At 41.9% G+C, this 576,716-nt stretch overlaps 2 protein-coding genes and 1 pseudogene across 4 annotated transcripts; 2 read left to right on the top strand and 1 right to left on the bottom strand.

The window, feature by feature from the left end:
- The first annotated feature begins 195,141 nt into the window (after positions 1 to 195,141).
- On the top strand, positions 195,142 to 501,981 carry Tmem108 (transmembrane protein 108). 3 transcript variants are annotated; one of them, XM_076868412.2, is made up of 6 exons: positions 195,142 to 195,210; positions 202,779 to 202,894; positions 361,864 to 361,945; positions 485,327 to 486,742; positions 496,188 to 496,342; positions 501,749 to 501,981. In XM_076868412.2, the coding sequence occupies exons 3-6, from the start codon at positions 361,906 to 361,908 to the stop codon at positions 501,869 to 501,871; spliced, it is 1,734 nt and encodes a 577-aa protein (XP_076724527.1). In that variant the 5' UTR covers positions 195,142 to 195,210; positions 202,779 to 202,894; positions 361,864 to 361,905; the 3' UTR covers positions 501,872 to 501,981. The 3 variants fall into 3 exon arrangements, with proteins under 3 accessions (XP_076724527.1, XP_076724526.1, XP_076724525.1); XM_076868411.2 differs by having other exon boundaries at positions 361,860 to 361,945; XM_076868410.2 differs by lacking the exons at positions 195,142 to 195,210; positions 202,779 to 202,894; positions 361,864 to 361,945 and adding an exon at positions 478,500 to 478,560.
- On the bottom strand, positions 349,895 to 350,437 carry LOC143408516 (myosin regulatory light polypeptide 9 pseudogene; annotated as a pseudogene).
- Positions 501,982 to 506,171: 4,190 nt separating the features above from the next.
- On the top strand, positions 506,172 to 572,806 carry Bfsp2 (beaded filament structural protein 2). Its single transcript, XM_076868748.2, has 7 exons — positions 506,172 to 506,660; positions 541,771 to 541,853; positions 547,339 to 547,495; positions 548,585 to 548,746; positions 566,566 to 566,697; positions 570,606 to 570,826; positions 572,797 to 572,806. Exons 1-7 carry the CDS (start codon positions 506,172 to 506,174, stop codon positions 572,798 to 572,800), a joined length of 1,248 nt encoding a protein of 415 aa, XP_076724863.1. The 3' UTR covers positions 572,801 to 572,806.
- Positions 572,807 to 576,716: the final 3,910 nt, after the last annotated feature.

The raw sequence follows: 576,716 nt of genomic DNA, 5'->3' as shown, positions 1-576,716 counted from the left end.
CTTCTCCCACCATAAATAAAAGCTACGGTGTATAGGGAGGTGCATTAAAATCAGGCCCCACGATACAATGTGAGAAAAGCTCCCACAGTAGTTTTAAATGGGGTTCATTTGAAACATCTTAATCCAGGTTAGGTTGGCTGCTCCATGTAAAGTTCACCCTTTGTAACAATTCAAAGCCACAGGTTTACTTCATTTATGCCATATATTTACTTCATTTATTCCAATGAAGGTGTGATTAAATTTTTTTTTAATATTAAGGAAAATATGAATAAACAGAATAAAGTGCATTATGTTAATAGAAGAGCAAAACCTCATTATTTTTTCCTATCCCTGTGGTTCCATAGATTATTTTCTGTCTTGTAATATCCTACTAAAGCATCCTTTTGAATAAAGTGTGGACTGACTACTTAGCATTCACATTATCTCTTTAGCCACATGATCCTGAGGCTAAAACCTGGTATATATTTGGAACAAATGAACCCAAATCTTCCCTTTCATCCTTGTCACCACCCCAAGCTCTCTTCGGAGACAGCTGCCGAGGGACAGTTACTCACAGGGCTGGGATTCAAAGCCAGGTTGTGTGGACCCCAAAGTTACTTAGCATTGTATCCTGCAGCTTCTTCATCTCAAAGATGAGTTTGACTTCCAAACCTACACCATCGGATTTTTCTGGGGTTTAGTAAAAGCCCTCAAAACAGTGCTTTTATATTTCAGTTGAGTTTGAGACTAAAATTCACTTTTCCCTGTGACTTTAAACATTTTTATGTATGTGTGGTACTGGGGATTGAACCCAGGGGTGGTCTACCACTGAGCCATATCCCCAGCCCTTTTGATTTTTAATTTTGACACAGGATCTTGCTAAATTGACAAGACTGGTCTTGAACTTGGAATCTTCTTGCTTCAGCCTCCCAAGGGGCTGGGATTATAGGCCTATAGGCTTTACAGATTATGTCTTTAAACATTTAAAATGGAAATGTTCACATCACAAACTCTCTGACCCTCACTGTTTTAGTATTTACCTGACAAAATTTTTGTTATAGCACAAAATAAAATAATGCATAGAAAGTAATCACTAATGTAGTGTGAAATGCAGATTTTCAGTATATAGTTGGATGAATTTTAATAAATGCATACACGATGTCACTTTCTCTCAAGATGTAGGAGATTTCTATTTCTTTTAGTAAGATTTCTTTGCCCCTTCTCAACCCACCCTTGCTCCCCAAAATAAGACTATCACTATTTTGATTTTATCACTAGAGCTGGTTTTTATTTTGCCTGTTCAAGAATTGCATATAAATATAATCACACCACATATATTGTTTGAATCAGGCTGTTGTCATTTTTCTATGAATTTTAATTTAATGTTTCATTTTCTACTGCAATGTCCCTTCCATCCACATTTTATAAGGAAAACTTATCTTTAAAACATTGAAAAATCATGGGTAGAGAGGTTAATTTAAAAAGCCTAAGAAAATGGCTTGGTGTTTGGGAAATGGGTTTCTAATTTCTAGTCACAAGACCTTGTATGTTTCAGCAAGTTTTTTAGACTCTCTGACCCTCATTCATCCCTTTAAAATGACTGTTGTAGTATTTACCTCACAAAAAGTTTCATTAGGATAAAAAAAAATAATGCATGTAAAGTAACAACCCTCTGTGGGCACTAAAAAATGATCAATGCCTTCCCTTTTTAGGTCTCTAAGTTTTGCAGGAGTTACCAACCTGTCATTTTGGCATTTTTGTGACCAATCACATATCCATTAATTGTAATGAATACCTGACTCTGTCAATTGTTAAGAAGGCTCCAACCAAGGGTTGTTCTCCTGAAAAATCACAACTTAAAACATTTTACCTCTTGTTTTTTGTATGTTAGAAAGTCAGTCTTTATTGTGCCTCTCATGAAAAATAGCTGACATTATTTCATAGATAAGGAAATTGACACTGGATGTGGACTTGAAAATAAGACTCCTTGCAAAAAAAATTTGCACCTCTACTGGGCAATGCTGTGTCCCCTGAGGTGGAGATGAGGGTGACCCAAGACCTTCAGGTCTTTCTGTCATTGCATTGCAGCCAGGAGTTTCCAGCACAATTGGGGGGAGCTGGGCTAACAGATGTGTCTGTTCACCAAAGTTCTCCATGTGTCTTCCGCCTCATGTTCAGGTGGTACTTGTCTGTGAAAGAACCATGGTCCAATGGCTCCTTTGTTCATTCATTCATTCATGAACAGGTGTATGCTATTCTGGCCATTTATGTAACTATGCCAGAAGTTATTCTGGGCCCTGGAAATTCAGCAATATGTAAAATAGAACAAGAAAAATAATCCTGACCAAAATGGAACTTATATTCCAGATAGGAAATATGGACAGTAAGTTCACTTACTTATTTATTTATTGGTGGTGGCAATAAGTCCTTTGGAGAAAAAATGAAACGAAGAAGAGGAACCTTATAGGGTGAAGGATTTACCGCCATATTAATTTGGGGAATTGATAAGATGAAGGAGGTGAGGAAGGAAACACAGATATGGGACAGGTCGAGAGAGTGGTTCCAGGCAGAGAGAAGAGCAAGTTCAAAAGCATCAGGGCAGCAGGGTGCTTGGTATCTTCCAGAACAGTCAGAAAGCTAGGGGAGCAGGATAGAGAGGAGTCACAGTGGGCAAATCGGGGAGGGCCTTATTTACCATTTTAGGGATTTTTTTTGGCTTTTATTGTGTATGTGTGTGTTGCAAAGCCAGTAGAGGATTCTGAGCAGAGAAAGCAACATGTTCTGTCTCGTGCTCTTTTTTTTTTTAAAGTTTTATAAACTGCTTTAAAAGGTAAATATTTAAGATGATTGTCTCGTGTTCTTAAGGGATTATTGTGACTTTCAGCATGAGCACAGATCACAGGAGAGCAAGGGTGGAAAGAGGCCAGAAGGAGGCTGTTGCAGCCATCTAGGGAAGAGGTGACGTTGGTTTGTTGGGGTCAGTAGTGGTGCAGGTTATGAGAAGAGGTTGGATTTTGCACATGATTTGGGGCTAGAGTTGTAGGATTTGCTAATGGGTGGGTGGTGGTTTGTGAAAGAGAAGTAAGGAAGATGTCAGGGGTTTTCCTCTGAGCCAGTGGAAGGATGGAATCACCATCACCTGAAACAGAGAAGGCAGGGAGAAGACCAGGGTTGGGAAAGCAACTTTAGGAGTTCACTTTTAGGCAAGCTGAGTTTGAGATGCCTGTAGGACATCAAGTGGGGATGTTGGGTAGACAGAGGGGTATGAGTCTGAAGTTTAGGGACAGGTCTGAGCTAAAGATGCAAATTTAGGAGTTGTCAAGAAAGAGGACAGTTTTAAAACGAAGGCTAGATGAGCACACCCAGTTGTGTAGACAGAAGAGGGGAGCCCAGGGAGAACCCTTGGAATTGATGAAATGGAAGTTAAATTTCATTTGCATACTGCCTCATTATTACAGACAGGCTATGGAGAGCTCTTCTTCTCATTACTATTTAGCATTTCCATGACACCTCTAGCTCACTCTCCCCACCCCACCTTTTTTCTTTGCTAAAGAGGCTCTTGCTGGCTTTATCTTAGGATTAAAACCAGCCCTGCAGGTCACTTGCTCTGGACCCCTCACAGGTTAGTGGGTACTGAAGTTACAACTGGCCTCTTTTTGAAACTGTTCTCTGTTCCTTTCAACCCTTTAGAAGTTAAGAGAAAGCCAAGGAGACACAAAAACCAATGCATCTTTTGTGAGTTCTAGGACTTTGTCAATGTGAGGAACAGAGTTTTATTTCAAAGAAGTTCTGCTCTCCTGTGAGAAGTAGAGATAAGAAACACCCCAACGGCTTTGTTTTAATTGTGACCTTGAGAACTGCCTTCATTTCACAATCAGAGACAAAATCCTACTTTGTTGGAACGTGAGCAGACAGAAATGATCCACCACCCCCTCCGTTGCCCTAGATGCAATCATATAATCTTCAGGTTGCTTGAAAAAAGTCACATTTGTGAGTTATATAAATAAAGTAAGGGATAACATACCTGGAAATATTTTATTACCATTATGATGGGTGTCTAAAAGATCACCCTAAAATTTAGCGGAATACAATGGACATTTATTATGCTCTCGAATCCTGTGGAAAGTGAATTGGGTTAGACACAGCAGGTATGGCTTTTTTCCCCTCTCCGTGATGTCTGGGGCATCAGATAGAAGGCAAGAACGTTGGGAGTAGGAATCATGTAAATGGCTCGTCACTCACTCTAAATGTTTGTCACTCACTCTAAATGGTTTGTCACTCAACTAGTGGGTGCTTCTAGGCAACCAACTGGGGGCCACAGTTGCTCTCTGCAGGGGCTTCTCTATGTGGTCTTTCTGTATGGGCTAGTTTGGGCTCACTTGCAGCATGGTAGCTGGGTTCCAAGGACGACTGTCCTGAAAGAGAAAGCCAGGTGGATATTGTACCCTTTGTGTGATCTAACCTCAGAAGTCTCACCGATCACTTTGGTCAGACTGCATTGGCAGGGACAGTCTCAAACTCACCCCAGGTTCAGTGGAGGGAATATCAGTGCCATATTTCAGCGGCAGGAGGGTCAACCACATTCTCAGGGCAGCATGTGGGACGGCGTATATAAAATGGTGTGGCTATCGTTGGAAAAACACAATCTGCTGAAGATTTAGTAACTATAAGGAGCATAAGCTATTAGATTGGTGGAGTATTTGGCGTAGGAAGTGGGAGGAGAAAAATGATAAAAACATCTGGGAAGAGATCAAGGGTAATCATCACTGATTTTAGAAATATGCCCCCCTACCACCTTTTTTTTTTTTTTCCTTTCTTATTTTGTTTCTACTCTACAGACCACGGAAATACTATTCTGGTAAAAGATCTGTCTGTATCTTAGGATCACTGTCTCATTAGGACAGCACTTGTATAGAGTGCTGTTGGATGACAAGCTTCTCAGAAAGCCTCAGGGAAGTGACATATGGTGGAGTTTTAAATTATCACCGAAGGTAATTACAGAAAGTTTGCAGGCACCACCCATGGGAGAGAAGTTTTTCCTATGAAGCTGTCCCCAAACCTGACCAGAGACCTGTGAATTCCCCTACCCCACCTTATGCTTAACTTCTACCAGCTTCCCTCCAGACATGTACAGAGACACAGGCTAAGTGATACCCTTTCCCCTCTGTGGGTTTGGATATGGGGAATCAAGAGCATCTCTCTCCACATATAGAGTTAGTACCGTGGACTCATATTTAAAAATGATTGGTGGCAAGATCCAGGTTAGAGGACACATTAAGAAGATTTCGAACCTCTAGACAAAGTGAACTCAAATATATGGACCAAATTTGACATGATTTCAAATTCCTTATGGGAATTCTATGGGGGATATGGGTATGGGGATGTTTTAGTCAGTTTGTTTTTGCTGCTGGGACTAAAAGACCTGATAAGAACAATTTTAGAAGAGGAAAAGTTTATATGGGGTCTCACAGTTTATGAGGTCGCAGTTCATAGACAGGCGGCTCCATTCTTCAGGGCTTGAGGTGGGGCAGAACATCATGGCAGAAGAGAGTGGCAGAGGGAAGTGGCTCACATGATGATCAGGAAGCAGAGAGAAAGATTGCTATGGCCAGATAAAAAATACAAACCCCAAAGGAATGCCCCCAGAGATCCACCTTCTCCAGCCATACCCTACCCACCTTCAATTACCACTCAATTAAACCCATCAGGGAATTAATTCACTGATTTTGTTAAAGCTCTTATAACCCAATCATTTTACCTCTAAGTCTTCTTGCATTGTCTCACACATGAACTTTTGGGGAGCACCTCCCATCCAAGCCATCACAGGGAGTAGACATGAGGGTGATGTTTTCTGACTTTGTTTCATCAGAAGTTCTAGGCTCCCTATCAATCCTCCTAAGCAATGTGACACAAGGCAGAAGGAAAGATTTTTTTTTTTTAAATAAAAGAGTGCTGTGTCATAAAATAGTAATATTCATGTCACCTCTTAATGGAATCTAAATGGACCAGATTTTTGCAATTTTCAAAATATAACACAGCTAAGGTTAAACTTTATTAATCAACTTTTTAAAAATCAGCCTTTGAATATTAGAACCTTAGAACGTGTGACTATCAAGTTCCCACAGTGTTGGGGTTTGGCTCTATGGGTGGCTGCAGAAGCACAGGCAACCAAGGAATGGTGGGAGCTAAGAGAGCACTGTGGGTCCAGGCTGACTTGGTAAACACTGGGAAGTAGGTTTTGATCAAGGGAAAAGTGAAGGAGCCAAGGATAGAGAAGTTAGTTTTCCTAGGAATGGGTAATCTTATGGAAGCGAAGATATGGATATGAGACGGCAATGGGAGTCTGGGTTAGGGATAAAGTCCAAACCATTTCTGATAGAAGTTTAGGAACAAAACAATGGCCTGTCCATGTGAGCGACTTACATTTTGTGTTCTGACAGATAATGCAAAATTTCAGTAATCCAAGCTTTCAAACAGAATGATAATAGTTTTTAGAGTTGAGTAAGCATATGCCTCAATGGGTAGAGAATTCTAGTGTTCACTGTATCTTCTTCACCTCTCTTCCTGGCTCATACAAGGTTACCATTATCCCTACGTCTTCTGTCTGGATGGGACCACGGAACTAGTCTGGAATGTGGGCTGTGGGCAGAACTGAAATGTGGACCAAAGTATTTAATTACTCATGTGTAATCCTCTGTTTCCTTTCCCTCTACTGTCAGTAGAATAGTTTTGGCAGTAGAGAAACCTGATTAGTGGAACCTCCAATAATCTGGGTGCTGGAGTGAGGACTATGTGGAGCAGAGAGTCTTCACCCATACCCTTGCTAATGTATAATGGACATGTTTGGTGGGCAGGAAATAACTGATTTATTAAGCTATGGAGATTTTAGGTTAGTTCGTTTTTATCAGCATAACACAACACCCTGAAGGATTCTACTCAGATGTGCAGATACCATACTATGTTTTTCTAAATCTTATTTCATTTTGCTGTCAAGCCTGAACTTTGTTGGAGGCTGACGAGGGAAATTAAAATGTCCCAACCAATGGTAACAGTCTCTCTCTACCTCTCCCCACACATAGCTTTTGGGGTTTCTTTACCAGTCAACGTGGTATCTAGGTGTAGAGGGTAGATCATTTGTCCTAGTGGCAGAAGGGAGAAGGGGACCCTACGCCCTTTCTGATCCCTGGATGTCCTGTGGACTTTAAATGCAGTACTTTGGGAGAAGATGGCTGCTGACTCTAACCCTCTCCAGGATCCTCTAGGTCCTCAGGTCTCAGGTCTTGGCTAAGTCCCATCCACCATCCTTGCCTGGCATGCCCACCCCGTGGTCCCAACTCTGCTGTGGAGTTACCTTTCCATGGCAACCTCACACAGGCTTGCTAGCCTTGCAACCTCAGCCATGATTTTTGTCTCCACCCCCACCACTGGTCTGTATGTCTGTCTGAACCACCTTTTCATTGTGTCCTCTCTTGTTTTCATATTTTTACCGTCTATTCCCACAGTTTGACCTGAGGATCAGAGAAAGGGGAGTGCTGGGCTCCTATGCCATCAACCAAACCCTTTCTCTTACATTCTTTCCTTCTCAATCCCTCCCCACTCCATCCATTAGGGGATGGCCTCCATTTCTGCTGATGGGGATCTTCTCTAAGTCACTCCCTTCCTTTTTTTTAAAAAAAAGAGAGAATTTTTTAATATTTATTTTTAGTTTTCGGTGGACACAACATCTTTATTTTATTTTTATGTGGTGCTGAGGATCGAACCCAGCATGCCAGGCGAGCGCGCTACCGCTTGAGCCACATCCCCAGCCCCCACTCTTTTCTTTTTAGCCATCGCTAGACATCTTTGTTCTAGGTGGCCCTGCTTCCTTTTTTTTCAGGCATTAAGCCTCAGGGCTTAGACTGAATGAATGGTGGACATGATTAATGGAGAGAATGAATTTTTTAAAAACTCAGGTTAACATTTTCAAGATAATTACATTAGCATGTATAAAATACTTTCTTCCTGGAAATTCTGTCTACTAGCCTGACATTATTGACATTTTCTGGCCCCCTAGGAGAATCTAGTGGCTTCTAGTGTGTGGTAAGGCCACTGGGGAGTGAGAATACCCTGGCATAGACCCTCTTAATTCAAGTTGATGAGTCAACTGGGAGAGCTCCTTCCAGTCTGTGGATCACTATTTATAAAGTATTCATCTGTAGCCAGCTGAATTCAGTATTTGACTTCAAATTTCCAGGGAAACCCCTATGGGAAATATAATTCTTTCTTTTGGGTTCATCAGCTGCCTTATTTCCCAAATACCATAGCCTAATATCCTCTGGAGTCTTACTTACATAAGCATTTTAAGATTAGCAAGGATCAAATAAATAAATGCTAGAACCTGACTTTCTTTTTAACTTTCTTTTTATTACCTCTTTGGTCTATACATTGAGGCTTCTATTTTGTCTTGGTTGTATTTTGTCTTATTAAGAGAAATTCTCTGCTTTCATATAGAGTACATTGTCTGATTCTTCACCTCTCTTATGGGCTATCCACATTAATATGATGTCCACAAATCATTTTAAGCCAAATCCCAGGGAGTCTTTTTGCCTTATAAGCCTTGAGAATGGTTTCACCTGGAGATTCTTAGTCGCTCTTTATGAAAAATAATGATTACTTCAGTTCTTTTTAATTCTTCTTTTAGTTTGATGCTGATATTTTTAGCTATGTATGATCTTATATTTGTTGAACCCAAGATACTGTCTTTAAACTCCTCACCGAACAATCAAATCATACCTCAGGAATATGCCATCTGTCTTCTTTACTCTCATATACTGAAAGTTTGTGCTAGAAGAAAATTGCTACAATTTTTTTCTGGTGGCAGAAACAAGGCATAGGAAGCTTTCTACTCCTTTTTATAAAGTTAGCACCGGGATGATGGAAACTGTTTGTGGGCACATGTACAGCATCTTAAACAAAGAAGGTGCTTCTGAAAGTTGCTTTGAAAGCAAATCTCTTTATTGACATTGGACAAGTTTGTGTATGACTTCAAAAATTTCTCAGACTCACCTCTTATTCAAGGTACTCTTGTGGCCATTAGTTCTTGCAGACATTAATAAGCTTTATTGCAGGTGCAATTAGACTGAAACTTGCTATGGACTCAGGCCATGGACATATACCTCAAGTTTTGTACCTTATGGCTTCTCTGATGTCACAGCCTTGGATTTAACTCTATAATTATGGATATCCAATTTCTGGAAATTCAGGGGCATAAATCTCCACATGAGCCATCCTTGACCAATGAAAGAAGCAGATGGATAACTGCTTCCCTAGTTTGTTCCCAGGACAGATACTTTCTGAAGCACAGTTTATAATACTCCTTGGAATAGCCTGGTAGATCAAGCGATGGTTGCTCATAGGAGTGATCAACTCAGTAACACCTTTATATTGCTTTGCCTTCTCCCTGGTCCTGTACTCTTGCTCCCTGGGAACCATATTTTAAAATAAATACAAAGTTTTTGCCTCAGTTTCTGCTCTGGAGACAACACAAGCTAAGATATAACTTCTCCTATATAAAATAGAAGCTAGCATTTTCTCGTTTCTTACCCTTTCTCATGGAAGTATACCAAACATAAAGACAAGCTTTTATGATGATGATGGTGTGTGTGTGTGTGTGTATGTATATGTTCGAGGGTATTTATAAGTGTATGAGAGAACCAGTGTTATGGTTTGGATATGAAGCATCTCCTAAGACTTATATGTTGAATGATTATCCCCCATTGCAGCAGGGTTCAGAGGTGGGGCTTTTGGGAAATGGTTGTATCATGAGGGCACCAGCCTCATCAAAGGGTTAATAAATCATGGCTGAATGGGCCAAGGGGAGGTGGTGGAAACTGTAGGAGATGGTGCCTGGTTGGAGCAAAGTAGATCACTGGGGGCATGCCCTAGGAAGGGTTTATCTTGTTTCTGGTCACTTTGTCTCCTCCCCTCCTCATTTCTCTCTTCAACCCTACCCCTACCTCTGCTTTCTAGCTGCCATAAGCTGAGCAGTTTCCTGTGCCACTCCCTCACACCATGATATTCTGCCTCGCCTCTGGCCCAAAGCAATGGACCATGAACTGAAACTTATGAAATGATGAATGAAAATAAACTCTTCCTCCTTTAAGTTGTTTATGTCAGATATTTTGGTCACAGTGATGAGGAGTTGACTAATACAACTAGTTTTAGCTATTATTTGGTTACCTACAAAGACAAATTATTAAAAAATCCTTTATATTTGATATCAAGGTAAACCAGTTCTCACATTTATTGGCAGTTTAAACTCATCTTTCTTTTTCTAATGCTAGCTCAAGTTCCTTCCAACTTGACACTTCTTTTATAACCTAGGCTCCTGTGTATGATGGCAGGGAAGTGATCTTGCAGAATCTACAAAGCAAATAAACTGGTTTAACTCTAAAAGTTAAGTTGGAGTTATGTACTTCTTGGAATAATTTTTATTTTATTCCCACCAGTTAATACAAATAATTTAGAATTGATTATTCATGATAATTTAATATATATATATTTTTTAATTTAAAATGGTGAAACTTGTCCAATTAGCAGTTCCTTATAGACACATTGTCAAAATGGCCATCCGGACGGTGGTGCGCATAATTTAGGGGATAAAAGGGATGGGGTTTTGAAGACCCCTTTCTTAGGTGACACTGGTCCCCCTCCAAACCTAGAGCTTCACAGTTGTGAAGGGAGAATCCTGATGGACATTTCCATAATCAGTTCTTGAGAAGGAACTTATTTTCCTGCCTAGGAAGATAAATTCCATCAAAATCTCAAAGGTTACAGAAAGCTTTGGAGGAAGGGGTTCCTAAAATCATGCCATCTACCAGGGATACTAATATTGGGTTTCTACTCATTCAATGGCATGCTTCAAATGATTTTTATCCTATTATTGCTCATTTCTGAGTAACCAGCAGCTACCATATGGATTCTGATTTCTTTCTGCTTTTGCCAGTACAGGCAAAAATTAGACAAAACCCCGAATTACCTCTTTTCTTGTGCTTGTATTATGTGGGTGATAATCCCTCATGGAATTCCTTCAAGCTTCTGTTCAATTTGGATCACTTTATTTCCTTTGGTGAGTCATAAGGGCTGTGATTGCACACATATTCCTTTTTTGAAATCTTTCGATAATGTACCATTTGGATAAAGAATTTTACAAGTTGGTTGTATTAATCACAGAGATTTTGGTTGCAGTGATTCAAAGCCAACTCACAGTGAATGAAACAAGGGAGGTGGGCGATGTCCTATAGGCTTGTCCCCCCCCCCCCAACCCTTTACCTCTCTATGTCTTTATTTTTCTACTTCATTTCTCTCTTACTTTGTCAATCGACTTGCTCTGAGATAAAAACATGGCTATTGGTACGACCTACATGGGTATTTCATTTATAGTTTCAGTCACCTCGATAAAGGTGGACCCACCTTGCTTTCAGATACCAAATCCCTGGTGAAAGACTTTAAGCAGCCATCTTGGATAAGATGCTCATTCTGGAATGAATCTTTGGTTAGGAAAAGCTGTAAGAGGTGATTGCCCAAATACCTTCCCTAAACCAATTGGACTGAAATCAGGCACATTTTGTGCAAGATGATTGGTCTAGATGTTAGGAATGGGGCAGAGGATAGGAAGAGGTGATTTCCAAAAGGAAGTAGGGGAGGGTTGGAAATGAGACTATGTGATTAGAACAATAATTAATTGTTCATTTCATTGATCTGATGGAACCAGACCCCTATTGTAAATATGGTAAATTTCACATAAAATAACCAAATACACTGGGTGTTGGGAGTATCAAATAGTTCCTTTAGGAAAATTGGGCAATCTTTCTGTACCTCAGATTACTTATCTGTAAAGTGGGAGTAATAACTGTTGGTTGTTGTTGTGATTACAAAATTGATTCATACAAGCAAAGCGCTTAGAACAGTGTCTGACCTGTAGTCAGCATTTAATAAGTGTTAGCTATTATTATCACCATTCTTTGGCCATTATGACTTTCTTCAAGGTTACGAATACATGGTAAAAAGTGGACTCTCTTGCCTAACTTTTCATTTAATTTCATTGCAGTGATCACTTAAAATGTGTTCCCTGCAAAACGTTCCTGAGCAGGAATATGGGAAAAGATGGCAGAGCAGAGGAAGGGTATAATTTCTAGATGCTCCGTGACTGGGGAATTCAAGCTGTGGGAAATATTGCTTGCTAGGGAGGTGGGTGATTCACCAAATCTCAATATCATAGAGACAGAAAGTTGGGCACTTGGAACATAGAACAGGAAATACAGCTGATAATTCTGTGGTGCTGGTCCACCTCAGAGGAGAGGGGAAAACCCAAGCAGAAAGAAAGACTGAATTTGTGAAGAAAATTTGGCACAAGGCACCTGAGGAACAAAGGGCCATCTGGTGTTTGAGGGGTGTGTCACTCTTCTCTGTTGGAGAGTGGATAGCTGATGCAGGACACCATCTTGTGGCAGCTGAATGGCAGAGTCAGGGAATTTATATCAAGTATGAGCCAACTATCCCTGCGTGCACTGCCATGAAATCTAGAGTCCTCCTGGGGAAACGATGCAACTGAATTGAACAAAGAGGAGATTGCATGTAGGGGCACCCAGACTGGGGGTAGAGCATAGTGCTTCTTTCTCTCCCTTTGGATTTGACCGCTTGCAGGATTAGCCAGAGAAACCCCAGGAAAAGGACAAGCAGGCATATCTGTGCTTGTGGTCTGATCCTGAGAAGACCACATCTATCAGCCGTGGAGGGCATAGTTTGGAAAGTTGGTCTCTTTGCTCCAAGTGTGGAGCTCTCAAGACCCCTACTAGATCCAAGTGCACAGCAGAGACGAGCATCTTCCCAGCAATGGTCTCTAGAGCAGAAACCTCACCATGAACCTTGAAAGGTCGGTCAGAACCCATCACAAGCAGCTGGAACTTCATATTTAGAACTCTGGATCATCCCTGCCCTGGGAGTGCCTCTGCCTAGTTTGAAAAAAAAAAAAACTCCAATTGTCACTGCTTTTCATTCTGTTCTAACTTAAATTGGTGAGAAAAGAAGCTGAGAGTCAATACAACTAGCTGGGTTCCAAGGCCACTCCAGGTGACAGCTTAGTGATCAATTTAAGCAAGAGAGGTTTAACAATTCCCACCCCCTGCTCCTTAGATAAAGGAGCCACAACCCATGAAAAATAGAAAGAACAAAGACAACCCCTTCATTGTTCATTAGGTTCTTTTTCTTTTTCTCTCCTCATTTTTCCATTGAACGTGGATGTGAATATGTATATGAGTATATGTAGGGGTGTGTTCTAGCTGTACTGATGGGTTCATGGAGATAGGTATCTCCATGACTTTTTGTTTTAGCTCCTGTTTTTGTTTATATTATTACCCCTTCTCATCCTTCTTTCCCCTTCAATAGCCAAATTCACCTGTTCACTTTCTCATTATTTATTTTATTATTTAATATTTACTCCTCCTTCTTCATAGCCATCTCTTGCTACCTCTGTCCTGCTATATCTGTTTGCTTTTTGAGTATTTTAAACTTTCTTTTACCTTCCTACCCTGTTTCCTCTTCATGAGTACCAATTTTCTCTATCTTTAAGAACAATTTAGTATATACAATTACTTCCCCACTATCCATGTTGTCATGGTTATTAGTACTGGGGAGAGCATAGTTGACACATGCTCTTTACTTTGATGCTAGGTCTAGTTCATGGCTGTATATTATTGTTGTTGTTGTTGTCAAATTCTGGCCATACCATTCATCTTTTTGTGGTAATTAAGGGTGTGCATGCCATACTAGGCATGAGACATTTATTCTTATGCTGTATATTGATCACTATGACTGTTGCTATTGCTTGTTTCCCCCCTTTCTGATAGGGGCTGGGAAGTGACTGGTACACTACAAACTCATGGGATAGAGTTCCAAGGCTGAACTATACCTGTGTCTCATAAATAGCAAACCTACATCCACACACAAACCAATCCTGCTCAAGCTTCAATAATACTTTAACACTAAGAATATGGGAGAGAAAACCCCCAAACCAACAACAAGGCCCCCAAGTACAAGTGACTAGAGGGAGACTGAAGGAAGATCTAAGAAACTCATTAAGGAATGAAGTAGGAGTGCAATTACAGGATGTGAAAGACCATTTCAATAAAGAAATAGAGTTCTGAAAAGAAACCAATTAGAACTCCCAGAAATGAAAGACACAATAAATCAAATAAAAATTCACTTAAGAGTATCATCAACAGACTAGATTATGTGTAAAACAGAACATCAGGCTTCAAAGACGGGGTAAATGAACTGGAACACCAGTAGATATAAAAGAAAAATAAACAACAGAGCAAGATCAGAATTTACAAGAACTCTGTGAAAACGTTAAGAGAACCAACTTAATAGACATTGGGATAGTTAAGGGACATAGAAATACAGACTAATGGCATTAAGAAACTTTTCAGTGAAATAAATAATAGCAGAAAATTTTCTAAACCTTGAGAATAAGGGATTGGATTTACACTTAGGGGCATGAGTACAGAAGTATCTGTCTGATTGGGTCCCCCACTTGTGTACATAAGCACTTTCATCAAGCAGGAGATTGACCTCATCAGAAGACCATTTCCATACTCTTTTGTTGTGGCCCCCCTGCCCCTGACCACCTCACTTGCCATCTTGCCCTGGCTGCCTAAGCCCTTCTACATCTCCCTCAACTGGGAATAATGAACATCTCCATAATATGTCTGAATGTAAATGGTCTTGAATCTTCAATTAAAAGACAAAGACTGGCAGAATGGATTTTTTAAAAAAGACCTAACCATAGGCTATTTGCAAAATAATAATAATAATAACAACAATAATAATCATCTTATAGGCAAAGATATACACAGACTAAAAGTAAAAGGATGGAAATTTCATGCAAATGGAGTCTGAAAATGATCAGGAGTAGCTACTCTCATATCTGACAATGCAGATTTCAAGCAAAAATTAATCAGAAGAGGCAAGGAAGTGCACTATGTATAGTGTTGGAGGAAATAATCTAACAGAAAGATATAACAAATTTTATGTCTCAAATGTTGGTGCCCTTAGTTACACAAAACAAACCCTTCTTGACTCTAAGTCTCAGATAGACCCCAATACAATAATAGATGTAATCTAAGCTGAGGTGTACTAGATCTTTAAAGAAAAGCTAACACCAATCCTCCTCAAATTGTTCCATGAAATACAAAGGGAGGGAACACTCTCAAATTCATTATGTGATGCCAGTATTACCCTGATGTCAAAGCCAGATAAGACACATCAAGAAAGGAAACTACAGGCCAATATCCCTAATGAACAGAGATACAAAAACCCTCAATAACATATTAGCAAATTACATTCAAAAATACATTAAGAAGATTATAGACCATAAACAAATTGGATTTATCCCAAGGAAGAAAGGTTGGTTCAACATATGTAAATGAGTAAATGTCATTTATCACATGAATAGAATCAAGGACAAAACTCATACGGTCATTCTTCATAGATTAGAAAAAGCTTTGACAAAATTCAGCAATCATTTATACTAATAGTTGAAGTGAAGAAACTGAAGATAAAATGAACTTACCTCAACATCATAAAAGCTATATATGACAAACCAAAAGTCAACATCATACTGTACAAAGAAAAACTGAAAGCCATTTTCTTTAGAATTGGGAACTAGATAAGGTTGTCCACTCTAACCACTCCTATTCAATATAGTTTTTGAAACTCTAAGCAGAGCAATCAGGCTAGAGAAGGAAATTAAAGGGATATGAATAGGAAAAAAAAGTCAAAGTATTTCTGCTTATTGATGGCATGATTCTATACCTAGAGCACCCAAGAAACTTCATGAGAAAATTTCTAACTCTGATTAAAAATTTCAGCAAAGCAGCAGGATACAAGATCAACATACAAAATCACTACCTTTATTACATTCCAATAGCAAATCTACCAAGAAAGAAATCAAGAAAACTACTCCCTTCACAATAACCTCAAAAAAAAAAAAAAAGATCCTTTAGGAATAATTGTTACTAAAGAAGTGAAAGACCTCTACAATAAAAATTATTATAAAACAGTGAAGAAAGAAATTGGAGAAGGTCTAGGAAGATTTTCCATTTTCTTTCCGACTTGCCAATGTTCATGGATAGGCAGAATATATATATCTCACAAAAATGGCCATATTACCAAAAGCAATTTATAGATTCAATGCAATCTCTATCAAAATACTAGTGAAAATTTTCACAGAAGGAGAAAAAAAAAGTCCTAAAATTTATATGAAATAATAAAAGACCCCAAATAACCAAAACAATTGGGCAATAAGATCAAGGCTGGAGATATTACTTTACCTGATCTGAAATTGTACTACAAAGCTGGAGTAACAGAAACAGCATGGTTTTGGTTTAAAAACAGAAAGGAAGACTAGTGGAACAGACTAGAAGACACATTGGTAAATCCACATCAATATAGTCATCTGATCCTTGATAAAGGTGCCAAAAGCATAGGTTGAAGAAAAGATAGGCTGTTTAACAAATGGTGCTGGGAAAATTGGTGTCTACGTGTAGAAGAAGGAAACCAGATCCATATCTCTTATCCTGCAAAAAAATTAACTCAAGGTGGATCAAAGACCTGAAAATTAGACCAGAAACAGTGAAACTGTTAGAAGAAAGCATGGGGTCAACACTTCAACACATTGGCATAGGCACTGATTTCCTTTGTAAGAGTCCTAAACCTCCAGAAATAAAAATGAAGAATTAACAGGCCTTATAGTATTAAATTAAAAAGCCTCTACATGGGAAAGGAAACAAGAGTATGACTATAATGCACCAATTTAAAAAATAAATAGAAGGAAGACCAGTAGAGTAGAGAAAAGGGATTAGGAGAAGGGAGGAGGAGAGGGAAGGTGGTAGTAGTTGGGATTGAAATGGAGAAAACTTTGTTATATACATAGGTTTATATGCATAGAACTACATTATATTGCAAAATGAACCCCACTATTGTGTATAACTGTAGTGCAGTAAAGAGAGTTTATGAGCTGCATATCATTTACAGACATAAAGTAGAGATTACTGATTAGGCACTGGAAATCTCAAATCAATGTCTTTTTATCCTCTTGGGTAGAAACTTTAACACACTCTTTTTTCCTCCATCATGACAACTGGCAACTTGAAGTCTTCTCCAGTGGCCTAGATCCCTACTGACAGTTCACAATGGATATGTAGCATGAACAACAAAGAAGTTTTTGTCATTTTTATTACTGAGATTTTACTTTTTAATTCCAGTGGAAGTTCTTTAAATAAGCCCTCTGAAAAGGAGGGTATCGTCAAACACTGGATGTGGCTGAATTGGTATTTCTTTGGCTATAGTACATCCAGGAATGAACATCTGCATAATTCGGATATATCGATTTCAGAGAACATCACATTACTAAGAGTAAACGTACTCTGGCATCAGTAAAAAGTTTACATTCAATCAATACATTTCTAACCCAGCCTCACAAAAGCAAAGAGCTCATTTTTAAGGTTGTCATCTCTGTTGGCTTGGTAAGGCCCGTATACTCATCCTTCCAACACTTCTAAAGGCTGATATTGATGAACTCTCTTTCATTGTTCTGTCTAGTGTTTACTATCCATCTTTTTTTCACTCTAATTCATGAATGTTTTCTGAGCTACATACCCAGCCCTTTCAAGTTTTTATTTTGAGACAGGGTCTCACTAAGTTGCTTAGGTTGGCCTCAGACTTGCTGTCCTCCTGCCTCAGCCTCCCCAGTCTCAGACTATAGGCATATTGCCAGTATGCTCAGCTTGTTTGGTATAGTTTAAATACATCTTGAAACTTCAGCACAGTTTTTGAGATCTTTTAAACAGCATTTCTATCATTTCTGGGCAAGAAATAGGTATACAGTTAAGTTGGGGAGCACATTCATACGCGGAGATAGGTTTTATTGCAGACACAGATTTTGGTTCTACGATTTCCTCCACATGGGTCAATAAAATCCTTTTAATTTTTTTCCCCTAAGAAATGTCTTTTCAATTCATTCACCTTTTGTATCCCTTGGGTAATACCATAACATGATCCAGTTCTCCTTATCTCTTGCTTATAAATGTCAAGCTGTTCTCTCACTTACCATTAGATTCACCATTCAAGAAACCAAATTTTAGGAGTTCATTCTCTGCCCAGGGAATAAAATGAATGTTTTAGCATTTACAGTTCCTCTTCACCTTAACTTTCTTCCCCCTACCTCATAACTTCTTTGCTACAAAAGTAATAACTTCTCACGTCCCCTGAGGCTTTGGCCATGTTGATTTCCCTGATCCAAAAATGTCATCCTGTTCTACCCTGTATTAGTCTACCAGGGCTCCAATAACAAATCCACAGGCAGAAGAAATTTAAACAATAGAGATTTAGTTTCTCACAGGTCTGGAGGCTGAAAGTCTAATATCAAGATGCCAGCAGGGTTGATTTCCTCTGATCCTGTCTTTGACTTGCAGGTGACCACCTTCTGGCTGCCTATTCATGTGGTTGTCCCAGTAAGCATGTGCATCTCTGGTGTCTCTCTGTATGTCCCACTCTCCTCTTCTTATAATGATACCCTATTAGCCTTATTTAACTTAATCTCTTCCCTATTGGTCCTACCTCCAAACACAGTCATTTTGAAGTCTAGGGGTTAGAGCTTCAACAAGGGAATTTGTCAAGGGCATACAGTTCTGGCTATAACCTTACCTTTATCTCCAACTATTTATTCTTCAATATCTACTTTTCTGAGAAACTTTGCTTAGCTTCTAGTTACTAACTCTTTGATGCTGGAGTCCTTGGTGCTTACCTCAACTGTCTGTTGCAGTGATGGATGTCACAGATTATGAACTTAAGGGGCCAATTAGTAAATATTTTAGATTCTGCAAGCCAAATGGTCACTGTCACTACACTCAACTCTTCCATTGGAGCAAAGGGAATGGAGAAAGCTCTATACCCAGGTGCCAGTTGTTGGAGCATCACAAGCTTCCAGTGGGAAATTTTTTCTTTAAATTTTATTCTAAGCTTAAGGGTAGTAAGATGTATGGGTACATCATTTTTATTCATTTGCTTCTTAGAGAAATCCAATGATTAAGAAGCAAATGCACTTTGCCTTTAGCTGTATTTGGCTTCCCATGCTATGGTCCAGGGAATTGGGTTTTAGTAGCAATTCTGCTAGCTATGGGATCCAGCATGGATCTATAAATCTCCTGGGAAAGATTCCTAATTTTTAGAATAAACAGTTGAACAAAATGTATTGTCTAGGGAGGAATAATTTGCATGGAGGTAGGCTAATTCCTCCATGTACAAGATAATCCTATATACTGCAGGACATTTAAAATGCCTGGCCTCTGACCAGTAATGTCTCCTGGCCTTTATGACAACCTAAAATATCTCCAGATAGTTCTGAACAATCAGAGTTTAGTGTACCCTGCATAACCTCTAAAGTCTCTTCAATTCTAGAATTCTATGACTCATGTCGTTTGTTTGAAAGTTAAGAATATGGAAAATTCCTTTTGAACTGAAGTTTAAGGTAATCAGAAAGCTTAGATAACTAATTTTGTCTTGTATATGCAGGAGACATGGATGTTACATAATCTGATTTCACTTTTCTATTTTGAAAATACAACCAATAAATTACATAAGTCTTGATTCTAAAATGTTGCATGCAAGGGACCATGGGGTTACCTCATATGTAAGCCAATCTTGGATCCTTCAGCAACTTACCAAATGGTAGCCACTAGCCACCTATGACTATTTAAATTTAAATGCAAAGTAAATGAGCTTAAATAAATTTTTGAATTTAGCATCTCCGTCATACTAGCCATATTTTGCTATACCTATGGCTGGTGGCTACCACATTGAATTGAGCCGATGTGGGATATCACCTTAGACACAGAAAGTTCTACCAGCGTGGTTCCCACCCTCCTAGTTCAAGCAGTTTTAACTGATCCAAGCTATGTCAAGCAACATTTTATTTTTCTCTGTTCATTTTTAATACTGGGAGTGTCATTACATTCTAATTATCTAACACCCCAGCCTCTCTAGCTTGTTTTTCCCTCCTAGATCCTCACCCGTCTGCATCCTCCCCGGGAGGCAGTACTAGAGCTTGCAATCTCAGAGTGGATGAGGAAAGTGTAAGATCCCTGGTGGGTTCATCGGTCCCTCATGACCACATGTGCTATGTTTTAATTAGTAGAGTTTTTTCTTATCTCCGTGGCTGCATTTTAATTACCCAGGGGGCAGAAGCTAGATGAAGCCTCACACAGCCCACCAGAGGTCCAACAATGATTTATTGCTGTTTATCCAAATGTTCCGAGTGGTTTTCTGCTTCTCCAGCTTTAACTCAGCTCACAGTTATAGGGAAGAAGCTCAAGCGAAGAGCCAATCCGATTGTCAGGCCCTTTTCCCAGCCTCTGATTGTGCAAATCCATTTCTCTCCAGAGAACAGTTGAAGTGGTTAAATGATCTCTTGGAACTGTGCAGTCATGCTAGCTAGCACTGATCACTGCATCAGGCATTGGGCTTAGATTTTTTACATATATGTTTCACTTACTCCTCCCAACTTGATGGGGAGGCTATTTTATTACAGCCTTGGGCTCAGAGATATTAAGTAACCCTACTAAAAGCCACACAGTAACTAAAGCACAGGGCTGAGATTTGAAAGCAGGCATTCTGACTCCACAGCATGAGTTTTTGTGAGTGACATATGGCATACTTTTCTACTTCATCTTCTTTGCAGTCTATGATGTAGAAAAGGCCCCACCTAATTGAAGGGCAATTAGGTTGGTTCCACAGTTTAGCTATTGAACACTGATGCGATCCTCAGCACCACATAAAAATAAAGGCATTGTGTTGTGTCCATCTACACCTAAAAAAAAAATATTTAAAAAAAAAAAAAAAACATTGATGTGGCTGTGTCCCTATAGTATGCTGTTTTTTGAGTCCTTTGGGTATAGACCGAGCAGAGGGATAGCTGGTCAAATGGTGGTTGCATTCCCAGTTTTCCAAGGAATCTCCATACTTCTTTCCATATTGGCTGCACCAATTTGCAGTCCAACCAGTAATGTATGAGTGTGCCTTTTCCCCCACATCCTCACCAACACTTATGATTGTTTGTCTTCATCATAGCTGCCATTCTGACTGGAGTGAGATGAAATCAGAGTGGTTTTGATTTGCATTTCTCTAATTGCTAGTGATGATTAACATTTTTTCATGTGTTTGTTGATTGATTGTATATCATCTTCTGAAAAGTGTCTCTTCAGGTCTTTGGCCCATTTATTGATTGGGTTATTTGGGTTTTTTTTTTTTTTGGTGTCTAGCTTTTTGAGTTCTTTATATACCCTAGAGATTAGTGCTCTTTCTGATGTGTGAGGGGTAAAGCTGTGGCATATATACACAATGGAATATTACTCAGCAATAAAAGAGAATAAAATCATGGCATTTGCAGGTAAATGGATGGATGGAGTTAGAGAAGATAATGCTAAGTGAAATTAGCCAATCCAAAAAAAAATGCTGAATGTTTTCTTTGATATAAGGAAGCTGATTTATAGTGAGATAGGTAGGGGGAGCATGGGAGGAGTAGATGAACTCAAGGCAGAGGGGTTGGAGGGGAAGGGAGGGGGCATGGGGTAATTAATGATGGTTGAATGTGATGATCATTATTATCCAAAGTACATGTATGAAGACATGAATTGGTGTGAGTATACTATGTATACAACCAGCAATATGAAAAATTGAGCTCTATATATGTAATAAGAATTGTAATGCATTCTGCTGTTATATATATATAAAAAAAGGCCTCACCATAAGGCTAAAGAGGCAATGACCTCCAACATTAGACAAGTTAAATTTCAAAACTCCTCAACAAATTGACTTTCTTGTCCTCAGAAAAGATCATGCCCATGACATCACATGACATGACAGCTCCACAAATGTAGGAGAAGACAGAACTGGAAGGAAACCAAGAATCTTACAAGTATGACAGATGCCGGCCAATTAGCCAACTCTTTTGGTCAAGAGTGTCAGAGATTTGTGTAACTTCAGAAGAAGGATGCTTATTCTAAAGCAAAGAAGGCAAAGAAGGGTGGGGAATTTCATGTAAATACAACCAGGGGTTTGGACCTTCCCAACCCAGAAGGTGGAGACCAGTAGGGATGGGAGTAGTTCAAGATGTTTCAAGAATCCATCTTCTGAGTTCCTACATGGTCAGAATCAGATTATTATGCATCCCCTTCTTTGCAGTACATCCACATCAGCTCCACACCACCAATTACCTTATTCTTCTCCAATTTCCAGTTCCAATAATGAAAGAGATCTGATTGGCTCAGCAGACAGCCACCATCTCCAGAAGCACCATCCCCAGCCCAAACCTCCTCCCTACCATAGGCAGATGACTGTCTTTGTGTCAGGTGCATGCCCCAGGGCCCATCACCTGGAGCTGGAGGGTCAGAGCAGGGTAAGAACCGATGAGAGCATATTAAATAAAAAAATTCTTGGCTTTCTAGACAGAACCATCTGCAGAGCTATTTCCCATAGAATGGGTCAGAGGTTACAGGTTATATCATTTCCAGAACGAAACTGTAATTTTACGGAAATAAGATTGGAATTCACTGCTCTCTAGTGGGTGTTTACATCTTGGAAGGTGATTTCTCATTTTTCTCCACATTACACGATTCTACAACCAAAAGCACTGTTAAGTAATACTTTGTGGGAGGTGGTGGAGTTGGGTTGGGTATGTGCAGTGGGCCCAACAGACTAACTCAAGGTAGAGTTTAATCACAGTCACTGAGCTTTGTTTGGTTGCCAAGCAACTGATTAAGCTCTGAACAACAAGGTAAGCTGTAACCAATTGACTGGTTGACTGGGGTAGAGCCAGTTAAATTGTTTCCCAGGCTTACCTTCAATTTTCTATAAATGCTGTCAGATCACCAGTATTGGCTATAGTTCTCAGAAGCTTCCCTGGCTCTGGGAGATTTTCCAATTCTCAAATCAGTTTTTGTTTTTGTTTTTTTTTTGTTTGTTTGGCTTTACTAAAATTTTACTTTTAATCATACTCTTTGCTTTCCCTTGAAAATCAGATTTAGGTAAATTTTTTTTTCCTATTCTACATGCTAAAAATGTTTTCCTGGAACCTTTAGGGACTCAAAGTAACCTCAAAATATGACACTATTTTGGAAAGCCCTATGTGGGATTTTGGTTGAGGCTGTTTGGAAGAACTTGGTCCCAGTGAATGAGGACCTGCCTCCAAGTTGCCATGAGACTAAAGAAAGAGAGGTCTGGATTGTATAGAGTGCGAGTTACTGGGGGGCTACAGAAGCATGGTTCAAGGGAGCAGCAGACCAGCTAGATCCCCACAATTCGGGTCAGAAAGAGGGGCATATATGTGGGTTAGGGCATAGGTGACTTCATCCTGGTTGGAAAGTATCTGATTTATCTTCAGATAATATCAGATCCAGGCACATCCCTGGCACCAAGGGTCCAGTAATAAAGCTCCACATACACACTAATGGTTTGGTCCATTTTTTGTTGACTGGAAACTGTGCAGAAATTAAGCGAGGGCTATTCTAGGGAATCCTGGAGGTTATGATTCAAGATGGCTGCAGTCCTGTCAAACTGAATCCATACAAGGCTTTTGGAACTTAAGTTCTATTCTTCTTCTTTTACATGTAAATTCTTTTGTTTCTTATCATCTCCACCACATGGTCAGTTTTACTTGAATTCTGAGCGTTGCTGCTGTTTTTTTTTTTTTTTTTTTTTTTTTTTTGCTGACATATACTCTTATCTAGTGGTTCCCATTCTAACTACCTGGTAGAATCATCCGGGGAATGTTTAGAAAGCACCACCACCCATGACACAGCTCTGGAAATTCCGATTTAATGGTTCTGGGGAGGTCTGAGCATTTTTATAAAAGCTTCTCAGTTGAGGGTCATGTAAATCCAGGGTCCACAACTATAGCTCTCAAAGTATGGTTTCTGACCAGCAGCATCAGAATTCTATGAAAATTACTAGAAATGTAAGTTTGGGGGCCTCATCCCAGACCTGTTGTTTTAGAGGCTTTGTGGGTGGACCCTGCAATCTGTGTGAGATTCTGATTCTCATTTAAAACTCAGAACCTCTGGTCCACATTGAGCTGTTTAATGTATTATAACTCTTCACGGAGCCGTACCTCAAACTTTGAACTAAGCCCTTTGGAGGTGGCCTCCCGAGTCACATTTGTCACATTGCTTGACTCATTTCCTAAGAGTTACAATGGCTGTCTTATCGCTTGGCAGAAGGTTAACTGTTTTGATAATGTTGGCATCTTCAGCTCATTTGTTTATGATTATTAATTTCCAGAATAAAACAGAATCTCCTCCCACTTGGCAGGCTCCCTTTATTATTTCTTGTTTGTTTTTTTTTAAACATGATTGTTTTACTAATTGTTTCAGACAGTCATTTTTCTCTCCACACCTGTTCCGTGACATGATAAATTGGTTGGGTATTAAGTGGCTGGTAATTCTATCTTCAACTGCCAGCAAATTGAGGGGTTTGTTGTTTTTTTTTTTTTTTTGGAAGACCCCCAATTTTTTAAAAATCAATACTTCTGATAACAATTATTGTTACAAGCACATACATAAAGGATAATGTGCTTGCCATGAAAGAAAATGCATATCCTAATCTATTTCAGTAGAAGCTCAGTACCTGGTATCAGATGGGATCTAAAATTTAGGATGCAATGCAGTCATTATTCCTGTATTATATTTATGAGTCCATTCCTTATGAATGCTGAGCTTTTGGGATGGTGGGGTGGCTCGTGTTCTTTTCTGGCTGCCAGAGTGCCTAGTATACAGCTAGCACTGACTATGTTTGATAAACGAATGAATGAATGAATGACATCATTCGTGCAACACTAGCCAGTCACATCGGGCATCAGGTTTATTTGGTCTGGGCTCACCATATTGGTGACCCAATCCAAAGGTAAAAGTCAGAACTGGGACATAAAAGGATCCTTTGGGTAACACTGGGGGATCTAGAAGAAGAAAGGGAGGTGGCACCATGTCAGCCCCTCACGTGAGCCCCTGACCTCAGGTGACCAACAGGAAGCTAGGAGGAAGGTTCAGAAAGAAAGCCGTCTGAAAACAAAGTCACCTCTGGAGGCAGGATGTCCCCCACTACAGGTCAAGCCAAACTGGGGAAGGGGCTGGGGTGCAGCTTCTGATTGTGGATGCACATGGCTGCCCTTCTGAATGCTCTCCAACCTCCCAGAAGGTGGGAGAGTCCAGGAATGCAGTGTGCGTTACCAAGGAGCATTAAGCTTACGAAGGTCTTAGAGCAGGGCCTCCTCTCTACCCAGCCCTGGGCACCATTGGGCAAGGGAGTATGTGAAAGGCAGGAGCCTGAGTTGAGGGAACCATTTCTTCCCTTTTCTAGGAGAGCAATAGCCCTTTTTCTATGATGACTGATTTGGATTTGGGGGTCCCCTGATCACAGCAGTCAATTTTCCATCACCTTCTCCTCCATTACTTCCTCTACCTATAGCAGCCTCCAAACCATTTCCTTCTGTTTCAGTTTCTCCTCTCCATCCAAATTCTACTGTGATGGATGTTTTCCATTTTTGGTCCACTTGCCCTTGGATGGACCTGGTATCTACAATGAAAATACGGTTTTGTTATCTACCCACACCAGGCCTCCCAGTGCATGCAGACACTCTGTTTAGAGGCCCAGATTGAAGTCTTTCTGGTTATTATGAACCCATATAGAACAACTGGCCATTAGAAGCCTCCTTCCAGCTCCACCTGTGGGCGCAGCTCTTGCCTCAGAGTCTTGGCTATTCCCCTATCTTGAATATTCTTCTCCTCCCTTTTACCAAGCTTATGCCATTCATCCTCCAGTTTTCAGTTCAAATGCTGTAATTACACTCTTAGATCAAAATAACAATGCAGATATTTCAGTGCTTATTTCAAGTTTCAACACCACTATTTTATTTTTCAAAAAGCACCATGGGTTCTGCAGCCAGGAAGCCTAGCTTTTCATCTTAGCCCTGCCATTTACTAATGCGTGACTTTGGGACCCTTTCTTAAACTCTCTGAGCTTCTCCCCACCTGTAACTGGGGACAATACTAGTGCCTTGCCTTTGTTGTGAGCATCAAATGAGTGATGGTTACTTTAATCATTCATTCAATTAAGAAATAGAAATGATATTTAGTACACTTAAAATGCAAACATATGTAAGCCTATTACTAAAATGAAATAAAAAATACAAAAAGTCATTCAGCATTTTTTATTCTTCTATAAATCACTTGGAGCTACAATAAATAGGAAAAAAGCATCATAACAATAAATTGATGTTAGATAAAAAATGACTAAAGCTGGGTTAAAAATAACAAGTTAAATGTGAAAAATATTTTTTGATCTCTTAAAAAAAGCCGTGGTCTTAAGTCAAAAATGACAACGGTTTTATTACTGAAACTCCAGAGTACTTTTTTGCAGAAATATCCAGCTGTTAGCAGCTCTGGTCCATGGCAGCCAGGGATTTAAAACTAATACCGCATCTTTCTTTCTGATTTTTCAAACTTGAAGTAATCCCATCTTCTTGATTGATCACATTGAGAAGATAGTTTGCACATCTTCTCCCACAGGAGCTACAGAATTCCAAACCCCAACAAAAAATTTAAAAACATGATATCTAGAGGTTAGGGGTGTAGCTCATTGGTAGGATGTTTGTGTGGCGTGCACAAAGTGCTGGGTTCAATTACCAGCACTGCATAAAGAAAAAAAAAATTCCCAAAGACGACAGCTAGAGCTTCGGTTTGAGTCTTTATGGCTCACCTGCCATTGTTATTAGGTTTCTCAAATATAGGTGAAGATTCTAGTGCAGTTATCCCAAATTGTAGTATCTGCTGTCTTCTCCTTTTCGAATTTTTAGTCATAACTGGATAAAAACCTTTATTTATTTATTTATTTATTTCTATGGGATGCTGAGGATTGAACCCAGTACCTCACACATGCTAGGCAAGCACTCTACCACTAAGCCACAACCCCAGACCTCTGCTGCCTTCTTATTCCACTCTTTTCAGATAGTGTTTATTCATTGACATTTCTATGGGTCAAATCCAGCCAGGTTGCCTGTTTCTCTGAATAAAGTTTTATTGGAACCCAGCTATATCTATTTATTTATGTACAGCCTATGACTGCTTTTGCAAATTTGGTCCACTTATATTAGGATGAAGCTGGCAGTGCAACAACCAACAGAGACTATATTATATGGCCCACAAGGCTTTGTGTCAAAATATTGACTCTTTGACCCTTTACAGAAGAAATTTGTCAATTATTAGCTCTTTACAGTATTTTTCTTCAAAATACTAATGTAATACATAATGATCTATCATGTGATTATTTTATTAATATTAATCTCTCATATCATTAAGTTCCATGAAGGCAAAACCACATCTACTATTTTATTCCCGGAATCTGGAACAATACTATAACATATTAGGTACTCACTAAATGATTGTTAATTGGATAATGAGATCATCTATAATGATAATCGGGGAGCAAATGGTGCCCCTTGGGTAAATCCCCTTTTCTGTTTGAATGTTTGGGATACAATAGGGAAGTCTAGATGAAATAATACACAAATGCTGAGAATTTGTCTAGAACCTGGAATGCTGAATAAATGGCAGATATTATTATGTGAACTCTTCTTTTAAAAATCCTACAGAGGGCTGAGGATGTGGCTCAAGCGGTAGTGCGCTCGCCTGGCATGCGTGGGACACTGGGTTCGATCCTCAGCACCACATAAAAATAAAATAAAGATGTTGTGTCCACCAAAAACTAAAAAATAAATATTAAAAAATTCTCTCTCTCTCTCTTTAAAAAATAAAAATCTTACAGAGCCATTCCATAAAGGAACAGCCCTGTAAATGCACAAAATTGGTAGGAAGTATGCTCATTCTAACACACATTTAATAAGTGCCTACCTAGTGCTAGTGAAGACACTTACCTTATTTCAAGGCATCTCTGTCTCACCTAATTTAGTACATCTAATTTTTATAAACCTTTGTCAACCTTGTGTGTTCGAGAGAGAGGATGAATGGAGAGGTCAGCAGTATTACCAAAGAATATGTTCATTCTTCATTGGTTTGCTCACTAATCAGGACTGTGCCTTGAAATTGACTGGAAAATTGTTAAAAAAAAAAAAAACACACACACAAAAAAAACACTGAGCTCTGTGCTCTGTCCCCAGAGATTCTGGTTTAATTGGTTCAGGGTGGTGCTTTTAAAGCATCCCAGGTGATTTCACAAGCAGCCTGGGTGAGACTGTTCATTTTATTGGTTAGAAGGTACTCAGTGAATATGTGTTCTGAGAGACTAAACCTACACACTGGATAATGGCCAGACCACGTGTGACAACAGAACTCTGACCCACAATCTTGGCAGCAACCAGCTGAGGAGTGTCAGACTCAGTCAATAACTTCCAACGTCTCTATTCCCCCATGCCTCAAGTCAGGACCAACCAGAAAAAGTCAAATATGCTGCCTAAAGAAATCATATAAGGCGCCCTGCTTCCAGTTGGCCTGCCTCTAGCACCTTCTGCTAACAACCTTCAACCAGGGGTTGCCATCCCTGAAGGCTTCCCTTGGTTCCACATAAAGCTCTCCTCTTCCCCTGCCTGTCTTTGAGACTCAGCCAAACAGAAGTGATGATGGCGGGCTCCCTTGCTATAACAAATTCTGAACAAAAAAGCCTTCTGATTATTTTTGTTTGGGTGGTCTTAGTTTATTTCTATAGTGCTCTGTTCTTGTTACCATAACGGGTACTATAAGCATTGCATACATAAATAACAAGCTTTTGCGTATCTGACAGCAACGAGAATTGGGATTACCCTAGGTAAAAACTGGAATGAACGTAAGGATTCTTCAGTGTGTTGCAGCATGGCACAGTTGGGTCTCAGGAACCCAGAGGTGGAAGGTTGAAGGAAACTAGAACATTTTCTCTTGTTTCATGTCTCTGTTTTTCTTTGTGCATCAGCTTTACTTTTTCTTCTTGAATTCAGAGCAATTTTTTTTCCTATTCTACAATCCATGTGGCAGAATAACCACCTCTAGCAACTGCCAGGTTTGCATCTCTTCCGTTAGAGACGAAGACCTTGTCCAATGGGGATCTCTTAGTTCTGATTCTGGATCCCCAATTGTATGGAGCATCTGCCATAGATAGATGCTGGGACATGCTGGGACTCACTAAGTTGCTGGTCATAAGGAACAGCAGCCATTGAACTGCTTAATCATGTCGCTTGTAATTGATTAGGGGCTGTAAGGGGCATTAGCCATAGACATGTTTAGCAATGACTGGTTACAATTGATAAGGAGCACAGCTCCGTGGACATGTGCAAAGAACATGCCCAGGTGATTTTCACAAGCAGCCTGGGTGAGACTGTTCATTCTATTGGTTAGAAGGTACTCAATGAGTATGTGTTCTGAGAGACTCAACATATAAACTGGATAATGGCCAGACCACATGTGACAATAGAACTCTGACCCACAATCTTGGCAGCAATCAGCTGAGGAGTGTCAGACTCCTCACTGGACATAACCTATGGACATTGACTGTCACTGGGTATAACCAATCACCAACATACACCACCAACTTGGAACTATATTTAGATTGCTGGTCCTGCCACATTGAAGAGTTTTGCTCCAAGGACATCAGTGAGACGGGCCACCTTGCTGTCCATCCTTGGACTGACTCCACCCTTCCCTGACATTCTCCCAGCTGGAGAGAACCATCAGACAAGGACAACGTCTGCTCTTTGGCTAAGAGACGTCACGTGGCATTAGAGGTATTTTGGGGCTTGTAGTTGCCCTAGGATTGTGTAATGTGCTCATAGTGTTCAATTAGTGTGCATTGAATGCTAGTCGGGGTGCTCCTGCACACCAAACACTTTATGCAGTAATTATTTATATTTGATGGTTGGTGTGATGGAATATACTCTTGCATTTAAAGACAATCCGTCTCTGAGTAATTATTAATAGCACCACTCACGACACCAATAAAGATCTCCTTGGGGGCTGGGGATGTGGCTCAAGCAGTAACGCGCTCGCCTGGCATGCGTGCGGCCCGGGTTCGATCCTCAGCACCACATACAAAGATGTTGTGTCTGCCGAAAACTAAAAAATAAGTATTAAAAAAAATTCTCTCTCTCTCTTTCTCTCTCTCTCTCTCTCTTAAAAAAAAAAAAAAAAAAAAGATCTCCTTGGCAAATATTAGGGAGTTTCTTGTCCTACTGCTCCAGTGCCACCAATGGGTTGGTAGGAGGAGGTCAGTTCCCACAGGTGACAGGAAGGGTGGCTGAGGAACACACTTTTACAAAACTTCAGTAAAACTCTAATTTAAAAAAAGGAGTTTAATTTAAATTCTAAACCTGTACCTAGTTAGCCATGTTCTGCTCCCTGGCTGTATTGTTTTTCCCTGGTAAAGCATCCGTTGTCTAACTTATACTTGTAGCTCCCCCTTCAGGCATCTTCAGGTCATTTTACATGGGGACCCTTAGATGCACCTCTCCTCTCTACCTTATCCAATTAACCCATAGACATTCACCAGCCATGTCCACGCCCCATCACCTCCCAGAGTCCTTTACAACACTTCACTCATTACCTGATGAGGTGCACAGAAGGTTCCTGCTTCATTTTAAGCAGGTTTGTTGCCCAGCACAGTTAGGATTAGGGTGGCTGTTCAAACCTCTCACTGCGCTTCTCCCCACTCATCCAGAGAGAAGCTCTTTTCCCTCACTGGCCCTTCACTCCCCCAATCCACAAGGTCACAGAGACAGCAGGGAGGTAATAGAGAGAGATTCTTGGAGTGAGTTTAGAGCCATCCTCTCCTAATAAACTCAGACCCTAAATTCTGGGCAAAGCAGGAGGCAATTAAGCATAAGTGTATGCCTTTGTGTGTGTGTGTGTGTGGGGGGGGTGCCTATAAGTTGCAGAGACAGGGTTTTGGGACGCTGTGCTGAAGCCCAAACTAGGGCATACTGTGCTTCTCCCAGCAATCACATGCCATAAGTACAGAGGAGCCCACAGGATTAAGTCCGGAATTGATACTTTCAAAGGAGGCTTGGAGAAAAACACTGCTTCCAATGTTCCAGCCACTATAACCATGGAGCCCTCTGCTGAGTCTTGATACCGAAGATTTACTGGAGACATGGAACATCTCCCGTTAGGCAAATAGCATATTCTTACTTTTTTTTTCCACTGTGAAGTTCGATTAATGTTTTATTATGTGAAGTCAAACCGCCGCCTACTCCTTAAACTTCTAGCTTTAAACAAGTAGCAATACTGTCAGTCTGCTTTGATGTCTGCTTATCTCTGAGCAGAGAGAGCCTGAACACAGCTCCCTGGGAGTTTTGCGTGGGTTATGTAACTGCAGAGTTCATAGCCTCTTTGTCCTTTTCAAGGTCCTGCGGACTATCTGATCTGACATTTCCCAAGCCAGATATTTGAAGATGGCTTCTGAAAGACTGTTGCTCCCTTTCATGTTTTTCCCCCTCCTGGAACATTTCAGTGCCCCTGATCTCTCATTAGGTCCTTATGAATCCAGAAGGACAGAGGGACAGAGGGCACCTGACTTCCCTGGGAGGGACTGTTTTTCATGCTTACTAGTCATAGAGTGTTAAGGTCGGATCTGGAATGTCCCCCAAAGCCTCATGTGTTGAAGACTTGGTCCCCAGTGCAGCAATGTTCAGAGGTGGAGCTATGGGGAAGTGGAGTCCTGAGGGCTCTGACCTCATCAGTGGATTGATTCACTGATGAATTCATAATCTGAATGGACCATTGGGAGGTGGTGGCAACTGTGGGAGGTGACACCCAATTGGAGGGAGTGTGTCCTTGCTGGTGGTGGTGGGGGGCGTACCCTTGGGGATTGCATGTTGTCACCAGATCCTTCCTTTTTCAGGTTTCTGGCTGCCATGAGCTAATAGCTTTGCTTCACCTTGCCCTTCCACCCTGACATTCTGCCCCATCTCAGCCCCACAGAAATGGAGCCACTAACCATGAACTGAAACTTCTGAAACCACGAGCCGAGATAAATCTTTCCTCCTTTCAGCTGCTCTTTCAGGGTATTTTGTCACAGCAATGAAAAACTGACACACACAGGTTGTAGCAAGACACAGGTAATTTTCATCATCTGTCCAATGGAAGTGATGAGGAAGTTAATCAATGTTCTGCCCACCTCATGGTGAGTCAAATAATAATCAATAGAGATTCCAATATGAAATCCTTAATTATTGAGCACCTAAATATATCCTCATATACTCATCCAGGGCTTGAGGATGCAATGATAGAGTAAAGACATCATTTCTTTTCGTATGGGTTCATTTGAATGTATTGGGAAAATTAGACATTAAGTTTTAAAAGTCATATAGCCAAAGTAAACTTTAGGTAGGCCAACATCACAAGGCAGAGGTATGTGGTGCTCTGAGAGGCCATATTCGGGGATCTGATCTAGGTTGTAGGTCAGAGACGGCTTCGCTGCTGCAGTGACAGTGAACTATAATCTAGAGGAGAAATCAAAGTTGACTAGGGGATAAGAGAGCAGGGAGCTTGTCAGGTGCAGTGGAACACACCTGTAATCCCAGGGTTTAGGAGGCTGAGGCAGGAGGATTGTGAGTTCAAAGCCAACCTCAGCAATTTAGGGAGGCCCTAAGCAACTTAGCAAGATCCTGTTTCTAATATAAAACATAAAAAATGGCTGGGGATGTGATTCGGTGGTTAAGTGCCCCTGGGTTCAATTCCTGGTACCAATAAATAAATAAAAGAGAGCAGGGAGCATTCCATATATGGGCATGAGATGTACAAGAACCTGAGTAAAGAAAAGACACAGAATGCATACAAGGGCCAGAGAGATAAGAGGAAAGGACCACTAACTCCTTATCCTGCACCATTATAACTAAGTGTGCACAGAGCATACCTAGAGGGGAAAATAAGAGTAACTTTGTGTCTTGAGATAACTAGAAAAATCAGAAATACCCTGTCTATTCCTTGTCCCCCGATTGGATAAAGCCTGGAGCTCTTTCCTGAAGGTTACAAACTTAGCCTTGACTTTCGTGACTTTTGATGTCTTCAGGTATATGAGGATCCTTGCAGATAGATGTGTCAATCCACCGAGGAACTTGTTTTCTGAGCATGAAAATCACAACTGCAGCTGTTATAAAACTGTGGTTTTTTCCTTTAAGTACATGCATTATCCCTTTTGCAGGGTGCCGCATTTTTCTGAAGGAGGGACTCTCTTGCAAACACAGCAAGGGACATCTCTTGCTGTGGAGATCTCCCTCTGAGAGCTGGTGCTGCTGGAATTGTCTGGAGTGAAGCTAGCAGCGTGTAGTGGGGGCTTACTCACAGAAAGAGCTTCAGGCCGTGTTCATGAAATCTTGGCTTTGTTTTAATAGCATGGAGGAACACATCGAGGGTGATAAGGGACATGATCTCTTATCTTTTGGGACCTCACTGTTCTGCAGAGGGAAAGTGCCTTACAGAGGGACAAGTAAGCACAAGTCAGCCAGTTAGGAGGCCACTGCAGTAACCCAGTTAGAAGGAGCTGGAGACCAATGCTGGGGTGGTGATGGTGGTGGTGGCAGAACAGAGAAAGCAGAATTGAAACATATTGAGGCAGTAAAATGAACAAGACCTGATTCCGGCCTGGGAACAAGTTGGATGGTGAAGCTATGTCCTGGGCTGGGAAGCGCTGGAAGAAGGCGGGTTGGGGATCTTGTCAAGTCCTGGATCCATCTAAACATTGGTGCTCCTTACCCAGGGATTGAGGAATCCACAGGGCTGCAGGCGCTGTCTTAACTCCATTCCAAACCTTATGGTACCTGCCCAGCATCCTCACCTCTCCAGGTGTCCTCCATTAAATACTCAGGTGAAATGCAAAGAATTCATTTCACTATCAAAGCCACTGTGGTGTCTCCCTGGAGAACTCATTTACATGTACCTATCCCAGGGACAGAGAGGCATTGGACCACAATCCTCCTCTATTAGTAACCCTTTGCTTTACACTGCACTTTAAAATTCACAAGGTTCTTTCCCAGAACACTTCTCAAATTGTGGTGTCCAAAGCAGATCAACATCACGGGGAGCTCCTTAGGAATGCAGATGCTCAGGCCTCCCTGCAGACCTAATGAGTCAGAAACTCGGTGTTCTGGGGCAGGATGCATCTGAAATCCGTGTAGTGACAAACTCACCGGTGATGCTTATGCACCCCGCAGCATGAGAAGCATTGCTCTGGGTCATATCTTCTCGATGCTTACCAACTGTTCGATGGGCAGACGTTATCATCATTCCTATTTCACTAAGAACTGAGGTTCTGAGAGGTTAAGTCATTTGCTTAGTTACTTGGTAGTGGTGTCATAGGAGTAGAGATATCTCTGAAGAAGGGTCTGAGGAGTTGCCAGAGAGAAGCGGCAACTTGACTCAGGACAAGCAGGCTTCTTGGTCTAACGGAAAAGAATTTCAGCATGTGCCAAAGGCAAAGACAGAGGTGTCTTTAGGAAAGGGGATACATATTCAAGTGAGAATGGGGACCATCTCGAGAGAAATGTCTTTGAGCAGGGCAAGGAATACAAGGAAGAATGTGGGCCATCTCAAGATGGAGAGGCAGCTACCTGTTGATGTGGTGTGCTAATATTTAAGGGGGGATGGTTGGTAGAGACTGGACTAGAATGGAGCCAGGGTAGAGCTACGCAGTTTGGTCCCAGTTTTCCCTGCGCTTGTGTGTTGCCCTCAGGTCACTTTTGCAGAAAGGGTCCTGTCATTCAGGAGTTGCAGCTGTCCATGGATGCTTTCGGCATTCCAGAGGTTCATGGGCACTTCCTCCGAGACTCAGCATCTCTCCCTTCATTCCCCAAATCCTGTCTCAGTGGCGGAAGTGTAAATCCAATCCCAGAATCCAGGACTGTGCCCATCACAGTCTTCTCAGTTGAAATGAATGCAAGGACACAGGTGTGCATGTTTTGATGGGGACCCAGGGTAAGATGATGGGTTTGGAAGATGGAAGAAAATCCTCACTTAAACCAAATAATAAGAGGACAGATTATATTCTTCTGCCTGGGTGGAACTCACAGGTGGAAATGGAGGTATTTTGGTGTGTGTAGTAATGGTTCGTGAGAGCCAATAAAATAAGAAAGATGGAGAGGAGGAGAGGACACAATCAAGATAAAGTGATGCTGATTATAATTATGAACTAGATGTTTCTTCCATGGACTAAGATAACTGACTCAAATCAGTCTTAAATTGCATCCTTCTAGCTGAGTTAACCAAGTCAAGATGGAAACATTACTAAATACAGTTCAGTTTGAAACAAAAATTTTTAAAAGTTATAAAACAGAAGTTTCAAAACAGAAGTTTCTAGTTTACTCTAAATATAAAGAGCAACATGGATAGGATTTTTTTTTTGTAATAAAAAGCATATCTGTAGCCCTTTTCCTGGGCTTGGAGTTGCTCTTAAGAACTCTTGAATAAAATGGTAACAGGGGCCATCAGGAACACCTAAGGACTTAAGAAAGAAACGAACTTTACCAAGATCAAGTTTTGTGTTGTACTTCAGTGAAGAGTTCAAGTTGGATAAAATTCTGTGGATTTTTCTAAAAACCCAAGAAAGAGAAAGTAATTGTATTGAAACATGGGTATATCCTGGGAGGCTGGCTTAAAATAGAATATATCTGATCTAAAATTTGAATATATTTTGTTTTAGAAACCAGGAATAAAGACTCAGACCTCTGGGGTATTTGGCACCTGACATCACAGACCTTAACTACTGGAACAATTCTGGGAATCACTTGGGGTACCCCTAACCTAGTGCTTCTCAACCTTTGCTACCTGTAAAACCATCTGGGGAGCTTTTAAAAATCCTGATACCTAGGCTGTATCCTCGACCAGTTAAATCAAATTCTCTGGGAATGGGAGGCAGGCCAGGTGATTCCAATGTATGTGATTTCAATTCCAGCTAAGGTCAAGAACCCCAGTTCTGGAGTGATTATAGAAATCCTGCTTTTTAATTTAAATATATATATATATATATATATATATATATATATATATATATATATTTTTTTTTTTTTTTTTTTTTTTTTTTTTGCACATGAGGACATTAAAACCCAAAGAGCCTTGATTGCTGGCCCAGAACCACCCAGCTAGTTGCAGGCTGTATTGTCATCAATCAGTTAACAATTATAGAGCACTTACTGTTTGCCCAGTACTGGGTTTGGTTGCCCCAGGTCTTTTTATTCCTTCCCCTTAGCGTTATTTTAACAGCACTATGTAACTTGCTTTCACAGCCTGCATCACAGTTTGTAGTTGTATATTTATGAAATTATTAATCCCTCTGGTCGGTAAGCTCCATGAGAACATGGATGGTGCCTGGGTTTTGCTCACTATCCACTTCTGTCCTCAATTCATGGGAATACCCACCCTGCCTCAGGTTCTAGGAACTGGTATAGTGTCTGGCACATAGTAACCACTGAATATCTCGGTCAGTCACAAAACAGCAGCAAGAGAAGGGGTATAAGTAAAGATGAGGCAGACCTTTTCCAAAGGGCTATGGCTTGCTTGCTTTCTCGTCCCCTCTTTTTTTCCCCCCTTTCTTTTATCTTTTCGCACTACTGATGATTGAATCTACATCCACAGCCCATTTATTTTTTATTTGTAACAGGGACCTAAGTTGCCTAGGCTGGCCCTGAACTTGCCATCCTCCTGCCTCAGCCTCCTGAGTAGCTGGGATTATAGGTGTGAACCACTGTGCCCACCCCACAAAGATTGAGGTTTGCAAAGTGGTCCCAGAGGAGCAACACCAGCTTCACGTGGGAATGTGTTAGAAATGCAAATGCTCTGTCCCAACCCCAAATTCATTGAATCAGGATCTCTGGGGGTGGGGTCTCCTGATGGTTGCCTGAGTCACCCCTGGTGACGCTGATGAATGCAAACTTTTCAGCAGGTCTGCAGTGAGGGTGCAGGGGACGCTGAGCTGACTACATGCTTCAGATGTTGTTCGGGCATCAGGTGACAAATGCCACCTTTGATCTTCCCACCAGTTGCCTCTGCCTAGCCCTCTTCGGAGGCCCTCTACTTGCCCCCAGAAAGCCAAATGGCTTGAAGTGACTGCTCAGATCTTGATCTCCAAGGGTAGCTCTTGCATCAAGCTGTGGTTTGTACCTTCCAGGAAGAGGAGAATGCCAGGTACATACTGCTGAAACAGACGGCTTCCCTTGGCACTATTTGATGAAACTTGGGAGAACATCCTTTCTAAACAAGCGGGCTGCATGAGGCGTCCAACACTGACAGCTCATAAATCAGGGATGGAGTGTTGGCAGATCATGAAGTCTCGTGCGTTGGGTCCTGCTGTACGCACCTCGCCAGCTCCAGTCCTCAGCAACTCCCACTTATTTTTGTTTGTCTCTCACTGAAACCGCCAAGAATTTCTGAAGGAAGTCCCGAAGTCTCACTGGTTTGGTCCACCCCCAAGTCACACTGTCCATCTTGGCTGGGGCCATCCCTGGGACTGTAGCTGATCCCCCTTTTCGCTGTTCCTCACTCCTGACCAGCCGTGTTCTCCCTTCCTCACTGCGATCCCCACTCTGACCTCTCTCACGCTCAGCAGTGACCTTGACACTCCTTAGAGGCGCAAGGAGTCCAACGCACTACCCTTCAGCTGCTTCGTCTCCATCTTATTTTTTGACATCTCCGTGTTTTCCTTCTTTTCTCTTTTCCCATTTCATTTGCAAGTGATTTGCTAAGAACCTTTCATGGGCCAGGCACATTGTAGTCCAGAACCTGCCTTCAGGGTCCATTCGGGGAAGGCTGATAATAAACATGAAAGCCAGCACATACCGAACAAATAGACCATGGAACAGGGTAATTATAAACGGCATCAAGAGCCACAAATAACACTAAGAAGAGAGAGAGAGAGAGAGAGGCAGAGGGGGTGGAGGGAGAGCTGGGGGGTGGGGGAAGGGGGGCTTTGTTTCTTCCTCCGGATTTCCTCCTCCTTTGTGCACATTGAATTCACCCTCATTTTCCTCCACTGATTTAATTATTACCATTTCTCTCTTTCTCACTCCAAATCTTTTCCTTCTGCCTATAAGTAGAATTGACTCTTCTCCATTGCAAAATGTGTATGTAAGTTTCTGAGATTGGTTTTCTGTTTTTTTATTTGTTTGTTTCCACCTCTATATTGAGACTGTACCTTCCATTAAATTGGTCACTAAAGTCCAAATCCAGGGGCCTGGTACTCATCATTCTTGACCTGTTTGCAGGATTGTCTGGGTGGCTTTGGATTTTAATCTATTCCTTCCCTGACTTCTGAGAGGTGAAGTCAATTCTTTGTTGAAACTTTCCAAGTGTTTCCCTCTTCTACATCAATATGCCCACCTCCTTTGTGAAATCATTTTTTATTTTCCCAGCTAGAAGTGACCAGGCTCTCCTCACATCTCACAGCTCTTCTCCTTAACAACTGACAGCATTTACTGCTCCTGTTGGCTCTCTTTTTCCTTCATGGGGTTGCAAAATGCCTAAGGGCAAGAGACAGAAATGAAACATTTTTTATTCTATCACAGGACTTTGCCACTGGGGGCACTCAGTAACTACTTGGAGTGGATTGCTGTAGCTGCTTAACCATGGTAGTAGGTATTATTAGGTTTTGTCTTAAAATATTTCTTAATTGGATTCAGGTGTTACTCAGTGTTTCATTGCTATAACAAAACACCTGAGAAAAACAACTTGAAGAAAGATTTATTTGGGCTCACAGTTTCAGAGCTTTGAGTTTATAGTCATTTGGTGCCATCATTTTAGGCTTTTTGAAAGTCAACATTATGGCAGGAGGGTGTGGCAGAGCAAAGCTGATCATAGTGTGACAGCTGGGGAGGAGAGAGAGGGGGAGGGCAGGGAAGGGACTAGGATTAGGATATATTCCTCCAGGGCATGACCCCAACAAGGTACTTCATCAACAAGGCACCACCTACTTTTTCACCACCTCCCAATAATGCCGTCAAATCATGAATCCATTGAGGATTTATGCCCTGATGATGCTATAGCTCTCATGATCCAGTCACCTCACCAAATGTCCCAACTCTGAACACTGCTGCACTGGGGACCAAGTCTTCCATATCTGAACATTTGGGGAACATTCCAGATCCAAACGATAACAATGCATTTGTACACTTTGTGAGTGTCAGGCCCTAGAAGCTGAAAATTAGATGTTTCAACTGGGGAGAAAAAAAGATTCTTAACTCCAAAACTAAAAGCCTGTCTCACCTGTAGCCCGGATGCCCATGAGAAGGACCTCAGTAAAGGCTGCTGTAGCAACACATAGCATTGCTTTGTTAGTCAGTATGAATTTACCATTTAAAGTTTAGGACTGTAAAGGGATACATTATCTTCATTATGTATACAATTACCTTTTGCTCTGTAATATTCCCCAATCCTACCATTATGACTTTCTGGAATATGTTCTATGCCCTCTCCATTGCTTATGCCCAATAAGCAGGAATGCCAAGTTGGACCACCTTCAACATGTTAACAGAGGTATCTTTGCACAGTTATATGCTAAGTGATATCTATGGATGCATGAGTACCATCAGGGTTTGCAGGAAGAGACAGCTTGAGAATTTGTTTGGAAAGTTCTTATGGCAATAAAATGAGAGGGAAGTCTCTAGGGAAGGTTAGACTCACTCAGACCAAGAGTGAGATGAGCAGACCCACCAGGAGAGACACGGGGCTTGGCCCCAGAAGTTGTTAGCTAAGCATCGCAAGTGTAGATGCCCCAAACTGCTGGCACCAGGTTTTTGACACATTGTAACTTTTTAATATATTTGTGTATGTCTTATGGTAGTGAGTGAGAACTAGATTATTATCCACATATATTTTTGCATTCGTGACAGACCTGACTTTTTCTTAATATTTTGGATACTTCTAGCCTGCATGGTTGAACTGCACGTTTTTCCAAATTGTCACAAATCCTTAAAAAAAAAAAAAAAGGAAAACCCCCCAAACAACCGACATATAAGTAGAAATGCACAGTTCAAGCCTATTTTCTTCAAGGGTCAACTCTAAGCGGTTTTGAAATGGTAATACATTGTAGGGTACAAAGTCTCAATTAGAAGGACTAATTTTTTTTCCTTTGCAATATATTATACAGCATGGTGAATAAGAATGTATTATGTATTTCAAGGAGGTCTTTATCTCATTCTTCAATGTTTCAAAATAGGCTGTTATCATACACCCAAAAGTCCCAAATTCTACATGTTAGCTACTCAGTAAAAGATAATAGATATTCTTCACCTTTCCTATGATTACCTGTGTTAATGAGAGTCTACTATTTGAAAACCTATTTATTTAACAGTCATCCAGACTCACTGAGTTAGGGAGGGCAGTTACAGGAATCCCTTCAAGTAGGTACTAGTAATGCATGATCATTCTCCCTGAGAGCAAATAGGCAAAGTGTGGCTGATCTGAAGTTCTCTGAAGTCATTTCTAATGCTTTACTAATATTAGACCTTGATGTGATTAATAATATAACCCATCAGTTGTAGCTACTTGATAATTATGCTCGTTAGGCTCGTACTTAACTCCATTTTTTTCCTCCTATGAGAAACCTAAGGCATTTTACAAATTCTCACTTGCCAAGTGGACAATCGTCCTCACACTCTCTGAGCAAGACAAATGCAATTTGCATTTAAATAAGTCTAGAAAAGGCAGATGTTCTTTTCCATTTAATATTTTTAGTTCCTACCTGTTCTCAGATGTATTTTTATTTTGCTCTTATAGTCTCCCTTGCTAAATGCCATTTCCCACCCAATTCTCTTGGGTTTCTGGTTGGAAGAGCTGTCTACATCTACAGTTCTTCAAGTTTAAACTGAACCTTCATCTGTTTCTAATGTCTACAGTGGTAGGATCTACCATCCCTGGCTCTGTCACCAGTCTCATGACATCCAATCTATAAACACCTCAAGGACTGGGATGGAAGCTGATCTGTGTTTACGTCCCTGGGGTTGAGCTCAAAGCCTGGCAGGTGGGAATAGAAAGTGCAGTTTGAACCAAAGAAGAACAAATACACGGATGACCATTCCATTCTAGTCCACTTCAGTAGCCACTTATGATGTTGATGGAGAAGGTAGAGAGATTGGGATGCTGGTGGGTATTACTAGAGGAAGGCAGGGAAGATAGTTATAAAGATATTAGCAATGAAAGTCCTTGATTATGCTTATGGTAGAAAAATGGGAATAATATCACATAGACTGACTTTATGCAATGTATTTATTTGTTAGGAGCACATCTCAGGAGCACCCTTTGTAACATTGTGTGACATACCAATTTCTCTTTAAAACATTTGTCTCTCTATTCTTAGCATTAGTTTATTCCATACCCTAAAAAGTTAGAAGACTTAAGAGTTGAGACAGACCAACAGATTGGAGAAAACAAAACAGTGGACACAACTGAGCATCCTTCTTATGTGCCAGAACATTTACATTGTTTTTCATTCAATTTCATTGAATTTAATAAAGTTAATATTATCCTGACTTTGAGGTGAGGAGAGGGAGCCTCAGAGAGATTAAGTGTTTCAGGGCAGCATTCATGAGAAAGAGAGATGCTCTTGAGAATTCTACCCAAGTGTTAGAAAATAAGAATTTCCTGAGAGATGGTACCATTTGATATTTCCACCAGCAATATGTGAGAGTTCCAGTTGCTCTTCATCCTTAGCAAGCAGTATCAGGATTAGTTAGTGTTTGTATAGTGGTTTTAGTTTGCATTTCTCTAGTGATGTTTTTGCATTGTGAATGCAAGTCTTTTGTTAGATATGTGGATTTCTTGGGCATTTTTGTCAAGAAGCAAATGGCCACATTTGTATGGTCTACTTCTGAAATCTCTCCTAGGCCCAATTCATTGATGTTTCTATCACTTTGTCAAATCATACGTTACTGACTTACTGACTACTGTAGCTGTCTAGGAATTCTTGAAATTACACAAGGCAATTAATTCTTCCAAATCTATTCTTATTTATCAGTATGTTTGAGCTATTCTACTTCCTTTGCCTTTCCATATAACATTGAAAAATCTATTTGTGCATGTGTGTGTGTATGTATGTGTGTGTGTATATATATATAAAAGACAATAGATATTCTTCACCTTTTGTGTATATATATATATATATATATATACATACAAAAAAAATCCTGCTGGGATTTTGAATGGTATTTGTTAAATTTATATCTCATTTGTAGAGAATTGATATCTTTACTCTCTTATTTTCACTTCTCATTTACTAATATCTTTTAGTTTTTGTGTCAACATTTTTTAGTTTTTAGCATGGATTCTGTACCTATCTTGTTGTATTCCCTTTTTTAGTTATTGCAAATGATATTGTGTTTTTTATTTTAGTTTTAATTATTCATAGTTAGTATATAGAAATACAATTAAATTTTCATGTGTGTGTTGACTTTGTACACTGTAACCTTGCAAAACTCACTCATTAGTTCTGGGGGCTTTCTGTGGGTTTCTTGAGATTTTCTGCACAGAAAAACATGTTTTCTGTGAATGGAGAAAATTCTACTTCTTCCAAATTGTGTGCCTTTTATTTCTTCTTCATGCCTTATTGCATTCGTGAAGATTTCTAGTACAATGGTGAATAAACATGGTGTGAGTTAATCCTTATCTTGATCAGAATATTAGAGGCAAAGCATGCTTTCACCTTTAAGTATAATGTTAGTTGTAGGGTTGTAGATGACTTCTATTGAATTGAGGAAGTACCACTTTATTTCTAGTTTGCTGGTATTTTTGTCATGAATGCTTGTTATGCCCTTTTGAAATGTTTTCTGCATCTGTTGATATGATTGTGTCATTTTATATACTCTGAATATGACAGATTACATCAACTGGTTTGTTTTCAAATATTGGATCAATCCTGCATTTGTGAGATAGACTCTATTTGGTCTTTGTATTCTTTTTCATGTTGCTGGATTCAATTTGCTGTTATTTTATTGAGGATTTTTGTGTCTATGTTTTTTTTGGGTTTTGATCTGCAGTTTCTTTCTGTCTGTGTCTTTATGTCTCTCTCTCTCTCTCTCTTCTCTCTCTCTCTCTCTCTCTCTCTCTCTCTCTCTCTCTCTATATATATATATATATATATATATATATATATATATATATATCAATCTCTCTGTTTTAGTGTCTTTGTCTTGGTTTCTGTATCAGGTGATGCTACCCTTATGAAATGATTTGGGAATTATTTTCTTCTTTCTATTTTCTGGATGAGAGTATATAGAATTGCTATTGCATCTTTATAAGGTGTTTGATAGAATTTACCAGTGAAATGATCTGGGCCTGGAGAGTTTTGCAGTGGTTCAAAAAACTTTTTTCAAAATTTCATATAATAAAATTGATGTATTTTCTTTTGGTGTACAGTTCATGAACTTTAAAAACAGAAATGGACTTGTTCCTTTTAGAGATATTTTTAAATATTAGTTTAATTTCTTTAGTAGCAGCAGGGCTCTTAAAGTTATGTCATTTGGGGTGAGTTTTGATAGTTAATGGGTTTTGAGGAATCAGTCCATTTCATTTAAGTTGCTGAATTTTTGCGCATCTGTTATTTATAGGTATTCTCTTATAATCCTTTTAATATTTGTGAGATCTGAGAATATCTTCACTTTATGTTTATTCCTGCAGCTCCTTGTTGACAGTTCTTTTCTTTTAGCTCTTTAAATTGGTTATATTTCTTCCTCCCAGTTTCCATGGTTTATTTTTTTAATTGATTTTATTATTATTATTTTTTCAATATACAACAACAGTGGAATGCATTATAATTCTTATTACACATATAGAACACACTTTTTTTGTATCTCTGTATGTAAAGTATGTTCACAACAACTTATGCCATCCTACGAGTACTTTTTTTTTTTGCATTCCGATTCTTAATACACATACATACCACAATTTTTCATATTCCATGGTTTCTGATACAACAAGTATGCTATCCTTTGAATCATTGTGCTCCTGTTAGTAAAGTGTGTTTGGGTGTGTGTGTGTGTGTGTGTGCGCGCACGCGTGTGTTTTCCTGAGATTGCATTCAATGTTTTCTTTTTCTCTGAGTTTTAGCATTCTAGTTTTTGTTTCTCTGGGCATGAATATTTTGGGTCTGTGCTTTTATGACTTTGAATACACTCTTGGCCACTGTTTCTTTAAATCAGAATCTTTTCCCTCTTCTTCTAGAAATTCAATGACACGGCTACTAGACCTTTCTTTCTTTTCTTTTCCTTTGGGTCCCACAGGTCCCCTAGACACTGTTTAATTTTTTCAACCTATTTTCTCTTTGTTGTACAGGTTAAGTAATTGCTATTAATCTATCTTCTTTTCAAGATCACTGACTCTTTCCTTTATTACTTCAATTCTGCTGAGTCTACCCTTTATATTTTTATCTTAGTTACTGCATTTTTCAGTTCTATAATTTCCATTAGTTTCCTCTTTCTATTTAGTTTTGTTCTTATGGACGCTTTCTATTTCAGTTATATTGTGAGAGTGTTCAAATTGCTATTCAGCTGGGCGTGGTGGTGCACGCCTCTAATCCCAGCGGCTCGGGAGGCTGAGGCAGGAGGATCATGAGTTCAAAGCCAGACTCAGCAAAAGCGAGACTCTAAATAAGACACAAAAAAGTACTGGGGATGTGGCTCAGTGGTAGAGTGCCCTGAGTTCAATCCCCGGTACCCCTCAAAACAAACAAAATAACCAAATGGCCATTTAGACATTTTATAATATCTGTTTAAAATATTTATCAACTAGCTCCAATATCTGTGTCATCATATTATTGATGTCTGTTGATTACCTTTTCCTGTGTGTATTGAGATATTTAAGTCCTCATATGCCAAGTAAATCTGAATTAGATCCTGGGCACTTTGAATATTTTAAGACTCTAGGTTTATTTTAAATCCTATCCTAGCAGACACCTGACCTCATTAGACTGAAAGTTCCAATCACCTTCTGTGGGATGATGTGATTATCATATCAGCTTATTTTTTCCAAGATTTTTCAGTGTCAATTGGATCTGTGGTGTGTGTGTGTGTGTGTGTGTGTGTGTGTGTGTGTGTGTGTGAGAGAGAGAGAGAGAGAGAGAGAGAGAGAGAGAGAGAGAGAGAAACTCGGTGGTCATTTGGGGATCTAGGCTAGAAGTCTATTAACTCAGTTCTGAATGTTTTTGCTATGCTAATAAAGTTTGGATCCAGAACACAGGTCAGGATGAGTCCAGGAGTTCCTAGTAGATTTGTGAGGTTGCTTTTCCTGAATTTGTTGCCCGGATACTTTTTGGTTCCTTAGGGATTCCATTTTCAGTCCTTTGGCCAGAAATGGCCATTTCTATGGGTGGAGGGCTATGTTGGAGGAATGTGGTAGGAGGAAAGTCACTGGGATTTGACCAACTCTCTTGGAGCTGCAGTTTCATGGAAGTGAGAGGAAGGTTATCTTTCATATTTTTTTTCTCTTATAGTTTTCCTTTATTGTCCTGCACCTACTACTGTATTGCCTGGGAACCAGGAGGAGAGAGACCAAAAGGAGAAAAGATAACATGGATTTACCCTACTCTCTCTGTGCTTGGGATCTCTTTTCTCCTTATTCCCCAATTAGGAAGATTCTCATGGATTTTTCTCTGTTTGCCTCACCGTGGCCACATTTACAACTCAGGCTGCATTGTGCTCAGGTCAGAGGCTACCAAAGAGGGAAAATGGTAAACTCACTACCAGTTTGGCATCATTTTGAAAGCTGGCATATTCTTTCTTAATCCAACTATGGATATTTTCTTTTCAGAGACATTATGTAGCTGTGCCGTGCAGTCTGTCTGGATTTACTGTTGCGTTCAGCGGGAGAGGAAAGGTGGCATGTGTCTACTCCACCTTACCTGCAACTACAACTCTGGACATCTGTTCTTATCATTCAGGATCTTTTGTGTCCCCTGGTAACAGCCTCTCAATTTCCTTTCCAGCAACCATCTCCTTCCCACTTTCATCCCAGGTACTTTCTAGAGGAGTTATGACTCAGAGTAGAGAAAGTAAATCAGGCCTTAAGAAAACTCATTGAATGCATTTTGATTGAGTGGCTGAATTTATTGGTTCAGTACTGAACATAAGTCTCACTCATAGCCAATCAGATGCAAGAAAATTTGAGCAATGGCACTGTTTCTTCCCCTTTCTGTATTTAAATCTGGAAACTTTGATCCTCAGGAGTTATTGTTAGCTATATTGGGACCACAGAGGAGAGGGTTTCCTGGAATGTACCTAGACCAAGAATGAAGAGCAGGGGAAAGGAGGGAGAGAAACCACATTCTAGTATCTATCATTTGAGCATTGAGACCAGATAGATCTTTCCTTAAACTGTCCATTAAGTTGAGCCAATGTATTCTATTTTACTGCTAACTGCATTGTGAGCTATTTTCCAATACTTGCAGTGGAAATATTCCTCACATTATTAGTCTTATTGATAGGAAACAGACAGACATGAGTGATGGGAACATGAGGTTAAGGAATAATTCTATAAACTGGGCCCACTATGCTAACCCCATATGTTTTCATTTTTTAAAAAATAATTTACCTGCAGCCTCGGTGTCACAATGGGCAAAAGGTGCGACTTATTCAGTTGAGGGGGAGACATAAAGAATGTCCACGTGCCTCTGCCCTTTTCAATGTTTTATTCACTCAAATTACTCAATACAGTTTCACTCTTAGGTTCTTAATCAAGAAAACGACAATCCTTAATGCTAGGTACTATAATAGACAAAATCAATTCACAGCAAACAATTCTAGATTAATTAATTCTAAGCACTGCAAACACACTTAATCATGACAGGCTAATGACAGACATTCCCTCTGCATGCTAAGTTCAAGTGTCAGATCAAAAGTCTCAAGCCTTAGGCCTTAAGTCCAGCAGATGGCCACTCACTCAGACCAAGGTGATCAGGTCCAGAGCCAAGGCAGGCTTCTTCTGGGATGGAGCTGACAGCCAGCTAAGGAGGTGGTCCTAGGGAGAAGTTGTGGCTCTCATCAGATTCAAGATGTGGCTGTAGAGTTTGAGAGTGGTGAGGAAGATGCAGAGAATCAGGAAACGATGACAAGTGATGGGATGTCAGTCCAGGTCCTCATCAGGCTCTCCAGCTTGTATGCATCAGTATCGGCTGGCTGAATATCTGTTCATTTGCTCTATTATTTATACTAAATTTTGGAGCTTTTGACTCCCTTTTCAATTCTTATCAGCTACCACCGAATTTCTCAGTGACATCATTTACCCTGGGGTTAAAACATCTGGTCTGGTGGTCCCCACCCAGATCTTTTCACCTTTCCCTTTTATCAGGCAAGGACAGCCTGCCAGAGGCTTCACTCTGAGTTGATCAAGGTGGGGAGAAGTGACTTACGTGTGTCTGAGAGCCAATAGTGGAGGGCTCTGTTAGGTGTGCCTGGTGAGACTGCAGATTTCAAACTGCAGTTTTTAAAACAGAGTTGCTTAGGCTCAGGCCTAAGACCATCCCCACACTCACCTGGCTTAAGTCAGTATGATATGTTATATTTCCCAGTAAACAGTCTGTTATCTTCAGAAGAAAAGCAGACCCAAAATGATTACGAGAAGAACATAAGTTACCTGGGGGTGGCAAGGGGCTGTGGTTTGTGACCTTTTCACAGACCAGATCCAAAAACCCGCAGAGATAAAGATAGATCTGTAAAAGCAGGTTCCAATTAGAACTAGTCAGCCTAGGCCAAAGTGACCTAGAGTTGTCATGCTCAATGGGGATTTGAAAATCTGATGTCATCTTGCTGTTTGTCAAAAGTCAAGAGGTGGAGCTAGGTAGAACTCTCTGGAAGTTTCCTAGGGACCCCCCAATAAAACTGGAGGGCAGAAGGATGCACTGATCTCTTCTCTGAGAGAACCCACTCTCTTTCTTGAGAGTGCCCCTTTTCTCTTTTCCCATCCCTTCTAGTAAACTCGTGTCTTTTATTCCAAGTGACATGACTTGAAACCTTTCTGGCATGTTTGCAAAAATCAGGGTGAAGTGAGGGGCTTGCAAGCCTCTAGGCCTCTCCCTATAATATTATCATTCTGCATTTTCTCACATATTAAGAAATGCTAAGTAGTTAAGATATGTATTTATTCTTAAAATACTTGGCTTTTACCTTTTTCTTTTGAATCTAGGCAATCTTATAATCCATCCATCCATTTAATGTGATGGAATGTCAATAAACCCAGACTTTCTGATGGCCAACAGGTGTTAGGCATTATCAAATGCCAAGGGCTAACAAAAAAAATATTTTATCTAATGATTTCTCCATTATGTAATATGGGTTGTAATGAAACGGAAAGTGAGAAGATATTAAAACAGAGATGATTATATAAAGTTGCAATATCCTACAAACTTTGATTAAACCTACCCATTTGAGGTAGCTCAGAGACTTATCAAATTTTTTGCATGAAGAGGTAGTCCTCAGGGCATCAATAAAATCTCCTAAGATTTGGCAAAACTACTGACAGCTCTCCTCTATATGTTATCCTGGATCTCAAGGGACATTGGATCTTCTTCATGAGAAAGTGCGCTAATCTGCCTAACAAAGCTGGTAAAGTGACTCAATTAGTCAGTGAAAGACTTTCTTGCCTCCAGGGCCTTCATTTCAACTACAGGCTGCATGATCATTTAAAAAACTTAGAGGCATCCAACTGAGCAAGACTTTTTTTTTGACTTACCATGCAGAAAACAACCACGTGGTTAGTGCTAATCTCCCTGTACAGATTATTGCATGAACATCATGGAGACCGCAGTAGTCTCTGCTGTGGTCATAGAGACCACAGAAAGTTGAACATGGCTGCTGCATATTCTATCATGTTCCTCCCATTAAGAAGTAGAGCCTAAGTCTCATCCCATGTTCATATGTAATGAGCTTAGTGACTTTCTCAACTAATAGAATTCAATAGAAGTAAATGTTCTGGGACTTTTGAGATTAGATCATAAAAGGTCATGTAGCTTCTGTTTCAAAATCTCTCCCTCCACATGAACATTCATGTAAGCAGCTCCACTACACTAAGACTACCTTGCTGTAGAGGTAAAGGTAGAAGACCCAGTTGGACTAAGGCACCAAAGTACCAGGAATATGAATGAATGAAGCCAATTTTGACCATTCCCAAAAGTCCACATGCTAGCTGCCAAGGCACCTGATAGCAGAGAATTCTATCAATGACCTCATAGAATAGAAAGGTTATCCAATCTAGCCTGCCTTGATTCCTGACCCACAGCATTGTGACATGTAATAAAATTGGTCTTGTTTTAAGCCACTGGTTAGCAGGTAGTTTATTATAGAGCAATAGACAACAAGACACAATATTCATTATGTCCCTCAGAGTTGGTAGTGTGTCTCGTTACCATCATCTCTACTTTTGGGATCTTTCCCTTTTCCTAGACTCTTAACTTCTTCCCTCAACCTGTTTTTCATAGTTAATTGCCAAATTTTATTTTTAAAAAACTTATACATCTTGCAAAAAAATTGATAGTTGTTATAATCCATTTAAAATAGTCAGTTCTTATAATTGATTTAAAATATTTTCTATTAGCTCTTGGGAAAGTGACTGTAGCCCCAGCAGTGGTTTGGAAAGAAAAGGCCATTTGGGGTCTTTTTCATTCAAATTTCAAAAAGTTGGCTGATTATTCTTTCAGTCAGTGTCTGTAGGTCTGGAAATATCTAATCTTGGAAAGCAGGTCAGAAATATTTTATTTTAAGGTTTGGAGTCTGTGATTATGGCAGTTCCTTGTGCATACTTCACCATGGGTAAATGGCATACATATTATATAGTGGGAATGAATCTTATCATAATGAAATTATATAAACCTAGACTACGGAAATTTCTCCAAACAAGACAAGCAAACTGTCTTGGAAAATGGATAAATTCTCAATAACATTTCAATATTGCCTAAAATTTCAATATTTGGCCTATAAGCCATAAATTCAGGGATATCTTTTTTTTTTAGATGCAGATGGACACAATACCTTTATTTTATTTGTTTATTTTTATGTAATGCTGGGGATCAAACCCAGTGCCTCATGCATGCTAGGCAAGCACTCTATCATTGAGCCACAACCCTGGCTCCCCCAGGGACATCTTCATACCAGGACTGTCCACAGAGGTCTCCTCTCACTATGGGATCTACCTAGAAAATCAATTTGCTACTGGAGGCTCTGGATTGTGCCTATTGAAGTGTGTCTCCTTTGTGTACCATTCCTCTCAGCTAGTTAATCTACTAGAAAAGCCTTCTGATACATGAATTTCTTCCAAGAGTGTACTGGGACGACTCTTGAATATATGAAATTAAACCAAGTGATTAAATATAATGCAACTAGTTAACTCAATTATTCCAAAATCCTATTATAAGCCCTGATGGGGTCTTTAACAAATCTTGATGACAAGCAGGAGTATGGTCATGCAAAAATAAAACCAAACCAGATTCCCATACTTTTGTGACATCCAGTAGGAAATGAGATAGCAAAATTGTGTCTTTGAGGGATGATGGATTCTAATCTGGGCACATATCTGTGAGTTATCACCATTTCTCTTAGAACTGAGCAGGAATATTTAAAATATTTACCTTTAACCAGATTATAAAAATTAATACATTTTTACCATATAAAAATGTGATATACAGGAAGAAATAAAAAAGAAAATAAAGTAGGCATATTTCTACTACCTGTGTATAATCACTGTTTGATATTTTATTTTTCATTTCAGCTATAATTAAAATAAAATTTTATTTTACAAAAATGTGGATAATTTTATGTGCATATGTGGATATGTACTTGTTTGTATATGTTCATGTATATAATTTTACTTCCAAGTGGAAAGTTTCACAGAATTAGTTAAACTTCTGTCCTACTTCTTATGCATCACAACAAATGAGAAGATTAAATTCTGCCTAATCTGTCTTGCCTTTCCGTTGGAGAGAGTTATTTTTAAACTAGAAAGTGACATGAAGAATTGGATAATGGTAACAGCAACAAATAAGAAAGTCAATCTTCAGACCTTTATATAAGCTCCACCATATCTCTGGATGCATAAAAATTAACCAAGCATTGTGGCCACATTTAAAAATAATATAAGCAACAATTTATTCCATGGAATAACTTAAAAAGTTGTTGGGACGAATGATTAGCACATGTGGAACAATTTGAGAGAGGTTGGCCTATGTTTAGATACTTAAGAGATGTGGACCTCAGCAGCCACAAGCATTTGAAGGGTTCTGGAAAAAGTAGATGTTTGAGATATAGATGTTTGGGTTGTAGATTATAAGAAAAAGGGAGAGTCTTTTCCCGCTTCTTCAAGTGCAGTACAGATGAGTGCTTAGAAGCAGGAATAAGTTTGATACAATTTAAAAAAAAAAGCAAGGCTATAAGGGTGTGGGCTTGATTCAGGCAGACTTAATCTGAGTCTGTCACTGGTACTTAGTAGGTTGATGGCCATGACACATCTCTACCCTTTTCCAAGTCTCTAATTCATCATCTCAAAATGGGGAAAAAGTAGAATCTACCTCAATGGATTGTTTTAAATACTGAGTGAGAAATGTATTTAGAGTGCTTAGCATAGTACCGGACACATAAGGGCCATTCAATACCAGCTAGCCAATGATAGAGATAACTAATACTCAAAAATTGCAACTGGTAAAGGAGATTATCTAGAACTGTGACGTGACAGAAAAACAGATTCCATGTTCAGGAAAAAGCTTGTGGAATTCAAAATCAGGAAGTACTAAAGATTTAGATGGAAGACTATACCTCATAAACATCCAGTGTTAAACCACAGAGGTCTTCCTCAGAGGTCTTCAGATCTGCCCACCTGTTCAAGCAGGCTCCCAAGAGTTCTGATGATGGGCAGCTGTCCAGTGGATTTCAGAAAATTCTTCTTCCAGATTGGAGCCTTTGTCATATCTCTTCTCACATTAGACACTTAGTGTTCTGGACCCAAAGGCATCCTCAGCCATCCTCCATCTGAGCTACTGGGTTTGGCTGCCATTTGCAGAAGTCCCCCTAAGCTACCCCTTCCGTTCTTGAAGAAGCTCCTCTGGTGGGTCTGCCACTCCTTCCATCTCACCTAACTCAGGGCACCAGGCTCCAACCATTCTCCTCAGGGACAAGGCAGCTTTCCTTTCCTCATAAGTGTCTACTTCCCATCAGGCAAGATCGGACGTGGTGACGGTGGTGGTGGCCATGTGATAAGAAAAGCTCATTTCTTCTTAGAAATACAACCGTTTGGTAGAATGGTGAAAGGTCTGTTTCGGTCTCCCCTAATGAACAAGAAACAAAAGCAAAACAACACAGTTAGGGTTTTCTCTTGTCTCCCAGTGCTTGGGAGAGGTGTCTCACTGTGGTTTACAAGTTATGACAACATCCACAATTGGATTATATGCCAAAGCACATGCCATAGAAGCCCCCAGAAAACTGTCAGTCTTGTTGGAGAGAGAGGCTCACAGACAGAGCACAAGTGTTTCAGAGAAAGGCTCCAGTAGATGGATTAATAAGACATAGTCTAGATTCTCAAGGAACTTACTTAAAACAAGACACACACCTTAGATATTCAAAAGACAGTGGTTCAGTGCGCATGTGATTAAGTGGGGAAGGCCAGCCATGTCTACCCTGGACCAGTAGGAAAGCTGTTCCGAATACCACCTTAGAAGGGAAATATCATTCCTACAGCTGTTCTCAAATTACCACTTTGCCCAAATGACCTCTTTATGGTCTGGAGACAATCTGTCTGAGAGACTCTGAGTGTACTTTTTTCACTGAGTAATGTGACAGGTGCTCCCTTAGTCTGAGAGGACACATGAGCAGCTGACAAAAGAGAAAGGAATTCATGGCTTGGCCTGCCTTTGCCTATTAAATCATGTTAGTTATTTTTTTTTTAAAGGGGAAAAGTTGAGAAGATATTGACAAAGGATACCAAGGTCCAGTTAGACAGGAGGAATAAGTTCAACAGATCTGTTATATAGCATGGTGACTAGGCAGGATAAACAATATAGTCTTGAAGATTTCTAAAACAGGAAATTTTTAGTGTTCTCCCTCCCCCCGACACAAAGGATAAGTGTATCAGGTGAGACATGTTAATTATGATTTAACCATTCCACAATGCATTCGTATTTCAAAACAACATGTTGCACATGGTTAATATGTACAATTTTCTTTGTCAAGTACATATACATTAATTCATTTTCTTTTTTTTAATATTTATTTTTTAGTTTTTTTAAGGTGGACACAACATCTTTATCTTATGTTTATGTGATGTTGAGGATCCAACCCAGCACCCCGCGCATGCCAGGCAAGTGCGCCACTGCTTGAGCCACATCCCCAGCCCTAACTCATTTTTTTAAAAGAGAAAAATATATAATTTTGTTTTATCCTAGCAAGTCTGCTGAGATCCTATAAGCCAAAGATAAAACAAACAAACAAACAAACAAACAAAACACACAAGATAAAAACCTCAAGAGACCTGCCAATAGGACATCTCATCCCTTTTGGAAGCTTGAGCTGGTATGCTACTCCACTCATTAGGTGTGTGATCTAGGGCAATGTTATTAATATCACTCACGGTGCCTACTTTAGAAAACAAAGTACTGAAAGGTTGCCTCCTCACAGGGTTGCTTGTTGATTAAATTAGTCAGTACATACAAAATGCACTTGGAATATTGCCTAGCACATGGATTGCCAAATGCCAACTATTATCATTCTGGCCTATTTCTCTTTGAGGGCATCTCTGAAGAATGACCAATTGATGATAGGACTGCGGGCCAGCATCTAACAAGTGAAACATGAATGAACAGATGAGGCAACTCTTGGAAGCATACAGGAATTCTAAGACATATTGAAAAATCCCTGTTGTATACAGCAGGTGTGAAGGATATGAAACTCACTAACCCAGGAGGCTTAAAAACCCCAAATGTAAATAGATCCAAGGAGAGGTGGACAGAAATAGAATTATTTCTGTCTCATCATCATCATCATCATCTGACAGTTTGGTCATAATGACAAATTCCCTTTCTCTGCCGGCTACGACGCCTTGTCTGTCATGGCAGCATGTCAAGCAGAAGATGAGCCATAAAAGGAATAAGAACATCTCCTCTGCTCATTGTTCACTTTTTTTGTGTCCTAAAACTAGGACACAAAATGCTTAATGCTTCTGAGAATACAGAAAGTAATTGGTGTTTCTGTATCATCCCTTGGTGCCACCATGAGAGAAAGCAGATTGGCTGAAACATACACTGGTCTTAAGGAGAAATCTGTTTGGGTAGAGCTTACATGGGTGGGTAGTTCAATGGCTAAAGCCTTCCAGAGCTCATGACTAGAAGCCATTGACCTTGGTGTTTCGGGATAATCCCTACATGTCCAGAAGGGGCGCTAACCAAGTTTTGTTGAATAAGACATCTTCAAACTCTGGGACCTATCTTGGCCCCAGGTCAGTGAGAGGTACCTTTTCTCAGAGTGTAGGTCATGGTGGTGATGTTTTTGATTATCTACACCCAGCCATCCCAATCTTCCTTGCTGACATGGCCCTGAGTTTGTTCAGATATCAGGGTAAATATACCCAGGGCTTGTATCATGATTGGTCTAAGCAATTGTGTTCTCATTCCCCTTTCCAGGGATTGGTTTAACTGTAGTCACATGACCCCGTTCTGACTAACGTGATAGATGGGATTCAGGTGGGAAAAAAAAATCCATGCAAGGAGAAGTGGTTTTATTTCTTCTTATTTTCAACTTGAGCATACAAGGAGGTGATTTGTGGAGTATTGCAGCCTTCTTGTAAACATGATGGAAACTGAAGGCAAGTCCTGAGTCCTGACACTGGTGACCTACAGAAGCAAGGTCAAGTCGTATGTGAGATCATCAACTGACCACTCTTAGTTAAGCCAGTTTTAATTGGGTATTCTGTTACTTGCAGCCCAAAGCCAGACCGGGAGAGGCTAGGTATTAGGAATAAATCACTCTTGGAAGGAGTTGCAGCGCTTGAATTCCTAGACAGGATATGAGCCATGGGGGGTAGGAATGTGTTCCAAGCAAATAGCTGAAATACAGTTCTCCAGGCCTATGAGGATAGAAAAAAAAAAAACTCAGTAAAAATGATTTTATCCTAATTGATGAAATTACTAGGCGTGTTTTATTCACCACTATCACCTAGTGCTTGGTATATGGCTAGAAGCTCAATAATTGCTTAATGAATCAGTGAGTGACAGCTCTATTTAAAGCTACTGCTGAGTCTGCTCTGACTGCCCTGATTCAGACAGCAAGGTTCCAGGTAGGCCTACCTGAGCTCTTTCCTAGATAATCTGCCTGGAGTCCCTGTACTTGTCCACTGGACATGTTTCTTGCTCTCTCTGACTGTTAGTTTCAGGGTTGGAGGTATGCCTACATATGCCTACAGCCAGCAGTACCTCCAGTTCTTCCTGAGACCAACCTCTGCCCAGATGTGAAACAGATGATTTTCTGTTGCCGGAAGAACTACATGTACCTCTGCTGAGCTGCCCAGCATGAAACACCTTCCTGGGTTGCAAGGTTTCTTCTATGCCCATTTCTCTGGAGACTATATTTTACCTGTCTGCCTGGAGCCTGGTTCCTCCTCAGCATCTCTTGTATCTTGCTCAGGATTCTAAGCACTCCTGCTCCTGGTTAAGTCTGACTTCCTCCTAGCACCCAGTCCCACTCCTAGTCTGGGTTGGCTTATCACAGACCTCCCGGGCTCTGGCAGGAAGATTTTCCTCTTTATACACTCAGAAGGCACATCTGTCTCATCATCATCATCTGACGGTTTGGTCATCAAGACAAATTCCCCTTCTCGGCAGGCTAGGAAGCCTTGTCTGTCATAGCAGTATGTCAAGCAGAAGCTGAGCCATAAAAGGAATAAGAACATCTCCTCTGCTCATTGTTCACTTTTTGGATTAAGGAAAGAGTTCAAGGCTTTTTGAAATCCCTGTCCAAGGCATTTCAACTTCACCATTTATGAAATCAAAGAAAGTAAACTAAGGTAAATAGGCGAAATACAGTCTCCAGACCTATGAGGATAGAAAAATAATCAAATTCTTGAGAATTAATAAAATTCTTGAGAGTTAGGAGTGGTAAGAATTTTTTAGTAAAATTATTACCCAAATGAACAAGTGTTCACCACTGGTAGAATGGCAACAACCAATTTCTACAACCAAACACTGTTATTAATGAGAGTGAATAATCTACAAACAAAGGGATAAATATAAAAAGCATAAACAGAATTCTGGAAGTCAGGTGTATAATATTGTATGATTCAATGCATTTAAAGTTCAGACATAGGCAGGTTAAATATGTTATTAAAAGTCAGTTTAGTGATCACCCTTGTGGGAGTCAGGGCCTGTGGCCATACGGGAGCATGAGAAAAGCTTTTTGAGATTCTAGTCATTTTCGAGTTTTTAATCTTGGTGCTAGTTACATGTGTTCGGTTTGTAAGAAAGTAATACCCTGTACACATCTGCTATGAGCACTTTTCTGCGTGCATATTATACTTTGATAAAAAGATTTTAAAAATTACAAGACACAGAAACAAGCCCTGGGATCAGAAAGTAAGCACAGATTCATAGAATCTTGACACCAAAACTGAGGTCCCGCATTTTACAGAGGGGAAAACTGAGTAGTCAGGAACTCCAGTGAATCATCCAAAGTCATACCAATGAGTCATGCCAGACATAGCCCCCGTGTCTGATTCCAGCTCAGGGCTCTTTCATTGAGTAGGCACAAAGGAACTCAGATTCTGATCAAAAGTTTAGTGATCTGTGCCCTTTGGTGCATCTCCATTAAATATTGTTGAATTTTCTTGGAATAGAGTATTTGGAGTAAAATAATTAGACATATTTACTTCTAATAGACACTTTGTTGGTTAACTGGGGTACAAGGAAAACAGCATAGATGAACAGGGCTGGCAGTTACACAGGCCCCTCTCTTAGAAGAACCCCAGCTTTGGTTGTTCTATTGCAATCTTGAAATTCTTGCTAATTTTTTGGAACAAGTTCCCAATATTTTTATTTAGTATTGAGTCTCACAGGTTAGGTGGTAAGTCCTGCTAATAAGTGATCCTTTGGGTAATCAAGGTGGTATGCAAGTCAATTATTTATAATCAAAATCTACTTCAAATGAGTCAGGGAAATTGATTTAAAGGTCAATTGTATACATCATCAACAACAAATCAGTTTATAAAAAGAATAATACCTTAATTTATTTATTTTGTCACTAAATTTCAGAACTGCTAGTTGATTTAAAATAACATATCAAATGGAAAGTAAAATAATAATTAAGGATTCTGGAATAGTAATATTCAAGATCTGGAAAAAATCATTCAATCTACTCCTTTTATTTAGTAATGGAAAAATAAGGTCTAGAGTAGGGGGTAATTTGCAAAGGAATTGAGCCGATGAAAATTGATCAATGTGGTTCAATATTTGAAGGTTCAGTGATATTTTTCTGGCAAGGTTTCTGGAGCATTTCTTTTTGACATCCCAGAAAAAGCCTCCTACTCAAGCCAGAACACTCACCTTTGCTTTTATTTAACTAGCATCATTTGCTGGAAAGAAAGCATACAGGGAAATTGATTACATTTTGTGTAAAATAATTACCCTAATGTAGCATCTGCCATATGCAATGTTCACTTGGAAACAGAAGTGGCTGTCAGAATGGCTCTGCCTCCAGTGTAGTTTGTTAGCATCAACTTGGACTCAGTATCTGCCTCATGAAGCACCAGTGATCTGGCATGTGTCTGGGGCACTGGGCTTGCATCTCAACCCACCTCCATTTTCTCCATCCTAAACAGATTCAGGTGGCTTGGTGAAGGCTGTGAAATGCTCTAGATCCATGGCATTTCTGGAGCCAGAGAGATCATACAGGAATTAAAAATTTTAAGTGGCTAGTACGGGTCAAGAGTTCTGCTGGGTAATAGACATGCAAGAACACACCCCTGTTCTCAGAGACTTCCCAACCTGGCTAGGGGGACACGGTTCAAGACAGTGAGAGTTATGGTACAGATGTGCACAGGGTGGTGGATAGTGGAGTGAGCCAGTGGAGCTTGGCAGGAAAGTGGGGAGCAAAGGTGGGCTTTGTGTAGGAAGGGAGCCTTACATGTGTCGAAGTTAACCTAATGAGGGATTCGGGGAAAAGAGGACATGGCGGGTGGGACAAAGTTCTCCAGGGAAGAATGTGAACAAAGCCAGCAGAGAAGGATTTTGAGCAAGAAGTGATTGGTGGAGCCAGGTGTGTTGGTGCATGTCTGTAATCTCAATTGTTCAAGAGGCTGAGGCAGGAGGAACATGGGTTCAAGGCCAGCCTAGGAAACATAGGCGGATCCTGATCCCATCTCAAACAAAACAAAACAACAACAAAATAGCGATTGGTGCTTCAGAAAGATTGCTGCAGACAATGGATGGTGAAGGGCCAGGCGATAGGTAGGGGTCCAGGTAAGTAAAGATGAGAGTCTAAGTTATGAGTGCCCTTCCTCTCTTCTAGAAAAAGAGTCTGAAAACTGATGCGGACGCAGTGGTCCACCTGCTAGAAGGCATTGAAGGAGATGGATTAGATACAAAACGAAGGATGATGAGTATTTGGGGATGCTGACATTGAAGAGCCTTTGGAGCATCTGGATGGGCAACTTCCACCATTTTAAGCATAAACATTCTGACCTGCTCTTAAGGTTGTCTGAATGTGTGTTTTGATAGTCGGATAAATGAGTCCAAAGCTCATGTGGGTATGTAACATACAATATCGTGCATCTTCATTTGATTAGGTGTTCATGTTTAGACAATGTCTCAAGAGAAAAGAGTAGGGAGGTCAGAATACTACAATTGTGGCTGAAAGGAGCCATGATCTTCATATTTCACACCAAGCAGTGTGAGCTCAGGGAGACCAAGTGACTGTCCCAGGGTCTCCCACCTATGAAATGGGAACCTATGCTTGGTTCCCCACCTCTTGCTGTTTTGTCAAGGCATTGCTGTCTAAAGCATGGTGTGTTTCCCACTGTAACTCCTCATTTCAAAGGTAGAGATAAGAGCTTTAAGGAAATTCTCTTCTGTTCTTCACTTTGATCTGCCACCTAATTATGGTTTTCTTTCTTTCCTCAACCTCAGGCCTCAACTTTATCCTTGGCTTCTCCTCTGCTTACTTTAAAGGTTTTTTTTTATTTTGTTTTGTTTTTTTGAGAGGCTTTAAGAAGGACCTTAGGAGCTGGTGGTTGATTCCATGGTTTCCAAAAGAGTGAGAAGCCTGTTGGGCACCATGATTTATGGAGCAGTCTGGCTGCCTTTGTTTGCTTTCAGGACAAGCAGGGTCTTGAATAGTTGGAGGCACAGGGGAAGACAAAGACAGAAAACGTTGGACCAGCTTTTCCTTCCCATAGTAATTTTCAGAGAGATAAACACTATGATTGGAATCCAAGTTAAGCAGGTGCTCAGCATTTACTAGAAGGGCTTTTGAAGCAACTTTAAGGAATAGTTTTTGAATAATTCTACCCGGGCCTTTGAAATCACACTCCATCCTCAATTATAAGAAGTGAAATTATTATGTTTCATCTCATGTTTGATGATTATTAGAGACCAAACTGCATTTCACATTAAATTCGGGCATATCAAGGGCGCCTTATGTCATCTCTGGGTACAGCAAATTTGTGCTTAAATTTCAAATATGGATACAAAAAGGAAACTGTTAAAATTTTTCTTCCATTCTCTGCATTCTGAGTGTGTTCCAGATTTTTCTTAAGTAAGACTGGGCACTTCCTGGTGAAGGACTGGGTTTGCACACCTGACCGTGCAATGCAGCAGGGTTCCATTGGCTTTTATGGAATGTTGGTAACATGCCATATGTTGCTTTTATGGCCATGATGTATGAAGCCTTGAGTCCTTGGTCAGGAATGCATAATAATGACGAGAATTACACACTATCATTTATTACATTATCATTTACCACTACATACATAGCAGATAGGATGTGTCTACTGTGCAATTTAAGTTGACCAACATCTCAAAGCCAGGACAGTGATATCCAGAGCAGAACCCAGTTCTCGGGGCTGCTGTTTCATTTTTTCACTGTTTTCTGTTACCTTATGTTTGTAACCAAGTATGGAGTTGTCACATGCATGGAGATGAAAAAGCTAGCAAGACCTCCAAGAATGAATCTTGGATGGTGGACTTCCAGGCTAAGAGGGGGCTTTATCATGCTTTCTGCAAAGAGTGCCAGAGAGAAAGGTCACCCTGCCCAGGTTAAGGATGTGCTGTAGAGTGTGGCCGTTGGGAAAGTCCCAAGACAACAAATGGTAAGGAACCTGGCGCAGGGCCTGGCATACATTGGTGATTAACAAATGAAATATATGTGCTGTAGAGGGCCACGTACTGCATATCTGAAGGCCCTCCCCTTGAGAGACCCTAAGCATAGTACTGACTTCCTAGTGGTAGGCTTTAGGGAGCTCATCTTCCTTGGGAATCCTGGGGTGCCCTAGTTTGGGAAGGGTGGACTTATGGCTGGTTCTGCCAGTCTTGTAGGTAGGTCTTAGGCAATGCTGTGTGGTCCTAATGTTCTATTTTTCTCTAGCCATGTTTCTACTCAGGGTCGGAGGCAGATGCCAATTTTGAGTCCCAGATCACGGGGGAGCAGGGTTTCTCTGACCTGTGGCCATGTGCAGAGACCCCTTCTGGCTGTCAGCCTGCTTCTCTCACTTTGCTTCCTGCTTAGGCATAAGACCTCCGCATTTAACCAGTACCTAAGCCTCATATGGAGCTTCACAGCTTCAACTCCTACCCACTTTGCAGTATGAAGCCTTCATCCTTGTTTCTGCTTCCGGTGAAATTTCCCTTTTTCATTTGTATGTGTTTTAAAGAAAAAATTTGCTAAACTTTGCATGTTCAGGCCATCTACTAATGACCCCAGGCCCACATGGAAGTTCAGACAACCAATTCTGGACTTGCTGGAAACCAGATCTCCCTATGTCACAGGTGAGGAAAGAAACAATTTACATTCTGCCTCATGGAACAACCAGAGACCTGAACTCAGACTCTTTCCTTATCAATGTCATAACCAAGTTCTTTCAATTTCCTCTTAAAAGAGACCTGATAAACTCTCACGACTGTGGAGTGAGGCAATGTGACTGTCTCATGCCAGGTAAGCAAAAAAAAAAAAAAAAAAAAAAATCCAGCTCTACTTCAAACCATATTCATTGGTCTTTGTTTCATACTGTCCAACATATATCTATTTTTAATTCAAAATGTGAACATACACGATATATAACATACACAGGTGTTATATAACATATATGTGTATGTTATCTATGATAACGTGTTTATATATGATTATATATTTTTCCCAGCTTTTTATTTATTAGGAGCAAAATTTGGGATGAGGTTGGTTTCCACATCTGCTAAGCCTGCCTTCTTGTCTAGAAGTCTGGATGACTTGTGCATTTACAATGACGGTTCACTCTGTAATATCTCCCCCAAAGTCCTCAGGTCAGGGGAGTATGGACAAAAGTAAAGGAACAAGTGGAGAGTGCCAAGATGTTTTTCCCCATGACATAGAAAGGCTCTCAGCTGCCCAGGCCAAGGGCACAGCTTTGCTCTTCAACCCAAAGTTGCAGAGGCAGGAGGGCCACTTTCTGTGTAGTCAGGAATCTGGGCTCGCCATCCGTGGCCATATGGGTTTGGGAACATTCGTCAGCTAGAGAACCTGCTGATCTGGTAAAAAAGAGACGTTTCACAGGACAGCCCAAAATACTTTTTTGAACTTATGGAAAACTGGTGGTGTCTCTCTCTAAAGGTGCCAACTGCTGACATGAATTTTTGTTTAGAGATAAACCCGGTGGGGAAAGAGGGGAATGTTTCAAGAGAGCATTTTAGTGGATGCACATGGGTTATTCCAGGAGTCACTTAAGAGAAAGTCTCCCTCAGTGTAATGAACTAACTCAGAGGTTGCTTAGAGCAGGTGGACAGTGTTCTAACTGAATTTACTCCCTGGGTAATTTTGACCACCCTATACCTTGGTTTTCATATCCATAAAACAAATGTTAAAAGCTACCTACCTACATTATCACAGAATTTTGTGAGGATTAAGGTACTCGATCTGATGCAAGAAAAGGATTTGGAACAGTACCTGAATAAGCATGACATAACCTTAGCTACTATTATCTATGTGATAGGGTGTTAAGACCCAAAGATTTGTTTAGCTAAACCCTCTGAGCTAGAAACAGTAGTGGTCTGGTACTCCCATTTCCTGACACAAGTCTCTTAAACCAGCTGCTAGAACATCTATGTAGACCATCTGTGTTGCAAAGGGGTGGCCAGAGCCTGCTTGTGCCAAAGTCAGGGAGGTTGAAAATCAAGTGAAGAGCAAATACATTTTTCAGAGAGAGTTGTAGGAGGACTGTGGAGTTTCCACTTTCCCACGAATAGAGGATCTTCTCGTTAAACCAAGAGGGGAGAATGTGTCCAGAATCTGCACAGAAAGCTTAGCCTGCATCTTATGGAATTTAGGGCTGTGAGGGAAGGTACTTGACATATATTTGGAGAAAATCCATATGGGAGAGCTGTACCAAAAGAGATCAGAGCAGAAAAATAGAGAGGCATAGGAAGGGAAGTCACTTTGGCGGGTGAAAGAGGGAGATAGAGATATGGAACTCTTGGAAGGTGTTTGCTGTGGTTTGGATATGGAGCATCCTCTAAAGTCTCATGCTGAAAGCATGGCCCCCAGTGCAGTAAGGTTCAGAGGTGAGGCTTTCAGGCAATTATTCAATTATAATAGCTCTGGCCTATTGGATGGATTAATCCATTTAGTGTAGTGGATTAATTCATTGATAGCTGAATTGACTACTGGGAGGTGGTACCTAGTTAGAGAAAGCAGACCACTGTGGGTATGGTTTGGAAGGATTTATCTTCTCCCTGTGTCCCTTCCCTCCTTCTCTCCCCGTCCCCACCCCTGCTTCCTGGCTACCATAAGCTGAGAAGCTTCCCTGTGCCATAACCTTCCACCACGATGTTCTGCCTCACCTCCGGTCCAGAGTAATGGAGTTGGTGACCATGGACTAAACCTCGGAAACCTTGAATCAAAATAAAATTTTCCTCCTCTAAGTTTTTCTTGTCAGTTACTTTAATCACAGTGACAAATATTCTTCTCAAGAGAGGGAGAACATCCCATTTGGGGTGCAGGGTCCTGGTCAGAAAGAAACTGGGGTACCAATACATGACAGGAGCTGAGGACAGATGGGGGAGAAATCAATAGCCAAAGTAGGGGCATTATCACACCAGGGAATTGCATGCCCCCATTCCTGTGTGGGCTGTGTGTGTGTGTGTGTGTGTGTGTGTGTGTGTTTTGGAAGTGTCTTTATGGAAGTTAAAAACTCAGAGGGGAAAGAGCATTTGGAAATGCATCCTATCAGAGGGCATCAGTGCCAGATTACAATTGTACCCATCAAGAAACATTTCCTGTCCCTTATCTAGCTCCATCTCACTTTCCCAGGAGCAGAATTATGGGTGGAGGTTGGAAGAATAAATAATGTGGAGAAATAACAATGAAGTTGACCTTACCCCCAACACAGGGTGGTCCACGCTGTGGGATTTCAAGCCTGCCTTAGACCTAACAGAGGAGAAGTTTTAAATTAGATGGGAGCTTGAAGTCAACAAAATAGGTTTGCAGAAGTCATTGTGAAAGAAACTGATTTTTAGTCTTTGCATCTTCCAAGTTCAAGGGACCCAACACAGTTCTCCTAAAAGGAGAGGCTGAGCTAGGTATTCAGGTGCCCAGAGTCTGTTGAAACAGTGCTGTCAGAAGCCTGTAGGGGAGGGAGGCAATCAGGGTAGGGCAGGGGAAGAAGCTTAAGCCAAGATGTGGTCTCAGGTGAAGACTGACCTTCGTATGGTCCAAAGGGAACTGTGAAGCATAAATAACAGTGAAAAGATGTCCCACCTTGAGAGGAGGTGCTGACTTTAATCAGTCAATTGGGGCAGGAAGGGTTGGATAAACTCTCCAAGTTAATTAGCTCCTGACAGCCATGGGCAAATCTTCAAAGAAGGGGGTAAGCTTTGAACTGGTAACCACCAACATTCAAAGTCGCCAAGAGATCTGTGTTCCAGTGTAGTGAAAGGGGCCCAGATGGGTACCAACAGTGACCACTGCAATACCTAATTCCAAAGTCCATTCCATGTAGCGTTTTCTTTTCAAGAACTTTAGCAGTCCCCTTAAAACATTCTTTTCTTTAAAAACAATTAACGTGTAGTAATTGTACATATTTATGGGGTATGGTATGATGTTTCAATACTGATATATCATGTGTACTTATGCACAGTTGCTCTCTACATTAGATTCTTAGTCTCAGGAAATGCTCTATGAAAACAGACAAGTTAGGCCACCACACTGGGCCTGGTATATGCTAGCACCATTCTTTTTGGTATTATAATGCAATATAATATGCATTTAAGTTTTCCTGTTCTCTAGAATAAGAAACTAAAATCTTGTCTACCTCTAAAATGTGTAGGGTCATTGAATCCTAACACTTTGACATATATGCCTTCATCACAGTCTGAGAAGCCAGATTTGAGATTATAATTTTCAGATTCTTTGAAGTTTCATCCTGGAATGAGATGGTGAAGAGAGGGCTGCCAACTTGTGGCTCACCTGCTCTACTCTGCCCATCCCTGGTTCCATATTGTTCTGTGAGGGACTTTTTTGCACAAGTGTATTCATCTGCTTGGGCTGCCAGAACAAAATTCCATCTGCTGGGTGGCTTAAAAAAGAAAATTTATTTTATCACATATAAATGGTTATTGCTTTTGAAGCCACTAAGTTTTATAGTGATTTTTTTTTAAATGTAGCATCAAATTTTTTATGCAGTTACATTTTTATGCTGAGGTTGGGACCTAAGACAGGGGGTTCCTTTGCCTGGATCTTACTGAATAAAGAATATCAGTTTTGTTGGTGTAGGAGATTTCCTAGGGAAGGGCAGGCTTATTTACACAAAAGAGGAAACTGAAGGACTAATGATTAGGGTTTTTGAGGTCAGGACATTTTTCTTATAAAAGCTTTAACTTAAAAACACTTTATCTGGACTGTACAAATAAACTAAATGTTAACAAGCCCATTTATTGGCTTGATTGTATAAACACACCAATTGAACAGATCTTGGAATGCAGTGGACATAGAGAATGATGATCTACTTAAACCAATGATGCTGTTACTTTTCAAAAATGCCTGTTAAAATTTTCTTTCCAAGTTGTCCACAAAGCTGGATTAGGAGCTTCCCGTGAAACCAAACTCATCACTCAAACTGAGACTTGGTTTGTGACCCCAGACAGCTTTTCACAGCTTGATCACCCAACCTACTCAGCAGACTTAGCTCCAAATGCCTGAGAACTGATCTCAAAACTCACATCCCCCTCTGAGGATACATGCTGTCAGAGTTATCTTTCTAAAACACATCTCGGATCATGTGCTTCAGCAGCTCTGGGTCGCATAGAGAATTAAGTCCCCATTTCTCAACCTGCCCGGGGATCAAAACTTTCTACATTGTACAATCCACACTTGACTTTCCTGTTCTATTAGCGTCTGGCGTTCTTCCACAAACACATGTACCCTCTCTACTTAGGAAAGCAAATTGCAATTCTCTGAGTCCTTATCACGTGACCCACACACGCTAAGAGCTTTATTTAACATCTCATTATATCCTCACAGGATTTTATAGGGTGAATATTGTCTCTATAACATAGATAATAAGAAAACACTGATCATGAACCTTTGTATAATGCTTATGCTTTACTTAACCATTACCCAATAGAAATGTAGTGTGCACTATATATGACATTTTAGATTTTTTTAATAGCAACATCAAGAATTAAAAATAAAACGAGTGCAATTCATTTTAATAAAATATTCTGTCAGGGAGCATGTAAAATCAAAATAATGAGATATTTCACATTCTTGTTTTGGATGCTAAGTCACTGAAACTCACTCTATTTTGTACCTATACCATATCTCAACTTGTATGAAAAAAATTTCATTGAAAACACTTGATGCTGTCTGTGCTTAGATTTCATAAAGTGAAAATTCAGTAAAATACAGTAAAAAAAAAAAACTTGATCACATGCCCAGTTATTCCAAATTAAAAATTTTTCAATACCTGAAATCAATTACAAAAAAGTCCTCTTTTGTTCTCGACCGCACTTCCAAAACTGTCTTAATTTAAAAAAAAAAATTAATTTCACTTTCAAGCGGTTAAAATTAAATGAAATTTTAAAACTAGTTTCTCAGTCACAGTAGCCACATTTCATTAGTCACATGCGGCTTGTGGCTGCCATGCCAGACACACTCTAACGCTTTACTACTGTGAGGGAAACAGAGACGCAGAGGTGCAGTAACTTCTAGTTCAACACTAACAAGGAAAAGTTCAGAATGGCTGATTTGTCCAAAGTGACTTCACAAAGAAATACTGGAGCCAAAAGTTGAACTCGGAATTGTTTATGTCCTTAGCTTAACTCCTTAGCCCCTGTGCTAGTCTGGTCTACATCCTTAATTGCTCCCTATTCTCTTAAAATCCTTAACTTGATTATGGTGCTTTCTCATTAGAGTATTACCTCTGTCTGAAATGCCCTAGAAAGTCCATTTCAACATTTACTCATTCATTCCTTTATTCACTTTTTTTAATAACTACTGTCAGCCATTTTTCAAATATTTTCTACGTAGGTGACTACAATGAACAGACATAGCTTCTGCCCTCACAGAGCTTGTAGTCTGGAATAGCACTTCTCAAACTGTTTTTTTTTTTTTTTTTTTAGTCTCAAGACTCCGTAATATTCTAAAAATTATGGAGAACCCCAAAGAACTTTTGTTCATGTAGGTTATAACTATTAATATTTATTGCATTAAAAAATTAAAACTAAGAGATTTTAAAATATTTTTATTCATTCATTTAAAAATAATATGTAATGAACTCATTATATGTAGATGCAAAGAATGTATAATTTTGAAAAGACACTTATGTTTCCCAAAACAAAAAGTTACTAAGAAAAATGGCATTATTTTATTCTTGGGTAATCTCTTTACTGTGTGACTTCAGACAGCTAGTCTCATATCTGCTTCTGTCTTTAATCTGTTGCAATATGTTGTTTTGGTTGAAGTATATGAGTGAAATCTGGCCCCATGCAGATACATAAATGAAAAAGAAAGAAGTATCTTAAAAGCCTTTTCAGATAACTGGCTTTTTTGGCTACATTACCAAAACTCAACAAGTGATAATTTTTTAAAGGTTAGGGTACAATGCCGAATCTGAAACCCTATCAATAAATTTTTCATATATTGAAATTCCTTGATCTATCTATCTTGCAATTTCAATGGATTTCATATATGATTTTGCAACAGTATTCATTTTCATTTGGAAAAATATCAATTCACTGAGTTAGTTATACAGCTTTTTTACATAGTGACACATTTCATTGTGTAAAATTTAAAAATCACATTCATTAATATCAGTACTGATCAAATAAGAAAATTCTTCAAGTACCAGGAAGCTGTCAAACTCACAATAGTAGATATAATTTTTTTCCAAAATTCTAATTTGTACTCAAATGCTTTAATTTTACCAGTAGCAACATATATTACACATTGTTTTTCTTGAAGTAACAGGCTTCTTTGTTCATTTTTGAAAAAGTGTCTGCCAGACACTCAGGTATAATAACCATAGTTTAACTGCCTCTTGTTCTTTCAAGAAAAAAAAATGGTGCTCAATAAAAAGGAAAAAAAAAAAAAGCATCTGGCTCAGCTCACAATCTGAACAGTCATGTAAACGTTTTTCCTTGAGATCACCTTTGAGCTTCAGTGAGCAGCAAAGTTCTTAATGCTACTTTCCATTTTGTTATGCAGAAGATGAAGCAGGCATATATTCAGGGCAGTAATTTAATGAAATTAATCATCTTGCTGTTTAATCCAGGACATTCTTAAGCTAAACTATCATTTCTCCCCACTGTGAGTGAATGAGAAGAATATAATGACTAATGATTAAGCTTATTGTCACATCATTTATTGCTCTTATTTGATTTTGGTTAAGGCACAGCAATCTTGATTTTGGTTAAGGCATAGCAGTCTTACCCCACATTGCTTTAGTACCATCAATGCAAGTGTCAGTACAGTAAAACATGTAAATGACATCTCAATATTATCATGAAAATAATTTTGACTTCATGAGCCAATTAGATAGTCTCAGAGTTCCAAGAGTCTGAGGTCTACACTTTGAAAACCAATGGTCTAGAAGGGAAGACAATGGTTCAAGTATGTGGGCAAGTGAATCCATGCCAAGAGGTCAAGGAAGGCCTCCTGGATAAGTGATATTTAAGGTTCGACCAGATACATATGGATCACTGACCCAAGTGAACAAAGGACAATGGAGAAGAAGAGAAAGTCAGGGAGAAGCAGTAGTGTGTGCAAAAGCTGGAAAAGAGAGACAGGCTGGAGGAACTAGGAGAGGTTCATTTGCTGGAACTTGAAAGTTGAGAAGGAGAGCAATAAATGATGAGGCCAGAGAGATGGGCAGGGCTGGCCTGCCAACAGCTTTGCAAATGACCAAGGGCATCACATCACTTCAGTTTACTTCTGAAAATGTTTAGCTTGAATCTCATCATGAAGAGATAACCAGACAAATGTAATTTGAGGAAAGTTTTGCCAAACCACCTGTATGTACACTTAAAGATATATCAAGGTATTGAAAGACAGAAGAAGATTGGAGAACTGTTCTAAGTTAAAGGAGACTAAAGAGACTAAAGAGACGCGAAAACTGAAGTATTACATAATCCTTGATTGGATCTTAGATTAAAAGTCTAGATTGTCTTAGTTCTTTTAGGCTGCTATAACAAAACATCTTATACTGGATAATTGAAAATAACAAATTCATTGCTTACAGTTCTGGAGACTGGGAGTTCACAATCAATCTGTAGTTACAGTGTCTGTAAGCTTTGGCTTACCTCCACTTCATTGAGGGTAGCTTCCGTGTCCTCAGATGGCAGAAGGGCAAAGCAATTCCCTTCAATCTCTTTTAAAAAAGACTAATCTCCCACATGAGGGTTCTGATCTCATGATTTAATCACGCCTCACCTCTTGATACTATCACATTGGTGAGTAAGTTCCTTAAACACATGAATTTTTGGAGGACACATTCAGACCATAGTACCCACTAACATCTATAAAGGACATTATTGAAACAACTAGGGAATACGAGTATGGATTATATATTATATAATAATGTTACCTCCAGATTGTACTTCCTAACTGTGATATTGTAGTTAGAAGAATGCTTTTGTTCTAAAAGGATGTATGTTGAAGTATTTAGAAATGAAGTATGATGTCTATGACTACGTCAATTCTCAATGGCTCATCACAAACTTATTTGTACACATAGAGAAAGAAGTAGAAGGAGAAGAAAATTTTAGCAGAAATGTTAATAGATGAATCTCAATGAAGGGTGTAAGAGCATCCATTTAAGTATTATGGCAAATTCTCAGTAGGTTTGGAAATTTTTCAAAATAAAATGTTGGAATATAAGGAGTCTGAGCTCTGTCCTAGGGTCAGTATAAGCCATGGAAAGATGTTAAACACGGGAGTGACATAATCAGTATTCTTACGCAAGGGACCAAAACCCAATTCAAACAGAAAATTTACTGATTCATGTGATCAAACATGATGGGGTTGCTGGTCTCCAGAATCCAGACCTCAGACCCTTAGTTGAACCTTTCTCTTATTTCTATTTATTTGGACTACTTGAACTCATTCTTCTAATTGTAAACAAGAGTCTTCTGCCAGGAAATATGACCTCAGGCAAGTCTGAGTTAATTTCTTCATTTTTTTTCAGAACCCCACTCCCACAAACAGAATCCACCAGGAAAGAATTCTGATAGGTCCTCACGGGGTGCATATGTCCCCCTTGACTAATCGCTGAGGCTCTTGGTGTGAGCAATGACAATTGGTTCCCTCTGGTCCTGCACTTGCCCCTGTGAATTGGTTCCTCCTCTGAGAAGCAAGTGCCAAGGTAGGATTCAACTTCCAAGGAATTTACAGGGAGGAACTCTAGTAAAGGGTTCAGTTGGAAGGAATCAGAGGAAGGTATGACACTAGTGAAAGGAGAGAAAGAAGAAAGGACAAAATAGGGAAGAGCCCCAGGCCACAAAAGAGTTTTGGCCGAGGCTAATGGGAGAGTTCCCAAGGAAAGATTATCTACTGTAAATGTGCTTCTTCAGACAGGAATGTCCTAGAACCCCACTCTTCTTAGTCATTGGCTTGGAGCAGCCTGACAGAACCAGTCTTGGTATGAACACCATGGATGCATTCAAAGTGCCACAGCTGGAAACTGTCAGTCAACTGTGTCCTTCCTTACTCCCCTAGAAAGTGTTTTGGAAAGAGATCTGAACTGTACACCTCATGATTGCCCCACCTTGTTGGTTAGAAAGAAGATGAAAGAAAGAGGTGCTGGACAGAAAAAGTATAAAGTAGTGGCTGTTACACCCCCACTTCTCCTTGAGTGAAAGAATCCTGCTTTTCTTTGGCTCAGTTCTTTAAATTCCTGTGTCTTCACATAGTACAGGTGTGCAAGGATTAGGTTTAGATTCTGTAGGTGATCATAAAATAAGAGGCATACAACAGATTTTATTCACAAACAGCGTGATCCGACTCAGTCTAACTGGAGTGATTCCTGTGAAGTTAAGACATGCACTGGATGTGTGAGGTTTAGTGTGTTTTTAAAAAGTTTGCTTCTCTGAATACCCTAACTTCTTGTTTTCTAATTAAATTTCAGGATGTCTGTGAATGCGCTTGGCTTTTTAAAATTATTTATTTATTTATTTTTCTAGATTTTAAAAATTTATTCTAATTGGTGATACATGACAGTAGCATGCATTTTGGTACATCATTACATAAACAGACTATAACCTCTCACTCTTCTGGTTTTACATGATGTAGAATCACAGCGGTCATGTAATCATATATGTATATAGGGTAATAATGTCTGATTCATTCTACTATCCTTCATGCCCCCATGTCCCTTCCCTTCCCCTCTATCTAAATCCAAAGTACCCCTATTTTTCCCTAGGCACAGCCACCACCACCCATTGTGAATTAGCATCTGCATTTCAGAGAAAGCATTTGGCTCTTGGTTTTTGTATGAATTATTAGTAGAGAAGAAGAAAAAGACCAGGGGAAGGGAAGAGGGAAGGAAAGGGGAAATACTGGGGAATGAAATTGGCCCAATTATCTTGTCACTTTGTGTATATGTATGAATAGGTAACAACAAATGCCACCATTATGTACAACCATAATGCACCAATTTAAAAAAAAAAAGAGGGGAGGGAATAGTTGTGTTAGTGGCAGAACTGGAATTGGAAACTAGCTTCTTCCATGGTCAACTTTTATTCTCTGCCTCCCCATCCAGATAACCAGGGCTGGAGCACAGAGAGTCTGAATTGTCTCCCAAAGATGGATGGGCTGTTTGGTTTGGAATATCAAACATAGAATCAGCATCTGATTCAGCAGCATCTGAGTATATACCAAAAAGAATTGAAGGCAACGACTCAAATAAATATTTGTACACTCATGTTCATAACAGTATTATTTGCAATAACCAAGAAGTCAAAGCAACTTAAGTGTCCCCTGGTAGATGAATGGATAAAGTGAAAGTGGAAAACACCTTCAACAAAAACCCTAACATGAAGGAAATTCTGAGGTAAGCTACAACATGAATGGAAAATTGAGGTCATTGTGTTAGCATAATAAGCTAAGATCACCAACGCTCTGGGTCAAGGCCAAGGAGGAATTACCTTTTTTTCCTCTTCCAAAAACTCAAATTTTATCCTTTAAGCTTAGCTGGATCTCAAAATTAACAGGGGAGAAAAAACTATTTTCTTTAGGGTAATCTTTACTCCTCTCACTAGGGAAAGATCCTATTCTCTTGGTTCCAAGAAAACAATAGCAAATTACTTCAATCTTGGCCTGGTCTTTCCTGGTCTGATTCAGTCTTTTTATCCAGGATTTTTGGAGTGACAGATGCCCCATAAATAAAAATAGGTCAATGTGATTTCATCTAATATTAAAAAATAAAAACGTGTTGCAACAAAGGACTTATATTCCAATCACCTTCAGGTGGCTCATTTGGAAATACTGAGGAACAGAGGGATAGAGGGAGATAGAAATGACAAAGTCAGATTACACTCAGTATCCAAATAACAACCTCCTTTCCTGTTCCACATCTTTAAATCCACTATAATAAAGAATGCTTGCCAAACTTGAAGTAAAGATCCCTTTAAAATAACTGGCTATACAGATATTTCCAAACAGGTATGTTCATGAAATGATTAAGAGAGTTAACATTCAGCTTCATGGTTATTTATTTCTGCCCTGAATGAGGCAGACAAGTGCTCATAAACATGAAGACCGTGGGATTCATGTTGCCTTCAACATCACATTTAGAAAATTACAGGTGCTCTATATGTTGTGAGTATAATAATTAAGTGTTCCTGATTTTAAACTGCAGCTTGTTGGTGGCACTTACGAAAATAAACAAGTACACAGTCACTTCATTAAACTTGCACATTATTTGTGATGTGGTAGGTAGAAATAAAATTACCATTTGCCTTGTATATCCCTGTGGATATACCTTCCTTTCTGAAGAGGAAGAGTTATCCTGCATTTGCCATGTTTGATTGAGAATGAAGAAAAGGAACTTTAATTATGGGGATGAACCCTGCTGGGGACGGAGACAACTCAAAGCTTGCCTTCAACTTCAATGATGGGCTTTAAACTGACCTCCATGTTTCCCTCTTCTCTGAACTCTCCCCATTCTTAATATTCATAAGACTCTGGAATCCACTCTTTCCTTGGGGCAGATTAGAATTATGTGCCCTGTGGATGTCTTGCAGCAGGGGAGGAAGGACAGGTGGAGAAAGAATAAACAATTGGATAGAAATAAAATAAAATTGTTCCGCAGGCTTTAACAGGGCAATACAAAGGAGAAGCCTGAGCAGTAGTGTTTAATAGCCAGGGAGACAAATTTAATTTAAAAGAGATTAGCATCATTGCCAAAAAATACCCACGTGTGTGTGTGTGTTGTGTGTATGTGTGTAATAGGCATGTATGTGTGTGTGGGGGTGTCCTCAAATGAAAAAGAATAAGTGAATTAGGTTTTTTTTTGGGTCTGGGTCAAATATAATTTCTTTCTTTTTTTTTTTTTAAAGAGAGAGAAAGAGAGAATTTTTTTAATATTTATTTTTTAGTTTTCGGCAGACATAACATCTTTATTTGTATGTGGTGCTGAGGTTCGAACCCGGGCTACATGCATGCCAGGCAAGCACGCTACTGCTTGAGCCACATCCCCAGCCCAAATAAAATTTCTGATTAGATTCCTGCTAGACTCTGCAACAGTTATGCCCAGAAAGGAATCCCAGTGAAATTGGAGTTTGGTTGAGTTTCAAATTTGATTTTAAGATTCATTTATCCTTGGAAATGTTGTTGTTTCCCTTCTCTGACTTCAAATGAGACAGCCATTGTGGAATGAAACCAGTATAAATAGCAAAGGAGTTCTAACAATCAAACTTTCCTCTTGTGGAGCAAAGAGATCCCCCAAATATTTAAATAGAAGAGAAATAAGAGGGATAGAGTAATGTCTGCTTTCAACAACTAAATAATTCCATTACCAAAATCCTGTGAGGAAAATTTCTTAAGATAAAGAGCTACACCTTTGAAATACCTGCCCTGTGTATCTCTTAGGTTAGAAACCCAGTCATCTCTTTCCCTCTGGGAATGGCCCTGCCCTGTCACCAACACAGTGGCACAGCCATGGCAGATTAGATGGAGATACTTGATCCAAACAGGAATCCACAACTGAGACTGAGAACAAGCCATATTAAGGATGGTCAAACCACTTATGTGTCAAACCCATGGCCTTTACCAGTGGCTTTTAAACCATGGACCACAAAGCAGAGAAAGCTGAAGAACAGGAGGGAGAAATGGAGTACTTCACAGGAACAGTCTATAAGCAGTCATCTCTGCTTCCAACATGTTCCTGGATATATTTTTGCTCTGGGGTTCCATAACGGTCCTTGTCATCTTTATAGTAAATTTCTTTTTTCGTCAAAATTAGATCTGATGAACTTCTGTTACTTTCAACCCAGGAGAGCTCTAGATAATACTTTTGGAAATTGACTTTTGTAATTGTTTCCTTAAAGCTAAAACTATTCCCGTATTAAATGTTAAGTTCAAAATAGCCCCATAGGAGCATTAGCATTAATTTTGATGTTTTAAAATTATAGTATAGAATGTTTTAAATCCATCCTTTTGTCATTTTGATTGAATATGGTCTAAAAAAGGATAAAATAAGGAATTAGTCAAAGATGGAAACTTCATGCCTTTCATTGGAGACTATGCCATGTTGAAGGACATATATTTTTAGGGAAAATTTTATGTTCATGAGTCTTTCCTGATATCCTCAAATTTTGACCTCTCTCTATTTAGGTACCAAACCATATTGTTTATGACTCTGTATTATAAGTGTGCCATGTTTTAAAGCAATTAGTTATTATTCTCTGAAATTTACTGCAGCTTTACTCTGTGCTAGACATTGAGAAGGTTAACAAGGTTGACAAGCTACGAGCCCAGTCCTCAAGGGAAGACAAGCTGGCACAGCAGCATGTGAAGTGGGATTTTTTCCTGCTGCATCAATGACTGACAAGTGCCTGTGTATCCTAGAGAGGCTGAGAGACATCTCCACAGGAATTGCTAAGAAAGAGCAGTCAATCCTGTGAGTCTTAACTCCTCAATTAAGTTCAACCTATACAAGAGAACCCTATTTATAAGAAAAAAGAATTCACTGGAAGGTAATTCATAAAAGGAGAGAGCTCTATGCAAATCCCTCCTTTCTCCATAAGGGACAGACACCTACTACCCTCTTCAAGACAAGGTGGAGCTGTGGGTGTCCAGAGAATGAGACATGGTGTCCCTGGACTTTGAGACATCTAGAGACTGTTCTAGCTCTCACCTGAAGACTGGTGGAGGTTATAGCAATGACCTGAAAAAGAAAAGTGGTTGTACTTGGAATGGCCTACATATCTGGTGTTTGATGGGCTCAGAGTACAGAAGTATACTCTACAGAAAGGTAGCCAGGTGCAGTCATCCTGAAAGGACCCGGCTTTGGAGGACTGACCCTCAGGACGAGGGGACTCTGTGGGTATTCTGATGGAAGGCAGAAGCTAAAAAGTGAAAGGTTTGCGGAAAAGTAACTCTCCAGTGAGATTTATAAGATGATGGCCGCCAAGACAGCCCAAAAATCTACCCATGAAAGGACTGCCATTTGGGTGTGGACATTTTTGCCGTCAAAGAGAGCTACAAATGACCTTGATTAAATAAATAAATATCTGCCCAGACCCATCTGCCTTCCTGACCCCAGGTCTGGAGGCACCATAAGCAGAAATGGAGAATTGGATAGGCGATGGGAAAGGGGATATTGGATTGCACTTGCAACTGATGTGGGAACTCTGATGTCCTTAAAAACTAGTTATTAAAAGGGATGAGATATGCCCTAGGTGTTACAAGGAAGGGAGAAAGGGAGATCTTCTAGTGTTTGGAAGCAGTGGTAGGAAAAACCAAAGCCAAATTCTACTTATTCAATGGATGGGTCTGTTGGTCCTAGATGAAGGTGTGGTGAGAAATGGTGAGCACAGACTAGTTAGTAGGGAGAAATCTGGGAAATAGAGTCCCAATCATCTGCTAAGAGTAAGAGATGGTGACAGTCAATGAATACAAGCACCTGTGATATGATCATGAACAAAACCTAACCTTTTGTGAAAATTAGACTTGTTTGGTCCAAACAAACACACACATGGATAAACTGAGTACAGAAGTGAAATACAATAGAAGATATATAACACATGACCAAAATATGTTCTCTCCCTCACGTCCTGCATGAGCCAGGGTTCCTGTCAGAGAGATGGTCTGGCTGCAAAATAAAAGCTATAAATGAAAGTTACACGAAATAAGCACAAAAGACCTTAGATTATAGTTGAAAGAGTGGGGACAGTGACAGGCTTAAGCTAACCAGAGGGATACAGTCTAAAAAAGACAGAGGTACAGATCAAAGGGGATTGGTAGGTATAAGGTTTCAGTGTGGGAGGAGTCTTTATCTGGTGCTTGCTTCTTCACAAAAAATCAAGATACAGGTGGGGGATGGCAGGCTGTTTGTCTCTTAGCGGGTCACACCCATCTCTAGTGCTGTGCTAAACTTGAGATGGAGCTAGGCCGGACATCAGGTGAACCAGGCATTCTCAAACCAGCAAGGTTGCTACAGGGAGTTCCTGATGCCAGGATTTCCTGCCTAATGGCTTCAACATGGCCTTTAATTCATGCACAGTTCACAGATGGTTCCCCACAATGTTCAACTGCAAATAATAAAAAAAAAAAAATAGAAATAGAAACTGAACCCACCATGTAATAGCGTTCCCTCTTATTAAATTTATAAATGTTTAAAAGATAATAATGCTCATTTATTTGGGAAAAAATACTTATTGGTAGGACTATAAAGAGCACTACTATTGGAAAGCAATTTAGAAAAATGTGTCAGAATTAAAGCGTGTGTATGCTTTGACCTAGGGACACCATTTCTAAATTTTATTCTAAAAAATTAATTGAATAAGTGCATACAAACATGTGCCAAGATGCTTATTGGAGTGCTGTTTTTATTAGTTAAAAAAAAAAATAGCAAGCAAATAAACATGAAAAGACACCTGTGAAATTAAGTGAAAATGCTGATTAGAAGTAATAGCTGATTCCTAGAGTTGTAAAAATATATATATAGGAATATATTTGATATTTGCTATATTGGATAATTATTTATATATTTTGTATATAAATTGAATATATGTAAATTATTTATATATAGGATGATAATTTGTTAGAGAGGTTTCCAATAGTTTTTATTCTTTAATCTTTTGGTATTGACTAAATTTTTTGTTTACAATGAACATGTATTAATTATGTAATGATATCATTTTTGTTTTATGAAAATTAAAGAGAAAAAAAAAAGTCCAGTCAGGAAAACTTTTCAGTCAAAGCACGGTTTGGGGATGAACCACAAAAGGACTGTTTAAGGCAGGTCTTTTAGCGTTCTTCCCCATATTTATGTAGAAGAACTTTTATGGACAGCACTTATGGGCTATTCAATGTATTTCCTGAACTATTGCCATGTAAGTTAGGGAGAGGATCTGATGGATCGTGTTGGTTTTCATAATTGTAGTCTCTGCTTAGGTCTCAGTTTCAAAAAAAAAAAAAAAAGAAAAGTCAAACTGAACCAGAGAAATTGAAAAGCCCAACTTAAACCAGGAAAATCTGCTTGATGTTGTGGTAATGGTCCACCATGGTCAACCCACTGAAGATGACATTTCTTTTTCTACCAATGGCAGACGTGCCAATTGCTATTTTTAAGCTGGACTTTCTCGGCAATATGAGTGGCTTCACGTGTAGTCTGGGATGTGTCAGTGGTTGGGGTGTGGATTATGGACCCCTGCCCTCTCTCATGTAAACCCAGATTGCTGCCTACAAAGTCTTCACCCAGAGAGTCATGATTTTCAGCCAAAAGCATTTCTCTCCTCTGTGTGTGAGTAATACATATTTGAGATAAAAAGTTTTACTCATAAGCCTGTGTCCAGCTAGTATTTTTTTAATTAAAAAAAAACTATTTGATTCTGTATGATCAACTTGTCAGAATAAATAGCTAAATCCTTAGCTACAATCTATGTGCCCATGGTATTGACAAATGTTGACTATAGGCTCAGATTGACAGAAAGATATGTAGAACCACTTGAGGAAGCAGGCTTTTAGCTGAGTTTTGAAGGCTATAATGGATACTTGTTGAGAGGTCAACCACAGAATTGAGAGATGGAAGGGATTTTAGAAATATTCTAAGCCCCCATCTTGCCATCAAGGAAAAGTGGCTTCTGTGGCTTTTAAAATGTCAGGGGCAGTAGTGATACATGAGTAGCAATACAAATTTACAAATTGCAAAAACCTATTTTGATGTCATTGGTTTATATTACACAATACATAATACTACTTTAGTAATGTGATCTGGATTGATCATAAGATATTTCTGACTTGCTTCTATGCAAATCATTCTATTTAGTCATAAAATTTATACTCTTAGTGACTTCATGTCCAATTGGTATAATTGAATGATATTGGTCACTCTTAACAAATGCAAGATGGCAAATAATTTTTTATAATATTTGATTTTGAGAAGGATCTTCCACTAATGTGATTGTTACTAAGTAGTTAAGGATTTTTGTAGAAATGACAACATTCGGATAAACTTCTGATGAATTATATCAAAAAAATACATCTCAAGCTTGCAATTCTCAAAGGATAATTTCACTAATAAAGATTTAATTCTTCATACAAATTAGTTTCACCCAAATATGAATTTAATTTTAAATGCAAATATATCGCATAGTGTTTTAGTGTTTCCTCTGACATTTTCTGTAACTTGTAGAGACCAAAAAAATAAAAATAAATGGCTTGATGAATAGTGTACAATTCAAAATGCTTGTTTATGTATTCTACCACTCTTCACTCAGTTATAAGAAAATATTGAGTTTAATAGTGCCTTCTCCTCCTTAAAAAAATAAACTTCTCTGGGTTTCATATAAAATAATTTTCTTTTTCATACAATATAATGATTTTTAGATTTAACATTTATATACATTTATATCTAAGCCTATGGATACTTGTTTTCCAATGTTCCTACAGTTTTCAAAAGAAGAGATTCTAAATTATTTACCATCCAATAGCTCAATTATATAACTAATTTTTATGGCTATTTTGAATATTTTTTTTCTTGTAATAATCAACTGCCAAAGTTGTGGTCTGAGTGCATTAGTTTCTGCACTGACATTTGGGTCGGAGAGTTAACATTTGTGCAGATGATGCAAGGGTAGGTTCTGGGGGCAGATAGACCAGCTGTTCTCCTACTGCAGGCTCCAGTGCCATGTGAAGTCTTTCTTTTCCTGGGGCCATGGCCACTGCCACCATCTGCTGCTTCTGCTGCTATTGCTGACATCACTACCAACACCCCAGCCTGGCATCTTCTCTGAGGCACCATAGCACTCCAGATTACTGAAGGTATGCGTGTAGGCATGCGGCAGTGTGTCCTACTGGTCAGTGCTCACACTGCTAGCTGCTTGCAGTGTTTGTGGGTCTGAGCCTATCCTTGCTCACAAATACACCTAGTGCATCCTCTCTGCTCATATGCATATTATGTTGTCTCTTCAGATTTCACTTTCAAAACACAAGTTCAAAGATCAAATTATTAAGAAATTCAAGATGGTGATAGAAGAATGTTAAGCCAAGCATGGAGCCCTGTTCAGAGAGCTGGACCCTGTGTAACTACCTGGGCTGCATGCCCACAAAATTGTCCCTGTCCACAACAAAGATTGATCTAGTCCAAAATGTTAATAGAATGGAGGTTGAGAAATCTGCTACAGATTAATTTTGCCTGATTTAGAATTTAATTTAAATGGTATCCAACTGTATATAATTCTACCCATCCTTTTTATACTTATTGATAATTTTAAATCATTTTATAATCGTTTATAATTTTTTGAATTCACATACAATAAATTTACTCCTTTGAATGCACAGATCTGCGAGTATTGACAAGGACATAGAGTTGGGTAATCAACACCACAATAATCAATATAGAGAAAAGTTCCATTACCTTTCAAGATATATCTCAGGTGCAATTAGAGATAATAGAACAGAGACCTACTGCATGAGAAAGAAGAATCTGTATTTATGCAAGAATTTTGAATATGATATGGAAATTACTTGATTTGGGAGTTGAAGGAAAAAGAATATGACCAAATCCATGTTATTGAGCCTGCAAAAGGTGGTACAAGGAAATTTGTGAGAAATTAATCAAGTGATTATGTATTTTTAATAATCTGGATCTGGATTTTTCTGAAATACTAGAGTGTCCTTCATTCAGAATCATACTGGGACTATTGGATTTATTTCTGACTGTTACTTCTGAGATTGCTTCCTTCTGTTTAGGCAGAATAAAATAGCAAAAGGAAAGGAACATATGGATAGAATAAGCACGTACAATGTATCATAGCCCAAGGCAGGTGATTCTACCTGGGGAAATATCTCGAGGTGTTACAGATTGATTTGTGGTCTTAATTAGTTTAAATATTCCCAAGTACATTTTGAAAAGAAGATAACACACAGTCTAGCTGAAAAAAAAAAGAAGAAAGATCATAATGCTATAGTACAAAAAAAAAATAAGTCAACATAGGGAATGTATTTAAGACAGCAGTTTCAACACTCTATTTCATGAAATAGCAGGTGGCAAAAATGAGTCACAAATGCCCACATCAATTTTTTTTCTACTATTATTCTGTGTTGGCTAACTGAATTGTGTCCAAGTTTTACACAAATGAAGCAGGAATCTGGCTGTCCAGGCAGCATAACTGGAATGGGTCAAAGCATTTCATATTAGCTCTTCAAATTCCCAGAACTGGATATAAGGGACAAAATCTAAGCTGTGCGTCTATATGTGTACACAAACTTGTACCCCCATCTATTATCCAAAGAGGCGTTCCATAGACTTTTATGGGGTGTTTATGAGGTGGTGTGTAAATAAAAATTAAATATGCATGTGTTTTTGTTTTATGGGCCCTAAACTTGATGAACTAATTGAGCATTTGCTTATTGAGCCATGATGTTGTCCTTCTGTTCTATGATGCTTAGATTTTTGGATTGCCAACTGGCAAGAAGTGATTTCCAATGGAGAGAATGTTTCCTTCCAGACACAGTGGATTTATCATAAGGGAGATAATAGCAGAAGAAAAGGAAGGCAACGGGAGACTTAGGAAGGCAGAAGGAGAATGTCTAGAGGCAGTGTGAGTGGTGAATAAATATTCATGGGTGATGGCAGGCATAGGTAAATAATAACAATGTTATAAAAATATCTCATATTTATTATAAAAAACATAATATCCTAAGACACTTCTTATAAGATTATAATAAAATATTTCTTGGACATTACCTTGCCCAAGATTGAATCAAGATAAAATTAAAGTTAATTTGATATTTATCTTCAAGTGATCTCTATTTTTTCCTCTCGTGCATACATATATGTATGAACTAAAGCTTGTAATTTGATTTCTGAAAGTAACTGAGATACAACCTCCCAACTCCCCTTCTTTCCTTCGTAATCCATGAATAACATGGGCTGTTAGTCATGCCTGGGGGCGCTCATAGAATGGCTTCACCAAGAAATGACATGTCAACTTTAACTTGGGTTTTATGGCAGATTTTATAGAGAAGAAGAAAAATAACTGTTTATCAAACCGACAGTGACTAGCATCAACACTGACTAGGTTTCTTGAAATGCGAACACTGACTCCATTTGAACACACGCACATTTCGTTCATGGCTCTTTTGTCTTAAAATGTTAAGGATTACTCATCTTTATAATTTTTCTGGTTCAGGCACATTCGGAGCACGTGAAGCAGCACTGAGCCAGAGAACAGTCTGAGTCTAAGGACCACTGCCTACACCAAGCCAAACTAGGGTTTATCACAGGGGCTAGTTGATTCTAGAATGTTCTATTAATCCTATGTATATAAAGAATTGAAAAGGGAATGGGAAAAGGAGGACGCAAAAAAAATATCAATATTTAAAAAGTACTTATTTGCATGGTCAGTGCGATCACATTGTCTTCAGAGTCCATGTAGTGACATCTACCTACACTGGAGAGATGGCCATGAGCCACAGCAAAGAAAAAGAGATTGTCCTTTTGTGTTTAGAGGATTTGGAAACTCTCACAATACCAACCACAGTCAACGTCTTTTTTAGTAGAAATTACTTCTGTTGCATACTCTTTTGGGGAAAGGTGGAGTGAACAGAAAGTGGCATTTTAGGAAGAATGACAGGCAAAGTTTGTCAAGGCAGGTGGAAGCACCATCGAAGAACCATCCCAAAGACTTTGCCGAAAAGAAGAGCAGGGTTCTCGGCTAAGTAGCACTGAATTGTGCTGCTTGCAGAGCAAGATTAAACCCGCAGTGAGTGTGGTTAACGTGAAGGTGTGCTTCTTCAGGGCCACACCTCTTACAATGCAGGTCACACTCAATGACAGAGAAAGGCAGGAGCACAAAGACTGGTGACCTGGACCTGACCCTGGACATCTCTGATGGGCGGGACTTGTTCTAGAGCTTTCCACCAAATGGGCCAAGGTGTTGCTAGATATGCCTTCTATTTCAGCTCCTACCTCAGGCCCTCTCTGCTTCCTTCCCCTCTTCTTCTCAGGTTGATCCCTAATAAATACCGGGCTTCAGCATCTGATTCTGGAGAATCCAACCTACAACAAATGTCTTTAGAGGAGAGAGATACTCCTGAGGATGTCTCAATAGCTGTGGCACCTACTGTGTGGAACACCATGCAGATATATACCCTTTGTTCTTATGCCCTGCTTATAATAAATCTCTTTGATATATGTGTGCTTTGCCTAAAAGGAAAGAATGTGCTGATCAGGACATTTTTTTTTATTAGTTCTAATCAGTTATACAGAACAGTAGAAAGGTCTTCGATTTACTGTACACAAATGGAGCAGGATTTTTCACTTCTCTGGTTGTACATGAAGTAGAGTCACATCATTCGCGCAATCATACATGTACTTAGGGTATTGATGTCCATCTCATTCCACCTTCTTTCCTACCCATTTGCCCCCTCCCCCTTCTCTTTTGCCCCATCCAAAGTTCCTCCACTGATACCATACTTTCTCTCCCCCATTATGGATTAGCATCCACTCATCAGAGAAAACATTTGATCCCTGGTTTTTTGAGATTGGCTTATTTCACTTAGCATGATATTCTTCAACCCCATCTATTTACCTGCAAATGCCATAATTTTATTTGCTTTTAATGCTGAGGAATATTCCATTGTGTATATATAGCACAATTTATTTATTCATTTATCAGTTGAAGGGCAGCTAGGTTGCTTCCCCAGTTTAGCAACTGTGAATTGTACTGCTATAAACATTAAAGTGGCTGCGTCACTGTAGTATGCTTTGGGTATAAACCGAGGAGTGGGATAGCTGGGTCAATGGTGGTTCCACTGCAAGTTTTCTGAGGAATCTCCTCACTGCTTTCCAGAGTGATTGCACCAATTTGTAGTCCCATCAGCAATGTATGAGTGCACCCTTTTCCCTACATCCTTGTCAACATTTATTGTTACTTGTATTGTTGATTGTTGCCATTCTGACTGGAGTGAGATAAAATCACAGAGTAGTTTTAATTTGCATTTCTATAATTGCTAGAGATGTTGAACATTTTTTTTCATTTATTTGTTGATCATTCTTACTTCTTCTTCTGTGAAGTGTCTGTTCAGCTCCTTAGCTCATTTATTGATTCAGCTATTTATTTATTTATGTATTTTTGAGTTAGCTTTTTGAGTTCTTTATATATCCTGGGAATTAATGCTGTATTTGAGATGCAGGTGGTAAAGATTTTCTTCCATTCTGAGGACCTTCTCTTCACATTATTGATGGTTTCCTTTGCTGAGAAGAAGCTTTTTAGTTTGAATCCATCCCATTTATTGATTCTTGATTTTATTTCTTGCACTTGAGGAGTCTTGTTAAGGAAAATGGGGCCTAATTTGAAATGGTGAAGATTTGGGCCTAGTTTTTTTTTTTTTTTTCTATTAAGCATAGGGTCTTGGTCTAATTCTTGAGTCCTTAATCCACTTTGAGTTGAGTTTTGTGCATGGTAAGAGATATGGGTTTAGTTTCATTTTGCTGAATATGGATTTCCAGTTCTTCCAACACCATTTGTTGAAGAGGTTATCTCCAATGTGTGTTTTTGGCTTCTTTGTCTAGTATGAGATAAGTGGGTTTGTCTCTCTGTCTTTTATTCTGTACCATTGCTCTACGTGTTTATTTGGGGGCCAATATCATGCTATTTTTGTTACTATAGTTCTGTAATATAATTTAAGGTCTGTAATGCCTTCTGTTTCACTCTTCATGCTAAGGATTGCTTTGTCTATTCTGGGTCTCTTATTTTTCCAAATGAATTTCATGATTGCTTTTTCTATTTCTATAAGGAATGACGTTGGGGTTTTAATTGGAATTGCATTAAATCTGATCAGGCCATCTTAAGTATCTTATTCACCTGGCAATTGAATTTTTCTTTACAAGTAACTAAATTAGCCCTTTGATTGACTAACTTTCTGCAAACATTAAAATGAGTCTGTTCCTGGGACATGGACTCGTTCTTAAAGTGTCTTCGAATTCAGTATCTTGAGCCTATAGGATTCAGAACACAGACTGGACTATGGCAAGGTCGATGCTATGTTAGGGAACAGATTATTTCGTTGAACATGCCATCCTTTGATGGACTCTTCTGCCTTGCATTCTTTAGGGTTCTCTTAGTTCTCTCAGTCTTGAAGACCACCATTTTCACCACCACAGTATAGGTCTGTGCCCCAACTTTGACCAGTGAATTTCCCTCTTCTGGAATTTGGATTTCTAGTGAAGATACGAACTAGGGGCCGAGAGCAGTTGGAGTTGAGTCATAGGATATTGAGGCTCAAGAGATTGTCCTTGAATTCCTGGTACTGCTTTTCCTAAAACCTTCCTAAGTTCCTCCAACTTCCAAGCCTTGTTTATTCAGCTCTTCTTTGATTTGTAAACTATCCTAGCAGTCTTCCAACAAATCCCTTTTACCTTCCCAGGTTATTCAATCTATTGTCAGGTTTCATGAGGTAAACAGAACCTACTTTTGTGTTTTGGTAGATGCAGGGGATTTTAACTGGGTGAGGGAGATCTGTGAAGTCAACCCCACACTGTGACACCACCGAGAGATTAGCCACAGAAGAATGCTACTGTCTGTCACCTTCAGGCTACAGGGACAAGGTCAAGAGATGATGTTTGCAGAGCCAGGAACCCAGGGTTGCCTGAAAGAATCTGGAATCATAGTAGACCTGCCTGGAAGGACCCAAAAATAATACAGGAGACCCAGCTGCAGCAGGAGAAACTGCTGGAGGCAGAGGGCAAGGCTGACCAGGTCAGCCCAACTGTGTTTCAGAGTCCCGTGCCCCACTGTCCAGATACCTTTCAGTCACTTGAAAAATTCCCTAACCACTGGGAATGATCTTCAGAAGCAGAGAGCTTATATTCCTCAGATAGTCATTTGTACTATGAATTGTAGATCTTGTTGAAATGGTAATTATATAAATCATACACTGTGCCAGGCACTGTTTAAAGTTTTTTTTTCCTCATATAGTAGACTTAAACACCCAATACAACCTCATGTAGCTGCAAGGAATTGGCATTAAGAAGGGCTGACCCCAAATCATATGTATTCGAGACTTTTTCAAGACCACCCAAGAAAAGGTTGATTTAACCTTGCTCTCTTAATAATTCTAAACTGAAAATATATGTGTCATGTGGAAAAAAAGAAAAAGAAAGAAAAACTGGTTAGGTGATTTCTAGGGGGTGGAGAATCAAGAAGCAATTGTCAAAACCTCAAGGAGTACATTTGTTTATTTTACATGGCAAAAACAAGTGAAGCCGGAAAGTTACTGGATACACATCAATTTGCCAATAATATGTTTTTAAAATGTCAATTACTTTGCACAAATCCCTCTAGCCCATGAAATGAGTTTCTATGAAATGATTCCAATTTTTTTTTTGCTGTTATTTTACCTCTAATGCATGTTTCTTTTGTGTTCTCATGAAATGAGGCTGTCTCGCTGTAGGTTACGTGTTTACTTATTTTTATAAATATCCTGCAGAAAAATCATACCTTTTATGGAACAAATATTTTTAGCAGGTGTTCGAGAGCAAGTGCTTATGATGTTGTCTCCTTGGCATCTTGGTCTATAATTTAAAAACTGCTAAGGCCATAGATTTTTCAATTTTATTTTTGCCCATGGAAATTTACAAGTGAAAACAGATACTTTAAAAAGGAAAAACAAGACTACCAACCATTTTTGATTTGTGGAGCAAAAAAAAAAAAAAACTAGCATAAATCACTCAAATGTTCCCTAAAGGAAGCTGGGTTCAAATGTCAACTTTGATTCGAAGCTATCTCTTAAAGTACATTTAATTTAAGAGAGGTATGGTTAAAACCTCCACACTCTCCTAATAACTCGATAAACAGGATTGTTGCTGATAATTTTTTAAGAAGTGATAAGATGTAGCCTGGACACAATGATAAAAGTTACTTAATGGACAACCCAGCCAAAATGGCGGTAGTTTGGCACATAAAACATTCCAATAGTCAGTGGTCTCTGCATATACCTGATTTCCAATTTTAACAACAGACAGCCTGAGAAGAGTTGAGTTAAAGTATCAGAGATCTCTGCTCCTCCTGGTTTCCAGACATGGTGGAAAAGGGAGCAAATAAAGGTTGACTTTACAGTGCATAGGACTAAGCCCTTTCTTGAGTTACGGAGACACTTGCTGCACTACCTGTCAAATTTAGAAAAGATTGCATGTCTCTTAAATCCCTCGAGACTAAATTCAGACCCTGAGGTAAAAAATATCTTGTAGTTTATCAAGTCAGTCATAGAGGTCTAGTTTCCAAACTCACAGACTGCAAGAAATAAAAGTTTCAAGAATATAAAGATGCTGAGTTATGTTCCAATTCCTCCTCCTTCCCTTCAAACATTACTGTCATTCATTTTTACTCACTCATAGGCTAGGATCACCCAGTACATTGTCACTAGTATTGCTTCACACAGTTACCTATTAGACCAACTAAGAAGAAGAAAAACAAAATATATCATTTTACCTTGAAATTCAGCAAAATCACCTGTTGTAATTTCGGATCTGGAATATTCCTGCGAAAGCTCATGTTTTGAGAGTCTAATCCCTAATGCAGCAGGTTCAGGGTGCGGGGCTTTTAGGCAATAATTAGGGCTTTGACCACATCACTAGATTTGTCCATTTTCTGGATTAATCCTTTGATAGATGAATGGACTACTGGGTGGTCACTGTTGGCAGGTGGGGCCTGGCTAAAGGAAGTAGGTTGGTTGTCAGGGTTGTGGTCCTTGGACTACATCTGTCCCTGCCCCTTCCTTTCTCTCTCTGCTTCCTATCATGACCCAACAGCTTTCTTTCACCATGCCCTTCTGCCATGAGCTCACCTCCGAGCAACAACAATGGAGTCAACCAACGGTGGACGGATACCTCATGGTATCAAACCATGAACCAAAAATAAACTTTTCCCCCTTTAGGTTGTTCCGTTTAGATATTTTAGTCAAAGTGACAAAGAGCTGAAACATACCTGGTAAGTGTCCCTACTTACCAGTGCGTGGCTCTAGCCCTGATATTCCAAATAACCAAATCTCAGGTGTGATTCCCGGTCTGCCTCTCTCCAGATTTCAGAGCTGTAATGTGCCCTACAACTTCTGTTCTCTGACAAGTACATGAAAGGTTATTAACTTTCAGTTTGTTCAATTTTGGCTTATTTTAAGGATGAGCTGAAATTTAAACTCTTTTACATGTCCAACCTGAAACTAAAAGCCTTGACCATAATTTTTTTTTTTTTTCCAAGCGGGGACTGGGGATTGAACCCAGGGGTGCTTAACCACTAAGCAACATCCCCGGCCCTCAAAATATTTTACTTTGAGACAGGATCTTGCTGAGTTGCTTAGGGCCTCACTAGATTATTGAGGCTAGCTTTGAACTTGTGATCCTCCTGCCTCAGCCTCCCAAGCTGTTGGGATCACAGGCGTGCACCAGTGTACCTGGCCCTGACCATAACTGTTTTTAAGATGTTACAGGGTACAAATGAAGCATTCCCTTCCCTATTCCAGGGAGATAGTTATCATGGAGAATCCAGATGCCAGCACCATGACCTTGGACCTCCAGTACTATGAGCTAAATATACTTCTATTTTGATACATAAAAATGTTTTTAAAAAAGAAAGTGAATAAAAAAAATAATTGCAGACAGGAGAAATAAGATAAGCTTTAAACATATCTAGGAGATTTGGCAACTAGATTTATCTCCTCCTGCATGAATAGTTGAGCTGAAGGATAAGATCTCTCTTTCCCCCTGAAATTATTTGATTCTTATGCTTTCATGTGTCACTGCCTTTTAGATTCATGTCATAGAGCTCTTCCCTGTTTCAGCATCTTCCCTGGATTCTGTTCTCTGCTTAAGTGAAATAAGCAGAAATAAGAATTCTACTATGACTATGTTTGCAGACAGTGTAAGCCACTTGTTTTGTTGTGTTTTAAATTTTTTTTTGTAGTTGTAGATGGCAGCTTGCAATTCTTGAGCCTAATTCATATAACATGTTAGTATTTGTGTACTTATCCTTCCTTCCTCCAGTCCTTACAAAGTGACTGAATGCACAAGCAAATTCCCCAAAATGAACCCAGTTTTTATATATTAGTTGCAGCATTTTTGTAAATGAGGAATCTGAACATAACAAGTATTGATTCCTCCTTATCTGCAGACCCACTATCTCGGGATGACAGACAGTGATCCCGCAGTGATCAGTCACTACTCTGGGTGCTCAACAAATATTAGGGTTCTTCGCAACAAGTCGTGAGGAAGACACAGTTATTATCCCCCTTTTCATGGATGAGAAAACTAAAGAGCTAGAAATTAATTGACATGGCTGAATTTGAGCTACTCAGTTGTCAGTGTTGTGGCCGATCAGGCTGCCCAGAAAATTGATCCAGAGATGGAGATTAGTGTGGAGAGATTTTAATAAGTGCTCTCAGGATAAACTCTTTTAGAAGGGAAGAGCAGGCCTGTGCAGAAAGAGAACTTGGGCTTATCGCCTTTGTCAACACCATGAGATCTCTGAAGCTGGGCTGGTCCTTCAGAATGGTTCCAAGTTGGGTGAGGGAGCCACAAGTTTCACACTGTCTAGTCATTGGATGAAGGCTGCTCTTGGAGAAGTGGGTACCACCCTGATGAAGCAGTTCTCTTCAGGCAAGAAGAGAGTTTTCTTGCTTTCTTTCTCTCTTTCTTTCTTACCAGGGATTGAGCCAGGGGTGCTTAACCACTGAGCCCCAGTGCTTCTTAATATTTTATATAGAGATAGGGTATTGCTGAATTGCTTGGGGTTCACTACGTTGTGAGGCTGGCTTTGAGCTTGCTATTCTCCTGCCTCAGCCTTCTGAGACATTGGGATTACAGGAAGGTGGCAAGGGCCGGGAGAAGGTATTACACATGTTATATGAATTAGGATAAAGAATTGCAAGCTGCCACCTACAACTACAAAAAGAGAAGTGGAGCATTCAAGCCACTAGGAGAACAAGTTTCTTAGTCCTAAAGGGGGAAGAGTGCAGAATCTAGTATCCACTACATATGTGCCTCTGAATCAATCAGGAATTTTCTTAAAAGGCTGATGAGATTCCGATTCCGTGGGCTAGGACTGAGATTCTGAAACTCAACCAGCTCTCAGCTGATGCCAATGCTGCTAGTTTGTGATATCAAGGCAACTGAAATGCTGCAAAGCTAAGAATAGAACCTCAGCTGTCTGCTTATGAGTCTGGGGTCTTACCACTCTGCTGCTTTGCTTCCTAGAGAAATTCTCTACTACAGTTTTAATTCCAAAGAACTAACTTGGTGTACCATGCCAGACTGACTAGCTTTGAAGCCTTTTTTTCAGGCCTTCTGGCCTACGACTTCAACAAACATACTATCCCAAGCATTTCTTTATCACAAAGACTTCATTCGGGCTACGGAAACTTCTCCCAGGCTTAGCTGTGCACATCCTTGTAAAATCCAATTCTACCAGAGAATTAAGTCAGCTTAGCCAGAACTGCCCATCTTCAGTATGTTATCATCCTCAGTCTCTGACAGGTTCTCCATCCTCCACCATCCCCCACCCAGGTGATGTCTGATCACCTTGCCTGTCGTTAGTAAGAATCATCTTTGATCAAGAATCCAGAATCCCCTTTACCAATGATGCTCCCTCCTAAAAATTTTTTTATCACAGACCTCCTCCACCTTGTTCCTTGGCTATAGATTCCTGTTTAGCTCAACTGTATTTGGAGTTGAGCCCAATCTCTCTCCCTCGCTATAATATACCATTGCAATAGTCCTATATCTATTGTGAGGGTCTCAAATATAGTTTTCCTTACTGTGATTTAACAAGTATCATCAAATATTATTTTCTTTAACATTTATTGCTGTGGTTTATCACTGCTGGCTTTTTTAGTTTTTCTCTTCATTTTAAATAAGGCAAAAAAATTTTCTTTTTTTAAGTCAGTCACTTCTACAAAGTGTTACTGATCCAATCAGCCCAAGCAAATTTCACATCTTATTATTCAGTGCTAAGAAGTTTGCAAAAATCTTAGTGATGTTTTTATCTAGGAAGTTCTTTTCAACTAGCCTGAGAGTTCTTTCACATTTTGTGACCTTTAAGCAAGCATATCCAACATGAGAATGACCCCAGACACTTTGCATTCATAGTTTGAGGCACACATTGGTTACTATTAATTTTTATCATAAAATTACCATTTTTTCCATTTAAAGAGTCTATTATGTTCTTAGGTATAATTTTATTATGTGTTAGAGCCAATTTGTTTCCCCAAAAGAACCAATCTTAATTTCATAATGAGAACCAGCGAGAGAATTGAATTTGACATCCAGGTTCACTTATGCCCAATTTTTCTAGAAGCACCTCTATTCTATAAAGTCAAATTTATACTAAGAGCTTCCCAGGTTACAATATTCTATTAATTATATGATGATACCTTTCTTACTATGTATGCTGCACAATCTCAGAGGGAAGAAGATAAGTTTTCTATGCAATTTTATAATGTCCACACAAATTCTTTCACTTTTCATCATCTTAAAACAAGCATGTAAACACACACACACACACACACACACACACACACACACAGAGTCTTTCTTACTTTTCCCTTCATTTCAAATAAGGCAAAAAAAGTTTTTTTAAAATCATATATATACATATATATGCATATATATATGTCCATACACACACATACACACACACACAGAGTCAAGTTGCTTAATGAAGAGGTTAGTCCTAAGAAGTGCATCAATAGATGATTGTGACATTGGACAAACATCATAGAGTGCACTTACACAAACTAAGATGACTATGATGTCATTAGGTGATAACATCTTATAGAACCACCACTATGTATGTGGTCCATCATTGATTGAACATCATTATATGGTCTATGACTCTCTCACTGTGTGTGTGTGTGTTTCTTTAGAGAGATTAGGTAGCAGAGATATGGGAAAGAGAAAGTGATCTACTTGAAGACATTTATTGAGTTGAAGAAATATAATCTTGAACCAGGCAACACTCTGGTTCAGAAACCTCTTCTAGCTCAGTCTGTTCCCTAGGCAACAGAAGTCTGTATTAAAAAGAAAAAAAAAAAGAAGAACTTGGAGTAGTTAAGGTTTTAGAGGTATTCTTCATTCAGGAGATTCACAATGGAAATGGATTTGTTTGAATGCAGTTTTTAATGGTGACTTTATCAGACCTTAGGTCTGCAGATAGAGTAGTTTCCCTCTTGAGTGACAGTTCTCTAAGTGTGGTCCCGAGACCAGCAGGAGCCACAGCATGCCCCTGGGAACTTGTTAGAAATATGAGTACTCTTACCCTGTCCTAGATGCGCAGAATCAGAAAATGGGCCAGGGGGAAGGGAGAGGGGAGGCGGTATACTATTTTATACGCCCTCCAAGTGGTTCTGAAGCCCCAGAAGTTTGAGAACCACTGTGGCTACAAAACACTGTTTAGCACTGCTTCTGTTTCAGGGTATTTCTCAACACACATGTATGGGCACAAAAGCTTTGAAGTCTTAGTTTGAAGGAACTTGTACTAGAGCATCTGTATCGGAAACAAACTCCTTATGCAGAAGAATTGGGTTAGGATAGATAGTCTCAAAAACTAAAGCTCTTTTTTAAAAAAAATTTTTTTTAGTTATAGATGGATGCAGTATCTTTATTTTGTTTATTCATTTTTATGTGGTGCTGAGGATCGAACCCAGCGCCTCACATGTGCGAGGCAAGCGCTCTGCCACTGAGCCACAACCCCAGCCCCCTCAAAAACCTTTTTGAGTGCCTTTTTAAAAATGCCTGAACTCAGCAGTTGCATGTTGCATGGGCACACCAAGCAGTGAAGATACCACCGTGAAATTTAACTTTGAGCAATATCTGGAAAAGCAGTCAGCAGCAGGAGACATCTTTCAGGAGGAAAAAAGGTTTCTTTATTCTTTAAATAGAGTGGAAAATGACTCCCATCGGATTGTTAAAAGCAGCCTTCCTGTCGAGGGAGAGATGTAGATTTCGATGCTCACTCTTTTCTTCCTGCTGCTTAGAGAGAAGGTCAGGGAAGATAAAAGCTGTAAACAGGAGAGACGATACTGTCTTAATCTGGCTCCTGGACTTTCTTCCATTTGCTAATTGATATTGGGAAGGTAGCTATATATCAGTGACCACTGGTTGGGAAGACCAGACTCATTTCCAAAACCATGGAAGAGATGATCTATTGTGTTCACAGCCAATAGCTAAACGTTGGATATAGTTATCTGAAATCCTGCAACTGTCCGCCCCAGTCCTAAAGACAATTAGTTATAAGTTAGCCAAAGAAAAAATTATGTAATGACATATGAAAATAAGAGCAACGTTTGTTTAAGCTTCAGCTTTGATATTAAGGCTTAATGTAACAAGGGATGTTTGGTTGTTTTAAAAATCACTTTTCAGTTAACATCCTGAACTGTATTAAGTGCTGAAATACAAGATCTACATAATTCTATATTTTTAAAACTGTAACAAATGGGGAAATTACTGGTTTGTCATTCACTAATGGCTCATAGCTACCATTTGTGTTTCCAAAACACTATCTCAGTTAATCCTGACCATTTTCTTGAGTTGCACCATAAAATCTTCACTTTGAATGTGAGAAAACTATTGTTAGAAAATTTAGACAAGTTTACCCAGGTAGTAAACAGTGAAGGCAGGAAGATGTGACACCTAATCTGACTCCAAGCCCTATTCTTTTTTTGAGTGTGGGGGTGGGTACCAACAATTGAACTCAGCGGCACTTGGCCACTGAGCCACATCTCCAGCCCTATTTTGTATTTTATTTAGAGACAGGGTATCACTGAGTTGTTTAGTGCCTCGCTTTTGCTGAGGCTGGCTCTGAACTCACCAGCCTCCTGCCTCAGCCTCCCCAGCTGCTGGGATTACAGGTGTGCATCACCACGTTCGGCGGGCACCAAACCCTATTCTTTATCTCTGCATTTACTGACTTCAATCGATTACTCATATCCATGATTTACGGCTGGTGGTTGGTCATGCAGGAAGCATATCTGCATTGCTTCTAGTGCTATAGTTTAAAAGTGTCCCCTTCCAAATGCACATGTCGAAACGTCATGGCTAATGCCATAGTATTAACAGGTGGAGCCTATGAGAGGTGAGAGGCTCCTTCCCACCTGAATGGGATGAAATGCTCATTCAAAGGGCTTGATGGAAACACTTTGGCTTTTTCTGCCTTCCATCTTCTGATCTGTGAGGACCGAGTACTTCTCCCTTTCAGAGGATGCAGCATCAAGGTGCAATCTTGGAAGTGGAGAGCAGCCTGCTGGCACTTCATCTGGGACTCCAGCCTCTAGAACTGTGAGAAATGAACTTAAGCTCCTTACCTGCTCTATGGGTAATCTATTATAGCAGCACAAAATGAAGACAACCTGTGGTCTTGTCATCTGTAGTCATATTCTAATTGCAAGATTTGTTCTTTAATGAGTTATATATATATATATATATATATATATATTATCTCATTATATATAATATTTAAGTTAAATATATTATATTATATTTATTTATTTAAGTTGACTCTTTGTGTTTCATATATTTAGAATTCAAGGTGTCAGGAAAAGAAGAACAGAAAATAAACCAAAGTGAAAATGTAAGGCTATTTCTATTTTTTAAAATTTATTGACTGTTATAACTAATTCAAATTTTATACAGCATGTAAGTCAGCTAGGTGGTGTGTACATTTCGATATTTTAAAGTAAATTTAACAAGTCATACAACCATCACCACAAATCGGTTTTAAAACATTTTTATTACCCCAATACGATCCTCATGCTCATTACTTTTAATTCTCCTCACCACTCACCCTGCCCAGGTATCAAGAGTCTGCTTGCAGTCTCTGTATATTGGCCCTTTCTGGAAATTTCATTTAAATGGAATAATATGCAGTCTCTTGTATCTGGCTTCTTTCAATTAACATGTTTTTGAAATTCATCTGTGTCATAGCCTGTGTCAATTGTTTTTAGTTGCTTACAGTATTCCATTGTACAAATATGCCATGTTTTGTTTGTCCATTTTCTGGTTGATGAACATTTATGCTGTTTCCAATTTGGGGGCTATTATTATTATTATTATTATTATTTGCTAAGAACATTCAGGGCAGGTCTTTGTGTGGATATATATTTTCATTTTTCTTGGGCAGATACCTGAGAGTGGAGATGCTGAATCATATTTGATGTCTCTGCATTCAAATTCTCAAGTAAGAAAATCTGATTAGACTAGCTTATTTATTTGAACCAGACCACTCAGGCCATGGGTGAGCCAGTCATATTGGATGAGCTATGCTGCCCTAGGGAGGGGCCATGGACATATCTATAGGGATTGTGAGCAAGGAAGGAAGCAAGAAATCTGTGTATTTCAAACATAAACATCATATAATATAATGAAGACTATGGGGAAAGTGTAGAACCTACTATAAAATGGCAAAAGGAGAGTGATTAGTTTTGCTGGATAAGTCAGGAAAGCCATCCCAGAGTTGATAGCAGTTGAGTTAGGTCTTAAAAGAGTAAGTAGGACTTAACTATTTTTAGAAAAAAGCAAATATTAAGGCACAGAAGTATCTGGCATAATAAGGAAATCGCAAAGTACTTTCATGGGACTAGGTTTTCAGGGGGCTTGGGGACAGGAGACCAGAAAGTTATTATGATATACCAGGAATGCCTCTCTTCATTGTACTACCACCAGGAGCACCAATCTCTGAATCAATCAATGTGACAGGTTAGTCAGTCATTCTCAAATCTGAGCATGCATCAGCATCACCTGGATGTTGGATCAGGTTCACCTGATACTAAACAGAGTGAATCTTTGAATAGACCTGAGGCGAGTCCTGATAATTTGCATTCCTGATAATTTCCCAGGGGATGCTGCTGGTGGACACAGATGAATTTCAGAAGTTGCATATAGTGGCCATTTGTTAAGACTGACCACGTGAATTTTTAGAGACAATCCAGAGACCACATTTTGAGAACCACTAATCACTGTAGGAGTCCTTTAGAACTCATACTAACACCGGACCCGGATTTACAACCCACAAATCGATGTCTGGTTCTGATGTAGACTCGTATTTCCTGAAGGACTGTCATTTCCCATCGGTAGTTTGCCTAATCTAGGTTGATGAACAACCCAGGCTGGGCGGTTGTTTCACAACAGCAAATAAAATAGTTGCCATAGTAATTCTGTTTTGTTCTAGGGATGTATTTGTACAGAATTTAGGATTAGGGCTGAAAGTGGAATCAGTCATTTGATAAATACACAATTGCAGTGGTCTCTCCTGATCTGGTTGCATGGATGAGGGCTCTCCTATTGACTGGATTTTAATTAGTGGATGATATACCAACTATAAATCCTCTGCAAGTCAAAGGAGATTGTTCATAAGCTACATGATAGACCACAGTTGCACAGTGGTGATTTTCCTGAGGCTCTGGCAGGACAAATGCCTTTTGTGTTTGCAGTCTTCCATACAGCTGACAATCCCGTTGGCCACCTTTCCTACCTGGAAATCCTAGAGGGCTATATGTGTCACAAAAGGAGACCCCAGAAAATTTGTATTTCATGTGCATAATTAGGTGTTAAGAGCAGGACTTGCTAGGGAGAGTTCTGAGAATTGTTTCAGTTCATAGCTGACTTTTCCCAGTCAGGACAGATTAAAGTATAAAGACCTATTATTGCCATCTGTTCAGAGGCAGGTCACACATACACACACACACACACACACACACACACACACACACGCACACACCCAGGGCAAGGGGAAGAAGTTTCAATGGATTTGCTTTTCATTAGGTATGGACTGTGTGACACTGAGTAAGTCACTTAACCTTTCTGAAACTATTGAGTAAGTCATTTGACTTTTCTGAACCTCAGTTTTTCATCTCAAAAATGGAAATCTCAGTGTCACTTAAGAGTTCCATAATCTACGGGAATAATCTAGACAATACACTTGGAAGTATTTTTTAAATTGTACAACTCCATAAAATTGTAATGTATTTTTTATTATATTTGAATATTTGAGTATTAATAGTCAAGAACAATAACTTGGTCCCTTGCTCTTCTTTTATTTTTTCTTTCTAAATTACTATTTTTCTTTCTAAATTCCTCTTTTGTGAACTTGTGATATTTTCTTCATCCCTGTTGGCCCCCTATGTTAATCAACTTCACATTATTATAACTAAATACCTGAGGTAATTAACATATAAAGAGAAAAAATTTATTTTGGCTCACCGCTTTGGAAGTTGTGGCCCAAGATTGGGCAGCCCCATTACTTTGGGCCTCTGGTGGGTATTGAGATAGCAAAGGCAAGGAGCATGTAGCCAAGGAAGCTATTTATCTCATGACCAGGAAGCCAAAGGGAGAAGACAGGCTGGGTCCCACAGTCCACCTTAAGGGCATGCTCAAATGACTTCCCACAAGGTCCCAGTTCCTAAAGGTCCCAACACATCCCAATGGCACCACCCTAAGGACCAAGATGTTAAAGCATGGGCCTTTGCAGACATTCAATGTTTAACCATAGCACCACCTATATCCTGTTTGAAATAACATGATAAACATTAGATAAGTAAGGAGAGAGAGCTAGAGAGAAAGAGAAAATTTTAAATGGGTTAGACCCTGAGCAGAATTCTGTGTATGCTAGGACCTGGCATCTACTAGGGCAAGGTCTCGCAGCCAGTTGCATATAGCGGCTATTTGTTAAGACTGACCATGTGAATTTTTAGAGAAAGTCTGTGCTTTTCTATCTATCACACGATGAAAGTGGAAGTACATATGGCAAGTGGCAATGTCTTTACTAATGTGTTCACTTATTAGACATTTCGTGGACATCTAGTATGAGCCAGACACCATGATTTGCACTGAAGATACAGAAATGCCACCCCTTGTTATTATCCATCACATCCGTACGTTTGTTCCTTCTTGTCATTTTGTAATTATTTAAGTTCTTTGGCTGTTTATTTCCTGACTCCACTACCAGACTGTAAGTTGCACAAAGGCTGGGATCAAGTGTACCTTGTTACGATTTGGTCCTCATCTCTACTCTGGTTGAATACATCAATATATGATAAGAAAGAAACATCCTTGACCTCAAGGAGCTCATAGTCAAGATAAGTGATTACATTATAATGTGTTAAGTGGCTTAATAGCTGAAAATTGAAAAATCTGTAGCATACAGAAGAGGGAGAAAGTGAATGATTTGGCCTGGAAGAGTCAGAGGAAGTTTCATGGAGGAGACACTTGAGATGAGGCTCGCGGGATAAGTAGGAGTGAAGAAGGTAGAGGGTGTGGTGTAGGCTGACAACCCAGGCAGAGGAGATACCGCAGGTGAAGACATGGCTATCTACAGACATGGCTCTCTGTATATAGAACACGACATGTGGGAGTAACCAGGGGTAGTAGATAGGAGTGGACCACAGGACACAGTGGAGAGGGAGCTCCATGTAAGAGCTGACAACGCATAATGGGTCCAGAGTGAAAAGGGCCTGTGGTGCCACGCCAGGGGATGGAGCCTCACCCCACAATGATGGGAGTCATGGGAATGACGTCATTGACTGATGAATGATGTCCCCCATGGTCAATAGAAGGGGCAGTGATGTCAAAGACACCGATGAGAAGACCACAGGCATCCAGTAAAAAAAAAAATGGTAAGATTCTGTACCAGCACATAATCCTGGGAGTCAAGAGGAGGAGACATATTTCGAGAGGTATTTAGAAAGAAAAATCAATGAAACCCAATAACTTATATATTATAATGAGTTTGTGTGAGGGCAGAGTAAAGATTTACTTTATATAATATTACTTAACATTTACTTTATATAACATTCGTATATCACATATATTACATCCCATGTAAGTATTTTGTCAAATAGGGGTCCCAGGTACTTTACAGGCATTCATTTATCTAGCAGTCTGTGAGCCCTGTTAGCTGAATCTTAGAGATGGGGAAATTGAGGTGCAAAGAAGTAACTTGTTCCACGTCACAGCTAAGTGGTACAGCCAGGATTTGAACCGAGGGGGTCCATTCTCCTAAACACCAAGCAAGCAATCTCACAGTTCCCTTGCCCCCAAGGACAGGGACTCTGAAAGCAACTGCCAAGTGTTTTCAAGGGTTAGTTCAATTCCTGGAAACCTTGGGTGATTTTATCCTTCCTTTGTCTTCCAAACACTAACATAATGCTCCATCCTTTTCAATATTAATGATTTCATTGACTTTCCGAATTAAGTCAAATGGGACTTAAAAGAGAGTCCACTGGTTCCAAACAGAAACCAAAGGACCAAGTTGGAGGCTGTTTTACAGAGCTCCAAGGTGAATGATGGGGGGTGGGTCCCCACAGTACAGACTTTGCCTCTGAGGGTTGGCCGGTCTTGCCTGTGATGGATGGGGCCCCTGACAGTTACTAAAGGCTGGAAGGCCTTATTATTTGCTTGCCAGAAACCCACTTAACATATACAATGGTCTGTTACTTTCCTATAGTTCTTAGGAAAAGCTTCTTATACAAAATGCAATGACAGTCGTGCATGTTGATGAATCTAAAAGTTAAAACCAAATGGATCCAGAGCTATCTTTCAAATCTACTTGCTATTGGAAGGGAAAAGAACTTGCTAAAGAATAACCTAAAAAAGACTTTTTTTTTTTCTGTCTCTCATGAACATATTTCCCTTCAAACTTGGCCCAATTCCTCTAAGCCAGAAGCAGAGAATATGGTGCTGGCCCAGTAGGTTGGAAGAAAAGCCATCAGGAGGTACAATAGTTGGGAGAAATGGTTTTGAGACCCATTTAGGTGGTGGCAAGCAGCAATCGTTTTAAGAAATGTCTCCAGTCCTTATTGTGTACCTCCAGGTTTCTGTCCCAATGACAGAATCTGAGGCTCCCTGCACCCTCTGTTCTGTGGTGTTGGCAGAATTTTAAAATGAATCTCTGAATAGAAACTAGGCATTAGCATTTCCAGGAACTAGAACTAGCAGAATAAGATAACTGCTTATGTTGGGTGACATAAAAAAAAATGGAAATCCATAATTATAAAAGTATAAATAGATTAGTTAAAAATTATAAAATTTGCTAATGAGAGCTAAACAAAAAATGTGCCAAAGCATGATTTGATATGCCATTGAGCACCAACCATAATCTTCTCTCTCCATCTTGGAGTCATTTGAGGCTCAATTATATTGGCCGAATTGACTTTGGGAAGATCTAAATATTCACCGACACTGACAAGAAATGACCAAAGTATTTCATCAATCATTTTGTTAAGACCTGTTATTTCTCATGCTCAATATAATTGAGAAATATGTATTTTTTCCATGTAAAATTGGTTTTGTAGTTGATTGGCGGGGGGCTATTCCTTTATTGGCATTTTTTTTTCTCATGTGAGTGTTTAGGGCAGTATATGAAGTGCAGAAAGGAAAAAAATGGATGTTAATTTTTAAAGTGATGGTAAAATATGCATAACTTAAAATGTACCATCTTGATCATTTTCAGTGTACAATTCAGGGGCTTTAAGTATACTGACACTGCTCAGCAACCATGGTCACCATCCATGTCCAGAACTTTAATTTTTAAGTATAGAGGTAATAACCAGGCTATGTATTATTATCCATTCATACATATTTAAAGGACCTTCAAGGGAGAATGCAAGTTACTCAGCAGCTTCTCTATATTTGAAACCCTTACCAATCCCATTTTGACACAGAGTCGGCAGGTTGTAAATTTATGGAATGAACAAAGAGATTTGTAAGAGTTGACATCACTTTCCCCTCTCTTTGGAAAAAGTGTGAAGGTTGCCCAGAGGGTGCGCTCAGTTCTCCCTAGTCCTAATGAAAGACCCTGTCGTTTGTACCAGAGCGCTTGGAGTTCTAAAGACTATCTGAGGACCTAGTGACCTATTGACATTGAACTTTGTGTCTTATGCCAATGGTGGTCCCGTGCCCCTGCACAATTGCTCTGTCTGCAGCCCAAAGAAATTGAAATACCAAAAAATATGAAGCCACTTGTATTTCTTCTCTGTCTACCTGGAATTTCTGCTATTTTTAGCCAGACTTATCCCAGTCTTATTTGTCAGTAACTCTGAGTTTTGAAATTGGCCTTCTATATTCAGTAGCTCAGCCTTCCCACTTCCAGATGAGTGAGGATGCAGAACTCTGTGAGAATTACCATCATCATGCCATGTATTGAGCAGTCACTGGATGTCAAATAATCTCCAAAATCATCCTCGAACATAGGGTTAGGCTTGCATTTACAATTGTTTTTGCCACCTACTTGATACACGTCATCTCAATCCTTTAAAATCAATTTTCATGTTCTTTATTTCACTAATGAAGAGATTGAGGTGCAAAGAGGCTAAAAATCCTTGTTAGTTCCTTAACTGTATGTTACAGGTCTGGTGTATTAGTCAATTTTTTGTTGCTATAACAAAATCCCTTAGGTTAGGTATTACATAAAGAAGAGTTTTTTTTGTTTTTTTTTTTAGCTCACAGTTTGGGAGGTTCAAGGGCACGCTACCAACATCTTGACTCTGCTGAGAGTCTCAAGGTGAATGTCATTCCAATGGTGGGAGAAAATATAGAAAACATTACATGGTGAGCCAGGAAACCAGGGACTAGAGAGAGGTCAGTCTTGTGCTTCTGTGTCTGCTCACTCTCCCCCAAACTAACTGGAATCCTGTAAAAATGACTTAATCCCTTCTAAGGGCAGTACCCCAATGACCCTGTCACCTCACAGTACTCTTCTTCCCTTAAACACTCTCTTAAACACATCTCTTAACAATTGCTACACTGGGGACGAATATTCCAACACATGAACCTTGGAGAACAGATTTAAACCATATTCAAACCAAGACAACTGGGATTCAAATTCAGGCTTGCCTGATTCCAAGAGTCTGCGATTTCTCCCAACTCATTTTAGCCTTCCCCTTTGAATCATCTGCATTTGATTCTTGCTTATATAGCTGACCTTTTGCAGACTTTAAAAAAATGTTTTTATACATCTTGTCTCTTTCTTGCTATCCATTAGTCATGAAGATGGTGAATCAGATATTCAGAGTTGGGTATCTTTGATTCGCTTCTGGGAGAAACAGCCTTGTTAAAGCTCATGGCTATTTTAAATAACTGTAATTACCACAAGCCTCACATTAAAACCAGACCTGGTCAGATAGACTTGAAGATTTAAATTAGCCTACATTAACACCATTTGAGATATGGAGGGGGGGGGAAAGCTGACATCAAGGTAGATTAATACCTCAAACTCTCCCTGAAGTATTCTTTCATCTTAAATGAGCAAAAGGAGACCAAACATGACAGAACTGTGGTTGTTTCATCCCATTAAAAAATCAATATGAGTTTTCAGTCTGTTTTTTTTCAAATCTTTATATTTGAAGTTTTAATAGACTTTACCCAAAATAATCCCACGGTTCTTTTTTCTTTCCTTGCTTCTCCCTCTTTACAAAAGTAATGTGTTGTCATTGTAGGAAATTGTAAAACACAGGAAAGCAAAAAAAATGAAAATGAGAAATGGTGCTTTGTTGACCTCCTTTCCTGATGTTACAAGAGAAAAAACCCTTGACTCACCATCCCATGACAGAAGGTACTACATGTCAGCTCTCTCCTCTGGTTTTAGCCTAACATATAGATTTCTGAAAAGCTGAACCAAGAGTGAAGTCATGTAAAATAAGGAACTGAAGTATATTTGTCTTAGGAAAAGCTAAGAACTCTTGATGGTTTGCAATACATTTCTACGTTGTGATTTTTTTTCTATATCTTGAGGATAATTTATCACAGGAAAGAATTAGCCTCTTGTTGAAATTTTATTTGTATTCATCCTTAAAACATGGCCTTGAAATTACATTGAATTTTGTAAATTGGAATGTGTCTATTGTTGGTCCCTTTGCAAAATTCACATTTCCCCCCTTGACAGAAGAGCCACCTCCAGGGCATGTTTTCAGTTATGTCTAGGACTGGAAATGCCACACCTTGTGGAGAACGAGATGGCATATATGAAAACACCCACTAGGGTCTTGTACCTACTAAGTGCTGGGCAGATAGCAAATGCTGATAATGTGCATGTGACATTCAAACGCTGCTCATGCTAATGTGGCTGAAAAGACAAAAGCAGGAACCACCCCTCATCTACTCCCCTGTCCATCACATGCTCTTTAAATTGGTGCTGCACTGCAGAGCGCCACAGGGCGGGCAGCACGTGTCTTTTTAGCAGTAGATTAAGAGGGAGTGCTTTAATAAAGAGAGAACTAGTAACCCACGAGGAAGGCTCAATAAGTAAATTTACAAGAATAATTTCCAGTGTATTTGCTCACATAGGTCTGTCTGCCTGGGACCATTTATGAATTTCCAGGTGGCTCCATCTGGAAACTCCACCACACTATAATCTCAATTACAAACATAAACAATTATTTTTCTCTGTTCGCTGTTCTAACCCCCAGAGCTCAAGCCAGTTCCTAACATGGGGTACACACAGCAATTTACCCTACCCCTCTTTCCATTTTCTTTCTTGGCTAGTGGAATCACTGCTTGGTTACCTTTGACTCTGCCTTCTCCATCCTTCCTTTGCCTATTGTCACTACATTTATTTTAAGTAAATCTGGAGAATCATTTCCTCATCTCTATTTTCACTGTTTGAGAATAAATGCACTCATTTGATTGACATGATGTGAAATTCCTCAGGATTGGGGGGGGGGGCATGGGCATATCCAAGATGTCTAGGGAGAGAGTAGAAGGGATGCGGCGAGATGTCTCTTACTAACTGATGTCTTCTGCATAATCATCTGGAGCCAATGGCCGACAAACCATTTGTGAAACTATTAAGGACAGACTATCTTTTTTAGGTGTTCTAATTAGATATATATGGCAGTAGAATGCATTTTGACATATTGTACACAAATGGAGCACAACTTCTCATTCCTCTGGCTGTACATGGTGCAGAGTCACTTTAGCAGTGTAATCATACACACACACAAGCACATATACACACAGGATAATAATGTCTGTCTCAGTCTATCATCCTTCCCATCCCCACATCCCTACCCCTTTCCTCATTCCCCTTCACACAAACCAAAGTTCTTTCATTCTTTCCTACTTCCCCCACCCCACCCAACTCCACTATGGATCAGCATCCACTTATAAGAGAGAACATTCAGCTTTTGGTTTTTTGAGATTGACTTATTTCACTTAGCATGATATTCTCTAGTTCCATCCATTTACTTGCAAATACCATAATTTCATTCTTCTCGAAGGCCAAGTAATATTCCATTGTGTATATGTACCACAACTTCTTTATCCATTCATCTGTTGAAGGACATCTAGGTTATTTCCATAGTTTAGCTATTGTGAATTGAGCTGCTCTAAACATTGATGTGGCGGTATCACTATAGTATGCTGTCTTTAAGTCCTTTTGGTATAAACCAAGGAGTGGGATAGCTGGATCAAATGGTGGTTCCATTCCAAGTTTTCTAAGGTATCTAAGAACAGACTATATTGATCACCTTTCCTAGAGGAAGTGCCATGAAACTCCAATTCTGTGAGATAGAATAGGGGTTTTTTTTTTGTTTGTCTATTTGTTTTGTTTTTTTTTTAAGGAATGTGGTGAAAATATATATTTGGCAAATTTGAGGTTAGACAATATTAAGTCAAGAATTTCTTAGTTTTTCGTTTGCTTATATTGGAATGGGAAACTGTGACAGGTAGGGATGGTACACTCATTCCCTAAACCTATTATGTAATACAACAGCTTTTCCCCGGATTAGGTTAAAAAGGTCTGGAAGGGAGGGAGAGTGGCTTCTTTAGGGCATTAGAAGCTCCATGAGTCAGAGAGTAGATTACAGAGGTCAACCTCCACCCTAAGGGAGGCTGAACCGGAGGCTGTCAGATCCTGGGAAGCCTTGTAAATTGTGTTGTGAAATTAAAACTTCACCCAAATGTCAAAGAGAAGTCCCTGAAAATTCACACTGAGCTACCCTCAATTAACCCCGGCTATGGAAGAAAGAGAAAAATTGCATGTAGGGGAGAATTTATGGAGACCAATTGATGTTGCCAAAAAGTCAATAAGCAGACAGAGAGCGAATAAAGACCATGCCTTTAACTTTGCCATCATTGAAACTCATTCCATTGATTATAACTCATAACTAATATCACTATACTAAAAATCAACATTTTACAGGGAATTTCATTAGAAAAATGTCAAGTTCTGTTAATATCCTTGTAATAATTGTTTTGCATTATAATAAAGCCAATATCTTAAAAAATTCTAAATTACCTTTTGAGCAACTCTGTAGCACATAAACATTTAGATTTAGAATGAACACATCACTACCAAACACTACTCCACAGTGTTTTTCATTTTGAGAATATAAATTTAGAGACCCTAACTGACATTAGAAATGATCCTTTCCTTGCAGGAAAAAAAAATATTTTTAGTAAAAAATTTCTTGATGCTTTAATGATTAATTTTGGAAGTTAGGGCATCTAGGTGGATTCCATAGCTTAACTATTGTGAATTATGCTGCTATAAATATTGATGTGGCTGTGTCACTATAATATGCTAATTTTAACTTTGTATATATACTGAGGAGTGGGACAACTAGGCCAAAGAGTGGTTCTAGTGGTTTCTAGTTTTTTTGAGGAATCTCCATACTGCTTTCTACAGTGGTTGCACTAATTTACAATTCTACCAACAATGGGTATAAGTATGCCCCTGGAGAAAGATAGCCTCTTCAACAAATGGTGCTAGGAAAATTGGAAATCCATTATGTGGTAGAATGAAATTTAACCCCTATCTCTAACCCTGCACAAAAATCAACTCAAAGTGGATGAAAGACTTAAAAATCAGACCAGAAACCTTGCACCCATGAAAAGAAAATGTAGATCCAATACTCCAACATATTGGCTTAGGAACCAACCTCCTCAACACAATTCCTAAAGAGCAGGAAATAAAATTTTGAAAATCAATAAATAGGATGACATCAAGCCAAAAGCCTCTTTACAGCAAAGGAAATGATCAAGAATGTGACAAGAGAGCCTACAGAATGGGAGAAGATCTTTGCCACCTGCCCCTTAGATAGGGTGTTAATTTCCAGGATACACAAAGAACTCTGAAAGCTCAACACCAAAAACCAAACAACTCAGTTAATAGATGGGAAAATAAATTAAACAGATAATTCCCAAAAGAAGAAATACGAATGGTCAATAAATAAATGAAAAAAAAAAGTTTAACATCTCTAACAATTAGAGAAATGCAAATTAAAACTACACTCAGATTTCATTTCGCTCCAACCAGAATCTCAATTATTAAGAACACAAGTAACAATAAATGTTGACAAGGATGTAGGGGAAAGGGTCCACTCAGAAACTATTGGAAATGACACTTTTTGGCAGTCTTTCTATCCTTAGGGGAAGTGAGGGCTCTTCATGTTAATACATTTTACATCACTACCAGTGCATACATTCAACACATGTATCCAAGACAAGAGTTTCAGAAAACAGTACTTGGTTTCTGATTTTTTTTTATTCCATTGTATTCTTTTCCTTTTGTTTTCTTTAATATGCTACCCTGTTATTTTAAAATGCAGATTGTGACACCCTAAATTGATTCTGCAGTCCATAGACTCAGTGAGAAGATGAAAGAATTTGCTTTTAAATGTAGAAGATCCGACAGAGGCCAGATAGCTGAGAGCGTGCCCAAGGCCATACTTTTTAAAACAAACCTTGCCCACACTAACTGCTGGACCGACGCCATTTCCCTTGCCAACATTACAGATAATTTCTCAAGAGTCCTTACGCTTATGTCAATCTAAAGACTTAAGGTGTTAGTGGGAGTGTCAGATTGGCTAAGTCCAGGTCTCATATCTGCTCTCCACCCTCCAGGAGTAGGTAGGGAGAATACCTAACAGATGGACTTCCCTTGGCGGATAATCACCCCCCAAAATGAAAAGAAGTAAAAATGTCTACCATATATACACTATAATCACTCTATATTCTTTTTACTTTGAAAGAAATTTTATTGACTTGCATTGCTTTAACTACTACTTAGACATACTTGACTTCCAATTTATATCTCAGTCAAAATTTTTCCAGATCCAGGCCTGGAATATACAACTTCCCAACTGACATTTCCACTTGAGTCTTGGGAGTTCTTCTCATTTAGTGTCTCAACATATCTATGGGTGACCCAATCACCTTCCACCCAAAACCTCCATGTTTGATATCCCAGTGACTATAACACTTCCATCCATCTTCTATGTATCCATTCATCCAGGAACCTTGAAAGCATTCTGAGAAACTATTTCTTCCCTCACCACATGTCTAATTCATCATCAGATCTTATTAATTCTTTCTCAAGTGTCTCTAAAATCTATCTATGTCTCTTAATCTCTATTATCACCCTTTTTGATCAAATTACTAGACTCTCACCAACCACCACCTAACCTACTCACCTGCACCTGTTCTAGCTCTTCTGTGTTTATCACATAAGCCTCTTAAAAACATCTACACACATCTGGGGCTGGGGTTGTAGCTCAGTGGTACAGCACTTGCCTCACATGTGTGAGGTACTGGGTTCGATCCTTAGCACCACATAAAAATAAAGAAATTAAGATATTGTGTCCATCTACAACTAAAAAACTCTGACCATATCATTCTCATTGCTTACAATTATTCAATAGGCTATAAGAGATCCTGAATGAGATCTCTAACAGAGAAACAATTTCAGTATATAGATTTGATTACAAATTCTATTACTGTGTTTTTTTTAAACAGAGGATTATAGGAGGAAAATTTTCATTTAGGACATGACCAAATATTGAGGAAATAGCTGGCCACAGCTTGTGGATACTTTTTCAGTGGCTTTTGTAGATAGAAGAATGGGAGCTTCTCCAAGAATGGACAGCTTTAGTGATCACCTTTAATAACTCCCTGTAATTAAAATTATTTCAGTCATCGTCAACCTGCTTCAAACAACAATCCATATGTTTAGAATTACCATGTTGTTGCTTAGAGCCTGTCTAGACTTGTTATAAGCTCCATTAAGTCTGGAACCATTTCAACCAGTCAGTAGGGGTGTGTGGTCTGTTATCAAAAGACAAGGGGGCGGGAAGGCCTTCTGAGGACAGAAGGGTAATTTGGCAATGTGGCTCTATGCCAAACAGAGGTCTGCAATCACATCCTCCTTTCAATAGTCCCTTGTGATGGTGTTGTACTGTGTCACTTTAACTAGTCTAGAATTTCATCCTCCAAGCTCCTCTTCCTCTATGGCTCTGGACGAAGGTTGACCCCCAGGGAAATTTGTATGAGACCCCCAAAGTAGAAGTGAAGGAGTAAAGTCAGCGTGGGTTACCTTGCACATACTCTCATGAATCTGCTGCCTCACCTTGTTGGCATGGGGCCACAGCCAGCTCTGCTGCTCCTCCAGCTTCACCAGACCTCTCTGTCACCTCCTTTAATTTCCAAGACAGGCACATGTACAACAGTGTAGAGAAGGACTCTAGCATTTTCTGCAGATCATCCATGTCATCGAAGTTGTAGATGGTAAGGGACAGATGAATCCCAGTTTTTCCTTCTCTTTCCTGCTTCACATTTCACTTTTCTTCTATACCACCAGCCCCATTGATCTGCAGACACTCCAGGTCCATTAGATGCAGAAGAAACAACACCTTCCATAAATTTCATGCCAGATCCCACCATTGCTTAAGTTTAAATTCTTATAATAAACCACTACTTCTCCATCAATAACAGTCAGGCTGTTTTATGATTAGACCTTTTCTGATATATTCTTATATAACATTGCACCTAAAAACCTTTAAAGAATTCATTTGACTGACTGGTTCTACCTAGGGGCAAATGACCAAATCAATGCCCTCCTGGGAAACCAGAGCAGGTGATATTTAAGTTCCTGTAGTGCAACTGGCCACTGTATGTCAAAGAGATCCAGGTTTAAATTTAGGATTAGCTATTTTCTGCTGAATGTGGGCCTCTTCTTCATCTCCCTAAGGCTTAATTTTCTCATGTGCAAAACAGAGACTAGAACATTTATAGTCAAGTTTTCCAGTGGAACAGAACCAATAAGACACATGCATACACACATAAGTGAGATTTATCATAAGCATTAGTTCACATGATTATGGGAGCTAAGAAGTCCCATGATCTTCTGTCTGCCAGGTACAGACTTAGGAGAGCCAGAAACATAGCCCTAGTTCAAGTCCAAAGGCCTGCAAACCAGCAGAAACACTGATTATGGATGTCGGAAGCATATTAATCTATTAATACCTGCCTATTAATCTATTTATTCCTCTGTCAATTGCTAACAAAATGGAGTCAGAGGCTTCCATGCAAAAGATTTCATGCATAAACGCCTAAAACAGGACTTAACACAAGATACACAGCCTGGTAACAGTTCTTCATCAGAAGAACTTCCTCAAAACTGTAATATCCCCAAGAAACGGCTTGCATAAGAACATTTGCCTGGCAAGAGTGAGCTCACCAAGGGCTGGGGATGTGGCTCAAGCAGTAACGCACTCGCCTGGCATGTGTTGGGCGCTGGGTTCAATCCACAGCACCACATAAAATAAAGATGTTGTGTCCACCAAAAACTGAAAAATAAATATTAAAAAAATTCTCTCTCTCTCTCTCTCTCTCTCTCTCTCTCTCTCTCTCTCTCTCTCTCTCTCTCTTAAAAAAAAGTGAGCTCACCAATAAGTAAAAACCAACTCCTATAACAGACCCTTGTACCCTTTGGTCCTTTGGTTTTAAAATACCTTACATGAGCTTCTCTTTGTCTCTAAGAGTGTCTTTTTTCCAGACACACCCAGTTATGCCTATGGCCCACATTAGCTTGTATATCACCAATTGCACTTTTCTGTTCTTCTCAATTAAATCCAATTTAGATGGTCTTTCTGGGTTTCTTTTTTAGAAACAGATTGGATGAGGTCCACCCACACTGGGGAGGGCAATCTGCTTTACTCAGTGTATCAATTCCAACATTAACCTCACCCAGAAACACCCTCACAGAGTCACCCAGAATGATGTTTAAACGAATATCTGGGTACCCTGTGCCCGTTGAGTTGACACATGAAACTAACCACCACAAACACCCTATCCTATAGGTTGTTGTAAGTATGTGAATGAACCCAAGTGTTTTGTTTTGCATTGTAAGGCCCACCAAGTAAATAAATAAATTGTAACTATTCTTAAATTCAGAGACATATCCATCTAGGGGTAAAGAGATACTAGGTTTTTGTTGAATAACAAAATAGAAACATTCGCTGAATTTCATACTAATGTGCCCCTTTATATAATATCTTTACATCCTTTGTTTAACATAAGGGCCAAACAAATTTTCTCATTCTTCCTCCTCATTTAGGATTGAGCTTGGGGCTGGGGTTGTGACTCAGAGGTAGCGCACTTGCCTGGCATGTGTTTGATTCTCGGCACTGCATATAAATGAATAAAATAAGGGTCTATCGACAACTAAAAAAATAATCTTAAAAAAAAAGCGTGAGCTCTACAAAGAAATGCTGTACGGAGTGGGACACTTGCAGAATAGAGGAGGTAAAGGAGCTTTTTCTCAGTTGGCGATAAATACAGTTGATAAAATGGAACCAAAATTGGTAGGAAGGAGTATATAGTTGCCATCACCCACACAAATTCTCCTACTGTCCTATGATACATGAGGCAAGAAACCACATTTTATGAAAGGTGAATGCCTCTGAGTTATTGGACTTGTTGAGATCAATAAGGAAAAATTTCCATTCATTTGTCATGTTTCTTTGTTTTGTTTTCTTGGTAACGGAGGATCCTCTCTGCCCTTATCCAAGGTCCCGATTGTTTATTAAAGGCATACAGAGAGGTTATCTCCAGCAACCTCACCCTTTGTGGATTCTCCTCAGCACGGAGAGGAAGATGCTGTGTTGGTGCGTTGTCTTGACATTTGGTTGAAGGACATTTGTGGTTCTGTAGAATACCCAGGGGTACTATTACGTTGCAGAGAGTGGTTTTATTCAGATAAAGGGAGAAGAGGGAATTTCAGGCCAAGTTTAGGCTTTGGTACAAGCTAATTAAAAAGCGACCACAAAGAAGAGAGAAAAGGAATCCTAATCAATGTGACTAGGAGGGATTCATCCTTTTTTAATTATGTCCCAGTGTGGCTGATTCTCTAGAAGAAGAAGATCACACTTCATAGTTTAAATATCATGAAATTTTATCAAATACTCGTGTGCATTTTATGGATGAAGAAAGAAATTTTTTAAAGATGGAATTAAGTAATGGCTCCAACTCCAAAACCCAATAGCCTCAGGTTATCATAAGAAAGATGATAAAATATTCATTTCTTTGTAATTAGTCTAAGTTAGAGGTAAAATGAGAAAAAAAAAAAAAAAGGCCTATAGCTTTGAAGTACTGTTTGGAAAAGATGCTCTCTGCAGAAGTAGAAGAGTAAAGGGCTCGGTTTGATAAAGACCACAAGGTCATGAAACATATCTACTTCCCTAGTCTGTTTTCCAAGTTTCAATTTGTCCGCTAACAAATATCACCAATTAGTGCCTACTGTGTTTAATCATATTTTATTATTATCTCCTATATTCTCTGCTTAAGTTTTCGCAGTTTATTTTTTTTTTGTTTTCTGCAATTCAAAGGCAGAAATTCTTTGAAACTTAATCTATGCTACCCACTCACCCCCAATAATTATGGAGCATTTGAGATTATGGCTGTGTTGTTACATCTACCATAAATGTAAATTTCTTAATCTTTTCTAAGTCATCACTGCTTTGAGAATTTGGGGGAAAGTATGAATATTATCTCTAGGGGGAAAACATCCAAATTTGCAGAGATACTTTAAATTAGTATATAATTTTCAGGAACACACCTGTGGACTCTGGGTTGCTAACCACTGATTCAAAGGATGGATGACTGTTTCTGACTTAGAATACAGGGTAGTAGAGATTCAGGATGAAAGAGAAACTTAATGACACTTTGGGTTTTCTAGATTTAAATACTCAAGCTTCGTTATATTCAGAATACTAAATATATCCACATACAAAATTTATTATTATTATTATTATTATTATTATTATTATTGCTAGAAATTGAAGGATTGAACCCAGGATCTCACACAAGCAAAGTACACATTCTACCATCAAGCTACACCCCAGAGCAAATGTAATTTTAAAAGGATTATTTCTTGGTACTATACTTTTGAAGGGCAAATTGGTAATATTTATCAAAAAAACTTGACAATATTTATATTTTTGACTCTCACATTTCAATTTTAGAAATTTATGCTAAGGATCAGAGATAAGAACAAAGATTTATGTTTAAGTTTAGAACAGGATTAGTTGTGACCATAATGTAGAAACAACTTAGATGTTAAAAGGAAAAAATGCAGTGGATAATTCCGTTAATCACATTCATGCAATAAATTATATGCAACCTTCAAGAATTTGTAACAAGAACATTTAATGGCATAGAAAACTACTTAATATCTAATATCAAACTAAATTAGGTAGGAATGATTCATATTATCTAAATTAGGGAATTAGGCTGGGTGTGGTGGGACACGCCTATAATACCAGGGGCTCTGGAGGCTAAGGCAGAGGATCACGAGTTCAAAGCCAGCCTCAGCAAAATCGAGGTGTTAAGCAAGTCAGTGAGCCCTGTCTCTAAATAAAACCCCAAAAATAGGGCTGGGAATGTGGCTCAGTGGTCGAGTGCCCCTGAGTTCAATCTCTGTTACTCCCGAAAGTAAAATAAATTAGGAAATTAAAAATGGATAGGAGTGGATTTTTTAAGTGAGTGTGTGTGTGTGTGTGTGTGTGTGTGTGTGTGTGTGTGAGATGGGATTATAGGGTATTTAAATTTTTCTTCTTCTTTGCCACAATGATTTGACTTATTTCATCAGTCAAATAACTAATAATTACTTTATGCCTACTATGTACTCAGTTGTATGTTATACATATGACTAAGTGATGTTTACTGTTAGGAAAAAAAATATAAAACTAATGAAACCCACATTTTTAATCCATAACATTCCTAAGACACCTGGAATTTCTCTGACATTGACTGATTTTCTGTATATGTTTAATCTTCCCGTTATCATGTAACCTCTTATAGGTAGAGAACTCCATTTAACACACATTTACTGAGTATTTCTTTGAGTTGGAGGCTGTTCTAGGTGCTGAACTCATCCACCATTTTAAAAATCCTCGGCTCTTTTCAAAGCCCTACAGAGTGTTTTTAAGTTTTTGTTGAATTCTGATGTCAAAGAGAAATACATTTGGACATCAACTGAAAGATACCAATCTTAGCTATTCCCCTCTATAATTGAGACAGTAAATACCTAACGACTATAACCATGTTTCTTTTTTTTTTTAATGGAACTAAAATGATCTCTTAATGGTAGAATTAAATGCAATATTACTGATAAAATTTCTATTATAATATCAAACAAGTATTGATCTTAAAAAGAGTCTCCTTTCCATTCCTTATTTGTAGGTTGAACCGATTGTAACTGTTGAGATTCAACCACTTTTAACCTACAAAATGGTAGTTTCATGTGATTCAATCTAGTAATGAGTTTCATATGCTTAATCTAATAATAACTATAATATATTTTGAAGTCCTTGATGAATTATATGAAAAATTATAGCCATGAGTTGGAACAGAAAGGGAAGTGTTGATGTTATTATGACAAAATAATTCAGTGACAAATTTGGAGAATTAAACATATTGCTTGATTTTAACTGAAATAGCATCCATGCCACTAGTATTTTAAAAACAAAAAGCAACAAAACCTAGTAGACCATATATACAACTAGAATTGAGAGAGGTCTAATAAACCAAAACTGGCAATCCACAAATTTCCTAAGGAAAGTCAGACCTATTTGGCCACATAAAATTTTAAAATATTACATTTAAAGGCTACAAATAGTATTTATCGCCCTTCATGGCTAGAATATGAGGTCCAAGAGAGAAGACATTTTTGTCTAATTTGTACATAGAATGTCTGTCACATTGTAGGTATGTGATTGCCAACAATACTACAAATGAATTCAACCCCAAGAATAATAGAGGTGGAACAAATGTTTTCAACAGAAGAACAAAAGGTTAATATTTCTAATGCAAAAGAACTGTACTGTGAAGACTTAACAGGAAAGGAAGGTGAGACTCTACAGGGCAACTGCAGGATCTAAATGTTTGTGGGATATATGAAAATATTCTCAGACTTATGTAGTATCACTACTGCAGACTGGTGAAAAATCAAGAAGTGTGACGATCTCTGTTGTTGATAATGGATGTTGGGGCTAAGTGTAGCAACCTACAGCGCTGGTGAGAAGGTGAATTGCTTCTCGTATCATGGGTTCCTTGGTGAGGTGCTGAGTATTGCAATCCGGGCCTTGCACCTGCTAGACAAGCGCTCTGCACTAAGAGGTATCATTGGAGTGCAATCTGACACTATCCATTAAAATTAAAAATGCATATACATTTTGGCCCACAAGTGCTTCTCCAAGGTGTCTGTTTTGTAGAAATGCAAGCACAAATGCGTGAGCATATTTTTTGAAGATGTTTATTATTAAGGCATGACTGTAGAGGAACAAAATAAAATGAGTAGAAACAGTGTAATTGCTCATCAGTAGGGGAATGGTTGAATAAATTATGGCACACCGCCGAATAAAATGTTAGGCACTCACTAAAGAGTTATTAAGTGAGAAAAAGCATGATTCAAAAATATGTGTATGTTCCAGTTTCTGTAAAATAATGACAGCGCATCTCAATGTGTATATTTATATTCATTTATACATTATGGATGCTTGTACATTATATATAGTCATTTATTTATGAGCATAAGGAATAATATGGAAGTAGATACCGTAGGTTGTTAATATGGATAACTCTGTGTCCAGGAGGAGATGATGTAGATGGAGAGGGCAGGATATGGGGTGCGAAAAGCTAAACCCAAACAAAGTAGTGCATTTTAAAAATCAGTATGGGTGATATGATCACACTAGTTGACTTTATGAAAAATTGTAGGTGATTGTTTAATATGCATAAATACTTGAAAAAAAAATAACAAGAAAAACGAGGGAGGTGAGTTCCAGTAAGCCCCGGGCCATTTTGGTGCAGCCTGCGTGTCTAGGTGTGGCCATAAAGAACACAGCAACATGACACTGGAGGTAGAAATAACATAAGGCAAGAGCTCCCGTTTTGAGGGGGGAGGCAGGGGATACACTGCCACCATTAGATAAATCAAAATGAATTAAATCAACCTGAAGAACGCCTTCCTGGAGACCATAAAAAAGTCAACAGGGAATTGCTAGTAGGAAAAAAAAATGAAAATAGAAAATAATAAAACCACTGCTGTGAAGCACTTTTTTAAAGAAGTCAGATTCAAGCCTCTAGTTTACAGTTTATGATGGAAAAAAGCCCTAGAGAGAAGCGGAAGACCTGAGCTACATCTTACCTTGACCGACTTCTACGGTGGGTGCCTGCTGTAAAAGTGCACAGGTTTGGAACACAGTGGGGATGATCATGAGTCAAGAGTGAAGAATGGCCATGGCCTGATATTTATCAGTTCTACAACCATAGAATTTTGGAACTAGTCAGACCATGGGCAGTTATACATTTGTGGATCCAAATGGTCAGGAGCTGTTTTTATATTTTTATCGTATTTTTATCATCAATAGCATAGAATCTAATCTTTTAATCATTTCAGGTGTATATTCAGTGACCGTAAGTATAGTCTCATCTTGTCCCAAAGACTTTTTGCTTCTTGTTGTTGAGGTTTTTTATGGGGCCACTGGCATAAGCTGGGTAAAGGTACCCAGGATCTTATTGTATTATCTTTACAATTCCCCATAAGGTTTTGATTATTTCAAAGTTAAAAGCTACTTTTACTTCACAGGGGAGGCTGTGAAGATGAGTCTGAGGTTCACCCCTTCTGCACACCTTCACCACCACAATGCCGCTCAATGCTTTACATGTTGTGCTTCTACGTGACATTTTTTGAAATTTCGTGTTAAGAAATGGTCTCATTACAAAGTTGTTTCAAAAACTAATGAATCTCCCCCTTGATTTTGTCGATTGAGAAGAAATGAATTTAATTTTGGAAGGTTACTAAGCTAGGAGATGTCTGGGCTAGGGCCCAAATTTCCATATGTTCTCCTTAGCCTCAGAACTCCCTCCACTAAATCCATATTGGCTCTTTTAAATAAAAGGTGTTTTGATTTTGTTCCTGGCTCAGCCACCATTTATTATGTCCTAAAATGAACATTTTCAGATGGCAGCACTGGTAACGTGTGTATTACAGAAATGGAGGAAACCCTAGTTAACGATAGACCTGGAGACTCAGAAATGTAGGATTATAACATATCTATTCCAACATATCTAGTGACAACAGCACATCTGGTCTGCATCTCAGAGATATTTAGGCTGAAAATAAATGAATCCTTGCTTCTCCATTCATTCAGCAAATGTCTGATGAATGTCTTCGAAGTCCCAGGGGCTGTGATAGACACTGGGAATGAAATGGTGAAGAAAACAGGACCTGGTCTTTGTTCTCATGAGGTTAATACCTGCAAGGCTTTAGTATACTGTCATCAATCCAACAATAAAACTAATGAATAGATACTTCAAACGGAGGTAGAGGAGAGAAATGAAAGGAAACAGTACAATGTGTATGTACAATAGAAAAATGACCTAAAAATGGTCAGGTCGAGCTTTCCCAAAGAAGTTGTGTTTGAACTAATCCTACAAGATGAATAAGAGCTAACTGGGACATGTGTGTGGGTAGCTATTTGTCAAGAAAATTATAGTTTAACAGTATTTTATTGAAAAGATAACTTTGGTAAGAGAAGGTGGTGGTGTTCAGGGTCAGCAAACACAATGTGTTTCTGCTGCTGAGGTTCCCCACCTCTCAACCACAGCAGACGTCACTGATCGATGACCACACTCTTCTGATAAATCCTGATGCACCTTCTCCATGGAGTCTCCAGGCCTCCCTGACAATGAGTCAGAATTGGCACTAGGAACGGTATTTGCCGTGTTGGGTTTAGTGAAAAGATCTCTGCCCCCAAATTTAAAAGTCAGGAGTTACAGCTGAATGACATTAGTAATCTAAGGGAACTATGAAAAAGGGCCCATGTGGTGAAGCCTTCTTTTACTCTATCTCCCTCTCAGCTTCTGGAAAGGAGAGGAAGCCCAGAAAACGTGTCCTTGGGCCATACCAGAATTTGTGACTTTTCTGAAGGATTATGCAAGCATTTTGCTGAGACTCGCAAAACTAAAGCGAAGAAGAATGCGAGTACAGAAGGTATTAAATTTCAACCCAGAAGGGCTGATATTAAAACTTTACAGAAATGTTGAATCCACATAACTTAAAATTGGTGAAAAGCTCCTGGCTCTGCAGGTCACAGGGCGATGGCAGTACTTTCTGAACTGTGAAGAGCTGATTATGCCTCAAACTCTGGCTGATTTGAAATATGACTGCTTTCTAGAACTTCTGTTTATTTTGTATTTTAAAATGCAAATTGATATCATTCCCCCACCCCACCATTTTTCTCCTAACCTCTACTTTCTATAAGGACACGAGCATGCCAACTGAAATTTTGCCAATCTTGATACTCCAGCGACTGGCAAAGGATTACTGGATTTCAAAAGGTTTTTTTTTTCTCTCTCTCTTTTGAATTTTTCATCTCGACACATGGTAATATTTTTAACGCTAAGAAATACCATTGCAAAAGATGTGTTATATATCGAATTTTCTATTTAAAACCACCCTGTTCCCTATCCACTCAATACCTTCACTATCATATACCTTCACTAGTACAGTCCTCTTAAAATGGACCACACATTCCAAAGTGGATCTAACTTCACTTTGTCTCGTTGAAGAAAAGGACATTGCTTCTGGATGAAATTTTCATGCTTCTCTCTTCTATCATCTTATGATGGAGAATTATTATGGGAATAATAATGATTGCCTTTAGCATTTGATTACATGTCTTCCCCGGCTACCCCTTCTTTGGCTGAAGTCTTTCATATCAGTGTCATGTCATGGGAGAGCTACAGAGATTTCAATTTAGCAAGCGGATGGATGCTAATGTTAATTCCACTATGAAAGCATGTTGGCAAATGAGTCAAAATAACACAGGTGACTGGATGTTGGCACAAGATCCTTTACTCCAAAAAAAGATGAAAGCCGAATCTTCTGTTTAGCCTTTGTGATTTCCATTCTTCCTGTCTTTCCTCAAGTGCTCAGCGAGAGAGGGTTAAGCCTAGTGGATGGATAACAATTAGAGGGGGTGCTCACCAGTGCTGGAGATGAGAATGGAATGTCCCTTTTGGTGCAGGAATTGAGAGTTCAAAGACACAGAGACAACACACAGCTGCTCCTGTGCCTAAACACGTAGGAAGCCATACCCATCTTTTTCTTTTGTATATTTGGTGTACGTGTGTGTGTGTGTGTGTGTGTGTGTGTGTGTGTGTGTGTGGCGGGGGGCGTGGTGGTGGTGGTAGGTGTATAGTGCTTCATGATTTGATTATTGTTACCCCACCTTCTCCCATCTGTCACACTTGTACCATTTTGATGTCACCTGCCTCCAAAGTTTCCTTTTGTGTTCATTGCTGCTCTCTTCTGCTGACTGCTCATCAAACCTCAGGAAAGCCAAAACGTGTGATCAGGGTGTTCTCAGATCCCCATGATAAAGTGTACAAATGTAAGACCCGAAACAGCGATGGGCCTGTATGGAGCAGCCGTCTAGAGTACCCGTAGGCATTTAAAAAAAAAAAAAAATCTCCAACTTCCCTTACATTTCAAGTTGGGAGCATATAGAGGTCCCCCAGAGAGGAGGAGTCACAGCCACAGCTCCCTAGACCCTACCAGAATCTCTTCTGCCCCCTGTTGGGAGTACTTGGTATCTCAAGGTGGATGGTAGGATTTGAATGTACAGAAATCGTTGGTTTAAGAAGTATGCCTTGTTAAAGACAGAGTAATAAGATTTCAGAGACAAAATGGTTTTAGTTGGTTAGGTGTTTTGATCATTCCAACTGCACCTTTATCTTTCACTAAGGTGTTGTGCATGTTTTTGTCTCTCACCTTGACCTCTAATGATCATTTTTGGGGGGTCTCTATCAGCAATACAACTGTGAACCCTTTCAGGTGTTGTATCTCCCAACATGACCTAGCATTCAGGGACTCTCTATCTAGTTGGTGAGCTCAGAAGCACTTTCCCACCTCACTTTACATGAACCTTGTTGATGGGACCTGCTGAATACGTCAATGTCAGTGTAAGTTTTTTCACGCCGTTCACTTCTGTAATCTTAAGAGGGATAATGATGTGATTAATAATGATCACCATTAGCATTTGCTTACATCTTACCCAGCTAGTCATTCTTTGGCTGAAGTTTTTATATCAGTGTCATTATGGGAGAGCTACAGAGGAGATTCCAATTTAATAAGTGGAATGGATGCTAATGTTCATTCCATGCTATGAAAGCGTGTTGGCCAATGGTCCAACTTATACCATCAACTGCATATAACTGGGAAGATCCATGGATAAGGATCCATGCCTTCAATTAAATTTTTAATGTCTTTCTTAACTCTAGTGGAGCTTATAGAAAAGAACACAGATTGCAGAGGTAGAACTGAGTTTCAATCATGAGCTATTGTGATTACAGTTGCATCACCTGTGAAAAGGTGATGATAAAATAGTATTATTCACATCACAAGCGTTTTATGAGAGTGAAGTGAGATAATGCAGATGATACACTAAGCACAGTGCCTAGCACACCCTAAGTGGCCCCCAAATAGTAGACATGGTTACTTGTGTTATTATGTTTTGCAGTGGATGTCATTGGTGGCTGGCCTTAAATCCATTGTCCCTTCACTTTCATTCTTCCTGACAGTGCCCCATTTATTCGTGTCTGCCTGGACAACGCCAATGATACATTTAAGGTATTTAAGGTATTTAACATTAAGGTATTTAACTGATCCAGTTCTTCTAATTACACATGAAGGGTGTTATGCAGAGGGTAATAGAAAGGTTCGACTGAAAGATGTAGATGGAAGGAACACCCCGTTTTTTTAGTTGGATGTTGTGGTGTCTAGATATAACAATTAAAACAAGTCAGGGGAATTAAACAATAAGCTCTCCTCCTTCCCTTTCAGCTGGCTGTACAGCTGGAGAAGAAAGGTAAACTCGACTAGACGTGACCCCCATGGGACAGGGTAGCCATACCCATCTGTTTATCTTTCTCCTGTGTTGAGCAGGGAACATCTGTAAGTAGATGGTTATAGTGTGCCCAGCCAGAATGTAATAAGGTCTCAGGCCCTGAATTTAGATTCTGAGAGGTTCCTCTCCAGCCTAGAGCCTCGGTCATGTGCTCAACCAGCTTGTAGCAGGGCTCTGCTCTGAGTCCTGGGCATGTCCACCAACAAACCAGGCAGGAATTTTGATTCTTCCTGCCCTTCCTCAGACATGGAGCTGCCTAAGCAGAACTGTTCCAGGTCCTTCCTTAAGCCATAAAAATGCAGCCTAATCACACCAACTCCCCGACTCCTTCCTGTCAGCCTGGACACAAATTGTCTACTTATTCAGGCTGATTAGGGAAATGAGGTATGCTGTGCAGATAGGATTTGCCACGTCACTGAAGCTGAACCCTCTGTTTCAAGACTAATTTTTAACACAATTGTGAGGAACTATTGAAAACTGTGGTTCTTATTTTTTTTCCCTTCACTCAGGGTCTAAACATATTTTAAACATCTTCCTGATGTTGTAGAGTCAACTTTCTGACCCTGTCTGTGTGGCTGGCCACAGACCACTGTGCTTCCTTTGGGATGTTGAGCTTTGAGGCCTCAGAGGGCGCAGGGCGCATGCTCATGAAGTGTCAGGAGGCTGTGCTGAGCAGAAGGAGCCTGGACCACGAGTCAGGTACTTCTTGTCTAAGAAGTTAGATCCTCCTGGTGGAGAATGGGCTGGGCTTGTGAGAGGCAGGAGCTGGACAGAAAGGAGAGGGAGTGACCTTAGGAATCTCCCTATGGTAAGGATTCGGGGAACGAGGGAGAAAACTTCCAAGGAGAGCCTTGGAAGGACCGAGATAGGGCGACCTGTATGAAGGCCACATTGCTAAAATGGAAGAGTAAAGAGTGAGATGGGGGGAAGGTCTCCGTATCTTCCTGATATGTCTTCTCCGTGTCTCCATTTTCTTCCCACACGTCCCCCACCTCACCCCACACACCTCAAACCCTCTGATAGGTGAGGTTTGAACGTCTCAGTCCTGGGGTCCAGTTTCTACTCTGGCTTCTGTTCTGTCCGACTTGTGGAGCCTCCTTCCCCTGCCCCATCTCTCATCCCCTGGGTCCTCCTTCTGCAGACCAGGAGAGTAGGTCTGGGTCCAAGCCAGCCAGATAGCAGGCTGTTGGATGTCACTTACTTATATACAGGATGAATTCTTTGAAATTTCACAAAAGAGTCACTGTGTACGTTTTAAAGAAGGAGAAACTAAATCTATAAACCAATTAAAAACAACAACAACAGCTTGTTAGCTGACCTGTAGGAATCTCCATTCTATCAACCAAAAGTGTCACTTGTGAAAACTGCATCTGACCACCCTGTTATTACTCTGCACAATCATTTAGTAGGTACAGCCAGCAATTTTAAAATAGAATTGAACAGGGCTGAGGATATAGCTCAGTTGGTAGAGTGCTTGCCTCACGTGCAGAAGGCCCTGGGTTCAATCCCCAGCACCACCAATAAATAAATAAATAGATAAATTTGAATAGATCAGAAAATGTCAGAGTGCATCATACATAGTGAGAAAAAGTATTGTTGCGTGAAAAGTTTGATTCTGTATATATCAAGTTAAATAAAAAGAGGGAGGAAGAGAGATTATATATATATATATAATATATAATATATATCTACATATATAGAGAGTATACATATAATATATAAAATATATATTATATATATAGTGTATATATAATATACATATAATTTGATTTTGATTCTGAATACACCCACAAGTCTGAGTGTGTGGACAAATTTCCTAGGTTAAATATTTTCCTACTATAGGCAATGGGCAAAACCCACCTGGAAGTCAATTGGGGCCCATGTATGTGCATCCCCTTGGTCCTAGGAAGGTATCTGAAGTGACTGAGTAAATACATGAATGTCCTTCTGATGGGACTCATTACTGCACCGGAGCTAAGGTGAGCCTTTGGGTCATGGGAGAAGTCCTCTACATCTTCTAGTGAAATGTGCACCTGTGATTTTAGATATGTCTTCAGGTCAATTTGGGGCTAGATAGAGGCCTCTAGTTTTTCCTCAGGCCTTTGGACTGGGACTGAATGATACCAACTGTCCTGTATCTCCAGCTTGCAGGTGTAGGTGGCTCAACCTCTCAACCTTCATAATCACGTGAGCCAGTTCCTTATAACAAAGCTCCCTTGAGATACATAGATGCAGATATTTCCTATTGGCAGTTTCTCCGGAGAACCCTGACTAATCCAAACCTCAAGAAGCCTTCTCTCACCTAGGTCGATGGCTTGTGTAAATAAAATTGGTGAAAAAACAAAAACCAAAACCAAAACCAACATTCAAAAATGTGTTCCATGTCCTCTCCGTGGGGAGAAGTCTGCCACCTCATAGCCATCTGTATAATTCCTTCAAACCCCAGTTCTTTGGTTCTTTGACCCCTCTACCTTTCTCTCTTTTCATAGCCAGGATAAAGCATACTTTTGAGAATCATAAACATAACTTCTGAATTTGGATATATACCATGTCTGCAGAGGTCTACTGAGTACCCATCCCAGGCTCAAGAAGTCCTCCATCACTAAGACCCAAATAGCCCATACTCAGGCTCTGAAGGTGACTTCTACCTGCCATTCCAACAAGCACATAGCATTCTTCATTGACTCCACACAGTGACCATTTAGAATATTTATAGGTTCTAAAATCCAATATGATTTTTACCTTGGCTATGAGGCTTATAGATTTTTCTGAACTTTACTGGTCAACCTGCCCTCATGATATAACCTTTCGTAACAAACCATTTGATTATGAGATATGCTCAAAGAACAGATATCAGTTTTCTACGAATGAAGATCCCCTTTTAATCTGCAGCTTTTGACAGGCCAATCAAAGGTCCCCAACTGCCGCAGTCCGGCTGCAGCAAAATATCCGGGTGGGGGGGGGGTGACGAATGACTTGTGTACGTTGATACAGCAGGAATGGAAGCCGTTTATTGTAGGACAGGAGTGATATTTATACATTTTACACAGCTTATCTAATTAGCATAAAATAGATACAGCAGTCAACCAATAAGGAATCTCCAGACTTAATGGCTCGCTTTTGTTACTTCACAAACCACTCCCTCTGGCATTTTGCCAGGCACCATGCAGACTTGTTTACAGACTCTAACATTTCTCTGGCAAAATAACAGGTGCCAATCTGACTTGTTTATAGACCTTAACACCCAACTACTTGAGTTTTTGTGAGTGTGTCATGATAGAAGTGAACAGTCCGTGGAGAGCACATCAAGCTCACACCTATTTGAGACCAAGCCATTCTCTTTATATTGCCTCTTTTTTTAGTTATACATGGCAGTAGAATCCATTTTGATATAATTGTACAAGCATGGAATATATCTTATTCCAGATAAGAGATATTCTGAATACACCCACAAGTCTGATTGTGTGGAGTGAGTGGGATTCACTATGGTATATTCAAATTAGTACCTGGGAAAAATATTTCTGATTCATTCCACTATCTTTCCTTTTTTTTTAAACCCCCTATAATTCACTTTTGTCTAATCTACTGAATATCTATTCTTCCCCCCTCCCTCCTTATTATGGATTAGCTTCTGCATATCAGCAAAAATATTTGACTTTTTTGGTTTTCTGAGATTCGCTTATTTCACTAAGCATGATGGTTTCTAGGTCTTCCATTTACTTATAAATGTCATAAAGTTATTCTTCTTTATAGCTAAATAATATTCCATTGTGTAAATATACCAAAATTTCTTTATCCATTCATCTGTTGAAGGGCATCTAGGTTGGTTCCACAGCTTAACTATTATAAACATTAATGTAGCCATGTCACTGTACAATGCCAATTTTAAGTCCTTTGGGTATAAACTAAGGAGTTGGATAACTGGGTCAAATGATGGTTCCATTCCAAGTTTTATGAGGAATCTCGATACCACTTTCCAGAGTGGTTGCACCAGTTTGCAGTCCAACCAGCAACATATGAGTGCACCGTGTCCCCTACATTTTCACCAACGTTTATTGTTACTTGTATTGTTGATTGTTGCCATTCTGACTGGAATGAGATAAAATCGCAAAGTAGTTTTAATTTGTATTTCTCTAATTGCCAGAGATGTTGAACATTTTTTCATTTATTGTTAACCATTCTTATTTCTTCTTCTGTGAAGTGTCTGTTCAGTTCCTTAGTTCATTTATTGATTGGGTTATTTGTTTTTTTGGTGTTAAGTTTTTTGAGTTCTTTATACATCCTAGAAATTAATGTTTTATCTGAAGTGCAGGTGGCAACGATTTTCTCCCATTCTGCAGGCTCTCTCTTCACATTATTGATTGTATCCTTTGCTGAGAAGAAGCTTTTTAGTTTGATGCAATCATATTTATTGATTTTTAATTTTACCTCTTGCACTTTAGGAGTATTGTTGAGGAAGTCGATTCCTAGGCTGACATATTGAAGTGTTGGGCCTATATTTTCTTCCAGTAGGTGCAGGGTTTCTGGTCTAATTTCTAGGTCTTTGATCCATTTTGAGTTGGGTTTTGTGCAGGGTGAGGGAGAGGGGTTTAATTTCATTCTGCTGCATATGTATTTCCAGTTTTCCCAGCACCATTTATTGAAGAGGCCATCTTTTCTCCAATGTATGTTTTTGGTGCTTTTATTAAATATTTTTATGTGTGTTTGTCTCTGTTTTTTATTCTGTTCTATTGGTCTTCATATCTGTTTTGGTTCCAATACCATGCTGTTTTTGTTACTATAATTCTGTAGTATAACTTAAGGTCTGGTATTGTAATGCCGTCAGCTTCACTTTTCTTGCTAAGGATTGCTTTGGCTATTCTGGGCCTCTTATTTTTTTCAAATAAATTTCATGACTGCCTTTTCTATTGCCATGAAGAACTTCATTAAAATTTTGATGGGAATTGCATTGAATCTGTATAGCATTTTTGGTAAGATGGCCTTTGTGACAATATGCATTCTGCTTCTCCAAGAACATGAGAGATCTTTCCATCTTCTAAGGTCTTCCTCTATTTCTTTCTTTAGTGTTCTGTATTTTTCATTGTAGAGGTCCTTCACCTCTTTTATTAGACTGATTCTAAGGGATTTCTTTTTGTTGTTGTTTTGTTTTTTGTTTTGAGGCTGTTCTGAATGGAATGGATTTCCTAATTTCTCTTTTAGATGTTGGAATATAGAAACACACTTGATTTCTGGGTGTTAATTTTGTGTCTTGCCGAGCTACACAGGCTACAGGAGAAAATTTCAGGAAACAATTAATAGTCTAACTATGTGCTGTGGTGGTTAGACCTCGTTTTCAGGACTTTGCCGGCAGCACCCACATAGCGCAGGACCCATCTTCAGTGCTTAATAACAGAGTTATTTTTATGGTTTAGATGTGAGGTGGCCCCTAAAAGACAAGAGCTTTAACCCAATCAGTGAATTAATCACCTAATGGGATTAATTCAGTGGTAACTGAAGGCAGGTGGGGCGTGGCTGGAGGAGGTGGGGCATTGGGGGTGTGGCTTTGGGGTATATATTTGTATCTGGTGAGTGGGATTGCTCTCTATGCTTCCTGATCATCATCTGAGCTGCTTCCCTCTGCCACACTCTTCTTCCGTGATGTTCTGCCTCACCTGGAGCCCCGAGGAATGGAGTTCACTGTCTATGGATTGAGACCTCTGAAACCAGCCCCATAAAAAATTTTTCCTTCTCTACCATTGTGCTGGTTGGGTCCTTTAGTCTCAGCAGTGATGAAGCTGACTAAAACAGTTTTGATTCTTTTAATTTCCTTTGGTTATTCTTTTTTTAAATTTTTTTTTAAAGTCGGAGATAGACACAAAATCTTTATTTATTTATTTTTATGTGGTGCTGGGGATCGAACCCAGTGCCTCACACTTGCGAGGTAGGTACTGTACCACTGAGCTACAGCCCCCCGCCCTTCCTTTGGTTATTCTCATCACCCCTTACCAGGCACACTGTAGGTACATCACTTTCTGTTACAAGAGGGACTTTAGAGCATAGATATTCCAATATAAAATCTTTCCCATTTAAGCACTAAATATTTCAACGTGTGCATTTTACTATCGGGCCACCAATCTATTATTTTAAAATTTAAAATTTACAGTGTATATTACCACAAAAAGAAGGAATATTATTGTAAATGGGGCTCAGATATTTAAGCTCTCCAGGGTCCATTTCTGCCCACAAAGTTCTGAGTGACATGGATTCTCCAGTGGAGATTTATCAAATTTACTGAGTCAGAGAAAAGGCTTATATCTCAGTGAGCTGACTGCATTTCAACAGCTTCCCCTGGAGCCAAGTTTCCTCACAACCTTTTCAATAAAACATTCCAGCGGCAGTCTTATTTATTTCTCTCCTTCCCACATACTCAGGCTTCTTGAGAAAATGGCTTCACATTCGCTACTTCTAGTTCCTCACCTCCTGTGTTAGTTACAGTACAGGCTAAGTAAGCTGCTGTGACAAAGAGATCTGAAAATACAAGAGCTTATGTAATTCAGGGTGTCTTTTTTTTTTTTTTTTAAATCATAGCCTTCCTGAGGTGAGTGGTCCAGCCTTGCCAGGTGGTGTGGTCCATTTGGAAATGCAGGTACACAAGTTCTTTTTATCCCCAGGCTTCTCCAAGCCCTAGAGCATCGTCCTCAACTCAGTGATGAGAGAAGCATGTGCGTATTACAAAGTAATATGCAAGAAGAAGGAATGATGATAAATGGAACTTGAGTATTTAACCCCTCCTGGGTCCATCCTCTGCCCCTGGAGTTCTGAGTAACTTGGATTCTCTGGTGGACAGTCAGCAACCAGTTTACCTGAGCAACTAACTAGCAGAATGGGGTTGCCATTAGGTGGAGTGGGAAGAAGACAGAGATGAGGAGCTGGCTTTGTCCTGTTAACATTAGAGCTGGCAGTACCACATCCCAGGAAAGAGGAGTAGGCGGTTAGAGAAACAATTGGGAGTCCAAAGGAGAATTCCAGGCTCCAGATATTGTTCTTGGCATACCCACCCCCCCCCCCAGCCAAAAAACAAGCAGAAAAGATAATGGTGAAAGCAGAAAAGGACACTGAAATCCATATGGCTCTAATAGGAAGGCGAAGTGAGATCCAGCATCTCAGCCCTGTCTTTGGGGTGCTGATGTGAGTGGAGATTGAAACAGAGGAAGAATCGGGGTGGGGGTGGTGAGAGGCTTGAACTGTTGAGCAGTCTCTGTCCAGCTGTGGCCTGGTTGATCGCTCTCTCCGCTCTGGTTCTGCGAGGTGGCTTGAGAGATATCTTTGTCACTGGAGGGGCCAGCTTCCTCTTGCTGCTCAGGGTGTGTATCTATCCATCAGGCCTGGGATCCTGGAAGGGGGCAGGCAGCTCAGCTCCCATGAGACATTGCTCCTGCTGTTTCTGGAAGGTGTCCGTCAGTGACTGAAGACTTCTAGGCCCACTCCAGGGCTGTGAAACAGGACACAGCCAATCATGCCCCAGTCTTGGAGGGGGCTTAGATAAGTGAGTACATTTAGGGCTAATAAACCATGTATTAGCTGTTTTTAAATGAATGCTTAATATGCCTACAAGCAGAACTGAGCAGATCACAAAGTTTTAAGGTAATAAATGAGATTAGATATGAAATGAAGACAGAGATGTCAAGCTTTATCCTGCTTTTAGTTGCCTATGGGGCACATGCAGGCTTAAGAGAGGAGTCTCTGCTTGTGGCAAAGGAGGCCTCTCTGAGTCCCTGTTACAATACCATCTGAGGAGTCATCAGTCACAGGCTTTGATGAGATCGACAAGGGACTGCACAGGTACCAAAAAAAAAAAAAAAAAAAAAAGGAAAAAGAAAAGGATCAAGACTGAGCCCTGGGTCATTCCAAAATGTGAAGGCTGGGAACATGAAGAAGAATCAGAGAATAAAGGGGGAAACTAGTAAGGTCCAGGAAAATCAAGAGAGTGTGTTCTCTTCAGAGCCCAAAAGAGAGAATGCATCCCAAAGGAGGGGTACTGACTTGCCAAAGACTACTTGTGAACCGGGTAAGGTGAGCACTGAGATAAGAGGAGAAGATTTTTGCCTCTAGTGCAACGTTATCTTCAGAGCAGAGGTGAAACCCGGTGGTTAGGAGGACCCCGCTTTACTGATTCATTTAATTTTTTCATTCTTGGATTAAAGAATAACGAGTACACATGTATCGTACATATACAACGTGTGCCTTAGGTGGGTAATTTAAAAAGACCATTCATAAGTTCCATCATGTGCTTTTGATTCAATCCTGAAAAAATAGTTCTGTTTCTCTTCCAAAGTCTCCCTCCACTCATGCCTTTTGCCATCAGTTCCTTTGAGTTACTGGATGTAACAGCTGCTAAGGTAACGACCCGACAGGTAGAACCCGTGGGATGAAACGATCAGAGAAGACACAAACCAATTTGGCTAAGTGCTGGATAGAGAAAATGCACAAAGCCCTAGGAGTAACTGTGTCACAGATGAATGTCTTCCTTGGGTTTCACGGGTCAGAGAGTAACAGCCTGGAGGATTTCCACACAATAGAGGATGCACAAGCTTTCGGTCCTGGTAATTCACTGTAATGAGGTGGAACAATGGCATAATTTAGCCAAATCAGCTTTAAAATCGCTACATGTGCTTATGCTTATATAGAAATGAGCTTGCTTAACGGAACCCATAACCACATGGCATGTGGGTCTGCAGTCAGGAGGGTGTCAGGGAGACCATAACCACAAGGACAGGACATCAAAAGTCCCCAGAGGAAACCTATAAGGCGATAAATACAGAATGGGGTGTTGATCATCTTGCTGGTGGGTGGTGATTCATGAATCACCATGTGCCCTGAGGAAGTAGGTCATGGATTCAAAGGACAGAAGCCTCTACTTCTGATAAATACTCAGTCATCAGCTGTGTGACCTTGGGTATATGTTTTTCACTTTCTTGGGTAAAATGAGGGAGTCGGATCAGATAGCCTTTGAGATCTCTTTCATTTCAAAACAAAAGTCACCCAAATTTGCAAAAAAAAAAAAGATTCACTTTGTTTTCATGAGAAATTGCCTTTCCTGTCCCACCATTTTGACCCAGATGCATACATTAGTAAAGGTGTCGATGACTTTATTCTTGTAAATCTCTTGTAAAGAAAGCCACACATGCACACACTATTTTACAGACTTGGAGGCCCAACGACATGAAGGCATTTGCTGCTGTAAACTCACACGCTCAAAAGGATTTGTTCCCCTTATGCCTGGCCAAGGCAAGACAGTGGATGCTGTTGATAAGAAGTAGAAATACTCTGTTACTCGGCACACACACACAGCAGACGTGTGGGGTCAGCTCAGTGGCCAAGATCCGACTATAACAATACTCCTAGTGAGTGCAAGTGTGCAGCTTAATTTTTTCCTTTGTGATGTTTTACATATCCTTCCAAATCAATTCTTGGTGGGCTTTGTGAATAGATGTCATTGGACCTCCGTGCTGGGTTCTGTGTTCATTGTCTACTTTGCATACCACATAGGGGAATTGTTGAGGGCCACAGCCGAGTCAGGATGACGCATGGCATTTTTGCCAGAAGTAGTGGTTGAGAGGTGACGCCAGCGAGCCATTAAGATGATGACTTTTGAGTTCTCGCGGAGTTCCCGTTGAGTTCCAGTTGAGCTCTCGTGGGGATTCCTGAAGAGTTCGAGTTGGTTGAAAAAGTTCTGGTGGTGGGATTTCCGGTTGGTGGTTCCTGGAGGAGCTGCATGGCGTTCGGGAGAGTTCCTGGGGAATGTGTGTAGAGTGTGCTGGTGGAGTTCAGAAATAAAGTTTGTTCCTCTTGAGTGGCTCATGATTTGTGCCCAGCCAGACTGCGGCAGGGAATTATTGGGCTGTTTGTTTATTTGTTTGTTTTTAAATTCAAGTTTATTCGTAAAATTCAGACAAGGCTCCAGTGGCACATCATTCAATTGTGGAAATTGAGAGAGCTTATAAAAGATGCATTCTTTTTTTTTTTTTTTTTTTTTTTTTTAGAAAGAGAGAGAGAATTTTTTAATATTTATTTTTTTTTAGTTTTTGGCAGACACAACATCTTTGTTTGTATGTGGTACTGAGGATCAAACCCGGGTTGCACGCATGCCAGGCGAACGCGTTACCGCTTGAGCCACATCCCCAGCCCATAAAAGATGCATTCTTGAAAAATATTTTAGAAATACATGTATATAATCCTTATATAATAAGTATCCAAATTTATTTATATGATCCTAATATAATATATATCCTAATTTATTTTTCACCTTTAGAGATAAATTGCAAACTGATTATTAGAAAAATGAAATATCATCGTGTGTTTTAATCAAGCACAAAGTAACGGAAACACTGTGTAACCTTTAGCCATCTACAAAACTCTCGCCCATACATTGGGTTGTCACCTCTACAATAAACCTATATTATTTGGAGACCAAAAATCGAATTTTAGAGAAATTAATTTGGGTCAATCAGTTTTACGACTCACTTATAAAACTCACTTGGTCCCATCTTCCCTCTAGATTCTTTATGGGAACAACATAAATTTCAAGACGCTGAAACATTAAGATTGGAGGTTAATCAAAAGCTTTTCTATTAACAGCCAGGATCCCCACACTGCTTCCTAGTTCTGTGAGAGGGTGTGTTTTTTTCCAGTCAGCTAAACAGTTTCTGACTGCAGACCGGAGTTTCTCCTCCAAGCCTGAGTGGGGTGTCAGGAGAGGATGGCAGAGCCTGTGTGGGTCTGCTCGGGCCACTTCCGGGAGCCCCCTTTTCTCCTTTCACTGGGAACAAACATGCTTGGTCCCTGGTGACCTCCAATTACTATTTGTTTGTGTTCCATAAGACATTAAAGAACAGATTCCTTTTATAGAAACAAAAAGCAGGCTGGCTGCAGGATTTCTAAATAAAGAAGACATTTCAATGGAAGATTTATAGAAACTACCTCGTCTTCTTTCTTTTTTTCTTTTTTGGTACTGGGGATTGAACCCAGGGTTGCTTAACCACTGAGCAACATCCTCAGCCCTTTTTAATATCTTATTAGGGACAGGGTCTCACTGAGCTGTTTAGTACCTTGTTTTTGCTGAGGCTGGCTTTGAACTCGAAATCCTCCTGCCTCAGCCTCCTGAGCTACTGGGATTACAGGTGTGCGCCACCACTCCCAGTTTGGTCTTCTTTCTTGTAGCAGATAGGCAGCCTCTTGTAGGAGGAAGCACATGGCTCTATGTGTCCTTTCTAGAAAACGTCCTGCTTGTTGGTCCCCTATCTACATGGGAAAAGAAATGATCCCATGGAAGTGAAATCTCGGGCCCCAGGGAGTAGATTTTCCCCCAGCTTCTCAAACACAGGTATCGACTGTCCCAAATTCATAGATGGACAATCCAATTGGAATTTGAATCCAGACTTTTTGACTCAAATCATTCAACTCTCTCAGACATTCACAATTGACAATTATAAAACTCACTTGGTCCCATTTTTAGCTAACCAGGACCCTTTCACGTCATCTGAATTTTGGAACTTAAACTCTAAATTCCTCAGTTTAATAAGTTAAATAAGACAATAAATGACATTCTTTCTTTGAGCTACTTTGACATTGGTTTTTTTTGTCACTTGCCAATATATTTTCATAATGATATATGAGTTTTCCAAGTCTGCAATCAAGCATGTGTGCCTGAGAAGTAATAATAATTAGCATGTTCTAAGGGTGAACCACATATCACGTGCTACACTAATGCTTTGCGTATGTTTTCACGTACCCTCAAAACAATCGGGTAGATATTGTTTTGTTGTGCTCATTTTCAAGATGAAGAAACCAAAACACATGGCGTTGGTGTACTTCACAAGGTCATGAGCTAGTGAGATTCAGAGCCAGGATTCAAGCCGCGGCAATCCGATGCGCTCTCCTCTTATAACTGCATTAACATGTTTACTTACGCATGTGGGTACACATGTGTATCTTAACTGTAGTGTTCAAGGTAGGCTCAGGGGGAAGAAGCTGGAGCTTAGTTAAGTCATCTTCTGCAGAGAGACTGATTCCAGGATGCCCAGCCCCAGATCATGCTGAGAACTACAATGGGCAGAAGTTGCTGAGTTGAGACTCAGCCTATGGACCATGGATCAAAGCAAGGTTGCTTAGGGACTCGGAAATTGATGAATCATAGCACCACAGGAAGCCCCAGTAAGACAAAAGGAGGATTTCTGGAAGTAGAGCCTAGCCCAGGGAAGGCCACAGGAATTAAATTGAAAGGTGTGTCAGTCTAGCCCCCTTGTGCCCACCCTGCTCTGTATGTACACTCTTAATTTAAGCAGTATTTAATTTATGGCTCTACATGATTTGTTTTATACCATCCATCATCTATTGTTAGGCATTCAGAATGTTTCTCACTTCTAGTTATTATTAGTGATGCCACAGAAACCTATTTCAGAAATTCCCCAATTATTTCCTACATATAAATTCCTTGGAGAAGACTTAGTGGATGAGAGAACACACATTTTCAATATCTGTGCTTGTTGCTGAATCATCCTTCAGAAAGTTAACCAGGAAACTTCTCTAGCATTCTGTGTAAATATATGCTTTATGTACTTTTGTAGTACTTATCAACTTTTTTTTAATCTTTGAAAATATAATTATAAAACATCTGATTTTTAGTTTGCTTTTTTTTTTTTTTTTTTTTTACTTTTTTGTGAGGTGAGATTCTTCCTATATTGGCCATTGGATTCTCAGATGTTTAATTTTTTTCTCTTATTTATTGTGCAGCATTGAAGGTATTAGGCTATACTCTTTCCTTGCAAATGACAGAAATCCAATAAACTCCAGGGTTTATGGGATCTAGGAGTACACCTGCATTTGGGCAAGGCTAGATCCAGGATCTCAATTTGTATAATCATATAATCTCAATATCTCTCTCTCTCTCTCTCTCTCTCTCTCTCTCTCTCTCTCTCTCTCTATCTCCCCCTCTCTCCCCTCCCCCTCTCTCACCCCTCCCAATCCCCACCCATTTTCCCCCTTCCTCTCTGACTCTTCTCTTAGTCATATTCTCTGTGTGTAGTAGCAAAATAACCTTAGGCTTCCAGTTTTATAAGAGGAAAAGAAAGTTAAAAATGAATGATGGTGATGGTTGTCCAACTGTGTGCATATGGTTAATAAAATAACTGTGTGCAAATACTTGCACATATACACTATTGAACTGTAGTATACTTAAAAGTGGTTAAGTTAGGAGCAGTGGTGCATGCTACATGAGTTCAAAGGCAGCCTTAGCAATTTAGTTAGCAAGGACTTCAGCAACTCAGCAAGACCCTGACTCTAGATAAAATATAAAAAAAGGTCTGGGGATGTGTCTCAATGGTTAAGCACCCCTGGATCTAATTCCCAGTACCAAAAAAAAAAGTGATTAAGATGAAAAATTTTATGTTATGTGCTTTTTACCACAATTAAAAATGAAAACTTTTTAAAAGTAAAAGAATATTACTCTATATTTTCATTGTCCTTGCAACTAGTGATTCAGCAAAAAAGTGTGGGTAGGGGTTAGTGGGGGTGTTAGTAATATTTCTTTTATTTTTCAGAATATACAATAGCTTAGAGCACTGGAAAGAGACCGATTGATTCATGGGGAACATGCCAACCCTGAGGAATCAGTCTGACTAAGGAGTGAGGTCTTCTGGTCATGTGCTTGAGGTAGGCAAGTTGAAATCATGCTATTGACAGTTCCATCTAGAAGTAAAAGATATTTTCCCAAGGGAAAATTATGCAAAGGAGAGAAAAAGCTTACTAAACTAACAAAACAAAAGATGACCTCTAAAATATTCTTTTTTAAAATAAAAATGAGACATTTGTTTTTTTATTGCTTTGGAAAAGCTTTTACAAATTATTAACCTTTGAACTGTACTAGATAAACAGCATTTGTTTTCAACTTTTCAATTGTCTTTTCTCCTCCTATGAAAAGTTAAAATTCTTGCATAACACATGTCCTTATTATTATTTTTTGGGGGGGGGGAATGCACACTGAGTTTTATTATGTCTGTGATTTAATTGGATCTGATTTGAAATGGTTCGGTAAGAAAATGAATAGAGAAAGAGGTGGAGAGAATAAATAGGTTAAATTGTTAACAACATTGAATCCAGGAGGTGGATAAGTGTTTATGGACTACCATTTCTACTTTGAGGGGAAAGAAGAAAGAATGAATCAGTCAACAGCCATGGGGCAAGTGAGCTCTGTATTGTACCTATCCTGCTCTCTGTAAGTCCCCCTGATGGTCTGTCCCAGTGGCCAGGTGGGGTTGGGGTTCTAGGTCCAACACTGTGGATTAAGCTTTGCATCTATTAGCCCTGGTGGAGTATTGCTGTTGAAAGACGTTTTTGTTTTCAGGGTAGGGGTACCCGTGCCATGGAGAGGCCCTCAAAGCCTTACTTATAAGAAGTAAGGAAATCCTTGGAAATATGTGCATGGGGGTGGCCGTGCTGCTCCATGACCCCCACATGCACTAAAGTACCATTTTTCATAGATTTCAATTTTGTTCAGAATATTTAGGTCAAATGAGAGCTAGCCTTTTTATTAAAAGGGGAAAAAAATCTTGCCCCGGAACTTGCTAACCTTGATTCAGATAAAGACGCGAACACTTGGGCAGAGTTCGCCCTGTTCAAAAGGAGTATAAAAAAAACCTGGAGTCATCTTTGAAGAACACCGGCTTAGAGAAAGCGATTCCGACCCTGGAGGAAAACGATGAAAAGTTGGAGGATGAGATAACTTCCCAAGAATAAGGCTTGGATGAAGAGAGAGCTCTAAATACACAGAATGAAAGGAGCACTTCGTGGCTGAAATCAGGGGTCCACTCACTAGGCGAAGAATCAAGAGTCACCGCGTCACAGGCACCATGGCCAGCTGAGCATCAAGCCAAGAGCCCAGCCCCTTGGGGGTCCCTCACCCACAGATGGACTTTCCTGTTGAACAAGGTACTTCCCTCTCCCTTCCCCTCGGGTCTCATCTATCAGGCTATGTTCGCCCATTTCTCTCTCCAATCTGAATTCATTATTGCCAGTGATTCAAAAAGATCATTTCTATAGGAGGACCCTCTTGCTCCTTCTGCTCCATCTCCCCTTCCTCTGGATTCCACACACCACCATCGCCTTCTCCTCCTAAAAAAATACAAGTGAATTTATTCAAGATTAACTTGGCCTTCAAACAGACCAACCATTGTACTTCTGGAACCATTCTGAAAAACTTGGTACCTCCTTTTGTCTCTTTTTTTAAAAAAGTGGTTTGGGGCCAGTGGCTTGGGAGGCTGAGGGAGGAGGATCTCGAGTTCAAAGCCAGCCTCAGCAAAGGCGAGGAACGAAGCAACTCGGTGAGACCCTGTCTCTAAATAAAACACAAAATAGGGCTCGAGATGTGGCTCAGTGGCCAAGTGCCCCTGAATTCAGTCCCCAGTAGTCAGAAAAGAAAAATAAAAGTTTGGAGATTATTTATCTCTGTTTATTGTTTTAAGAAACTGCTGCTACATGAAACATTATGGGACTCTGATTCTCAGTGTCTTAAAACTAATATTTATATACCACTTGTGAGTATTTCTCCCATTTATTTTATCCTTTAAATATTATATTTTAAATTTAATCTCAACAATCATAGGAGTAATGAATATGTAGTTCAGATGTAGGAGTTGTTTGAACTGACAGAATAGTTTTTATTTGTCCAGAGATGTACATATTATAGTCATAAAGCTACTGCAAATTTATTATTTAAATAAATAATCATCAGTAATTGGCCCCCATGAAACATCTGCATTCCCATGTTCATTTTAGCATTATTCACAACAGCCAACATATGAAAGCAACTTAATAAGTAAATGGCTAAATAAAATGGTATATAAATACAAAGGAATATTATCCAGCCTGTAAAAGAGAGGAAATCTTGCCATATGTTTCAACTTGGATAAACTTGGGGGACAACATGGATAGATCTGAGAACATTATACTAAGTGAATTTAGTCAGTAGCAGAAGAACAAATACTGTATGATTCTATATATGTGAGGAATCTAGAACAATCAAAATCATAGAAAATAAAATGGTGGTTGCCAGGGATTAGAGAGTCAGGGCAAAAGGAGTTGCTGAGCAACAGGTCTAAAGTTCTGGTTTTGCAAGATGAATAAGTTTTAGCGATATGCTGTATAACATGGTGCCTGTATTAGTCAGCTTTCTGTCGCAATAACAAAATACTGAGATAATTCATTCATAAAGAAAAAAATGCTTATTTTGGCTTACAGTTTTGGAGGTTTGAATCTGTGATTGGCCCCATTATTTGGGCCGGTGGCAAGACAACACATCATGGTGGGAACATGTGACAGAGCAAAATTGCTTACATCGACAGTCCTAGTAAACAAAAGGGAAATATGATGATTCCAGGGTCTCACCATTCTCCTCAAGGACCCTACCCCATGACCTAAGGACTTCCCACATACTTTCACTTCCCAAAGGTCCACAACACCTCTCCAAAGAATCACCTTGGGTACAAAATCTTTAGCATGTGAACTTTTGGGACATATATACCCCAAACTATAGAAATGCCTAGAGTTAACAATACTTCATTGTGCACTTAAAATTCATTTGAGAAGACAGATCTCTACATTGACTGTTCTTGCTAAAATAGTAGGTAGGTAACAGATGATAGATAGATAGATAGATAGATAGATAGATAGAAAGAAAGAAAGAAAGACAGATAGGATGATTTAAAAGGGGTTTGTAAGATAAAATCTATCAAAATATAAATGATTTTGTTTGCTTTTCTTCCATGTTTAGGAACATCCTTTCTACCTCTATGTTATGAAATCTTGCTAACAAATAGTATTCCAGAACATTTGTAATTTTGTAACTTAATCCTTTATTGAAGTCATTGTGTGTGTTTGTGTGTGTGTGTGTGTGTGTGTGTGTGTGAGTAAGAGAGAGAGAGAGTGAGTTAAGGTAATACTAGCTACTGTAACATACAAAACTCCAAACTTCAGTGGATCAGCAAGATAAAAATGTTATTAAAAATATTTCTCACTCACAATCCCAAATAGCTGCTAGCTGGATAGCATTTTGTATGGACATGCAAGCCTCCAGATTCCTTTTGTAAATTTTTCATTGGTGAATCTTAATCATACATAGTAGCAGAATTCATTAGGCCAAATTCACACATGCATGTAACCATCTTGGGCCTATGCCTGCCTTCAGGCCAATGGAATCCTCTCCAATGTCCTAGAGGGAAGAATATGGCAACGTGTCTATGAAAGCTTTATAAGGGCCAATCAAGGAAGTGGTATTTGCACTCCTGCCCACATCCCATAGATCAGGACTCAATCCATAGACACAGTGAATGTCAAGGATTTCTGGGAATTTAGATGTGGTAACAGGAGAGAAAGAAAACAGGCTTTGGGGAGCTCAGAGAATTCTCTGGCACAATACTTTGTGCCACTTAGATCTAAGATGAGAAGTAGGGGGTCTTTTTTTGAAATTTGGGGCCACTTCCTCAATTATCATCACTTAGCTTTAACTAATATATATTTTTACCTCTCACTTGAGGTATTTGGTTGTTTTGGATTTTTTAAATTATTTTTGTAGATGCTGAAGGACCTTTATTTTATTCATTTATTTATATGCGGTGCTGAGAATTGAACCCAGTGCCTCACACATGCTAGGCAAGCGCTCTATCACTGAACCACAACCCCAGCTCCTGTGTTGAATTTTTGTTTTGTTTTAATATAGAGTGAGATCACTTTATAGGGTGAAAACAAATGTTTCCAGTACCATCTAACTAAATAATATAAATATGTTTACAGTTCATTTTAAAATGGAAAAACATAGCAAGCTTCCACAAGTACAAGTCCTCTCTATGTTCTTCCAATATTGTATTTGTCTGCTTGTTGTTCATTACTACAATGTTTTTTTTAATTTTTTTTTTAGTTATACATGGACACAATATCTTTATTTTGTTTATTTATTTTTATGTGGTGCTGAGGATCGAACCCAGGGTCTCACACGTGAGAGGTGAGTGTTCTACCACTGAGCCACAACCCCAGCCCCACTACAAAGTTTTTAAGACCATAATTCTCAGTACTATAACTTGATGCCCTCCAGGGCCAGGTTTAGAGAACATGGATGGCAGGCGGCCTGTTACTTCATTGTCCTTTCTGGATGGCAAAATTTCTAGACTGGATCTTCAGTTATGACATCATTCTATTAATAGGGGTAGCATCCAGGCAAGCAAGGTGGAACCCACATGGTTTCCAAGCTACACAATGAGGACACAACATGGGTGGGTGCTCTTATTGAGCCATGACTGTGACAACCGGAATAAAGATTTTTTCTTCTGCCAGTGGAACAAGATAACATCTCCCATGTTGGTTTACAGAATTCAGAATTCTCAGTGACACATCATTTCCTTCAAAATCTGGCTCCAGCTACTTTTCCCAGTCTCGCTGCCAGAGCTCGCATTGTGCTCATGATCTCTGGTCCCTTATTTTACCTTGGTCAAGACCAAGCACTTAATTTGCCCCCAGATTATTCACCAGGGGTTGGAAAAATCCAGGACCAGAACACAAATATGCTTTTCTTTGGGTCTGCTGTGTTTCCCTCCATCATTAACGTGGATCCTGCCTGGGAGATTTGTATATCTCAACTCACTATTTCTGAGCACTTGAGAAATATTGCATCAGCGAACACAGATACTGAGACTAGACTTCTGAGAGAGTCCAGATTCTAGAACAGGTAGGGCACAATTCTTCATTCCTCACTTCCTTCACTAGGTCATGGAGGTGAGGACAATGGCCTGAATATCTAGCCATAAAATCTACAAGGATTTACATTTAAAAAATGCAATGGTGGGAGTCTCCTGTTCACCTCAGTGAACATGGGGTCTTTTAGTCCCCTATCATATCACCATTCTGCTATATGTGTCTTGGAAAAATGGGTACAGAGTGGCAGGTACTAGACTCAGGAACCACAAGAGTGATGATATCCTTGTTGAGAACATGGTTTCTTCTATGGAACAGCATCTGTGCATGGTCACAAATGGTATGGAGCATCTAGGGATGGGTAAGATTGAGCTGGAAGGTATGTGTCGTATCTCGACCCTCATGCCTCTCCAAAATTCTAGAAGAATTCCTGTCCAATCATTAGAAAAAGGGACTATGTGTCAAAATCTAAGATAAAAATCGACCATTTGCATGCCCTTGGAGAATCGCAGGGAGCTCTGGATAAAAGCGAAATCTTCCCCAGAGTGTTTTATGAATAAGGATAAGAAACCAGGCATGAAGAACAGAAGCAGAAAGACAGAACACATTTGAATCCCTCAGTCTTTGTTTTGCTCCGGGATCATTTTCATTAAGGTCAGAGGTCACCCATCGAGGTCTCCTTTCTAGAAAATAAGATATGCTTGGGGTATAAAAATGTAGTCAGATTGGAGAGTTCCCACATTGCCCCTGGATCCAGCCTGTATTTTTTTGGAATGTTCTTTTTAACCTTCTTCAGTGAGAAGGAAAATGGTGTGGGGCCAGTAACAGTTGCTGACATGCTAGGGTTATTCTTGGCAGAGACCACGTTTAGCATCTTTCAACGTAGGGCCTTAAAATTCCTTCCAGGCAGAAGTCAGCTGGGTTCTGGTCTGAGGATATGATGCCGAGGAAAAATGACACAGAGTCACATGTGGGTCAGCAATCTGGGGCTGACAGAGGCGTGCGGCACCAGCCTCTGACACTATCTTTAGGAGTTTCAGCTTTCTAACTATTGTTCTATTCGATAGCCATCTCTGTCTGGGTATATTCCTTTGATATGAATTAAAAGTCTAAAATGAAATCCATTTTTTTTTGCGTGTATGTTTACTGATTTTCTGATACTGCAAATATTTTTTATAGCTATAAAATTCAGGTTCAGTTTTAATAATTCCCTTCAAGGAGAGGTCAGAAGTTCCTTGACAGCCAACCTGAGGTTTGTCTTATCTCTCTCAGACGGTTCCAGGAATAAAGAGACTGCTCAGGCACGTTTGGTGGAGTGACTAGTTGTCCTTATTCCAGAATGTCTTTGACAGGAATAGAGGCCCTATCTTTCTAAAGTAGTTTGGATACCATTCAACAGACAGACTGTTTAACTAAGGGTCAGATACCTCAATCATATATATTTTTTTTTCTTCTGTACTAACCAGCACCACCCTCTAATTCCGAGAAATCTCATAGTATAGCAGAAAGACCAGGAACGTTTGAATCAGGAAATTAAGATTTTTTTTGAATCCCCAAATTACCACCCATTATCTAGGAAGATTGAAAGAATGGCTGATTTTTGTCTGAACTTCCCTTTTTCATCATGAAAGAGTTGACAGAGGAAAGAATTGACCCGCATGTACAGTATGTGAATGGGAGAGGTTTCATAAATGCTATTTTCTCCCTCCTCTCCAGCCCAAATGCAAGAAGTGCTAAATGTCAGAGGTGAAGGTCAATGTAAGTCGTGGAATAAACAAAACCTGGCATTCCCTTACTCGTTCATTCATTCACTCTATATTGAGTGCCATCTTGGTGTTGTGCTGAGACATGGGAATCAGAGATCAGGAAGACTTGGACCCTGATATTCTACTCCCACTTCCACCCCTAGGGAAGTTGGGGCAGATGTCCCCGAACAGTGAACTAAGAAGAGCTCAGAGGCATTGCACTTGTGCAGTTTTAAAGGCAAAGTAGGACTTGGGGACCTGCTGGTCAGCACCCTCAGAGCCAGCCCTGAGCAATAGACCCCTCAGCCTCCTGGTGACGATGCAGGACCACTATTTTGCTGACTGACCCGTGCAGGGTTCCTGAGATGAAAGCAGCCTCACACTGCTCTGACTCATTGTGCCGGCTGTAGGAATGGCTGAGACTTCCTTCTCTTTTTCCCGTCCCTTTGCAAAAGCTTTTTGAGGGCGGATAAGATGACCTCAGACTAAAGCTGGAGGAGACCCTGCTGGGTCTGCATGAATGTATTGGTCTCTTTCAGGCAGGCTGGGATTTAGCAGGGGAAGGTGACTGTGTGCTGCATGCTCTTGCCCAAGACATGGAAAGTGTTCATTTTTGTGTGAAATCACAGGGGGAAAAAAAAAAATGAGTGTGCCCTTTTTCTCTGGATGCTATAATTGATAACATCTTTAAGCTGTTTTTAGAAGCATGATTTTTGCTTCAGACCAATTAAAATGTAAGTAGGAGAAAATAATATCATGCATTTTGTTTATAAAGGAAAAGCTTTCAGAACAAGAATATCAGTTATTAAAGACTTACTAGTAGTCTACTAGTTGCTTTTCTTCAGTATGTACCTTGATCTTCAGTACCACAGTACAAGACAGCTACCAAATCTCCATTTTGTAAATTTGAGAGGTAAACACTTTGTCCAAGGTCACACCAGCAGTAAATGGTGAATCCAGACTCTACATGACTCCTAAGCCCATCACCTAAATAGCACTTTCTGCCCATGGTACCCAGTGCTAAGTCATATCAATAAAATATGTGCGCAATACGTGGGATATAATTTATAATATCAGCATGGACAGAGTTCCACAGAAACCCAACCCTCAGAACAAATCATTCTCCAAATGGAGGCCATAAAATGCTTCATAAGTCTACCATCTCATTTCAGAAGCAAGACAATGAAGCTCAGAGGGGTTGTACCTTGCCCAAGGTGACAGAGTGGCAAAGTTGAGACAGAACTAAATGCTTAAGTAGTGCCTTTCTTACAAATAGGAACATGTCATCTCATTGTCCCCCAAAGTGTTAGATGCAGACCAGCTAGGAATAATTTATAGGGTAACTAGATAGTAAAAAATAATAAAATTAAAAAAAAAAAACAGACTGACGTTTGAAAGTGCTGGAAGGAAATTGGTTCCCGAGCCATTCAGCTTACCAGTTAACAAATGGCAGTTAACCCCTGCCTTGGGTCAAGTGTGAAATTAGAAGTTGAATGTGACTCGATGATGCTTTAAAAGAGTTAATCTGTTTCCAATGCCAAGATGGGGGTGAGGAGGTTTGGGGAGCAGGTGGACTGGCAGTGTGGGGGATAGCAAGCATTAGTAGATGCTATGTGCTGATCCAGGTGCTTTCTCACCAATCGATGTGTCTGAGTGTTTGCAGCCATCTGCTGATTCATAACAAACCCACTCCAAAACTCCATGGCATAAAAACAACACTTAAAAAAATTACGATGGATTAGGCAGGTCAAGAATTCAGAAAAGGCATAGCAGTGATGACTCACCCCTATTTCATGATGTCCAAAGCCTCAGCAGGATAACTCCAAAGTCTAGTAGCTGGCTAGACACCTCCATCTCCACCTGACCTCTCTGGTGGTGCCTGGGTTAGGCCTCCTGACAGCCCGGCAGTGTCAGGGTAGTGAGACACTTTGTCTGGATGCTCAGAGTTCTCAACGATTAGGGCAGAAACTGCCAGTCCTTAAAAAGCTGGTACCAGGTCACATTTCCCATAAACTATTTGTCACAACTGTCTTGGGCCAGCTGAGACTCAAGAGGAGGGTAGATACACCTCGGCCTTCAATGGGACAAGTTTCAAATAATTTGGGGGTTGTTTTTAATCCATTAGGTTATACCATCTCTGTTCTGGTAAAAACCCAGGCTTGACCAGCCCCAGTAAGATGAAATAATAGGAACACCAAGATCTCCTAAGTCAAAGAGTGGAAAACCCATTAAGAAGTAGAAAACCCAGTAAGATAAGCTGTATCTCTGAAGTAATCTGATACAGTAGCGAGAAGACTAGTTTGAAAGTCAAGACAGCTGTTAACTTATGTGATTTGGGACAGGTCCACTCGAAGCCACGGTTTCCACATCTGCGAAACAGGGTGATTCTGCCTGGTTCATGGGGGTGGTTGTGAAGGGCAGACAGGATGTGCCTTAGGCTGGGCCTCTAAAGCAAAGCCTGAGATCAGAATGTTTTGACAATGATTTATTAGGATGTGCTGTCTAGAAAGGGAGTAGAAAAGTGGGGAACTGACACAGGCAGAGGTGGGAGGCCACGCAGGAGTGCGACATCAGGCCAAGTCTTACAGAGAATGACTTTAGCTCCATCCCACAGGCAGGGATTCCCTGGAGAGAGGAGCACAGAGGAGCAGGCTTAACCTAATGACTATAGTAAGAGAAGAGGAATCATCACCTATGGGTGTTTACATTCTCTTACTATAGTCATTAGGTAAAGCCTGCCAGAGGGGAGGTAAATTCTCAGGCACTTTCAGCTCCTTTTGTGGCCAGAAAAGCATGTTCCAATAGCCTGAGGGGTGGCCCTCTAACAAACAAACAACAACAACAAACAAACAAAAAAAAACATGCAGTTTTAGGGAGTAAATACCATAAGGCCTGGCATGGTGGGTGGCTCTCGCCTGTAATCCCAGCTACTTAGGAGGCTGAGGCAGAGAGAGCCCAAGATCTAGGACAGCCTGAGCAACTTAATAAGACTCTGTCTCAAAATAGGAAAAAAAAAAAAACCCTAAAATACAAAAAGCTGGGGTTGTAGTTCAATGGTAGCCCAATCTTGTGTCAATACCAAGTTACTGCAAAAAAAAAAAAAAAAAAAAACTGTATAAGAATCCAGGGTGCAAAAAGACAATAAATGGATTGGAAGGGATCTAAGCAAAGCCACCATGTTCTATATAAATCAGTCAGTGTAGTGCATGGTCCATGGCAGCCCCTCAATAAATGGTAATGATTGTTGTTTGCTTGTTTGTTGTTTTCTGACACTGTCATTGGTGATATGAATTACCTCTGCTCCTCCAAATTCGGCAGGAAAGAGCCTGGGTGAATAAAGTAAAATAGTTTCCTTCAAATCCAGGGCTCTCTTCAGCTTTCTTAAAGTCCCTCAGGCCCCATTACGGCTGCCTGTATCATCTGCTTCACATCACTGTTTTGACAAAAGGAAAGCTACCATTCAAAATCCAAAGCCAGGGTAAAAAAAAAAAAACAGGTTTCCATCTATTCATCTCTTTCCCAAGCCCCACTTCTCTAGTGATGGGCGTATCAGCCAAGCTGGCCCTGATCAGCCCAAGAGGCCTGTGCGATTTAGTCATCACCCTTTAGATGTGATAGTGGGGAGGTGGCACCAGCGTCTGATATTTCTCTGGAGTCCCTTGGATCTCTCTGATGTCACTCACTGCCTAGCATTTATTTTAGCCTAGTCATCAATATTTCAGTAACACAAAGGCAGCATATTCATATGATCTTGGTCGCTTTTCTCTTTGAAATACCTTCAGAGCCTTGACTCAAGTTTATCCAGTAGAAAACTGTCTCCAGTGTAGTTGCTTCTTATGGTTCTCCTCATCCAGGAAAATCTCTTAAGATCTCCTTGTCCCATGAGTCTCAAAAATCATAGTGTTCAATGATGAATCAGCTGAAAGAGAAATTAGGAAATCCATTCCATTCAGAAGAGCCTCAAAAAAATATAAAATACTCCAGAATGAATCTAACAAAAGAGGTGAGAGACCTCTACAATGAAAACTACAGAATGCTAAAGAAAGAAATTTAAGAAGACCTTAGAAGATGGAAATATCTCCCATGTTCTTGAATAGGCAGAATTAATATTGTCAAAATGGCCATATTACCAAAAGCATTGTACAGATTTAATGTGATTCCTATTAACATTCCAATAATGTTCTTCATAGAAATAGAAAATGCAGTCGTGAAATTTATTTGGGAAAGTAAAAGGCCCAGAATAGCCAACGCAATCCTTAGCAAGAAAAGTGAAGCTCCTCATAATACCAGATCTTAAATTATACTACAGAGCTATAGTAATAGAAACAGCATGGTATTGGCACCAAAACATACACAAAGACCAATGGAACAGAATAAAAGACACAGAGACAAACCCACATAGATATAGTTGCCTCATACTAGACAAAGGCACAATAAACATGCACTGGAGAAAAGATAGCCTCTTCAAAAAATGGTGCTCAAAAAACTGGAAATACATATGTAGCAGAATGAAATTTAACCCCTGTCTCTCACCCTGCACAAAACTCAACACAAAGTGGATCAAAGACCAGAAACCAGATTAGATCAGAAACCCTGCACCTATTAGAAGAAAATGCAGGACTCCAACATGTCAGCTTAGGAACTGACTTCCTTAACAAAACTCCTAAAGTGCAAGAAGTAAAGTCAAGAATTAGTAATTGGGATAGAATCACACTAAAATTCTTCTTTACACCAAAGGAAAAAAATCAAGAACATGAAAAGAGAGCCTACAGAATAGGAGAAGAATCTTTGCCACCCACAACTCCAGTAAGGCATTAATTTCCAGAATATACAAAGAAACTCAAAAAGCTTAACACCAAAAAACCCCCACATACCCCCAAAAAGCTAGCCCAATTAATAAATGGGTAAGGACTCATCTCAAAAGAAGAAAAATGAATGGTCAACAAATATACGAAAAAAATGTTCAACATGTCTAGCAATTACAGAAATGCAAATTAAAATGACACAAATATTTCATTTCACTCCAATCACAATGGCAATTATCAAGAATACAAGTAATAATAAATGTTGGTGGGGATGTGGGAAAAGGGTACATTGCTGGTAGAGCTGCAAATTGGTGCAACCACATCCACTCAATGTTGGTAGCTGCACAATTCACAGTAGCTAAGCTATAAAGCCCAACCTAGATGCCCATCAACAGATGAGTGGATAAAGAAACTGTAGTATATAAATACAATGGATTATTACTCAGTCATAGAAGAAGACTGTCTCCTTAATGGACAGTATCATGCTAAGCGAAATAAACCAGTCCCCCAAAACCAAAGGGCAAATGTTTTCTCTGATATATGGAAACTAAGGTGCAATAAGGGGGAAGAAGGAGGGGAAGAATACAAGTTCAAAGGATTAGACAAAGGGCAATGAAGGGAAGGTAGGGCCATAGGAATAGGAAACACAGTGGAAAGATTCTGACATAACTTTCCTATATACATAGATGAATACACCACAGTAAATCCTACCATTGTGTACATCCACAAGGCTGAGGCCCTAATTAGAATAATATAGATTCCATGCATGCATAATTTTATCAAAATACTCCACTGATATGTATAAGTAAAAAGAACCAATAAAAACTAAGAAAAATATCATGGTGTTGTGGATTAAATAGTGCATGGATTAAATAGGATCTGATGAAATTCAGATCCTATGTTCCTTGGAATATGACTTATTTGTAAATAAAACCTTTAGAGAAGTAGTCCAGTTAAAATTAGGTCATTTGGATGGATCCTAATCCATACAACTGACATCCTTATAAAAAGGAGAAATCTGGACACAGATGAGGCAGAAATTGGAATGATACATCTATAATCAACCTGAATTGCTGAGTCCTGGCAGAAGCTAAGAAGAGGTAAGGAAAGATTTCTCCCTTAGAATCTCCCTGCTGACCCTTTCTGGATGTCTAGCCTTCAGAACGCTGAGATGATAAATTTCAATTGTTTTAGATTACCCTGTTTGTGGTGTTTCGTTATGGCAACCCTAACAAACTAATATATGTGGAATCTCTGAGAACTCCAGACAGGTTGAAGGACCTTTCAAGTTGCTCCCCTTGTTCTCTAAGCCTTAGAACCTTATCCAGAAAATACAAAGAATGGAGTTAACAGCCACAGAAGACTGTTTTCCAAAGATGTGTTCAACAATCCTTCCCATCCCATGTGCTTTTCTCAACTGGTCCTCTGGGCCCTTGTTAAGCCCTCCTGTTAATATGGGTGAGCCTGTGGCTCAAATATAACCAATAGAATGAGGCAAAAGAATGCATGACATTTGAGGCAGTACATAAAATCATTCACCCTCTCTCCTTAGACACTTGCTTGGCCTCTTGAGCCACCATGTAAGAAGCTGGACTCTCCTCAGGCTGCCATGTTGGGAGGAAGCCTAGACCACGTGTAGAGGCCATAGGTAGGTACTCCAATCAACAGCCCCAGTGGAGAGTCAGCAACTATCACATCCATGAAGATGTTCCTGATTATCCTAGTGGCCACTCATGAAGTCTCCCTGCCATACTCTTCCCAGTTGGGACTCCAAATATCCTCAAACAAAATCATTTCTACTGGGCTCTTTCTAAATGCCTGACCCACAGATTCCATGATCATAATAAAATGTTTGTTCTATGCCGCTAAGCTTGGGGGGTGGATAATTAACTGGGCAGGAATGTCAACTGGGGCATCAACTCTCCAAGGCAATTGCCAGATCTTACAGCTTAGAGTCTCAGAACTGGTCTGGAGTTTTCTGAGCAAAGCATAGAGAGACTCTGGGGAAACCAAGCCTGCCCATAAACCACATGAGGAGACTGGCCTGTTCCCATGGTCTTCTTTCGCCGGCAAAGAGTTGAATAGCTGATACCAAAATAACTATAAGCTTTCCTGACACCTTTGGTTTAATTTCACAGCATCTCTATCAAGTGGGTGTGACCCTGATTTCCACAAGAATTTTGAAGTATCTCTCATTCCACATTCTATTCAGTCTACAACTTCTCAGCATCTTGATCTATGGTTGGGTTTCCTCTATGCTCACTCCCTTAGTAACACTACATTACAATCATTTGGGATTAGATTTCTTCATTCAACTTATTCATATTGTGTGCTCACTATGTACAATTATTGTGCAAGGCTTTGGGGGCCACTAACAAGGTATACAGAGACAAATCAGCCGCTAATCTTGCCTTTAAAGGAATTTCTATTTGAATCAGAGATTAAGGTTACCCAAAGATCCCATTCAAGGTAGAAGATAATATGCACCAAAAAAGAAAGCAAAGAGGTGAAAGTGCTGTGCATAGAAAGGCACTCCCTGATATAGTGTGCCAATTATTCCGTCTTGCCTCTTAGCTCCAAACCTACCCTTCTATGCTCTGCTTTCTGATACTGAGACTACAAACTACATTTCTGTGGCTCCTCGTAGGACCTGCCAATAGGGGGCGCCAGAGGCAGACTGCAAGCCTGGAGAAGGGAAAGGGATTTTCTTTGCAGGTTTGCTTTCTGTTCCTGTGAGCATCCCCCCAGTGAGGCTTCTTTGCCCTAAGAGTTGCACTTTGACAATGAAAGTTCATTCCTGTAGCAGCGGCTGCATCCAGTTTGCAGTCTCTCCAACATCACAGAGTTGCCTCATTGACCCTGTCAGTTCCTGCTCATTCCCCAGAATTCTGGAGCCTAGCCTCCCAAGACCTTCTATATTTGAATAATTCCAACCTCTTCCCTTTGTTCCCTCAGTCCGAGGAGTGATCACTGCAGTTGCTCTCTCCATACCTTAGCATTCCCTTTACCCTTTATGTTGCCTAGTTTAAATTTCTTTATGTTAAATTCTGTTTACAAAACCTGGCATGACATCGGTGAGCATATGGAGGAACTGGAATCTTTTGCACTGTTGATGGGAATATAAAATGGTGCAACCATTGTGAAAAGTGAGTTAATAAATTAAAAGCAGAATTACTATATGATCCAGGAATTACACTGGGTATGTACACAAGAGAACCAAAAGCAGGTACTCAGAGATATATTTGTACAACCATGATCAGAGCAGCATTATTCACAATAGCCCAGAGATGGAAGAAATCCAAGTGTCATGGGTGTATGAATAGTTTAACAAAATGTGGTACATGTGTACATTGAAATATTATCCAGCCTGGGCGGAAATTCTGACACATGCTACAACATGCATGCATCTTGAAGACATTATGCTATGAGTAAATCAGTTACAAAAAGATAAATACTGCATGTTTTCACTTCCATGAGGTGAAATCTAGAGTGGTGAACCTCACAGAGACAGAAAGCAGAGTGATAGTTTGCAGAGGGTGGAGCAGAGGAGAGTGCAGAGTAGTACATGTTTGAATTTTGCAAATGAAAAAGTTCTGAAGGTTTGTTGCACAACAATGTGAATATATTTAATGCTACTTAGCTATCCACTTAAAAATGGCTACAATGATTAGTGTTAAGTGTATCTTTCCATGGTGTAAAAAAAAATGGTATGATTGATGTCTCCTAAGTGGACCCTAAATAGTGTGGTGATCAAGGAAATCTTTGTATTTATGGGAAAGATGGTGTGGGGAGGAGTGGGTAATTGAATAAAACTACAGTGGCTTCACACCATAAAATGTTAATTGTTTGATCCTGCCACAGTTTAATGTGGCCAGAAGCGTGCAAGTCTTCTCCATGGAGGTCACTCAAGGACTTGGGCTCTTTTTCTCATGTGAGACTACCGACTTCAACATGTGGCCTTTAGGGTCACACTGAAGTAAAAGATGGTGTGTGGAGAACTGTCCAGAGGTTGTATGGCCAGACTGGACATGCAGACATCATATTTGCCAGATTTTTCATGGGCCAGAGCTTAGTCATGTGGCCCAAATTGGAGTGTCTAGGAAGATGGGAAGTTAGTTTTCCCTGAAAACACAAGAGGAAAATGAAATGAATTGAGCAGACAGACACACAGCATGCCTGCCACAACTTCACAGAGGAATGTAGTATTTCAGGGCTGAGCCCTGAAAATGAGTTTTATCCTATCTTCTTCCTCTGTATATTTCCTAGGCATCGAGTTGCTTCTTGATAAGCATTCATTGTATAAATCGATAGTTGGATGAATCAAACTATAACTACCGAACTACAATGGGACTAGAAAAGGAGAACCAGTCTATTCTAATGTCTAGCAGAATCATTACCAGGTATCTTCTTCCAGGTTCTGAGAACAGAAGGCAAAGCCGATTGCCATTGCTCAATATATTGTTGCTCTTTCAGCATTTGACTGTCTAGGAAGCTGGTGAATGACTTGCTTCCACAGCTGAATTAAAATGGCTGGTCTTACGACCTAGCCTCACATGCCCCCAAATATCACCTGACCACTCTGTTGGTCAAAGCCAAGAATCATGACTCCAAATTGTACATAGCCTGGGAGACGATGCTGGGTCCAAGCAGGAAGTCCCTTGCTGCTCACACTGATGTGTGAATTCTTGGTCTCGCCTAAATCCTGGCACAGGTGCTGGAAATGCTGAGAGTAGGGTGTACCTATCTTGAGACATGCCTATCTTGATTCATGAAGTCTGTGGAAGCCTGCCCATATATGAAGGCATTTGTTCTTTTCTCTCTTTTTTTTTTTTTTTGGCTTGTTTGAGCACATATTAATAAAAATAAAGCCAATACAAGCAAAATGATCGTAATTAATGCTAATAAAGCAAAGAGCCAGATTGCTGAGTGCATCTGTTCAATCTGGCTTTTGAGTAGTTAGCAGGGGTTTTACTATGGGTAAGTGGGAGATAGTGTATTTAGGACCATTATTCTTTCCTAATGCACATGCACCTGGACAATAATGGCACAGTTTCTGTCCTTGGACTGGGCATCTGCCCAATAGGTTCTGTACAACAATATGATTTGGTGTAATTTTTTTTATTATACCATTTTCTTTCTTTCTTTCTTTCTTTTTTTGTTATTTGCTTATTTGCTGTTGATCTTTTTCTTTAATTTATTTATTTATTCTAATTTGTTATTTGTTATTCTATTTATTCTAATGTTATGACAGCATAATGCATTTTAATTCATAGTACACATATGGAGTACAATTTTACATGTCTCTGGTTGTACACAAAGTAGAGTCACACCATTTATGTCTTCATACATGTACTTGGGGTAATGATGTCCATCTCATTCCACCCCGACCCCCTATCCCCCGCTTCTCTTCCCTTGTCTTTGCCTTATCTAAAGTTCCTCCATTCCTCCCATGCTTCCCACCCTGGATCCCCATTATGGCTCACCATCCTCCTATCAGAAAAACATTTGTCATTTGTTTTTTTGGGATTGGCTTACTTTACTTAACATAACATTCTCCAACTGAACCCATTTACTTGCAAATGCCATGATTTTATTCTCTTTTAATGCTGAATAGTATTCCATTATGTATATATACCACAGTTTCTTTATCCATTCATCTACTGAAGGGCATCTAGGTTGGTTCAACAATTTAGCTATTGTGAATTGTGCTGCTATAAACATTGATGTGGCTGCATTACTATAGTATGCTGTTTTTAAGTCCTTTGGGTACAAACCGAGGAGTGGGTTTATTTCTAAAGGACATAGCTGGGTCAAATGGTGGTTCCATTCCAAGTTTCCAAGGAATCTCCATACTGCTTTCCATGTTGTTTGCACCAATTTGTAGTCTCACCAGCAATATATGAGTGTGCCTTTCCCCCCACATCCTCACCAACACTTATTGTTGTTTGTGTTCTTAATAGCTGTCATTCTGACTGGAGTGAGATAAAATCTTAGAATAGTTTTGATTTGCATTTCTCCAATTGCTAGAATTGTTCAAATTTTTTTCATATATTTGTTAATTGATTGTATATCATCTTCTGAGAAGTGTCTGTTCAGTTCCTTGGCCCATTTATTGATGGTTTTTTTTTGTGGTTTTAAGATTTTTGAGTTCTTTATATATCTTAGAGATTAGTGCTCTGTCTGATGTGCATGTAATAAAGATTTACTCCCATTCCACTCTCAATTCACCTCTCTGATTGTTTCTTCTTCTTAGAAGAAGCTTTTCAGTTTGAATTCATCCCATTTATTGATTCTTGATTTTATTTCTTGTGCTATAGGAGTCTTATTAAGGAAGTCGGAGCCAAATCTGACATGAAAATTTGGGCCTACTTTTTCTTCTATTTGGCACAAGGTCTCTGGTTTAATTCCTAGGTCCTTGATCTGCTTTGAGTTGAGTTTTGTGCATGGTGAGAGATAGGGACTTAATTTTACTTTGCTGCATATGGATTTCCAGTTTTTGCAGCACCATTTATTGAAGAGGCTACATTTTCTCCAATATACGTTTTTGGTGCCTTTGTCTAATATGAGATAACTGTATTTATGTGCATTTGTTTCTGTGTGCTATATTCCGTACCATTGGTCTACAGTCTATTTTGGTGCTAATACCATGCCATTTTTGTTACTATTGCTCTATAGTATAGTTTAAGGTCTGATAAAGTGATGCCATCTGCCTCACTTTTCTTGCTAAGGATTGCTTTAGCTATTCTGGGTCTCTTATTTTTCCAGATAGATTTCATGACTGCTTTTTCTATTTCTATGAGGAATGTCATTGGGATTTTGATTGGATTTGCATTAAATCTGCATAGTGCTTTTGGTAATATTAATTTTGATAATATTAATTCTGCCTATCCAAGAACAAGGTAGATCTTCTAACGTCTTCTTTAATTTCTTTCTTTAGGGTTCTTTAGTTTACATTGTAGAGGTCTTTAATCTCTTTTATTAAGTTGATTTCCAAGTTTGTTTGTTTGTTTGTTTTGAGGCTATTGTAAAAGGGGTAATTTTCCTTGATTCTCTTTCTGAGGATTTGTCACTGATATACAGAAATGCCTTTAATTTATGGGTGTTGATTTTATATACTGCTATTTTTCTGAATTCATTTATTAGTTTTCTGGTGGAATTTTTGGGTCTTCTAGGTATAGAATCATATTGTCGGCAAATATGGCTAATTTGAATTCTTCTTTTCCTATCTGTATCCCTTTAATTTCTTTTGTCTGTCTAATTGCTCTATCTAGTTTTTTAAGAACTATGTTAAATAGAAGTGGTAAAAAGAGAACATCCCTGTCTTATTCCAGTTTTTAGAAGGAATACTTTTAATTTTTCTCCATTTAGAATGATGTTGGCCTGGGGTTTAGCATAGATAGCTTTTACAATATTGAGATATGTTCCTATTATTCCTAGTTTTTCTAGTGTTTAAACATGAAGGGGTGCTGTATTTTGTCAAATGCTTTTTCTGCATTTGTTGAAATGATCATATGATTCTTATATTTAAGTCTGTTGATATGATGAATTACATTTATTGATTTCTATATGTTGAACCAACCTTGCATCCTTGGGATGAATCCCACTTGATCATGGTGCACACATTCTTTTTGATATGTTTTTGTATTTGATTTGCCAGAATTTTATTAAGAATTTTTGCATCTACATTCTTTAGAGATATTGGTCTGAGGTTTTCTTTCTTTGATGTGTCTTTGTCGGGTTTTGGAATCAGGATGATATTGGCCTCATAGAATGAGTTTGGAAGTGTTCCCTCTTTCTCTATTTCATGAAATAATTTGAGGGATATTAGCATTAGTTCTTCTTTGAAGGTCTTGTGCTTTTCTTGGTTGGTAAGCTTCTGATGGTCTCTTCTATTTCAGTGCTTGAAATTGATCTGCTTACCTGGTGTATATCATCCTGATTCAGTATGGACAAATCATATGATTCTAGAAATTTGTCGATGCCTTTGATATTTTCTATTTTATTGGAGTACAATTTTTCAAAATAATTTCTAATTATCTTCTGTATTTCTGTAGTGTCTGTCATGATATTTCCTTTTTCTTCATGGATGTTAGTAATTTGAGTTTTCTTTCTCCTTCTCTTTGTTAGCATGGCTAAAGTTTTGTCAATTTTATTTATTTATTTTCAAAGAAACAACTTTTTGTTTTGTCAGTTTTTTCAATTGTATCTTTTGTTTCAAATTCATTGATTTAAGCTCTGACTTTAATTATTCCCTGTCTTCTACAACTTTTGGTGTTGATTTGTTCTTCTTTTTCTATGGCTCTGAAATGTAATGCTAGGTCATTCATAGTTGACTTTTTCTTCTTTTAAGGAATGAATTCCATACAATGAACTTTCCTCTTGATAGTGCCTTCATAGTGTCCCAGAGATTTTGATGTTATATCAGTGTTCTCATTTACCTTTAAGAATTTTTTAATCTCCTCTTTGATGTCTTTTGCAATCCATTTTTCATTCAATAGCATATTATTTAGTCTCCAGGTGTTGGAGTACTGTCTTTATTATTTTATCATTGATTTCTAATTTCATTCCATTATGATCTGATAGAATGCAGGGTAGTATCTCTACTTTTGTATTTGCTAAGAGTTGCTTTGTGGCATAATATTATGGACTATTTTAGAGAAGGATCCTGAGAAGAAAGGGTATTCACTCATTGATGGATGAAATATTCTATATTTGTCTTTTAAGTCTAAGTTATTGATTGTATTACTGAGTTCTTTAGTTTCTTTGTTTAGCTTTTGTTTGGAAGATCTATTCAGTGGTGAAAGAGGTATGTAAAAATCACCCAGAATTATTGTGTTGTGGTGTATTTGACTCTTGAACTTGAGAAGAGTTTGTTTGATGAACGTAGATGCTCCATTGTTTGGGGCATATATATTTATAATTGTTATGTCTTGTTGATGTATGCTTCCCTTGAGCAGTATGTAGTGGCCTTCTTTATCCCTTTTGATTAACTTTGGCTTGAAGTCTACTTTATTTAATATGAGGATGGAAACCTCTGTTTGTTTCCACAGTCTATGTGAGTGGTATGATTTTTCCCAACCTTTCACCTTCAGTCTTTGGATGTCTTTTTCAATGAGGTGAGTCTTGAAAGCAGCACATCATTGAGTCTTATTTTTTTAAAATCCAATCTGTTAGTCTATGTCTTTTGACTGGTGAGTTTCAGAGTTTAAGCCATTAACACAGTGCTATTGTTGAGACATGATATGTATTCCCAATCATTGATAAATTTGGTCTTTTTGTTTATTTTTTTGGTATTTAACTTGACTTGGTTTCTCCTTTGATTGATTTTTCATTTAGTGTAATACTTCCCATTGCTGATTTTCACTGTTGTTTCTCACTTCCTCCTCATGGAATATTTTGCAGAGGATGTTCTGTAATGCAGGCTTTCTAGTTGTAAATTCTTTTAACTCTTGTTTATCATGGAAGATTTTTATTTAGTCATCAAATCTGAAACTTAATTTTGCTGGATATAAGATTCTTGGTTGGCATCCATTTTCTTTGAGAACTTGGTATATGTTGTTCTAGGACCTTCTAGCTTTCAAGATCTAGATTGAAAAATCTGCAGATATCCTAATTGGTTTCTCCCTGTATGTAATATGATTCCTTTCTCTTGTGACTTTTAAAATTCTCTCCTTGTTCTGTATGCTAGGCATTTTTATTATAATATGCCTTGGTGTGGATCTGTTGTATTTTGTACATTTGGTGTCCTGGAAGCCTCTTATATTTTATTTTCCAATTCATTCTTCATGTTTGAAATAGTTTATGATATTATTTCATTGAATAGATTGTTCATTCCTTTGGTTTGTAACTCTATGCCTTCCTCTATTCCAATAACTCTTAAATTTGATCTTTTTATGTTATCCCATAATACTTGAATGTTCTGTTCATGGTTTCTTATCATCTTCACTGTGTGGTGAACATTCTTTTCAAGAGTATATATATATTTTGCCTTCATTGTTTGAGGTTCTGTCTTCCAAGTGATCTAATCTGTTGGTGGTGGTTTTTATTGAGTTTTTAATTTTAATTAACTCTTGTTTATCCTGGAAGATTTTTATTGTTTTTTCCAGTTCAAGGATTTCTGGGGTTTTTTTTCAGAACCTGTATCTCCTTATTGAAGTAGTCTTTTGCTTCCTATATTTGCTTATATAGCTCTTCATTGAAATGATCTTTTGCTGCCTGTATTTGCTCTTATACTATCTTTTAACTCATAGACCATTTTAATTGTGTACATCCTGAACGCCTTCTCTTTTATTTCTTCTGTTATGCTGGCCATGGGTTCTAATAATGTACTATCTTGGTTTGTTTGGGGGCATTTCCTTCCCTGGTTTTTTCCATGTTGTTCGTGGGTTTTCCCTTCTAGCACTGTGGATCAGAGGCATCAGAGTTTTTACCCTATAGGATTATAGTGCCCCTGCAGGGTTCCAATATTTCTCCTTGATATTGCTTCTAAGCTGGTGTCCCAAGCTGAGAGTTGCCCCAACTTAAAGATGGTGACAAAGGTGTCCCAAGATGGAGGCAGCTGCTTTCAGTGATGGAGTGTCAGATGGGGTGGCGGTGGATGGTGTGTTCAGAGATGCAGCTCTGTGGAGTGTCATGTTGTGGCTGGTGGCTATCTCCAGACCCTTGCCATGTCCTCAGGTGCAGGCTACCATGTGTAGGGAACTATGGCAGTGGTTGCAGTGTCCCAAGATGGAGGCAATCAAGGGAGCCCCATGGTGGTAGATGGGGGTCCACATGGGAGTGGTAGCTGGAGGTCCTGCACCATGGGCAGCGGCCAGGATTCCTATGTGGGAGTAGCTGTTGGGACCCTCTAATAACTCGCAGAGAAATAGTATTCCCACTACTTGAATCCCAGATCATAGAGTGACTGAATTGGTGTAATTTTGGTGAGGAGATTTTTCTTGATGTTCAGTGTAAGTACTCAGTCTACATGGAGTCTATGTTTTGGTTATCTATTGCTGTGTAACAAATATGCCATATTTAGTGACTTAAACAACAAACGTGCTCATAGATTCTGTGGGTCTTGAGATCAGAAGGGCACAGTAGAAATGCTTTCCTCTTCTCCATGTTGCCTGATACCCTAGCTGAGAAGACTTGAATGGCTCAGGAATGGGACCATTTGGAAGCCTCTTCATTTCCATGCCTGGTTCCAGGGCTGGTCTCAGCTGGGAACATCAGTGGGAACAGCCAGCTATGGATCTCTTACAACATGGAAGCTGAATTCTGAGAAGGAGTCATGCAGTCCAAAGAACAAAAATAAAATAAGTGGACTTTATAACTTAATCTCACAGGTCCCCAACACCACGTCCACTATTTTCTTGGTCAAAATAGTCATTAGCTGACCTGGATTGAAGAGGAGACATAGACATTCAAGACTGTGGCATGGCAAAGTATTTTCTTGCAGCTTTTAAGAACCACCACCCCTGATGTCACTCAAATTATTTGGAATCTAACTTCAAAATGTATCCCAAAGCCAAACACTTCTTACTGCTTCTATTATCACCACAGTGGTCCCAGGATTCCTACCCCAAGATTATTGCAATAAACTATTAACAAGAATCTTTACTTCCATTTTGCCTCCCTAAATTCCATTTCCAACAGAGCGATCCTATTTAGCCTCATGGCATTCCTTGGCCTACACCCCCAATGGCTCCCCACTGCCCTTGGAGTAGATAAATGGTGGTGCACAGACTGCACAATCTGGCTCCCTGTTAATCCTCTTCCATTCTCTCCTACAACTCTCCTCTTTGCTCCTAGACCTCTTCCTTTTCTTTGAAACAGGAACATGATCCCATCTATGGGCCCCTGCATTGGCTGTTCCTGTGCCTATAATGCATTCCCCCAAGATATCTGTCTGGATACCTCTTTCAGGGGTTGAATTTCAAGCCATCTCCATAACACCTTGGCTTACCTGTCCTCCTGCATTCACTTCTGTCCTTTGGTTTTTCCATAATGTCAGTCACCACCTATCACAATATAGAGTCTATTTAGTTCCTCTCTTTTCTTGACCTTTTCCCCCATTGGGATGTAAGCTACAGAAGAACAAGAATTTTTATCCTTTTTATTCACTGTTTTATCTCTGGAAAATAGAACAATACTTGGCACATAACAGATGTTCCATAGATAATTGGTAAGTTTGAATTAATAACTGAATTGATAGATTTTAATGAATGAATGAATGAGAAAGGTAAACTCTGTCAAACTGCTCAAAAAATTGTTCTGGTTTGGTAATGGCCTTCTTCTTACAGGGGTAATGTCCCAGTTTAATATCAGTTAATTGGCTGTACTCCTTTTCCTTATTTATATGTGTTGGAAGGGTGATTTGGAGACATGGCCATGTAGCAAAAGGATTTATAGGCCCAAGCTTCCATTAGCTTGTTCAGTGATCAAAGGTAACTCACTAAGTCTCCCTGGGCCACAGTTTTCTGTTCTACAAGAAAAATGGTATTTCAACAAAATGCTCAAATCACTCAGGTCACTTCCAGCCCTGACATTTAATTCTTTGTGTTTGCTCACAGGTCATTCTCCACTGAATTCCAGGGAGAACCCACGGATGGCATCTCATACCCTGGAAATAAGGAGGAGAAATCAGGAAAGAGAGAGAGGGTAAGCCAAGCATTCAGTGTAGCCCTGGGCACTGTGCTGGAGTGTTTGTGAAAGGAGCAGCTCTGGACATCCAGTTCTAACCTTGGATGGAACAGGATATTGATCAGGGGTTGAGTGTGACTGGGAAGGGGGTATAAGGGAGGTTTCTAGGATATAAGGGAAATAGCATCTTTTTATCTCAGAGTTGGTGTGGTATGGGTGTTGTAGTCTGTGAAATTCCACATGTTCTTTAGATAAATACACTTTTATATTTTAATTTCATTTATTAGTTCTTTTTAATTATATATGACAACAGAATCTATTTTTATATCATTCTACAAGCAGGGGATATATCTTATTCTAGTTAGAGGCCATTCTTATGGATGTACATGGTGGTGGGATTCACTGTGTTATTTTCATATATGTACTTCTCTATGTGTGTGTTACACTTAAATTTAAGGGTACAAAAAATCTCCAACCATGAGCAGTTTGCATGGATGGATGGATGGATAGATAGATAGATAGATAGATAGATAGAAGGTGTATTTTCTGTAGATAAGTATTAAGAAGAATTTGGACATTTTACCCTGGATAAAAATACAAAAATGAATATTTAAGGGCTGGGGCTATAGCTCAGTTGGTAGAGTACAGTACTTGCCTTGCATGCACAAGGCCCTGGGTTCTATACCCCAGTGCCACAAAAAAAATAATAATTGTTATTATTTAAATGGGAAGGATTGGCAGGGAGTATTCTCAACTTCATATTTAAAAGAAAATTATGATGACAAATCTCAAAGCAGTTGAAATTGGACGCAGAGATACTCTTAAATATGGACTCCCCTCTTCTTGATCTTCTTGTGCCTCCCTGCCCTTTCTGGTTTATGCAGAGCGGTGAGCCTGAGGTGCTCCTGGGATTCCTGATACATTACCAGACTCATCCTTATTCTCATCACTCAGGGCATCATTTCCAATCCAGCCTGGAGATGCTTTCACAGTCCATTTCTGTGATTCTTTTGATCTGTCAAAAGCCTTCAGGACTCTAAAAGGCCATTTGAAAAGTGAGGGAGAGAGATGTACAGATGATGGCCCAAGAGGGAGGCCACAGGCCTTTCAGAAGAAGTCCCTCAGGTGAAACATTTACAGGTAGTCTTTTGAACCAATTGTCTGGGCAGGATTCGGTTACTAAGTAAGGTGTTTGAAGAAGGTAGTTTGGTTATCACTGTGGAACTCCTAAAAATTTTAAAGAGTCATTTCAGGATCAGGTCTGACATAACATCTCACTCCTATTTGACCCCGACATGAGTAAAATACCTTTTACAAAGCTCCCACATGCAAAAGCTAATTGCAGCGGTCCCCCATCTTTTTCTTTTATTATTAAAAATTGGAGCAGCACAGCGTTCTGATTAATAATCAAGCAGGAGTTGGCTGTTTGATGGGACAGAATAACTATTCTTTCATGCTCAGATTCATTCATGATATTCAGTCAGATGCTTCACCCTAATTCTCACAGCTCATCTTTGCTTCAGCTGCCTGTAAGGTTTTTATTAATTAGATATGGTATCAATGATCTACTACTGCAGAACAAATCACCCCAAAACATACAGGCTTAAAATAATAATAATCTTTTTATTTTGCTTGCTAATCTGAAATTAAGGCAGAGATTGACAGGAATGGCTTATCTCAGATAGGAAGAAGTTCTATCTATGCTGTATGCAACATGAGCTGGGGTAGCTTCATGATAGACTGGATGACATACTTTCTTAATTAAAAAAATTATTTTTTCTTGTGGTACTGGGGATCCTAGGTATTTTGCAAATGCTAGACTAGTGCTCTATCACTGAGCTACATTCACAGCCCTGGATGACACCTTTTCAAGATGGCCCACTGCTATAGTTAGGAGGCCCAATGTCTCTGAAAGGTTCGGGTGGTCCCCAGGGCAGAAGGTGGGGCCTAGTGGAAAGAACTTGCCATACTAGGGACATACCCCTGAAGAGGAGGGTGAGGCCCAGGTTCTTCTCATCGCCGGCTTATGAGGTGAGCAGTTTCACTCTACCACACACTCCCACCATGACATACTATGTCACCACAGACCCAACCCATGGGGCCAATCAATCATATACTAGAACCTCCCAAACTGTGAGCTGAAATGACCCATTTATTTTTATATGCTAATTATCTTGGGTATTTTATTATAGTATAGGAAGCTGACTAATACACCCTGTTAGTCAGTTTTGCATCACTGTGACCAAAATACATGACAAGAACAACTTAAAGGAAGAAAAGTTTATTTTGGGCTCACAGTTTCCAAAGTTCAGTCTGCGGCCAGCTAATTCCATGACTCTGGGCCTGAGATGTTACTGAACATCATGGCAGAAGAGCTGCTCAGCTCATGACAGCCAGGAAATAGTAAAGCAAGAGAACTCAGGTAGAAGGAATAATCCCCAAAGACATGCCCCCAGTGACCTGCTTCCTCTAGCCACACCCAATCTTACTACAGTTACTACTCAGTTCGTTCCAGTTATTAATCTATCAAATGGATTAATCCATGGATGAGGTTACAGCTCTCATGGTCCAATCCCTTCACCTCTGAACATCGCTACATTGCCTAACACACAAGCTCTCTTTGGGAGAGATTTTTAGATACAACCAAAACATAAACCTATTGACATGATGGGCAGGTTGATGTTGCTCATCAAGTAGGAATTCATTCAGGGTTGAGAGTCAGGGGACTCAATTCTTCTCTACCTGGCCTCTCCACAAGCTGCTTGGTCTTTATTCTTGAGTTTCCAAGACAGAGTCTCTCCCCAAAGAACAAGATAGAAGTGCATGACAGACTTTGCGATCCAGTCTTGGAAGTCAGAATGTCTCTTCTACCAGAGTCTTTTGGCTAAAGTAGTCAAAACCTATGCAGATTCAAGAAGGGGAGTCACAGACCCCGTGTGTAGATGAAGGAATGCCAAGTTCTGAAAGAACATCTGGGCTGGGAAATATTGTTGCAGCCATCTTTGAAAATACAATCGGCCACAGATAGTGAAATAGTGGCTCATCTGAGGAATGACAAGATGCTCTTGGGGGCACACGTATTTCCATTGGTGTGTGAGACACCACAAGATGCATGAACTGGAGAGGAGCCTTTATTCCTCTCTCCTCATGGAGTCATGAGGGAATGTCCATTCTCCTCAACAGGAGAAGATATCAAAGGATTGCTTCAGATGTCTCTCTCTATGCTCCCTCATCTTTTCCACCCAAGGAACAAAGCTTGCTGCCAGGGCCACTTCATTGAAGCTTAGGGCTGGGTTTCTTCCTTGTCTTTTCTCCCTTGATCCATACAATAGGTAGTTGGAGTTTGTGCTTTTTCTCTTCATATGGGAAGAAAAATGAGTTGGTCCTGGATCAGTTCTAATAATAACAACCACAGTAACAACAATGATGATAACACTACTCAGAAAACACCATTTCCAAATTCTTTACCCATATCCAAGTAGCAACTTAGGGCTCTATGGATTCTTTGAAAACCCAGACCACCTAAAGAGCCTAATTTGCAATCCCTAAGCTTCCAATCTCTCACTTAAAATTATTCTCTCATACAAAGGTGTGAGAATTTAGAATTCAAAGATTGTTACTGCTTGAATTGAGTGTTGAAGAGACAGGAGGGCATGTTGGAAAGAGGATTTTAGGGCTTGTCTTGAGGAAATGGATCAATTTGAACCTTTCTCGTAACATCATCCCATCTGTTATAGTTTAGATATAAGGTGTCCCCCAAGACTCATGTATTAGACAATGAAAGAAAGTTTAGAGGTGAACTTATTGGGTTATGAGAGCCACAATCAAATCAGTGCATTAATTCAATTGAATGGGTGGTAACAGTACTACAGTGTGACATGTAAGGGGACTGGCATAATCTTCACTGTATATTTGAGGAAGATTTATTCCTAAGTACTGTATGAAAATATACAAACTAAGAGACAGAGTTTAAACAATAAGATCCTTGTCATGTTTCCAGTTATAGGTCTCATGTGTGGACAAGAACAAAGGACAGATATAGTAATCCCCCTCATTTGTGGTTTCTTTTTCTTTGGTTTCAGGTACCCATGGTCAACCATGGCTAAAATTTACTAAATGGAATATTTCAGGAATTAAATAACACATAAGTTTTAAAGTGCATGCTATTCTAAGTAGCATGATAAAATTTTGCATTGGCCAGACCATCCCACCCCAGAAGCTACTATATCCACATTGTATAGACTACCTGCCTATTAGTCACTTAATGGCTATCTTGGTTATTAAATCAATTGTTGTAGTACTGCAGCACTTGTGTCCAAGTGACACTTGTTTTGTTAATAAGGGCTCTAAGGCATAAGAATAGTGATGCTGGCAATTTGAATATGCCAAAGAGAAGTCGTAAAATGCTTCCTTTAAGGAAACCGTGAAAATTCTTTACTTCATAAGGAAAAAATAATAATTGCATGCTGAAGTTGCTAAGATCTATAGTCCAATAAGGTATTTTGAGAGCAAGACCATATTCACATAACTTTTATTATAATACATTCCTATAACTCTTTTGTTTCATTATTAGCTATTATTGTTAATCTCTTACTGTGCCTAATTTAAAAAGTAAACTTTATCACAGGTATATATGTACAGGAAAAATCATAATACAAACAGGATTCTAAATTATCTGTGGTTTCAGGCTCCACTGGGGATCTTGAAACATATCTCCCACAGATACAGGGAGACTATTGTAACATAAGACTTTATTCTTCCATTTGTTCGTACCAAAAACACTGAGGTCACTTGATCCTTTATCTTACCATCCTTCACAATGTTTGCAAAATCATTATACCAACTGTGCTATTATTTTAAAAAGTAACTTAAAGTTGACTTATTTTTCTTTCATTGTAATATCTATGAATATCTACCTGATTCTTCTCCTTTGCTGATACCCCTCAAATTTTTTTTGCTCGTACTATCTATCAAAATATATTCAGAGTTCATCACTGCTCATCATTTCTATTACCACCATCTTGGCCCAAGACACCATGGTTTCTTGCCTGGATCGTTGCTACAGCCTCACAGTGGATCTGCCCACTCCTGCCCTTCCCTTGAAGTTTGTATTCAATGCAGCAACCAAAATACTCCTATTAAAAAATGTAAGTTAGATAATATACTTCCTCCGCTCAAAAACGCTACCACGAATTATCATCTCGTGTAGAACAAAAGCCAGAGTCCTTAATATTCTAAGTGTTGTCTGTGCTTTTATGTGTAGCTATAATATATTCATTTTCATTGTTAGGTGATATTCTATTGTAAGAAAATAACTCATTTTATAATCCATTCTCTAATCTATTGACATCAGGGCCCTTTTCTTTGTTTTCCTATTATAAGTAATTCTGCCAGGACAACAAATGCTAAGGGAAATTCTTAAGGACGTAGGAAATGATAAAAGACATGAATCAGAAATACAGGAAGGAATGAGTAACTCTGACCTCTAAGGTCGATTGATTTTCAACAAGGGTACCAAGAACATTCAATGGGGAAAAAATAGTCTTTTCGGTAAATGGTGGCGGACAATGGGATATTCACTGCAAAAGACTAAAGTTGGGACCCTAAATCATACCAGATACAAAAATTAACTCAAAATGTATCTATGGCCTAACATGAAGAGCTAACACTATAAAACTGTTTGAGGTGAATCTAGATATATATGTGTGACTGTGGGTTAGCTGATGACTTCTTAATCTGACACAAAAAACATAACAATACAGAAAAAAATTAGAAAAATTGGACTTCATCAAAATGAATATCTTTGTACTTCAAAGACAACAGAGAACTGTAGAAAATATTTGCAAATCACACATTAGGTAAGGGACATGTATCCAAAATAATCATAGAATTTTTCTTTTATTCTTTCAACAATAAAAACTCAAATAGTCCAATGAGAAAAAAAAATAAGTGTCTGAATGAACATTTCTCCAAAAAAGATATTCAAGTGGCAAATAAGACACCACTTCACATCCACCAGGATGGCTAAAATAAGAGACAGTAAAAGTGTTGGTGAGAATATGGAAAAATTGGAACACTCATACACTACTGGTGGGCTTAAAAAATGGTGTAGTTACTTTGGAAAACAGTTTTACAGTTCTTCCAAAAATTAAACATAGAATTACCCTAGAACCCACATTTTAAGATACACTTTAATGAGATGCTTTGGTAAATGCCCTGTCATGAACATCACTTTTGACATTAATAAAGTAAGAATGGTACTATTTGTTGATAATTTATATTTTCAGATTTAAACAACAACAATAAAAACCAAACCTTTGACTTTCAAAAAAATACCTGTAATAAAATAAAAGTCAAGTCATGGACTAAGAGAAAATATTTGTGATACATCATATAAATCTGATATTATGTAAAGAAAACTGAACAATAGAAAGATAAATCCATTAAAGGTAATCCTATTAAAAATGGACAAAATTCTGAATGGACACTTCATAAAAAAATATGTGTGTGTATGTATGCATATATGTGTATATGTAGATATACAGATCTATCTACATATATTAAAATCCAAAAAAACAAATGAAAGAAATCATTAATCATTAAGGAAATAAGTTTTAAAACCACAACATGCATCTTTGCAAACTTTAGAATGATTATACATTAAAAAGACTGATGATACCAAGTGTCGTAATTCAAAATCTTGTACACTGTAAAAGTGTAAAATGATAAAATCACATGGAAGAAAAATTTCACACTGTTTTAATAAAATTAAACATATACCTACTCAATGAATCAGAAATTGCATTCCTGGGTATTTGCTTAAAGAAATGAAAACATGTCCTCAAAGATTCATACAAGAATAATTGCAGTAGATTTACCTATAATAATAATATCAAATGGAATGAGCTAGTCATAATTCAGTTTGATACATTTATGTAATAGAAAATTAATTAGTAATAAAAACAAATAAACTGCTGATATGCAAAACTACATGCAAAAACATGAATGAATCTCAAAAACAATATGGTGAGGGAAAGAAACCAACACAAAATAATGCAAATTGATTTCATTTATATGAATTCTAGAACAAGTAAAATTAATCTATGCTGATAGAAATCAGATCAACAGTTGCTTGAGGGGAGGGAATAACTATAAGATGTACAAAGGAATTTGTTTTGAGTTAGTTAAATATTCTATATTTTCATTTTGGACTTGGTAGCACAGGTATATACATTTATTAAAACTCATTGAACTGTATACTTAAAATTTGTGCATTTTATTATAAGCAAATTATCCCTCAATAATTTATTTTTTAAAGTGCTATTAGAAATATCTGTATAAATCATTTTTGCACATGCATGTTTTTGTTGTTGTTGTTGTTTCTTTGTTTTTGCAGTGCTGGAGATCAAATCCAGGGTCTCAAGCATGCTAAGTGTGCACTCTCCCACTGAACTATACCCCCAGTCCAGTACATGTATAACATTGTATTTATTATGCATATGCAAAATTTTTAACACTTGCCCTCAAGTTACAATTTCTATTTTCTTTTGAGTTTTAATATTTTAATTTTTATACTGTATCTTTCAGTAGGGAAAGGAGACAAGTTGGTCCAGAACAGCATTTTTCCAACAGTGTCATCTGGATCCAGTGAGGTTGGGAAACACTTAATTTTTTTTAACTGTAGTAGGCTCAACTTACTTTTTTAACCATAGCACTATTTAGAGGTTTAGTAGGCTAATGTTTACAACTCTCTCTAAGTGGAGCAAGGAACATAAAGAATTCCCCATGCTTTTTGAATGAAATTCTCTTCAGGAGCATCTCATGGAGTGGGTAAAACTCTATGAAATAAGTTTTGTTAATCACCGTTGCACATAACCAACCCTGTTATGGTAGTGTGAAAGCAACCATAGACAATAGGTTTTAAAAAAATGGGAATGGTTTTACTCCAGTGAAAGTTTAGGGACACTGAAATTTGAATTTCATATATAGTTATGTACCACACAGTGTATTGGTGGAGGACGGACTACATATATAAAGGTGGTCCTTTAAGATTGTATTGTCTACTGAAAATGGTGACCCTCTTGGTTTCATGAGTGCACATTAGGATGTTTGCAGTCACAAAATCACCTAATGGCACATTTTTTTTGAAAAGTATCCCCATGGTATATGCACATAATTTTTACACCATGAAATATTATTCTTATTTTGATTGTTTTTTTTTGAGCTCTTAAAAATATCAAAACCATTCTTAGAACGTGGTTGCACAAAAACAGCTAATGCTTGGATGCTAGAACTTATGACATTTCAAAGGAAGGACTATCCTCAGTGGGATAGATGCAGACAAGGACATGAACTCAGAGACAATGTGTTCGGGAAAGAGAGGACATGGTGGTGAAGGCTGGCTTTATCACCTTTGGAACTGTCTGGCTTGACGCTCCCTGTAATTGTGTGAGAGCTTCAACTCATCAGAGATTCTTATTTAGACTGGGTTATCTACCTACAATATCAATGCTTGGAGAAGATTCATCATGTAACTCAGTCAAATCAATGACCCAAACAACAGTTGGAAGATGATTTGTTGACTGTTGTTTGAGACATTTTATCAACCCTTGTTTCCATCTAGTTACTTTCTCCTGCCCCCTTATAGATGCCACTCAATTGTATTTTGGCCCTCTCTGAAAGATCCTGGGGTCATCACACTGTATATACCACTCATCTATCTCATGGTAATGTGTGAAAGGAAGTGAATATTTTATTAGTTATAATTTCCATTTCTTCTAACAGAATGGATGCAAAAATATTGAAATACTTGAACTGACATCTCTTTTTACTCTGTCATCATTTCCACACCATTCTGTCCAGAGTCAGAATGTTCTGTTTAGTCTCCTTTGCAAAGTACAGGTTTAGCACAATTGAGGATGAGAGACCCAAAAAAGCATTTTACCTCTGAACTTAACTCCACTTCCACCCAAGGGCAAATCCAGTAGTTTAAATGGTGTTCTCCCTGAGAGTTCAGTAGGCTTGTGTCCTTTGTAAAATTATTTTTTCTTATTCTGAAAACAGCTTATATTCATGGAAAAGACTTTCCAAAAGACAAAGAAAGAAAAGAAACAAGAGAAAAAACACCTTAATCCACCATGCAAAGGTCTCAACAGCTGATGCAATTTAACTTAAAACTTTTTAAAAAAATTTTTTTGTTGTTGTAGATGGACAGAATGTCTTTATTTTATTGTTTATTTTTATATGATGCTGAGGATCGAACCCAGTGCCTCACACATGCTAGACAAGTGCTCTGCTGTTGAAGTAAAGAACCCCAGCCTTTACTTCAGAGACTTTTAAAACACATTAAATGAAAATTTATACATTCTGTATTTACTTCAAAATAGATTTTTTTTCACTAAAGGAAGTGATTTTTCAATAATAGGTTAAATGCAACTTGGCCTAAAGAGGAACCTCCCGAAGTTTGTTCTGCAGAGCTCTATTTCCACGGACAGTTAATAGACATTTGGGAAAACAATAGGAGGAGATTCATTGTGGAAATAGGAAAAATTGGTTTAAACACAGTTCAACACATCTTTCAAATCTCAGAGCTTTTAAATAACTTTAATTTGCTGATGAGTATTTTAAATACTCAGAATGAGAACTAGAGTATGTAATGTCTCCCGATTTGTTCAACCACAAAACTATTGTTTTCCCCTAAGAATCTCATAGAATTTTCATTCTCTCACACACTCTTGGAATACTGTTCCGAATTATGAAGACCTGAAATTGATCCCTCCCTTTCCCCATGAACATTGAAGGTACAGTTTCCTTTTCCCAAAGTACTTTTTAAAGTTTTGCTACAATTATATTTCTAGGGGAAAAAAAAAAAAAGCTTTGACAGAATTTTTCTGTACTTTTAATTATAAATCAGTATAACTTAATGAGTAACACTTAACTTTAGGTAAAACAGTGATAAAATATTATTGGTTGAAAATAGGTAATCCACTGGGGAAAACAGCAAAAAATAGCAAAAAATAACATTTTTTGATGTTAGAGTAAGGTTTTAACATTTTCCAACAAAGCTCTTTTAACATTGTTCAATTATTTTCAGCAAAGTTCTATTCTGATTAGCAACACTGGTGTTCATAGGAGTCCACAGTCAAAATGTTCGGCTTACATGATGAATTCCAATCTCAAACTTGCTGCCGACTCCTTGATGGTACATCATGGTCCATGGTGCAACAGAAGTTTATTTTCATTTTGTCCAGAACTGCCTCAAGTCCTAGTTTCACAAGTCTATACTTGGTGGGTTTTTAAAAAATAAGAGTATGTCATTCCTGATCACGGTGGCACATGCCTGTAATACCAGTGGCTGGGGAGGCTGAGGCAGGATGATTGGAAGTTCAAAGCTACTCACAGCAACTTAGCAAGACCCTGTCTCAAAATAAAAAAAAAATAAAGTGTTGGGGTTGTGGTTCAGTGGTTAAGCACCCCTGGGTTCAATCCATGGCTAAAAAAAAAAAAAAAAAAAAAATAGTGTGACATGAGATTTGGGGGCAAAATAGCAAGCAGGCCAAACTTCAGGAGGTTGGATAGTCAGATCCCCTTCTGAGACCCTCCTTCTATTGCAAAGGGCGTCAGAACTGGTTAGCTCATGGAAGTGAGTCTGGCCCTGAAAGAGTCTAGCCATAGGGAACAGTGATCCACTGATCTGGCAAACTGATCTATGACTTAGAGAGTCAGTGAATAGATGGTAGAAGTGGACCACAGAGTAAAATGGAGGTAGAGAGTCACACAAATAGGAAATATAATAAAGTAAAAATGCAGAAACTCATGGTAGGAGCTTCTTCAAATATCAGCACCCCAGTAAGTTCAATTCCATGTTACCATGAGGCCTGCTGTGTAGTTCTCCCTGAATTAGTCTGCCACATGGTTGAGATTCTTGCTTTTGCTATTTTCCCTAGTTATTTTCATAATGAACTCACCTTGCACAATACTAACACTCTTTCTTGCAGAGAGAAGAGCCCAGCTTACATAGGTGCAGAGAACAGCAGAAAAAAAAAATGTTGGCTACTCTTCCTTCTTACTGCTACCTTAATAAAACATCTGACCCATTCACCTGCGAGGAAAGGGGGTTGCCTCCTGATCTCTGCATCTCATCAGCTACATGTACCACAGGATTTTTCTAGAGCTTCAGATCTTTAGCCTAAGAGTTGCTGCTGTAGGTGGATGGACTTCGGCACATCTGCAATCTGGGGTGAGGTACTGTTCACAACTTTCTCTAGATGCTCAAAGAGGTCTATGACTCAAAACTGGTTATAGATAGAAAGGAGGCCTGTTTGGTTTTGATTCATGAGCTTTTTCTATAGATCAAATATCTTGACTCTCTCTATTGAAGTATTTGGGTTAAATTTTGTAATTTCTCCAAATTCATTCTGAATAAACTAAGTTTTATTTGCTTGGATCTCTCCCAGCTTGACAATATTACTTTTATCTTAAAACAAACGGGTACAAGTGTCTCTGTTTCTATTTGATGCATAAATAAATAGCACTGGAAAAACATTCAGAGAGTCAAAATTTCATTTTAAGTTAGTGATTTTTTTTTTTTTTCTGGCCTCATAGTGTCTCATGCCAAGGCTTTCAAGTTGGAAGTATAACCACCTAGAAAACCATTCACATCTCTCTGTTTGTTCTGTCTCCACCGCCCCCCCCCCCACCTCACTGAATGTAATTCTAAGTTCCAGGGCATGTAGGAAGAAAAGGGAAGAGCTAGCGAAGGCACTTGAAATGATCTATCAAAGATCGAATCTGCTAAAAACTCAGAAACAAAACTTTCTCATGATAGTGTTGAAATATACCCCTAAAGAGAAAGGACAGACAGAGCTAGCAAAGCCATTTTAAAAATTGAACGTGGGAATAAAAATTCTTGAAGATGCCAAAAACACTCGAGAGAAAAAAACAAAACATTGTCTCACAAATGTGTTGAAAATCTACCCCCCAAATTAGACATTTTTAATTGAAATAATTTTGGGGACCCTGAGATAATCAATCCATACGCTGAGACAACAAAACATACTAAGAAGGTTAAAAGCTCTATTTAATGTAAGAGAACAAGAAACATGGAATCAAGAGATCACTCAGGAACCCTGCAGGGTCCTGGACTCAGTATTCATCTCTCAGGTCTATGACCCATGCATCAAAGGGAGGTCAGAGAGTAACAGAGGAAAGTTCAACTTGGAATGAATGGTCAATTGAAAGAAAAAGTGTATGCAGAAAGCTCATGAGCCCCGTTGTCATGCAGATAAATCCTTGGCCTGCTTCCAAGCAGTGGCTTTCAGAACTTATTCTTACTTCTTTTAGATCAAGGACAGTGATAGTTTTGTTTCATTTTGTATACAAGACTTCCATGTTCTAATTCTTGCCTATTAAATTGTGTTTAAGAAATGTAAACATTCTACTTAGAAAACAAGGGTAAGTGGATTTTTTTTCCCCAAAAGATTTTTAAAAATGGCTGATGATTCAACCTTAAAAACCATCACACAATGGATTTTATTGTTAAATTGTCCTGATAATGTGCCAGGCAAAAATAACCTTGTTAAGGAACCCAAAATTTATTTCTCCTATTTTTTTTTCCTTTTAGAATTTTTGAAGTCCAGCAAACATACTTGCTTAAGACATCAATATATAGCTTAACAAACAGCAGGAAAATGAATTCATGTTGTTGTCTTTAGTTTAAGCAAGAGAACCCTATACATGTCCCTCCTTATCATAATTTCTTTCCCTGTGGATAATCACCATTCTTTTTTGCATTCCTGCCTTTGCTTTTCTTTGTAGTTTCACTAAATGTACTTTACAAAATGACATGGTTTAACTCGTGCTATTTTGAATTAGTATGTATTCTGTTGTGCTGGGTTAAACATTTTTGCTCAATATTATGTCTGTGGGATTCATCCACATTGCGGCAGTTTGTTAATTTTTATTGTTGTGTGGTATTCCACTGTGAGAAGATCCTACAATTTATTTATCTATTTTTCTGCTAACGGACACTGGGTTGCTTCCAGTTGGAGACTATTACAAAGCATGGTGCTGCTAACATTCTTATACAAGTCTCTTGGAGCATATAAGCATGGGTGTCTGTAGGGCATAGACCCAGGAATAGTCCTGCTGGGTCATGAAGGTGTTGGGTCTGAAGGTGTGTATACCTTCAGCTTTATTAAACCTCACCAAGCTTCTTCCAAAGTAGTTATGCCATGCTCAGACTTTTCTATTTTTAATTATTATAATGGGGTACCCAAGTCACATGGTTAAGGACTGCATCTGGTTTTCCTGGCGAGAATTGGTTGGTAAATTGGTTTGGGGACAATTCTATTTGCCAACTCTTATTTTCCTTGATTAATATTTCCCCTCAGTGATACACTACTTCAAACATTATTTCTCTTACCTTTGCTCTGATAATGCAGTCATCTTTTTATCAACCTTTGACCTGTGTCAATATAGCTATATGTGCAAGTTGCAATTACAGGACCCAAAAGAAAGCCAACATCAGGAAAATAATTTTCAGAGGACATCATTTCCCTTGGGTTTAAAGCATCCATTTTAAAGCTTCTGTGATGTGTAGTACAATCTGGTTTTTTAAAATTCCTTATTTTTTAAGGCTATTTAAGGGATGCCAATGTAACAGAATGACTTAACGCAGATAAATGCCAAACTGGGATTTTAAAATACCAATGTTTTCTTCTTTAAAGTTGGCTCCCTGCAGGATATTATGAGGATGCAAGCATCTCCATGGCAGTCTGTCACCTTGTGGCTCCAGAAATTGAAAGCTCATCATGTTCATGGATCAGCACTGTTTCTACTTATTAATATTTTTAGTGTCTGCCTTATAAATCAGGCACAAAACGAAGGGCTTTTAAAAATAGCCTTCTGAGTCTATCCGGGCTTCATATACTCTGCTAAAATGAGTTGTTGATATCAGCATCTCCATCCCCCTTGCTGTCCTGTCTGAATATGGCATGCACCTGGGTTGCATCCAGGATCATCAAAGGTCTCCAAAGATTCTGCCATCACTGGCCTTGTCTTCTGAAAAACTCTTACAATAAACATAATTTTATTCCTCCATCACAGAATAGACTCTGATAACTCAAAATCAGAAACCAGAGTCTGGCCTGCGGCTAAATCTTGGTTCAGCTTACCTAAGCACTGTGCAATAATAAAGAGATCTTATATAAAATGAAGTAAATCATTTGTATGTTCAATGTGAAGATAAAGATGGTCTGCTCAGTTAGTATTCTGGCATTTTGTATAGTGTTGGGGGTTTAGAGGGATACACAAACATGGATATGTTTTTTGAGTTTTTCCTTGCTATGGTTTAAATATTTGTCCCCTCCAGGAATCACATTGGAATTTAATTGCCATTGTAACAGATTAAAGAGTTTGGACTTCTAAGAGGTGATTAGGCTATGAGGGCTCCACCCCTCGTGGGTGGGTTTAATTGTGTTATAAAATGGTGAGTCTGGCCTGCTTTTGCCTCTTTGCCCTTCTGCCTTCCATCATGTGAAGGTGGGATGTGGTCTTCAAGGCACCACCTTGGAATCACCAATTGTGATGTATCTCGATGTTGGACCTCCAAGCCTCCAGAACTGTGAGGCAATGGATTTCCTTTCATTATAAATTACCCAATCTGTACTATTTTGTTATAGCAGCACAAAATGGACTAAGACAGTCACTTTATATTTAAATACATGATACTGTCTCAGACACCAGGGAGATTGACATCTAATTCAGATTAGACAAACGCAGAGAAATAACTAGAGTGAATGGCAGGATATATGGCATGCATTATAGGACTTTAGGAGCTTTGGAAAAGGATGAAGTTCACAAAGTTCAGGAATAAAGTGAGTCCTGGAAGAGGGTTTTTTTTTCACATGATAATGTGTTTTAAATTTTATTTTAATTGACAAATTAACATTGTATATTTATAGTGTAAAAAATAATGTTTGATATATATATATATATATATATATATATATATATATATATATATATGCATTGAGGAATGGCTAAATTAAGCTAATTAACATAGGTATTGCCTCACATAATTTTTGAATTAAACTCTCACTATTTTCAAGAATACAATATACTGTTATAACTATGGGCACACAATAGATCTCTTGAACTTAATCCTCCTGTACAAATAGTACACCCTTTGGCCAGCATCTCCCTAGCTTCCCCTGCAGCCCCCCGCCCCCCCCCCAGTCCCTGGTAAACACCATTCCACTCTCTGCTTCTATGAGTTCACCTTTTTCAGATTTCCCATTTGGTTTTCTGTGCCTGCCTCATTTCACTCAATGTAATATCCTCCAGGTCCATCCATGTTGAGACAAATGACAGAATTCCCTTCTTTCTCAAGGCTGAATGGTATTTCACTGTGTACACATACCATAGTTCTCCATCCATTTGTCCATTGATGAGCACTTTGGTTGGTTCCCCATCTTGGCTACGGTGCATACTGCCACCATGAGCACTATGTGCAGATACCTCCTCAACATACTCATATCATATTCTTAGAATATTTACCCAGTAGGAGTACTGCTGCATCATCATGCTCACTACACATTCTTAAACCTGTCAGAATAATCATGGGAGTAACCTCTAGAAAAATTAATCCATCACAAACTGGGCATGATGGTGCACACCTGTAATCTCAGAGGCTCTGGAGGCTGAAGCAGGAGCATCACAAGTTCAAAGCCAGCCTCAGCAACTTATTGAGATACTGTCTCAAAATACACAAAAAATAAAAAAGGCTGGGAACATAGATCCATGGTAAGGGCCCCTGGGTTCAATCCCCGGTTCCAAATAAATATAGAGGGGGAAAGAAAAGGACTGGAACACCAATGTATGTCACAGACACCATGCTGAGCAAAAGAAGCCTCAGACAGGATACGTGCTGTATGATTCCATTCATGTAGAAACAAAAGGCGTATTAATCCAGACAGAGGCAGGTCAGAGGTTGTCTAGGGGCCAAAAGCAAAGGAGGGACTACAAATGTGCATGAGCAAACTTAGGAGAGTGACATCTTGATCATGGTGAGTTCAGGAATTTGCACAGTTGTAAAAACTCATCAAATTGTACACTCTAAGTATGTGCAGTTTATTGTATCTAAATGACACCATAATACATTTGTTTAAAGAAACTAAAATTCCAAATATTCTCCTTCAAGAAAAGTATATTGTTTTGACTTTTTAATTAGCCATAACTTTTTTTAAGCTCTTCAGTGTATTTTAACATGACTTCTGTTTTATTCTTTCCTATTAACAATGTTTGCTTTAAAATGTAATCCGCTTGAGAATGGTAGAGAAATGAGATTATTTGTATGCATCGGGAAGTCAAAAACAATGGAATTATAGAATTAAAATTATTTTCCCACTCATTACCTGTTTTTTCATCTTTAAACATAAATGAATGCATTCCTCTATTCCATAATGGGGTGACTATAGTTCACAACAATTTATTGTATATTTTATAAAGAACTAGAAGAGAGGAATTTGAAGTTTCCCCAAACAAATAAATGATGATATAAGTGTTTAAGGAGAGGGAAATGAGCATTACCCTGATTTGATCATTCTTCGTTACATACAAATATCAAATTATCACATCATACACCCCAAACATATACAACTGTTATGTACCAATTTTTTAAACTGTAATTGTTTGCTAATTTTTTCATTTTATTGATGCTTTATAATAGTGGGATTTGTTATTACATATTCATACATGCACATAATTGTTTGCTAACTTAACCTAAAAAATAAGAAAAATTATTAAAAATTTTTTCAGAGATCCTATAAGAAGTTATCGTGGTTACTTTATCTGATCTTCTTCTGCTATTATGGAAAATTCAAATAGAATTAATAACCTGGATCATTTCCCAGCTAGTTTTTCTCCTACTAGGTATTTGCTGAGTTGGCAGGAAAATCTATCATGGTTTTGCTTCAACGAATTAAATGACAGCTTGTGACACAGTTGTCACAGGAACCAGGGAAGCTGAGGAATGACATGCAAACTTTAAAGGGCTACCTTCACATGGGGTGGCCGTGGCTTTCCTTCTTTATGACAGTCTTTTCCCTTTCTCCACTGGAGGATGAGCCAATTACAGTCATAACTCAACAGGAAAGGCTCCTACACCTTTGATCATAAAAAGATTAATCACCCGTTCTGCTAGTGGCTGTCTTTGGTTTGGTCAGATCAATTATTAATTCGTAAAGCGGGAGTTTGTCATTTCTTATTGAAATGCTGGCTGCAGAGATTGGTATACAGTGGAGTGGAGGAGGAGGATGGTGGCTGAGCCAGGGGGCTGCCATGTCACCATTATGAATATGTCAGACCCTCATTTGAAGAAAAAAATGCAGTTTGGAATATCCTGCACTTTTATACATTCCACTGGTGCCATTCAGGATGGCAGCCTTAAACCTCTTAGATGTACTATTTGTAGCATCCATTATAATGCATTTAGAGCAGTGGTTTTCAATCTTGGCTGCATTTGTGAATCACCTGAGGAGCTTTTTAAAAATATCCAGACCGATCCCTACCCCCAGAGATTCTGACTTAATTGGTCTGGGATGAGGCCCAGGTAAAGATACTCTTAAAAAGCATTCCAGGTGTTTCAAATGTGCAGGCAGGATGGGGAACTACTGATTTAGAGGCAGGATAGTTGCTTTTAAGTGTTTTAAATAAATACAATATATAGAATTTTTTATCATCTACATTAATCCAAAGTGTTTTGAAATGAGTTCCAAAAATATATTTGATCCAAAGATATTTTTTTGTAAACCCTGAAATTGTAAATAGGTGAAAATCAAAATAAGAGTCAGGTACTGTTCCTCCCCACTGGTGAGCATTTAAAAGTTCAATGGTATCTGCTGATGATAATGTGTGGAAATGGTAATGCTGGTACAACACACATAGGAGGGAAAATTGGTGCCAGTTTCCTGGAGGGAAACTTGGCAATAGCTATGAAACCTTGTACCAATTTGTCTAGCAATTTCACTGCTAGGAATTTACTTGCAAAATTTAACCAAGGTATAGGTTTAGAAATATACATTGTAATTTTTTTGATGGGAGGGGGTGCTGGGGGGTGTACCAGTGATTGAACACAGGAGCAAATAAGCCCCAGCCCCAGCCCTATTTTGTATTTTATTTAGAGACAGGGTCTCACTGAATTGCTTAGTGCCTTGCTTTTGCTGAGCTGGCATTGAACTCGTAATCCTCCTGCCTCAGCCTCCTGAGCCTCTGGGATTACAGGTGTGCACCATTGCACCCGGCTTCATTGTAATATGTTGGCAATAATGAAAAAGTAGAGAAAGTAAAGGATCTATCATTCAGGAAGTAAATGAATTTTTGATGCATTAATGAGAGGGAAATCTATGTATGCTAAAGCCAAAGAATCTTTGAGCTATTATTATTAGGTGGGAAAGAAAAACAAGATGAAGAAAATTTTGTAGAATATGATGTCTTTTTTTTTTCAACTTTAAATAAATGTGATTTTAAGTACATACTCCCATATCCATTTTTTTTTCTTTTTGAAAGAAATGTGCTCATCTTTGGGAAAACAGACTTTAGGAGAGGTGGAAAACTTTCATTTTTATTTTGTACTTTTCTGTCCAATTTGAATTCCAACCAATTACATATATAGTTATCAGGCTGGTAGGTATTTTTTTTTAATTTACCATATAAATCTTTAAAGTAAGGAAATTTAGAATGAGGGCTTTTTTAAAAAAGAAGAAAGTGTGAGTAAATTGAAATACAAAAGTATATGTCTTAAGCCCTATGCACCTGCTGAAATTGGGCCAGACATGTGGCTCTAATCTCTCTAGGAGCTAATACAGAATGAAAACACCATCAAATTAACCACATGCTTTATAACATCTGCAAGATAAAAAATACATCTGTCAGGGAAGCCCAACAGTGCCTGAAACTGAAGTACAATTTCTTTGATGGATCCTCAGGGAAAAAAATAAATAATTAAACCTTCGACAGCTGCCTATAGAAACATTGGGAATTTTGATCCATTTTACAGATGAGAAAACAGGGAGACTCCTCCTTACCAGCCCTTTCTACTGAGACAGTAACATTATCAGCTGCAACAAATTATCCCTCTTCCCGCTAGTGTTGCTACTGATCACAGGCCTCAGAAATGAAATTGGCAATGCGGAGACGTGGGCAGGGCTTCCTCCTCTTGCTGATACCCTCCCCAGAAAAGGAATCCCTCTTGTTCTCTTATAAGCAAATCTTCTGCAGTGCATTTGATTGGTGGAGCCAAGGCCATGTCCAGAAAAAAGGAAAAACACCCATGGTGCCAGTCAATCTTTGGTGTCAACTTGAATGGATTAAGGAATCCCTGGAAAGCTTGTGAAGTGGTTATTCTGCGTATGTCTGTGAGGGATTTTCAGAGGAGATTGGTGTGTGAATTGTTGGACTGAGTGAGGAAGATCTGTCATCAAGGTGGGTAGGCACCATCCAACTTACGGGGGTGCCTGGATAGAATAAAAAGGCAGAGGGAAGACAAGTTCTTCCCTTCTGTCTGGGACAAACTTACTCTCTTGTCCAAGGACATCAGAGTTCTAGGGCCCTTTGCCTTTGAACTCCAGGACTTAGGTGGGATTCCTCAGGCCTGCGGCCTCAGATTAGAGCGATGTCAGGCTTCTGTAGTGGAACTTATCAGCCTCCATAATCATGTGAATCAGTTCCCCTAAGTCATTTTTTTCTTTCTCTCTCTCTCTCTTTCTCTCCCCCCATCTCCCAGCCCTCCCCTACCATCCTATCTGGTTCTGTCTCTTGGGGAAACCCTGTCTAATATACCTACCAATTTCCAATGCAGAGCAGAACAAGGATCCAGACCCATAGATCCAACATCACAATATTTCTGTTTATGCTTTGGATCATACCTCTTGCTTGTTTGCTATCAGGTTAGATTCACCCTTTGCCTTAATTCTAATGTCTGCCAGTTCCAATACAGACCATGCAAACAAGTCATTTAAAATGAATTAAAAGTTTGAACATAGCTTCTTCTATAGTCCTGAAGGCTGACAGGCCTTTAAACAAAATAAATACTGAAATTAAAACTCAATGCATAATAAAATCTGGAAACAACCCAAATATCTTTCAACTGGGGAACAAATAAACAAACTTTGGCACAATATACAGTGTAATGCAGGAAAAAAGTACAGGTTGAGTATTCCTTAACCAAAATGCTTGAGGCCAAAAGTGTTTCGGATTTCAGATTTTCTTGGATTTTGGAATATTCACATATACCTAGTGAGCTATCTTAGGCATGGGACTCAAGTGTAAACATAAAATTTATGTTTCATGTATATACTCATATTTTATGCACACACCCTGAAGGTTATTTTATTCAATATTTGTAGTGTGCCTACATTTTGACTATGACCCATCACATGAGATCAGGTGTGGAATTTAGAGCATTTTGAATTTGGAAAAGTTGAAATAGCAATGCTCAAATTATACTGATTAATGCATCAACCTAGAAGAATCTCAAAAACATCATGCTAAATGAAATAAGCCAGACTCAAAAGGTCACTTGATTTCACTTATAGAACATTCTTGTAAAGGCAAACCCATGAGAACAGAAACCAAATTGGCATTGCCAGGGGCAGAGGAAAGAGGAAGGACTTAACTACCAAGGAGCAGAGGGGAATTTGGGGGAGATCTATATCTTGATTGTGGTGGTGCTTATGTGACTGTAAACGTCACATAAGAACCTGTTCATCTAAAAGGTTAAGTTTTACTATATATAAATGATTCTTTAATTTAAAAAAAACAATTCAATAAACAACACCTACATTCATTTATTCAACAAATATTTATTGATCACCTACTATGTGCCAGATTCTCTTAAATGGTCATATGTATAAGCATACTAGTCCTAATGTATATAGTGCATTGAAAATCATCTGAAGTACTCTATGGATTCCTTAAGCTTCATTTACAGCCAAAAACGATGCGTTAAGAACTTCAGCAGTGATGGGAAATGATGGCAAGTAGTTACTTTAATCCATAACTGACAAACTATTGAAGTCTGGTGTGAAGACATATTGCTGCCAATAGACTTGACACCCCCTCCCCAACACAAATTTAGAAAATCATTTTTAGGTGATAATTGGCTATGCAAAACTCACATTTTGGTGTAAGGAGGCCTAAAATTTCTGATTGAAAAAAAAAAACTGGGGAAGGGAGATGGTGAGGGAGAGAGACAGAGAGGGCAGCTTGAAGCAGTGAGGAGGAGAAAGCTGAGCATGGATCCAAGAGTGAGGGTCAGGAGATCTCGCTAACCCTACTCTTGATTGAACCAAGGTCACGTTGCCTTTCAGGACTGCTTCCTTCTCCATCAAATGAATGAATTGGAAAGGTGGAACAACCCTGACGGTACAATGCACAACTCCTCCAATAAGGACTTAAGAGCTGGACAAGTCAGATGGTTTCTCCAGGCTTTAGTTTCTTGCTATATTGGATGAGAGATTTAATGGTTGCATGATAAAGGTTGATGTGGCTGAACTGTGCACTTAAAAATGGCTAAAATGGCAAATGTTGTGTTATTTACATTTTACTACAATAAAAAGATTTTTCTTAAATTGAATTAAAGAGATTTAGATGAAATGACCTTTTTGGGTAATGTAGTTTGAACTTTCCTCTAATTTTTGGAATAAAGTCCAAATCCCCAAGCAAAGCCATTTATAAGATATATAGGCACTGGGCAAATATTTTTATTTATGGGGTCCCATCCATACAGTCATAAAATCAGCATGTCATCACCTTTCTGTGGCCCAATCTCACATGATCCCACACAAGCAATACTGCCCTTGCCATCAGGATCCATCTGCTTGTCAGACAGCCTTCTGGTCCTGTAGACCAGCCAGAGCATAGTCCTGGAGCTCCAAGACATCCCCAGTGTATGATTCCTGGAGCTCCTAGACCATCTGTCAGACCCTACACACGGAATTGAAGGTTAGAGGGCGTACTGAAGGGGAGACACATCCATACAGGTCCCAGTCCAAATGATTGACATACACAGCTGAACCAAAATACAAGAAAGGGGCTCAGAAAAATCTCCAGAAAAACTCTCCAAAGCGTAGGCACCCTGAGGCACGTACCCAAGCCTAGGCTGGGATGGGGGATAGGATCTTGGCCATGCTAAAGGGTAGTTTGTAAGCCCTACCTGATCTGTCTCAAATATGCCAGGGTGCCACCCACCTTTGGACTATAGCTCCCACATATGGTTTTTTACTTGAAACACATGTTTCTCCCCCTAACCCTATGCTCATTACCCCATTTACTCAATGATCCCTTTTTATGTGTCTTAACATAGAAAACATTGCCTTCTAGAAATCTGATCTGTCCCCAATTTCTGGTTTAGTGATCCTGATAGGCTATATTTTTAAGATGGATCTAGGATCTTGGCAAGGCATAGGGGTGCATGTCTGAAGTTCCAGACACTCAGGAGGTTGAGATAGGCAGATCACTTGAGCCCACAAGTTCAAAGCCATCCTGGACAACCTAATGAAACCTCGACTCAAATCTTGGAATCTGTCCTCTCTTTCTCCTTTCCAAATCAATCCATCAGAGGACTGGGGCTGTAGCTCAGTGGTAGAGTGCTTGCCTAGCATGTGCAAGGCCCTGGGTTCAATCCACAGCACTGCAAACAAACAATTTTAAGAAGCAATTCATCAGAATATTCAATAAAAATCCTCCAGGAGTAAGATAAAAATTCTAAGTCTGTTCTTCCCTTTCTGAGGGTTGAAGAGGGATGGGGGATTGTGCATTCTACATTTCCAGGAGACAGGGCAGCATCCAGAAGTGGGAAGGTGAATGTTAGCCTCTGACCAAGCTATCTTAAGCCTGCTCCTTCTACACATCATTCATTCATTCATTCATCCATCTCTCCATTCATTCTTCAATCATTCAACAAAAATTTGCGGCTCCCTGTTACATTCAAGGCTTTAAACTATGTTAGGGATGGGGATTAAACTCAGTGATTCCTTCAAGATACTCATAGTATACTGGATATGATTCAATCTGGGATAGCAAAGTGTGGTATTTCAGGTGATCTTAGAGAATCCTGTGGTTGAGAACTTTCCAGATCATTTGCTATGGCACAATGCGTGTGTCATTGACAAGTACGTGAATTCAGGCAACTTGTTAAGAGAGCACCATGCTTCAAGGGTTAGACCATTCCCTTGTGCTGGGAACTAAAGGAAGCATGAAGTTTGGAATATTCCACTTTCTTACATGAATCCTGAGACTGTTCCTATGCTTGCCACTTCGAAGCATTTTCTGTTAGGAATCAGAACTGTAATTGAGAAGCAAAGCATCCTAACTAGAGGTCTTTACTGCCAAACAACATGATTGAACAAGACATTTCAAGAAAAAAAAAAGTAGTGACAAGGTCATGTCCACAGGAACTTGACCCCAGACTAACCTCTTAATCTGCCTCTCCAAAAACAGTGGTGGGGGGAGGCGGATGGTCTCTAATTTCCACCCTTTGAAACAGCTCAGCAGCAAAAGGAGAGAAACTTCACCCACAGAGGCACTGGGAAAACAGTGTGAATGGTTTGTATGATTAAGAGGCTTTGTTGAAAACCACTTCTGAGTAATGTCTAGCTCTATAATTGATTTTGGCCTGGTAAATAAAAGAATTTTGTCTCCTATTTGCCCCAGATAGCCTTACAAGAAGAATACCAAAGCATTTTGTTTCATGGCTGATATTTCTACCTCTGTCCCCAAATAAAATAACCAAGATAGATGAATAGGCTGCCTGGCAGTCTCTCAGTATCGTGTGCCTGGAAATAAAGTTTTTCAAATCATCACCTCTTTTTACAATGGAATGAAATCTATAGGCTTCTCTACAGAAAAAAAAAATGTACCTAAGTCCATACACACAAAAATTTCCACACAATCTCAGCAGCTTCAGAGAGCTACTTGAAACCTCTCTGTGTACCCTGGGGGGGGGGGTCTGTGCTCCAGGAAATATTAAAGATGTAATTTACTATAAAAATGTCTTCAAAGTTAGCTGCATTGATTGATGAGTCCACAAAAATACTGGACAGCTGTTCTCAGACTAGAGGGTTGTGCAAAGTTCCAATGGCTGAATTCAATAGCTGTAGAAATGGACACAATGGTGATTTCTAATTCTGTGGTGATATGAATACTATTTGTCCTAGCTGAAGTGGTAGGGTGAAATACACGATACACATTAATTTTGGGTTACACATTAAATTTGGGTTAAAAAAGAGTAAATTTTAGTATCATTATGGCCCAAGCAACTTTTACACAAGTATTTTTGGGTTATGCTAAAATTACGTGTTGTTTTTGTGAAATTCAATTTTAACTAGCATCATCTGTTTTGATTTGCTAAATCTGGCATCTATACTCCTGGTCAATTTTATTGCAGTAGGATCCCCCGCCTTGGATTTATTATATTTCTGTTCTCTGTGTGGTCCTCTGAGTGGTCCTTTTGAAAATGGCTTCTCTTCTCCTTTGACAAGGACCTAATGATCATTGTTTATTGTCATCACGGTCAACAGCCCAGGAATAGTGACATCATGCCTATCTGTGTATGCACACGTGTGTGAGAGAGAAAGGACAAAAGAGAGGTGATGAATAAATCAGGAAGAAGTTTCAGAATTGTGATTGTGAGATAAACGTGACTATTAGAAGATGAAATCTAACCTTCAGTGACCCAGAGAGTAGTATAACATTAAGATAGAGAAATGACTCCTGGGAACAAGGTAGGACAAATCCTTGAGATTTATATAGTCACCAACTCCTTACCAAAAGGGGTTAACTCTGCAAATGAAATGATCTGGGAAAACTGCTAGCTGCTAATGCCGCACACCCATTCTCTTCTTGATCTTGGTCAAGGCAGCCATGTGTCTTGCTAAAATACATATTTCCCCGCATCTTTTGTAGCTGAAGCAGCTGTGACAATTTCTGGCCAGTGAGCCCTAAGTGGAAGATTTCTGGGTCCTCCTTGTTTTCCTGATTGAGGTGCTGCCTCCTCCTCATTCTTATTTCTTCTCTTTCTGTCCAGAGCGTGGAACAAGCCTGGGAGTGGAAGTCACCTTGAGCTCGTGAAGGAACCGTAAGCATGCAACACACATGCTAAGCAAGAATGGCCAATCAGAAATGGTGGAGGAGTCTGGGATGTTGACAGCCGAGTGGGATCTGTGCTTCACTGCCTAATCTTCTTCAGGACTGACATCTTTGATCCCTATCACTGGGGTTGTTGATAGCTGAAGTCCCTTAGCTGCAGATCTCCCAGGAACTGCCCTCAGCTGGAGACAGATAGATATATCATCCCAAACTATGCCCCCTTCCTGGTGGGCAGACTGCATCTTGGATGAGGGGACATAAAGGCCTGTCCTTTAACCTCAAAACAGAAAGACTCTGAAGCATCATCTTCACAGCTCCCCATAGGATTGGCTGAAGCCTGGTCATCAGAACCCTGCCCCAAGTCTTCCTTTTACCCTATCTTTCTCCTTTCCCCTTACCACAGGTGGTGACCCAAGAGCTCTTTCTAATAAACTTCCTGCAGCAGTCTCCATGGCACAGTCTGTTTCCCAGAGGACCTATAGCAATGGCCTTTCAAGCCTTTCAGGCTTGCTCTGGATTTCTTTTTACATGCAAAGAATAAAACAAATTTTGGACAAGCCACCAAGATGGATTTCTCATAAACATACCTAGTCCAAAGTAATGTACATCCAATGTAGAAGGGCATTTCATATCCTGAACTGTGAATTGAAAAGACTGAATTAAGGATTGAATCACAAGACTTAATATGTGTGGCTGAGAGCAAATTCAATATAAGCAAAAGTTCTGGATTGACAGGGGGAAAAAATAACTCCCATCTCATTCCTGCTTTGGAATATTAGGATGAAGAAAAGCCATTCCCCATGGCCACAGGAAAGGACAGGGCCTTGTCCTTTCTCTCCAGAAGAATGATGAAGGATGAACTCCAAACAGACATGGCTAGATTGAAACACAAATATTGGTTCAACAAAAACTGGCAGTCCTCTTTGATAAAACAGAGGAAGGCAGATGAAGAGTTGGTCAGCGTGGTCAGAGCACACACTCTAGCACTGGGAATTTAGTGCTCAAATGTGGATTTGTGTGGGTATTGCTGGATTCCTCAGACATTGTTAGTTCTAAAGAATCTTAATTATTAGTCATGTTGAATCACGGAGACTTCATTATTGGTATAAACCCTCCTATCCCCTCCCCAAAACCCCATGAAAACAAAAATAGCTAGAGATGAATAAAAAGTATAAAAAAATCAAAGCAAATGATTTCCCTTTCCTTGCAGCGAATGGAAAATGAGGGTAAGTACACCCTGGATCATCATAAAATATGAAGAAAATGAATTCTCAGTAAAATCAACATTGAATCCAGATCTCTTGAGACCACAGAAAACCTGGAACTTGTTATACCTACTGTCTGCATTATACCTATGTTGTTTAAGGTGAAATCCAGCAAATCTAAAACTAGAAAAAAAAATGGTACACCAGTCCCAAAGATGTTATCAATCCTCACTCATAACCACTGCATCATTCCTGGCCGATTATTGCTTTCTCTTTCTGGGTCTTAAAATAAGTACAATTGACTTTTCAAAGAAGACCGTCATTGACATGAAAATTAAAAATGTGCACTTGACCCATATGAGTTTTTACTTCAAGGATATTTCCCAAAGTAATTTAAATCTAACGGCTTCTCAGACTTTTGCTTGTCTTTGAGATGAGGGCAATGACAGCAAAGTTACATCTGTCAAATCATGGAAGTCCGAGCAAAAGCAGAATGCGTGTTTTAATTTGTGCACCAGGAACTTCTAGCGTAAAAGGTGAGGTAGGTAAAGTAGGGGAGGGAATCGGGCTAGAATAAGACAGAAAAAAGCTGAGGATTGTGTTGTTCCTGGGTTACAGCCTATTATTGCATTAAGCAAGTGAAAGACCAATCCACATCTTATAATTTTTTAAGACATCTAAAAATTTGAATTTTTATGAGAATCTATCCAATTAAGAAAATGTCTGCAACAATGAATGACCTTTTCCCATTGTCTGTGTTATGCAGATCTGTACTATATTGAATTTGGACAGTAACTGTAGTCCTTTAATTTAGGGTGGTTACATAACAAAACAGTACAGGGCCTAGTATACTCAGGTCGATGACTTGATCCAGAGACTTCGGGGATCATCAAGCCCATGTCTCTCACTCTCTTTCCTTTACTATGTCTTATGCTGTTTTATCTGTTCGTGCCTCAGTCCTGGGCGACAGAAGTGTTCCAAAACTTGCAAAGTTATGGGGCTGCCTAAATTACCATGCCCAGGCAGGGCTTTCTTAATGCTGGAGCTTAAGTGAATACCTGAATGGGGTTATCATTCATTAACTTTGATATTTGCAGTTACTGGTCCTAAACTTGTATCACAGGCCATATTTGAAAGTGAGGTGAACCACACGAAATCTAGAGCTCTCAGATGGCTCGCCCAGTCTTAAGGGTTAGAATTATGCCATAAAGCAACAAACACTCAGGGAATATTTATCATATTTCTTTGCCAAAGGCAGCACCAGAGGAAATGTGATGAGGAGATAGATAGCTCTCATGTTAGGGTTCTAGGCTAATATATATATATATATATGAAGTAGTTGGACACTATACCTTTGTTTTGTTTATTTATTTCTATGTGGTGCTGAGGATTGAACCCAGGGCCTCGCACGTGCTAGATGAGTGCTCCACCGCTGAGCCACAATCCCAGCCCCCTACATTTCTTTGGAATAATGTTCAACCTCGGGCTGACCATTTGAGCTGTAGAGCCATATTGAATGGAGGTGACTGCTGGTCCTTCCTTTTGTCATAACCAATCATAAAGAGCAATTCTCTTTGTACATAGATTTTGGATTATTATTGTTTACTTTCCCCTCTATTTTTTGTCATTTAAACACTGTATTCTTGACACAATAGAGTGATTCTAAAGTGTGCTCTTGGGGCCAAAGTATCAGTACTGCCCAAGAATTCCTTAAAAATGTTATTCTCAGCCCTCACCCCCAGATCTGCCAAACCAGAAAGTCTAGCGGTAAGGCCCAACAATTTTGTTTTTACAGGCCCTTCAGGTGATTCTGATGTGCCATCAAGTCTGAAATAGAGTGATAGAAAAGATTTATATTAAAGGAATTTTCTACTTAGAAAAAAAATTAAATATAAAGGAACATCATATATATATGTTTGTATATTTTGCTTGTTAGCATACATGGCTACGATACAATCTGTGGCAATGTGTACAAGGGGGTCAGTCAATCGTATTTGAAGTAATACTCTGTAGGTTTGATGATCTTGCTAAAATTAGCAAGGAAGAAATGTGATCATGGAGAAGTGAATTTAACCTAAGAAGAAATTTAAACATTTATACATACACATATTAGCAGAGAGTAGGAAGAGCCCCCCCAAAGGGAAAAAAAATGTAAGGGAATATTAATGCTAGAGATACTGGAGGTCATGATAAATCTCAAGTTGAGGGGGAAATCAGCAGAGACACCCACAGAAGTTGAGGGAGGATTCTTTTAACACGTGTATATTGAACTCCTCCCCTTGCAGCAGACATTGTTCAAGGGTCAGGACACAAGGATGGACAAGACAGAAATGGCCACTGCCCTCCCAGAATTTAGTCTAGTGGGGGTCATGAACCACTGAACCACCAATTGCAATGGAGTGAGATGGTGGCCCTGTTGGAGATGTTCAGTGCTGCCCCATACTTGGAAGTGAGAGTCTTGGTGATGACCATTACAATACTTACAATGGAGACAGATTACAGAAGCAAACTGGAGGAAATTAGTAAAGTACTTCTCTGAAGTCTATCTCCAGTTCTCTCTCTGAGGTGGGAAGCATTCGTCTCTGAGGTTTTAATTAAAAATCTGGGTTAGAAGGGCATGCAACGGAAGAAAGGAATCTTGGACTAGGGGAGAATCCAAACTCTTGGCAGAAGCACAGGACTGAGTTTGGAGCCCTCTCTGAAACCAAATTTCTTGCCCTTAGGAAGCACAGTCAATCATAACATTGGTGAGGGTTCTGGCCAAGGGAAAATGGATCTTTTCTCTCTCCTTAATGAATTGGCTTTAGATACTATAAGATTCTCTCAGGAGGGATTCTTAAGCATAACTAGCTATAAGATCGTATGAGAGTTCATAGGAACTTCTGTCAGAGCACTTTTGCTGAGATTAGCAGGAGACTGCTGATAAAATAAGGAAAGAAAACAGAATGTGGGGGGCAGCCCTCCTGGAATTTACTTTATTTCTTAATTTTTAAACTCTACTTACTAAAAAAAGATCTTATAAAGCAGGTAAGACTTGTGAAATGATTCCTATGCACCAGTCTTTCAGTTTGTTTTAAACCTGTAATTTTAAGTATAATTGGTCAATAAATTCTCAAGGGTTACTGTCGAGAGAGAGAGGAAAAAATAAAACATGGCCACATAAAATTCTTTTCAGAACTAATCAAAAATCATTTCATTAAGTTAACTAATCAAAAATCAGTTCATTCATTTGGGCTAACTCATGAAGCTCATAGTTGAAACTGAGATTGTTGAATGTTTAAAATTAATGGTTGAGATTATATTCCTTCAGGTACCTCTGAACCCCTCCACATGAATGGGGCACAGCTATAACTTTGCAGACACAAGCTTCCCATCTGAGTGACAGATTCCTCTGTCAGTCCTGATAGTTTGTCCATATGCACTTGTTCAGCCTTGCAAAGGACCCTGTGAAGTAGCACCTTACCACTACAACCAAGAAATTGTAACTGGTCCATCTTTGGTAATATCACAGGAGAGGAAGTTTCCACTTTATTTTTTCAATATCTTAATTTGCAGCAAATAATTCAGCCTGTGAAATATGCTCCTCTACATTCTTAAGCAAATCCTTTATCCCACCAAGATCAAAGTATTCTACTTATTCTTGGAGTGACTTCATCCCTTTGACATGTGAAAATAATCTCTTTTAATGGCTTTGAAGACACTTGCAGGGTGCTCTTGAAGTCTTTTTGTGGTTGTAGTTATTATTTCTCCTCATTTATAATTGATCAGGTTTTGTTATTTTCTTCACATGAACTACAGTTTGGAGGGAGGGATGCCCTCTTTTTTCTCTGATAATTTGCAGGCTGTCCCAGTTCCTCTCTTTTCAGTTCCCACCTCTAATGTTTATTATTTTTATTCCTTGGTATATGCTTTTTACAAAATGCAAACAATAAAGCAGAGTGAATAGACTTTTCTTGTGGGTTATTGACTTTTTGCAATCCTTCACTTCAATTGTCTCCTAAATGGGGTCTATATTTATCATATTTCCCTTTTAAAAAGCCTAAAGTATATGTGATTTGTTTCTTGGTTCCCCTGTCCCATGAGGTTGTAGAATTTAATTATGTTATTACTTTTTACTTCGTGGTTCACCCACAGCGCTCTCTTGGGTGCATTTCTTTTTAGGATGAAAAGTTCCTTCCATTTTCCTTCCTTGTGGGATTTAGAAAGACATTCTCAATTTGACATCTACTACCCCCTCCCCCCACCACACTGCTCACCCCAATTCAGCAGTTGGCTACTATATGTTTGGATAATTAAATTCTTTCATTATTATTTGGACAAAAATTTTCAGGTTTCCCAATTCCATTCAGCACTTTTTCATCATTCCTCATGAGTAATCTACAATATACATTTTGGGGGATAAATAAGTTTTGACATGGATTGTTTGGACAATTAAAAAATAATGAAAATCATAAACTTGGCCACTGAGCCATATCCCCAGCCCTATTTCGTGTTTTATTTAGAGACAGGGTCTCACTGAGTTGCTTAGTGCCTTATTTTAGCTGAGGTTGGCTTTGAACTCATAACCCTCCTGTTTCAACCTCCACAGAGCTTCTGGGATTGCAAGCAGGGGCCTCTGTGCCCATCGAACATATATTTTTTGAGGGCCAGCTATGTACCAGTTCTGCTGATAAGCGGGGACCAGAATCAAACTTCACATGCTTATACGTTAGAAAAGGGTGGGATAGGTAGTGAACAAAGAAATAATTCATCAGATGTTTTAAAAAAAATAAAGTACGATTAGCATTTAAAGCAGCCCTTCTCCCTTGGTTCTACCAGAGAATTCAACTCTACTGCTTTATGCCACTCTCTGTACAGAATGAATTAGTTTCTGTCCTGTAATGAGAACGACATCAGCTGCCTCATCCTTGAACAACTCAGAAAACAGTGCTGAAGTCATTTTCTATTATCTCAAGGAAGCCTAGTTGAGAAAGGCTGAGTTAGAGAGTGACAGTTGTGACAGAGAGAACTCCCTTGGCTCCTTGACCAGGGAAGGCCTCTTTCACAAGGACTTCTTTGGGCAGAGCCTGAACTTGGGGAGGGAAGGCCCTGCAGGTGCAGGCATGGGGCCAGAGACAAGAGTGGGTTTAGTATACTTGGAGAACAATTAAGAAGCTCAGTGGAGCTGAGTTATTGAGAAGCAGTGAGATACAGAAGTGGCTGCTGAGTGGGGGAAATGTAGAGAAATATACCAGAGACATTTCAACTCAAAGTCAATTCAACAGAGATTTACTCATCTCTGGCTCATAGCTGGGGGGTGATTAAATGATGAATGAATCAGGGTCTCTGTCCTCCTGCAGCTTTCAATACAGAGTATATCACTGAACTTAGATGAAGAAAATATAGAGTGATAAATGCTACACCTTGATAATAAGCAAAGGGGTAGACGTGTGTCGAGTTGTCTCAGAAGCAGATGCTGACCCAAGCATTCAGGTGTAAGTGATTTGTAAAGCAGGTGGTACCAGGAGGAACTCATAAGAGCCAACAAAGGGTAACAGAAGCAGCCTGGACATGTGGGGAGCTTTCTAACATAAACGAACAACAGAATTTGTCATACTTTGAAGGAAAGGAGTAGGGGTTCACACATGCATACCTGTTACTCCCTGGCTATGGCTGTCCTCCATGGAGGTGTACCATCAGGCATTTTTGATTTGCTATCCAGGTGAAGTGGCTCCAAGGTCAAAGGTTAAATTTCTGAGGATTAATGCCAAGGGAGCAGAGGCTGGGGAATGGGTGAACAGAGCTGGTAAAAGGGACCTGAGGAGACCTTGATGGGCTACCAGCAGTGTGCACTCCAGAGATAACGTGAAAACCATGCCTTTTTGCTTCACTCTATGTCCTCCACATCTAGTGTGGTTTTGTACTCACCACAGAGAATCCCAGAGGTGTTCCTAGGTGGGAATGAATGTATGCACAAAAGCCATCCTAGGCCCAGGAATCATTCTTAAGAATTTTCGGGAATACTCTGGTAGAAGCTAAATGCCCCTATATTACATCTTTGCAGAAGATACTAAACTCTTCTGCATAGGATGGCAAGTTGGTTGGAATAAAGTTCTGAATTCCAGAAAGTATACTCACCAAAATGGCATATAAACATGAGTGTGAGCAAGTGAGAAGTGACACGTTTGAGGGGCAAGTATGGTATGCTTGATTAAAAATTATAAAAAAAAATTATCAGTGAAAATAATTAAGTTTTCAATAAAACAATCTAGGTGTGTTGGTGGCTAGATTTTTTATGACTTTCTGGACAGCGAGGAACTTTTTAGCAAGAGAACTTGCATAAATGTGGATAAGAATTGGTACCGGTGAGTGGCACTGGGGTCAGCTATAAATCAGAGGCATCAGACACCAGAAATGACAGGGAGGTTCCCCTGGTACCAATTCTGATTGGTTGAAGAGGGATGCCAATAATCCTGGGTTGAAGAGTTTGAGGCTACATCTAGTTTCTGAGAATACTGATAATAGCTATCATTTATTTAACACTGCTATAGCACTTTAACTTATTTATAACTCATTCACAACTGTAAGAGACTTTGCATTGCCATTATTTCCATTTTAGAGACAGGAAAATTGTGCAAACCACTTATCCAATATCTTCCAAAGGCCAAAATGTCCAGTTTTGCACAGATGGTAAGAGGAGAAGCTGGGAGTTTAACCTAGTTCATATGGCCCTAGGTTCTTCTCATAATCACTGTAGTAAAATTCAATTCCATGGTTGACTAATTCTGCCATATGTCCAAGAACAGGGAAGAATGACAGATCCTGCATTTGCCATCCTTGAATTCTGGTTTTTGCTCCACCTTCAAGTATTAATTTTTCTCTCTTCTCCTCTCATATCCAGTCAAATTAACTAGCTTTCCTTCCCCAATGTTCTATGCTCTTGTGCTAAGCTTTGTCTTCTTTGTTCTTTTGTACGGGCTATTCCCTCATCCTATGACATCCTTCCTTGTGCCATTTTCTGGTGGCTTAGTCCATTTGGTCTGCTATGGCAAAGTACCATAGGCTGGGTAGTTTATAAACAACAGGAATTAATTTCTCACAAGTCTAAACACTGGGGGTCAGGGTGCTAGCATGGTCAGGTTCTGGTGGGCCTCTTTGGGTTACAGATTGCCTACTCCTTATATCATCATGTGACAGAGATCAGAGAGTGAAAGAAAGTCTCTGGTGACTTTATTAAGGCCTCTAATCTCATCCAACCTTATAACCTCATCTAATCTGAATTATCTCCCAAAGATTCTACCTTCTAATTCCATCACACCGGGAAAAGGATGGAGGTTCAACATATACATTTTGGGGGACACAAACATTCAGTCCATAACAGCTGGGTAACTTTTCAAGTTCTTGAGAATTTGGATATCACTTCTTACAGAAAGCCAGCCCTGATTTCATTAATGAGAACTGGTGGTCTTTTTGCATGCTTCCTGACAGTGCTGTGTGCTCCACTTGGAATGTACAACTTTTTATTTTGGATTCTTATAGCTTACTTCTCTTAAAAATAAAAGTCAGGGCTCATGTAGTGCAGATTTATTCAATGAAGGAGAACTGACTCCTTACCTTACCTCTATTCCAAATGACCTCTGTTGTTTTCCAAAAGTGACCTGCTTTCTAGGTCCAAATCTGTAATTGTATAACACAGATGTTGGATCACATGAAATTTCAGCTCTTGTTTGTTTTCCTATATCAATTTGGAACTTCCAAACAAGTTATTCGGTGAGAATTTTGCCCACTTATACTGTGTTTTCTATTACCTTCATACAGTTCAATTTTCTTTCATGACTAAGTTTGCTAAGCAGGAAATCTCAAATTAACAGATCAACTTTCTGGGAGGGGGTTTCAGCTGTATTTATAATGTTTTGTTTTGTTTTTAAGTTGGGGTGGGTATAGAGGTGCATATCATATATTTACTTGCTTTTAAAAGCTAAAATATCTTTATAAAAACATCAAAAAGAGTAGTATATTCTTTTAATTTTTTTTGACCATAGAAAATATTTCTATATTTCTATAAAGAATATAAATAAAACCAACTTTTCTACAAAAATGTCTTATGGTAGGTTAAAGCTAAATGGAAAGAAAGTATCCAGTTATTAAAACATGGTACATAGATATACAATGTTCTCCTGGATGGATTTATATGACTCATAGAATCTTGGGTAATTTGTAGATCTTCATGAATGAAATCAATTAAGTTTAGAGAAGCTATTTATTGTTAGAGAGATAAAAATGTAATTAGTGATTATAAAGCAGTCTTTGGGGGTTCTGATTACAATGGAGCGATGGTGGATTTCTGGGAGTTGGCAAATTGGTAGGGTGGTTTATATCTTATCTCTTTCTTTTCTTTTCAAATATAAATCTCTTGCTGAGCAATTTCTGAGAGAGGGAAACTTGTTCGAGCTAACTCATATCACATACTAACATATCCATTTCCTGAAAGAGGATAGTCAGGTTATGTATATAAAGAAACCAAATGAATGACAGACAGCCTGGATGTTCTTTTTTTCAAATTCACATTCTCACTCCAGAATCTCTTTGCTTCCTGTTGCCTCTTTCTGCAATGATGACACCCACAAGGAGAAAAAAATAAATGCTTTTTTCTACTTAAAAATTTACATTACTCATGCTAGTTAAGTATAAGTAAAAACTGTCCTTATTTTCCCCAATAGATAATGCTACAGGTTTACAAGGTGAGAACATTTCTCCCTCATTTGGTTGCTGTGAAATATATTTTTAAAAGTGTCAGAGGAGGGAAGCTAGTTTGCAGGCTCACACATAGGGCTTCTATATTTCTGGCATTGCAAATAAAATCACTCTCAAGCAAGATGACTGTTGTTGGTATAGTGTTCTGAGGGGACCTCAGTAATTCGGTTAAAAACTAGGTCAGACCCCACTACAGCATATATTTCTCCATGGAAAAACAGTGCAGCAACTGAATTCCAAGATCTAGTTATTGATCACCTTGTTTGACAAAGTAACAGAATTTGGTAAAACTCCTGTAGAGAATCTCTTGGAATCCTCTAAAATAGACTCATTCCTTTATTTAGCTAGCATGACCAGCTAAACTAATAGCACAGCTGTTTTACTTGAGGGTTTGCTTGTATGTAGATGTTCTATATCAGGAGGTACAACTTGGATTCACATTTAACCAGTACTGGCTTCAGAATCTTTACATAAGGACAACTAGGAGAAAGCTTTGGATTGGGCCCTGGGAATCTGCATTTTAACAGGTACCCCAGGCGATTCTGTCATACATTTTGGGAAAAGCCTCAGAGAATAACTCTTAATAATGCTCAAATTGGTTTTAGTTAAGAAGGGCATTTAAGAAGTGAAGCAATAGATTTTTTTCTGAAATATTTTGTTGGTCCACTAGAATTAAACCTAATCGTGTACCTAGCTTTTCAATTTGTTCCACTGAAGAATGCTTGGAGTATTTATTACCTGTGAATTATTTCTTGCCTTTTAAATATCTATTTTAAAAATTATGGAAATGCTCCTCTGTTTACAGCATGCGTATGTCTTTAGTGATTTGTGTTTCGGATCTGATTTTTTTTTTCCTTGTTAAAGAATGAGCCCATCAATCTAGCAGCTTATGCAGGTGTTGTCAATCAAGGATATCAAATCACCTGTGATACTTGTTGAACTTGGAGCTATCCTTCCTCATCTCACTCCCCCTCTCAATCAGAACTCCTAGGCATAGGACCCCATAATTTATTACCCTAAATACCATGCAGTCAGGCTTGAGAACTACTGGTTCAATGATGCAAAAGAATCTTTCTTTGAGGTTTTCAAACTGATTGTTCTAGCTTAAGCATTCCTTTATTCTGGCGATGCCAGAACCATTGTTATGCTAGGTTCAATGTACTCTCTGAAACTCCAGATTTGATGTTATGCCATCTCTGAAGGGGACAATGTAATGAACCAGGTCTGACATAACTAAGTGGGCTTCACTTCAGGATGAGAAGCCAGAACTACCAGACACTGACAGGAGTGAAATTTTTTCTAAGCAGTAGTTTGATCACCTTGATGAACAGTGAGCTATAACTGCTTGAAGCAGTGTTATACTTCCTGAGCTGATGAGCTGGTGGAGGAAGGTATTGAAGAATTTAGCACTTAAAACTCTTGAACCTTGCTGGGACATTGTTAGGTAATAAGAGCTTGATTATGCTGAATGCCAAATGGATCTAGCTGGTTAGTCTGAAAACACTGAGGTTTAGGTCAAGTTTGAAAGATGGTCAGAGGCACTGGGCTTCCCATCTTGAAAGTAGGGACAGAAGAGTGTCTGGACAATTTTTAAGATACCCAAGTAGGGCTATCTTACAACCCCTCTGTTTATGCTTGAATTGTCCAAGGTGCCTGTTAGCTCCTTCCATGTTTCTCCTGTATTCCTCTTTGAGCTTGCCTATGTAGTTCTACGACAGACTGTATGTTTCTGGGAAGCAGGGTCCACTGGCATTGGCTTCTCTGCTCTCTGTCCCGGAGTCTCTCACAGATACCCATTGCTGATCATTTGAGCGAAGACCTAGTGTCCCTTAGATGAGCATTCTGTCTCTGCTTGTAGTTTCCACAGTCCAATCATTTAGTTGGCACAAGTTGTCCTCCACTGCCTATGGGTGGGTCATGTGGAAATTGAACACACCTTCCCTCAGCCATGACCAAACTATAGATGTCGTCAGGACATCCCATGTTTTTGTCAGTCACTGGAATACTTTTCCACTGGAGGAAGGACCAAAAAGGTCACGAAACTTTCAAATAGCATGCGGAAGGGCTATAACCATCAAACCATCATTTTCTGACGGATGATCCTAAAATTGTGGTCCTCGGACCAGGAGCAGCGTCATCACCACCTGGAGACTAGTTAAAAAGGCAGAATCTCAAAGAGTCCCCACCCCAGACTTTTGGGATCAGAATCCACATTTTAACAAGATTCTTAGGGTGATTCTTACTTAGATTAGAATTTGAGAAATCACCTGACTTAGTAATTCATCAAGCGAGCCCCACTCAGCCTGGCAAACAGAGACTCAGCCCTTTGTGCCAGCCTCGCACCGGCTCAGCGCGGTAGCAACCGAACCCCTGGGGACATCGGAGCGGGCGCTGCCGAGGGCAATTTGGTGATTGGCTGGTTTGGACACGTGACCGGCGCTGGGCCTTCCATGCGACCGGATTGGCTCTCGCGGACGCTGACGGACAGGGCCGGGGCGGGCTAGAGCCCGGTCGGAGGGGAGCGCGCGGGGGCCAGAGGGGCGAAGGCGCGAGAGCGCGAGTGCGCGTGCGCGAGCGGCGGGGCTTTCTCCCGAGCCGTCGGAGGGAGCCGGAGCGCTTCTCCGGAGGTAAGCAGAGCCAGCGGCCAGTCCCCCAGTCTCTCCCATGCCCGCTCCCGCAAACCGGGGTGGGCAGAGCTGGGCGGGGCAGGGGAGGTCTGGGGTCCGCCTGCCCCAGGAGCCTGGCTGTGGGGAGGATGCAGTCCCAGCTCCGCCGCTTCTGTCGTTGCCTCGGTTTCCCTTTTCCTACCCTTTGATGCACCTCCCCCTCCTCCCCACTGCGCTGCGGGTTCTGCCCGAGGGGGTTGCCCACCTGGCATTCTCGCCTGCGCCTTTGTTTCCCGCCCGGAGGGATGCTGGCATCGGTCCCCTCCCCAGGTAAAGGGTGCGGGTGGCGAGGCGGGGGCGTCACGGGCGCTGGACTTGGGCTAGACCGAAGGTGGCTTTCGTGCCGTGGGACCTGTCACATGGGAGAACAGTAGGAGAAAAAAAAAAAATGTACTGTCACTTTGGCCGAGCCCCTGGGACTCGAACTCATCCCGTGGCTGCTGCGAGAGAAGCCGAATTCCTAGCGCAGCTGTGCGAAGGAGAGCCGCCAGTCTTGGCACGGGTGGGGGCATCGTGGGTGCACGGAACCCGGGGTGCTGCTCCGAGAAGGCTGCCCGCTGGACCTGGAACGCCAGCTCTCAGCCCAGAGTTTCACCGAAATGATCGCCTTGAGCCTGCTGAAGAAATCCAGACATTTGTTAAGGGACTAAAAAGAAACGAGAAAAAAAAAAAAAAAGAAAAGAAAAAAGAAAGAAAGAAAAAATAAATTAAAAGCAGTTGGGCACTGATAGAGCCGGTCTCAATGAGAGGCTACAAAAAAAAAAAAAAAAAAAAAAAAGAATTACAGATAGAGCGTAACTGATGGCTGGTAAATGGTGAGGAGGGAAATGCCTGCAGTGAACTGCAGACCAGACCATCACACTGAGATTCTTCTTTAAGAATATAAGAAGGGGGTGTGTGAAAGGGTGGGGGGCGTAATTTTCTGTAAATTTCTAGTGCTGCCCAAGTGACTACTTATTTTCAGCATGTTAATGGGCTATGGGGAGAGGGAAGGCAAGGTCTTAAATTGAACCTACTCAGACCTCCTTAATTCTTTGAAAAGTGTATGTTTAAACCATTTGGCTGCCAGAAGAGTTGTGGTGGGGGAGGGGGGATATCTCCCTTAAGTCATACTTTTTAAAATTTTAATATTTACGTTTTAGCTGTAGGTAGATACACAATATTTTTATTTCATTTTTATGTGGTGCTGAGGATGGAACCCAGTGTCTCACGCATGCTAGCCAAGAACTCAACCACTGAGCCACAACTCCAGCCCTTAAGTCATACTTTGAATCACACTTTAAAAGGGTGAGGGTGTGTCCAGGAGTTTAGGAGCTGGCTAAACTCCGCAAGGTATCCATCCCCCACCTCTACTCCATCTCCCCAGACTGGCAAAGGCAAGGGCATATGGTATATCTTATAGTGAAACATACAAAGTCCCTTCCGTGTTCCACGGGTTAAGTATTTGGTTGGATATACCTGGCAACTACCCGGTAGGAAATGGTTCAACCGTCAGGACTTACTCTGGTATGAGATGGAACAAGAATCTTCACCAGACTTCTCAGAGTCATCGCCATAGCACTTCAAAGCCCTTTAGTACTCTATCCTTCCTACAGAGTTGTGTTTCTGTAGGAAACAATCTGATATTCAGACATCTAAGACACACCCCATTGTGAAATGTCTTCCTTTGCTGAAAATTCAATTTACTAAGTGAGTTAAAAAAATTTTTTTTTGAGGAAGTGACACTTCAATTTGTTAGAGATATCAGCTTCAGGTTTATCAACTACAGCAAGTCAAATTTTGGTGGTTTTCTGAGATGAAGGAATGTGAAAGAACAGAAATTGCTGTGAAACTCAATGGTACTTCACAAATGACCCTTGTAAAGTGAAATACAGATTGTCACCTGATGGATTGGAACACAAAGCAGATTGGTGGAAGTATTTAAGAACTTTGTCAGTGTTTTTCTTTTTCTTTTTTCTTTTTTTTTTTTTAAGCTGGTATGTAGTGGGGAAGAGAATTTAAAGGGTGAAGTAGATGGCATAGTTTAAGAAAGCCATGCACTTTTGCTTTTAGAGAAAATTGTAATTTTTTTGTATATAAACTACACAAAGGTCATACAATGTTTGTTTAAACAGTGGCAGGGCTTCCAAAGGTTGAGAAACACTGATTAGGTTCTTTGCCAGGGCAACAGGAAGATTGGCAGGTTTAGTTCAACTCAAGGGAAGAAATATTCCTCAGCAACCTATAGGAACGAGGTTTCATTCTCTAATTCAATAAAAGCCCACTAATGTTACTTTCAAGGCAACAACAAAATTATTTCCTTTCTGCGCTCTGGGTCAGGGACAGGGAGGATGAAGAGCTAATGAGAGAGATTAAAGTCCCACCTGCATGCCTAAGCACTAATGTCCTTTGAGGAGGATCTGTGTCACATTGTGTAAATATAAGAGCCTTCATGTTGAAAAAGCTCTGAGCACCGACTGTAAGATAAAGCTGGAAAAAGCGGCCACAGGTGGGGGCACTGGGGTGAGATCATCTGATAGGGAAGCACTGGGGGAAAGAGAGGCTGGAAATGTTGAGTTCAGTGAGGCTCTGCCGCTTGCCTGTGGAGCCTTGAGTAGGGCATTTCCAGACAGAGCTGCCTCGGTATTAGTTATCCTGGCTGGGCTTCATATGGCTTCCAGAGGACCTGTGGTTCATATTACGGAGGGTCCTGTGGAGGTTACGTGTCTCCCTCGGGCTGTAAGCATCAGTTTTTCTTGCAATGTGCTCTAGAAAAAAAAAAAGCCTCACAAAGACAAATCTCTACTGCTGTTCTTTCGGTCCTTGGTTCGTGTTAAGCACAGGCTTCAGAAAACAAGTTGTACCCTCCCTACCAGTAGATGGCACTGCTGCCTCTGGGAATTCCTGGAGAAACTGGGCTATGGAGTTGTCAAACCAGCAGTGTGGATGGAGTCTCTAATCTGGATTTTGAAAGGCTCTGCAAGCTTTCAAAGAGAATCTCAAAGAAAATAGTTGTGTGCTGAGGATTGAACCAGGGCACTGTACAATCATCTACATCCCTAGTCCTTCTTATTTTTTATTTTGAGACAAAGTCTTGTTACATTGCTGAGGCTAGCCTCCAACTTGGGAACCTCCTGCCTCAGCCTCTTCAGTGCTGGAAGGCGTGTGCCACCATGCCTGTCTCAAAGAAAATGGTTCTGAAAGCCATAGCTCATTATATGAGATAGAGGTAATGTGCCTTGCTGTGAGTGTTTCTGAGGGCAGAAGGCAGAGGGTAAATAGACAATTAAGCATCAAAGCATAAGTTTAAAAGCATTCTGCATGTGTATTGTTGGTTAATGAAACATATTTAGACCATGATCTGATCAAAATTTCCAACAGTTTCATTGTTTGTATTTATTTCATGTAAAGTTAATCTCTACAATGGATGGGACTATGGAAATAGTCATATGATTTCTAAACTTGACCAACAAGCCAATAATTACATATTCTGAAGATAGCAGTGAATGTATTATTAAAAGTGCTATGGAGTAATTACTAGACTTCAGGGCTGGCCACAGAAGATAGGTCAAAGTTTTTTCAAGTGTCTTTTAAACTTGAAAATTTCTACAAAGTTTCTTTTAGATTTTTCTTAACTAATGCTGATCTTTCAAGATGGTATTAACCACCCAAAACTTGAACTTTGTTTTTATTAACCTTATTAGTGAGGGTTCACATATGTATCTTCCTTCCCCATTTTGAAATAATTATGCTTGTTCTTTGAGATGGATTTTTTAGACATGATATTTGAAGGAGGTAGGTGTTTTTCCCAGTGATAAAAAGGGCACAGTGTGACCAAGGACCTCAGCTCTGACCTTGCCTGAGGTACACCACGTTGTCATTGGGTGCCCTTACCCCAGTCACCTGCTACCTTGTGCAGTCCCCATCTCATGCCTCAGCTTATTTCAGTTTTATTTCTGTCTCTCTTCAAGTGAACTGAGGAGCTGGTTTTGAATACTCACACCAAGTCCTAAAATTCTGCTGGTGCTAGATAGCAGTAGTCACAATAGCATTAGCATTGCCTCATGATGTGACCACAAATAAATCTCTGCCTCTCTGGGCCTCATTTTCCTCACCTGTTTACTGGGTTTGGTGAGAGGGTGTCCCTTTTAGGTTTAAAGTTATGCTTAGGTGATTCTCAGAAGATATTTCTGAATCCTCTAGAAATTTCTTATATAAAAACTTTGTTCCTACTTTGGACCTAGGGTAAAAAGAAATCTTATTAATGTTTCTTCCCAGAGAAATGGTGGTGCAGTGTCAGAATCCTGACAGGTCAGAGTTGGAGAAAATGTTGGAGATGTTCTAACTTAACCTGCTCATTTTTTTAGACAGCGAGTTTCAACTCAGAGATGCATGAGTTGATCTCAGAAGTTGGTTTGTAGCAAAGAATGGGTTGGGGGATTAGGACCCAAATACAGGACTCACTACAATCTTCTCTTCTCCAATGTCACCTTCCTTCACCTGTGTCCTGTGACATCAGGACACAGAAAATGCTGTGTTTGAGGACTTTCTTGATACAGGATTTTAAAGCCCCAGCATGAATAGCTTTAGTATAGGCAGAAATCGAAGGTCAGGCTTTTCTTTGCAACTCTTTCTTTTCTTCACTTACTGACCCTGAGCAGGATTATTTTGCTGTGTATCAGTGAGTTTTAAAACTTTTCTGCATATTCTTTCCTGTAAGAAAAAACTCCCATCATTCTAGAATAGTCATCCCCCAATCAGATATTCTTAAGTTGGGTCCGTGGACTCCCCAAGTCGGTGTGGACAGGAGAGCATTTACATATAATTCACTTAATTAGTTATTTTGTGCACTTTATCTTACCTGCAGTCTAACAGTTATTCTGAGAAGGGAGTCCTTGGGCTTCAACAGTCTAGCAAAAGGGTCTACTACACAAAAATAAGGTAAGGAGTCTGGAGTCTAGATTAGACTCTGGAAATTGCCAAGATGGAAGACCTCTCAGTTGCGGAACAAGGACATTATGGCGAAATAGTGTTGGGGTGGAGTCTAGGAATAAACCCGTGGAAGTTTTTAGGAACATTTTACCTTCATTAAAATGTTTGAAATTGGTCACCATAAGAAGATGCTAAGAATAGCATTTTAACCCATTTGAAGTTAATAATGGATATCCAAGTATTGATTTCCATTTTCATTCGTCATTCCTTGCTTAATAGGTACTCTCCTAATTTCCCTCAAACACTTTCAAGTTCACTTGTTTTATTGGTGATGATGTGCATACCAAGGAGCTCCCATCTCCCACAATCTAATTTTATTTCCACATATTCATTGCCTTTCTGATTTATGACTTGGAATTTTGACTCTTTCACTAGTGAGGTACTACATCTCATGTTCTATTGTAAGTTCCTAGGACCCACCAAGATCTTAAAGATGAAGAATAATTTACATGGCAAGGAGTAAACAAAAATTCCTTTCATTCCTTTATTTGTACCCACAGTGTAGCACGGAAACCAGTGTTCCTCTTTAGTCCATTATTTTATGTCCCTTTACTATTTGCAATCCCTAATTCTCTCTTTTTACTAATTGTCACCAATTAGCACTGACTCAGAGTTTGCATATTTTGAAAGTAAAAAAAAAATGTTTTTTTGCCAGAAGGAACACAGAGGTTATCTTGTGTTCCACCCCCATTTTGGATACATGAGAAATTAATTTTGGCAGAGAATCATTGCATTGCAAGGGATGTTTTCTTGAAAATCTCTTGATCTGTGTCCTGTGACACTTGCCGGCACTGAGACCTGTGGTGATCCTTGCAGGTGAATGCCTCTTTCTGGGATTTTTTTGGAGAATAGGTCAGAGTAATATTTGTTCTTTCTTTAGCTGGAGAATTAAACATTACCTGTTCTTTAGGAGGTTATTGATTAAGTTCATGTAATAAAGAGAAAAGACCAATTTCTGTATTCTAGTCCTGGCACACTGCTAAGTGATTTTGAAATTGGAGCAGGGGCCAACATTGACTTCTCTGAGTTTCCTTGTCTGACCGAAAGGAAAGAGAGCAGTGACTACTTAATTTTTTTTTTCCTGTTTGAAAATTTTGTGATTCTATGAAATTCTAGACTAAATGCATCTTTAAAATGCTGGCTAAGCCAGGAACTCATTTATGATCTATTCAGGCGATTGTCACTGCAAGAATTCTTTATATCTGCAAGTCACTTTGTGTATAAAATTTATGAAAATATTCTCTAATCCTGCATCTCTTTTCTATTCAGGGTGTGGGCAGAGGACGGCAGCGTTGACATCATTTGGGAACTTATTAGAAATGCAGTAGATCAGGCCTCACCCATGAAACTGACATCACCAAATCAGAATCTAGATTTTATCAAAATGCCTAGACTGTTTGCACACACATGAAAGTCTGAGAAGAGCTGCTTGATTTCATTTTGAATCTTCCCTTGGCCCTGGGAGGGAGGCAGAGCATTTTACAGATGAGGAAACTGAGACCTAGAGTTAAGTAACTTAAGTCAAAGTTAGTGTGCTCATGTCTTACCCAGAACTCCCTGCTCTAACCCTAAAGTTATCTTCTTGACTGGACTGGAATCGGCCTTGCATGGTAAAGATTGCTAGGTGCTCAACCCATGGGATTAGGTGTGGCTGTGTGATTGTGTTTTAACCAACCAATAGAATGTGTGTGGAAGTGGAAGAAAGTGCTGTGAACCACTTTAAGTAGGAAGGGGAGACCACACACACATGCAGAAAGAAGTTCCTGCAAGTTTGCTTTCCCATTCCTAGCTGGCTAGAATGGAAAGAACCTCTTGGAACTTATGTTTTAAGGATGCAGACCTGCTTCATACTGTGTGCCTGGATCACCATATCATGCCACCCCACTAATTGACCTCCACCCATCCAGTGTGCATATAGGAACCCAAACTGAACTTTTATTGAGCCCAAACCATTAACAGAGGTTTGGTTCTGTGTGTTAGGCACTTGGCCTACTCTAACAAACTCACTCAAACAGTGGCTTGAGACTTGAAGTGGTGGGTCCTTGTGTTAGGTAGCAGCTAGCAATGAGCAGTGAAATGCACGGCACGGTTACAAGTGTTCTTTAAATTACTTTAGGGTCTTCTTTAAACTACTTCCAAAGTATAGGAGAAAGCAAACGGTGGTAGTTAATTGTAGAAAATAAACAGGAGCAAAGGAGCTAATGGGAAAATACCTCAAAATAAAAGGATTAATGGGACTAACTCTTGACAGGGTCCACAGAAGATGGTCCCCAACTCTCCTGGCAAACAGCAAACAGTAATAAATTTGGAGGTAGCGTTGTCTGCATTGTTGTTCTCTGCTCAGAGATGGCCCACTCTGTCTCTTGAGAGTGCTGTCTGCCTAAGCCTCACTTTGCTTTTACTTTACTTTCACCTATTCTCAGTTCTCTTGTATGACTTTTGGTATTTGACTTCAAATTTTCTTTTGTTGAAACACAAGAACCAAGGTTTGGATTTTCAGCTCCCTGCTTTCCTGTGGCACTTGGACTGACGCAGTCATGCATTTTTTTACTTGGCAGTTGGTGATCCACTGGTCGTGGTCCAACATGCAGAAGTGAGCGAGTGGCGAACAGCAGAGCCGATGGGTCGTGAGGATGTAAGCGCGTTTGAAGGCTTCCACACCCTCTACTCCAGGGTAAGGCAAAGGCTCTCCTTGCCATTGTTTCTCTGGCTTTGCCAAGTCACAGGGGCTCTTGTCTCACCAGGCTTCTGGAGTCAGTGAAGTGGGACGCCCTGCCTATGAAAGGCTCCCACAGCTTTATTGATTTGACTCAGAGACACCATGCAAATCAGCAATTATAAAGAGAAAACTGTGTTCCAGGTGATGCTATGGATTCTGTGTGTGGAAATGTCTCAGCACAGGAATTTTTAGGGAGTTCATATGGGAGGTGATTTCTATGGGAAGGGTTACTGGGTCTCCCTGTGGGGTACTGTAGAGTGGGGAATGGGATCTGGTAGCCTTTTTCTTGAAGCTATATCATATCATTAGCTCTGCTCTCTCATATTTCTCTTGCCCACTGTCCTCTTTCTCCGCGGATCACTCTGCTTAACTTTTCCTTTGCTGATCATTTTTTTTTTCCTCCACTGAGGAAATAGCTTCCTGGTCTGGAGCATATTAGCACTAACAAAGCACATGGTTCAGTCTGTTCTGCTTTATTTCATCCAGTGTCACCGGAAGCCACATGCCCATTCATTCTCCATCTGCTTGTAGCCCCTGGTGCATGTGGCCACATCAGACCCAAAGCTGACTCTGAGTAATTGTTTACGCTGAAGATTTTCAAGACCAGCAGAAGCCTCCACTGTTGGGTGTGCCCTTCTCAGAGCTCAGGTGGAAATCCAGGAAGGAAGGGTTGAAAAGACACCACTGTCTCACTGAGCTCTCCAACTTCTAGAGCTTAAACTCAAACCAGACTAATTGAAAAGAGAATTATGATTAATGCTAATCTAAGCTGACCTAAGGATGGTTAATAAAGAGGGACTGGAAGTTACAAAAAAAAAGTCTCAGCTGAAAAACCAGGTAGAGGATTGTTTTAAGCAGCTGGATTCAATACTGCAGAGGCCTTGCTAGATAATGTTCCATTACCCAGGCTCCAACAGAGGGCACCCAGAAAGGCTGATGTACTTAGGTGCCTCATGTGGCTCAGTAATGAGTACAATTTACTGAACAAAATAGACAATTAAGGGCTGCAGATCTCTGGAGATTCCCATAAACGTACATCATTACTGCTCTCAAGTGATGTGCTCAATTGGAGATAAGCAAAATAAGAGAGGGGAGAGGCAGCTGCTAAGCATGCCAACCACGCGGGAGTCCAGGTGAGCGACCGGATGCAGACCTCAGCAGAGGCCTGGAGGGTGCTCTCAAGAGGAACTGGCCTGTGCTAGGTTTTCTCATGAGCATGAAGTCAGGCTTTGCTAGCTTCCCTCATTGGCTCACATATATTTCCTATTTTAAAAGAGATAGCACTTGACTGGCATGTTTCTATGGAAATGATGGACAAGGATCAAATTGTAGAGGAAGCCATAATAAACCATTGATGAGGGGCCAAAGAAAGTCATGCGGGAAATGCCGGGGCACCAGGGTTTTCCAGCCTTTGTGGTATTGATGTTTTAAAACAGGCAGTTCTAGTGTCAGCTGTCCTATGTCATTGTAGGAGGTTTAGCCACTAACCACTATATGCTGGTGACTCCCCCAATGATTATGACTCTCTAAAACATCTCCAAACATGGCAGAATGTTTCCTGGGGATCTAAATTGTCCTGATTGAGAACCACAGCTGAAGAATACAGGGATTAATCTCGCTCTAAGTTTCTCTGGGACTGTGTCCTAAACATTGAACTTTCTTTTGCTTCCATTTCCCTGTCTGTACCTACAAACACCTTAATACCTTGGCAGCCCCAGGAAGTAATACACATAGTACCGTATGACTGACTGACTACCTGGGGGCTTTGTAAATGCTTAACAACTGTCCCCCCAGATTTTTAGGACCCCAAGAATCACTCCTGATCCTTCTGATGGTAGTGACAGGAACTGGGAGAGTTTGAAGAGGGCTGGTTTAGTAGTGGGGGAAATGATGAACAGTGCTGGATTTCTAATTGCAGCGGTCTCTTCTGGATGAAGGCTTTCCTTTGCAAAGAAAGGAAGGGTGGGTGAGGCAGAAAGAAGGTTGTTCAGAAGAGCAGTCAAGGAAATTGCATTTGACAGTCAGGTGATCTCTTACTGTTAAAGTGACTCATGTATAATTAGACCAAAGGACAGAAAGACATAACCTCCAGAAGAAAGATATTTTCCCAAATGACTGCTGTCCCAGACCAGTTTTTTTGCAAGTAATGTAATAAAGACCAGAGACTGAAGAGATTTGCTTTTATTACAGAAACTTTATATTTCGATTCCTTCTCTTTTTTTTGCAGGGGGGCGGGATATGGAAAAGGGTTATTGTCTTCAATATCTGACCTTGGAGGGATTAATAAAATGTTTAAATACAGCATGTGTTTTTTTTGATGTTTCCAGTGCTATATGTGGAAATGGTGAAGGAAGCTGTGATTTTGGCTTGACCTGAAGTAGTCCACATTATTTGAGTAGAGAGCCTCAGTTCACCTCTCTAAGATAGGGCCAGTACAGGGACTTGATGTAAACTGTCCTGGCATGTTTGAATTTTCCTCTTACTAAGTTTCTGGTCCCTGTGGTCATTAGACTTGTTCACAAAATTTATACCTACTTCACTCTATTCTGGATCTAATATGCAGAGAAGTCATTGTAGGGAGTCTTGCTTATTTGCCGTCTGCCATGCACTTATAATCCTATATGGGGCTGGGGATGTGGCTCAAGCTGTAGCGCCCTCGCCTGGCATGCGTGCGGCCCGGGTTCGATCCTCAGCACCACATACAAACAAAGATGTTGTGTCTGCCGAAAACTAAAAAATAAATATTAAAAAAAATTCTCTCTCTCTCTCCTCTCTCTCTCTCCTTCTCTCTCTCTCTCTCTCTCTCTAAAAAAAAAAAAAAATCCTATATGTTAAGCAAAACTTTAAGAATGCCTGAGAAGGATTCTGCATGCCTAGATGAAAGAGGCACTTCTATGTGGAAGACATGTGACAAGTGAAAGAAGCTTTACTTTGGTAGGAGTAGGTTGATGTTTGATGATGTAAGCGTTTTTTTTTTTTAGAGCCACTCAAATTGTGGTCCTGGACCAGTAACATTAGAGTTACCTGGGTTCCTATTAGAAATGTACAGACCTAACAAATCAGAATCTCTAGGAGTGGGCCTTGTAATGGGTGTTTAATAGGACACCCAGGGAATTCTGATGGATGCTAAAATTTGGGAAGCACTGCTCTGTCTGGTGGTTTCTGGTGTAGTAACAACCTACAAAGTGTGTGTGTGTGTGTGTGTGTGTGTGTGTGTGTGTGTGGTGAAGGAACTGATAAAGTGTTTTTCCAGGTGGTAAGAATGTACATGAGATTTTCTTGAGATGACCCAAATCATGTTCTAAGCCCTTTCCTATAATCATACAGTACAGTAGCTGCTACCCACATGTGGCTCTTTTGTTAAAATTGATTCAAGTTAAAATTCAGTTCTTCACTTGCACTAGCCACATTTCACATTGCTCTGCAGCCGCATGTGGTTAGTGGCTACCGTCTTGGACAGTGCAAATATAGAGCATGTCCATCATGAGAGTTCTGTTGGCTAGCACTCCTTCAGTCTGTAAAGATTCCTATTTGCTGGAAACCCACATTTGTAGTGATAGTTGTAACAAGACCTCTCAACTCCATTGAAACAATTCTTTCAAAACCAAATGTTTCCTTCCTGGGAAGACTTTCAGTCTGTAAGTGTATGGTGCTGAACTTTTTACCTTGCTACAGTATCCATCTGCTACAAAAAGGTGCCCCGAGTCTGTCTGTCTGACATAATTGAGTACACTGACTCTAAAATATTTGCCCTTTAATCCAAGGCTGCTGAGCTGTCTCTTTCCATTTGGTCTCTCCCGTCCTGACCCTCAGTGGTGAGGCTTGTTTGTACAGAATGTCTCTCTTGATATTGCCTAGAGCTTTGCAAAGAGTCTGGAAGAGGTGACAAGAGAATTTTCACCTCTCCCTCTTCTAAGCCCCAACTTGGCTCAAAAAAGTGTTTCATAAGAGAGTATTAATTCACAAGCTCAACCTCTGAGGAGTTATCCCCTGAAGAATTAGTCACTAAAGCAGATTTTCCAACAGACATATTACAGCACACATTTACTAATTAAGCCCTTTAGCAACATGGAAGAATTTTAAAGTTGATATTATCTATTAATATTACCAGTATTGCTCAGAAATTGTCCTTATTAGAACAATTGGAAAGATATGGAAATAAGACACACTTTTAAAAATACGTGATTCAAAGCTAACTAAGCCCAAAAACTGTTTTGCATGGTAGAGGGAAGGAGAAGGAGTTTGTGTGCCATGAATATTATTGTTGGAGTGGGGTGGGGACTGGCATTGATTCTTGGATAGCCTTAACTGGTACTTTTGATGGACTACATTTTATTGTCTTTCTCTCTCTCGTTTCTCTCTTGCCCAGGCAATCCTCCTGTCTGGGCTTCCTGAATAGCTGGGACTACAGGTGTGCACTGTACCTCTGGCTCCCTTTATTTTTAAAAAGACTTCATTTTTTTTTAATCCAGTTTTAAGTTTAAGCAAAATAAAGAGAAAGATACAAGGATTTCCTGTATACTCTGCTTCTACACATGTGTAGCCTCCTTGTTATCAGCATCTCTTACCGGGATGGCACAATTGTTACAACTGATGAGCCTATATTGGCACATCGCCATCACGCAAAGACCATAGTTTACATTATAATTCCTGGGTCAATGTATAATGCTGTGTATACACTATTATAGTATCATTTTATTTTATATTTTATTTTATTTGGGGGGGGGTACTGTGGATTGAACCCTGGGGCATTTCATCATTAAGCTACACCCCCATCCCTTTTTAATTTTTGAGACAGGTTCTCACTAAGTTGCTTAGGGCCTCACTAAGTTGATGAGGCTGCTGAGACTGGTGATCCTCTTGCCTCAGCCTCCCAAGTTGCTGGGATTACAGGTGTGCACCACTGTGCCCTAAAAATACTGTGTTCCCATTCATATCTCCCTTCCCCACTTCACCCCACCAACCCCCTGGAAACTCTTGATATTTATTATTTTTTCTATTTTGGAAGTGATATAGTTAGAACTGTATAGTATGTAGCCTTTTCAGATTGGCTCTTTCTTTTAGTAATATGCACTTAAATTTCCTCCATGTCTTTTCATGGTTTGATAGCTTTTTAGTACCAAAGAACATTCCATCATCTGATGTACACGGTTTATTTTTATATTCACCTACTGAAGGATATCTTGGTTGCTTCCAAGTTTTGTCAGTTATGAATATAGTTGTTCTAAATATCCATGTACAGGTTTTTGTGGACATAAGTTTTTACCTCCTGTGGGTAAATTCCAAGGAGCATGACTGGGAGAACCATGTGGTAAGAGTATATTTTGTTTTATAAGCCAAACTCTCTTCTAAAGTGGCTGTAGCATTTTTGCATTCCCACCAACCGTGAATGAATTTCTGTTGCTGCAGCATTTGGAATTGTCACTGTTGTGGGTATTGGCCATTCTAATAGGTCTGAGTGGTATTTTATTATTGCTTAAATTTCCATTTCCCTGATAACATGATATGGAGCATCTTTTCATGTGCATATTAGCCCTTGGGGTGTCTTTTTTGGTAAGGTGTCTATTAAGATCTTTGGCTTATTTTAAAATATCATGTTGTTAATCTTATTGTTGAGTTTTAAGAGCTCTTTGTATATTATGTGTATCAATCTTTTATCAGACATGCTTTTGCAAGTATTTTCTTGCAGTCTGTAGGTTGTCTTCTCATTCTCTTACCATTACCTTTTAGAGGGCAAAATTTTAAAATTTAATAAAGTCCAGATTATCAATTATTTCTCTTATGGGTTGTGTCTTTGGTTTTATTTCTATCTTAGACCAAAGTCGTTTAGGTTTTCTCCTATCTTCTACACATAGTTTTATGTTTTGCATTTAAGTCTGTGTTTCATTTTCACTTTTGAAGTGTATAAGGTCTGTATCTATTTTTTTTTTCTTTTTGCATGTGGATGTCTGGTTGTTCTGCCACCATTTGCTGAAAAGACTTTTTGCTCCATTGTATTGATGTCACTCCTTTATCAAAGATTAGCTGCTTATGTTTATATGGGTCTATTTCTGGGCTCTTTATTCTATTTCATTGATTTATATGTCTGTTCATTCTCCAATTCCATACTCTATTGATTATTGTAACTTTACAGTAAGTCTTAAAGTCATTTAATCTCAGTCTTTCAGCCTTTTTTCCTTCAATATTGTGTTGGCCATTCCAGTTCTTTTGCTTCTCCATGTAAATATTAGAATCAGTTTGTTGATAGCCTCAAAATAACTTACTGGGATTTTTATTGGAATTGCATTGACTCTGTAGATCAAGTTAGGAAGAACTGACATATTATTAAGTCTTCCAGTCCACAAACATGGGATATCTCTCCATTTATTTAGTTGTCCTTTTATTTTTTTTTATTTTACATTTTTATTTTATTTTAATTTTCCTCATATACTTATGTACTTTAAGATATATACCTATATATTTGATTACTGGGGGTATTAACATAAATTATACTGTGTTTGTTTTAACAAATGGAGAATGAACAATATGCTTTCAAATGAGGAATGGTCATAGAAGAAGTCAGGGGAGAAATCAGTAAGTTCTTGGAAACAAATGAGAACAGAGATGCAACAAATCAAAATCCCTGGGATGCTATGAAGGCAATTCTAAGAAGAAAGTTGGTGGCATTGAATCCCTACATTTAAAAAAAAAAAAAAAAACAGATCACAAGTAAACAATCTAATGTTTCATCTGAAGCCCTAGAAATGTAAGAACTAATTCCAAAACCAGTAGAAGAGAGGAAATAATTAAGGTCAGAGCCTGAATTAATGAAATAGAAAACTGAAAAACACAAAGGATCAATGTAACAAAGATCCTTTGAAAAGATAAGCACAATTGATAAACCCTTATTCAAACTAACCAAAACAAAGAGGAGACCCAAATCAACAAAATTAGAGATGAAAAAGAAGATATCATTGGACACTTCTGAAATCCAGAAGATCATTAGGAAGATTTCTTGCAAATCTATATTCCAATAAGTCAGAAATTACAGAAGATATTGACAGATTCCTAGAAACATATGACCTAGACAAATTGAACTAAAAGGATATAAAATAATATAAACAAGCTAATATCAAACAATGAGATTAAAGCAGTAATTAAAAGCCTTTCAACAAAGAAAAGCATGGGACCAGATGAATTCTCAGGTGAGTTCTACCAGACTTTAAAGAAGAACTAGTACCAAGCCTTCTCAGATTGTTCAATGAAATATAGAGGGAGGGAACACTCTTAAAATTTATTCTATGAACACCAATGACATTCCTCATAGAACTAGCAAAAATAGTTCTAAAATTCATATGGAAGGATTAAAGACCCAGATTATAAGAGCTGATACTAAAACCACATAAAGGATAAAGATACATTAAAGTAAGCAAATTATAGACTGATATCTCTCATGAAAGTAGATGCAAAAAATCCTTAATAAAATATTAGAAATCTGCATTCAAAAACACATTCTGAGAAGATAATACACCATGATCCAGTGGGTTTAATTCCAAGGATGCAAGGTTTGCTCAACATACACAAATCAACAAATATAATTCATTACATAAACAGAATTAAGCAGAAAAAAAAAACCCACAAGTTCATCTCAATATATGCAGAAAAAGTCTCTGATAAAATGCAGTACCCATTCATGTTGAAAACACTGGAGAAACTAGAAATAGAAGAAACTTACTTCAACATTGTAAAGGTCATATATACGACAAACTGAAAGCCAACCTCATAATGAAGAAAAACAAAGCATTTCCTCTAAAAATAAGGGATAAGAGATGGATGTCCACTCTCAGCATTGATTATTTATTATTATTATTCTATTCAAAATAGTTCTTGAAACATTAGCCAGAGCAATTAGGCAAGAGATACAAATAGTAAAAGAAGAAATTATATTATCTATGTTTGCCGATGACATGATCCGTTATGATTTAGATATGAGGTGTCCCTCCCAAAGCTCCTATATCCATGTAAGAATATTCAGGGGCACAATGATTGGATTATAAGAGGTGTGACCTAATCAGTCCATCTAGTTTGAATGAACTACTGGGTGGTAACTGTGGACAGGTAGGTCATGGCTAGAAGAAGAGGGTCACTGGGGGCATACTTTGGAAGGGTCCATCTTCCCTCTGACCCACTTCCTCTTTCTTTCTGCTCCCTGACCACCATGAGGTCAGCAGACGTCCTCTGCTTTTTCTAACTTTCCACTCTGATGTTCTGCCTCCCCTCAGGCCCAGAGTGATGGAGTTGGCTGATGGTGGATTGAATCTCAGAAACCTTGAGCCCAAAATGAACTTTTCCTCCTCTAAGTTAGTCTTGTTGGGCATTTTCATTTACAGAGATGTTAAACCTGACTGATACATGATCCTATGATTAGAAGACCCAGCAAATTCTACCAGAAGGCTTCTAGAGCTGATAAACAGATTTAGCAAAGGCACAAGATACCAGATCAACAAAATCAATAGCTTTTTTTTTTTTTTTTTTTACATTTCAGTAATGAATCTACTGGGAAAGAAATAAGGAAAACATTTCTATTTACAATGACCTCAAAAATGTTTTAAAAAGACTCGGGAATAAATATAATCAAAGAGGTGACAGACCTTTATGATGAAAATTATAGAACATTGAAGAAAGAAATTAAAGACCTCAGAAGATGGAAAGTCCTCCCCTGTTCTTGGATAGGCAGAATTAATATTGTCAAAATGACCATACTACTTAAAGTAATCTACAGATTCAGTGTGATCCCCATCAACATACCAATGACATTCCTCATAGAACTAGAAAAAACCAGTCCTAAAATTCATATGGAAGGATTAAAGACTCAGAATAGCCAAAGCAATACACTGTGTCTTTAATTTCCAATTTTCTTGTTCTTTGCAGGTATATAAGAAAGCAATTGACTTTTATATATAACCTTGTATCCTGTAACCTTGCTATCATCACTTACCTAGTTCCAGGAGAGTTTTTGGTGGTGGTTGTTCTTCAGTTTTGTTTTTGTTAGTTTTTTCAGATTTTCTACATAGACAATTTGACATTTTTGTGAACAAAGGTAGTTTATTTCCTCCCAATCTTTATGCTTTTAATTTTCTTTTCTTACTACTTTAGTTAGCATTTCCAATACAATGTTGAAAATAAACAGTGTTAGAGACATCCTTACCTTCATCCTGAACTTAGTGGGAGAGCTTTTAGTTTCTTAACACCAAATGATGTTAGCTGTAGGTGTTTTGTCTGCCCTCTTCTCTTCAGTGTAACTTTTCTTACCCACTTTTTATTTTTTATTTTTTATCTTTTTATTGGTTGTTCAAAACATTACAAAGCTCATGACATATCATCTTTCATACATTTGACTCAAGTGGGTTATGAACTCCCATTTTTACCCCAAATACAAATTGCAGAATCACATTGGTTACACATTCACATTTTTACATAATGGCATATTAGTGACTGTTGTATTCTGCTACCTTTCCTATCCCCTACTATCCCCCCTCCCCTCCCCTTCCATCTTCCCTCTTTACCTCATCTGCTGTTGTTCAATTCTCTCCCTTGTTTCTCCCCCCTTTCCCCTCACAACCTCTTATATGTAATTTTGTGTAACATTGAGGGTCTCCTACCATTTCCATATGCTTTCCCTTCTCTCTCCCCTTCTCTCCCCCTACTCGTCTCTGTTTAATGTTAATCTTTTCCTCATGCTCTTCCTCCCTGTTCTGTTCTTAGTTGCTCTCTTGATATCAAAGAAGACATTTGGCATTTGTTTTTTAAGGATTGGCTAGCTTCGCTTAGCATAATCTGCTCTAATGCCATCCATTTCCCTGCAAATTCCATGATTTGGTCATTTTTTAGTGCTACGTAATACTCCATTGTGTATAAATGCCACATTTTTTTTTTTATCCATTCATCTATTGAAGGGCATCAAGGTTGGTTCCACAGTCTAGCTATTGTGAATTGTGCCGCTATGATCATTGATGTGGCAGTATCCCTATAGTACGCTCTTTTAAGATCCTCAGGGAATAGTCCTAGAAGGGCAATAGCTGGGTCAAATGGTGGATCCATTCCCAGCTTTCCCAGGAATCTCCATACTGCTTTCCAAATTGGCCGAACCAATTTGCAGTCCCACCAGCAATGTACAAGTGTACACTTTTCCCCACATCCTCGCCAATACTTATTGTTGTTTGACTTCATAATGGCTGCCAATCTTACTGTAGTGAGATGGTATCTTAGGGTGGTTTTGATTTGCATTTCTCTGACTGCTAGAGATGGTGAGCATTTTTTCATGTATTTGTTGATTGATTGTATGTCCTCCTCTGAGAAGTGTCTGTTCAGGTCCTTGGCCCATTTGTTGATTGGGTTATTGGAGGAGTGTGGTTAGCATTTTGGTAGACTGTTGAAGTTTCCTGTCCAAGACAGGATGTTTGGCATCCCTGATCTCTAAATGCTCATGTTACTCTTAACAAAATAATTATATCAACCAAGTTGTCCCTCCACATTCCCAAATACTTATGCTTGAGAATAAAACTGCTTAGAGAGATGAATTTGGGGGGTGTGTGTGTGTGTGTGTGTGTATGTCTATGTCTGTATGTCTGTGTGTGTGTGTGTTTGGGGAAGAATAGCTGTTAGAGTCAGATGAAAGACCATGGGCCTCTTACAATAAGAAAGTAATCTGGCCAGTCCTCCTGGAGACAAGACTTACCTCAGAAGCAAGAAAACTGTTCATGATCTGTTGTAGCCCCAAGATGTATCTGCACTACCTATTGTTAATTGGTCCACATTTTAATTCTTTACCATTAACATGGCTCAGCATTCCCACTTTGGCTCTGTTCCTGCTCCTCCTTTTTGTCCCTATTGCCTAGTTGACCATCTATGAATGGACCTACTCTGGAAGAAAGAATGAAGCATTCTACTGGTAAAAGCCCTCATGCCTGGAAATCTTAGGGATGCTAATGTTCTCTTCTGGTCCAGACAGCTGTGGGTCCAGGACTACTTTTCTTCAGTAAGAAGTGTGGTCCTGATGGTTTCTCTAGAAGAGATGAGTGGATACAGCCTGATAGATGGATAGAACATGCATCACCTGTCTAGTATATAGGCTCTGGGTTCTTAACTCCTAGAATTAATACAAACCGTGTTTATGGGTTATGAGTATCTTAAAGAATTGAAAGTCTACATGTGTAGTAGCAATTGTGAAAAGGCCTGAATCCATTCTTTCCTTTGAGATATTTGGTTATATTCCAGTGCAAAATGGTAGGGGAAATTTCTGGGGTAGATGACTGGGAAATGGGGACTTGTATTTTTCCCTACAGATATATTATTTTTTTTTTGCATCTGTCAAATTTGATTCTCTCAGCCACACATGTATCCCGCAGGAATAATGGCTAGGTGACTGTCTAAATGTTGAAAGACGTTTTGACATCTTTGACAAGTGTTATTCAACAGCTGGGTTGGTAAAGAAAAATAACTTGATATTACTCTAAAAATAAGTTGTATATTAATGTTGATATTTGGGGGGGGATTACTACCTTATTAAAATGGACTTATAATTCTTTTACAGTATGTTGGGCTCACTTTCCCACCCCTGACTGTGGAGCATTGGCTTCATTTGCACCAGTGATTGAATGACTTAACAAGGGAATGCATTCTGCTATTGCAGAAGGCTCTGTCTTTATTTCTGATTCTGTGTCAGGGTAGGAACGATGGTTCCAGCTCCATTTGGACGTACACAGCTGTAAGTGGTGTGATCCAGGGCAGCACAAACAGCTCATCAGTTCATTGAATTCACTTAGGTCTCTAGCACTTCTTAAGTAACTGGATCATGGTGGCACCACATACAGAGAATCAGGATTTTGTTAAAGGGATACTCTTTTGTTCAAAGATAGTCCCACAGAAAGGGAGTTCAACAGGGCTTCTTCAGCTACTGGTTGAGGGAAGAATCTAGTTTGTTATTGAAGGGTGATGAGGATCAACTGTCTTTCCCAGCTGCTGACTGCTGAAGTGAAAAGAGCAGAGATGAATCATTTGCTCCATTTTCTCTTTCTGCCTCTGTGAAGGTCCCTGTCCCCTCTATGGAGTTTTTTTTTTTTTTTTTAAATGTAAAGGGAAAATATAGAATTGTGCCTAATTAATTTTAACATCTATCCATGTTCTTCTGAACAGGAAGATTTATATATAGATAACCACATGTTGCCAGAAGATTAAGATCTTCCATTTGAATTTTGAGGAAGCACTCATCACACAGTATAAACCAAAGATAAAGCAACTCAAATTTGTGCATATGCAATTTATTTTTGCAAAAATAAAACAGAATTATGTGAGTTCTCACTGAATCGGGAATTTATTTGCAGCCCCTTGATGAAAATTCTGCAGCAACGGTAAAGACATCTGTTCTCCCTTGGGTGTAAAGAGATTCTGAAAGATATCTGAGCGCCTGGCATCCTAAATCTTTGAATCGAGTTCTGCCACAGGCAACTAACTCCCTATTAGGTTACTGGGGGATAAATGTGCTCTGAGGCAGACAGGGACTTTGGGAGCAGATGCTTGAGGGCTAACATTGAAACCCCCCCTGCTGAGCTGCCCTGTTCTTCTTGTGGGCCGTAGAGAGAGGCCACCTTTCCCTCCCAAGCCCGCTGAATCTGGGGCTATTGCCTTCCAAAGAGGTGAAGCCGTGGTTGATATAATATCCTCCCAGGGGACACATTCCTATGATTGCATCCTTTAGCACCCATCAGGCAGGGACGAAGGCAGACAGGAACACGCTTCCCCTGGCCATCAAGAGCCATCCCCTTTCCATTGAAAAGAACTTATGGGACCACTTCTGAAAAATCTTAGTCATTGACATTAGTGCAATATTTGCCAAGCATTAAATGGTAGGATGTTATTTAGAAACGCGCAACTTAGAAAACAGTGTTCTTACTTGGAGAAACACGTGCTGCATATAAGTATGGTCCTACTGGATTTTAACTTTTGGTTCCTTATGGAGTGCCTCCATATGCCCCTTCATCTTTTCCTTCCTTCTGTGCACCTCAGTTCTCTTCGTCTCTTTTCTTCGGTCTTATTTACAGAGTTCTGTGGCTCCCAGGTGGCTGCAGGACAGATGCGTGGCCATGAAGGCTGTCCTCAGGCAAACTCCAGCTTCCTATGTACAAGTTCATCCTTCACCCAAACTGGTCCTTGGTCCCATTCAGTCCTCTTTGCATAGAATGCCCCTTTCTTGATCTTTTCAGTGACCATGTGTCGCTGAATAGAGACCCTTAAGCATGGTAGATAGACCTGGCATCACTATTACCAAACAGATCTACATTTTCCATCCTGTCTTTATCAGGTTTTTTTTTTTTTTCCCAAGGTGACCTTGGAAAAAAGACATAATACCTCTCAGCCCCAGTGTTTCTATTGTTAAAAAGGAATTGCAATACCTACTTTCTAGAATGCTTAGGAGCATGGTAGTTGGGGTACTCTCCTGCCCACATCCTCTTTTCTGTCAGGCCCAGCACTCTGCACAGGTGCTTGCTGATGAGCATTTCAGAGCTGGTTTGCATCACAACCCTTGAGTAGCTGTACCCTACCCGCTGCTTTCACACCTCCTATAGCCACATTTTTCTTTGATAGGACCCCAGCCCCTGAATACTATAAGGAAGCTCCTACCTCTGCCTGTGTTTGTGGAAATTATGTTCAGGGATTCTCATGGTGTCCGGGTGTGTCTGGTCACATCAGCATGTCACGGCTACTCTATACAGCCTTGGGGCCCTGGTTCATTTTTTTCAGTTCTTTCTTCTTGTGGAAGGTGGAATTTATCATGAAGATCAAGTGCCGTGGTCATAGCCATTATTGTACGATAATACCGCTTTAAAATAAAGTTTTCCAAGGTCCAAACAACCGGCTTTTGTTCTACACATCATTTAATAAAATGCAACATGACGTGAACAGGGCTGCCTGGGTAAGCCCTTTGAGTTTATTTAAGCTTCACATTGATTCTCAATTATAACATGTTGAGCATGAGTGAACCCGTCCACGTCCTCGGACAATGGAGATGCTCTCCTGGCGGCTCTGCTCTTCCCTCACTGTCCAGATGAACGCATCTTGGTGTTTCTTTCGTTCATTGAGCTTAAAACGTTTTCAACCTCTGGCTCAAATGATGTGAGCCACCTGTGAGATCTGAAAGTTTTGGTTTATCTCACAGCCTACCTCCTATCCTTTCTCTTTCTTACTCCTCCTCCTCTTTCTCTCTTTTCCTTATTTTGTCCTGTATCTAATTAAGGCTTTTACATTGTTCTCTCCTTAAAGCAAGAATAGCCTAAGTACTTGTGGTGTTTTTCTAGTTCGATCTTTTGTTTTTAGTTAGTAACATGGGCTGGTAGTTTCGTATACATGTGTGGTTGTCATTGAATGAACTTAGTCTCTTTTCTTTTTGATGAGAATGCATGAGAATGACTATTTGGTTTCTTCTGCACTCTTTGGTTTTCACATATTATTCATTGGACCCTTATTGGTTATCTAAATTTTGTGGTGCTGTTTTCCCCTCAGCCGTTTTGAGTAAACTGTTTAAAAGGCCACAGGAATATTGGGGTGTAAAGGGATTCAGTAGTATATATTCTTCTTCTCCGTTCCTTCTTTTGGGGAAGAGTTAAGGCAGATTGTTTAATTTTGGCGTCACATCAGAAAGTTTATCTAGCCTAACTTTGTTGAATAGCTAGGCAGCAGGATCCCCCTTCCCCCTAACATTGTTACTCCGTGGAGTAATGGAAGGGCTGCTTGAGTTGGGACCTTTTAGAGGAGGGGAGGGAGGGGTGGGTGGTAAGGATACACTGTGAGACTGGGTGGCACAGGTGACTAGTTAATCCTTCTGAAGGGATTAACCCAAGCCTCACCCCTGTGTCCTTCCTCACTAGAAATATTTATAGCTGGAGCAAGTCATGCATTCTTGCAAGCAAGCGAGCATGCTGATTTTATTAAACTATTGATTCTGAATTTTTTTTTTTCAAGTGTAGGCACCAGGAGCAGAAAAGTGAATGGGAGGAGAGATGCACGCAGCTGTTCACCTCTCGGGCTGCAGCACACAGGCGCTGTGGAAGGCACATAGGAGGAGCCCTGGGTGTGGAGGGTTTCAGCTGCCCAGCTGTCAGAATCCTGCTGTCATCAGCTGCACTTTCTGCCATTCGGTTGGGCTGCTAGGCAGGCCACCGAGTGCTGCCGCTACTCACTTGTGCCTGTGGGCCTCTTCCCAAGGGCAGGATGTGGGGGCTGTCCCCTGGGAGCAGCGACTAATCAGTGCCAACTGCAAAGGCCCTTTCTGGGGCCAATCTGGTTCCTGAGCTCTGCTTCTCAGGAGGGTGACTTTGTACCAGGTTGGAATTTCCGCCTGGATCGTGCATCTTTGTATCCACAGTTAGACTCTAGACATGGTCCACGGCCCCGTGCTGCTTTTGCATTCTCTGTCTTGTCCGCGCTGTGGAAGGCACCTAGTGGGAGCCCTGGATTTTGGAGGGTGTCAGTGTTACCACAAAATAATACCAAAGACAGGGTGGCTTAATAAGGAACTTACTTATTACTGTTCTGGAAACTGCACGGCTGAGCGCATGATGCCAGCATGGTCAGGTTCTGGTCTCTGGTACTTCTCTGGTTGTATCCTCCTATGACAGAAAGCGGGAGAGAGCACGCTGGGGTCCCTTTTATAAGAGTACTCATCTCAGTGGTTCCATCCTCATGACCTCGCTCCTCCCACAAGTCGACTTCCTAATGCTGTCACGTTGGGTGGGGGGCCGTCAGGATGCCAACATGTGGATCCGGGTGAACAGGAACCTACTGACACCCATCCATCATAGCCATCTGTCTTACTCACTTCCTTTATGTGCACTCACTTGGCGTTATGTTTTTACCCAGTCTGTGTATTCAACAGCTACCTGCCTGTCTCTGCTTGAAGGGGTATTTTTCTGGAAGGGCCCTTGTTCTGCATGTGTTGAAGGCAACGTGCCTCCGGGTTGAGTTTTGCACGTCAGGCAGCTGCGTCTTGACTTTAGCTGTTTTGTCATCTGGGTCTCACCTGTCCCACTTCAGACTCCCCGGGGGGGGGGGGGGGGCTTCTTTTCTTTCACCACAGGAGATGCAAGGGGCCTAGGTTCTTTCTCATCCAGTCACTTAAATTAACTGTGTGACTGTGGAGCAGGCAGGTCACCTCCTGTGATGTGCTTTCACTCAGAGGATGTGAGTTAGCCTCATGATCAGATTCCTCTGCTCAGACCACTTGCTCAGGCCCTGGAGTCTCGTGGGTAGAGTCATTGTTTTCATTAGTCGGTCCTCATGTTTAACGTACACATTTTCCCCCTAGCCTGATCCTTTCCTTTGAGGGGCAGGGACAAGACCTAATTCTCACGTATCCTTGGTCACCCTTATTTTCCCTGTAGACCAAAAAGTAGGTGATCCATAAAAGTTGTGACCTAATTAGGCCCACGCATTTATAGAATGCAAGAGGAGAAATGGCCTTAACAACATCAGCATCTAAGCGTTCTTCTGGAGGTGTTCTGGTTTACTGCCTCGGTTCTGATCATTCTGTTATTCATTTCCTCCTCCCTCTTTTCATCCCTTGTGTGTAAGGAGCAGGGGGGTCCAAGTGACCCCCTGGTGGAGAGGACAACATCAAACTAATAATTGTAAATCTGATGAGAGCTTTGAGTACCGAGAGCTACAGAAGCCCAGGCTGCGGAGCTACCTTAGGGACTAGGAAGGTTTTTCTGAGGATTAGATGTTTAAGCTGAGCATTTTCAGCCCAGAGAAAGCAGGGATGGTGGGTAGCCCCTGTGTCATGGAGCATAGCCCTCCCTGCCTTGGGATCTCTCCTGGAAGTGTCATAGGGCTACTATGAAGGCACTCATCGGTGAAGTACTTTGATCTTCTTAAGTCTTAGTGGGATACATGGCTTAACTATTCCATGAATATCTTACATTTTGATAATTATTATGGTCAGAATGTTTGTGTTCCCTCTGCCAAATTCATGTGTTGAAATCTAACGCCAGGGTGATGGTATTAGGAGGAGGGGCCTTTGGCAGGAAAGTAGTTCATAAGGGTGGAGCCCTCATGAATGAGATTAGTGCCCTTATAATCAGAGGCCAAAGAACTGGCTTGCCTTCTTTCCACCGCGTGAGGATGCAATGAGGGGTTAGTACTCGGCAGCCTGCAAGAGACTTTCATCAGAACCTGACCGTTCTGCCTCCATGGTCTTAGACTTGCAGCACCCAGAACGGGGAGAAATAGATATTTTTAAAGAAAATATTTTTTAGTTGTAGATGGACACAACATCTTTATTTTGTTTACTTACTTCTATGTGGTGCTGACGATCGAACCCAGTGCATCATATGTGTGAGGCAAGCGCTCCACCACTGAGCCACCACACCAACTAGAGAAATAAATTTTTGTTATTAAAAAACACGGTAACGTGCTTGCCTGGCATGCGCAGGGCACTGGGTTTGATCCTCAGCATTACATAAAAATAAAATAAAGATGTTGTATCCACTGAAAACTGAAAAATAAATATTAAAAAATTCCCTCTCTCTCTTCTCTTCTCTTCTCTTCTCTTTTCTCTCTTTCTCTTTAAACACACACGCACACACACACACACACGCACACACACACACGCCATCTATGGTACTTTGATATAGCAGCCCTAACTGATTTGGACAAAAATGGACTTCCTCCTTATGTTTTGATAATGAGAAACCTTATGTGTACTTTTCCTTGCTTGCTGCTTATGAAGCAGTATACAGTGTTTTAGAATCCTACCTCCTTCTAGAGTAGTTACTGCATCCTCTTTTGTTGGCTTTCTTAAACCTGTGATCATTTATGTCCTTTATAAACTCAATCTTTTTCAACTTCCCATAGATCACTAGGACTATATTTAATTAATTTGTTTATTTATATTTAAAAAAAATTTTAAACCTTATCCTACAGAGTGATAAAAATGAAGGAACCACAGTTTAGAGGAATCGAGAGTAACGAAAAGATAAGTGATGACTAAGGAAGAATGTTAATAAAAATTGTAAAATACAGAATAAACCTCCGAGGCTCTGAGATGAGCCCAGAGAGTTTGCGCTTGAGAACTGAAAGAGGTTCTTTTGTCTTTCTTTCCTAACTCTTCCAGCCTCTTTACATATGTGATCTCAGACATGCCAACTGGCAAATACTCGTCTTCATACATTCTCATACACTTTTTATATGACATGCATGGGTAAAGGAGGAAGGCAGGGGACAGAGTCTGCCAGAGGGGAGGCGTCAGGAGGCAGCTGGCCTGACCTGCAGATACAGTCGGTATCCGTATCATCTTTGTACAAAGAGTTCTATCAAAGAGAACTGATTTTTTTTTCATTCTCTATCAGTTTGCAAAAAAAAATGATAGATAAGGAAAATGTAACTTTTCCAAGATTGCACATGAGGAGGATGCCTTAATCCTCATCCATCTCATTAATCTGGTTAATGGATTTTTGAGCTCTGAGAAATTGTCCTCAAAATGTAACATTTAAAGGCATTTTTCTAGGTAGTTCTGTTTTCATCAGATTCTCAATGGGGTATGATAAAATCATTATAAAGAAAGAAGATCCAAATATGAAAGTAACTGAAAAATATTTAATGAACAGTAAATACAGTACAGTGATTATAAAATTCAACATAATGGTATTGGCAAGAATTGGCCTCCAGAGCACTGTGGTTGCCTGGGTCTGTGGTATAACTGGAGGGTGGTTTGACACCATATATAAAATTACCAAATGTGTATGCACTTTGACTCAGCAGTTCAACTTCTGGTATTTGCCCAGAGCAAGTAATTGCATGGCTGTGAAAAGTGGCATGCACAGAGATACCCAATGTAGGTTTGTGTTACAGAAGAAATTACTAGAAAATAACCTAAATATCCGTTAATACGATACTTGTTATTAAACCATTGTAGATGGCAACTGTGGAATTCTGGATGGCCATTAAAAATGATATTTTAATGGGAAGATAGCCATGACACATTACTAAAGTAAAGCCATTCTGATCATGGAACAACGTAAATAATATGAACCCACTGATGTAGACTGTTTATAAATGTATATGTGTAGACACACAAAGAATTTTCTAGATTGTCCCAAGGAGACTTGTTATCAAGAAGCCATTGTGTGGATAAGTACCTGCTAAGGGGAGAGCCTCATGATGGCTTGAGGATTTGAATTTATCCTTTTACCATGAGTGTTTATGAAAATATGGAAAGAAAATCAGTGAGTGCCTCACACTGAAGGAACAGCTTTTCCATAGTTGGTGGGCCTTTTGTACCATTTCACTGAGTGTTGCTACTGGTTTTGACACTTATTTTAAAAAAGAACTAGCAATTTCATTCACTGGTTATTCTTTAGATATCCTAAAAAAAAACGTGCAATTTAAATCTGTTAGCATGGCTACTGAGACCTCTGCATGGCCATGCTGGACAGGACGTCAGAGAATGCAATTTCTTGGAGAAAAGGTAACTTACTAGTTTTGCAAATAAAATTAGTGTTTAGTCATTCCTTAGTCTAGTTTTTCTTTCTTTGTTTTTTTGATTTGGATATTTTCCTTTATCAGCAGCATATTATTTTATGACAACAGAAAATCATAACCTGTTGACTTGGTGTATAAACAACATCCAGGAAAGCTTTTTAAATTTTTTAAAATAATTTTATTGATTCTACTCTAAAATCCTGTTATTTAAAGTTGTCTTAATTTTCTTTAGACTCAGAGAATGAAGATAACTGTCTGCAACTAATGGACATTCTTTTGGGTCAGTATCCGTGAGCCCATATTTACATATTAGGGTAGGTTTAAAGGAAGTTGTTTAGTGAGCTTAAATCTGTAGTATATTTTGCTATCCATTTTCCTCTTTTAGTATTATCACATGTGTGCTAAGAAGAATCTCTAGGAGAATATTCTCACTGAGGTCCTATATGCTACCTTAGAAATTGGAGTAAATCTTACATAAAATTTACTTTCACAGAATTAAATTTATTGTAGCCTAACATCTAGTGATGCTATTTGATGTCAGTTCCCTTCTACAAAGAATGAATCAGCCCCTGTGTGTTCAAGAGGGAAGAAGAAGAGAAATATTAGAGATGGTGCTTCGAGGACTTTGTCGATTGCCTGGGGAGTGTTCAGGGCCCACCTAGGTTCCAACTCATGGATTTAGAGTGAGGACATTCAACAGGGTCCTGTGTGTTCTCCCTGTTTGAGTCAGCTGTTTGTTGCTGTGACCACAAGGAGCACATTAGAGGAGGAACGTTTATTTTGCCTCATGATTTTGGAGGTTTAGTCCATGGTTAACCGACTCCATAGCTCTGGGCTAAAGATGATGCAGCATATCATGGCAGAAGGGCATGGTGGAAGAAAGTTGCTCATTTTATGACATCCAGGAAGCAGACAGAGAGTATGAGAGACAGGGAGGAGGTGGAGATGGGGTGGGGAGAGAGATGCCAAGGACAAAATATAAACCCCAAGGCACGCCCCAGTGACCTGCTTCCTCTAGCTGCCCCCTACCTGCCTACAGTTGCACCCAGTTAATCCATCCAGGTGGATTAGTCTGCTGATTAGGTTACAGCTCTTGTAATGTAACTGTTTGACCTCTGAGCATTCTTGCGGTTGTCTCAGGCACGAGCTTTTGGGAGCCACCTCAGATCCCATCCATAGCACTCCTTCTGGCCTGCTTATGGATGTGTGGAGTGTTGAAGTTAACCAGGTTGTGGTATTCCCAAGTGAACAGGGCCTCTCTAGAGTAGGGAGAGAGTTCAATATACGTGGAAGGGAATAGTGATGACATTTGCCCATGAAATTTAAACTGATTAAAGAGATGAGACCAGGTAGGAGGGCAAGGGACAGTGGAAAGTGGCGGATCAGTGGGTCACAGCACTCACTAGGTTCAGAGCTTTGTTGAAGTTGGGGTACCAGAAGCAGAGAACTGTCAGAGGGGAGTTGGTAGTTGGGAGAGTAACATAGATTACTCAAGAACTGGTGTGTGACCTTGGAATTGGGGTGGAGGTCAAGGATGGAGAAGTCGGAGTGTTAAGGGATTGTCTATGTGGATAGTGAATTCTCCTGTGGTGATAACCACAGCAACGATGAAGAGGGACAGGAAGCCAGGAACCCAGGTCTTCCCAGAAGGAGGGATAGTGGGTGGTAGAGTCTGATTGTGCATGATTCAAAGCTCAGGATTTTACATAAGAGGAAGGAAGGAATAATGGTCTACATGTGCTAAAAAGAAGCAGAAAGGACACCCACTCCACCCCTAAGCCCCAAAGTTCAGGAATACGGGGAGAAAATAACCACCACATAAGCACGCTTAGTGGGGGTGGTGAGCAGTGTCCTTGGGGAACAGCCAGGCTTCGGTTAGACTAGGAAGATGGAGGGAGCATTCAGAGAAGCACTTGGGATGTAGGGGCCCTTGCTGATTGATGACTGCCTGTGAGTTCCAGAGAGCTCAGAAGAGAGGTCACAGGCACTGCAGAGGGACAGGGGCAGAAGACAGGGGTCAGGAAAAGGAATGTAAGGGGCCATATGGTGGTTGACCTTGAGGGGTGACAAGTCCCAGGCTTCCCGTTGTGTCTGTTGTTGATGGGGATGAAAGCCGTGACTGACTTAGTCCTGGTACTCCCAGGGATGAGTGTAGGGACCGAGATAAGGAAGGCCTCACTTTTGGGTCTCCTACTTGAGGGTGGTCGTATACAGATGACGTAGAGCTTTTGTTAAGTCCAGTGCAGGAGGGGCTGTCTTAATTTTAAGTATCAAGCTCATTCTTACCCCACTAAGGAAGTGCAGAGCCCAGCCGAGTGCCCGGGAGGCTGCCCTGCTGTTCTCAACTCAGGGTTACTTCACATGTTCCAGCTCATAGGCATCTTCTTCTTGGACTGCACCATGTTTCTGCTCATGACTGTCCATGGCCTGGTGAAGAGCATCCTTCATTCTTCTTTACTTCCCATATACCCATTGGTGTTTCTTGCACTGGGACAGATGAAAGCTGTCTAAGGGCAGACTGTGCCCATGGTGCCCTTGAAGTGCCCTACAGGGCTTTATTCAAGACACTGTGTGGGAAGGCTCTGGGTCTCCAACCAAAGATTCCCCTCCACTGACCTCAAAACCATTCAGCTCTGCCTTCTGGTCAATCCAGAAGGGGTTCCGTTATAGGCACGGAAAGAGACTAAACATATGAAGTGATATTTTGAGTGATCTGTTTTGGAGAAATTAATATGTGTTTAATTCTTTGTGAGCACTGGATTTAAAATTGAGAATGACTCCCGGACAAGTCCTTACTTTTTCCTAGGGACAGAGGCTCGCGTTTATTCTTTACACCAGTCTGTTGAGCTCTTCATAAATAAAGAGATTCAAGAAAGATTCACCAACAGGACCTAACTTTAACTTTTGGCTGCCTGGTCCCTTAACAGGGATATCACACACACACACACAAAAGGTCACTTTATATGAAATATGTGAGTTGCTGCCACCTTCACTTTTCATCGGCCACTTTGTGTGTAAAAAAACTTCTCACATATGAAACATAATTTGCAAAACAAAGTAAAAGAACACATGTGAATATCAATTTTGGGTAGAGGGGAAAAAACACCCTTTTTCTTATGGAAAATTACAGCACATGGTAGAATGTTCGAAAATGAAGTGAAAATTTTCGAAAATGAAGTGACACTTTTTTAGGAAAAGTGTCGATGGAAGGAAATGTATCCTGGAGATCGCTTACACAGGAGGGAAAGAGTCAACTGCCAAAACCAATGTATTGGACTTCTTTCCAGCCAGAACTTTGCCCTAACACTCCCTCCCAGCTGTCAAATCATCATGATCATCATGCTGTCCCTTGGAAGATTCTAGAAGTCCTAAAATTGCAAGGTGAAGTCAGATCCCCACCAGTCTGTAAACTCTAGAAGGCAGGGCCAGGCCTTTGTCTTACACAATGACTTTGGGGAAATGATCTCACTCTTTGGGATGTCCTACATGACAAAGTTGGAGTGATGTGATCCTTGAATATAGATGTAATCAATGCATATTGAGTGAATTGATTGTCACTGCATTTCTACTGCATATTCTTTTTGGTGGAATCCAGCAGTATGGTTGTATGCAAGATATACTGATATGGAGACACAACACACACTGATGTATGCAGAGACACCCACAGTTTTCGATTAGCCAGAATGCCCTAGCAAAGGAAAATAAGTGGGTTTACTGTAAATGTAATTGCATTGTGCCAATTTTTCATCTCTTGCTTCACAGAAGGAATAACCAAACATATCTTAGGAAATCATAAAATCACAGTGCTGGGAAGGAGTCTCTGACATCATTTGCTTCTGATGCCTTTAGCCGAATCTCTCCACCTTCATCCTAGGTTTGACATTGTTTAGCTCTAGTTAATACAGAGGAAACTCCATTTTTTTCATGCTCCAGAAACAGGTTTCTTTCTTGCTGAAAAATGAAAGGACCTCAACACAGAATGCACGTTCCTTAGTTAAGTGCTCACATGCTGCATTTAATTGATAGCTCCTCAAAACCATTCAGCTTATTTTCAACAAGTTGTTTTATTCATAATTAGGCTGATTCTTTTTAAATTAAAAAAGTGTTGTGTCCGTATGGCTTTCTTGTGGTTATGCATATTTGTGTGAAGCATTCTAGGAATAAAAGTATCATTTAAAAATGAAAATTGGAATACCAGCATGAGATTGTTTCTGCATAGTTCTGCTGTTTCCAGGGCTTAAAGTGGGTGGGATCACTCTGTTGGCTTTTTCTGTGTAATTGTGGGGTTATTGATGCATGGCAATTTTGGCTCTACAAACAAGTATGTTCTGGAGGTACTTTTGTAATGGCTAAGTTTATTCTGTAAGTTAAATAAGAGGGTTCAGACGCCCCTGATAGCTGCATGGAGTTCCTCTGCCTCATCATGTAGTTTCTTTGAGTTGCTACTGTGGTCATAATTTTTTACATGTGTTATGCTACAAGTATGTTACTTTATTTGGTGGCTTGGACATTACATTCCTCACTAGATCCCCACTGAGTTACTTAAACTCCTCTGTTGTGTGAAGTGAGGAGCTTGAAATTTAATTGGTGTTGTACTGGGACAGCCACCAAGATCATTCCCACTGCCATCTGGTACCAGTCCCTTTAGTGTCTCGTGAGCCTGGCTCTGAGATGATCTCTTCAATCTGTTTTGTATCACCATATTATTATTTCTAATGTATATCTCATTTGTTTTATATCACATCTTGTTCTAGAAAGGACTTAGGATGGTTCACAGAGATGCATAAAATTATAACAGCTTAAAATTTAGGAGTGGAGTGAAGTTTTGAAAATCGCAGGCTGTAGGGGTAGATATTTTTGATTTTGCAGGGACGGCCTCTGTGAAGTTTGGGGCTGCACAGAAGCCATTTGAAGGGATCTCTACTCCATTACACAGTATCCTCTGTGTAAAATCAAACCACTCACCTTCCCTGTTCTGTGGTTTGATCAGTGTTTTTGAATCTTGAAACAGTTGTTGTATCATCATACATAGAAGAGCAATTACAATGTATATGTAAAAAATAAATCAACTGGGTGCAGCAGCACATGCCTGCAATCCCAGCCATTTAGGAGGCTGAGACAGGGAAATCACAAGTTCAAGGCCAGCCTGGGCAACTTAGTGAGACCCTGCCTCAAAAAAAAGAAAAAGTGCTGGGGATGTAGCTCAGTGATAAAGTGTCCCTGAGTTCAATCCTCAATAATAAATAAATAAATAAATACATACATACATACATACATACATACATAAATACATAAATACATAAATGGATAAATTCTGCTTAACTTAAAAATGAAACACTACCACTTTCTTTGAAGTCTCCAGCATGCCCTTTTCCACTTTCATTCTCCTTCCTTCCCCCTACTAGATGGAATTTGTACATTCAGATTTGCAGGTGTTCTTCTCTGTTCTTAAGTTTTAGTATCTGTTTACCCTTAAGCAAAATTTAAACACAAAAGAGTGTATTTTCTGTGATCTTTGCTTCTTGTGATCGACACTGAGATTCATCCATGTGGAAGTCTGTACCTATTATTGATTTGTTTTTCCCAATGTGTACTATTCCCTTTTGAACAGTGAATGGTGCTCTGAGTGTTCTTGCTTGTGTCTCCAGGTGTATGCCTCCTTTGTGTATCTCTTCCATAGGTACACACACACACAACTTTCTCTAGGTACCATAATTGTCATAATGATCTCTAGGTACTATTATTATTATTATCTTGTTGCATCAGGAGGACTGTGCAGATTCAGCCTTACTAGACCCTGCCAGATTGTTTTCCAAAGTGCTCATGATACTTTACGTTCCCAGGAGTGAAATGGGAACCCCTGTGCTCCATGTCTCCATAATACTTGGTATTATCTGACTTAACCTTTACCAGTCTGGTGGGTGATTGGTGCATTCTTAATGAAGGTATCGCCAGGCCAGAAGCCCTGGCAGCAGAGGTGAATGTCCTGTTCATCTCATCTGCCAGATCCTTTTCACCAACTTCTCTCCCTGAAAAGATTGACAGTATCTTACCTGCTTCAGCTCCCTGAGTGTTCATCTTCTACCACCTGCTTAGATTTAGAATTTAGAACATGTTTCCAAATGTCTCCAGTTTAGTTTTCTCAATTAAATAACTCCACACATAAATCAGTGTCATCTTTCACAGAAAATTCACACAAACACTCCCAAACCTCGGAATAGTCAAAGCAATCTTTTTTTTTTTTTTTTTTTTTTTTTTTTTGGTAATCTCATGTTTAGTTTTTTGCTTTTGTTTCTATGATTTTTATTGGTCCATTTTATTTATACATAGAGTGGGATTTGTTGTGACCTATCTGTCCATGCACATGATAAAATTTGATCAGACACATCTTGTGGTACCTCCCATTTCTTCCCTCTTCCCTCCCGGGTCCTCTTCCTTTACATTACTGGTCTCCCTTTTATTTTTTTAATTAGTGCACTATAATTATACATGAAGTAGAATTTGGTGTGGTATGTTCTTACGTGGATATAGCATAATCTGGTCGAATTCAGTCCCCAGTGCCTCTCCTTGCCCTCTCCTCCTCCCTCCTCCCTGAAGAAGCAATTTTCAGCAAAGAGAACAAATCTGGAAACATCACACTACCTAACTTCAAAAATGCTACAAAGGAATAGTAACCGAAAGAACATGGTGCTGGTATAAAAATGAAAACAATGACCAGTGGAAAAGGGTAGGCCCTAGAGGTGAACCTATTTGTTTATAGTAACTGGTTTTCCATAGAGTATCCAGGAACACACAATGGCAAAAGGACAGTCTCTTCAGCAAGTGGTGTTGGGAGAACTGGCTATCCACGTACAGAAGAATGAAATTGGACCCCTACCCTCACACCATATATAAAAATCAACTCAATTAAAAACTTCAGCATTAAGACCTGACACTGTAAAAATACTAGAAGCATTTGTATAGGGGAAAAATTACACAACTTTGGTCTGATGATTTTTTTGGATTAGACCCCCAAAACTTAGGCAACAAAAGCAAAAAAGAGACAAATGGAGATTACATCAAACTAAAAAGCTTTTGTGGAACAAAGGAAACAATTTTAGCAGAGTGAAGAGACATCCTACAGATGGAGAGAAAGTATTTGCAAACAACACATTAGCTAAGGGGTTAATATCCGAAATACCTAAGAAATTCATACAAGTCATCAACAACAAAAAACAAATAACCTGATTAAACATGGGCAAAGGACCTGAATAGACATTTCTCAAAAGAGGGCATATGGAAGGCCAACAGATACATGAAAAAAATGCTCAACATCTCTATTCATTAAGGAAATGCGAGTTGAAATTACAATGAAATATTAGCTCACACCTGTCAGAATGGCTGTTATCCAAGAGATGAACGATAAATATTGGGAAGGATGTGAAGAAAGGGAAAGCTTGCATAATGTTGGAATCGGAATGAGTATGGCCATTAATAAAAAACTACATGGAGGGTCCTCAAAAAACTACTACCATATGATCCAGTGGTTCCCTTCTGGGTGTCTGACCTGAGGACTTGAAATCACTGTGTTGAACATCTCCCTGCCACGTTCATTACAGTGTTATTTACATTAGCCAAGACAGGGATTCCACAAAAGTGTCCATTAGCAGATGAACAGGTAAAGAGAATGCACTGCATATATTCAAGGGACTACAGTTCAGCTATAAAAAAAGAAGAAAATTCTGTCATTTGCAGCAATAGGATGAATCTGGAGGATATTATGCTTAGTGAAATAAGTCAGATAAGGTAAAAACTGCATGTTCCCCCTTATATGGGAAATCTACAACAACAGAAGTCATAGAAGCAGAGAGTAGAGGGGCTGCTGTGGGGGGGCTGGGCGTGTGGGGAGTGGGGAGATGTTGGTTTAAAGGGAGAAACAAATGACATGTATTTAAAGTGATGGATATGCTAATTAGCTTGATTATCATTCCATACTATGTGCATATGTCATAACATCGCCACATACCCCTTCATTATATATGATTATAATTTGTCAAAAATATTTTTAAATAATCTAGAACGCATTTTCAGATGTCTTCCGTTATGGTTTTCCCAATTAACACATAAATCAAATAATGACTTGGCAGTGCACCTGGTCTGCGCTAAGTAGGCTCTTTGTTCTCAGAGTCCGTCTTTGTCTTGAGAGGGTCAGAGGGGCCTTAATTGAGTCAATGATAAATTGAGATGCTATGAGTGGATCATTGGGGCTGAGATGGGGAAGCACATGGTAATGTGCTCGGGTGGAGCAGCCACGGGAGGCCTCTCAGGCAGGTGAATTTAGCTGCAGCAGAGGATGGTGAGAGGGTTAGCCATTAGTGTGACCTCTGTGGTGGGATGGGGTGGGTGGGGGGAGGGGAGGAGAGACCAGCACTGCAAGCAAAGAGGGGACAATTGCAAGGAACTTGAGGCAGGATAAAACCTGGTTGGTTTCAGGATCTTATGAAGGCAGCCATGGCTGGAAGGCAGATTCTGAGATGGAGAACTGTGGCAAACATGAGGTTGGAAATTAAGAGACAAGATCCTGTAGGACCTTCTGGTAAGGGTAAGGAGTGTGTGTTTAAGCCAAAGGGCAGCGGAACGCTGTTGAAGGGGATGAGATGGGAATAGAGGAGCGAGGGTGACATGGTCTAGATGAAGTGTTAAGATCGTATACCTATGTCATAACACGTAGGCTGATAGGTGAAGACTCGATTGAGGGCAGGCAGTATGTTAAGAAAAAAAATCACAAAACTGTAAATATCCAGGGTGCCTGTTACCTGTGATGATTCAAGGTGAGGTCTTTACCCTGTGGAAGTCGTCACAATCATTTGAAGGGGTGAAGCAAGCGCATGAGAAAAATGATAGTGCTGTCCGCCAAGTGAACCATACAAAGAAGCCACATGTTCTTTGGAAACAATCAGAAAGGGCTTCCTGGGGCAGCTGTGAGATTCAGTGTGGGCCTGGAAGGATGGGTAGGAGTTCAATCACAGGGAATAGGGAAGGCACTGCTTGGATGGTACAAGAGGACCGCTAGTGTTGCCTGGAGTGGGGAAAGCCTTTGAATGACCTCTCTTTTTTCTTTTCTTTTTTTCAAAGATAGAAGAGAGAGAGAGAGAATTTTTTTAATATTTATTTTTTAGTTTTCGGCGGACACAACATCTTTGTTTGTATGTGGTGCTGAGGATCGAACCCGGGCCGCACGCATGCCAGGCGAGCGCGCTACCGCTTGAGCCACATCCCCAGCCCAAGTGACCTCTCTTCCCCAAGGAGCTCAGCACTGGTGGGGAAGTGCATGGGTACATCTTTCACATCTTTGTGAGAATGGAGTCGTGGCTCTGGTTTGGACATCACTAGAGATGGCTTCTTTACAAACAGCTTGTAACTGCAGACTAAATATTTTACTGGTCCTGATTAGTTTCTTATGGGTCTCTACTGAGTTACATGGTTGATTTTCATTGGATATTAGGTCTTTGCATGGAAGAACCAAAGAAGTCACTTGACAATTATGTATCTAGTGAATAAAGTAAGAGCATTTAGTCTTGCTCCCTCAGTGCTCCTTTATTTTAGCAGTATGTAAAAGTAATGGTCAAGGCAACGTGCATCTAGGGGATTGATTTATTTAGATTGGCTGGGATCAGCTTGGGTCCATTGTCCTGAAGGAACGTAAGGTCCAGTTCCGTGCAAGTCGTTTTATTTATGACCCAAACCCTTCCCCTCTAGATCTCATCCATTATTCAATGCCTAAACTGCCTCCTAGGCAGAGGGTACAATTAGTGATACCAGGGGATGCTCCATTCTGGATTCTCAAGTCCTTCCTTATCTTACGATTTTTGCTTTTCCACTATGTGCTGAGCTAGGAGTGATGCATGGTCTGTCCAGTCTTGTCTGTCTGTCTTTCTGGTCAAAGTCCAACTGTAACATTGACTCACCTGACTTTTATGCTTCCAAGAATATCTACACAGTTCAATCTTCTTGTCTTCTCCACTTTCCACAGCATTGTGTGCATATATATGTATGTATATATATATGTGAATATTCTTTTGAATTCATTGATTTAACATATTCTGTTTTTACTCACAAAACCTAAAATTTTCCTCTTCAAGAAAATGGATTTCCCTCTTCAAGAAAATGGATTTCCCTCTGCTGCTTCCCAGCCCCCTCCACCTTTAACGTATCTTTCTAAATTTCTTATTTTCCTATAAAAGCCCACTGCTGCATTTGGCCCATTTTTCTCTCACGGCTCAGTACCACTCAGGGTCTCTCATCAAGTGGCGAAGGTGGTGTCAGTGACAGCCCTGAACACAGCAAAGCATTTGATCCTCTCCCCACCACCACCCCAGGCCCAGAGCGGTATCACTGGTGAACAACCTCATTTCCAGCCTTCTCACACCACTGCTTTGCAGGTGACTCAGGTTATTTTGTAGTCTACCACAGTCACACAAGTACAGAGTGCCCCGTGTATGTGAGGTATTGCGCCTGTCATTTGGGAGACCTGTGGTCTTGGGAGAAGAGGGCTTACCTGATGAAGGAGGAGCAAGTGGATAGCTCGGGCAGGAGTGCAGGACCGGCTTCACCAGGCCACCTGTGACGTTAAGCAGCTCAGCCTCAACAAGTGCAGGCCAGTTGCAGAGCTGGGGTGAATCTGCCACCCCTGCCCTCTCTCCCCTCAACTGTGGACAGAGCTGGAGAAGCTGAAGAAATTGAAAGTTGGGTTTTCCTCTGGAAAAGGCTTAGAACTCTAATGCAACTTAGGAGCGAGTACTGTGAATACAGATGGAAGGAAAACACATAATGAACTCTGTAGAGTGTTTATTAAGAAGGGAGCATGATTTAAATCTCATTATTACATTTTATTGCCTGAACTCATTCTCTGTGACAAAGCATTGTCCACATCCTGGAAGGCAACCCACGGAATAAGCGTTTTGTTGATCTGAGTACAATAAACCCTTTGCAGTGAACGCTTCTTCTGATTCTTGTTCATTTAACCACCACTTGTCATTACAAGTGAATTGTGTTTTGAGCTGGAGATGGGCACAAGGGAGCCAGTTTACTGCAGCAACTCAGAAAGTTCTGTTGCCTTTTTATTTTTTTAATTCAAGATTTATTTCCCTCAGGGAGCTCACGTGGAGGAGGGAATACTAGACAGCTAGCTAATGCAGATGTGATCTCCTTGAAGCTGGGAACTCGGGAATTCTTGTAGGTCCTTTCTTTTTGTTACTCCTACTTTATACAGTGCCTCATGTGCAGAAGGTGTTCAGTAGGATTTCACCATTCTTGATTGTTGTTTGGAAATAATTTAAACATTTTAGGTCATGACGTTGCAGTATATTACAGATGATACCCGTATGTCCTTTACTTGGTATATTAGTTAGCAAAGGCTCTCATAACAAAGTACCACGGTTTCAACAGTATTTTGAGTATATTTTCTCATAATTCTAGAAGACTACAAGTCTACAGTCCCAATGTTGGCAGAGTTGGTGTTATGGTTTGGATGTGAGTTGTCCCCCCAAAAGCTCATATGTTAGGCAACACAGAAGTGTTCACAGGTGAAATGATTAGATTATGAGAGCTATAACCTCATCTGTGCATTAGTCCATTGGATGGGTTAACAATTTGAATGGACTACTGGGTGGTAGCTGTAAGGCGGGTGGGGCATGGCTAGAGGAAGAAGGTCACTGGGGGGCGTGTCCTTGGGGAGTGTATTTTGTTCCTGGCTTCTTGTGTGCATGGGGATGCTCCCTGCTTCCTGGCCACCATGAGCTGGGAAATCGTCCTCCTTCATGTCCTTCTCCATGATGTTCTGCCTCACCTCAGGCTCAGAGCAATGCAGTCGGCTGACCATGGACGGAACCCCTGGACCCACAGACCTTTTCCTCCCATAAGTTGTTTCTGTCAGTGATGAAAAGCTAATTCGTGGTTTCTTCTCCTGGGTCTTCCTTTCTTGAAGGTCCAAATTTTCTCTCCTTACAAAGACATTAGTCATATTGGTTTAGAGCCTACTCTAGTGACCTCATTTTAACCTAATTACCACTTTGATGATTCTGTTTCCAAATAGGATCACATTCAAAACTGAGTTATTTGACTTTTTCTTGTTGAGTTGTAAGAGTTCTAAAAAATATATATTCTGAATATTCACCCCTCATCAGCTATATGACTTAAAAAATATTTCCTCCTATTCCATAGGTTGCTTTTTTACTTCATTGATTGTCTTTTTATATACAAAAGTTTTGATACTTGATATAGTCCCATTTATCTATTTTTGCTTTTCTTGTCTTGCTTTTGATGGTGTATCTAAGAAATCACTGCCAAGTCCAGTGTCATGAAGATTTTCCCGTAGGTTTTTTTTTTTTTTTTAAATAGGAGTTTTGTAGTTTTAGGTCTTTAATCTATTTTAAGTTGATTTTTGTATATGGCATAAGATAAAGGTTTAGCTTCATTCTTTGGTATCTTGGTATTCATTTTTACCAGCACTGTTTGTTGAAAAGACCATCCTTTCCCCACTGAGTATCCTTGGTACCTTGGTTGAAGATCTTTTGACCATCCACAGGAGGGTGTATTTCTGGGCTGTATTTCATTCTATTGTAGATACTTGCTTTCTAAGCTTAGCAGATCATTAGGAGAGTCTGGATAACATTTAGAAAAGGGGTCTGGCAAATGGCATATAAAGATACAGTCAGTCCTGTTTCTGCAGATTCATGGTATCCATGGGGAGTGGTTCCAGGATACCGCCACCCACCCCTGCAGATGCCAAAATATGCAGATAGCAATATTGCAAATGCGCAAGTCTTGGATATAAAATGATATAAGGTTTGCATATAATATATAGATATCCTTTAAATTATCTCCAGATTAATTGTAATATCTACTTTAATGTAAATAGTTGTTATACTATATTGTTAGAGGAGAAGTAATGACAAGAAAAAAGTTGATACATGTTTGGTGCAGACAGTATAGTGCTTTTTTATTTTTAAAATTTACAGTTGGTTGAATCCACTAATGCAGAACCCATAGATATGGGTTTTAGACTAAGGCTTTAAGTATATAATTTTAAAAAATTTTAAAATTTGTTCTAATTACTTATACATGACATACATAAATGGAGTATAATTTCTCATTCTTCTGGTTGTACATGATGCAGAATCCCACCAGTCATATAGTCATATATGTACATAGGGGAATAATGTCGATTCATTCTCCTATCCTTCCTACCCCCATACCCACTTCCCCTCCCTTTGCTCCCCTTTACCTAATCTAAAGTAATTCTGTTCTTCCCTAGTTATCCCTCATTGTGAGTTAGCATTTGTATATCAGAAAACATTTGTGCTTTGGTTTTTTGGGATTGGTTTATTTTGCTTAGCATGATATTCTCCAGCTCCTTCCACTTACACATATATATATACATATATATACATATATATATATATATATATATATATATATATACACACACACACACACACACACACACACACACATTTTCTTTGTCCATTCATCTGTTAAAGGGCACCTAGGTTGGTTCCATAGTTTAGCTATTGTGAGTTGAGCTGCTATAAACATGATGTGACTGTGCCACTATAATATGCTGATTTTAAGTCCTTTGGGTATGAACTATGGAGTGGGATAGCTGGGTCAAATGATGGTTTCATTTTACGTTTTCTGAGGAATCTCTATACTGCTTTCCATAATGATTCCACCAATTTGACATCCCACCAGCAATATATGAGTGCTCCCTTTTCCTTACATCCTCGCCTACTTTTATTGTTGCTTGTATTTCTTGAAAATTCCCTTTCTGACTGAAGTGAGATAAAATCCTAGAGTAGTTTTAATTGCATTTCTCTAATTGCTAGAGATGTTGAATATTTTTTCATATATTTGTTTCTTGATTGCATTTCTTCTTCTGTGAAGTGTCTGATCAATTCCTTAGCCCATTTATTGATTGGGTTATTTTTTTTTGGGGGGGGAGTGTTTAGTTTTTTGAGTTTTTTATATAACCTGGAGATTAATGCTCTATCTGAAATGCATGTGGGGAAGATTTTCTCTCACTCTGTAGGCTTTCTTTTCACATTACTGATTGTTTCCTTTACTGAGAAGAAACTTTTTAATTTTAATCCATCCTATTTATTGATTCTTGATTTTACTTATTTTGCTTTAGAAGTCTTGTTAAGGAAGTCATATTCTAGGCCACCATGGGGAAAATTTGGACCTACTTTCTTTTATTAGATGCAGGGTCTCTGTTCTACGGACTAAGTCTTTGATCCATTTTGAGTTGAGTTTCATGCAGAGTGAGAGATAGAGGTTTACTTTCATTTGTTACATGTGGATTTCCAATTTTCCCAGCACCATCTGTTGAATAGGCTATCTTTTCTCCAGTAGAATATTTTTGGTACCTTTGTCTAGTATGAGATAGCTATTTATGTGGTTGATGAACATAGATGCAAAAATTCTCAATAAGATTCTGGAGAATTACAAACAAAAACATATTAAAATGCTAGATGAAGTGGGGTCCACGATCAAGTGGGGTTTATCCCAGGGATGCAATGTTGGTTCAACATACAGAAATCAATAAACATAATTCATCACATCAACAGACTTAAAAACAAGAATCAAATGATCATCTCAATAGATGCAGAAAAAAGCATTTGACAAAATACAGCACCTCTTCAGTTCAAAACACTAGAAAATGAGGGATGGTAGGAAAATGCCTCAGCATTGTAAAAGCCATGTATGCTAAACTCAAAGCCAACGTAATTCTAAATGGAGAAAAATTGGAAGCATTCCCTCTAAAAACTACAACAAGACAAGGATGCCCTCTTTCATCACTTCTAATCAACATCATCCTTGAAACTCTAGTCAGCAATTAGTTAGGATGAAGAAATTAAAGGGATATGAATAGGAAAAGAAGAACTCAAAGCTATCACTATTTGCTGATGTCATGATTCTATATTTACAAGATCCAAAAAATTCCACCAGAAAACTTCTAGAATAAATGAATTTAGCAAAGTGGGAAGATATAAAATCAATACCCATAAATAAAATATATTCCTATACATTTGTGATGAATCTACTGAAAGAGAAATTGGGAAAACTACCCCATACACAGTAGTCTAAAAAACTAAAAACAAACAAACAAACAAACAAACAAAAAAACCCTTGGAAATCAATCTAACAAAAGAGGTGAAAGATCTCTACAATGAAAACTACAGAACACTAAAGAAAGAAATTGAAGAAGACCTCAGAAGATGGAAAGATCTCCCATGCTCCTGGATAAACAGAATTAATATTGTCAAAATGGCCATACTACCAAAAGTGTTATACAGATTTAATGCAATTCCTATTAAAATCCCAATGACATTCTTCTATAGAAATAGCAAAAGCAATCGTGAAATTCATTTGGCGAAATAAAAGACCCAGAACAGCCAAAGCAATCCTTAGCAAGAAAAGTGAAGCAGGAGGCATCACAATATCACAATACCAGACCTTAAACTATACTACAGAGCTACAGTAACAAAAATGACATGGTATTGGCACCAAAACAGATACACAGACCAGTGGTACAGGGTAGAAGACACAGAGACAAACCCACATAAATACAATTGTCCAAATGTATTTTTTTAAATAGGCTTCTTCTTCTTTTTTAAAACAAGAGGTTCAGTAAGATATAATACACATACCATACCATTCACCTTTTAAAAATTCAGGTTTTTTTTTTTGGTATATGCATAGATTTGTACAACCATTACTACTCTCTAACTTCAGAACACATTCATCACCTCAAAAGAAACCTCAAACCTGTTAGCAGTCATACCCACTTTCAAGACTCTATCAAACACTAACCTACATTCTGCTGTCTGGATTTGTCTCTTCTGGACATTTCATATAAATGGAATCGTTCAATATTGACCTTTGGTGCCTTTACTTTTTCACTTACAGATGTTTTCAAAGTCCATTCATGTTTTAGGGTAGCATGTATCAATACTTCATTCCTACTTATTCATTTATTTAAATCAGTAGATACAAATGATAGATATTTGTGGTAACCAACATGATGTTTGGAAATATATTTTTTTCTTATTTTTTAAGAAAGTAAGAATTTTTTTTTTCACCATGTTATGCCAGAAGGGTGGAAAATTCCAAGAAACTCACATACTAGCCTCCTGGGGTGTCTCGTTCTTCACAATAGAAATGTTCATTTATGCTTTACACGGCTTTTCCTTGTGCTCACCCTAGGGCAAGTCTGTCCTTGTGTCCCAGGGCTCTCTCACTGTGACAGATTCCTCTCCTCCTCATTCTGGAAAGAAGAGACTTGCCCCAGCACCTGCAGAAATTGTGAGTCAGGGAAGAGATTGACAGGCGGTTTTTCAACAGGGGCTGAAGCTGTGTGGACACCCCAGTTCATTGGGTGGCTGGGATAAATACTGGTCAGCAACAGTGGCTGATGGTGGCTGGAAGTGAGGACCAGGACGAGTGGGAAGAGGACGAGAGGGTCAGGTTGAGGATCGAGTCTCCAAAAGAATCAACAAAGGTCAAAGATGATGAGGTGTAAGAAAGCAGTGAGAGAGAGAGATCTCGGAGCATTTGGAGGGCTGTGCTGCCATTTCAAGAGACTTCAGGTCCTTGTCACTCTCCACAGCATTTGTATTCCCCTCCCCACGATGTACAGATTGTAAGGATACCCCATTTGCTGTAGTTCATGCAGGGGACTCTGCACACCACTGCTCTTTGAATTGCTGGCTCTTGATTGGGGGATCAGGAATGGCAGAGGAGAGGAGCCAAAGGTCAAACAGTGACTCACCAAGGTTGAAGCGCAGGCCCTGAAGCCCGAGTGAATTGCCCTGCATCAGCCAACCTGCAAACCTGGCGGCACCGGGCTTGACCGGCATCTCCAAGTTTCCCTGACGTGTGCCTTCTCTCCTTGGGTTTCCTAGTCGTAAAGTCTGGGAAACTCCTCTAGTTATTTAAGAGCTAACCTGAGAGGCCAGAGTGAAGGGTTAAGATGGAGAACAGGTTCAAGGTCGGTAAAGGCATCAAAGTGGTGCTGTGGATCGCAGGCAGTGAGTGGAAAGACAGTCAAGGCATCGACTCAGTCACGAAGGCTGAAATGAAATAGTCTCAAATAAATTTTCCATTCAAGTCCTCTGCCCATTTTTTAAGGGAGTAGTTTTTTTTTTTTTTTTTCGCTTTTGAGTGTTAAGAGATTCTTAAATATCACAGATATTACATTGTATACAACCAAAGAAACCATATGCGCCATCATACGTGTACCTTGGGTAATGATGTCCATCTCATTCCACCATCTTTCCTGCCCCCATGTCCCCTTCTCCCCTCTCCCTCCGCCCAATCAAATTTCCTCCATTCTCCCCATGCCCCTCCCCCCATTATAGATCAGCATCCACTTATCAGAGAGAACATTTGGCCTTTGGTTCTTTTGGATTAGCTTACTTCACTTAGCATGATATTCTCTAACTTCATCCATTTACCCGCAAATGCCTTGATTTTTTTTTGCTCTTTCAGTGCTGAGTAATATTCCTTGTGTATATATACCACTGTTTCTTTATCCATTCCTCTGTTGAAGGGCATCAAGTTTTGGTTCCACAGTTTAGCTATTGTGAATTGAGCTGCTATGAAAATTGATGTGGCTGCATCACTGTAGTATGCTGATTTTAAATCCTTTGGTATAAACTGAGGAGTGGTATAGCCAGGTCAAATGGTGGTTATAGTCCAAAGTTTCTAAGGAATTTCCATACTGTTTTTTAATTTTAAAATGCATTTACTACACCTAACCTACCAAGCATCATAGCCTAGCAACACAGAACACAAAAGAGTTTTCAGTTCTTACCTTTGTTATCACTTAGCTTATTGGGACCTGTGACACCCCGCTGCTGCCCAGCATCACAAGAACTTACCCTACTGGGGGCTGATAGCCTGGGTAAAGATCAGAATTCCATTAAACTTGGTTTCTACTGAATACATATCACATTTGCACCATCATAAAGTCAAAGAATTGTAAATTGAACTACCATAAGTTGGGGATCATCTGAATATTTAAAAATACTGAAATTAGGTTCTTTGACAGATATCTGCACCTCCATGTTCATTGTAGTGTTATTCATAATAACCAAGATATGAGGGCAATGCAAATGGCCATGGACAGATGAATGGATAAAGAAAAAACACAACACACACACATACACACACACACATCTTATTCAATCTTAAAACAAGAAAGAAGTCCTATTTGCAACATCATGGATGAACCTAGAAGATATCATACCAAGGGAAATAAGCCAGTCACTGAAGGAAAGATAATGAATGTGTCTAAAATAGTCAAACCATAGAAGCAGAAAGTTCTGCTAATGGTTGCTAGAGGGTGGGGAGAAAATAACAAATTGTTCTTAACTGGGTCCATAGCTTCTGTAATGCAAGATGAATATGTTCTAGAGACCTGTTGAATAATTAGAACCTATAGTTAATATGACATTGCACATGTTAAAATATAATAAGAGGCTACATTTCATGTTAAGTGTTTCTAACCCCCAAACACACACACACTACAAACACAAGGAATGTTTTGGAGGTGATGGACATATTTAGTCCTTTTTTGTGGTGGAAGGTGTCATGGGTGATTGCATATGGCCAAATTTATCAAGATGTATTAATTAAATATATACATATACATTCTTGTGTATCTGTTATACAGCAAAGCTAAAAAATAAAAAAAAGAAACTTTGCATAAAAGCCAGTAATAAGGGTAAGAGTAACCCTGTACATAGATCTCTCATTTCACAGCTTTGCATACTTTGTTTTTACTTTGAGAAGTCAGGGACACCACTGCCATCCTTGTTCTGCTGCAGATGGGCTGAGATACAGAGGAAGAGAGGGACTTCGTCAAGGTCTCTCAGAAACTCAGCCTACACCTGGTCTTTCAGCATCTTGTTGCTTATTTCTGTCACGTAATGCTGGAGATTGGTGAGGGAGAGCCTGGGACCAGCAGTTGACTGTGAACAGGGCAGAAAAGGAAAGGAGGTAAAAGGGAGAGAAAATCTGCAGAAGCAATGCATAATAAAAAGTGAGCCACCCTGCTCAGAAAGCTTATTTCCCCTAATCTTCGACTCTAACTTGCTCTCTTGGATTTTCCTATTACAAGTCGAATCAGAATGGTAAAACTGATCACTTGTGTTCTAGTTTGGCCATCTTCATTTGGCCAAAGGCCAAAAGATAGCTTTCCAGGTTGAGATATGAGGACCTTGGCAGTGGGGGCAGCCCTGTTGGCACATCTCTACTCAGGGCAGGCGCTCAGCCTCTTTGGGCTGCATGGTCTTCACGGGGCTGGCTGCAGTCAAGTCAGACATGGAGACCCCAGATCTAGGGAGACGCCTGACAATGAAAGGAAAAGACAAGCTGGGCCGATCAGTCAGAATGAGGTTGCAGCACCGAAGAAGGAAGGACAGTGTTCAGAGCTGAGAAGGTCAGGGCGTGGCATTCGTTCTGCATGAGAGACGGTCATGCCCAGGAAAAGGTAGATGCACAGTGCAGAGTCTACACGGGGGCCCAAGGCTCCTGGGCCTTCCTGGGCTTTGACTGAGCCAAGACTAGACTCAGGCACAAGGCAAGAGGAATGAGTGGGTGGGTCTGGTCTCCTGTGACTGAGCTAGAAGCAAGCAGGGAAGGCAGTTGATGTTTCACACATTGTAAAATTAAAAAAAAAAAAAAAGAAAGAAAAGAAAGTAAATTTTAAAAAGTAAGGTGAGTAAGGTGTTATACTATTTTGCAGAGAAAAGGTGCCCATTTGTATGTGTTTGTAGTGATGTAGTGTTTATATATAATTTGTTTTATATATATATATAAAACAAATTATATATATTTTACATAAATTTTATATATATTTATATATAAATTTTATATATGCTTATATATATATAAATTTTTTTCAGTGCTGGGGATCAAATCCAGGGACTCACATATGCTAGTTAAGTACCACTACTGTGCCACACTCCCAGCTCTGTGTGTTTCTTTCATTGTAGGATCAAGGGAGGTTGGTGAGGAGTCAGCTGAGTGAGGTAGGGCTCTGTCCAGAGCAGGTGCCAGGCAGCAGGGCCAGGCAGAGCATCCAGAGCACAGTACGGGAGGTCACGGTCCTAAAACACCGATTCCTAAGAGTTGTCCTTCCCGAGAAGGTCAGCAAACTGTTCTCCCCAGGTGCTCCTTCAGGCGAAGGAAGAGTCTTATGAAAAACCTTGGCAGAAACAAAGGCAAATGGTCCCCCAAGAGGAATGTTGGGGTCGCAAGTCCTCACTGACCAAATTCTCAAGTGAGAAGGCAGAAGTGAAAACTATTCCACTTTTCTTTCTTCCCTCCAAATACATTTGCACCTCTGGACTTTTGACAATCAGGTAGCTTCCAGTTCCTTCAGGCCAGTCATCCTGCAGGACAGATGGCCCTATGAGTGTATGGATTGCAGGAAAGGACTCTCCCGAAAGGAAAGATGCAGCACAAGTTGGATGGGTGGGGTTCAGCAGAATGAGGGGGGCAAAGTAGGGTCACCTGCATACCTTGGTTAAAAGTGGCAGAGTTGACCAGAAGCTGATCTCAAACCTTCAGCCTCCAGAATGGGGAGAAATCCATTCCTGTTGGATATCCAATCTCTGGTATTTTGTTACAGTAGCCTGAACAGACAAAGAATTTCACCATTGCCAGTGTCTAGAGATATATGGACCTTAAAAAAAAAAAAAAAAAAGGTGGCACAGTTGCCTAGCTCATGATATGTGTATGGATTGCAGCTCTCAGATCGCTGCTTGGGAACCTACCTTCCTCCTCTCAACCCTTGGGACATCCACTCATATCAACCCCAAGAATAGCTCTTGCTTTCCCCTCCAATTCTTAAGTATGAGGAGACAGGCTACCCCAAACATGCAGCAGCCCAAGTGACACTCGGCAAAGCTGCTCCGTACAGCTGGCTGGAGTTAGATTCAGCCAGGCCTGAGAGACCCAGGAAACATTAAAACCATCATTGTAAGACTTTGACCCTCTTCAGAAGCCACATAGTTATTCGTGATACGTTTTGTTTCAATGATTAATAGTGACTTAATGAATTTAAGTGGTTAATTAGCTGAAATATAAATACAATTTAGGAAATAATTAGAAATTTGAAATATATTTATCTGGAGGAGTTTGTAGACTGGAATTTATTCAGTTAGAATAATTGCACCAAACAAGACTAAATTATTAATTTATCAAGTGCAGAGTCTCTTCTCTCATATTCGCAATTATATTTATCCTACTTGAATCTTTTAGAAAAAAACTTCGAAGAGACTAATAGTTTTCAAGTGGTTTATCCATCAAATAGATGTTGGAATTTATTTTGTGTGTAGTTGTCTATTCACAATTGTGAGGGTGTCAAGATGCTTAGGGTAGGTCTTACCTTTCAGAAACTTGCAGCAGCTAAATTGAAAAGAGAAAACAAACTTGAAAAATAATACTTGGTTGTATAACTGAAGACCACAGGAAGTGCCAGTAGTGTATAAGCAGGTCCTAGAAAGCAGCAGCTTATGAAAGGAAAGAGACTGGTGACTACATTTTAACAAATCATCTATTTTCCCCTGAATTTGTTTCCCATTTGCATAAAGGGGCCTTCGAACCTGCTCAGGTGAGACAAAATCCGCAATGCATTGTGCATTTATCTGGGGCTCCGTGCAGAGAATGGAACTTCTTAAAGCAGAGTCTTACACCTCCTCTCAGTGCCCCTTGGGAATTGTTGAGAAGCTCCTGTTACCTTTCCCTTGTAGGGCCTTCTGTCCTTCTGAGCTGCTGTAACAGAATACCAGAGGCTGGGTGGACTATAAACAGTAGAAAGTTTCTGGAAAGATCAGCGCACTAGCAGATGTGGGGGTCTGGAAAGAGCCCTCTTCCTGGCTCCCTAGATGCCTGTTTTTCACTGTGTCGTCACATAGAGGAGCGGGGCAAGGAAGTTCTTCAGCACCTTCATGGCTCATGACCTATCACTTCCCAAAGGCCCTGCTGCTTGCCAAGGCCATGAATAACCAGAAAACAGTCCATTTGTTTTCATCTAATCCAAGAGAATTCGGGAACTAGAATTGCTAAAGTAAGATGCACGAGATTCCCTAGACATCCCAAGGAAGCCCCGAAGCAGACTCCAGATCACGGACTATTCAACTACAGTTCCCAAAAGTCAAGACGACCACCCACAGAAAACAGTAGCGAGGCTTCCACTGCCCCTGCCCCAGCCATTTATATTCACTGTTGTAAAGGGAATAAGTAGACATGCAGGGATGGTGGGAATTTCAGATTCTTTAGTTTGTGACTAATTTCCCAGGGCTTCTAAACACACGAAAGTATGAATCAAAATCCAGGCTCCTCATCTTCACATGAGGGCACGTGTGGGTCACCTTTGGTACATGACAGTGACTTCAGGGAAGGCAAGTTTTGTCTGATCCTTATTCCTCCTTCAAGATCCAACTCCAACACTTTCTGCCCTGAGCTCTTTAATAAAAATTAATGGTCTTGTGTATCATCCCATGAGCTCTTTGTGCATATCTCTCATGACCACATGTCTGGTTATTCATGTGTTCATCTGTTTTTTTTTTTCTTTCAATTTTAAGTTTTTTAATGACAGCTCTGAGTGTGTGTGTGAGAGTGTGTGTGTGCGTGTGTATATGTGTGTGTGTACAGTCAGAACTAAAAATATACTCAGACCCTAAAATAGACACTCAGTGCCATATGCTGGAAAAGTGTCTGTCTAGAGGAAAGTCCGTCCAACACTGTCATTGTGAAGTAACGGCATCTTTGCATATGTTTAAATAGCCTATTATATAAAAGTACCAGGCCCGAATGCCTATGTGGGTGAAAGTTGGTGTTTCTGGTAAGTCTCTACGCTGGCTCTCATCTTATGTATAAGACAGAACTCATCCTCTTTAGCCCTTGCTCTGGGTTCCTTTACCTAGGAGGTGGAGTGATTGGATGAAGGGAACATGAGTTTTAAAGCTGACCAGATGGGTGACCTTGGGTAAGGTACTTTCCCTCTCTCTGCACTGATTCTGAGCTATTAAATGGGGATGATCACAATTCCCTTCCACAGTTTTAAACGCAGGGTCATGTTGGTGGTTAACCTTTGTCACTTCTCAAGTTTTTATCTGTACCCTCATTTCTCATTTGCATCTTTCACTAGAAGGTGACTGGATTAGTCAGCTTGGACGTCCATCCAAAAACACCATGGCGTGGGTGGGTTGAACAACAGGAATTTGTTTTCTCTTGGTTCTGGATGCTGGAAGTTCAAGATCAGGGTGCTGGCATGGTCTTCTGGAAGAGAGCCCTTTTCCTGGTTTGTGAATAATTGCCTTCTCTGTTGTCCTCAGATGGCACAGAGGGAGGGAGGGCAGGAAGGAGGAAGAGAGGAGAGAGAGAACAAGTTCTTTGGTGTCTCTTCTTTCAAGGGCATTGATTCTATGGTGAGAAGGACCAAGAGCCCCATCTCCAAATGTCACCGTTAGAGCTTCAACTTGTGAAGTTTTCTGGGGACATAATTCAGTTCATACTAATGTTTGTGTCATTTTTTTTCAAGCCAGTCTCTAAAGTGTTGTTCATGAAACAGGTCAGTCAGCACTTCTTTGCAATTCAGAATAAAGATCTGATTTCTTCTTATCATTATTGAGGCCCTTGGACCCTACCCTACCTATTTAATGCTTCATTGTTTTATCTCTCTGCCTTCATGTTGGTTGAGTACCCCAGGAAGGAGACACCAACATGGAATTGGAAGTGAGAGAGAGGTATTGGGTAGAAAGTCTGTGAAAGGTAACAGGCAGAGGGAGACAGAGTAGGCAGCTAGACTGTAGGTTGCAGCATCAGGCTGGCACCTGTGACTAGGAAGAGGGGATAGAGGATGATTGAGTGGGAAGAGCCTTGGACTGCAGTGCATCTCGCTGAGAAAGTCTTGTGCACCCATCAGGGACACACCTCCCATTGATGAGGGGGGAGCCATGCTCAGCTATGGGCTGCAGCTGCCTGAGGAGGCCACAGGCTCAGCTTGTAAGCCTAGGTACATCGGGAAGACACCCACACAGCAAGGAGCCATTAGCTAATTATACTTGATGGACAAAATTTCTCTAGAAAAGAAATTTGAGCAACACACTTCATGGCTGCTGCGATCTGCTTCGTATCCTCTCCTCCTCATGCCAAGGTCTTCAGAAACCACTCAACAGATATTTGAGTGCCCACTTTGTGCCAGGAACCATGTTTGCTGAGCGAAACCAGCTCCTCTGCAGCTTACAGTCTAATGGGGGAAGTCAAGGCTAAGTCGTCATCATGATGGTTGCACAGTGACCAGCCGCACTTGTGTGCTCCAATGGAAAAGGAGATCATTTCATGGGAGTGGGTGATGACAAAGAAACCTGAAGTTCTCGAATTCATGGCATACACTCTTGTCCCTGTCATTGCAGGTATTGTTCCCTCTGCAATAACATCCTTTCTCTGATTTGCTTGCCCAATATCCTTCAATAATAGCACAGATACAACACAGGTCACGTCCTTATTTGCTTTGAACAGTTCTAGTTGTCTCCTTTTGTCTCAGGATAATTATCATCGCCTTTTTTTTTTTCATGCATAAAATGTCCCAGTTTGGACAAGATATCACGTGGTCACTTATTTGCCAAATACTGTCCTAAGCAATTTATAAAAAAATATTCATCCAGTGTCCATTATCCCTTTGAAAGAATACTTACGTTTACTGATTTTTGCAGTGTAAGATGTAAGAAAAGAGTTTGAGTAACTTGCTCAAGGTCACTGAGCCAGTGGTGCTGGCATTTGAACTCAGGCCATCACCCCAAGTCTGTGTTGTCAATTATCAGGCCATTTTTTTGAGGTTTACTTGGGAACTCCTCCTGTCCTCTCCTGTCACACAGTTTTCTGTGTGACCCTTTACCCCTTGATGTGCCTCTGCTTTAGCATACTGTGAAGACTCTGGAGACTCACTGCTCATGCGCCAAACCCCCAGCACCTCACACACCCCAGGAGCTCAGTCTGTTGAACAAATGGATCCAGACAGGCAGAGGCTCTCCTCTCAAACTGGACAAGGACCTTCAGTGAGTCACTTTGTTCCTTTTCAGATGTTTTTGACCTTGTCCATCCTTTGTGTAACTTTCTGCCTCCCCCGGCTTCATACTGTCCCCAGACTACCAATTTGAGAACTGTGGACTAAAAATGAGCATCTTTGAAAGAAATTCAGTCCATAGCTCTTTGTTTTGTTTAATTCTCTTTGTGGCATTGCCTTCATTGGGCAATTTATATTTCTTTTCATGTCCCTGAAGTCATGTTTTATTTTTAGATAGTCCTAACCCAGAGGGCATTCCAAAGACAATGATATTTCTGAGTTTGTTTTTTTTTTTTTAATAGAGGAAAATGTTAAGTTTTTAAAGGCACATTTTTGTAGTTTGCTAAGGGACTTTGAAAGGGATGGGACAGTTGGGTAATTGAGAGATGAAGGTGATTTTTTTTTTACCTTGATTACCCTGTTTCTTCCCCTCTCTCCTTCCATAGTCCTGAGAGAATGTAAAAAGAAGCACAGAACAAGCAATTCTAAGAACTTTGTGATTCCTCTTTGATCGTAACTGAGACCTACCACATAAAATTCTTACAATACTGAAGACGAACCTCCTGATGTGGTTCTAGGACATAGAAAAATGATCCAAGTTGCTATTTATCTAGGAAGGCATTGGTCATCTGCACAGTGCAGACCCCAGTATCTTAAGGAGTAAGATTTTATTTTCAACCTTCTTCTTTTAAATAAATTAGAAAAAAGTGATGAGGAAATTTTCAAATAGATAGAAACCGAAGAGAACTGTATCACGAACCACATGTACCCAGCTTCAGCTTTACCCACGTTCTGTCAATCACACAGCCAGACTTGCCTCCCTGAGCCATGAAGGCTGTGTGCTGTGGTGGAATGGGTTTTCTTTCAACATTTGACTTTCCTCTTGCATAAACTCCTCTTATTCTCCCTGGAAAGAGGAGTCAATCTGATAATCTTATTCCAGCCACTCTTCTCCCTTCCACTCCAGAGAAGAAACGGCATCCTGTTGTGCTTTGGGGTGCTGCTCTGCTGGTGTCTCATCCTGACGTTGTACAGAGATGCAGGAGCAATGGAAGGATGGGGTGTCAGAGAACAAGGAAGGCAATGATGAGCTTCTGGAGACCCTTTTGGGCAAGTCGTAGAAGTAATGATAATTATAGTTTTAGCTATTGTTGTCATTATAATAAAAAAAATTATAAGCATAACAAATATATTAGCTCATTGATTCTCACACGGAGAAACCCAGCGAGGTACAAAATCTGTTAGCATTCCCATTTTACAGATGAGGACCTGAAGGCCCAGGAAAGTTGAGATATTCCTGGAAACACAGTGTGGGGTTAAAAGTCACTGAGACCAACTCCTCCATTGAGGAGTTCATATTGCAAGGGGCAACAGGGCTTCTCCAGGGCACACTGATAGTGGATGGGGGGTGGTGAGACTCCCCTCCAGGAACCTGAGTTGGGCCTGGTGTGTTTCAGTTACACCATTCAGTTGTCTTCACTGACAGAAGCGCCTCATGACTCTTCTCGTACTATCTCTGCCTTCTAGGAATTTGAGTTGCTTTATTTTCTTTTATCTTAAATCTGCAATTTATTGAACATTGCAAGCATTTAGAGAATACAGCCCGTTCAAATTATAGTACAAAGACAGTGTAAAGTTAGGGGAAGATCTCTTGCCTCCTCTTCTCAAATTCCCAGTATAAAATGAATTGTTTTCATTTCTTTGTGTTTTTTTTTCTTTTTTTTTTTCCATTTCCTCCACCTACAGCCTCAAAAAATAGTGATTGATGTCTGAAGGGTGATTTCCTTCTCTGCTATCAAAGGCATTGCCCACTCTGGTGCTTATTCATGTTCTTATTTCCCTTTCATAATGGGGAAAGACTGTACAAAGGAAAAATTCAATGAGAAAGAAGCCCTGAAACACATCACTGATTCTCAATCAGAGGCTGTGAGAAGAGATGGGAATAAGATTGAGTTATAAAGATTTCCCCCTTTCCCTTTTTATTTTTTAATGTATGTCACTACATTCTCGTGGGTTTTTATCTATTCAATATGTTACAATCAATTATAGTCATTGTTATTAGGACTAAATTTGGCCCTTGGAGCATCTTCAGTCTGGTTCCTGTGTCCTTTTGACATCGCCCCATTAATCTTTTAGTCCTTTCTTATTTTCTGCAGCAATAAGATATCTCAATAAGATGTCACGTTATACTTTCTTGCTAGACTTATTCTTTTTTTTACTGTTGTTGTAATAATCACTTTTGCTATTTTTTTTTCTTTTGTGCAAGAACAGAAGGAATAGTTTAGATTATATAGATTTGAGTACCTCTTGCAAAAACTTGAAAGCTTTTAGTTAAATCAATGAACCATTTGTTGGGGGGGGTGAGGGGAAAAAGCAAATTTCAACCTTCAAGAGCATTATTTTTGGAATGAAGTCTTATTTTTGAAATGGAATTTTTTATATTTTCTAAATTGAGGGTTTCTATTTCTTACTAATTTTGCATTTTCTCTTGTTAAAATTCTTCCACTAAGTTCTCTCTTTGACTGCTGAGCCATAATTAAGAGAGAGAAAGAGAGAGAACACTGACATTGCTTACTAAGGAGATTTCATATGAAGAGAATTGGAAAGAATTTTTAGGCCTGACCTTGTCCTTGTCCAGGCAGCGATGAAGGGCATGCCATGCCCTGTGGTGGCTGTCCTTCATGGTCTTCTCAGCTTCCTGTGTCCAGAGGTCCTTCCTCTGCCCCATTCCTGCTGACCTATCCAAGATTGGCTAGAGGGAAAAGCAGTTTACTCACTCAGAGCTGGGTATGCCTGGAGTAGCTACCTCTTCTACCTAATCTCTGAAGCACTCAAGATTTTTTTGTTGTGTTTTTACTGATTTTTTTTTTTTTTTTTTTTTTTTTTTTTTGCCACATGTCAAGTGAAGCAAAAACCACCTTTGTAAAACGGAGTAAGAAACTTCTCCACAGTGGAAGCACGGGACCTGAGGCAGCAGAGAGGGTTCAGTAGTTGTTGAATACCTTCTACCTTGTATTATATTTATTTATTCATTTTCTTGGTCCATTTTTTTTTGTTGTTGTTGTTGTTGTTGTTGCTAAAACTGAGTCCCACAGACGAATAAAGAACAGAGATTTATTCTGCATGCTAAAGACTGGAAAGTCCAAGATCCTGCGGTTGGCATCCATTCGTTCCCTGGTGAGGGCCTTCTTGCTGTATCACCGTGTGGCAGAGGGCATCACCTGGTGAGACAGAGCCAGCTCTCATCAGCTCAGATCTCTCTTCTCATAAAAGCACTAATGCAATCATGGGGACCCACCCTCACAACCTCATCTAATCCTAGTTACCTTCCAAAGGCCTCACCTGCAAACACCATTAAGGTAGGACTTCAGCAGGAGGATCGCGAGTTCAAAGCCAGCCTCAGCAACTTGGCAAGACCCTGTCTCAAAATAAAACATAAAAAGAAAGGGCTGGGGATGTGACTCCATGGTAAAACTCCCCTGGGGGCGGGGGGGGGGGGGAAAGAAGGCAAGGACTTTGGGGATCCAGTTTCCACATGCCTTTTGGAGGGGCAAACCAGACCATGGCACTCATGCAGGATACACATTGCTTCATTTAATACACTTCTTTGTTGTTACATACAAGACCAATATTAAAACTGCATAAAATGATTGAACAGTTTAATGATCGTAAGATGAACATTCTCTTCAACAGCATCTATATGAAACAGGCCCCCCCCTTCCTTGGTCACATGAGGTGCACTCTGAGGTGAACAGGACACACTCTACTTTTGTAGAGCTGATGATTTGGCAGCACCTTGTACCGCCAGAGGTCAGACGTGGGAAGGAGAGTGGACATTTCATTTAGTTAAGTTCACCTTGGCCTAAACCCAGGAAAGACCTTGTCAGCAGAAGGGAGAGCTGTTTGCCCACGGCTCTGAGCACTGCTGTGGATCAGCCATGCAGTTGCACATCTTCTGCGGCCATGGAAGGAGTGGTCTGCTTTGTAGTTTTAGATTACAGAGTAACTGGGTAAAAAAGATGCAAATGTTTAGAAGCCCTTTTGGTTTGTCCCGGAAACTTTAAACTCCCACTTATAAAAGGAAACTTCAAATGTCAGGAATCCTTGAGGAGGGAACATTCAACTTGAAAGTCTTGACTCTGCTTGATTTTTACTCTGGCAATCACCAGTGGTTAACTGCAACCCTCATCTTCCTCTTCCCTGGGCTCCTCCCTCGCATTCTGTGGCTGTGAATCTGCCTCACATCTACTTGACCCCCTCCCCACTCTCCAGGCCCCTGGTCTGAGTAGAAAGCCTTGTGAGATAGAATGCCACTACGGGAGATCCTTTGTTCCTGACCACCCCACATTGTCGTCTTCCTTGTTCTGCCCTGTTCGGATGTGGTCACCCTGCATGATGGGTCTTCTGGAACTGTCCCCCAGGCTCACAGGTGGTGGCAACGTGCTCTGCTGCCAACTAGCCTGGAGATCAGACGCTGGCTTCCACTGACCAGGGGCTAACCAAGAGAATGTCTTTTTGCTCTTTCTGATTTTGTTTCCTTGCTTGTGTCATGAATGTCATGAAGCTGTGGCATTATGACAATTAGACCTTGATGTTAGTGTTGGGGGCCAGATGATGGCTAGACGAGAGGAATAAAAATAAGACAAGCCAAAAGGCGAACCTCTCTCTCTCTGACTGCTGCCGCTGTGCACGGTGGATAAATGACAACAATAACTGCTCGGGTCTGAAGGAAGGAAGACGGGCATGGTCGTGGCTCTCAAGAGAGCTGTAGTTCTTCTAAGAGATGAGGCCCAGAGCTGGAGGAGCGATGCCAGAGAAGCAGTCATTGGGGCAGGCAGTTTGGGTGTACAATTGACAGAAGGGAAGAAAAGGGCCTCACAGAGGTGGTAGAACATGAGGTCCTGAGTTGAACTCTCACAAATGGGAGGATTCATAAGGACAGGGAGGAAGGCTTTGACAGAGGAGAGCCAGGAGTTAAAAAAGCAAATGTACAGGGTGCCTTCGAAGGAACCAATTGGGAACATTGGGCTGGAGTCGAAAGAAGGTAAGACAAAGTAAGGACGGGTGAATTGAGAAGGGTTGATTCGATATAGACCGTAGATGACAATAAATGCCATCCTAAAGGGTCTGGAGGTAAGAAAGAATGTTTTAGTGAAGGTGATGTAAAATCGGCCTTCTAAGGGTATGCAGGTATAGGAACTAGGAACGGGGCGATCCTTAGAAAAGGGTTATTGTGGGGGAAGGTTGCTGCTGGGGCTGCTCTTTCGCAAAGTTTGGATTCCTGTGATTTCCTCCTAAGCAAATTCTAATTCATTTTTATAGATTCATGCTAGCAGTTCATCACACAAAGAAGGATTTTTGAATGATTCATGGTACAAAGTAGTACATTTACATTGTATTTGAATATTTGACTCGGAATAAATATAGGCATTAATAACTTTTTTAAGGACATTTCTAGGTGATAATAGACATTGGAATAGCTGCTTGCTGGATTGACTCTAAAAGCTATGGCATTACTCATGGGTATTGTGACAGACTGTGGCATTGTATTTGGGACCTATGAGGGAAGCTTGCTCTGTTGGCTGTGCCGTGGCGACAAATGCTACAAGCAGTCATGCAATGCATGGAGCCCTGTCACTGCACATGGACACATGGGGGCATTACCATCGGAATGATGTCAGTTGCCTGGCCAACTTACCAGTTTACATTCTGTACCTTTTCTGTGTAATTTTTACATATCATTATATTCTGACTTCTTTATTAAAATAAATTTTATTTTTGTTCTTTTAAAGAAAATGCATGTAAATCTTTTAACTGTTGCTATGATTCTCTTTTTAATCAGCTTCTCAAACAGCTAGGATAACAGGCATACGCCATCGTTGTATGTGCCTGGCTCAGCTTTGATAGCTTTCCTTGGTTGACTTTCATCCAGATGCCTCATGGACACTTTTGGTACTCTGGTCAGGTAGGTTTGGTGACAGCTGTAGGTTGTCACTTTGTATAGATAGTAGCTGAATAGATAGTGAACCCAATGAGGAAAGGAAGTGAAGAAAAGAGGTACAAGAGCAGGAGGGAGGCTGGCTTAATGAATGTCTACCCTCCTTAATCTCAGATTTGTACCAGACCTCATGGTTCACAGATGTATGCTCTCTCTCTTTTCCCGACTCAGAAATTATCGCTAACAGTCTGGTTGAAAATATTGTTCATTTATAAACTGACCTGCTGAGGGTAGGTCTAACTATCTTGAATAGACTCAAAATGGATTTTTCAGCTGGCTACATCCAGCATTTGGTAAAAGTTCCATTTTCAGTTAAATGTGAGCTTAGCATGTGTTCAAAATGTAGAATTCATTCTACATCTAAACCACTCTGGACAAAAACAAAGGGCTTTTACCTAATAGAATTTAGAGGCGTGTGCTTATTCTGCCAGCTTCACAGGTTGAACATAAGCAGCAGATTAAAATGAGATGAAGAAAATTAAGGATGGAAGGTGGTGGCCAGTGAGTCTCTCAGGCATGTTCCCGAAACCCTGGAGAACCCAGGGCAAGGGCCTAAATGCTAAATGGAGCATCACGTAAGACGGAGATTATTGCTTTTAAGAGATGTAGATTCACCCTGAAATCTGTACTCCTTCCCATTAAACAAAACGAAATAAAACATAATAGAAAACAGAAACTTCCTGGAGTTCGGAAGAAGGTTGTGAGTGAGTATTTATGAACGCTCTGGCATTTCAAGGAAGGGATGTCATTCTCATTGCTTGGTAGATGTAACAATTCTTGAAGAGAATCTTTTCCCTCCTTTTAATTTCAAGGGGAAATATCATAAACTACTGTTTTCTTAGAGTCTAGAATAAAGGGACTTGAAATCCATCCATCATTGATTCTTTCCCATCTCTGCTATGGACATAATGCCTTTGGGACAAAGCCATCAATGAGTTATTTTCTGCCATTGTAAAGAAATGACATGTTTGTATATTGTCCAGCAAAGCTTGAGAAGTCAATGCGCTGCTGTTCTTACTGTGCTTCTACAGGAAATTCCAAAGTTGTACCATGAGTGAGGCAAGGCAATCTCCCAGGCAGTCAGCATCCAGAGAAATGCCTTTGTTAACTGTGGATTTTTTTTTCTTCCAGGATCATTGACATTCATGTAGGGATATACTTTCATTTTATAAAATTAGGATTGTACTGTATATGAAGATATGTATTCTACTCCTATAATTTTCCATCTCACTAAACATTACTTGAGAACATACATTTTAAATGACTTAACTAGTACCGTGTTACATGGCTGTACTAGATTTTATTAATGTCCCACTTTTGTATGGTGGTGATTGTGGCTTTTTACTTTTGTAAAATACTGATGTTCATCCTTGGATGTTATATCTGGTGTTTGTGATTTTATTTTTGTAGGGTCAATCACTATAAGTAAAATTATTGGGTTAAATATGCAGATTTTTAATAATCATTGCCAGAAGGCTTCCAAAAGGCTGACTCCAATTTATATCTCCTCTATAGATATGTGATAGTATCAGTTTCATTGAGCTCTGTCAGCACCGTTCCTGTTAAAAAAATATTTTCTAGTTTCATAGATAAAACATAGCATCTTATTTTATATCTTGATACCTTGATATATTGAACTCTTCTATATATGTGTTACTTTTGGCTTATCCTGTACCCCAGAAAGCAATCCTCTTTATGGATGGGCTTCCCCAGTGAGCCTGGGGTGCAATTATGGTTTACAGCTGTCCACAAACCCAATGGAGGGATATGCTTATGGAGTTGTTGACTAGATCAGTGGTTTTTATGTCTTTTTAATTCACCTCTGTCATAACTTTCTGTTCCCTATTAATTTTTTCCCTGACATGTATTGATTCCAGGGTATACTATGGTTTAGCAAGCCATTAAGAAAATAATCTGATGAATGGAATAGTTTTTCTTATGAATGAGTAAATTCATTAGTATCATATTTTTAAACTATGTAATTTTTATTAAGTTAAATACTGCTCTCTGCTGATCCACCAGCTCCCTATTCAAATTCTGTGACCTGAGGAAGACTGTGAGAGGTCATGAAGTTCATTTTTCTGGGGGGCAGGCAAAGCCTAATCAAACTAGGCTGGGAGAGACTGTAGGGTGCTTTCCAATTGTCTGCTGTCTCTTGCAGACTCATTTGATTAGATTTCACCTATGGGCAGAGCGTGAACTGATGAAGAGATACAGAAGTTGGTCCCCCCACTTCTAGTGGTTTGATTTTCCATTTTTCATCTTGATGAGTTTGTGAAAGTGATGTGCGTTCAGTAGAAAAGTGACCTTCGGATTGGGAGTTCTGATCTTTCCTGGGCTGGCACCATGCAATATGCTACTCTGGTGATGCTAGACAGTAGCAGTGACCCACAGCTTCTGGCCAGGCACCTGATCACAAGGGTGAACAACCAATACCCTACAGTGGACTGTGCTGATAAATATCTTTAGTAGGTTGGATATGTTAAATGCATTTTTAGCTTCTGATATTCTTAGTTCGATGGGTTTATTGAGACATAACCCCATTTTAAATGGAGAAGCCTCTATCCCTCTCTGATGAGGCACTCTGAAATCATCATAGTAATGTAAGAATATGAATGTTCCATGCTTATTTAGAACCTCTCCAAAACATGTGTTATGTGGTATCTGCTCTTTTCATGTACTTGGCGCTTCAGAATTTCAAGGCCTACAATATGAAAAAAAATATTCAACATCTTTAGGAATTAGGGAAATGCAAATCAAAACTACACTGAGATTTCATCTCACAACAGTTGGAATGGCAGTAATCAAGAATACAAACAATAGTAAATGCTGGAGAAGATGTGGAGAAAAAGGAACACTCTTTTATTGTTAGTGGAATTGTAAAGTACAGCCACTGTGCAAATAAGTATCAAGGTTCCTCAAAAGACTATGCATGGAACTACCATATGACCTAAATATGCTACTCCTTGGTATTTATCCTAAAGAATCAGAATACCATAGTGACACATGCATACCCATGCTTACATAGTTCACAATAGCCAATATGGAACCAGCCTAGGTTCCAAGATGGAACCATTCATCAATGGATGAATGGATAAAGAAAATGTGATACACACACAATAGAGATTTATACAGTCATAAACAAGAATGAAATTATGTTATTTGCAGGAAAATGGACGAAACTTGAGGCCATTATGTCAAGTGACATAAGTCAAATTCAGAAGGTCAAAGGTCATATGTTTTCTCTCATCCATGGAAGCTAAAGAAGAAAGAGGAAAAAGAAAAGGGGCAGGGATCTCATGAGAAACAAAGATCAGTAGAATAGAGGAAAGGGGGGGGCGTGTTAGGGAAAGACAAGGGCCAAATCATATTATTGTATTGTGTGCATGTACAAATACGTAACAATGAATCCCTCCGTTATGTAAAACTGTAATGCACCAATTAAAAATGTGGAGGAAAAAAATTATAAGACCTGCTATGGGAGGAAGTGTGTAACCTTTTCCTTTTCTATCAAATGGAAACTCTCTTCTCTGATAACATTTCAAATGGAAGAGAAGGTAAGCCAGGAAGAAATGGTCCATCATTTGAGTCTTGAATTTATAAAGATGTGATACAAAAAAGTCAGCATCATTTCAAATCCAGATTGACAATGAACTATCCAGGCAAAAAGCAACAGATTTCTAGAATAGTCTTGTGCATCAATTGGCTGGCTTACCCAGAGTGATGTGAAGCATCTCCAGTGATTCCCAAACTCCATGTCTATTAACTACAGCTGATATTTTCCTTTAATCCCTTTCAAATATCCAACTGATATTTAAAAGTTTTTCATCAAATTTAAAATTTAAATTTATGATTTTTAGTAGGACAATGTAATGTATTAAAACATTAGAATAATTCACTTTGTTTTCTTTCCTTGTAACAACAGGTGTGACACAGTGGCCATTATTACTACTTTAATTAGTTTTAGGTGATCTATACTTTTATTAAGTTTTAAATAAATTTCTTAAACTTTAAAAATTATTGATGTAGGGGATTGAACCCAGGGCCCTTGGGCATGCTAAGCACAGACTTTCCCACTGAGCTATGTCCTCGGTCCCTCTTAAACATTTTCTAATCCTTATAGTCTTTTTTACCCCAGATTTAATTAGTTTTTAATTCTTATTTTAAAACCACAGTTTTACAAAGTATAATCATAGTTACATTCAGACTAACTCAAGATTTTTTCACTTAAGCTTAAATCCTAAAAGACTTTCTCAGCTCATAGTATAGTCTTAATGATGTTAATAGCAGCAAAATCATTTCCCATTACCTGTGCATAACTGCTTAGTTATTCCCTGATATGTGTCCATGGCTTCTGATTATGTGCTATTTATTCCCTGAAGCTGTAATGACATGATAGTGTATGTATTCATGGAAGTATCAAATATTTTAAAGGGAAAAATCAGTTTTAAGTGGAAGAAAACAGCACAAAGCTGTATGATCTTCTAAAACAGCTTGCTTATACATAGCTGAAAAAGTTACTCTGTCATTATCAGTGGCTTAGGAGGAAAAAAACAACCCCAAGTTTAATATTGTACATTTGTAGATAAGGATTTGAAAAATGAGCATTGAAGGTCCACTTGAGTGTGGAGAGCTGTCCTTGGTTAAAGCTGAAACTTGGGCACATTGTGCTCTTGCGGGGAGGCTGTGGATGCTTCCTCCCACATGGCTTGTTCTAGGCCCTAGGTGGACAAACAGAAGGTCCAGAGGAAGATGATCTGCTCCTAGATCATCTTTCCAAAATCACATGCACGATCTTGGTAAAGTCACTTTATTTCTCTGGGCTAGTTTCCATTCTATGTAAAAACAGGGGCATTGGACCAGATAATGTCTAAAATAATTGCCAACGTTCTCTAATCCTGAAATGTAAGTGTCCTATCTGCCCAAAGCTGCTCTGCGTGGCTGAGAATGGTAAAGGTTAATGTGATTTACTGAGTGGAAGAAGCTGAATTCCAATGGGGGCTGAGATTTCCCAGAGTGAATGGATCAGAAAGTCCCGTGTTGAACATTCCTTTAAAATGTTTTCATGCCATTCATAGTATTTCACGCTTGCCTTTCAGGCAGCAGAACTTCGGCAGTTGGAAATCTAGCCGTAAGTAGAGATGCTTTTTAATTCGTTGAAAGCTCAGGTGCTGCCTTGGTGGATGGCTGTGATTCCTTTTCTGCGGGTCCCCTTTTATCCTGCTGGGAAGTCAATCCTGGCCAACCAGGAACCTGTCATTTGCATTTATAACTACAGTGATGATGGTGAAGGGGAGTTGGCGCGTGAAGCAAGCACCTGGCTAGCTGCCAAGACCCCAGAAGCTCACAGGGCTCTAATTCACAGACCAGCTATGTGTAGGGGCAGACGTCACAGCCCCAGTGCTTCAGCCCTTCTCTGCAAAGCAGACTTTGCTCGTGATATAAAGACATGCAGGTCTGTGCTTCTTAACCCTCTCATCGTCCCTCCTGATAAGGCTCAGTAGCAGCCTTCTCCTTCCACGCTTCTGTTCACGTGGACCCACATCCACAGGGCTGAGGGCCAGGTCATCATTCATGGTACAAATGGAGACTACCAGATGGGTTCCTTTCAGGGCAGCTCAACTGTGGTCTCAGATCAACCCTTACCAGCTCGGTTGCCTCAAAGACCTTTTCATCTGTAAAATGAGGGCTTTGGCTAGAGAATCACCATGATCCATAAAATTTATACTTTAAGAAGAATAAGGCCCTGATGCCTGAATACCTGTAGCCCCAGGCATACTGGGAAAGCCTGCAGACTGCCTGCTTGTGGAATTCCCTCCTGTCTGTCTGCACTCCTCACTGCAGCCAGTTGACTCTCCCTCCTTCCTTAGCCCCCTCAACCAGGCTCCTATAATCTGAGGCCTGAGACTCCTGCTGCCTCCTCCTGGCCTGGCCCCTTCCGGCAGGAGATTAGCAGTTTGATGCCATTTCCCCAGTCATTGCTCCCACTTTTTAATAGCCTAGCTATCCTTCAGCACTCAGGTTCAATGCCTTCTCCATGGATCCATGGGTCACTTCATCCAACCTTAATCTCTGCTACCTACTAACTTATCCCATGTCTTAATTCTTGTTATTTATTACTTCTTCCTTTGTAGATACAAATATGTGTATATTTTTTTCTCTACTGGATTACAGTCCATTTGAGGGCAGAATTTGAATCCCAGTGTCTAATTTGGAAGGAAAGAAGTGCATTAATTCATTGCATTACCCCTTGGTCATCTACTCTTTAGTCACAGACTCTCAATACATTTTCAATAAGAGATTCTCAGTGCATAAATAAATTCTGTTTTTCTGGTCATTCTCTTAGGCCCTTTCTAGATACCTTTCTTCTTAATTTCTGATTAATTAATTAATGAGGAGGTTTTTAATGTCTAATAGCCTGATATTTTGTCACTGTAAAGGAATTCATGTTTTAGCAGCAGCTGCAAAGCCATGACTCTTCAGTGGTGTACATTTCAGATAGTGGACTAGGAGAGGGTTATGGGGACATGTGAACGCATGTAGTCAGGGATAGGAGTTTCCCTTTACCATGCAGGAGGAAACTACTCAACCTGTGTAGAAAATTGATCTTATTTACATATATTAATTTTAAGCTATTATGCAAAATTCTACATAGAATTCTACATAGAATCCTTACTAATTGCAGCAAAGCTGACAGCCAGCTGCCCTCCCTTTGTTCATTTAGAAATATCCTTCCTATTCAACTGCAGTGTTTTAACTTTTGCAGTCTTGGCCCTTCATCTGCAAGCTACCCTGGAGAAGGAAGACTGTCTCATAGTTTCCCAAAGAATAAAGATCAGTTCCTCAAAACATCACCCACAGAGTCTCCCTGGAGCGTGGGGAGCAGTGTTCAAATCCTCACTCACATGCACTTTCAAATTTACAGTGGTGGTATTATTTTTCAGCAAGATATAGAAACCAAGGGGACTCTTTGGACATCTTTGCTAAAGAACAGCATAGCTTTCTCATCTCTTCAGATTAAATGCTGAATGCCCTCACTTCATACAAACATAATTCCGATGGCTCTGCCTTACCCACCAACATGTACTGTGCCCTTCCTACAGTGTATATGAAAACAGATGCCAGATGGTCAAGACCAGTGCACATTCTGAATGCCTTCTTGTTCTGCAAGTCTTGCTCTCACTTAATTCAGTCCATGCAGTTTTCTGTGGATTGTATTTCTCATATTCCAGAAGAATATCTAAGGGATTTGATCCAGTGCCCAACAGAGCATAATGGGTGAACTTACTACGTAAATAGTTTGTGATGAGAAAATGGATACTTGCAAATATGGCAGCCATGAAACCAGGCCCAAACCAGGCTTACCTGGAACAGTTGCCCTGGTTTCATGGTCACCATATTCCAAGCCTCTTGCACGTTCATAACTGTGTATAACTAGATTAAATTAAGACTGAAACTAGATAAATTGGCCATTCCAGTAAAGTCATTGAAGTTATATAGAGGCCATGACCGCGAGTCATTGTAGGAGTAGATAACAGTCTTTGATCTGTCTCTTGAAGGCGATGTGTTTACAAGAGCATTCACACGAGGTTAATAGCTCTGCATCTGTGGTGTTTAGTATTTAAAGCATCAAATTAAATGTCTTTTATTCAAAGAAAAATCTTAAAAATGTTCCTTGGTGGTTAATGTGTTCCAAATATACTTGAGGCTTAAGGAGTAGGTGAAAAGTGAAAGTGGATTTCTCATGGTTCACATTTCTGATGGTAAATACATAACCACTTGTCTTAATGTTCTTCCTGTGGTGATTCCAGGAGGCATTCTTTGCTGCTCTGTGCTGTGAGCTCAGGCACCAGGGAGTTGACAATAACCCAGCCCCGTACTTTACCAAGTATGTGAGTTGATTTTCAGTTTCACATTCTCAGCATGCTTATGACCCCTCCCGCCTCAACTATCATTTTTGAAGGAAGTAGAAAAAAAAAAAAAATAACATGAGTGGAGTTTAAAAGAATAAAATTAGAAGAATATTGTGTATTTCATAGTTTTTTTTTTTTTTAACCTGTAAAATGGCATGATGATATCTTCCTAGTAAGAGCTAAATGAGCCGGTAACATGCAAAGTAGTTTTGAAAATTAAAAACAGTCTTATAAATTCATTGTATTCTTCTCCTTCCTTGGCCTCTAGTGTCAGAGCAGCATTTCCAGTGGATTTCCAAGTCCTAAGGGTGGCGCAGGGTAGGAAGTGATGGAGATGTGTGGTTAAAACATGATGAGTGGGGTCGCAGGGCCTGGGTTTACATCTTGGCCCTGCCTCTCGCTCTGTGTCCTTAGACAAGGTTGGGAACCAACATAAATGACTCTGGGCAAGCATGTCCCTCAACTGGGGGAAGCATATGTCTCCTGGTCCAGTGAAGAGACGTCTCCTGGCCGAGGTTATTGTCCTTGGTGAGGGAGTACTGCCCCTGTCTTGCAGAGGGAGTGGGGAGTATTTGTTAATTCAGAAGCTGGTTCAGTGGAGGTGAGTGAAAGGAGTCTCTGTTGTGGTCACAGGTCATGCCCCCACTGTGCTCTTGTAAATGTAATCTGTGAAAACCACTTAGAAATGCTTGGCACACAGTATGCCTTCAACGTATGTTAGCAGTCACTGTCGCTGTTTCTGTAAAACTATAGAATTTATGGGAGTGATGCTACAGATAGTGTAATCACAGAATTCATAAAGTGCTTCTACAAATAGTATCATCCCTCTTGCACACTCAGTAGAAGGAATTCAAGGGAAAAGTGCTGATGGGTAGATGTTTGATTCTGCAATCTACCATTCACCTTCTGGGATTTTTTTTTTTAACTTCTCTGAGCCTTGATTTCTCTTCCTGTGAAATGGAGTCATGAGAATGCAAGCCTCAAGGTTATTATACATATTAAATTACAGGATGCATGTAAAGGATGGCTCCTTGCAAATAATAACTGCTCCGTAAATGTTTTCTAACGACAGTTATTCATTTACAGACTTGAGTAGGCAAAATAGAGCTTTATTTGTTGTCTATGACTGAATTTTTCTCATTTCTTTTACCTCCATTTCATCTGAGGCAAAAAAGTAAAAATAAAATAAAAAAACAAAACAACAGCTTTCTATTTTATGACTGATTCACATCATTCAATCTTTTCCCCTCAACCTCTAGTTTGGGTAAACAGTTGATTTAAGATGGTTTCCTCTTTTCTATCTACCTTTGAGTGAGAATCTGGGAGCAGGTTTTATCCTGACATGTGGGACATTTCCACTCAAATGTAGGGCTCCAGTGACCTTTGGCCCTGGTGAGTGCATGGCTGGAGGTATTCATTCCCTTTCTGCCTCCTGCTTCAGCAGGGTCATGCAGATTCCTCTAGTTCTCTGGGGCCAGGTCCACCTGCCTGATCTCTGACACTTTAGGAAAAAGGCTCAAGGATCCCTGGAACCTGGCTGGAGAGCCCAGAGTCTGTGAGATGGGAACTAACTCACTTCTGTGCTCACCTGTGGAGCCACGGCTCCCCCGTCTCGGGATCCCCAGCTGTCCTCAGAGCTGCTGCCTGCCTGGATTTCCCAGGCATCTGCATGCTCTTACTCGGAGATTCTGTTACCTGAGGATTCATCCCCCACCCACCTGGACTTGGCTCAGAGAGCAGATGGGGCGGGGGCTCTGTTTCCTTCTCAGAAATCCACATCAGCACTTAACTGTTAGACTTGGCATTAGTTTTCTCTTGCTGTGACAAGTTGCATACATTTTGCAGCTCAGAACAATACCAATTTATTATCTCACAATTCTGTAGACCAGGAGTCTAGCTCGACATGGCTGACCTCAGCTTTTCCAAGGTCCATGTCCAAGCTCCCTAAAGTCATCAGTACAATCTAATTTCTTACCTTTGAGGGACTGAGATCCCATTTCTTGCTGGCTGTCTCCCTGGAGTCACTCTTAGTCTCTAGGAAACTGCCCACATTCCTCCATCTACAAAGCCAGCGATGGAGGGTTGAATCCTTCCCATCTCTGGAATCTCTCCAACCTCCCCTGCTGCCTCCTTTTTCTTGTCTTCCTCTGGGCATGCATTTCTCTCACTGCCTCTTCTGACTTTTGAGGACTTAGGCGATGACATTGCACGTGTACGTGCGTGTGCACATTCATACACATGCGTGCATGCACATCCACACTCACGTGCACATGCGCGCACACACACACACAGACAATTTTCCTGTCTTAAAGCCCATTCATTAGCAACCTTAATGATAATCTATCTGCAGAGTTCTCCACAGCAGCACCTAGATTAGTGGCTCATTGAATAACCAAGGCACGGGGAGCTTCACATGTGTGCTTGCGCGTGAATGTGCATGTGCATGCAGATGTGTGAGGTATATGTGTACATCTTTAGAATTCTGCCCAGTACACTCTCACTCCAGATGTCTCTTGACATCATTTATAAGTGGTGGGATAAGCTGACAAGGAGTGTATTCTTCAAAAACCATCGCCTGTGCTAGACTTTCTACTTTTGGTACCTGAGAACTTTTAAAACTGTGAAACTTTTTTTCTGCACCAAGGACTCAAGATGTCCAGAACTAAAATTGGTCTTTTTCTCTACCATAGCAGGTGTGCCCCATGGGCAATGTGGACAGAAACGCCTCTCCGGCCCTTTAGGTGGTGGCTAAAGGACAGAGGAGCTTCTAAAGGCAGCCAGTTCAGTCAGTCAGATATCCGTTCACTGTTCCGCACACAGCATGGTGGGAGACCCTGCCGCAAGGAACTTAGAACCTGCTGGGTTATATTCCATTTAAATAAATGCTCATAACAAATGTTGGATGGGAAAAGGCCACGTAGAAATACACACAGTGTTGTCAGAGTCCAAGGGTAGAGGCTGAGACTTCCAATAGAGGCGGAAGCTTTTTATAGAAATGGTTTACAGGCAGGCTTTGAAGAACAGATGGTTACTGAGAGATAATTTTACAAATTTGCAATCTACAAAGGATTTTTCTATACTAGATTTTACTTACCATTTGCAGTTCCATTTCATGGTAGGGATTATAGTATTTGTGTTACAGAAATGGGAGCTAAGACTGAGAAACTAGTTTGAAATCAAATCTCAGTTCTTGACTAATTGAATTTGAACGCAATTTCACCAACTCTTGTGCTTTTGTAAAACTGTACCATGTGAAGATGAGCAGATGGAGAGGAAGCAAACCATGTAAAGAGAATTGTGTGGGCAAAGGCATCAAGGTGGGCTTGTGCAGTATGTGTAGTGGCTGGCCTCCAGTGACCTCCCATGGCCCCCACTTATTGGTATTCACGCATTGTGGTGAATAGGACTGAATAGGACTGGACAGCATAACCAATAGAATATTGCAGAAATGATGATGTGCAATTCTGAGGCTTGGTCAGAACAGACATTGCAGCTTGCTTTACTGGGTCTAAGCAAGACAGCTGCCATGTCATGTGGATGCTCAAGCATCTCTGGGGAGGTCCATGTGGCACAGCTAGGTGTGGAGCCATCTTGGAAGCATTTATTCCCATCCCAGTCAAACCTTCACAATATTTTGACTACAGTCCTGTGGGAGACTCTGAGCTAGAACCATTCAGTTAAGCTACTTCAGATTCCTGACCTACAGACACTAGTGATATAATCAATATTATTATTGGTTTAAGCCACTAAGTTTTGGACTAATTGGTTTCACAGTAATAGATAGCTAATACAGCACCGGCTTTCAATGAGCCTTATTTAAGTGGTGTTGAAATATTGTAAAAAAAACTTGCCTGCCAGTCTAAAAGGCTTTTCATTCTGAAGGCGTGAGGGAGCCCCTGAAAGGTTTTGAACAGTACAGTGCTTGGAAAAATAGACTATTGGAGAGTCTCTTGAATATGAAGTATTTACAAACTAGCTAAGTTCCATGTCATGTGGCCCTGGAGAGCAGTCACTAGGAATTAAATACCCTCCAAATATACCTCATATTTTTTTGAGTCTGAAAAATCTTAAACTATGTGCCTTTTATTGCAAATGTAAGAATTCTGCATCATTTTTAGATTTTTCAGATTCTTGTAGAGCTTACTGATCCTAGCGTTTCTACAAGGCTGCGTGAGTACCTGAAAGATCAAACGTTCTTGTCACATGAGTGCCACAGGCAGATCTATGATATACCACCAGATTAGAGTACATGTTACATTTTAAACCAAAAACAGACCTAGCAGGGACAAGTGTGTAGAAGGAAAACTCTGATCTGGAGTCCCCATTCCTAGCCTTCTGATGGAATCCAGTGACAAAGGAAATTTAATTGCCAGCAAGACTTTGATGAAACTCAGTTGCCAAAAGAGTGATTGCTCATTTAGTCAGCTTTGCTGTCACCATAATATGTGACAAGAATAACACAGGAAAGATAGGAAATGTTTGTTTTAGTTCATGGCTTCATTTTTTTCCCTAAAAAATAGGAAATATTTGTTTTAGTTCATGGTTTCAGAGTATCCAGTCCATGGTCAGCTGCTCTGTTGCTTTGGGCCTGGGCTGATGCAGAACATCATGGCAGAAGAGTGTGGTGGAGGAATGTTGCTCAGCTCATGGTAGCTGGGACACTGCGGGTAGGGGGTAGAGGAAAGTAGCTGGGGATAAGTGGATTAATCCATTGGTGAGGTTAGAGCCCTCATGGTACAGTCTTGCCCTCTGAGCCCTGCTGCATTGAGGACTATACTTTCAACACATAAGCTTTTGGGGGAAATAGTCCAAATCCAAACCATGATACTCAAGATTCATTAAAATGCCCAGAAAGAATTCAGTGACACATTCTGAGTCTCTGAGACCTTCAGGGCTTGGAGGGCCTCTGTATGAATCCTGTCAGTGAATAGCCACAGCCTTATCCATGACCTTCTCAGGACAGCAGATGCATGGAGTGAGTGCTTTCCTTTTAAGTGAAGTGAAATTCAAAGCTAGAGGAATGGTCTAAATCCACACCTTTGGATATTGTTTCACCCTTCTCAAGTCTGATGATAGCCTATAAAACGTTTGCCTCTGAAGATGACCTTTTTATATCATGGGTGCACTTGGTTCTCAGGTTACCTCAGAGACCATCATGCCTGGTTGGCTCTGCCTGGAGCTCAGAGACAGAAAAAATACAGTGGAAAGCACAATAGGTTAGAGAGTCCAGAGATTGGCGTGCAAGTATCTCACTGTGCCACCAACAGCTGCGATCTTGGGCAAGTCATCGATTCCCCAGTCATTAAGTTTGTGTCTGGACTCTGGAGTTTTCTTGTCCACAAAGCGAAGGAGTGCTGGGTTAGATGCTTTCTGAGGTTTCCTCTGATGATGTTGATCACTTGTGATTCTTTTTATGGAATACCTTCATCAAAATTGAGGTGTCGTATATCTCTGGGAAGAGTTGAGAGTAATAAGCTAGCTGACTATTTTTCAGAGAAATAGGAAAATGTTACGGACAAATATGTCTCTTAGAAACTTTATGCACTGTGATGAGACACAATAAATATCCATTTGCTAACTAGTTTTCCAGGGTTTTTAAGATGAGTATAAATATCTATAATATTTTAATTTCTAAGATTCGTAAAGGTTATAGTGGAAAAAAAGTAGAGATTCTGCAACTGCATGCATTTTTAATGCATAAATCTGTGCCATACATATTGTTCATTGTGCTTTATATTCTGTTTAATAATTGCAGTTTTAAAAGTCATTATGATTTATAGCATCTCCTGAACACTAGCAAGGGGTGCAGCCTTCTGCCTAATAATCAGAGCGATCTTTGCTTTGATGCAACATTCATATTCATCTGTATATAGATGATAGTAGTGTGTGTATTTATATACTACTATATATAATGTCATACTAGGGAATTGCAATTTGTAACTATTATAGATTTCCTTTTCAGGATTGGTAAGTGGAAACAGGGATCCTTACAGAATCCTTAGAAGGTACTTGAAATCCACTAATTAATCACAAATTCTCTCTGCTAGCTTGCACCAGAATGACTTCTCTTCTTTACCAGGCTCAACTGTTTTACCTATTTTTTTTTTCCTTCCCCCAGACGATCAGGGCATGGGATTAGACAGGCAAGTAGAGAAGTGAAAAGGAAGAAAACCATGGAACCTGTCTGTCTTGAGAGCTGTGTAAAAATCAAATTCGGATGCGTCTGGAGTCGATTTGAGTGTGCAGTGGGGAAGGGAGGGCAGCGGGCACCAGGCACAGTCCTGTTGGAGTGCGCAGCCTTAACTTCAGACACCTTTCGGAGGAGGAGAAATCGGCAGGTGCTGGGTGTGTGTAAGGATGTACTTCTACAGCAGTCCTACTGTGGACCCTGTTTACACACTCCAACCCCCCCCCTCACCTTTTCTGCACTCCTTTCATTCTAAAAGGATTAGACATCCTCCCTTGCTTTCTGTAGGAGTCCTCCAGTTCCATGTTTGTGACATTTCTGGTTGGATCAGGAGTTGGGCCAGGACCTCTAATGGGCTGAGAAATTGTCAGGCTTTTCTGGGTAACCAGCATCTTGGTCTCGCATAGCCAGAGAGTGGTGTGAATCCATTCCTAGTCGAGGTTAGAGAACAGGGCTGAAAGGATGTTGGGATTCTTGAACCAAATCAGACATTTTCTAACCTCTAACTTGACACAGATAACTGAAGCAAACAAAGTCTGCCTCCTGTACACTTTTGTAGGTATCAGGATGTCCTGGAGGGTTTGTTAAAATCCAGTTGTACCTTACTCCCAGAGTTTCCATTGTAATTAGCATAACTTACAAGTTCCCAGGTGCTGCTGCTGCTGCTGGCCCAGGGCTCACATTTTGAGAACCACTGTTCTACAGGTTCTCTCAAGCGAAAGGGTTTGAAATCACGCCTTAGTCCTTCTAACATTTCTCAGTTCTTTGACTTGGTGGGCACCACAGCTTCGCTCTGACCTACTACCCCTTGGGTCTGGGGTCATGTGTGTGTGCCCACATCTTGTTCTTCAGATCCAGGGTGCCCTGGACAACCGAGACTGTGTCTGAACTCTGAGTGCCCATCCAATCTGGATTGCTGAACACCGTCAAAAGCCATAATCTCCTTTTACCTCTGTAACACTGTGGCTTACGCTTGGAAGTAAGTCTGAGGTGGGGAGTAGTCTCTCTTTTATCTGAGACTCGACACTCAGGAAGTTTAAATTACTTGTCCGGGAAGTAAATAGCAAAGCTGATGTTTGAGCCTGGGTCTCTGGCTTTGTAGCCTGATTTGCCCTCACTGTGGCTCTATTTCTCTGAGGTTCCTTTTGAACTGAGGATTTTCCACCACCCTCCCTCCTCATTATAAAGACCATCCTTTGAATTATGACTCCAACATATATGCATATACTCACATGTATGAACACATGTACACACATGTATACTTTTGCTTCATTTTAGTATTTTGCATGTATTTTATCATGCAATGCAGTACGCATCTTAGCTGCCCAGAAGCAGTTTGGAATAGGGCAAGGAATACATACCTGCCTCCAGTGTGGTGAACACCTGCATATATCCATTATCCATCCACTCACTAGCAGGCTTTTCCTCCGTAGCCTGAGTTCAGTCTAAGGAAATATCTCTGTGTGTATAGCTAAGGACTTATGCTAGGTTTTAATTATGCCTTTGACTATCAGTAAGGAAAGTCTATCAGTAAGGAAAGTCGAAACTGCCTCTGCTTGCTCTGCCCCCATCCAGTACCGGAGGAGATCCGGGCATGATTTAATTCTGGTGGAAGACAGTTGGCAGGTCTGAGCTGACACATTCCTCTGTTGGAAAACAAGAACAAGCCCCGAGGGCTTTGGGAGTGTGTTCTGCAGTGAGAGATTGTATGCTTTGTCCACATTAAAAACAATGCAGTTTTTTTCCCCTTTCCTAAAGAAAACAGCCTGCCCCACCCCCACGCCTCCTCAGCTGCTCCACCAGTGGCTGAGAAGTGGTGGGGGTGGGGGGGCCACAAAACCCTTTCTTTCATCTGTGGTAAGGCTGTATTGAAGCCAGGAGTTGGATTCCAGGAGGAATAGTAACAAGAAAGGAAAAAATGGTGGCTATAGGTACCCCCAAGAACAAAATGATCCTGGAAAAATACAAAAATTACTTGCTTTTGTTTGTTAAGTATCAGAGAATGGGAAAAAAAAAATCATCATCAAATCTTGCCCCATTCCTGAATCTGCTTCCTGGTAGGGTGGCATTTTGACTTCTCCCTTTCGTCATGTTTTGCAGGTACGTAGGACATTTCCTATCCAGGAACCTCTAGAATAGCAACGTTTGTTAAAAAATATGTGACAACTGGTTAGCTTCTGAGGGGTCTCACTCATGCCAACCCGCCCTGTTATCATAAAGGAACTTTTTGAAATTTAATAACGTGTATGAGGAATGACTTAAGAGGGTTGTTAGGAACCCTGTGCCACCTGGAGCCGAGAATAAGGATGGTCCACAGGAGTCAAGCCGCCCTCTCTCGCGCAGTGACTCAGCAGACACTAATGTTCTTAGGGGACCTGGCTGTCCGGCACCTGGATATCCCAATGGGAAACAACGGGTTCCCCAAGTGAGCAGCCACATGTCTTCAGCGGTTGAAAGCAAATTGTGTGAACATTAAAGCCTTAAGGGAGAAATCAGCATGGAAGTTGCAGAAGGATACCATCAGTTCTGTTATTAAGTGACCCAAGCATTCCTGGGAATTACTGTGCTGCTGTGCAAAAATCCTGTAACAGAAACCTTGAGGCTTCTGGGGAAAGCAGAGTTAGTGGCCCCACACTCGGAACTTTTGTCAGTGACCCATTACGACAAAAAGATAGAAACCTAATAAAAATGGCTAACACGTTTAAATGCTCAAGGGATACATCAGTACTGGAGTGCGGCACTTGTCCTTGGAAGAAACCTTAAGTTTGCTTGCGGAAGGGTTGCAGCTGGTGGGTTCCGTGAAGTGGTAGAAGGAGGGTGTTCTGAGGAGGGAAGTAGCATCGTATCAGCAGATGTGGATGGAGGCTCATGACACTCAGAACTGGGTAGCTGGGAGGTGTCACGAGCATGTGTATGCGCTTCTTTCAACCAAGTATGGTTTTCAGCAGCCATCTATCATTTCTCATGAAATCCCTCATAAACACATTTATATTACACTTACTTATTCTTAAGTTTGTTCTCTAATATATCAATCACACAGAACAAATTCATGTTTTCAAAATAAGCATTGTAGCACCACCAAATTTACTAGTCGATTTTCAGAAGATGATTGGACCCCCACCGCCATTTTTTTTTTTTAAATACCTGATGGCTCCATCTTTGGGGCATATAAGGATGGCTCTTTTTAATGGATCTATATTCTCTTCCAAAATTTAAATAATATTTTAAAACATTAATAAAGACCCACTCCCAACCCTATAAGACAAACGAATGTTAATTTTTTAAGGCCACATAAAAATCTCTCATGTATCAAAATGGACTTGTCAAGATGACGCAGTCCTATGCCATCCCATCCCTACCCTTGAGCTGAGCCAAGTGGGGTTGAGTCATCGACAACTGGATGGTGTTCATTTTTTCCCTAATTATTTTCCCTGAGAGCCTACAGAGGCAACTGTTGAATTGGCTCTGTATTATTTGGTGAAGTAAATATATGTTCACTTGTTCTGAGTCTCAGGGTGGTTCCCAAGGTCTCAGTTGTTGATTTCAGCATATGGCTGTGTGTGCTGGACGTTTCTGAGCAGATCCTGTGTGTACAGTGTTCAGTGGTTATTTCTGGGGCTCACTGGGTTTGCTGCTTTTTAGGTTTACTTTGGGAAAAGGAGAAAAATCCACAATGGAAAAAGAAGTAGCTTCACATCTTTGACCCTGTATTTACAGAGAACCCCTGTCTAGACAAAGCATAGTCAAAATCATGTTTTTAAAAGGAGCACTGAGCTATTTTCAATCGATTGAATTCTTGTTTTCTGAGAGATATGGCAGCTAGATTCTCTTGCATGTTTGAGTTTCAAAAAGATGAGCATGACACTGCTGATATAGCTGCTGGGGTGATGCAATAAAGTAATAAATTGCACCCCAAATATAGTTATGGTAGTAACAATATAAGCATGTAGGAATTTTTTTTTTTTTTTTTTTTGGTACTGGGGATTGAACCAAGGAACACTTAACCACTGAGCCACATCCCCAGCCTTGTTTTTTTAGACTTTATTTAGAGACAGGGCCTCACCAAGTTGCTGAGGCTGGCTTTGAACTCATGATCCTCCTACCTCAGCCTCCCAAGCCACTGGGATTACAGGCATGCACCACCAGACCTGGCCAATTTTTTTGTTTTCAAATCTAAATTTAGACATTAATTACAAAATATAGGAATTTTTTTTTTCAAATCTATATTCGAGCATCAACTAGAAAATCCTAGACTTTAAGACCAGAAGGAAATGTGGAGGGGATATTTGGTCCCACACATCATCTTATCATCAGGAGATTGAGGCTTACGGACATAAGCAACAAGGAGGGCCTAGTCCAGAAGCCCCAGGTAGTTATAATTAAACAAGTGCTTAAATACGAGAATTCCTAACGGATCTCTTTGTACCATAGTGTTGCTTTTGCAACTCAGTAAGCTTTGACCACTTACTTAGGATGCCAGGCAGGCCTCCAATTGTTGCTGCTGGTCCCTTTAACCCAGCATTTGTTCCACCTCCTAGATTTGATTCCCTTGCCCTTTGGCCCCATTTTATTTTATTTTTTAAAAGCTGAGAAAAATGAGTCATTTATACTCCGGTCATGGTTACCACCAGTGATTTTCTTTCTTTGATTGATATCCTCTCTTACCTCCATGGGTAGGAAAAAGAAGAATCCTTGCAGGAGGAGGACAGAAACACCAGCCTACTTCATACAGACGCCCATTTGCCAGCAGTGTGGTTTTATCTAGCAGCAAAGTCCTCAGATGTGTTACTAGAGCGACGAGGAGGACCTAGAACAAAACAACCCAGAAGACGTCAGGGAAAAGTGTCTCTCTCTTTAAGACTTTTGAAAAACTATACTGGGGGAAAAAAGGGATTATGAAAAATGTTTAGAATTAAATACAATATTTAAGACATAAAGTATTCATCTGCTGTTTTGTAGCCCTTACCCTTCAACATGGATTCTATAAGCGATTGGTGGGTGTTGGTCAGAGACTATTTTCCAGCATCAGTTTACAAAAATTCCGTATTCCAGGGAAGCCCTCTGTGCCTAGCTAGGTGCTAGGCCCTTAACACAGAGCCAGTGGGAACTGTTTAAATCATAATGCAACTTCATAAGGAAGGTAAAGCTTGTCAGTACCCCATTTGATGAGCTGGCGGGGAGTTAGGTTCAATGAAGTGACTTTTGAGCTGGACTGCAAAGCCAGGGTGTCTCCTCCTAAAATCACAGTCCTAGGGGAAAATGGAGGATCTATGAGTGTGGGTTAGTTGTGACCTTTAGGCACGCACATCAGGGCACCCCTGTAAGTTTGTTGTCCACAAGAGGGGAATCAAAATAACCACGTTTTCCCCTTTCTCACAAGCTTAGAAGATAGGGGAGGGAAGAGGTGCTTCATTAACATCTACTATGTGCCGGGCTCTCTCCTGTTTCACGTACCATCATCCGTTGCTGTCCCTGATGTTGTTATTGTGTGGTTTTCATGTTCTCTGTTGACTGTTGAATCCCTGCCATTTTCAGAAGATGGATTCATTGCCATCTGTTCTCGTGTGTGGGTTTTTCTTGTTGCCTGTCTTATTCAACTGATTCACTGGAGTGGAGGGAGGGAGGTAAGGGATTATTTTTGAAGCAATACATGTTATTTGTAGAAAAAAAAATGGGCAGAGGATTTGAACAGGCAGTCGACAGAGGAGGAAACTAAAAGGCCATCAAGCATTGGAAAAGATACTCAAGTCACTCGTCATGAAGGAAATGCAAGTTCAGTCAATAATGATATATTTTGCATAGCAGCAGTTTTAGAGAGTTCACTTAGACCAAGGGCTTCTGAGGCCTTGCTGGCCCCTCATGCGTCACTGGCAGTAAGTAACAGAGGCTGATGTTATCATTTTGAAGAGTCATTTGGCACCACTTGTTTAAAGGAGGACTCATTCCCAAGACCCAGTGGTTATACTCTTAGAAATGTGTGACAAATTTCTTTGAGGAGTGTGTGTGTGTGTGTGTGTGTGTGACTAATAGGACATAAACTATTCACATAAGGCTATTGTGGTGATAACTGGTGGTTGGAAGTAACCTAAGTGTCCCTTACTAAAAGTGTGGGTAGTTAAAATTTGATGAATGTGCACTCAGCAGAACCATGCAGCAGTTAGAAGCCAATGATTAGATGATTATGTATCCAACATGGGTGGGTCTCAAGGGTGTAAATGCTCAGTGAAAAAAATAAGAAAAGCAACGAAATACAGTGGAGGACCATTTCTCTGAGTTAAAATATGCACATACAAAATGATACACATTTTGTAAGATCCCCCATAAAAAAAAAAGACCTATTAAACACATCAAAATAGTTGTGTGAGGATGGTCCAAGGGATTGGGTTGGGGGGGGGCGGGAGGCAGTACAGATAAAAAGATGAGCAATAAATAGAGAAAGCAAGAGAGAACCTTGTAAGAACTAGTTAAAATAATGGGTCATAAACTGGGGGTAGTGATTAACTCACTGAAAAGAAGAAAAAAATGAGAAAATACAGTCAGAACAAAATAATTATCCATAATTCTACTGATTTTGCAGATACATTTTCATTTGAATGCAGTAGTAGCTCATGGTTGACATCAAGAGCACTTAGCAGAATGCTTTGAGTTAGGATGAACCCAAGTCAGCTTATAATTTGACTGAATTTGATGATTGTATTCACCCTGAGGAGACAGCATCTCCAACTCAGAAGGTGTCTTAGAGATAACAGTCCATCTTCATAGTCAGGATGCAAAAAGAGTACATGTGCTCTTGGGGTCAGCTATGAGTTTTCAGTGCAATAAAAGGAAAAGATATCTGTATTTTGATTTATTTACATTTAACTGTGGTAGTACTCATTTTGACTCCGTATGCTGGAAATGGTTTAAGGTGTGGTTGGACCATTTCACAGGGTGATAGTTTACTCTAAGAACAGAGTGTAGCATCAAATGAATGCTAGTCCCAAATGGAGCAAGTGAGGTTAGTCTAATGTACCAGGGAACCATCCCACATACATTAGGGGTGAGTGACCTAATGACCTTTAATATGCCAGATGGGAACAGCTTTGGGTGACTGCTTAAAGCAAGGAAATCAGTAAGTAATAGAGTTCTGAACTTTTATTCTATTTGTTTTGGGGACTATAAACAATCCTTAATGCAGTATATTCTTTCTGCCAGAGGTGCAAACAGTCCTGCCCAGTGAAGACAAGTCTTTATAGGCTGCTTACAAAAACCAACAGAAACTTCCCAAGGGAGACTCAGATCTCAAATCATTGCACTAAAGAGCTGAAAATCATACGCAGAGCCATTGGCTATTGTTTCCATGGTAATCACTGCTGCCCTTGCAGGTCCTTCCTGATGAGATTCTCAACAGGTTGACTGGTAGTACATTTGCTAAGGTGTGTCTGTCTCTATTTGTATATCCACATGCATTTGTTTGTTGGTGGCTCAGTTGTCAAGTTCTACTCTAAATCCAAAATCAGAAGGCAGAAGGCATGAATGCCTTGCACGCTAAATGTAGCCTCATGGGATTGGATTGGGTGCATAAGGTTTGGAAAAAATCAAATCTATCAGTCAAAATGCCCTTGAAGCCCCTGTTGCTGGATGCTGTTTCTTCTGAACATTCCAGTGGTCTTTGGAGTAATAGGCACGAGTGTGAGGTTTCTTCAATCCACAAGGTCCCATATCTGGGTAAGATGGAGCGTTTCACCCTTCTTGGGGAGGCAACAGTATGAACTCAACAGGCTTCTGACTACCTGCTAGGTTTTCTGGTCTTTGGTGGTTGGTTGATCATGGCCAAATCCACCCAGGTACAAGAGCTATTCAATGGTGTAATCCAAGACCATCTTAAGACTTTCCAATCCCAAGGTTTCCCCAAATCCAGACTGATATAATTTGTAAGATCTTTGTTCTCTCCCATGAAAAATTAACCTCCCTCAACTTAATGCATCACTTACATTTGAAGAGTACCATAAGTCTTTGAATGGAATCACCCTTTATAAGAGGAAGGGAAAAACAAATATCCAAAGTCTTGGAAATAACTTAATTATGCTTTTGTATTAAGTTCTGTGTTTGCAAAAATATTTTTCAGTCACCTGTCATTTATCCTTAGCCCCCCACCTACTCCTGTCCCCAGTGAAAATCTCAAATGAACTAAGAAATCAAAAATCAGAACAGCAGGTAAGTTGCCCCATGTATTGCCCTAGAAATGTGTTCTACTTCTAGAGGAGCAGGTGCAGATCAAACTGTACCTACATCTAAAAAGTCAATCTAGTAAGTCCCTTGCAAGGCCAAGGGTTGAACCATGGGCAGTTCCTTTACCCAGGGTTCTGTCTCCCCCAGATGTAAGTAGATTGGATGCCAGGGGCCTGTTGATTGGTAGAAAGTGTGAAAGGCCATGTCATTAACTTAGGAAGCGTGGTGTGGGGGGCACCACCATGACCAAAAGTAGGAAGATTGGATTCAATGCTGGATCTGTCATTTCCTAGTAGGGTGGCCTCAGCCATGTTGCCCTCACTCCTGCAAAAGGAAGGCACCTGCCATCCCTATCTCCCAGGTGCTTGTATCAGATAAGGTGAAGCTTGTCAATACTCTTGGCCACCTCCGAAGTACTTTGGAAATGTAATAGCTTCCTTGCTGGGGTCTGCTGATCACACACAGGCTGGAAAAAGCATTTGCACGTGTGCTTTTCCTGAATCGGGGTTGTCGGGTGTGTGTCTCTCCCAGGCTTCTCAGGTTGGAAATGTGGTCAGGGTGTTTCACAAAATACCAGACAGGAGGGGAAAGAAAAATTACAGCAGAAAAGGAAGGGGGAAACGGGCAGGCTCTCCCCTCCACCCACTCTCGGCTCCATTCAGCATACTGACTTCATTCAGCGGTTCTTTCCTGCTTTGTATGCAAAGACAGAGCCTCTGTGATAATGTGGATGAACAGTGGAGTGTAAACACTCACTTAAAAATACATCCAGATGCAGCCGCTGCAGCCCACAGAGCCCTGGTTCTCTCCTCAGAAATGCAGCTCATTTATACTCCATGAATTCATGGTCCTTAATAATTTCTCTAGGGTAAGTCTGAAGTTTACTTTGTTTTATCTATGAAAAAGGGGCCCACAGAGCAAATGAGCAGGGTAAATATGTCTGCTAGGAAACACATTAACCTGCTTGAAAGGAAATCTGCTTTCAAATGCCTTCCTTGCATCTATTTGCATCCTAACTCTGTACTGATGATGAGTGATTTTGGTCATTAAAGTAGTCCTAGGAGGATTGCAACTTGGCAATATTTTATTAGCATTTAATTTGAATCACTCTAATAAAACTCAATTTCTTTAAAATTCATCCATAATTCAATATGTTCACACATATCTTCTATCAGTATGAATTTGTTGTAAGGTATTATTATCATTAATTACATGCCCCCTAACTCCCCTAATTACTATCTGGTACAATTATATCCTTATGAACATGATCCAGTAATAGGGATCCATTTTCCTTTGGTTTCTTAAGATTAAAAAAAAAAAAAAAGTCCTCACACTTAAATAGCATCACTAAGGTTTGAATACAGAGGAGAGTTTGCCTATAAGAAACCAAGTAGGGAAGAATACAATTAGTTATCTCCTCTATGATCAGACCCCAGTGCAAGATAGAGGCCAACTGCTTTCCCTAAAAGCATGGTTAAATTTCTGTAATTGCATAAACTAAACTTGAATCATGGAACAACTTATGCACCATGCTTGGCCTATAGTAAACACTGATTAAATGCTTAAGGCATGAGTGTGCATATATCTTTGGGGTTTTCCTTTGTGTTTCATATAGACAATATTTTAATATCAAGCATTGCATATTCTGTTAGAAGCTATGTAAAGGGATTATATTGAAAGCACTACCTGTGTGCATCCCACTCATCCATTATCCCACCTACCTATCTTTCAAATATTTTGAGAGGTGGGGTATATTATGGACCAGCCAGACATGGAGAAGAGAGGGAGTCCTTCCTCCCACAAGTTGCTTCTGTGTTTGCAAGTTGTATCCTAGCAGCCCTCTCATAGTTAAAAGTTGATGCCTGCCTGTTGTAACCCCTTGGTTACAACAAGGCAGGTGCCCGTGAGCTTAGTTGATCCCTGCTTTATGTTTGTGTCTTATTTTCCAATTTAGTTAGAATTCCATCACATCTAGAGTCTCTCTAGTACTAGGGATGAGTCCTAAATAAATAGAATAACCTTACACCATAGGTAATAGCTAGCATTTTAGAGCATTTGCTCTATACCAGAAACTCTTCCCAGAGCACTTGACACGTTGACTCATTTAATCTTCACAGTATCCATGAAGTGAGTTTTATTCCTATTCCCATCTTTATAGAGGAGGAAACTGAGTCACCCAGGGATATGTCTGGACAACACAGTTTCAAAAAGGCAAACTGTTTCTCTTGTTATTAAAACCTTTTTTGGCATCCCAGATCACCCCACATTTGCATGTCACCTCTCTCCATCTGACATATCCATCCCCATTTGTTCATACAGGAGAAATGAGGCAAAGAGGGATGAGTCTCTGCTCTTCATGCTCTGCAGGTCTGGGTCTGAACAGCCCTTGAACCCAGAGCTGATTCTGTCCCAGAATCTCACTAGTAGAACTGAACTAAAGACAGCCAGATGGAAGCTTTAGAATTCCAGGAACTTGAAGCAGTTACTGGAGGAGGGTAACTGTGTTTCAGGGCCACTCCATTTAACCTAGGATCCAGAGCATTCCAAATAAGCTCCAACTCCCCATTTACTTTCTGCTCCTTTGTTGAATGACTATCCGGACTCTGTCCTTAAAACAGCTCTAGAGCCGAAAGTCAAGTCACCAATCAAGAGTCAGTACTAATTGGGAAATAATCCACACAGTTTGCTACAGCAAAAAGGTGGAAACTTCTACAAATGCATCTGTCATTTTGATTCCTTCTTGAATCATTTGTAGTACATTTTAGGGTCTCAGAGAAGCTCGTCTGTCTGTGAAGATGCTCTGAAGCATCTTGCTTTACATATGAGGAAAATGGAGAGAGCAACTTCTTTTGACAGGAAACTTCACTTCTTGTTACTGAAAGCCGTCACAACAGTCATTATGTCTGGCTTTCAGAGATTTCCTGGAGTTAGCAGAACAATAGACAGTTAAAATGGCAATGTCAAGAGCGTTTGGGGGTTTTATAATAAGCACCAAGGGAAATTATTTTTTTTTCTCTTGAGCTTATAAGAAAAAAGGAGGAGGAATATTTGAGAGGTTGGGAATAATGTGGAAATGAACCTTAATGTTCCATTATTTAAAACGGAGTGTTCTTTCTAACCTTTGGAAATTGAAAAAAAATTAATTTTATGCCACTGTTCCCATCTTCTTGTTACTGAGTTGACAGTGACTAAGAGAAAATTCAACTAGCCCTCCCAGCATGCTAATAAACCTCCCAAAGAGACGTTTGCAACTTTTTGTCTTTCTCTTTGATTAAACTTCATTTAAAATCCTTGAATCCAATTTATTGGTTCTTTTCTTTTTACATATGGACAGAGCTTCTCAGGCTTATGATTTCTAATTTAGTAGTAGGAATTATTTTGCTTCTTCCTTCCCCACTTAAGAAAAAATAACTCAAGCATTAGGAAGAGATGTCTATTTTAGCATATTTGTTGTGTTTTGCAATGTTTAGGGTCTCCATAATTTTCAGTCTTAATTTATATGGCCCTGATATGATTTCTTAATTTCTAATAAAATTCTGATATATTTACCATGTCCAATCTAGTAAAAGCTCATTCTCTGTGAACAGTTCATGGGAGCTGCTGCCGCCCTTCACGTGCCACCAGACCTACTTGTGGTTTTAGAGACCCCTGCTTTAGTTGCACAGGGACACTTAAATGGCAATGGTATGCTGTCGTTATTTTTTTTTTTTTGGAAGAAATGTTAATACAAAAGCAATTAAGAATTATTATTAGCATTTCTAAAGTATGAGCAAGACATTTTTGTTTTGAAATTCTGCAGTTTTTAAAAAGTTACAAAATGAAAAAAAGAGTAGTCCTTCCTATTTTCTCACTCCTTTCATTCCTTAGAGGTAGCTACTGTTAAATTTCCACATACCTGCCAGAAATGATCTAATACACTATTCACACACAAGCACACACCCGTACATAATACATATATTCATACACACAACACTATGCTTATATAAATGTATGTGTGGTGTATGTATGGGGTACATATGTGGATTCAGTTGTGTAACATATCTCTAGCATCTGCCCTTATTAGTATGAGTAGACTTTCTGCTCCTTTGTTGAATTACTATCCAGAATCTGTCCTTAAAACAGCTCTAGAGCCAGTACTAATTGGGAAATAATTCACACAGTTTGCTAGACCACCTTACTTTGAATGGCTGTATAGTATTCCATTGAGGTCACATGCCCTAATTGAACTTTGTATTCATCAACATTTAGGGTTTTCCAGATTTTTTTTTCTGTTGCAAACAATCCCAGGACACATCTTTTTTGCATTTTTGCAAATTCAAAGCAAGGGAATTACTGGTGAAAAAGCATGTGCATTTTTAGCATCACTAAATGCTGCCAAAATTATCCTCCAAAATGAGTGGACTAATTTATACTTCCAACAATAGTGTATGAGAATGTCATTTTCTCCACATCCTCGTCAACACTGAATATGACAGAAATTTTAGTAAGTATGATAGGTGAAAATAGAATCAAAATTTTTTAATTTACATTCTTAGCCCTTGCTGTATCTTAGGTTCATTGCAGTGAGTGCTTACTGAGCATTTTGTGTCAGCATTGGAATTGGATCTGGTGACCAAGTATTGTCCTTGTCCTTAAAAAGTCAAGGGAGTGACTAAGAAGTGATTAAGAAGACTGTTTTTTTTTTTTTTTTTTTAAGAAGAAATGCACAGTTTGCAAGGATAGAGAAGTGGGTCTTTTGCTCACTGCTGGTAGGAGGGGGTAATCTTGTGAAGGATGGACATGTCCACCTGCTGATTCTTGATTCTGTTCCCTTCCTAAACTGGCAACTCTCCCCTTCTGCAACGGCAGCCTTTCTTTCCTTGTGGAATGGTAGTGGCTGTAGCTAGCAGTAGAAATGCTTATGCAGTAGCTTCTCTTTCTCTCCAGGACCTGGCTTGTTTAGTTCATTGGTTGCTTTTAGAAGCTAACACCCACTGGTTGCTTCTGTTCTAGAAGAGCCTCAGGCACACTGAGCACCCCAAGAGCTTGAAAAACTGTCAAGTCATTGATTGAGCTGCTCTACCTGTATGGATTTTTTTTTTTTTTTTAGAGGAAGCATTTCATTTTAGGAAACCCAAATTAGGTTATAGACACTTTGAGGACTTCTTTAGAATTCACTGTGTGTGTTGGAGGGGAAATATGGACAGCAACATCGATCGCTTGGGACTTGGTTGGTTCCTGCTACCAAAATAAACTAGTGAATAATATACAGTCTGTAAGTGGAAATGTCTAGTTACCAGACTGTTCAGTTAAAATGGGAGGGTCTAAAATACACAGCAAGATGGATGGATAAACCTGGTTTTTTGACTAGATGCTGCTATTGATAAATCAACCCTTTCTTATAGCTGAGGGTCAGGGAGATCTGAGGTTCTCCGAGAATGGAAATTCTGCTGGAGTTAGCTCAGGGGGAGAAACTGTCCATGTTCAAGCCATTGTTTCAGACCTGTGGACAATTTATTTTTATTTTTATTTTTATTTTTTGGCTTTAGTCAAAAGGAAGTTCCAGTTTGCCCAACAGACAGCTCTCTCTGTGCATGACAGGCTAGTGCCCTGGGAAGCTGGTTAGGGAGCTACCCTTTCCACCGTCAGCCAGCCCCTGAGAATGTTTGAAAAGATAAGAGAAAAAAAGCCCAACCCCTTTTCAAGGGGCTGGAGCAGCCTAGTAGTTGCTAGGCAAGTTAAAGTAATTCAGTGTCCTTGCCAAACGTCTGCCATGCACACGGAACTTTGAGGGAAGGGGAGTGAGATGGTGGTGCTTGTTGGTTGCCATAGGAATGTTTCCCTGATTGGAACAAGACCACAGAGTGGGGAGAGCAAGACGCCAGCCTCCACGCGCTTTCTGCCTGGGCATGGGAGCCCAGAGTGGGTGGTGGAGCAGAGGTAAGCTGGGGAAGGAAGGCGTGGAGCCCACAGTGCTCCTGGGACAGGGGTGGGGCATCCTGCAAAGAGGCGAAGGGCCTGAGCAGATGAGATCCTAAACGCCATGTGAATTTAACAATCGGGGGAGGAGAGTGAGTGGCTAAACTCAGGGAGATTATGTGATGGGGCCTTCAGGGAGGAGAATTCCAATTAGATTCTGGAATAAGCCCAGATTGAAAATGGATGGAGACTTAAAATAGTGTAGTTTAGTGGGGGGAAAAAAAAAATACTTAGTTCGAAGGTAGGTATCCTCTATTTATGTAAATATTATGTCGGAGCATGTCATTATTTTAGTTCATAAAGCAAAGGTGGTAATTAAAGATGTGTTAATGAATGACACTGCTGTATTGATCAAGTGCTGATGCACAGGCGGAAAACAAAGCACAGTTGACCAGATAGTGGGCTGCTGAGATGAGACCTTAATGAGACCCTCTGACCCGGGCCCACTCCCATTAGCATCTGATGGCAGTTTCCAGAATGACACCCTGGGATCCGAGGAGACAGGAGCAGTTGGAACTTTGAGTGTGTTAATTTAACTTCTCTGTAACTAATCAATTACCCAGATCTGAAAATGGGAGGTGATAGCCTCCCGTCATCTCTGTAGAGTGTTGTGAGCATGAGAGCGCCATCTCACTTGAACACAGTTTCTGGAGGGTAGTGTAAGACCCTAGGTGCAGAGGGTGATGGTGGCTGTCAGGACGATTCAGGCCAAAGGTTTTCAATGTTTGAGGTCACAATCTTCGGGGAAACTGTGTTGAACAGAGTTTTACTTGCACCTAGGAAGTCTGTATAAATTTGTTATTGCTTGCCTTATATTTGATTCATGTTCATAGGGAATTTAAAATGGTTTCTTCTTTGGAGTATGAATGCAGTATTAGGATTATTTATCACTTTCTTTTATTGTGGTTTCTTTTTTAGAGTCCTATTAAAAAAAAAAGACTAAAGGGGCATGATATTTATTCTCAAATATTTAAATTCTGGTGATGCACACATAGAAAGACTGCCACCGGACTCAGATCAGAGGTCTCTGGTTTGTTTCAGAGTTCAGTCAGTTTTTCTGGTCTGGAATCCTAGCATCATTTTTACTTTGGAATTTATCAGAAGCTGACTGATTGGCATCAGTTACCTAGTTGGAGGCAGATTTGCAAACCAAATGCAAAATTTTTATTTACTGGTAGAGTGTATTCTATTAAGAAAGACTATCCTTGGGCTCTTCAGATGGTGTACCCTGGGGTGAGTTTGTAAGAAGCTAAAATTGCAGTAGTTGCAATCTTTAAAAAAGAATGTAGCAGGACACAGTGGTGTACTCCCAGCTACTTGGGAGGCTGAATCAGGAGGATTGAAAATTTGGGGCCAGCCTTGGTAACTTAGTAAGAACCTGTCTTAAAAAAAAAAAAAGGTTGGGGATATAACATAGTAGTACCCCCCTGGGTTCAATCTCCAGCACCGCAAAGAAAACAAAATTCTTATCTAGACCCTCCAGAGCAACTCTGTCCAATAAAAGTGTATTGTGAACCTTGACTTTGAGCCTCAATATGAGTCCATATCTAAAATTTAACTTTAATTAAAATTAGATAAAGTGGAACATTTAAAATGAAGTTCAGTTCATTGGTCGCACCAGCCAGTGGCCACTGTGGTGGACAGCACAAAGAGTGCTCCTCTTCTTTAGGCTGTGGACTTGACTCCCCATAGCTCAGACGGAGAGCTCCTGTGGGAACCCTCTTAGAGACAGAACCTCATTTTCTGAGTGAGGGATTACAGGCAAGTTCACGCCCCGAAGAGGAAATTTCCAATTCAAGCCAAATTAGAACATGCCTGGCGAGGAGCTATCTGCTGGTGGACCTCTCTCCACCCGTGTTCCCAAATACACCCCTCATTGTCTTCCCAACAGATAAGAACAGGCCACCCTTGATGGTCAGCCTCCCTCATCCTCCTCTGGGGCTGCCTCATTTCCATGACATCAGTGCCCTTCCTGGATGGAGAGCCCCTTTATCTCTCTCATTGTTTCAGTTTCCACATTTGGGCTCTAATTGCTGTTTTACCTTAGTGGAGCATTCAAATGTTCAAAGTCCAGTTTAGCCCTTCATGAAGATCATCTCTGTCAAGGTCAAATGTGGTGGACTTAAGGGAATTTGAAAAAGAAAAAAAAAATGTCTTCCTTTACTCCTGGCTCCAAGAGTTGTATGATACCTCGCCCAGAAACCTCACTTGCCATTCACCTATGTAAGTAGCTTTCCGGAGGCAAATCAGGATTCTTCAAGATAGTCACGCTGGGGTCGGTTATTCTATATGGAAGAAACATCTCTGGTCCTTAGACAGGAAGCATGAAGAAGTCCTTACATCAGGTGGGTAGGTAGGGAGTGACTTGGAAAGTGAAAACTGTCCGTACGTTCCAGAATTTTTGACCTGCACATTGCTTGGGTCTGACATAGGTTTGACTCATTGTATAATAGTGACCCTGGTCATCGGTAGATGATAGAGCACAGAAGTCCATTATTTCCTATTGGGTAGCTGCCATTTGCAAGGGACAGCACTGAGGATAGTATTAAAATTCATCCTCCGTGTCATGGAATGTGTCAAGTTTGAAAAGTGCTTATGGGGCTCTTCTAGGTCTGGAGAATGAGAGCCTTGGCATTGGGATGGGCTCTTGTCCAAGGCAGTAACCAGTCCTTTCTCCCTTGGCAAGGGGCTAGTTTGGAATTTGGGAAATAAAGGGCTGGGGATGTGGCTCAAGCGGTAGCGGGCTTCTCTGGCATGCGTGTGGCCCGGGTTCGATCCTCAGCACCACATACAAACGGAGATGGTGTGTCCACCAAAAGCTAAAAAATAAATATTAAAAAAAAAATTCTCTCTCTCTCTCTCTCTTTCTCTCTCCTCTCTCACTCTCTCTTTAAAAAAAAAAAAAAAAAAGAAATTGGGAAATAAATACCAACCTGTTGAATCAACCTGTTTTAATCTGAGTAGGAATGCATGCTGTACTTCTTTCTCATTGCCACCAAACCACTTTAAAGCCAGCCATGGCTTCATGGAATAAGTGTCAGTTGTCAGCCTGGAAACCTTGGATGCCAGTCCCAGGTCTGTCTGCTTTGAGGAGTATGATGTCAGGAAAGTCCTTGAATTGTTCTGGGCCTTACTTCTCACCTGTCGGCTGAGGACATTACACCGAGTGATCTTTAAATCACAAATCTGCAAAGCAACTTCTAACATCTCATGGCAAGTGGGTAGCAGGACTCTGATTCTAGGGTTTCCTGCTTTGCTGACCCCAAGGACCTTCACTGTGCACTTAGAGGCTGAGCGTGAACCAAGTAGAAGAATCGAGGAGGATGACCGGTTCTCTCTGCCTCCGTGATAGTCTGCTTCTATTTTGAGGTTGCTGTTTGAACCTCTAAAACCCACAGGTTTACCTATCATGTTGTTTTGTTTCTCTTTGACATTCCTCCTTAATGTAGCAGGTCAATAATCGACTCAGATATCTCTGTGGCATAAAGCTCCCCAGTGACCTCGGAGTGAAAACAAACAAAAACTAGTTCTTTGCTGATTGACATACATGGTAACAAGAGAAAAAGTGGTAGCTGAAATGCAATGTTAAATTGTCTCCCATTTTTGCCATTATAACAACAACTATGATAAAGTGATGCAAAACAGGGCTCTTGCAGCCACCCTTGTTGACATTCCTGATATAGGTTGGGGGTCCACTTCCCTGTGCCGGATCATCACACAGGTGGGTGCTGGGCCAGATGTCTTGAGAAGGCTTCCTTTAGCGGGGGAGATCCAGATCCTGCATATTCCTTTAGCCTGTCATCTACCAAAGAAGTCAGGGATAACAGGGAAAGGAAAGTTGTGATTGCCCATTTTATCTATATATGCCTGTTGCTAAATAATTCACATAGAGTGGCTTATTTAGTTCCATAACCATCCTGCAAGATAGGTAGGTGTTTGTCCTATTTTACAGATCCATAAAAGCAAAATTATATGGCTTGTTTGAGGCCACACAATACATAATTGAGCAGGAACTTTACTTAACTCTAAAGTCTGGTTACTTTCTACTGACATCAAGTAGCAGATGGCAGTACGTAAACCCCAGTGTTATCATTTTGGTTCTACTTTATTTGAAGATCCCCAAGGTAACCTTGTAGATACCAACATAAATAGACTAAAATGAAAAGTAGGTACAGTAATTGAGTAAATTTTCTTGGTAAGCAGAGGTCATTAACCTGCAGCTCAGTGATCCTTTGAAAATATTAAAAATAAAAAATACCAGAGAAGCTTTTTTTTGTAAATAATGGATTTATAAGCATATTCACTCATCAGCATTGTTGGTTGGTTGGAAAAATTTACTTGAATTCTAAAATCGAATTCAATTTTCAGGGATGCTGCTTGCTTCTTTTGGGGTGAAACACAGTGCAGTCATTTTAGTTTGTAAAGAAGCCATACTGTTTGAACTGGTAGTTCTCATTCTTTTACCCTTTGGGCAGATGGGGCTTGCCATTTTCATTCAGTGTCCTCCTCACAGATAAGGCAGTTGATCTAGTTATCTGCTGCTGCATAGCCAACCACTCCAACACTTTGTGTCCTAAAGCAACGGCCCTGTTTGTTTGGCTCATGAATCTACAGTCTGGCCAGGGCTCAGTGGAGACAGCTCCCCTCTGCTCCACTCAGCTCCATTCAGCATCAGCAGGGGGCTGGCAGGTGGGGGATGGAATCATCTGCAGTTAGCCCATGGATGACTGGACCCTGGACTGGGAACACTAGAGCAGCTGGAATCCTCAGGCATCTCTTTCTTTGTGTTCTCTCCAAATGCCAGCTTCAGGGTAGCCCAACACTGCCCCACTACCTGTCCCAAGAGAGAGAAAGCCAGGCAGGAAACTTGTCATCTTTTGTGACCCCAGCCTAGGAAATCACACAGCATCACTCCTCTGCAGTCGATTCACTGAAGCACTTCCAGAGGCCACCAGGGTTCAATGGGAGTGGAAATGCATTCCATTTCTTAGTAGGGAATCGGAAAGTTTCTGGGAAAACCTTGCAGTAGCCATTTTTGGAAAATACAGATTGCCACAGAGATGAGCCAGGCTGCAGGTTATATGGTAGAAACCAGATATCTCTCTCTCACCCAGGGGAGCGTGTTGGCAAGCAAATAGAATATCACTTATTCTACTATAATTTAACCCACCATAATTTACACTTTAAAAAAAGTAAATCACTCTATTTACTGTTAAAAACAAATTGCTTGTGAAACACCAGTGGATGAGCTGGGACTGACCCTATATTTCTCATCACTTTTGAGCTGATTCCTCTTTTGTATTCCTGAACTGGGATCCAGTTTTAGATTCTGTGCTTTGCGTGTGGAGGTAAGCTGCTGAGCATTTAGGTAAACAGCTTCGCATTAGAAAAACCGTTCCATTTAACACTAAAAAGTGGAGATGAGAACACTTACCATTGAATGTTTCCTGAAAGGTTGGTTCCTGAATTTTACAGCAGCTGCTGCCACCTCTTCTAGAAAGGAAATGATTGTTCAAGTCACATTTCTCGAGGTTTACAAAAGCAGTTTCTTCTGTCAACCTTTATTTCTAAAACATGGGAATTCTGTGGGATGGCACAACAGGCTTAGGTACTTTGGGCATTAATCAGGTTAAGTTTGTTCTAGACCTTTTTTTTATATTTTTATTTGTGTATTATAATGACCCAGAATAGTATAGAGTTCATTGTGACATATTCATACATGCATATAACATAATTTGCTCTATTTTGTTCCCTAGTACCTTCCCTTTTCTTCTCTTCCTTCTTTCCCCTGGTCCCCCTCCCTCTATTCTACTAGTATCCCTTCTATTTATTTTTAGTTGTTGCATCATAATCATCACAATTATACATAAAATGCGACTTATTGTGATATGTTCATACAGGCACATAACATAATTTGGTCAATTTCATTCCTAGTACCTACTTTTTCCCTTCCATCCCCCTTCCATCCCCTTTCATTCCCTTTCATTCCCCCTTCCATCCCCCTTCCATCCCCCTTCCCCCCTTGATCCTCCCTACTAGTCTCTTATATTTTTGTGAGATGCTTTTTTTTTTTTTTTTTTTTTTTTTTTTTTTGCAGTACTGGGGATTGAACCCAGGGGCTCCTACCACTGACATGCATCCTTAGCCCTCTTTTTTTTTTTTTTTATTAATTTTGAGATAGGGTCTCATTAAGTTGTCTAGGCTGGCCCTGAACTTGTGATCCTCCTGCCTTTGCCTCCCCAGTTGCTGGGTTTACAGGCCTGCACCACCAAACCCAGCTATGGGATACATTTTTAAATTCCTTTTTGTCTCTCTAGCTTCTGCTTATGAGAGGAGACATTTGGCCTTTGACTTTCTGAGTCTGGCTTATTTCACTTAGCATGATGTTCTCCAGTTCCATTCATTACCTGCAAATGACATAATTTCATTCTTTTATGGCTGAGTAGAACTCCATTATGTGTATATCCCATATTTTCTTTATCCATTCATCTGTTGATGGACGTGAAGGTGGGTTCCATAACTTAGCCATTATAAATTGTGCTGTTATAAACATTGGTATGCACGAATGCTAATTTCGTTCTTTTAGATAAATACTAAGTGGAATAGCTGGCTCATAAGGTAGCTCCATTCCTAATCTTTTGAGGCATCTCCATACTGACTTCCACAGTGGTTGTAACTAATTTGCAGTCCCACCAACAATGTGCAATTATTCCTTTCTCCCCATATCCTTGTCAGCATTCCTTATTTTTATATTTTTGATACTTGCCATTTTCTAACTGTAGTGAGATGAAATCTGGATGTAGTTTTCACTGCTAGGGATGTTGAACATTTTTTCATATATGTGTTGGCCATTTGTATTTCTTCTTTTGGGAAATGTTGTTTAGTCCATTTGCCCATTCATCGACTGGGTTCTTCCTTATTTGTGTTAAGTTTTATGAGTTCTTTATATATTCTGGGTATTAATCCTTTATCAAAAGAGTAGCTAGCAAAGATTTTCTCCCATTCTGTAGGCTCTCTCTTCACATTCTTTTTCCTTTGCTGTGCAGAAGCTTTCTAATTTAATACCATCCCACTTTTTGATTTCTTGTTTTATTTCTTGTGTTTTAGGAGTTTCTATTAAGGAAATTGATGCCTACTCCTGTATGTTAGAGGGTCGACCCTATGTTTTCTTCTCGCAGTTGTCAAGCTTCTGGTCTAATTCCTAGGGCTTTGAACCACTTTGAATTGACTTTTGTGCAGAGTGAGAAATAGGGATCTAGTTTTGTTCTTTTACTTATCTTATCCAGTTTTCTCAGCACTATTTGTTAAAAAGCCTGTTTTCGCTCCAGCGTGTTTTTGGCACTTAGTCAAAGGATCAGATGACTGTATCTGTGTGGGCGGCTCTCTGTATCTTCTATTCCATTGCTCTAAATGCCTGTCTTTATACCAATATCATGCTGTTTGTTTCACTATCACTCCATAGTATAATTTGAGGTCAGGAATTGGGATACCTCCAGCCTTGTTCTTATTGCTCAGAATTCCTCTGGTTATGGATCTTTTACTTGTTCATATGCATTTTGGGACTGTTTTTCTATAGTTCTGTGAAGAACGTCATTAGTATTTTGATGGGAATTGCATTGAATATGTAGTGACCCTATTAACTATTAATTCTACCTATCCAAGAACATGGGAAGTCTTTTCATCTTCTAATGCCTCTCTGACTTCTTTCTTTACAATTCTATAATTTTCATTATAGATTCACCACCTTGGTTATTAGATTTTTATTCCCAGGTATTTTATTTTATCGGGACTGTTGTGAATGGAATTGTTTTCCTGATTTCTTTTTCAGTGTATGCATTATTGGTATATAGCAGATACTGATTTTTTTTTTTTAAAGTTTTTGGTTATAGTTAGACACAATGCCTTTATTTCATTATTTATTTTTATGTGGTGCTGATGCTGGAACCCAGTGCCTCCATTTAAAAGAAATATAAAATGTATAAATAAAGCTTGAAGAATTTAAAACCTGAATACTTATATGCACTCTACCCAAGTTAAGGAGTGAGCCATCACCTTCCCCACATCTCTGCCACAGGTCAAACCTTCCTCTATGTCAATCATCATCCCACTTCCTCACAGTATTACTATCTATGTTGTTGTTGTTGTTGGTGGTGGTGGTGGTGGTACTGGAGATTGATCCAAGGGGCACTTAACCACTGAGCCACTTTCCCACCCTTTTATGTTTTATTTTGATACAGGGTCTCACTAAGTTGCTGAGGCTGACTTTGAACTCAAAATCCTCTTGCCTCAGACTCCCGAGTTGCTGGGATTACAGGTGTGTACCACTGTGCCCAGCAATTTTTAAAATTTATGTCTTTTATTATACAGTGCCTTTCAATTCAATTAAAAAATTTCAGATTTTGGTTTGTAACTCAATAGTAGAGCATGTGCGTTCAATTTGCAGAACAACCAACCAACAATAAAAAACAACCCCACATTTTATATAAAGAATTTTGCACATTTTTAAAAGTTCATTCCTAAATAGTTTATATTTTTGTTGCTATTGATAATGGTATCTTTAATTACCTAATTATAGATAAACATGCAATAGTATTTAGATGTATATGAAACAAATGAATTTCAAGTTTAGACCTGGGTCCTGTGCCCCAAAATCTCATGTATATGTAAATTTTTGAAAATCTGAAATACAGAAATCTAAGCATTGGATAATCTGTATAATCATTTCTCTTGTTTTATAGTTGCCTTTATATTTTTTTGCATCTTTGTTTCTTTGTCTTATCTGTATGTCCTGGCCAGGTTCTCCAGGACAATGTTGAATAGACGTGGTGATAGCTTGTACCCTCCTCTCATTTCTGACTTTAAAAGAAGCTTTTAAAAAATATTTTTATAATTGAGTTTATAACTTTTTGTAGGGGTTTCTTTGTTTTGGTATATCCACTCTATCAGATCAAGGAAATTCTTTTCTTAGTTTACCGAGTTTTTACAATCGTGAGTGAATGTTGAATTTTATCAAATATTTTTCTATACTAATGATTTGATCATATAATTATGACTTCTCTTTTATTATTGAGATGAATTACATGAACCAGTTTTCTGATAAACAAGCTTTTGATTCCCATGATAAACCCAGTTTGGCCACCGTCCAGTTTTATTTACTAATAATCTGTTTAGTCATTATGTGTGTGGTGACCTGCAATGTTGCTTTCTCTGCTCAGACTTAAGACAGATCAAGGTCGCGAAAGAGCAGGGAGTCTTCTTTCTCTGCACCCAGAGTGGAAGAGTAAGACTGGAATTTCTGTTTTACCACTGTGGCATAGAATTTGCTAATATGATAAAGGAAAAGCTGTCTGAACCTAGTGGTTTCTCCGTGAAAATTTCTTAAAATAAGAGTTCAATTTACTTAAAGGGCTTGGGACTGTTCAAGCTTTCTGTTTCGTAAGTCATTTGGTAAGTTATATTTTTTCTAGATATTTATCCATTTCATCTAAGGGCTAAAGTTTAAAATATCTTTGTTTATTAGTTGTAGCTTTTATAGTTATATTTTTCTTATAGGTCCTGTGATTATTCATGTGAGCTCTTTTTCCTTGACTTATGATACCAGAGGTTTGTCTTTGTTTCTTAGTTTTTACCCAAACCCAGGATTGGATTTGTTGGTTGTCCATATTACATATTTATTTGTCTTCAATTTCCTTTTCCCATATTTTTATTTGTGCATTGTAATGGTACGTTAATGGTGGGATTCATTGTTACATACTCACATGTGCACATAATATAACATATAATTTCTTATTCTTATTTTCTTCTCTACCTTCTTAAACTGGAGGCTCACCTCATTAATTTTGTGTTTTTCTTCTTTTTAGGTCTGAAGTTTATAGCTTCAGATGTTGATATTAGAAAGAAAGATATTGTGTCCACTGAAAACTAAAAAATAAATATTAAAAAAAGAAAAAATTCAAAATTTTTGTTTTCCCATCAATTTCTTATTATTTTCCTTTCTGCCTTCTTAAGTTGAGACCTACATACCTCATTAATTTTGAATTTTTCTTCTTTTCTAACATAAACATGTTAGGTTATAATTTCCTTCTAAATACTGTTTTAACTCCATTCCTCAAGTTTTTATGTGAGAATTTATTCAGTTCTAAGAATATTCTAGTTTTAATTTTGAATTCATTTTGGGCTAATAGTTATTTTGTAATGTTTGTGTGTGTGTTTAAATAGGTGTGGGAATTTTCTAGTTGTCTTTCTTAAATTTTTGTTTTAACTGACTACAGTTGTGTATATTTGCAGTATACAACATGATTCTTTAAAGCAAATGTACATTGTGGAATGGCTAAATTGAGTGTATTAACATACTTTACCTCACATTCATTTGTGTGTGTGTGTGTGTGTGTGTGTGTGTGTGTGGTAAGAACACTTAAAATCTACTCTCAATGATATTTAAGAATACACCACATTGTTATTAATTATAGTTCCGTATTGTACAATAGATCTTGTGAACTCGGTCTTCCTGTCACACTGAAAGTTTTTTTTAGAATTTATTTATTTTTTACATACATGATAATAGTGGAATGCATTACATTCATTATTACCCATTTGCAGCACAAGTTTTCATAATTCTGTATATAAAGTATGTTCATGCCAAATTATGCCATTATACATGTACTCTTTTTTTTTGACTTACAATTCTAATACACATATGTACCACAATTTTTCATATCTGTTTGTATACAAGGTATGTCTCTTCATACATATATTTTGTATAATGATACACTGAAAGTTTGTATCCTTTGGATAACATCTCCCCATACCCTACAACCCAGCCAACCCCTGAAAACCACCATTCTACTCATGTTTAATAATTGAACATATAGGTGAAATCATATGGCGCTTGTCTTTCTACATCTGGCTCATTTCACTTACCAGAACATCTTCTACTCCATCCAAGTTGCCACATATGACACAATTTCCTTCTTTTTTTTCAGGCCCAATAGTATTCTATTATGTATTTTATACCACATCTCTTTGTCCATTATAGTTATATTTAAAAAATATTTCTAATTTGTAAATGCATCATTAAAAGTACATTATCTTTCATTTCAGCCCTTTGTAATTTTCTGAGGCTATTTCTACAGCCTTTTCAGTTTTTAGAATTGTTTAATATTTCACTAATTGCTGTATTCAATATTCTTTGTATATTTTATGTATTTAAAATCTATTATTGTCTTCTCTATCCTTACTAACATTTTATCTTCTGTCAACTACTAGGAGTGATGTACTGCAGTTTTTCCTCTTGTTGACGGTCTGTTTTTTCTAGTTGGCATGTGTGATACAAGGAAAACATATTTGGTCTCTGCCCCCAGATCCTGATAACAGAACTCCTAAAACACTTGTAAATTTCCAAAAAAAAAAAAAAAAAATGGGGTGCTAGGAGTGTGTTTTGTTTTAACATTTGGTCTTTGACCTTGGTTCCTGGCACAGAGCTTCTAAAATCTTTGTAATTTCCTGAGCAATAGGGATGGTGGGAGCATCTGACAGGAGCTCCTAAATCCCTTGGAATTTCCTGGGCGATAGGAGTGTCTTTTATCTAATAAGGCAATTCTGGATGGGTTTCTGGATAGCTTCAGGATGTCAGCTGTTCACCAGAAAGACTAAGCAGTAATTAGAAGCTTGGAACTTCCAGCCCACCTCCCTGACTCTAGAGAGGAGAGAGGGACTGGGGATTGAGACAGCAATTAATTATGCACATGTGATGAGGCCTCCATAAAAATACCTAGAGGATTGGGTGAGCTTCTGTCATGGTGAACACATCAGTGCGGGCAAACTCAAGGAAGGCATGGACATCTCCCCCACACACTCTCCCTCTCCTTGCCCTATGCATCATTTCCATTTTGGCCCTTCCTAAGTTGAATCCTTTCTAATAAACTGATAAGTCTAAGAAAAGTGCCTTCCTGAGTTCTGGGAGCCTTTCTGGCTCAGTACCAAATCAGAAGAGGGGATCCATCGTGGGAATATCAGAGTTGATAGCTGGTTGTCAGAAGCACAGGCTGTGATTGGCATCTGAAGCAGAGAGTCTGTGGGATCTGACACTAACTCTCAGTAGACAGTGTCAGAGGTGAACAGAATCAAAGGATACTCAGTTGTTGTCCACGGGTAATTGGTGAACTGATGGAGGTGGAAGAACACTCACACATGGGAGTAAGTGTTGTGAGAGTCTAGGAAATGGTTTTCTCCCCTTAACTGTGTCAATTTTTGATTTGCATATTTTGAGGTAATATTAATGGTCGCCTACAGATTTATAATTCTTTTTTCATGTTTTAGGTGAGCCTTCCAAACAACATATATTTTTTAATTCGTTCTAGAAATATTTACCTTTAATTGGATATTAGTGTCCAGTTGCATTTCTATTTTTAGGTACTCTTATCACCCTTTTATATTTTTCTTTATTGATGTTTTCTATTTTAGCCTCTCTTTTGCTATCTTCTAAATTGATAATTCTTTTTCTCCCCATTCCAATTTCTCCCCATCCTTATTTGGAGGTCATGTGCTTTGTGTCAGCTCCCATGGAAGTTGCTGTTGCTATTGGAACACACAGACTGTTCTGGAATGACCCACCCTAGTGTCTGAGAACCAGCCCCAAGGGGCCATGAGACCAGGAAGGAGAGGCAGATGGGCCTAGACTGCACTGAATGCAGTTTGGGGGGACCTTAGTGACAGAAAGCATGGTCCTTGGAAGCAGCAAGACCAAAGTGGATCCTGCAATCTGGGCTAGAAGGAAAGGAGTATATATTGGTTAGGACCAAAGTGACTTCTGGTCAGAATATCCCTTGTGTATCTTAATAACAAAAAAGTCAGGCACATTTCTGGCACCAGGGGCCGAAAAGTTCCACATACTTCTCTAATGCTTTTGTCTTGGTGAACACATCAGTGCCGGGGTGTTGCAGATGTTACAGTTACACAACTGCAGTGTAACTGGTGTACAGAGTTAGAGGTTGGGATGAAGGGTGAGCACCCAGGGAGGGGTGCACAGGGAAGGAGCAGGAAGAGGCATCTTAGGAGAAACTAAAGTGCACATGAAAGGAAGGGAGGCTGGCAGTGTGTGCCTTGGATGTTCATCAGCTCCCTAGGTTGGAACTTAAGTGCAGGTTGGTGGCAGACAGAGCTGGAGAGGTCACTTGGCTGGCGAGTTGCAGAGAGCCTTAAATACCAAAGTGAAGGCAACAGAGAACAGGGGTGGGAATTAAGCAGGGAGTGTGTGTGTGTGTGTGTGTGTGTGTGTGTGTGAGAGAGAGAGAGAGAGAGAGAGAGAGAGAGAGAGAGATGCGTTATTTGGGAGTAAAACATGTGACTGCATGGAGGGCCATGAGCAATTGTCACCTAGGATGGCACTGAATAACTATGCCAGAGCAAAACAAGGGTAATGAAGAGAAGAGATGAGAATTTAAGAGACGTTTACAAGGTTTTATCTTAATAGCAGATTTAAGGCTGAGAGGGATGTACTCCAGAGACTGATTAAGAGGACAGCCAGATCAAAACACAGGAGGGAATGTTTATGTTTGGGACCGAAGAAAAGGTGCCACTTGGGAGAGAGAGAGCGAATGAATCCAGTTGGTAACAAAACTTTCGATATGTTTTCAGGACAAACGGTGGACTGGTTTTAGAAGAATCGATATTTAAGAAATCAGGGATATCTTAAACCAAGATGCCGCTGAGAACTCAGCAGCATTTTCTGGTAATATTTGGTTGTGGTCATGACTGCTTTTCTTTCCTTGACTTTCTGAATTCGAAAAAAAGAACTCTGCTCTCAAGATGCAAAGAGTCTATTTTCAGCAGTAAATAAGCATAATTAACTGTTGGATTTCAATTACCTTCTAGGTCAGGAATTTCAAATGTAGTGCTGCCTTCGCTGTTGCTGCTGAACGCTGATTGCTCTGAACTGGGGAGACCTCTCGTCTGGGGGGGTCTGTTTTTGTCTTAGTTCTGTTCTCAAACTGCCAGATACATTCAAGAATATGTACGTGGTATGACAGGAGCCAAAGAAAAGAAGGAAGACCAGGGAGGAGGGGAAGGGAAACAAATCCTTCATGTAATTAAAAAAGTATTTGCGGGGCTTATGCTTCCTACCTGCTGTTTTGTAGCCAGCAAGATCAGATCCCCCCACAGAGGTTGCCTCCTGGCCTGTGAGCCCAGAAGAGGGCTTTCCTTTTGATGCATGGGTCATGTAATAATTGCAATGGGCACTGCTGAGAGTGGCCAGGGGGAGTATCCCCACCAGGGTGTGTGTGGAACAGCTTTGCCAGCAGGTATAATCAGTCAGCCTGAAACTTGAACAGGACTCACTCCTGGAGTGTTCTAGCTGGAAGAGGATCCCATCACCTCCAGGCATCTCTTGACAAAGGAAAAGGAGCTGGCGGGCAGAGGGGAGGGGGTTGGCACCTTGTACCATAAAGTATTGTGTTTTTTAAAAATATTTTTTAATTGTCGATGTACCTTTATCTTTTATTTATTTATATGTGGTGCTGAGGATCAAACTCAGTGCCTCACACATGCTAGGCAAGTGCTCTGCACCTGAACCACAACCAGAACCCTGCATAAAGTGGTTTTTATTCCCTAAAGTGGGGAGAGTTGTATTCTGCCAGCAGCCTTGTGATCTGAAGCAATCCTCAGTCTCTTTAGGTTGGTGATGATGTGTGTGGATCAGCTGTTGTAAAACTATCGGATCAAGAAGTAACTCGGGGCTGGGGCTATATAGCTCAGTGGCAGAGCACTTGCCTAGCATGTGTGAAACACTGGGTTCCATCTTCAACAACAATAAAAATAAACAAAGGCATTCTGTCCATCTATAACTACAATTTTTTTTTTAAATGTAGTAACTCAGAAGGAAAAGTGACAAGTAAAAGGGAATCACACCAACCTGGCAGAAAAGTAGAACTTGAGGTGTTCAATGGCAAAAGGAGACCTGAAAACGTTGCTGGTGTAGTTGGGCTTTACAGTAAGAGCAAGAAGATGTGTCCCTCTGTCTGCATGGAATTGATGTTGATCGCTGTTCGCTATTTGCACCTGCCTCTGGCAAGGCACAAAGAAAAGCCAGTCACACATGTAAACATGTGTGAACAACTCTGGGTGTTTTAACCAAAATTTCCTCATTTAGTCTGTTGTGCAGTTAAGGAAACTGAGATGCTCAGAGAGACTAAGGAGGCTGCCCATAGACCCTGAGCAGGTGTGTTATGGCCACGGTTCAAACCTGGTTAGAACTGCCTTCCAGTACTTTTCCTCATTTGAGAGAACAGATGTGGTCTCCATGATGAATTCGTCTCACGCAGGTGCTTGTCCTTGATAGAGACACTGTTCTTCCATGCCTGCCCAGGTCCCCAGGTGCTGTCTGTCTTGGAGAAAAACACCTGAGGAAGGGGTGGCTCCCGGCACAGCAGCCAGCCCTGTTTACAGCTTTTGCTTTGAACTCTTTCTTGAATTTCTGTTGGGTCATTTGTCAGCGATGTTTTTAAACTAGGACATTTTTTGGCTGTCCTTATCACAAGGACAATTACACAAGGTTCTGACCAGCAAAGATGTCAGTTGTCTAAACACGGAAATTTGTTCCTTCTTTTTCCTAGTGATTTAAAATTGACTAGCCGCCAAGAAAGAACCAAATGTCAAGCTATCAGGAAAGGCAGGAACATGTAAAGATTGTCTTGAGAGCAGGTTTGCTTGGTGCCAACCCTGCAGAGGCTTTCTGCATCCTTCAAAGCTTGGGAATACCGAGCCTTTGATGCACACGGAATGTTCTGTTGTCTCCAATGGATCTTACAGTCACACCAGCTTGAGCCAGCAGAATTTATAATAAGGTGGCTCCAGGACACCAGTGAGTAGCCTTTCATGATGGAAAGAAGCTGTGTTGTACAGATGAAAACTTCATAATTAATAGTTTGGGATCATAATGGGAGTTGGAGCTTATGTCTGTGTCATGGTCATTGCCCCATAGATTTATAGGTACCCAATTAAAAGAGTAAGTTATTTGGGGCACAGGCTGTCACCTTCACAGCAAATAAAATGAAAAGCTGGAACTAGTTGTCAGGAGTCATGAGAAGGTGGAGCAGAAAGTGAGAATCAGAGGAGAGTAATGGGCACACCCCAGGAAGGCATTCATGGGACAGAGGTGGAGTTACCTTCCTGCCTGACAACCCACAGGAATGACTTCCTAGAGTCCATATTATTCTCTTCCTTTAAAAGACTTCAAGGAAAAAAAAAAGAGTAGAACAAGGGAAGGGTGACTACATATAGGACCAAGATTGAAGAAGAGCCTATGTCTTTGTTTCAGTCAGTTCAAACTTAACCAATTTTTCATTGTTCATTTTATGCTACATTTTTGCAGGTAAATGGATTTTGGCAAAGCTCCAGGACCCATTTTTACTAACTTCTGTTGGTAGTTGTGTAACTTTTTAAATATCATGTTCTTAAAGTCCTTAAGGGCTTTAGTTTTCCTGTCTGGAATGAAAGAGGTAATGTCAACAACCTGTAATGTTGTATATGGGGTGACCACAGGAGGTGAGAACATAACGAGTTCAGTTATAGTGTGATGTACCAGACATGCACCGATTAGGGGAAATCTGCTGAGAATGAGCAGCTCACTAAGACAGGGCTGAGGAGAGACTGAGACGTACATCCTTGTAAACCTTTAGTGACTTAGTGACTAAGGGCTCTTGCAAAGGCTGCCATTGGGTTGTTTCCTTCTCTGGATTCTCCTATTAAGTTTCTGACTGGTCTGCCGTTTGTGCTTATCTCAACTAATATCAAGAGCTAGACTAGTCTGGACATCAGTCTCTCCTGATCATTTTCAACTGAGCTCTCTATTGTTTCTGACAGTGTCCTGGGCGTGTGGTTTACCATGCCCTGCTCCAGATAAAATCATCCTTCTCCAACAGGGTAGCCCATCTGCCCATCTCATGGTCTTTATTCACCTGCTAGAGCTGGGGTGGAGAGGAGACAGCAGATAGGAGCAGTCCCATGCTAAAATGTCACAGACTCCCCCACTAATACTGAGATTCGTCAGTATTAGTAGATTTTCTTGAATAAATTCTAATCAGTTTGTAGTATGCCTTTGGTCAATTTCCAGAATCTTTGAAAAGTTTGTTTTGACAGCTTCCATCCAGTTTTATCATTGGCTCTTGGGGAAACGATTGGCTAAGCGACTCACTCAGCCATTCTGGAAATCCCACCCATTCTTTCTTTATTTATGAAGCCTTCCTCAAAGCCTATTATCCAAATCCACCACTTCAAATAGTGCATGGACATTATAGTTGTAAGCATCTCAAGTCCTTTGGTTCTCTCGTGTTAGTTCTGCAGGTACAATTTACTATGAGTTGGCCTTAAACTACACTGATTTAATGAACACAATCAGCTGCGTATATTTCAGTGTCATCTATTGGTAATTAAAGATCATATCGATAGGCATTATCCTGTGAGTGATAGACTATCTGTGAATTTTCTAATTCAGAGGATAGGTTGATGGGAAAGACTATTATCTACTGGGCAGTTTTATGCCATAATAGCCCTGAAAGTTTATGGTTTTTGTTTTTGAAAAACAAAACCTAAGCAGGATACTGTTAAGGGGGTAATAAAGAGTTTTAAAAGCATCCTCACAAAATAGAAATTAAATACAAAATGGATTGCTGTGATCTCAAGCTATTCCTCTCATTTTTCCTTTTCTAGTCTCTGCATTCTGTAAGAAGCCTTGAGCCTTAATCACATTGGAGTGATAGAAAAACATCACAGTCCCATGAAAAAGAATTAAAATGAAATCCAGCTCTGAGAGCGGGATAGCAGTTTGTCATGATTACAAACAAAAGTTTTAAAAATCTTTTTCTATAATTATTACAGTGTAATATTGTTCAGCTTCACAGTCAACTGTTACACCACTATAACTTAAGAATTCCACCAGCACAATTGTAGAGGAGAGAGAGCTCATTTGAGGGCTCATGGTTTCAGAGGTCTCAGTCCATAGAAGGCCAGCAACATGCCTCAGGGCTGGAGGGGAGGCTGAACACCATGGCAGAAGAGTGTGGCAGAGGCAAGCAGCTCACATACTGATCAGAAAGCAGAGAGAGACTCCACTTGCCAGATACAAATATATACCCCAAAGCCACGCCCCCCATACCCCACCTCCTCCAGCCATACCCCACCTGCCTTCAGTTAAGGCTCAATTAATCCCATCAGGTGATCGATTCACTGATTGAGTTAAAGCCCTTGTAACCCAATCATTTCTTCTCTGAACCTTCTTGCATTGTTTCACATACAAGCTTTTTTTTTTTTTTTTTGTGGGGGAGGGGGCCGGGAGAACACCTCACATCCAAACCATAACAGATGTCAAACTTTTAAAAATTCTTGCATAGCCCCTCCCTCTCAGCACTGCAGGTGGCAACCATGAGCTCCATCTTGGCAGTAAAATGAGCTGTGCATGCCACCTGAGGATGGAGGAGAGGTACCTAAACCAGGGGTTCACTCCCAAGGGATTCAGCTTACCAAATCACAGTGGTAAAGTCAAGGTTGATAGCCTACCATCCAAGGGCTATCCAGGAGAGCCCTGACTCCACACGGTCTCGCCTGTTGAAGGAGGCAGGCACAGATCTCTCATGGTCAGGCTGGTTCCAGGATTATGGGGTACTGAGGGCAAGTCCCATCCCTGGACAATGTGATAGACAGGTGAGAATCTTGAATTCTGTTCCAAAGTAAAGCTAGGCAAGGGCAGCAAAATCAGCCTCAGGTGCTGCCTATTTGTGGGATGGATCATTAATATCCAGAGGTATAACCTAGAACATCCTGCTCCTGGTCAGAGGCCTTCTGAGCATACAGTTGGATGCAGTGAAAGGTGGGGATTGACCTGTGTAGTCATCTTCTTGGGGCCTATGGGTGCTTACTGTCTTTACATGGTGAGAATTAAACAGTCATTGACTGCTGCTGGTATTATTAAGGGTGGCACCAATAGCACAGAAGCCTCAAATAATGCAAAGACAAAATTTGTATTATTGCTGTTAATTATATTGCTACTACTAAAAAGAAAGGAACCCTGGGTTCGTGAAGATGATAGGGAAGTCAAGACTTAATGCTTGGCTCATTGAGATGCTAGAGAACAAAAGCATGCAATTAGAATGAATGAATCTGCATTTTCTGTGGGCCTAAACACTCCTTTTTTTTTCGGTACCAGGGACTGAATACAGAGATGCTCAACCACGGAGCTACATCCCCAGCCCTTTTTATTTTGAAATAGGGTCTCACTAAGTTGCTTAGAGCTTTGCTAAATGGCTGAGGCTGACCTCAAACTTGGGATCCTCCTGCCTCAGCCTCACGAGCCACTGGGATTACAGGTATGGCCTGCTGCACCCAACTGAACATAGAATATTTTCAGACAGGATTTCTCAACCTTGGAACAATGAAAACTTTCACCCAGATAATTCCGTGTGACTAAGACAAAGCAACATTCAAGCAGAAAGCTCCAAAGAAAATACCAATACCAGGGAAGAGTAGACTCGTGTTGGGTACCTGGAATGTGATTTTAGGGATTTGGAAAATGTTTGGTGAGGGACTCTGGTTTGGGACAGCAGATCCTGGCCAGGCCTCTGCCTTTGTGTCCCCACACATCCATCTGCCCTGAGCAGCGAATGTTCTCACAGGCCCTTGATAGAACCCTGTGCTTGCTCCCCTGGCTAAGCTGCCCTCTCCATCCCTCTGTCCATCCACGCTGCCCACCCTTGAATGCATCTTCCACTCCTGATTCTTCTTCAGCAACGTTCCTTGACTCTGTTTTTTCTTCTTTTTTTTATGTACATTGAGAAGTATACTATTCCAGACTTTCGTACAATATCCATGCTTCACAGGTGCTGATACATTTATTTTCATAACAAGCCTAGTTGTAGAGCCTTGTCATTTTTCTCAGTTGTACATATGAGGAAATTGGGGCATAGAGAGGTTATATATTGAATATACCCAAGATATACCCAACAAAGAAACATTCAAGCAGAAAGCCAAGCTGGATGTGGTGGCACATGCTTGTGATCCCTGGGCTTGGGAGACTGAGGCAGGAGGATCACAAGTTTGAGGCCAGCCTCAGCAGCTCATCAGTTTAGTGAGGCCCTGTCTCAAAAAATAAAAGGGCTGGAGATGTCTCTAAGTGGTTAACACCCCTAGGTTCAATCCCCAGTACCAGAAACAAAACAAAACAAAACAAAAAAGGAAACAAGTGTGTATGTGGCACTGAAATCATTCCTAGTTCAAACCCAGTCTCTGGGTATGTGCCTGAGGCATGGGCCTATATCCAGGGAGTTTTGAATATTCCAGGCTGAATTGAAAAGAAGTTCAGTATTTGGAATTTGAATAGGTTGAGTATTAGAAATGTAATACAGTCTGAGTCTTTTTAAATTAGAGCTTTTGAATTTGTCTTATTTTCAGATTTTGTAGATTAATGTAGTCAATTTACACTCCCCATGGTATTAAGTATAGTACATTCATGTGGTGCTGTTTAAAAAAAAAAAAAAGGATGCTTTGTGTTTGTAGAGTTCATTTTTATTTGCATCATTGAATTTTATTCTAACAGCTCCAGGAGCAACACTGCTTATGAGGCAGAAGAGTTTGCATTAATCTTTTCATTCATTTAAATTCATTATTGCCTCGTATCATCAAAGTTGTTGTAATCCTGTTTTATAGATGAGGAAACAGAGGTACAAAGAGATGAAGCCAATTACCTAAGGAGGCAGAAGCAGCATTTAGGTGTGTAATTCTCCAGAGCAGCCTGGGTAGATGCTAATTCTGCTGCTCTGAATCGGGGAGGAAAGCTAGACAGTCAGTATGGCTCCCTCCAGCAGGGAGATCCCAGGCTCACCCTGAGCCCCATGGGTGCATCCTCTTCTGTTACTCCAAGTCCTAGACATTCTACAAGGAAGAAGGCAGCTACCCTCTTTCCAGGAGGTGAGGTATTAGCAACTTCCTTGACCTCTTGGGAGGTACCGCTCTCTCACCTGTAAAATGAAGTTCCTATGACCTCCTACCTGTGGCCAAGAACATTTTATTTGAAGAAATTCAACTAATGGCCATCTTAATATTCTCCCCTCTCAGTCTGGCCTAAGACTCATCTGCTTTGAAAAATCTTTTTTTTTTTAATTAAAATATTTCTCTAATTAAGAACTTCCCTGTTCTGAATACTTGAATGAACCCCATGGTGCTACATTAAATCAGAGATAAATGATAGGAACTCATATTTGCTTTAATGCATTTACAGATGGATAGATGCAAAACTAAAATGTTTACCCAAGTTAATTTACATACATATATTTTACAGCTGTGTCCCCTGAGAACAATGAGCATATCTAGTAACTCAAATCTTAATTTCTAAATATCATTTTCCAATAAAATGAACCAGGGCTACTTGTAGAAATGGCTGATTCTAGGGCTGAGAGAGGAAATTACAAGCTATCGCCCCTTGTAGAGTAAGAAAATGCTCAAGAAAAAAAAATTCTTAAGGAATATATTAAAAGAACAGAGGAGACTATCTGAAAGAACCTCTAGTTGTCAGAACTGCTGCAAATTTAGCAATAAAATAAAGTGATATAGTGTTGCATCACAACTCAAGAATAAACAGCCATGAGACCATGCCAGTGGACATGAATATAGAAAAGGGATAGATATTCCCTTAAAAAACAACTTCAATTATCAGATGAGGAAAAAAAAAATGGCACCATCGTAAATTGTCACAGGCAAGGTCCGTTGATGAATGCTGAAATTAGGGCAAAACTTTTACAAATTGTACGTCTCTGTGGATTCATAACCAGTTATTACTACCAAAACGTTATTACTGTGGTGATTTTAACTTAAGCTAACATTTTCTGATTCTTTTCCCTTTCATAGATGAAGCTTAATCCCCCCACCCCCACCCCTTGAGCATACTTTGGACTTAGGGACGCACTCTAATGAATAGAGAACGGAGAAGGGGGAGTTAGTAACTTGACAGTGGAGAAGGTCAGCAGACACCACCTTGCCACTTGATCAAAGTGTAAGTCATCACCATGGAAACAATGAGAAGGGTCGCCCACCTGTAGGGTGTTCTCCCCAAAACCCATAACCATGCATCAAGGGTTTACAAAATGCTGGTCAGCTCTTCAAAAGTGCCCGGGTCATGAAAGAGTGAAATCAAGGAAAGATCAGGAAAGTCATGGATTAAGAAGCTGAGGAGACATGATCACTGAATGCAGTGTAGGAGTCTACATTGGATCCAGGAAGAGAAAAAGGACTTTAGTGGAAAAAGTGGGGAAATTTGCAATAAGCCTGCAGTTTAGTTAATAATATTGCCCCAATGTTAATTTCTTAGTGTGTAATCGCACCATTCTTACGTAAGATCTTAGCCATAAGAGGAAGCTGGGTGAAGCTATCCTGTGCTATCTTTTTTAACTCTTCCATAAGCCTTGATTATTTCAAAGTAAAAGTTTTAAATTTTTCCTCTTGCATTTTTCTCATTTTGCATCTCTCCAGAAAAAAAAAAAAAAACAGGTCTATTTATAGACTCTACAGGGCCACAGTTCGCTTCTGTATTTCTTTACTACCAAGCAAGCTCTTTCAAATTACACAGGTTGCCTGGTGATTGTGTAAACACAACAAAGAAAAAAATCTGCATTTTTGTAACCTCCTTGGTTCTAAAAATGATTTTTTAAAAAAATATATTCTTCTTTAATGAGTGGATGACCAAATGAACAGAATAATGGTCAAAACTAGGATGTTATTGAAATATACCCGGTAAATATCTAATGCATGCATGTTAGGGTGTTTTGTCCATTATTAAAAGGATTGTTTAAACAATTTTGCCTTACTCTGCAGGTGAGGTGGGCCCTTGGTTGGTGTTTTGTAAGCAGACAGTACCATATGCTCCACTGTGCTCACACAGGAAGTGATAGAACAATGTCCGCAAGGACTTTGTCTTGAAAAGATAGGTCAGAGTTTATGTGTATTATTTTACTACAGATAAAATAGGATCTTACATTTGCCCTAATTTTTAAAGCGTCAGATCTTCTACATTGAGAAGAGCCATTACATGGTGTGTTTGAATTCCCACCAAATATCCTACCAGGTTATGAGGCTCAGCTTTCTATGCAGTAATTAAACTGTGCTGTGGAATGTACATTACCTTAAAAGTTTGTGTCTATTACTGTTTATTTTTTTCTGGGGGCTGGGGGAGTGATAATTAAAGTGTGTATCATAGCTGTCTTTCTTGGGGGCAGTAAGCATATGCACAGGATATCCTCAGAGCCATAAAGGCTGGTTTTGTTGTTAGTTTTGCTTCTAGGGATATTAATTTTTTAAAGAAATTATCTTCCATGAGGATACTGCTTGCATTATATCATTGTGCTTTAATTGTATGATGCTAACAACTGGAGAAGGTTCCGGGTTTCATTTAAAGGTCTCCAATGCATGCAAAAATCTGTATCATTAACATCATACAAATCTGTATCATTAATAGCAATGGGATTTCTGGATCATATGAGGCTTATTTTTTTAAGTTTTTGAAGATGCTGCACACTTTTCCATAATGGCTGTACCAGTTCACTTTCCCACCAGAGTTCTTCTCAAATTGAATGATGAAAATCATTCAAGAGGGGTTCTCAGCTTTCAAATGTTTAGGTAAGGATTTTTTAAAAGTCCTTACCCATTTTATATAAGCCCATTTTACATCTGAGAAGAGAGATCATCTAAATCAGTTAAACTTTACTAATGTTGCAGCAGAGAGAAGTACCTCAAAGGAAACAGTTCACCCTTGTTCTCAAGGCCTGCTAGCTTTACTGAGATATAACTGACAAGTAAAACTTGCATATATTTAAGGTGAACAGTGTGATGTTTGATACGTGGAAAGTTATTGCCATTATCAAGGGAATCAACACACCATCACCTCATCTACTTATCATGGTTGTGTTTGATGAGAACACTTAAGATCCCGCGTAGCAAACTTCAAGTACACATTGCTACTAACTGTAGTTACCATGCTGTACATTTGAGCTCCAGAACTTATTCATCTTATAACTGAAAGTTTGTACCTTTTGACTGATCCAGTTTCCCATTTCGCCTACCTCCATCATCCAGGATCCCCCCATTCTTCTGTTTCCATGCGTTCACCATCTTCAGATGTCACAAGTGAAATCACACAGTTATTTATCTTTTGGTGTGTGGCTGATTTCACTGAACATAATGTTCTCCAGAACACTGGCCATCACAAATGGCAGAATTTCCTTCTTTTAAAGACTGAATAGTATGTGTGTGTGGACACACAACACATATCACATGTTCTTTCTCCTCTGATGGACACTTAGGTTGTTTCCAAACCTTGGCTATTATGAATTCAAGAATATAGGAGAGCAGCTATTTCTGAGGTACTGATTTCCTTTCCTGTGGATCTACATCCAGCCATGGTATTGCTGGATCCTATGAGACTTATTTTTCAAGTTTTTGAAGATGCTGACACTTTTCCATAATGGCCGTACCAGTTCACTCTCCCACCCCAACAGCGCTCATGGTTCCCTTTCTCCACACCTTCTCTATCACTTGACTTTTTGATCACAGCCATCCTAACTCGTAGAAGGTGATGCCTCCCTGCGGCTTTGATTTGCATTTCTCTGGTGATGAGTGATGTTGAACACCTTCTCGTCCACTTGTTGGCCATTTGTACGTCGTCTTTGGAAAAGTGCCTATTCAGGTTCTTGGCCCGTTTTTAAAATGAGGTGGCCTTTTTGCTGTTGAGTGGTATGAATCGCTCATATAGTTTGGATATCAGCCTCCTTGCAGATGGGTTTTTTCCCATTCTCTAGGTTCCTTTTTTGTCTGTTGTTTCTTTTTAATTTGATGTTGTTCTGCTCGTTTGGTTTTGCTTTTGTCACCAGTGCTTTTGGAGTCGTGTTCATAAAATCACAGTTCATCTTTCTTAACCTCTGTATACCTGCAAGGTGTGATCTTGAAAGACCATGTAGATCAAGAACAAAGACAGCTTGGTGCCTTTTTAATAACATAAGAATTATACCAAAAAACAAGGAGCTGTTCAGTGATTATGACATGCCGCAGTCTGGCTGGGCACAAATCACGAGCCACTCACAGCTTTGTAGATTCAAACAGCAATTCTTTATTCCCGATCTCACACCGGCCTTCTACAAACACGTTCTGGGGAAATCCACGTTCTCTGCCCAAATCCACACCTCCACTGGGCTTCTGTCTCCCAAAAATACTGTCTGAATCCCGTGAGAACTCAAGGGGAACTCAGGCAGCAGGATACGCCCTATTCCCAGCAGGAATAACCTTCCTAAACCGGGAACGCCCTAAACCCTTATTGTCCTAAACCGGGAATCCGCCCTGGTCCTAGAGCAAGGTCACCTTACATGCAATGTCACTGCAAAATGTCCTATTTCCACGAGTCCTTCCACTAAGCAACATGGGGGTATGCTGGCAAGGAAATTGTCATACCTACTTGGCTAATGGCTCCCAGCAATGACATGTACAGAATAGCTTTGAAAGTGAGGTGGGATCAGTAGCAGCATCTATGAAGAGCGGTGTCTGTGGCACAGTGAACATCATCACTCCAGCAGGTGCCAAGTGGCAGGAGGACCAGGCGCAGTCTAAGATGACTCCCATCCTCCTTTCCAGAACCCCTTAGTGCCTCCTTCTACTCAGGGTGATGAACTTAAGCGCCTTCCCTTGGCTTCTGCAACCTTCCTTAACTGGCCTCCGTTTACCTTCCTGGACCTCGTTATCCCTCCCCAGGTGTATCGGGAGTGAGTTTCTCTCCATTTCTTGTACTGTGCCCTTTCTCTTCCTGGCCTGCATGTCTTCTTCACCTCTCTTCCCGGAACCCTTTTCTACTCCTTCACTCCTTCTGTTTCCTCACCATTTTCCTCCAGGAAGTCCAGGGGACTCTGCCAGGTGCTCCTTAGCATCCTTCCCTGCCCCCCATCTTTCCCACGTGGTGTGCTGTTTTGTGTTTTTGAAGCCTGAATTCAGGGAATAGGTTTGTCCCATTGCACTGCCAACTCCTGACTCAGCTCATGGCACCAAAATGCCCCGTAAATACTTGTTGAATGAATAAACAATTGAGCAGTATCGAATCAGAACTAGGTTACCAAGGAGACTTTCCAAATTCCACTCCAGAGATCTTCAGTGGGGAAACCACTATGGAAATCTAACTATAATTCACATTTGCTATGAAGCACAACTTTTCCTTTTAGAATTATTTTGTCACTTATGTACCAAGAAACTCTCTGGAGAGTCCAAGTCTAGGAGAAACTTGGGGAAAAGAAGTCACTGGCCTTAAACCATGAGTTTAACCCTGGAAATAAACAGCAGAAACAAAGAGCCTATCACAAAACCAGATTTACAGAATATGACCTAATTTACTGAAGCCTTTGAGTGACAGATCTTTCTTTACATTTATGTTTGAATAGCAACAGATCAATTATGTTCAGTTTCGAAACACCACTGATTGCAGGTTGTCACCAAATTTTGGTAGGTTTTAACTTTAAGCAGAGGTTTATCTGCAAACACTTCAGAGCATCCTGGTATCCTGCTGTTCACCTATCAGGAGTCTCTTGTAGGGGCAGGATAGAAAAGGGGGCTGAGTCAGGTCACAGTCAAATACCATGGCAAATGCCAACCAGGGCAGACCCAATGCTGTTGTGTGCCTCTGCACTGGACCCCCATAAATTGAGTGATGATGTATTTATTGGGTTATTTTGAGACTTCAGTTGACCGAAGCAGTATCTGACGTCTCAATTCCATGGGCAGGTTTTGTCATTTGAGTGCTTCTAAGGTACAAGCAGTACATTCATTCTCATCAGAATCTAGAGTTACAATTTAGATATAAGGGACAGAAGAGGGTCCTTAGCTCTTCATCCACAGTGCCTTTAAAGAACAGCATGGGTTGCTAAGGAACAGCAATAGCCCACTCTGGCGCACACAATTGGTCTGCTGGGAATTCACATCACTGTTTCATCCAGGCTGTCTCCCCGGAAAGAGGTGACGTTTCTTGTTTGTTTCCTGGTATAATGGCAACATGCTGACTTCAGTTCACTTCATCTATTTTGATCGAGAGGAATCTCTGGTAAACCTTTACAAGGGCAAAAGAGAAGTAAGGAAGACACATCTGCTGTCCATTGAGCAATGGCTTGATTCTGGAAGGAAAGAATAAAAAGAGCAAATCCATCTTACAAACCGTAAGTCATGTTAGTACTTGCACTATCTGCGTAAAGCCCCTCCACGTCTCTCCCCGTGGTTAGAAGGGTCACGAGTTCCACTTAATGGACAAGAAAACTCAACGGCTTACTTTGGAAGAATGAAAACTCTTAGAGCCTGAGGATCATGAAAATTTGTTGGAATTTCTGGACTCTTATTAAACCTGGAAAAACACTTTAAAGCTGTTTTCCAAAAATGCCCTTATCTAAGCCTTTTAGAAGAGAACCAATTGAAAAATTTTTTTCACAGCGAGCATTTCCACTAGCTCTTAAAATTCACTCAATGTAGCAGTTTATGGTGACTTAATTAAAAAACAACTGACAATATCATTAAGCTGGTGAGCAAAATAGAACTAATTTCAGACTGGAGTCCTACCTCCAGGCTGCATAGAGCTTTGATTCAATATTTGGGCTTCTTTCCTTTTGTACTCAGGCCAGAATTTAACACTGGGGATTGGTTTGTGTTCTGTGCCCTTAAATAGGTGGGTTTTCAGAATAAATGAAACTAACCAAAGGAAATTGACCATGATTTGTGCAGAATCAAGGAGATTATTGTGTCGAGCACCATTTTAAACATGATGTTCCTTCTAGCCACAAAAATTGCATAAAACTCGCAGTCAAGAGACCCAGATCCCATCTTGGCTCCATAATAAACTGTGTGATCCCAGGCAAAGCCCGTGGATTTCTCTGGAGCAGGTGGATTCCAAAATTCCTTCCAGCCCTAAAATTTAATTACATGTTACTGTCTGAGCTCAACTGGCTCAAGTGGAAGCACTTGGCAAGCTTCTCAGGAAAGTAATAGCTGTAAAATATAGTGGGCACTTTGCATGTGTTCTTTGTGTTTGCAATGCATTATTTTACTCAGTCTCTGTAACAACCTTGTGAAATAAGTACCTGTCAGTCATCCTCTCACTTTTGTTAGGAAGGAAAACAAGGGAGGTTACGCAGCATGCCCACAGGTCTGAGGTTAGATTAACCCAACTGTGTCCTGTTCTATGGGACACCTGAAAAGCCTAAACTGACCTGCAAATATACCCCGAATGGTAACTTCAAAATAAACATGTGTGGTTTTAGAGTTCTATCCTTTTGAGAAAGGTAATAGATAAATGATTAGAGGTAATATTTACTAATATTATGAATGATACCATTAGTATTACTAAAGATAATAAATTATATAATAAGCTCTAGATCATGGGTTCCAACCTATTTTAGTGCACCTGTGTCAATTTCATAGAAATAGTTGCAGAATTGAGAACTTGAGGCTTCAGGGGTTAAGATGGTCAGAGAAACTGTTGGGGACCTGCTTTCACCCTGTCACTTCTGTTTTTCATTCAGAGTCTGATGCCCATCAGGCCCTTGGCTTTTGAGTCCTCTATCTAGTCTTGCCCGGGGCAGGAGCTCTGCATTCATTCCAGTGATTTCAGAAGAAATTCTGCCTGTGGGAATTCTACAAAAATGACTGTAGGAGGGAAAATGACTTCCGGTAGAGTTCCCCAAGAGGAACTTCCAGTGTCAAAAAAAAAAAAAAAAAAAAAACCCCACAAAGGTAGTCAGCAGAGACTGTATGAAAAAACAACATGTTGTCCTAATGTGCAGCATGATTCAGTGTGACGGAAAGGGGAAGCACATGTATGTAAAGTCCCACTTCCCACAGGAAAGCTTGTACCTGTGAAGGTGGGTGACACATGGATGACATCTCCATGTGCATCAGCTTTGAGCTGACCCTAATAGTACAGTAGACTTGGCTTCTCCTTTCTCCTGAGATAGACCACAGCGCAGCCATGGTCTTCAGAAAATAGTGATTTTGTAGGTATTTGCAAGTCAACCGAGACACAATTTAAAAATAGTTTGTGTTTTCTGACTCTCCTCAGTTTGCTGTATTAAGTGCAGAAGACTATGTGACAGTTTGTCCCCAGGAAGCACAGAATTTAATTAGACACACAGTTTATGGATGTGATATACATGAAGAGATGATCCTCTCACATAAGGTGTTTAATGAGTAGTGCAAACAGCACATTGGAATGTGCCTCATTTGGCTGCAAAGATGTGTAGCTCAATAGCCTTTTAACTAAAAGATTCAAATATGGAACTCCAAAAACTTTGACTTACTAATTATGTGATGTAGCAAGCCAGTCTCTCTGAGCCTTGGTTATCTCATTTTGTAAATGATGGGGAATCAAATGAGAAAGTGAATATGAAGGAAATTTCCACCTTTCTCTGTAATGTTGTCATTTTCAACAGCAGTTAATGGTGTTCACCACAAATGTCCATCTGTGCTCTCTCAAGCATGTGGTGGAACTGTACTGCTTTGTCTCTTTTGCAATTGGGTGTGGCCATTTTACTTACTTTGGCCAAAGAAATGTAGCCCCAATGGACATTCATCACTTCCAAATAAAAGTTCTCAAGAGCCTGTATGTGAGTTACCATTTTTTTCTCCACCATTATGATTGTGGAAGCAATATCTAGCCTTAATCAACCTGGGAGTTTCATGATGAACAAGCCCCAGCTATTGGGAACACAAGCAAAAAATAAATGGGTCATGATAAAGTCATGTGACTTGGTTCTTGTTACTGCAACATAATCTGCTAGCTTGGTGGCTAGAATATGTGTCATTCATTCTATCACTTGGGTACCTGTATATTTAGGTGCTAGATACGGCATTATGGTACTATCTGCTACATCTTGGAGTTGTTTATATCTTTTTAAAAATCCAGTTTTGCAAAAAAAGGTGTTGGCCTTAAACTAATCATGCCTTTCTCTCATCTTTTCTGTTGTGTATTAAACTATATACAGACCAAGAATAGAACTGGGTTTTTCTATCTACTTCTATTCACTAAAAACATCTTAATTGAAGCAAAGAGTTACTGGTCAGGACAAGATTCCCGTACAGACCGTAATCATATTAGGAAGAATGGTGGAGTAAAACCAAAGGCAAATCACTTTTATTGTATATATTTCTTTTTTTTAAACAAGTCTTTTAATTATTATAACAAAAAGTATACCTGTGTCTTATAACTTGGGGCAAAGTAAACTCTTGCACTAAAGTGACACATTTTTTTGATAGAAAAAAAAATTTATATGCCATAAAGTCAAAAGGAGGGAGACAACCCCTAATTCAGCCACATGTGGTAAAGCGTTGTTGGAGCCTTGGTGAGCAGTCCCTTCCTGAGCTCCAGAGTGTGCAGCATCCATGGGGGGAAATATGAGAGCAGTGTCCCCCTCCAGCAGAGCTTGGAGCCTCGAGGTGAGGGGCAGGAGATCAATTGTGAGAGAGGTGCCCCTGCTCACTGTATCCTGTTGACCTTCTCTACCTCTGGCTAATGGCAGCCAGCCGCTAATCAAAGATCTTGAGAAGCTGGCTGATACAGAAGAGTAACAGCTCAGCCCCCAAACATGCTCACCAGGCTCTAGAAACGCCGCTAGCCTTTCCCAACCAGGAGAGTGTCGCAGCCAGGCTAACCGTTTGTGCGCGTGACCGAGTCACCCAGAAAAGGGCAGCGAAAATGTGGGCTTGCCTTATGGAAAGGAGGATCTTGCATCCATTGTCTCCCCAGATTCCACTTTCAGATGTCCACTGTCCCTCACAGACCATCCTCTGTGGTTTCCCCCTGTTTGATGGAGCACGTGAGCTATTTCAATCATCCCCTGTCTCACCCGTTCACAGTGCAGAGTTGAAGCTCCTCACTAGGACATATTTTACGTTTATTCCACCTGTAAACTAGTTGTTATTTGAGTTTTGCTAATGAAGTCAGGTAAGTCCCCGCAGCCCATTTCCTTGGGATTTAGATCTCCTAAAACACTTGACGGTGGTGCATTATTTCTCTCCGTTCTCCTTGGCTGCACTTATCTGTGCTGTAAATGGCTCATTTATTTTCCTCCATCTGCTCTAGAGCATCTACCCCTTCGACAAGGCAATCTTTGAGGGCCCTGGTACCTTACCTGGCATCTCCCTGGCATAATTCTCTCCAAGAGTAGGACCCCCAGTTTACTTACATTCAGTTTGAAGACCTCCACGGCAGTGAGCTCTGGGCCAGGCGCTGCTGGGGTGTTGTTAACTCAGTCCTCGCAACCGCCTGCCAGCCAGCGGGTACTGTGGTCTTCTGCTGTCTGCAGGTGAGAAAACGAAGACACAGAAGGCTTCCTGACGTGGCCGAGGGCACACGGCTGACAGTGGCAGAGCTGGGACCCCGCCCAGGCAGTGTGGCTCTCCGATCTCTTTCTTTAAACTGCTGTGCTGCGCCCCCTCTGCACCCTTTCACTTTGCTCCCGTTTTGGCTTTTTCTCCGAGTGCTTCTTTATAACCCATGTGAGGTCTCTTTCCCGTTTTGTTGGGCTTTGTTTACAAGGACCCTCCTAAGACATGGGGAGAAGGTAATAATGGCTGTGCTCCTGATAGGGCCGCAGGGAGAGTGGGGGTTGGGGAGTAGGGGAAGGGCAGGCAGCAAACAGAGCGTGCCTGGTTTGCTGGCACCTTCTCTGATGCTAGCGTGGAGGTCTGCAGCCATCTCCTGAGATGCACCTAGCAGGGTCTGGCCAGTCTGAGTCGGAAGCCCTCCTCCAGGGTACGTTGGCTTCCTCTAGGCCCCCTCTGCCTCAGATGGGTCACTTAGCTTCAGGACTTCACTGTGATTGCTGGTCAGGGCCAGGAGGCTCAGCATTCCATGAGGAAGAGAAGATGGTTCTAGAAAGCAGCACTGGTTGGAGAAGAGGAGCTGATACCATGCCAGGGATTGGGGGGGTGGGGGGGGGTGTTACCTGAGGAACTGTGCTTCCTCGGTTAGTGGGTCTGAGTGTGCAACTGTGAGAGCATGGGTGTGTTTCAGGTCTCCCACTGAAGCCACAGCTGAAGAGTTGGCCTTTGGTCCAAAGATGCTCTTGTTCTGCCATCACCAGGAACCAAACAAGACCAGTGTACATACTGGGTTCCTAGAAGTCGCCCAGTCTTTGGACTTATACCTAAAAAGGTAAATGCTACTCCTCCAGATTTAAGTTAAAAATATTTCAGTCCCTGGGGCCAGGTTTCTTGAATTAGGACATAGCAGGACTAGCACCTTGGGCGGCCACCCTCAAGTGCTTTCCATTTATAGAAGACGGATGGGCTTTGCCCTGGGTGGATCTGGTCAGTGGCCACACCTCGCTGTCACTGCACTACCGACCTCTGCTAGTCTGGTCTCGGCAAGTCGCTCAGCCTACCCATCGCACCCCACTTCTTACATGTCTGGGTTGGTCTAGTGCCATCCTAAGCAAAGCCCTCATCCTTGTACGATTTCTTGTGCCTTTTTAGTGTATCCTTTGAGGATTTGATGCCAAGCATGGTACCCAACATTAAAGGTACACCGTCCCCTGTAAGGGCCTCCTGACTGGCCCTTCTACTTTCATCCTGTCCTCCGCCTGCCTCCAAAAAGCAGTGCTCTATGATCTTTTAAAAATGAAAATTCATGCATGTCACTTCTTAGCTTAAAATCCTCCAGTGACTTACGAATTTTTGTCAGATTGAATAAACTCCAGACTTCTCACCAGAGCCCGCAGAGCCCTGCTGGATCTACTCCCTGCGCTTGTCTTGGATGCCATTTTTTACCTGCCCTTGATTCAGCCACACTGACCTCCGCCTTGACACTCCCATTGGTACTCGGGTACAGCTGTTTGTTTCCTGGCAGGCTTGTCCCCTCCTCACCTCGTGGCTGGCTTCCTCACACCATTAGATCTCAGCCAACATCCTCCAAGAGGCACTCTTGAGCACCCCATCCAGAGCAGCCACTGATCACTCCCTGGGCCTCCCATTAGCAAATCAGCTTCGTGAGACAGGAGCCTTTTGTGTCTCTGTGTCTCCTGTGCCTAGAATAGTGCCTGGGACGTTGTGGGTGCTGCTATTTACCGAATAAGGGACACACATGATAAGAGCTTGCCACGTTAGCTATTGTTATTAATTGCATTAAAATCTTAATGAAATTGGGGTTCCATTTAATCCTGGTTCTGTGCAGTAATATGTTCAAAGAAACAGTTATCCAGCAGAGAAAGAAGGCTAAAGGCAAAAACATCGTTACTCAGTCCTCCAAGGGAATATTTTCCACCTGTAACAAAATGCTAAAATCCTGTTTTGCCATCTCTGATGTAACATCTGACACGCCACAACTCCGCCAACTGCATCTTCCTATCTCCTGGCCAGCCGCCCCCACCAAGAATTGTCCTCAAAAACCTGCTGTAGCCTGGCTGAGTGCCTTTAGGTGTTGCAGTTGCTTTTGTGTGTGTGTGTGTGTGTGTGTGTGTGTGTGTGTGTGTGTGATGGACCCAGTTTCCAATCAGCATAACCAGAGGTCAGGAGTCAGCAGGCGTGCTTGGACCTGGAGTGAAGTTGGTGGTGGAGGTGAAGCTGAGAACACGCTGGACAGTTTGGGTTCCTGCTACAGGTGTAGCCAAAAGGGGAAACTGAAGATGTCAGCAGATTCTAAACTGAATGCTATTTAAGGAAAACTACAGTAAATAGCTGTACTTAGGGAGCACTGAATTCTAGGTGCTTTTCTCAAATAGAGACCAGGTAGATCTCCTAAGTCCTGATGTCCTACTACCAAGTTTTAAAACCAGGGTTAGAAGGAGGTCTCTACTATCACGGAGCAGGTGTCTTCACACCATACGTGCACTCCCTAGCTTATTCCTTGGGACCTTATTGACTCTGATTAGATGTTGTTATAAGCTTCTTTATTATTTTGTTTATAACTTCTGCTGATCAGAAACAGAACCTAAAAGGGAAGGGGAACTGCAAGAGACAAAGGACATGATACCAGTTGGTCAGATGCAAACAGACTGAAGTCAAGAATGATCTCATCCCACCATCATAACAGTGACTCCTAAATGGGGGGAGGGTCAGATCATGTTTTATCCCCCAAAATTGTTTCTCCAGAAATAGATTCTGGCTTCTAGAACCATATGTGCCGCTGTTCAGCTCCCTTCTATCCAACACACATTTGCAAGGCAGAGTCTTCAGATGACAGGATGTGGTCTGGGGAAGGCAGGGCTTTCCTCTGCAGCAGATCTGGCTCTGCCAGAGCATCCTTCCCGAGCCCTGGGCTTCATTAGCACACTGCTCCCAGCTGACCTCGACTGACTCATCAGGTTACAGAGCAGAGTTGGGAATAGAAATTATTTCCCTGGGGGATCCCAGCTGGATAATAGCTATCATTTGTATGCAGTTAAATGATTTGCAGGGTAGCGCAGTCCAGAGCTCCCAGCTGCATTCTGTCTGTTTATTTCTGGCAGCATATGAAGCACTTTGCTGGGACTGGTTTCTAAAAGGTAAGGTGGATGTGACGGTGACATCTGGAGTGAGGTTTTTTCCTCCTATTCCATGTAGATTTTGGGTAGGAAGCTGGGTTTCAGGTCTGTTGCCAACCACAGTTCTCCCTCATTTCTACCTGCTGCAGCCTTGAGCCTCTGGATCCTGCCAAGGGAAAGAGGCAGCCATAAATATTCATGAGGGACCGAGATTCAGGAGGCAGAGGTCAGGGAACCCTTTTGCCAAGATGGGCTGTTGGCTTCCTGCCTGGCTTTCCTCCTCCTCTATCTCATTCCTTTAGAGGAAATTAACAGATAACGGAGCCATTAGCTGCTCCCTCCAGTGGGAAGAGGCAGGACCATGTGGAAGGGGCGGGAGCTTCCCCGTATTGGGCTCTCGAAGGTGCAGGGCTTCCCTGCCCAACATACATCACTGATGGGGACACAGCCCAGATAATCCCCAGGCACCTGGGAGCCAATGAGGGTGGGACAAGAAGAGCGGACAATTAGAAGTGGCAGTGGTGGTGCTGGTTGGCCAGGGATGGGGGAGGGAGGTGTTCCCGCTTGTCCTGATGGGGACTCTGCACATGATAGAGGACTCTGCCCCTCATAGGGGACTTTGTTTTACAGGGCAAAATGCAGTGAAACCTAAATCACAGGTAATTTAAAGTGTGATTAAGTCATTCACGGGCTCGCCTTGCCTCCTTTCTCCCAAAAGTCAGGTTTAAATGAGGCACAGCTGTAGCCTGTGGAGAGAGGCTATTTCAGCCCTTTGCCTCACCCAGGGACAGGAGATGGAGAGCTCAGTGGCCTGGACCTGTAAGCCTTCTAGAAATGTTGCCATTAGGAGGAACATCGCCCTCTGCTCTCCTCTTTCTCTTCTTTCTGCATCGAAATCAACACAGACCATGAATTTCCCACGGCTGACTGCTAGCAGAGGACCCAGTCTGTCCCACGTTGGGGATTTTGCTCTGACAGCCCCATGCTTCGGCCTCAAGTTCCTGAGTTTGAGCTTTTCACTGTTCTCTGGTAGGATCCACCGAGCTCTACCCTTCCCTGAGTTTCGTCTTCCGAGCAGAGATGCACACTTTTATCTCTTCATAACCGCCCCGTTCCCTTTCTTGGGAGTAGAGTTGGTGTCTTAAATCGGATCAGTTTACAGAGCAGCCACCACAGCTGTCTCTCTGGCTGCCTTTGCGTCAACTGTGCTTGGTTCCCTTTTCTGCTGTGCTGCAAGGAGAGTGGAAGCAGATTCTAGAACAAGTTGCACTAAAGAATGTCCTGAGAACCACCACGTGTAAGCTCGGGGTCCGTACACTAGGGACAGACTGCTGCAGTTGAACGTGATCCCTTTAAACTGCTCTTCACATGGGCTCCGGTCGCTTCTCTACCTGGGAAGAGGATCTAGTTCTTTTTTCCCTGAGATGCTTTTCAGGCCCTTGGGACTTGGAAAAGGCAATTATCTATCAAATACCAGATGGCTGCGTAGATTAGCCCTGATGAGTAAAAACACAGGGATGGGAACAAAAGATGGTGATTAGCTGGTTGAATAACAGCAGGCCTCTCGGTGCAGATGTGGGAACAAGGGCAGGATCAGATACTAGTTTCTGTTTTCTTGGGTTCATTAACAATGCATTCATTATTTCAATTCTGCTCTGATGTTCGCAATAGAGAGATGAGGAGAAAGGGCTAACTTTCATACTACAGCATTCTCATTTTTATTAAAATAACATTTTCCTTAAAATTTTCTGGTAAGAGATGACTCAATGTTATTTTCCACCCAGTTGTAAAGAAGAGTGATGTGTACTTCCCTGGAGTTTGATCTTTTTTTTTTTTTTTTTTGAGAATTTCAATCTAAGTGTTAAAACTCAGTTTATATGACTACTGTGGAAAAAATGGATATTTACCCTTCCCATAGATGCATAACCAGGACTGTGTCGTATAAAAAAGGAAAGACACCCACATGATTTAGGCCACCATTAAGGTTCTGCTCATTGAAAAAAAGAAAAAAAGAAAAGAAACTTTCTAAGATGCTGTCTTATTCAAAACGTAAGTTCAAAATTAACTAAGGTCTGAGAGATGATCACAGATCACAGGTCATTTAAAGTGTGATTGAGCCAAAACTAGTAAAATATGGGTGCCAAAATGGTAGCTGTGAATACATTTAGTTCAAAATATGTTCAATATTTAGAGACACATTCACATTCTAAAGCATCATTCAGATTCCCTTAGTTATTAATGTTGTACAAGAACTAAACATCATGTTACTTCTTCCACAAAGAAATTGTCAAACTATTAAAACTAGAGTTTTGGAAAGATCAAATCCATGATTGGCCGATTCCATGGCTCTGGGCCTAAGGTGTGGCAGAACATCATGGTGGAACATGGTAGAGGAAAGTTGCTCAGCTCATGGAATCAGGAAGGAGGGGTGGGGAGGGAAGAAGAGGAGACAGGGAGAGAGGAGAGGGGAGAAGGAGAGGGAGGAGCCAGAACAAGATGTATAATCCCTGAGGGCACACCCCAGTGACCTACTTCCTCCAGCCATGCCCCCCCTGCCTACAGTTGCCATTTTTTTTTAAAGAGAGAGAGAGGAGAGAGAGAGAATTTTTTAATATTTTTCAGTTTTTGGTGGACACAATATCTTTATTTTATGTGGTACTGAGGATCAAACCCAGCGCTCTGTGCATGCCAGGCGAGCGCGTTACCGCTTGAGCCACATCCCCAGCCCCTACAGTTGCCATTTATTCAAATTATTAATCTATCCCATGGATTAGTCCACTAATTAGGTTGCAGCTCTTATAATTTAATCATTTCACCTCTGAACATTTCTTGCCTAACATATACCTCATATCTAAATGACTCATTCTCACAATGAGCATCATGAATTTCTTTATTTCAGTGCCATGTTTGCCACTTTTGGTGTGAAAAGTGCTTGTGAATTATATATGCCTACAATCTTACTACTAAAGATTCTCTACAGACTTCAAGAATGGTTACGACGATGATGATGATCATCAATACTTATCCATTCTTTACTGTATGTCAAACACTGCTCTGAGTTCTTTATGTTTAACCCTCATGACAACTCTGTAAGATATAGTTATCTCCATTGTCCCATTTTTCAGAGGAGGAAATTGACTCATAGAAAATTGAGTAATTTTCCAAAAGGCATCTAACTTGCAAATGGCAAAACCAAGATTGGACCCTGGGCAATCTGGCTCCAGAGTTCTGCTGTCAAACAGGATCTTTTCCTGTTTCTCATCTTAGAAATTATTAAACATTTACTGTTTACAAGGCCATTATTCACAAAGTCAATGGAGGTGATGTTGGAGAACATGAGGTGCCTAGAATAGAATTCAGTGCCTCATACATGCTCGGCAGCTCTACCACTGAACCCACCAACCCAGCCCCTGATTTTTTTCTTTATTTGTAGAATTAGTGACCCTTACCAGTTATCTTCAGAGAAAGCAATCTGCATTAGAAGACTGGATGCTTGAAAGCTACCTTCAGTCCAGTTATTGACCTAGGAAGACAGGTGACCACTGGAAGTTGATGGTGATGTCAAGAGAGGTGTGAGGGAATCTAATCTGTGGCCGATAGTCCTCGCTTGAGCAGCCTTACCTGTGCCCATCACTCAGATTTCTGTATCTTTCTTCAACATAAGAAGAGAGAGACCTCTCCCAGTAGTCATTCAGGGGCTGTAGTACACTCCTGCGTTGCTCTGAACTTCTCTTTTTCTATCAGGAGATGTCTGTGTTTTTCCTTTTCCGCAAGGTGACAGATTTCTTTCTTAGTTCTGTGTCTTCTAAGGATCAAACATGCATCGTTTTGAAACCAAACCAAATGTTTCCGGTCATTTCTTTATCATTAATGTTGCCTTTCCTGTATCCTGGACTCAAGACAGAGATTGCCTACTTAGGAAGAGACTCAATTACAAAGAGAGGAACATTTTCAGTCACATTTAAGTGGAACATAGAGGGCTTTTCAAAGAATAGGAAAGCTTGATTGTGCTCCAAGAATATTAAATTCAATAAAAGAAATCCAGGACACAAATTTCAATTAAACAGAGGAGGGGAGGTTATTTATTATCACCGCATTAACCTTGGACTTGGGTGACTGGAATAGAGATTAACCAGCTAGCCAACTTAAAGTCATACTGAGCCTAGCTTTGAAAGTTCTGTTACCAAGTAGCTTGGCAGTGATCAAAATTAAACTTTAATTGAATAATGGTTGATATTGAAACAGAACCTAAATATTCAGAGATGTTTCTCTGTCCAGAGCCTTGGGACATAGATATTTTATATTGGAGATATGATGACCTTTGGCAATAAATTTTACCATTAAATCCCAAATCTCCCCCATTCAACACTCAGCCTTGTACATCTCACCCTGTTGGGGCCACCCCAGCTGGTTTGATCTGTCACCAAGAGGCCACTTATCTGTCCCACGTGTCAAGGTCTAATAGTTTCTGCATGCAAGCTTTTCATTTCGATTTTAATGGAAGCGGAGTTCTTTATTCCCAGTGGTAGATCCATTAACCAGACTGCATTGAAGGCCAGGAAGGTTAACTTTTTTCCCTTCAGGACTGATGGTCCCAAGTAGAATACAAAAGATGAAATTGCACTTTTATCTAGGAAAATGCATAAGTTTGATTTCTCCCCAGAGAACCTCTTTGAGTGTAAATGTGAATACAGTCTTAAAAGAGAAGCAAAAAGAAAGACCTGCTGGGGATCGCCCTTTAGAGAGAACAGCCTGAGATTGCAGTATGGATTTTTCACTGGGCAAACACGAGGCATTCCAGGGTCATTGGGTGGTAGCAGTACACTGTTGCCACATTGAGCCTTTTATGTCTGCTGGCTTGATGGTTCATGACAAGGCATTTTCTTTCTATGTTTTAATGGTCTTCTGCCTTAAACACATCAAACCTGAGTTTGTCTTTAGTGTGATGGAAAAATTGCTCCAGTCTGCATACCTCATTCTTCCAAGGCCAGGAGCACAGGAGCACCCTTGCCTGGCTATATGTGTGGTGGAATCCACTTATTCTTTCCATGAATTCTTCTGGCACCAAGGAAGATACCTCTTGATTATAGCTGAATATCTTTTGAAAAGATGGTGTTTCTGCCAGAGATGGATCTAACTTAGCTTTTGTCAGCTCTGGCACCAGGAACCTCACTGTCCCGTCTAGTCCATTGATCTATAGTAGTAGCAGATGATGAGCTTTAACCAAAAGGGAGAGGAAACTTTAGGACAATCCCAAGAATATTAAATGGGAATGTTAGAACACTCAATGGGATGATAAGCAAGTAGATCTATAAATAAAAACAAATAAACAGGGATATTAAATGATATACATCCTTCTTCCACTTAAAGGCTTGACTTATTCCAAAGGCACAGAGGACTTGTTGCTTTGGTACAGGAGACTGGAAAGGCAGGGGCATTGAGAAGTCGTGTCCAAATCCTTCATCTGCATTTAGGGATTGAGGGAGAAGCCTGGAGGGCCCAGCTCACCAAGTTCTCCTACTGAGGAAAAGATTACAGTCAGGAAAAAGATTAATACAAGGTAAGAGAAATAAAAAGAGAAGCTTATCTCTGTCCTGGCCGGGGTAAAGATGGGAGGAAGGAGAATGAAAAGAGGATAGAAACAGACTGGACACAAGGGGCATCTCCAGGGGTCACTGTGAGTTTTGTGTTGGGAGACTGAGAAATCCAGGGAAGCATTGCTGGCACAGAATGCTTTCCTGCATTTTTGCTGGGCCTGGAGCATCCTGCAGGGGCCCTTAGAGCCAACGTGGAACAGCGTGGTTAGCAGCGTGGTTAGCAGACAGTAGGAATGCTGAGCAAGCAGCAGCAGCAACACAGATGTTGGGTGGACTGTTGGCAGGGTGTGTGGCAGAGACTCCAGGGTCTGCAGCCAGCCAGAGCCAAGGGGAAGCTGAACCAGCTAGTGGGAGATGGCCAAGCTCCCTGGGAGTATTGCTGGAGGTAACAGAAAGGGCCAGCCTGATACTCTACCATCAGAGACCAGAAGGGCACATAGAGACTAGGAAATACGAGACATTGCTGCAGAACAGCAGGTACCAGACAGTACATAAAAAGGGCACAAGCCTGATGCCCCCTCAACCCTCCAGACACTGGGAGGGACAGGGCTCCATTATGGGAGGAAGGGAAGCTATCAGGGAGTCTGAACATTTCCCAAAGCAACTGTTTAAATTATTGCATTGAACTAAAGTTTAAGCTGCATTAAGACATTTAGTTATAATAAAAGCTGTTACATCAGACGTGATCAGAACCAATTTTTTTTACAAAGTGGTTGAAACAGAATCATAAATAATTTATATGCATATGTATTAAACTTTTTATTTTAACTTAATGTAAACGTACATTAGCAGTCTTTTAGTGCAGGGCCAAAACCTTTCCTTTGCATATTGATCTTCCAGTTAGAATTCTGCTTCTTGTTTCCTGCATAAACCATGCCTTTTGCATCATCGACAATTTCTAATTGTGTTTTCTTTACTGGGTCAAGAACTCTTTAAGATTTTGGCAGAGACATTTTGAGTGTAGAATCTTAGGCTTCTTTTTATTTTATTTGCTCTTATGAGTTACACACGACAGTTGGATGTATTTTGACAAGAATCTTAGATTTCTATGATTAAAAAAAAAAAATTCTTTCCGGTTACCTTGACACCTAATTGAAAGTGTTAGTGAAAGAAACTTGCCTTAATTAAAACTACCCCAGCATTCGACTGGATTTTCATACGCTCAACTCTTTCTCGTCATAGCCTCCCCCACCCAACACACACTATTTTGTAGTATATATTCAGTTAAGTAGTTCAAATAACAAAATGGACATAAATAGACTTGGAGACAGAATGGAATGGACTCCTTGAAAGCAGGCAATGTGGAGGAATCCCTGAGAACCCTGTTCCCTGTGAGTCCTCGGTGTACACAGGGGAGTGATGTGAAGGAATGAATGGAGGGTGCTGGGCAGTTCAAGTCAGTTAAGTGGAGGCTGGTTAAGAGTGGGGGTAGATGGTGGAACATTTTCTAATAGCAGATGAGAGCTCCAAAGGGAAGTCAGGTCATAAATGACATTTTGTAAATTATATTTAATTACATACGCTGTGGTTTAACTTCACAACCCCCTATGTTTATTCTGTAATAAGTTAACGAAGCCATGAATATCCACAGCTAATTTGTAAAAGGATACTCAATGGAACATTGATTTTTTTTTTTCTGCTGACCTTTTTCCAAGATATTCTTGATCTCATGAATAACAAACAATAAGGTTGTTCTTTCTTGTCATGAGTTTATCCTAGTTTTTACTTAGGCACCACCTCAGAAGTCTTTGAAAGGGGCTGGGGTTGTGGCTCAGCAGTAGAGTACTCAACTAGCATGTGCGAGGCCCTGGGTTCGTCCTCAGCACCACATAAAAATAAATAAATAAAATAAAGGTATTGTGTTCGACTACAGCTAAAAAAAATAAAAATAAAAAATAGTCTTTGAAAAAGAATCTTCATTGCTGTATTTGTAATAAATACAAATTCTGCCACAAATTCTTCAGAGTTATAGCTATATGTTCTCCCACTTGGCCCCAGGTTGGTTTGTCTTAGCTCTGTGATTCTGATTCTCTATTTCTCTAATATGTGTCCTCTTTTAACACGATGACTTCTCCACTCTGCCTTTAGACTAAATAGCTCCTTGATGCTACTTTTAGTGGGAAATGTAGCTCTCTGATTGGGGTCCAGGATGGAAACAGTGTTTTCTCCCGTTGAATGGGCATAGGGGTATTTTCAGTTGATCACATTTCTGTCTTCCCCTTACCCTACCTCCGCTTCTACCTGTCTCCAAAGGTGTTCCTGTTCAACCTTTCCATATCCAGTGTTGTACAAGCTTCTCCTAGTCCATGCTTAGCTACTGTTTATCTAGGTACTAGACTAATCCCAACTCTCTGTTGCCACCAGAGTCTGCAGGGAAGCAGGTTGAAGGGACGTTCTACGTGTGTGTGTGCAGGTGCGCACGCGTGTGCATGTGTGTTTACCTGGTTTGTAGAACCAAAACTCCTACAGGCCAACTCCTAACATGGAGCAGCCAGAGAAGTTCAACGAGTGCTCATTGAGTTGGTTCTCCAGCTGTAAAAAAACATTCACCCAGTAGCCAAACCCCTACTGCCTTTGGCCAATGGATTGAGGTCCTTGCATTTCTAATTGGTCAAATTTGACATCCTTCCCAGGCTGGATAATCAGAGGAAATAACCCTTATCTGTTTATTTGTTTCTTTCTTTCATTCTGGTACTGTTTTCTTTAGAACCAACATTGTTAGGAACTGTTAGAGTAACTTCACAGTATTGGTTACTATTTGTGATCCGTTGGTGGCACATTCTTGAATTTTTCTGTCAAAATATTGGAGGGAGTTGTTGGTGAACCTCCCTGAAACCATTTGAATGGATATTATTGTTTTTGTTTCTACTGGAAACACAATTTGTGATTTATCCCTTGCTTTCCTACCTCTGAACCAAACCTATAAACTATGTAATATAAAATAATTCTAAAAGGCATGGAGCACCAGCTACTGGGCTGGGGTCGATTTTTAATACCCTGAAAAGGCTTAGGAGTCAAAACCCACTTTAAAACATAACCCATTCTCTTTGTAAGTAGAAACAGAACTGTCAGCCGAGAGCATATTTTAACAAATCTCTGGGAAATGTGTCCTCTGTTGATTGTGCTGTTATCCCTGGAAAGAGCATATAAGGAAATAAGTCTTTCCAATCCAAATTTCCTTTTGATAAAACCTTGGCAAAAGCTTCTCTAATCCGAAGTTTTAAGTCTTTAAGAAACTTTTGCTGGATGATGCATGCTGCAAGGATATGATATTTTAAATATCACGTTGCATCCAGACATCTGAGAGCTTAGTATGCAAATTAGTACATATCCTTTCTTCCCTCCCTGTGTGTGAAGATGTATGGAACACATATATTCTGTCATGTCAAATCAGTCAGACATATCAGAGAACCAGACCTTGGCACATCAGCCCTTCCAGTCATGTCTTCTCACATTGTAACGTGAAGAAATTGTGCTGTATTTTATTTCAAGCTCTTCACTATTCTTCTATTCCACTGGGGAAATTTTTTTGAATCCACATGCTTATTTGTGGCCTGTAAATGCAGCTCACAAAGACTAAAGTTTTATCTCTGAGGGCCTGGAATCAGAGGATCCACGTCTGCCCAAAGAATATTCTCTTGGCTTTCATTGCATTTTAATATATGTGAGTGGGGGAAGGGATTAGGAGATGAAAATCTTTTCTGGCTGACTATCACATCTACACCTAAACTCATTCATCATCACCCACCAACTCCAATGTTCAGGAAACTTGGGCAGGACGTTACCCAGGAGAAGGGTGTTACGTGGAGCTCCCGCAGGGTTGAGAGGCTGGGAGGAGAAATTCTGAGCCCTAGCAAGGCTGTAACTGACTCGTTAGCAGAAGGAGTGGTTTTGAATGGGATCCAGCAGGACAACATGGCTGGCTTCCAGTTCCCTTGCAAACTTTGAGGAAACCATCTTCCTGCTTTACTAGGCTTTGCATATATCAGAACACCAGTTGTTGGAAAAGGAAAAAGATAAGAATAAACAACCAATATGATTTTAAATATATATATATATCTGATCCCTCATGTGCTACTTCTCCCCAGAGTCATGAAAAGCTGTTGTTAAATTTCATTCCGTTCCTGCCATCCTAGGATAAGAACCACAGCTCATCTCCCTTCTTTTCTTGATTCTCACACCCCATTAAGATTGAAGCTAATTTGTTACATGGACACTGAGGAATGCTATTCAATGTGGAATTAAAAAGGGAATGTATAGAGAACAAAACCAGTAAGCCCAGAAGCCCTGACATTTAATTTTCTTGGAAACCGTTCCCATTGAACCCAGCCACGCTGCACAAGACACATTTGCCAAAGGAAAAGTGGTATTGTAGTGGGATCACCTCCTCACGTCCACTGCAAGTGAGTCACCTGAAAGAAGCTGGATGCTGTACTGACCCTGTCCCCATCCCTTGTCCTCCCCCAACCTTACCTGACATGACATTCCCGGGTTCCAGCTTTCAGAGACAATCTGTTTTGTCCTATTTATCTTGGTCCTTTTTTTCATACAAATGGAATGTTTGAGGAAGTGGATGGGAGAGACTTTTCTTTGTGCTTTTGGCTGCACGTTCCACATGTATACTAATAAGGGTATTACTTCCTGCCGGGCCCAGTGGAGCCCACCTGTAATCCCAGCTGCTCGGGAGGCTGAGGCAGGAGGATCGCGGGTTCAGAGCCACCCTCAGCAACAGTGAGGTGCTAAACAACTCTCTAAATAAAATACAAAAAAAAAAAAAAAAATAGGGCTGGGATATGGCTCAGTGGTCGTGTACCCCTGAATTTAATCCCCAGTACAAAGAAAAATATTTCTTCCTGTCCTCAAAACCAGAGGACCAATAAACACTGTCCATCTACCAAAAGTTACTTCAAAATCCCAACACGAATTAGGCAGGATTAGTTGAGCACACTGGTGAACTGAGCTCCCAGAATGAATGGTGTTTCAGGAGCCATTTAGCTTCCTGTTTTAGATGGGGTAGGTAAAGCCAGTTGCTTTAACTAAAAGCCAAAAATCTCAATGGCTTGACATGATAAAAACATACCTACTCTTCATGCCTTGGCCCGCTGCAGCTCCGCAGAAGGTGAGCTGCAGAGGAGTCCTGTACTATATAGTCATTTAGGGACCCAGAATTTATCTCTTATGTAGCCCCTCCTTCTTCTAAAACTCTACCGGGTTCTCTAGTAGGGAAAGATGACGGATAATGGTGAAGGAGAGGGTGGGTAGGGTTTCCAGGCCACTGACTAAAGCTCAGATGGCATCCCACTCCCCACAACTGCAGGGCAGCTTTAGAAATGTGGTTTAGGTCTGTGACCTAGAGAAGAGAGAACCCAGTCCAGAGAACATGCAGCATTGACTCCGCCTTGGCGTCGTTTTTCTTGGTACCCCACAACAGGGTGTGCAGTCCTGATCCCAGGGAAAGCTTCCCATGATGTCACTAAGACATGTAATTTGATGGATCTAGGCACACGCCCATCTGTTCCTACTTTATTCCTTGCACTATTTTCCAGAAGGAGATGACCTTTCCATTCGGAGGGGATCTTTTCTGCTGTCCAAGGTAAATATGTATAAATACTGTGTATTTAAGTATAGTTCTTCAGGGGAGGGATGCCGACTGTTTAATGTATACATAGGAGATGTGAGAGGGGGGAATCATCCATTCATTATCACCCTGGGGAAGGCTTTGAAGGATTTGAACTCTCTATCAAAGTTTCTCTGTAGGGAAGGGGAAAGAATTCTAGGGCTTTGAGATGACCAGAAAATGACCAGATGATCAGAAGAAAAAGCCTAATGAGCGTGGAATCAAATGTCACCAAGACATCTAGTAACAGAAACTTCCCTGACGCAAATTGGATGTTGCAGTGTTCTAAAGAGATTCATTTACGTCTTATGAACTTTTGCCAAAACTCAGGATGTGAGGAATTCTCTACTCAAGTTGGTTCTTGATTAAGAAGACATTTAGATAGATGAAAGACTCGTGAAAGATGCAAAAAAAAGAAAAAAGAAAAAACCCAACCTATTAACAAGGAACTGATAGGAGCTGAGGGCCGTTTTACATGCACGTAATGTTTTGGCTTGTGAACTTAAACGTTTAGCAGACCTTCCAGTACAGTGTGGTGAAGGGGTGGATTGGCATTCTTATTGGGTATGCAAGCATTTCACGGGGCGAATCCTATGTGTGGACAATGGGGGCCCATCAAACATGGTGCTCTGTGGTTTTCTTGCAATCCTATACCCCGAAAAGAGATACAGAAAATGAAGCATTCCTTTCTTATTGATTACAGTGCTGACTTCCTCTGCCAGGAAAAGGCCAGCACTGCTAGAGGAATTTCATCCCCATGGCAACAGAGATCTCAACTTTTAACTTGCCATCACAGGAAAGGGAAATTGTCTTTTTTTTCTCTAGTCTTAAGGATTGCAATGTTGTGAACGGGGGGATGACTTGTGATCGTGGGGTTTTGGTTAGAGCATCTGGGCCAAAGGGCTTGTGTCCAAGTCAAGGCCTTTAGGACTTTAATATGTCAACCCAGCTTTTATTTATACCAGGGCAAGAAACAATGCTTAGATGATGCAAGATATCGTTTCCCTACCAAGAAAATGACCTTATTTTTATTCCAGAGGTGTCTCAAGGGTAAGAAGGATAAGAAATTTCATTTGTTGAACTTCTCTGAATATTGCCAGGCCCCCGGAAATGGGGGATGGAGGGAGGAGCTAATTAAGTCAATCTCTGTTTGATGTTACTGTCTTCTTTTCATGCTAAGTCAATGACCTTCTTCTTTGATGAACCCTCTTAAGACAGTGGGCCCACCCCATAAAGGACACCTACCTGATCACCGTGCTCTAGAAAACTCGGCGCCTCTATAAACAGTGCTGTAGAGAAATCATTTGCCATCTCTATTTTAAGAGCTTAAAATGACAGCGTGTTTGATTGGCTGTCCCTCTTCTGCAGAGATGCAAGGCAAGGTCTGGCACTGGGGGAGACATGACATTTGCAGGTCACACTCTCTGTGCTGGGTACCGCTCTAGCTTCTTGAAGCACTCAGAGACTCCTGTGGCTTTTCTTCCTGGCTCTTGTGAACAAAGAGGCACACTGGCTTCTGCTGGGTGTCATTAGAGACAGTCACTTCTACCCGAAGCTCTAAACTAAGAGCTCACACATTCTGTGACTGTCGGTGCCAGAAATGTTATGATTCCATCAAAGTTGTTTCAGGAGCTGGTATTTGAATTAAACAGTAGTTTTTTCAAAGGGAAAAAAAAAAAAAAAGGAGCCCTGAAAGTGCCAATCTGGTTCTTTTTTATTCTTGCTTAAAAACATGAAGTCATTTTTCATTTATAATTAATTGGAGAAAGTGACAGCATATACTTTTGTGAAGTACCATTGTGAGTAGAATTCAAGGATTGGAATGGGAGGTTCTGTAAGCAAGACAACCGTGTAGAGATGGTTCTTTTAAGGTTGGTGAGGGGAAGTAAAAATCAAAGAAGGGACTCAGATTTCACAAAGTACAGAACCCCACAGTGCGTTAATAACTGGATTTTACATTCACCAATTTTCTCTTCCACTATAAATTATCTTTATTTAATGAAAAAACTTTCACCTATTTTAGCAGGAAACAGAAATGTTTTTAGAACATGTTTTTTGGGGGTAGGTTGATGAGCACCCTGGAAACAACCAGCCGTAAGACAGCAATCAATGACAGTCACTAGAGTGTATGTCACTCTTGCTGCATGCCAACAAGCATGGGTCACAGGTCTGCTTGATGTCATCTTACCCTGAGAGCGAGGCTGATGATGTCACCTCTGTCTGGATCTCTGCCAGCTTTGTGGTGAAGGGATAGAAAATTCCCTTCTGTTAATGGTACACGGGTTATTACAGTTTCCTTCCTGACTTCCTGCCTCTAGCAGGTGGAGACTCATACCCCTGTCAATGCCCAGTGGGGAGCCCCTGAAGAATTGCAGGTGTGCTGGTGTAGGGATCAGATTTGATTTTTAGAAACTAAGAGGTGGAAAGCAGGAAATCAGCAGGTGACCATTACAACTGTCCACTGCTAGACTCGGGCCCTGCTGTGAGTGAACTGGTAGGTGAATTAGGCTGCTGCCACTCTGTTCTTCAAAACCTGATTGCTGATGAGCCCAGCCTGCCTGAGTGTGTCTGTGTGTCTATGGAGCAACATGCTGGAGGAACCCAGCCTCTCACCACCAGTCTCTCTAATCAGATGAGTTTCCCAGGCCCGACCCCTATCCATCTGCCCCAGCTTCTTCGCTTTCCAGATGGCCATTTTGCTGAGATCCAGCATGCCTCCTGGCCACGGCTGCACAGGTTCTAACAGATTAAAGGACCAATGCTTGAGCATGGAAGGAGGAGTGATAAGGCCATTACAGCAGCCAAGGAAGGACGTGTGAGACTCGTCACCTGGTAATGCACACAGGGGAAGGGTTTCAGCGTGGGTCACTGAGAGGATAAGTCCATTACAAAAAACAGAAAGCTCAGGGATGCATTGAAGTCGGTATGAAAATTAGTGTATTAACTTACTTTGACGGCTGTGAGTTTGAGGTTTGAGAAGGAAGGATGACTTTGAGCAATTATTCAGCAGGCAAATGGTAAGCTCTGGAAGGAGTCCACAGTCAGAGGCGTAACCAGCAGGGAGGTAACTAGAATGTGAGAGTTTAGGGGGACTAACTAGGCAGGAAGTGAACAGGAGGAAGTGGGTGGACACCTGAATGGGCAGGAAAGACTATCCAAGAGATAGCCCAGAAAGAGATAAGATCATAAACTCAGAAGGAGAGAAGAGAACGGAATTAGGAAAGTAGAATATACAGTGCTAGAGTCCCCTTTTATGTCCACAGGTAGAAATGAGCCTTCCGTGGACAATGACGTTGCCCTTGTGACAAAGCTCACATAGGTTTTATTTATTTATTTATTTATGTTTGCCTTAGAGGAAAATGTAAACTTTATTCAGATTCACTTTATTTTTTTTTTGAAATTTTTTTTTATTGGTTGTTCAAACCATTACAAAGCTCTTGACATATCATATTTCATACATTTGATTCAAGTGATTCTGCAATCTGTATACGGGGTAAAAATGGGAGTTCACATAGGTTTTAAAACATACCCGTGGATTCACTTCCACTCTCTGTCATATGGCAAGACAGGGAAATAATTTTTGCTCTCCATGTTGTACGTGTACGTTCGCATCAGAGGGGATTTAGCCTCAAGGGGATGCAAGTTGGTTTGGGCGATTAGGAGACGCCTAAGAGATAAATATATGTACACCTTGTAAAAAGTTAACTGTAACCCTATCTTTCCTAGTGGGATGAATCCCTTTTTTGGCTGGGAGGGAGCATTTTTAAGTGTTGCATTGTAATGAGAATTTAAATAGAGGTTCATTAAAGCTCCATATGACCCTAGGTGTTTTAGGTATGTGAAGAATATACATGTGACTGTTGAGGGGTGTTGGTTAAGGAGAAATTACAGTAGAAATGGATTTTAGTGGAAGTAAGTCTTAAAGGAAATACATTGGTTTTCTGTATCCATGGGTTCCATGTCGGGAGATTGATCCAACTGTGGGTGGAAAATATTGGGGGGAAGAAGATTGCATCTGTACTGAACACGTACAGACTGTTTTCTTGTCATTTTTCACTAAACAAAATGGTATTGTGGCTATTTAGATAGCATTACATTGTATTAATATTACAAATAATCTAGAGAGAAGTTCAAGTGTGCTAGAGGATGTGCATAAGTTAAATGCAAACACTACGCAATTTTATATAAGGAACTTGAGCATCTGTGAATTTTGGTATCCTGGAGGTGTCCTAGAACCAGTCCCCCATGCGTACCAAGGGGTAGCTCTATGTTTGAATTGCCAGAATAAAGGAAAGAGGACAGTCCCTGTCAGGGATGTGTACCAAGAGGAAATTAGTGGTGAGAGGCTTAAACGTCAGGGCGTATGGGAGGAAGCAGGGAAGGATACCAGCTTTCTAAGGAAGAAGAATGTGTTAGAAAGCGACAGAAATGAGCGGGGAAATGTGGTTTATTAGGCAAAAGGAAGTCTGTCTGGATTCTTGAAAAGGAATCTTTGTGTGTTTGAGAAAGAGAGATTTCAGAAGAAGTCATTGACTTCAATAAAGGTAGAAAATCAGTGAGAAGTCTTTCTCAGGAATCCAATCCTGAAGTGTCGCTTGTTCTCACACATAGAGCATTCTTGAAGGAGGAGAGAAGGTTCTAGAAAGGATTTGGGCATTGCTTTGTAAAGCACTCGTTGTGGTTAGCTATCAGGTGCCCCCAAAAAGTTCATGTGAGGGACAATGCAAGAAAGCTTAGAGGCGAAATGACTGGGTTATGAGTCTTGACCTGACCAGTGGATTAATCCCTGATGGGGATTAACTGGGTGGTAACTGTAGGCAGGTGGGGTGTGGCTGGAGGAGCTGGGTCCCTGAGGGTGTGCGTTTGGGGTTTATATTTAGTCCTTGTTGAATGGAGCTCTCTCTTTGCTTCTTGGTGGTCATGTCCTAAGCAGCTTTCCTCCACCACTCCTCCACCATGATGACCTGAGGAATGGAGTCAGCCATCTAGGAACTGAGACCTCTGAAATCATGAGCCCCCCACATAAACTTTTCCTCCTCTAAAATTGTTCTCGTCAGGTCTTTTCATCCTAGCAGTGAAAAAAACGGACTAAAACAGACAAAGGGATGCAAAAATGTATGAATTTCATCTCCAGCATGGGTGGCGAAAGAAGAGGTTAAATTTTTGTCTTTAAATCAAAGATAAAAAGACTTTTGAACTGTTGCTCTTGCCCTTAAACTTAAAAAAAAAAAAAAAATCTGTAAGAAAAATCAGAGGAAAAAAGGTAGATCCCTTTGGCTACTTTTAGAGACCCTAAAGAAACCGGTCTTCGGAGCTCATTCCAGAAGTAAAATGCGCTTATCAGAAGCCTGTGTGCTTATGGACGATACGGGCACTTAGTAGGTGTGAGTTTTCAAGGCTGGTTTTTAGGCAGTTCTGCATGCTTTTATTCAGACAGGAGCAGCATGGTTTGATAGAAGGACAGTGAGCTGAGCTATCAAAGTCCTGAGTCGGAATCATGGCTCTGCCTGCCACCAGCTAGCTTTATGACCTGGAATAACTGAAAGTTCTGAGCCCTCCCAGAAAAAAAAAAAAAAAGAGAGAAAAAAGAAAAAGAAAAGCAAGGCCACCAATGCCTACTTTATGAGTCTGATGTGAAGCCAGCAATAAAACAGTCCCATCTGGAATGTCACTGGGCAGGCAGTCACTGCACAATAAATGTCAACCGGCATTTGCTGCAGGCACAACATGGCACCAGAGGAGAGGGAGGCCTTAGAGGAACCTTCAGGTTGATTTCTCAGATCAGTGGGAATAAAGAGATAGGCATGTTTCTTCACATTACCAAGCTCTTGTATAAAAATTGAGTTTATTATCAAATGTGTTAAATATAAACATTAGTTGGAATCAGTCGTATTGATAAAATATTCAACTATTAGTTGGAATCAGTCCTATTGATAAAATATTTAACTATCAGGCTAAATGAAATGCAGATGCTTAGGAATGGCAGGAGCGTTAATTCTTAACTCACACCAACCCCTACTTAATGCAGCCTCACCTCTTTTCCCATGAATTAGTAACGTAAGTCATTGCCCTGGACACTCTCCCTCGGAATCCTGTAGTGTATTTATGCCACTTTTTTTTCTGGATTCATCAATAATAATGTTCAGGTAATAATTAAGCATCTCTCTTCCTTAGTGAGTTGACTCATCTCAAACTCAACAGTGAGAAAGAAGTAAATTGCTTTTTCTGCTTTTTTTTTTTTAAATCAACTTTATGCATATCCAAACTGAAAAGTATCCAAAAAAGCAAGAAAAACCTCATGATGTTTTTCTCTTGTGCAATTCCACGATTTTATTTTCCAGTCATCAGGGAAGTCCATTCACTTTTTTTTCCAAATTTCCCCATCTCTATAGGCTGGAAAGCTGCCTGAATATGTGTGAGACAGAACATGGGTGAGACTGACTTTCTTCCTCATATGGAGCTTACCTTCAAGCCTTTGGAATCTCCTTCCTGCTTATAAACTCAATCTCATGATGAAATTGCAACTTCTTTAATCCTATTTAATATAGCCAAGACCATAAGAATACAAAAAAATTAATGGCAAAGGCCCCTTCACGTGTGCCATAGGATTTACTGTGCACACTGATAGAGAAAATACATTGTCTGACCCCAGGGCATGAACATTCTATGCATATGTACCTGTGCAGATGCCTGTGTATGTGTGTCAAAGCTGACGAACAGCTACATAGCAATCAATTACATAAATTATGTCTGATCTTCAGTATGGAAGTTAAGAAACTTGTTCCCATCATACCCTAAAATTTTAATCCTGTTCAGGAAAATAAAAGCAATCATTATAAGAATAGAAAACCAATTATATTTAAACTTCCTTATAATTTATAAGCTACTTCCACTCGTGTTATTTAATCTCATACAGAATGATGCCGTTCTCATTTTTCAAGGTAAGCAAACTGAGGCTTACAGAATTTAAGTGACAAATCTACAACCTCCCAGTCTTGAGAGAGAGACTAGACATGATCCAAGATCTCCTAGTTTTGCTCTCTTTTCTTTCTCCATCAGAGTTATTGCTTTTCTCTTCTGAACATTTTCTTGACATCCCACCTACGCTTTGAGGTTCAGTTCAACAGCCTTCTTCAAGCCTTTCTTCTCATCACCCCACTGGGAAGAAATTCTTCTTGCTCTCAGCTCTTACAGACCTACACATTTCTGTGATTAACCTACAGGGCTTTGCATTGTCCTTATTACTATAGGTGTCATTACTACTCCTGGATGGTAAGCGCCTTGAGACCAGAAGCTATCTCATACTGCTTATTGGCTAGACATGCAGTAAAAGGGCGAATGAGCAGTGAATGAATTGATATGAGTAAATGAGCACACAATGTTACCAGAGTCTCTGCCATGAAGCAGTGTCATGGTAACTCATCCCAGGATCATAGAGCTGCCAGTTAAGTTGGGAAAGGAGCTCAGACATAAGCTGGGCCAAGCTGTGAATACCAAGACATAGGACATGGAGAAACATGGTGGGCACACCTATGGGACACAGATCTTCTCTTCATCATTGTTGGATTTCTCTTTTCATTGCTGTTCTTTCTGCAGGCCACGAGATCTCTGCTCCTATCAGGTAGAACTGTCCCATGTTGTCTTTTGCTGTCTAATTGTTCTTCTTCGGTTGGTGGCATGAAGTTCCTCCACCCTTTACCTTCTATCTATCTTTTGAATATACAGTGGTTCCTAAGCTGTTGGGATGCCTTTGGCCACACTGGTCTCCTGGTCATCTTCTACAGTTTCTCATCTTCTCATTGCTCTGTCTTGCTGACCACTGTTATCTAATTTGGAACAGCAAGAGAATTATTTTGGATGAAGATAACACTGCTTTTAGGAGGGCCCCCACAGAGGTTTTTATCACCATGTAGCCTCTGAGCTTGGAAACTCCCAGCAGTGTCTCAGATTACTAATCAAAATGGAAACCAAGTAGCAAGATAATTGAATTAGAAAATACCTACAAGGTCCCTTTCCAGAATATACAGTTTCTAAGGATGATGTGGCCATATAGATTGATGTGTTTCCTTTGGAAAATAATTCAGCAACATACATCACAGATTTACATATGCTTATACCTCATTCGATGTGATGATTTCCTTCTGGGAGTTTGGTTAAAGGAAATAATTTCTAAAGTTAAAAATATGAATGCAGTGTATCAGGTAGGGAATTGCAATTAGGAGTGTCAGAGATACCACTGTAACAGCTTGACAAAATGGATATTGATCCTTCTAACGTAACAAAAAAAAGAGACCAACATTCCAGACTGCTGAGGCAGTTCCATGGTGCCACCAACATCCCAGACTCCTTTAGTGACTTTGGTCCTACTCTTCCCCTGTGGTACTGTTGTGGGACAGACGAGGGTGGATACCGAGGATGTAGCAGGAAGCAGGTTTATTGGCTGCAGCCAGGTTCAGAGGGAAAAAGCTTTCACTACAGTCGATCAATCCCCCTGAACCTGGAGTTCAGGAAATTTTAGAACTTTATACCCCATGTATAGGGGGAGGGGCTCAGAGGTTCGCAATCTGCAGAAGTCCACATAGCAGTAGGTGTTTTCCCATTCTTCTTGGCTCCCAACTCAGGCCAGGTTTTACAAAAATAACCCCCAAGGAAGCCGTCTGTGAAAATCAGTGCCCGGGAAAGAGAGTTTTCCTCCTCCTCCTTTCCCCACCAGCTGGCTTTCAAGGACCTAACTAACTTTGAAATGCAAAGGCCTCTCCGAAGCCCCTGGGTCAGTCTTTCTTATCACACTCTGCTTCTGCTGGCATATCCCCTGCCTGAAAATGTGTTTGCAGAAATTTTGCTGAGAGTCTATGAACAGTTATGGTGAGGGTCTCTGGAGAAGCTTCATTAAGATTTTCTGTGGAGGAGGGGGGTGCCGCTACAAGGCAAACGCATCCCTTTGTTCCAGGTGGAAAGAGAAAAGAACAAGGGGTTGATAAGAAAGACTGACCCAGAAGTCTCAGGTGGACTTCCCTTTATATCTCTTTAGCAGAATCGTGTTTCCCCTAACTGCAGGGGAGACTGGGAGGTTAAGATTTGGGTCAGCGGCTTTTCCAGGGTAACCAAAATTGGGTTTTGTTAGTAAAGGGAAATTGAGAGAATGGCTATTAGTAAAACTAATAATGTCTTCCACAGTAATCAATAACAAAAATAAAATAATGAAGGCATGTGTGTATCCATAGATAACAGAGTGATCGAACACAGAAGGTCACATAACCATATTAATTATAATTTGGTCAGGAAACAGAAGCCCCTCCAGATACGAAGAATGGAAAACTCTTATTAATCTGTCTTGCTGCATTAGAGTTAATACATAATATTGGGGTTCACTGTGATATAGTCATACATCACATAACACATTTTGATTTCACACATCGATCCCCATCTTCGGCTCCTCTATTACTAGGGCTTGTTTTCCTTCTATTATTATCATGAACCACCACCACCACCACCCCTCCCCTCCACCACCTTGTTTCCACCATAGGAGAGAAAACACACAGCCCTTGACTTGCTGTGTCTGGCGTATTTCACTCAGCATGATGATCTCTCGTTCCATCCATTCGGGAAACATTCTCATACAGGGGATTAAAGGTATTTTGTTCTTGTTCACAGTCCTGGGGATCGAACTCAGGGGTACTCTATGTCACTGAGCTACATCCTCAATCCTTTCTATTTTATTTGGAGACAGGGTACCTCAGGAATATGAGCTCTGCCTTTCCAAGCTGCACCCATGTATTGTGGGCTCAACTAATTCCCGTGGCATCTGCAGCGTTGGAGGAACCTAGAACAGAGAGCGGAAATGAGCAGTGGCACCTGAACTTGAGCAGGGACACTGCCAGCGTGATGTGAGCGCTGACGTGTATACAGAACTGGGGGGTCGTGGCTGAAATCAGAGGTGAAGCCAAGAGGCCAGGAGCCAGGGCACGGAGTTATCTGCTACGGCAAATTTGAGAAACTCGAACATGAACGAGTCATAGAGGAACAGCCTGCAGCCCCATGGGTGGTTCTCTGGGGGATACTTGGGATCCTCTGGCAAAACCCTCCATCTCTTGCCCACCACGGTCCCTCAGCTGCTACTAGAGAATGATGGTTTATCTTGCATGCCACGCGGGTGTTTCTGATGTGGGATCCAGTGGGAATCCTGGTGGCCAGGGCCTCTCCACAAAGCAGTTTCTAGGCTTCACGCCCCTGAAGTGAAGAACCATCCTAAATATCAATAAATGATATCTGACCCACCAGAAACTGATGAATTACTTATGAAGATTTAATAAAAACATCTATAACTTCTTTGAATCATTTCCAATGTGCCTTGCTGGTGAGGGAGCCGTGGCCACCCTGGGGTTAGGGCATCTATGGGGAGGGCCAAACGCACTTTGCCTGACACTGGATAGATGAGGCCCACAGGAGTCCACTCTTCACATCTACTCATAGCTCGGGGATGAGGGTTCTGTGCACCATGAAGGACTCGTGGGGGTCATACTTGGGGGTGGCATGAGCACTCAGGTTTTATGCTATCAAGAGGGGATGGGTGTTCCTGGCTCCCTTGGGAGGACATGATACTTGTATGAATAATTCCACTGGCTGCTCCCTGTGATAAGGACTGTTTGACGGAGGGGACCTTATCCGTGAAGCACAGTAAGGAAGGGAACTTGTGATTAGGCCATTTGAGGCTTTCCGGAATTTATCAGATGTCAAAGCAGTGCATAATATTAAGCCTTCATTTGAGGCCTTTACACCACATACGTGACCAGCAATCTTCACTAGTCTGGGTAGAAAAGAAAAGGCACGTCATTTTTAAAAATAATTAAGATCAAATGTCTCTCATTTAATCATCTCATTTTTGCAAGGCAGCCCTTTCTTCTGCAGATTTCCTCTCTTAGCCTAGGAACGTCAAGGCCTAACTCCATCCCAAGGGTCAGTCTTTGATTTAGTGCCCCCCTAGAAAGCAGGGGCTGGCTGATAGAATTAGGAAATATTTGAATGAATGAAAACAGTTGAATGACCCAGAAAGCAAGCTCAGCCAAGAGAGAGAAGAGCTTCTCTCTGCTTTGGATTCTGTGGGTACTCATCCCTGGCTGGCTGTCCATCAGTCCCTCTCCCACTGGCCCTGGTGTCCATGAAGAGAGGAATGCAGTCTCTCGTCCTGGAATTGGAAACTCAATTCTCTTCATCTCAGCAGCTACTGCCACAGCCTTTAGCAGGTTGAAGGGGAAAATGCAAAGAACCCAGAGCCTAGGAAGCCTTGCCCAGCCCTTGTGCTCTTTCCTGAATCACTTCCCGGGTCAGGAGTCATAGGTAACGTTTTCTGCATTCCAAGCACATCACTGTTTTATGTTCTTGTTTTCCCTTCCACACACACGTTTTCCCCCATCCTCTGCTAACCATCCTGTTCAATATGGTAGTCACCAGCCACATGGAGCTGTTTAAAGTTAAATTATTTAAAATTTAAAGTTTAGTTCCTCCATTGAACTAGCCACGTTTTTAAGTGCTCAATAGCCATCTGTCGCATGTAGCTGCTATAGTAGATAGCACAACTTATAGAACATTTCCACCATCCCAAAAGTTCTGTTGCACAGCACCACCTACATCAATGTTGTAGGATCATTCATTTATTTAACCAGTATACCAAACACTGACTATGTGCCCGACCCTATTTTAAGGACTAGGGATACCCCAGGAATCAAGGCAGACAAGATTTCTGCCTGCATTCTAATTTGCAAAGCTGCAGCTACATGTCAATGTGTATCAGTGGCTGAAGGAGGGGAAGCACTGGCAAACAGATGGCTGATTGTTTTTTAACTTCCTCGTCCATCCTGAGTCTGATTTCTCGAGGCACAGCTCATTTTTTCCCCCCAGCTTGTAGATCTCCAAGTTTTAGACTGCAGATTTGCAAAGCAGAGATGGCTTACATATTTGATTTACCTTTAAGTATTGACTGTCATTGTTAAGTCTTTTAGGTAGGTTCTGGATGAGAGGTTTATTTGATAGTTGTTGTTCTAGGATTTAATCATTTAAATCAATTCTGGCTGCCTGTGTTTAGAATTTCAATTTGATGGAAGGTCTTGTTCTGGTTGTGTTACCACAACAGAGAGGAGAAATACGTTGCAGGCACTCTTGTTGGGTTTAATCCTACAAAACCTGTGTTTTGACCCCTGTTCCATTGGGATTACTTATATGGCAGGCATCAATATCACTAGCTTGGGAAGCTGAATCATGGGTAGGTATGGTGTTTCTAAATTAGCCATTAGAATTCAGATACACCACACTGAATGCTTTCAACGAGAGCCATGAAGGCCAACACCAACAATCCATTTGAACAGGAAAATTGTAAACATCTCCCTTATTGGTGAACTGACAAAATATAGTATGTTACATCTGCAGGGACCTTGATGATAGCTCATTCTTTTCCAACTACCTCTTTTCTCATTTTATTGGTCCTTAAAGATGGGACTGATTTGTCCAAGGACAGTGGTTTGATGAAACCCTGCCATACCATTAGAAATGGAGCCCAGACATTCCCGTGTATCAGGCAGGGGTTCTCAACTTTAGCATGCATCCTGGAGAGCTTGTTGAAGCACGGATTGCTGGGCCCTTCCCCCAGGGTTTCTGGTTCAGTGGGTCTGGGTGGGGCCTGAGAATCTGCATTTCTAGCAGGTACAGGGTGCTGCTAATGGTATGAGGACCACACTTTTGAGAGCCACTGTTATAAGCCATGTGATTACACTATTGTGAAGTTCCTGAGAGCCAGCTGACACAGCCAGCCAGTCTGAAGGTCTCAGGATCCAGCTGTACCTGTCTCATCTATCCAGGTCTGAACTTGGGTTTGGCACCACCTAGTGGTGGCTGTGTAATGCTGTGTAATCGTCTTGGGGATTCTGTGTCCTGTAGCTGATTGGGGTTTCTGGGACACTTTCTACAGCTCTCTCATGGTTAGCAGGTGTTTGCTTTGTTATATTGATTTGAGAAGATTGAGTTTTAGGGATTCCGCCTCCTCCTTAGCTTTCTGCTGCTTCTCTACTGATCTTGCCCTCTCTTGCACATATCCTGCTCCCCTAGCAGATGAGAACTTTAGCCCAACTCTCTCAAGAGATGGAAAGACAGTCCCCTTATATCCAGAATGGAACCATTGAGGGATGTTATAGCAGCCAGCTGTACATCTTGTGTTATTTAATGTACTCACACTCTTGCCTTACTGACCTACCTCTGTGCTTTGTACACTTTTCTATCTCTACCTGTCAAAATCCTTTTTTTGCTCTGGGAGGGGGTGGGTATTTAACCCAGGGGCAATTTACCACTGATCTATATCCTAAGCCTTTTTTTTTAACAGATCTCACAATATTGCTTAGGGCCTCACTAATAGCTGAGGATGTCCTTGAAGTTGCAATCCTCCTGCCTCAGCCTCCCAAGATGCTGAGTTTTCAGGCATGCACCCCAACATATGGCTCAATATCTATCTTTATTGATTTCTAAACCTTAGCTCTGATTCTGCATCCTTCAAAAACATTGTACGACTACTCTCTGGAAAATATCTTCTGTTATGGTTTAGATATGAGGTGTCCTCAAAAGCTCACGTATAAGACAATGCAATAATGTTCAGAGGTGAGATGATTAGACCGTGAGAGCTTTGGCCTTGGTTGATGAAGCCACTGATGGGGATTAACTGCTGGTAATCGAAATAGTGAGAGGCTTATCAAAGTCAAAGACTAGGTGAGAAACCACTAAGGAGTTTTAAACTGGCGTTGCTTAAAACTGGAACTGCATGACAGGCCGTGGATCTAAATGGACGGTGCGGTGTGGCTGGAGGAGGAAGTTCGCCGGGGCTGTGACTTTGGGGTTTATATTTTGTCCCTGGTGAGTGGAACTCTGCTTCCTGGCTGTCGTGAACTCCATCACTCCCTTCTGCCATGATATTCTGCCTTACCTCTAGGGCCCAGAGGTGTGGAGTCAGCCAACCATGGACTGAACCTGTGAAACCATGAGCCAATGAATTTTTTATCCTCTAGGTTGTTCTTGTCGGGTCTTTTAGTCACAGCAATGAAAAGCTGACTTCCTTCCTCAGAAAGGGACCCAACCTGTTCATTATACCTCCACTGCCTTCCAGACTCTGTGTGGATGTGTTGTGTTGTTGAAGTCTCAAAACAACCTTGCAGGGCTAAGATTGTGGCTCAGTGATACAGCACTTGCCTAGCATCATGAGTGAGGTCCTGGGTTTGATTCTCAGCACCACGTATAAATAAATGAATAAAATAAAGGTCCATCAACAACTAATATATATAATATGTTATATTATATATAAATATATAATATGTTATATAATATATTATATATAAATATAATTAATATAATTATATTTTTATATATATATATATATATATATATATATATATATATATATATAATTTTTTTTAAACATCCTTGCAGCATGTGTTTTGTACCTGTTTTACAAATAGGAATGCTGACTCTCCTGAAGGTTGGCATATTTTCTAGTTTTCATAAGTTGCAATATTAGTTATCTAACTCAGGTAGTGGGGACAAAGTTGGCAGTAGAGTGATTTTTGACAAAATATTCTCTTCCCTGCTAAAACATAAACTCTTTGAGGACAAGGGTCTTGTCTCCGGTTTTTTTTCCCCCTCAGACCCAGCCCCCGCTACTAGTGGTTGTCACACTGTATTTTTCAAAGCCATTGATCTCCTGGCTTACCCCTGCGAGTTCTGTAGCTTCCCGTCCTGCTTCTCTCTGCATACTTGGCTCAGGTCCCTGGTGGGGAAGGGGATGCCTTCAGTAGAGCTGTCCCTGTGCCCCACGGTCCCAGTCAGAATATGCAGCCTCAGTCTCTTTCTCCCGTGGTGCAGTTTTGGGGGAATGGAGTGCTCCGTGGCCCTTCAGAACAAGCGATTTGGAGCAGAGTGGTTTCAGCTTCGTGCCTGGCTGTCAGTCTGCAAGCCTGCTCCAGCTTTCCACACCCTCTTCACTCCCCTGAACCTCATCTCCTCCCCCATTCAGTCATTATCACCTCACTCTTGCAGACATCCCTATGAGTCAGGAAATCGAAACAGTGAGAGGTTTATCAAAGTCAGAGACTAGGTGAGAAACCACCAAGGAGAGTTTTAAACTGGCGTTGCTTAAAACTGGAACTGCATGACAGGCCGTGGATCTAAATATTTAAGAAACACTGACTCACTCCTTTTCTGTTTTGAATATAACTTGCAAATGTGGTTTCATTTCTCATCCTACTTCTCTCGTGAAACTGCCACTTTCAGGGGAGAGAATGAGTGGGCCTGGCCTCACTGTGACTCTGATTCTCTCGGAGGCTGGTGCTCTACCAGGCTGCACGGCAAAATCACCTGGGAACTTCCCTTGGGATTGCTTTCCTTGATCCCAAGGTGGGCATGACATGGGCCTTGGCATATTCCTCCTGTGTTCTAATGGTCTTTATCAGGTTCTTGGTTTCCAAACCTGGCTCATCATTATAGCAGTCTGGGGAGTCTTTTAAAAATTGCCCCATCCCCAAACCTGGGAATTAGAATTCCTGAGGAAAAGACCTAGGAATCTATTTTTAAAATAGATTTTGACCATCAGCCAGCTTTGGGTACCATCAGTCTTTGGGCTTCTAGATGGTTCTAGCCCTTCCAGTTATCAAAACAAGGTGGACTAATCCAGCATGATCATTTAAAGTTACTTAAGTTCTTCACAGATGAGGCCAAATACATAACATTTTTTCCATGCTCCTGGAGCAAGGCAGAAAAATGAGGCTCATCTGAAATGCATGAAATGTCATGAACTTCATGAGATTGAGCTTTTCTGCAGAATCTAACTTGTGCTTACTCCATACTCCCAGGGAATGACTGTATCTGATGACCCACATCACTCTTACCCATTTTTTTTTCCACTTAGTTATAATTTTTAGCCCAGCTATGTGTTCAACAGACCACCTGCCTTACAGGACCGCTTGAGTCTAATTATAAAGTTTCAAAGATTAAAACAGAATCACAAGTGAAAACTATCTCCCTAGTAACTCAAGAATTAAGGAGTCCTTCAAGTAGGATGAGAGGCACTGAGGAAGGGAACATTAAAAGAAAGGGGTTTGAGGTTAAAGGTCAGATTAAAATTGATCGATGACTGTGATATATTGTCAATAACTGCGCATATTCAAAGGCACTGCCTCTTCAGAGCAGGCTTCCTGGATTCACATGTTCCTCTCACCTGTACAGCATTCTGGTAAGAGACTTGCCTATTTTCTATGGCCTCACCCCCATTTTTTTGCTATAAAAACATCAACACATCTCTCAGGACATGTGCCTACCGCTCAAAGGAAATGCATGTGGTTTTAGGTCCCCAGATTCCGTTTCTGAAGTTATTTCTCAAGCCCTGTGAAAGGAAAAAGAAAAAAGGAACGCATTTTCTGTGGACAAGAATATCTCTCTTTCATAAGTACTGCAGTCAAAATGATAGAACGTGCTCCGTTAGTGTCTGACATCTCCACAAGAGCATTTAATTCCCTGACCTCAATATTCAGTCTTTAACACCAAAACCATGAGAGAGGAAGTGTGATACATATTCTTCACCTCCCGCGAGCACCTTCCTGTCTCCTCAAATGAGATAAATGGTCCTAATACACTTTAATGCCGGAAGAAGGAGGTCTATGTCATTCTAATAAGCCTCAAACGCCTGGTATTATTTTTACACCATTGCTGGTTCCACTGGTTGTGGACACAAAGCTCTCTCTCTCTCCCAGCAAATGCAAATAGACAGCCAATTCTCTAGTCCTTCAGCAGAATTCACATTGATTGATTCCCTTTTGTAGGATTTTTCCTTAGCAGGAGACAGAACAGTTTTTGCCCTTCTGTTTGCAATTCAACATCTCAATGGATCCGACAACCTTCTCTTTGATCTTCCATTTTTCCAATAATGGACACATGAAGGGAACAAGAGGAAAGGAACTCTGTTGGAGGTATTTTCTTGCCTTTAAAGTGAGCCTGGCACAGTGGGTGGTGTATGCCTGCAATCCCAGTGACCGGGGAGGCTGAGGCAGAAGGATCTCAAGTTTGAGGTCAACCTGGGCCACTGAGCAAGATTCTTGTCTCAAAAAATAAAAAGGGCCACGGATGTTAACTCAGTTGTAAAGTGCCCCTGAGTTCCATCCTCCAGCCCTGGGATAATTCGAAGAATATGTTTTCCTTCCGTTTTCCCAGTTCTGTCCTCAAATAACCAAAAGCAACATACACCATTAGCTCAGGAAAAAGAAAGAAACATACAATGTACCAGGTACACAATAGGCACTTTAATTCTTTTAATTCTCTAAGAAATCCTCTAATCTAAGCATTAGTCCTATTTATAGATGAGAAAGTTGTGGCTCTGAGAAATGAGGTGACTTTCTTAAGGACACACAGCCAAGCTACTAAGCCAGGAGCCTGTCTTTTCTATCTACCCTGCCCCCACCTTGGCGCCTGTGAAACTCATTGAGATGCCGTCCATTCTGTTCATGTTCTTTTTTTTTTTTTTTTTTTTTTTTTTTTTGGTATATTCTATATAACTGCTACTGAGAATGCTATTGATTATCAAAAGATCTAACGATCTTTTCTTAAAGATATTAGTGTCAGAAGTTTGTATTTATGAACAAAATTGAAATACACTTCTGTTTATACAGCCAGAAATAAATCATATTGTCCTTTTCTTTAATAATAATTTTTTTTAGTTGTAGAGAGACACACTATCTTTATTTATTTGTATGTGGTGCTGAGGATCCAACCCAGTGCCTCATGCATGCAAGGCAAGCGCTCTACCACTGAGCCCTAGACACAGTCCCTGATACTGTTCTTTTTATCTTTATTTTTAGGAACCCCCAAGGAAAGTGTATTGTTCCATTCCACTCTAGGGTGAAATTAAGTTCTCCTTTCTCCCCATAACTTTGAATCACCCTTTCTGAATGTGTTATTGTGCGTTGACATATGATAATTCTATTGCATAAGTTTTATCTACCTGTAAACTACATCAGGTTCTTTTCAAAGAACACAGAGGTGTAAAATACAAATAAGATCATAAATAACATTCAGTTTGCATCCCAAAGAGGAATTTATAAATCTGATTTAAATAAGATACTAGATTGAATAAAAGGGGATACTTGGAGAATAGTCTGAAAACCCTTGGTTCATTTCTGACTCAGGAGAAATGAGGTCTGGCCTGGTCTGTCAACTCTTGTCGGGTGCTACTTGCTAACTTGCACTGAGCACTTACTGGCTTAACTGGGGCCAGGCACTCGGCCAAGTGCATTACATGCTTTGTCTGAGTCTTTGCAGCAAGCCTATCTAAGTACCATATTTATCCCTTCTATGAAAAAAAAAAAAAAGAAGAAGAAGAAAGAAAGAAAAAATAAATCCAAGGATCAGAGACATCAAGAACTAGCTCAAGGGCACATAGATTTGTCAAGGTCAGTTTGACCTTGACATCATGGTGTCCTTGTGCTCACACGTAATACAGAGGAGAATGTGCCTCTCCAGATTTCCATGACACTGGTCACTTCAGTCCTTCCCCCTGCCCTTTAAGAAGCTAGATCCAAAGTTTACATGTCCATCAGCTCTCCCCATCTCCCTCGTTATTTTCTACAGCCTCTCTATTCAGCACATTGGCCACCAGCTTGGCCAGTTCTTCCCTTGTCCTGGGGAGATGGAGAGCCATTCCTGTTTCACCTGAGCTCTCCCATTGGTCTCCATGGGTTTTTCTCTATAAAGCATCCCACAACCTTCTGTGCTTAGGAAGCCGGAGAGCGCCTCAGAACTACGCTCAGGAGCCATTTTTAATAGAAAACCAGCAAAAAATGGAAAGGATATGGCCATAAATAACCATGGACGGGGCACCTGTATACAATATGAGAACTGCTAGAGGAGGCAGAGCACCGCCTTGTTAATCTTCATCTGGGGGGTGTGGCCTCAGGATGGCTTAAATTTTTTGCCACTTTGCATGTTCAAAAATGACTATTGAAAGATGACCCCCACACACACTTTTTTTTTTTATTTTTTAACTGTGAATGGGATTCTTTCCCTCTGGATTTCTATTTTGGAGAGTTTGCTGTTAGTATGCAGAAAGGCTACTGAATCTTTGTTAAAAAATTGCAACTTTACTGATTTCATTTATCAATTCTGATAGCGTTTTCAGGAGATCTTAAGGTTTTCTGTATGTAAGACAGTGCATCTCTAGACAGAGTCAGTTACCTTCCTTCTTTGCAATGTGAATACGTTATGTTTCTCTCTCTTGCCTGATTGCTCTGATGGGGCTTCCAGAACTGTATCAAGTGGATGTGTTGAGAGTGGGCACCCTTGTTCCTGATCTTGGAGAAAATGCTTTCAACATTTAGCATGATGGTAGCTGTAGGCTTGTTGTATTTGGCCTTTATTCTTTAAGGTATCCCATTGTATAACTGACTTCTTGCAAATTTTTGTCATGTTGAATTTTGTCCAGTGCTTTTTCTGCATGTGTTAAGATAACTATTAGGGCTGTCTTCATTCTGTGGAGTGCAGTTAGGTTTATAGGCTTGCCTATATCGGTGCATCCTTGTGTCTTAGATAAATCCCCCTCGGTCTTGGCAAGTGGTCCTTTTAATATGCTATTGAATGTGGTTTGAATGTATTTTGTCGAGGATTTTTACATCTCTGTTTATCAGGGATGTTGGCTGGTAATTTTCTCTTCCTTTGGTATCCTAGTCTGCCTTGAGTATCATAAAATTAGTTTGGAAATTTTCCCTTTTCTTTAGTTTTTGGGAAGAGTTTGACTAGGATTGGTATTAGTTCTAAATTAAATGTTTGCAGTACATTATGGCTTACATGTTTTCTGTGTCACCAAGAAACTCACGGGTGAGACAATGCAAGAAGGTAGAGGAGAAATGATTGGGTTATAAGAGTCTTAAACCAATCCGTGAATTAGTTGCCTGATGGGGATTAACTGGGTGGTAACTGAGGTGGTAGGTGTGGCTGGAGGAGGTGGGTCCCTGGGGCGAGCCTTTGGGTATATATTTTTATCTGGTGTGTGGTCCTCTTTCTCTGCTTCCTGATCATGATGTGAGCTGCTTCCCTTGACCACATTCTCCTGCCTTGATGTTCAGCCACCCCTTGAGCCCTGAGGCATGGAGCCAGCTTTCTATGGACCAAGACCTCTGAAACCATGAGCCCTCCAATAAACTTTGCCTCCCCTACAGTTGTGCCGATTGGGTGCTTTAGTCACAGCAGCAAAAAAGCTGACTACAACAGAGTAGAACTTAGAGATGAAGCCGTCAGGTCCTGGCCTGGACATTTCTTTGATGAGGAAGTTTTTATTAAGGATTCAATGCCCTCCTTCATTACTGATCTGTTCATATGTTCTGTTTCTTTATGATTTGGTCTTGACACGTGTCCAGATTGTGTGTGTCTAGAAATGTATCCATTTCTATCCAACTTATTTGTGTGTAATTGTTCACAGTAGTCTTAGGATCCTCTGTATTTCTGTTAACAGGTGTAATGTCCCCTCTTTCATGTCCCATTTTATTTGAGATTTCCTTTTTTCTTAGGATAGATAAAAGTTTTGTCAGTCTTATTTATCTTTAAAAAAAAAACCTTAGTTTTATTGACTTTTTCTATTACTCTTTTTATTCTCTTCATTTATTTTTTCTGATCTTTGTTATTTCCTTCCTTATGTTAACCTTGTGATTAGTTTGCTCTTTTTCTAGTTCCTTAAGGTATAGTGTTAGGTTGTTCGTTTGAGAGCATTCTCCATTTTTGATGTAGGCATTTATTGCTATAAACCTTTTTTATTAAAACATATTAATTGTACATGTTAATGGGTTTCAGTGTGATATTTCCAAACAGGCATAAAGCATGTACTTATCAAACCCAGCCTCCCTTTTTCTACCATTCCCCTCACATACCCTTCAAAAAATCTGTAGGAATTGCTATTCTACTTTCAAATCGACATTTTTTTTAGCTTCTACATGAGACCATGAAGTATTTGTCTTTCCATGTCTGGCTTATTTCACTTAACTTAATGTCCTCTAGTTCCATTCATTTTACTGCAAATGACAGGTTGTCATTCTTTTTTATGACCACATAATACTCCACTGTGTATATGTACCACAGTTTTCTTTATCCACCTGTCTCCTAGAACCTAGACTGATTCCATATCTTAGCTATTATCAATAGTGGTTCAATAAACATAGGTTCCTGGGTTGTCTTTGATATGCTGATTTCATTAACTTTGGCTAGATACTGAGAAGTGGAATAGGTGGAGCTTAAGGAAGATACATTTTTACTTGATTAAAAAAATCTCCTTACTCTTCTCCATAATGGCTGTACTAATTCACGTTCCCACCAATGGTATATAATAGTTCCTTTTTCTCCACATCCTTACCAGATTTCATTAATTTCGTTGTTATTGTTTTGGTAATAGCCATTCTAACTAGATGGTATCTTGTAGTTTTGATATGCATTTAATATTGGCTGGTAATTTGCATTTCCTTCCTTCCTTCCTTCCTTCCTTCCTTTCTTCTTTCAGTGTGTATCCAGCTCATTTTCTCATTTAATTGGTTTACCTTGGTTTTTGTTAAGATTTTTGTGTTCTTTATATATTCTGGATATTAACCTGCTGTTAGATGAGTAGCTGGCAAAAATATATCTTGTTCTGCAGTTTGTCTCTTCATTCCATTAATTGTTTGCATTGCTCTGCAGAAGCTTTTTGGTTGGATAGAATCCTCTTGGTCAGTTTTGGCTTTTCTTTCCTGTGCTTTTGGGGTTCTATTCAGGACATAATTGCGGTGTCAGTATCTTGAAGTATTTCCCCCTTGTGTTTTCCTCTAGTGGTTTCAGGTTTTACTTTAAAGTCTTTTATGTATTTCGAGTGGATTTTTGTAACTAGTGAGGAATAGGGGTCTTGTGTATATGGATATCCTGTCTTCCCAGTGCCATTTATTGAAGAGGCTGTCCTTTCTCTTTTTTTTATTTTATCATAAAGTTTAATCATGATTCAGAAAAAAAATTGAGTGAATAACTTTCTCTGAAAAAAAAATATATTGACTATTTGTAGAGTGCAGTTATTGGGGGTGAGGGCAATGGTAACTTAAATTACCCTATTTTCTTTTCTGAAAATGACACAAAGTCCCATTTCCAGTCTGATTATAAAGATATACATGAGCCTCAAAATGGCTGAAAATAAATACAAAACAAGAAAGGCAAAAGCTGTAAAGCTAAAAAGCATGAAATAGGCTCTAAGAGAAAAATCTCAGAAATACCCAAAGTGGCAACAAGGAACATTTGACTCGAATTTGAAGATCTTTTCAGTCATCTTGGACTTTTGCTCCATGTTTAAGGATGCGTGTGAACTCGATGTAATTGAAATTCCCCCTTTTGTCAATAGGGGCTTCTCTGTACAGCTCATCCACTTCCTCCTCTGTAAACCCATCACCCATGGTGGTCAGCAGCTCTCTCAGGTAATCCTCCTGAATGGTGCCAGTAGCTTCTTCATCAAAGCAAGCAAAAGCATTTCTGATGACATCTTCGGGATCTGTGCCATTTAACTTCTCACCAAACATGGTTGAGGAACATGGCGAAATGGATGGGTCCTGGAGCCTCATTCATCATGGCATCCAGGGATTCGTCAGTGGGATTCTTTCCAGTAAGGCAAGCATAGCATGCAAATCTTCCTTGTCGATGAAACCATCTCTGTTCTGGCCAATCATGTTGAAGGCCTCTTTGGATTCCTGAATCTGTGATTGGTCAAACATGGCAAACATATTGGATGCTGCGTGTTGAGGGCGCTTCCTGGTGGTCTTGGTCTTTGCCCTTTTGCTTGACATGGTGGTGGTTGAATCCCTACACAGCCACGAGAAAATCAGGCACCTTAGCTGCCTCTATCACCACCTTTCTCCAAGGTATGTTTTTGGTGCCTTTGTTGAGTATCAGCTGGCTGTAGATATACGAGATTTTCCCTCGAGTCTCTAATGTGTTCTACGGGTCTATGTGTCTGTTTTTATGCCAGTACCATGCTGTTTAGTTACCATGGCTCTGTAGTCATGTCTTAAAAATCAGGCACTGTGATGCCTCCAGCTTCATTGTTTTAGCTTAAGATTGCTTTAGTTATTTGGGATCATTTGTTTTTCCACATAAATTTTAGGATTTTTTTTCACCTCCACGAAGAATGTCAGTATGTTGATGGGATTGAAGGATTCTATAGATTGCTTTGGGTAGTATGAACATCTTAATGATATTAATCCCTCCGACCCAAAAACACGAGAGGTCTTTCCATTTGGGGGTTTGTATCTTCTCAAATTTCTTTCATCAATGTTTTATAATTTTCACAGTAAAAGTCTATTAGCTCTTTAATTTAAAATATTTGTATGTATTTTTATATTTATATTTATATGTATATTTATTTTATAGTCATTGTGAATGGGATTGTGTTCATGATTTCTTTCTCGGCAAATTTGTGACTGGCGTAAAAGAAACTATTAATGTTTGTAGGTTGATTTGGCATCCCACTACTTTTCTAAATTTGGTTGTCAGTGTTCATAGTCTAAGGGTGGAATCTTTAGGTTTTTCTATATAGAGAATCATATCATTTGCAATCAGGATTGATTTGACACCTTCCTTTCTTAATTGTATGCCATTTATTTCTTTTTCTTGCCCAATTGCTCTGGCTAAGACTTCTAGTATTAAATGAATAAGAGCAATGAGAGTTGACTCCCTTGTCTTGTCCCTGATCTTAGAGGAAATGATCCCAGCTTTTCCATTCAATCTAATGTTGGCTGTGGGTTTCTCACATAGAGCCTCTATTATATTGAGGTAATTTGTTCAGAGTCCTATAAACCTTCTATACCACATGGTCATCCATATCTTTCCCAAGATATTTTCTGATATTATTTCAGTGAATAGATTTTCTATGCCCTTATCCTTTTTTCCTCTCACCTTCAGATATTATGAAAAAGGCATTATTTAACACTGTCTTACAGGTTTTGAATATCCTCTTCATTTTTTATTCTTTTTCTTAATTGTTTTTTGAGGACTAGGATATTTCAGATCTGTCTTCAAGTTCAGATATCCCTCCTTCACTTGATCTAGTCTGTCGTTGAGGCTTTCAACTGTATTTTTTATTTGACTTATTGAGCTCTTTCTTTCCAAGGTTTCTGTTTAGTTCTTTTTCCAGATGTCTGTCTTTTTGGTGAATTTCTCATTCATATCCTACATCATCTTCCTAGTTTCATTTGACTCTCATTCTCTTGGATCTCATTGGGTTTGTTTTTTTTTTTTAATAATCGTCCTTTAAATTCTATCTCAGGCATCTCCTTCATTTCTATTTATTTGAAATCTCTTGCTAGAGAGTTACTGTGTTCTCTTGGAGATACCATACTGCTTCGTTTTTGTTTGTTTTTATATCTTGTGTTCATCAGTTGCAATTTGTGCATCTGGTAGATAGTTATCTCTACCACATTTAGGGGGTGGCCTTTGTAGTAGGCAGCTTTCTCCTGAACATACCTCTTGGGGTCTTAGTTTGTTATGCCGTGTTGCCTTCAGCAATCCTTGGGCACTGAAGTTATGTCTCCCATAGCTGCTTTGGCTGTAATAGACTTTGGGCCCAGTGCATATCATGGCAGAATCAGAATCTCTGTGGCCACACAAGAGTGGAGACACTCTGTCAGTTTAGACAGGTGTGATACAGGCAGCAGTGGTGTGGGATCCTCGCTCTGTGACTACTCGTGTATGAGGTTAGTGGCCCCACCAGGTGATGGGGGTTCCTCAGGCAGCCGATGCTATTATTAAGGGCCTATGGCACTAGCGACCCCAGCAGTAGTGAGCGCTTAAAGCCTTTTATTCTCCAACCAACCAGTGGTGCCAACCCAGATTCTTCAAGGGTAGGAGCTGCAGCACCTCTCTGGCACTCACAACCAGTATTTAGCAGGCATTGTGTGGGGGTGGGCTGTGGTCTGGACAGTAGCGGTCCCTCTGCCACTTCAGAGGCACTGCCTGCTCAATACTGGGGCCTCAGCCAGAGCCGGGCACGGTTCCTCTTGAGGACCCCCTTTGGTGATGTGTGCCTGGTGATGGGCACCAAGGGGAGTCATGGAATTTGTTCAAGCCCCCTCAACCCAATCCTGTGGGTAGGACAGCAGCAGGAACTGTGGTATCCATTCCCCTTCCGTCGCAGGCCGAGGAAGGACAGCAGGCAGTGGTAATTGCTTTTTCAAAGCAAGAATACTGTGCAGATTTCAGATTACTTGTGAGTGTCTGCCTTCAATCCTGGCACTAGTAAAGAGTCCACAATACAGTTGGCGGTGCCATCGGTCTAAAAGGGCAAGTGTCTTGATCTCCTTGTTCTTGAGGGTGGTGCTCTCCCTTCTCCATGTGGCAACACCCATCCCCCACAGTGCAGGGCACCCAGAAGGCTTGGGACACAGCCACCCTGCTGGGTCAAGTTGGGTTGGCACAAGGCAGTCACACCTCAAGCCAGTATAAGAGGAATGTCTGTACAGTCCCAAAGATGAAAATATGCAGGGGTTTCTGACCTCTAGCACAGCCTAAATTCAGACATTAGCTCCCTTTTCGAGGTGGCTCCTGGCTACAGCAACCTGGGTGTTCACTGGGAGCTGATAGGAGATCCTTTTTCAAAGCGAGGATACTGTGCGGATATCAGGTTACTTATCTAAGCAGGCTGCAAGCCCATGAGGATCATGAAACTTTCTAGCAGCTAGGATTGCCAGCATCTACATGGGTAGAGTTTGATGCAACTTTTATCCTTATCCCTGCAAAGGGAGCCAGTTTGGAAGATATTGGGGTATTTTATTTCTATTGCTATGCTGTTGTCCCAGATCTCTGAATCTTACAAGGGACTAGTCTCTCTGATTAGTTTCCAGTGTTTCTTCCATGGTCACTTACCTCACTATGAAGCTATATTCCTATTACTTGGGTTCCTATTTGTGGAAAAGGAGGTGAGTGCTGGGCACTTCTGTTCAGCCAGCTTGACTGAACCTACCTAAACTTTGCTTCAAAGTACTCATGAGTTTTGGTATATTACATGTCCATATTCATTTTTCTCAAGATACTTTTTGATTTCCTTTTAAATTTCTTCTTAGACTCATTGTTCAAGAGCATATTGTTTAATTTCCATGTATTTGTGAATTTTCTGAAATGCCTCTTGTTATTGGTTCCTAATCTAATACCACTGTGATTAGGATAGATACTTGATGTAACTTCAGTCTTCTTGTAATTGTTAGCATTTCTTTTGTGGACTGACCTATGATATGTCTGGAGAAGTCTCCCTGTGGGCTTGAGAAGAATGCTTATTCTACTACTGCTGGGTGGACTGTCCTGTATATATCTGTGAGATCCATTTGGCCCAAGGTAAGGCAGAATATCACGAGAGAAGGGCATCATATAATGTAGGGAAGCTGCTTCCCTCATAGTAACAAGGAAATGGTGTGGGGCAAGAGACCAAAGGGAAAATATACCCTTCCAGGGCACACCCCGGTGACCCACTTCCTCCTCCCACACCCCCCATGCCTACAGCTACCACCCAGTCAATCATTCAAATTAGGGTGGACTGATTGGCATACAGCTCTCATAATCTCATCAGTTTACCTCTGAACATTCTTGTATTAACACAGGAGCTCTTGGGAGACATCTCCTGTCCAAACCATAAAAATTGGCCATCTTTGTCTTTTTTTTTTTTTTCCAAGTTCTGGGGTTAAACTAAGTCAGTTTTATCTAAGTCTAACTACCTCTGCTTTCTTTTCATTTCTATTTATAGGAAATATATTTTTCCATCTCTTTGCTTTCAACCTGTGTTTGTCCTAAAAGTGAAATAGGTCTTTTGTGTTCTTTCTCTTTTAATTTAACCAATTACTTTGTGTCTTTTGATTAGAGAATTTAATTCATTTATCTGAAAATGGTTTGTTTTTTCCCTGTGCTCACATATTGCTCAACACCACACTGCTGTCCATAGATCAGAGATAGGTGGCATGTGTGGGGGCTGTATTTCCCGCCACGTGAAGCATTTCTCCAGGACACCCTGGCTAGGTGTTCTATATTCAGTTCAGTTCTGACCCTATCTACTTGAAGATCACAAGGTTTTGGACTCATTTCCCACAAGGCTTTCCCCCAATTCAGGTGTCAGTCACAACTAATAGGCTTGTCACCTGTACTTCTGTACTGTCACCTGTACTAACTGGCTATAAGTTAGGGCTCCCCCTGATACCAGTGTTGAGAATCAGGTTCGAGTCCTGTTCCCCCAGTGTTGAAGATGGAACACCTGAGAAATGCTGAGGCAAGTGCAGAAAAGAAATTTTATTTAAAGGATAGAACATAGACAGACACTGGAGGGGGTCCAAGCTGATGCCCAAGGGAATAGGGATGTCCTGCCCCTTTTATAGACTTCAGATTTCCTTTGTTCTCATGCCCCATCCACCTCTTATCTTACCTATGTGGCCAAAAGGTGGGAAAGGAGCCTTTGGTGGCACAAGAAGGAAGGGAGCAGTCCAGGGGGGGCATTCATTCATTGACAACTCCTTGCAGGGAGTTGGAGGCAGGTAACCTTGGCAACGGTTGGAGGAGGGGGAAGTGCTCTGAAGGTATCAGCATTTTATTTCCTATGAATCAGCCCCCATCTTCCTGACCCAGTCATTCATTGCCAGCACTGACTGTCCTTTTGCCCCCTCCTTCCCCCTACCCCCTGCGTGGGTTTGATTAATATGCTAGAGCAGCTCACCAAACTCAAGAAGGCACTTTAATTAGATTTTAAATAAATAAGTTTGATAATAAGATATAATAAAGGATAGAGATAAACCCCCAGGTGAAGAGATAAAGTGCGGTCTGAAAGTATCCCAAGTACGGAAGTTTCAGACTTCATGGTGTTGCAGTAAGCTACCCTTTAAGCATGTATATGATGCCAACCTAGGAACTCTCCAGAGCCTTAGTTCAGGTACCTTTATGGAGGCTTCATCACATAGGCACTTATTTACTCTGTTTGGAGTGACTCTTCTGTCTCTGGAGAATGGAGAGTGGGGTGGGATGCACCAAGCTTATGATCTTGGCTTGGTCTTTCTGGTGATCAGCTTCCATCCAAGAGGTTACCAAGGGCCACCCCATTAGAGCAAAGGAAACTCCTGTCACTCAGAAAATTTCAAATGCTCCTTTCACTTTGGAAATTACACAGGTCTTAGGAGCTCTGCCAGGAACTGGTGCAAAGATCAAATATTAGAACAAGAGATTCTCCTAGCACCCTTGTCTCTCAAGAAATTGTAAGAGCCTTCAGAGCTTTGTGAAAGAGACTAGGAACAATATACGTATTTCTTACTATTTCACAGCCTTGTGAGTGCCATTTTATTAATCATTTTCTGGCTGTTTGTAAATTCTTTGTTATTTCTCCTTCTCTTACTGTCTTCCATTGTGAAAACTGATTTTCACTAATGGTATGCTTTGATTTCTTATTTTTTTTTTATCTGTTGTGTATCTGCTGTAGACTTCTGTTTTATGGTTACTACAAGGCTTACATAAAACATCTTATAATAGACTATTTTTACCTGATAACAATTTAACTTTGTATACAAAACCTCTTTACATTTCATCTATTTCCATATTTTATGTTTCGATGTCACAATTCACCTTTTTGTACTATGTGTCCCACAACAAATTATGATAGCTATTGTTTTTCATAGTTTTTTCTTTTGACCTTCATACTAAAGATATAAGTGATTTACGTACTACCCTTAATGTATTAAAATATTTTGAATTTGTGTGCATAGTCTTACCTGTAAGTTTTACTACTAAGTAAGAAGTTTCCATGTTACTAGTTAGCGCTTTTTTAATTTTTCCCCCCAGCTTGAAAAACTCTCCTTGGCATTTTTTATAAGAGTGGTCTGACAGTGAAGAACTCCTTTAGCTTTTATTTGGGAAATTCTTTATCTGTCTTTCACTTCCGAAGAACAGCTTTGCCAGGTACAGTTTTCTTGTTTGGCAGATCTTTTTCTTCAGTCCTTTGAGTACATCATCCCACTCTTGCCTGGTCTATAAAGGTTTCTACTGATCCATCTGCTGTTAGCCTTATTCGAACTCCCTTCTATTTGGTTGGCTTCTTTACCTTTGCCTTCTTTGCCTCAGAGTCCTCTCTCTGTCTTCCATTTTTGATGGTTCAATTATAGTCTTTTTATAACAAGTCTTGGTGTAGTTCTGTTTGGATTGACTCTAACTGGAGATCTTTGATCTTCCTGCACTACTTATATCTTCCCAAGATTTGGAAGTGTTTCTATTACTTCTTTAAGTTTTCTCTTCCTTTGTGTCTCATTCTCCTTTTTTAGTCCTTGTAATTTGAGTATTTGCTTTCTTTTTGCTTCCCCATAAATTCCATAAGATTTCTTCTTTTCATTCCTTTTCCTCCCCCCCACCATGTATTTTCAAATACTCAATAGATTTTTTTTTTCCTCCTGCTCGATTAATTCTGCTGTTGACACTTGCTGTTGCATTTGTTTTTATTTCATTTGTTATATTTGGAGGCCAAAATGTATTTTGTTTTTATAATTTCATTATATTAAGTTCTCATTTTCATCAGTTATTATTTTCCTGATTTCATTGAGTTGTTACTCTGAATTTTCTTAAAGTTCATCAAGCTTCCTTAAAATAATCATTTGAATTCTTGGTCAGATGGTTAATACGTCTGCATTTCTTTAGGCTGTTACTGGTGCTTTATTTTGTTCCTTTGGTGGTGTCATGTTTCCTCGTTCTTGACCCTTTTGACTGCACATTGGTGTCTGCATGTTTGCATAAACAAGAGCTTATTCCAGTTTTTGAAGACTGACTTTGTTTGGGAAAGCCCTTCACTAGCCCGTTTAGAGATTCTGGGCAGGCCATCCTCTCTGTGGGAAGGCTGGCTGCTGAAATTCTTGAGCATCCTGGCCTCATGCCTGGTCCAGGAGGTGGGTGGTCTTGGTTCCTAGGTCCAGGTGGGCCTTGAGTCTGGAACCACTGGGGTGGACCTGAGATTTTGACTGCAGAGGTGGGCCTGGAGTCTGGGTCTGTTGAGTGTGGGTTGCTTTGCCTTTACTCCATCCTTTGGCTGCAAAGCTCTTTATTTTCTTAGGATTTCATTTCAGAAATTAGTTGTTTTTCTTAGAGCATTTAAATTATTTCCTGAGGGACCATACTGATGCAATCAATGTTTACTACTCTGTGGTTAAAAAGAGGCTTTTGATGTAATCTAATTGTGGCTCACCATCTATCCAAAACAACACAATTGACCCAAGAGACTCCGTGAAGAAAGCATCATTAGAACAGTGAGTGAGTTCAGTCAGGTCGCAAAATGAATAAAAAGAACTCAGTTGTTTTCACATGGAGGAAATTAGAAAATGTAATGAAAACACATTCTATCACAGTAGCAAAAAAAACAAACATAAAATGCCTAGGAATTAACTTAATAAGACTTTGGAACTTAAATAAAGGAAAACCACTACAAAACTCCACAGAAGGACCTAAATAAAGATGAATTTTGAATACATAGTAGGCCATATGGTGCTTGTAGTTGAAATAGCCTAGTGTAACCCAGATGATCCTGTGTCTCTCAAATCTACAGGCTTCATTATTTCTTTGGTAGCTGAATAAAATGACTATATTCCATGCGTTGTTAAAAAGTCTATCACTTTTTCAAAAATCTCCAAAACTTTCTTGGAGATTATTGATCAAAATAAACCACAATTATTTTTTTTTGTTCTCCTGTTACTTAATTATCCATTTATTAATTCACTCACTGTTTATTTTTATATACATTTATCGAGTGCTAACCATGTCCTAAGCACTCTTGTTGTTACCCACTGGCCATTGCTTATGACTGCTGGGCTGCTGCCTCTAACAGATCCTTGTCTTGCCTTGGGACATTGCCCCTGACAATCACCTATGCACAGCTACTTTGTGCAAGACTTTTCTGAGATTTGGAGGATACTATTGATGGGTGAATATTGTGGGAGGGAAGACATACTGATATGTCTATATGTACAAATAGCATAAATCAAGAATCAACTAGAAATTAAAGTTCATACCTTGTGGGAAGCTTCTCATTTAATGCTTTGTGTTTGGGTCTCACCTGCTGCCATCTTTTGGAATTCCCTCTTCCCATCACTCAGACATCTCCTGTTCATCATGTCAGCCTCTCTGATTTCTATAACCTTTGGACCCTGTTTTAGTCAGCTGTTTTACTCCTGTGACTAAAAGACCCAACCAGAACAACTTTAGAGAAGGAAAGGTTTATTTGGGGGATCACAGTTTCAGAGGTCTCAATCCATAGACAGCAGGCTCCGTTCCTTGGGGCTCAAGGTGAGGCAGGATATCATGGCAGAAGAGTATGGCAGAGGGAAGCAGCTCACAGGTGATCAGAAAGCAGAGAGAACAACTATACTCACAGATACAGATATATACCCCAAAGCCATGCCTCCAATGCCCTCCTCCTCCAGCCAGTTACCACTCAATTAATCCCATCAGGAATTAATTCACTCCAAACCTTCTTGCTTTGTCTCACACATGACATTTTGGGGGATACCATGTCTAAACTCTTTCCTAGCATAAGCCTTTGGAAACTCACTCTTCTTGTTATTTCATAGCTAAGAGCAATTTAGCTGTCTCTCTCTCATCCTTACTCATATAGATGGGGGCAAGTGTGGTATTAATTTGTTTAACCCAAGAAGTCATTGAGCTATTGTGTTCCCTTCCCTTAGGGAAAAAAATAAAAACACTTCTCAAATCCTGGACAAAAAAAAAATTGTTTTCTCATCTCCAGAGCAACACGTTTTAAAATATTTATTTTTCTGCTCATCACATTTGTATTTTGAAGAATTCAAATCTCTCCCAAGCAAACAGAAGATAATTTGAACCAAAATGCCAATGATCTTTTCCCCTGAAATTCAATAAAATGATCTTGAAGTTAATTTGGAAGGAAAAAAATAAACTCAAAGAACAAGATGAATCTTAAAAGGAAGAGGTATAATAGAGGACTAACTCTGGGTTTAATATTAACACTTTTCTAGCGGAAGAATGAGCAAGCAGAGAAAAAAAAAAACACAAAATCTACAAACAGGTTTAATAATATGAAATTACTGAGAATGTAATAAGTGAAATAACTCCAGAAGAAAACTCAGGCAAGTATTTATGTAATCTCTGACTGAGGAAGGTCTTTCTAACCAAGGTGGAAACATTCTTATTAAAATCATTTTTAAAAAAAACAAAAAAACAGCATTGGGCTGGGGATGTGGCTCAAGCGGTAGTGCGCTCGCCTGGCATGCGGGCGGCCCAGGTTCGATCCTCAGCACCACATACAAACAAAGATGTTATGTCTGCTGAAAACTAAAAAATAAATATTAAAATTCTCTCTCTTTCTCTCTCTCTCTCTTAAAAAAATAGCATGAATAAACCTTAAAACCATTATGCTAAGTGAAAGAGCCAGATACAAAAGATCACATATTGTGTGATTCTGTCCAGAGTAGGCAAATGCATAGAGACAAACACTAGATTCATGGTTGTAAGGGCAGTACTGGGTGTCTAGAATAACTAACATGATCTGTGTTAGGTGGTGACTGAGGGTGGCTGAATAACTTTTGAATATACTACTAACCAGTGAATTATATACCTTAAAGGTTGAATTTTATGATAAGTGAATTAAAAAATTTTAAGATAAATGAGGTCTACTAATGATATCATAAGAAAACCTGCATGTCAGTAGAGAACAACCAAAGAATATAATTAAATTTTTTTCAATGCAAATTAAAGCAATGAGATGGAGTATATACCTATTTACTTGCCAAGATGAAAAGAAATTATAAATTTCCATCATTTGCTAGAGTATAATCCATTTAACATATCTTACTGGTATTGATGAAGATAAATGGGCAATGTATTTATTTTGAAAGTCTTAAATTGTGTCCTTGTGTTTCCATTTCTAGATCATTTTCTATTTAAAATAAAATAGTAAAGCAATAGAATCAACACAGAAAAATTTCTGCGGTTATAAAGTAGGATACAGAAAATGACATGGACCAACAGAAGCACACATTGGGAAGACCAGAGAAATGCACTCCAAAATGAGAGCAAACCATTGCCTCTTAGGGGCAGGATAAACAGATAATTTGTACTCCCTTGTTCATTCTTGTCTATATTTTCTGTTACTCAGTATAGTTCCAGGAGAAAAGGTGTCTCTGGAGAAGGGTGCTCTGAGTTCCCCTAGGAGAAGGGGGAACTCAAATCAGGACCAGTGGGTTCCTTGGCTCACCTGATGGAAAAGAATTTTCAGCACACACCTGGGGGAGGCACAGACAGAGGTCTGTTTAGGAAAGTAAATCCACATTCAAGGGAGAATGAGGGCCATCTAGAGAGTGAGAGATGCATTTTGGGTTCCCAGCTCCTCCTTTAAAGGAAACTCGGTGAAGGGCGGGTATGGGAAACTATGTAGGAATGATTCCCGGCTGGTGATCTCAAGAGGATTTCTGGTGGCCAGGTCAATGTCAGGATGCTCAAGCCGATGTCATCACTATCTGATCAATAGCCAGCACCGGAAAGTCACCTCAGCTATAGGTTCCTCAAGATAGCATATCTCTCTTTGCTTAATCTATTTGTTGAAGTGTTAATTAATAATATTCAAGTAGATTTACAGATTTTCTAGGAATTTGGGAGTAATGGGCCTGGAAGGGAAACAGGCTTAGGGACTAACAGGGCTGGAAAAGCATACATAATTTCTCTATTAAATTTTTATTTTCTTGTCCTTCCTTGACGTCTCCTTTCTACCGATTTCTTATTTATTCTATCCTTCCTCAGTCTTTTGCAAATATCCTATGCCGGAAGTGTATTTTTGATTAGGAAATAATTTTTTAAAAGTTGTTTTAGATAATATAACTTCAAGTGTGATGAAACTTTCCTGTTCTTTTTTGTTTGAGGTGTGTGTGTGTGTGTGTGTGTGTGTATTAGCAGGAACGAGATTGTAAAGAAACTTCTAGTTTCTCGAGAGAGTCATGAATGTTCCAAAGCCAGATTCTCTAAGTCTCACCATATGAGATGCTTTCAGGACAATTCGTGGTTTCAGGATTTGACCAATCGATGTTGTAAAATGGTCATTTTACAACGTGGACCATCGTAAATTAGACTGTGGTGTATCTCAAGGTTTTTTTCTGCTCCAAATACAGGTATATTAGAATTCACTGCCAGGATCACATTAAATGGAGTGCTTTGGATTATTGATGATTTTTCTCTGGATGTAACCATTTTCTTCTCCTATTTTCCTAGACAGAATCATGAATAAACTGGAGGATAAGCAGGACCAGATGATACCATGAAGAGAAGTTTACAGGCCCTCTATTGCCAACTGTTAAGTAAGTTCCAAGTGTGTTTCTTCTTCCCTAGAATAAATACACTAATGTTGCTGCCTGCTGAGTGCCAGAGACTGATATGTGTTCTGGAGGAAGACCAGGGCTCAGTCAGTGAGAAGGGACAGCAGATTTACCCTCTGCTGCATCTAGATGAAGTATCAAGCATTAATGGATTCCAGTATTTTGAGTGTCTCTTGTAACGTGGACCCCAATATAACAATTCTAACATGACATGTTAAGCATGTTAATTTGAGAATGCGTCTCCAAAACGTTCTTGCTCTTGGTTTTGTAGTAGGGTCTTCTGGTATGATCTTCCTTAGGTTCCTCACAGGGAGGAAATGGTAGATTGTGTTTTCTGGATTTTGTCACATAGAACCCATTAGCATGCAGTGACAATCTGGCCTTTGGCTTGGACTGTTATACATGTTGCATACGATTCTCAGATAATGAGTGGTAGAAATGCGATTTCTTGGTTTTGTGGTGGAATAAGGAGTGTTTGATTATGATATATTCCTCATGGGTTTTGGGGAATGTACCACAAAATGCCATTTGCCATGTAGTGATTGTACAGCCTTTGGGATTGAACTGTTACTATGCAAATGTACAAGCCTGTACCAATTGCTGGTTTTGGGTGTTCTAATTGATACACTTGGCTCCACAGGCATTGCCCTTTTCCAAGTCCAACCAAAGGCTCCGAGCTGGAAAACTTGGGGTCCGATGCGGTGATAAATGGAGGGCCTGTCTTTCCTAGACTAAGGCAGCTCCTTGTTAACTTGTACTGAGAAAATAAAAATGAATAAAATGCAAAGAGATTGAGATGCAAATCACCAGCCAGTCAGCCCTTAGAATTCAGCACTTCAGGTTATATTGTTGTATCCCCAGTGCAAAGCACTTTATCTACAGACAGCATTCTGGCTGAGTGTTTTAATTGACTTATTTCTTCTGCTACATTCTAATCCCTGAAACACAGATCACGTAAGGCTATTTCAGCCCGGTGGAAAGTCGCCAAGACTTGCGGGGACTCTCTTATGTTCTTTTTCCATGTGCTCTATGGACGGTTGGCTTCTTGCCTTTTTTTTTTTTTTTTTTTTCTCTGATAAGCTGGTTTTTTAAGAAAAGGATTTACAGATTGAAGAAGCAATGTCATCAAGGAATGATTAACTCTGCCTTGATGGGAGAGGGAACGTTTGAAGGATAAATAGGATTTCACACACACACACCTCAGAGAAGGGGAGGCAGGCTTCGGAGGAGAAGGAACAGGAATTGAAAAGGCAGAAGAAGTACCTTTTGAAGCAGCAAAATGCTTTTTGAGCTCATCTAGGCTGATCATACGTCCCGAAAGTTTGATAATATTAATATGAAGGTCATATATTATTTGAAAGATCTTGAGTAAATTATTCTACACTTCAGAGACAAGTCTTAGGCCATGACAGGTCTGTGTTCCTAAACTGAGCAACTATGAAAGCTAAAGAAAGAGGTTTCAATCATCTTCCAGATGGCTACAGAAACTAGCTGGGTCTCAACACCTTGTGGTTTGCAAAGCTTGCTGGGATATGCAGCTAGCGCAGGTCAGGCAGCTCTTTGCTGGTTAGGAGATAGATAGTGGTCCCCAGTAAACCACCCCAATTGTTGGCATGCATACACACACACCAGCTCATAAGTGTCGTCCGTGGCCAATCACTAAGTTACACCTATGTACACATTGTTCACAAACAAAACGATTTTGCCATGTCTAAAATAGACTTAAGAATGAAAGAGGCAACACCAACTTAAGATGTTCTATGTAATTCCGAAAACTGATATTTTTGATTTTGGAGGAAAAAAACCTGCACATCCAGGTTGTTCATTGTTACATTATAAACTACTCCAAAATGGTGGCTTAAAGCAATAATAATGCTCATGAATCTGCTACTTTGGCAGGGACTCCTGTCTCTGCAGCAGTGTCGGGGACCTAGGCTGGAACAACTCCAGTGGCTGAAGGCTGGAACAACTGGGACTAGGCCAACATCTCTCTCCCTGAGGCCTTCTCACATGGCAGCTTTGGGCTTCATCACAGCATGGGAACCTCAGAGTGGTCAGTCCTCTTACCCAGCACCTCACCACTTTGAGACTGGAGCAAAACCTATAAGAATTAGCTCCTGAATTAGACTTGAAAGACCTAGGATAATACTGCGTTAGTCAGCTTTTCATCACTATAATGAAATACTTGAGGCAGACTGACTTTATAAAGAAAAGAAGTTTGTTATTTTGGCTCATGGTTCTGTAGGTATAAGGTTTCCAGCCACAGTATGGCCTTCATGTTGGCCAAAGATCCAGGGATGCACAGAGCATTACATGGCCAGAGACAGGGAGCATGCATATGTGTGTGTATGTCTGTGTGATCTCTCCCCATCTACTTACAAAGCTAAGATTCAGTCATGAGGGCTATACCTAATGACCTATGTCACTGTAATTCATTCTCATTCACCCGCTCTCCAAAGTTCCAACCTCTGAGCAAGTTTGCATCTTGCCAGTGATGTCTTGTGAGGCTGAAAAATCCCAACTTCTCTCTGGATCACTGTGTCACAATCAGCAGTCACTGTGTCACTCACAGCAGCCTGTGAGTCTTTTGGGGGCTGAGAGATGCAGACTTTGGCAAATAGGGTCAATTGAGATTTTAATATTTTACTTTTATTGGTTCAGTCTCCAGCAACAACAACAAAAAAAAAAAAAAAAACACTTATTAAAACTATCTCTGCCTTTTATTTCTTGGGCTGCACTCCACAGCACAGAACTGAGTGTTTTCATCCTGCCAGCTTGAGCCCTCTGGGGAAGCTGAGCACGTTTTTTATGATACCTTGGGACAAATGAAAATCTGAGGTTGGGCATGGTAATGGGAACCTTCATGGTTATGTAAAACTCCTGCCCTTCATTTTTTCTTTCTAAGACCTAGGTAATCACTTAGGTGTGAAGCTAGTGGAAGGAATTCCTAGGTTTTTGAACAAGGAGACCAGAGTTCAAATCCTCTCCCTACCACTCTGTATCACTTACCTTAGGTAAGTGAACGTCAGTGAACCCCCAAAGAGAAGTGAGATATGACGGCCCCACCCTGACTGAATGCATGGCAAGTAGAAGACCCACGATGGATGCCAGTTCCCTGGTTGGCCTTCCTCTCTGGAAGAGAGGAAGGCAACCTCTACTGTGCATTTCTATGGGATCTTCTGGTTTGCAAAGCATTTTTTCCAAAATTTGATCTTCACAACAACCTTATAAGGCACGGTGGGAATTAATCGTCACTGACCCCATTCAACAGAGACCCCATTGTCAAGGTCGCCTTTCCCAAGCCACATCACATAAAAATGTATTGAGTAATGGAAAGCAAGGAGCATCATCATGAGCCCTTAATAATGTGACGTTGCTGGGGTAGCACTGAATCTGGGTCATGAATTAGCAGCCTGGTCTTAGCCTGAGTTCTGCATACTGGAAACTTTTTTGCATTGCTTCATTGTTCAGGACTAAGGCAATTATTGTGAGTTTGTGAAAATATCAAGTTTTTGTATGCCAACATCCATTGAAATCAGAGTTGTTTGAGTACTTGAAATTAAGAAGTAATTACATTTGGTAACTTAAGTCCGTGTAATACACCCACACACGTTTGAATTTCTGAAGCCATGCTCTGTGTTATTACTAGTGCATCCTATTTGCTCCCTCCTGCATCCTCTGCGTATACTGATCCCTGCTGATCACACAAAATAACCCTTCGCTCAACCCAGAGAACTGCCTGCTGGTCCATGTCTTTCAGGTGGGGGAGGGGAGGAGGAAGCTAAAGAGATTCCGAATGTGAATTTCTGTTCCTTACTTGTAGAATTGAGAAGGGAACATATACTCCCTTTTCTCTACTGGGGCATGGGTCTGTCTCAGTCTTAGATTATGCACTGGGCGGGGCTGGGGTTGTGGCTCAGGGGTAGAGCACTCGCCTGGCGCATGCAAGGCCCTGGGTTTGATCCTCAGCACCACCTAAAAATAAATAAATAGAAATAAAGATTATGCACACACGCGCACACGCATGCACATGCACCGTATTACCTGTCTCTCTCAGACTCTCCTAGGTATAGTGAGGAGTTGACTGGATGTGGAGTTGATTTCCCCTAGGAACCCATCTTTCGATGGGATGCTCTGCTTCTCGTGTGATTTCTGGAACTGAGCAAAACCCTTTTATTTTATTTTATTTTTTTTTATTAGCTACACATGACATTACAATGATCTTGGTAATTCATAAAAACCCTTTTATTTTAAAGTGAGAAAACTACCTCTTGAGTTGTTGCATCTTTACCTATAAAAAGTCCATAGATTAATGTCTTCCACGAGGGATTACCACCGTGCCTCTCTTCTTCCTTCATGCCTATCCTCATCCTGAGATAAACACAAAGTCCCCACCATGTGACCTTCCTAGGCCAGTTGCCCCACCAGGCTCTGTGATCTGAGGTTCTCGTGTGCTCCATTAGATGGAAGGGAATCGAACAGAACTAATGAAGATCAAGGTGTGCTCAGTGAACCCTCAACCCTCGGGGATATCCACATTTTTAAAGAGGTGAAATCTACCTTCTTAATGCAGACACTGTTTTGGTATTATTTTGCAGAGCGGTGTAAACAGGCAGGCTTCCCAGCTTCTATTTGTCTGGATGTCCCCAAATGAGCCATGGGTCTAGAATCTTCAAATCATTTTTCATCCTGGGCTCACTCCTTTCTTCTTTGGCCAGCTACTCTCGAGAAACGGTCTTCTTACGCTTTATCTGTACCCTTATGTCAGCACCATTCACCCAGATTTCTCAACATCCCCACCCAAACCCAAAGTCATCTGGACTTGCTTTCTGCCCCATCTCGGGGTGCATCTGGATGGTCTGTTCCCATTGATGCCAACGTGTCTCTGTGTCCCCACTGTCTCTGCCTTGGAGAAGGGCTGCCAGGGTTCTTGCCTGAACACTGTAAGAGTCTCCCTGCTTCCTGTCCTGTTCTTAAACCTCCTTCTCATTCGCCCTCACTGTGCTTCAGAATTAGCTGCCTGTCCTCTGCATAAGCTCCCAGTGCATTCATCAAAAGCAACCGCTCTTGTGGTGTCTCCACCAAGGCCTGGGGACGCCCAAGACCCTCTCAAGAACTCTTTTAGGCCCTCCCTTTCCCAACTACTCATCTTTATGAAGTCATATTTTTTCCATATATTTGAACCAAAATAACATATCTCAACAGATTGAATGCAAAAACTGATATGAGAACCAACTGTCTTTCACAAACCAGACATTAATGAGATTTACAAAAATATAAAGCAATGCCACCTATTTTTTTTTTTTTTTTTGGTCAGAAAATATGGCTATTTTTCACTAGGAAAAAAAAGGTTATTTGTTAAAACGTGAAATTTTGTTGTTATTTTTAATGACTTAATTTGGGGGGGTGGGCATAATTAGCGATTTTTACTGAGTCACATCCCCAGCCATTTTGTAATATTTTATTTAGAGAGAGTGTCTCTCTAAATTGCTTGGGGTGGGGGGGCCCTCACTAAATTGCTGAGGCTGGCTTTGAACTCACGATCCTCCTGCCTCAGCCTTCTGAGCCACTGGGATTTGTGCCACCATGCCTGGCTGTAAATTAATATTTTTTGTTTCCCAGATTTTTTAACCCTTAATACAGTAAGTATCAGTAGATATAATCCATATATACAAAGGCTTTTTCAGATCATTTTTTATCCTGGGCTCACTCCTTTCCTCTTTGGCTAGCTACTTAGTCCTTAGTTAAATTTAAGAATATAAAGAGGTCATGAGATAAAAATGTTAGGTAATCACTAACCTAAAGGATGGATCTTCCATTCCTTAGGTTAGCATTCAAGTTAAGAGCCTGGTGGCCAACTCTCTCTCTCCAGCTTTGTCTCTCAGCTTTTCTACATTTCATGCCTCCCCCTCCCCACCCCCGACCCCACACACAAACAGTTCTACCCAGAAGACTGCTACAGTGTGTTCCAGCCATCACAGCTAGTGTTAAATCCCCCACAAGGTGTTTTAGCTCTGGGTACGCATGTGCTTGTTTTCTTGTCTTCAAGTTCCAGGGTGACCTCTGTTGCTGGTCTAGTCTAGAGCTTGAATCATAATGGGACTCAATACTGTTTTCATTTAATGACCGTATTCTATCAAATCTAAGCTGTCATTCATTATAAGATACACTGTTATTTGATGAGCCTCAAAGAAAAAAATAACTGTTGCTTGAACTGTCCCACACCATCAATTACATCTTACAACGCGGAAACACAGGCATGGACAAAATAATCAGTAACTGGGTTGTGGCTAACCCGATAATGTAGTCCCTGAGTCACTGTCATCAAATTCTCCTTTAGGAACCACATCTCGGCAAACCCATCTGTCTTCCCAGCTCCCACCCCAGAGAGACTCCATGGAACCAAGAATTTCCCCTTCAGAAGCTCGAGAGAGATCAGAGGAGCCAGGCCATCACTACCTGAAGTTGCCTTGTGTATTCTGTCTTCATGATTCATTTCTCCTGATAAGGGAGAGGAAATGTCCCCTAAGATTAAACTATAACTGACATTTAGGTCCAAACAAATGTCCCCTCTCAGTGGGTGAAGATGGTACAGCCCATCCTAACACTGCTGTTCTCCATGCAGGGCTGCATTCCCTAGGCATGAGGAGGGGACAGAGACTAGCCTTTCTTTACAGGGTCTTCCTCCCTTCCTCCTCCACCAGGGAGCATGTTCCCTTGCCTTTTACACTGCCCGGTGGCAACCTTTATGGAGAGTGACAGTGAGTGACAGTCACGACTGAGGAGTTGGATTCTGGATCAAGACTGCTTGAGTTCAAATCCTGACATTTCCAAATTGTCTTTACCCATTTCCATACAAAGCATGCCAATTTGAATGTTTCCCCACTGCCGACAGCTGTTGGGCTATCCGTCCCGGACCTCTTGCAAATTCGTCACAACTGATGCCACTAAAGACTCGTTTCTCTGGAAGAGAGAAAAGAACAGCATTATCACAGGCTGTCGAGCTGGTCTTTGCCATTTAGTAGCAAAGACCAGCTCGTCAACCTGTGATAATGGTGACGAGACACTTAGACCTTCACTGACATCATGGAAATGAGAGGCATCTATTTCTCTTTTTTATGCCTTTTAAATTTGCTCTTTATATATATATATATATTATATATATATATATACACACACACACACACACACACACACACACACACACATTGACATACATACATATAGTATAACTTCCCATAATGTGGAGTTTCACTGATCTTGTGTTCATATATGAACATAGGACATTTATGTTCAGGGCTGGGGTCATAGCTCAGTGGTAGAGTGCTTGCCTCGCATGTGTGAGGCACTGGGTTGGATCCTCAGCACCACATAAAAATAAATAAATAAAATAAAAGTATCATAAAAAAAGAAAAAAGAAAAAGAAAGTTATGTCTGATTCATTTCACTGTCTTTTCTATTCCCATCCCCTCTCCCTTCCCTTCATTCCCCTTTGTCTAATCCAGTGAACTTCTATTCTTCCCTCCCTGCCCTCCTTATTGTGTGTTAGCACCCACATATCAGAGACAACATTTGGCCTTTGGGGTTTGGGGTTTGGCTTATTTCACCTAGCATAATAGTCTCCAGCTCCATCCATTTACTGACAAATGCCATGATTTCATTCTTCTTTGTGGCTGAGTAATATTCTGTTGTGTATACATACCACATTTTCTTTATCCAGCCATCTGTTGAAGGGCACCTAGGTTGGTTCCATACTTTAGCTATTGTGAATTGAGCTGCTATAAATGTTGCTGTGGCTTCATCACTGTAGTATGCTGATTTTAAGTCCTTTGGGTATAAACCGAGGAATAGGATAACTGGGTCAAATGGTGGTTCCATTTCAAGTTGTCTGAGGAATTTCCATTCGGCTTTCCAGAGTGGTTGCGCCAATTTTCAGTCCCACCAGCAATGTATGAGTGTGCCTTTTTTCCCCACATCCTCGCCAACATTTATTGTCACTTGTATTCTTGATGATTGCCATTCTCGCTGGAGTGAGATGGAATCTCAGTGCAGTTTTAATTTGTATTTCTCTAATTACTAGAGACGTTAAACACTTTTTCGTATAGTTGTTGACCGTTCATATTTTTTCTGTGAAGTGTCTGTTCAGTTACTTGGGAGGCATCCATTTCATGTCTGAAATTTGATATTTTAGCCAAGTGCAGAGGTGCAAGCCTGAAATCCCAGTGACTTGAGAGGCTGAGGCAGGAAGATTGCAAGTTCAAGGCCAGACTCAACAACTCCAAGACCCTGTCTCAAAAAGATCTGGGGATGTAGCTCAGAGGTAGAGAGCCCCTGAGTTCAATGCCCAGTACCAAATAAACCAAAAATAAATAAAATTTGGTATTTTAGACTAGTTTAATCTGATTGGCTCTGATGGGTGTTTCTCAAACCTAGCTGCATATCAGAATCTCCTGCTCAGCCTTTTACAAATCCACCTGCCCAGACCCCACCCACTGTCAATTAAATCAGAATCTTTGGGTCAGGGCCTTGGGCATAAGGTGATTCTGATGGGCAATAGGGGCTGAGAATGACTAACATAACTATTCTTCTTAAACTTCAAGGTGCACTAGAACCACCTGTGGGGAGGTGGGGGGCTTCATCACTGCTTGCTGGGTCCACATCCAGTTTCTGACTCAGTGGATCTGGGATGAGGCCAGGAATTTGCCTCTCTAGGTTTGCAGTGATGCTGCAGCAGGTACAGAGGCCATGCTTTGAGAATCATGGCCTCAGACTTGAGAAGGCTGTCTGGAACAGGGTCCACTGTCAATCACTGGGCTCATAGTGGAGAGTAGTTCCTGGAATAAAGGCAGGGTGGATTAGGGAGGCGAAAGGACCGAAGGTGCTGGAGGAGCCACAAGAATCACTCACAAGCGTTGTGGGTTAGCAGCTGTCAGAACTTGGAGTTTCTTGCTAGTCTTTCGGTTACACGGAGAATGTAGTTTTCCCTCTGTTTTAAGATGCAGAGTGCACGAGGAGGGGTCTGGCTGGGGCTACAAAGCAAAGATTAGACACAAGAGTGACTCTCCACCCTGACTCTTCATTGCTGCACACCCATTTTTTTTTATTCCTTTTTTAAAAATTGATTTTATTTCTTAAATACACGACAGTGGAATGCATTAAAATTCTTATTACACATAGACAGCACAATTTTTCATATCTCTGTATATAAAGTATGTTCACACCAATTTGTGTTGTCATACATGTACTTTGGGTAATGATGTCCATCACATTCCTTCATCCTTGCTAACCCCCTGCCTTCTCCCTTCCCCTCCCACCTCTCTGCCCTATCTAGAGTTCATCTATTCCTCCCATGCTCTCCCTCTCTATCCCACCATGAGTCAGCCTCCTTATATCAGAGAAAACATTCAGCATTTGTTTTTTGGGGGGATTGGCTAACTTCACTTAGCATTATCTTCTCCAACGCCATCCATTTACCTGCAAATGCCTTGATTTTATTCTCTTTTATTGCTGAGTAATATTCCATTGTGTATAGATGCCACATTTTTTTAATCCATTCATCTACTAAAGGGCATCTAGGATGGTTCCACAGTTTAACTATTGTGAATTGTGCTGCTATAAACATTGATGTGGTTGGCTGCATGCCGATTTTATAACTCAATTTTATAAGGCTATTTCTTCCTCACATTGGTGGCTCATTTGTAAATCAAAAATTTGAGGCTGGATTCCCCCCCCCCATTATGAAAAGTCTCGCATATGTTCTCTAGGGAGAATGGGTTTCTGTAGTTCAGAAGGGTCTCTGTAGTTAGCAAGTGTCTCTTTGCAGCGACCTTAATCCAGGAGGTGTAGACACACCCTGTTCTTAAAGGTATCCTGTGGATTGAATGCCTTTTACATTTTCGATTGTGATCTTTAGATTTGCCTAAGTCACCAATATTCTTGCAGCTAAAACAAAAACCTTAATGAGACCTTCTCATTATTAGCAATACTAGTGAAGACTGAAGTATAAAATATTCTTAAGAAATTCAACTTTTCGACTTTTGCGTATATCCCATTACCCCCTTGGTGGGGAGTGTGGCTAAAGGAAGCCGTGCTCACATTTAGGAGAGCTGTTGACTTCCGCCAATTTAAATTTTAGTTCATCATGAGTAAATCCAATTTTCTATACAAAAGTACCTCTGCTAGAACTTGGATTTAAAGGATGTACTTTGAGCTCTCCTTTCTTCATTTACAATATATGACTCGTTTTTTTCTCAACTATAATATGTAGATGACGAGTATAATATCTACCTTGAGGATTATGAGAGTTAAATGAGAAAGGTATAAAAACATTTTATATATTGCAAAATGACTCCAAAATATGGGTTGCTGTTTTATTGCTGTGTTAAATAACTTCATTCTTACTTGCTTCGCAAGTCCTGTTTCTTTCTTTTTTTTTTTTTTTTTTAACAGTCTGAATGTTCTTACTCAGATGCAAGTTCAGGAGACTCCTCACTAATCCACATAAAGCTCATGAACTGAGTGATTATAACTGTATAATCCTGGTTGTCAGGATCTGGCAAAATCCTGGGAGATTTTTCTGAATAAGAGAAAATTGAACAGAGTTTTTAAAATTAAAAATAATGATTTTTTTTTAGCAATTCTATATTAGCTTTGTAATAAATCTCTGAAAGTTTTCTGAAACATTTAATCATTGCCTTGACAAACATGATTGACTCTGGGGAATCCTCAGACTGCAACCAAGCAGCCCCTGAACCAAAACACCTTGCCTTTGCAACATCTTTATTCATTTCCTCCATCTCCCTGCCCTTTCTTTGGGTCATTTCCATCAACAGGCTCGCTCTGCTCCTTGTTCTTTCCCCCAGTAGTGTTGGAGTCTCTCTCCTTCCAGGGATAAATCCTTAATCTGCTACAGGTGTCCTACCAGCACCTCACGGGTGAATTCCTTTGCTCTCGGTGCGCTAGGACCTCACCAGGGAACCCCGTGAGCTAAGGCTGGCTTGGTACATATTTCCTTCTGAGTGTCTTCATCAGTTTCCCCTTCTGTCAAATGGGCATGTGTATTAGTTTCCTATGGATGCTGTAACAAATTACCACAAACTTAGTGGTGTGAAATATGTTTTTCTCTCCCAGAGGAAAAAGAAGGCCCCAAATCAAAGTGACAGGGTCCCCACTCCCACTGAAGGCTCTGAGGGAAAATCCTTCCTTGACTCTTCCATTCCAGTGGCTCCACACATCCTTGCCCTACAGAGACCTGAGTCCAGTCTCCACCCCATCTTCACATGGCCTTTCCTCTTCTCCATGAGCCTCTCTCTTAGAAGGACACTTGTCAGTGGACTTAAGGCTCACTTGAATAACACAACACAACCTCATTTCAATATCCTTAGCCTCGTTATATCTTCAAAGACCACTTCCAAGGTTAAAATGTGGACACATCTTTTAGGAGATCACTGTCATAAGGATGTTGAGCCCTTAGCAAGTGCCCCTTTCAAAGTAGGTGCTCAGTAAGCAGTGGGTGTGGGGAAGAGTGGGTAGGGGGTGTGAGGAAGCAAATGTGGTAGGATTCCGCAGCCTCTTGGAGAAGTTGGACCACAAAGTGAGGGCAGCAGAGGGCTGTCAGGAGATAGAGGGCTGATGTTTTATAAAACTTGAGCTGGTCTAAAAGCTTCCCGGAAGGGTCTGCAGGGTCCACGTGCTGTCAGGATGTGAGCTTCAAGGGACTCGAGATGCATATGGATGCAGAGCGCCAGGGCAGGGACAAGTCTGGCTGTGATTCTCACACCCATGTGGAACTCCTGCGCTCAGGGTCTGTTTTCTGCCCTTGCCAACCAGTGCCATGGCTGTGTCCACGATTGTGCCCTGGTGATAAGAAGAGGCGAGAATGGAATCCCCTGTCCGGAGACCAGTGAGTCTCGTTAACACTGAGCATAAGTATTGATTCCCTGCGATGTTTTCTCAAAGTCACACTCTCTTTCCACCGGGCAGGCTCTGTGCTCACAGCTGTGGGGTCTGCTAATTGTACTGTCGTTCAGAAGAGAGCCCCAGGGCCCTCTGTGATGGGGGGAAAATGCAGTAGTTTACTCTGAAAAGCCTGGATGAGATGAAAAAAGGAGTGTGTCCCCAAAAAGGCAGAGAAGCAAGGAGCCAGGAATCACCCAGATAGAGCACAGGTACCTGCCAGGTCATGACTAGCATCCCTGGTTGCAGGAGGGGACATTGAGAGGGACAGGTTAGCAGCTCTAGAGTGAGGCACTTAAGCAGAGATGGTCTGGAGGGCATAAGGAGGCAGGGATAGCCCTCAGGCCTGGGGTGGGGCCAGCCAGAGTGGCTGGGCATCCTTCTTGTCTGAACTCACTAGAACCACCTCTAAGAAGCCTTCGCACAATGTGGAAGGAAGAAAGGGAAGCTCAGACAAATTTAGTCACATTATGTCATCATAGTTATTTTGCCCCATAGCCAGTGAAGAACAATTGAGCTAAAAAAAAAAAAAAAGAAACACAATAACTTCTTTAAATAAGCAACCTATAGACATTTTATAGGGAACCAAAATGTGCCATATTTTCACCCAAGAAAATTGTCCTATTGCTGTCAGGATATTCCTTTCTCTTTGGGCAAGTGTCGTACGTAGGTTGGGCAGCCACCTTGAAACAGATCTGAGGGGAAGAGTCCTGTGAAGTGACTTGCAAAGAGGGGTTCCCAGGAGTAACCCATGGGGTGTGGAGGAGTGGGCATGGAAGGGGCAGGAGGCCCCGCAAGGATGCAGTGTCAAGCAAACCTCCAACATGGACTCTGGCCTGTTCTCTCTTGTGAGCTCTGCTAAGGGTGCAACTCACACCTTCGACTTGTCTGCGTTATGGGTGACAAGAGTTGGGGTTTTACGGTCCTGGATCTGTTGATCACTGCTTAAGAAACTAAGGGTACTAGACAAACACTTACCATGAGTGACTTCCCTGTTGACACATCTAAGACCTGCAAAGCATTTGGAACAGTGCCATAAATCCTGGGCCATTATTTATTTTCAATCATTGTCACCTCTTCTCCTACTCCTCCCATTTGAGCATCAAGTAAAAGCTCAGTTCTCTGCCATTTCTGAGACCTGGTTCTAATTCTAACACACCATTATGAATCCAAACCCCGCACCTCCCTCTTCTCCTCTGAGAACCCCAGCTCTAAGTCTCCCTGTCTGAGAACCAGGCTGGAGGTACCATCTGAGTCTAGAGGTGGCTGATTAAGGGCTGATTATTAAGCACTCTGCCATGTGCCCCTTGGTTAGAGATGTAATTGAAATTCCCTCTGGTTGTATCCCAGGGGCTTCTCCTCTGTGTTATTAGATTGTAGTGATAAATGAGCGCAACCAGGTATTTTATTCTCTCCCTGGAGATGTGGCTCTTCTAGACGTGGTAGCCTTGGGTGGTCCAGATTGTCAGGCGAGACTCTAACAGAGAGATCGGAGCTATGGTTTTATGTTAGTGCAATTTGATAGCCAGACAACACGAACCACATAGATCATTTTCAGTTCTCTAAAACTCACATTTGAAAAAAGCGAGAAACAATGAGTGCTGTCAATTCAAATAACGCTTTTGATTTAACCCAGTATATCCAAAATATGATCATTTCAACATGTAATCAACATAAAAAAATGACTAGTGAGTTATTTTGCCTTCTTTTTTACAGACCAGGCCTTTGAAATCTCATGTGTCATTTGTACTTACAGAACATCTCCATTTAGACACTAAATTTTTATCAGAAATATTCGATCGGCATTCAGATGTCATGAAATCGGTATTTGGAGGAATAGATTTATATTTGTCAACATTTTCTGATAAATGAATTAGTTTTCATTAGTTATCCATTTTTAGATTTTTTAAGATTAAATAAAACCTTAAAAATCAGTTTCTCAGTCACAAAATGCAACATCTCAAGTGCTCAGCTTAGGGTGGCCAGTGCCTGCAGGGGTCTGTGTTAGTTGCATCAGACTCTGGGCTTTGAAGTTCCTTGGCTCCACCTGCCCTATGTCAGACCTGCGGGCATAGAACCTGGTACGTGGAGCCCACAGAGGCAGCACACCCAGGCCGGCTGCCAGGAACCAATGGCTGCAACTCTAGCCCATTAATTTCTTGGCCTTCATGCTGAAAGAGTGGGGTTATAGAATCCATTGAAGATCTCGAGGGTTAAGTTGCTTTATTCTGATTTGTTCTGGAAAAGGACAAAGTCAGGGAATTCTCACAGCATCGTCCAGGCTTGAACACATGGGGTGCACATGCAGGTGCCTCTGGGTGCATCCCAGAACTTATCAGAGAGAGAGAATCACACACAGCAGAGGACCTGACTCCAGAACAGTCCTCCTGAGGTGGCCGTATCTCACATGCACCCACCCCATGGAGGCACAGAGAGCTAATCTGCAGGAGAAGGCTGAGTCTCAGATCTCCTGTGAGGCCCTTAACTAACTAACGAGGGGCACTTTTAAGAAGAGGATGTTGACATCCACCCCCTGAGAAGACCTCATGCTGATTAAATGCTGATTCTACCAGAAGCTGGGGGGGGGGGGGACTTTTCATAATGTGTGTATCCCTTGGGAGAGGAACAAGGATCAGCCTTATGTTCTGAAACATCCGATGTCACAGGCTTCTGTCATGGCTCTAAGTTAATTACCAAATGACAGTTCTTCTCTGCTACAGCCATCCGTATACGGACTCTAATTGAGATGTCCAGCATGCACATGCCCAGATCTCCAGGGTGCCTGACAAGTGGACAAAAGCTGGGGTCTGTCATGGGGAAATTGTCCTCAAGTAACATCTTTGATCACAATAATTTGCAGGTTAGCTCTTTCCCAAATGAGCAAGCTATCAAGGATGGACTCCTTAGTAGACAGCCCTACATTAAATCCCCTCTCTGTAGCCCCTGGTTGGCAGTAGGCCATTTATTACCCTTCTATTTTCATTGTCTTTCTACACATTTTTGTTTTGGTGAGGGGTGGATACTGGGGATTGAACTCAGGGGCACTCGACCACTGAGCGATGCCCCTAGCCCTGTTTTGTGTTTATTTAGAGACAGGGCCTCACTGAATTGCTTAGTGCCTCGATGTTGCTGAGGCTGGCTTTGGACTCACATTCCTCCTGCCTCAGCCTCCGAAACCATTAGGATTACAGGCATGCGCCTCCGCGCCAGCTTTCAGCACTTTGATGAAAAATCTTTTATGTGCCAAGCATTATGCGAGACGTGAGCCGTCTCTTAAGAGCTCGCAGGCTGGTGGAGGGAGAACCTTCCCACAGAGGACTGGGTACAGATGCCATCCCTCACCATCCTTCATCCTACAGAGCACCTGCTGAGTGTCTGGCTCTGTGGAGAACTCCAGGGGAAGGAAAAGATAGAAGACATAATCTCTGCTCTCCAGAAGCTAATAGTATAATCACCATGACAGGTGCAGAATATCAAAAGAAAAAGACAGGACATTACAGGACATAGTAAGAAGCCCATGTCTTAAATCCAGCTGAACTAGCAACAAAGATGACATTTTGATCCCCTTTCTGACTTCTCTATGTACTTAATTGGTTCTGAAGTGGGAGAAAGGTGAGGGTTATTCCCCATAACCAATATGACAACCAAAGGAGACTGGCAGCAACAGGCCTTTGGTACTTTATTAAATTATTTCCCCTCCAAGATGCTATGGATTCCTCCTAGATAGGCATATTTTAGCACCATGTTACTAGTAAGAAAATGCAAACCCAAAAAGCCAAGAATTAAGCTCAAGATCCTAGAACCAGGAACTTGAACCATGATCTTTTTTTCGGGGGAGAGGGGGATGAGGGTACCAGAGATTGAACTCAGGGGCACTCTACCACTGAGCTACATCCTCAGCTCTATTTTGTATTTTATTTAGAGACAGGGTCTCACTGAGTTGCTTAGTGCCTCACTTTTGCTGAGGCTGGCTTTGAACTCGTGATCCTCCTGCCTCAGCTTCCCAAGCCACTGAGATTGCAGGCATGCACCACCACATCCAGCTCATGTGTCTTTTCCAGAATGTCACTTTCTCTCATGCTCCCCCAAGTCCCAACCCATGCACATGGAAATCCTGTGCAATCCCTGGAGGAGAGTTAGTGTCAGATCACGCGGGCTGCTTCTTGAAGGTTTTGCAACTTCAGCCAGCACCCTGCTCCACCTTCCCCTTGCAGTGAGCCTTGCCTTGTTTTATTTAGCTTTTCAGTCGTTGGTCTTTTCATACCCCCAATCCCAGATCTGTTTGAAGAAATAAAACAAACAGAATAGAGGCATTGGCTCACCAGTCAGATATTGGCTGGGTAGTATTTGGGAAAGAAGTGTTGCCTCCCAAAGGCATTGGGCCATTCCCTGTAACCAGCTGATGAATCTGTAGCTCATTTTAACCTCATTATTTTTTGGTTAGCAAGCTCTGGTGGTGCTGTCCTTATGGCTATATTTTTAGAAGTCTTACATTATTATAGCAACTGTGAAAAAGAAGGAGAAAAGAAATCTGGCTCCCAACATAACATCCGCTTAATTGTTTCTGGAATTAAATTTGTCTCCATCCAACCCTCAAAGGGAGCTCCGGGCCTGCTGCTGACTGAATGTTCTTACCCTTGCATGGTGATTGAGAAGCTGCCAGGTGACAAGAGATGCTTCAGGGGACTGGTGGTGGTGGCCCTCCTCATCCAGTTTATTCTGGGTACCCACTGGGCCTGGGGGGTGTCGAGGAGAGAAAGGGGCCACATAGAAGGCATGTGTACCCGGGATGTCTCATTCACAGTGTCAAGTGATGCATTCACAATTGGTATTGAGTCTGATATTCTGGTCTTGGAACTCAAGCCTCACCCACACTGTCATGAGAGAAGGAGATGGGAATGGGACAAACCCACCGTGTGTCAGGGTGACCAGGAATGGGAGAAGAAAATAAACATGGCGAACTACTGGGCCACGTCGGCACAGTGAAGGGCAGAGATTATCAGCCCTTCAGCTGTTTTTGTCACACTGTGATCATTTATGAAAAAGCTTCTGAAGGGATTATCGGGGGAGAACTACAACAGGGACCGCTCTGAGCATGAAGGGTGTACACTGAGGTTTCACCGCCACCTTGGGGGTCCTACAGCAGCGCTCTCTCCCCACCTGCCCTACTGCTGTCTCCCAGGCCCTCACCTGGGCAGGTGGAGTATATCTGCGGGTCCACCCTCCACATCCCCTGCTTCAGACCTCTGCCTTGCTTTCTCCATTCCACATTCCAGTTTTCTGCAGACAGTAGAACCTCAGGAGTACCCACCGAATCCCTGCCAGCATCTTCCCAAGGCAACTAGACTCTCTTTTCCTTAAACTCTCAGCACTGAGGCCAGTCCTCAGCACAGTGGCCCCCAGAACTTTGATAGGGAAGCAGACCAGGTCTGGATCTCTGGGTATTGCCCAAGTTCAGATTCCACAGCTGAGCTCTGGTTACCTTCCCTGATTAATGCCAAATAGTCCACATCTCTATGGGCCTGATGAGATCATAATGATGTGGACAGATGCAAGGCATTCTTTTTTTCTTTGCTGGGGAATATAATTTCCACATTAGAGTAAAAATCCTTAGAAACCCACCACGTAGTTGTCTAAAAATCTCCATGGTTTGGCATTTGGTGATTTGCAAATATCTTGCAAAACCTCACAGATTGATCATGGAGGGTACCTCTACTAAGGGGACAGTTTGGAATAAATTGCAGCAGCGGACCAGGGTGGTGAGTGTACCAGAAGCCAAAGGTGTCTCAAGAAATGTAAAGCCTAAAGTGAATTAAAGGGGCACCAGATCATCCTTGAATAACAAAGTTTCTCGTATTTGCTGAGTCTGGGAGTCAGCAAAATAACTACTTGTTGTACTGAATTATTTATATCAGAACAAAAGCAGAGTCCCGGAAGCAGCCAGACCTTAGTGATGTGTTTACAAGTTCAACAGAAGCTCCTACATAGTGACATCAATTTTTCTGGGTCTTTAGTTGTTGTCCTGGCCACTCATATGCCTGGTGAGATAACTCTGCTCATCTGTTTCCCCAAAGTGCTGACATTTCAGAGGTGTGTTCAGCCGATTGGGAACCTGGCTCTAGGAAGCACCCTCTTCTTCAATTGATGTTCTTTTTTAAAAAAAAAAAAATTTATTTTTTAGTTTTAGATGGACACAATATCTTCATTTTATTTTTATGTGGTGCTGAGGATCGAACCCAGTGCCTCACGCTTGCCAGGCGAGCATGCTATCACTTGAGCCAAATCCCGAGCCCCTTCAATTGACGTTCTTTAGTGTATAAATTTTCTTTCAAGGAATAGAGAACTTTTAAACTTTTGAATAACAACCAGTGATTTTTCATGTGTACAATAGAGAATTTTTTAATAAAGAAATTTTAGTCTATGAAAAATACAATAGTTTTATGTACTTGAAGCTAAATAAAATATGTTTTCTTGGGGTGTCAAGGTGTCAAGATATTGTTACTATCCAATAATCTAGAAATAGAGTTTAATAAATATTTAATAAGCAGTAACACCTCGAATGGGCTAACTAGAAAGGACCACATACTGGGCTGTCTGACCCCAATCTGCTGATCTGATTTGACTCAGGGATGATTTTTTTAGATATACTAGTTCTTACCACTGTCCCATGGAATTCCAATATTGCACTGTTTTATTAGTAATTTTCTGTTGTGGAGTTCTGTTATCATTGCCATTATCATCTCCTATGCTATTGATGAGGGTGCCCTTGAAATTACATGACTGACCAGAAGCACCTGGATTTCAAGTTTTGATAGAATTTTGGGGTAAATATTGCTGTTCACAGATTGAAATGCTAAAAGAGGAAGGAAAGTGTGATTCACTTCAATATTTCCTGCTATCATAGTATTAAAAGAGTTGGGAAAAAAAGTCTAGGTTTAAGAGACAAATGAAAACAGGGTCACCACTTGAGGTCACTCACGTTGTATCCTGCACAAAGTAAGGACATTGTACACGTTTCTATGGTGTCAGCAGTGCCTTCCTGGAGTTAATGGGTCTCATCTGTAAAGGACCTGAATGAACATTTTAGCAGTGAAGTAATTAGGAAAGCAATAACATTTTAAACAGTTCATGATGCTGGACCTGTAAATTCTTCCAGCTGATAACTTGCCCTTTAGGTTTTCTGGGTATGAGTTCTGGTCAAACTTTTCTTGAAAGGGTATGTTGCAGGAGCTCCTGTTCTGCCCCAGAAATCCCACAGAAAACAAGAAGAGTAGTTCTATGGCAGAAACATTTGTCTGAGAGTGAGAAATAACACAACTAGCACTGCTATTAACTTGCTATTGACCATTTCACCTTTCTGGACCTGAATTTACCATTTATAATGACCTCAGTTTACCTACCTATAAAAAGAGCATCAAGTTATCCATAAAGTTGTTCCTACTCTTGTCTATGATTTTCAAAATGAGTGGATGTTTTGTTCTTAAAAGAAATAAAAAAATCATTCCTAAGTGTCAACAGATCTGCAGATTGGGATCAAAGAACACAGGAAAAGTTTACCAAATACATAAATATGGTATGTGGTCTTTTCTAGTTAGCCCATCCCAGGTGTTACTGCTTGTTAAACATTTATTAAACTCTATAACTCTTTCGGTATGTTCAACTTTATATGGAAAATAGAAACATGCTACCCCTTCTGATAGACCCTTGGAATTCTAAATCTATCTGTAGGAAGATTCCTTATTGCTAATGGTTACTTTACTTTCAGCTGTTTTCACTGTTTACCATGTTATCATTGGCTGGCTGTTAGTCATCTTCAAAAATGCACTCTGTGCATCTCCTGTGCATGTTGCAAAATTATAGTCATTTTGAGTTCAAAAGAAAATAAAAGAAAAAATGATAATAGGCCTGACCTCACAGAGCTATGGTTAATTCCAAAAGGTGTAGGAAGAAGCTCATTGGAAAGGTAATTTTAAAGGCTAGATTATAAACCTGATTGCAACATCACTGGGAGTCCTAAACATGCTGTGTAAAGGAAAACACATCCCATTCCTATGCAAGAACATATAAAAGGTTTTCAATAAATATTTGCAGTTTGTGGCAGAGGAAGCCAGTGAACAAATCTGTCGATGACTGTCATGGCTCTCGGTGGAATAAGGTAACATCAAGAGTCCTCCCTTGAGAATGGGAAACCACAAACAGGCTACCCACTGGTTTGGCTTTTGAATTCATATTGCATATGCAATATGGGCAACTCCAAGAAGAATGTAAACAAAAATAGTCCCAATGGCTGGTACCTTCTGAGATTCAGCCAAAACAAATGGAAATCCTTTTGGTAAGAAAGCATCTTCAGTAGAGCAGCAGCCTCAGAATGCCTACAGATTAACTTCAGCCAGATATGAGCTCTTGATAGAAAGTTACCAAAATTACCAAAGATATAGGAAACAAGGTATGGTAAGCAAGAGCCAACAAAAGAGGGATTGTTTAATTAATTGATTGAGATTGCCAAGAACTTCAAATGTTAGAATTATCATGTAGCAATAATGAAGTAACTGGTATCCTCATAATTGTTTGGTGTTTAATAAGTTACCCCAGAACTAAATGGCATAAAATATCTATTAGTTTTGCTCACAGATTTTTCTGGGTCACTTCTACAAGGAGATCAGAATGGTCCAGCCAGGTTTGAGAAAAGGAAAAACAGACTTTACCTCTTCATGAAGATTGTAAAGCTTCTGAGAGAGAACTTGGAACTAGAAATATTGTTGCAGCCATTTTAGAAAAAGACAACCTGTGGGGTTGGGGATGTGGCTCAAGCGGTAGCGCACTCACCTGGCATGCGTGCGGCCCGGGTTCGATCCTCAGCACCACATACAAAACAAAGATGTTGTGTCCGCCAATAACTAAAAAATAAATATTGAAAAATTCTCTCTCTCTCTCTCTCCTTCTCTCTATCTTTAAAAAAAAAAGACAACCTGTCACATTAAGTCACAAATATTAAACAGATAAAAGATAGAAACAGAGTGGAGAGGGTTTATGAAATAATAGACTATCAAAATTGACCAGCCAGATTTGACAAAGAGAACCAGCTAGAACTTATAGAATGAAATAAAATAACCATTTGGAATTTAAAACTGAGCAGATAAATGAAATAGCAAATTGACCACATTAAAAACAATCAATATTAAAACACAGAGCTTAAGAATTTACCTAAAGTATATTATGGAGAAATAAGAAGATAAAAATACTTGAAAGAGTGATTGGAATATGAATGATAATACAAGGAGGCCTAACACAGGTATAATTGGGGACTCAGAAAACAGAGACAGTGGGGGAGAAGAAGTATTTGAAGACTTAATGACTTAGAATACTTTCTAGGATGTGTGAGAGATACTCAGATTGTGGGAGTACTGGGAGTCCCCCCAAAAAAATAAAAAAACAAGATCTATCTGCCTAGATACATAAACAATAAAACTGCAAATGAAGTCTTAAAAGCAACCAGAGGAAAATGTTCCTTATAAAGGAGTAACATTTAAACTGATGGTTAACTTCTTGGCAGAGACTGTGGGTAATCCAAGGAATCCAGCAGACATCCAAAGTTAGTGAAAGACAGCTTAAAAGTGCTGGTAGGAAATAACTACCAACTTGGAATTAAGGAGCCAAAGAAATAATCTTTATAGTATGAAGGCAAAAATCAGCATTTTTAATTTTTTGGTAGAGTATTTTCATAGGTGACCCTTATTTCTAAAAGATAGGTGTCAGGAAGAAGAAAAACTTTCTCAGAAGTTTCAGTGGAAGAAGGAATATCAAAGAAATTGGCAAGTGTGGGTATCAAGCATTTTTTTGTATTGAAGCAGGTGACAATGACTAATTTGTAAGGTTCAAGAAAAGCAAAACTCAGAAAGTGTGCTGGACAGTAATAGCATTTAAGTTCAGACGGTTGAACAGAATCCGTCTTTTAAGTTTCTTGTATCACTTAAGAAGATAGAAAATTCATTAGTTATCTTAGACTTTGTGGAGTGTAGATATGGCAGAATTTCAAGGGAACCACTAGCAGAACAGAAATAGAACTCATGACTTCCAAACCAGTAGAACAGCACCACTGGAATTAAAAAAAAAAAAAAAAAAAAATCTTTAGTCCCAACAAGGGCAACTGAGAAGGGAGAGAAATAGATACAGAGAGCGTTGATAAATAAGGCAAGGCAGAAATAAATCCAGATATCAGTAAGCACAGTAAATATAAATGGACCAAACTAACCAGTTAAATGCTCCAATAACTCACTCTATAAGATTATCATAGCCTTAATGCAAAAGCCAGAAAAGGATACTTTGAGCAAGGGAAATTGCAGGGTCAGTCTTACTGATGACTCTGGTGGTAGAGTCACAGATTGGTGGGAGGGATGATGAGCCTGAAAGCTATGAAGGACACAGCACCTGTATCATCACCCCTGATGTCAAAAGCCTGCAAGGACACACTGAGCCTGCTTCTAGTTTATTTCTAGGGTAGAGGCGATAGGATATCTTCACTGATCTCATCTCACTTGAGGTTGTCTCTTAATATTCATGACCCGAGTCTGTACAGTGCCTGTGTTATATAACAGCACCTCTTTTACGACCAAACATGTCAGTCTGGTGAGTAATGAGGTGCTTGTGAGGGTTATTGAAGGATTAACTATAGACACAACCAATCCAAGAGTTGCAGGAGATGAGACACCATCATAAAGAATTTATCAAAGTGATTCATCTTTGTTGCTGTAGACAGATTACATTCTCATTCTGTCTCTGAAAGTTTATAGCTAGTCTCAGAGTAGTTGCAAATGTATTATTAATAATCCTTAGGAAAGCAATACATGGTAGCACTGTTTAAGCATTGCTCATGCACAAAAATTTGAAACGGTGGAACCTGACCTCATAATTAACACTGCCTCTTGAAATTCGATTCCCCTGAAACAAAACCTAAAGAAGTGATTCTCCCTCTGAATACAGAGGATCTACCTATCCTCTGTTCAATGATATCTTAAAATTGAAATTGGAAAATCAGGGTAAAGTTAAAAACCTAGATATGCATCCTCCTCCAGCTACTTTGAAAGCAATTATTGAGTGAAGGGGCATGGGAGGTAGGAAGAAAGGTCGTAGTGGGGTTAGTTGGTGTATCTGAACTGGGTAGGTAGATGCTGCCTAGTTGTAAATTTCAGCCAACACCTGCAATGAGATAGATAAGCGCAGGCAGTTTTCACAAACTATACCCATTTGGAATAAATCAGAGGCACGGACGTTCTTCCCAACATGAAGGGGTCTGGTTAGAGTTATTTCACATATTCTTACGGTTTGAATATGAGGTGTCCCCAAGATTCATGGTGGGATTTTTAGGAAATAATTGGATCAAGAGAGCTTTAACCTTATCAGTGGATTAATCCATTTGATGGGTTCATAATTTGAACGGTTATTGGAAGGAGATGGAACGAATAGGTGGTAGGACTCAATGGAAGGGTGGAGGTCTTAGGGAATGCCCTTGGGGAACTGTATCTGCTCCCCAGCTTCTCCTCCTCACCCCTCCCTAGCCACCATGAGCTGCATCGCAGATTTCTGCCATGATGTTCTGCCTCCCCTCAATCCCAAAGCAATGGAGCAGCTGACCATGGACTGAAACCTCTGAAACTCTGAGCCAAAATAAACTTTCTTCCTTTAAGTTGTTTGTGTCTGTATCATAGTCACAGCAAAGAAAAACCGACCAATACATGTGTCTTCCTCAGGGAACTTGTGGGAAGGGTTTGGGATAGGACAGGATTCAGATTCCCCTCGGTTCCATGGTGAGAATACCATTCATATCTAGATTGAATGTTGGTGTTCCCCTAGACTTCATCTATGAAAATCCCACCCCCACAGTGATGGTGCTAGGAAGTGGGGCCCTTGGGAAGCGATTAGACCCTGAGGGAGGAGCCCTCACCAGTGAGATGAGTGCCCTTGTTAGGGGTGCCAGAAAGCTCCCTCACCCTTTCCACCATGTGAGGACCAGAAGGTGGCCCTCTGTGAACCAGGAAATGGGCCCTCACCAGACTCTGGATCTGTTGGTGCCTTTGATCTTGGACTTCCAGCCTCCAGAACTGTGAGAAATCAGTTTATGCTGTTTGTAAGCCACATGGTCTATGGTACTTGGCTTACAGCAGCCTAGAGTAAGGCTGTACCTCACAGCCGCCTCCATCATGCTCCATCATGAGGGCATCTGGAGGAGGCAGGAAAGTACACGAGGTGGGACTCCAGAACTAGTGTGGAGGGTCACATGGTGGGCCCAGGCCAGGGGGAGCTGGCTGACCAGCCCTGCTCTTGTATCTCAGTAAAAGCAGAATGGACTGCAGTGGTAGTAGTCCAGAGGAGTCCTGAGATGTTCTAGTTGCACATCCTTGGCTCTGAGATCACTGTTGTCTTCTCACCTCTTTTTCCTGTTGCTCAGGGGACAGAAGAGATTCTCTGGCACCTGTTTTAGCAGCCCATGGTCTCTGGCTTCTCAGCACCCCCTCTGCTCTTCTCCATCCCCCTCAGACTTTGAGTGAAGCAAAGTGAGCTCTTCATCAAGGGAAAGAGGAGGGCCAGGAGAGCGATGGTGCAACATCTTCTGGTGCTGTGATCCAGGGGCAAAGCCTGGTGTGCTTTTTAAGGAGGGGTAGGGTATTGTTTTGTTTTGTTTTGTTTTGTTTTTTGCCTTGAAGTGACATCTTACTTTTCTTTCTTTTTTTAAGTGCAGTGTCATTAAAGCCTGAGAAGTTTTAGGATTTGCTAATTATTAGTATAGCCCAGAAAGTTCAAAACAGGCCCTTTCTACGCCTGTAGAGTAGTGCCTGGAAATATTTGGAGATTTTTGCCTTTTCCACTGTTTTTCAAATGACAAGTAATTGTGAAGCAATTAATTCCTCATTCGCTACACTTGTCAGAATTCTTCTGTCTCGTTTTTTTAGATTGCAAGGCCTCAAAGGCTGGTAGTCAGTCAGAAGTATCCATTGTATTTTACAAAAGAATTTTTTGGTGATTTTTTCCTAGCAATCTGATTATTCTTGAGATCTAGCTATTTTGCATGTATAGCATGACTGAGGAGGTGAGGAACGAAACCAAACTCTTAACACGATCCTAAATTAATTTGACCTTTACTTTTGCCGTCTATACTTTATTTTCAAGCAAAGTGTCAGTTTATTTGAATCTAACATGCACTCATCTCTTTGTGCCTGCCCACTCCTGAGGCTTACTGGTCTACACTGGCAGAGAATATTCCTCTTTTCCTGGAGGAATACAAAGGGTGTCTGGAGTGCTCCAGTTTTCCCTCTCCAGAGATCCAAACTGCATTAATTTGTCATTGAACATTTCCATTTTAAGAAGCTGTTAATTCCAATAAATGTTGATGGAGGTTTGAAGCCCAAATACTTTAATGAAGCCATAAATCAAGAAACCACAGCAGCTTTCTTCAAATGTCCTTACACACAATGATCTGCAGGATAGAAGATTTCCTATGGTGTTATAGCGCCTGCTTCAGACAGTCAGATGCCTTCCCTGCTTCGGTTATAGACAGCGCCAGACAGAGCAGGTGTGGAGAAACTTGACTTTGTAGCTCAGGTGTCAGCCACTTCCTGCCCTTCCCTCCCGCAACCCGCAACCCCTGTCTCAAATCCTAGCTTTGTTCATAATGGCCTTGAAGTTGCACATATCAGAGGACAGGTCCCACAAACAGCCAACTTTGTTAGGTTATCCCTGCCCCTCCTAGTTGCAGTGACCAATGCACTTCACCATTCAGGTCATGTCCAAGGTTAATAATACCTCGTCTGTACTCAGCAGAGCCACATGTTCTCGTCTTTGGAATTCTGTCACTGTTCCCTTCTGTGCTGAAATAAGAAAGGGTCTTATCTATGGACTGAATTCCCTCTGGTATTTCTTCAGTTGTCTTAAAATATTCACTTAGTTATGATCTCATACTGAATGCAGTTTTCTTGGGCTCAGTGGACCTCCACTTCAACATATTGTATCTGTTTTATATGGTGTCATGTATTATTTAAATGCATTTATTATAAAATGGGGCATGTGCAAGTTTTGCAGATTCACCAAGGAGGTTGCCCTCCGGGCAGATTTTTCTATGAACTGCATCAATCTCATGATCTCCTCCTCCTTCCCATTTTCGTTTACAGAGCATCTCTGTACCAGTCATTACCATGGCAACTTAGAAAGATTGTTCAAACAAAAATGGGAGAGAGACACCCCTGAGCTTGCATCTTCAGTGCTTCAGGTTGCTGTGAGTCCACTAACCAAAATACAGGTTATAGAGAATATAGCAATCCTAACCCCAGGGTCATTAACTCTCATTAGAGATGAGAGTGTAGTAATACTGATTAGGATTCCTAAGAATTCAGTTCATCAGCTATTGAATAAGCCCCGAAGCCCCTCCGTGTGTCAAACCCCCCTGGGTGCCGGAAGGCATGCAGAAGTAGAGTTGCTGCCTTCAAAGAACTTGCAGTCTAGTATTTGTGCTCCTTCCATGAAAAAGGGTTGTTTTGCAAAAATCTCGACAGTTCCAATTTAGAATCCCTTTTCTGCCATACATCTCTTATCCAACTCTCTTGGAAGAATGGACTCTTGGTTTATGATTATGACACATACTTTTGTCCTGCTTAATAAGATGCAAATGGGAACCTCCCTTCTAAATATGTTTGGAGAGTTCTCTACTGCTGTAGGTCGTGGATGGTGATTATAAAACTCTGTGTGCTGATTGCTTTGTTCCCCTGTGAAGACCTGACCTGTTGAGGATGACCTCGTGGAGTAGAAAGCACTCCAGACAAACTGTGTGATGAACCTGGAAATGCTTCTAGTTTCTTGCGGGGGGGGGCGGGGGGGAATCATTGAAATACTAAGGTGATAAATTAAAGCAAAGGAATTAGAGTGACAAGTGAGAAATTCACTACATCCCATTTTCTCCATTAAGCAAGTAAGTGGCAAAGAGCATTTATGCCATCTGAAGCTAAGTTATGGCTTGAATGTTTGCTACCTCTGAAAGCTTTATCAATCGCCTCTCAGCCATTTGGCTAAGATCAAGTGTCGAAAGCTGGATCAGCTCTTCCGGGATGCTTTGCATGGTACTGTTCACTGCATTTTTATTCTTTCCTAATTACAATTAAAATGAAGTAAGTCATTTTGGTGCTTAGAGGATCTGACTGGTAAGTATAACAACAGCATTTGTTTCCCAAATCCCTGAGCACTGTATCCTTGTTCCTCCAGGCTTTGGAAAGGTGAAGAGAAGTATTTGGAGTGATAATACTTAGAGATATTAATGATACTTTTTTAAAGAAGAATTTCTCACTGGGTACAGTGGTGCATGCCTATAATTCCAGCCAGGCTCCGCAACTTAGCGAGACCTTGTCTCAAAAAAAGAAGCGGGGGATGGCTGAGATGTGGCTCAGTGATTAAGTGCCCCTGGGTTTAATCCCTGATACAAAAAAAAAAATTCCAGATTTCTTGATTTGGGTTTGAATATTACCATTCTTTCCAGCCCTGGGAAGAATGGACTTTTAAACACTCATGTGGCCCACAGTTAGCAATGGAAGAGTGAGAAGAGCATTGATCATCCACAAACTATGTAATAAAAGTATGCAGATAACTAGAGAAAAGTGGGGAAGTCAGTCTGTCATGCCGTCCTTCTGTAGATCACGCAGCCCCAGTTAGGAGGTGAGAGACAGGACATCTGGTGCAATTTAGAATTTAGATAGCAATTGTTTTTCATCCCTTTCACCTCTCAAGCCTGAGACAAACTATTTCAGAGTAGTTGTTTGGTTTGTCCATGGAATGGTCAGTGTCTCATCCTACAAGTGGAATAATGAGTGTCTAGGTCATAGGTAAGATAAGGAGCATCCAGAATCTGGGAGTTTCAATACTCTACCTTCACAAAATAGATAACAGTATGGACTCACCAGGAGAAGACTGTTCTTTGGGCTATTTCCCAGGTTGACAATGGATGACCTCAACCATCCATATTCTCTTGTCCAGAATGCTCGTGAGCAGGAACCACATTTATAGCTGTTTGTCCATGGTTAGAACTTAGAGCTGGGATTTTCTCAGCAGGAAGCCAGAGCTTCGGATTGAGGTAGTCACTACCATTATGTGGCAAAGATAACATCATTCCTTCAGCAAGTTTCTTGAAAGGTATATTCTGTTCCTTTCTGCTTTGGGTGCAAATTCATCACAAAAAAAAAAGAAGAAGCAGTGATATTCTAAGTGCATGTCCTGGCTTCTGAAATATCTATAAAACAGGTATAGGTTTGTGGAGAAAGTATGAAACTGTGAGTGTACAAAGCACTTATCACAAACAGAACTGGGCTTGATAATCATCTGTGAAAACACACAAGAGTGAAGTTACCTACCCTAGAGGGTTGCTGAAGTAACTAAATGGGATAATGCAATTGTGTCAATCAGGGAAACATGCAGGAAACAGAAATCACTCTATGCATTTCAAGAAGAACGGGATTGCATATAAGGAATTGGGTGCTTCCAAAACCATTGGAAAAGGTAGGGCAGCGGAAGTCCAGGGACCATGGGATCCAAGGACACGCCTTTGTAGCATCAGCCCAGAAGCCAGAAATGGCTTCTGTCTGACACTCTGAACCACCACACCAACCACCATAGTCATCTCTGTAGACCAGCAAAGCCATGATCAAGGTGCTGAATTTCTGATCACCTGCCTCACTGCTGCTGATTCTGAGCACACATCATGCTGTGGCCTGCTAGCAGCTGTAGGAGCAGGGCAGGGGCCTCCAGCTCCCCCACAGGGAGGTAGTGCACATTCAGAATGCTGCCGCACACAGGAGCTTGGGAACAAGCTTTTCCGCCTCTCCATCTGGAAAGAGGGTTCAACTGAGGCTGGGAAAATCAAGTCACATTATTTGCCACCGCAGGAAGGTACTCAATCCAGTGCCTGCTGAAGTCTAATTATGGTACGGTTGCTGTTGATATTCTGACATAAGGAAGTCGGAAGTCTGGTGTCACATCCTTCTTTTCCTGGTGGTCTTTTGACAAGTTGGTTTTTCATGGCACCGAGAGACCCAGAATGACTGAGGGGCTGCTTTCCCCAGATGAGGCTGCTGCCAAAGTCAGGGCACAAGTCATGAACAAGTTTCTCATGGAACCTGGCTTTACTTGGGAATATCTCTTACTAGCAGGGAAGTCAAAAGCCTCAATTCATGGTTCCATAGGAGAAGTTTGGTCCATAGCCCTTAGAATTCAGCTGTCCAATATGGCCATTGGACTCATGCCACTATGTAAATTACTAGAGTTACATATAATTTTAAGAGTTAAAATGGTCAATAGCCGGTATCAGTATGGCCACCATGTTGCACTGTGTAGATACAGAGCATTTCTGTTCTCCATGCAAATTTTATTGGCCACCACTGTTAGAACATTTCTTCACACATCAATCAAAGCTTGGAATCATGTTCCTAACTCCATACAAACAACCTTTGCAAATTTTCTGGAATATTAATGGCATAGAGTATCAGTCCTCTCCCAATCTGCACCTCTAGATATTTTCTGTGACCATCCCAAAAACTGTGCTTTGAGTTTGACAAAGTCAGGTGTGTGATGGTGGCTGTGTGATCCATAATGACCAGTTGGCTTTTAATCAAAGGTTGGACGCATGTGATGAGCCTGATTGCCCTGACTCTACTAAGAATCATCACAGTCAGACATGGGCAAGTCAGGATCCTTTGATTACATGTTCTTTTTTTCCTTCTTCTTCTTTTTCTCTTTTAGCTTATCCCTCCAGGTAGTTTCTGTTTCTGCCTCTGTCATTCTGTATGCCTTTGAGGTTTGATGTTCAACCTTGAAGTGATAGAATAATTCATTTAAAAATTTGTCCTTGAAGGGTTGGGGTGGTGGCTCAGTGGTAGAGTGTTCTTCTAGCATGTGTGAGGCACTGGGTTTGATTCTCAATACCGCATATAAATAAATAGAATAAAGGTCCATTGACAACTAAAAAATTTTTTTAAATATTTGTCCTTGAATATCCCCACCTGTAGACAGATGGCATGCCTTGGGTTAGATGTGATCACTCTAGCCCTGTGATATGCAGTACCCAAAGCTCTAACCCCTGTGGGTGAAATACAACTATCCTTCCATGATGTGCTGAAGCTACCGTACGTTAATCCTGAGCCCTGTCTGCAGGGACTTTTGTGAACAGTATTCGTAGCATTTAATCCACACGTTCTAGCCTCTCAACTGCAGTGGGAGGACATCCCAGGTTTGGGTGCTAAGAAAGGAGGAATGGAGAGGTATCTCCTGATGAGTTTCTAGAAAAAGCTTTCCTGAGACCATCAGAAATGAATAAAATATCCATGCTTTTTTTGCCTCTAGGTTCTGTAGTTCCCTTGGAATCAGGATAGATGACAGGGAAATGACACTCTTTATTATTAGACTCTCCACAGAAATACCTTCATCAACCTAGAGTCTAACATCATGCTTTTATTGAAAGAGGCTGTATGTAAAGGATTCTTATACTTCGAGGGTTTTTTTTTTTTAGCATTGAAAATGCCATTTATTTTGTTTTTCAGTGACTCTTATACAAAGACCTAGAAGATAAGTTCCTCTTAATGTTCAATACAAGGAAAAAGATCATCTTTATTACAAAATATATATGCTGCTTCTTTCAAATATTGTGCTATGTGTAAAGCATTCAGATCCATTTTCACCTTGGCTCCAAGACAGTTCTAAAATATGTGTATAAACACACACACATGCATGTACACACACACACACACACACACAACAAACACTCTTTCAGCAATTTCTCTAGCCTAGATTTTTCTGGTATAACATTCTTCCCCCATCCAGCCTATCATCACTTGTTATTTTAAGGTGCTTCTCTATATAAGAGTTTTTCATTTTTGTTGTTATTGTTTTGTTTTAGTAATGTCTTGTGCTTGTAAACCTCCTGCTCTTTGGGGCATGGAATAGACATCAACAAGTCAATGAATATCAACTTGGGTATGAAAAGTCACCGTTGGAGATGTTTTAACCGCATGTTTCTGGAGCTTACTTTCATGGCTAGTAATCTCTAGAGGCAGGACTGGGAGGTGAAGACTTTCATAAGTCTCCACAGCTGATTCAGAGGTGCTCCCCTGACCAAGAGCCACTGAAGGCAGCCAATGAATGAGTGGCATGACCAAAGACTAGAGGTGAAGCAGCCAGTGGACACAGTTAGAGCTGACCCACGAGCTGACCCTCCTTGACAGCGGTCAAGCGAGCAGTAACAGGTAATTCAGGTATTTTCATGGTGAAGGGATGTGCTGCTGTGGGGTCGTGATTCCAGAGCAGTTGGCTTTATTCCTTTCTTCCTCCAGCAGGTAGTGAGTGCATGCTGTGTGCCAGGCACCGTGACTGGCACTAAGGCACCAAATTGGTAGAGTTACCTGACCATGAGGAGTTCACAGCCTAGTGGGACAGCCACATGTCTTCATGACCTAACAGCTAGCTTCTCCCAGAGTGAATGATCCAAGAGAGAGAGAGAGAGAGAGAGAGCGCAAGAGCGAGCAAGCCAAAAGCCCAAGTACCTTTTATGACCTAACATTAGAATAACAATCCCAGTAGCTGCACAGATCAGCCCTACTAAGTAAGGGAGGGGACTGTACAGGGCATGAAGCAGGGACCATTGGGGATCTGTAGGTAATAGATATCTGAGCTGCTTGTTGTGAAGCTGGCCACCACATGGGTCATAGAGCATGAGATGGGGAGTGGCAGAAGTGGCAGTTTGGGTGCAGAGTACACTCATGAATGGGCCCCAAGGCCATCAGGAGAAACAGAGGCTTCAACTCTAGATCTAAACATGGAGCCACTGCAGGACCAGGAAGAAGAGAATTGATGGTGTTCGATCTGTATTCTAGAAAGACCCTCTTAGACCATATGGGGAATGGGTTTGGGACAGAGGTCAGGTTAGCATTGGTCAAAAGTCTAGCAAGATGACATGAGTCCTCGTTAGGGCCATTGTGCCATGAAAATACAGACCTTTGCTGCTCAGAATGTAGTCCATGGCAGGTAGCTCTGGCAACACCCAGAAGCTTGTAGAAATGCACAATTGCAGCCCATCCTAGACATGCTGAATCAAATCGCATTCATGTACACCCCAAAGATTAAGAGTTTCCAGCCAGGTGCAGTCACATGGGTCTGTAATCACAGGCTCGGGAGGCTGAGCAGAAGAATTGCAAGTTCAAGGCTAGCCTCAGCAACTTAGCAAGGCCCTAAGCCACTTAGTGAGACCCTGTCTCAAAATAAAAAGAATAGAAAGGGCTGGGGATGTGGCTCGGTGGTCAACTGCCCCAGGATTAAAAATAATAATATTATTATTATTACCCTGAATGCACACTCTAAACATTTGGGGAGGGGGTTACTGGGGGTTGACCACAGAGCCACATCACCAGCCCTATTTGAATTTTATTTAGAGACAGGGTCTCACTGAGTTGCTTAGTACCACACTATTGCCGAGGCTGGCTTTGAACCTGTAGTCCTCCTGTCTCAGTCTCCTGAGCCACTGGGATTATAGGTGAGCGCCACCATGCTCAGTTAAACATTTTTACCAGAATCTATACAATGTGTCCAGAGACCTTTGGCTAATATTTGCAATGTCACACATGATGTGAGATCATCTAAATAACAAGAAGGCTTTTTCTTTTATTATATACTATAACCATGTAAATAAATTTTTCCCACAAAGTAAACCTACCAAATACTTCCCTGCTGCAAAGATTTTCCCTTTCCCCAAACAACTTTGTTCTATCTCAGAATATAAAAATATATTCCTAAATTTTCAGAAAAGAAGCCACGAGGTGTGGAATAATTTCAGAAACAGGAATTGGGGGAGCTACGAGATAATGCATATTCTGGAAAACGTCCTGATTTCTAAATGACCTTTCCAAGCACTGTCTTTTCTGGGATCACATGTGGGGGCCAATTAACTCCTGAGCCTTACACAGTAAATGTCTGCCAGGAAATCCATTATTTGCATTATGGTCAACAGAAGCCACCATCCACGGCTTTTGCACTTGTTAAGTGCACGCGCATCCTGGTTGCTGGCTGGCAAGCTCTGTCTCTCTTCGTGTGTCAATTTTTTGCTTCCTACCTTCTTCTGCGCACCTCTTTACGATAGGGAAGATTGCATGAATCAATTCATCTGGACCTCAGAACTCAGATAGGTATGTTAGCCAGCTCTGCAAAGAAAGAAAGAGAACGTGGGGGGAGAAAAAGAGAGAGGAGTGAAAGGGAGAAAAGGAAGCAGAAGGTTTTAAAAAAAAGGAAGGAATGAAATTACCTCCAAAAAAAAAAAGCCTCCTGAGTAGGCATTAGCATGGGGAGAATATTTTATTCATGGAAGAGAGAGAATTTCCTCTTGCGATGTATTCACCTGTGCCAAAGGCTAATGATTTAAGATCCCCAGAACCTTGTTGCATTCTTGTCCAAGAATGAGCTGCTGTCTCTGCAACTAACTAGGAGCCACCTTAGGTAAACTCATTGAAGAGCACTGGGGTCTCTGGTTCCAGGAGCTGCTGGAGATTAAATGGCTTCACTGGGATGTGTCCAGACAGAAGAGAAGCCAAAGGGAAACTGATTTTTTTTCTCCTTGGCCCTCCCCCTGACTCCCTCCTGTGTTCCAGCCAGCACCCCCCGGATGGCCTAGGTTCTGTTGAGTTATTGCTCATTTATTGAGTCATTTTTATTTGACTTCTTACAATGGTAAGCAGTTCCCCAGTGCTGTGGCAGTCAATTAGGCCCAGCCTTACCCATGAATCTGAAGCTACGGGTAATTGCAGAGCACTGGGTATTAGATCTCTAGCTCCTTGTCGCCTATAAACTCCTTCTCTGGGGTTTCAAAGGATCCCCAGTGTGAGAAGTTTTCAAGAGCACCACACCCCTCCTGAGCTCCAGGACTTCCATGTCAGTACTTCCGCCCCTTTAGGGGGTGGAAAATATTATTACCTTCTACTCATGGAAATGAAAGCGAGAAGAGAAAGGGACGCCAATTAAGGATATTCATGAATTTTGTAGAAGACAAATCTCATTTTTCCTCTTTTTTGTGTCAGCTTAATAGGCATCCTACCCTTATTCCTCAGACGTTTACTTTGGAAAACACTCCTTGAGATTTAGGAAAATCAGATGTGAGAAAGTTTGCAACATGCCCCACCCCAACTCCAGTTTTGCAGGTCCTCCTTCTGCTTTTTGCAGATCCCATAACACTCATCACCTTCTGAACTACGACACAATTGGCTGGTTATTGTTATTGTCTACCTTTCTTCAATTAGGATGAAAACTGCATGGGGGCAGGGATTTTGGTCTTTTATGTCTATGGTGTGTCTCCAGCACCTAGGAAGTACCTAGCACATGGGAGGCACTCAGCAAATATCACCTGAATGAATTGAAGACCCTAAAGGATCTCAAAACCTTTATAGGTTTAACACCTATGCTTAGTGATAAAGAGATTAAAACCCTGAGAGTTTGTGACTGGCCCAGAGTCACACAGCTGGTCTACAGAGGCAGATCTAGAGCTTGAACCCAGACCTCCCTCTCAAGTCTATGTCCCTTCCACCAGCCAGCTGCCCATGAAGCCGGATGGAGACCTGGATGTTAACTAGTCCTGATCCAGAGAAGAGATTTTCAAAGCCCTGCCCAGAGTCAAGTGACGTCATAAGTATCTTCTGCTCCCCAGAGGGTCTTGACAAGCCAATGTGCTGCAACCTGGTTTTTCTTGGTCACGAAGCCACTTTCTGCCACCAGGACTTTCTCCCTGCTTCGGGTGAAATTTCCTATTTGAAGAATGCCCATTCCCCCCGACACCCAAGCACAGTTCTCCAGGCTCCCCAAATCCGCATGCAGCCCTGTCAGGCTGAGGGTCTAGCCTTAGCACCAACTCTCTTTGGTACAGCTTTGACAGGGAAACTGCAGAAGAAATATTGGCGTTCCGAAGCCCCCATGCCATGATTTTGATACAGTCCTGTTTTGACCTTTGAACCATCTCAGCATCTTCTTTTTGTGAATCTTTGCTTCCTACCATTCCTAGTTACATCAGCTGATTAACACCCCAGCTTGGATCCCCCAGTTACCATATAGGATCAATTACACCATATTGTCATTAGAATATGTGTGTGTGTGTGCGTATACACATATATTTTATAAATTAGAAAATATAATTCTATAAATCTTATTTTATATGTGTGTGTATATATATATTTTTTTCACTGAATGAATATTTTGAATATGTTCAAAACATTTCTCCCAAGGCCCACACTTTCCTACTAATAGGACTGTCATTTTTTTCGACAGGAAAATTTAAATTCAGTATTTCAAAAGCGATCACTTGGAAATAATTTCTCACATGGTGTTAAGTCTCCAGAGAAAATTGTAAATAGTCTTCCTGCCTGGTAGATGCTGTTCACAAGAGAGAGAACAAAATGGCAGGAATTAGCAGTTCAGTTCAGTTGGCTTCACAGGACCGCCCAGCTCAAGTGTGAGTTCAAGAAGTGTCTCATTTGCAGGGGGAGAGAGAGATTAACACACCAGGTGCTCCTTTGACTCCCCTGGGAGAGAGAGAGGAGGCAAAGTTTCAAGGATACATTCATAGACCATTCTGGGGAGAAGCAGGCTGAACTTGTGTTTGTCATCTTGTCCCTTTCTAGCCCACACGCCAGCTTATTCCTGTCTTCCTGCCTTTGTTCGTCCCTTCCCTACTCTGTATTGAGGAGACAACCATGAATCCTACACAATCTGTCTTTAACGACCTCAGATGCTCATAAAGAGCTGAGTAGATCAGCAAATAATCAACAGCTATGGGCAAAAATTGGTGCATCATAACAGAAACACATTGAAATTAGGTGCTGAGCTCATCAACAGGACCAAACCGGGTAGGATTTTTCTGTCTGTCCTTATGAGACATCGGATTTGTGTTATCTAACACTTAGGGCATTGCAGGGAGATGCTGGTCCTCTGCCTCTGATTCACCCTTACAAAAATACCAGCCTTTTTTTTTTTTTTTCCTAAAGGGACATTTGTTATAATGTCAGAGAGGAGACTTCTGGAAACTTCCATGACATGCAGGAAATCCTGTAGACCCTGGGCTTATGACAACAGAGAATCATCTAATTTTAGAGCTGAAACTGACCTTGTAATTCAACTCATCCTTTTGACAGTTGATGGATGTTAAGGCCCAGGGAGGCTAAATGAGTGCCCAGCATCCTGCAGCTAACCACGGGCAGAGAAAGTGAGGACCAAGGCCTTAGATCTTTGTCCTTTCTGGGGTACCTTTCAGAATACCGCAAGAGGCACATGTGTCAGCATCGTGGGGCAACTAAGAATAAGTCTTTACAAGTCTTACTCTCAGAGACATGGTGATGCATGCAACATGTTATTAAATCATGGAACTGGAAAGGACCCCAGAGTTCCTCTTGTCTACCTCCCTTATTTTTCTGATGAAGAAAGAAAAGCCCAGAAAGTTGATCTTTTTCAACCAGTGGAGATACTTGTCTCTAAGGAGGATTTGGAAATGTGGGAAATCACTTTTGTTGTCACAACGATTGGGAATATGGTGGGACTGGCATTTAGTGGGCAGGTGCCAGGGACGTGAAATAATTGTACTGAGTGGATCAGTCCTACTCAGTGAAGAACCACCCGGCTCCAGAGGTCGAGAGCACCCGCCTTGAGAACCACATGATGGAAGTGACTTTGCTTCAGGTGTAAGAGGCTCTTTAGGAGCAAGGAAGGGTATAAAGAAGAAACTGGGCTCTCTGGTGGCTTATATAGCGGCAGTTTGTCACTGCATGCACTTTTGGTTATGGATCAGAAACCCCTCTGAGAATCAAGAACTGTCACTTCATAGCCACCTACACATGCACATGAAATTTGTACTTAATTTGCTTATTGATTTCCTTTAATTTACCCATACCCCTAGGTTAATAGCCTTATTCTAGAAAGAGACATAAAAGATACAAGAACATAAATATGAACACATTTCTTAGGGATGAAAATTCATAAGAATGAATGAAACGAATTCATGAATGGAATGAAATGAATAATTAATATAGTTTTTCCCCTATTATGCATCCCACAGTGCTTTCCAGACTAGTAAGCTGTCTTTTTTTTTTCATCCATTCATCAGAAACCTTGGATTTTTTCCATCACTTGAGAATTATAGCTATTACTTCCTAGTGATAGCCAAACAACACCCCAACTGCTTCCAGCAGCTTCCTTCCCTGTCCTTAACACTGCATGGAGTCATTAGAGCAGGGCTGTTAAGAGTTTGGACCTGGAATGCCCCTCAAAGGCTCCTGTGATGAAGGCTTGGTCCCCAGCTGGTGGCGTGTTTGGGAGATGTTGGAGACTTTAGGAGGTGGGGCACTGGGGTATGTGTCTTTAAAGAGTGCATATTCATTCTCTCTCTCTCTCTCTCTCTCTCTCTCTCTCTCTCTCTCTCTCCACTGTGAATGAGCAGCTCTGCTTCACCACATGCTCCCCACCATGGTGTTTCACCATAGAGCCCAGTAACCTTGGACTGAAACCATGGACCAAAATAAATCCTTCCTCCTTTTTTTTTTTTTTTTCTTTCTGGGAGGGTACCAGGGATTGAACTCAGGGGTACTTTACCACTAAGCCACATCCCTAGCCCTATTTTGTATTTTATTTAGAGACGGGGTCTCACTGAGTCACTTAGAGCCTCGCTGTTGCCAAGGCTGGCTTTGAACTCGAGATCCTCCTGCCTCAGCCTCCCGAGCTGCTGGGATTACAGGCATGCACCCGCCCCTGTGCCCAGCCAAATCTCTCCTCCTGTGTTCTGTCACAGCAACAGAAAGCTGACTAACACCAGGACTCAGCTGGGAGGGAGTGCTTACTTTAGAGGGTTCCTCTCCCTGAGCTCTGTAGCATATCTTCTGCAGTCCTGTGTCCTGGCTGAGGATTAGAAGGACTGCAAGTTGTAAATGCTACTCAGACTGCGGATCATACACTGTGTTTCAAGTGTGTGCAAAGTGGGCGTTTTCTGACTCATTAAATCAAACATCAGAATCCCTCATTTAAGGATGCTCTGTTCCTTCCACTCGCAACAAGTGATGGAGAATTCTGCTTGTCGTGGTCTTTTGCAAGAGAGGAGAGAAAGGATGGAGCGCTCACTCCAGAGAAGGGGATGGTCAGGTATAAAAGTAGACCTAACAGACCTAGGAAGGAGATGCTCTTCAAAGGCTTCACTGCCCTCTCACTCCCTAGAGCAACTGTCTGTGGCTTATTATCTTCTCTTTTACTAGTGAAGAAACTGTGAGGCTCAGAGAGGTGAAGTAACTTTTTTCACAGTCCAGTCAAAATTCAGTCCCTGCCCCATGTGCCTCCTCAGCCAAATTCTTGCCACGCCTATGCTTCCCAGGCACCCGGCTAGTTTATGTGAGTGAATGCAGCTAAGGATGCTTTAAAACAGCTAAATTTATCTGCCCCTCCCTAGCTTCACTCTGCAGCAGCCTCTCCAGCTGTAGAGCCCTGTGCACGCTGCTCCTGGTCACTGCAGTGGGCCAGGGAGCAGGCTACCCACTTTGATGTCACTTTTGTGATGATCTGTGCCTTCCCATCAAGGCCAATGACAAGAGGTCCTGACTTCAACTGTAGCTCACTGTTGACTTCCTTCCTTCTTTCTTTTGACTTGACCTTTCCTTCTAGACCCATGTGAGAGACCAAGGCACAGTGCCTGGGAGTGGCAGCCACTGAGATTGTCCCAGACCCGGCTTGGACCCATCCAAAGGAAATCTGCACCTCCTTTCACAAGGCACCTTCCTCTTAGCTGGTGGCTTTGTTTTGGCCCCTAATATTCTTTGTTCTGCTCCCCCTGGAGATTTGTTCATCTCTGAATGTATCCAAAAACAGTAGCACGCAAGAGTTCCTGTGCACCGCCTTCTGTTGGGGAACCAAAATCATTGCTGAATAGAGTGCTTCCCATTCCCAGTGCTTACCACTGCAGAGTGCTCACCATTTCCTGGGGTGAATAGGAGCTTATTAGCTGAATACCCATGTCCAGAAGGTCCTCTTTCTGAAAGTAGTGAGTTCCTGTCCCATTTGTCAGCCTGGGGAGTGGACATGTCCCTGCCCTCCCTGATGGGTGTGATTTTCCACCCTGACCCATTTCCAAGAGATCCTAGGAAGGGGCTTCCCTCAAAGTGTCTGCATGAACTCCACTCCTCTGTACCCGTGGAGGAATAGCTCTTCCAAATGAACTTGTGAACTGATAGTCTTTCCCGTTCGCCTCTCTCTGGCTGACCCTGACATGCCTTACACCAGTTTCTGAGTCGGTGCTGGATTTTCCTGCCTTCATCAGCAAGAACCACAAATACTCAATCAGACTCTCAAATCATCTTAGAATTCTAAGGCCAAGTATAAAAGCTTTAGATCTTTCCAAGGGAAAGTGGAGACTGTACTAGCTCTAGTTCTACCACAGCTACCCACACAACCAAGTCACTTTCTCATTCAGTTTCCCCAGCAGGAAAACGGGTGATTTATATTTTGCTATTTTCAAAAGCAGTGCTGTCCACTAGAGATATCCACAAGACACTAATCTATCTAAACAAAACCCTGAGAGCAGAAAGATCAGTAGAGTAGAGGAAAGGGAATGGGGAGGAGGAAGGGTAGGAGAGGGGGGGAGTGCTAAAGACTGAATTAGAGCAAATTATATTCCATGCTCTTATAATTATGTCAACATGAAGCCTAAGGTTATGTATAACTCAAAAGAACCAATAAATATTTTAAAAGAACACAACTAGAAGAAAAAGGAGCCAATGTATAATTTTGAATTTCTCATAGCCACATTAATCGTAAAAGGCAGGTGAAATTAATTTTGATCATCTTTGACCCGATATATAGAAAATATTTTCTTAACTCATAAGCAGATATTTCACATTTTTTCCATGTTAAGTGTTTGAAACCCAATGTGTATTTATATTTCCAGTACTTCCAAACTCCTACTAGGGGCACGTTTCAAGGGTTCAATGTGACCACACTTGGCAAATAGCTACTGTATTGGATAATACAGTCCTAATATCTTTTCTGGCTGTTTTTGTTTTTATTCAGCCATGACCTTTTATCTTAAACTCTAAGTTCAATTGCAGAATTCGGAACTTTTTTTGTATTTTAAAAGGTAATGCTGTATTTGTCTATAAGCCATTAGCAGCACTCTATGATCAAACAAGTAAATATTTTTGTAGCAACAAGTATAACAATATACACAAAGTGAGATAAATAAAGACAATAAATAGCACCATGTAGGTTGGGTGTTGCTGCCAAGTGCTTTACAAAAAAAAAAAAAACTTTCTTTTGTCAGAAGGTTTTGCCTTTTGAAATTACAGATAAAGGATTTTGAGTCTGTATCATGAAAACTGTGTGAACTTAGCTTCAGAGTCCTAGTTGTTTCACTTATCAAAAATTGATCTAGGGGCTGGGGATGTGGCTCAAGCGGTAGCGCACTCGCCTGGCATGTGTGCGGCCCGGGTTCGATCCTCAGTACCACATACAAACAAAGATATTGTGTCCACCGAAAAACTAAAAAATAAACATTAAAAAGTTCTCTCTCTCTCTCTCTCTCTCTCTTAAAAAAATAAAATAATAAAATAAATAAATAAAACTTGCTTTCTGTGCTTCTTTAAAAAAAAAAAAAATTGATCTAGCTTTAATTCTTCACTTTGTCCAGTTGCTAGCCAAAGACTTGGCATGGATAGGCCAAGTCTTTATTTTGAGTCTCCAGAAAGTTTATAAAGGGTGACTAATGAGGTCCAGACTTAGGATTGCCAGATGGAAATTTAGGACGCAAAGTTAAATTCAAATTGCAGATAAATAGCAGATACATTTTTAGTATGTGTCCCATCTAATATTTGAATTTTGAATAAAGTTGATCCAGAAGTCTGATTTACCTGGGGTCTTGTACTTTATGGGCTTATTCTAGAAACCCTTCCACATCAAAGGGCTTCAGCAAACGGATCGCTTCCTGTGGGGCTGGCCAAGGAGATGCGAGAGGAAGATCCGTCCCCCTCCTCCAATATCATGCTTGCTCAGATAAACCCTAGAAAGCATCCTGCATGGTGAAGGAGAATGGAGCCCTTGAGTGTTTCAATTTCAGAATCCAAAAACTTCAGAATGACAAAGAGTTTACCTCCACATGTGGCATTTATAATCTTCATTTGAGCATAGATCATTGCAGGGGAGAAGTTACTGAGGCAAAGGCTAATCTAACCAACATTCCTAATTGACTGTCTTAAAGCCCTTAAGAATTTTTTTTTTTTTTTTTTTTTTTTTTTTTATTGAGACAGGTTCTTGCTGAGTTGTTTAGGGCCTTTGCTAAGTTGCTGAGGCTAGCTTTGAACTCGCCGTCCTCCTGCCTTGGCCTCCCAAGCCGCTGGGATCACAGGCTTGTGCCATCACCCCTGGTTTGGTAGTTTCTTAATCTTCACCAGGAATACTGGAAAGAAAACAAAGGAGGGTGATTGGGAACAACCTCGGGTTTTCTGCTGTGAGGGGTGGGGAGTGGTGGGCATTTGTCGAAAGCATCACTCCTTCTCTAAATGCCTCCGAAATTAAGAGGTGCCAAGAGGAAACACTGCTTTAGGAACCATCTGGGTCACCTGGTGCAGGGACGGGAAGCTCTAGGCCTGCCTCCAAAGTGGGCTTTGACTGCCCTGAGCAGCACCAGTCCCTGCCAAGACAGGGCTTTTGCATCTGAGAGAGCAGAAGGAGGGGGGAGTTGGATGGACTAAGGAGTGAATGACGTGGCAGCCAGTCATTTGCCAGGGTCCCAAGGACTTCAGTGGCTTCCTTCCCAGGGACATGTGAGGTGTTGGATTAGCAGTAGCTGATGGAATGGCTGAGGAACTTTCCAGATGAAAGGAAGCTGACCGAGACCATAACCAACAAACGTACCCCTATGACTTTGCATTTTTTTTTTTTTTTTTTAGAGAGTGAGAGAGGGGAGAGAGAGAGAGAGAGAGAAAGAGAGAGAGAGAGAGAAATTTTTTAATATTTATTTTTTAGTTATCGACAGACACAACATCTTTGTCTGTACGCGGTGCTGAGAATCGAACCCGGGCCGCACGCATGCCGGGCGAGCGCGCCACCCCTTGAGCCACATCCCCAGCCCAACTTTGCATTTTTTTGAATTGAAGTCTGGGTCAGAAAATAAGTTTGCTCTAAAAGACGTGACTGAGACACTTGGTGACATGTTAAATATAGATACTTTATTGGACAGTAGTTTTGTGGTTGTATGAATCACTGATCATAATTGTCCTGTAGCTGTTACGAACATGCCTTTGTTCCTAGTGTTGAAGTGCAAACTGATATTTTTGTGGTTTCCAGTGGTTCAGGAAATAGTCCCCTCATTCATGTCCTTGGAAACATGACAAAAGTTCCCCACAGGACTCAGGCTATAGCTCAGTTGGTGGAGCGCTTGCCTCACATGCACAAGGTCCTGGGATCAATCACCAGCACCACAAAAAATAAAGTTCACTACAGGCAAATGTGTAAAGGGTACAGAGTTCATTGTATGAGTCTTGTAACTTTTCTGAAAGAAATTTTTTAATAAAAAAGAAATGAGGAAAAAGATGGAGACCCGACGCTGTTCAAATCCAGATGTTCCAAAGTGCTCTCCACAGGAGAGGGTGAGAATCTCTGGGTCAAGAACTGCCCCACCTGGAGCAGCTTTAGGTCTCTCTGTCCTTTGGCTTCACCAACTTTCAGTCTCAAAGTATGGTGAAGCAATAAGAGCCACTCATCAGACTTGGTCATCCCTGGTGTTCGTCGGGCACTGCCGTGTCCTCGTAATTAACCTGACTGGGCCTCAGTTTTCTAATCTGAAAAATGGGACTACTATCACTTGCGTAAAAATCCTTGCTGTTAGGATTGGAGACAATGTTTGAAAAGTACCTGGCTGTGTGGCAAGGAATAGGTATTCCCTCCAAATTAAATTTGTCTGTGTCTCCATAGAAAGACTGTGGCTTGCTAGCTCAAGAGTCTTTTATTTCATTAGCCATAGGGAACAGCAGTCTGTCTTCAAATCTGTGGACCCGAGACTCAGACTCTGCCCCGTTTGAAACCCTCTAATTGCAAACCCCGGTGGAAGGCCTATTCACTTAGTGGCTCTGAGCAGTGTTTCCAAGCATGAATGGTTTCCTGGTGGGCGTGATCACGTTGGACAAAACCACGGCCAGGTTTTTCTAGAAGGCTTTTGAAAATCTTTTCTTCCGCAGCTGCCACACAGCAGGAAAAAGAAAGGTCAGGTGATCATCGGCTCAAAGGTTTTCAAAGGTTGAAATTAACTCTGCGCTTTAGCCTTGAGACAGATGACCTCACGGGACATGAGAGGTAAATGTAGAAAGAAGAATTAGCTGGGGCCGGGAGTGAACGGCCAGGGTGCAGAGCTGGAAACGCAAAATCTTGGATCAGGATGCTTGGCTGGACCACTTAGGACTGGCGGTTCCAAACCAAACCACTCTGAGCCTTATTTGTGAAATGGGGATACTAATGCCTCATACAGTTGACGGATTCATCAAGTGAGGTCAAGCACATGGAGGCTCTGGGTAAACTGTAGGTACTCAGACGGAATAAGGTGAGGCCTAGCTTCTCCAAGTGTCGCCGGGCATTGACATCGCTGGGGGTAACTTGAAATGCTTGTTCTCAGGCCCCAGACCTGGACTTAGGATCCACATTTCAACCAGGGGTTGTATGTACATGAAAATTTGAGAGGCTCTGGGGTAAGACACCACCCTTGAGTTGGTCCTTAAGTTAGTACCTTTCAAGGGGCCTACGTGGCTTTCTCAGAACGAGGCCTCAGGATGGGCTGGAGATTGCTAGAACCTGTAAGAGCCACGTGATCGTTCAGTGATTTGCTACTCAAGCTCTAATGAACATCTTGCAAAGGTCGAGAAAACCAACGTCGTCTCTAAGGGACATTAACCCAGGAATGTGCTGACCCAGGTTCTGCCTCGGCCCAAAGGCCTGAGCACCCTCTGCACCACCCCTGCCCCCTCCATTGCAGACGTCAGCTCTGAGTTCTAGAACACCTGTTGCTCCTAAGTCCTGCTTTGGGCCTGGAGACCACCTTGTCTATCATGAGGGGACTTTACCCAAGTCCGCTGCAAGGAGGAATCGGGACAGTCTCTCCAGTGTCCCTTTACTGACAGCGGTGAGAAGTCATCATGAGCTCTTATGACCCTCTGTACACCCTGAGACCCATTCTAGAGAATGCCCTGGGGCAGCCCCGTTCTCGTCCACCCCTCACGTCTGCTCTCCTCTGGGCCAAGTCTCAGATGACCAAGTCATAGCCCCCAAAGAGCAGAGCCAAGGAGTCTATCTGTTCTCAGCCCTGAGCTCCGTGTGGGTAAGTAAAGTGGCTGCCTTCTGAATGAACTTAATGAAGCCTCCCAGCACAGCACTTTATAGATATTAGGCACTTAATAAGTGCCCCTGGATGGATCGACTAGTACCGGCTGACTTTCCTGTTAGATACTGAAAATCCCGGAGCCCAGAGTCTGTGAGCTCTTAGGTGCCTACAGAAATGTTTCAGACCTAAACATCATCGACAACCAAATGATTAACTCCAAAATACTAAGAGGAAACTGAGTCGTAAATATCAGAATGTGTAATTAGCTGGCTGTAAAATACACCAACCAGTGCAACTTGACCCTTAGAAGGAGACATAGAATATATTAAATTGTGGGTTAAGGGCATATTCCTAAGGGCAATTGTAGCCTGAGGAAGCCCCCATAAGCTAGAATCTAGAACCTAAGAGGGACTTACAGCAGCCCTGGTCATAGTAGTGGGTGGCATGGTCCCCCTCCCTGCTAAAGACTCTAGCACAGGGGCAGATGCATTACTGCCTGTCTGAAGGAACCCAGTAGGCTCACAGGTAAGACCCTAAGATAATGGCAAAGAAACAGTGTGGCAGAAATTAGGGAAGCCAAGACATTTGAGAAATTACAGGGCTTTCACCCTGTCCCTAGATGATTTTCCTAGTATGTATTTTGTACAGTCTTTTGTAAAGAGAATTTTCTACTGCTTGTCTTACTACCCAAGTATTGATTAATGACATGCCCCAAATCTTGTGCCTTTCTATTTATTTCCTTAATCACAGGCTGTGGAGGTTTGGGGTGGGCTCAGTATGGGGGAAAGTGCTTATCAGCCTTTCCCATCACCCCATTCCCTTCAAGAAAATAATTTTTTGTTCTAAATTTCTGTTTAGTTTCTCGACTAGATAATGAACAGAACAAAGTGGGAAACACAGTCCCTTTACTTTTGGAGGCCCAATTTAATAAACATTCCTACACACGGGAATAAAGGATTCTGGGTCAGTGAACTTTTGCAGCGTGACAAACCCCACAAAACTTAGTGGCCTTAAATAACCGTCACGTATTTGGCTCATAATTCTGTCGGTCATCCATCAGGCTGGACCTAGCTGGGTGGGCCTCTGGTTTGGGCTGGACTCTCTCATGCCTCTGTATCCAGCTGCCAAGTGGTTTGGAGGGAGGGGCTGAGCTTAGATGGCCTCATCTGGCACTGCTCACCTCTGATCCACACTGCCCCCAAAGCTGCAGCAGGCTAGCTCAGGCTCAGTCATGTGGAGGCTGAGCAGGTGATATGGTTTGGATCTAAAATGTCCCCCAAAAGCTCTTGTATTGAAGGCTTGGCTCCCAGCTGATGTTGCTAATGGGAGATGATGGAAACATTAGGATGTGAGGCCTAGTTGGAGGAAGTAGGTCATTGGGGCCATGCCCTGGGAGGTTATATTGAAACCCCAGTCCCTTTTCTCTCTCTCTCTGCTTGCTGGCTGCCATAAGGTGAGCATCTCTGCTCTACTTTGTGCTCCCCGCCATGATGTTCTGCCTCACCACAGGCCCAAAGTGACTGGGCCAACTGACCATGGAGTGAAACCTATGAAACTGTGAGCCAAGATCAATCTTTCCTCCTCATAAGTTGATTATCTCAGGTATTTTGTCACAGTAACAGAAAGCTGACGGACATAGCAGGTATCCATGAGGACGAACAGAAATACACAAGACCTCTAAGGTCCTGCCATCTACCGCATATTGGCCAAAAGTCACAGGCAAGCCTGAATTCAAAGGAGTGGGGGTAACTTTACCTGTGATAGGAACTGAGTTCCGAAGTCACATTGCAAAGGACACGAACACTGTGAAGGGAAGAACTGCAGCCAGTTTTACAACCTACCAGAGTCCCATTAATCAAATGAATTATCGTCTTCAATGAAATGAGTAAATAATTTTCAACTTCCAGGGCAAAATGAAGAGAGGAAAGGGGTCAGAAGATTCACGTAGTTAAATGTCATCAGACCAAAAGGGAAAAGTGAAAGCCAGGGCCTGGTCATTCCACTAGAGGTTGCAGAGGAAAGAAATGACCACTTCTTCTCTACCACATAGGAGAATGGGTTTGATCACCTCTATGATCCCTTCCAATAGGAAGCCTGACTTACGGGGCTGACTACCCCAGCAACCAATGGCTTATCCAAAAAGAGATACAGGGAGGAAAGAATATTTTTAGACTGTCTTTTAGAATATTTTTAGAAAACTGTCTTCACGCTGGGCGGGTGGCACATGCCGGAAATCCCAGCTACTCAGTAGGCTGAGGCAGGAGGATCTCAGATTCCAGGCCAGCATGGGCAATGTCGTGAGACCCTGCCTCAAACTAAAATTTTAAAAGGGCTGGAGGTGATAACTCCGTGGTAGAGCACTTGCTTAGCATATGTGAGGCCCTGGGTTCAATCCCCAGTGCTGAAAGAAGGAAGGGAGAGAAGAAAAGGAAAGAAAGAAAAGAAAAAGAAAACTTTGTCCAGTTGGCATTTTAATTCGCAGATGAGTTGGATCACCAAGAAATTTTCAGATGGTACCAAAGAAGGAGGCCCTGATTCTGGTGCTAATTAAACAATATGCCCTTGTTTCCCTACTATGTATTTCCATTTGCCCATCATAAGTTTATTTGTATTTCTGTACATATTAGAAAGTTAAGAATATCTTTACTGTTCCCATCTCTATGTCTTTTATAAAAAATAAGACATATGGGGCTGGGGTTGTGGCTCAGCAGTAGAGTGCTCACCTAGCACATGCAAGGCACTGGGTTCGATCCTCAGCACCACATAAAAATAAATAAATAAAATAAAGGTATTGTATCCAACTACAACTAAAAAAAAATTTTTTTTAAAAGACATATTGCAGCATTATTTGTAATAATGAGAAGTAAGACAAACTACATGCTCATAGAAAGAGATGACTCAATTTTTTTAAAGGGGTACTGTTATTCAGTGGAATACTATACAACAGTTAAAAGCAGCAAGCTTTATCAGTATCAACATGGAACATTTTTCCAAAATATATCGGCAAATGAAAAAATTCTCAGAAAGGACACACAAACAGGTAGTGACAGTTTTTCTCTGGTAGCAGAGTAGGTGACAGGGTAGGGAAAGTATTGAGCATTTTTGTCTTTTCTTCATTGTTTAGATTTTTAACATTAAAAATATAGGTATTTGTGCTATTTAAAAATAGCAGGATTTTTGTAAAGAATGTGGGTAGTAATGGTTTATATCCACCTCTGGGTATAAGGAAAATCACAAAAGGTAGGGGGAGGGATTCTTGTCTTTCTCAGATTAATTATCTAGCATCCTACGTGCAGAGGTATAGTCATCTTTTTTTATTGTGGCAAGGAAAAATGGCACAACAGAGATTTCAGGACATAAACTCACGTATTCCAACCTGTACAAGAGACACCTGAAAACTTCTGCGTCTCAGGTCTTAATTACACTGTCATTTCAGTTTCGTCCTCAGAGCTAATTCTGAGAAGTGACAGATTTCTCATATACTGTGCAATTTAATTACAATTAACTCCTTACAGTTTAATTACAGGAAAGTGCTATTTAAAAAAAAAAATCTGGGCATCCAGAAAGCTCACATAATCAGCCACTTTCCTCTATAGTCTGCTTTTTGAAAGGGAGACAAAGAAGAGCCTGAGATCAGGGAACGCTTCCAAAAATATCTTTGCTGCTCTGTCATGGGGTCAGTCCGCATGAAGCCAAATTTCTTACACCTTCAGCAATTAGGGGACCGTCTGCTGATAACTGATGTTCATAAGGATAGCAATGAGACACCACAAGCTCCTAATGCAACTTTGGGAATTTCAAAGAAAGATTAAAATTATGGATGGTGTCTGGTGTTGCTTTCTGTGTTTTCAAAGTTTTTAATCCATATGCCATTTATTTTGGCACCCAGAAAACCCAGCAATAACATCTCTGAATGGAGCAACAAGAATGGCGAGACCCATGCAAAGAGTTCCCAATAGCACGTGTGTTCATAGCCACGCAGGCTGGTGGCTCCCCTGATGGACAGCTCAATTCTAGAGCGTGCTGAGCAGAGCCCTCTGGCCAGTGGGCTCTCGGGAGTTGCATGGTGCTCAAGGGTTAGAAGAGCGGGTAGTTTGCCCTGCAGTTAACAGTGTCTTTCTCATGCTCCCATTTGGTTTTCTGTTAAGTCATCAGCTTCTGGCCAGAAGGGGCTGCAGGGAGCTCTCTGCAGAGCATGCCAACAAGCCCACGCAGCCCTGCCCTGTTCCTCTGGAGGCACCCCCTCTCTGTCAGCAAGTTGGAAGGCTGCTTGACTCTGCACCTTTAGCCTTTTCCTCCACCCTTCCACCCTCTCTGGGAGGGCTAACATTTCCCAGAGTCCTAATTAGTGTTTGCACAGAAAAGACCGTTTATTCAAGGAGCCCCACGACTTCTGTGTCGATGTCACTATCACACCTCTCTCACACAAACTGCCTTCAAAGCACTAAGAGCAGATTCTCCTTGTTACTTCAACTTGTCCTCAACTGGCTACCCTCACTGCGGGATGGCACGTGTTCCTACTTCATTTTCTTCTGAAGGGACGGTTACTTCCTCCAGTGCCATCAGACTGCAAGGTCAGAGCCTGCACAGAAATGCTGAGTCCCAGATCCAGTGTCTACCGTGGCTAAGGCTGCCCAGTGGTTGACCAGATGTTTTTGAGTTTGCTGCTTTCCAAAAATGGCTTTCATCTCTTCTTCCCATGTGACTTTTTTCTGAATGACTGCCTTTTTCGTTCAGATCACTTCAAATTAATAACAAAACCCCTCACTTATTCAAGCCGAGAGTGACCTTCTTTTCCCACTAGTTTTTGCAAGAACATGTCACTTTATCTTTCATTGCTACATCCTGAGTTAATTCTTCAGTTTTGTCATCCCATTCACCAATTATTGAAACACTAACACCTTTTTTCCCCCTCTATATTTGCCAACATTTCCAGAGGGCTATTTTTCTTATTTTATTTTTGTTTCATTTTTGCATTCTTCATTGTGTAATTTCTTTCTGTTTTCTAAGTGGAAGACGTTACTTCATTTATCTTCTAAGTATCATAAACATATTTATTTTAAAATCTTGGTTGGACGGTTCCATAAGATACGTGTCATCTAGAGCGTCACTGTCCAAAAACTTGCAGTGATCAAAAAAAATGTATATCTGCACTGTCCCTATGACAGCTACTAATCACGTGAAGCCATTGAGCACTCACTTTTCATTTGATTTTAATTGACATTTAAATAATCCATGTGACTAGTGGATACCATATTGGATAATGCAGATCTATAATAAACTTTAAAACTTATTTCTGATTTTGCTTTTGATGTTAGATTTCGTCATGTGTTGAAATTTCGATTTATGGACTCATTTTAGGTAGAGAATCATTTATCTGTGGTGTGTGTTCCTCTCCCTATTTAGTGGTTTTCTGTATACTCCACTGAAGAACAGGCCTAGAACTCATCTTAAAATGACGTGTTAAAGCTCCTGCCCCAGAGAGATGTAAATATTTAAGGACCCACAGGGGACTTGGTTTGGTTCCTGATCAGACCATGTCTTTGTTCTTCTTCCTCCCTAGACTTCCCATTTGTAAAAGGCTACAGTCCCAAGCTATAGCTAGCAATGACAGATTGTCCCATTATACTCTGATGAGAGTAAGAACCTATAAGAGACTTCAAACACTGAGCCTGGTTCCAAGCCATTGGCTCCTGTGGGTCATTTGAGTCCCTTTTCTCTTCCAGAGCCAGGACACCATCACAGCCAGCCTGTTTCAAGTCCAGGCATGACTGCTGGCTGGTGTCTAGTCCTTCTCACTGCTTTACCTGTCTGTTCCATTTCCCTGGATATGTTTATTCTTGTTTTGGAGTCCAGCTGTGTCTTTGTAGTTTTCCATTTTTGTATTATAACTGGCATTGCTATGTTTTTGAGATTGGGGTGGGAGATCTATCAGGACATGAACTTACAAGACTATCTTAACCAGTAGCACCCCCTCCAATGACATCTCCAATGGTTACACCCAAGTAAGGACCTTGTTATTCCTACATCATCATTCCCAGGTATTTGGTGACACATAGAAAAAAACACAATAGGTTCTCATTAAACAGTTGTTGAGTGAATACGTGAAATATCAAACTTGAAGACGGACATTATCTCCAGAGCAGAACCCCACAAGTTATTAATAAACCCCTTCAATAGTATCTTCATAGGAGTCTATAAAGTGAAAAGACTTTTCTGAGCCATATAGATCCCTAGAAATACAGTAAGCACATAATTTATTATCTAAAACCAAACATTTTTGTAGAGTAAAAGAGAATATTATTATTCTCTTATTCTAAATAAGAATATTATTATTCTCTTATTCTAAATAATTATCTAGAGTAGCAGGCTTTAATTGAAGCTGTCCCAGGCAAATCAGAATAAGTGGTCACCTGCCCCATGACCAACTTGGTGTGTCATTACTTGAGATTCCCACATGTTGCTAAATGTCTTTCATTTTTTTTTTAATTAATTTTTATTGTAGGTTGTTCAAAACATTACATAGTTCTTGATATATCATATTTCACACTTTGATTCAAGTGGGATATGAGCTCCCATTTTTACCCCATATACAGATTGCAGAATCACATCAGTTGCACAACCATTGATTTACATATTGCCATTCTGGTGTCTGTTGTATTCTGCTGCCTTTCCTATCCTCTACTATCCCCCCTCCCCCCTCCCCTCCCCTCTTCTCTCTCTACCCCCTCTACTGTAATTCATTTCTCCCCCTTATATTTTTCCTCCTTTCCCCTCACTTCCTCTTGTATGTAATTTTGTATACCCCTGAGGGTCTCCTTCCATTTACATGCAATTTCCCTTCTCTCTCCCTTTCCCTCCCACATCTCATCCCTGTTTAATGTTAATCTTCTTCTCATGCTCTTCGTCCCTACTCTGTTCTTAGTTACTCTCCTTATATCAAAGAAGACATTAGGCATTTGTTTTTAAGGGATTGGCTAGCTTCACTTAGCATAATCTGCTCTAATGCCATCCATTTCCCTCCAAATACTATGATTTTGCAATTTCTTAATGCAGAGTAATACTCCATTGTGTATAAATGCCACATTTTTTTTATCCATTTGTCTATTGAAGGGCATCTAGGTTGGTTCCACAGTCTTGCTATTGTGAATTGTGCTGCTATGAACATGGATGTAGCAGTGTCCCTATAGTGTGCTCTTTTTAGGTCTTTAGGGAATAGACCGAGTAGGGGAATAGCTGGATCAAATGGTGGTTCCATTCCGAGCTTTCCAAGAAATCTCCATACTGCTTTCCAAATTGGCCGCACCAATTTGCAGTCCCACCAGCAATGTACAAGAGTACCCTTTTCCCCACATCCTCGCCAGCACTTGTTGTTGTTTGACTTCCTAATGGCTGCCAATCTTACTGGAGTGAGATGGAATCTTAGGGTGGTTTTGATTTGCATTTCTCTGACTGCTAGAGATGGTGAGCATTTTTTCATGTACTTGTTGATTGATTGTATGTCCTCCTCTGAGAAATTTCTGTTCAGGTCCTTGGCCCATTTGTTGATTGGGTTATTTGTTATCTCATTGTCTAATTTTTTTAGTTCTTTGTATATTCTGGATATTAGGGCTCTGTCTGAAGTATGAGGAGTAAAGATTTGTTCCCAGGACGTAGGCTCCCTATTTACCTCTCTTATTGTTTCTTTTGCTGAGAAAAAACTTTTTAGTTTGAGTAAGTCCCATTTGTTGATTCTAGTTATTAAGTGTTGTGCTATGGGTGTCCTATTGAGGAATTTGGAGCCCGACCCCACAGTATGTAGATCATAGCCAACTTTTTCTTCTATCAGATGCCATGTCTCTGATTTGATATCAAGTTCCTTGATCCACTTTGAGTTAACTTTTGTGCATGGCGAGAGAAAGGGATTCAGTTTCATTTTGTTGCATATGGATTTCCAGTTTTCCCAACACCATTTGTTGAAGATGCTATCCTTCTTCCATTGCATGCTTTTAGCCCCTTTATCGAATATAAGATAGTTGTAGTTTTGTGGATTGGTTTCTGTGTCCTCTATTCTGTACCATTGGTCCACCCGCCTGTTTTGGTACCAGTATCATGCTGTTTTTGTTACTATTGCTCTGTAGTATAGTTTGAAGTCTGGTATAGCTATACCGCCTGATTCACACTTCCTGCTTAGCATTGTTTTTGCTATTCTGGGTCTTTTATTTTTCCATATGAATTTCATGATTGCTTTCTCTATTTCTACAAGAAATGCCGTTGGGATTTTGATTGGCATTGCATTAAACCTATAGAGAACTTTGGGTAATATCGCCATTTTGATGATGTTAGTTCTACCTATCCATGAACAGGGTATATTTTTCCATCTTCTAAGATCTTCTTCTATTTCTCTCTTTAGGGTTCTGTAGTTTTCATTGTATAAGTCTTTCACCTCTTTTGTTAGGTTGATTCCCAAGTATTTTATTTTTTTTTGAGGATATTGTGAATGGGGTGGTTGTCCTCATTTCCATTTCAGAGGATTTGTCGCTGATATACAGGAATGCCTTTGATTTATGCGTGTTGATTTTATATCCTGCCACTTTGCTGAATTCATTTATTAGCTCTAATAGTTTCTTTGTAGACCCTTTTGGGTCTGCTAGGTATAGAATCATGTCATCTGCAAATAGTGATAATTTGAGTTCTTCTTTTCCTATTTTTATGCCTTTAATTTCTTTCATCTGTCTAATTGCTCTGGCCAGTGATTCGAGAACTATGTTGAACAGAAGTGGTGAGAGAGGGCATCCCTGTCTTGTTCCAGATTTTAGAGGGAATGCCTTCAGTTTTTCTCCATTCAGAATGATGCTAGCCTGAGGCTTAGCATAGATTGCTTTTACAATATTGAGGTATGTTCCTGTTATCCCTAGTTTTTTTAGAGTTTTGAACATAAAGGGATGCTGTACTTTGTCGAATGCTTTTTCCGCATCTATCGAGATGATCATATGGTTCTTATTTTTAAGCCTATTGATGTGGTGAATAACATTTATTGATTTCCGTATATTGAACCAACCTTGCATCCCAGGGATAAATCCTACCTGATCATGGTGCACAATTTTTTTGATACGTTTTTGTATCCGGTTCGCCAGAAGTTTATTGAGGATTTTTGCATCTAGGTTCATTAGAGATATTGGTCTGTAGTTTTCTTTCTTTGAAGTGTCTTTGTCTGGTTTAGGAATCAGGGTGATGTTGGCCTCATAGAATGAATTTGGAAGTTCTCCCTCTTTTTCTATTTCCTGAAATAGCTTGAAAAGTATTGGTATTAGTTCCTCTTTAAAGGTTTTGTAAAACTCTGCTGTATACCCATCCGGTCCTGGGCTTTTCTTAGTTGGTAGTCTTTTGATGGTTTCTTCTATTTCCTCAATTGATATTGGTCTGTTTAGGTTGTCAATATCCTCCTGACTCAATCTGGGCAAATCATATGACTTAAGAAATTTATCGATGCCTTCACTATCTTCTATTTTATTGGAGTATAAGGATTCAAAATAATTTCTGATAATCTTCTGTATTTCTGAAGTGTCTGTTGTGATATTGCCTTTTTCATCCCGTATGCTAGTAATTTGAGTTCTCTCTCTTCTTCTCTTCGTTAGCGTGGCTAAGGGTCTGTCGATTTTATTTATTTTTCCAAAGAACCAACTTTTAGTTTTGTCAATGTTTTCAGTTGTTTCTTTTGTTTCGATTTCATTAATTTCAGCTCTGATTTTAATTATTTCTTGTCTTCTACTTCTTTTGCTGTTGTTTTGCTCTTCTTTTTCTAGGACTTTGAGTTGAAGTATTAGATCATTTATTTGTTGGTTTTTTCTTTTTTTAAGGAATGAACTCCAAGCAATAAATTTTCCTCTTAGAACTGCTTTCAATGTGTCCCATAGATTCCGATATGTTGTGTCTGTGTTTTCATTTATCTCTAAGAATTTTTTAATTTCCTCCTTGATGTCTTCTATAACCTATTGATCATTCAGTAACCTATTGTTCATTCTCCAAGTGATGCATGATTTTTCCTTCCTTCTTTTATCATTGATTTTCAATTTCATTCCATTATGATCAGATAAGATGCATGGTATTATCTCTACTCCTTTATATTGTCTAAGAGTTGCCCTGTGACATTATATATGATCTATTTTTGAGAAGGATCCATGTGCTGCTGAGAAAAAAGTGTAACTGCTTGATCTTGGGTGGTATATTCTATATATGTCAATTAAGTCTAGGTTATTAATTATGTTATTGAGTTCTATAGTTTCCTTATTCAACTTTTGTTTGGAAGATCTGTCCAGTGGTGAGAGAGGTATGTTGAAGTCTCCCATGATTATTGTATGGTGGTCTATTAGACTCTTGAACTTGAGAAGAGTTTGTTTGATGAACATAGCTGCACCATTGTTTGGGGCATATATATTTATGATTGTTATGTCTTGTTGGTGTATGGTTCCCTTGAGCAGTATGTAGTGTCTCTCTTCATCCCTTTTGATTAACTTTGGCTTGAAATCTATTTTATTTGATATGAGTATGGACACTCCTGCTTGTTTCCGAAGTCCATATGAGTGATGTGATTTTTCCCAACCTTTCACCTTCAGTCTATGTATGTCTTTTCCTATCAAATGCGTCTCCTGAAGGCAGCTTATTGTTGGGTCTTGTTTTGTGATCCATTCTACTAGCCTGTGTCTCTTAATTGGTGAGTTTAAGCCATTAACATTTAGGGTTATTATTGAGATATGGGTTGTTCTTCCAGCCATATTTGTTTATTTATGTTACTAAACATGGTTTGTTTTCCTCTTTGATTATCCCCCCCCCTTTACTGTACTACCTCCCGCTGTTGGGTTTCATTGATATTTTCCATTTCCTCTTCCTGTAATATTTTGCCGAGGATGTTTTGAAGAGATGGTTTTCTAGCTGCAAATTCTTTTAACTTTTGTTTATCATGGAAGGTTTTAATTTCATCTTCCATCCTGAAGCTTAATTTTGCTGGATACACAATTCTTGGTTGGAACCCATTTTCTTTCAGTGTTTGAAATATGTTATTCCAGGATCTTCTAGCTTTCAGAGTCTGTGTTGAAAGATCAGCTGTTATCCTGATTGGTTTACCCCTAAATGTAATCTGCTTCCTTTCTCTTGTAGCTTTTAAAATTCTCTCCTTATTCTGTATGTTGGGCATCTTCATTATAATGTGTCTAGGTGTGGATCTCTTATGATTTTGCACATTCGGCGTCCTGTAGGCTTCTAGGATTTGGGATTCTGTCTCATTCTTCAAGTCTGGGTAGTTTTCTCGTATTATTTCATTGAATAGATTGCTCATTCCTTTGGTTTGGACCTCTATACCTTCCTGTATCCCAGTGACTCTTAAGTTTGGTCTCTTTATGTTATCCCATATTTCTTGGATGTTCTGCTCATGGTTTCTTAACAGTCTTGCTGAGCTGTCTATGTTCTTTTCAAGTTGAAATACTTTGTCTTCATTGTCTGATGTTCTATCTTCTAAGTGTTCTACTCTGCTGGTAGTATTCTCAATTGAGTTTTTAAGTTGGTTTATTGCTTCCTGCGTTTCTAGGATTTCTGTTTGTTTGTTTTTTATAACCTCTATCTCCCTGTATAATTGATCTTTTGCTTCTTGGATTTTTTTATGTAATTCATTGTCGAAGTGGTTGAAGTGGTCTTTCATTGTCTGATTTTGCTGTATAATGTCTTCCTTGAGACTCCAGATCATCTGAAGCATGTATATCCTGAATTCTTTATCTGACATTCCATCTGCTGCAGATATTACCTCTTCTAAAGTTGAGTTGACCTGCATTGCTTGTGGTCCTTTCTTTCCTTGTCTTTTCATACTGATAGCGTTTCTTTCTGCTTGGTGAAACTGTTGTGTTATTGATTTTTCCCCCTATATATTTATATTGCTCTTGTATAGTTGCAAAGTCTCCCTCGCAGGCTTTGGCGGTGGTTCTGCCCCTCCTCCAATTGGGGCAATGTGCCTACCACGCCGGCAGGCCGCTGGGCCTGTACTTTCGGTGGGCCTGTTCTTTCGGTGGTCACAGGTCCGCCTACCTTGCAGGCGTGAGCAGCGGCTCTGCCCCTCCGCTGGCCGCTAGGCCTGTTCTGTCTGTCGGTTGCAGGTCTGTCTACCTAACAGGCGCTGGTGGTGGCTCTGCCCCTCCCCCAACCGGGGTGGTGTGTCTGGCGGGCCACTGGGGCTGTTTTGTCAGTGGTCACGGTTCCGCCTACCTTGCAGGCGCGTGGGAAAGCTGTGCCCCTCCACAGGTTTCTGGGCCTGACCTGCCGGTGGGTCGCAGATCTACCTACCTTGCAGGCTCGGGGGGTGGCTCCGCCGCTCTGTGGATTGCTGTGCCTGTTCTGCTGGTGGGTCGCGGGTCCACCTACCTTGCAGGCACCCGGCGGCTCTGCCCCTCCCCCAACCGGGGCGGGGCGATGTGTCTGGCCGGCCGGTTCTGCTGGTGGATCGCTGGTCCCGCTAAATGTCTTTCTTTGCTCACTTCTCCGTTGCTACTACAGGTGACACACCACAGCAGTGATTTTATATTCCCTCTCTCGGTTTGTATCTGACCTCAGAAGAGTCAGACTTTTAAAAAAAAATTCATTGTCCAAAATAGGGATCTGAGCAATGATCTTTCAGACTTCCTTCCTGGTCGCTCCCCCAAATTACTAAGATGACCTGCTGTATACACCAGTCTAACCAACCCTCATGCACTGTGGTTCCTCTCGAATGCCCTCCCTGACCTCTCACGCTGGGATTCTCTTTAACAAAGCCATGTTGTCTCCGTGGTCTCCTCCAGACCCGCCCTGGGAGGCCCCTGGGAGCGCTCCACGGACTCAGTTCATTTAACCGTGTGCCAGCCATTCTCCCCACAGGCCAGTTGGCTGTGTTTCCAGAAGTGGCGGTTTCTCTCTGGTTCTGTGAAGCCATGTGCTTCCGGTTCCAGTTATCGACTGCTGCGTAACAAACCACTCTTCCACTTGGCAGGTTACACCACACCATTTTGTTATAGCTCGTGGTTGATGCGTCAGGAGTGGGGGACAGGGCTCAGCTGCTCTGCTTCTGCTCCATGTGGCATTGCCTGAGAAGACTTGGCAGTCTTTAGCTGGCAGATGGGCTGGTCTAGAAGTTCTAGAAGGATTTCACTCACATGCCGGGTGTCTTAACAGGAATACTAGAGGACTGATCTCAGCCTGAGCTTCTACGGGAGCAGCTCCATGCAGCTTCTCCTGCCTCCTGGCATCGAGGTAGTAGTTTCCCTTCCATGGCAGCTCAGAGTCCCCAGACCGCTCGTCCAAGACAGCCAAGCAGAAACTGCAAAGCTTCTTATGACCCAGGCTCAGGAGTCACATTAGTTGCATTCTATTGACCTCATCACTCACCAAGGCCACTGCAGATTTAAGAAGGAAAATTACACTCTGCCTCTCGGTGCAAGGAGTAGCAAAGAGTTTATGGTCTTTTCTAATTTACCATCTCTGACTTTTTAACGATGGTGAAAGAAACTCTCAGATGCAATCAGCATTTCTACCTGTATAGCCTGGGGCTGCAATAGATGGCAGTGAGGATGGCAATAGTGAAATCTTTGGGACCTTGGTCGCTAAATGGTCCCAAACTTGCCTGTGTGGCCAGTGAACACTCAGGTACATCTGAACACTGCCTGACTAATTTAAAAAAGCTTCTCTAGGGCTGGCGTTGTGGCTCAGTGGTAGAGCACTTGCCCAGCACATGTGAGGCCCTGGGTTCGATCTTCAGCACCACATGAAAATAAATAAATAAAATAAAGGTGTTGTGTCCCTCTACAAATAAAAAAATATATATATTTTTTTTTTAAAAAAAGTTTCTCTCCCCAGAAAAACAGACAACAATCCCAATGTGAGTTGGATTAGATTAATTTTCTTTATATAGTCTCCACTCTGTGCTTCTCTGATTTGTGTCCAGTTCATCTCCCTATTGGAGCATCCTATCTCCAGGACCCAAGAGTTGACTCCTGAGCTCCTCTTTGCTTTAAACATAGGCAGGGAAGTTGGAATAAGAGGCTCAGGTCTCTCAAAGACCTCCCTGGTTGTGACTGGCATTGAGACACAGGGTATTTTTTTTTAACAATTCACCCATTCTATACTTTTATGTAGTGAGGTTCAGAAGTTAATATGCAAATCACTGATAAAGAAATGGATTAAAATTCCCCTGGAACCTTACTTATAAAGCTTTTTTAAAAAATGAATCAAAGCTGAGTGTATCTATGGGCATGAGTGACCTCAGTCAGGGATTCTATTAACCCAGTAAAAACTGTTTAAACAAAGAACTATGAAGTAGTCAGGTATACAACACAGTATCGTTTCTGTATTTACTCCTTGAACAAGCTATTGACAAATGTGATTTCATTGAGTCCCTACCCTCTGCAAGTTGTCAAGGAGGTTAATTGAGTTACTTCTAGCCCATTTGTTCTGTTTGCAGGAATACTTTCCTTTGCTCCCTCTGTATGAGATTACTGCTCATCTCTGGGAAGAGCTACATGGAAATTATGATGTGACATTGGTGGCAGATGATAAAATGAATGCTCTAGAAAGAATGCGTTGATGAGATTTCAAAACAGCTTCCCAGTCTAAGATATGCTCATCACCTAAAAGTAATAGTTATTTACTATAGATGATTTAATTGTGAATTTTGCCCTGGGGCTAAATAAAACTCAAAGAATTTCAGTTAAGGCTTCTCACAGATCAGTAAACCAAACATTCTTTTAAATCAAAATATACAGATCGATGGCTTGTTCAACACAGATCATCACTAAGGTTCAGGAGCCAGCAACTTCAGGAGAGCTGACTGGAGGATTTGCTGCTGGGGTGGCAAGTCAGAAGGATGCTTAATGTACCCATAATCCCATGCTCACTAGGGAGCCCTGGGCTGGGTTCAGGACGATGGACCCAGGGACACCAAGACAAGAGAGCAATGTAAGTCACATTTTAATCAAGCCCCAGGAGGGAATGGAGAATTGTGTGAACTACTTAAAAGAAAAATAGCCATTGTTTCTTGCCCATGGTCATTTGTCTACCTCACGCTTGAACAATTGGGTAAATGAGCAGCTGTGGCCCTCACAGTCAGATGTATGCAGAGAAGTTTCAGGCAAGTTGGACCTCCTGCCCTGTACTGATTTTCCCTAGTTCTTTTAAAATCGTGCTGTAATGAATACATAGCGTTTGAATGCACTTAATTAAATGCATAATGTCCACAGTGCTAGAAGGTAAGAGAGAGATACCCTTAAGCTTCCACCTTACCCAAAGAGCATTTCTACCCAGAACAGAAAAAATCGGACTAAATGTGATATGGCCTTGGTTGTTTATTTTTAAAAAGATTCCATTCAAATGTTATGTTCTCCGTGATGGATCAATGAAAATTCCTCCAGGAGAAGATGTTTGCTAAAATACAGTCAACCCTCTAGCTCTGTAAATTCCTAATCTGCAGATTCGATCAACCTCAGAATGAAAATATTCAGAAAAATCTTGCATTTCTACTGAACACGTATAGCTTTCTCTTTTTTTTTTCCCTTATCATTATTCCATCAACAATGCAGGATAGCAACTATTTACACAGAATTTGCATTTTCTTAGGTATGATAAGTGGTCAAGGGGTGGTTGAAAGTATACGAGAGAATGTGCATAAGCTATATACAGGCACGATGCTGTTCTATATAAGGGACTGGAGCATCCTCAGATTTTGGAATGGAGGAAGGATCCTTTGTGGATACTGAGGATGGACTGCACGCCAGTGGCGCGTGCACCTGTAGCATCCCTGTTCCCTGTTGTCACGGGTATACCTTTAAGTTAAGACAAATGAACACAAGCATGCCACCCTCTACTTGTATGACCCCTCCTGGAGAAGAAGAGTGAGTGACTTCAGGATGCTCAGCACTGTGCTGAATTAAACCCATGGAATTCTTGCCAAAATAAAAACTAAGAACTGTTTTACATATTAACGCTTTTATGTGTCTTACTTATAGAAATATTTATAGGTGAAACCTGGGTGTTACATTCCAATGGTAGGAAACAGAGTATGTTGGGGGTGTGGCGGGAGCAGTAGAGCCATGCTTCAGTGGTTCAGGTGCTTGGTGATGGGATATGGGGGTTCCCCATCTTATTCTGAAGGCTTTTCTATAGTTTTGAAATTTCCCCATAATCAAAAACAAAACAGAAACAATGAAAGAGATACTATTATTTTCTCTTTCTTAAAGATGAGGAAACCTGCCCAACTTCAGAGATTATGCATTTAGGATAAAGCAGGTTATTTTTGATTGTGGATAGAAGCAAGCAAAATTGGCATCAGTTGGATAGCACATGAGCTACTGCTGAACTGAAGTTCAGGTTCTACGTTAGATCACGCGACTTGCCTTTTCATGACTTCCTGTCTGTTATAGTTTTGATATGAGGTGTCCCCCAAAAGCTCATGTGTGAGACAAAGCATGTAAGTGTAGAGGAGATCTGATTGGGTTATGAGAACCTTAACCCAATCAGTCAATCAATCCCCTGATGGGATTTACTGAGTGGGGTGGCTGGAGGAGGTAGGTCCCTGGGGGCATGCCTTTGGGGTATATATTTTGTTACTTGTGAGTGGTCCTCCTTCTCTCCTCCCGATCATCATGTGAGCTGTGTCTCTCCACCACACTCTTCTACCATGATGTTCTGCCTCCCCTTGAGCCCTGAGGAATGGAACCAGCTGCCTATGGACTGAGACCTCTGAAACCGTGAGCCCTCAAATAAACTCTTCCTCCTCTAAAGTTATTCTTGTAGGATTGTTTAGTCACAGCAGTAAAAAAGCTGACTAAGACACTGTCCTTGGGAAGCTGGGTTGTCAGGACTTGGGATTAAAAACAAGTACCATGTGAAAAATCCATGTGAAACCAGAACTAACGTAGTGGTGTCTAATCCTATTCCAAGGCTAGAGAAGTTGTACAGTGCCCAATAGATGCACATATCCATTTAGTAAGTAATTGCAGGAATTAAAAAGTAAGACATTTTTCTTTTAATCTACGTGAATTTTTTTCCAGATGGCTACTTAGTTGTTAGAACACAAAATTTTCGTAAGTTTTCTGGATCTGTGACTCAAAGAAAAGTGTGGGAATCCTTGCACTATATTATCCTAAGTCTTAGAAATTGAAGTATGGAGTTTCTGAATATCTGTTCCCTAAACTAGCTCAGTCTCTTTATTAAAAGCAACACATGGTCATTTCCATGTGTATTCAGCCAATGTGTGTTGAGCATGTACTTTGTTTCAGACACTGTAGTGGGAAGTGGGTACAGGAGTTAAAGGGCAAACCAGTTCCTTCCCTGCTGAAGCTACTGGTAAGAAAGACAGATGATAGATAGGAGGAGCAGTAAGGATGCATTAAGTTGGATTGTGAGAACAGCTAAGGTGGGAAAAGGCAGACCAGGGGGGCAGAAAATGATCTGTAGCAATATGTTAGTCAGCTTTTCCTTACTGTGACAAAATACCTGAGGTAGTCAACTCATAACAAGGAAAAATTTAGTTTGGCTTTCGATTTCAGAATTTTCAATCAGGTCTGTTGGCTTCATTGTTTGGGGTACGGTAGTTAGTACCACATGGTAGAGAGTTTGTAGCAAAGCCAAGCTGATTACCTTGTGATGGCCAGAAAGCAAACAGAGAAACAAGAAGGGGCCAGGGTCCCAATATCCCCTTCAAGGTCACATCCCCAAAGCCCTAACTTCCTTCCACCAGGCCCCACCTACTAAAGGTCCCGCCATCTCCCACTAGTACTGAACACTGACAACCAAGCCTAACACAAAGGGTTTTGGGGGGGGACATTTAAAATCCAGACCATCCCAGGAAGGGAGAAGGTAAAACTCTAGACAAGGAAAGACCTCACTAAGGAATAAAAAATGAATAAATCAACCACTTCCCCAAAAGAGCCCAAAGTTCTACAACAAATAGAAAATTGGCAAGAAGTAGCCTGTGTCCAAGTTATATTAATACAAAGGCAGAAGAAAATAGCCAGTAAGTTTCCTTCTCTGGGGGTTACGTCATCTCACTTTATAGTGGAACCTGAACTCAGGGGGTGAGGGAGCAAAGGTAATAAATAATCATACTGGCTCAGTCCTGGACCTCAATTACAGTGGGAAATGAAGAAGGACCTGGAGACTTGATGCAAATAAGAAGTCATGTTATCATGAGTGGAGATGCTAAATGGCACCAGCTAGGATGCTTAGACGTTCTCAATGGGATCCATCCTGTGCTCGCACCAGCTGCTCACGCAGTCACAACTCCACAATATTTTGCTTCTGTATGGGGTGTTTTATGAAGATGGCAGTTGAGGGCCCGTGAGGGGATTCTCTTTATTGAACCTTGTGTAACATACAGACGTCAATCCTGACAATGTTCAGAGCGATCACAACCATCAGTCAAAACAAGCAGCGGGTTGTTTTCCTTTAAAAACCTTATAAATGGAAACATCAGAAGAAGAAAAAAAGTTCAAATTACCACCACTGAGTTTTTTTTTTTTTATGGGACAGCTGCAACCTTCACGGAGCTTTGCATTTTCTCAGAGCCTCACCCAAGAGAAAACTGGAAGATGTGTGTATTGTAAGCCCCCTCGGACGTCCTGCGTGCCTGGGCTTGCTTGTTGTCTGTCGCAAGTCTGTGTCCCTCATGAAACCAGGAAACCCAGAGCTTCCGCTGCATCTCCGAGGCAGCGTTCCTGACAAGACCTTGGCCTTGCCCGGCTCCAGGCTCTCGGAAGGTGCTGACTCAGATTTTCTCCCCATTACTTCTTCCCCTTCCCAAAAAGTTCAGAGTCCATCCCACCATAAGTCGTGTCTCCTCGAGGCACTGGGCAGAGTAGGCTCTGCAGTGGGTCCCAAGCTTGGCTGCCCATCGGAACCCCTTCCTCACTGGAGCTCCATACCAATTGCATCCAGGACATTGGGGATGGAGTCCATAAATGTGTATCTGTAACAGGTGACTCCGGTGATTCTGTTAGAAAACACTCACTGGGTAGAGATCTGGAAGGACGAGTGGAAGTTCACCAGATTGGCAAAGGGAAGGCTGCTCTTCCTTTGCCAATCTGAAATATAAGACACCTTGCACAGGAGTATGGGAGCATGTATGGCAAGTACAGAGAAATCCAGGTTTCCAAACTGCTCCCCAACGTGCTGAGGTGAAGAGGAAGCTGTTTTGTAAATATGAATTCTTAAAATAAGATTTCTTCAAAGGAAGGTTTGAACTGCTAAGCTCCCCGGGTCTCTTGTTTCCATCTCACAGGGTGGTGAGTTCCTTGCCCGGTCCTCATTAGGCCCAGCGCCAGGATCTGGGTTGGTCTCCAGCTTTCCTTTGATCCTACCATGGCTCCTCCTTGTATGTTCTTTGCTTGGGCACCAGTCTCGCCAGAAGAGATATATAAAAGAGGTCATGCAGCTCTGGGTGTGGTGACACTCACCTGTGATCTTAGTGGCTCAGGAGGCTGAGTCAGGAGGATTGCCAATTCCAGATCAGCCTGGGCAACCTAGTGAGACCCTGTCTCAAAATAAAATTAAGGGGCTGGGGTTGTGGCTCAGAGAGTGCTCGCCTAGCATGCGCAAGGCACTGGGTTTGATCCTCAGCACCACATAAATGTAAACTAAAGATATCATGTCCACCTAAAACTTAAGAATAAATATTTTTTTAAAAATAATAAAATTAAATTAAATAGGACTGTGGATGCAGCTCAGTAGCTAAACACCCCAGGGCTCCCTCTTTAAGTAAATAAGTAGATAGATACATACACACAGACAGACAGACATACACACATAAAATATTTCAGACAAGAGCAATCCAACCCAGAGTATCCTGAAATTTGCAATAGGTTAATGTGTCTTCATTTTATAGCCCACCCACTATGGAGACCCTGGTGATAGTTTCCATCAAGTTTTTTTCTATACATCTCCCGCACTTCAAAGCATCTGTCCCCATTTTCTTGAACAGACCCCAGCCCCAGCCACAGCTCTCCCTGCTGGAGAATTCCACCCTTACCATCAACTTGATTAAGCTTTGCGGAGAACTCTGGGTTTGGAATAGGTAGCACCTGGCTTCCAATTCTAGTTTTTATATACTCTTTTCTTGTTTTAACCAAGCCCCAATATCTGACTAAATAAATGGCATTCACTGGGCCTTAGTTGGTATAATAGCACACTTTCCATTTTGCAGCCCCAATATCTGACTAAATAAATGGCATTCACTGGGCCTTAGTTGGTATAATAGCACACTTTCCATTTTGCAGCCAGGAATGACAGATGAGCTCTTTGCATGAATGGAGCTTTGAGAGAAGCATTACATACTACAAGCATTGTGTTTCTTAAGAACAACAGGAAACAGAACCTTGCATAATTCAACCTTGTAGGACGAGCGGCTATTTCTGAGACACAAAGAGGAATCAATTTACCAGCAGGTACCTCTCAGGAGATGTTAACTCTCTTTGATATAGTCCACATCTAAACCATCTGCCATTCACCAAAGGATCCAGCCTTCAATTGCGTTCAACAATCAGACCACAAATGGAGTCTGTCATGCCTTCCTTAGAATTCCTTCCTTTGCATGTAGCACTTCCCTCCGTGAAAGACTGTATCACACTTTTCAAGGGCAGAAACCATCTTCTTTGTGTCTGTCCCCATGCCTAACACAGGGCCTGGCACATAGCAAGCCCTTGATAAATGTTGGCTATTAAGTGAACAAGGTTGGACACCATCCAACACTGGATTAGACGTCCTTCAAGCCAAAGACTAGCACAATACCCATTCCTGAATTGGAATGGATCTTAAGGACTCATCTTGCCAACTTCCTGCCTTTAGCCAGAGCCAACTCTCAAGCACCTAACAAATTAGGACCCTTTATGTTTAGTTTCTTGACGTCGAGTGGTTTTGCTGGCTAACCCATCAAGCATGAGCATCCGCATCTTTCTCTTTTTAAAGGAAATGGAGTAGAACATGCTCACATCTTGTATATAGGGTTTTTGTTTTTGTTTTTCTGTTTTTTGATAATTGAAGGTTCTTCTTAGATCACAGTGCCTGGTTCTGTTCAGGTTTGAATCACCGATCACCTTAGAATACAAGCAGAAGAGCTAAGAGATTATCAACTTGAATTTTAGGATCACTTTCAATAGCAGCCGGCAACATGGAAATCAGATTCTGTACACTAACGGGAGACAAAGCATATTGGAATGCTGCCTTTCTTTGCCAAAGATAGACCAGACTAGCACGCAGAAGGTCCTAGATTCGTTATGTTTGAATATTAACTTCCCACTCTCCGAAGTGTTTGATCCTCTGCGCTTTATTTGATGTGGTTTGAATGAATTTCATTTACTAGAAAATGCTGTTTGGGATAATCATTTGTATTCCTTCTTTTTATAAAAATGCAGGGCATCTTCAGGCAAAAGAAAAGTGATAGTATTAAACATGAGGAAGAAAGTTTTATTGTTCGGTAAAAAAATCTTCCCCAGGGCTGTTTAGAGCTGATAGCAACATGGCTCTAAAATTTTTCAAACATCTCATAAGAATGTGGTAATAAAAAGTGAAGCTGGCTGAGGATACAGCTCAGTTGGTAGAATGCTTGCCTTGCATGCGCAAGACCCTGGGTTCAATCCCCAGCACCACCAAAAAAAAAAAAAAATTGAAAAAAGTGAAGCCCCTTTTTTGTGTGTTTTTTATTGTTTTACTTTTTTAAAAATCAATTCAGAGTTGAGAAGTTAAGACCACAAAAACAAACAGCCTTATGTCACAGAGCCATTATGCATGATGACTCATCTCAGGATGTTTTATCTACTTTCCTTCAAATGTGATTATTTCCAGGCAATTTAATTTACATACTGATATCATAATTATTCCTAGAGATGGGGGATTTGCCTCCTCGGATTTTTCTCTTATCTTCAGAGAGAGACAAATCTGTTTAATTCTCACGGTGCAATATCAAGATGTATTTTTATTGGTCCTCGTGATTATTTTTTAAACTTCCATCACTATTGATGGAAAAGAATTAAAATTAAATGCACATCAACTTTGATTCAGTGGCTGCTACTGAGATGGTAAAATTCAAGACATGGTATGCCAGCTCATTTCCTTTAAAAGGACTGGCTGATTCACCATGGGGACAGTTTCAGATTTGTGAGATTTCAAGAATCCATATGTCTGTACTATTTCCTTAAGAGTTTTTAATTTCCAGTGGCTTGGGAGGCTAAGGCAGGAGGATGGAGGGTTCAAAATCAGCCTCAGCAACTTAGGGAGGTACTAAGCAACTTAGTGAGACCCTGACTCTAAATAAAATATTAAAAAGGGCTGAGGATGTAACTCAGTGATTAAATGCCTCTGGGTTCAATCCCTTGTACCAAAAATAAATAAATAAAATAAAATTGAATAAGGAGTATTCTTTGCCTGAAGTCAAATTTGGCTTATCCTGGAAGCTTTACTATGGGTCAAAGCATTTGGGATTTATCTATCAGGTAAATTTATCTATCAGGTCACATATCAAATGCTATGTTCAGCCATTGATTTATGAAGTTGTATCCCTTCCCTGCTAGCTTTTATTTTAAAATAATGACTTTCAATAAAACTTGAGGTGCTAAGGTCACATAATATTAGCACATAGGTTATACGTTCTTTTATAATGTTTTTTTTTTCCTGTAAAGCACAAGTTCAAAGACTGGTAAAAGTTATCTGGAATTTTCATTACAGAAAACTAGACAGGGGGGATAGTAGAGGATAGGAAAGGTAGCAGAATACAACAGTTACTAATAGGGCATTATGTAAAACTGTGGATGTGTAACCGATGTGATTCTGCCATCTGTATTTGGGGTAAAAATGGGAGTTCATAACCCACTTGAATCTAATGTATGAAATATGATATGTCAAGAGCTTTGTAATGTTTTGAACAACCAATAAAAAAATAAATAAAATTTTACACTGGAAAAAAAAAAAAAAAAAAGAAAACTAGACAGAGTTTGCCCAGAACCTTGAGAATCATAGCACTGAGATCTGGAAGGAGCCTTTGAGAGCCACTTCTCTAGAGAGAGAGGGAGAAGGAGTCAAGCTGAGCAGGGAACAGGGGATCCCAAGCTCTGGTTCATTCCTGCTCACCATTAAATGCGAGACCATGGCCCCTGAGGTCACTGCCGGACCCAACTTCCTTATCTGTCAGTGGAGACGGTGAAACTCACATGCCGACATGGAAATTCCTGAGCACAGAATGAAAGCCTTTGGTGAACTGTAAAGCCCAAAGTCAGCATCAACTGTTGTAATCACTGGGATCTGGGAGGTCAGGGGCGGCGAGGCGGGGGGGGGGGGGGGGGGGACCCCTTCCTTTCCAGAGGAAGAGCAGGAGTGTGCCATGACTTGCCCTAAAGCATTCTGTGGCAAAACTAGGCGTGGAATCCGTGTCCACCTCCAGTCCAGGTTCCCCTGTCCCCATGGCACACTGAGAGAGCCAGGAAGGAGATGAGGGGTACAATGTTAGGGCTACCACTGCTGCTGGGTTCCCAGTTCTAACACTTGCCTCCTCCATGACGTGGGAGATAGGAGCCAATGATTCCAGGCCAGAGGTGGTGACATTGGAGGTGCAACACCAGCATCACAGCTGGGCCCACTCAGGAGGGAGAACCACACAGTGTGCCCACACACTTCACCTGGGACCCCACGTGGAAATGCGTTTTAGCCAACCAAGGGCAATGGGGCTGAGCGTAGGGGAACAACTTCTCTTACTAAAACCAAAGAACCAGACAGAGGGTTTTAAGCCAAGAAGGACTCTTGGCCAATTTGACTCTTGTCCCCAAAATTCTCCTCTCACCTTCCCTCCTACTGTTCCTAGCATGCCTCACGTGGGGGTCCACCCTTAATGTCTGGTTCAAAGATTAACAAAAGCCTCCTTTTTCTTGTTTTTTTTTTGCTTAGCAATGTGTATGTTTTCCAAAGAATTTTAATATTAAAGGTGTATTTTTAAAAAAAACTAACTAAAGTAATAAGAATCATTAAAGCTAATTAACAAAGCAGTGGCTTTAGGATTTAAATCTCCAGAGTATCCACCCCCAAATCCCTGGCTTTTTATTTTATTTTATTTTTTTTAGTTCATTAAATGTAAAATAACCATGGCATCATTGAAACAGAAATTACACATGCACACAGGAAGCGACGTGCTTAGAACTCTCATGGGGATTTATATTTATTCCTAAAGTGTTTCCAAAATGCAAAATATCAAGTATCCAGGCTAAACGTGCAAGTATTAAGCTATTAATACTAGGTTGCTAGGGTGCCAACAAACACACACACACACACACACACACACACACAGAGCAGTAGTTGGATGTTTTTCCAGATCTCTATCCCACCCCTCAGGAGAAGGAGGACAGGTGGTTAAAAGGCACATGACCTGAACCAAAGTAACTCATGTGTCAAGGGATAGTAGAGCAGGACAGAGGGTGACATAGGGCCCTTGCTGGACGTTGAAACTGACGGCTGGCACAGAAAGGTTGGGAGCAACCCTTGAGATCGTGTCCGGGATGACTGTCAAAAACAAAACTGAATGCCAAGTGTGTCACACTGATTCAGAGGTACAAAATCACAGCCCTCAACTTTCTCTTTAGATGGGAGGGAGAATAAAGAGTCTGAATCCCTGAGAAAGATACCCCTGAGGCGTGTCAGCCTTCCCAGCTTCCTTGGAGTGGGGAGGAGTCTAGTCCTCAGATATCTGATCAAGACAATAGAAGGCGACCCAGGTCTGAACTTAAACCCTCAGATCCTCCCGGTCTCGGAAGGGGGTTCAGAACAAACATCAGGCTAAAGGTTGCTTCCTCTTAACTGCATGCAGATACGCTAATAATGCTCATTAGGCTTAGAGCTCACTCCAATTTAATTCAGTGTCTCCCTGCTGTAGTTGCCAGGACAGATGTGTACAGGGCTCCGGCATCCTCCCTCTGCCTGAGACAGATGTCAGGGTATCAGCCTGCGCTGGAACAGCGCCAGCACATCTATTAGTGACAGTAGATTGCCAGCCTGTTTTCTCTCGACTGAGGTTTTCATTTTTGTAGTTAAAATTTGAGTCCAAGCTCAGACAAAGCGAGAGGAAGATGGAGAAAGTGGAGTGAAGATAGAGAAAAAAATAAAAAGTGTTTGACCTGTAATCCCAGCGGCTCAGGAGGCTGAGGCAGGAGGTTCAAAGCCAGCCTCACAACAGCAAGGCGCTAAGCAACTCAGTGAGACCCTGTCTCTAAATAGAATGCATAAGAGGGCTGGGGATGTGGCTCAGTGGTCAAGTGCCCCTGAGTTTAAATCCCCAGTACTCAAAAAAAAAAAAAAAAGTGTCGAGAGGTAAAGAAAAAGGCAGACTTTGGTCTGGTAGTTTCTTCTGACTAAAAATGATCTAGGTGACTTATGATTCCCGTGCAGAACTTGGATTCACCTTGGTGTTGAATGCAGACTCCTAGGCCCCAGCCAAGGGCCACTTCATAAAGCTCAGGGGCCTTGCTTAAGCTCCCTGGGAGATTCTGACCTACTCACCCTAGTGGAGGACTCTTGAGAGCCCTTGGCTTCTTCCTAGCCTAAGATCTGAAAAAGGAAGCAAAGCGAGTTGGGAATGGAGGACCCTGGGAACACAGAGGACCCAGGCCACTGTGTCCATGTTGCTTTATCCTGGTGAAGAAGCAGCAATGAAAGCTGATAAGACACCAAGATCAGAGAAAGGGGAGAGGAAGGAATTCCAACCTAATGCCAGTGTTGGAGCTGGTACTGATGTTGACCTCGGTGTCTCTTGTCCTTCACTAGGAGTGACTTATTTCACTCCAAGTGCACAATCCACTTCACCAATGAGAGTATTTCATCCCCACCTTGAAACCCTCAAATGCTTTGATCTCTTTATTTTCAGCCATCTGAAATCTGCCAGGATGCTCTAGGTTCCCGCCCTCCCCTGATGGGCACCACCAGCAACAAGTCAGAAAGTAGGGAGGGTCAGCCCCTCTGACTGCAATGCCCCTTCCTGGCTCCAGCTGCTGGGACCTCTCTCCATCTATCCCCTTTTTAAGGGTGCTCCTGTGAGTAGGTTTCCTTTAGCAAGAGGCAACTGTCTGAGCTCTGCCAGAGGGATCAAGTGACTCATTCCAACCAGGAAAAACAGCTCCACCCACACCCCCTACTGCCCCTCTCCAAGGCTCTGCAAAACTTTAAAACTTGCCAAAGTGATACAGAATGTCCTCACATCAGAAGATCCTTTTAATCCCAACACACTAGTTTTCATTTCATCTGGTGGCTTGATTAATTTCACATTCACTTTTTAAAAAAATTTTTAGTTGTTGATGGACTTTTATTTTATTTATTTTTATGTGGTGCTGAAAATCAAACCCAGTGCCTCACACATGCAAGGCAGGCGCTCTGTCACTGAGCCACAACCCCAGCCCCTCACATTCACATTTTATATAGAAGACTCACAATCCTCATGGGACCCTTTCTATTGTATTTAAGCATCTTCCTTGCCACTACACAGCCTTGATGATGATTTGGTAAAAGCCACAGAACTCCTCATCTAGAAAAAGCACCCCCTGGTTCATCAAATACTTCAACAGAGCTTCCTGTGTATCAGGTGCTTCATGTTGTAATATTAACTCACTTCATCCTCATAATTTTGATAAATGTGAAGTCATTTCATAGCTGTACATTTTTTAAATTTTTTATACCAACGTAAACTCATTTCGTGGGCCAGCCTGCTATGCCCATAATATGATGAGGAATTTGAGGCTCAGTGAGGTTCAGTAGTAGCCCAGCCAAGGACACAGAGTCAGTGGGTGGAGAGATTCATTCTTTAAACAAAAGAAAACACATGGTTTATTTCAGTGGAGAAGTACAAACAGAACAACCCTGTAATGGCAGGTAGATTAACCAACCAATTAGTGAGTGTGGTCTCTCCATGGGACCTGACGGTCTGAACATCTTGTAAGAACAAGTGACTTAGAGGTCAAGACCTGCTCTAGGGGGCTTCTCTGGGGCTGGGGTTGGCGGTCCTCTTGGGAAGGGGTACTCAGCGACTCTTGATGCTATGTTTCAGAGCAGCTTCTGGTTTCTCCTTCTGTGGTGTCTTGGTTTAGAGAATGGATAGAAGATGGTGTTCACTGTTTCCTGTTCTACCGTCGGCCACAACCTGGGTCAACCAAACCATGTTTGAGATTTTTGGATGACTTTGGTCCATAACCATCAGAGGTCTTAGTGGATCTTTGAGCATTTATTTTTGCTTTTCTTAGATATTTCAGAGGCCCCTGTTCTTCTTTGCCTAGGATGATACTGTACTATCAAAAACCAAAGATGGTTCCATTTGGGACAGCTGACCAACATACCTCTGTAGCCAACACCCACTCCACTAGCAGACACTCCTCTCCGGGACCCTCCCAGTTTTAATCATACATCTGTTCCCAACTCTCCTAATTATAAATGTAGTCATCATACCCCAGAATCACATTTTATGAAAACAGTCTTTCTATCACATAAAAGTGATGAATTGGAAAACCAAGTTGAGAAAGAAATTCGAAAACCAAAGATGGAGAAGGATTGTCAGCGGGAGAAGAAAATGGGAATAGCTGATTGGAGTGCTCAGGGGACTCTCAGGGAGCCAAAGAGGCTTCAGTGAAATACAATGAAGGCTGTGAGAAGCAGTGGGACCCCCTCAGGGGTCCACACCCCCCTGCTGCTCAGTGGCTCACTGTATCCCTTATCAAGCCTCAAAAATACTATTCACCCTCTCCATTGGGGTGTGGGGGCGGTGCTGGTCTGAACCACATTAAAAGAATATACAATAAATACTTAAGTAAAAAAGACCTGAGGGGTTGGGGTGGTGGCTCAGTGGTAGAGCACTTGCCTAGCGTATGTGAAGCACTGGGTTTGATTCTCAGCACCACATATAACTAAATAAAATAAAGGTCCATTGACAACTAAAAAGTTAAAAAAAAAAAAGACCTGAAACTCAGAGTTTAATGTCTCGATGCAATTTGAAATCCACTTGATGGAAACCCACAGTTAGTCCTAAAGCCATAAAATACCAGGCAAAGAGCAAAATTGGGGGTGTGTTCAGAAGAGCCAGCATTGCCACTGTGGATCCAACTGGATAAGGGAACCCTAAAAAAAAAAAAAAGAAAAAGAAAAAAAAAGTGCCTGGAGTCTATTTTAATCAGGGATGATAAAACATGCAGACATGGAAATGACTGTCACAAAGGAACAAATTTACACTTACAGATTCCTAGAAGTGGGAGGTACCACACAGGCCACAGGGGGAGGTCCTAGCTTGTCAGGAGGCAGAGGGACCAAGGGAAGAGCAGTATATGAGCCTTCGTTGAGGAAGGAGTAGGTGAGGCAGAGGAGACAGGTGCAGGGAGATGGTTTTAATGGTTCTGGGACTCAGGGGTGTTCCCAGTTGCCTGGGACCTGGCCCTGGGCGATTAGGGCTGTGTCCTGTACTGCAGGCAATGATAAATGGCAGAAGGTAGTATTGTAGACTCAGGATTGCTTAGTTTGGGTATCAAAGGTAAGCTCACCGTCAAGTTTCCTACATCTAAGAGTCAGCTAACCTTGGGGAGACAAGTCCCCAGCCAAGTTCAGAAGGCCCCAGATGCCATAGCATGATGGTACAGAAAATGCCATTAATACACACCTTCACACACACACACACACACACACACACACACACACACACACACACAGAAGTTCTACTACCTCTTTTGTGATACAAGAAGCCCCTGTTTTAGGGACTGCTTTTCACAGAGCATTTAAGGAAACTTAAACAGCCATATCAGAAGGATCTCCCATCTCTTGTCTCTTTGATGCCAGGTACATAGCAAGCCATCCAGTAATCAGATCTAATGCCAAGTAAGCATGATGCAAAAAAAAAAAACAAAAAAAAAATGCCACTCTTCTTTCAAGATCTGTTCTGGGGACTAAAGTCCACCCATTCTGTGTAGCAGCAGTGTGAAGTCCCCAAGAAGCAGACTTGAAAGGGTGGCTCCACACAGGGCAGAAAGCCTGCTCCCTCATGGTAGTTGTCTCCATTCAGAAAAGCAGAAACGCGTTTTCCTCGCCTCCCTTGCAGGTTCGCCGGGGTTCGGGCACGCACCCTGCCAATTCCTTTCATGCACAGTGAGCATTGCTAGAAACCATTATCTGGGAATACTATATTGCGCTGTTATTAAATTAGTTTCAGTAATGAGAATAAACATTTGTAGAGCCTTTGTGTTTATAAAATGGTTTACAAGCACCGGCTGACTCACTTGTTAATAACTACTTTGGGGGATTCTTAACAATGCATGTTTAGGAGATAAAAGTGATGGTTTGGATGGGATTAAGGGAAAAGACAAGTAATAGAAAAGCATTTAGTGCCCTGTTTCCAGCTTCATAGTCTGGGAAAGCCTAGACTGACTACCTTCATCATTTTCATTACGTTTCACTGCACCGTCCTACTATTCAAGGCCCAGCACACATACGTGCTTGTTGGGTCGAACCTTGCTCTAAGGCTTGCATTATCCACTTTTCTCCTTGCCATTTGATGTCTTGGTTTGTGCATAATATGGGGCAGCTCAGGAAGCGCTCTGTAAATACGTCTTTCTAACCTTTGTGGGGACAGGAGAACTGGCTGTGCCCTTCCTCTGCCTGTGATGTGAAAGACCCCCAGACTTCACTACACCCACAGGCTCCATTAAATGACTGAGAAAGGGGGAAACAGAAAAGGAAACCAGTAAGGTCCTGGACTCATAATCGTGCCCCATTAATTGTCTTGGTGCTTTAATGGGTAATTTCAGTTGTCTCTCTGCTTTATTAAGGTTTTAATTGATTTTCCTAATGACTGGTAATATTGAGCATCTTTTCTTTGATATGCTTATTTGCACTTGTGATGTCTTCTGTGGCAAAATGTCTATTCCTATTTCTTTGTCCATTTTTAAATTAGGTTGTTTATTTTCCTACTAATGAGTTTTTAAGTTCTTCATCTAGCCTACCTACAGGTCTTGATCAAATCTATGTTATGAAAATATTTTCTCCTGTGGCTTATAGTTTTGTTTTTTAATGGTGTTATTTAGAGTACCAAAGTTTTCATTTTGATCAAGTCCGATTAATTGTTTTCTTGGACGTGTTCTATATTTGGTGTCACTTGAGAATTTTCCGCCTGACCCAAGTCACAAAGATTTTCTTCTATTTTCTTCCAGAGTCTTATAAACTCTTACATTCAGGTTTATGTTCCATGCTGAGTCTTTATAATGTGGTATGTGAGACAAGCACCTAGCATGATTGCTTTTACACAGGGCTATCCAACAGCCCCAGCATCATTAGTTGAAGGCTCTTTTCCCTCCTCTGTGTCCATACCTTTTTCCAACATCAGTTGACCACCAGAGGAAGGGGCACACACCTGTAATCCCAGCAACTCAGCAGACTGAGGCAGGAGGATTGCAAGTTCCAGGCCAGTCTTGGCAACTTAGCAAGATCCTGTCTCAAAATAAAAAATAGAAAAGTCTGTGGATGTAGCTCAGTGATAGAGCATCCCTGGGTTCAACCTCCAGTAACACACACATGCGTACACACACACACACACAAACACACACACAATTGCCCATAAATATAAGGATTTATTTCTGGACTGTCAATTCTGTTCTGGTACCTACGTGTCTATCATTATGCCGATACCACATTATCTTAATTACTTAGTAAGTTTTAAAATCCATAGTGTAAAGACTTATAATTTAGGTTATCCTGTGTCTCTTGCATTTACATTTACATTTTAGGATCAATTTCTACTAAGAACTGGAATTACATCTCATTTATAGGTCAATTTGGGGAGAATTGACATCTTGACTTCATTAAATGACTTTTTAAAATAGCTATTTATGCATAAATAATTTCAACTTTATAGAAAAGATGCAATAGTACAAAGAATACACATATGCCCATTTTTCAAATGTTTATTGTAGTAAGAACGTTTAACACGAGACCTACTTTCTTAACAATTTTAAGCATACACTAAGAGCATTGCTAGCTATTGGCACAGTTTTGTACATCAGATCTCCAGAACGTGTCTGGAATAGTTGAAACTTTATGTTCATTGGTTAGTAGCTCCCCGTGTCCCCCTCCCACTAACCCTTAGAAAACACCATTCTGCTCTCCAATTCTGAGTTTGACTATCCAGAGTCCTATGTAAGTGGAATTTATCCTGCCCTTTATCCATACTTACAGAATGTTACTATTTTGCTCAGTCTGTGTGTATGTGTATAAAATTATTATTACCATTGGAGAACACGATCCATATAACATGCCTTTTACCCCTACATACTTCAATGTACATTTCCTAAGCACAGTATTCTTTTATATAAACTCAGCAAACTTGTCCAGCTTCAAGAGATTTAACATTGTTACAATACTTTTATCTAAACAGTTTTTCATATTCCAATTTTACTAGTTGGAAATGCATTCCATAGCATATTTCCCTCCTGGACAGAATCCAGTCTAGGATCATACTGTTTGCTTAGTTGCCATGTCTCTTTAATCTGGAACACTTTCTTTGCTTTTTTGTACCATTGACAAATTTGAAAATACATTTTCAAAGAATTTAAGAAAATTTCAGTAGGAACATATATTTATAGTTCTGAATATAATTTTGTAATGATTTAATGTATTAAAGAACATTTAACTGTTCTTTGCTTCTTCTTTTGTTGCTCTTGATCCCATTCATGTTCTGCTTCCCAAGTCAGAATGCCAGGTGGGTGATGGTGTGTCCTTTTTCGGGCACCACTTCTACAGGCACATTATGTCCATCTGCCTCCTCATTGTTGTTAATTTTTTTCACCCAATCAAGGTGTCATCCGGTTTCTCCACTATTTAATCACCATTTTCCACTTGCATTCAGTAAGTCCTCTGCTTTCCTTTTGGACAGGCATGCTTAGCTTTGCTCAGCGTCCCTGTGAGACTGCTCCTCTGCTTGCAACACTACAAGTAATTGCTACCCCCTGTGAAGACAGCATTTATAATGGCATTAAAGCCTGAAGACCTTTTTAATGTGTATTTAAGGCTTTTTCCCTAATGCATGGATGATTAGAATTAGGGAAAGCTGCTACCAACTGGATGACAGTTTTCTTATCCACTGTAATCTAATACAAGATTAACTCCTGTCCTACTGTTCTATTAATATCTCCAGTCAAAGACTTCCCTGATTTGATCCCTCTCATGCTTGTTCATGAATAAATGGATGGAGCTGTGTTCCTGTAGGAATTTTTAAGAGTTTATTTTTTTTTCCGATGCCATCAAATCAAGACAAACGAACTGATCTAAAGGAAAGAGAGGCCTCTGACTTTATTGAAAAGAGTAATATTTGGAGAAGGGAAATATTTTAATGGCTTGGGGAAATAAGGATCATGACAAATTTAAGTGTGTGCCAGCTCTCCTCAGAATCTCAGCATCCAGCAAATGGGAGAAGGTGACAGCTTTGTTATTCAATTATGTAAATGCTAACTGAAGGCACAACCAAATAGGATGATCAGTCGCCTTCAAAAGCACTTTTATGTTATTAGCTGTGGTTTCAATGGTGGAATGAAATTTCTAGACCCACCTCCAGGTCTTAGACGGATACTTCTCTAGGAACATGCATGCTTTAGAAAAGAATGATTGAACCGCTGGGTCTTCACGGAGACCCCTCATTCTCAGAGTCTGTTTTGCTTGTGCATTATAAGCATTCTCTATTGTATGTTATAGCCAAAGGAAGGAGAGAGTTATAATGTGTACACCAAAGCCCTCTCACCACTAGTCCCACAGAGGTCTTAGGCTGGTGAGGATCTACTGGTGCTTTCTAGTATGAGTTCCATCTTGGTGATTCATGGAAGGATAGACTTGCTTAAAGTCTACAAGGCAAGAACACATAGCATTTGTTTAGGATTTGGAATGGCCCAATCCTTAGAAATGGCTTAGCCCAACCCAGAGCTCATCACTATTGCTATATCCCTGTGAAGGAAATAATGGTGACAAGAATAACCTGGATTTGCATAGCATTCTGCCCATTGAAAGTACTCTTGGGGACCCCCTAAAGCTTAGGAAATAATGCCAATAGTTGATTAATGTTATGGCATCAAGTTTAAAAAGCTTAAGTACAGAAAAGGAAACAACTAGGAATGTGAAGAGAGAACCTATAGAATGGGAGAAAATCTTTTCGAAGTCCTCTTCTGACAAAGGATTCATATCGAGAATATATAAAGAACTCAAAAAACTTGACACACACACACACACACAAAAAGACAAATGAATTAAACAGACACTTCTCAAAAGAAGAAATGCAAATAGTCAACAAATACATTTTTAAAAAGTTCAAAATCATTAGCAAGTAGAGAAATGCAAATCACAACTACACTGAGATTTCATCTCACTCTAGTCAGAATGGAAACCATCAAGACTACAAATAATAACAAACCCTGGGGAGGATATGGAGAAAAGGGAACACTGATACATGGTTGGTAGGGTTGTAAATTGGTACAGCCATTATGGAAATCAGTTTGGAGGGTCCTCAAAAGACTAGGCATGGAACCGCCATTGATTTTTATCCTAAAGAATTAAAGTCACCCTTCTACAGTGATACATGCATACCCATGTTTATAGTAGCACAGAAATTCACAATAGTCAAACTATGGAACCAGCCTAGGTATCCATCAATGGATGAATGGATAAAGAAATCGTGGAAAATATACATAATGGAGTTTTATTCAGAAATATGAAATTATGTCATTTTCAGGGAAATGAATGGAACTTGAGACCACTATGCCAAAGTCAGAAGATCAGTAGTTATGTGTTTTCTCTCATATGTGGAAGGCTAGAGAGGAAAAGGGAAAAGAAAATTGGGGGTGGGGTGGTGTGTATCTCATGAAAAACAAAGGGAAATCATTAGAGTAAGGGAAAGGGACCAGAGATGGGGAAAGACTAGATTAACGTCCTGTTTGGGTAGATGAAGAAGTAGAAGCCAGTTCAGTGAGGTGACTTTGATCAAGATGGGTGACCTATGATAGAGAAGCTCAGAGCCTTGAGTCCTGCTTTGGGTCCCTGGAGAAGCTTCCTCCTCCTTCCACTCTTCATTATGTCATGTTTTACGATTTTGAAGCACAGAAATCCCAGAGGACCCCACCTGGATAATGGAGCAAGGAACGGACTAGACTGTCACCCTGATTGACCTGTCACCAAAGCCCCAAGGCCCACCAGGGCTTGGGTCTGTGGTAGCTGCCAGAAACAGATTTGGATGAGTCAGTCAAGATGGGGGTACAAGTGACAACCCTTACTGTTCCTGCCTCCTCCAGGCTTACAGCTGCCCCAGGATTTCACTAAGGTACCAATTCCACCAAGTCCAACGGCCATAGTAACTATGGCAAAAGTAGAAAGGCAGCCCCCTCTCAGAAATAAAGACCCATGAGGTAGCCAAGAGATGGATTTTATCACTTCCTGTCTTTAGGGAAAAAGCTTTTTTTTTTTTTTTTTTTTTTGGCAAAATCACTTTCATTTTGATGTTACAGATTAACATTAAATGAAAAAGAGTAGTGTTCAAATTGAGTGACCACTGGTATCATCTGTGGAGGCAGAGAGAAAAAAAGATACACGTATTCTGCAGCGATATCTGGCACATGTCCCCAGAGTAGAGCTTCCTACTATTAAGATCCAGGGATACTATAAAGCCCTGAAGCCTTTCCTATAATACATGCAAATATTGAAAAGAGAAGAGACGTTAATGCAAAGATAGATGCTGCTTCCAACTATCAGCCGACTTGGAGTCCCTGTTTCATGCAAAATAGGAAAAATAGGGCTGGGATTGTGGCTCAGTGGTAGAGCAAGGCCCTGGGTTCGATCCTCAGCACTAAATAAATTAATGAATTAAATAAAGGTATTGTGTCCAACTACAAGTAAAAATAAATATTTTTTAAAAGTAGGGAAAATAAAAAGAAACACGTGTATGAGGAAGTAGAGAAAAGGACTTTAAAAATAAAAAGAACTGTGCTCACATTCTTACCAAAAAAAAATTAAAGACTGGAATAAATATACCAAAAGGTTGAATGGTTGCCTTTGGATGGTGAGGTTGTGGGTGTTCTGTTTTGTTCCTTCTTCTTTCTGTGGGTATCCTCTGTATTTATAAGAATGTATTTTTTCATGGAAATGGAGGAAAACACATTTGAGTAATCTCCTTATAACAAAATCAGGTACCATTTATCAAGGCATCTTCAGAGCCTCCATCTTCAGCATCGTCTCTAAGGGAGCTGTGGCCATTAAGTTTATCTACCCCAGGAAGAGAGTTGAGCTACCCATTGGTATCACCATGCTGGTACCCAACAAAAGAGGTTTGACACTTAGGACCTTCCCATTATATGATGAGGTGTGGAGGTGAAGAGATTCCTTTTTAATGTTTGAACATCTTTTTTTTTTTTTTATGGATAAAGAGATGCCCCCAAGCCCTAAACCTTACCAGTACCTCTGGAATATTTTGACTATGAGCCAAATGTCAGATGCTTCCTCCTGTCCAGACAGGGACCAGCTGGCGAGGTCCTCAGGGACTGAATCAGATCTGGGGATGGACTTACTTGGCCCTCGATTTTTGCAGTGTGTGAGACCAAAGCCAAAAAGCAGGGTCTTGGGGAGATGCCAAATCAAAAAGCCTCGCAGAGTGTCCAAGTGAATTGGCAGAGACTGCAGGTAAAGGGGGGATAATGATCCAGAAGACAGAGCCTGGGGGGATCAAACGGAGAGTGGGAACAGGTTCCCTAGGTAGGAAGAAGGGATCTGGAGCAGGCTTTTGGAATAGATGGTCAGAGGAATTCGACTGAAAATGCAGCGTGGCTCAGGCAGGAAGGTTCCTATGCTCCTTGGAGCTGGTCGGAAGCTCTTTTCCAGTGTGATCTACACATGCATTATTGTGCATGCTTGAAGAGCAGAAGTTCCTGGACTAATGAACGTTCTTCACGGTCCTATTATCATCCATTCATCTAACAATAGGGAAATTAAAAGGGACTTATATTGCCATAGAATATATATGCATTGCTTTTATTATATTACTTGATGGATTTTTTTTAATGTATACTATACCTTTAATTCAAGATGCTTGACAAGCTCTTAGCAAAAACACTGAGTTTTTAACCACCCTTTACTAAGGAAGCAACCAGCATCATCCCAAAGGGAGGAGAAGGAAGATTTTTGCCAAATTTTAAAGATCTTGGCGGTTATCGATAACAAGATTTTTATAAGAAATGAGATTCTCTAATTTGTACATAATAGATTTACAGATTGCCCAGATGGCTTATAGAATAACAGATTGAAAACAGAACATAAATTAGAAGCAGGAAAATAAACATCAAACCAAATTTTGAAAATAAGCAGAGTGGAAATCTGAAGGGCATTCTCCGATAGTAAGTGCTTGTAACCTCTAACATCACCTTGGCCGGGGATGTCACTTGGTATGGATGCCCCAAAGGATGAGAACCGAAAGAGTTTACTTTCTGGATAGCTCAGTCCAGCAGAGATGAATTGCAGGTCGTTCTATGTGCCAGACACTGCCCTAGGAATTGGGGACACAGCAGCAAATGAAGCAGATAGGTCCAAGCCTTCATGGGGCTGACCTTGGAGTGGGGCAAGACTATTGAACAGGAACAAATAAGCAAATACATATTTTGCTAGATGAGGACACATGTAATAAAAACATCAAAAGCCACAGAAGAGAGTAGATGTGTGGAAAGTTGGTGCATCCGCTTGGAAGGGGATCAGCCCCGACTTCAGAAGAGAAAAGAGGGGGCAGAGGAGGCAGGTCACTGCAGGCTCCGTGGTCATTTCCCCCCTCCAACCAGGGAGCAGTTAGACTGGAGGATCTTTGTCACAAACAAGCTCCTGTAGCTCTGGCCGGTGGTGGGGCTTTGATATATGACTCAGGGGAAATTGAGAAACAAATTGGATTTCAGTCTTAAAAGTGACTCACCAAGTAGTGTTCTTCTGTGCCAGTAAAACAAAGCCACTGATTGCCCAGGGGAGAGCGGCTGCATTGGATGGACACCCCCTGCTGGCCACCACACTGGCACTCCTAGGACACCCAAGGGAAGGAGAAGGGATATCTGGTGCACATCTCCGGATACTGCAGACTTATTTGTAATCGCCTCTTTAACTTCTTTTTTAATTCCACCATCCATCAGGCACTGTCATTTCAAGCCCATTTTATAGATTAGAAAATAAAGACTAAGTATCTTGCTCAAAGTCATATGCTTGGGTGCTGTCCACAGATTTACACTCAGATCTCTGTGATTCCAGAATCTTTATTTCTACATAGCCATATAATCAGCTATGTACCTTTTTTTTTTTTTTTTTTTGGTACTGGGGATTAAACAAGGGGTACTTTACCACTGAGCTACATCCCTAGCTCGCCCCCGCCTTTTTTAAATTTTGAAACAAGGCCTCACTAAGTTGCTAAAGCTAGCCTCAAACTTGCTATCCTCCTGCTTCAGCCTCCCGAGTCACTGGGCATTACAGGCTTGTGCCACTGTGCCTGGCACAGCCATGTTCTTTCTTATCAGTACCTCATTTTGTACCCAGGAAAATAAACTGGTTTTATTTATTTTTTTTACAGCAAATAAGTTGTGAGAAAAAAGTAAAATAATATTTAAAATTACTTAAGAGAGCCAGACATGATGGCACACACCTGTAATCCCAGTGGCTTGGGAGACTGAGGTAGGAGAATCACAATTTCAAAGCCAGCCTCAATAACTTAGTGAGACCCTGTCTCAAAATAAAACATAAAAAGTTGTGGGGATGTGGCTCAGTGGTAAAGCATCCCTGATTTTACTCCCTGGTGCCAAAAAAAAATAAAATAAAATGACTTAAGAGACAACCAATTCTAGTTTTTGGAGTTTATTTGGATGTTAATTCAAAGTATCAGATAAAAGCAATGTATAATAATCGGTCAACAAATATATGAAACAATGTTCAAAATTTCTAGCAGTTAGAGAAATGCAGATTAAAACTACACTGAGATTCCATCTCACTCCAGTCAGAATAGCAATTATTAAGAATACAGGTAACAATGGTGGCAAGGATGTGGGGGGAAAGGCACACTCATACATTGCTGGTGGGACTGCAAATTGGTGCAGCCACTCTGGAAAGCAGTGCGGAGATTCCTCAGAAATCTTGGAATAGAACCACCATTTAACCCAATTATCCCACTCCTCAGTACATAGCCAAAGGACTTTAAATCAGCATACTACAGTGATGCAGCCAAATCAATGTTTATAGCAGCTCAATTCACAATAGCTAGACTATGGAACTAACCTAGGTACCCTTCAACAGATGAATGGATAAAGAAAATGTGGTACATTTACACAATGGAGCACTTTGTCAGCCATAAAGAGAAATGAAATTATGGTGTTTGCTGGTAAATGGATGAAACCGGAGACTATCATGCTAAGTGAAATAAACCAATCCCAAAAATCAAAGGGAATCAAATATCATATTCTCTGATATGCCGATACTAACTCACAAGAAGGTTGGGGTGAGGGGCAGGAAAGAACAGAAGTAGTTTGCATTAGACAAAGGGGAATGAAGGGAAGGAAGGGGGGTTGGGAATAGGAAAGATGGTGGAATGAATTGTACATTACTTTCCTATATGCATATATTACCAGTGTAATTCCACATCCTAACCATAGTGGAAGTTATACTCCATATATTATAAAATATGTCAAAATACATTCTACTGTCATGTATAACTAATGAGAACAAATTTTAAAAACCATTTTTTTAAGAAAGCAATGTATGAGCTATATCCAAGAATTTGAATATTAAGGAGGTACTTGATAATATTAAAGAATTATTTTTATGTTTTTTTACTTGTTAATGCTCTGATTAGATCTTTGAGGAGAGTCATTTTAGAGGTACTTACTGACATATTTCTGGAACATATAGGCTGCCTGGGATTCAGTTTAAAATAAAGCATCAGGGAAAGTATAAATAAACAAGATTGGCCACATGTTGGTCACTAATGTAGCTGGATAATGGATTCGTGGGAGTACTAATCCAGGTGCATCTCAAAAACACCCTTAGAACTGTAGTCAGATGTGTGTTTTCCCAAACAGAGAGCTCTTGTCTCTATCATTTTGAATTTTGGATACTAACATCATCTTTAGGACAGTGGTGTGCCTGTAACAGGGAAGTAATCATTCGTTCTGAACACGAGACCACACCATGATCTTCCAGTCACCAGGAAATGAGGTGGTGTTGGAAATGACTCTCATCCTGTCACCTGGATTTAAAGGTCTGGTGGAGATAACTGAGGCCCCCGTAATTTGATTAGCTTTCCTGTTTCTGCGCTTCATACAGCTGTGTGAGCTCGGTGGCCTGTACACTGTCTGGTGTCCCCTGCCTGGATATCTTGACTCTCTCTCGCCCTGTAAGAAGCAAAGCCAGACTTTGATTATTCCGAATGAAATAGATTGAGAACAATGTTATCAGACAGTTCCAGGCAGATAGCAGAGGTGGGTTTTCCCTAACCTCATCCTAGCCTCTCTCAGCTCCTGCTGCCAGGCTGTCAGAGAGCTTCAGACGTGTCAGTCCACCCCAGAGAGCAGGAGCGGGTGACACCATGTGGGGTTTTTGGGTTTTTTTTAACTTTTAGCGTCCAAGTTTTTAGCCCGCTAGATATAATGTAGGACTGAACCCTGAATGATGCCAGGTTCCCCAAATAATTGGGAGTGGTCAGAAAGCATGAGGAGGGGTTGTTCTGCATTCCTGTCTCTTCGGCCTCATTGTGCTTAATCTATGCTTCTGTTTTAACCCTGAACACATTGAGGTGGTGTTTATTTATTTCTATGGATGTCCCCAAATCCTTGCAAGCTGTCTACAGTATCAGAATTTTTTTAGACATTTTTAGACTCTAGGATGGTATCTGGAATGCAGGGTTTGAGAAAAAAAGAAAAAGAAAAAAAAAAAGAAAGGGTTTGAGAAATGAGAAGTGTTTAGGTCAACACTTGAACTTGGCGCAAATCCCATTTAGGTGTTCAGTCCAGCACATCGTACATATATGTTGGGTGTGCAGAGGAAGGAGATGTCTATTTTTTTTTTTTTTTTGGTACCATGGATTGAACCCAGAGGTACTTAACCACTGAGCCACATCCCCAGCCCTTTTGTTTTTATTTTTTATTCAGAGACAGGGTCTTGATAAGTTGCTTAGCCAAGTTGCTAAGGCTGACCTCAAACTTGTGATCCTTCGGCCTCAGTCTCCTGAGCTAAGGAGGTGTCTCCTTTTAAAAGCATTAGGTCCCCCACTGCGACCTAATGCCCGGGATCATTTTCAAAGTCTGTATCACCAGAATCAGAGAAGGAATCTGGCCTAGGAGATAGAGGCTCTTCCTAAAAAAGATACTGCTTTCCAAGCAGGCGACACCTGACAACCTGAGTTCGTTGATGCCTGGAGTCTGTGACAGGCTGACTGGCAAATGGCAGAGTTTTCCAGGGTCTTGTCTCCGCCAACAGGATTTCAGGCCTTGAAGGAAATTTCCAGTGAAAGGAGGAAGGAAGAAAGTCCTTGGAGTGGCAAAGCACCCACCTCCAGTGGCTCCTCAGCCCTGTGGGTCAACTCCCAGAGCTCCGCTCAGCACACAGGAGCACCTTTGGGGAGAGAGTTTACTCACCCTTTCCTTTGCTTGGTTAGCTTCTCTTCTATTTACTTTCTTAAGCCAAAGTAAGTTTTGGTAAATCTTATCATTGCCTGCAGGCACGCAGGGGCAGGAGAAAGGTCAGCTGCAAAGTGAAAGCCCAGGGCCCGCCCTGAAGCCTTCACCCAAAACTTGAATGCAGGGTAAGCAAAGGTGACTGAAGGATCCGGGCCATGATGGGGATTCCCTGGGAGGGTCAGGGGACAGTGTGTGGTGGCATTAAATTCTCTTGTGGAAGAATTCAAAGTCAAAGCATTTGAATTCAAAGAATTCAAGTCAAAAATTCCTCATGCTGGGGAAGATACTACGTGAGTGAGTTCTCCAAAGAATAAGTTTCCTCCTGTCTTTTCATCCTTTGCATCTGGCAGTTTTGTTTCTTAATATTTAAAAAAAAAAATTGTCACAACAACCTGAAGGAGGAAAAAAGAGCATTAAATATGACATCAATTCCTCCAGCCCTGTACCCGCCCTGTATGGCACTTGGATCAGTTCCCTTTACAAATACAACCGTTCAGAAATAAATTGCCCCTAGATAAGCAGCTTTGTCTCTGGGGCTCCACCTCCCCTGTGGAGTGGTGTCTGCGGTTGCTATGGAGAGCACAGAGAGGAGGGGAGGGTGGCCAAGGAGGGGTGAGAGGTGGGGAGGGAGCTATCCTCTCAATCTGAATCCTTGGTCAGAAAAGGTTCAGCAGGGGCAAACAGTCTTCAGGTGTATGCAAGTGTGTGCATGTGTGCGTGTGCGTGTGTGCGTGTGCGTGTGTGTGTGTGTGTGTGTGTGTGTGTGTGGTAATAGTATAAGCGCTTTGTTTTATTGCTTTTGCAAAAACAAAATGCTGGACCTTCCAACTGTCTTCAACCTTTTCTGGAAAACGGAACTTGCTCTGCTAGCCTCGTGGATTCTAACTTGCACTTCTCTGCTGTCCAAGCAAGTATATTCATACTACTAGACAAAAAAAAAAAAAACGTTAAAAGAAACCATTGTCCACGTGTCTCTCAGCCCTTGTGTATGGAAGAAATCACAGTAGACCGAAAAGAAATCAGGCTACAGGCGCGTTAGACGTTTTATTAAAAGAAAGATGCTGACATGTAGTGTGGGTGGTAGGTTTATTTTGGACATGCTCACAGTCATCTAATATCTCTCCAGTAATGAAAAATGCTGGAATAAAGTAACCCTTGGATATGGATTTGATCCAGACTAATAGTTCCCTTCCATTGCTGATTATTTTATGGGTCAATTTAGCATCCTAGTGGAACATTCTATTAGAGATGGAGAAATGACACAAATGACTCTGTACTTCCTAAAACCAGCAGCAAAACATCCAGTACAGACTGCAGTACGTGGGTTGAACAGCCGAAATATTGCCTTCCTCAGTGTGTCGTAGCCTTCTGGGGAGCATAAGGCATATGGACTCTTCCCTTAGCTACTATATCAGCACTATTTATAGACTGCAAGCTACATATCCACTGGGACCCCAAGGAGCCATACTGATTGTCATTTCTTTCCCTTTGGTTTCTCGGCTTCCCCTGTGTTCTATGATGCACACGCTTCCCTGAGGATAAACCTAATTAAACCTCAACAACTCAAAAGAAGCAAATCTTATTAATATTTGTCAGGAGAATCCAACCATTATGTATAATTATGATAAAAAATAAATAAAAATATTTGTCCGAGGAATTCCAGTGATGAAGAAAAAAACAAGAAGCCAGACCCAAAGTCAAAAAATATGTACTAAACTTTGAATTCAATTTCCTAGCCAGATCGTGATCTGCCTGGATAGGTCAGGATTCTCTGAGGGGGTTGAGGTGTCCAATTTACCACTAGAATAGCCACTCCTTGTACTAGGAAGGACAGGGTATGAGAGAGGAAAGTGGTTCATTTCATCTCTGAGAGGCTTAAGGAAGCTAAAGATTCGACGCGTAGTAGAGATCCCACTGGGAAAAATTCTACTGAAGGGAGATGCTGAATATCTAGAAGTTTCTATGTGAGTCCAAATGCAGCAGCCATGATGAAAATTAACAACAGAGGACTTCCTGCAAACCAGGCACAAATATGAATTGGCCCGTCTATTCCCACCTCTTGGGCTGACTCTAAAGCCCGCTCACCTGCTCATCAAGCTGGGAAAGCTGGGGTATGTGACAGGAGATACCAACAGTGAAGCAAAGAGACCAGAGAAGCCCATCCCAGCCTGCGATCTCACTGAGAGGTTTGGCTGGATGAAATACTGCTATGGTAACCAGCCTTGTTGGGAAATGCTTGTATATTGAAGCCTGGAGCTATAAGCATTTCCCAACAAGGCTGATTATCAATATACCAGATGCTAGTGTATTTCAGGACCTTTCTGAATATGGGAAGAAAAAAAAAAAAAAGAACCTGTGCACCTTAAAGCCATTCTATTTTAGCCATTATCAATCACCTTGATTCAGTCTTCTTCCTGTCCTTTAAGCTGATTAGCCACACTGCACAGCGTGTTCCTGTAACCAAGGAACCATTAGGGAAGGAAATGGCCATTAGTGCCACTTTTGCAAACTCTTTCAGGAGGATAAATTGAGAGAAGGAGAGAACAAGAGAGTCTATTCCCTGTAGCGCCCCAAGGTTGACCACAGCATCCAGCCATTCCTCTGTCCTGACGCTAATCCATCAGGACCCCGCGTGAGGCCGTGATGGAATGGCTGCCTATGTCATCATGACAAGACTCTGGGGAGTTGAGTGGGTGCAGCTCCTCTCCTTGCAGAATGAGATTCTCTTCTCCAGAGTCTTGGGGATTTTGCAGGAGATCATACCTCCACTTCTCTGAAAGTTCTGGACTTGCACTGTCCGGTACAGCAGCCACTAGCCACATGTGGCTATTAAGTTTTAGTTTTAATGAATTAAAAATAAGACTTTAATAAATAAAAATTAAAACTTTAATCAATTAAAACCCAGCTCCCTGTTCATACTTCAAGTGATCATCAACTCACTTGATCGGATATGGCCGGTGGCTAACCATGTTGGACAGTGCAGATATGGAATGTTTTCATTATCACAGAAAGTTCTTGTGGATGACACTACTCATGTACCAGGGATCAGCCAAATGTAGGTCATAGGCCAAATCCAGCCTACCTCTGTTGCGGCAGAAAAGAGTTTTCCAGAAAGACATCCCCACCCATTCTTTTCTGCATTCCTATGGCTGCTATCATGCTTTCTCAGCAAGTTTAAATGGAGCAACAGAGACCATCTGACCCACAAAGTCCAGAACATTTATTATCTGGACCTTTATAGAAAACATTTGCCAACTCTGCCATATAGCCTTTTCCAAGAAAAAGGTACATGGCTACCCACGTATAAAATTTTACCAACTGTTTTAGGAAAGAAATGAACCTCCTCACTTCCAGCCGTTTATTCCACACTCTAGTTACAAACGTCTTTGCTAATATTATTTCTCTAGACTCTTCAGACCACTGATCTCATACTACCAACTCCGAATGCTCTGTTTATACTATCTCAAAAGATAAAAATCATCTTGAGAAACTAACACCACTGTAGAGTTTGGGGTTATAGTGTGTGTACACTTTTATGTAGCACCACGGACATTGAGTTTCACCAACACTCCTGCCCCCATTTAACGATCAGGCCATGTCCTCTACTTAATATTTGAGGAATTACTTTCATGGGTTTTATCTACTCTTGGCTCTTCCTATAAGAGCCTGGGTTTGATGACTCTTTTGATTGGTTCACTACCTAAACTATTGGTAAACAATTATTTACCAATAAAAAAACTAAACTATTATTTTTGTATAAATTTGTCACAATACTAAGTGCTTTATTGCTTTGTCTTTACCACCAACACACCTGTTGGACTCCCTCCTCCAGCCGGTCTCCTTGTACTCAGGTGCATACCTGTCCGCTGCCCCAGGCACACCTTAAGGCTACACCTTCGGGTTCCGCAGCACATGCTGGCGTTTTCTGTTGGGTTACCTTTTGGCCAGAAGAGAACTTGTCCACACACATGTGCCGATTTCTTAATGGTTCCTTGGTTACAGAGCATGCAGTGAATAATCAGCTTAAAAGACAGAAAGATGACTGAGTCGAGGTGATTGATGACTAAAATAGAATGGCTTTAAAGTGCACAGGGTTATTTCCATCTTCAGAAAGGTCTTGAAATACACCAGCACCTGAACACGCGTACATACATACACACACACACACGCACGCACACACACACACACACACACACACACAGAGTTTAGATTAAGTGCCTGGTTTAATTCACCAAGAAGACATAAGGTAGAGGCAATGGTTGTACCAGAAACAGAAGATAAGAGATGATGCATGCTCTTTTAAGCCCCCTGGAGAGCCCTCAGAGCAACACACAGCTACAGGTGATACCACCTACCTACACAAAGATCTTTTAATTCCAGAAAGCTCAGTTCTTGCTACATAACACTTGATAGTTACAACTTCTATCATAGGGAAAACATAATCTAGCAGTTTTTGTGCTTCTAATCAAAGGACTTTTGACCAATATGAGATTTTCCTTTTTTTTTTCTTTCAGTGCAAACTCAACACCAGCAAAGCATGAATGTCTTCATTCATTCAGTTTGTCAATTTGTGTGTGTGTGTGTGTGTGTGCAGTGTATGTACGTGCACACACATACACATGCACACATGCATGCTGGGGATTGAACTGAGGGGCTCTCACATGCTAGTCAAGTACTCTACCACTGAGCTACACCTCCAGCCCTATATTGCTTACATGTTTTGAGTACCTGTTATTTCTACGAACTAATCTTGATGTTGGAAATGTATCAGTGAACAAAGGTGTTGCTTTGGAGGTGTCTGCATTCCAGGGGATAATACTGAAAATAAATTAGTAAATATGTAAAATATATATGTGTGCGACCTGCTGAGGTCGTGTTAAGCATTGTAGAAAAAACAAGGTAGGGTCAAGAGATAGGTGGTGATGGCTGCACTATTATGGGATGGTCATGGAAGGCCTCTCAGATGATTGACATTGAAGCAGAGACCAGTGTCAAATGCAGGAGTCTTCAAGGCAGAGGCAGGAGTATGCTTGGTTTGTCAGGAAGCATCATGGAAGTCAGTGTGGCTTGGGCAGACTGAGGGAGGAGGAAGGGGAGGGATGAAGTCAGAGGGCATGTCTGTGACATTATAAAAACTTGGCCTTTGGTTCTAGATGAGCTGCAAGTCTTAGAAGGTTTTGAGCAGAGAAGCAGCATGTCTTCTCCCTCCAAATGGTATTTCTGCTCCCTATTTTAAGCCATCTGGGAAATACTATGTAATATTTCTTTTACTTGGACCACACAGGGAAAAGTAGGTCTATAGATGTCTCTGGCATCCAACAACCTCACAATCTACCTGTTACCCCAGCTGTTCATGCAGAAATCAGCCACAGGGAGAAGTGACCTGACAACACCTGCCCCAACTCCACCCTGCTCTCCTCCTGTCCCCAACTTCTCTGCCACAGCTGTGTGGATTGATCTAAGGAGCAGTAGACCCTTCTGTTGCACAGACAGCCCCAACATTTAAGAAGGTCAACATCCCTGGAGGTGATAAACGAGGGAAAGAGCTTCCGTAAGGATTCTCCCTGACTGTCCCTTGGAAGGACAATGTGGTACATTCTACATAGTTCCTCCAGGGGTCCCCAGCAGAATTGTATCCCAATTTCCCACAAAGTCTTTCCGCTCAGTAACGTTCTCTTGGATTGTGTTAGTCGGCTTTTCATCACCGTGACCAAAATCCCTGACATAAACAGCCCTAAAGGAAGATAAGTTTATTTTGGTTAGTGATAGCACAGGTGTCAGTTCATCATCAGCTGACTCCATGGCTGTGGGCCAGAGATAAGGCAGAACATCCATGGCAGAAAGGTGTGGTGGACAGAGCTGCTCAGCTCTTGATTGCCAAAAAGCAGAGAGAGAGAAAGAAGGGGCTATCCCTGAGGGCACACCCCCAAGGATGCAGTCCCCCCCAAAATAGGTCCCATCTCCTACAGTTTCCATCACCTCCCTGTAGTCCATTCAAATCTTGAGTCCCTCAGTGGGTGAAGCCATTGATTTGATCAGAGCCCTCCTCTGGACCCTCCTGGGCTGGGGACCACACCTTCCACACAGGCACCTTTGGGGAAACCTGGATATCCAAACCACAACCTCCGACTTTCATTCTTTCTGATCTCTGTCATTCTTTCTATTCCCTGATACCTCAAAATAAATTGTTTACACACTTAAGCCATTTCTCAGATTGCTTTTTTTTGTTTGTTTGTTTTTACTTCCGTACTGTTTATCCATGTGCTGTTTCTTTATTTAAAAAAATAAAATAAAAATCAAAGACCATTATAGGACATTTATTTCCACACCTTTTGATTACAAAAAAAAAAAAAAAAAGAAATGAATCCCAGAGAGATTTATATGCCTCTACTATAAATCACCTTTCTTGTGGGAAAGATAAGAACAAATGGAAAATCAAAAAAACATGGAAGGGCTAGCAGAGCTTGGCTGATAGGTCTGAAGTCAAGAACAAAGGCTTTTCTAATAGAGGGAAAAGAGAGTTGGCCTATGGCATGGTGAAAAGCAACGAGAGCTCGGGGAGAGTCGACATGTGCATTTTTGCTTTAAATAAGTAATAAGAGATATTCAAAATTTGGAGTCTGGTCAGATTGCATTGTTGTATTGTATGCATGTACAAATGTGTTACAACAGATCCCACCACTGTATACAACTACAATGCTCCAATTAAAATATATTTCTATTTGCACACACACACACACACACACACACACACACACACAAAAGGCAAAAATGAAAAAAGAAATTTGGAGTCAACAGCATTTGGAGCGTTTAGTTTCTTAGTAAGTTAATCCGTGTATTTTCACTGCACATCTGTCCTTAACAAAGTTACGGAAAGAGTCTCAGAGCCTTCTGAAAGAATTCCCAGCAGGCTGGGGATCAGGAGATGGAACCATCAAGTTACATTTTGGCCATTAATTGACCCTGTGAACCTGAACAAGTCACTTCCTCCCTCTGGGCTGTGAGCCAGTTCCTTCTTGGCAAAAATGGCAATGAATCTTGTCATAAGATCAGCAAATGTTAACTTTAGAAATAACCTTAGTACTCATCCTCATTTTGTGGGTCCAAAGAAGTGAGGTGAGTTTTCTGAATTGCACTGAGTTAGAACCAGGTTTGGTCCTGTATGGCAGGCTCACCAGATCCTCAGGCTAAGGGGACCTTGGAGAGTCTTCCCAAGCTTGAAGTGCAGTGATTTCTGCCCAAGGAATGTCATCACCAAACTGAGACATTTGACATCATATAAATAGTTATAAGACAACAAATGGGAACCATCAACCACCCCCTGCTTCATTATCCACTCAGAGAAGCCAGCTGTCAGGAAAAGTGGTGAGATTGGAGATGGACTTTGAAAACATGTGAATGTGAGTGGTCCTTGTGGATCTAGGAAAGTAGACAGCACAGAGCCGTGGGCAGGGGACCAGTCAGATGACAATGACTTGCTAACTGGGAAGGAGGCGTGAGATAGGGCTGGTGGGAGAGGAGATGTTGGGGCCCATCTAAACTCTCTGACTTACTATTTTAAGTCTATAAGAAAAGAGTGAGTAGAATGTACAAACTGTGACCCAGATCCCTCTGATGATTAAATAATGAGTTAAGTCTACTAATTTCTGATTTGTCTTCAAGTACTTTTATTTTTAAATGAAATTTTAGGCATAACAAATCCATGGTATTCCCAGCACCAGGGCTAGCTAGAAAATCCAGGTGGTAGAATAATGGAGAGTAATTTATATTTTTCTTTGCTTTTCTCTGTAGTTCCTTGGAACAGATTAAGTAAGCACAATTGCCCAAGTTGATAAAAAAAAAAAAAAGGGAAATTTTTCCCTTTTTTATAAGGGATTGATGGACAGATACGGAAGAGTCTAAATTTTATTTCTGGCATGGATACTTAGGAATATGCAATTATGGTGGGACAATAGCAATATATATACACTCATATATAATTTAGTAAGTGTGCTTTTGATGACTACTTACAAAGGGAAACAATAAAATTTGGTATAAGAAAATCATTTAACAGGGGCTGGGGTTGCGGCTCAGTGGTAGAGCACTTGCTTGGCACGTGTGAGGCACTGGGTTCGATCCTCAGCACCACATAAAAATAAAACAAAGGTATTGTGTACATCTACAACTAAAAAATAAAATTCTTAAAAAAGAAAATAAAAGCATATAACAGATGAAAACATCTTAAACAAGGTATGCATTAGGCTCAATGTGAAAATTTCAGTGAGGTTCACAATTGTGGGGAAAAATAAAAATTGCTAAAAATCATATAGTGAACCAGGTAGAACTGTAAAACATAAAGTCAGATTTTATTTTTTAAGTTGTTATAGATTCCTCAAAAGGGAATTTTATTTTTTAAAAAATAAAGTTTTAAAAAAAAAAAGTTGAATGAACAAATATTTCATACATTATATAAAATGGCCTAGATCACAGAGAACATTTAAAACGTCTCAATTTGTACTACACAGATGATTGTAATCCAGTCAACTAAAATCTAACCTGGAATTGTAAACACACACACACACACACACACACACACACACCAAATTTACAATCTTTTTATTTGTTTTGTTTTTGCTTTTTGCGGTCCTAGAGATTTAACCCAAGGTCTCACACATACGAGGCTAGACACTGAGCTACGTTCCTATTGAGGTGTCCCCCAAAAAGTTCATGCATGAGACAAGGCAAAAATGTTCAGAGATGAAATGATTAGATTATGCATCATACCCTAATCCACAGATGTGGATTAGCTGTGTGCTAACTGTAGGGTAGGAAGGTGTAGCTGTTGAATGTAGATCAATGGAGGTGTGGCTTTGGGGTTGAATTTTGTCCCTGGTGAGCGGAGCTCTCTCTGCTTCCTGTTTGCCATGTCCTGAGCTGCTTTCCTCCACGGTGCCCTTCTGCCATGATGCTGAGTCTCACCTCCCACCCAGAACTATGAGTTGGCCAAACATGGACTGAAAATCTGAAACAGTAAGCCAAAATAAACTTTCCCTCCTTTAGGTTGTTTTCTTCAGGTCTTTAGGTCACAGTGATGCAAAGCTGACTAAAATGATACCCCATCCCTTTTTATTTTGAGTCAGAGTCTTACTAAGTTTTTCAGTCTGTCCTTCAATTTGAGATCCTCCTGCCTCAGCCTCCTAAGTAACTATAATTACTGGTGTGAGCCACCATGAAGGGCATGAAAACAAATCGCATATAAAAACGCTGTCTTAAAGTTTTATAAAATGATATACATCAGAATCAAATGAGGTTTAGTCTAAGAATACAAAGATGATTTGCTATTACTATCTGTTAATATATCTATTAATATAGATCATGAGGTCTAAGATTTGTAGTTCAGTGAATATCTTAACAGATTACAGAAACATCATTTGATAATATTTGATATTCACTCCTTTAAGAAAAAAAAACTCTTAAACATAGGAAAATATTTCCTTCACCTAACACCAATAGCTATTGTTTTGTGATCTCATTTTCATTAAAAGCAAGATCATAAATAGGGATGCCACCACCATCATTCTTATCAAGGCATTAAAGATATAACACAAGGGTTGCCAACATTATTTTCAGGAACATCATTATTTTCCTGAAAAAATCCTTAATCAGAGAACTGATAAGAGACACTACTAAATTATAGTTACAAAGCCAGTGCACAAAACACCAAGTCCTGATGATTCTACTTACACGAGGATCAAGAACAGGTAGAGCTCATTTCTAGTGATAGGCAGAGAATTGAGAATGAAATCTGAGAGGGGAAATCTGAGAAAGCTGAGAGGTAATATTGCCTGAAAAGAAGTACAGAGCAAGTTTCTGGGAGCCAGAGATGTTCTATATTTTTATTGGAGTGCTTCTTTTTTATTGTTTTTATTTTTGATTAAACATGTATTGTACATATTAATGGAGGTAAGTGGAAGGTTTCCACCAATGCATACAACATGCACTGATCAAATCCAACCTTCCTTTACCCACCTTCCTTCAACACACACACACACACACACACACACACACACACACACACACACATGCACACATACCCTTCTCAACCTCCATTAATCTCTGTTCGACATTCATGACACTTCTCTTCAGCTTTCACACTGTACTTGTCTTTCTGTGTCTGGCGTATTTCATTTAACATAATTTCCTCCAGTTTCATCCGTTTTACCGCCAATGATAGGATTTCATTCTTCTTTGTGGCTGAAAAATATTCCACTATGTGTCTACCACATTTTCATTATTGATTGGAGTGCTTATTAAAAGATGTGTCCTCTAAATTGAAGTTATAGAAATTTTACAGCACATACAGAAAAATAATATAGTAGGCTGCCCTTTCAGACTAGCTTCTTTCACTTCGCAGTTTATTTCTAAGCCTCCTCCATGTCTTTCTGTGGTTGGATAACTATTTTCTTTTGACAGCTAAATAACATTTCGTTGTATGAGTGGACCACAGTTTCTGTGACTGTTGACCTTATTGAAGAACATCTTGGTTGATGATAGTTTTTGACAATTCCGAATAAAGCTGTATTCATGGCTTTCATGTGAATTTTTATGCGAATATAAATTTTCAACTCATTTTGGTAAATATCCAGGAGTACACATACTGTCTTGATTACTGCAGCTTTATCATGAGTCTTGGAGGTGGGTAGTGCCAGTCCTTCAATTTTGTTCTTCCTCAGTATTGCATTGGCTATGGTCCTTTTGCCTTTCCATATGAATTTTATAAATAGTTTGTCATTATAGACAAAATAATTTGCTATTATAGGATTTTGAATGGGATTTTGTTGAATCTATAGGTTAAGCTGGGAATAACTGACAGCTTAACAACTAACTGAGTCTTCTTATCCATGAACATGGAATCCCTGTCCACTTATTTAATCTTCTTTGATTTCTTATATCAGAGTTTTTTTAATAATCCTCATGTAAATCTTATGCATATTTTACTAGATTTATACTGAAATATTTTCTTTATTTCTTTTCTGGAAGTGGGGAAAAATGTAAATGATGTTGTGTTTTTAATTTCAAATTCCAATTGTTCATTCCTGGCATATAGGAAAACATTTGAGTTTTGTTTATTAACGGTGCTTATTAGTTCCAGGATTGTATTTTGGGTTTGTCAGTTCTTTGGAATTTTCTATACTTGCAATCATGTAATTTTCTAATGAAGATAGTTTTATTTCTTCCTTCCTAGTCTGTACATCTTTTATTTCCTTTTCTTATCTTACTGCACTAGCTAGGACTTCTAGAAAGATGTTGAATAGGAGTAGTGAAAGAAGACACTTTGCCTTGTTCCCAATCTATTATGTGAAGTAGACCTCCCTAAAGTAAGTTACTAAAATTTCTTCTGTATACATGAAGTGAATGTATAGAAGATATAAGAAAAACTATTTTTAATTGCAACACAAAAAAAGGCTCAAATTTAATCAAATGACCAAGACACAAAGAAGACTACAGAAACTTCACTAAAGGGCATAAAAGATTTGAACAAACAGAGAAAGATGTTTCTTCTTCAAAGGGAATATTTAGTATCACAGAGATTTCCCAAATTAGTTTATAGACTTAATGAAAGCCAAATCAAAATTAAAATAGTGAAATTTTTTTATTAACCTGTAGAAAAATAGGTCCAAAGTTCCTCTGGAAGTTATAAACAAGCATGAGTAGTAATGACATGTTTTGAAAGAGTACTGTAATGAGAAAAAAGTTTCTCTGTCCAAAATCAAAACATTTCTTCAAATAATACTCATTAAAATATCATCTTACAGGTACAAAAGAAAAAAAAAAGGTACATTAGATTAGAGCAACAGACTCCAGAGACCAGAAACGGTTTCTAGCATATTCAAAATTTTTAAATGTAACAAAGGTAGCAGTCCAAAAACTGGGGGAAAGGTAATTCAGTAAATGGTTTTGGAAAAGTTTATTGAGTATTTGGGAGAAAGTGAATGAGATCTTCACCATATATGGTATGTCAAAGTAAATTATAAATATATTGAACCATTTGTCTTAGCCAGGAGACCTGGGGGAGGAGATTTGAAACTTCCTATGAAGTTTCACGCTGGGTGCTCTGGGAAGCTGAGGGAAGCAAACCAGGCAGGAGTACAGCAGCTGCCACACCACTAACACAGAGTTCAGCCAGCTCCTTGGAGAGCTGTCAAACTGGAACAGCCCTTTAAAGTTGTCCCAAATTGAAATAAAGACTTCCATGCCCAGGAATTGACCAGGTATTGAATGTGGGGTATTATGGCTTGGATCTGAAATATGCCTCAAAAACTCACACGTGGAAGACTTGATTCCTAATGCAGCAAAATTTAGAGTTGGAGCTTGGCTCATGAGGGCTCAAGTGATTGGCTCATGAGGGCTGTCATCTCATTAGACTAATCCATGTGGTGGATTAATAATTTGAATGGCCTACTGGGAGGAACTAGAGACTACAGGCAAGTAGAGCGTGGTTGGAGGAAGTAGGTCTCTGGGGGCTGACTCCAGGGATTATATCTTGTCCCTGGCTCCTTTTCTCTGCGTCCCACTGTATGGAGCTGAGCAGCTCTCCTCTTCCATGCCCCCCACTGTGATGTTTCTGCCTTGGTGTCACCCAACTATGGACTGAGACTTCTGAAACCATGAGCAAAAATAAATCTTAACACATTCTCCCCGTGATTTTTATAGGGTATTGATCAGCTGACTAACACATGGGGTTCACCTTGGAGGGGTATAAACATGGCCTGGGCAGCTTTCTCTGGCAGAAGGAAAATTCCTATTGTAGCCCACCCTCCTAGCAATGTGGAGGGTAAGAGCCTCAGTCTTGAAGAGGGGATCTGAGCGACATAGACATGCACTGCATGGCTAAATGTAAAAAAATGAAATTATAGGACACAATTATAGAAGAAAACATTGGTAAATACTTCCAAAAACAGAATTGGGAAAGACTGTTCCTTGCTTCAAAAAGAATTCGGAACAAAACCCCATAGACACAACAGAGCAAATCAAAGCCAAGTAAGCTATTGGGGGAAATATTTGCAGTAAACATAATAGTTAATAGGTAGATATTCTTGACATAGAAAATTGCTTATGAATAAATCTTTAAAGACTAGAACTGTAGGAGAAAGGTAGGCAATGATCACAAGCAAAAGAAAATAAAGATGAATAATGAATTTCTACATAAGTATCCAACTTTAGTAATAATCAAAGAAATGGAAACTTAATATAACTTTTCCTCTTCAAGATGTCCCAAAGTCACATGACTGGACCATAACAGAGGACGCATTCAAATCCAGGGTTGAACTCTGGTTAAATGTTGCACAGTGTAGTACATGCATTGAATCAAAGCCTCATTAAACTAGATAGTACAGAAAACAGAAAAGCAACCCCAGAAATGTAATGGAAGACTCTAGAAGACAAATGGAGAAGGTGTAACTTCCTTGCAAACCTGATAATGTTGAATAATAGATCGTGACCGGGGAAGACCTAGAAGCAACCCCAGTTGACCCTGAAGAATGCCCCAAGGCTCAGGAATGGGCAGTAATCCCAGGAACCTCTAGAAATGGGAGTAAAGGCCAGAGGATTGGTTGAAAGGCCACGTGAGAAGCATTTGGATCTCCAGAGCCTCCCCAACTTTCATGCAGCTGCGGGTGTGTACTTCCCCTGGCCCCAGCAGAAGGCTAGAAAGTCACTCTACAGACCCGCTCTCTGCAAACAACAAAGCGCAGGGGCACGGAGGAGCAGCAGGCACCACATACAGAAGTCAGGTGATAAAGAGAAGCGTACACACTATTGCTAAGACCCTGGCTGCCTTCCTCGGCCTGCTCCTGTAGCCACCACCACCCCTGCAAGGGCAGAGACCAAGAGGAGAGATCCAATGGCATTGACACCCTGAGTCCCCCAAACTGATTACAATGACTGTGTCAGTTCTTCCATAATAGCTGGATATTTTATAAATCATATTTTTTTTTAAAAAAATGGAATTGTAAAGCAACAATTGTGACTCTTGGTTTTATTGAAGCAGGGGTGTAGGAGGGAGGAGACAGCAGTGGGAAAAGACACTAGGACCCTCAGGGGAGCTCCCCTACCTGCAGGGCCTGGCTTTCCTTCCCAGCTCTGCTTTGCCCAAGGCCCTGAGAGGAGCGGTCTGCCTTGGTATTCAGCTGAACTTCACCTCCAGCCCCTCTCCTCCCCTCCCTAGAAGTGGGGATGCTGGAAGTTCCTACTCCATTGTCCCTTGGTTGTTTCCCCCGGGCCACCTGCCCCCATCCACTGTCCAGGAGCCCTCAGCCACCAGTCAGTTTATTCTGACTGGTGTATATTTGGAAACCAAATATACATTTCTTCTTATGTCTCCGCACCTTACTAGCTATGTAACCTTAACCTTGAAATTTCTCTTAACCTGAAGGAACCAGTAAGACTTTTGAGCAGGTGGAAGGGAACCTCTTTCCGGAACACCAGGAAGCTGTAGACAAAGGTGTCACTAAGGGATGTAAAGGTGTTGGTAATGCTGCCTTCACCCACCTACCCCAAACCTGTGAAGTATGGACAGCAATGTAATGCTGATTTTTATCTTAAGTCAGGAGTTCCGGTTCCTGGAATGTTCCTTTGACAGAAACATCTAGTGCCAGTCTTACTTTTTCCAAAAAAAAAAGGAAGATGCAAAATCCCAGCCTGCAAGAGCAGAGGCATAGCAAGAATTCCACCATGACTTCATATCCCAGGGTGAGGGGGAGAGGGGACCCAGGCCCAGCACTGCCATATCTGCTTCTGCCCTGTGCTGTCACCCATCTGTAACCCAATGAATTAGGACCCTTCATCTATCACTCTGCCTGAGCGCTACTCATGGACTGACAGAGAAAGATTGGGGTGTGAGATCTGAATTGGGAGAAAGGTGGAACAGTAGGGAGAAATATTCAGGAGCCTACTTATCTTCCCCAATCCCTTTGTCTAAGCTCTCTCTTTCAGAAAAAAATAATAATAATAATAATAAGTGCTGTGCCTTGCCTGCTAGCCAATTTATAATCACAGAGCCCATTCGCCCAAACTCCCTTTCATCAGTCCAAGGCAGGCAAGTGAGCTGTCACAAACTTTGTTCCTTCACATTCTGGAAGTGTTCATTTGTTGTCCATTAACGGGTCCTGGTCCTTTCAGGTTACTTAGCAATGAGATCACAGGAGTCAGGGCAAGAGGGGCTCTTGCTTCTTCCCCATAGGTTTGTTTCCACTTTGCTTCTGTTCATTTTAGTCTCCTTATTCTTCCGGAAAGTCTTGATCTCAATTTTTGTTACAAGATGTACTGCCAGTGGCTCTTCTGTTGCAAACCACCCTGCAGCCCTTTGGAAAGCATACATCACAGACAGATGCTGTCATGTCAGGCCTCTGAGTCCGCCGTGAGAATGTGGCAGACACCACGCCGGGCGTGTGCCAGTGAGGCTCTGAGCCGGGGGCAGTGCCCAGCTGTGCACATCTGGAGTTGCAGACCCATGTGGAGCCACCCAAGAGATGTGGTCAGGCATCTGATGGATTCCAGGCCACATCACAGGGGCACAAAAGGGTGAGCTGGCATCTGCAACATCACCCATCCAGCCCAACCCCAGGAGAGCTTCGCCAAGAAGTGTGTCTATCTCAGTGAGTCGTACAGAAAGAAATCTTAGGGTTTGTGTATTGGATTCTAGCAGCACCTCTGTGAATCAGGGTGAGGTGGAAAGAATGGGTTTTGGGGTTAGACTCTTCGTAATGACCCAGTGCCCGCTCTGCCCCACCAGTGTCCTCCCCCATCACCAGATCCCACTCTGCCAGACAGAATCTGGCAAGCCCAGCTCAGAAAGGGGTTTAAGGAGCCAGGCAGACTTCTAAGCTTGTAGCAGGAGCTTGTCAGATCTTAATTTAAATGTCACCTAACCATTTTTTTTAACATGGATATAAATTTCTAATTTGGCTTCTTCCTTTACACATTCTTTTGGCATATGTGCTAAGCACATGCTTCAAAAATCTAGCTATAGTTCAATTCTGATTTTCTTATTTAAAATGATCGGCCCTTCACACTCTTATGCATAATTCAGTATGTCAACCAAGATCCTTTTTGAGCTCACAAGAGGGAAGTGGGGTGGGCCGGCAAGTGTGAAGATAGTTGTGTGGCTCACACCAAGTTAGCACCTGCACCTATCCCATAATGAGACCTATTTCCATCCAGGTGACTTCCAGTGCCCTGCTATTTATCTGGAAGAATCTGGGAATCCCTGCAGAGAATTTGTGAATAGTTGTAAAGAAAAAATATACTACATTGAGGTCTTTGGTTTGGTTTGGTTCATAAAGTTCAAAATGAGGACATTGTTTAAGTAAGCACATACGTTCTTCTGGGTTTATGTTGTTAGAGAAATTTCTGTTCATTTTAAATCTCTCTGAAACCAGGATGCATATCATGATCCGCCATCTGCCAGACTACTCTTTGATGCAGTTGTCACTACCTGTGTGGGGCAGGTCATGGTTCACCTCTCTATTTACATTTCACCATTTGAAGCATGTACATTGTTGCTACAATGTGAAACTAAGTGGTTTTTTTGTGTGGGGGCGGGGGGAAGTTTTCACAAAGATTCCCTGCAACTCAAAATCTAAACAAAAGGTTGTGTCTACTGAAGCAGAGCAGCAGTGGTATTTGTAGAGGAAACAATAAGAATGGTCTCTAGCTAGGCATGGTATCACATGCCTGTAATCCCAACCGTTAGGCTCAGGAGGCTGAGGCAGGAGGATGGAGAGTTCAAAGCCAGCCTCAGCAACAGGGAGGTGCTGAGCAACTTAGTGAGACCCTGTCTCTAAATAAAATACAAAATAGGGCTGGGGATGTGGCTCAGTGGTTGAGTGCCCCTGAGTTCAATCCCCAGTAACAACAAAAGAAAAAAAGAATGGTTTCCATTCCATGTTCCGAAGCCACAACCAAGTCCTAAATGGGACCAAAAGAAAGAAGACACTTGTAAAGATAAAGCTGGATTGTTTTGTTATTGAGGTGTGTAGAAAAGGATCAGCAATAGTACACCCCAAGCCATAATGGAAGGCAGCAGGGACATGTAATAGAACTGTCTAGACACGTCTAAAGGCGCTCTTTCAGTCAAGATAGAATAAAAATTGTAAATGTAAGGAAGTGTGTCACAGTTTGATTGACAGAATTTTTTCTCTCTCTTACTGGCACATAAAACCATAGTGTGTTGCTTTTTTATATTTGGTGCAATAAGATTACTTAAATCAGAAGAGCTGGAATTTCCTTAGATAACTCTTACATCTATTGCACCGTTGTTTGAAGAGAGAACTTATAAAATTCATTTTCAGAATCAAATTGGTGTAGCTCGTATCTGGATACAAGCTCCCTCATCCTCAGATAACTTGACTTGGACAACAAGGAGTTCATGGGCTGGTAGAATGAGGGTGCCGTAAGGAAATCTGTGGTCTGGATGTCTAAATCTCAAAATTCTCAAAACCTCAGATTCTCAAACCTGAAGCCCAGAATCCAAAGCCTCTGCTTAGGCACCAGACACTCATTGAAGAGGAACATGAAGCACAATGCACTTTCTGCTATCCCAGGGGACGCATGGGCATAAAGGAGGAGGAGATGAGGATTGGAGAAGTGGTTCCAGACTGAAAAGTTCCTCATTGGGCTCTTGGCATTTCTATTGTCTTTGGTCTCTGCTCTGGGACACCTCTCCCCCCTCCATCCCAGCCTCCTCTGCTTCTCTCCACCCCTTTCCTCTCCTCTTCTACACCTGGAAGTGGCAGATTTGTTGGGGCAGGGAAGGAGTGGGGACATGCAGGCACAAAGAAAACAATACATACCGCAAGGCTTCGAAAAACAGTTTGAAAGTTAACTGGAACCTTCCCCTACTCAAAGCCTGCTGTGCTCTAAATCAGGAGTTGGCCAACCTGACAGCCTGCCCCCCCGCCCTTGGTAAATAAGGTTGTATTGAAACAGCCTTACCCACCCCCTCACCTCTCCTCTGTGGCTGCTTACACACAAGGGCAGATTGGAGTCACAGTGACATAATCCTAAACACGTTTACCACCTGAACAGTCACAGAAAAAGTTTGTTGATTCCAGGTAAACCTGGAGTGCTTTTTAATAAGTGCTTTTTAATCCCAGGACTTGGTAGATTCTTCAATAAGCTCGTGTACACACACTCTTTCTAAGAGAAAGCTGTCATAGGTAGATTGTGCCCAAGTTTTTATGGGAACCCCTTTTGCTACATTAACACCTAACAGAAAAGCAGCCACTTCAGGAAATGGCTGCTTAAGAATCTCCAAGACACTGTGGTAGGAAAAGCCAGGTTTGTCTAGGACACACTCATCTGTGTAAAAGCTGGGTGGGAGGGCTGGGGTTGTGGCTCAGGGGTCGGTCGAGCGCTCGCCTAGCATGTGTGAGGCACTGGGTTCGTTTCTCAACACCACATAGAAATAAACTAATAAAATAAAGGTCTGCAACTATTTAAAAAAAAATATGAAAAAGAAACTGGGTGGGGAAACATAGGGAAGTATTCCTGACTGTTCTGATCACCTCTGAAAAGGTCTCTCAGGGGCGGGTGACACTGCCCACCTTTTGGAGGTAAAAGCTGGGAAGTTAATGTCACACTGTTTTGACTTTTGAATTATGCTAATATATTTTATTACCTAAGCAATCAATTAATCTGTCAATCAACATAATTAAGTTTTAAAATAGAAATGTGAAATGGTAAACCCCTTGGGAAAACAGTTGGGAAGTTTTTAACACAGTTTAATATATACTTACCATATGTCCCAGCACTTCTGCCTCTAGGTATTTTTACCCAAGATAAATGAAAACATATGTCCACACAAAAGGCCTGTAAACAAGTGTTCAGAGCAGCTTCATTCATAATAGACCTGAAGTGGAGGCCGCCCAGTTGTGTTTATTGACAGATGAATGATGGGCAGTGCCGTGTAATAGAATACTATGCAGTAATAAAAAGGGAGCAAGCCACTAATGCACACAGAAAATCAATAGGTTTCACAGCTGTTAGGCTGAGGGAAAGTCAGACACACAGTTCTCTCATTCCACATATGTGAAAATCTAGAACAGATAAAACAAGCCTATAATGATAGAGAGAGATTCGTTTGGACTTGTTGGGGGCAGGGGAGATTTGACTACAAAGGGACACAAGGAAACTTCACAGGGACGTGGAAACGTTCTATATCTTGACTATGATTGTGGCTACTCATGTGTATTTGTCAAAACTTGGCAATCTATGTAAATTTCAAACCAGCTGATCTTCAAAGTAAAAGACAATTAAGGAGCTATTTAACCCTTAGAACACCTTTCCTGATTGAAATGATATTATGAAGGGTTTCTAAAACATAAGAGGCCAATGTCTAAAATCCCACCAAAGTTCTAGGACAGGACAGCTGTCACCTAACCTGGGGGCCACCAGCATTCTTTGTTCCAAAGCCAAGTGTCCTTTTTTACTGGATATAAGAATTAGTCTTATCTGCCGGCTTCTAAGGGTGATGTTCTTTTCTATGACATATAAAAGACCTACTGGTCATTTCTGCCTCAAGATGTTCACGTGGTATCCTATGGAGTCTAAAAGATGCCTCTCGGCAGGGTTACAGACCCACTGGGGACTGCAACCTGTGCAGGGAGTGTGGCTGGGCAGGTCAGGCGTGGCTCTCAGCCTGCACCCAGAGCCGTTCAGTCCTGGGCAAGCATCAAAGCTCTCCAGCTATGCAATCTTAGGCAAATCCCTCAACCCCTTTGCATGTTTCTGCATCTGTAAGATGGCTCGGATAATAATCCCCTATTTAAAAAGCTATGTAGGGTTAAACAGATAACGTTAGGAGCTCCACAAAACCACCCCCCAAATTAGCATCTTAAAATGATGGCACAATTTATTTTATTTGAAAACCTGATACCTGGAAAGGACTTGGTGGGGACAGCTCATCCCTGCTTCATTCCGCACTAGCTGTGCTGCAGTCACCTGAAGGTGTGCCCACTCACATCTGACAGTGGCCACCAGGAAGACTGACAGCTGGGGCTTCGTGGGCGTCTGCCACCACCTCTGCCCTCTCTCCAGCAGAGGCTTCAGGTAGCAGGACATGTCAGCCTTCATGACCTAGCCTTGGACCTCACGGTCACTATCACCATAGTCACTGGGCTGCCCAGATGCAAGGGGAGAACAGAGACCCCTCAGCTCAACATCACAGGAAGAAGAGCCTGTGGGATGAGATATGTTGGCGCGTTCATGTTTAGAAAATCAAATCCAGCACAGCAGTGAAGTGACACGTGCAGTACCTGGAACATAACAGGATCAAATAAATGATATCTGACCATTTCTTCCTCTGCAACTGCTGTCGCTTCTATAAGCCATATTATTAGCATTGTTGCCAGGAAACTTGGTGCGGCTGTCATGCCGACGATCTGACGCTTGCCCTTCCTGCTGTGGGTGGGTGACAGCCACAGACTCAAAGCTACTTCTAGGAAATAGAGTAACAGGAACTTTGCTGCCGGCCCCAAAATTCTGCAGCACACTGCATGGTGCCTGAAAGTGATATTGTCGCTGTGAGCAGAGACGGCTGCCAATACATAAGCTGTAAGTGAAAATGAAACCCAGTGGGTGGACAGCAGGACAGGCTTCTGTGCCCTGCAGAGTCAGCCTCGTCCACAGGGATGACATCCCGTGCGGTCCCTCCTGCCCAGCTCTCCCCCACGATCCCCAGGGAAAGAAATGTGGCCTGAGATTACCAAGTCCTTGAATGCACAATGGGTCATACCCACACTACAGTGCATGGGCTCCTCTGAACTCAAGTCCCTGTTTGGCCCCACAGAAGATCAAGGGCAGAATTTGGACTGTCCCGATTAAAAGGCATCCATTTGTTTGGATCCCAAAGGAAAATAAAGATCATGAATCCAAAGTGCAGAATCATGGAGTTAGCGCAGCCTCCTTTCATGAAGCTACCCCTTCTTCTCCCCTGGCTTATAAGCTCTTGGAAAGTGGATCCCTCCAGAGCCAACCCACTTGTCATTGGCTGGCTCCTGGGCTCCTGCCGCTTTTCTCTGGCACTGTTTCTGGACCCCAGCTGCCCCTCTGCCCCATATTCAGAGGCTGGTGAGCACCCAAGAGAGAATAACAAACATGCCTTTTGAGGTCATGCTTTACAAATGCAAATTGATTCCACCAAGGGCAGACAGGTTAGATGCCATTTGTTCTTGGCTCCTTTGAGCTTTAAAAAAGGAGCAGAGGGCAGGGGAGCCAGCCAGCCAGAGGGCACTGTTTCCAGAAGCAGCGGTACCTGAAGGAGCCTGGCGCACTGCTGTGTGGCTCCCCTCACGCCTCTCTCCCTTCCTAGGCAGTGGACCCTGGCACAGCTGGGCCCCGGTCCTCTGCACTCCTTAGACAAGAACCTCCAAACTTTGGCCAGAATCACTGGAATTCTTAGTTTGTTTGTTTGTTTGTTTGAGCAGATTGCTGGACCTTTCCCTGGAATTTCTGATTCATTTCCTGTAGAACTAGAGCCCAAGAGTCTATTTATACACATCCCCAGGTGCTAGAGATGCTGCTCCTGGCCCATGCTTAGTGCAGTTCTTGTAACAGGACCTATTCCTCACTTATGGTATTTATTATATTCTGCTTTTCTTTATTAATTTTACAGCAAAGACTTAGATCAGCACTGTCCAGGAGAAATACAAGTCATAAATATAATTTCAAGTTGTATAGTAGCCATATTAATAAAAAATATTAGGATTTTATTTAATTCCATATATTATCATCTTTACGTGCAATCAATATCAAAGAATGAAGGGAATATTCTAGATTTTTTTTTTCATATTAAGTCTCCCGATTTAGGTATGTATTTATACTTATAGGGCGTGACTACATTTTGAGTGCTCAGTAGCTGCATTTGGCTGGTGACTACCATATTGGAAAGGGCAAACTTAATGTCTACCATGTGCCAGACAGTGTTATAAATCTCATATATATTAGCTCCTCTAATCCTCACAATGATTCTACAAAGTTATTCTTGTTTTACAGATGACATAAGGAAGATAATAAGAGCTGAAGTAACTTGCCCCAGGTTCCCCAGCTAACAAGGGGGAGAGAAAAGTCTAAGCCTCAGCAAACGGCATCGGGGAACATTATTTCTTCGTCGATAATATAGGCAATGCTTAGCTCAGACAGGACAGCCAGTCCCCAAATAATTTAAATGAGTGGGAGAGGAAGGTGGAGAAGGGATGAGGGCTGTGTCAGACTTGCCCAGCCAGCAGGATTAAGTGCCTCAATGATCGCTGTGAGGGGAGATATTTTTTAATTAAATTTGAGATTATCTATTCCCAAGGAGCTTCCTAGCTAAATAAAACAGGGAAAGGGGTGATCAGAAGCAGTGTGGGATGCAGTGGGGCATGCCCAGAATACCAGGAACTTGGCAGGCTGAGGCAGGAGACCAGCCTGGCCAACTTAGGGAGACCCTGTCTCAAAATAAAAAGGACTGGGGATGTAGAGCATCCTGGGTTCAATCCAAGTACCATTAAAAAAAAAGAAGAAGAAGAAGAAGAAGGAAAAATCATCAGCAGTGTTTGGATACCAAGTATTATGATCTAGATATTAGGTGTCCCAAAAAACTCACGTGTAAGAAAATGCAAGAAGGTTTAAAGGAGAAGCAATTGGGTTATGAGAGTATTAACCAATCAGTGAATGAGTCCCCGGATGGGATAAACTGAATGGTAACTGAGGGTGTGTGGGACATGGCTGGAGGAGGTGAGTCATTGCAGGAGTGCCTTTGGGATATATGTTTTATACCTGGTGAGTGGAGTCTCTCTCTGCTTTCTGATCATCATGTGAGCTGCTGCCCTCTGCCACACTCTTCCTCCAAGATGTTCAGCCTCACCTGGAGCCCCAAGGAATGGAGCCAGCTGTCTATGAACTGAGACCTCTGAAACCGGGAGCCCTCAAATAAACTTTTCCTCCTCTACAGTCGTTCTGGTCAGGTCTTCTAGTAATAGCAGCAAAAAAGCTGACGGAATCACCAAGTCCAGATAGAAGCTGGAAACTTGCGTACGGGAAGTATTTGGAAAGTGCTTCCACATTGACACCTTTAGGAGAGTAAGGGGAGCAGTCGAGGATTGGGGAATAGTTGGGCTGCAGTGCAGTTGCTGACCCTATGGGGAACCCTGGAGCTGAGATGGCCCTTCAGAGTTCTCCCAAACTGAGGCCAGGGCACCTGTCCTTTTAGCCCCACCTGAACTGGTCACTGGATACAGATTTCCAGGAATGGGGTGCAACCCTGAGCAGAGCAACTCGTTTCAATCCAGGACCAATTACTTAAAGAAACTCAGCTGTGCATCAGCTGCCCACACTCCTAAGCAGCCAGTGAATGACAGCCTCATGGTTAGAGGGTTGGGGAAGGAATCTTGAGGTGGTGGACCTGGGAGTGTCTACGACACCAACTCAATGCCAAAGCTAAAAGAAACAGAGAGAAGTCACCATGATCAATGGAGGCAGCAGGCAGAATCCCCCCTAATCAGACAAACTGATGCAAGATGGCGGGTGGATTTGTGCCTTGGGCCGTCTATTTCCAGGGTTTGTTTTCTCTCCACACCTCCCCAGGAAAGAAGAGAGAGGTGAAGAACTTAAGTGTCCCTTATTATACAATATCCTGTTCCTAGGTCTGTAGGGTCCAAAGACTTTGTCTTCTAGATTGTAAAGAACAGCTGGACCACATTGGGGGTGGGGTGCATTTACCATATGTGTTTGGGGTACCAAGGTTTTGGGGAGCAGTGATTGGGGTGAAGGAGGATCAGCTAAGTAAATCTCAGAAGCAAGGAACCACCTCTCCTTCCTCCCTGGTATCCTGGTATCCCAAGAAGTGAGAGCTTTCTGCCTTTTTATGTGTCCTAGGCTTCCTTTATTCTTCTGCTCTCTTCCCCTTATCTCTCTCCTTCCTGCCTGCATGACTAGGCCGGGGAGATGCTCCCTGGGATGGCCAAAAGGTGAGAAGCAGGAGCCAAGGTGGAATGATCCATGAAGGAAGGGGGCCCAGGGTGCATTAATTAACAACTTTTTACAACTCCCTGTAGGAAGGGACAATGCCTGGGACAGGTTACCTTAGCAACAGGTTAAAACAGGGGCAGGTCATCTTGATAAGGGTAGAGGAGGAAGGGCTCTGAAGGAATTAACATTTCCATTTCTCCCTTCTCTGGATCTGACCCTTCCCTATCTGCCTGTCTAATTTTGGCTTCAATACCCAGGGGAGCATCTTAGCTCCACCTTGAATGTGTGACCTTGAAAAACATCTCAGGAACCTCAGTTTTAGGCAATGAGACCCACCTCACAAAAGTTTCTGTGAGTCTTAGATCAGTTTTCAGGGGTGAAATACTTGCAGACATCAAAGGTGTTCAATAACACGTATTCCTATAACGAACACGGCATCCTATAGAATGTTTCCTTCCATGTATAAACTCACCTTTCCAGAATTTTCCAGGCTTTTCCCCTACCCATATTCATTTTATGGCCCGTGGTGGGAATGAGGTGGTAGCAGCTGTGCTGACACCAGTTGACTAATTACAAAGCTACTGCACTCAGCGCTCCATAAATGTTTGCTAAATGTGTGAATGAAGAGATGAACAAATAGTGGAGTGATTATAGAGGACTCAGGTCTCTCCTCTTCCTGGAAGCCTCCCAGGTTCCTCTAGCTTTCATGAGTCCCCTGACAAGCTGCTGCACATAAAACCCACCCAAAATAGTCCGTCTCCCATCGTTCCCTCCCTGTTCTGTGGGTGTTGTTCTTGTCTCTTCGGCTTAGCATGAATGGAATGACTTATTTAGCATTTCTACCACGAACTTACCTTCAGGTCCACATTGAATCATTCAGGTACCTAAATCCACAGCTTCATATTCCAAAAAAAAAAAAAAAAGAACATGTAAAAGGTGGAGGGTGGATACTCCTGGAATCCTATAGATGATTGATATTTGCTCTTAGGACTTTGTGTAGATTAAAATGAAAATGGCTTATTTACAGTGCCTGGCACACAGTAGGTGCTCAAGCAATGGAAATTTAGCATTAATGACAGTATCAGTATTGGTTATGGGGAGGAGGCAGATAGAGGAAGATGGGGGAGGGAAGCTTTAATTCCCCAGCACACACAGCCTGGAGGGTGGAAGGCTGAATTTCAGAATTCAATTGTGAAATCCAACTCATGCCCCAAAAACCTAAATTATAGCGTGGGCTATGGGCACCCTGCCTTGAAATGGGATATTAGGCAATTTCACAAGAATGCACAGATGTGTGGCCCGAGCCATTTTGTTCCTGGCAAACTAGAGCAGGCAGTGAACCTTTGGCAGTGGAGGAGAGCAGGGCCAGACAGCCCTGCAGCTAGCCTGACAGAGAACCAAGCGGGAATACCAAGCAGCTTTGCATGAGGCTCCAGAGAACCTGGAGCAGATGCTGTTCCCTCCTGTTCCCTGCCTGACCCCTTTTCCAGGATGCTTCCCCACGGGTCCCTGCCAACCGCCAGCTGCCAGCCGCCACCCTTCTCCTCTCTCCTCAGAAGCTCTTTTATTGGGAATGATTAAGTCCCTAGAGGATGACACTTCAGACTGTCAACATGTCCATGAGGATGTCAAGTCAAAAGCCCCAGTGCACTGGGCTCTACGGCACACGCCTGTAATCCCAGCTTCTGGACAAGATATAGTCCCCAAGGGCACACTCCCAAAGACCTAAGTCCCTGGAACCACAGGCCATAACCTTCCCAACGTAACCTCTACTGCAGGTCTCTGGGGAGAAGAGTCACAATATGAATAGGAACAGAGTGCCCTGGGAGCTCTGGGCAGGGAGATAACATTTCTGCCCTGAAAGATGAGGAAACTCAACTTTGTCAGGATGAGGTAAAAATCAAATTGGGTTTTAGAGGTGAATTCATCATCACCTAACAGGAAAGGAGTATGGGTATGTGTAAGTCAGCTTTCGTCACTGTGACAAAATATCTGAGGAAAACAACCTAATGGAGAAAAAATGTTTTTGGCTCATGGTTTCAAAGATTTTAGGTCCTGATTGTCCAACTATTTCTCTGAAGTGAGGTAGAGCATCATGGTGGCACAGGATGGCACAGGAAGCTACTCAGCGTACAGCAACTAGGAAGCAGATAAAGGTTGAGGGGGGCGTCCAGAGAGGAACTTGGGACAAGATATAGCTTCCAAGGGCACACCCCACCCCCCCAGGACCTACTCCCTTAAGTAGGTTCCACCCCCTACTATTTCCACCACCTCCCAAATAGCCATTCAGCTATTCAACTATGAATTCATCAATGGATTGACCTGAAGAAATTAAAACTCTCATCCAATTACTTCCCAAAAGCTTTATCTCTGAACATGGTTACAGTGGGGACCAGACCCTCAACACGTGAGCCCTTGGGGACATTCTAGAACCAAACCATAACAGGGCAGAGACTTTGAAGGAGGATGGATGCGTTCATGTCCCATCTGTATCTGGCCTCCATGTTTAAGCACCAGGGCAGCAGAGCCCACGGGATGATTAAGCTCTAATTTTCCCTTTCCTGCTTCCTTGGTCAAGAAAGTCATGGTTATTGATGGTGCATAGATGGCATTGACCCTGAACGAGCAGCTGGAACTTTTAACCCTGAATGGGTTTGAAAAAGCTGTACGTCGAGGCTGCTAATCTCCCTGACCCTTTCGCCTCCAGACTCCACACTGTGACTCCAAAGGAGAATATTAAAAAGATGAAAATCAGGGAATTATCAATAGATGCAGCAATACTCATGGAGTCTTTACCGCTTCCTCTCCCTAGAAGGTTCCAAAGCCTTTCAGTAGGTAGGTTAGCCCAGAATATAGCCACTTTGCTAAAAGCCATATGCCAGCAGCTGGCATTATGGCAGGAAGGAACTCAGTCCCCTCCTTATCTGTCTCTCTGTGTCTTTGGGCACATGGTCCCACTCCAGGTTGCTGGGAAAGTTAACCACAAACTTCGCTTCAGTTCTGTCCCCTTCTGAGTCCAGCCCATGCGATGGCTTTACGTTGTCCCCACTATCTGACCTCCATAGAGCATTTTTAAAAATTTCTTTATTTTAGAATAGTTTTAAATCTACAGAGAAAAGTTGAAAGGCCGTACAGAGTATTCCTGGATACCTGAGATCCGTTTCCTCCGTTATTAATATCTGACATCCTCTGGTACATTTGTCACAATGAATGAACCGATCTGAATGCATTATTGTGAACGGAAGTCCATACTTCATTCAGACTTCCCTCGTTCTTGCCTAATGGCCTTTTCCCATTCCAGAATCCCACCCAGGATGCCACGTTATGTTTAGCTGTCACGTCTCCTTAGCCTGCTCTTGGCCAGGACTTCCCTCATTTCTGATGACCTTGAGAGTGTTGAGGAGTACTGGTATTTTGTAGACTGTCCCTCAATGTGGGCTTTCCCCCCCACTCTTCTGGGATTTATACTGGGATATGTGCTTGAGGGGGGGAAAGGCTGCAAAAAAGCAGAATGCCATTTTCATATCAAATTCTATCCCGTCAGCATGATTTTTGTATCATGGTGGATGGTGACCTTGATCACCTGACTAAGGTGGCTGTCAGTCAAATTCTCTTCTATAAAATATATGGAGTGCTCTCTTTAAAGTTTAATTTTGTGGTGGATCAGCAGATCAGCAGCTTTTTCACTGCGGTGACCAAAAGATCTAACAAGAACAGTCAGGGGAGAGAAAGGTTATTTGGGGTTCATGGTTTCAGAGATCTCAGTCCTTAGATGGCTCATGGCTGAAGAGTACGGCAGAGAAAAGGGGCTCAGCACATCTCACAAGGAAACAGAGAGAGAGAGAGCTCTGCTCAATAAGGAGGCAATGTGTACCCCAAAGGCATGCCACAGGGATCCCCCTCCTCCGGCCCTACCCTATCTGCTTACAGTCATCACCAAGCTAATCCCTATCCAGGGATTCATGCACTGAGTAGGTTAAAACTCCTGTAACCCTATCTATCATTTCACCCCTAAACATTCTTGCATTCTCTCACACATGAGCTTTGGGGGGACACCTCATATCTAACTCTGTAACAGCAATTTATGGGGTGCAATGTGATGTTTTGATAATGCTTACATTGTGGAATGATTCAATCAGGCTAATTAACATATTCATCACCTCGAATATTTATCATTTTTCTTTAATGGTGAAAACATTCAAAATTCTATTACTTATTTGGAAACATGCCACACATTGTTAACTGTAGGCCCCGTGCTGTGTGACTGACCAGCAGGACTCATTCCTCCTAACTGAGACCTAGGGCCCCTGCACCAACGTCCCCCCTGCACCAGTGTCCCCCCTTCCCCACCTGACCTCACACCTGCCTTTGCATCACTTTTATGAGCCTCTTCCTTTCCGCTGGGGAGTGGGCAGGGCCAGCAAGATAGAGCACTTGTGTCCTTTTTCATGATGTCAGCAAGATGTTCCCTGAATACTAACACGTTCCTGTTGTATTTTATGAGAGGCCAAGCTGACCTTTACCTCCATCTCATTCCGACTCTCCCTTTTGTCTTTGGGAGGACGCCCTCGCTGTGTGACCTCACATCCCCATCACAGCTGATTCTATTCCCTGCCTGCAGAGTAGCTCCTGAGAAGCAGCAGCCATGGCCTTCAGTCTGCGGGCGCCATGTACTGTACCAGCCTCCAGCTTTATTCCGTCCACCTCCCCTCTGTGCCAGGAGCTTTGTGTCACTCCTCGTATGCACTTATTCCTTTCTTCCTTCGGGGGAGCCTATAGCCATGTGTCAGAGGTGCTGTGGGAAGAGCCCAGAATCAAGATGTCTTCCTTCCCCAGAGTCTGGGCAAGAGAAAGGACAGTAAGAAAACCCAACTCAAAAGTCCGGCACTGAAAGTCCCCTGATGTCTCAATCCATGCTGGTCACTGAAAGGGCTTTGATTTCACTTCTCTGTGGGTGGCGTTCTGGTTACTATTGCTGCCTAACAAACCACCCCAAGATTGAATAGCTTAAACCAATAGAAACCACTCATTTTGATCATCAGTGTGTAGTTTGGGTAGGGGTCACTGGTCTCTGCTTCACCCAGGCTGGGTGGCTTGATGGGTGCTGGGAGATGCTGTTCCAAGATGGCTCACCCACGTGGTTGGCAGGTTGTGCCAGCTGTCATCTGGAAGTCCAACTGGACTGGAGGCCAGGGGCCTGCCTCAGTTCCCTTCACATGGGCCCCTCCCTGGACTGCTCAAATTTCCTCACAGCATGCTGGCTGGCATCCAAGAGGAAATACCCCAAGAGCCAGGAAGAAACTGTTCATCTTTATGGCCTGGCCCTGCAAGTCAGGTGACATCTCTTCATCCAACGTCACATTTAGAAAGAAAGAGTAGGTTGAGATGTGCAGTGATGGTCATTTTTAAGCACCACCACTGATGAGCGACTTGAAGAGTTTTCTTCTTTTTCAGCAAATACCTGTTATAGCTCAGGTGCTGGGCGAGACATGGAAACGTGACATTGAACCTGAGACAGTCCCAGTCCTGGAAGCTTCAACAGAGTTCACACGGGGTGGGCAGACAGACCAGACCGTGGTCATTTCCATTGAGTGAGATGCAAAGGTACAGGTGAGCTTAGAGGTCACAAGCACCCAGAAGGGATTCCTAACAAAGTCTTTGAGGCCTGGGAACCCTTCCAAGAATAATCTAGGAAAATGTTTGTCCCAGGTTGAATCAAAAGATCAAGACTTCAGGAAGCCGAAGAGAAAAGGCAGCATCGTTGCCTCATTTGTGTGCCTGTACTTAGGAAAAGTTTATTTTAAATTGTGATGCTCAATGATAATAATTGTTCTCATCAATAATAACAATCTTGTTGTTGTAGTCAGCTTTTCCACTGCTGTGACTAAAAGATCTAACCAGAACAATTTTACAGGAGGACATGTTTATTTGAGGGCTCACAGTTTCAGAGGTCTTAGTCCATAGAAGGCTGGAACCCACTAGGTGATGTCCCGAGTTAGATCCTCAGGGCTCTCCGTGAGTCAGGACATGGTGGCAGAGAGTGTGGTGGAGGAAGCAGTTCACATGATGATCAGGAAGCAGAGAGAGAGGTCACCACTCACCAGTTACAAATATATATCCCATAGGCACCCCCCAATTCCCACCTCCTCCAGCCACACCCCATCACTTCAGTTATAACTCAATTAGTCCCTGTCGGGGGATTAATTCACTGATTGGGTTAAGACTCTTTCAAAACCCAGTGTTTTCTCATCTGAACCTACTTGCATTGTCTCACACATGAGCTTTTGGGGGACACCTCACATCCAAACCGTAACAGTTGTTATTATTGTTATCTTTAGCAATAACTCTTCTGCTCATGTAGGACATTTTCTTAGATCAAAAATTTGTCAGTCTATGGCCAGGCATGGTAGTGGAATGTTCAGAAATAGCCTGCAATTCCAGCTACTCAGGAGGCTGAGACAGGAGAATCACAAGTTCAAGGCCAACCTCTGCAACTTAGTGAGCCCCTGTCTCAAATTAAAAATAAATAAAAAGGAAGTTCTCAGTAGTAGAAAACTTCTGAGTTCAATCCCAGTACCCCAAAGAAAAAAATATGTATCTCTCAGTCCCCAGCATCTCTGTGTTGAACCACGACACAAAGAAAAGACCACTGGTTCCAATTTTAAATCAAATGAAAGCAAGCTTATATTGTGTACACAGAGAGAGCTGGCCAGCGACTGTCTCACCCAAAGCCGGGCTAGAGAACATCCTCCCAGCTCTCCAGGAGAAAGGTTTTATAGCACAAAGTGGGGTGTCTTGGGAACTTATAACGGGGTTCTGGCAAGCGTAATACAAAGGCAGATAGCAGGTTCATGAGCTACGTGGCTTAACATTTCAAGGTAGGGAGTAAATCGAGATTCCAACATCAGAATTTATGAGGTCCCGATGAAGTTTTAGGGAGGGTTGTTATCTGGTCAAGGAGAGCCAGACATGGGTGAGTTTGGAATTAACTTTGTGACAAGATGGCTCCCGATCTTAGGATAGAATTAGGTTGGGTTCCTCATCTGGGGCAGCCAGGATCAGAAAAGCCCGGTTTTAAATCTCAAAAAACTGCCACATGGTGGCCCTTTGGCCTTAGACTTAGCAATGAGTTAACTTGGAGATGATGGGGGGACTCAGGCTGCAGATGTGTCATGCTCACCTGTTTTTTGCTCACAGGAAAAAGAGGTGTGTGTGTGTGTGTGTGTGTGTGTGTGTGTGTGTGAGAGAGAGAGAGAGAGAGAGAGAGAGAGAGAGAATATGCATGCACAGGGAAATGAAAGGAAGAGCATGCAAGTGTGGACACACGTGTGTGCATGTACGTGTTTTTGTTGGCACACTATGACCTGTCAGCCACTCAAAGCTGCAGCACAGGATGGATTCATGTTGACCAGAGGCCACGGGTGTGTCTGGGGCCCAGGGGCCCGTCTCACATGGTTTTCTTGCATGTGTTCTAGAGATTGTGCTCTGGGAAACAGTTCCCAGTGGAGTCATGGACCTCATCAGTCCAGCTGTTGAACCAGTGATCTCCGGACATTTCTGGAACCCACCAGGTGATGCCCCCAGTTAGCTCTAAGTACCGAGCAGAACCTTCTGCCCTTCCGCCCTGTGGTTGGAGGCATCTCCCTAGCAGGACTTGATGGGAGGGAACTTTTGAAATGTGGCCCTATAGAAAAGGCAGCCGCAAAGATTGGTTATCAAAACTTCTTGGTTCCATTTAAAAAAAAAAAAAAAAAAGCACCAAGGTCACAGGTCACAGGCATGGCTTATGCCTGTTGAGAGCAGTCACTCAGCTCACCCTGAGTCAAGGCTGCATATTTATTTCTGAGTAAGGAAAACCAGGCTCCAAAGATCTAGGAGTTTATACTTAATCTTGAAGATAAAAGAAATCATTGGAGTTCAGAGGTCAGAGCACCCAGGAATCCTGGAACCACAGGGAATGGAGAAACTCTGACTATGGAACATAGTGGACTTGGCCAGCAGTGAATTGGCCACGGTCCCTCCCAGCCCTCACCCCATGTGGCTCTGTGCCCAGGATAAGTCATTTCACTTTCTTGGGCCTTCACCTTCTCATCGGTAGGATGATACCAAGAGAGCGAACATCCCTTCCAAATAAAAGGTGATAGGCTTGAAATTAGAAAAGGTCATTTCCTGGCAAGGTTTCATATTACTGCCCATGTAGACAACGGCTTCCCTGATGGCCAGACTTGGTGTGCTGTGGACACTCCTTCCTTGTGTTATCCAAACATCACATGCAGAAGCTAAAGTCCCAAGTGTCTTAGGTTCTTTCGTGCTGCTGTAACAAAAATGTCAGAGACTGGGTAATTTATTTCCTCACGGTTTCAGAGACTAGGAACTCCAAGATGGAGGGACTGGCATCTGATAAGGGTCTGGTGCTGGGTTATCCCATGGCAGAAGAGATCAAAGGGGACCCAGTTCATCTCTTTAAAAATGGCCGTCTTCTGCTGTAATGAACCTTCTCCCTCCAAAATGACATGAATCCATTCATGAGGGTGGTGCCCCGTTGACCCAAACACCTCCCACCGGCCCCACCTCCCCACCTTGAAGTTAACAACTCACGATCTTTGGGGGACACATTCCAACCATTGCAGCCAGCATGTTCCAATAAAAACAAAAATGCCCATAAGAGGCTTAAAGCAGTCACAAAATAACTTATTTGTTCAGGAATCTTAGGGCTGACTGAGCTCAGGGAGGCAGGTTCTCACTGGGGTGGCTTGTGTGATGGCTGTCCAGGAGCCAGGCTCATCTTGTAGGTTTCTTTACTGTCATGCCTGGTGCCTGGGTGGGACTGGGGACAGTGGGGGCTTCTCAGGTGTTCCTGCCATGTGCCTCAGGGTCTACTCCTTGAGGCCTCTTGACTTCTCACATGGGAGTTCAAACTCCCCAAGAGAAATGCAGAAGCTGTAACCTCTTCTGCCCGAGCCATGGTAAGCATGTGATGTCACCTCCGCCTCACTCTGTTCAAGACAGTCAGAAAGACCCACCTAGGCACTAAGGGAGGAAAAATAGATACCGCCACCCCCTGCTTCTCCCCCACCCTACCCCCCAGCCTTGGTGGAAGAATTTCTGAGAACTTGCAAGCGTGACTTTAAAACACCATACCAAATATTCAGCATGGCTAAGCTGCTGCCTTGCTTACTGAAATTGAATGATTCCAACTCCTGTGATTCTCTGCCACAAGGGTTTCAAAAGGCAACGGCCAAGCTGGATGTGGTGGCACACACCTGCAATCCTAGGCAGCATGGGAGGCTGAGGCAGGAGGATCACAAGTTCAAAGCCGACCTCAGTAACAGTGAGGCACTAAAGCAACTCAGTGAGACCCTTTCTCTAAATAAAACACAAAATAGGGATGGGGGGTGTGTCTCAGTGGTGGAGAGCCCCTGAGTTCAATCCCTGGTACCCAAAGGGAAAAAAAAAAAATAGCCAAAAAGATCTTGCAGTAGAAACTTAGTTTCATGTGAAAGGAGGATCTACTCACAAGAAGATATTTAAAATTGCAAGGAAATGAGATAGATTTTCTATTTTTATGAATTATCCATGGATCAAATATGGTGTGTGTCTGTGTGTAAAAGCAATTTTAAGAAAAATTTAATTTATGTATGTAATTTTTCTTCTCCCAAACAAAGGCATGCATGAGATGTCAGGATTGGGAAAGAGGAGAAAATTAAAAAGCAAGGGTTTCTAATGCTTTTATTGTCCTGATACAAGCTTCCCCACCCCACCCCCCCATACATGCACAATAAAGCTAATTAATGAAATTATTTAAAAGAATATCAAATGTGTCAAATGAAGCCCTGGAATCAAGATAGAAGGAAATAGGTAAGAGAGAAGAAACCAGCAGGGGAAAATAATGACCAAAGATTGTAGATCATTACTTTTGACTGTGCAGAGCATCCTGAGGGGGCAGAGGGGTGGAACAGCAGAGCAGGCTTAGTAAGTGAAGTGGTTGATAGTGTAGACTCCGGGGCTACACTTCCCAGGTTCGAATCCCAGCTTGCCATTCCCCAGCTGTGTGACCATGAATGGATTCCTCTACCCATCCGGCTTCTTTCTCTCAATTGTAACAGGGAGCTAGTAATAGTACCTACCTCATCAGGTTGCTAGAGGATTAAGTATGTCCATGCAGGTTACCTTTGAGTAGTCCGTGGCACATAGGAATTGCTCAGTGTATTAAACAATAGTAGACATTTTTTTCTTTACCAATTGCCTTTGCCAGATGCAAATGTCATGCCCACTATGGAGTACAGGCAGCCAACCAAATAAACACACCAGAAGGAGTCCCTTTCCTTCCCTTGGCTCCTGAGATCACGTATACAGTGGAATTCTAGGAAGAAAGAAGTCTTCCTGTGACATCTGGGCATCTGTCAATCTGTGGACTTCCATCCCCAACACCTACCCTTATTCTGACACGTTTTAAAAATTGGTTCCACATTTTAAGCATGTCAAGCTAGATTTTCGTTTTAGTCTCTCTTAGATATTTGGAATTAGAGCCTCCAGAGTCCATTATGCAAATCGATGCAAATGATATGCAAAACAGCAGTAGCCCCAGATTGTGGGGAGGGGAGTTTGTAGGCCAGCACAAAGGGTCTTGAATGAAAATTTGCATGTGTTAGGGGAGCCCAGGTTGAAGGCCTTGCACGTTTATTGTGACAGTGTGCATCGCATTCAGTTGCTAACATTTCGTGCCAAGGAGGAGAGGTGAACTCCTGTCTGATTTCCATAATGAAGGTGGCAGTGTTGGTGGAGGGGCGTGTTGGGCCAGTGATTTTATGATACAATTGAAAAGTTGCTTTGAAATCATGGCCGTGGTCCCATGGTCCCGTGGTCCTGGTGGTCTCCCCAGCCAGCTGTGTGTTCTCCAACAAGTCCCCTCCGCCAGTGTCTCCCAGTGTGCAATGAAGGGATTGCATTAGGTGAACTTCAGGGCCCTTCATTGTGATGTTATCCTCCAGGTAAAAGCCTATGATGGCCGTACCTGTTCCTTATATCAAGGATTCACTCTAATCTCACGCAGCGGCTCACACCCGTAATCCCAGCAACTCCAAAGGCTGAGGCAGGAGGATGACAAGTTTCAGGCCAGGCTCTGCAACTTCGTGAGGCCCTAAGCAACTGAGTCAGACCCTGTCTCAAATAAAAAATTTAAAAGAACTGGAGGTGTTGCTCAGTGGTTAAGCACCCCTACGTTCAATCCCCAGTACTGAAAGAAGAAGAAAAAAAAAAAGATTAAAGAAGTGGCTGAGAGGTCATTTTACAGTCCTCCTAGAGAGGACTTATAACTTCCAGGGATGCAGACAAACAGCAGCAGCAAGGGCCAAGAGACTTACAGAGTAAGTTCCAGCAAGTTCCTTGGGCTTCCTGCTGGGAGGCTCTGAGCTCACAGTGGGGAAGTCAGGGCAATTTCTCTCCCCGAGTATTTTGAAGACTAGGCCTTATAACCCCTCTGCCTCTGGAGTGCTGAAAAAAAAATTCTCCTGGAGGCCAGAGTGGCTATTCTTTCACAGCAATCCTGTCCGTGGGGCCAGTTGGTATCTTTCCCAAACCTCTGTGCCACCCTCGACTCTGCCAAAGACCACTATGTCCTTAGTCTCTGGGTTGTAATTGTATCAGGCACATCTGGGGCTTCACCCCAGCAATCCTCAGGAGCCTTATGTTTTAACTCCAGCTGCTGCAGCCCCAGCAGTTGAGTACAGGCAAAATCTGTCAGACCCTAGACCCAAGGCTTCCCTGACTCGGCCTCATGAGGTCCAGGGAGTGCAGTGGAGGCCCACTCGGCTAGTGCAGGCTAGTGCAGAGGACAGCCCCTAGGTGAGTGAGTATTCTCCAAGCAGGCAATGTGGGGTTCAGCATACCCAGCTCCTCAGACATACCCAGTGAGTTTGAGTTGCCCACCCCACCATCTCAGAGCTGCCCCCGATGGTTTTTCCCTATTTCACTCATCTCAGACCCTGACGGCTGACCTCACATCACCTCCAATATAAACTACCTGCACACAAGCCCCTGTTTCTGTCTCTCCCTTTTCAGACAAATGCTTGTATTAGTTTGTATTAGTTGGCTAGGCTGCTATAACAAAATACCACAGACCATTCTCTCTTTATGGGTTCTGGAGGCAGGAAGTCCAAAATGAAGATGGCAGCAGGGTTGGGTTCCTGAGGCCTCTTTCCTACCACCTACCCACTTTCTGCTTTGACCTCACAATTTCATCCCTCTGCGGACAAAGCCCCTGGTGTCACTCTGTGGGTTCTAATCTCTTCGTCTTAGAAGAACACCAGTTGAACCAGATTAAAGTTGCCCTATTGGCCTCATTTTAACTTAATTATCTCCAAATACAGTCACATTCTGAGATACTTTGAGGGTTAGAACTTCCATATATAAATTCAGGGTGGGGAACACAATTCAGCTCTTAACAACATTTATATTGGACCAAGTCACTCATGAGACAACCTGGGGGCTTTTAAGGGAATATTCTATGAAACATTGGCGATTGCCCATCAGCCTCAAGACTGTTCCTTTGGTGCTAAGGTGCAAGGTGTGTGGGGTGCGGTGAAGGGGAGCTGAAATAACCCAGAGCCAACAACCATAGCAACACATTGTTTCTTTTGTGGATGCAATTTCAGATCCTCTTCCTCTTCCTGCATTAATGGGGGCAGTTGACCAGGAAAAGCATACATTTAGCATACTGGTTTCACATACTTCTGATATGATCTCTTCAAGCCTCAGTTTCCCACTGTGCAAAGTGGTTGTGAGGATTAAATCAAGCACATTTTTAGGACTGACCAAAATAAGCCAGGTGCTCTGTTGATGTATGATTGAAGTCATGAATGAATGCCTAAAAGAATAGGCTGCTTAGGGCAGACCATTGGTCCTAGGGATGATGGGCATGGTAACCTTCACTCAACCCCAAGTTCCTTAACCCTTCACCTCTCACTTAGAAGTTCAGGTGAGAGGCACAGGGGTCTACACACGTACCTAAGGTGATCACAGGGCTTTGGGTCCCTGCCCCTGTCAGCAGCTGCTGGCCCTCCCAGCCAGTGTGTGAATCCCAGTAGGTGTCCCTGCTTTGACCATATGTCCTGCTGGAATCTGGACAAGAGCTCTGACAAAGTTAGTCCAGGGGCCAAAGGAAAGTCTGGAATGGCAAAGAAGTGTATTCATATGAACAAAGGGGAGTGAGCAGGTCAGAATCAGGACCTAGGAACTGTCCGCCGCTCCTCAGCAGGAAATACCAGCTCTTCCTAACCCACCTGCGGGCACAGTCCGCCTGGCAGTCTGTGATCTGAAGGATCCGACGGTGTATATGAGATATTATTTTTAAAGACTGACTCATGCTGCTAAGATTAATAAGACCATGCATATTTAGAAATGTTTTTAAATGTATAGGTTTTTATCTTTTGCATCTTTTCAATGAACTAAAAAGTACACACATTGACTATCATGAAATTTTTTTTTTAAATGTTCAAAAAGGCTTCTCCTACTCAAACAGACTGGGTACCACCCAGGAGATTTTTCAGAGTTCAGCCACTTAGGTGCCATCGGAAGAGCTGTTACTAATAACAAAAACTACAATGCCAGCTGGCTTGTATAGAGTGCGTTTTCTATTCCAAACTCTGTATCAAGTGCTTTATGGGTGTCTGATCTGGATGCCCTTTCCTTGCCCTCCCCTTTGACACTGAGACACCTCTGCCTTATTTTAGGATTGTCTGTAGATTTATGCAAGGTCATCCAGGGCCAGGTGCTGCCCTGCTCCATTTGGGGTCCTCCGGGTAGCCCCTCCTTAATTGTTTGGTGATTCGGTCTTGGTGAGCAGAGGCTTGACATTCGTACCTTTGTCCAGTTCAGAGAAGGGAAGAGGAGCTGGTTCACTCTGCCCAGCCGGCCTTCCTCATGCAGTTCTGGGTGGCTCATGCTTCCCTGTGGCCAAGCTGGCCTTGCTCACTCTTTAGCTGTAGAAGACGAGGTACCGTGGAAGCCACAGCCTCTGAGGCTCTTGCCCTATACAGAGAAGCTAGGCCGTGGCCTAAGACATTTGAGAAAGGACGGTCCAGCCAGTTCCACTGGCTCTGGGTCTCCTGGTGCTGGCGTCTCTTCCTAGCCGGTGCTGGTGGCACCTACGTCATAGACGTGTCCAGCTGCACCTATGGTTCTGGGTCCCACTGAGTGTCGTGCATCAGTGTGAGCCGCAGACATGCTCCTGACGCATCCCCCTGCAATCCCAGAACTTTCTAAGGTCGTGGGTAAAGAGGGCGCCTCTATAGACGGCTCCTTGGGGACCTCACCTCTTCTCTCTGTTTCCCTCTCCAGGCTTCCTCCTGACCTTGGCACTGACCGAAGCACTGGTACTTGCTGTCCAGGAACCATCTCCCAGGGAATCTCTCCAGGTCCTCCCCTCAGGCAGTCCCCCAGGCACCATGGTGACAGCATCCCACAGCCCTACTAGACCCTCCTCCACGGCGCTGAACCCCCATCCGGATGGACTCTCCTCACAGGCCCCAGCTACCACGGCAACGACAGCCCATCCAGATGGGCACCCTCCTACAAACACTGTTCCCACCGTCCTGGCGACAGCAACCACCCCCCACCCTGAAAGGCCCCTGCTCACAGGTTCCCCTCCAGTTCCTATGGCAACCGCACCCTCGCATTCAGAGGGCCGCCCCCCGGGGGAGGCCGCCCCCACCATCCTGCTGACAAAGCCAACAGGAGTCACCAGCCGGCCCACCGCAGCGGTCCCCCGGGCTACCACCCGCAGGGCCCCCAGGCCCCCCGGCTCTTCCCGAAAGGGGGCTGGGGGTTCATCGCGCCCTGTCCCACCTGCTCCCGGCGGCGGCGGCGGCTACTCTGGGAGGAAAGAAGGCCACCGAGGACGCAATCAGAGCTCCACGCACCTGGGGCCGAAGCGACCCCTGGGGAAGATATTTCAGATCTACAAGGGCAACTTCACAGGGTCTGTGGACCCCGAACCCTTGGCCCTTTCCCCCAGGACCCCACCCTGGGGGAACTCCTCTTCGCCACCGCCCCAGACAGTGGCTGTGACCACAGCATCCGGAAGTACCTCGTGGGCACCCCCCACTACCCCTGCGGTGCCTGCAGAGGACAAGCCAGGCCTTAGCAGAGCAGACCAGGGGGGTGTCCCCACCTTCACCAGCCCAGGAGGGGAGCCGGTGGCCGCCACAGCCGCCTCAGGTGCCCCTGCCCGTCCACAACCTGCCCCAGTGCCTTCTCAACGCCCCCGTGGTGACGTGCAGGACAGCCCCAGCCACAGTGACTCTTGGCTTACTGTCACCCCTGGCACCAACAGACCTCCGTCGGGCAGCTCTGGGGTCTTCACAGCTGCCCCGGGGTCCACCCAGGCTGCCTTTGATGCCAGTGGCTCAGCCCCTTCCCAGGGGATTCCTCAGGGAGCATCCACAACCCCACAGGCCCCAGCCCGTCCCCCCGGGGCCTCAGAAAACACTGTTTCTCCAGCCGACCAGGAGGAGGCTGCGGCCTCCCCCACCGTGACCGACAGGGTGCCCAGTCCTCTCTCCACAGTGGTGTCCACAGCCACAGGAAACTTCCTCAACCGCCTGGTCCCCGCCGGGACCTGGAAGCCCGGAACAGCAGGGAACATCTCCCACGTGGCTGAAGGAGACAAGCCCCAGCACAGAACCACCATCTGCCTGAGCAAGATGGACATCGTCTGGGTGATCCTGGCCATCAGCGTACCCATCTCCTCCTGCTGTAAGTGCCTCGCTTCTCCCCACTTCCCTCCCTCCTCCCTCTCCGCCCACCATGCCAACAGTACTCATCCTTCGTTCTAGAGTTCTCCCACCCCCACCAAGTGGGCTGCAAGGCTCCCCGAGTCCCAGGAAACCAGGGAGCAGGTCAAGAATCACGGCTTCTCCCTGTCCCTGGTTCTGGGCCCCGCCAGGCCATGGCTCAAATGTCCATGGGTCATAAAGCCATAGCTCCCAAGAGCTGGGGAGGACCTTACAGACAATCTAATCCAACCATGTATTTTTTAAGAAAAAAAAAAAAAGCTTACCCAGGTTCCAAGAGTCAAAGGCAGGGCTGGGATGGGACCTCAGAGCACCTTCCAGCCAGTGCTCCTGCCATGACACTGCCCTTCCTCCAGGGCAGCCTGCCAGACCCTGCAGTAACATGGCATGAAGACGGTGGGTGAAAGCTGAGCCTCCCAAAGAAACAGCCTCCAGCCAGCCAAGTCCTCACTGACCTCTCCTCCTCCGCATTCCTTCTTGTCTTTTCATTCCTTTCCTCCTCACTCCCTTCTCTGGAGAGAGAAGAGGAGGTAATGTTTCTATGCAGTGGGGAGTTCCATTGGCCTTGGGGTGGGGGGGGGGAACATGGCTCTTGCAGCTAAAGGAAGGCTTGAGAGTTATGTGGTTATGTGCATTTAGCTCCTCTCCACCCCCAGCCCTCTTTATTTGTTCTTGGGTGGTATGAGCTGGGTGCAGGGTGGACCTCATCCTTCCATTTTGCTCTCGTGAGGTCCACCAGCATCTCCTTACTGCTGCCTGTCCCTGTGTGAGTGAGGAGTCGGGGGACATTTTCCCCAATGTCTCCATAAAGAGTGTGCTGTGGTCTCTCAGAACCTTAGGGCTTCCTTCGTCTTCTCCGGGTGGTTGGTCTTCTATTCTCAGTTTCTCTGGTAACCTGGCAAGAATCTTCACTGGCCTCAGCCCCACCCCACCCCACCTGGTTGCCATCCAGCCACCCCCTGGACCCTTCTAGGGATGAGAGCTCCCACCATACTCCTCACTCCCTGGACAGCCTCTTCTTCTTGGACGCTTCAGGATTTCTCCCGCTCTCCTGGGGGCCTGAAGTTCGCCCCCTTATAATTTTTACCCCATGACCCCAAGCTGTGCCTTCTGAAACCACACAAAACAGTCCATCTAACAATCCGGGAGCAATGGAATGGCTCTCAAGGGCAGCGTTCTTTGTCCAATCTGCTCATCCTTGACCTTCAAGTCTCCTTCATAGGGCTGCCTTGCCCTGGTCCTGTCCCCCCATCTGTCCCCTCGGTATGGCCACCACTTTATTCCTGTTTACCTAGAAAGGAACACAGTTTTTCACACATGCCCAGCCATGACGGAAGAAGCTAATGCTGGACGCTTTGGCCACAGTCAACCTGCGCTGGCATCAGCCCTGTTGGTTGTACTGACTTGAGGTCATGCCATGGGCTCACCTTGATCTCAACAGGCTTCCCACAAGGCAGAGGCCTCCTCCAGCGCAGGCTGTGAACCCAGGACACCCCAGCTTCTCTCATGCCATGGATTAGTGCAAGCGGTCCGTACCTTTAACAAGAGCTGCGATTTCCGCTTGGCATTAGACTCCCCCTAGATATTTTCTAATCTGGAATCTAGATTCTTCCCAGGCACCACTTCTGCCTGCTCATTAAGCACACAAACTTTCCGTGTTTGCAGGCAGCCTGCTGCTGCTCTAGGACCCTAATCAGGAAAAGTGAAAATATTTGCAAGTTGCATATTTCATTCTTAATAAAAGCAGCTGTATCATCTCTCATGGAAACACATAATTTATAAACTGTGATTGCCTACTTCTAAAATGGAAGAATGATAATGAGACAATGTAGCACTCTTGGCCAATTTTTTTTTTTTTTTTTGTACCAGGGATTGAACCTAGTTGCACTTTAGCACTGAGCCACATCCCCAGCCCTTTTCTATATAGATACATTTTATTAATAAAAAAAAAACAGGATCTCACTGAGTTGCTTAGAGTCTTGCTAAGTTGCTGAGGCTGGCTTTGAATTCATGAACCTCCTGCCCCAATAAAATTATTAATGGTCGTGTTTGAGAAGGAACCACACAAGAGACAGCTTTTTACTTTTCCACCCTTTACATGTGTCTTGGACACTCTAGTTTACAAAGTGAGTTCCCCATATGTTTTCTTAATCATTCCTTCTTTAAAACAAACTAGTCAGAGAAAATAAAACAAAAACGGAAACGAGGTACCAGGGTGGACTGTGGTCATCATCCACCCTTTATAGATGGGAATTAAGTTGCTAGGTCAAGTAATTTGCCCAGAGTCCCCATCTTGCAGTCAGTCAGCCCCGAGGTGGTGTGTAAAATCCATTTGTCTGATTCGGTGCAGTGTTTTGCAAGTACCCACTGTATGCCAGGCACTGTGCCAAGCACTCAGGAACCACAGATGTGCAACTCTCCCCAACTCTCAGCACCCAGTAACCCCCTGGCTGTCCTTTGCCTGGGCTGGAGAGGGCAGGGTAGACCCGAAGCCCCCGCAGACCACACCCACCTGGGTTTTGCTGTTCTAAAATGACTCCTACTTCTCCCCCCTGTGCTTCTGGGAGGTGTGAGTTCAAAATTAGATCAGATCCTGCTGCAAAGCTGAAAATCCTAGAGGCTGTCTACACCATGGATCCAAATGTCAGCAGAGACAGGAGCAAGGACACAGCCCAGGACTGTACCTGGAGGATACTCCTGATGTTCTGAAAGGAGACTTCAGGTGCTGGGGGTAGAACATCTTATTTTCTAAAGTGAATTATGAATGCTGTTCCAAGCAGACTCTGGTAGCCCCTTGGGAATGACAAAGCCCATCTCCATACTGAAGGCCCCTCACTTCTGCCTGACCCTGGCTGCCTTCATATCAGCTCTGTGTCCTTGTTCATGGTCCCGACTCCTATGGGACCATCGTTAACTCTGTGAAGGCCCCTGTGAGAGAGAAACTAAGATCAAAAAAAAAAAAAAAAAAAAAAAAAAAAAAATTATGAGCCTCTAAACCCCAGGCTGTCTCTGGAAATGTCCTCATCTGTTTGGACGATGTTCCCACCAGGTATTCCAGGCTGTGTGGGCTAGGTTCAAGGGTAGACTTTCTCCCTCTGGCCATTCAGACCAGCATCAGCTCTGGCCCTGGTCAGGGGGTGCGTGATTTCTCTGCTTCTGGTAGAAGCAGCAGGGAGGGTTAGCAAAACCTCCCCTGCTTGTCCCAAGAAGGGCACCCACCGTTCACCTGCCCTTCCAGATCACTTGCCCCACCCAATGACTGGAAGAGTATATTTGTGCCAGGGCTGGGTCCTGCCAGACACTCGCAGCCAACAGGGTTTCAGAAGTGCTAAGAACTGAAATTGATTGGATCCAAGCCACCGCCAGCCACAGCAGGGGAGCCATGTGGCTCCTGAGCTGGTCTCTGCTGCCACCATCAGGATGCATGGTACCTACAGCCTCCTGCTAGAAGCCTCTGGCCTGGCATGAATTGTGGCCCTCACCCACCAGTCAGCGGTCTGGGTTTTCACAGGAACGTCAGTCCAGAGGCCCTACCAGGCTCTCTTGCCTGTGTACGTGTGTCACATCCATCCTCCAGAATATTTTCTCCCAGCCCTGCTGTTAGCAGTGGAGGATGGGATCAGACAGGGAGGCCCCTGGCAGGTGCTGCTCATCTGCCAAGCTGAGCCTGGCAGACAGAGTTGAGCCTCCCAGCAACCCTGGACACCTGAGAGTTCATGTGCACCTTGCTCCGGGGCAGTCTGATTCCCTCCAGACTCTGGAGCATTAGGCAGCATCCTGAGATAACCTATCGTTGCATCCAGTGATGGGTAGCCATGTTGGTTGTTCATGCAGCCTGCTCTGAGAATATAGGTCCCTGGGTCACTCATAGGCCTTCAGTCATTTTGTAATTCTATAAGACATCCTGGGTCAGGATGACTCCTAGCAATGAAAAGAATAGAAGATGTTGGGATTAGAAGGAAGGGTGGATGGGAGGCTTTTCTCCTAAGAGTTTATGGACCAATGGAAGAAGGGGGAAGAGGGGAAAGCCTAGGGCAAGGTAGGGTTATCCAGGGAAATTCACCCTGCCACAACAGTGTCATGCACTCCTTCTGACAGCTCTTCTCAGTGCTTCCCAGCTAGCGCCCCCTGCTGGGCTTCTCTAGGCATATTCCCACCTGCCAGGCTGGGGAGCCAGACACTAAGCCCCACAACCTGGCTTCCCCAGGCCTCTGGCCTCATCCCACACCCTAAGGTCTCCCTGCAGGCTCCTCACTCAATCCCCAAAGGATGGAAATGACAGTCCACAGTCCTGCTTGATCTTCACAATGACACTACTGGGTTCTTCTACTCGCTGGTCTGTTTTCTCATCTGTAAATTGAGGGGCCCAGCCTGAAATATATCACAACTTCCTGTTCTCTCCAACTTCCCTAATTTGAACCCTGCATGGCTAACCCTGCTGCGCTAGATAGATCTGGATCATGGAATCAAACACGCTTGCATGTCAGCCCAGCTCTTGCCACTCACCGGCTGTGGGACGCAGACATTTCCATGTCTGCAACACCCGCCTTGAAGACTTGTAAAACAGCAGAGATGATACGTGCAAGGACTTAGGTGAGGGTCCGCCACAGAGAACAGCAGAGATGATACGTGCAAGGACTTAGGTGAGGGTCCGCCACAGAGAGGGTGCTCACAAATGGCAGCGATTGAGTCACATTCGTTATCCATCTCGTTGCTATTAGGATTTACAGTGTGTGCCCAAACGGGCCAGGCAGAGAGCCATTCAGCAGGTGCTAAGAAAGGTCGGCTCCCTGGGGACCTGTGGGGCTTCATTTCCATCTCTTAGCCCATGGCAGATCCCTTCATCTGAAAGCATTTCCCCCCTCCCAGAAATTTGAACATAATATCTAGGGCTATGCCTTAAAATCCGTGACCTCCTCTTCTCCTGCCACATCTGAGAAGCCGTGGATGGTTCCCCGTTGACGTTCATGGGAAGCCAAGAGAGTCTGCTTAAATGTCAGCCCTGTTTGAAAACTCGAGGAATCGGGCCTCGTTCATGGCTGCTGGCCTTGATGGCCATTGCCTCTTGTGACACAGACAATTGAAGATGTTCAACTAAGTGGGGGAGGGAGTGGCTGGCAACCTGAGTTTGGATGCACCTGTGAAGCTGGCATAGCACTCTCCATACCCAGTGCAGGTGTCCCCCAGTGTTCAGGATGACACAGGACGGCAGGCATCAACTTGAAGGTCACCGAGACCTGTGTTCGAGTTGCTTTAATTAACTGGGTGATCATGATCCATCTCGTTAACTCCCATGACCTTTAATTACCTCTTCGATAAATGGGATGAGCACCAGTACCTTTACCAGGTGGTTCCTGTGAGGGCTTAAACTGGCGTGTAAAGTGCTCAGGTGCTGGGAAAACATTACACACTCCACAATCTGAGTTGTACTTATCTCTTAGGTGAAATTTCAGACCACTGAAATGATGAAGGTTCTAAGCCCCAGGTGGAGCTTGGGCCTCGAGCACCCCAATAGGCATGCAGCCCAGCTTTTCTTTCTGGATCTTTCTTGTTGCAGGCTGCTAGGAGAACAAGAAAAGAGCTCGTGTTAATGAAGCAGCCATAGTGGGTCAGGCATTGTGCTTACAATCCCGTGAAGTCCATGTTGGTCAGAGAGATGCAGTGGCCTACCAGGTGTAATATGTGGCCGAGCTGTGACTTGAGCCCAGGCCTCTCTGCCTCCAAGCCTGCTCTCTCTGTAGTGAGGCTGGCTTCCATTAAAAAGATGAAATGGGGAGAAGCCCTGAAGCTCCCTGAGAGAAACATAACCAGCCAGGCACCCTAACACCATGTGACGGGGAGAAGCATGGAAGAGAGCACCCTGTCCCTGTCCTAGGTTATCCTGCAACGGCATCAGCCCTCCCTGCAGGGTAGGATCCCTGCCCCTGGCTTTCTTCTGATCCAGGGGCAACGTGGGCTGTTAGACACAGCACTGGACGAGGGGCCAGCAGACCAGGATTCTGCCCACTGCCAGCCCAGGTTGGCAGCACAGTCATGGGCAAGCTCACCTCTCCGGGTTTCCATAGAGTAAGAATGTAGGATGGAAGAAGGGACAGGTTGGGTTACCCACCTACTGTGCCCAAGAACAATGCCAAGTGCCTGGTTGCAGCTAATCTTCCCAGAGGAGGCTGAGGCCGAGAAGGACTAATTTACTCAGGTCATGCGAGTGATCAGCTATCATCTAGATTCTAAATCTACATCCCTCCTGCCATATTGACTAGGGGACAGCTGAGACCACACGGGAGGCGCAGATACCCTTCTCCCTTAAAGGGCTGCACAGACTATACAAATCTAGCTCACGGGCACCTTTCCTCCCCTGCCAGCCTGTGTTTGGGGTCTGCGTGACATGATGGGAGGTGCCCTACAGTTGAAGAGTGGCTCTGTTTGTCCCAACAGAGGAAACCTTCCTGACAACCCTCCACCAGAACGGAGCGGGAGCTGAGGGAGTGGCTCTTTGCCCACATCCCTCTCTTCATGGCTTCTATTTCACCAGTTTGAATTCCCCCAGTATTTCACCATCCCAGGTCCAGGAGCCGGCTGACAGGTACTGGCCATGAAGAAGAATCGCATCAGAAAATAAGAGAGGGGACTTGAAGTGCTGTCCCAACCCAGCCACTCACAGACCTGTGGCCGGTGGCAAGTCAGCTGGGCTTCGGGCTGTGGCGTTTCACCTGCAGAATGAGAAGGTGGCCTGAAGGAGCAGGTTTCCAGGCGGATCCTTTCTGCACCCTGTTTTCTCCTTTAACTATTTAAAAGAAAGGACTTTTGAGGCAAAGGAGGGCAAGAAGGAGATCCACAAAACTCTGAACAATTGGATGCCAGCTAATCTCTAGAATCCCTTTAGCCCATTCAGAAATCTCCCTTATGTTTTAGAGCCTTTTAAAAAGGAACCTGGAGGGATGAGAAGCAATTTTAAAAAGACAGTTCCTAGCAGATTCAAGGAAAGGGAAACTCACCCTATCTCTTGACCTTGTTCAGAGGCCTTTCAGGTTGAGATGCCAGCAAGGCTGGCAGCTGGAAAGAAAACTACAGAATACCCAGTCACCCCCTGGGGCTCTGGGTCTGGCTCTGAGGTCTCAGCCTGCATGGATGCCAGCTTTTGCAGCTGCCTGGTGCACTGACGCCACCCACAGAGTTCTGGCCAGACTCTCGGGCTGCTGTGGATGGAACCGGTGCTCTGCTGCCCCCTGGTGCTGGCCTCTGGCAGCGCAACCTGCCCCGGTTAAAGATTATTCAATTTATTGCTTATTGCAATTTATTGCCTGTTGTCTCACACAGAAGTGATTGGCACCACCAGGGGTTGGGTGCATGCACCCCTGGTGCCACACCCAGAGATTCTACTGGTAGAGAACCTGGGGTAGGATGCACTCAGTCCTCACTTACTGGCTTCTCCCCATGAGGACTTCTGTCACCCTCTTGCACTGCCATCCCACTGTGTGAATCAGGATAGGCCACCCCACTCAATGACCTCAGAAGCCTTCCCTGCCAGCATGCCCAAGCCACTCTGTCCATACCTGGTTCATCCACAAAATCCAGACACGTGCCTTCCTCCTGGGGCCTGGGAGTCCTAGCACACATGTCACGGTGGGTGCATGCAGTCAGGCCACTGAGCCCTGATCAGGCCACCTGCACAAGTTGAGCCTCTGCACCTGCCCAGAGCAGAACCATGGATGTTTAAGGGCATGGGCTTTGGAGTCCAGGTGTGTGGGTTTGCTCTTGGGCATATCACTTTTCCTCTCCAAGTCTGTTTTCCTATCTATAAAATCAGCAAGCCTGGTAGTACTGACCTCAAGGGTTAAATGGAGAATTAAATGAAAAAGAAAACTGGGGGCGGGCAGGACGGAGAATGGAACCCAGCACTTTATTACTATGGCACATCCCCAGCCCTTTTCATATTTTATTTTCCGACAGGGTCCCAGATTGGTTAGGCTAGGCTCGAACTTGCAACCTCCTGCCTCAGCCTCCCAAGTCTCAGATTACAGGTGTGTGCCACCACACCCAGCAATGAAGTCATATTTCTAATGTGCCCAGAACATAATTCTTGCATAGATTTTAGCAGGTTTTTTTGGTTGCTGATTTTTCTCATGATAGTGCCAGAAAAGCTGTTCTATCAGGGATTTTCCTGTGAGCCTCTGCCCTCCAGATCCTCTATAGAAGTCAAGGGCTTATTTTGTAAAGTTTACTGTGCCCTGCTCCCCTATCTGCCATACTTCCGCTCCAGCTGAAAATGCTCCCGTCAGTCCACAGGTGCAACTCAGGGTGCTTCCACCCTTCTTTGCAGCCAAGCTCTGGGGAGCCTTCCCACCAGATGAGCAAGGGAAAGACCTTTCTTGGCCAACTAAAACTATAGACCTGCGGTAACCATAGATATCAGCAAGCTTCATGCAAGTCCCCGGGCCCTCAGCCCCTTGGGGCAGCCTCTAAACACTGCTCTGACCTCACCTCCTGCTCCACACCCACACTCCACTCCACTGCTGCTCTTCCTGTTCTCCTGCACAATTAGCTTGTCCCTACCTCAGCCCCTTTGCACATGCTGTTCACCCTCCTAGAACATACTGTCCCATCCCACAATAGAATTGGCTCCCTGCTCTAAGGTTACCTCCAGGGGCAGCCCATCATAGTGATTCTAAATCAGCCTCTCCCCCAACTCCCCTCATCCTCTCTCTCAGTTTACCCTGTTATCTTCATTGAATGGTTATGACTCCCTGAATTTGCCTTATTTATTCATTTTGTCTGTGATTATTGTCTAACCACTCTGCATCCCTCCATTCTTGTGTTGCAATAGATGCTCAGGAAAGTCAGGGGTCCTTTTCTTCTACCCCTACCTGCTGAGAGCCACAGCCAGTTGGAATGGCCCCTGGCATTTTGCCAGAAGTAATAGTTGAGAGGCGAGCCATTAAGATGATGCTGGATTGATTCAATTGTATATTAGACCCCTGCTGTCCGCCTCAGCCTGCTACTTTGGAGTTCTCACAGGGATTCCTGGAGAGTTCCCATTGGTTGGGGAAGTGCCCGGAGAGGGAGTTCCGGTTGGTGTGTGGTGTGTTCCTGGAGGAGCCGCGCGTGGGTGGCGTTCGGGAGAGTTCCCGGGGAGTGTGCTGGTGGAGTTTGGAAATAAAGTTTGTTCCTGTTTGAGTGGCTCGTGATTTGTGCCCAGCCAGACTGCGGCACCTACCTCCCCAATAATTTTTCTGGCACAAGATAGGCACTCAATATTCGTAGATACTGGTTGGAAGGACAAAGGAAGAGAGGAAGGAAGGATGTCTGGCCTTTGCAAGCCCTGCCTGGAGACGGGCATTCATCACCAGGACCACTGCCTCCGTCCTTGTCCTTGTCACCTCCCTCTCTGACTTGCACTCTCTCCACAGCCGTCTTGCTGACTGTGTGCTGCATGAGGAGGAAGAAGAAGACAGCCAACCCCGAGAACAACCTGAGCTACTGGAACAACGCCATCACCATGGACTACTTTAACAGGCACGCCGTGGAGCTGCCCAGGGAGATTCAGTCCCTGGAGACCTCCGAGGTAAGGAGACCCACACCTCGAGGTCCCCCAGGAGTACAGGGAACAGCACGGCCCCTCAGAGAGAGCCACAGAACCCCCGCCCATCCCAGTGCTCTATGCTCGGGCAGCAGCCGCCATGCCCACCCCTGCCCTGCTGAACCAGGATCTGCATTTTAACAAGATTTCCCAGGTGCCTTCTGCACATTGGAGGAGCAGTGTTCTGAGCACTCCTGGTTTCCGGGAATAATAACAAATACTGATTGAGAACCTGTTTGGTGGCAGGCACTTTGGGGGCACTATGGAGATGACAGCTTCTTCTCAGGGGCTCAAAGTCTGAGATGTGGCTGGGAGATGAACCCCAGCATCCCCTCAGAAACAGACTAGGGGACACAAGGACCGGTTACAGACAAAGAGCTACAGGGAAGGGAAGCCTGCCCAGGGGAGGTGCTGGGAAGGACATCTGGATTTCAAGCAGGCATCATGGAAAAGAAGAAGCCTAAGTCCAGGAAGGGATCTGGTGGGGATGTAGTACATCAAGGCAAGGAGAAGGCACTGGAGAGGGAGAAGTCACTGGGAGAGCTGGCCCGCGGCTGCTGGCTGGTCAGTGAGAAAACCTGGCCTTGACTCTGTGATCAGAGTCCACACTCTTTTCATTCCCCCTGAAGCAGGAGGAACAGCAGTGGGGAGCAAGAAAGAGGGATGAAGGGGCCAGATGAGGCATGATCCTGGATGGGGTATCATGGATTGTGGACGTTACTTTGGGGCAGCAAAGGGTCATTGGAGGTCTCCAGGGCTGGTTGAGCCAGGGTTAGGAGAATTATGCTGTTGCCTGGAGAAGGCATTCCAAGTGTGGTCAGAGAATGAATGAGGAAGGAAAAGAAGGGTGGTTTGGTAGATGGATGAATGGATGGGAAGATAGACGGAAAAAACCAAGCAGAAATAAGAGGTTCAACTAGGGCGCGGTGGAGACAGGCCAAGAGAAAGATGGCGGACTTCTGAACAGGCAGGCCGGTGAGAGGAGCTCTTTGGGAGGCACACCCCCCCCACTTCCCTGGCAGACCATTACAAATGTCAGTGTGGCCACAGAGCTCCATGCTCAAGACCCTTCTGCCGCTTCCCATTGCCCTTTAGCTAAAGTTCAAAGTCTTTTACAAAGTCGACCTGCTTCCTGCCAACGTTCTGGCGCTGCTCTCCCCCTCACCTGCTGAGCTCCAGCCACACGGGATCCCTCATGGTACCAAGTGACCTGTGCATGGGCCATTCCCTCTCCTGCAGTGTCTCCTGTCCCTCCCCTTGTTCCCCTCAGTGACCTCTGCCATCATTCAGGGTCCCATCTGCATGTGGCCTTCCCTGACCTGCCAGGCTGACTTTGGCCTTCTAACCCTAGGGCCTCGGCTCACTGTGCTTGTGCATTTTAGCATTTTAGCATTCACTGGAGTTGTGATCACGTGGCTCCTGGTCTGATCCTGCTTACACTGGAATAGCCAATGGCTTCCACACTGCTAACCCCAGTGGTCAGTTCTAAGCCCCCTTCTTACCAGATCTACCAGCAGCATTACCAGTCAGCCATCCCCTCCTTATTTATTTATTTAGTACCAGGGATTGGGCCCAGTTGAACTCAACCACTGAGCCACATCCCCAGCCCTATTTTGTATTTTATTTAGAGACAGGGTCTCATTGAGTTGCTTAGGGGCTTGCTAAGTTGCTGAAAAGCTGGCTTTGAACTCACGATCCTCCTGCCTCAGCCTCCTGAACTACTGGGATTACAGGCATGCACCACCACTGCATGTCCCTCTCCAGCTCTCCCCTACTCCCGGCAGCTCCCTTCCCAGTTTGTCACTGAGTCCCTGTCTTTCCCTGGCCTTTTGTCACTGGAGCCCAGGCTCAGTCCTGCCTTGGCTCCTCTTTTTCTACTTAGTTCCACAATTGAAAAGCCATTGCTATTGCCACTCCATTGACTCCAAATTTCTCTCTTGCCTTGACATCTTTCCTGAACGTCAGATCCAAATGCCCGGCCACCTGCCACACACACACACACACACACACACACACACACGTCTAATAATTGTCTCAAACTCCACCTGCCCAGGTCAGAACTCTTGATTCCTCTCTCCCACCCCCAAACTCAAAACTCATGGTTTTTTTGTTACATAGATGCCACAGCAGAGGGTTTTGCCTCTGCTGCCCCAGTCTGGGAAGTCCTGCTGATCCTTCCTTCAGCAGGGCCCAGCCCAGCCTCACCCCACCTCATAATGGCTGCAGCCAGCTCTGAAATCGGGGCTCCCCATTGCCATCTGGCTGCCTGCAATCTTTGAGGACAGACAGCCGCCCACCAGCCAGACCCCGTGTCAGCCAAGGCTCCCGACTCTCAGGCTCCTCTTCACACATTAGATAAAATTCAGGCTCCTCCTTCCATACAGACCCTTCCAGAAGCTGGCCCTGCCCACCACCATGTCACCCCACACACCCCCAAGCCACTTAGTGGTGCTGGGATTGGACCCGCAGGTGCTGTACCACTGAGCTACATCCCCAGCACCACACCTCCTTTTTTTAAAATTTTCCCGATTAAGTTGCCCAGGCTGGCCTTGAACTTGCCATCCTCCTGCCTCGGCCTCCCAAGCAGCTGGGTTTGCACTGGTCTTTTTGCTCTTCCCCCTACCCAGGAAGCCCGCTACCCTAAAGGTTTGCCCTGGCACCTGTCTGAAATGCTTTTCTCCTGCATGTCTCCATCTCTCACTTCCTTCTGGTCTCTGTTCAAAGGTCATCTCCTGGGAGAATCTTGCCCTCACTATTCTGAACTGATAAGAACCCCCTAATGTCACATCCATATCCCTCTTTTGCCCTGGTTTTGGCCCATTCCCTGCTGTAATATAAACTGCCTGAGGGCAGGGGCCTTATTCCTTGTGTTCACTGCTCCATTCCCAACCTGACCCAAGGCAGCCCTCTGGTAAATCATATGAAATGAAGGAACCATGAATTCCGTTCACTGCTGTTTACCCTAACACATAGTAGTCGCTTAATAAAAAATAATAATCAATTAAACAAAGGGCAAACAGAAGGCCAGCTTCATGGAGGAATAAACTTGGAGTGGAGACAGAGCACATTTTGTATTAGAGTAGCTGAAAAAAATTCAAACTTGGCAAAAAAAACTCCCTAACTGGCCCCATTTTGAGTATGGGCTGTGAGCCCCTGAACTCCCAATCTCACATATGCTTTTTGCATATCTGTAAATGAAAACCAAAGCCAAAGGACAGTGCTCCAGAGCTCACCGCAGTAAAGTCCCTGCTTGCAGAGCTCCATGGTCAGGCATTATTCCAGCCTGGAGCACCAGGGCCACCGTCCAACACAAGCCAAAGGCTCTGGTGGAAAGGGCCATCCCAGCTGCTCGTGGTCTCCAGAACAGGAGGGCGCCACCCAAGCCCCAGCTAAAAGCTCGGCTTGGCTTCAGAGCAGATTTTAGTGCTGTTCGCCTCCCGGCACTCTACTCACCTTCTTCTGCTTTATTTAGAGAAATATTGCCATTTGTTCCAATTATCTGAGCTCATGCTGTCTGAGGGCAGAGGAGGGCAGCCCTGAGCCTGGACAGAGAGAGCTGGGGACATGCGTGGGCTGCAGACCATGCCAGATGTCCTGGAGCAAATTCCACCATGCTGCACACTCTCAGATCACCCACCTCCTGCCTTTTAGCCACCAGCTTTAGAACCACCAAATGCTTTGCCTAAGCAGGTTTCTCTACTCCCTGCTCCCCATCCATGTCCATGGAAGCAGCCAAGCAAATCCAGAATTAGACAGGCAAGATGGTGACAGCCAGGGGTTCCCTGGTAACTTTTTTATTCTCTCTTCTTTTTCCTCCTCCTCTTCCTCCTCTTCTTCATCCTCCTCCTCCTCTTTCTCCTCCTCCTCCTCCTCCTCCTTCTGGCTCCTCCTCCTCCTCCTCCTCCTCCTCCTCCTCCTCCTCCTCCTCCTTTCTTTTTCTCCTTTCCTGTCTTGGTTGTTTACTAAATAACCTTCTTTCTATGCAGTGACACGTATGATATGGTTCACCCAGGGCACATCCTTACTTTGGAAGAACTGTAAACCAATGGACCACATTTCAACCTCCAAACCCCCTCAACCCAACAGCAAGGTGGACAAAAGGGATTTCTGTCCCCTCTGAGGTGCCGCCCTGTTGTCCTTCACTGCAAGGTGACCCAGGGCCACCCTTCTCAGCAAAGTCCCACCTGGGAAGGATCTTCTTGTCTCCTGAAAAGATATTTTATCAACAGTGGAGTTTCTTCTCTCCTTGTGATCCATGAAGCAATCAGCCCTCCTCCAAAAGCATCAATGTTTTGTTTAAAAATAAACTACAGAGAATTAATTGTGGCTTCTTAAAAAAAAAAGTCATTTGTGGGCAGATCTGGCCTGAGCCATTATACCTTAAGTCTGCTCTTGAGTTGAGTTCATTTGCCCTGAAATGGCTCAGAGGGTCTTAGATTTCACTTGTTTAGTGTTGGAATAAGCTATGGCTTTTCTTTCTTCCTTTTTTCCAAATGAAACCATTAAGTCCCAAGCTGTCAATTCTGTGAACATAATAATTATCTCAAAGTTACCGTAAGTGGTATATTCATTGCCTCGATTTTACTGTTTATAGGTCTTCCAAATCTGGGACAATGGGACAAAATGGATTAATATCTGCACCTGAATCTGAGAACAGCCCTTTAGCAACCCACAGGTGTGGCAGTCCTTCCTGGCCCTTCCCTGCCAATGCAATCAGATTGCCTTCTGAGCAGTGGATTGCCTATTGCTAGGCTTTTCTGCTCCTGGGGTTGAGCAGACAGGGCTTGAGCATTTTCCCTGACCATCTATTATGCAATCGCACAGAGATTCGGGTTCCCTGAGCTCAGCTTCTAGCTATAAGCTCAGCTTCTAGTGCTACAAGAAACAGGGCAATAATCCTGAACAGGCTCTAGGAGGGTCAGGTGGAGGAGGAGAAATTGGACATCAAAGACTCTGATGGGTGACAGGAGAGGAAAGAAATGAGTGAACGTAGGTGCGTTCAGGAAGGAAGAGCAGAGACGTCTCCCAGAGATCTATGAGAAAGACAAAAGTAGAGTCTGAGGTCCAAGTGAACCAATGTTGGCCCTGGAAGGAAGCAAACCATACACACGATACGTGTCCTGCACGGTGAGCCCCCTCTCAGACTTTGTCAAGGAAAGCAGTACCATCTCTGGCAACCTTAGGGTAGGGGTAACTCAGGAAGCAGGAAGCCTTTTTTGGAAGTCGTTAGAAAAAAATCTGAAAGAACAGCAGAGAGCACTCTGCGCCCCCGCCTTGGCAGTAGAGGTGACAAACGCATACCAAGCGATCCTGAAATAAATGTTCCTCTGTGTGCGTTTGTTTGAGAACACCTTCCCCAGCTCACAGCATCTCCTCCCTCTCTCTCCCCAGGACCAGCTCTCAGAGCCGCGGTCCCCAGCCAACGGCGACTATCGAGACACGGGGATGGTCCTCGTGAACCCCTTCTGTCAAGAAACACTGTTCGTGGGAAACGATCAAGTGTCCGAGATCTAGCTGCAGCAGCCTTCACTCTGCCGTTCCCTATTTTTCATCTCTAAATTATAAATATACAAATATATATATTATAAATATAACCTTTGTGTAACCCTGACTTAATGAGAAACATTTTCAGCTTTTTTTCCTAAGAATTGTCAACATCTTTTTTATAAGTGTGGTTTAAAATCAGAAAAAAAAAAAAAAAAAAACTTTACAGAATGACCCGTGGCTTTATAAAATAAAGGTATTTCTAAGCAAAGCAGTGGCATCAGTTGCTTCTCTTGATAACTGTCTCTGAGCCCTCGGGGAGTCGCAGGAGCCCGGGCAGGTGAGGGAAGAGACCAACCTCCTGGACAAGCAGAATGCTAAAGTGGCCAAGGGCATTGTCTGTTGCCCGATTCCTAAAGCTCTGGTTCCTTAGATTCGAGACCTGTCTCCTCCCTCCTCATATGCTGATGCGTGAAGGGGACTGGGCCACCCAGGAGGAGCACGAGGTACAGCATACTCAAACCAAAGCAGGAAAAGCGAAAATGTCTTCACCCTGGAGGACAGGAACCCTGGGGACTCGCGGTGACACCATTGGATGTCAAGTTCAATGCCACCCGTGTCGTAGGCGGAGGCAGGAGCCGACCACCCTCAGGAAATCCGTGGAGGAGGTGGAAGCATCCTACGGCTCCTGCCCTGTGATCACCCCATGGGTGCTCCCGCCAGGCCAACCACAGGACCTCCCGTCCCTGGAAGCCCCACATCTGCATCCCACAACGGCACCTCTTCTCTCCGGGAGGGTGTAGGCACAGGTCCCAACCCTGGAGCTTTAGAACGCTCGCCCTTCCTTAAGGATCAGATGTTCACTGGGGTTTTCTCCAAAAGTGATGATGGTAGTGTGTCCCAAGGAACAGGTCTAAGGGCTTGCCACTTTTGAAACCTTCCTCCTGCACTCCTAAAGCAAACCAGATTGCCAAAGCCAGCCGCTTGGGAGAAGCCAGAAGCTGGTTCCGTCCACCCGCAGAGGTACTGCAGACCCTCTTGCCCCTTGGGCCCAAGGATCTGCTATGGGCTCTTCTTTTGCCCTCCTTTCTCTCTCCTGCTCCCCGCATCCCGCCAGGCTGCCTCCGGACTCCCACAGGTGCCCAGCGACCAGCACCAGTGAGGCTCAGACTCTCAGCCACACAAGAGGGGCTTCCAGAGGTGGCTGCCCCTCTGATATTTTCCTAAGAGTGGCTAGAAGAGAAGAGAACTGCTTTGACGCTCCCTTTCTCTAAAAAAGAAAAATAGTTTGATAGTATATTTTGAATATAGATGTTCTTATAGGCAGATTGGGAATTGAAATTGAATGTCGGTTCATCCGTTTGTGTTGTTACTTACTGTGGTCTTCTTACCATGACTTTCTCCTTCCCACCCACGTTGCCCTTTTTCAAAAAAGCAAGATGGCCTTCGAAAATGTGTGTTCTCGATGTCTGTATGAACCTCCTCGACCCGAGTTCTGTGGTCTCTCAGCCCCCAAAGGAGCAGGTTAAATGTTGCCCTGAGATTTGTTTTCTCTGTTACTTGTCTATGTTGTTCTCTGACCTTAACCTTCTCATGTTTCTTTAGCTATTGCATTGACTATATCAATGTGTGTGAGTATATAGAGTGAGAAATCTGTTTGTAAAGTAAAATTTATATATAATATATGTAATCAAGGATACATATGTTATATATACATTTGTGGATGTATGACTTATTTTTCCGTACCCACAGAATTCCGCTACCATGGATATATAAATAAACTTATTTTATTACCCAAAGGATTAAGTCGCTAATATATTTTGCCTTGTTTTCACCGGAAAATAACTTTCAAGTCTCGCTTACACGTGTCCATCTGTGTTTTTTAATCTGCTTGCACGTGAAGTTGGGTTTTGTGAGTATGATGAGATAATAGGATGAACAGTGAGTCATTTGGTAAAGCGGGTCCTTTAGAACATGCTTGGGAGAGGAGAATCCTCTCTCTTAGGGTCTCTGGGGTGGGTGGGTGGTGTCCATCAGGGTACCTTCCTTCCCCAGGCTCTGTGGATTTATGGTCAACAACATCCTTGGGTCAGAAAGACCTGTAAATTAACCTGGCAACTGAGTGTTACCACTTGGTGCAATAACAGTGCATGAACATGACACCTTTGCCAACATTTTAATGGGTTGCTTGATCCCTTCAGTGAGCCTGGTAGGTTATCCTGGAATTGATAGAGTACAGATCCTCAGGACCCAGCCAGCATCACCTGTAGCAGGAGGGTGTCCTTGTGATACAGTCTCCAGTGCACCATGGGCTCTTCTTGTGCACTGCAGGGATGCCACACCCAAATAAACCAGGGTCCTACCAGCCTTGACTTATCCAGAGGGCTCCTCCATCTGTTAATCAAATAGCAAACATTTGCATTTATAAAGTACCTTCCCTGTCATCTCAAATAGACAATGTGGAAGGGGGAAATGAAAGAAAGACAGAAGGAAAGGTTATGGTATCCTAATCACACAGAACGTTCTGGTAGGCAACCAGATTTTTTTTTTTAAGAGAGAGGGAGAAATAGAATTTTTTAATATTTATTTTTTAGTTTTCGGTGAACACAACATCTTTATTTTTTTTTTTTATTTTTATGTGGTGCTGAGGATCGAACCCAGCGCCCCGCACATGCCAGGCAAGCATGTTACCGCTTGAGCCACATCCCAGCCCACAACCAGATGTTTTTTTTTTAACTTTGACTGTGTGACCTCAGATAGGTGCTCTGCTTTCTGGGTGGTGGGCACCAGAGAGGATCCTAAATAAGTTCCTGGAATAGGAGTCAGAAGAAGCCTTCTCAGCTTAGCTCTGCTACTTTCTGAACAAAGGACCTTAGGTGAGTCACTTCAATTCTCAGGGTCCTTATCACAGAGGGGGACAATAGCCAACTGTAGACATGTGATCATGAGTTGTGCAGGACACAGCCCGAACAGCCATACATGTCAACTCGTCTTCTAGGGTAGAATTAAGATTTCAGTGAAACAAAGATGGAATCAGGTATGGCACTGGAATGGAATTTGACTTCCTTCCTCTTGTCTCACCTGAGGTACATTTTCACATTTCATAAATATCCAGCTCTACGTTTGGGCCATCTGGTTTTTCTAGGGCAAAACTTCAGTGCAGTGATTTGTAAGTCCATTTTGTCATCCCTGGGGCTGGAGGAACCTTTCTGATTCTCTGGAAGAGACTGGGGTGTCACCCTTGACAGCATGACTTAGTGACCACTCAGGGTAGGAACTCGAACCCAGAGGATCCCACCAAATCCTAACCTGGAGCTCCCTTGGAGACCTTACCAGAAAACACTCTCTTGGTTGTTTTTATTTGTGAGTTTTCTGATATAAATGGGGAAATGGCAGCTTGGGGGACAGATGGAGCAAGCAGGTGTCCAGCATGTGGGATCTAAACTTGCTCAAGAGCCCATCAGAGGGGCTGGGGTTGTGGCTCAGTGGTAGAGTGCTTGCCTAGCATGTGTGAGGCACTAGGTTCGATCCTCAGCACCACAGATGAATAAATAAAAATCCTTTGACAACTAAAAAATATTAAAAAAAAAAAAAAATCAGCGAGTCTGAGGAAGTGATGTCCAGAAGGTCAAGCAGAAGGTCAAGTGCAGACTCTTGGAGGGCAGAGATGAGAATGAGGAGAGGGACCTGAATCAGGGAGGGACCTGAAACTGCTGCTTCGGAGCTGAGAAGCAAGGAAGAAGCAGCAGGCTGCCTCCTGTGGGGCTGGTTCCGGTCCATTCTCCAATCACCTGTCAGGTATTTGTGCATCTTCCCCCACACCAGCACCTGTAGGAAGGTGGAAAGCATCAGAATTGGCTCTGAAACACCTGTATAGAGTCCTGGCTTGCAGATGAAGTCTAGGGAAAAGTGATCCTTATACTTGTGATCAGAGGTCCCCCTGGGGCATCAGTTTGTAACCTGTGAAATGGGGCGGCTGGGGGCCTACTTTGCCCTCTCTCCGGTTGTGAAATCAACAAACCCCGATGAGCCACCCCCACAGCCTGCACTGACCCAGCCTCCCCCACCACCAACAGAAAATTCTGGGAGGTTGGGCACCTGACCCCGCATCAGAGAACGCATGAGCGCCTTTCTGCACGCAGCCCTGGGCAGGGCCCATTTCTCTTTCAGCTCAGTGAATGGTGGAAGCTCATGGAAGGCAGCAGACAAAGAGCCCCCGGGGTAGGGGAGCTTCCAGAGAGGCCCATGACCAGGCCACAGGGCTGCTGGGGCTGGAACCCAAAAGCCACTGGACTCTAACCCTGCTAGGCGCCGCAGAGGCAGAGGAGTGATGAGTGAGAGGAGGGTGGTGGTGGACTCGCCCGCCGGCACCAGCTCCAGCATGCCCCTCCAGAGGCGCAGGACATCTTTCAGGGGGACACGATCATCGTCCTCCCTGGACAGCCCCCCAGCCTCCAGGACCAATGTCATGGGCAGCCTCATCCGCACCCCTGGGGTCTATGTAGGGACAACGCCCAGCGGGGGCATAGGTGGCCTGGGTGCCCGTGTGACCCGCCGGGCCCTGGGCATCAGCAGTGTGTTCCTGCAGGGCCTGCGGAGCTCAGGCCTGGCGGCCGTGCCTGCTCCAGGCCTGCAGAGGGACCATGCTTCTGTGGAGGACCTAGGGGGCTGCCTGGTGGAGTACATGGCCAAGGTGCACGCCCTCGAGCAAGTCAGCCAGGAGATGGAGACGCAGCTGCGGATGCACCTGGAGAGCAAGGCCAAGCGTTCTGGGGGTTGGGGTGCCCTCCGGGCCTCCTGGGCCAGCAGCTGCCAGCAGGTGAGTACCAGGCCATGCCCAAGGGCTCGGCAGACAGCTCTCAGAAGGGGATGCTGAGGGCAAGGGGAAGGGTCGTGGGTGCTCTGAGGCCAGAAAAATTGGCCACACCATCCATACTTTCATATTAAAAATGCTAATGGTCCAACGATGAGGACATCGGCCCCCATTTACTGAGTCTTAAAGAGGCAGGACCTGCTAGTTCCAGCTCATGCACTTCTTTCTAGAACATTCAAAGCCATGCTGTGTGTCGAATCACCATTGATTGCATTTTTCAGATGGAAAAACTAAGGCATGTAATTTGGTCATAAGCTAATAGGGAGATGGAGCTGAGATTTGAAGCTGAAGTTCCCCAGCTCCAAAGTTGCCTTTGTCCCATTACCCTGAGCTGCCGCTATTGAGAAAGGGCTTTTACAGTCTTCATCTGACTGAATACACTGAATGAATGAGTATTAAAAACTATGAATAAATGGACATGTCACCACTGGTGTGTGGCCGGGTGATGCCCACAGGGACTCTCCATCAGCCGCCTGCCCCTGCCCCATTTCGCTCTGCAATAGCACTGTCCAACAGAAATATGAGCCACGTCAATAATTTATCTTTCCATTACCTACAGTAAAAGAAAGGAAAAAGAAACAGGTGAAGTTAATATTAATATCATATCTGATTTAACTTAGTATATCCACAATGTTATTTCAATATGTAATCAATAGAAAAAAATATATTAATGAGATGGTTTGGATTCAAATAGAACCTTCTAGAGCAATGGAAATGTATCTGTATCATCCAATCAGTCAGCCACTAGTCATTTGTGGCGAGAGAGCACTGGACATGTGGCTAATGAGACTGAGGAACTGAGTTTTTTATTTTATTGAATTTTCATGACTTCAAATAGCAACATGTGACTAGTGGTTATCTTACTGGACAAGGCAGGATGCAGAGGTTCCCGTCTCTTGCTTGGTGGCCCCGGCTTTCCTGCCCTCCAGGGTGACTTCTGCAGAGCATGGCGCTCATCCATCACGTCTGCCTGCAGCCTGAGGTTCTAATGCTGAACTTCCGCCAGCACTGCCTATCTCAGCTGGGCTCTCTGTGGGTGGCTGGCTTCTTTCCTCCTGTCCCTTCCCCAAGTGCTGGCCTTGGGATCCCTCTGAGCTAAATCAGTCTCTAATCCTGAGAGGAACTGCTAACTCAGACACTTTGCCCCCTGGGGCATCATGCAGCCTCCCAAGAGGTCACAAACCATTGGTGTGTGGCCGGGTGATGCTGAGCAGATGCACACAGGGACTCTCCATCAGCCTCCCGCCCCCGCCGCATTTCACTCCACCATGCTGCTTCTTTGCTGTCACCAGCATCTGAAGGACAGCACAGTACACACGATATACAACATTGTCCTCTCAGGCTTCCCCTAGTGCTGCTTGTTCCACTCCCATCCACCTGGGCTGTGAGAGAGAGCCATCTTATGACATTCTGGAGCCTTCTATCTGTCGGGACAAAGAGGCAGCTATTCCTCCAGAGTGTCCACAATAGTCCTGTTTCCAAATATGGTGCCCTAGCAGCCATCAGAACACCCAGATATTCCAGCGTGTCAGCATCTTCTGGACAAGTGCATATGGCCGTGCAGACATGCCCAGAGGAACCAGGCATTGCAATATCGAGGTTAGGAAGTATGGCCACAAAACCTACTCACGCTCAATAGATGCTGACTTGCTATAGAAGTTTTTGCAACTTACTCCACTGCTCTGGACCTCAATTTCCTCATCTGCAGAGTCAGTGTAATAATGCCTGAATAATCCAGCAAATCCATAGATAAGCAGACTAGAGAGCTGTAAAAGACCCTCAATGACAGAACAGCACAGAAGGACTACAGGCCAAGACTTTCCACCTCTGCCTCTGGGGCTCAGAATCCCCGAAAAGGAGTCATGTTCCTCTTTAGTGCCCATCAATGAAGTCCTAAATGTGAATAGAGACCTATGATTTTTCTTTTTCTTTTTTGAATATGGACTTAAAGATATAGTTAACCAACCTAAAAAAAAAAAAAAATGGAGTTATTTCCGCCTTGCTGATCTGCCATCTAGCTATTATAAAGCTCAGTTCCATCAAAAAAAGAGCAAAAGAATACTCTGCATACCATAAATACACATGATTTTTCCAGCCAGCCCCCAGCCCCCACCAGGCCTAATGGAGAGCCCACCCAGAGTCAAGTGACTTCATGAAGTGCTGTCCTCTCCTCCCTTGGGGATCAGAGGCAGCCACGCTGTGCTCAGTGCTCCCAGCCTCCAGGAATCCAGAGCTCCCTCACTGGCACTTCTGGTTCTGGACCGCACGTTCCAAACTCTGACCCTCTCCCCTTTGTAGCCTCCTTTCCTCCATCAGCAGCCACCTCCTGCCCAGCCTCTCTGTATAGAAGACACTTCCTCCTTCCAGCCCAGACCCCAGGCGCTCAGCTTTCCTGGTCCTCTTTACCTTCACCAGGCCCACAGCACAAAATCTCAGAGCAAGCTCCCAGTCCCGGCCCTGAACAGGCTGAAAGGTGGCCAGGCACCTGGAGAAAAATCCCACCTACTCCTTACAAACAGCCTCCCAGAGGACCTGAGTCCCCCAAGAGCAGGGTGGGAGGACATCTGTTTCCATGGCACTGTCTCAGACCAGCCTGGAAGCAATTGGGGAGGGAAATTCCCAGCATTACCTCTATAGATGTGTTTCAAAGGGACTCGTTTTCCCAGGGAATACAAAAGGGGGTTGGGAGGAAGCAGACTCTGCCTCCCCTCACCCTCCTCACCCTCTGGAATGCAGAAAGTTGCCAAAGCCATTCTGGGAAGTGGGGCCACCTCTGTCCTGGAATCTCCTACTACCTGCAAGGAGACAATGGAGGGCTTTCAGAAAAAAACAAGGAAGAGGGCAAGAGGGGAAGGAATGGGTGCTGTGACTGCAGAAAGTCACGACTCAGAAAGCAACACAAAACTTAGGGACCAGGAGGGCACCACCCACCTGGTCAGAATCAGCAAAGGGTCCTGGGGCAGGGAATCTTCTCCAACCTTGTCACTACCTCTGTTTGTGGGGTCTGGATGGTCATCCCGAGGGACAAGGCTGGCTTCCCAGGAGCCGTGAGTGCCGTCCCACAGGACCCAGGTCTCACAAGGGCCGCACTTGGGTCTTGATGCTCTGAGGTCGCCATCTTGACATTCTCAACAGTTTCATCTTTAACTTGTGTTTTGCTGACTGAAGCCACACACCGTGGAGACCCTGTGGGAGCTCCTGCTGGCTCTCATCCCCTTTTGGCTCCCTGGGATAGGTTCTCGGCTGCCCATTCCCCTGCCTCCCTAAGCACCAGCCCCTCTAGAGTGGCATGTGGCCCCTGGGGGTGACACCAGCTGGAGAGAAAAGACAAGCCTCTTGGGCACTCTGATCCAGGTCTACAGGGTGGCCCTGAAGTTCTAATGCTTTAGGGGTTAACATCCCTTCAACTCTCTGCCACCAGAAAAGCCCAGTAGTTGGTGAGAAAGGTAATCCAGCAGCTGATGGGCTGTACACAGGATGGAGCAAGCCCCCGGGTGTCCACAAGGGTCTACCTGAGTATCTCCAAGCCCAAGAGAGCGCAGGTTTAAATGGCAAATAAAATCACCATAACAAGAGCCTGAACATAAAGCAGTGTATGGTGGTGCACACCTATAATCCAAGCAACTTGGGAGGCTGAGGCAGGAGGATATAAGGTGAAGGCCAGCCTGGGCAATTGAGTGAGACCTTGACTCAAAATAAAATTTAAAAAAAAATAGAAAGGGCTAGGGATGTGGCTCAGTGGTAGTGCATACATACTAGGGTTCAAACCCTAGTACAGAAAAAAAAAAAAAAAAGAAAAGAAAAGAAAGAGACCATGAAAGAAAAAAAAAACTTTATATTTTAATTGTCCTTTTGTCCTGCTATTTGAATAAGGGGCCCTGCATTTTCATTTTGACTGGAACCTACAAATCATGTAGCCAGTGTCATATAAAATGTCTTTTCAATTCCAAGCTTCTCTCTCTCAGGTCCTCAGCAGTGAAAACAGATGGGAAAAGTCCCAGGTGGTGGCCCCCAGGAAGACCTGGACACCCTTCCCACTGCTCAGGCAGAAGGTGGCCATTTCCCTCCTGGCCTTGCTCTGGGCTCCTGACTTTTCTTGCCAAGTGAATGATGCTGATAATAAGCTCTGTTGGCAACCCCAGGCCTTTCCTCCTCCAGTAGGCTAAACACAAGCTTGGAATGAGGCCATCTCCCTGCCTGGGAGCTACAGAGGGAAGGACAGAGGGACAGCAGGCACACTGTGAGTCCCAATGCAAAAGGAAGCAGCCAAGGGCCAGGCAAGGACGAAGCTGCAGGGGGAAGAAAGGGGACCACAGAGGCTCTCAGTGGAGGAGCAGGACGTTGGCCGTCTCCCCGGGAGGAAACAGCAGATCTCCCCTCTACCAGCCAAGACTGTCAGCCCAGGCAGGGGAAATCAAAATGACGGAAAGGCACAAGGGCTAGAGTTTGAAATGGGCCTGACAGAACTAGCTCTCCTACTGCTCACACCCCCTCTCTGTCCCTTGGCAAGACAGCCCATACTCTGCGCATTTATTTGCCAAATTGAGGAAACTGCTGGAAACTCAAGCAGCTTAGATCAGGGCTAGGTTCTCCCCCAGAGAACCTGTGGCCCTAGAATGTATTTTTGAAAACCACCAATGGGGTGGGGTGTAGCTCCGTGGTACAGCGCTTGCCTAGCATGCATGAGGCCCTGGGTTCAATCCCCAGCACCTCTCTGGGAAAAAAAGAAGAAAAAAGAAAGAACAAATTAATCCTAACCATAGGGTCATTGTTCATGATTGACAAGCTGATGGCCCTGAAAGGAAGCATGGGGGCCGGGCAGAACAGGACTGAGCTATTTTGGTACCTGCACAAGACTGGATGAGTTTCTCCCAGACAAAATCACCCAGGGGATTTCTTACTAACTGCAGTGTGTTTAGCAGAGCAAAACACTATAGTTTGGTTAGAAATGTAATAACAAAGAAGAATATATTCAGGAGACTTTTTCGTAGGGAGAGAGATGAATAAATTTGGAAGAAATAGTTTGATGGGGCAGAGGGACAGGCGGCAGCAGGCTGCTCTCAAAGGTGGTTGCTAAACTGTTTTGCTAGGCAGCAGGAGTCTGGGAATGAGAAAGACGCTAAAGAGAGGAAGGAAGAGCCTGGGCCTGGCACTCAGGGCCTTGTTTCCTGCCCTTCCCATAGGCTGCACTTCGCCACCCTTGACCCTCTTTAAATATCTTAAAAGTTGAGTTTGGAGTAATGAAAAATCAGGGAGGGATGCTACGGAAGATCCCAGGTTTTGAAGCCAGAAAGCCCCAAGGTCAAACCCAGGCCCTGACGCTTAATAACTTCACGACCTTGAGCCAAGTTCTTCATTGATCTCTCTATAGCTCAGGTTCTCATCAGAATAATCAGGATATTTGGAGATGTCTTTGATTTGATAAAAAGAATATCTCTAAGAAGGACATAGTAGAGACCTTCTGCAGAAATTAGGGTATTCGGAATGAGAAAAGGATGTCCACTATCTCCCCTGCTCTGTAACCTTGGTCAGAGGTAGTAGTCTATGTGATTAGACAAGAGAAAGCAATGATGTGAGAGTTGGAAAGAATGAGGGGAAATCTTGATCTTTCTGGAAAACCCAGAAAGATGTAGGTAAAAACTATATAATAAGCAATAAGATGATTGAATAAAGTAGCAGGTTCCAAAAAACATGTCAAAAATCAATGATGTTTATCTGTATAAACAAAGATACAATTGAAGAGGAATTTTCACTAGTGATAGCATAAAATAAAATGAAATGCCTCTGAATAAACTTTTTAAATGTCCAAAATCTCTATGAGACAATAACAAAACCCTCCCAAAAGACACAGAAGTAGTCTGGAACAAATGGAAAGAAATCCCATGTGCTCAAATAGAAAGATTCATTAGCATAGAGAGAGCAAATTCTCCCAAAACTCACTTATAAATGTAATGCCCTTAGAATTTTTTTTTATTTCATCTTTCTTTCCCAGAGCTAGATGAGTGGAGTATAAATTCTATTTGTAAGAACAAAGGCAAGCTGGGTTGTGGCTCAGTAGTGTAGTGCTCACCTTGAACATTCAAGGTGCTAGGTTTGATCCTCAGCACCACATAAAAATAAATTAATTAATTAAATAAAGGTATTTTTTTTAAAAAAGAACAAAGGCAAGGATAAATTAAAATGACACAAAATCAAGAGGGAAGACACTAAGACATACTACCCTCTAGAACTATTTCATTTAGAAGAAGATAGGACGCCCAATGGAACAGAATAGAAAATCCAAAGGCAGGTGCCTTTGCATGTGGAAATGCATTTGTTGATAAAGACAGCATTTGAGTCCAATGATGGATACATGGACTCAGATAAGTGCCACTCCAACAGTTAGATAGCCACAAGGAATATAATAAAACTGGATCCATCCCTTGTTTTATGCTAGAATAGATTCTAAGCATATCCTAGATTTAAAAGGAAATACACATAGAAATATATGGTGAATTTCTTTATAATCTGAAGATGGGAAGTATTTTCCTCATTAAAATTCAAAATCCAAGAGCAACAAGAAGACATATTGATAAATTTCATTACCAAAAATTTTAAAAATATTTGCATTGCAAAATAACATCATAAGCAAAATTAAAAGATAAATGGTAAACTAGAAACAATATTTACAACTTTGAAGACAAAGGATTCATATATCTATTTTATAAATAGCATTTAAAATTTGAGGTTAAAAAGAGTTATCAGAACTACCTATAAACAGACGAGCAATATGAAAGGTTGACATAAAAATAAAGGAAAAATTCTCTGGATGATATAAAAGGATGCTCAACCGGCATAAGAGAAATTTTAAAAACCTATCTGAGATACCAGTTTCACCTCTCAGATTGTCAAAACATTAAAAGTGTGTCCACCTATTTGAGTGTGCGTGTGTGTGTGTGTGTGTGTGTGTGTGTGTGTGTGTGTGACTCTGGGGAAACAGACATATTTTTGCCATGCTGACAGGAGTAGAAAATGATACAACCCCTATGGAGAAGAATTTGGCGGCATGTAGGCAAATGATATAGGCCTTTATGTGGAATTTGACCTAAGAATCCTACTTTGAGGTCTCTCTGCCAATGATACATTGGCAAAAATCTGATAAGAATGTTCATTTCAATCCTATGTGTAATACCAAGAGACTGGAAGGGATCCAATTGCCTATCAGTAGGGATACTTCCCTGCAGATGGGAAATCATCCATATTATGCAGTGATGCTTTCCAGGATCTCCTGTTGAGTTAAAAGACAAGTTAAAAGGGAGAGTGTGGACTTTACCACTTAAGAAAGAGGAAGAGAGCCAGGCAAGGTGGCACAAGCCTGCAATCCCAGAGGCTCAGGAGGCTGAGGCAGGTGGATTATGAGATCAAAGCCAGCCTCAGCAAAATTGAGGAGCTAAGCAAGCTCAGTGAGATCCTGTCTCTAAATAAAATGCAAAATAGGGCCGGGGATGTGGCTCAGGAGTCAAGTGCTCCTGAGTTCAATCCCTGGTAACCCCCCCAAAAAAAAAGAAAGAAAGAAAGAAAAGAATAGATGGAGGGAAGGAGGAATGGACACTGGAGTTTTTTAATTTATCTTCTTATGTGGAGATGATTTGGGAACCATGAAAATATTTTACATAATTGTAAAGCAAAATTAAATCTTAAGCAAATCCTAAAATATCAAAAATAAAAGGAAACAGATAAATCCAATGATGTATCAAGTTGATGTGTAATGACATAGAGAAAAACTATTCAAAGTGATTATTTTAAACCACAGTAATTCGTCTGTACATCCCCAAGAGGAATGTATAAGAGAACTGGGGGCGAGGGTGCTTAAGTTTTCAGGGATCACATCGTTGGCAGTAGCACTGGTGTTTTTCTGACACTGGTGTGTGTGTGTGTGTGTGTGTGTGTGTGTGTAGATGTATACTGTAGGATAAAGCGAAAGAATCATTATATTTGTGTTATTAAGAACTGAGACTTTAGTGTGGGTGAATGGAGATACCATTGAAAGACTGATTAAATTTCATGGCAATTCTTTAGTCCTGGATTTAAATTTGGATTTATCAGTATAAACCTGTGATGTCTGTGATCATAAAAATAAAAATATACCTATTTCCAAATCTGAACCACTGAAGAGATCTAGAAATGATGAAAAGATCGAGCAGCAATGGCCAACCCATTGGCAGTGGACAGTTTTAGGCTCCAATTTTGGTCTCTAACAACCATGTTTCATGAAAAGTTGAGTTCCTTGGAGAAGTGGCTGAATCCATGTTTGGGGAACCGGAGATATACAAGATGAGTCTGAAGCATTTTGTCATACCAGAAAGCAAGGAAGCTATCCAGAACCACTACAGTCATGTCAAAAGACACAGAAATCAATCCCAATATTCCCACTATCCAAAGATGGCTTCATGGATATTAACTGGGTGGGGTAGTGGCACATATCGGTAATCCCAGAAACTTGGGAGTCTGAGGCAGGAGAATTGCAAGGTAGAGGCCAGCTCAACAACTTAGCAAAGCCCTAGAAACTTAGTGAGATTCTGTCTCAAATAAAAAGAACTTGGGATGTGTCTCAATGGTAAATTACCCCTGGGTTCAATCTCCAGTGTAATAATAATAATAATAATAATAACAACAACAACTGGAGTGGATCAAAACACATCAAATACATTTTAATTCATGAGTTCAGTATAAAATAAAAAGCATTAATTAATTACCTTTGTAGTCTGCTGGGAAACCAACTCATAACTTTGAAAACTGGTAAATATTGAGGAAGAATTAAATATTTTTCCCTCCCTCTCTTGTAAGACCTACAGGTGCATCAGGTGGGGAAAAAAAAGAAATAATTGAAGACATCATTGTGTAGAAATATTCCAACTAATAAAGAAACATTATTAATCTTTATGATTTTATTAAATAGAATTATAACATCACCACTTTGTAACCATAATAAAACCTTGGCTCCAGATCATAAAAATCATTGAATAACTACTAACATCACAAAAAGAGACCAGCAGGCATCTGTACCTTGCTGATAAAGTACAAAAAAACACCTAGGAAGTAGGCTTGGGGGGGAAAAAATCAAAACTAAACGTGACTAAGGCTCAAGATTAAACTACTAATTTACAGAAAAATACAAGGATCAAAACATGTTAATTGACCTATCGGGGATGAAATGAGCAAAACCCAGACTTCGAGAAAGTCTGTAGAATAAAAGACTCAATTTTTTCATGCATAAAAATTGCCAGGGGAAGGAGAAAAAATGGAGGGAGAAAGTTGTAAATTCAGAGACCAAGTTGATGCCAACCCACGGAGATGTTCTTTGTTTGGATCACTATTCGAAGTGTTAAAAAATATATTAGACCAAGGAGGGGAAATGAACATCAAATGGATATTTGATGGTATGGAAAAATTATTAATTTTTAAATATGACCATGTTTGTGAAGTTATGAATTTTTAAAAAGCATTTTTTTATATAAATGAAACAAAATAAGTCACACATTTACATTCATGGAGGCTGGGTGATGGGCCTATGGGGGTCCATTCTTTCTTTTTATATGGGTTTGAAATGTTCTGCATCAAAACAAAGATAGGAGACCTTCTTCATTGGGTTGGTCCATGGGTATTAAATGAAATAACGTATATATATATAACACGGGTGCATAATCAGTGACAAATTCAAGGTTATGGAATTGAGTGAACTCGAAGATACACACCTTGGGTGAGGAGTCGCATAAACAGCTGAGTGTCTCACATACAGTCATGAGTTCAACCCACACAGGCTGCAGGCGTTCTCAGAAAGAGCAGGAGGTAGAGGATGCTCAGTTGTAGAGACTGACTATGGATCCAAAGAGCATCCCTTCAGACTAAGGCCCAGCGTGGACCAAGGATGAGAAGTGGCCACGGCAAGGCAGCCTGTAGCTGTGTCCCTCCCCTATTCCCAGAGCCTGGCACTGAGAGGTAATACAGGGCACATAGCAGGTGTCCAATCAATGTCTGCTGTGAGAGCTAAATACGGAGCCAAACAGGCTCAAATCAAATCCAACCTGAAGATAGGGGAAGGTGGGGGGTGTCTTCTTTAAAATTCCAGACCAGAAAAGAAAGGGAACAGCTTCCGCATCTAGCGCCCCTGGATAACTGGGCAATCCTTTGCAGTTGTAAGAAAAGAACAAGGGATCTGGGTACATACTGATGTAGAATAGCACCAAGATGTAGGGGTGGGTAAAAAGCAGACCACCAAACCGTGTCTGTGTACTCCCACTACTTGGGTTTAAGAAAAGCCACAGTGGAAGGGCAGCGTACATGGTGAGGGATTCAGGGAGAGGGCCAGGTGCCTGAGACGTGGCTGCCTTTGGCTACATGCTCTTTGGCACTGTTAGAACATTTAGCTTAAATAAAATATGTAGCAATAAATAAAACTCCTGCCAGCAGCTTATTACTAGTGGTGATGTTAGGAGGTGGACCCTGCCAGGTCCGGAGCAGGGAAGCCCTTGTAGCCTCAGAGAACCTTCCATGAGCATCCCCTGGCAGGAGGGGAGAAGACCCTTCCTCTCAAATCAAAAAACCCAGCAAAACTCAACATCCATACACAACAGCGGTAGCTCCTGCTAATGGGCCACCCTCTCCAGAAGAACTAAACTAAAACTTAATCCAGGCGGTTGGCACAAGTGTTGAAGACAAAGGTATGGAGGCTCTTTCTGGGGAATTTCTGAAAGGAGGGCTGAAGTGCAGGGAGCCCCCAGGGAGCCCCCGCAGGGTTCATGCTGAAGTCGAAGTCTCAATTTAGGCAAATAAAACATCATTTATGGTCATCTGGGCTGGGGAACGGCACATAAAGACTCATTTATCTGGTGGTAAACGAGCTAGTGGAGCTGACAATCACAGATGCATTATTCAGCAGAATCGAGAAGCTATTTGAGTATTACGAGGAGGTAATGAAAAGAGAGAGACAGTTCGGCCACAGCCCTGACCGCCGAGGGAAAACAACTAGCAATTTTTATTTATTTATTTCATGGGCCAATGAATCATCATCTGAACAAGTCTCGGGGGTGGGGGTGTGCAGAGAGGAACGACGCTAGGCAGGCTCTGGGCACAGTTTCACAGAAGACAATGCACTGTGCCCGAGCCCTGGGTGCCCACCCCTGGCCAACCCAGCCCCAGCCACCTGAGCCCTGAGCTACAAAGAAACCACCCCAGCTGCAGATCTCACTACCTCTTCCTCATCTTCTTCCCACCCCCAGATAAGACCCTCCCTCAGGCCTGCTCCCAGCCAGCTCTGGGGACAAAGTTTCTCTATACAGGAATCTTTCTGCCAACCGACTAGAACCTTGTCCAGTCCCCTAACTTACAAGAGCTTAGGTTCCTCTGCCTAAGGAAGGTGTAGACATCCCTCACGAGTAGTGGGAGGAGTAAATGAGACAAGGAGGTGGATCCCTGGGGCCTGTCGGGAGCTCATGGGTGTCAGCTGGTGGTCCTCAAGTAGCAGCATCTGGGAAATGCGTGGCTCTGGTGGTATTTCAGACAGACTGCAGGTGCGAGGGAGGGAGCAAGCCCAGGCCAGGCAGCACCTCCAGGGGCAGCTGTGGAAAGGCTCTCAATTCCCAGGAGCAGTGTTGCTAGATATAGTCACCCCCTGAGGCTCAGAGGTTCAATCCCAGTGTTCCCTAACAAATCCACGTACCACACCATAGGCTCAGGAGGCTGAGACTGTCCACACCTTCCTTGTGGCCTTCAAACTCATGGTTGTAAGACATTATAAGTTTGTTTGGGGGGGGAGGGGTAATTTTGTTTCGTTTTTGTGCTGGAGATTGAACCTAGGGATGCTTTACCACTGAGCTACCTTCCCATCCCCCCAACCTTTTTTATTTTCTTGTTTTGAGATAGGGTCTTGTTAGGTTGCCCAGTCTGGCCTCAAACTTGCCGTCCTCCTGCCTCAGCTTTCCGACTCACCGGGACTGCAGCCGTGCGCCACCAGACCTGGCCACCTGCTAGTTTACTTGCTGTCTTTTCTGGTCCTCAGAACAGTGTATGGAGCTACCTAGCACGATGGGGTTAGTCAGCTCGGGCTGCCAGAACAAAGGACCCCAGACTGGGAGCTTCAACAATGGAAATTTACTTCTCCGCTCTTCTGACACGGCTGGAAGTCCAAGATCAAGGTGTGGGCAGGACTGTCTTTTCTGAGGCCTCTCTCCTTGGCGCATAGATGGGCCTCTTCTGCAGGAGCCGCCCAGTGATCTCATCTCTGTATATGTGTCCAACTTTCTTTTTACAAGCACCCCAGTCACACTGGATTAGAGTTCACCCTCTTGACCTCATTTTAACTAATTACCCCCTTGAAAGACCCTCTCTCCATTAACAGTCCCGTTTTGAGATACTGGAGAGTTGTGATATGGGAGGGGGGTCACCATCCAGGGCCTAACCCCCATTTTATAAAGACACTGAGGCCTCACTGAGTTCATGCTCCAACCAGAATCAATGTGGTGTGGTTTCGACCGCCAAAATATTACTTAAGAGCTTCCTATTACAGGCCAGAGGGGCCTGTCCCAAAATGCTTGGGGCTTAGTGGGGCCACTGTCTACTTTGACCCCCCCACCCCTTTCCGTTTGGTCAACTGGATCAGCACCAGCAAAGAGCCTCCCCAGAGGGTTCAAATCTAAGGGTTGTGCCTCCTTTCTGTCCCCTTCTCTGCCTCCTTCAGTTTGGAAGAAGCTGTCAGAAAGGAGGATGGATCCTCAGCCAAACTCAGCTGTGGCTGGAAATAACTGCTTGAATTAGGACGCAGGAGGCCGGGGTGGCTTCCAGCTCCCCAGAGGGCTCAAGACTGGGGCTGGAAAGCTTCATGGCCCTGCTGCCGGGGAGGGGCGGCCTCCCTGGGGATTTCTATTTTTTTTTTTTTTCCTTTTCAGTGATTCTAATGCTCAGGAAAAAATATGCTGAGCAGTGGGTCCTTGAGGCAGGACGTCTTTATCTGAGTAGATTCAGAGATTCCCCAAGGTACGTGGCTCCAGCTACCCCAAGCCACTCCACCACCAGAGGTGGTCACCTTGCCTGTGAGGGAGAGGCCTCTACCCTCGATGATACCTACATCAGGTTGGGATCCCTGTCCCCCACGGGGCCACCATCTCCCACCAGTACCTGGTTTCCTGGGCAACTTGGAGAGCTAAGGGATCCTTGCAGGAGATGAGGCCACACCTAGTATCAGGGGCCCCAGATGCTAAATCCCATGGGTCCTGGGGCTGGGGGGTGAAGCATGTGCCTCTTAAATCCCACCAGCCAAAGACCACTGAGAACATACTTATGGAGGGCAGGGGTTGGGTGGGCAAAGTCGGGCTTATTAGTTTGTTGCAGCAAAAGAGAAAAATCCGGGGCAGGCACAATGGTGCACACTGTAATCCCAGTGGCTCAGGAGGCTGAGGCAGGAGGATCACGGGTTCAAAACCAGCCTCAGCCACTTACCGAGATCCTAAGCAACTCAGCGAGACCCTGTCTCTAAATAAAAATATTAGAAAGGTCTAGGGATACAGCTCCATGGTTACGTGTCCCTGGGAGAGAGAAACATGGGGAGAGCCTGGTGTCTTGGGAGGAGGAAACAGGAGAGACTTGTTAGGATTGAGTTCATGCTGGGTGGTTCTGGAAGGAAAGGTTGAAGAAGTGAGGGTTTGCTCTGCATTGGATGCCGGCAGGAAGAGGGGTGGGCTCGATGACTGGGGAATCTTACTGGAATGTTCCCGGGAGGCCTGAGAAATGAGGGTGGGCACAGAGCTGCCACCACTAGGAAGCCATGATCGCTCGTCCCTAAGGCCGGCTGGAAGAGGGCTGTTGGGTTTCCGTGGTTGACAATCTCCTTGCCTCTTGTTCAGAGCTAATCACAGCAGGCCCTTGTCTCTGTCCCTTTCTGCCAGGATCACAGGGCAGCCTTGTTTGATGGTGGCCCATACTCTGTGCGTGAACACGCTGTTGGCTGCCAACTCTCAGGCCGTGAGAGTTCCTCACACCAAACCAGCTTCCTCGGCCTCCTCACCCACAGTGGGGCAGGACTGAGGACACAGAACTGACATGCAGGGACCGCTCGCCCGGCAGGGCCACTAGGGTGGCCATGGGCTGAGGTGGAGTCCTGGGCCCACTGTGCCTCACAGGTGCTGAGCAGGGCTCACCCTCCTGCCCGTCCCCTTGCTGCCCTGCAGAGCCTGTGCCAGCGCTCACACACCTGAGCAGCTCACAGGTAGAACAGAGCCCAGTCCAAGCCAAGTCCTTAACAGAACAGGCCCTGGCCTGGCTACGAACCCCCTCAGATCCTGTTCCTTCTCTATAAATTGAGGGAGAATGATCTCTATTTCATAGAATTGTCACAGAGGAGCGCAAGGCAAGCTGGCTTTCTCCAGCACCCAGGATGGTGCCTGGCACATCATGATATTTAATCAATAAATATTGATGAAATCAACCAAAGGACATGCCCAGAAAAATCGTAAAAGGAAGCTGTGTCTGTCTCCTAGGGCTGCCATGGCAATGTGCCACCAACTGAGTGGCTCAAAATAACAAAAAAAATTTATTCTCTCGTAGTCCTGGAATGGAATTGGAAAGCAAGATGTCATGGAGGTGGGTTCCCCTTGAGGCTCTGAGGGACGATATGGTCCACACAGCTCTAACTCTTGGCAATGGCTACAAGTCCTTGGCGGTGATGGTCCTGGCTTGTACCCACAGCCCCCACCCCAAGTTCTGCCTCGTTCTCCACGTGTCTGTGTCCAGATGCCCCTCTTCTCATAAGGACGTCAATTGCATTAGAATAAGGTCCACCCTCATGACCCCATCTTAACCTGAGTTACACTTCAAAGAAGGTCACATTCACCGATCCTAGGGACAGGACTTCTGCTTATCTTCTGGTATCTGACCTGTACTGGGAGCTATTGGAGCGGGGAGCAGAGCTGTTCTGTTCACAGTTGGAAATACCTGATTTCCAACATTTTGTTCTATTTTCTCAAAAGCCACTTAAAAAGTTCCCCGAAAAACCAATGCTTTTTCCACCTGACCCTCTTCCTTTTGCATTTGAAATCAGATCCTACATCCTGTTTAAACCACATGGGACTTGGGGTTCAGGGAGGAAAGCCATAATACAGAAAGCCCTGGAGAATACTACTCATGTAGCAGAAGCACAGCAAATGTCCCTAAATTACTGTGTGACATCGTGACAAGTTATCCTACCTCTCTGAACCTTAGTTTCCTCAACTGGTAAACGAAGGAATTAGATCTCACTGACATCTTCCTGCAGACACAGAGGAAATGGACCAGATTCCCTTTCATGAGTCTGGCAGGCACATGAAATGGATCCTCTTCATGGACATGGACTCCCAGGGTAATTAATTATTTACCCTGAGACAAATCCTTTTCCCTCTGGGGCTCTTCATTTGTAAAATCAGAGGGTAGAATTCTCTGTCCTCTCAACCCCTTAGATAGAGACAGTTACCAGGGGTATAGTGCAGTGGTAGAGTGCTTGCCTAGTATGCACAAGGCCCTGTGTTCAATCTGAGAGAGAGAGAGAGAGCGAGAGAGAGAGAGAGAGAGAGAGAGAGAGAGAGAGAACCCTTCCTGAGCCCATTTCCCTAATCCTCGTCAGCTCAGCTGGGTGGCTGTTGAGGGCTGGGAATGTTCAGGACACGTAGGGCCTCCTCCTTCATCCCTAAGCATCAGGTGGTGGCCTGTGCCCCAACATTGATGAAGCAACAGTTCTATCAGCCAGAATATATCCCAAGGGTTACCAAATGAGGGTGAGGGGAGGAATCACCTAGGCAGGGGATTTACTAACAATAAGCAAAGTCCACCCCTGATCCAAACTCACAAAAACCCAGATGAAAGTAAACCAAAGAACAACTGAGATTTGCAGCTTGGATGACCCATTGCATGGTGTCCCGTGTGTAGCTGGTGCTGAATACCTCTGAACATTCTTTCTCTTTTTGGACACATGACCATGACAGCTCAGGTCCCCCATGGCCGCCATTCTCAGTCTACTCATTCCGCTGAGGGTCCTCAAGAGCAGAGGTCTGTTCCCATCATCCCTGAACCTAACGGGTACCTAGCACAAGGCCAAGTACGAAGTACAGAAGGGAGGCAGGAAGGAAAGAGAAGATGGAGGGAAGCATACCATGATAGCATACCCCAGCGGCGACTGGTGCAAAGGACAGGACCCAAAGAAGTGAGTTCAAACTCTGGCTTGGCCATCCACCAACCTCGTGAGCTTCAAAACAAATCTCTTTACCTCTTTGAACTTTGATGTTCTTGTTGCTGAAAGCTCGGTCCTTGTCCCCTATGCCAATCCAGGAACGAGGACACAGTTTTGAGAAAATGGAAAAAGAAGGTTTATTGCTTTGTTAGCAAAGGAGAAACACAGGAGACTCCTGTCCCAGCGGCTGTGGTTCTGCCCATCAGCCAGAACAGGGGGCTTTTAAAGAGGTGATTCAAAGGCTAGTTCTGTTCCGTGTGTTCTCTGTTGGAATTGTATTCACTTGTTAATTTGGGAGATAGTCACTTCTGAGATCTTCTGGTGCCATCCCCAAAGTCTGAATTACTTCGTTCCTATGGTGGATGTGTACACAGGGACAGATAACTCTGCCTAGGATGGGGAAGAAAGGTAATCCTGTTTCCGCTGAGATCAGGGAGGGGGAGACATTAGGGAGGAGCCAGAAGAGAAGAAGAGAAAGAGCCATGTCCACTTTAAAAATAAGTCACAGTGGCACAGCAGCAAGGGCCATATTCAGAGCATAAAGTGGACACTGTGACACTCTGATTTGTAAAATGAGGGTAATATTTCATGCCCACAAGGTGGTTGTGGGAATTAAATCAAATAATTTACCTGAAGCACCTAGTATAGGGGCCTGGCCATGATGAGCACTCAATTAACTGTGGGAGTAATTTGTGTCCTTATTTGCATTAGTTAAAATAATCATAATCACACACATTGCAGGGCCCTTCTATCACCATCTGCCCTGCCAACTCTGCAGTATCTCAGAGGGAAGGAATTAGCATTTGCCCAACAGCACATAGGGGTGGGACCCTGGTGTCTTGGGAGCATCCTTCTTTGTGGTAGCAATCCCAGAGCGGCCTCCAAGCCCCTTGGTGGGGGAGTCCCAGGCTCCTACCTTTGACCTGGTTACCTTTGCAAGTGGCGCCACCTGCTGGCTGCTCCTGGATTGGTCTTGCACACCTAGGTTGCCCTCCGCCCCTCCCCTGCAAAACGTTGTTAGTGTCAAGTCCTGGATTCCTATAATCATCTTCTCACTGCCAGAGCCTCCTTGATCTTGGGATGGACGCCACACAATTCTCACCACCCTGCATTTGCTCTGTCGTGTCAGAATTTCCATGACAGCTCCCAATTTCCCGAGGATTATAAATCAACCATAAAATTTCTCTCTGCCCTAAGACTTTACATAGATTAGCCCAGCATAGCTGCCCCTATTTTCTGCTGCTGCTATTAGTGACAGAAGAAATGCTCCCGAAGTCCCCTCCCTCCTTTGCTTTTTCAGTTGTATTTCCTGTTGCTTTGGGTGTTTGGAGCAGATGGAGTTTGGAGTCAGGGGTCCTGAGTTCCAGTCTTGGTTCACCCAAATACTTTGACCAGGTTCTTAATCTCTCCTCTGCAAAGGAAGGAGATAATTACATTTGCCCTCAGCTGCGGTCCTTTTGAAGCTTAAGGGGAAATCACAGGAGCGGGGAAAGGCTTTGTCAGTGTCAGAGTCCAGGCCACACGCCTCAGCCAGTGTGTGTAATTAGTGTCACATGAATTGGCCCTGCCTCCGCCAGCACCAGCAGCACCAAGTGTGACATTTGTCATTGTAGATACTACGGGGGTGACACAGAATTCGCTTTTATTCCATTCCCCTATGTGACCCTCCATGTGGCTCTTCCATGCACCAGGTCCTGTGAGATTCGAATATCAAAGTGCTAAGGTTCTCAGACTCTGGGCTGTAGGAGTCTAAAGGGGATTACGAGTTAACACAGTTAGCACGTCCACACAGTGGTCCAGCCCTGTTAAGTGCCTGTGATGTTCCAGCACAGTGCGGGCTGTGTGTGATGAATGTCAACATGCCTAGAACAGCAGGGACTCATGAAGTCGAGTTATAAAGGCAGCTTTGGTCTGAGAGTGTCCTCCCCCAGGATCTCAGCCAGACTGCTCAGGATGAGGCAGATCCTGCATCTTGGTTTCTGGATAAAAGCAGTTCCATGATTTTTCGGATCCATAGTAGGTAACTAAGAATTCTACACTCTCACTTTAAGTCACAAAACACAGTCCTAATTCAGGAAATAGAATATCTGGTCAATATCTTCTTCAACACATCAAACCTTATTTTCACCCCCTTCTGCAAAGGGTCTAATGTTTGGGAAGGGGCGAGGTCAGACCCAGTTTTCTCTTTTGCTGTTCTTCTCAACCCCATTTCTCTGTTCTTTGCTGTCTTTAACCCAACTACAGTCTAAGCAAAAAGAAGGGAGAGGACAAGAGGGCAGGAAAGTTCTTCCTTGGTAGACACGGCGTCTGGGTCTGGCTAACGTTTAGACAAGATTCTTGCTCTTGAGGACACGTTTTTGTATTCTGAGATGGCTCTGCTCCACCATCTGCAAACACAAGCCCTGCCTTCAGCTGTGTGTGCATGATCCCCCCCACTTCTGCCCCTGGCAGGATACCCCACTGACATGCCCTCACTTTGCAGGCTGCCCTTTCAAATGACCCTCCCTGTCCCAGGCTCCACATCTGCTCCCCAGGATGGGTACACCTAAGGGTCTCAAGAGGAGGTCAGTGTCTCAGTTCAGGCAATTGAGTTTCCTGTTTCATATATGTCTCTTTTAATCATCTGTAATTCAAAGGAGAAAGTTTTCTGATCCCCATTGTTATGGTTTGGATACAGGGTGTCCCCTCAGAAGCTCATGGGATAGACAATGCAGGAATGTTCAGAGGTGAAATGATTGCATTATGAGAGCTGGGACCTAACCCATGGACTAATCCATTTGATGGATTGACAATTTGAATGGATTACCCAGTGGTCACTGTAGGAGGGTGAGGTGTGGCTAGAGGAAGCAGATCACTGGGGTGTGACCTTGGGATGTGCTCTTGTCTCCCTGGCTCCTTGTGCTCTCACTCTCTCTCTTTCCTGGCTGTCATGAGTGGAGCCCCATTTTCCTCGGCCATTCATTTCCACCATGATGTTCTGCCTCACCTTGGGCCCAGAGCTACGGCATTAGCAATGAACCTCTGAAGCCGTGAACATGAAATAAATTCTTTCCTCCTCTAAGTTGCTCCGGTCAGGTATTTTGGTCACAGTGATGAGAAGCTGACTAATTCAGTAACCCACTCTATGAATAGGGAGACTTTCAGAGCATCAGGCAATCCCCGGGTGCCAAAGGTGGGATTTGAGCCCTGTCTGTCTGAATCAAAGCCCATGATTTTCCCATGAGTCCTTGCTGCTGGGCTTTAGAAGCACAGGACCCACTCTGGGACCTTGCATGAGCCATTGAACCCCTGCCTTGATCAGCTTTCGTGACCTCTAAGAGCCCTTTGCATTCTAAAATACTCTTCAGTTCCAGGGTAGAGGTCACCTAGAGGCACAGGGTGGAGAATCCTGCAGAGGTGGGAGGGTCTGCTGCTAGCTCCTCCCCTTTCTGCTCTGACACCCTCCTCCTGTGGGCTTATGGCTTCAGCGAGCCTGAGGACCACCAGCTAAGCGGGGCTGGCACTTCCATTCCCTCCAGGAGATGCCCGAGCCGAGCAGCAGCTGGAAGGCACGCATTTGCTTCCCTTCAAAGAGGCTGGGTTCTCTGTGCCTCTCAGATGGGTGGGTGTGCCACACTGGAGCATGAGGCTGGTGTCGCAAGAGGGGAACTTTCCAGATAACAGGATTCCTAGTTGAAACCAAGGGTCCCATCTATGGTTCAACCAGAGAGAGAGCAGTCTGTCCAAATGCTGGAGGAAAGCCCCGTTTGTGCTGGCCTTATTGACGGGTCTCTGAGCCCTGCCCTTCTAAAGGTCGCCGTGTTCTCCTAGGGCCCTCACTTTGCCAGTGCAGATGGGACTCCAGGGCCGAGCAGCCCGGGGAACCTGGCTCATTCTCCCTGCCGTGTCCCCTAGCTCCTCACAGCCTCCCTGTGTAATAAGCAGAGCAGGTTTAGTTACCTCCTTCTAAAAAGAGAGGGAAACTGAGGCTCAGAGATGAGAAACAGAGCCAGGATTTGCACTTTGGTTTCTCAATCCCCTCTGATACTTTGACTCCTTTACCCTCTTCATTTCTGGTACTTGCACAAAACTAAGTGACTGGAACATTCTTCTCCCCTTCCTGATCCTCCACCCACCAGAATCCCATTCCCTGACCTATGTGCCCCAAGACATCTCCCTGCTTTTCTCTCAGCTTAGATTGGGGGATGGGATAAAGTCTCAGGCAGAGTAAAGGTGAGGATTCTTCTAATCTTTCAACAGAACATCAACCACATCCACCTTGCCAACAATCTACAACATTGCCCATTCTGTTCTATCAGAATAAATTGAGGTCCTATGTCTGCACAGCAGAGCACAGTTCGTTCTCTGCATTAAATTAGGCTGGCTTTGAAGACCTAGGCTCATGGGTAAAGCATTTCTATTCCTTGATTGCTCATAAGTTTCCCTTGGTTTCAGTGAAGAATAGGAAAACTAAAATTTATTGAGCACTTACTATAGAATTTGTTCTGAGGGCTTTGCACATCCTGATTCCTTAACCTCACAACCCGATGAGGTCATGATTTTCATTACCATATGTGTGGGGGAACGGGGTAATGAATCAGGAAACCAAAGCCCAAAGCAGTTATATAATTTTTCCAAAATCCCACAGCTAGGAGGTGATAGAGATAAGACTTTGAACTTAGGTCTTGATTCCAGAACTTGTGTGCCCAGGTCCACTCCAAACTAAGACTCCAGATAGATGGTACCCCTGAGAGTTTCCAGGAAGAAGAGCACAAGGCAGAGAAAAACACAGGGCTCAGGTGCAATTCCCAAGAAGCAGAACCCCAGTCCAGGAGGCTGTGGAAGTGCTCCGGAGAGTCTTGCAGGGAGCAGGAAAGGACAGGAGAGGCTCCTGCAAGGGGCCCATCTCTGGCCAAATCCCAGCTTCAGCCTCAGTGTTGCTCTGACCCCAGGCAAAGGTGCTAGGCCTTCATGTTCCCACAGCTGTCCATCATGTGAACTTAAAGGAGGGTTCTGGAGGCCTGGAGGCCCTGCTCCAAACAAGGCCACTGTGCTGGCTCTAGGAAGTGAAAGGGCAGGAACCTGGGGACACAAAAAAATGATTTTTTTTTTTAAAGAAAAACCTAGAAGATCTGTTGGCCACACCTGAGCAGGAAAGGAGCACCTGTGATCTGGTTTAAGCCTCAACAATTTGAGGACATAAATTCCTCTGATGTTGGCTGAGCGCCCAAAGTCGGGGATAATGGTTTCTGCACGTCCCTACCTCCAGGCCCTCGGAAAGGGCCTCTGGGAGAACAGGGGCGACTGTGTTGGTGTCGACGTGACCCGCCCACTGCCCGCTGCTCCCTGTGGCCACACTCCAGGCCCCAGTGAATCCCACTCTGTTTCACTACTGCCACCTTCACAGGCTCTGGCCTGGCCACCACCTACTCACTCCCTACTGGCTCTGGCCTGCCTTCCCCATCAAACCTGTCCCAGCTGGTCTCTCTCTATCAGGGACCATCATGCGTCAGCCACAGTGCTAGTTTTTTTTCCTGGTTGATTTTGCTAATGTCACCTTATATTTTTATTCTGAATGATTCTGAATGTATAAAAAGGGTCCCCAACACTCGGCATGGTCAAGTCTCAACATCATGTGCTGCAGGCTTCACTTTAACCTGAAATGAAAGGCTTTAGATACAACAGAAACCCCTTCCTGATCTACCCTGATCCAGTTCCCCTCCACAGGGGTCACTCCTGCTCTTAATGTGGCATCTATCATTCCCATGCATATTGTTTCAGTTTTACTATGAATGTATACAAATCCTTCCTAGGATTGTTTTATGTGATTTGAAACTTTATATTGAATTGTATTATACTGTGTGTTAGAGCTCTCCAGAGAAACAGAACCAAGAGAGAGATTGATTGATTGATTGATTGATTGATTGATTTTGGTACCAAGGATGGAACCCAGGGATCTTTAACCACTGAGCTACATTCTCAGTCCATTTTATCTATTCATTTATTTTTTAAATTTTGAGACAAGGTTCTCACTAAGTTGCTTAGGGCTTCGCTAAATTGATGAGGCTGGCTTTGAACTTGCCATCCTCCTGCCTCAGCCTCCGAGTCACTGGGATTACAGGCATGAGCTACCACGCCCAGCATGTAGATTGATTTTTAGGAAATTGGTTCACATGATCCAAGATCAAGCTGTCAGTTGTTTGGTAGGCCAGGCAAGAGCTAATGTTACAGCTCAGTTCCAGTCTGAAGACCATTGACTGGTAATTTCAGTTTTCCCAGAGAACCTCAATCTCTGCTCTATTCAGTTCTGCAACTCATTGGAGGAGACCCACCCCCACTATGGAGGGCAATCTCCTTGACTCGGAGTCCACTGATGTAAATGTTGATCTCATCCCAAAACTTTCTCACAGAAACATCTAGAATAATTGGTTGACCAAATATCTGGGCTCTGTGGCCCAGAGAGAATAACACATAGAATTGACCAGTACATGCTTGATTTCCTTCTGAAAAACTTGCTGTCTTTGCTCTTTCTGTTTTTGAGATTCATCTGTGTTCATAAATGTAGCATTTCATTCTATATGTACCATGGGTTATGAATTTTTCTGCTGATGGACTTGGTTTCTTGCGGTTTTCTGTGTCACAAGTAGGCAGGGGTATAAACTGTCTTCCTCATATTGGCATAGCCTAGTTTCTCTAAGTCAGAGGTGTAAGCCTAGTTTCTCTAAGTCAGAGGTGTTCCATCTGTTTTTGTAAATAAAGTTTTATTAGAACACGGTCATGTTCTGTTTTTGTAAATAAAGTTTTACTAGAACACGGTCATGACCATTCTTGTACTGCCTACAGCTGCTTTTGCATTGCAAGAGCAGAGTTGTATAATGGCAATAAAGATGTGAACCCCACAAAACCTAAGATATTTGCCACTTGTTCCTGGAAAGAAAGGTTTCCCAACCTGCTCTAGGTTAGAAATAAAATCAACAACTTTTTTTTTTCCTTTTTTGAGGCACTAGGGATTGAACCCAGGTATACTCGACCTCTGAGCCACATTCCCAGCCATTTTAGTTTTACTTTGAGACAGAATCTCACTAAGTTGCCCAGGCTGGCCTCAAACTTGCGATCCTCTTGGCTCAGCCTCTTGAGTAGCTGGGATTACAGGACTGCTCCACCTTGTCTGGCTACAATCCACAGCTTTTATATGGCATTGCCCAATTTTTCTCCCAGGTGGCTACATAAATTTACCTCCCCCTGCCAAGAAACAATGTGTAAGAGCTCTGATTCCTTCATATTCTCATCTCCCTTGGTTTTTCAGACATGAAAAGGATTGCCAATCAGATAACTTGCAGAACTGGTTTCTCATTGTTTCCATCTTTGGATCTTTCAAAGTATATCACTTATTGAACAGACATGTATTAGGAGATTTGTATGCACCGAGGACTATTGAGATAAAACTGACCCGTTTTTTCAAGGGAAGGAGCAGAGCTCTTGAATGTTAGAATCACAGTTTCAACAGGGCATCAAGGCAAGATGGCTGAGCATGGATTCCACAGGCCTGCCCTGAGGGAGCACCAGGAAAAATAGTCAAATAGTTGGCATTATTCTGCAGGCCCAGGGATGCTCAGTTGGGAATAAAACAACAATTTGGCCATCTGCCCACAGCTCCTGACAGCCAGGGGCACCTACATCGTAATTCTTAGCAGAAAAGACCTTTATTTCACACAGAAGCACAGTAGTTTAGTAATTAAATTGGGGTGTTTTTTTGTGTTTATTTTTTGTCTTCCCTTTTGACCTTAGAAAATAAAACATCTATGATCATAAAAGAGAGGGTACAAGCAATTGCCTATAATTGATACAAGAAGAAATAGAGCTTTATTATTTAAAGTCACCAAGTTAGCCAGTAGAAAGGGAAGGATATGACATCCTCATTTGCCATCTAAGAAGTCAGTAAACAATGTCTGGCTGGTAACTCCGTGGTCCAGAAAGATGTAGAGTCATCAGGGTAAGCTCTGGACAAAAGAAAAAAATGAAATTTCTGGAAGCAGGTTGTGGGGGAAAAGAAGATGATGTGAGACAGGGAATTGTTTTTATTTATAAGATCTTCAGTACTATTGAATGTTTAAAACCAAGCATAGGTGTTGTTATAATAATTTGGGGGAAAGGGGCAGAGCTGAGGATTGAACTCAGGAGTTAACCACTGAGCTTAACCACTGAGCCATATCCTCAGCCCTTTTTATTTTGAGACAGAGTCTTGCCAAGTTGCTTAGGGCCTCGCTAAATTGTTGCGGCTGGCCTCAAACTTGCAATCCTCTTGCCTCAGCCTCCTGAATTGCTGGAATTACAGACAGGAGCCATGGTACCCAACTTTATTTTGATAATTTTTTAAAATTAAAAAAACAAAAACAAAAAAAAATAGAGCAAGGACTACTGAAATAATTATAGCTATTTCAAGTGATGGATGTAGGATAATCTCTGAGATGGAGATAGAAAATGGTATAGGAGATTTTAAAAATTAAACTTGAGATTTCAACCATTGAAGCAGGAAGATGGGAGTTAGTGTTCTAGTCTCCCTCTAACTTAACATATCATTATATATATATATTTTTTTTTAATTTTCCACAATAAGAAAAAAAAAAAGATCATGGGCTGTGAAGTCAGAGAGTTGTGGGCTAAGTTCTTCCTAGACCACTTAGTTATGTGGGCAAGTTACCTAAACTCTCTGGTCCTCAGTTTCCTCATCTGTACAATGGAAACAAGAGACGTGGGCCCATTTTGAACAACCACTTGGCATGAGGTATAGGGATTAAATGAGATCATGCATGCAACGTGTCTATTATTGCAGCACACACAGTAAGTGCTTTAAAAAGCTTGAATTTGGTGGATTCGATTTTAGACTTTATAAAGTTTGACCCTAAAATTTGAGTTCTGCTGCTCAGAAATCTATTTAGTTCTACACCTTCACTTGTGTCCTGCCTTAGGTTTACTAGAATTGTGGGTTGGTTTTCTCTCTTTAGCAAGCTGCTTCATCCATTCAGTTAACATTTATTGAGCACTGCATGCCAGGCACTGGACTGGGTGCTAAGGAGGCAGAAATGAGAGATTGTCCCTGACCCCAGGACACCAATGTTAATGGTAGAAAGAAAAAAGATTTAGAGTAAAATACAGCATGACGACTGCAGAGACTGAGGTCCACCTCAGGAGGTCTGAGTAGAGGATACCCAGCGCTGCCTGAGTCAGGTTTTAAGGGATGAATAGGAGTTCACTGGGCAAAGTAAAATACAGAAGCAGGGGCTGGGAGGTCACGATGTGTAGAAGCAGCAGCATTAGTCAAGGTCTGGAAGCTGGAATGGCCTGAGTCCATGCAGAAAATTAATTCAGTCCGTGCAAGCAAATGAGGAAAAGATCAAACTAGAGAGAAGAACAAGTAAGGGGCCTTGTACCCCAGGCTAAAGAGTTCTTGGGGCACTGGGGACCTGGGAGGGTTTGTTCAGGAGCACACTTTGAATAGCTTGTAAGGACATCTAATAGAAGAGGGGATGATGGGAGGCGGAAAGCAGAGAAGTCCTAGAGGGAGGCCAGCTGGCTGTGCAGAGGTCCCCAGGATCCCTGAATCTTGACGTGCTTGATGCTTACAACTTAAACATTGTAGGGCATCCAGAGAAAATCAAGCCTTGAGAAGCTGACTCATGACAAGTTCTGCAGACTTATGCACCCAGGAAGGTGTTATAAGTATACAGTGGTGAGACCTCTGTGGTGTCTGGCACTGGTTCCTGTAGCCCAAAGCCACCCTCTGGCTCCAAGGAGGCTCCAGGTGTGAGGCCAGGTGAGGCCCGCACTAGAACATGGAGGGGTAGAGAGGTTCCTAGGAAAGGTGGGGCCTAAGGACGGGTCCTCATCGTGGCAGAGGGCAACTCCTAGGAGCCAAAATGTTCCTGTTTGCCCAACAAGGGCAACAAATGTCCCCCACCAGTTTCAGCCCCACTGTCCCTGCTCTCCCTCTACAAGAGCCCAACCAATGCCGTCAAGGGTTACTGCAGTCCAGCCTCAGCAGTGTCCACGGCTCTGACCTTCCAAAGCATGCCCCAGCCTTGACCCTCACGTATCCCTCATGCTCCTAGGACACCCAATGGCTGCGACTGTGTTTGGGTTGAACTGTCTCCAGAGATGGCTGACCTCCTCCCTAACTGGATGACGGTTCCCTGGGTCCAGATGCCCTCTTCACCTCAGTGCTTGAATTTCTTCCCTTCATCCCCAGGTAGCAACTGCCAGGTTAAGCCAAAGAAGAGACATTAGGGCTTGAAGCAAGTTGGATAATGGAAGGGGAGTGGATTGGGAAGATAAATAGATAGATGATAGATAGATAGATAGATAGATAGATAGATAGATAGATAGATGATAGATAGATAGATAGATAGATAGATAGATGATAGATAGATGATAGATAGATATATAGATAGATAGATAGATAGATAGATAGATAGATAGATAGATGATAGATAAATAGATGATAGACAGATAGATAGATAGATAAATAGATGATAGATGATAGATAGATAGATAGATAGATGATAGATGATAGATAGATAGATAGATAGATGATAGATGATAGATAGATAGATAGATGATAGATGGAATTGGTAGTGTTTTGACTCAGAGATAAGGAATGGGAAAGTATCCGTGGTGATTCTCAGGTTGGAATCAGGTAGGAACCTGGGAGTTCTCTGAGAGCAGGAACCAGCTCGTCCCCTGCTTTGGTTCCACATAAGGAGACAGCACTCTTTGCTGGGCTCATTAACTCCACTGACCCTACTGTACCAGACGCTGTGCTAGGACAGAAAAACCAAGAGGACAGGAAAGGGAATTTCTCTAGTTAATCACCAAACGAAAACTGATCATAATTACAAGTCATAGCAAGTGTTTGAAGGAAAACTAACAAGGCAAAGGGGCATGGAGTCAATGAAGCTCTAGTTTAGGTAAAGGAGTCAGGGTGAGAGAGCTACCCAGGCAAAGGAGAGAAGATGAGGGATCCAGGCACAGGCATCAGCATTGCTAGGGATTTGAGGTAGGAGGGAGCGTGGAGTGGTATATAAAGACCAGAGACCAGCATGGTTGGAGCCTTGTGAGCACCGGGAAGATGGACAGGGTCTTAAAGGCCATTGTCATGAGTTTGGGTTTTATTCCGCCTCTAAAGAGTTGGATTTAATTAAATCAGGCTGACATGATCTGATTTGGGGAGCTTAAGACAATCCCTCTGGAAGCAAGATGTAGAATACACTGGAGGAGAGAAGAACAGAGCAGGGAGTTAGAAGACGTGGCCTTAGGAGAACGTGATGGTGACATGCATGGGTGACAACAGGAGAGATGGAGATGAGAAGATGGATCTGGCGTGCCCCATGGGGCACAGCGGATAGACCCCATGTTGGATTCAACGTGTAGATCAGAGAAAGTGAGAAGTTGAGAAGACACCCTGGTTTCTCTGGGAAATGGGGAAAGGATAGATTTGAGGGCAAAAAAATAACTAGATTTCCATCTTGGGGACATGTTCAGTTTGAAGATGTCAGGGAGAGTGGGTATGAACGTCTGGAGTCAGAAGGATAGTTTCTGATCTAGGGATGTAAAGGTGGAAGTCACTAGCATGTGCAATGGCACTTAAGTCCATGTGAACAGATCAGATCAAAGGAAGCCCTAAACCTGAGGCCAAGAAACTCTACCACTTAGGGGTCTGGTAAGGAAGAACAACCTATTAAACAAGAGAAAGGTGAGAAAAAAATAATCAATGAAGTGGGAGGGAGAGCAGGGGAGAGTGGTGTCATGGAAACCAAGAGAGAAAAGTGCATCTTCTGCAACCTGTGAAACTGGAAGGTCAAGATGAACGCAGAGAAGCACCTGCAGCTTTGGTCATAGGGCAGGCTCTGCCATCTTGGTAAGGTCAGTGTGGCTAGGTGCTGGGAAAGATGATGGCTTCTTGTTCATTTATTGTTAGAAGCAAGTCATGCTGAGCATCCCTCCTAAACTTGAAAGTCAAAGAAATGAGATAAGGATTTCCAAGGGAATCCTGCCACTCGCCTCTGTGCCAGCTGAGTTTAATTTCCCAGGAGCCCCGTCTTGCCAGCCTCCTCCCCAAGCCCGCAGCTCCAGCTGCTGGGATGCCGATATCCTTAACTCTGAGTAAAACGTTAATTGTACTCTTGGGTCCAAATGATAATCTTTTTTAAAATGCTGCTTGTCTTTGCCTTTTTTAAACACAATAATGTTCCAATCCCTCATTTGCCACTACCAGCTCCGTTCCTTTTAATAACCACATCCCTGATGCAGACAGTAATAGGAAAGGATAAAATCCTCATCCTCATAATACAAATGATCAGGGTTTTTCAAATCACTCTGGACAGGAAAAACTAAAAGAAAGAAAAAAATCATATATATATATATATATATATATATATATATATATATATATATATATAAAGCCACTAGATGGAAATCTTTTTTCAACTGCCTATGCATTCAGAAAAAGTGGAACAGGGGAATCTGGGGGTGCAGCTCAGTGGTAGAGCATGTGCCTAGCATATGCAAAGCCCTGGGTTCAATCCCCAGGACCCAACGAAAAGAAGAAGAAAGAAGAAAAAGTGGAGTGCTAACAGTGTCTGACTGTACAAACCAATCTAATTCATCCAACATTTGTTGAACAACTGCTTTGTACAAAGACAAATAACAATAATAATAATGGGCACTATTCATAGCATGCTCAGTCTGTGCCAGGCGGTCTGAGAGTGCTTCCCATACATTGGCTCATTTAATCCTCCCAACCACCCCAGGGAGGTAGGGAGTGCTGTTATCCTCCTTATATGGATGAGGAAACCAAGTCTTAGCATTACTTTCAGTTACTGGCCCAAGCTGGTGAGTGGAGGAGTTAAGTTAAAGAATAAGAACTGCTGCCATTGACTCTAAAGTACATCACACTGAATGTGGTAAAGCAGGGATAACAGGCCACAGGGGTGGGTTGCAGATACAAGGATGATCCATGGAGAAGGAAGAGCATCAACAAAGGCCACACCATGTTTTCAGTTGCTCAGGCTACACACCTAGGAGTCATCCTCCATTCTTTTCCCTAGATCTCCCATGACTACTCCAACCCCAAGAACTGCCCATTCCATCCCCCACTATGTCAAACTTATCTGCTGCTCTTCACCTTCCATAATCCACCCTCAGGGATGCCACCATCAATGAGATAGACTCCCTGGACTATGCAGGAGCCTCCTGGCTGACCCTCAGCATCCTCTCCAGCTCCCTCCATCCTCCTGTCCTTGGTAGTCAGGGGGTCTGCTTAACACAGAGGTCATGTCTCTTCCCAGCAAATCCCATCTTCTTTCCATGGTCTCTGGGGCCGTCCTTCCAAAATCAGGACTTTGCCTACTTTTTGAACCTCATCTCCTACATTGGCTGCTAATTTTCCAATAACTGGCCCAGAAACTGGCATCAAGTCACCAACAATTAAATGCAGAGGAAATGAAGGTGAGAATAAATGGTTTCTCAAGCAAGAATAGCTGGGAGTATGAGGTGGTAAAGCAAGGTGCTCCAGGTGTCACGGACAGCAGCTCCAACGAGGACCAGGGCACCAGGGCGTGCTGCTGCAGTGTGCAATGAGCAAGCCTGGGGGCGGGTCTCAGGAAAGCCTGGTTCTCAAAGTCCAGTGGGCATGGAAACCCCTGAGAGCAGGCTGCCTGGCACAGGAGAAGCATTCCATGAATGGTGGCCATTATGAGGATGGTTACTTGTCTTTGCACAAAGCAGTTGTTCAGTGACTGTTGGATGAATTGTTCAAATAAGAATCGTTGCAACCCACCCCCAGAAATCCTGATTCATACATTGGAGATAGGCTCTAAGAATTTGCATTTCTCATGAGCTTCCAAGTCATACTGATACTGTAAGCAAATTTTGAGAACCACTGACATGAAATGGGCTAAAGGAAGCCCCCTGTGGAGGAGCAGAGGAAGATGGCCCCAGTGACCTCTTCCTCCTTGACCTCACCCTCCTGGATCTTGACCTATGACCTTCTACAACCCATTCCCCTGGAACTCAGCCCTGGCCATCCCCTTCAGACAGCATATTATGCTTTGAAACACTAGTTTCTCTCCCCACTGAAACTCATCCCCAAAACCACCTAATTTCATGTGGCAATTCACACTAGGGATGCCCTGACAGGGTCTCTTTTTAACAAGAAGCCTGGTATGAAATCATGTGGCCATGTTATGGCATCTTCAGCTCTGATTAGGCAGGAAGGTCAGAGGGGGAGTGAACTTCCCCTGGTGCCCCCCCCACCCAGCACTCCTGGTAGCATGCTGCTGCTCTGCCCACCCTTCAGATTTACACACAAAGGCCACTATCACATTCATGTGCACTTTTTTCCCATTAGAGAAGAAGGTAGGGATGGTTGCAAGGTCTTGAGTAAATATTCTGTTACTCACAGCATCAGCCCAATGGCTGTACCTCATCACATTTGGTATTTTTTATTGCCTTCTGCCCTGGAAAGAAAAGTTGATCCAAGAGGCAACGTTAATTTGCATCCACTTCAACCAAAAATCAGACAGGACCAGATCATTAATGTATATCTCTTGCAGCTTAAAATTCATGTGATCTTTCTTCTCTGGGACTTAAAAGGGACGTACTTAGTAGCCCAAGTTCCTGGGTTCCTCGTTTGGACCCATAGATCTGTCTCCTGCTCTCCTCAGTTTACAGGGATCTGAGATAAAGCTGAGGGGTTTGAAGTGGGTGCTAGTTTGGTCCTGTTATAGGAACAAGGCAGAAGATAATTCTGCACAAGAATGTAATGTGCCTTTGAGTTTTCAAAGCTAATGACAAAATTCTGCACATTTTTGAGTCACATTGACAGGGGTTGGTGTTCTGGTTCTGCTAATTTCCAGCTATGTGGTTTGGGATAACTGACATAAGCTCTCTGAGCCTCAATACTCTCGTTTGTGAAATGGGGCTGTTGCTATCAGCTTTAGAGGGATGTCATGGTCATTTAATGAAGCTGTGCATGTTGAGTATCTAGTTCAGTACAGGGCACAGTCAGTGAACTGGAGCCTGCTTAAGAGTTGGCTGTCCTTTGCAGGATTGTCTATTATAGTCATGGGAGACTGAGGTAGGAGGATCCAGAGTTCAAGGCCAGCCTGGGCAACTTAGTGGGACCCTGTCTGAAAATTAAAAAAAAAAAAAAAAAAGGTCCAGGGATGTAGCTCAGTGATAATGCATCCCTGGGTTCGAATCCCAGTACAAAAAAAAAAAAAAAAAAGCTGGTATCCATGAATAAGTCTCTGGTTTATAGTGTTGGCCAATTTCCCTGGTGTAAATACTCTCACCATGGCTGATATTGAGCTAACAACATGTTGCTGAATGAGGACTTGGGAAGACATGTCACCACAGAAGGAAATAACCTCAAGAACAGAACAGACACGTAGACATAGCAAAATAATTAATAAGTGAGGAAACTTACCCTTGCCTTTTGAATACTTACTGCCTTTGTGGGTTTTTTTTTTTCCTTCCACGTTTTTATTGGTACATTATAGTGGTACATAATGGTGGGATTTGTTAAGACATTCACACATGCACACAAATGTAACAATCGAATTTGATGGCCTTTGTTTTTAAAGGGATTGATTTAATTAAATGTTTATATAATTTAATCTTTCATGCTGGCTGTATTTCACAAACAGCTCATGAAAACTCCTAAAATATTTAACAATCGACTCTCACCAGCCAGCTCCAGCATGTGGCTGAGCACACGTGTAGTGGTCAGTAAAATTTAACTGACCCTCCCTCTTCCTTTTCATGAAGGTTTTCCCAAGTGGAGACAAAGACATTCTCTGTTCCCCTGCAGGCTCCTTACCTTTGGCCTCAACCCCTCTGGACCATCATCCCAGTCCTCAATCTGAGCTAAACCTCAGGGAAGGTCCTAATCCTGCTCCTGCCCCCTGACTGGTCTTTTCTCCAGCTGAGAAGCCAAAGAACAACTAACTACAGAGAAGGGGTTGACTATGCTTAGTGGGGAGGACTCCTCTCAATGGCTAGAGAGTGGAGACTGCGGGTTTATTTTAGGATCTCTGTCTGGGAAAGAGAAGGGTAAACAAGGCCAGCAAGCTGTACTTTGGCAAGCCAGGGCCTATAATTAGGCTCTGGTTGAGGGTGAAATAAACCCCGGGTTGTTACTAAACAACAGAAAAAGCAGGAAGGCCTCCAGTTTCTCCAGCCATACAAGCCTCCAAGGACAGACATTTGGACAGAGCCGCCCTATCTACAGGAAGCATCCAAATTACCCTCAGAAGGCACTTTTGTTCCTTCCCAGACCCAGAGTGGGAACTCAGAGGTCACCCAGGAGCAAGGACACTGAGAAGCAGAGCTCGGCCTCACCTCACCTTCAAGCCCCTTCACAGGTTGACGGCCCCAGGCATCCTCTTCCTTATAAACAGTTTCCAATAAACTGGAGAAATGTCACCAGCTCACTCCGTACAGGACAAAGCAAAGCCACAGTTTTGTGGGATAAAGTCCAAAAATCCAGCGGTGTTGATTCTGCCCAGCAGGACTCTGGGGTGACTAGGTTTCTACTCATCTTTCTGCTTTTCCAGAATTTAATTCCCCACCCCCCCCACACACACACACCAAGGCTTTGTTTGGGGTTTTTTGTTTCTTTTATTTTTTGCTGTCTACAGCCTGGGTCCCAAGTTCAAAACGTCAAAATAAATACACAAATAAAATTAAGTTGTACCAAAGCGGAGAACTTAAGAGCTTTGGGTCCTTCACATGCACGCGTCCCCTCCTGGGTCCTGTAACTTATTCTAGTCCCTTACATCAATTAATTAATTAATTATTGGTATCAGAGATCGGACCCAGGGGTGCTTAACCACTGAGCCACATCCTCAGCCCTTTTTATTTTTCATTTTGAGACAGGGTCTCACTAAGTTGTTTAGGGCCTTGCTAAATTGCTGAGGCTGGCTTTTTGAAATGGCGATCCTCCTGACTCAGCCTCCGGAGCCACTAGGATTATACGCATGCGCCCCTCAGTCAGTTAAAATTCTTTTTCTTAAAGAGGTTTTCTCAAGTTTTATCAGTGAATGCCCTGCATCCCTCTGCATCAGCCCCTTTGTGGCCACTAGCCTGAATCACTTTTGAAGCAACCTTCTTTATACCCTTTATAACCTTCTGCATTGGTCGTTTTTGAGTACACAATCTGGACACCGGCCATGACCCAAGGCCCAATGCTTGAGTGGAACATTTTCCAGAGGCATCATTGTGAAAAATCAGCCTCAAATAGTCAACTGTAAAATGTTATCTTGAAAGTACAGGTTAAGAGCCGTGATGAGGGAAGGCTGAGGAGCCCAGGGGCAGAAGCAAGTCCCATCTGGGGAGGTAGCAATGATTATGCACCCCTCTTGTTCCAATATGGTCATTTTATTTTGTTTCATTTCATTGAATTTCCCACTGGCAAAACTAATCTTTTCTCTGTTCTGGCCTGGCCCTCGAGCACATTGCAGAAGGGATAAACTAGGATCCTCCCCCATTTATTTCTGATCTTATTCCTGTCTTTTGTCTTTGGTGTGTGGAGTCCTTCTTCTAGTCAGTAAAGAACTTGCAACTAAAGATAGAAACCCACAAGTAGGATTGCTGAATCATGTGGTTGTAAGTGCTTTGAGGAACCTGCAGACTGTCTTCCAAAGTGGCTGCACTCATTCACAGCCCTGCCGGCAGGAGTCTTTCCCTCCACATCCTCGCCTGCACTTGTGATCCTTCATCTTTTTGATAACAGACATCCTATCTGGTGCCATATGATATATCTTCTTGTGGTTTTCATTTGCATTTCCCTGAGGATTGTTGGTGCCGAGCATGTTAATTAGCTTGATTTAATCATTCCACAATACAAAATAAATATTTTCAAAAAGTAGATGGCACCCATAAATACATGAAATTATTATTTGTCAATTAAAAATAAAGGATTTTTTAAAAGAACTTGCTATATATATAAATAATACACATATGTATGTGTGCATATACGTATATATGTTTATGTATATGTGTAAATACATATAGGTGTTGTATATATACACACTAGTGTGTGTGTGTATATATATATAAGCATATATATATATGTGTACATATATAAGCACACATATATATTTACATACACTAGTCCCTACCTATGAGGGACCAAATTTAAAAACTACTCTTCAAGCTTCCATGAAACCCTGAGGGTGAATGAAATTCTACCGTCACACTACATGGTGGCCACCTGCCACGTGTGATTATTTAAATTTAAATTAAATACAGTTAAATTCAATTGAATTTTCAGCCCCTCAGCCCCTGCTTGCTCCATCTTGAGTGTCAGTAGCCACATGTGGCCGCCGTGTTGTACGTGCTGATCTAGAACTTGCCCGGCACCACAGGAAGTCCTGCTGGGCTGCATTGGTCTAGAGATTTCATCTCGACGGGCTTCAGAGGCATCTGTGATCCGATAGTGTTAAGAGCTGCTAAGCAAAGCCAGTGACACTTTGTTTTAAGGAGTCAGAACTCTTTCCCACGGAGTCAGAGCTCCTCACTGTGAGAGGGGCTGTGGGCAAGTCTGCCTTTGGATGATCCTTTTGTTCCAAAAAATCAAATTCTAAAAAACTCCTAAGAGACATCCAGAAGTTGGGCCTTCTCATCTCTTCCTCCTCCCCCTTTTCAATTAATTCTAAACATATGTAGGGAAATTAATTCTAAAAACATCAGCCTGGTGAAAGTTGCTTCCAGTTCCCCAGAGCCTCTGTGTCCCACGCGTGTCACAGTGGTCAGCAACCTCACCTCCCTTGATGTGTGTCGTTGCAGGTGGGCGAGGCCGTTCTGGAAAATGCCAGGCTCATGCTGCAGAATGAGACTCTCCAGGCGGGTGCTGATGACTTTAAAGAGAGGTAAGGCTCTGCAGCAGAGGGGACGTCCCCTCCACGCCCCCAGAGTCCCGGGCAACACAGACCACACTATCCTGGGTTCTGCATCTCTGGCGTCCATCCTCATGGGAGGCTGGGGTAAGATAACAGAGGCCCAGGAGGCTCCAGATCCATAAATGTTAGGTCCCAAGGGCACTTGGTTTAGAGCAGGGTTCTCAAGCTCTTGGGTGCATCCTGATCACTCTGGGACCTTACAGAAATCACCGACTGCTGGGCCCCACCCTGAGTTTCTGATTCCAAGGGTCTGGAGCGGCACCTGACATTTCCATTTTTAATGAGTTCCCAGGTGTGCTGATTCTGCTGATCCTCACACCATACTTTGAGAGCCACTGATTTAGAATAATAACTTGCAACCCCGGCTGCATATTGGAATTACCTGGATACCTAAAATGCCAGCGCACAAATCCCAAAGAATAATTCAATCAAAACCCCTGGTGGTGGGGCCTGAGCTTCAGGATTTTTAAAGCTCACAGATACCTTACCATGTTCCCAGGCCTGAGAACCACTGATATAAAGTTTAGCACAGTATTTCTTCATGTGTGGTGTGCATACTATTTTTGCAGGTTGTTTTAAGTAATATAAGAACAAACATTTTATTTTTAATAGTGATGTATTTATTCTTATAGTTATCTTCTGTTTATGACCCATGAGGTTATTTTCCCACTATAGTAGTACCATTTAGAGTAGCAACTTAAAGTTTATTTTATATAAAGAGATTTTAAACTTTAAGATTTACTGGGGGGAGGAGCTACCAGGGGTGATTAACCACTGAGCCACATCTCCAGCCTTTTTTGTGTTTTATTTAGAGACAGGGTCTCACTGAGTTGCTCAGGGACTTGATAAATTGCTGAGGCTGGCCTTGAACTTGAGATCCTGCCTCAGCCTCCTGAGCTGCTGGAATTACAGGCAAGCGCCACCATGCCTAGCACATTTGCTTTATTTTATTTTATTTTTGTGGTGCTGGGAATTGAACCCAGGGCCTTATGCATGTGAGGCAAGCGCTCTACCAACTGAGCTGCCTCTCCAGCCCAAGATTTACCTTTTCAGTAGCTACATTTAAGGAAAAATAGAAAGTAAATAGTGATACAGGGGGATATTCATTTAGAGCAAAAACATATAGATGAGTGAAATTTGGGAAACAGTGGTCAAATGGAAAAGCAAAATGAGGAAGACCTTGAGGGAAGAGCATCCTGGGAACTGGATTCGTGGATGGGCAATGGGATTATTTCAAGGGACTCTTCCCCTAAATTGATGAAGACAAGAGAGGAAAAGTATATGGTTTGGAGTCTCCACAGAAGAACCTGATCCCATTACCATCTTATCTAAGGATGAGGACACCTTAGGGTAAACTTGAGAGCCCAGGTTTCTCCATCTGCTAAATGTATCTCCATTACAAGTCACCCTGGGGTCAAGGAGATTTTCAGCCAAACAGTGTGGCTGGGTCACCCACATCCCATTCAGAGCAGCCCCATGGAGTGAAGCCACCACCCCAGCCTCGGACAGCTATGCAAAGAGAGACTCCAATGGACATAAAGCCATGTGCAGTAACTTATAAGTAGCAGGTATGGTGGCACACACCTGTAATCCCAGCAATGTGGGAGACTGAGGCAGGAGGATCACAGGGTTGAGGCCAGACTCGGCTACTTAGCAAGACCTGGTCTCAAAATAAAAATTAATTAATTAATTAATTAATTAATTAAAAGGACTGGGGATCTAGTTCAGTGGTAAAGCACCCTTGGGTTCCATCCCCAGTAACACAGAAAATAAATAAATAAATATATTTAAAATGGAACTTCATAATAGTATGAAATTAAGGGAGGAACTGGCTGCAATTTATTTCACTCATTCATCCACTGATGTATTTATTGATTCACACACACACACACTTCTTCCACACCACAGACTTGCACATGACACACCAAAAGCAAGGAGACTTGGTCTATTTCACTTCTTGCTATCACAGTGCCAGGCACGAGATAAATGCTCCACAGAGACTTGTTGAATCAATAAATGAATCAATTCAACAAATATTTGAATGCCAGCTCTGTGCCGGGCGCCATGCCAGGTGCTGGGAATGAGGTGAACGGGACGTGGTTCCAGACCTCGGGGTCAATGATAAAGTCGCTGTAGGGATAATGACATTGCAGGATGGATGAGCACAGGTGAGGAAGGTCATTCAGCTCTGCCAGGTGATACCCAGTTTGGGCCCCAAAGCTCAGGTAGGAGTTGGCCTGGCCACCAAGGAGGCACACATGTAAGGACAGAGGTACAGCAGAGTGCTTTGGGGGGGGGGGTGTAAAGCAGCCCGTGCACATGGAGGGAAGGAGGTGGGGAACACAGATAAGGCTGGGAACCCAGAGAGAGGCCAAATCCTAGGAGACCTTGTCAGTCCTACCAAAGATTGGGCAAATATAAGAGAAGGGAAACCCACAGAAAGAAAAGACTTGAGAGGTGACTCATGGAAACCAGATTTAGCTCTAAAGGGGTCTCTGTATTGATGAGAGATAAGTGATTTATTTTGAGACCAGGTCTTGCTATGTAGCAGAGTCTGTCCTCAACCCTATGATCCTCCTGCCTCAGTCTCCCACATATGCTGGCAAAGGCCAGTAGGAGAGAAGGGACTGGGCCAGGACTGGGAGTTGTTGGGAAAAAAGGTAGATCCGATTATTAAGGAGGCTGAAGTCCTCTGATCAGAACACTGATCTTGTGTAGTTAATGATGGTCACTCTGGAGCCACACTTAGAGGAGGCAACTGTAGTTCAGGCACAAGGTGTTGAGGGCCGGCTCAGGACGGTAGTCAGGGGCTGACTTAAGCAACCGTCTAAGAAAGTATCAGCAGGATCTGACAACAATCTGCATACCCAGTCTGAAAAGAGGAAGCAAAAGTCAATTCCAGGTTTTGACCCTGGGCTAAGGAGAAGACTTATGATTCTATTTACTGAAATAAGAATGGAGGAGGGAATGCCTGTCCAGCTTTCAGGGCTACACGACGACGAATTCAGAGCTGAGTGGTGGTGGAGGAGCCCAGGAGAAGTGGCGGGGCTAGGCCAGGCCGTTCTGGGTGTCAGGAGCTCAGAGATGCTCACTAAAGACTTCAGGGTGGAGGGAAAGGGAAAAAGGGGAACAAGAGAAGGCTAAAATCTTACATCAGCCTTGGGGGCATCACAGGGTGTTTTGAATCATTAGAGAAATTTAAAAAAAAAAAAAGTCTATATGGGACCTAAGGGCACAAACAAATCCTGATTGACATGTGGGCTTAGCAGGCATGAGATCCTGGGTTCAACCCCTAGCACCCAAAAGAAGAAAAGAAATACAAATGTCAAGGAAAATACATTCCTTCCTAAAGAATACATTCGGGTAGAAAATGTAATCCTACAGAAAGGGGTTCACAAGAATGCTTCAGAAGCCATCCCCTGAGAGCTGATTCAAGGTGCAGGTCTCCTTGATCCCTTCATTTAACTTTTTGTTTGTTTGGTTGGTTGGTTGGTTAGGTTTTTCATGCTGGGGATCCAACAAAGACCTCTACCCCTGAGCCACATCCCCAGCCCCGTTTGACTATTTTTAACTTTACGGTACATGGTCCAAGGTCTGGCTAAATGACTGGTCATGCAAACCCAAGAGGGACCATGAAGACTAAGGATGGCAGAATTGGGATTAAAAATGACCCCAACACCTTAGAACAATGGGCCAGGGAAATTGAAAGAGGACAGATATCAACTTCTACTTTGGGGTTTGGGGAAATCGGGCTTTAAGGAGCTCTGGTGGAAATGCTCCGGGGTTCAGGTTGACAGGAGGTTCGAAATGAGTCAGCAGCAAACACGGCGGGTCATCAAATGAGTAAATGTGCTAAGAGACGAAAAGCCACAAAATCAATCTTGGGGACCACGACGAAAAGAATTCGAGTCAAACAAAGGAGCAGAGGGCCTCACAGGAATCTGAATTCATCCAGCAACATCTGGAGTTCTGAGTTCAGTTTTCTGTTTCATATTTTAAGATAGACACAGACCATTAGAAGCATTTCTGATGAGTCCACAAATATATCTGAAGCCTGAAGTGGGGTGCAGGGAACGCAAAGAGGGGAAGGCCACAGTCCCTGCCCTTGACGATTACGTGGAAGCCATTTACCTGAGGAATGGAGGAAGGAACTGAAAACGTTTAAGTCTGAAAAAGAAAAGGCTTGTGGGGATGGGGTGTGGGGGAGGACACCAAATATCTGTAGGACTGCCAATGGCAGGGTCAGCGGACTCTGGGTGTTCCAGTTATTAGAACTCAAGAGTTTTACAGGAATCGAGATTTAAACTCTTGAAGGAAGCAACCCAAAGATGGAAAGGTGGCTTTGAAAGGTGACCAGTTGGCCAGCCCTGGAAATAAGAAGCAGAGGCTTCGATGATGGTCTGTCAGGAATGCCATCAAGGGATTGTCATGGGGCAGGGGTTTGTCTGTGGAGCTCTAAAGTCCCTTATAATTCTAAGACCCTAAGAGGGTACCTGGAATGAGTAGTGTGTGAACAGATGGAGGTCAGGTGGGAAGTTTGCATGTCATAGCCAAGGAAGGGCGGGAACCGCACCAGGAGAAATTAGGCAAAGATGGCAGGTATTTTCTAGAAAGAAAGTTCTGTTGCAAACCAGAGATTTTGAGAACTAGGATTGAAACAGCACCGAGTAGGCAGTTTAGATGTGTGTGTGTGTGTGTGTGTGTGTGTGTGTGTGTGTGTGTGCGCGCGTGCGCGCATGCATGCATGCGTGACTGTGCATGCATGCATGCGTGAGTGTGCATGTACACACACTGGTGCACACGTGCATGTTATTACATACATTGTAGGTGTTTAAAACTCTGGATATGCCATATATAAATCCTAGCTTCCTGCTTCTCTGGAAGAGATCTATGTCGAGCCCCTTCCCACACAGTGGAGAGAAACTGGGCAGCAGCGCCCCCTGTAGGTTAAGCTCGAGTTCTACAGTATACTTCCACCCCCACCTTTCCCTTGGGGTCCCTCATCCACATTCCCCATTTGCGTTTGCAGCCACAGTTGGGAATTTCAGCACAGTCCCCATTCGGGGATTCCCCAGCCTGGTCTTTAGCAGGACCTCCGTGATGTCCATTAAATGGTCTTCAGGTGAAAAGGAGGACAATTCAGGACAGCGATGAGGATGCTGGACCCCTTACAGGGATCTGAACTCCTGGACAAGCCTTCCCTAGAGAGCTGAGCTCCAAAGGCCCCAGGAGGGTGGCAGCCCGTGAAGCCAACCTGCCAGATGTTAGCTGCGATCGCTTTCATGTTAGGAAATCGACCTGGGAACAACCAACAGGGCTCTCAAAGTTATTGGAACAAATAAATTTTTAAACATTCATGGTCTGTCCCATAATTGGCCTTCCGGAAATATCTGTAATCTGATTTTTTTTTATTTTGGGTCAGCCAGATATGCTGATTGAGTTCCTTTATCTGCAGATATGAAAATGAGCAGCCATTTCGCAAGGCAGCGGAAGAGGAAATTAGCTCTCTGTATAAAGTCATTGATGAAGCTAATTTGGCAAAGATGGATCTGGAGAGTCAAATAGAAAGTCTGAAAGAAGAACTTGGCTTTCTGTCAAGGAACTACGAAGAGGTGGGTGGCACCAGGATGGCAGGGTTGACCACAGGGACAAGGCGCTGGCCTGGCCATAACCACCAGAACTCCTCCTGGCCTCTCTGCATTCACTCTGCATTCACTCTGCATTCACTGCCTTTTCCCTTTCAGGCCTTTCAGGGAAAAGACCAGTGAAATACTATCAAATCCTTGAAGTGGGTCAGGTTTCCCTAGAAGTCAAACTCAAATGGCTTCGGGAACCAGGATGCTACATAAATGGGGGAAGCCGCAGGTCTAAGCTGAGGAGAGAGAGAGAGATGGAACCTGTTTTTACTGAAGAGCATATCTCCTTCTCCAAAGCATTCCACTCCAGATACTTTTTCAACCCTATCTAGGATCAACAAGAAAACTCTGAGCTCAGACCTAAACTGTGGATCACACACACTCATTAATAAAACTAGGTCAGATTTTTGAGTGACAGGTCTAAAGGACATCTCCTGCCGTCACTTGGTCCAGTTGCCCCAGCACTGCACTGACTCTAAACCACCTCATCACATTATTGTCTGGTCCACCATTTAAAGTTCTTCCAGTTAAAAGAATCCAAACCCACTTAACAACACTCCCATCAGGAAGTTCCTCTTTGTGTCCAACCTAAGCTAACCTAAGCTAACCAGCCACTTGAGCTAACTTAAGCTAACTAAGCTAACCAAGCCCACTTCCTGCTGCTCCTATCTCCATCATTTCAGACCACACTCTGACAGTAACCCTTTAGAGACTCCAAAGTTATCCTTAAATGTCTTTTGGCCCAGCCTGACTTTATGCCTAAGTATTCTTGCATACTTTGTTTTTGTTTTTATTTAGTTAGTTATGTATTTTGAATTTTGCTTGGGGCCTGGCCTTGTGGACATGGCCTTGGGCATTTGTAATGCCCAAGAAATGCACCCTTGGGAAGGGAACACGGTTCCTATGCCAGGAGGAGGAGCAGGAACTTTGCCGGTCTTTGTAAGGCCCATGTTCGGCAGAGAGAAGCATTAACTCCTGCGTGCGGGGCCGGCCTTCTTCTGGCTAGAATCCCATGGCTTTGCTTTTTCTCCTGGAACTTACCTGGGTTGTTCTTGTCGTTTTCAGGATGTAAAGGTGCTGTACAAACAGCTTGCAGGGTCTGAGCTGGAGCAAATGAATGTTCCCATGGGCACTGGTCTGGATGGCATCCTTGAGACAATCAGGATTCAGTGGGAGAGAGACGTTGAAAAGAATCGGGCAGAGGCAGGAGCCCTGCTCCAGGCTAAGGTAAGAGGCAGGGCCAGCATCCTGCACCCAGCCCCTCACCTAAGGAGCCCAGGCAAACATGAAAGGCGTCATCTTGCAGGAGAAGAAATGCAATGGCTGAGCAGCAAGCTCAGTCTCATTTAACATGGAAAAAATACAAATTAACATATTAACTTTTTTTTTTTTCAGTATTGGGGATTGAACCCAGGGGCACGTGACCACTCAGCTACACCCCAGAGCTCTCTTCATTTATTTTTTTTAAATCTTGAGACAGGGTCTCCCTAAGTTGCCCAGGCTGGCCTTGAACTTGCAATCCTCCTGCCTCAGCCTCTGGAGTCTCTGGGGTTACAGGCATGCACTAATACATGTAAACAATAATAATTTTTTGTGGACCTATTTAAAAGCAGAAGATGGTTCAAATGATAATCCCAGCAGGTATGCAGAAAAGTAGCTTTTTTGCTGGGTTATGGAAGAGCACAAACCAGTATAACACCCTTGAATAAGGGATTTGGAAATATATATCAAGAGCCTTAAAAGCTCCATATCTACCAGCTGAAAAACCTATATCCTTAAAAAAAAAAATAACTGAAAATATAAGGGCTGGGGTATAGCTCAGTGGTAGAGTGCTCGCCTAGCATGCACAAGGCCCCAGGTTCAATCCCCAACACTGCAATAAAAAAAGAAAATACTAATAGTTAATGCCCAAATACACTCACTGAAGTGTAACATTATAAAAGTGAAAGGAAATGGGAGCCAAAGTATATACATGTTTGATAATAGGAGAGAGGCTAAGCCAAAAGCTCACTATGCTGTGTGCAATAAGATAGAAAGCAGTCCTTAGGAATGGCATTTACAAAGTATTTACAAGAAGATGGGAGAAGGTTCATGGTAAATGAGGAAGCAGGAAAAAGCAGAATGGTCTATTCTAGGGGCCAACAAGCTTTTTTGAAAGGACTAAATAGTAAATATTTCAGACTACAGAGGCTGAATGGTCTCTGTTGGAACTGCTCAGCTCCACTACGGTAGCATGAAAGACACCAGAGACCAAGGGAGGGACAACCATGACTGTGTTCCAATAAAACTTTATTTACAAAAAAACCAGGAGCTTAGCCCTGTTTGGTTTTCTGGTAGCCGTGTGTCCGTGCCTGGTATGTGCAATAGAGTAAAGCATTCAAGCAAGGAAACTGGGCCTCAAGAAACATTAACAGGGCTGGGGGTGTGGCTCAGTGGTAGAGCACTTGCCTACCATGTGCAAGGCCTTGGAACCAAAAAAATAAAGAAAGCAAAGAGGACTAATAGATTAATGGTGCTGGCTGGGGTGGCACATACCTACATCCCAGCAACTTGGGAGGCTGAGGTAAGAGGATCTCAATTTGGAGGCTAGCCTTAGACAACTTAGCAGGAACCTGCCTCAAAATTTAAAAAATAACATTTTGGGCTGACGATGTTACTCAGTGTTAGAGTGCCCTGGGTTTGATCCACAACATCACAAAAGAAGAAGAGAAGGAAAAGAAAGAAAGGCCTATTAATGGTATTAGCAGTGGTTTTCTTGGAGTAATGGATTATTCTGACACTTGGAGGTATTTTTTTCTTTTTTGGTTTTGACTATTTCTCAAGTTTTTCTTAAGCAGTAAGAATTATACTCAAGGGGGGAAAAGCAACTTTTATTAAAGTCTCATGAACAGCAAAGGAATTAACCAGAAAAATAGAATGCAGAAGATTGTTTTTGGCCAGGAGGGGTTACTGGGGATTGAACTCAAGGGCACTCAACCACTGAGCCACATCCCCAGCCCTATTTTGAATTTTATTTAGAGATGGGGTCTATCTGAGTTGCTTAGCGCCTCGCCATTGCTGAGGCTGGCTTTGAACTCACGATCCTCCTATATCAGCCTCCCGAGCCGCTAGGATTACAGGCATGCGCCACCGTGCCCTGTGCTAGAATACAGAGTTTTGTTCTTCCCTTTTCTCTGTCTCCCACCCATTCTTGGTGCTGAATTTTGAGGCAGAGGATGCAAAAAAGCAGAAGAGCAAGGAGAATGCAAAACCGTGGGGACAGACGGTCGCAGTTTGAGTAAAGGCCAGAGAGCCTCCTCGGTGCTCTGGGTTTTCAGTCAGAGGTTCTAATCCTGGTTGCCCAGCAGAACTATCTCAGAGCATTTTCCAAAACGCCAATGCCCAGGCTCCATTCCAGAACAATTAAATCAGAAGGAGCAGAGGGACTTTGTGATTTTTGCCAAGCTCTCTGGATGATTCTAAACACGCAGCCAGGCTTGAGAATCAGTGATGGTTACAAAAGCCACCCAAGGAAACCAGGAGAGCCCGTTCTGTGATTTCTTCTGCCACGCCCCCCCATCCCCCGGACCCCCAAGGACCAACAGGAACCAGTAACAGTCTTTCCCAGTTCTGGAACCCACCCCCCATTTTCACTAACCCAAGAAACATCTTCTAATCCCCCATTTCTCCACCCCTTGGCCTTTTTTGATAACTTCTTTCCTTTCCGTTCATCAATTCCTTGAGCCAGATCACTACCAACACTTTCTGTGGCAAATGGTACCCAGCACCTCCAGAAAATGACCCCCACACATACACCTCTGCCCAAACTGGTAACAGGTGTAGACCAAAGAGGTGAAGTGAGGCCAAACCATGGATTTAGCTTTGCCTCTTCTTTTAAGAAATATGTGATCGAATCCCATTCCCTCTCTTTAGAGGTAAGGAAACTTGAGACCCAGCGAACACAGTTGACTTTCCAAGGTTCCACAGCAAGATGGTAGCACCAAATTCAACCCCTCTGGCTCTTAATGCAGGGATGTTTTTTGCTTCATTGATCTGCATGGTTTCTTTCCTAGCTCTGTTCCCAAAGCTAAATCCCAGAGGCCCAGTGGGATTTGCAATTTTACAACTGTCCCAGCATTGCTGGGATGTACGCCATACTGCAGTAGCCTTTTCTTTGGCAAAAGGCAGGGCCCTCATAATTATCCAAACTAAATCCTGCTAGCCAGAAGTAGTGGTGCACACCTATAATCCCAGCGACTCAGGAGGCTGAGGCAGGAGGATCCCGAGTTTGAGGATCAGCCTCAGCAACTTAGCAAGACTATTCTCAAAATAAAAAGGGCTAGTGGGTATGGCTCAGTGGGTCAAGTGCCCTGGTTTCAATGCCTGATCTGAGGAAGGAAGGAAGGAAGTCCTTAAATCCTGCCTACTATGAGAAAAAGAGAAAAGAAACTGGGCATTATTATTCACACCTCACCCCTTTGAGAATCATTACCAGTTCAACAGTAACTCCAACATTAATTCTGAACAGATTCATTAGTGTTTTTTTTTAATAGAGTAATCTGAAAGCTACATCTCAGAGAAAACAGACAGTTCTTGTTTTCCTTTGGCCAGGGCTGCCTGGGCCTCTTGCAGAGAGGCAGAGCTCAGAAAATATTTGCAGAATGAGTGAATTCCTCGGATCATCAACAAAGATCAGAACTGACAGCCAGAATTCCTCCAATAAATAGTTTTGTCAGCTGCAGTTTCTGCCCTGGGGGCTGACATTTGCCCGTCCTGAGCGTCTCTTGTCTGTTTCTTGGCAGCAGAGCATAAATGTGAAATGGCTTAGCGCACACGCCGGCTTTCAAAAGCTTTTGTAAAGAGAATGCAAACATGCATTTAATTACCTTTCAGCCCAAGGAGGCTGAAAATTAATTAACATGATTAATTCATGTCTTAGTTTAAGTTCCCCCAGAAGCAGATCTTGAGACAAATATTGGAAGTGGAAGCGGTTGATTGGGAAGTTAGTGAGCGCAGCGAGGAGACCCACAAAATTCCCAGTAAAGGAGAAGCAGAGAAGGAGCCAACAAAGAGTGTATTATGAAAGCAGCTACCCCCTGGAGATTGGCGCATAGGCCCAGGGGGATTCTGGGAAAGGGTCTAGACTGCAGGAGGGGAGAGGCTGGGAGCTGGGGTATTAATGCCCTCTCCTGTCAGTCCTTCCCCATCTGCTAACAGAGTGACCTTTCAAAGGCTTCAGGGAAAGCTCTCAGGCAGAGAGGCAGAATCCAGTGGTGGGAAGCCCAGGAGGCGCTAAACCTGGAGGGCCTGAGGGATGAAGGCAGGTGCCTTGAGCACCTGCTACAACCTATCTGCCAACTCTTTTCTGTTTTTTAATTGTTAAAAGCAGTTCTGGCCAGGGTCAGTACAGTGACTGCACCCTCTTTAGCCAGGGTGTTCTGGAGTCAGGAACCTAGGGAGGGTCCAGGATTCTGAGCTGTATAGTTCAGGGGTTGCAGAATCAGGCTCGTTCAGAGAATGCATGTTCCTGAAGTCTGGCTCTTTGTTGTGTATTTGCTGTGGTTTCCTAACTCCAGGTACTTAGGGATACTCAGGAACTTCAAACAACGTGCTCCTACTCTCCAGACCTCCTGTTTAGCCTTATGAAAAAAGAAAAAAAAAAAAAAAAAAAAAAAAAACTTTCTTTATTTTTCTTTTGTAGTACTGAGGATTAAACCAAGGGGCTCACATGCTAGGCACATGCTCTATCACTGGACTACATCCCCAGCCCTTCATATATATATATATATATATATATATATATATATATATATATATATGCTGTAAATGGAAACAATATCTTTATTCTTTTTTAATGTGGTGCTTAGAATTGAACTCAGTGCCTCACTCATGCTAGGCAAACACTCTACCACTGAGCCACAACCCCAGCCCCTCTTATTTGTTATTTTGAGATGGGGGTCTCCCTAAGTTGCAGAGGATAGCCTCCAATTTGTGATCCTCCAGTCTCAGCCTCCCAAGTTGCTGGGATCACAGGTGTGTGCCATCACCCCCAGTTTAAAACTTTCCCCCTATGCTCTCACACAACTTCTGACACTCCTCCTGCCAGAGCACAAAATTGTTTAATGATCCTAATCACCTTTATTTTCAATTCCAGGCTCAGGCAACACATCATTTTATAGGACAGAATAGGGTTGTGGTGAGCCGAGGAGGTTGGTTTTATAGACAGAAAAGGGTTGAAGAAAGCAGAAATAACAACAAAAAAAAGTAGATTGGTCCTTTCAAAGTTATTTTCCTTGGGAAACCGGACCTGGGAGACAGAACAATAGGAAAAAACCACCGATTGGTAAGCATCAGGTAAAGATTATAGCCGAGAGAAGAAATTCATTATCATGTGAATCGAAACTGGATGGTGTGGGGAAATTTGGCTGCTCTCTCTCTAATCCTGATGATTTCTCTGAAGGTCAGAAGCAGCTTAGTTTTAGCTTAATGAGGTGGAACTTTAGCGTGAGTGACTCCATTTTGATTTCTAGCCTGGTCTGTTGGGGGCGGGTGCAGGAGTTTCATCTAAAACAATATCCTCCTGTCATTTTTACTTAACACACAAAATGTGTAGTCTCCAAATGCCAGCAGGTGTCCCACAGTTCAACTCAATTCTGACGCTGGAGTTGCCATCAGGTCTCAGGAGTTAAGGGCTCAGTCCCATAAGACTGCCCTGTCGTCGACACAGATGACAATCACAAGTCTGGACCTCTTCCACTAATGACCAGCTGTGTGTGGGACCAAGAGCACCTGTTCCCCAACCTGGAAGTTCAAGCCCCAGCCTTGCAGGGTTTTGTGCAGAACTCATTTCCTAGGTAGGATCGATTACACCATTGGTGATTCAGTCCCTTTCTCTCCCTGGGACCAGGGGTGGGGAGGAGAGTTCCAATCCCTTCATCACATGAATGAGTGTCCCAAGCCACCAGCACCCAGTCCTTAAGGGTAGCCCCAAAGACATCTCCTTAAACTCCTAAACTCAGGTGTGGCTGAAAGGGGTTTGTTAGGAATGACTTAAGAAAGGACACACTCCTTTAACCTTTAACAACCTGAGCTATTTCAGGCCCTGTAGACAAAAACTAATTATAACAAAAGATGCTTTCTTTATTCTCTTCTTTGGCACTAGGGATCGAACCTATGGTACTTTATCAGTGAACTACATCGTCAGCCTTTTTATATTTTATTTTGAGACAGGGTCTCTGCTAAATTGCTGAGGTTGGCCTGTGAACCGCGCCAGGCTGGCTCTTATTACTTAGGAAATCGTAAGGATTTTAAGAGTTCTGCCCAGGGGCCAGGGACAAAGCCCAAATAGGAAAAATATATATTTCTCATTGTATCACAACATCACACCATGGAATGTATTCCCAGCTCTGTAGTCAGGTGGCCTTAAGAAGACCACCTTGAGGCTGCATGCAGTGGCACATACGTGTAATTCCAGCAGCTTGGGAGACTGAGGCAGGATGATCACAAGTTCAAAGCCAGCCTCAGCAACAGTGAGGTGCTAAGCAACTCAGTGAGACCCTGTCTCTGAATAAAATACAAAATAGGGCTGGGGATGTGGCTCAGCAGTCAAGTGCTCCTGAGTTCAATCCCCAGTACCAAAAAAAAAAAAAAAAGTCCACCTTGAGTTGAGAAATCACCAAAGGTCTTGCTGTCATTCACCCTTTTCCTAGATTTTTAAACTGAGGCATTTCCATTTTATGAAGGTACAAACAAAAAAAGAGAAATCTAATGCTCTGCCTTTGTGTTGGCTGTGTTGAGATATCTTAGCACCCTTCTTCCTTAAAACTTTAGTGGAACCCATGGGCTCAGACAATCACTCCATCAATCATTGTTAAAAGGCCTAGCTGGGTATAGTGGTGCATGCCCGTAATCTCAGTGACTCAGGAGGCTGAGGCAGGAGGATCACAAGTTTGAGGCTAGGGAGACCCTGTCTAAAAGTAAAATATAAAAAGGGCCAGGGGTGTAGCTCAGTGGTAAAGCCCCTGAGTTCAATCCCCAGAATCAAAACTTTTAAAAGACCTAAAATTCGCTCATTCAATTCTCATGACAGGGCTTGGGATGTGGCTCATTGGTAGAGCACTTGCCTAGTATGTGTGAAGCCCCAGGTTCAATCCTTAAGACCGCCAAGAGAAAAAAGAAACAGAATCAGTACAAATTCTTATGACAGCCTCATAAGCAGCAGCTATTGGGGGGGTGGGGGGTACCAAGAACTGAACTTGGGGGCACTGGACCACTGAGCCACATGCTCAACCCCATTTTGTATTTTATTTAGAGACAGGGTCTCACTGAGTTCCTTAGCACCTCACTGTTGCTGAGGCTGACTTTGAGTGGGAGATCCTCCTGCCTCAGCCTCCCAACCGCTAGGATCACCGGCATGTGCTACCATGCTCAGCTAGCAGCAGCTATCTCACTTCCCATTTTACCAATGAGAAGGAAAGAAGGAAAGGAACAGAGAGCTCCTAGCTTCTCCATGTTTCTGCCAAGGTTTTCTTTCACAGAATGCTGCCATTTCAAAGGTCCATAGGACCAACAGGAAAATGACGCTCTGGGGAGCCAAAAAGACACTTTCAAGAATATGACGCAAATTTCCTCTTTCCTGTGGGTGCCAGTTGGTGATGATGAATAGAATCTAGAATTTCTTCCAACTGACCTTTTTCTTAAAAAGTGTGATCTTCCTGGAAACAGGCCACTCAGCAAAATCAGGGCTTCCAAAGTCTCTGAATGAAGCTGTTGGGAATTCAAAAGGTTGAACTTCCCCACTTCTGCTTCCCATTGATGGGTTAGAATGCCCCCCTCCGGAGTTGCATGCTTTCCACTATTTTGTAACAAACTACTGCAAACTTCGTGGCTTAAACAACAAACATTTATGATCTCCCAGTATCTGTGGGTCAGGAGTTGGGGTGTGACATAAGGGTCCTCTGCTCAGGGTCTCACAGGCCTCAATCAAGGTATCCACAGGGCCCATAATCTCATCATCGGATGGCTGGCATAATGCAATTCCTTGCAGGTTTAGGAGAAGGCCCTCAACTCCTAGAAGCCCTCCCCGCCGCCCCCCATAGACACTGTGTTCCTTCAAGGCCAGGAAAAGAGCGTCGAATCAAAGCCAGGCCCACCCAGATTCTTTCCCTGTTGATCAACTCAAAATGAACTGACTTAGGAACAGAAACCTGAAAAATCCCCCACCATTGATATATAATACCCTCACCTGGTTGTGAGACAATCCCAGAGGGCAGGGGAGGCCATCTTGGGATCCTGCCCATGAGACCAGGCCCCACCACTGGAGTAGAGAACCTCATGTGACTCTCCTACCTCCTGTCACTGTCCTCTGCCTGGCAGACAGCTCACCTTCTCCAAAGACACACAGAGCCCCTTTTCTTTGTCCAGTTTCTCAGCCTGGGCAAGGAGAAGACTCTGCTTCCTGGCCGCGCGCCTGGTCTGCAGTGTGCTTGCAGCAAGGCAAGCTCTGTTTTGCCCCCTAACATCCTCCTGGGGATGTCCCTTCCATTCTCTTTTGCCCAGAACTGGTTCCACATTTCCTGTTCCTTGCTCACTGCAGCTGAGTGGCCTGTACAACAGCCAAAAGTTTATTCAGTGACTCACACAAGCTGGTGGTGGGGTGACTGAGAGAACTCAGCCCCTCTGAGTGGTCTTCACTGGCAGGAACCCACTGAGATAGGGTCTCACTATATTGCTGAGACCACCCTGGAATTTGCCATCCTCCTGCCTCATCCTCCCGAGTCACTGGGATTACAAGCATGCACCTCCACCTCCACCCTCCACGCCACACGAATTACTCTCTTGTGTCGCTCTGATAATAGGTCTGTACTTGCCTTTGGGATTGTTTGAGGCATTAGGGGTCAGGAACTTGATCTGAGCTGGGCCCACCATGCCTTAGACAGTCAGGATGACCGATTGTGGAAAACCATTAAGAATGAGAGATGTAGATAGATTGAAAGGAATAGTGAATTCCTCAGAACTGGAAAAACATTAGAGATTCTCTGCAGCAGGGTCATCTACTATTGAAAGTCCTACAGTGGTGGTATAGTCCAGTCTCTGCGGTAATCCAGCATGGTAGCAACTGGCCACATGTGCTTATGTAGCTCTTTTTTTTTTTTTTTAACGTAAAAGCATTTTATTATAAGTGAAGGTAAAGTGGAAGCAAATTGAAAAAGTAAGGCTCAAGCAGACTGCACTATATGTTGTCTAAAAGAAGCACTTTAGATATAAAGACACAAATAAAGCGAAAGTAAAAGGAAGAAAATATATCAAGCAAACAGGTGGTTATCTTAATATCAGAAAAAGTACACTTAAAGACAATATTACAAGAGATTAAAGATGGACATTTCATAATGGTAAAGTATCAATTAAACAGTAAGACATAAAAGTCATGAATGTATGCTCACCTAATAACTGAAAATAAAAAAACATGGAGCAAAATGGAAATAATTACTATAAAGAGCAAATTAAAAATTTTTTAAATTTATTACGTATTCTAATTAGGTATATATGACAGCCAAATGCATTTTGATTCACTGGACACAATTGCAGCACAATTTTTATTTCTTTGGTTGTACACATTATAATGTCACACCATATGTGCAGTAATGCATGTACTTAGGGTAATGATGTCCATCTCATTCCACCATCTTTCCTGCCCCCATACCCCCTCCCTACCTCCCTCCCCTTTGCCCCATCAAAGTTCCTCCATTCTTCCCACCCCCACCCCCACCCTCCACCCACTATGAATCAGCATCCATTTATCAGAGAGAACAGTCAGCCTTTGGTTTGGGGGGATTGACTTACTTCACTGAGCATGATATTCTCCAACTCCATCCCTTTACCTGCAAATGCCATAATTTTATTCTCTTTTAATGCTGAGTAATATTCCACTGTGTATATATACCACAGTTTCTTTATACATCTGTCTATTGAAGTGCATCTAGTTTTCTTCCACAGTTTAGCTATTGTGAATTGAGCTGCTATAAACATTGATGTGGCTGTGTCTCTGTAGTGTGCTTATTTTAAGTCCTTTGGGTATAGACCAAGGTGTGGGATAGCTGGGTCAAATGGTGGTTCCATTATGAGTTTTCTAAGGAATCTCCATACTGCTTTCCAGAGTGGTTGCACCAATTTGCAGTCCCACCAGCAATGTATGAGTGTGCCTTTTCCCCACATCCTCATCAACATTCATTGTTGTCTATATTTTTGATAACTGCCATTCTGACTGGCAGCCATGCTATTTTTGTTACTACAGCTTTGTAATATAGTTTAAGGTCTGGTATTGTGATGCCTCCTGCTTCACTCTTCTTGCTAAGGATTGCTTTGGCTATTCTGGGTCTCTTATTTTTTCCAAATGAATTTCATGATTGCTTTTTCTATTTCTATGAGGAATGAGTTTATGTAGCTCTTGAGATGTTGGCGGAGGAACTGAAATTTTAGTTTACCTGATTTTATTTGGTGTTTATTGAAGTAGCTACATATGACTAGAGGCTACCATGTTGGACAACATAGGTCTAGATTTACTTGTGAGGAAATGAGAAGCCTTGGGTAGCACTTCTCTGTGTCATCCATATTCATGTATAATAAACTGCCTTATAAAGGTAAATATTCAATATAATCTATCTCTGCCTTGCCTGTCTTGCTTTCACCCAGAAGAGCTGATATTTTCTAGAATATGTGTAGTTGAATTAAAATGAGGTTCTGCTTCTCTGACTCTCGTCTATGAAATGGCCTGATGTGATGTTGCCACATTAGCCAACTAGGGGACCTTCTTTTACAGAGGACAGAAAGGGCATAGTGGAGAACACCTAGAGTCTGGGAGGCTGAGGCAGGAGGATCACTTGAGGATGACTTTGAGGCCAGTCTGGGCAGCTTAGCAAGATCCTGTCTCAAAGAAAAGGTTTCTTCTTTTTTTTTTAAAAGGACCAGGAGTGTAGCTCAATGGTAGAGCATTTAACTAGCATGAATGAGGCCCTGGGTCCAATCCCCAGTACAGCAGAACCCTGATAACATCTGTAATCAAGAAACCCCTGTGTGTGGATGGCTGGCTATAATTCCCCATGGCTCTACAGGGAAATAAGCTATGGCTGTACCCATGTGTTCACAGGAAGCCCTAAGGAGAATTGCCTAGCATTTCCATATTTGCATATGTTGTAGAGAGCTTGGCAAAAGGATACCAGTTTGCCCTTTTTTTTTGGCACTGGGAATTGAACCCAGGGGTACATAACCACTGAGCCACATCCCCAGCCTGTTTAATATTTTTTATATTGAGACAGGGTCTCTGTAAGTTGCTCAGGGCCTCACAAAATTGCTGAGGCTGGTTTGGAACTCAGAAATCCTCCTGCCTCAGCCTCCCAAGATGCTGAATTACAAAGCGTGCAGCCCTGTGTCTGGCCCTTTATTTAGTTTTTAAATTATCTATATTTTTACTTTAAAGATAACACATTGACTTCATTCGAAATTCAAATGTACAAAAGTGAAAAGTATCTTACAATCCAGTTCTTTTCTTTGGAGTGAATTAATGTTATTTTCTTTTGTCCTTTAAGAAAAATTTATATATATATATATATATATATATATATATATATATATATATCCACAAATTATAATATTCAGACCAGATTGCTTTACAACTGCATGATATTATATCACAAAGGGCAGCAAACTACAGATTGTAAGTCAAAATCAGCTCACTGCCTGTTTTTGCAAATAAAGTTTTATTGGAACACAGCCACACACACAGTCATTTACATGTTATCTATGCCTGCACTTTCACTGCATTAGCAGAGTGAATGGTTGCAACAGAGACCACATGGCCTGCTGAGGCTAAAATATTTCCTCTCTGGTCCTTCACAGGAAAAGCCAGTGACCCCTGCTCTGGCTAATGGATGCCCCAGAACCCATTTAGCCTCTGTGCTATTGATAGCATGCAGGTGGCCTCCAATTTTTTGCTGTTACAAGTAAGAGTATATTTACTATAATCTATAATTTTGTACATCCATAATTTCCAAAATATAGCAATGGATTTGTTGGATAGATTCCTTGATAAGGAATTTCTGGCTTGAAAACCGTGTGTCCTGGTAATTTTGAGAAGCAAGAGCCAAATTACCCTCTACAAGAGTTGCAACAATATACATTCCCATCAGAAATATTTGATTACCCTTTTCCCCACATCCTCACCAATATAGTACATATGCTCTTTGCGAATATTTTAGGTAAACAATGCTTATTCATTCTATCTCTATTTTGTATTTTCCAAAAGGAAGGTGGAACATCTTTTTATATACTAGGCTTCATACATATTTGCTTCTGTATGTACTACTGGCTCTTATCTTTTGCCCATTTTTCACCATATTTTGTATTTTTTAATTACTGATTTGTTGTGGTTGGTCCTATGATATAAGTTGCATATATGTCCCCAGACAGTTTTTTGTCATTTTTAATTAGTTTATGGTACTAGTTTTCAAGTCATAGGTTAGCCAGTGAGAAAGGGTTATTACAAAAATACTTTAATTCAGACTTCTCCAACAATTACTTTAAGAAGGAGACTCTATTCTTCTCCTTTAAGAAGGAAAATCTATTCTTCTCCCTCATGGCTGAGCTTCTTCTGCTACTTTGATCAATATAGTGTGTTTTCTAACGACCCAGGGGGACTGGGAGTCCACAAAGCCATTTTCTCATCTGTATTTAGCAGCTTTCTCAAGAGGCTAAGACTTGTTCCTATGCCCAAAAAAAGAGCAGCTTCAACAGATAGGCAGTTCTTTTTTATTTTTTTCCCATATTTTTTAATAGGTGGCCAGGCAGTTCTTGTATAAACTCAAGGAGAAAATTATGCTTGCCTACTCAGGCCAGCTGTTCTGCCAGTAATGAAGTTTTACCCAGTGAGACACACACTTCTTTTCAATTCCTGCTGAGGAGGACCCATGTCACCAGAGTAGACTGAATGCTATCCAGCCTTTTCCCAAATAAATCCTACATCTAGCTAGGGGAGATCAGGAATATGTGTGCTACCTGTCAACAGCTGTCCTTAACTAAACACATAACATCCCATGACTGTAAAGTGATATTCAACTGCTGTAATAATGGTAACTGATACTTCTAATGTGAAGATTTGGTCTAATCCCTGGTACATTCTCCTCTTCTTCCATTTCCTAGCAGGTACCTGGCATAAACTGTAGACATTCGATAAAAATTACTGGGCCTGGTGGTGCATACCTAGAATCCCAGTGGCTTGGGAGGCTGAGACAGGAGGATTGCAAATTCAAAGCCAGCCTCTGCAACTTAGCAAGACCCTGTCTCAAAATTTAAAAAAAAAAAAAAAAATAGAAAAGGTTGAGGATGTGGCTCAGTGGTAAAGCGCCCCTGGGTTCAATTCATAGTTCCAAAGAAAAAAAGAAAAGAAAAGAAAAAAGAAACTGTCGAGCATATTCTAGGTGTAAAAAGCCATGTTAGGATCCCCCGGGGAGGAAGACAGGGGAGAGGTTGCCTCTGCATACAAGGTACCCCCAATCTAATGTGGAGGTTGCTAGAGTAGGGACAGGAGGAAGGAATGGATAGAAAAGCCACTGTTCCCCAGGGCAGAAGGAGACACCCAGGAAAGCAGTGCCATCAGAGCATTTATTGAGCACTTAGCAAAGGCCAGTCACTGTTCTGTGCACTTGACAGGTCTAGATGGGTACTGCCATCAATGCTCTCAACTGCTAGGCTGAACTACACAGATCACAAATACGGAGGAATTCTGATTCACCGTTAGAAGGAGCAGGGGAGCCAGACATAGTGTGTCACCTACCTGTAAGTCCCAGCGCTTAGGAGCCTAAGGCAGGACCATCACTTGACACCAGGAGTTTGAGACTAGCCTGGGCAACATAGTGAGACTCTGTCTCAAACAAAAACAAAACGAAAAAAGGGCTGGGGTAGAGCTTAGTGGTAGAGCACTTGCCTGGCATGTGCAAGGCCCTAGATTCAATCCCCCAAACCACAAAAAAAAAAAAAAAAAAAAAAGGTCAAAAATAAAAATAAGCAAGAGCTATCTATTGGAATATGAGCCTGGGGATGCCTTTGTCCTGAGGATTATGCCAGACTTCTCTCAGGATCTTTCCAAACCAGCCAACGTTCCCTTCTCTTCTGTAAGCTAAGACCAGGAACCCCTGGGCCTCCAGGGGACCACTGCTTCCCCTTTGCCCGTGACAGGGAACACAGTGAGGTTAGTATGTTCTTGTGAAATCTGGGAAGTGTGTAAGAGCCCAGGCAGGCAGTTGCTCTTTGCAGCAGAACAACGTTCTTAGAAGGATGTTGTTCACCAGTTGCCAAAACCAGAGAGCTCCGGTGCCTTGCTCAAACCCACAGAGCAACTGCTTGGGGGGAAGGCAGAAGTCACCTTGCAACCCCCGAGTGCCCATCCTGGGTATAAGATCTGCCAAGAATCCACCAGCTAGTTTAGCATCAGAGACCTTCACCGCTCTCCCCACCCTCTGCTTCCCCCTGAGCATCCACTCTTCCCTAAGGCTGGTGGCACTTCTTCCAATTCAGAGTCATGGCCGAGGCTGCTGGAAGAATGGCAAAGGTGGTCAGCAAAGTGGGGCAGGTTTGGAGATGACTCTATTTCCCTTTTCTCCCCACACTTGTATCTCCCAAAGGCTAAATCTCAAATACTTGATTATGATTAAAATTTTTGAAACTTGAAAATCTTTATTTTACAATACACATATATGCCAGGCAAGGTGAGTGGTGCATATCTGTAATTCTAGCAACTCAGGAGGCTGAGGCAGGAGGACCACGAGTTCAAGGCCAGGCTGGGCAGATTAGACCCCATCTCAAAATAAAAAAAATAAAAAGGACTGGGGATGTAACTCAGTGATGGAGCATCTAGTCTTTAGAATGTTTTATCCCCCGTACTACCACCAAACAACATCATCATCATCATCATCATCATCATCATCATCATCATCACATCATAATTTGCTCTCCTGCCCAGAAATATAGATGGAGTGCAAATAGAAGCAGCTCAGCTCCTGCACAGAGGAGCCACGATTTCAAGCTGGTTTCAAAGGTTGGGGACCGATATGTTTGAATTTCATCACACACTCTACCAGCTGCCCTGAGCACCTACCTACAGGTCCTACCTACCCATCCTCAGGGGCTAAGATCGCACACCTACTATTTGGCCCAAGAGAAGAAATCTGGAGGCAGTGGGTTGAAATGGAAATCGAAATAGAGTTATTATAATAACCAGAAAATATGAATCTAAAAATCCATCGGGAAAAAAACAAGTACTCTTAGGTGAGTTAAAGCTGCTACTCACTTGCACTCTGTTGATGTGAGGCGTGGAATACAATACTAGATGACACTGGAGCTCAGAGTGACCAAATGAATTTTTTTCTCTCTTTGAGGATTAAACTAGAAGAAAGTCTCTGTCCGGTGCTGGCAGGTCTTTAACACCTCTGTTATTAATCTCACCTTTCAACAAATAGAAAATAGGCCTAGAGACTTGGCAGTGTAGCAGGCAATGGTGGCTAAAATGTGAGAGTATTGGTTTTTAATTTTATTAATTTTTCAGTTATCTCCTACCTATGGCAAGCAAGATTGTCTTATCGGTTTCTATAGCAATCTAGAACTTTGCTTCCATGGATCTGGTATCACCTGGGAGTGAGAAATGCAGATTCCTGGGTCTGGCTCAGGATCTCCTGCCTCAGAGCCTGCATCTTCGAGATCCCAGGTGATGCTCTTGCTCAGTAATGTGTGAGAACAGAGCGATCCACCTAATTTCAGGGGAAGGCCCCTGCCATTTCAAAGGTCTTCAATGGATGGATTGGCAGAGGCTGCAGCATTCAATACTGGCTGGAGGCCAAGCTCTGGGGTCCTGCTGGACTTGCCTCCTGGTCCTGTCCCCATGGGCCATCTGATCTGGAGCAAATAACTCAATCTCTCTGCACCACTGTCTCCTTGGGGACAATGACAATAATAAGGGCATTTGCGTTACAGGGTTGTCAAGGTTACATGAGAAAATAGACCTAAGGCTGTTAACATGATGCTCGGCCCAGAGTGAGCACCTTATGCATATTAATTAGCCTTAGTGGCCTTCAGCTCCCAGTGGCTTTCACACACACACATTGGTTGGCTATTGTTACTTTTAACATATAGAAAACATATGCATCCATATTTCCATGCTTTTAAGCTTCTAAGAGTTTCTATGTGCATAAAGAGATGGATGCCCCGTAGTGACCCAGGAGGTACTCATATGATTATCATTCTTCTTTCACTGTTGCCTGCATTCTGTGGGCAGGGAGACTTTGGGGGTCGGAAGGATGGCCATTGGCTGACCAGTAGAGCTGGCCCCACCTCTGCTCTCCTTCAGCCACTCCCAGGCCTTCAATAGTCACTCTTGGGAGCTCTTTGAAGCCTTCGAACAGCAAGAGCTGGAGATACTACAACTGAGATAGGAACTTCTCAGCGTGGGGTATCTCAGCCAGGCAATGAGATTGCACTATTTTTGTATTCTATAAATAATGTTCATATGTGGCAAAAAAAAAAAGTGGTAAATTCAGGAAGTCAGTAACCTAGAGAAGAAAATGGGATTTCACCCCCACCCCCACATCATTGACTGGGAGACAGTCCATCAGACTGCATTGAAGAAAATGAGGGGGTAAACTCTCATTTTTCACCTTTCCCCAGCAAAGAAGACCCCAGGAGTCTGCATTTCTCACTTCTTGTATTCATAGTTGGTTTTCACAAGGAAACAAAGACTATCAGATTAACAGAGATCAGGATGGATAATCCCTTGTCTGAGGACCATGTGGGGCAGCTGGCACTGTCTTCTGGTGCTGGGAGGGATGACAGGTTGTCTGAAGGACAATTTGGAAGCGCTCTCCAAAAATCGAAAATACACGCCCTTTAAGCCAGCAATGTAACCAGAGAAATGCCCCCTTAGAGAGAAATACCTTGGGGTATAAAATGAGGAATGGAAGGTAATTCTTTACACCATTGTAATGGGGAAAATTTGGAAACAATCTAAGTATCCATTAGCAAGGACTTTTAAATAAATTACAGTTCTTCCAAACAAGACAACACTATGCAGCCATTAAAAAGAATGTAATCTGGGATGGATGTGTAACTCAGTGTAGAGTGCTTGCCTCATGTGTGTGTGTGTGTGTGTGTGTGTGTGTGTGTGTGTGTTTTAAAAGAAAAGAATATAATGCATCTCTACAAAAACTGCTGTAGAATAATTCTCAAGATGTAGTAAGTACTGTGCTAAAGCAAGGGAGGGAGTGATCCACATTTATTTTGTAAATACAACCATGCTCCATATAACAATATTTCAGCAGATGATGGACCCAATATGCAATGGTGGTCCCATGAGATTATCTCACCTAGTGACATCAAAGCCATCTTGGTGTTTGTACAGGGACACTCTGTGCTGTTCACACAACTGCATAGATTGATGTCACATTACTCAGGACATATCCCCATCATTAATCAACACATAACTATATGAAATACGGCTGGAAGGAGGTGAAAGAAATGGGAGACAGGAGAACTGTGTAATTAGGGCACAAGGAGAAAAGGAGATTGTCTACCATCTAGTCTTTAGAAGGTTATTTCATTTGCATTCTATGTTTAAACTAAATAGAACTTTGTATACGTACTGGTGAGGAAGCCAGTAAAGAAGAGGGATTTGTTGTTGTTGTTGTTGGTGGTGGTGGTGGTGGTGGTACTGGGGATTGAACTCAGGGCTGCTCAACCACTGAGCCACATCCCCAGCCCTTTTTAATATTTTATTTAGAGATAGGGTCTTGCTAAGTTGCTTAGGGCCTCACTAACTTGCTAAGGCTGACCTTGAACTCACAATCCTCCTGCCTCAGCCTCCCAAACCCTTTGGATTACAGGCATGCACTACTGCATCCCACTGAGGAGGGGGATTTTTGAATTGGACAGGGTGTTTCCTCTGGTTAGAGGCAATCAGGAAATTAGGAAGGCTGGGAAGGGAGAGGGATCCAGGCTCCTTGCTCACCCTGAGACCTGCCTCTCCACAGCAACACACGGAGGTGGCCTGCGTGTCCCAGACCCAGGAAGAGAAGCTGGCTGCTACCCTCAGGGTAGAGTTACACAACACTTCATGCCAAGTCCAGAGCCTCCAGGCCGAGACGGAATCCTTACGGGCTCTGGTAAGTGGCCAAGAAGAGCCCCGGCCTTTCTTGTATTAATTATAACTCTGGACTGACAGATTCTAGTCACGCATACGGGTCACAGTTTGCAAAGGAATCCCATCTCACAGCACACGACTTTGGAGTCTGAAAGGTCTTCTGACTCCCAAGGATCATCAAAGATTGAATCCTAACAAGTACAGTGGACACCGTAGTGCCCACCGAGACATCCCTCAGTAGGATGCTGCTGGGAATGTTGGTGGCTAACACCACAGTAGCCCACATCCCCAGAGAATGGCCCTCCATCAGACAGAAGAATCCTGACCCCAGAGGTCAGGATTGACCTGACCTGACAGGAGGTTCACACTCCAGAGCTTTCCATGGGACCTGTAGCCCTGTCCAGCTAAGCCAGGTCCTGACTCAGCACCTTCTCCTTCCCTGTTCTGCTTTCCTCTCCCCTCCTTTTCCTGAGAACAATCTGTTATTTATAAGAGGAGGAATGACAGGTTGTCTGAAATTCCAAAATCCTTGTCCCAGGCTCTAGTTCTGAAGAACTCAGCCTAAGACCTGCTCCCAGACTCTCTGTGCTCTGCAGGCAGGACTCTTGCAGTTATTAATTTTTATGAAAGTCATTATAGTCAGTCCTTTGTACCCACAGATCCCACATCAGTGGATCCAACCAAACCTGAACTGAAAATATTCAGAAAACAAAAATTGCCCCTGTACTGCATATGTACAGTTTTTTTTTTTCCCTTGTTGCATCCTAAACAATACAGTATAACAAAAATGCACAGAGCATGAACATGGGTTAGGTATAAAAGACAGGAGGGTTGCATAAGTTATATGCAAATACCACACCATTTTCCCTAAGGGACCTGGGCATCCACAGATTTTGGTCTTCCCAGCTGTCCTGAAACCATGCCCCTGCAGACACCAGTGGACACCTCTGTTAATAATGCTGCAGTCCACCCCCGATCCCCGAAGGACTAAAGTTCTATTGGGATGAGTCAGGCATAGCTCCTCCAGGGTGCCGCTTCCGGGAGCCCTTGTATTGCTCTACTCACAAGCACTGTCGGTGCACGTCCGAGTGTGTAAAGGAGTTGGTGCATGTAATCCTCGTGCAGCTGAGAGGCTCTGGAGTCCAGCAAGGCCAATAACAGGATCTGCCAATAACAGGGGATGACAGGAAAGGATCTGAGGGGAGCAAAAGCAAGAGTAACGAAATCAGCCGGGCGCGTTCCCCGGCTCAGCACCTGTGTAAATGGCCAATTCCTGCATCATATTTCCCCTTCTGCAAGACAGGGGTGAAGTCACGATCCACCCACTTCTCAGTGTTTCCAGGAGGATCCCACGAGAGAGTGCACATGCTCATGCTCTTCCTGCTGCACGCCTCACATTGAAAGATGTGCTACATTCCTGGAACTGTACCAAGTGCTTTGAGGACACAAGAGTAATTAGTCCCCAAGGAGTCCCCAAGGGACTTCAGTGGAGGAACTGCTATAACCCCAGAAATGAGAGAGCTTGGCATGGAAGTGGGTGGCAGGTAGGATGATCACCCCGAAGTGGGAGGGAGTCAGCCGCAGGCCTTGTGGTCCCCGTGTGGCAGAGAAGGTAGAGATGGCGGAGTTAGGGCTGGGGTCTGCAGGGCTCCATGCACCACGGCGTCCACCTCTGACTCTGCATTTCTAGTAGGTACAGCAGTCCTATGGGATTGGGGACTGCTACTCAGATGCTAGAGGGGTGTGGCTGTGTGACCCCCCCTCTCAGCCTCAAGTGAGGGTCTACTCTGGTTGGCATATCTATCTGGTGGCTTATGACAACAGGGAATCATTTGTTCCCTCATCCTGTGATTTAGGCAGAGTTCTGCAGGGATAGCTCTTCTCTGTTCCAAGGGCACCTGCCAGGGCTGGGACACCCAGGAGTGGCTTCTTCAACTCACATGTGTGGTGGTTCGGTTATGCATCTCCTTCTCTAGCTGTGTGACCTCTCCGGGTAGCTAGCTGGGGTCTCTCATCTCCTAGAGTCTCAAAGTCTCAAAAGTACTTGGACTTCTGATGTGGCATCTGGCTTCCCTCAGAGATGGAGCACAGAAGCTACCAGGCCTCTTGACACTTGGGTTTTGAAGTCCCTGAGTATCGCTCAGACCACATTCTCTTGATGAAAGCAATGACAAGACCAGCCACCTCCAACAGGAAAGGAGATTAAACCCCCCTCTTGATGGAACAGCAGGGACAAGGTCACATTGAGAAAGACCGTGTGGGATAGTGATAAGGGTAGCAGCTGCCTTTGGAAATGTGATCCACTGGAAGATCAGAATAGTAATTTACCTCATGAAGTGACCAGGAGGATTGGTGAGATAACGCATGTCAAGCCCTAGTGCTGTGCCCAGCACAGAGGGGTCAGACAATAAATGGCATCTATTATTATTTATCATATAAAATCATAACTAATAGTTCAGTTACCCCGAGTTGGCATGATCAGCCACCTGGTGACCTCATTTAGACCCTGTGGTCCTAACTTTTGGGACGAATGTGCACCCCAAGTCCCCACCGCCCACCTAAACTTCAGATGGCCAAGCTGGCTGGACTTTCAGTCCCCTTTGCCACCTTCAAGCCCCAGTGCTGCAGACTGAAGTCTACTCAACATTCACCAAACCAGGACTGGGAGGAAGTCAGGCACAAAAGCCACAGACAGGCACTATTTTGCTTTCTGAAGGATTTTTAAAAAATCCAACAAGTCCCTTCAAGTCTCCAGAGACCTGGGGACTAAGTGATCTTCTGTGAATTCAGTCCCCTGCTGCGGAGCTGTGGATGAGGTGAAGCACAAGAGACAGAAGCCCGGACCTGGGCCCTGGACACACACTGTGCTTGCTGGGTAGGGAATGTTCACGGAACAGGGATTAGAAGCCGGGAGATGAGCAAAGAGGCCACTGAGCTGACCCCAGGGGAGAGGTGATGAGCATCTGATCCCGGGTCCTGGAGTCTGGGAAGGAGAAAACACAAATGTGAAAATCTCCCAGCCCATACAGGAGGGAAGCCCCAGAGAGAGTGATGATTGCATTTCCAAGGGAAGAAAGAGCTTTGAGCTCCCGCTGGTTCACCAGCTGAAGCCCAGAACCCCAGGGGGCCAACAGATTCTGAAGGAAACCACAAGGCGCCATTTGGAACACCTTGATCTGAGGTCTGAGAATCTATTTCCAGGAAGAAGTTCAGTAGCCGCCCACAGGTAGGGGGACAGGGTGCCAGAGGTTCCCAGGCAGGAGTCATCAGCCTAGGGAGGACCACTCAAATTTCAAGTGAGGGGGAGGCCAACCAGCCAGCACCCCAGGCTGGTGGCTCAGAACGGGTGGGGCTCCGTGAGAAGCCCACAGTGAAGGAGCAGGAACATGCTACTGAAATACTAGAAGGAAATGCTGAGTGTGGAAGGCCAGAGACACCATTCCAACTGCAGTGATCTGGGAGAGGGCGCTGGAGGACACTGGTTCTAACCTAAGGATAGATGGCCCGGCCTCAGGCACTAGAGGGCAAGGGCTCCCGCAGGCATTCCAGGAAGAGAGGAGATTTTTCTTTGAAAAACATCTTGTGAGTCCTCTCTTCTCTCTCCTTTCCTTCCTCTTTCCCCCACCCCTGCCTTTTTTCCTTTCTTCCCCCTCCTTGTTATTAAATAAATATATATATATATATATGCACAGATAGATAGACTGACAGATCGAATCACACTAGACCAAACCCTGGCCTCCTGACAATTCTAGATTTTTCCATGAGTCCTGGGAGACGGTTGCCCATTAGTATCCAAACGGTCAAGGCCGGTGTCTGGAGGAATGGGCAGCCCCCCGCCAAGCCAGCCCAGCCCTCCTCCTGCTCTGCACACCCACCCCATCAGGACCCGGCCTGTCCACCCTGGGCATGAACCAGGTTGCTCTTTCGTAGAAACGAGGCCTGGAGAACACCCTGCATGACGCCAAGCACTGGCACGACATGGAGCTGCAGAACCTGGGCGCCGTGGTGGGCCGACTGGAGGCCGAGCTCCGCGAGATCCGCACGGAGGCCGAGCAGCAGCAGCAGGAGCGCGCGCACCTGCTGGCCCGCAAGTGCCAGCTGCAGAAGGACGTGGCGTCCTACCACGCCCTGCTGGACCGGGAGGAGAGCGGGTACGTGGCGGCTCCTCTTCACGCACAGGGAATGCACATGAGTGCATTAAATATTATTTTTTCCCCAAACTTTATACAAGTCATTAAGGGCGTGGTGGCACATGCCTGTCATCCCAAGGGCTTAGGAGGCTGAGGCAGGAGGATCTCAAGTTGAAAGCCAGCCTCAGCATCTTGGAGAGGCTCTAAGGAACTCAGCAAGGCCCTGTCTCTAAGTAAAATGCAAAAAAAAAAAAAAAAAAAAAAAAAAAAAGCTGGGGATGTTGCTTAGTGGTTAAGTGCCCTGGGCTCAATACCAGTACAAAAAAAGGAAGGAAGGGAGGGATGGAAGGAGGGAGGGAGAGAGGATGGATTAAGATTAAAAGGAAAAAATCACTCGGGAGCTCCCTCCATCCACACCACACTCACATTCCCACTCTCATAGTTTAGCTGTGATCTTCCAGGATTTTTCTATTCACACTCATATATTTTTTCACATATACATACATGTATATTATATATGCATGTGTAGATGTATATGTACTTTTGTGTGTGTGGCCCTGGGAATCGAATCCAGAGACACTATACCACTGAGTTACATCCCCAGTCCTTTTTATTTTTATTTATGTATTTTTTTTATTTTGAGAGACTCTCTATTTATTTCAGAGTCTCAAAAATAGGTGATGTAGGCTGTTCAATGATTTCACTAAGGACTCCAGCTCTTTCCATCTTTCCAACATAACACAATATCTTGGCTTTTTTGGTCTTTTTTTTTTTTTTTTTTTTTTTTTTTTTTACCCCGGGGTTGCCCAAATGCCTGCCACATCCTTATTCATGGCCAAAAGAAGAGAGAGGGAAGGGGCAGCAGCAAAAACCCTTTCCCCTGAGTGGCTCTCTCTTTTTATCAGTGAAGAAAAAAAAAATTTTTTTTTGAGAAGGTGTCCAGCGGAGCTGTTCATGTTTCCATACCTACCTGCAAGAGACACTAGGAAGGCAGCTGGCTATTCCAGACTCGGTAGTGAAGGCAGGCCAGGTACTGGGAATGGCACTTGGGCTGACCAGCACAGGGTCTGCCAACATCACATGCCCCGCCCCCATGAATACATCAGCACATATGCAGTCTTATTTTAATAGATAGGGATTCCAGAGTCATCCACGTCAGCATGGGGCTTAGCTCCATCCCAAACTCCCTCCGGCAATCCAGGACTTTATTTATTTATTGTTTTCCTAGTTCTGTAGCCTCCTATGTCCCTCCAGGGTCCCATATATTGGAAAAGGAGCAGGACAGAAGCTCTAAGGGACAATTAGGGATCATGCAGCCCACGGCCCCCCTCCCCATAAAGAGAATGCACAGGCCCTGGCTGGAAGAGATGGGTGAACCATGACATGCAGGGGAGAAGCAGAACCAGGACTAGAGCCAGGTCTCCCGGTCACTCCAGCAGTGTGTCAGCTCTGCCTTGGGAGGGAAATCAAGAGAGCCACATGGAAGTCACCTAACCCTAACCCACAGGCTCCCTTCCAACCGTCTTCTCATCGAATGGCTTTCTTGGGGTTATAAAAGCCAGATGTTCCTAACAAAGCTAATTCTTTCGAATGCCTGTGAACATCTGAGTAAATACACAGAGTCATTTTAAACAAACACCAGGAGTAGTGAGTAAGGCTGAATCCACTCCAGGAACGTGAAGTACTCCACTTGGTGAGTGCCTGCCCAGCCGCCCGTGAAGTCCTAACTCCTGTTATCTTCATTTCTCCCCCCAAAATCCTCCAGGACTGCATCCCATCATCCCCACTGTGCAGACAGGAAACAAAGTCTCAGAGAGGTTAAATCATCTGCCCCAGGTCACACAGCAAAAGGCCATGGAACAGGGATTTAAAACCCAGCACAGTGGTTCTAAATTCTTTCCCCATCTGCCTTTCCTGTAATCCTATTATTGTGATAAGGTTACCAGTGTGCTTCACCAGATGGCTTCTGATTCACACGTGTTTCTTTTCAGCTAGTGGAGAAACTTCCTCCTGTCCTTTCTCACCAACTGAATGGACGCTGCTTGCGGAGTTCCAGTTCCTGCTGGATTGTCTAGTTGGTTCAGTGAGAGCTGAAAAATCTTCCTGGAAATGGAGGTGGGGGGCGTCCTTCTGCTTTCATTTAAGTAGCCTGTAGCTTGAGCAACCTCCCTGGTCCTTCTCCAAATAAATGCTTTGTGTGCAGCCTCTAGTTCTGCCTCCCGGGTTTAATCACCAGTGGGTGGGCGCATCACTTTTCTTTTTCTTTTCCTTTTTTAAAATCTGTTGATGCTTGGGATGGAACCCAGAGCCCTGAGCATGCTAAGCATTCACTACTCTACCATGGAGCCATTCTTGCAGGTTTCTGGAAGGTTCTTTGAAGGTGATACCATCTGCCTCATCATCAAAAGTCAACCATTCTTGGGTTTATCAATATCCAAGGGCTGCTTGGGCAAAAGTCATAGCATGCAGAGGGCACAACGGGGGCGGGGGGGGGGGGTAAAACACCCCCACTTTTGCTGGAGAGGGATTAGCCCAGTGCTTGATTGCATGTGTCATGATGATGGGTGTCACAGCGTACCCAGACCTCTCTCGGGTGCTCTGCATGAATACTGAAGTGCATGCAGATCCACAGAGGAGTTGGCTTATGGTTTAAATCAACTGATTTAAAGGAAATGTCACTTGAAACCTGTGGGAGACTAACTAGGTTGTGGTTGTACTGCCCTCTTGGCCTCAGAATTTTCTTCCAGGGTCCCTCTCAAGTATGTGTGTGTGTGGGGGGGGGTGCTTGGGCCAGCTAAATATAGTTTGTGCATCTGCCCCCAACCCAGGCCAGCTCTCCTCCTGCTTCTGATTAAAATTGAAACCACCACCTGCGTCCTATCGTGCCTCTAAAACCACAAAAGAAAAAAAGAAAGAAAGCCCAACCTCAACCTTAATGTCTGAATTCTTCCCCTCAAGTTTCTGTCCGTCTTAGTCAAGTTTCATGCAGAATTAGACCAACCTATCCAAACACAGTCTTTGTCCCGTGAGCTACCAATCCAGACAGAGGCATGTACCCAATACAGGCACAGTTGAAGTCCTCCGTACCTGAGGTTCCAGATCACCAAGGCTGACCAAGCAAAAGAAACCTTGTTTATTTGATTTATTTATTTATCTGTTTGTTGGTTTAAATGAATAAAAAAAAAAAAAAAAGAAGAAGAAGAAGCAAAGCAAGAAATGGGGCTGGAATTGCTCCACCTGGCTTTCCTTTCTAGTCTGCAGGATCAAAGGAATTGTATTAATAAGTGACAGGGGCAGAGTGGCTTTTCACAGTGCAGAAGGGCTTTTTACAGCGTGCACAACATCTCAACATAATTCAGTTTGTCATCTGAGGCTCGGCTTTTGGCAAGAGGCCGCCTAACGCGACAGCATCCATTTCTCCTCCGCAGCTGCCTGGTAACTGCACACCTGGGTACAAGGGCAGCTCCCAAAGACAAATAGCGCCTGGCCCAGCTATGTTGGATGCACCGGACACCGAGGGCGCTTTCTTTGCTTGCTTTCCTGTTACTGTGATTGTTGCCCCAGCCAAAACCTAAATCCCAGGGTCCGCCATCAAAGGGAGGTAATTGTGTGTCTCAATGGCCATGCATGTTGCAGAACCAAGAATCTATCTAGCCATGGAGGGGAGAATGGATGTGCACTCTCCAGTTTCCCCCCAGACAGCACGCTGCGCAGAGCTGCACACCCTCAAAGAGCAGCTGCTGTCAATCATTCTGTTAATCACCCTTTGGCAAGGAGAACTATGGTGGCCTGGAGCTTCCAGTTTTCAGTACAGGCTCTAGCTGTTTCTAATGAGGCTTCATTAACAGGTAGGAAAAGGCACTGCTGCACCCCCCCCCCCCGACTTAGCCAGGGCCTTATTTAAACCAGACTTCCTCTCACAACATCCTGGTACAATTACCCTTTGGCAGCACTCACTGACAGGTGGTGAGGGAGGCTGCTGCTGGTGTTGGGGTCAAGGACACAGCATTTGTTCTGGAGCAGACCAGAGAATGGCCTCCAACCAACTCCAGCTAAGCCAGGGTTGACCTCTCTTTCCACACCAGGCAACCCCACTGGTCTCCAGCCTTACTTCTGGAACACAGTGTGAACTCCCAGAGAGACTGTTGGGACATCCACTGGCTTTCAGACCCCATATTCTTTTATACCAATGTCCTTAAATCTCACCCTCATGATCATCTGTAACACTTCTTGGCATGCACTGGTGCCAAGTTGGACTTTAAGGACACCAATAAAAAGGACAGTTCCTGCTTTTTGGGGTTTACAATCCTGGTAGGGATTCCAGACATACCTATAAAAGGGTCAAAATGAAGGATAAACAAAGCAAAACAGGTACAGCAGCATATTACAGTTTGCACGACTCCTTCATAAAATTCATTAGGTCATCAAAGACATGAAAATAGACATTGATGGGCTGGGGTGCAGCTCAGTGCTAAAGTGCTGGCCTCACATGTAGGAGGCCCTGGGTCCAATCCCCACCACTACCGAAGAAAAAGAGAGAAAGAAAACAGACATCCAAATCTAATCTCAGTTGCTTTTCAGCAAGATGATTCAGTAAGAACCATCCAGCACCATGCAGGTCTCTGATTATGTCTAAACGCCCCACTGATATTCTTTAATGAATCCTTAAACCATCTCACCTATTTTGAGAAACACTGGGTTGACTCTTCAGGGGCAAATCTAAGATCTTCTCTGGGGATTCCAGACTTAACAAATAAAAAATGGAGGATGCAGGCTGGGACTATAGCTAAATTGGTGGAATGCTTGCTTGTACGCACATGCACCCTGGGTTCAATCCCTAGCAACACACACACACACACACACACACACACACACACATATACAAAAGAAGGATGCCCAGATTAATTTGGATTTCAGAAAAACAATGAATTAATTTTTAGCATGACAATAGCCCACATGCTGCATGAGATATACCAAAAAATTATCCAGCAACCTTAATAAGATCAGACAGAAACAGTCCACACTTTGTACCTCCCACAATGTTCTCTAACCCCATGTGATAGGTGAAGGATTGGCCAGGACAACCCAACAGAAGCAAGGAAAGGGGTGACCTAGACTGTGTCCTCGCCCAGTCTCCATTGGGAATCGTCCCCTGACACAACAGCACACAAGTGTTCAAGAGAGAAATCTGCTAGCAGAGTGAAGAAATAAAACAAGCTGTTTTCTCAGCTGAAGGGACTGGCTTAATTAGATCATATACACTGATTATTTTGAACAAAAGGTTGAACAGGACCGGGAATAGATCCCAGCATAGATGGGTTGCAATGCAAAGTCAACAGAAAATCTAATTTTCCCTGACACACCCAAAAGGAAATTCTGCGCTGTTTTCTTCCACTCCTCCAGCGAGTGGAAGGTAATTTACACCATGGGGAATCAGGCTTTTAGGTTAATTCTGAGATTGGACACAAAAGCCACCTTGCATCTCAGGGGAAGGGATTTTCAAAGCAGATGAACAACTAACTACTGAATTCCTTTGGCCAAGTCAGAAGTGCTTTGTTTTTGTTTTCTGCAACTAGAGTTCTTATTGACATTCGAGACAGGAAAGAATGTATGAGATTCAATGCACAAAGCTGCGGATGTAGCTCTGTGGTGAAGCAGTTGCCTAGCATGCATGAGGCCCCAGGTTTGGTCCCCAGAACTGCCAAAAAATAAAATAAATAGATAAATAAACCTAACACAACTTAAAACTCAAAAGACTAGCTGGCAAAGCTAACTAGATTATAAAGGCAAGCTGTTGCAACTTTATGATTATTAGTGGTGCTTTGAGTGTTGGAGAGGGAAACAAAGGAGGAGAGACAGGAAATCAAGAGACTGGTCTGAGGTCAGCCCTTGCCATTGAGCTGATGGTGAG

This window comes from Callospermophilus lateralis, chromosome 10 (genome assembly GCF_048772815.1).
Source record: "Callospermophilus lateralis isolate mCalLat2 chromosome 10, mCalLat2.hap1, whole genome shotgun sequence".
Lineage (NCBI taxonomy): Eukaryota > Metazoa > Chordata > Mammalia > Rodentia > Sciuridae > Callospermophilus > Callospermophilus lateralis.
This window is presented reverse-complemented; position numbering and strand designations above follow the sequence as displayed.

Excerpts from the sequence above, each read along its gene's own strand:
- Tmem108 (XM_076868410.2), top strand. The coding sequence starts at position 478,500 with ATGGACCTCATCAGTCCAGCTGTTGAACCAGTGATCTCCGGACATTTC. Across the intron at positions 478,561-485,326 it reads ACATTTCTGGAACCCACCAG|GCTTCCTCCTGACCTTGGCA; the intron begins GTGATGCCCCCA and ends TTCCCTCTCCAG. Across the intron at positions 496,343-501,748 it reads AGTCCCTGGAGACCTCCGAG|GACCAGCTCTCAGAGCCGCG; the intron begins GTAAGGAGACCC and ends CTCTCTCCCCAG.
- Bfsp2 (XM_076868748.2), top strand. The coding sequence starts at position 506,172 with ATGAGTGAGAGGAGGGTGGTGGTGGACTCGCCCGCCGGCACCAGCTCC. Across the intron at positions 506,661-541,770 it reads GGGCCAGCAGCTGCCAGCAG|GTGGGCGAGGCCGTTCTGGA; the intron begins GTGAGTACCAGG and ends GTGTCGTTGCAG. Across the intron at positions 541,854-547,338 it reads GCTGATGACTTTAAAGAGAG|ATATGAAAATGAGCAGCCAT; the intron begins GTAAGGCTCTGC and ends CTTTATCTGCAG.